This window comes from Phalacrocorax carbo, chromosome 2 (genome assembly GCF_963921805.1).
Source record: "Phalacrocorax carbo chromosome 2, bPhaCar2.1, whole genome shotgun sequence".
In the NCBI taxonomy this organism is placed as follows: domain Eukaryota; kingdom Metazoa; phylum Chordata; class Aves; order Suliformes; family Phalacrocoracidae; genus Phalacrocorax; species Phalacrocorax carbo.
Window position 1 is genome coordinate 146,555,820 of NC_087514.1, and position 499,287 is coordinate 147,055,106.

General features: G+C 38.7%; 2 protein-coding genes across 3 annotated transcripts in view; both read left to right on the forward strand.

The window, feature by feature from the left end:
• MALRD1 (MAM and LDL receptor class A domain containing 1) overlaps positions 1–5,075 on the forward strand; it is a 314,254-nt gene extending 309,179 nt beyond the window's left edge. The window contains exons 40-42 of the mRNA XM_064441822.1: positions 2,286–2,361; positions 4,022–4,078; positions 4,668–5,075. Coding sequence (XP_064297892.1) covers positions 2,286–2,361; positions 4,022–4,078; positions 4,668–4,796 — 262 coding nt within the window. The 3' untranslated portion in view covers positions 4,797–5,075. The remainder of the gene's footprint in view (positions 1–2,285; positions 2,362–4,021; positions 4,079–4,667) is intronic.
• A 29,942-nt stretch (positions 5,076–35,017) lies between these two features.
• On the forward strand, positions 35,018–313,563 carry PLXDC2 (plexin domain containing 2). Of its 2 annotated transcripts, XM_064444756.1 has the most exons (15): positions 35,506–35,539; positions 56,754–56,804; positions 161,050–161,261; positions 182,820–182,966; positions 187,731–187,800; positions 233,872–233,994; positions 236,893–237,011; positions 245,662–245,761; positions 255,911–256,006; positions 256,900–256,981; positions 277,140–277,200; positions 280,015–280,168; positions 281,554–281,592; positions 300,459–300,619; positions 312,749–313,563. In XM_064444756.1, the coding sequence occupies exons 3-15, from the start codon at positions 161,181–161,183 to the stop codon at positions 312,863–312,865; spliced, it is 1,350 nt and encodes a 449-aa protein (XP_064300826.1). In that variant the 5' UTR covers positions 35,506–35,539; positions 56,754–56,804; positions 161,050–161,180; the 3' UTR covers positions 312,866–313,563. The 2 variants fall into 2 exon arrangements, with proteins under 2 accessions (XP_064300825.1, XP_064300826.1); XM_064444755.1 differs by lacking the exon at positions 56,754–56,804 and having other exon boundaries at positions 35,018–35,539.
• The last annotated feature ends 185,724 nt before the right edge of the window (positions 313,564–499,287 follow it).

Consider the following 499,287-nt stretch of genomic DNA (forward strand, 5'->3'; position numbering starts at 1 on the left):
GAGAAAACCTCACACACATAGACAGGATCAATTTCAGCACTAAACACAGCAACCACAGACATGCTGTTGAAGAACTCAGCCAGCGCTCTCTTTGGTGCCCACAGTTTGGCTCAGTATCCTGCTGGTTAGTTATTCTCCTTGCAGAGGAAGCTGGAGATCTGTGTTCAGAGTCCTTCCTGCCCTCAGGACAGACCTAAGTAGTCAGTGTGTTCTTGCCCAAGTAAGCAATATATATGTCTTGCACAAATTGTTTAAGTTCAATGGGGGAGTGCTGGATGAAAGAGAATCAGACCCATCCATATCCTTCTAATTTCCTATTGGCACTTTAAAGGTGATTCCCGCTGTGTATTGTCTGGCTTGCGTTGCCCTTTGGAAGTCTCTCCACTGACTGTAAGCAGAATCGATGCACTAAATTCTGTATCATGCTGTTAGGCCATACAGTTGGTTTGTGATGTCTAAATGAGACACCAAAATTAAGGCATGCAAATCTGGCCCTTTGGGCACTAGTTTAGAAGCAGAGCCAAGTTACTTAAAAACTTCTTATCTGAGTTTGCTTCTGGCCTCAGGTTTTGTGAGCCATGGGGTGATTTTAGAGTAAAAAATCAATTCTATGTATATTTTGTGGAGTTTTTTTCAGGAAGATTAGTATGCAAATATACACTTAGGAGGAATATAAATAACCTAACATAGCTTCACTAAACTAACTAAAAGCATCAGAATATAATGATTTCTTATATTTAAGATTAAGATAAAATGAACAAATCAACGGGTTCAAATATTCAGCTCTCCACAGAGCTGTGTCAGGTAATCAAATGGAATTATGAGACTGGCATTAGAAGGCAGTCTTGTTGTGAAAGATTTTAAGGAGATATGTCTGTTTTAGTTTAAAACCCAAACTTAGATTCTTGCACTGATTTAACTCATACAGTGATATATTTCTGTGCTTTCATCTTAAGCATCCATTCTGATTTTTGTTCTTTGCAAAAGAAATGTTGCAGCTCCCCTGTGGCTCTCACTGAGGAATACCACCTTCCCTTCCCAGCACCATCATCGGCTGTGTCTCCATGACTGCTCTTGTCCCCTCAGCCCTGCATGGCACAGTAACACAGAGCTGTCTGTCAGTTCCTAGGGAGACACTGCTTAAACCATCTGTAGTAGCACCTTTGGAATAGAAACACTTTTAAATACAAAAAAATACATCTCTCAATCATTGAGATTGAATATTAGCTTTAAGGAAATTTACATTTTAGAATACTGTACAAACACAGCTTTCTGTATTCACAACGGCGTGTATAGACTCTTATTCATAAAAGCATTAGTGATAAAAAAACCCAACTAAATGCATGTCTTCAAAAGCAAAGATTAAGAAAAGGAAGTGTGCTTGTGCTTCATTCTTGAGTAATTTTAACTAATGCAGCTGTTGCTTTTTATATGAGTTTGGAACAGTTTTGGTGATTTCAAGCATTGTGGAGTATTAGCAACCAGTCATCTATATAGAAAAAAATTAGGTGTAGCAAAAAGTTCCATCTCCAAATTTCCTTTGCTTTTGAAGAATTAATGGGATTAATTGCACAGGTCATAAGTGTTTCCAAAAAAAAGGAATATCTGTCAGGAAAGTATATCTTTAGATTTCTAGCTGAGGTAATGGACATGAGACCCATAATTAGTACAATTTGTCCTATTCATCTATTATAAATTACTTAAGGCGTTGTGTTCATTCATGAAACCTTTGCATTCCAATAACTTCAGCAATTCCTTAAATATTTCTGATTTTGTAGCAGAAGACATGGGGAGCTTCTATATCTTTAAAACTAATTCTGATGATTTTGACTTTGACCTAAAATGCAAGTGCTTTCTTAATTAATTGGAAAAAAGAGTTCTTATAATATATAAATAACTAAAGTGTCTTGAGCTTTGAGCCTAACAAAACACAGGAAGAACATGATCTCGTGACATGCAAACACATTAAAGCAATGCAACTTTTTAGCTAATATCATGTTTTGTTTAACGTAAAGCACTGTACCTGCATTTTATGAATACCTAATAGCTATACGCATGTCCAAAAGCATATATATTTTTAGCAGCAACAAATGAAAAATTATTATTTTAACCTACACACGCCTTACACAGAACACGTAATTTCATTCATTTCAGTAGAGCTTAGTTGGAAATATATTTAGCCATCTATATTTTTTGACTCAAGTCTTTTCAACCGGAAACTGTTTGGTTCTTTGACAACCTGTGTGATATTGTGGGTGTTTTTGTTGTTTGCTTGACTTTTCAAGGAAACTGGAGGAAACCGCTAAGGTTTCATTTGCCAACCCATTGTACAAAGACCTTACTTCATCTGGGAAAGTAAAGGTAAGTAGCAATAGGTGCTCCTATGCATTCAGAAAAATGTGAGGCTGTAGTCCTCAAATAAGCTTTCCATTAAAATGAACAGTGTTATCCCTCACTGAATGCTTTTTAATAAAAGAAGTAAGGATTAAAAATTGCTATATCGCTCAGATCAGTTCCAATGCATTTTCAAAAGACAGACAGATTTGAAGTCAATTCAGTTTTAAGAACATCTTGGTGTTTATAACTAATACTGACTGTGGGCTGCTAAATCTGAGAAAAATTTCATTTTGGATGAAACATTTAACCAGACATACAGAAGAAAAACCTCACTGAGACTTGTCTACTTTTTGCTTCTGGAAAAAAAATACAAAGCAAACATCCAACAACAAAAACCAACAACATCACAAATGCAAAATGCATGATTCAGCACCCAAGTTGCCTTTGCACACTCACTTAACTTTAATAAAATAGTTTATAACTCTTCCCAGTACCTTGAATGTACATTACTATTCCCATCCCTGTAAAATTCACCTTGACACTGAACAAACACTTGGTCACACATTTCTCTAATACCATTTGTCCATCATAATTTAGAGACTGCTAGAATAACAAAGAAGTTTGTGAATAAAATATGTATCTAAAAGTTAACATATTGCAACAAAAGATTTAAAGGCAAGATTTAATTATCAAATGACAGTGCTAGCTAAAATTTATGTTTTACCTATAACAGGAGAAATATGAATGACTTAAAATGCAGCTATCTCTGCTATTTGATTTATCATTGAAAATAATATAGAAAAAGCACCTTGGAGGTAAAAGGAGAAAAAAAAAATGTTTAAAACATCCTTCCTGCCCTCATTTTGATATTACCCTTATTAGCATTGAGAGAACTAGTCTTGGTTTGAAATAGAAAATAAAACTTCCTTGTCGTTTCCACAGTCAGTACTATAAGATTCCACTGCAGCTTTGAACAGGATTAACTATGACATGTCATTTACTTTCTATAAAAGGTTCCTTACACCTGATTTTAGAGATATTAGACCAAATTAATTCACTTACAGGTTGGGGTTTGCAAGAGCTCCAAGTTGGAAACATTCCCATCACAATCATGTCCAATTTATCAGGACATTTTTATTTTAGTTAAAATAGATTCCTGACAGGCTTCATTTAATAGCAAGTTGAAAAACAGAAGCACAGTGTCAGGAGAGACATTTTCACAGAAGACAGCCCCAGGCACTGTGATTGAAGTCCGGTGCTGTACTAAGTTTTCCTCTATTTTGTTTAAGACTGGGAAAACATGTGTTTTCACTAATTCTTCCTTTAAAAGGGAAAACAAGAGTTATGAGTTTTTTCTAAGTCTGATGAGCCTTAAATCTGAATGGTGTATCACCAATCAAAAGATATGATAAAACACAAGCAACAGCTCTTACCTCCAGCTGAATTCCCACAAGTTATGCACTCGCAGCATCTGTGTTTCACAAAGAAAGAACAATTCTCCCCAGACCTTTCTGAACACCGAAACCATGCAGGCCTAGCATTGCCACACACTTGCCTATAATATTGCCTCAGAGTTTTTGATCCATAGAGTGCGTTACTTGGACAGCCACATGGAAAGATATTTTCAGAATATTATTTGCAGCTCACTAAAAATATTCTGAAGAGGTTTTTTTTCTTTTTATAGTCTGCTGGGTACGCCACCTCACCTGCTGTTCAAATCAGTGTTTCTCCATGGCATGAGGTATGTAATAACATATTTCTCTTCTAATGCAGGAAACATGTTTGGCTATTAAATAAAATTAATTTACAGAAGAAAGGGAAAAAAGTCACTTAAAGTCAATCCAGTAAGGCAGATGCTGAAGAAAATGCTTAGAACTACAGAATTCCTACCTGAAGTGTTCGTATGCTCTCTTTTTGCATACATTCCTCATTCAAGAAAATTAGAACCAGTCATTTAAATTATAATACCACGTACCAAAATTAGCAACCCACTGCAATTACAGTACTGTACACAGGTTCTCCCAAAATAATACTATATGTGTGTTAGAGAAATTGCTCTGGAGACAAGTAAAACAAAGGTGGGAACAGATGCAGAAGAAGGTTAAATGACTTGATCAGATGTATGTGGTGGATAATGGTTTTGGTGGAGCTATGCTATAATTGCTATCAGCTGAAAATCTGGTCTAAAAAGTTTAGAGATTTTATAGTTTTCTGTGAAGTTAACATCACATGTTACTTCTGTAATGAATCTGCAGCCATTCATATGTTCATTCTAACAAATTAATTTAATAACTTGTTTTTTAAATTTCATTCTGTGTTTTTTCTTTTAGTATCCATTTAATGAAAATGTGAATGCTACTTCTTTTCCAAATCCTCTCTATGGTGAAGCATCAGAAGACATGGAGAAATTATGCAGTTCCTTGAAAATAGACATAAAACAGGATCAATATTTCTTGTAACTCTTTGCCTGAAAATTTGTTCTAAAATCTGAAAGTATGTCATGATACTGTAGCATTTGCAATATGAATGAGTAACTCTTCATAGAATAACTCTATTAAAATAATTATGTTCAGAAAGTAACTTTAGGTTAAAAATGGTATCCATACATCAGTAAAATATATATATACACATAGCCTTCTGTCATTTCTGTTGGTACAGAATGAGATTGGTGACTATAACTATGAATTCATTTTACATTTGTACAGTTCAAATTCCAGTATGTTAATAAAATCTTTAATCAAATCCAGATTCTTGAGGTTTGGGAATCATAATTTTATGTCTATTATTTGAGAAATGATGACTTAAATATTTCTGGAATTTTGCATTAGAAAGGGAATTTAAATAGCTATTTTAGTGTTCCAAGGGGCAGAAGCAAAAGAAAAGTCTTTGTATAATTAGAAACATATTGAGCTAAATCAAAAATGGTCATGAATCATGGATTTGCATATCAGCTCAGCATGTGATTCATCAGTGTGACATACCCGTATGTACAATTAATTTTTAAAAATGTCTGTTATTAACCTTGACAGCCATATCTGACCCAATTCACTTCTGGTCAGCTCTACAGTGCTTACCACAGCGCTACTGATATATTTAGCTTAGTGGTTAACAGAGGGTGGAAACTAGCATGTTCAGGAAACTGTATTTCTGCTGAATAGGATGGCCTCCCACACAGCTGAAACTTATGTCGTCCCATGCCTACTTCAGAAAGACATTGGTGGGTAATTCTGGATTGCCTCCTGATTTTGAGTGTCATCCTCTGTGATTCCAGGCATATAATAGTGTTCACACTTTAAATAACCTGACAATATATCATCTTCCATAATGCCCACTTGAATTATATGGTGGACATTTTTAGCTTGAAGGCTTAAGTGTTCCTGCTGTGCTTGTGTTTTCCTCCCTTGCTGTATTTCTACAGCCTACTTAATTTTAAACCCATTGGCAAGTTTCAAAGATACTAAACTCCTTCATATTTCATAAAAACGGATGTCTGGATAGTAGACAGTATCTCTGTTAATACCTTCATTCAAAGAAAGCTGAAATGCTTGACATTAGACTTTCAAGACTCCAGACAGAAAAACACTCTGAAGCCTAGCTTCACCCCATCATGCACGGGACTGCTTGGTTTCCATTTTGGTTTGGTTTTCTTCCACTTTTTCTTAATAGCATAACAGTTGTCCACAGCTCTCTACCTGGGGCCACAGAACTACTTTTTGACTTAGGTTTTCTTATCTGACTGGAATGTTGTTTCATGGGTAGCAGAAGTAACAAGGCATGATTCCCATAGATGTTTGTCCAGCATTCTCTCCATACCTTTCAGGCAACATGCTCATAAGTGCCTCTCTGCTGCATTGTAAAACCTCCTATTTCCCTTTCCCTTCTATTCTCTAATCCCCTGTAGTACCCTCAGTTCTTCCCGAAGCTCCATAGTCCACCCAAAAACTTTGTTTCTTGAGCTTGTTTCCCTCATGTGCTCTAACTACAAGCCGAAAAGGAAGCATCGATCGCTGTCTGTCCCGAGCTACACATGTGCTGATCAGCTGCTGCACGTTTGGCTGGTTGGCCAGTTGGCAGCACACAAACTCACACTGCAACTTCTCCTCCTCTGTGCTCTGAATTTGCATGGCTGTCTCCTGCCCTGCTGCTACTTTAACGAAGCCAGTCAGAGCTTCCCATCTTTCGTACACACACCTGCCTTAATGCCAAGTCTAGTTGGAAGTTACCAAATGTTATTCATGGGGGTTTTAAATAGGGAACTGAGACAAGAAGACCGCACATGCTTTTTTCTTTCTGAAACAAGATTAGTAAGACAGAAACATAGAATTTGCCTACTATACTTGTACTCGTTAAGTTGAGACACAGAGAATACACTTGATCCATCAAAGTGCCAACTGCCTCCAGCTTCTGAACTCTGGTATTTTGATAAATCTGTGTGTGATTGATCTCCGCATTATAAACAGGCGTTGAACATTCCTACAACGTCGAGCCCATGTAGTCAAATTCTCATTTATTCTGCAATAGACTGGCACTGCTTTCGGAATTTCATTAAATACTAAAATGCTGGTTATGCTATAGTCATTAAATCTCTAAGAACTGTGTCACACTGTATATTTGTAAAAAACTGCAATAACAACAAGGATAAAATTAGTAATGGTAGAATTTTATCACATTCTTGCTTATGAAGCAAAACATATTTATTTTACTCTTAATGGTACTCATATTTTAACATCCTAAGTAGAAGCATATGATTATAAATAATTGTTGCAAAAGAACTCAAAGAATATCACATTTCTCATCAGTAGTTGTTTTCTGAGATAACTGGGACTCTTCTGGATTATCTCTGAAACAAGGTAGGCCTTTCATGAAATGATTTTCCATTTTTATAACTGACAGAATATTTTTAAAGAAAGTGTTATATTTCAGATTTTTTCATCTTCCTAAATGCCAATCATTTTTTATTCATCTTATTTCACCAAGAACTAAAGATTTACTTATATTCATTGTATGGTTATTTTCTCTTGCCTAACAGCTGCCTAATAACAGCCTCAGACTGAAAGGTTTAAAATAAAAATTATACTTTTTATTTCATTTCTTAAAAACTTTTTGGTATTTTGAACGAGAGAAGTAGAATTTGTATTTTCGGTCATTCTTGCCACAATTTCTATTTCAAAATCTAAAGAATATGCCAGGAAAAAATGTTGTTAAAACTTTCTACATAGGTCTTTACTTCTCCCAATTAATAATAGCCCTTGACTAAATACCCTCTGTAAGCTGATGCTGTTATTGTCATAAATTCTAAGCAGTAAAAATAAAGTATTTCCAAGCGGCCTGTTTTCTGGGAATAATTTAGAAGATGGATACTCTATACAGATGATGAATACTGTACTTAGTCTAGTTTAAACATGTTTGTACATTAACGATCCAAGGTAACAGCAGAAATAAATTACAAGCCAAAACTTTTAACAAAACCTAATACCACCTGCAGCGTGGTCAATAAGTTCTTTTCATAGTTGTTCAGCTCCCAGAATCTCACAATCATAAAGAACGCAAGCAAGCAAGTCCCTTGCTTTTGGCAAATCTGTTTTTCAAAATAAAACATAGTTACAATACACATCACCAACCATGTTTCACACAAAGATAGCCAGATACTTATCTTAGAAAGGGTCGTTGCATTTGTAGCTTGTTCCAATACTTGTTTCAACATCTGCCACTGGCCACTACTCTGAGATTTTGGAAGAGATTGGGAAGGGGAGAAGGAAGTTATCTACTGTTTATAAATCTTCATGTATAACATATGGCTGTGCACCCTTCTCGTTGCCAATACTGCAGGGCTCAGGCCTTCCTCAGAGCTTCTCTTTGGGGTCATTGGTTGTGCCTTTGAACCTGTACCAGTGCTTTGTACTGCTGCCCCTTTTCTCCATATATTCCCACATCTGCTGGCCTTTACAATTGAGATCTCCATGGATGTAGTCCATGTTCTTGCTGATGGTGACTTTCTCTCATCCTTGCCCTGTTTCACCACCGCCAGCCTGATCAGCATGAAGACGATAAAATTGATCAACCACATGATCCAATTTTGAAGTTATTCTGGCTTTGAGCTGGAGAATGGGTTAGATATAATACAGAAGTCCTTTTCAACATAAATGTTCTTGTAATTCTGTGATTCCATGGTGTTGGTAGCACCCAGTTCCTCCTTGACAAAATTGTCCTCCTTATAGTTTCTTATTTGCTCAGCTGTGGCTGAGGACTCAGGCTTTTTTCATGACCTGCTTCCATACCTGACACAGCTGGGGGTATGCTCTTGGATTAGTTAGAGCTTTGTTCTGATCTGCTGTATCTTAATTGGACTTGCTGCCATATATGAACACCAGAGCCACCTAAAAAATGCCCACTCTCAGTAGCTATCCAGTTGGCAAGGTTTCAGTTAATCTTGTCCTCAGGTAGATGCCTATCCTAGAGTGCAGTAAATGGAATTTTAGCAGCTTCTAATTCTTTCTGTTGATTGTAAAGGCAGTCTAGACATGATGTCTGCAATAGAGACGTCCAGATTTAATAATATTAATCCCATTCATACTGTCTTATTTCATTGACTCCAAATTTCATTAATGTATGTATGGGATATGGAGATTCTCACTGGATAATCCTCCTTACAAGTATACATACAAATGTTCCCTTATGTACAGATGTTTTCCAGACCTCTTTCTGTACAAATCAGACAAAAGAGCTTAATGTGTACATATAACATGCAGTAATGCATCTGTCAAAACCTGACATCTTCTGCCTTTCATTTTCAGTTTGTGTGGGGGAAGAGAAAGAGAAGTAGGTGGGGAGAATTCATATATAAGTTAACAAAAACGGAAGTTCATAAACAGCTAAGCAGAAAAACATGTCGAGGGCTGTATTGCTCCATGTAGATTACAGCATGTGAGAAGTCAGGCACCTGACACGCAACAGGATTCTTCTCTGCTAAGTGCTTAAAAACAGTCATTTATTTTCCAAGGTACCAATCAGTTACTAAAACTTGTGAATGGGAAATTGTTTTTCACTGTGTGGGGATGAAGTAGTAAAAATGCAGCAAAGGAAGGAAAGACAGTATTAAGAACATGTGTAGTAACATCATTCCAAACTGTTCCTACATTGTTATCAGATCATTGCCTGTAGCTCTTATATTGTAGCCCCTTTTTATTTGAAAGCAGGTATGCAGCTGACCAGAAGGGTGGCCATAATGTGCATGTTCCTTCAACAGCCAACCACAGATCTTCAAAAATGCCAAGGAAGTTAATTTTCATATTTGTATTTTAATTCACCATCTGCAGCTATAATCATTATTAGGGATGCTCAGAAAAATAGGTGTGATTTTCTACAGGATATTTCACAGAATCACAGAATCCCAGGTTGGAAGGGACCTCAGGCATCATCTAGGCCAACCTTTCCAGGAAGAGCACAGTCTAGACAAGATGGTCCAGCACCCTGTCCAGATGACTCTTGAAGGTGTCCAACATGGCCGAGTCAACTACTATTTAATATATGACATATCATATTTAATATATGATAACTAAGATATGGTAAACTGTAGAGCATATTAGTCTTGGTGGGTTTGCATTTTACTTTTATGAGGATACTCAAGGGGAATCTTAAAGGTGGAGGGAAGGGAATAGATCAAAATATAACCTCAATCACACTAGGAATACACAGCATGTTTACTGTTCTATTATAAAACCACATTTTTTTTGCCCTCATCTTAATATGGCCAAAGAGCAACATAGTGTTCAGCCTAGAAGAGGATCCAAGAACATAAAGCTTGATTTGAATGTTCAGGTGGTGAGAATGGGGTGTAGAAGCTAAACAAGAGAAGCTTGTGATGTGACAATGAATTTCTTGCAGTACTCTGACCCTCCATGGATCACAAGCTAAAATACGTCTCTCAACATTGGTTCCTACTACTAAAAAGAAATTTCCATTCTGATAGTGCAATGAATTTTATATGCATGTCTCTCCTTTTGAACATTTCTTCATAAACGGAGTTCATTTGTCCTTTTATTTATGAACAATGTCAAATTTTTATGCTTTGGAGAAGAGCTGGTCAAGTTCAGGGAAACATTTTGGCAACAGGATGAAGCCAGAAAAAGTAATCAACTACAGGGAAGTGGGGGTATTCTACTTTTCCAATGAAAATGTGAGTCTTGGAGGCAAGTCAGCAAGGCACACTCAACTGGGTTAAATGGGTTTAACAGGGAGAAATGAACACAAATTATTCATGGGAATTCTTTAATCTTCTGTGTAATTATGTGATCATTCCCAGAACAAAGACTTTGATTGATCATAACAGGAGGAAAAACTCAGTTCACACTCAGCACAATGATTAGCATACAGCTATGGAGAAGAAAAAAAAAAGTGATAATCTAGTGCTTTAATATTTTCTGCATATTTTGAAAGTTTGGGATGCTAAGTCTAAATAACGTAAAGGTAATTATAAGGTGTTTTTTTTTTCCTCAAAAGAAAGCTGTTTTCATTTTGTTCATTTTAGTCTGAGTCCTACTTCTTCAAGTCACTCATTTCTCTTTTTTATTCAACATCTTAATGCACATTATAAAACTATCATTCTGTGATAAGTATTTTATGATAGATACGGTATGTGAATTTGTAAGGCTTTAGTCAACATTACTACTATTTGACATCTATGGCTTCGAATACTATTTACTGAGTACTAACATATTGTTAATTTAGAAACATGCTATGTCAAAAGCATTAACATTAGTAATCTATTTGGTATTCACATGGACATTTTAGCCAGAAGTGGACATTAATGAGCACTACATTACAATTGGTCTCCAATGAAACTGTATTAGGGCTACCCTCGTAGTTAAAGTATTCAACATGACTCACTTAAAGTGTTGTCAGGGAATTAATGATTTGCTTCTTTTTGTAAAAAGGGGCTGTACTCATTGTAACAACACGATTAATCATGTAATAGATTAACTCAAGGAGGTAAGTGGGACTCTCAGGGTTACGCTGTGCCCTGAGCTTATATGCAAAATTGCTACTGACACAAATCAAATCAAAAGGATAAAAGAATATACTCCTAGGACTATACACCTAGATATCTACTCCTACACCAATCTAGAATATCCGGAAGATAAAAAGGATTAGATTACTCTGCAGTTTCTTTTTAGCTGTCTTAGTCTGCATGTGGCTTCTCTGGACACCCTTGAGAAAATTCAGTGGCCAAAGGATGCTCAATTTGAAAAGTTCTGATAACTCTTAATAGCTTCCTCTGTGTATGTTAATCAATCAAGGCAACTTTTAAAGGAGTGTTGTTGCCGCGTTTTAGCAACACCTCAACTGCTCCTCCAAACCACTCTAAAAATCTGCCTATTTTACTAACTTTGTGAACCTTCTTTTGAAGATCTGTTTCTCACATATGACAGTTTTAAAAGTCAACATTGATACATTTGGATTTTCTCTCATTTTATTTTCCTGTTTGTATGGCTTTGTATTTCACTTTAATTTTTCTACCAAAACGTGGATACCTGGGAAACCCTATTCAGTTCAACTCCAACAAAACTGTCTTGGAATATGTATGGGGTGGAATGCTGAGAGGCAGGGGAGAGAAGTAATCTCAATAAATATTCAACATACTAAGGTGTCTATGGATCAAGTTTTTTTATTTTCACATTTGTATCCTGTTTGTGGACCATTTACTCCTTACAGATAAAACTCAAAGAATAAACTAACATGCTCCTTCTTTAAGTTCACTGCAAATTATCCTAAGAAAATTCTTAAGGCATTTAACTGGAAGAGGAAAAAAACCCCAACAATTCAGACCAAAAATTGTGTTTTGCAATAGTGGTGGGAGTTCTCAAAAAAATCTCCAGTAGAAAGTTTCTGCATAAAATGTTGCCCGTAAGCAGGGACATGTGGGCTCATTCTTTATATTTAGCTTGTCATCCACCTCTAAACAGCAATTAAACTCACTCACCACCTCATTCATTCATTCAAAGCTCTCTGGAAATGAAATTAAAATGTAAGTGGTACCCAGTGGATACCCTACAGAGATCTTGGACTGATGTACAATTTTTATCGCAAACTGAAAAGATGATTTGCAAATACAATTATTTACAAAAAGTCTTACAAGAGAAAATATAAAATCTCTCACTGGAGGGGTCACATGGATAGCTTTGATTTCTTTTACCATGATGCTGGTTAATCAAGTTGCACATATATGTTATTTTAAATAAAGTTAAGGTTGCATTATATTCTTTAACCTGACACAAATTGACCATATATCTATACACATATACAGATGCTAGTTGCCATGAAGAAACGCAAGCAACATTCATACATCTCTGGACCTCGGCACCTTCATAGAACTGTCTATGCTTTTGGCTGGACTTTTCTTTTCCTGTGCCAATGTGCTGTTTATTTCAACTTTCAATCTTTCTATCTTTTTCAGCCTTTCAATCTTCATTTCTGCCTTTTTATCCTCTTCTTTACTATCCTCTTTCACTGATCATTCAACCCTTCACTTATTCTCTCTCCCACATGGAAGGGAAATGGATTTCTGAATAAATATGCCATTTGTTTCAATCATGCTGGTTAAGTTATACTTATCCTCTGTACTGTCTCTAACTTATATATCAAATTGCAAATTCCTCAAGGCTTTCTTGGTCCTGAGGCACTACTACGTTGATTATCTTGAATAATGTCACCTGATTTTCAAGAGTTTCAATTGCCTATAAATCTTACTGAAGCCAATGGGAACTGCAGAAATTCCTCAAGAAATTCCAGACACACTAGGAGACCCTTGTTTAACAGACAAAATTTGTACTTAAAGTCCTAACTTCAGGCGCCTTGGTTTCAATGTTTTAAATAATCACTTATATTTTGCTTTATCCTTGTCCCATTGTCATTTCTCATAGAAGAGACTTCCATCATTAGACCAAATCATTTTCAGATGGTTCCAAACCATGCTGTAGGATCTGTACCCAAAACATACCATCACAGACATTTGAAGCATTATTGTTTTTCTCCATTACCCTATGCTATCTTGTGACACCATGAGTGCCATGAGTGCTGTATGCTGCCTGATGTTTGAGAGGGTACAGCCCCGGGAACTAACAAAGGCACGTGGCAGAGGGGGAGATTTCATTTCAGACAAATAATGCTCTTCCATCTGACACACCACAAAGCAAAGTAACAGTATAACAATGAGAAAGACAAATTTGTTGTGGAGGTTTTGTTGTTTCAATTTGAATTTGCAATATAAGCAATACAAAAATTTTCCCTTTCAGATGACATGGTTCTGGAGCTCATCTATCACTTTGATTTCTACGGGTCTCCTTAGCATTTTGCTATGTCCCAAAGACTAGGAACAGTTGCCTATAAAACAGCCATGCCTAGTTAACAGGATTAGGTATAATTTTTATCTTTTCTAGTCAAAGAAAATCTTAGGCTTCAATGTCATCTCAATGATATTCAACAACTTTGAGTCTCATTGGAAGACCATTGGTACCACCAGCAGTATGGCATCTGGTAAAATGTAGGGAAAAAGGAAAGAACCTGGAGAACGGTGCAAAACAAACAGTTCTGGAAGTGGTGGCAAAGTGAGGGGCTAAGAAGCACTGCTAATATTGACATTTTTACAGAGTCATTCCACAAATCTGGATGTATGCTTGGTGTTCAGGTACCATAATTATTGACTATAGGCCTTTTGTTTGTCCAATGGTAAGAACATAATGAAGTATTTGCAATTCTGAGTACTTTTTACAAGTATGTTAATAATCTATTAATAAGGTATGTGAAAGTGGTATCTTCTTTAGAACCACAAAGATGTAGGGGGTTATTTTTTGTTTGATTGATTGTTTTTTAATTGGGTACACTCAAACCTTCCATAAGTTTTAATTTAGTAAGAAAAGATGTACCCTGCTCAAAACGGTATACGTAGCAGATTCTTCTTTCCTGAATAAAAAGGTCTTAGTTCACATGGATGAAAATATCAAGGATCTCTGCAGTGTGTATTTTACTCATTCTGAATATCAGAAATGCCCCAATTCACTCTCCTTTGGGGGTAGATGTATCTAGATATTTATATATATGTATATCTCAGGTGGGGTTGCATTGGAGAGCCTCAAGTGACTTTGTGGAGAAATGTAGCCAGGAAAATACAAGACTGGTTGGTTGCTTGGTTGTTGTTGGGAGAGACATGGTTTGCAGAGACAGGAATGAGGATGGATTGTTTTGGTTTTGGCTTTAATCTTCTAAAATGGCCTAATCTATGTGAAAGCGTGCCCAAAGGGACATCAGTGTTCCAGAGATATACAATACTATACTACATAAAAGTTTGTTTAATGAGTGTTTTAACTAGTAAATTCAAACTCCTCAAGAAACATTTGAGAAAAGAGAAGAAATAGTCCACTTAAGAGAAATTCTTTTTCATTTAACCTTTTTTCTCTATTTGGCTTCAAGTTTCATGACACTTTCTCACCTTAACAATACGTGAATAACTGAGTGCATGTTGGAATGTCAATTTTATATTATGAATTTATTAATTACAGAACTGCAGTGCACCACAAAAGTACATCACGTCACTTCTCCATTTATATTATGTTAAAATAATTAATATGTTATATAGGACCGAGACAGACTTACAGGAGGAGCCTCAATATCAGAAGAAGATATTTTGTCCTTCTCTGACACCCACATGACACATTTAATACACTGCCAGCACTGTAAATCACACAGACAGCCTTTTCTATTTAACAAAGAAGTATTGCTATTCTAGTAAAGCTGTACTTTTTTTGGTGATAGCACTTGCTACTTTATGCAGCAGTCAACAGAACTCTGTATCAGAATAGATCATTGTGTAAGCAGAAAGCAAACGTGCAAGTTTTCAATTGCAAAACCACTTCAGCTGCAGTACAGACACAACAATACTTGCTTTCAATAGCTAAGGGAAAAAACAGATTAATAGACATACCAGTCAAATTGCTGTAACTTCCAATCCAATAGAACAATGGCAAACTGCCCAAAGGAAATGCCCAAAATATTTGATTTGAGCTATGCTGAAGGACAGTGTATTGCATGATGGGAACTTTTAACCTTAGCAATCATTATTAAATTTTAAAAGGAGGAAAAAACCCCTACGACTGCTAAAGACACCTTGTCCAGCAGCAAAATTTAGGCAGTGATGCTTTATAGGATATGTTCCATCTGTATATGTTTAACAGCTCCCTGTGAAATATTTCCCTTAGCAATTTCCTTGGAATCTAAATCATAAAGGAGCTGATTTTGATTTTCATACATGCATAATATATAACTATATTCTGTTCTTGTTTATATATATACATTTTATGTATTATACATAAACACTTTACAAAATATGTATTTTCCATTATACTTGGGGGGTGTGTGTTAAATGTAATTTTAAGGGGTAACCTAATGAAAAGAAATATTCAGTTTGGCTAATACTTATTTAAAGTTATTTTCTGTTAATCTTTTCCTTATGACATAACATTGTCTGTATAATTTTTCAATAGAAAGTAACGCTGCAGAGCGTTGCTGTTAAACACTAATGGCAGCCCTTAAAAAACAATAGAAATAGATCCTGAAGTCATGTGCAATGTGTAACTACACATCCGATCACCCAGTTTGTAGTGTACTTCTGCACAACACATCTGTGATTGATCAAAAAAGAATAGATATACTAGTTTGAAACTAACAGAAAGACGCCAATGAATTGCCTTATCAAGCCTTCCCTCAATCACATTCCAAAAACATACATAGCTCATGCTTAATTTGAAACATGTCAGTAATCCCAGAGCAGTCCCATCAAAATCAAGGTTATGCAAATGGTTTAAGACAAGCATGGCCATAGCTTTTTGTGTAATTAAGGTCATCATAAGCTGTTGAAAACTCTGTTTAGAAAACACATCATATCCTACGTGATGATTACACAATATGGATGATCATGGATACTCTTAGGTGGGACTAATTTTGTAACAAAAGGCATTATGTCATAAGAGTGCCAAAATATTAATATACATTCTCAGAAGCAAAAAGTTCTGAACTGTTCTTATATGAAATTAGCTTCTTCTAAGTACTAACAGATAAACATCAGCTAGTCTAACTCAGTCCCCTGAATGTTGGAGTGCCTATCAGCTTCTCTTTAATATCTATAAAATGGTGGGAAGCACAAGTTCTAGCTATAAAGCGAAAGACGTAACTACGGAAAACGACAAAAGTCAGACTAGTTCTGTTCAAGGGGTAAACTGAGTGAAGTTTTTAAGCACACATTTAACTTTTAAACATCTGCTGAAAGTACTTGCTTAAGTTTACTGGAATACATCCTTAAATTTCATTATTCAAGTGCACTGGTGAGGCTGCAGCTTTAATACTATGTTCAGTTTTGGTCCCCTCAGTACAAGACAGACATTGAGTTGCTGGAGCATGTCCAAAGAAGGGTAACAAAGCTGGTGTAGGGTCTGGGGAACAGGTCTTATGAGGAGCAGCTGAGGGAACCGGGGTTGTTTAGTCTGGAGGAGAGGAGGCTGATGAGAGACCTTATCTCTCTCTGCAGCTACCTGAGAGGAGGTTGTAGTGAGGTGGGTGTTGGTCTCTTTTCCCAAGTAACAAGTGATAGGACAAGCTGCATCAGGGGAGGTTTAGATTGGATATTAGGAAAAAATGTCTTTATTGAAAGAGTGGGCAGGCATTGGAACCGGCTGCCCAAAGAGGTGGTGGAGTCACCATCCCTGGGAGTGTTCAAAAAATGTGTAGATGTGGAATTTCAGAGCATGTTTAGGAGACATGGTGGTGTTGGGTTGACAATTGGACTTGATGATCCTAGAGGTCTTTTCCAACTATAATCATTCTATGATTCTATAATTCTATGAAATATCCTGCCTGAGATCTGTGACAACTTTAGTTTCCCAATTAATTCATAAAGTCACCCTACACCGCTCTGGTGACCAGCACACACTGAACATCCTCTTGTATGAGGATCAAACATGGAGCAATACACAATGTTCACAAATATGAGCAGGACAATTACCTGGTGGTTAGTGCACTTATCTCAGAAGAGTGAGAGATGGATTCCTAGACTATGCTTTTTACATGGTGGGAAGGGGAGGGGAAAACAAAATAGCTGTCAAACTCATATCTACACTTTTTCAGAAAAGTACATAGGCAAGGGCAAGCTATAGGTGCTCTCCACAAATTCTCTCGCAAACACACATTTTTAGAGTGAATGCAAGATTCATTACCAGGGAACCAGGTACTTGCATAGGAGCCCTGATTTCTGGTTCTTATGCTTCATATATTTTCATTACCAATTCCTTGAAAGAAAATGCATGTCTTCTCAGGAGCTGGGGCCAGACATCGAGACCAAGTCCTCATCACAGATTTGAAGGGAATGAGCTTGTTATCCAAAATAAGCTCTAGGAAGCGAAGGGTCTTTCATGCTATGAACCCCAGTTTTACCATTTGGGTTTGCAGGTAAGTATGTGGACAAGTGTCGGAGAGCTCTGAGAAGGGACATGCCCTATTCTCCTCAGGATTTCTCAGCAGCTGGCTTGATTGCATCTCCTGAGTGTGCTGCCTGGCGGGAAGCATCTTCCACTGCACCTAGCTTACTTTGTTTACTTTATAGGGAATTGGGTAGATGACTTTCCCCACACCTCCCCCAGAGTGGTGCCTCACTCACTGGGACACTGCTCATGAGTCTGCAGCACAGCGATTTGCACAAGCCCACAGGCTTCTGATTGACAAGCATTTTCACTCATGGAAAAGACTTTTCAAGTGGTCATGTGTCCTGATGGAGCTGACCATGCACTAGGGGCTGTATGTGCTACATGGTGAAGTAGTGACCACGGTGCTTTGATCTGGCTCCTTCAAGCCCAGTGCCTGTTGAAGACCACAAACCAGTAAAAGACCATTTCCCCTTCGTTCTCACAGTTTATAAAATTGCTGTCCTCAGCTAATATCATCAATTAATACAACAAATATTTAGCTTAGTAGTAATAAATGAAAAATTAATTTCTTTTTCCCAAAAAGTTTTGACGCTTAAAGGTGCAGGTGTCATTCTTGGTAGAACAAGTAACAAGTAGCCTGTGCTACCATCTGGATGGATGCTGCCATCTAAAAATGCAAATCCAGACAGCACAATGTATACTTGTCTATACCTTTCCTGTCAGCAAAGACTGGATGTGCAGAGTGCCCTACTATGCAGGGTTAATTCAACCTATTGTATAAAACGCACCAAATTCTGGAGCACTTATTTGTGTCTGCAGAGATTAAAGCTCTGTCTATCCTGAGAGCAGGCAAGACTATATTTGGCATCTGGATATATATTTTTAAAATGCAATTTGAGATACTGTGCTAGCAATATTCCTAATAGAAGATATTATTACAGTATCTAAAAGATACCTTTATTCACCTTCAGTCCTGAGCATCCAGGCATTTTATTACTTTTTTTTATTTTTGTGCTGTACGTTATTTAATAAAAGGGAGGGAAGGGATTGGAACCCAATTACCTATTACTATATAAGGAACAAATTTAGGCATAGGTTTCCTATTATATACTTCTCCCCAAACTGTACATTTTTGATCCTTATTAAGACAAAAAATATGTCTCAATGTACCCAGAATAAAGATTACTTGTTTCATTGACAGGTATTTTTTTCTTGTCCTGTTTCTAAACTTAGAATACTTGGAATACATACACATAAGGACTTAGACAAATAAACACAAATTTGCACATGCCTTATATGTTTTAAAATGCAATTACTTTCCTGACAGCTTTTCTAATACATGATCAATTCAGAGCCAACATCTGGGGAAATTGCTTTGTTTTCATAACCACAGCAATCAATCAAAAAGTAGAATGAGATCTTTTACCATTGATATTTCTGAGCAATGGTAAAAAAATATCATAGTTGAGATTTTCTTCAACAAATATCTTTACAACACCATTCTCCCTGAAAGTCACACTTTTCTTTGTGAGCTGCAAATGTAGGAAGATGGTTACACCTAATTTCAAGAAATGACTACTGAGACCAGTACCAATGTAGGTCAACCGTGTGTTAGAATAGAATCATAGAATCATTAAGGTTGGAAAAGACCTCCAGGATCATCAAGTCCAACCACCAACCCAACACTACCATGTCTCCTAAACCATGCCCTGAAGTGCCACATCTACATGTGTTTCAAATACCTCCAGGGACAGTAACTCCACCACCTCTCTGGGCAGCCTGTTCCAGTGCTTGACCACTCTTTCAGTGAAGAAATTTTTTCTAATATCCCATCTAAACCTCCCCTGATGTCTCTTTAAGATCTCTGTGCTACCTTAATAATTGTTTTTCAGCCACAGGTAGGGTTTTATGCAGTTTATAATTGAAATGGTAGAACTTTTCAGCCTGCTCTTATCTGACAATTACAAACCTTCTTCTCCCAGTCACACCAGCTAGAACTACCAAAGACCATGATAAAGAATATACACTTCACACTGCACCAGTCACCCGGGAAGGGTTAATAACACCTCAATCCACCCTCCTCCCCCTTCTTCCCCCTTACTCCTCCACTAAGCAGCTAATGAGGGACAGCTGCTATAAAAGACTGCAAATCATTTTGGGCAAAGGTGAGTGATGAAGATACTCCAGGTGCCTCTGGAGTGCCTGGAGCAACCTGGTGTGGAGAGGGGCCTTGCCCACAGCAGAAGGCACCAGCAGGCTAATGCAAGTTACAGCCTGCAAGAGAGGCTGTACTTGAGTCTGGATTTCCCTGCAAAAGGGGAAATGGTGACTCTGAAATTAAAGGACTGATAATGCAGGACTAATCTATCCTCAGTTTTATGTAAATCAGAGGTGGGTGATACATGCTGTATGTAGAGGTAGTGAAGAGTTGCTGAGCAGACGCTATGGGCCATGCCTCAGGCATAGATGTTGGCTTCTGACACCCTATCCTGAGATTTTTAAAAAGTGATTACATTGAAAAGGGGCTTTTAACTTTTTTTTTTAAAGAAGAAAATGTTCAATTTGCTTTTGCTTCTAGTTCACCTCAGAACTTTTTCTTCAACTCTCTTTTCCAAAAGAAAGCCTGTTCTCTACTATCATGTTGCACCCATCCCCAGGGCTAGGCCGAATTCTGCTGTCTGTTGTAGCAACGAAGCCATTAGGGAACAACAACCCTAGGGAGGCATCACCTGATTAAGAAGAGCAGAATCTTGCCTTCTGTGTCTGGTGAGATTTGTTTTTACTTGAATAGCTTTTATGGCAGGGCTTACACTTTTTTGCTGATGTGTGTAGTAAAACACCTTTACTGTGGTTGGTTTAATTTTCAAAGCTTTAAAAAATCAATTTGTTTCTTTGTACTCAGTATATTGGAGTTGAAAACCGTAATGTACTATTACTTCAGGGTCACTGCTTAACTTCTGTTGACCTTCTTGCCCATTAATATTTCCTGTGGTTTACTATTGCAATCTATTTCCTGGATTTTTATGCATAAACTTACATTTCTTGTTCTTAAGTAACCACTATCAGAGTCTGACTGATTTTAGGGCAAAACCAGTTTACCATATGCAGGAACACAAAATCCATGAGACACTTCTCATGAATACTCACACTCTCTTCTTTGTATTGCAAAAATTTTGAGAGGGCTGTGAGAGATGTGGATGTTTCAGATGGATCAATGTACAACAAAGAATGAAAACAGCGCATAGAGTGAATAGGACACATCATAAAATATTATTTTGTTCTTTGGGGCAATTCTGAGTTAAATATCTGCTATTGTTCATCACAGCTTCCTCAGCCAGGAGGAGGAAGACAAGGATGGTGCCAAAATCCTTGTTAAACATTTGGCAAACACTTCGTTTGTGAAATTACTGGAAATATTAAATCCTTGTTTTAGTACAGGGAGGTCTTTTAGAGCTACTTAAAGTATTACAAGTGGATTGGAGAGTAGCATTAAAGGCAAACAAAGATTGCTGTTGTAACTGTCCAGGAAATGGTTGGCCAGTGGAGTTGCTTCCTTACAAGCAGCCATCAGCAGAGCTCAGGACAGCACATTACCCTGCTTATCTCTGTTGTTAAAGGACAGTATCTAGGTTTTTTGACAGGTTTACATATTATTATAGTTACCACAAGACAAATAAGTAATAAGATTTCTGTCTGAATATGTGTATGTCTATATTCACCTAATTAACCTCTTATGCCATGTTAAAAACATCTCTGTCCTCATCAACAAGAAGGTGTTTTGTGTAAAGACTTCGAATACCTCACTCCTACTGCAAACATCTTTTTTTATTAATACAATATATATATAATGGATGAGATGCCAGAGTTTTCTTTGCTGTTGTTATCCAGTTTGGATGCTCTGTAACAGTATTTCCTGTGATCCAGTATCTCTGTGTTTTACAGGTTATAGCAGTATAATGATGCTACATTAGTCACACCACTGATTCTCACTCTACTTATCAAAGCAGCCTTTAGATAATTTCCAGATGAGACATGACAGTGGATAATCCATTATCCTCTTTGCTGGTTCTTTTGTCTTCTGAACAAAGGATTTAATTCAAATTATTAAGCTGATTCCAAGACATAACAGTTAGGACTAGCATTTTGAAAATGTTTTTTCCATGCTTGAATAGAATGAATGAGCCTCTTCTACTTGCTCTAGGGAGAGAGGGCAATGTGTGGAGAGTGAGATGAATAATGACCTGATTTAGTAGAGGAAAACTGCTGTAGGGAGAGATAATATTATGGGAACAAATAAAAAACCCCAAAGCAGAGAAGCTGAATAGTACTTGAGGAAGGTGAGGGAAATGTTTTAATAATCCTGCTCTTTGTGTTAACATCATAGGAGGGAAAAAAATAAAAAAATCAAGACATTCTCAGCTCATGACCTGCAGCTTGACAGACACCAGGTCACCCAGGTTCTGAAGTGTGGGAATAGCACCATCTATAGCATGGCTGCCCTTACCAACGCAGTGTCAGACCTCACGTTCCCCTGCATGACCCTCAGAACAGCTTTGTAAGATAAGGACAGGGTATTTTCTTAATTTAGGAGCAGGGGATCTGCTTTCATGGTGGTTTGCAAAAAGCCAATCATAAAGTAGGAACTGAGCCCGTTTTTTTCTGAATGACAAGCTCATTCTGTAACTTCTGGCTGTGTTTCCTCTCCTACTAAGAAGCCTCATCTGCTTGAGAACCTGGATAAATCAGGCTAACAAGACCACATGTAGCTATATCTTTTTCCATTAACCTTAAGGAACATACTTACCCTTACCTTCCCACGTATGAGCTATGCTGTCTTTCAATTACAATTGCATCACATTTTGCAGGCACTAGAAAAACTGTGAAAGTTTATATTGGGAAAATATGTTTTCTAGAGTAGCAGGTAGAAAGTAAGATGAAGGAAATTTATAGAGTGAAGTGGAAAGTAAGACAATATATATATGCTAAAACTTTTTAAAATCTAACGGTGAAGCTTCAAATATAGCTTCCATTTATGAAAAAATATAACAATTTTCTCTTATTTTGTTGTAATTTGAAACATTCAAGCAGATTTAATGTCTTGGAAATGAAGTTTAGCACATGGGAAAAGAAAGAAAGGCAGCACATTAAAAAAGCTTCCTCTTTTGAAAATCAGTATCTGTCCACAAACCACAACTCTCAAAAAGCAGGAAAGGGACTTAAAAACATCACTTCCATGCGTCTTTTCTACAGACTGCTTTTAATCTTACCTTTTATATCAAGTGACTGCTGAAATAGTGTTGTGTTTAAATGGGTCTGTCCAGACAGACAGTGAACTCCACACAAGAATGTCAATAACTGGAGAAGCAAACCAGACAGGAATAATTATTTGGCAAATTTGGACTATAGTTACCGACATGGAGAAAATTTACTAAAGAAAACATGAAAAAATAAAAAAGACAGACGTTTATAATCATGCAGCATTGTATTTCCACATAACTAAGAGAAGAACCTGTCTTTAAGCTCTTGCCAAGAGCTGATAGTATTTCACAGTGGCTACCCAACCACATTTTAAAAACCCAGACAAACAAACAAAAACAGCTACCCAAAACTGTGATAACGTAATGACCCTTTGGAATATCACATACTCGTATGCTAAATAAAACTTGCCCCAAGTTCAAATCAGAAAGGATAAACTCACAGCTCTTGCTGCCAGAGAAGCCTGGTCTTGCATTTTCCAGCAGGCAGAGGTGTATGCATGTACACAGCGCCCTCACAGACCCCCACCCTGCCTTTCCCCTCACAAATCAGTTTTGTAAAACTCTCCGAGCTGTAGTCATGCTGACTGATAACTACATTTCATCTGATATCCAACAAAAGTAAAGGTAGTGCAACATGTTAAACTTAGCTCATTTATTTTCATGAAAACAAAAATGACATTTTTAAAGGTGGGATAGCGTTATGGCAACAGCCATTTTCTAATTGTTACCTGCACAATTATTTCACCTGCTGAATGAGTGCAGGCAAGTCTGTAACTCATTGAGTGGGGGTGTTCTGGGGAAGGGCTAAGTCCAGACGTGTACTTCCACAATATTCCAGATCCTCAAATGGTCTGAATTAACATCATTCTTTTGGATTCCAAGTATTTCAGTTCACACCACCTGAAGACCTTGCTCTGATATCTTAACCATATAAAACTTTTTGCCTGGTATTGTGCTGGACTGGACCTCCTTTCTAAGAGGAGTTCTTCAGCCATAGAAGAAAGTGAAAATATTCTACAGTTGTTGGAGTGAACTAGCACAGACAAAAATTCAGGATGCCCAAGTCAGTTGTATATGCCTTTTTTTTTCCCCTCCCTAGACTGCAACTGGCTATTATTTTATACACACTGGCTCAGTAGCCTAACTTGGCTAAACTACCTTAGCAGTGTTGAAAACAGAGTGCTGTGTGACTGATGCTAGCCAAGAACCTCTCCATTTGGTCCTGCACATTTAATTCTTATTCAGACTAATGTAACTGACCATACAAGGATTGTAGATAAATGGGGAATGTAAGGCTTCTTCCTCTTTGTGTTTCAATGACTGAAAGAAATGGTATTAGCTATATGAACTGGTATGAGTAACAGTTAGTGTTGGACAAAATACTGAATTTAGAAAAATGTGCTGTTCCCTTTCCTAAGCAAAAATATTGCAGATGTATCCAAAACTAAAGAAAATATAATTAAAAAAATAGTTAGTGTGCTTTAAAAAATAAATTGGGTTGAACTACTCTACTGTGAAACCCCTAAAAACCAATTCACTTGAATGATAGATCGTAAAACTTTGAAGTATATTTGCCATAGACTTTGACGTTGACCTGCATCTTTGAGGTACATTCCATAACATGGAAATTTATAGCTGCTAAAATATCTAATAAGATTAATTTAAGATAAAATCCTCAGACTGTGTGCAACAGTATTAGCTGTATAGACTTCTTATTTTATTACTGAAAGGAACATAATTGTTTCTTTTCCACCATTTCTTTCCATGATATTCAACAGTTGCTTGTTGCCAAAACAACAGCGTGGGTTGAGGAGAAACTGTGAGTTATGACTTCCTGAGTTAAACAGACTTAACATTTTCCTGTGTCATCTGTCCCTAAAAAATCGCTAAGTGCTTCCAAACTTAATAAAATTTAGCCTCTTTTACCTTTTGTTTGCCAGGATTCAAACACTGTGAGTTTAAGATGCTATTTTCATTTTTAAAACTTTGTTTTACAATCTGCATGTGCATGGTCTGTCTTCTGTACACAATATTTATTGTGCACTAGAAATAAAAGGACCTAATTCTTCTTGATATTAACAGAGCAACTTTGACGGTTGCAGCTAGGCAGCTCAGATCAGACTTCACTGTGAAGCATAAAAATGAGAGGTCATAATCTCAGAAAATTCTCATATTTACTGAGTGTGTATATATCACTTGTATGCTTTTACTACTTACTTATTTTGGAAATCCAGTTTGAATTGGTGACACGACCATACCAGCAACCTCTTTGGAGACTTATTTCTTCAGCATTATGTGAATGAAATAGGTGCAACAAACAGAAATTGTAACAAAGCATTAAAATACATCCAGAAGTTTTGTCCTTTGACCCTGAAAAACAAGAACTCCTATTGATTCAATGATACTTCCTTTAGTGGCATCATACAAACACTGCTGTGAAATTGTTTTTAATGATCACATGAAATAAAGATTGTTCAAAATTAATGTTAGGAGAAAGAGAAGTTGACAAAGAAGTCCACAAAACATTTCTGAATCAAGCTGAAGACCACACTTTGACAACAGTAACCTCAATTTTTTTTGCATGAGCTGCCAGTTTGACCTGGACAACTGCCTACATAACAAGAATAAAGAAGCATACCACAATATGAGTTTTCCTGAAATTGTCAACTGCTCGCCTTTGCCAGAAGTAGGAATAGTTTTTGTTTACTCAGAGCTTTTTTTTTTTAAATCTGGCTCTTGGAGGTAATATCCATGCACAATTTGGCATGGAACTAGATATGCTTTTGAGATTCCTAAACTTTTCCAAGTTCTCAGGCACCCAAAGGGTTTGTCAGCAATACCAGTTTGTTTGGGTTCCCAGAGGGAGAAGAACTTCTGATTTATCAGATGTGTGTGAGCTCATTTTAAACACCACAGCCGATTAACAAGAAAGTCAGAAGTTTTATTCTACCAAAAGGAAAAGGTTTAGGTTCTTAATTGCAAAACTGGAAAAAAGTGAATGTAGTCCCAAATCACGTTACCTGTAAACTTCTTCCACACCTCCTCCAGTGACTTGGTTGATATCAGGCAGATGATAACTTAGTTTTCTCTTCCTCTGTTCAATACATTGCATAAAGTAACTGTATCAACGCTGGACATTTCCTGGGCTTATCTCTAGGATTTAACGTGTTTTTCAATTAGCATTAGTTAAAAGAGCCTTTCTGCAAGTGTTAATGTTTTCAAGACCCTTAAATGAGAAATATTAGCTGAACATGCATATTATAAAACTACTTAATCTTTAGACCTGTGCTAAAGTCTACATAAGGACCATATGTAACCTAGCACATCTGTCAGATTTATTACTGTTAATAAAAGTGGGTTTTTTTCCCGAACCACCTTATCGTCCTCCATCTTTCAATAGTATTAGAAGCTTGCAGTACCACGAAACAAAGGGTCATCCTGAGGTAAACTTGTTAAGCATGGTGAGTTGTTGCAGTTGAGTTTAAAAGAGGATGTAATCATCCTTTTCCACTGTCTAGACATTTGAAAGGGTTGTCAGGACTACAGCTACAGCTTACCAAGCATCTGCTTTTGCTCCACAGGGAGAGCTAAATCTCTGAGATCAAAGATACACGCTAAACACTTAGCTGGGGTGGATTTCTGACATGAAAAATCATCAAGTAAGTGCTACCCTTCACTGGACTCTTGCTTACCATTTCTCTCATTAGGCATACAGCCAGGCCCCATGGTGTACGTGGAAGCCACAGAGAAACACATCTGGATGTTTATGTAAGGGCTAAGGTGTTCAAGGGTAGATTGGACCAATCTGCAGGGGCAAATCACAGGGAAATCTTACTGCAGAGAGGAGTGGAAGCTGTCAGAGAGCAGGAGTTACTGCTTGGGACAAGCCCATTGCCTGGCAGATAGGTATACCTACCCCTGAAGAAATACTTCTTGTGTTTCTGAGAGATAGGAACCACTACAGAAACCTTTTCAATCTGCAATATGCAAGTAGGGACCACTTCAAAACAAGATAAAAGGAGACATTCATCTGCTTAACCTCCAGCTGAAGAGTTCTCCCTTTTTAAAGACTTCCCTAGCAAAGGAAGTATTGCCACAGCAAATGGAAGGAAGAAAGCTTGCTAGGTTATACTCTTCTTTGAAGGTATAGCCCCTCCTTAAGCCTGCTCCCAGCAGAAGTCACAGTGGTATTTTGCAAATCTGCTGTGCATTCCTACAGACTGAATGTTTATCATGCATCTTAAGATGCTCCATCACAACACAGGGGAGATATACTAAGTTGAAATCTGAAACAACGCAGTTTCTACGTAACTGTATTTCTCATTTCTTTGTAGCTAGATCAGCTCTGTACTGAAGGTGATTTAGTTCAGTTCAGTGGAACCAGTGCTAAAAAAAAATGTCTCTGGCAAACTCCATTCTCTGACTGCATAGGCTGTGGCCTCTGTGACTGATTTAACTAGCCAGGCCCCAGCTTACCCACATTGGCATGGTCCTGGAATACCCATGCTGTAGATGCAGGCTGCTGGGTTTCTTCTGAAACAGGTTTCAGGGTACTCATGTGCTGCTCCTCCCTGAGGTTCTGATGAGATAATCATTTGGGAAGCACATGCAGAAGCTGTACAAGCAGAGTAACTGGAGATCAGAGAGAACCCAGGAACAGGACTGCCTTGCAGCTGAAAATTCATCCTTGTCTTTTGGAATTGAGAAAGTCTCTTCCAAAGCATTCAGTGTTAATTTAGACCTTTAAAATCTCCTATTTGTTAGAATTGGCCAGAGGAAGAGGATATGGACATAAGCATAAACTTATAGTCTTCAGCTAGATTGTTCCAGCTAGTGAGGTTTGCTGATTAGTTTGTGGGTTGATAAAGACTTTTCAAAACTGCTCCTTGAAAGCACGCAAACTCCTCTCAACAGCTTTGCAGAAGAGATATGAGTGGATATATAAAAGTGATACAGGGACAAAACACAGAGCCTTAATACAGCAAAATGCTGTACTCTTTTTCAGAAAGGAGCACATACTGTCTAATGGGACTGTTGTGCTTGTCCAACCTATGTAAATACCACACTGAGATATATATATTTATAGGTCCAGAACAAAAGCAGGTCTTACATGTTTAATAAAGGGGGGCAGGGGGAAAGGCTGCAAAAAGAGGAAAGGTCAACAAAACCAAAGTTTGTACTGTGGATATAGGGATGAGAATAGGGACTTCAACCCTGGATCTTGGATTTCAGCTATGTAGATCAACTCCAGAAAGGTTCAGGAGGATGGAGACTTGAGCTGAAGGGGAAAAGGGTTGAACACATATGAGGAGGGAACAACCTGAGTTGAAGGAAAAAATGTCTCTTCCCTGTCGCACAACCCAATGCAGCATAGTCACTAGTTTCTAGCGCACCAGATATGACTGCTGCGCCTAGAGACATCTGTCCATACGGTAGGGCAGAAGCCAAAGTTCTGTACTACATAGTCCCCATACTGTAACAGAGCCAGTGGTTCAAGAGTATTATTTCTTCCAGGTGTTAAATTGAAGAAATAACACCATTTGGTATGTACATACTTACCTTAGTTAATGCAGATGAGGTGGACCCTAAACATGTTGCACAGTCTTGATGCCCGTAACAGACCAAGCTATGGCAATCCAAGCAACAGAGCTCTTCCTGCCCATAAATGGCTCTAGCAGTCTGTGGTGTGGTTTCATCTGCAAGCAAGCTGGGAAAAGGCAAATGGACAATGAGCACTGAATGCGCAGGAAATTGTTGTGCTGCTGTGGCCACTGCGCAAAAATGTCCTAGTTGTTTTCAAGACTTCAATTCGCAAATTTTTACTATTGGTTGCAGCTGCCCTCTCCCCTACCCTACCCCCCCAACCCATCATTAACACCAAGCATTGACCCTCTACAGAAGGTCTGTGCCACAGCTGCTCCTGTGTCAGTTGTCTCACCTAAGCACTTGTTAAGATCATTCTAGCATTAAAGTTTGCCCAGGCTTGCTGACCTAAAACTTAATCCCAACCCAATTACTTTTTGTTACACTAGTCCTAACCCTTGTCCGGCTTCCCCTGCTGTGCCCAGCAGCAGATTTTGTTCTTTAGTCTCAACTGATTAAAAAAGTTAACCCTACTCACAACTGTATGGGCCATAGTGATTACTCAGGCCCTCCTACCAGCTCCAGATCATGAGTAAGAAAGGCCTTAGTGTAGAATTGCTTGGTATACTTCCGTAGATGCTAATAAAGGTTGTTCTCTTGGAAAATGTGGCCACTGAAAAGCTATGTTTGAAACTCATTTGGTTTTAATTTTAGCTGAAAATTTTTATTATACTTAAAAACTTCCCTCAGCTTTCTTTATATTGACTATTTCAGTCACTACTGGTACCAAGATACCCACCAAGAAATGTGTCCATTCTGAACATTGTCCTATGCTGAGCCCCACTGCCCTGGATGAAGGAGACCTAATGGATTGCTCTGGCCCCCGTTCCTCTCCTTAGCCCATCCCACCTTCCCTGCGGCCACCCATGATAAAAGGCCTGGGTGCTGTGCACATATGGTTCATCACACAAAAGTTTGCATCCATATATATTTAGGTTTCCGTCACAACAACAGAGAAATAGTATTGGCAAAAATGATTTTTTTTTTCTCTCACTTTTATTTCCATGCTTGCTTTCTCTTCTGTGTCATCCTCTTTCTTCTGTGTCAGCCTCTTTCAGTTCTCCTATAGCTTTAACTTAGCCTGCTGACCAGTGCTATACTGAAATATGAACTTCTCTGTTAAACTTGGCCCTGTCACAAGCATTTAGGGAACCTTCTGGTTCTTCTTCCATTCCTGGGTCCCATAGCTATCACTGCACTGGACATATGTAGAATAAGGGTCACAACCACAGCCTTTGCTGGAGTTGCAAGGATGGGATGTGGGACTTGGAACTCCCAGGCCTTGTTTTGTGCTTTGCTGCCTTGTGGTTTTCAAAGTTGAGTAATGTCCTCAGAGCTCCTGATCGCAAGCAGGCAAAGGCATTGTTTGGTGCAGCATTACTGGTGCCTGTGTCAATGTTGTTGCAAAGGCAGATTCATTGAAAGAACGTGTTTGAAGCATCTCTAGTTCAAATAATTGACTTTAGATGGAACTTTTTGGTTTCTCATTTTGAAAGGATGCTCCATTTCAAAAACTATTCCATTCTTTTAAAATCATTACAGAGCTCAAATAGGAATCAAAACTGGTTTGGATTAAACCTTTTGTTTGACCTCAAGCTTTATTATTTTTTCATGATGCCTTGCTTGCTGAAATGTTCCTCTTTAATTTTTTCCCCCTCAAATTGCCAGTGAACCACTTTATCACTACATAAGATAATGAGACTGAGTTCCAGTTTCCACATCACAAAGTGTCTACCACACCATGAATCTGAACTATCTCTTTACCCCCACAGAACCTCTCCTTAGCCATAGACTGAGGCACAGGCACAAGGCAGTACATGTGGGAGGTTTGTCATACTGCTGTCCTAGAGATAAGCAGAAAGCTTCACTGAACAAAGTCGCACTAGCATTAACCACACAGCTCTTAGAGCCAGAGTACAGGCATATTCTAATTAATCACAATTACACAAACTCATGCATTTGCATATAGCACTGCACAGAGTAGCAGGGAATTTGGCAGATGCCTATTGGATGTGACTCAGCCAGCAAGGGAACCTTGTTGCCTGCCCCAGGAAGTCAAGCTGAGTGATGAGACTAGAGGCTCTCCCAGCCGGGGGAACAGGGGAAGAAACAAAGGCTCATTTAATAGTGCAGTGCCACTTCTCTGGAAAGTCACTGTATTTTCCTATTTAACAAGGAAGCTACCTCTCTGCTTCATACTTCACATCTGAGTTTTGCATGGCCTTTTAGTGATTCCACTAAATGCTGCGCTTCTTTGAACTGGCAGAGTCAAAGGCAGCTGCCAGCTGGGCAGCATTCTAAATTCACAGCTCTAACACCTTGCTTTGACAATACTAAACCTAATACCTCAGCCAAATTCCTGATAGCAATACTATTCACCTTCTTGAGCCCTATTCAGCTACCAGCAGAGCTCCAAAGGGAGGGAGGTGAATCTCAGTGGCAAACTCACTCTAGGGCATTAAAGTCTATATGCGGCTTCAATCTATGATACTCAACAAACTGCAGACTACCTGACCCATAAGGATCACATATTCAATTTTGTACCTGTGGGGACTAATCCTAGTAAATCAAGTATTATTTATGGCTCTAAAATTATCTAGATCTTTTTATCACTGCAGGTGGGAAAGTGGGTAATTTTTAGACATTGCTCAGTTACAAAAGATATTGCTAGTTGTAGTCTATTTATTAACATGCAGGCACAATCTTCTGCAGAACAACAGCAAATGCAAGTTCACTAAACAGGAAAACTCACTTTGGTTTGTTCCTGTAAGAGAATACAGAGGTATTCTCTCCACTCTTACAGATGCTGCAATTACCTATCAGTTTATTTCTCCCAAATGAAGCAAAGATCCTCCCCTGACTTCTCAAATTCAGAAGCAGGTATCCTTCCAGGCTAGCACTGAATGCTTACAGGAGTGCAGCTGAGGTATGCCTCACCTGTACCTATCAGAGCAGAATAGATAGCAGCATTTTAAAAAAGACAGAGAAAAGAAATGTTAAAAACTCTGCTTTTCATAATCAGATGCAATAAGCCCAGAAGATGTGTGGGTTGAAAAGACTATGTTGACATGAAAAGAAAAAAGACCAAAAAAAAAAAAAAAAAAAAAAAAAGACAGATTCTTAAATGAATGTGTGAATGAGAGTTAGCACCTGCAAGCAGTATTACAGTGGAATAGAATGAACAGGGAGAATCTTCCCACCCTTCCTTCCTGAATGATTGATGTTATAATCAGGGATACTGGAGCTACACAAGAAAAGAAAAACATAATGCCATATTCTTGACTGGTGAAAATGAAAGCGTTCACATTGATTTCTGTGGAACCACTGCTGTTTATGCTGCTGCAAGATATATCCCTAAGAGAGGTGAGATAATGTGCAAGGATGGCGAAGATAAAAGCACATAAGAGGAATAAAAACTTATCACAGGCACTGTGTTCCAAGTAAACACAGCTCATAACCTCAGGAAGCCTTCAAGAAGTTGTTCTTTCAGTTTTACTTTTGCTTTATAAATATCAATGAACGCATATACTCCTCTGTTATGAATCCGTCTCCAGCAATGACACGTTGTCATTAATCATTATAGGATTCATTATTAGCTTTCATCTGGGGTTTTTTTTTTAGTGCAGTAAAATGTTTTGCCTGTTCTTTTCCACACAATTATACGAAGATATAGCTATGTCCTGATTATCTTTTTTAATACAAGAGGGACAATGCATACAGCCTCCCTTGGTGAGCACAGTTTGATTTTCACCATGGAGCACAAGAAGTACTGAATGCAGTGACTGTATGCTAACCTCCCAGCGTGCATGCTGCAAAACTGACACACAGCTGCATAGAACATTTGCAAATTAGGACTAGGGGACCTGGTATGTTGCTGGAACTTTTATCTGCAACTGACTTTCATCTTCAGCTGACTACTGCTAATCCTTTCCTGTCTTCAGCATACAAAATTTTTGGTAGTACATCTGTGAAGAATATAAATCTGAAACTATAAAATGAAACTTCTGGAAGACTGAGAAGCAGGTAGCGAATGAGAGAAAATTTGAGTTGCCCTCATTTATGCTTTTCTATACTATACATAGGTGGTTTCAAGGATTTATTATTTCTTATTTTTGCAATAAGTAAACTTTTTTCTCAAATCATTCAAGTTTTTAATATTTTAAGATTTACTCTAACTTCAATATATTCTAATTTATGATAAAAAGTACAAAAGCACATGAAAAGAGATTTTGAAATTTCTTCAGACCTTACTGTTCTTATTGTCATCTAACAATACTGCTGACAAACAGCTGAGAGAGAGGTAGTCCTCCTTTAAGACTACCTCCCTATGCCTTCCATTTAAGGCCAAAAGCTCAACAGCCCTCTCAGCAACTCCAGCAAAACTTGGGGAAAATTGGGCAATTGACCAAGTGTCAAGGAAAAAAACAGTATGCAAACGGCAGGAAGAAACCTTCCTCCCCCATTTTGTTTAAGAAACAGCAACAGCTTTAATAATAACTTGACCAAATTTGCACAGAAGTCTGTGGCATAATCCGGGTCACCTGGTATATAGGATGACCATACTCCCCAAATTCCCACAGATTTCAGCAAGGCCAGGATTTCAGTCTGCTGTTACTTAGCATAAGATCTTCAGTGTCATCTTCTCTTAGGAAAGAATTTCTGCAGCTATTTTTTAACAGTACTTGGAGTAGTTGAAAAGGATCTTTATTTTTCCAAGGGAATATGCAAAAAGGTTGAACTAAAGCACCCACTGTAAACTCAGACAGACAAATCTTACTGGTATTATCCTCCAGTTTCCTATTTGAATATATGTCAAAAAGATTTTGCTAATTTCTACATATACTTCAAATATACTTCTTAAACCTACAAGTGTCGTGCTTTGATTTACAAATAAGCACATCAAAGATTAAAGAGCAAGACAATTACAATGGAGTTGATGAATTCTTAATCTCAGAAACAGTGGTAAATTAAGGGAAAAACACAGTCTTGTTACTGGCTGTTCCTTTGTGATTATGTATTAGTTATCTGCTATATTTGACATTCTGTAGCCCTATTTATTTGATTAATTTAATTTTCGTCCTAATTAATTTAATTATTTTGTAGCAAGGGTTGAGAGGCTGGTGCGTTCATGGCTCTCTACATGGAGCTCAACTGATTACCAGCGCCACAGTTTGCTGAGCTGGTAAAAAGCCGCCGCCCGGTCCCGGTGCCCCTTTCGCTTGTCTGGGCTTGACTGATGTGCCCTCGGCTCGTTTCTGTCTCCGCGCCGTTGTCCGCAGATTAATGTAGGGGATGGGATTATTCACGGTGCGTAAAATTAAGCATGTAGATCAATTTTTGCAGGAGAGAGCCCCCAGACCTTGTACTCTTGAAATGATGGGTGTACATAGGCAACTCTTCGACCTGCGAAGAGAAAAATGAAAAAAATAAAAAATAAAATAAAGGCGGGGGGTGGGGGGGGTGGGGAGTGAGTGGAGGCCGGTTTCCCCGGAAGCACTGGGCAAATTTGGGGCAGGGAGCAGGGATGGGGGATTCGGGGGCTGCCACAGTTTGTCGCTCCGCGAAACAGACATCTCTTTACAAAGCAACTTTTGAATAACCGGGCGACGCCGGGCTGGGCTCTCCCCGTCCCCCGGAGCTCGCTATCCGTGCCGCCGCCATCCCACAGCCACCCACACCGTGCCGCTCCGCGGCCGCGCAGGGGGCGAGCTCCGGCCCCAGCCTCCCACCCTGCACTGTAGGTTCCCGGCGCCGCGGGGCAGCGAGCGGCCCCGCGCTGCAGCCCGGTGCCGGGGGAGGCGGCGCCCCCCGGGACCTCCGTGCGGCGGCCCGCGGAGCGGAGCGCGGCAGCTGAGCGCCCCACCGCTGTCGGCGGTGCAGCCCCGGCGCCTGCGTCCCACCGCTCTCCTGCGGAGGCGGGCGGGGGACGGAGCTGGGTGGGCGGCCGGGACCCGGCCCCAGGCGAGCCCCCTGCCCTTGCGCGGCGGCCGGCGGCGGCGGCGCGGGCGCGCACGGCGGCGGGGGCCGCGCAAGGGCCGGGGGAGCGCCCGCCTCCCGCGGCTACCCTCGGCCCCGCGCTACCACCGCCGCCCGCGGAAACCGCCCTGAAAGAGAAGGAGAACTTGTTCGTCCCCGCCTGCCTCCCCGCCGCTCCCACGTCCTCTCCCGCAGCGCATCCGCTCGCCCTCCCGGTCCTGCGCCCCCCCCCGGGGCTCCGGGCTGACCCGCCGGCTCCGGCTGGAAGATTTCCCCTCTCGTTTCCCGTGGAGGGGTTTTGTTGGTAGCGGCGTACCGGCGGGAGGCTCCGTCCCTAAAGCACCCTGCCTCACCCTGCGGGGGAAGGGAGCTGGGTGGGGGCAAGCCAGGAAGGGAGGATCTCAGTGGCTCTCCTAAAATCTATCAGCAGGCGGCGAAAAGGGAAGAGTTTGGCACTTGAAGGCGAGGCTGGGCTTGTTTTCCCCAGCGGTGATGCCGCTGGACTGAGAGCGGCGCGGCCGTGCAAGTTGGGGGGACAGAGCCCCCTCCCCGCCACCCCCCAGACCCGGTCCAGCGCCTTCAGCCCTGGTGGCTCGTCCCTGCCGCCCCGCTAAATGAGTGCCGGTCCGAGGACAGGGCGACTCAGCGCCTGCTAGAGCTGCTCTTCGCCGCCCCCCCGGACTTCCTACCCCCGACGAGGAGCGGCGCACACCCCGCACCCGGAGAGTTGTCTCGGCAGGCTCCGTGCTATGGCGAGGCTGCGGAGAAGCAAACTAGCCGCTGGATTTCTATTACTTTTCCAGTGCCTGAGCGAGCGCTGCCAGCTCGCCGGCGGGGAGACGCCGAGGCAGAGCCGCGGTAAGCGAGGCCGGTACCTGCCGGCGGGCGGGGCCGGCCCGGGCAGCGCCGCGGAGCCCGGGGCAGCGCGGCCGGGCCGGGGAGGGCCAGGGTCAGGGGGCCGCGCCGCCCCGCCGCAGCACCGGCACGGCGGGGGTCCGCGGCCGCGCCCCCGGAGAGGGCGAACGCCGTTTGGGGGCCGGCTCCCCCTGGTCCCGAGGGAGGCCGGGGCGGCCGCCGTCCCGGCTTTCTGCACCTTCCTCCCCCGGCTTCTCCGGAAAGAGGTCTCCATTACTTCATTTATTTATTTTAATGAGAATTCGAGACTTTCCTCCTTTAATACATCTGCCCCACCATCACCGGGAGCCGGTGCTGATCACCTCCGCAGCCCCTTCGCGGGGTCCCCGGAGCCTCTTTCCCAGCCATGTATGAGACGCCCCCGAAGGCGAAGGGTTCCCACTCAAGCGCCGGGAAGAGAGGGACGGAGACGCCGGCTCCCCCGGGCAGCGGGGCGCGGCGGGCCGGGGCGCCCCGCAGCCTCCCCCCGCCCGCGGCGGGGCTCCGCCGCTCTCCCGGCAGCGAGCCGTGGAAGGGAAGGCAAAGTTTCCCTGCAGATCCTGCCTGGGAGAGCTAGCGGGCACTCTCCTTCCCCGCGGAAGTCGGTAGCTTGCAGCCTTCCCTGGAAACCAGGCGTTGAGATAAGGAGCAAAATAATGGAGGAAGCCCCACGGGGCTGTGGGACCTGGTCCTTAGGAGCGAGAGGGTCTCTCTATTGACTAAGTTTGCTTGTGATAGTATTGGGGTCCTCTTGTCAGCCCTTCTCGGAGGCACCTGTTAATGCGTGACACACAGCACCTGTAGCGCTTTGTCTCGGGCCACTGTTTCCCACAGCGTGGGGTTCTCTTTAGATCACTAAAGCCTTCTGTATCCCGCATTCCTGTGCTGTGGAGGGGAAAGCTGCTAAAGGAAAGTTTAGTGTGTTTGCAGATAGATACTGAAGGAACAAGTGAGGAAAGTCGTGGGTTTTGTGTGTCAGGGGACCTTGCTGCAGCAGCAGCTTCTAGCTTACAGATATTTTTAAAACCTGAGCCTTTATATTTGAAATACCAGCCAGATTATCATCAGATGAAACATGACCGCTGGCCTCCCTGGTGCAACAGAATTGCTCCTTCTTCCTTTTCTAAAAGGTCTGATGGAAATGTAAAGAGTTTTGTGGTCACAGTGTAACTGACCCGAACAAGAGAGACTGGGGAGTTATTTGAAAAGTCCAGTGAGATTACGTGCCAGACAGAGCAGGGATTTTCCCAGGCAGGGGCCTGCCCCTGGGTTTGGGAATTGCTAAATGACAAGGTAGCTCAGCAGGTTGCTGGGGCTCACATGTCACTTGAGGCCAAAGGGAAAAACCGGGAGGAGACTTTTCGTGTACTGCTGCAAAATTCATGCTGCTGCTCCTAGGGCTTTAGGCAACAAATGTTGGTATTTGTTAACGTTAGTTATAAGGAAAAATAAGGTGTGGTGGTGAGATTAGAAAACAAAAATGACTACATAGTGTGGCAGGGGACTGAGCTCACAAAGTTCATTAATCTTCCAGCCGTTGTATCTGGAAAAGAAAGTGTCAGTGCTGACTAAATGAAATATATTGTATCAGTGGGCAAATAATTACTGCACATCACCGATTTAGGCTGTTAAGTTGTAATAGTCCTGTCTGCACCAGGAGGTGCTATAGAAGATACACCCACAGCTTGATTATCCGTAAATCATATATTAATCTCTTGTGTCTTCCTGAATGTGATATGAGGTATCAAGGAGTTTATAGTCAGGCAAATATTATTTTGATATCTAATACATTCTGAAGAAAATACACTAAGCGGTTGTGTTCTTCAACTAGTAGGATGGACAATCTGGTGTCAGTTTTGACAGCTAGATGTTTATAACCTTGGCATCTTTTCCTTCCCTCTTGGTTAAAAAGACTGTATTATGACAGCAATAATTAAATGTCAGTAACATAATTAGAGTTGTATTTAACATGTATTCGTCATTCCTCTTTTTTTTTTGTTTTTAATACTGCTCTTCTTTGGAAAAAAAAAATGCAGTGAGGGACTGTGTCTAATCAGTAAAAAGAGGATAATTATTATGTAAAGCCAGGGAAATTCAACTTCAGTCTCTGCTCTGTTTACAACTGCTGTTTCAAAGTTTTACTCTATTTATTATCTACTGCATTCCTCAGATAGCTCGGATAAAACCTTTGAAGAATTACAGTAAAAAATAAATCTTTGAAGTAGCTGCTGTTTTGACGTATTCTTTGAATACTCAGTAGCAAAACACCTTCTTGAAACTAATGAAATAAACAGTAGCAAGAAATGCAAACATTTAGTATGCCCTGGCAGAGCTGGAGCCGGGGGAGGGTTTCTGAGGATGTTATCAAAGGGATATGCCATGATTCCAACAGAGACAGAAAAGTATGCACAGACATTTTTTGCCAGCTCATCAGAATTACCTTGCTGGCTAAAATCAGGTCAGATCAATTCAAGTCAAATAAATTTCTAGGCATGCTGGAATTTGTCTGGCTACCTCTGGATGTTTTCAGTATCCAGATTTTTGTGAGCAAGGTGTGAGGCTGCGCTGGTGGGAGCGGGGCTGTCCCCGCTAGAGGGCACAGCGTCAGCCGGCCAGATGCGTCTCTTCTCCAGGAGCGCTCCATCCATCCTTCCCTCTGCCTGGTCAGAGCTTCATTTTTGCTAACAAAAAATGCTATATATCAAGGATGAAGGTTCTTAAACATAAGGTTTGTGTGCATGTGTGCTTCACAGTAACCAAACAGAATACGACGTGCATTTAGTGAACTGGAGCAAATGGTCTTTTGAAAGCTCACGCAATGATTAAGGTTTCCCAGTTGTGAGGGCTCGCTGCTTGTTGAAGTGTTGCCACAAGAAGCCTTGAAAATGTTACATTCTTTTGCAAACACCATCAGTCAGAATTAGGAGGCTGTTATTGTAATTTTTCTTCTGTCAAAACATATTCCAGAATCCTGGCATAATTTATATTCATCGGACTGCAGCTGTCTCCAGGCATCAGCATTCAGAGAGGGGTAGAATTATTTTTATGGGATAAACTACTATTAAGCAGAGTTTATCTAGCATTTATCTACTGCGGAAAGAGTCACATTTGCTGTTATCTACTGCTGAGAGAGTCACATTTTCTGTATTGCCCGAGCTTTACTCTGTTTAAAAAAACAAAACAACTGAAACCAAACTTTAATCATTACACATTTGAACCTTAAGCCTTTACCTTAGAGGTATCAAAAGAAATGCAATATTAGATAACATGTGTGTCAGGTATTTTTTTCTCTTTGCATTCAAAATTACTTTTTTTTCCTGTACGTGATATTTAAATGAGGACGATTGGGTTAGAGGATTCCAGTGACATTTAAGAGTAAATCCTATTTATGTATCATGGGTATTTTACTAAGAATAAGAATTCGTTCCTGGTTCTTACTTTTATTTTTTGTGCTTTTTGTCATTGTCATTTCCTCCGAAAGAGTGGTTTGAAATATTACTAGTAAACAGTGGGTAAATTAAGACTATGATAAGGTTGACTGAGGTATTAAATTCAGTTTCGCAGAAACTCATTTCCACAAATTTAGACTAAGATCGATACTCATAGTTCACTGAAGGTTTAAAAACCTCTTGGGGAAAACACTGGTTTTGTTTGGCTGTAAATATTCTTCTTCAGAGTTTACATCCTCACACAGGCACTTAAAACCCAGCAAATACTTGAGTCGGATGCTAGGTTTTTTCTGACACTTAACTTGGAGCTGATGATAAATTATAGGGAAACCAGCTCTCTACACTGTAAACAAATGTAGAAAATGAGGAAAAGGTCTGTATAGTTTGAAATGTTCTTTTGTTCTGAGCAACAATCTATTAGCAATACATACAGGCCATTCAAAGCAAAATGCTGGGACAACATCTGCTGTCTTGCTGAATACCAGATTCCTCCAAAAAAGTTTGCTGTTGAAAAGGGCTGTTTCCTTTAGGGGAAGACACTCCTGAGACCATGAAGGAGGTAGATGAGGGAATTCATAATGTCAGGTGATAAGACACCCACTGAGGAAAATAGTCACAGGCCTATGGTGAGTTAGCATTTTCATTAAGGACTTTTCAGCGCATTTTTGGTGGAGCAGTGCTGCAGGTCCCTGCACCTGGACAGACCTCAGGAGATGGAGGTTGGGACCTGAAGCTCATGTTTCCTGCAGGACTACTGTGCAGTGATGCCTGGAAAGTTGCTTTGCTTTGAATTAGGCTAAAGACCGCTATCACACAAAAAACATGCTCAGTTGACTCTTACTGATTTTCTCCACAAAGTAAATAAAAGTTTCTTATTAAAAGAAATAAAAATTAAAGCATCATTTGTCTCTGTTTGTAATAAAAGTTGCTGTGGTTTTGTTGGGCTGTCAAAGTACTGAGCAATTCCGCTGCTGGTAACCTTGAAAGCACTGGCAAAAAGAAAGCTCTATAGCAGCCCCAGTTTCCAAATGTACCGAGGCCACAGTCTTGTAGACTGAGAACATAGCTGGGGTAACTGGTGTGAGTGTATTTTGAATTCCTGGTGTGACTCATGCTTCCTAAGGAAAATGAATACCAACGCAATTTGAGAAGGCAGTAGTTAAGGTAAGCATGTGCTGGGGGCTCTCTACAGGGTGAACAAAAGGTAATTTGATGGGAGCATTTCTCATCTAGTCCAAGAAAATGTTGCAAGATTGCCAGAAGTGTGAAATTATATCCAACGCTTAGGTTTGATGAGGGCTGAGCTGGGAGTGTTAATGCGGTCCAATTGGCAGATGTCATATTTACTAAACTGGAGAATTGCATAATCACAGCAGGAACTGGAAGAAGCCAGGAGATTATTTTCCATGGAGAAGTATGTAGAGGAGCCATGCTAAGTGCACGTGGGTTTTGTTTTTGTTTGTGGCTTCTGACAAATGAGCGTAAAACATTGCCCTGAGGTAATGCTTGTGAGTGCTGGGTGCTGTGTCTCATCATGGAACACTTCCTCCGCTTCCTCCTCTCTTCTTTTTCCTCATCCAACTAATAAACATAGCTTCAATTAGCACTCATTGCTGTCAACATTGAGCAAGCAGTTGTGCTAAATGTCCTTGTAATTCTGGGTTTGAAAGAGCTTGTGCAACATTTTCGTCTCCCGCAACCAAAAGGCAGTGTGTAGGAGTGTGTTTTCAAGTTGGATTTGGCCCAACCATTTTGTCTTCTGAAATGGGCACATGGAGCAGGTTCTTAGGCCAGATCCAGGGTCAGGCTTGGTGTTTGAGTGAAACAGAGTTTCAAAAGTAGCAAACATCTTGATGGAATGATACATCAAGAGAAATGTAAGTATTAATATGAAGACAGATACAAGACAAGACATCACAAGAGTGGTGCATCTGCTCTACTCAGCAATGGTAAGATCCCAACAGGAATATTCCCTTCAGTTTCAAGTACTGCACTTTAAGAAATACGTGGATTAATTGAGGAGTGCCATATGAAGGAATAAAGGAAAGAACACTGCTAGAGAGAATAAAACCAAGAGGTGACATGGTAACAATCTTCAAGTGGAAAAGGCTTCCACAGAGAAGAAGGGAATAACTTGTTCTCAACAAGAAGTAACAACTTCAGTTGCAGCAAGGCAGACTTCTAAACGTTAAGGCTAGGGGAGTCGATTATCTCTGAGTAGTCTTCATCACCAAAACAGGTTAGATAAACATATGTCCAAAATGTCATTCTGTCCAGAAAGGCAGCTGTTCCTGCCTTGGAGCAAAGGGCTGGACAATGTGACCTTTCAAGGTCTCCACCCAGCTCTCTTGAATCATTCTGTGTGGGTAGCTTTAAATACAGATTACTTCACATTGAACTCAGCAGCTAGATAAAATACAAGCATGAATTCAAGTCCTCTCTTAGCTCGAGTTCTCTGTCTCTCATTTGTCAATGATATATGTGGTTTTAATGTGATTTTAACGTATACTTTCTGTGGCTGCAGACAAGGTAAAGACATTTAAAATGCTGCTTTAGTTAGAGTTCTTATGAAATAAGGCTTTTAAAATCAGATTTTTTTCTTACTTGGTTAGAACTTCTATCTTTTAATACGAACACTACCTAGGTTCCATTATAAGCAGATAATTATTTTTTTCTTTAAAGATATTCTCATAGTGACTTTTTTGGACTTCAGGCAGTCATTACTTAACCCATGTCATTTTATTGAGTGAAAAATCCTTGACTTCAATAGGGAGAGTTCCACAAATGGACTATATAAACCTTTCCATTTAACCTATCCCTGGTAACATTTCAAGTATATGTTGTTTCACAGTTGGTGATAGGAGCTCTGGTCCTTTTCTTTATAGATGTAATTGAACTTTGTCAAAGGGCTGCTTATGTTACAGGGGTGCAATGCCATTTATGGTTTTCACTGTAGCTCTCTTAACTGCTGTAATTAGGAGGGCAGATTCTGTTGGAAGTTTCATCTACATTTAGTAGCAGAATAGGATGCAGTGGTTATCCAGTAATAAGCACTTTGAGTCGTATTCGATTTTTTCTTTTATTCAAGCATTATCTCCCCCCCACCCCCACTTTGGTTGTAATGTCAATAGCGCAAATATTAAATGGGCAATACTGCATCTGGGCTGAATAATTATAGCTTTCTTATTCACAAGAGTTGTTACTAGGCTGATTGTAAAAGGCAAGTATCATCCATTGTAACTTCAGTGTTTTCTGAAGGGTGAAGTGTTAAAGAGAGGGGAGTTCATCACTGTGCAAGTTCTTCCTTTGACGAGTCAGCAGTTGAACTAAAAGTCCATTGGAAAATGCTGTCTTGGACTCCATAGAGAATTGGGAGCCAGCATGAGTCTTTATTAATATAGTTGCTCCATGATATTCTCCAGCTGCATGTTTCTGCTTTCTTGTGTGGGTATATGTGACTCTCCTTTTGAATTTGCAAGCCAGACAGTATGCATTTGCAATTCAACCTCAGTCACCCTGAGATATAAATCCAGGGGCCTGTTAGGAATCCTTTCATGACAGGACTGGTTTCAGAGTTCCTAGGCTCTCCTCTCCCATTCTTCATCTCTGTGTTGCCATTCCTGCCTGATGTGGAGATTGCTTCCTGCTCACTTGCAGTGTTTCAGTAGTTCCTGTGGCCGTGCTCTAGGTCTGATGGATCAGACCTGCTCTTGTCAGTCAAGTGAGATTTGAAAAAGAGAGAGAGAGAGAGACAGAAAATACTACAGTTTGGAAGAGGTAGGGGAGGTGAAAATAAAATTATGAGGAAAATGAAGGTAGTAGTTTTAAAGCTCTGAGCATTATAAATACTCTTAGATCAACATAAAAATTCTTGAAAAATAGAACACCGGGCTTCTCTCTAATACTACCAGGTGTTATATAGGCCTAATCAAAAAATGTTCAAAGAAACAACTCGTTGAAATTGGAAAATTATTTCAAAGTTGACATGCTCTTGTCAGATACTTCAACTGGGAAGCGTCAAAGCAAGTAATTTTGAGTTTCTTATTTTAATGATAAAATGTATAATTTCGAATTTTTAATTTTGACTTTTAGAATAAAATTATTATATTAGGATGTATAAGCATATTTGAGAAGCACTTTGTTTTGGAATTTTGTGTGCGTATATGTATATATTTCATTTCATATCCTACAGCAAACATTGACTATTTACTTTTAATCAGAACAAGATTGAAATTTTGACTTAGGGTGGGAAATTAATTTTCTAGTCATCTCTAATTAAGACTTACCCTTGTGGAGAATTTGGCTAAGTATTGTAAGCCCTATAGGAACAGACCATTTTATCTTGTAAAACGTTACTTTTATTTGATGACAAGAAAGGGGGGAATGGCTCACAAAAACAGTCATCTTGATCATTCAGTTAGGGTGTTGGTTTTTTTTTTGCTTTATAGCATATTTCTCACTCAGGTTGCTTCTTGGTTAATATGATATTCATGAGGCAACTAAATTAAAAGAGAGCACATTTTCCAGATTGCAGCTGCTGTAAAGATAATAGATTTATGGTTTCTTTGCAGTGAAGGCATTTATGGACTAGAAGCTTAGCATTTGGTGTGCTGCAGATACATGACCTCAGTATCAACACAATTTATTACTGGTTCCTATTTAAACATATATATACTGATCTAACTTGTAGTCTCAAAACAAAAAAAATGGATAGGGCGAATCACCATTATAGATTATCATCAGTTCTGGTTTCCATTTACTTTTTCTTACATCTGTTATTCATTTTCTTTAAAAACAGTTTTTATGAATAAAGTATATGTAATGCAACACTTTTTAGTTTCTTATACAAATTATGCAAGACAATAATTGAAATGTGTAGTTCTACACTGTGGAAGTACACAGCTTTTCATGTTTGCATTCAACCACAGAAAACCAAATGGGTCTTTCCCCTATTAAACATCAAGCTAAGAAAAAACATAATTGCTTCCAGTTTTGTTAATATTAATGTATTTACCCTTCCTGAACCTTCTCATTTCACTTCTCATACTGCAAGCTGTTGGAGGCATTTCCATCTTTCCAATGCACAAATAAAATAATCACAACAATAATAGTAGTAGTAGTAAGTTGTCCTAACAATTTCTTTCCCAGGATAGCATAGCTAGAAGGGACCACCAAGTCATCAAGTCTTTCTGTGGGATAAGAAGCCGTTGTGTCATGGATGCCTGTTCTGCATGCCCCCATGTACCACAGGCCATCAGTAATGCTCTTCCCCATAACAATGGTAATGTTCAGGCACGTGGTAAAATAGCAGCAGCCGCAAGTATAATGTGCCACAGAAGATAATAAGGGCATTGACAACAGTTTAATTTTCTACAATAGCAAAGAATTTTTGATTTTAATATGCTTTGTTTGAAAGCTTGTCTTTCTCTGTTTTTGCTGAGCCTGTTTTTCTGTTTGTTTTTTGACCAATAATCTTGGCTTTTTCAGCCCCTGCTTTGTTTCATGCATGATTACATGGACATTGCAGAGTTGATAATACTGGTTCTGTTTAATTCAGAGCCATTTTCTAGAATAGCATAAACTACCTGTAAAATGTCTCTTTCTATAGTAAACTTGGTCAGATTGAATAGAGAAAAGGAACTACCATTATCAGCCTCTCAAGCTAGCCATGTATACACCCTGAAAAGAGGTCCAGTGTTTAAAAGGAGGCAGGTTTATACTCTGCCTCAGCTGAGATGCCTGAGGATTAGCAGTTCTGCCATACCAAGGTCAAACTTTGTACTTACTTGTGTTTTATGGGTTTTGGGTTTTTGGGGTTTTTTTTGTTTGTTTGTTTGTTTTGGTTTTTTTTTGGGGGGGGGGAGGCTTAAGGGTTGTGGTTTTTTTGTTGTTTTTTGGTTTGGTTTGACGGTGTGGTGTTGTGGGGGTTGTTTTGTTGTTGTTGTCATCGTCGTTGTTTTGTTTTATTACACACACACCCACCCCGGATATGATTTCATGGTATATCAGCTCCTCGAACTAATTTTAATCCTTTAACACTGTTTATTAATGCAAGCTTGAATCCAGCTTGTGTTCCTAACTTTGTTTAGGTACTCTCTGAGGTTCAAACCCAGACTGATTCCCATCACTTGTCAGCATTAATTTGTGCGCTTTACTTCACCATTGCTTTTGCAGGCCACAGTTGTCTTACAGCTGTCTCAGTTATTCCCATAATCATCATAGCTATGCACTTTATATTCACTAGTATTCTTATTCTTGGAAGACCTTGTAGAAGTAAGGTAATATCCTAATTTTACAAATAGGAAGGTGGTTTTGAAAACGTGACTACCTTGCCAAAGTTAAAAATGCATCTCTAGTGTCTTGAGATTGTATGAGTTGCTTTTTTCTGCAGCAGCCCAGTTATATTTCCAGTTTCCCCTTGCTTCACCGAATTCAGTTCTGTAATTTCCTTCTTCTTTCTCTTCCTTGAATTCCCTAATCTAAGCTTTTAAATCCCAGTCAGATCTTTGATCAAATAACCTGTGTCTATCTGGAAAAATCAAAACAGATTAGAGTTGACCAAGGGCTCAGATCAGTGCAGAGACACCAAGGCTTAGTTTGGGACTGCTGTAGGTTTTGCCATTTCTGGTGGTGTTGTCACTCAGGCTTGCAACAGGAGAAGGATGTGTCTCTCAGATGTTTATACAACAGATCCCAAACTTGTACATTTTATAGTCTAATGTAATAAGTTTCTTTCCTAAAGTGTGTCTGAAGGATAAATACCGGGTCAGATTTCTGCTGGTTGGCACTTTGACAATTTGGAAGGACTATGTCCAATCTTTTTGGTTTTGCTATTGAGTTCTTGGAGAGAAGAGGACAATGATGTTTCACAAATGGTAAAATTATTTTCCTGTAATTAAACTTTGGGAATAATAATCCATATTCAGTAATTACTACTCAGAAGAAAGATTTCCAAAGCAATCAGTTTGCAACACTGCTGACTCATATTTTTTGACTGTTTAAAAAGTTTATCCTCAGAACATAAGCATTTTAACAGGTGAATGCTATTATTTTACTGTACAAATATGATGGCATCTTTTACTGGGAATGTATCTTCATGAACCTTTAGGCAGAAAGATTATTGACAAATGCTGTATAACACATGTATTTATACAGAGTCCACATACAATGCTGTGCCTCTGATGCTATAAATCATGCTGAAGTTTCCTGTACAGTAAGTATCTGGCTTAAAACAGAACCAATAGATCTTCTAATACAATCAGTGCTTTTCAGCATCTGCTGTTTTATCACCAATGGTGTTTTTTTTTGTTCTGCAGAAATAGTGATAGGTTTGAAAAAAACAAATTAGATTTTAAAAAGCTGTTATTCTTGGCTTGCAAAGTACATGCGTTTCCCCCTTCCCCTTCCCCGCCCCCCCTTAATTTGAAAAGGAATTTAAATTCTTTTTTTCCAAATCAATAAAACCATCAGTGGGGGAAAAGAAAGCCCAATGCAAAACAACACAACAAACCAACAACAACAACAAAAACCAAAACCAGACTTTATGCTTTGGAATATTTGGGCTTGCATCCCTAGGCTTCAGTTATGGAAAACTTTCCTTATTATAGAAAACTTTCCTTATTTAGTACTGCACTTGCATTGCTACTGTTGAGTAAACGTTTATGCAATTGGTGTCCTACAGATGGGTGGACTGTAAAAGATGTAGATGTATAAGATTTGTAGATGTTTAAGATTTCTCTGTGATCTTGGAGCTTGGAATTTAGTTGGACCAAAACTCCCAGGCCATTTGCAACAGAGGCAGTAAGTTTTGCAGCATTGTTGCAGATCTTGAAAAAGTTTCTGGAGAGAAGGATCTTTCAGCCTGCAGAAGAGACTGACTGCCACCTCCCTGTATTGTTGTAGTGGGTAACAGCAGAGGACTACAGAGACTAATCTATCCTCTGAAGCATGCATGTTGCATTCCCCTTTAAGAGCTGGGCGTTGGGATTTTTAAATTTTTTTTTATTTTTATGATGTGCCAGACACATTTAGGAGATGCATGAACTAAATATTCGTTTAGGTTTTATTATTTGTCTCCAAGGGACTGAGATGTGGCCTGAGCTTGAGGAGCAATAAGCACATACAGCTCACATCAAATTTAAGTGTAAACACTTATTACATGCTACTTCTTGAATACAAATTTATGGTTTATTGTTCTACTCTTTACACAAACAAAATTGCTGTTAGCATCAAGGAATGACCCAGAGATGTTAATGAATCACATTTTTTCCCCAGGCAGGCATAGATAATAATCTGAAGGTGAGGTCTTCAAGGTAGGAAGTTATGTCCAACTTCTTCTGCAGAAGTTTACTGTAGTTAGCATAGGCTGTAAAATAAAAACAATTCTTTTAGCTTTAGCCTTGACCCTCCATGCCTATATTTGAATTTCATTATTTCATCCCTATTCTGCTGTTTTATGACACAGCTTAGTGGGGGTGCATACCAAGCCAGCATTCCTACTGAAATTTTAAAACCCTGCGGCCAGGGATATTGTCCAGTATTTAGTTATGTCTTGCACCAACACAATTATGTTTTATTGATCATCATAAGTCCACTGCAGTTTTAACTTAATCTCTCTAATTATCTGAGAGTCTTTGAGACTGATGCTGTACAATTGTAGAGCCAGCCAGCTGGCCCTCTTTTTCCAACAATCTCATTCAGACATCTAGGGAAACATTTTTTTCAACTTTTAAGTAGAATTCAAACCCACTTTGAGGTTTTCCGTAAAGTAGGAGAAGGCAGAGAGAGGAAAGATGTATATTCATTATAAAAAGAAAAACAGTTGCTACCCTTGCAAATACCCTGGCACAGCACTTAAAAATGCGACTGAAGTGTGTGCTTGAAGAGAAGTGCATATGTAAAGTCTTCACCAAACTAACTTGTGCTAGAACACACTGGTAGGTGTTGCTAAAATATTTATAGGACCTTTGTATCTATAATTTAATTTAGGAAAAAAGAGGTTAAATTCTGCCCTCACATACTTCAACACAGCCACAGTTTACTCCTATAAGAGCAGTCTGGGTCAATTTGAAATGAGTGTTTAGCCCACAAAGCCTTCCCTCTAATTCTGTACTGTGCTCAACAACCCTTAGTGTATGTGAAATATTGCAGTGTGGGATCTTTGGTCACAGTGCAGCTAGATACCACTTTCCCATGGGCAGTAAGCATGGCTTGTACACTCCTAGGAAAATAATTAATGGGAGTGATTTTTACCTTGGTACCGAAAACATACTGTGTTTCCCAGGGTTATACTCTTTGAAGGTATTTGGGATTTAGAGGTTGGAAGGATCTGTTTGCCTGTTGCTGATGTTTATATTTTCATTATCTGCTTATAATTTGTAATAATGTAATTTGCTTAATTGGAAGGGTAAAGGAAGTGTATTGGCTTTCAGAGTGCTTGAGGCTCTTGAAATGAGAAAAAGAGGAGCAAATATCACAGTGTCCATGCATTGACTATGAGAGCTGTCAGAATGTCTGCTGGGCAGGAATGAAAGGCCTGATTCAGTTCACTCTATATGTTTCAGCAGCCGTATTACTTCTGTGGGGCTATTCAGCCTGGAACTCCAGAGGAAATAGATCAAAACATCCATGTTGATTAAAAAAAAAAGGTTACTCTGAGGACAAATATTCTGCTCCTTTAATTTCAATCTGTAGGGAGCCGGAAAGCAGAGATAGGAAAGGGTATATTCAGAAGCTCTGTAGGGAAGCAGTGTCCTTTTAGGGGAAAATGCTGCATTTTCTATTCTAATTCAGTTTCTTTTTCAGTCTTTAAAAAGAAGCTAAAAAATGCAGGAGGTTTTTTTCTCATTCTGTACTGAATATCATAGAAATTAGTAACCATCTGTTGCACAGTTTAAGGTATGTCAGAAACTTCTTAAATATATAGGACAGGTAAACTGGAAAAGGAAGGTTCCCAACGTCTATCTCCCTGCCAGGTGACTGGTCTTATCAATGGCTGCCTTGTAAAAAATATCTGAGGAATGACAAGACTTCTGTCTGGATCTGTGCTGGGCTATGCTTCTAGGCATTCAGGAGCACTGCTTCCTTTTTCGTTCCTGAACACCTGTTTCAGCAAGGCATGGCAGGATAGGGAGAGGACAAGCCAGGAAGGTAGAGTGGGGCCCTTCTGGTCCATAGCACTTCTTCAAAGATCCAGTTGTTTATACACTCCTATAAGCATGCTTTTCTGAGGGAGAAAGTGGAAAAAAAGGAATAATGATGATAAAGATAAGTATAGGCTGAGTTCACTTGGACCTATGGTAATTTTCTGTGTATTTACAGCTGTACTGTGCCAATAGTGGTTTAACTTGCAGCTTGACAGAGTATCCTCTGACCATCATTGTGGCACTGCAGATCACAGCAGGAAGCTCTAAGATATAACCCAAAATAATGGCTTCATTATAAATGGGATGCTGAACATAAACGTGTTCTGCTGTCCTGCACATCCCTCTGCAATTGTGGGCTGTATTTCCTTAACTTGTTAACTGACATGGTAGATCATTTGTCTTCATTTGCCAAGGCAAATTGCTCCAGTCTTCATCTTTCCCAGGAATCCTAAAACATGTTTCTAGTTCAGAGATGGCCCCCCTCAACTTGCTCGTTTTATCAGTAACAAGGCATCTCTGCTCTTACTCACTTTGGGATTTTGATACCCACCTGCCAAGGTATTAGTAGAAAGTTCATTGAACTATAGCTATTCCTGCTGTTCATATTTGTCTAGCCAAATGGCATCTGAAGAATAATAGTCATAATTCTACAAACACATTGAGAAATCCCATGTGCATTTCTTGATTTAGAGTCATGTCATGTGCTTTTTCTCTCTCCCATCTCTCTTGATATATACACTGTAATATATTTTACTTAGCATTTGTGGATTTAGAATTGATGGGTTTGAATTTTGAAATAACTATTTATAAGCTTTTCTATAGGTTTCATCATCATCGTGTATTAAAGTACTTTGTAAAGACTGATGGATTTAGCCACAACACTGCCATGTCTAATAACTGCTATTATTTATTTTCATTTTACCAATGGAGCACTGGAGTATTGAATGATTTGCCAAGATCACACACAGCATATTTGGTATAGGCACAAGAAAAAAAATTTCACAGTTCTAATTTGTGTTTTCATGTTTAACCTTCAGAGCAGACACTGTGTATACTTCATAGTGATGGAACTACAGACTTAAAATTGAATATACAAGAGCTACTCACTAAAACACAAGCTGATAGCCTCTTTACAATTTCTGTCAGAACTCCACCATCCTGCCAACAGCTCTTTTACCTTCCATTAAAATATTTGGCAATCCAAGACTGTTTTTTCCTCTCCCTGTTGCTACAAGATATAATTCAGGCTTACTGCTGAGCAGAGCTGCCATCTCTTAGAGTAATTAGGGAATCTGCTTTGCTTCCATGGGAATACTAATATAGATGTTACAAAAAAGAACACCCCCTAAACCTCCTCCCCCCCCCCAAACCCCTGCCTCTGTGTGAAGTTATTTAGTTATGGATTGTATTTCTTTGACATTGTAGGTGTTTTTAAAACCTTTCTACAGTTCTGTTCTCATCTTTCTCATCTTTTTAACTTTTAATTTTTCCTTCAATGCTGTGAGCAAGTAGTAGTGGAAGTTATGTGAGGCAGAGATTTGCACTGTCCTGGAGCAAAGACTTGTCAGAGAAGTGGAGGCCTGGAATGGTCTAGGTTTATGTTCAGCAGCTCTTGTGTCTATGGGAAGGAGAAAATTAAGGCCCTAGAAATCTCCTTAGAAGAGGACAAATCTGGAAAAATGTCATAGCCCAAGAAGATTACCAAGACATTTTTCTAAATGCTCCCTTTAGATGCATTTTACTAAGAACAAGTTTTTCTGCCTGCATGTGCAAGGACAAAAGAAAAAGTCTGTCACTTCCTAACATTTCTTCTGACATACATATAAAATGTACCTGGTCTTTCCCTGAATTACACTACATACTCACAGGTAGCAAAAACTGACTTTGTATTGTGACTGAGCTCAGCTTTGAGAACTACCAGCAGCTGAGGTACTCCCAAATTTAAGCTCTGGTGTTAGAAGAACTATATATTCTATAGGATGTGGAACCCAGCAAAACAGTTTTTTGCATTCTTTTCTTGATCTGAAAATTGTGTAGAGTGAAGCTTAGATATAAATACATAAATCATTCATCAGCTCAGTTTAAGTTGAAAAAGATATGCCAAGATGCTGAAGAGTTGTTCCCAAAAAGATGATGACCAAGAAAAGGCAGCCAAATGTGAACTGTTAATTTTTTTGTGCAATATACGCAACTGAGCATTTAATCTAATTTATAGGCCTCTTGCAATATAAATTTAATGACCTGTATGATTTATTTTAAGGCCTGCTATAAATTAAATGCATCAGCTGGATGTTTTTCTTTTCTCTAAAGAACAATTATCTGGTTTGGAAATTTAATCAAGTCATCAAGTAAAATTATCATCTCAATTCTGAAAGATATACAATTGTCTGAATATTTAGAGCGAATTTATAGGAAAAAATATTACAAGTTTTCTAATCCTTTGCTTAATAACTTCCATGAAACATGTGCTCTATTTAGCTTGGGATATCTGGCTTTACAATGACTACAGTACATTTGGAGCCCTCGCAGCAAAACTGAAAACATGAGAATTTAGTTAATAAGATGAAATTAACTTACAGTTACACCATGCAGTTCTGTGACTGTTACTGTACAATTCCCTAAGTACTTCATCTTGGGCATTTAGCCCTGACGTCAGTGGGAGCTAAATGCCAAAAATCTCCTTAAGCACTTCTAGATGTACAATATACATGGTTATATTTTGCATTTAATTTGGGCAAGTTTATTTTCTATTCACTTTTAATAATACCAAGTAATGTGGAGGTTTTACAGCTTAGTAAGCCTTTCACTTGGGACCAAGTTGAATTCCAGCCATTTAGTCCTTGAAATCCAAACAGATAAAAAAGACAATAGGCACTCCTGGGACGTGATGACTTCTGATCAGTAGTTTCATGTTCTTGGAGGGCATTTAAATATGTTTTTTGAAGGACTCAGCTCTGCAGTTCTCATTGGCCTGGGGGAGGCTTCTGGTCTGGGCAGCACTGAGCAGTGTGTACAAGGGGCAGCCAGGTCTTATCGTCCTGGTCGTTTCCTGCTGCTAAATATTATTTAAGGAAATTTAGAATGTCAAAACTGTGTTGGAAGGATGCAAAATAAATTAGAAATGTTTAGAACGAGCTGTGGGACATTGTAGGTTTATATGTTGATAATATTTATGAACCCATTTTGACTGGTGCCCAGTTGCAAGTCATTTTGCCATCAGTGTGTAACCTCTCATAAATGTACAGATAGAAATGGGGTGTGTAGGTACATGTATATGTGCTTGTGTGAATATATAGACATATTTAAAGACAGGGCTCCATGCCAGTTATACAGTAATATTTTTTTTGTCTTTATTCTTTATTTGCCTATTTATAATCAGTTTTCACAGTCTCTGTAATAGGGATGTTACTTTGAACACTCGGTGTATTCACTTTGCAGAGATACCATTCTGTTTACTGTTCTAAGAGGGCATTCCACTCCAAGTTTTGCTTTCGTTTATTGATACAGTGTGATGCATTCAGGAAAGCACAACCCTGTTTATCCTAGCTTAATTACTGTTTTCAATATTTTATCATCTTTTTCATACTCAGTAAAAATCAAAGTGATAAATCAATAGACACTGGAAGTTTTCAACAGAAAATGCAAACAGCATCTATTACTTCTCTTTTCTTGACGTTTACTTTTACTTTTCAACTTTTCACTTCTACTAGTACCTCATACTGTTTCTAATAGTATCTCATAATGCATTCAAATGAAGTGACTACACAAGGATATCAGGGTTTCTCTGATCACTTTGTGTTTTTTGCTATTCCTCATACAAGCAACTTCACGTACTGATGACCATTCTTCACTGCTATACTTACAGATGTTCGTCTAAATTTGCTTTCCGTACTCTGGCAAAAATCCTAGTGGCTCCAATAACAATTTGCCTGTTAAGGTTTATAGCTGCCTGTGATGGAGCAACCTGGGTCCAGCTGCTCATTGTGGCTGTCTGGCGCCCAAGAGGAAGAAGGTGTGTGAGGCTTGTGGAGCTCTTCAGCCAAGGAGGAAAAAGGGTCCAGAGTGCAGTCCGGTCAACTGACATGTGACACAGCTCTTGGGAGGCAGGTGGCTTCATAGAATCATAGAATACTTTGGATTGGAAGGGACCTTTCAAGGTCATCTAGTCCACCCCCCCTGCAATAAGCAGGGACATCTTCAACTAGATCAGGTTGCTCAAAGCCTCGTCCAGCTTGACCTTGAACATCTCCAGGGATGGGGCACCTACTACCTCTCTGGACAACCTGTTTCAGTGTTTCACCACTCTCACAGTAAAAAATTTCTTCCTCACATGTAGTCTAAATCTACCCGCTTTTGGTTTAAAACCAATACTTCTTGTCCTATCACAAGAGGACCTGCTAAAAGGTTTGTCCCCATCTTTCTTATAAGTCCCCTTTAAGTACTGAAAGGCCACAATGATGTCCTGGAGTCTTCTCTTCTCCAGGCTGAGCAATCCCAACTCTCTCAGCCTGTCTTCATAGGAGAGGTGATCCATCCCTCTGGTCATTTTTGTGGCCCTCCTCTGGAACTGCTCCAACAAGTCCATGTCTTACCTGTGCTGAGGACCCCAGAGCTGGACGCAGCACTCCAGGTGGGGTCTCACCAGAGCAGAGTAGAGGGGCAGAATCACCTCCCTCGACCTGCTGGCCGTGCTGCTTTTGATGCAACCCAGGATACGGTTGGCTTTCTGGGCTGCAAGCGCACATTGTCAGCTCATGTCCAGCTTTTCATCCACCAGTACCCCCCAAGTCCTTCTCAGCAGGGCTGCTCTCAGTGCTTTCATTCCCCAGCCTGTATTGATACCAGGGGTTGCCCCAACCCAGGTGCAGGACCTTGCACTTGGCCTTGTTGAACCTCATGAGGGTCACATAGGCTCACTTCTCAAGCTTCTCCATGGCCCTCTGGATGGCATCCTGTCTCTCAGACGTGTCAGCCACATCATTCAGCTTGGTGTCATCTGCAAACTTGCTGAGGGTGCACTAGATCCCAGTATGTCATTGATGAAGACATTAAACACTACTAGTCCAAATATGGATGGTTGAGGGACACCAATTGTCACTGGTCTCCATCTCTACATTGAGTCATTGACCACTACTCTCTGGACGCAACTGTCCAAACAATTCCTTATCCATCAAACAGTTCACCCATCAGATCCATATCTCCCCAATTTAGAGAGAAGGATGTTGTGGGGGACTATATCAAAGGCCTTACAGAAGTCCAGATAGATGACATCCATAGCCCTTCCCTTGTCCACTGATGTAGTCACTCCATCATAGAAGACCACTATGTTGGTCAGTCAGGACTTGCCCTTGGTGAAGCTATGCTGGCTGCCTCAAATGACTTCCCTGACCTCTGTGTGTCTTAGTGTACCTCCTGGGAAGATCTGTTCCATGATCTTACCAGGCACAGAGGTGAGGCTGACAGGTTGGTAGTTCCCAGAGTCCTCCTTTCTACCCTTTTTTAAAATGGGCACAATGTTTCCCTTCTTCCAGTCCCCAGGGACTTCAGTGACTGCCATGACTTTTCAGATGTCATGGAGAGTAGCTTGGCAACTACATCAGCCCGCTCCCTCAGGACTCTGGGATCCATCTCATCAGGTCTCATAGACTTAGATATAAGACGACTTCTCCCTGAGTCTTCTGTCCGTAGCATAATAACGCAGGGCCTTCAAAGTTGTTAGCATCAGGGCCAAAACTCATGTTGAAACAAAAGCCAAATTATGTGGTATCAATACTGTAGTATATATTTACTGCTTCAAAACTCTCCATAGGCTGATGGATCAAGTTTCAAGGGAGAAAATCCCCAACCTACTTATACATCTAATTGGTTTCTCTGTAGCAGGTGGATACGTTTTGTGTTTGGCATGAGTTATATGCTTAGCATATAAAAGCAAATAGCAAGAATAAACTTAAATTAAAACAAGATGATTTGAGTTTACTGCTTTTAAAATACTGTTCTCCTGTTTGGGGAAGCAGGAATTGAAGAGCCTGGGAACGCCTAATGACTTTTCATAAATAGACCGCATTGGCAGATATGCCTATGTAATTTCCTGCTCTTGAGAGTTTTATGGCCTCTCCAGCCCTGAGTCTCTGTCTTTTACTGTAGCCGTCCATCTGCTGAAGAGAATGAATCTTGCAACAAATAGTTGTAAGTAGCGAAGCAGCTTTGTTGCTCTCCCTCAGCGAACTATTACCAGCTCCCTCAGGATTCTTCATTAGGACACCTGAAGTGATGCATTTTTGAACAGGATTTAATTATAGGTCCAGTGAAACATGAATAAAGAAGGAACTCAGCAGGCCCACAGATGTTAAAGCTATTTATACAAAGCCCTCTGTTGAAAGAGGAGCCTTTTTAAACATAGATACTCAAAAAGATCTCTCATAAGTTTACCCAACAGTTTTAGCAAAGAAATTCCCTACCCTCCTCACCCCATAATGATAATACAAATAAAAAATATTCTCAGCTGAATATCAGTGTCCAGGCTTAATCTGTATTAAATATTTAAAATGGGGGGTGGGGGGTGGGGGTGGGGAACAGAACTGTTTGTTTTGCAGGTGATTTTGTAAGAAACATGTTTTTTCTTCTTTTTTTTTTTTAGGACTTGATTAAATCAGGAAAATACATTAATTAAAAAAAAGAAGAAACTTTCACCTTTTCACCCTTTGATTTTCAGTGTTTCTCTAGGAAAAAAGAATCTGTTTTTTTATTTGGTAATACATGGCATTTTGTCATGTATCTCATTTTTCAGAATAATAAAAATAGTGACTCAGGCAATTATACTCTTAGGCTTTAGAACACATTTTGAAACAATAATTTCAGCATTTCAATTATATACTGACATAATGATTTATCACTGAAATTTTTTAAGAACTAGGTGATAGAATTTTCGAGAAAGGGAAGATTATTATTTTACACTTCAGTGAAAAGAGTTTGTGGTAGGTCTTATTTTACTTTTCTTCCCAAGGGCATTTGGTATGGTATCACATGGAAGTGGTTAGTTCAGCTAGGGAAAATCATTACTAACAGAACAATTGTAATGGACATGGCAAGACTCTGTGAAGGAGAATGTGGAAGTAGCTTCCCTCCAAGCAAATAGAAATCCTTGTGAATTTGCTTTGGGTCTGGTCTTTTTTAGCATTTCCATAATAAATTTGTCATAAAAAGTGGGAGTATGCTAGTAAATTTTGCTGTCATACTCATGATTCCTTTTAATTTGTGTCAGAGGAGGACTAGAAAATAATGTAAAAATAATTAGAAGATAGTGAAGTATGAAAAAGGCATGAAATAATACAAAACTAAAATTCACACATTTTGTGACTGATAGCCAAAATTTCTGCTTCTAAACTGAAAAAAACTTATCATCTACCTCTTTACTGCAGAAAGACTGGACCTTAAAAATGTGGAACAGATGTGGGAAAAGTGAATCTGTTGCTAAAAGATAGGAGAGCCAGCTTTTTCAGCAGTACACTGGTATAAATGAGCATAAAATATTGCACGAAGTTCTGATCATTCATTTGTAATAAAAATTCATTCAAATTGCAACAGGTGCAGATGAAGCCTATCTGGGATGAAAAGGGACAATTTATCCACTGTGAGGTAGGATAAATTTCTTTAGTCCTACAAAACAAAGTCTAGGAGAAGATGTAATAGATGTCTATAAATATATTTAGGGAGAAAAAACAGAGAAGAGGAGATATTAGAGGTAAAGAACAGTTATACATTGGCCATGAATAAATTTAGTCTGTAAATATAAAAACCAGCAACTAATAACGCAATGATGTTCTGAATGTGCTTCCCTTTCAAAGTCAAAGAGGTCTCTTAAGAGTGTGTACCTAAATGAACTCCACAGTTTCTGCTGCCTGGAGAGTATCCCTTGTCCAGGAGCCTTGCCTTGCAGCGCTGCTATTTCTGCTCCAACTGTCCCAACAAGAACGGTTTCATAGCATCACAGTTGTGTGTCTAACCTGCTGGCTTCTGCACAGCTTTTGTGGCATGGCTGTTTAACTACAGATTTCACTCGAGGTTTTTCTATAATGATACTGTAGTAGGCACTTACATGGCCCTGCTGTACTCCTTTACAGTCTGTCCAAAACTTGCAGCGTGGTCATTGGTTTTTAAAACCACTGTGGGCCCTGTGTAGTGGAGGATTGAAAAGGAAGCATCATACCGCTGTGTTTCAGCCCTCCAAGCATCCCCCTGAAGGGATACAGGCATGTCACGCACATCAGACAACCCGTTCCCTAATCCTGTAATTAAGTTATGCTCAAGTACTGTGTTTAGATTGTGTTGGCTCCGGAAGGTGAAGTAATTTCAGTTATGTGACTAATGCATGTGTCATTACAAAGTTGCTGTGATGATTAGTAAAATTTTATCATTATATATTAAGCTTTTAACAAGCAAAAGCAGTTGAAAACTAAGCCAGAAATTTCATGTAATTAAGAAAAATCTAGAGATAGTAAAAAACAAAAAGAGAGAAGGAGGGGAGGGGTGTGTGTCCCAGCACCCACTGGCAGGAGAAGACAAAGCAACCTTTGAAAGGACAAATGAACAGGGCTCTGGCATTTGAAGTTGGGAAACATAGTGAGAGAATCCCAGCTCCTTAGTCTGTACCATTCCTCCCTTTTTTGAGACATCATTTACACAAAAGAAACCAGAAAGGCTCAATATAATGTTGAGTAGTAAAGAGAATCTTGAAAAAGTGGTGGAACTGGTGGCCAGAAGAGCTATGTTAGAGAGACCAAGCAAATGTAGCTCCACAGGCTTGCTGTTGTGGTAAGCTTGAGAAGCTAGCTGGTCGGTCTAACAAACTAACTGTACTGTTGGATGTGCTGATACTATGTTCTCTTGCTTTTGTCTTCTTGGAGCTTGTTTCAGTCTTGCAGATCTGTTTACAGGGGACAAAGAGCACTAAAGCACTCTTCCATTGCCTAGTGTCTCACCGTCTTTCTTCAGAGTATCAAAGGGATAGCAGGGCTGTACAGGCTAGTTTAAAAATTGGAAGAGAGAGTTAGGAATATCTGTGTGTAAGAATCATCTACCCATCATCAAACTAACCTAAAAAACTCTGTGGTGAGCGACTAAGTCACAGAGTGTCAGTTCTTAGGGTTCTCCAGGAGTCTGCAACTTTGATATTCATGGAATCAATGATTCGTTTAAGTTGGAAAAGACCTTTAAGATCACCCAGTCCAACCGTTAACCTAACACTGCCAACTCCACCACTAAACCATGTCCCTAGGCACCACATCTACAGGTCTTTTAAATACCCCAGGGATGGTGACTCAACCACTTCCTTGGGCAGCCTGTTCCAGTGCCTGACAACCCTAATACCCAATCTAAACCTCCCCTGGCACAACTTGTATTGTTAATGCCTCAGTTTACACATATTTTAAAAGAAATCTGACTTAAAGACTTCAGGTAATGAAGACTAACATACAGTTTAATCCTACAGTTATAGGATAGCCAGCAAACCAAGTTTCAGGAGATCCAGTTCCAACCTCAGTTCTTTCAAGTACCGTCTGTGTGAAAGGACCTAACTGAAAATCAGTTTCTGTGCCTGGTCTCCAGCAGTTTTGAGAACAGTGTTTCCTTCTTTCTTTCTGCCTTTTGTCTTTGAGGGTGGTGACAATTTTTAATACATCTCAATGAGTTCTATAGCAAGGAAGCCTCCACCCTCATTCAAAACACAGGCGGAGTGAAATCACAACTGTGTTGTTTGGACTCCAGGATTCAAGCAAGCTGGTATATATATTGCCTGTGCCTCTCCACACACAAAGGCTTATGTCCAAAGACTTTAGTAAGAAGGGGAGGGATGACTAAGGGAGTTTTACACCCTGCCCCATCAAAACCAATTGCACACATTTCAGCATCATGTGAAGAGAAGCTCTAGGAGGTTAAGCCACCTCTACCCTCAGAGCTTCCAGAAAAGCCATGTGTTGCAGCAATTGTTTGAAAAAGACTTGTGATTTAGGAATTTATGGTTTTTAGTAACTCATTTAATATGAATGACATTTTTTTTTTTACTGCATATCAAAAATGTATCAGGTAACGGGAACACCTGAGAACTCAAACTTCCATTCCATGTTAGTTTGATATTGAATTCTTTATTTTGCTTCTGACTCTGTCTTTTTCTTTGGTTTGCTGAAGCACTGATTTGGTGTACAGTATCATATCACAAGTCAATATTGGCATCCAAGCACTGATTATAGGGCAGCAGATGTCAGAAAAGCATTATAGTAATAAGGACATGAATGTAGCAGCCAAATTTTGCTCTGGCTGGAAACCTCCTACTTATAAGGAGCAAGAGCTGCAGTATTTTGCCTGACACTAGTTTAATATATTATTCAAATTGATTTTTGTCAGTCTAACTGGATAAAATAGGAATGTGAAATTTTAGATTTTCTTTAGTGACGTTGGAATATGCATTCCTACTCCAGTGTATAGACTGAACAAGCAACAGGTTCACACTAGTGCAATGTTCAGGCTTTTTCAATACTGTTGATGACAGGCTTGTACCCCTGCCTTCATGAATCAGGCTTTACCAGGCACCTGTGTATTGCGATGATGTCTTCAGCTTTACTGACTCCAAAATTACATGTTGTGAGTGTCAAGAAATCATAGGATTTGTTAAGAAATAATCTATTGGCATTTTTTGCTCGTTTCTTGTATAATTTCTGAGTTGTCCAGACTAATTATTTTTTTTCCCCTCTAGAAGCCAAAGAGTAAAAGCTGCAATCTTTATTCAGTGGCAGGACTTTAGTAATTGGTCTTTTAGAAAATGAAGTATCTGTGAGCTAATGGTACTTATCTGTGAGAGCTCAGTAGTATATTAAGTCTATTTAATCTCTTGCCATTATTTGGCCACCTTTGCCCACTGGGTCTTATATACTCTGAGTAGTTTGTACTGCTTCTCTATCTGAAGGTCTCTCCACATACTTTTTAGCCCATAAATTAGACTGTGCCATACCCTGGGCTGATAATCCTTTCTCTAAGCTTTCTTTGCTGATGCTGCACCTTGCTGCACAGAGAGATGGTTTTGCACCTGTGTGATGTATGGTTTGCTTTCTGTCTAGCTTGGCACTGAAGAATGGCTAAATTCTCTCATTTACCCTCCATGGCAGCAGGACTTGGCCAATGGATTTTTCACATGGTTGGCATTTAACCTTAATGAGTGCACAGGTTTTATGTAGCACTAAATGGTAAATGGTGCAAACAGATCTCTGTCCCTGCTGTCCTCTGACCCTAACTTCAAAGCAGCAGTGACAAAATTCATTTGGTGGTGAGGGAACTTTGAAGGCAAACAATAAGGTTAGCAAGCCATTATCTGCTAAATCTGGAATAGGAACACAGAGTGGGGTTTAATTCTCATATGAGGAACGTGAGGCTCTTTTATTATTGCTATTTTAGCACTGAATGTCCTTGAGAGCTGGCTGGGTGGCTGAGAAGACCACAGATTTAATTTCAGTATTGATCCTGGAAAAAACCCAGTTGTTCTGTTTTCTTCTCTCTCCGATCATAAGATTTATGAACTGAATTTTTCATTCAATAATACTTTTTTTTTCTCCCTACAACTTCCATAAAAATATTTCTTGCTGTTAGCGAGGCAGTTGTAACGTGTGAATTGTCAGGCTGTCATCTGCTTTGTGAGTCTGGCTTCAATTTAAATCTCCATCAGTTTAAAGCCAGGGATTGTGGCTATTCACATGGCACTGCTATGACATCTGGGGTGTTTATACACGTCATGTCCCTTTTATCCAGTGTTTCCTTTAGAAAACCTGCTTGCGTGTGATCTTGAAAACTGTGGTTAAGTTCTGAAACTGCAGATATTGCAAAGCTCTTAAAACATTGCTAAGGTATGTGAAGATTCTGGACAGCGCTTTCAAAGGGGAATTAGTATTTCTTAAAAAATGAGCTTTTTTCAGATATGTTTTATATAGTAAAGTTGAATATGCATGCATACATGTGCAAATACTCAAGCATAGTTTTCCCAAAAGATTGTTTATACATTTTTTTGTCTGCTTTCTTTATTTACATCTCATTCACTGTAACCTTTATGTAGCTGCATTGTATCTTCTCTGATGGATTTTATTTTGGGTAACCTGGGGATGAGTGTTCAAGAAAATCACCACTGTGATTCTAAGGCTTCAATTATCTCCTGGGGCTCTGTTTTCAGAAGCATACTTTCACAGTTTCTGACTTCATGAGAAGCTTCTGATTGAGTAATAGCCATGAATTCAATTAGGAACCATGTGTTTTTTCTGGGCTAAATATGGAGAAGGTGACTATTTTCCCATAAGGAACCTGTTTAATTTTCTTGCAGTCTATCTCCACATTACACATGTACTGCCTCTGTTGTCATTCATTAATTTTCCTTTTGAGATGCTTGTTCAGTCATTATTTTCTGCCAAGTCCTGAAGAATGTATTTATATAGGGTTTTTTTTTTCAACTCCTCATTCTTTCTGTGAATTAATTACAAATTGAATCATTTGCTATCTGCTTGTCTATGTTCCAAGCAAATGACAGTTGGATGTGTATTTGATTGCATCAGGTATTATTTTATGTATTTCAATTTCTGGAGTAATCACAGTTTGACAAGTGTTGTCCATTCGTCTGTATCTCAAAGACTACACATTCAGAGAAGGGGAATTACAGAGAAAGCATGCACCACAGTTGAATGTGCTACGTGGCTATCAATTTCAGGTCCAGTATGGCTTCTTTCCTTAAGCATCCGGCTATAACAGAGTTTTAGTTAACCTGTTGAAATAAGTCTCTACAAATAAAGTAGATTTTTCCCTGGTACAGATTAGGGAAAGGAGTCTGTATGACTCAGTGTAATGTATTGGTTGTTTTGTAACTGTGATTAAACTATGGCTACATTTATAGGACTGTTGTAGAATTGGAACCATTTTCTTCTTTGTTTTGAAGAGTCCTTAGTGCTGATGGATGACAGCAAGATGAGAGAAGCAGAAATTTGTACAGTTACAAAAGAGACTGAGCTACAGTACAGTGAAACATGATGGCCCTCTCTAGCACGTCATGTTGACACATGGGATTTGCCCATCTGCATGCTTGTTTTGTCACTGGCCTCTTCGCTAAGGCTCCCAACAGAGTAATTGGGAGTATAGAGGATGGTTTGGCTTATGTCTTCAGAGATATTTAAGCATGTTACGACAATGAGATTTTGGTATCTAAACACCTTTCAGAATCTAGGTCTTTCTAATTTTTTTGCAATACATGTTCATGCAGAGAAGTTAATCAAGAGAGACTTAGTGCTGGTCACTGTGGTCCCAGTCCAGCATAACCTTCAAACTTGTACTCAATTGTCAAGCTCTTGGGTAATCCCATTGAAATACCTGTGTGAGCCCTTGGCTGGCACAGAATAGATTTGGCATCCTTTAGCCTGGCACTGTAGAGAACTACTTGTCTAGCCAGAAATTGCTCATCACAAGTCCAAAGAAAGGACTGTGATTGCCAGCTCTTCTTGTGTCCTTTTCATCACTGAATAGTTACTGGACAGTAATGATATTTTATATCTGATGACCCAGAAGTTAAAGGTTCTGTCACTGTTACGAAACTGCCTCTCTAGTGAGGAAGCATTGAATGGTCACTAGTGTGTGCTCATTATCTTTTGGGGTCAGTGGCTGGTAAGTCCTTTCAGATTCATTCAAGTGTTGACAGTTCAGGCGCTTTTACATAGAGCAGCGTTGCGCCTCTCCTAAAAATCAACAAATGGGAAGCTATTGATTTCACAGCCCGTTCGCTTTACTGAGCCTGATGGTGGATGAACAGAAGGAATGCACTAGGTAAACTTAATCCAAGGTCTCAGTAAGCATTTCACATAGCCTAGTGAACAGCAGATATCATGCTCTGCCCCGTCTGGACATGGTGTGTTGTCTGTTTATGCATTGTAGGTGCCAAAGCTTTGGCATCCTGTCACTCTTGTACAGATTACTTGTAAAGCTGAGCTATAGTTTATGTTTTAATTATCTTGTGCCATGCTGCTGGGATTTCTCTCTTCTCAACCTTGAATCACAGAATAGCAGTGGAAACTGAACTCTATTTTTTGGTATGTTTGCTGCTGCCTGGAAAAGGGTCTTGATTGTTGTTGCACATAAATAAGTAAAGGAGGGAATGTTTTGAGTCTCCACATTAGCATGGATGTAAAATGAAGATGCCAGTATCCTGCAGCCAGTATTTTTGGCCTGAGTGCACTCATATTCTCTGAAATATGATAATTATTTAATGTTTTGAATTCACCCTTTATGGAAAAAAGCAACATGTTTGTTTTCTGATGATAATAGACCTTTTGCGTGGCACCCAGAGGAAGCACTGCTTCAGTTCTCAGATCTGATGTTTCATAGATGTTTTCCATTTGTTGGGGAAAATAAGGGATGGATAAGAGAAGGTGTTAGCTGAAACTGTCAGTATATGTCTGCAAATTACAGCCCAAATACTATGATTACAAAGGCCAAGCCAGGTTTCACAGTGTGTGACAACAGGAGGTGCTCTGTGATTTGGTTTTTATAAAGCTTAACAAAGCAATGGCCCCTGTGCTTACGTGGAAAAGTAACCGGTTAGAAAAATTACATGTAATTACAAATAACTCCAGCTGGATTGTGTTTGCTTGTTGTTGTTTTTCCTTTTAAATGGGCTTAATTAATGGTTTTATTATTTTCTTTTAAGGTTTGGTCGTACACCATAAGAGTAACTGGGCTTTTTCCCAGTGACTTGAATGTGACCTGCTCTACACTTAGCTTTAAATTAAGAGCTAACATAAGGCAGTGAAACCAGCACTGGAGACTGAAGCTGTTGTGCTGCCTCCAAGAGAGGTGTTAAGCAATTCCTAAGAGATTTTGTTAAGGGATGATTTATACGCTCACAAATCAGCCACCTGACTTTTCCGTCTTTCAGAGTTCAGGTGGATGTTGAAATAGATCCAGATAAGCCAGATAACATTTTACAAACTCACCTATGTTCAGCCTCCTCCAGCCGAGGACAGAACTTGCCCTCTGTGTTTCAGGAGAAGTCTCCCAGGGGTAATGTGGAAGCATGTTCTCATATTTACCTTATAAGTAGAGTAACTCCATTCAGAGTGACTGTATCCTCTGAGCATATAAACTACTGAATCACTTTAGTCTGAGACTCTACAGCTGAAGCACCTTACAAGAGCTGAGACATAAAATAAAATGATTAAGGAGAAGTTATAGCCTTTTGCCTCTGTAATTTCCCAAGTAAAATTCAAGGCTCCTGGCAGTAGCCAGAGGCAGCAGAAAAATCTGTTGCTATTGCTGCAAAAGGCAAATTTTACTACCATTTGTCATTCAGTTTAAAGTAAGGAAAACAGAACGAGCAAAACTGTGATTTAAGATGACTTAAGAAATTATTTTGCCGTTTATTTTTATCATCATAGGTCCATGTAGTCCCATCTATATGAGAGCTTTTTTAGGGAAAAGACCCAGTAAACTCTTCAGCAATCTTTGTGGCTATGGCTACTCATTTCAGCCATTATAATTCTTTGGGCACTACTGAATTAGCGGTATCCAAGACTGGAAACATTTACCAGGTCTCTAAAGCCCTAGCTGAAGTAGTTATGGAAAACAAATTACCACCTTGAGGTGCAAGCAGATCGAATATCTGATTTCCTCCTTCTATGTTATTCCCAGTCATCCTGACGATCAGAATGCTATAACATGACATTTCATTTTATGCCATTCTAGGGCTTTCTGTAAAGGTGCCTATCGATGTGTTGCATTTTCAGTGTTTTTGAGGTTGCGTGTTATCTGTTTTTAGAAAAACTCATTTTAGTCTTTGTTTAACCCAGGTAGCCACATGGCTTGCCTTGTTTTATTAGTTTTGGGTATAACATTCCCTATGCTTTTTTTCTCCTGCTGTTCTCTGTGACTGTCCTTCACTTGAATGCTGAATTCCTTTAAGGTCATCCTATGTGAAATCAAAAGATGGGGTGTTCAGAAATGAGCTAGAAAATAATTTGGGGTTAAAAGACCTGCCCAGATGGATGATATATCTTTGTCCTGGACTCTTTAGTTCTGAAAGGCATCAACTGAGGAAAGATGAAAAAACTAACAAAGATGGAGTATGCAAACCAAACGACTCTGGCTTTGTCTTCTCATAATATTGGAAAGGCATATCCAGTAAAATTGAAAGGAACAAATTAAAAAGCTGAAGAAAACAAAAGGATGTGATTTTTTGGTCTTGTTTTGTTTTTTTGTGTGACTCATGTCACATGACCTGAAGAACTCACTGCCAAAAGTTATGCAGTCTGAGAGCTCTGCTGAATGTCAAATAGAATAAGTCACTTACAAGGACAATGTGAACATCCCCAAACACAGGCAATAAAAATGTGCTTCAGGGGTATGTACCATTCTTAGGGATGTGTTATATAAAATTCTTAAATGCTGTTATTTCACAGGAACTTAATATTCCTCAAAGGGTTTGAATATCCCTTCTTTTTGGATATTCTGCAGGAAAGCACTGTTAAACAACTTCAAAGTTTTAAAAAGTTTGATCTGTTTTCCATTTGCTACCAGTTTGAAAAGGGCTTTCTGTTATAATAAAACCAATGGAAGTTGTGGTGTCTACCTAAGGAAATGCAAACCCAGGGGACTGGGTAAAGAGATTTTTTTGTAATAATCGTTTATTAGACAACTGACAGGCATGTTTGTGCTGTGGCATGATGTACTGCCACATGGGTCTCTATTCTGGATCCTTTTTTTCCCCTACATCTGTACAGAATTCCTGTACAGATTCTGTTCACATATTTTAATTTACCACTCAGATATTGAATGGAGAGAGAAAAGAAATTCAAATCAAACTTTGCATTAGTGGAGGTGGGGGTCAAAAAGCTATGAATATGGAGGTGTTTCTGTAATTAGTATGATTTTAAATTAGTCATACATTTTAAAAGTTTGGGTAACAAAAATATATTAATGTGGGATATTCTGATTAGGTATTAAGATTTTTCTTTTTACCATGAGCATGATCAAATACTGGAACAGGATGCACAGAGAAGTTGTGCTGTCTTTGTCCTAGGAGGTTCTCAAGACTCATTTGGGCATGGTCTTGAGCAGCCTGATCTAAACAGACCTTGCACTACACGATCCTGGAAGTCCCTTCTGACCGCAATTATTCTGTGATTCCATTTACCATTTTGAAGAAACTCACTGCTAACCCTGTTTTCTGTGAAAAGGAGTTGTCTCCCTCTCTGCTTTCCCACAATGTAGTGAGATTACAAAGGTTTCTAGTAGAAGCTGTTGCATAGCATACATTTATAAACAGTTACTGTCTCCATAAAACCTGGGAAACTATTTTGTTACTGAATTTTTAAGCATGTTATCCAAGGATTTATCTGAAGAAACGCAAGGAAAAAAAATTGTAAGACTTACTGAAATAAAAATTAATTGAAGACCATCTTTCCCATAAATTCCATGCAGTCAGTAGAAAGGAGTTACAAGTAACATTGTACCCCTATTGATTTTGTCACTGACCAACTATGATTCAGTGCATTGATTGAACTCCCCATTTCTGAAATGCTTCAGAATTTTATTTGCAAAATGTGTTTTACCAGACTGTCAGTTTATGGTGAAAGATGGAAGGAAAAAAAGACTTTTTTTTTTTTCTTTGTGGGAAAAAAGGGGCAACAGAAATAACAGCTGCTGTTACAGCTGGTGAATGTGGTAGGTAGCCATAAGAGTTTCAAAAATGAGTAAGCAATTCAGGACAGCATGGGACAGGTGCAAACCAGGTTAGAATGAAATCAAGTCAGAGGAGACACTTCAGCTTCATAAATTAGGTGATTATTCCTGTGATGCATCCTGTTCAAGGATACAGTACCTCCAGATCTAGTTATATTTTCATGGATTAATGGCTGGGTCATGATAGTGCACTTTGACTCTCTTTGGAAGCAAAGCCAAGGATATTTTATTGAAATTGAATCACCTTTACACCTCTCTTTGGTCTGTCATTGGCCGTATGTATGCCCAAGTCATCCGTCTGCAATGTAGTTGATCAAATACAATGAAACAATTACAGGGTGCATGCCCAGGTACAATTTACTTTCTACAGACCACTGTGTTAAATTCCTCTGCAGATCACCCCATTTCTTGGCCCTGCTCCAGCTAGCTTGGCTTAGCACTATTCAGTATTCTGGTTTTAACTTGAGTCTCACTTGCAGCATCCTTCAGAAATGAGTAGCAGATGCCCAGTTTGATGGTGCAGGTCCTCTGATCATTGAGCACATATGTTCTTTTGTCATTCTGTCTCAGTAATTGAAAGTACTGTCAGATGAGAGAACAAAGCAAACCCCTGCTAAGATCCTAAGGAAAAATTGTTTCTGCCTAATCAGCTGGATGAATTTTCAGTTTACAAACAGTTCCTCTGTACATTTATCATCTTCTGTCCAGAGAAAACCTGTCTGTACTGATAGCTCTCAGCTTTTCTTCCGGAGTGCCTAAGTCCATTCACCCTTTTTTCCTTTGCTATTATCTTGTATTTCATGTAGAGAATGTTTCAGTTAGTAATCCTAACTTCTTGGTAATGAAGAATTTCCTTCTCAGCTCCTTGCGTTTTCAGTGGTGTTCATGGTATTTGTATGCGTGGAAATAGTTATTGTCTGGCTGTTTGTCCTGTACTATTGAACAGAAAAAGAGTGTTGGTAGAATAAGAAAATTTTCTGGAGCCCTGTTTGCAAAAAATGATGGTTGGCATCTTTGGCAATTGACAGCCTTGTATTTCCATATTGAACCCACTGAAATTGAAACAGTTTCTGTACTAATGCATGTTTAGTCTTTTTTTACTTCAGTAGAAAGAGATATTTCATTTAAGGTTGCTTGGACTGGATCTTTCAAACATACTAGGATTAAGCCCTTTACCCATTTGGGTGTGGGAGAGCAAGAAGAAAAGTGAGAAGAGAGCTGAAATGTGGTGCAAGTAATGAAAAGGTTGCTTGCATCCTCTTTCATCATAGAGCATGGAAAATTTCTTACAGCATCTGTTAGAGAATACTTCACAGCTGATTTTCAATGGCATGTCACACCATATTGTTAGAGGAATCTCATGGATTGTATCACTCTTAGGCAGCACAGGGGTCAAAGGAATGATCTGTACAGAGGACAATGAAAGAACAGTTTTCTAAAGTTATTTAACATGTTAGAAACTGAGACAGTAGTTTCTATTCCTGATTCAATGGCAGATAATGCACGTTCCATGAAACATGGAATAATGAATACTAATTTACAAAGTTTTGACTTGGGGGATTTGACTCTTCTATCAAAGAGAGTTGAAGAAGTTACTAGTTAATGAGAAGTGGTGGGACTTGAAGTGGTGTTTGAAAGAACTGTGGAACAAAGAGACACAAACTCCAATTATAGAGTTGATAGCAGTTTAGGGAGAAGAACTGTGGGAACACGAAAGGTCTGATGTTTGAGGATATGAGAGGAATATATTTCTGGTAAAATTAATTGGTTCTGATAGATTAGATAAATGAGATCTTTTAGAGCTTTCTTGAATCTGAAGAGAGCTGTTATCTACAAGGAAAAATGTGTTGTGGAGATGAATATTAGAAATCCTAATTTTACAGTTAGCTTCCTGTTTTAAGAAAATAATTGAACAAAAAGAAGCAAACTGTGTGCAGTAACTTATAACTTTGTCGTTCTGAATTATGTATCCTTTTGTGATATGTAAATATAATGGATAGGCTTAAGAGCATCCCCGTTCCTTTTTGAAGTACATACTCATCAATTCCAGGTTGGATGTAGGATACTTGTTTTCAACTTCAAAAATAGTTATACAGGAACGGCAGGGATCATATCAGTTTGGTTCTGTTCTTATTTTACTTCTACTGATTCAATTGTCTTCAGCCTTTTAAGAGATTTATAACTAGACACTTGAGAAATGTTAGTAAAATATGCAGTGAAACAAGAATAATAATTGCCATGAGAGCAACAGTGAAAAAAAGGCTTGTTGCCAGTTCCAGAGACGTCAACTAATCAGAATAATTTAAGTCTTGGACACATTTCAGAAAGGCCATTTATGTAACGACTCCAAGTGAACGGTCTAGTTTAGGAGTTCTTCTCTCTGTTGCTAATTTATCAGCTTTCATTCTGAGAAAACCGAAGATACTGCTAATAGTTTTAAAGAACTCTTGTCGTAAAGACCAGAGATGAAATGTAGAACTTTTATTAGCCAGAGCTGTGATTTTCTAACTGATGGAGGGATAGTTTTTGTTTCTCACCTATGTGTCATATTTCAATGACTGTCATAATAGCTGTGTCCCACATTCCCGTTTTTCAGAAACTCCTTTCTGCAAGGATCAGTGGATGGCCTCAAATGACAGAGATAGTGTTGATGGAAAAGACCCCTTTCCATCATCCTAAAACATTCCCTAATTGCATCCCTTATTTGGCAGAATCACAGAATGGTAGGGGTTGGAAGGGAACTCTGGAGATCATCTTGTCCAAGACCCCTGCTCGAGCAGGCACACCTAAGCAAGGGGCACAGGAACACATCCAGGTGGGTTTTGAATGTCTCCAGGGAAGGAGACTCCACAACCTCCCTGGACAGCCTGTTCCACTGCTCTGCCACCCTCACAGGAAAGAAGTTTTTTCTCATATTGAGGTGGAACTTCCCATGTTCCAACTTGTGCCCATTGCCCCCTGTTCTGTCATTGGGCACTAATGAAAAGAGCCTAGTCCCATCATCTTGACACCCACCCTTTAGTATTTATAGGTATTGATGAAATCCCCCCTCAGTCTTCTCTTCTCCAGGCTGAACAAACCCAGGTCTCTCAGCCTTTCCTCATAAGGGAGATGCTCCTGTCCCCTGATCATCTTGATAGCTCTCTGCTGGACTTTCTCAAGCAGTTCCCTGTCCTTCTTAAACTGGGGGCCCCAAAAGTGGACACAGTACTCCAAATGTGGTCCCACTAGGGCAGAGTACACGGGGAGGACAACCTGCCTCCATCTGCTGGCCACACTCTTTTTAATTCATCCCAGGATACCATTGGCCTTCTTGGCCACAAGGGCACAGTGCTGGCTCAGGGTCAGCTTGCTGTCCACCAGCACTCCCAGGTCCTTCTCAACAGAGCCGCTTTCCAGTAGTTCAACCCCCAGCCTGTACTGGTGCCTGGGGTTGTTCCTCCCCAAGTGCAGGACCTTGCACTTGCTCTTGTTGAATTTCCTGAGGTTCCCCTCAGCCCAGACCTCCAGCCTGTCCAGGTCTTGCTGGATGGCAGCACAGCCTTCTGGTGCATCAGCCACTCCTCTCAGCTTGGTATCATCAGCAAACATGCTGTAGTTACACTCTATCCCATCATCCAGGTCATTGATGAATATGTTGAACAGGACTGGACTCAGCAGAGACTCCTGGGGAACACCGCTAGTGACAGGCCTCCATCCAGTCTCTGCTCCATTGATCATGACCCTCTGAGTTCTGTTGTTGAGCCAGTTCTCTGTCCACCTCACTGTCCACTCATCCAACCCACACTTCCTTATCTTTCCTGTGAGATGTTATGGGAGACAGTGTCTAATGCCTTACTGAAGTCAAGATAGACAACATCCACTGCTCTCCCTTCATCAACCCAGCCAGTCACACCATCATAGAAGGCTATACTGTTGGTCAAGCATGATCTTCCCTTGGTGAATCCATGTTGACTACTTCTGATAACTGTGTCCTCTACATGCCTGGAGAAGACCTCGAGGATGAACCTTCCATGTGAAATGTCTTTAGGCTCCCTCCACACTTCGATTAAAAGTACTCACACCAGAATAAAATATGTTGATGAAATTAGTGATATTGACCAGAGCTCATCCTCCAGGCTTTTGCTACAAGAAAGATCAGTTGAAACAATGAGTTTTGTCTGCATGAAGGTTAAGACGGAAATTCAGTGGGCTTCAGTGGGACATGACTTCACTACAGGGACATAAAAAATAGAGAGTTGGGTACTATGTGTATCGTAATACTAGGCAGTGCAGCCTGATAGACTAAGGACTTTATCCAAGAAATATGCATAGCTTTACCCAAAAAGTATGTCATGAATAGTTTTATACTATACCAACTATAATAAACCAAACAAATAATAGGCTTTTTCGGAATCTGTTGTGTAGCTCAATGAACAGCTGAAGTGAGATCAAGCAGACTGTCTCCAAAGAGTAACAGCTACAATGCCATGCTTATACGATATAAGAATCATTTTGGTCTTTTAAAAGTATATATTACCTTAAGTTGCACAATAGCAAAGGTAATAGGGGCAAACACTATGTACATTGACTATCTCAATCTTTCAGCAATGAGCGACTTACTACAGGTTGTATAACATGGTTATAAAGAACAGGAAAATTACTTGGGTGGCAGTATACCTGGGGTAAAAAAGAGTTCAGCATATAATGGAAGAAATAGGTATATTTTGTTCTGTAGCTATGGATTCTATAACACTGAAAAGAAACTAACGAAATGAGCAATTCTGTGCTTTCATCTGAGAACCTGGAAGATATTGCACATGCTAGACGCGTTTACTAATAGGTTGTCAGCTTTGAAAAATCAACTGAGAAATACTAAATTTGCAGATTAAGCAAAGGTGAGAGGATTAAAAGTATGTTGGAGGGTTGGATTCAAGATGATAGTGACAAATGAGAGCAGCATTCTGAAAGAAATAGAAGCCAATTCTATGTGAAAATGTGCAAGAGTCTTGCTTCTCAGAACGCTGTCTGCACCATTACAGGAATGCGAAAAGATAGGCGAGACACAGGATCCATGTTAGAAGTTTTAAAGGCTAAAATGGATCCTAAGAAGAAGAATGACAACATAAGGCTGTCTATTCTCTTCTGAGCTCACACAGTCTCAGCAGAAATGCTGCGTCCAGGCTTGCACGTTGCAGTTCAGGAAGAATGCAAGCCAGCTGATTAGACCAAATGAGAGGACAAAGAAGATGTAGCAAATGTGGCCTACATGTCTGGAAAGTGCAGAGAAGTGTTAAGGGGGCTGGGCTAGTAAAACAGGCAGCAGACTCAAGTGGAACACAGAAATATTTTTAAGGTGCTTAAAAAGTAGTTGCAAAGATAAAGGCAATAGTTTGCTCTCCCCATCCATTTTGGATAGGATAAGCAGATCTGGGCTTAGATTGCAGCAAAGTAAATGAGAGTAGGGGGTTAGGAAATCACTTGTGACTGCATGAGCTGTTAAGCTCTACGGTAAATTGCCTAATGACATGGAAAATCTCTACCGGTAGACATACTTGAGCATGTATTAGATAAATGTCTGGCAGGAATATCTGAGGTATAATTGAGCCTGCTTCCATGCAGAGGGTTGCAATAGATTTCTTCTTGCTCAATTTTCTATGCTTTCTGTGAAATACATAAAAAGATACTTACTTTGGCTTTCTCCAGAGAGTCATTTGGTTCCCAGGTCATCTTAGTTTGAGGCATTTTGGCTGATTCCAGTGGTCAATAACTACTGCTGACCAAATCTTGATGATGTTGCTTAGATGGACCCTGTGACTGAGGCAGAGGAATCAATTTATTCACCCTGTAAATCATCTCAACAGACCTAGAGCAAAGATTAGTTGGAAAAGTTGCATTTGAGTTGATATCCCGACAGCTAGGAGTAAAGTACGGGCTTTCAGTGGTAGCATCTTTTGAGACAAAACAGAGCAACAATTTTTATCCGTTTTAGAAGAAAACCTTTGGGAAGTTTTATTACTGGCTTACTATGGACGGACTTTATAAGATTAACATACTAAAATGTTGACAAGTTGTCATTCTACCAATACTGAATGGCAGAAATACAATTACCACAATTGGAGGAAAGCGTAACAGTATTTCTTTCCAGAAGAAATCAGCACAGCAATGGTTTAGGAAAACCTGTGGAGATTCATTGCTATTACCCTTTGGATGTCACTGTGTTTGCCTTTCATTCCATTTTAAAATGTCAGCTATTACTGTCGTCTGTGTCCATATATGCTTACAGAAGGGCCTTAGGGTAAAGTTTGGGTTCCCCTGAGTCAATGAACTTTGCCAGTATCTTGCATGAGGTCAAGACTTTGTCTCCAGCCTTTTATTTTTCTCCTCATGTAATAGTGAGAACTGTCTTTGTTTGTATTCTTGCCTTCAGAATGGTAGTCAGAAGTCCGGGGACTTTAAGAAAAATTCCTGTAAGTCTCAGGTTTTATAAAGTAAAAGGAAATAAATCAGAAGTGGAGCAGTGTTATATGAATGGACTTCTGAGAACTGGCTAGCCTAGCGGCAAATGCCTTGTGCTTATTTGTGATATGATCTGATGCTGGAACTGAAATGTTCAAAGCTGCCAGACATGTTCATGCCTTTTCCTCAGAATAGCAAACAATGGATATGTTTGTCAGTGTCCTTCAGATGCTCTGAATTCCAGGTTGTGTAATCACCCTGAGTTTCAAGTTTGAGAATTAAAGCACATATTGCAATTGCTCCTCTGGGATAATTGTTGTCTTGCTGAACAAGAATTTAGTTGCTTTTGTTGCTCAGCCAATCCTGAAGTATTAAGCACTTTAAATAACAAATAAAATAATTGAATTCATATTTTATGTAGTGAATGTGGTGCCTTGTATAATCCAAAATGTTTTTGGTTGGATTCACATTCTGTGCTGTGTTATTGAGCACCACCTCTGTGGTGCTGAATCCAGGCAGCTGCCCTGGCTCCCAACCTTTACCTGGCAAATGTTCTCCTTCAGAAAGCCAGTGTTTGCAGGCCCTAAGGAACACGATGGAGCAGCTGGAGATCACTGCATGTGTATCTTCTAGATCCAGCAGTATTTGATTATTTGAGAATTCAAGAAAGTCCTATGCATTAGTAGATGTAAAACTTGTTTATTTTTGAGGGTCTGACTGATTCAGCATTTTGTATGTCTTACCCAAAGCCGAGAGAGATGAAGCAAACATCTTTCTTTACATATGCAGTTAGCTTATTTACTTAATTACTATTCCTTCCACAAACAAATAGTTATAGTGCAGGTTTTCCTGTTTGCATTTTGATGGTTCCAGAGAGTCTTACATTAAAGCTTTTCTAAGTCTTTTCTAAATGTATTGTTTCATTTTTCATCTTTAATCCTTCTTTGAACTCTTTTTGGTTTCGATAGTTTATTGAGGCCTTCTCGAGGCAAAAGAAACCAAACGAAATACAAAAACCCAACCATTTTCCTTCCCTCAGAGACTGGTAGCTAATTACGTCACTATGTTCATCTTTTGAAAATTAATCAGAATCTGAGTGCTTTTCAAGCAAAACTAAAATCTAGGCAGGTATTTTCTCTACCTCTATTAAATCCAGCAGGAGTAAGGAATATAGCAAAATCTCTTCACTGTGGTTGTCTGGAAACTTAATGCACCACATCTGTAGCCTCCAAGGGTTGTCTTGCCTGGTACTTAGTGGGACACATAATGAAGATATTAGGATATGAATTGCCTTTGTGAACTCCAAGTTCACAAAGTATACTCTTTTTTGAAGGAGAGCATGAGAATGCCTGAATAGGATGGGGTTTCTGAAAGCCTGAGTTAATGAACCCACCTCCAGCATGTCTAACTGTGCTTCATCCTCATGCTGCAACACCTTCTCCTTTTCGTTACTCTGTTCTTTAAAATAGTTTGTTTGGGCTGGACAGGGAGCGTGTGTTGAGGTGTATTGCACTAACAGAAGTCTTTTGCTTACTTACTAACCACTATTATCGGTTTGGTACACTAAAAACCCTGCATGTAGATGCTTAGACCTTTCCAGCAGATGGGTGATTTCAACCTAAAGCATCCAATTCTTTTACCCTTTTTTCTGTTATTCTGATGGCATGATTTTTTTTCAGAAACTTTGAAATGTTTTATGTCTTTTGGGAAAAGTCTTGACAATAAGGTGTATCTGAACTATCGTGACCTGTGGAAGAAGCCTATTTACATCTCCTGTGGTGTAAGGCAGTTTCATGAAAAAGCTGTATATTTCTGTGCCCTAACTTGCCACGTCAAATTACTCCATTCTTTTCAGGCAGGAAAGCCAACAATCTGGGAACATCCTTTTGGATTTCAGTTTTGCCAGAGATATGATTATGAGGAGGTATGATGCTTCTGGATGGAGAAACATCAGTTTTATTCCAGAACTGTGTTTCAATCTTTTATTTAGGTAGCAGATCATACAGTCCGTTCAGAAACACCTTTGAAAGGAATATTTGTACTACTAATAGAAACCAAGCTATCGACACATGCACATTTTGCCTGCTTTGTGCATGAAAAGGGAAGTCTGTGTGAAAAGCTGATGTCTGTAAGTCATGACACTGTGTATCTTGCTCTTCCTAGAATATTTAATATTTACTCAGAAATTAAATGCTATAAATTGGAGAAGATATACTTTTTTATGCATACAGAAAATAATGTCTTTCACAAATTTGAGTTAGTGAAACATCTTGAAAACTGGCCAAAAGAAAGGCTGCAGCTTGTGCTTGGAATTTGGAGACCATTGCTGCTTCACAGCAGGAATTGCTGCCTGTCCTCCCTTTCCTCTGTTGTGGGTAGAAGCAGAAATCTTGTGTTCTAAAATAATTGAATGGTCTTTAACTCATTAAAAACCAAAGATCTCCAGCTAATTTTACTTTCTAAAATATTTACCAACTCAATTGGAGGTTTCGTTGCAGTTTTCTCTCTATTCCCATAGTTTTTGAGTTTTGGAGTTCGGGGTGGGGGGTGGGTATTTTACTCTTTTATTACCATTTCTGTGCAGTTGATGGATGGTGGTCATTCTTTGCTACTTCCCATGAATTATTACTTCTGTCCGCAACAGCGTATATAACACCGGAAAAAGGAAAAATTAATTTTCTTTCCTGTAATTTGCCTTCCCTTGGTATTGATTTACTACTTAGTACTTTTCTTACACTATAATTGTAATCTGCCTTACATTTGGTCTGGGTTTTTTTTGGTTTGTCTGAGCAAAGACAAGAATGAGGATCACATAAGGTTAAACTTTCTCATATTGGCACCCTGCTGTGTCCTTTACGTGCTTGGTTCAAATCTGCTATTTATGGATAAGTTTTGTGTGTCTTCTGCAGTGGAATTCTGCTTCTAGGAAAACTCCAATGGTCAATCAGTGTATTAAAACTAAAATAGCAGGTTTTAAAAATTAGATAGGAGAATTGCATAAGCCTCCACTCATCTAGGTCATTATTGTAACACTTGAATTTGCAAGTGGCAAACCCATCATAAGAGAAAACAAAAGACTAAAAAAGAGAGAACCAATTTAGCTTTTTCAAAATGAGTATGTTATGAAGAAAATTATGCATCTCAACATTAGACATATGAAGGATTTTGCTCGTATTAATCCCAAGTTTATTATATGCCAAACTTGATACTATTTAAATTTCATTGTTTGAAACCAGTCTTTATGGGGAGGAAAAAAAAAAGTTAATGGCAATGAGATCATAGAGAATAAAATGAAAGAATGTAGTCAAAACATCTTATGTTTTTATTGAAAATCTTCCTGCCATTTCTTTTGGATTTCATTTTATCAATGCTTTTTTTCACATTCAGGCTTTGGATATTAAAGTTTAGAACCAGGTTGAATAACTGATGCCTGTACCAACTGTTAAGGCTTCCTACTTAACCTCTATTTCTACTTGCTTTTTGTTTATTTGAACATGCAAAAAGTTTCTAATCTGCTACCTGTTTCAGGCATAGAGAGAACATTTGTGGGGGGGGATTCTTCCTTTTGTAAAGGCTAACAGAAAAAGCTGTGGCTAAAACTGCTTTAGCTGAAAAGTATCTCCATATCCATGTTACATTTAGTTTTTTAATAGACTCTGAGGAAAAAATGGAAAAAAAAATACAGAAGTTGCATTGTTAAAGGAGTTGTTGGTTTGCTTCCCCCCAACCTTCATCTTCCACTCATTGGCCCAGGGGCTACCTTAAATTATTTATTCTGAAGACTCTTGCTTCATCCACTGTTAGATGCTTGTGCTAGAGTTGTATTGACATAAACATCTGCATAAATCCCAGTTCAAAAGAATACTTAGTTGAGGGAATTGTTACAGAAACAGGTGCCAGTTGACATCCTGTTTCTGTGAGGCTGGAGAGGCTGGCATACACCTAGCATTTTTCCCTTTCTGCCTGTTGTGTATAGACAGCTGAGTTGGCCAGAAACTGCATTTCTTGTAGTAAAGAGTGAAAGATTGGGCCAGATTTTCTAGCCCTGGCTAGACAGCCTGAGTGTTACTGACTTCTCCTTAATTATTTTGCACAATTTTGTTCACTCATTGTGATCATTCTTCATCCAAAAAAATCGGGAATCTGTACAAATTTTAAAGAAGCATAGAAGCACCATAACATCCCTGTGCATATGAGCAAACAATGGGGGAAAATAAAGGTAATACAATAATTGTCCAGTGTTAGTGTAGGTTCTGACTTGTCAAAGTCTATTACCAAGCATAGTCAGAAGTATACAAATCACTGATTTTTTTGTTTTCACTTTCAATTATAAAGGTAAAATTACAGTTTTTTAAAGCAATAACATTTTATTTTCATAATAGCTTTGTTACTCCTTACTCTCAGTTTGCAAAAGTATGTAAGGGGATACCAGAGGGGCCACAGGTTTTGGAGGGAGAGAAAGAGGGGAGATCTCTATATTTTTTTCCTCTTAACTAAAAAAGATTAAGAAACACTATGCTTGGGTTTTGTGCATGCATTGCAATGCCAGGAGAACATTCTTTTTTCGCTGATGTAATGGTGGGAGTTGTTGGGGAAGGACATCAGGCAATTCTGCTCTATACACTAGTTAAATCCAGGAATTTGATGGTGCAAGAAGCACAGCACCTGTTTTATTAGATTTCATATTTTATAATGTATTATTGCTGTATTCCTCAGGCAATGGCTTTTTGTTGTGGTTTAGCCCCAGCCAGCAACTAAGCACCATACAGCGGCTTGCTCACTCCCCCACTGGCGGGATGGGGGAGAGAATTGGAAGGGTAAAAGTGAGCAAACTTGTGGGTTGAGATAAGAACAGTTTAATAATTAAAATAACACAAAAATAATAACAACAACAGTAATAACATAATGAAAAAGAAAATAATGAGAAAAAAGAGAGAGAGAGGTGAAACCCTGGTGGCGAGGGGGAGGGGGAATAAGCAACCAAAACAAACAACAAGCGATGCAACTGCTCACTACCCACTGACCTGACATCACCAGTCCTGGAGCCGTGATCGCTCTACCTCCTGGCCAGCTCCCCCAGTTAATATATTGGTCATGACATCATATGATATGGAATATCCCATTGGCCAGTTTGGGTCAGCTGGCTTGGCTATGACCCCCTCCCCTCCTGGCTTCTTGTGCATGTGGCAGAGCATGGGAAACTGGAAAAGTCCCTAACTAGTACAGGCACTACTTAGCAACACTTAGCTGCCTCTTAACAACAACTAAAACATCAGTGTGCCATCAGCACTATAAAAGCTACAGTGAAGAAAATTAACTCTGTCCCAGCCAAAACCAGGATGCGTTTTTACCCAATACATGGAGTGAAGGACAAGGATTTTATATAGACCTAGATGGTAATTGCCTAATAAAAGTTTCATTTGCAACTAAGGCAGTCATTAATGCTTGACAGGTGAAACAGAGTAAGAATGAGCGAGAGAGTGACCATCAATACTTTTTAAAGGATAACAAGCCAATATGTTTGTGTTCAGTTTTCAAAGCTGATGATGATGAGAGGAGATACACAGCTGTTAGATAGCAATGTATTTATGTGTTATGTATGTGATTGTCATGAATGACATTGTAAGAAAATTCTTCAGATGCACTTTTGATATAATTATAAAGCATGTATCATTCTGTCAATATTATTTTTACTTGTTAATTCCTTCAAGGTATGGTAGAAGATATGGCTCTTAAATGCATAGTAAAGCATCTAAATGCATGCTACATTTTGGGTTTGGCTTTTACAAATCACATTGCATGTCTGAATTTGACAATGTAAAGACAATGTGAGAGAGAGCTGTACTCATTACCTAGAGAAGAAATAATGTGGCATTAATTACTTCAATCAAGCAGTCTTTCTCCAAAGGTAAACTCAACAGAGACTTGCAGTGCTTGAAGTTTCTTAGGCTGATAATAGACATGAGCCGATGCTTTGATATTCACCTTCCATCTACCCATTGCTGCACACTGAATGTAGCAGCCCTGATGTGCATTGCTAGGCACTTACACTTTCCTGGAAGTGTCAGTTTATTACTTTTTCTTTCATTTGTTTATTTATTAATGTATTAATTTATTTTACAATTTATTTGGAATGGAGTGGAATGGAAGAGAATAGTTCCAGTTGGAAGGGACCTACAACAATCATCTATTCCAATTGCTTGAACAATTCAGGGCTGATGAAAAGTTAAAACATGTATTAAGGGCATTTCCAAATGCCTCTTAAACACTGAGAGGCTTGGGGCATGGACTTCCTCTCTAGGAAGACTGTTCTAGTGTTTGACCACCCTCTCGGTAAAGAGATGTTCCTACTACCTAGTTTCATTTGAAAGTCGTCTAAAACAAGGAACATTCTAGTGTTGACTAGTTTTCAGCAAAGTATTCTCTTTGTCTCAACTATGAGAAGGTATTTAACAACCGAAGCAGAATTAAATTGTGCTGTCATTTTCCTTAGAAAATGAGCTAATGAAGTAACAATATGTTACAAGTATATTCTGTCCACGCCTGTACTGCTGGACAGCTATTTTTCTAATACAGATGAGGAAGAGCTAGCTATAGGGTCTAAGGAGTATAGAATCAGAATCATAGAATGGTTTGGGTTGGAAGGGACCTTTAAGTCCAACCCCCCTGCAATGAGTAGTGACATCTTCAACTACAGCAGGTTGCTTAGAGCACCATCCAACCTGACCTTGAATGTTTCTAGGGATGGGGTATATACAGCCTTTCTGGGCAACCTGTTACAGTGTTTCATCAACCTCATTAAAAAAAATTTCTTCTTTACATCTAGTCTGAATCTACCCTCCTTTATTTTAAAACCATTACACGTTCTTCTGTCACTACAGGCCCTACTGAAAAGTCTCCCATCTTTCTTATAAGCTCCCTTTAAGTATGCCATTGGCCAATAAGATTATAATAATGACCTTTGTGAATAGAGTAAAACAGAATGATGCATGCACTTAGGTCTGAAATGCAATTAGCAGAAAACAAAACAAAATTAGTCTCTAAAAGTTTTGTGTTCTGCTCCACCACTTTCAGGAGAATTCTCTAAAGGTTTTATGTTCTTTATGGACTTCTAAAACTCTTGTTCTTGGTCATTTTTGATCCTTATGAAAGAACTTTTGGCTAATAAGAAACTTGGGGTTCAGATGCTCAGGAAGTAGCAATAATCATTGTTTAATGGAATGACTTTGTACCCTTTACCTGTCAGACACCAGGTATCTGACAGCAACACATTAAAGCAGTTCTGACTCCGCATCCCTCAGCAATATCTGAGCAATATCTGGATCATGTCTTTAAGCTCTGAGTCTGCACATTGCTCATTACAAATGCTAGAAATGTGCAATTAATACTGGTGGATTCAAAAGTTGGTGAAAATATTGCCAAACCTACCTGCTCACCTACTGACTTGCTAATAAGCACTTATCTTCAAATCTAAGCCAGCTAATTTAAGTAAGTCTTGTCTAACAAGGCTAACCTAAGATAATATCCTAGGAACTGCTGCCTGTGTAAGGTGAAACATTGAATAACTTCAAGGATTATCTTCCTTCCTTCACAACCTGATCTATTAAAAATGGAAGCAAGACATATTGTTTATGATAGATGCTTTAAAAGTGCACCAATGGAAAGTCTACCTGTTTAAACCATAGAATCATCATAGTATGGGTTGGAAGGGACCTTTAAAGGTCATCTAGTCCAGCTCCCCCTGCAATGAGCAGGGACATCTTCAACTAGATCAGGTTGCTCATCATGACTTGATCATCTTGATTTCCTTGGGGAAAATGCTAGTGTAATATTACTGAACACCAATATTCTAAGACGTGTTATTCTACCTGTACTGGACTAGAATTGTGACATGTATTCCCATTAACAGGCAAACTTAAGATGTTGTGTTGGACTTTGGACTTTGAGGTAAAGCTTTTGGAGGAAGCTTGTCAGTACACTTACCTCTCCTTCACAGACACTCACACGTGTATGCACACCCCCACACAAAAACATTGGCCTAGCTTTGCAAGGAAGACCTCAGTTCCCACTGTACACTATTCATATCTTTAGCTCTCCATATCCAGAAAATGCTCTGCAGTGATCATGGTAGATAATGATACTTTGTGTTGCTTTGAACAATGGCACTGTTATCTGTCTCCTGTGGCATTTTCAGGCTCTGCCACAGAAACAGGTAAAGGATTCTCCCAAGGCAGTGCACTACAGCCCATTGACAAACCAGAGGGGTAAGGTGTTACAGGAATGTCTAGTTTAATGTATTAAGCACTTGATCTGTAGTAAGTTAGTCATCAGATATTTGTTCATCTGTTTTCTTGCAATAATGGATTTGTGTATTATCGAACTGTGCTGCTAGAGGTGCTGTCTAATCACAAAGGAATGCAAGGGGTTTTCCATTTATTTGTATATATGCAAATATGTACCTACAAAGTTCTTGCAAGCAGGTTTTCGCAGGAAAGTTGTAATTCAGATATTGGTGCTATATAAACAAACTATAAAGATATACATATAAAATATAATAAATTATATGTTTTAAACAGGTCAGAAAAATGTAAGGATGGTAAACACTTCATTTTTCAGAAATGTCAGCTAGGAGCTCTCAGGTACTTGTGCTGGAAGGAGCGCTGGAGCAGCAGGCATTAGCGAGGGCTAACGGAAGGGCTACTGCCGTGTTGTAAACTTCTTCGCACACCAACATAAATGATCATTGTAACTGATCATCAAAAAACTCCTAGTGCAGAGAAAAAAATTGATTGATCTCATTTAGAAGAGTGAGACTTCTTCCTGAAAATAAGGAAACCTATGAGAAAGTTCATTCTAATTAAAGTCTGTGAAGCATTAGCTAATGAAAATACCTTTCACTGTATACACATTCAGTAAATCTTTCCTTACTAAAAAACTTCTTCAGCTAGAAAGTTTTTAGAAGTTGCATTTCACATAAGAAATGTCAGTTGCTCCAGGATAGCTTGGAATGCCCTTTGAGGATTTTCCAGCTCAGGCTGGTGGTGCCTTAAGCTTATGGTCAGGCTTATTTTTCAAGAGGATTGATGGCTGGGGACTGTTGGGAAACTGCTTTCTTCTTTTTTCTAAGTATAGGGTACAGAATCACCTGCTGTTTAGAATAATTTCCCATAAAGTACCTTTGGAAATCTAGATGAATAATGGGCAGGGAAGAAAAGCAAGGATTTTACATTGTGTGTATATCAAGGCTTTTTCCATCTTAATAAAATTGTAAGTATATTGGGTCTTTTCCGTAGCATGTCAACTTGAGGCCTGACTTCTAGGTCTATTTGTACATCTCAGTCATAGCCTTTGTACTCTTCAAGGTCTTTATTTGAGCATATGTTTCACTTACAGTAATAAATACCATTAATAAAAACCATTGTGACTACAAAGAAAAGATTTTCTGAAACTTTAGATATTGCTGCTGTTAGCATAATATTGTGTTCTGAGAAATCAGACATGGAGCAGTAGTAAAATGGCAGTCTATTGCTTTTCAATCTTAATTTTTAAGTCCTGGGCAATTGCTTGTACCTGGGAAACCTGAACACATTGTTACAAATATAATTAGGACTTAGGTTCTTCATATTTTTTAAGCAACATAACACCTTCTGGGAGGTCCAGGTATTATTGAAATCTTGGACCAATTTCCCCCAAGTGCTTTGCAGGGGAACTTTCTACCCCCTTTTGTGCGATTCTCTTTGCGCAGGTGCCAGTGGCAGCGGGTGCCCTAAGGCTTCCCGGCTGCCCGGCTCCCGCTGGCATCTTTCCGCAAACTCTCAGTGGAGTGGGGCTTGCCTGTCTACAATTTAGGTGTCTGCATTTTAGAAAATGGAATGTAAGCACACCTTTGAAAATGACATTTGAAAATGGTGTTGGCTATGTTTCCATTTTTAGCTATTGTAGTAGAGCGAGCAAAAAGCAAAAACAAACCTAGACTTCTTAGGGACCTTGCTTATTGGGAGCATTGTTGGGTAGTGTAATAGAAATGAGACTTGGTTGGTATGTTTAATCATTTGCCTTTAACTCAGAAAGCAGTTGTTTATTATTAATTGGCTCGTAATGCACGTACATCCCTGTGCTAATTTGGTGTGTAGGAATGTATTTAGACAAGATGGTAAGGGTGTTTTGATAACATGAGATACTTGTGAGGTTTGGCTGGTCTCACACCAATGATTTTGATTGACATTTATGTAGTTACTGTGGTATGATTAATGTGGAAGCAATGTAAAGTTATACTTCTTTTTGCCAATAGACTCCCAGATATACTGTAGGGCACGCAAAGAGTTTTAATGTATATGGAAATAAGTATAAAGAGGTAGTTTAGGAATGTCCTCCAACATGCTATCTTAAAAGCCAGAAGTTGGCTTAGTTTTCCAAGTCAAAGAAACTCTGGATATGAAAAGGATAAATAATAACTGCTAGCAAAGTTTTTTCTATTATAATGAGGAGCAAATTTTATCTTTCTTTATTTTGCTGGGAAAAGGACATTATTTGGTAAACATTTTAGTGACACTGGTCAGAGATAAACTTGGCAAAAGTCATCTGCACTTTGTTTAAAGTCAAATTTGGCCATCAGCAGTTGATAAATAATTGAATCGTAAAAGGTGATGTTTATTCCAGCTGATTAATTGCAGGCTTTGGTAGATCTCTGTAACAGCATTATAGAAAAAACCCAATATACATTGAGAAAGGCATGAATGCATAGTTCATATGTTTCCAAGGCAACAAATAATTGTTATTTCTACTTTTGGACTTAAAGCTAGTTAAGAAAGCAGGTACTATAAACACAAGGTGTATTAGTCAGCATTTCTGCAGTTTGGCTATTCAGTAGGCCAACAAATCTACAAAGGGGAAGATAAGGCAAAAGTTAATTTCTTTAGAGTTTTTTGTATATGCATTTGCCACTTCCATATGCAATATGGGATATGATACAAAAGGCAGAATTTATTGCTGTCATTGATTTCTTGATCAACTGTTGCCAGCATCTGACAGCATGTCACAGAGTAAAATTTAGGGTAGGTATTTTGCTTGTAGGTCTCTTCCTGGCAGTGAGACAGAGGACTTACCACATGATTAAAAGTACAAATAATACCTAGATGCTGTGGAAAGGGATAAAAGTGTCAACTGTTTCCTTTTCACTAAACTCGTCTCTCCAATACTTACTCTGTTGGGATGTTTGAAAGAAAAGATTAATGATTTTCCATTGCAGAGGATTTGAGAAGGGAGAGGTACTATGTTGTGCTTGTCCCTTGAAGGGTAATTCTGACTAGAATCTGATTCCTAGTTTTTTTCAGTTTAGGTGAGATCATGGCCAGTTTGGAGAGATATGGAGAAGAGGGGCAAGTTCCTGGAAAGGTGTTTCTGTGAGCAAGAGGCTGAACAAGTTGTGCGTCTGGGAGAGTCCCAAAAGATGTGCTGTCTGAACAGCCTGCCCTGTTCCTTGGAGAGCTGTGCTAGTTCCCTCAGCCGTTTTGGGTTACACACTACGGCAATATGCAGAGGTACCTTGGGTGTCACGGCAGTGCTCATTAAACCAGTTAATAAGCCTTGTTAACCTGTCCCTGCAGTTGCAACCCATGGTTGCAACCTGAGCTGGTAGTTCAGAGATGGCCCTGGTTAGGTCAGCAGTGATATCACACTGATGTAATGATACTGCTTGCAGTTGCACATGTACCCAGGCAGGGAGCTTCTCAGTCACAGGCTCTCTGAGGGCTTGCAGCAGTTTTAAGAGAAAGGACTTGGAGTAGAGTTAAAAAGAAGTAAAGGAAACTGCAGGGAGCAAGCATGAACCTTCTAGACAGCAAAATGGTTACAGGCCTTTCCTTTTCTCTGCATACACTTGCTCACAAACACATGTATACCTTGTGGGACTTGAAGTTAACTTCCATAATTTCAAAGTTATTATCTCTAAAATTTTTTAAACAAAGATACATACTTTCCTAATTTTGTATTTTTGGCAGAAAAAAAAATAATCTGAGACTGTAGTACGAGGCATTCAAAAATCAACCCTTGTTATAGGAAGTAGGCCTTTATATCCAAGTCTCCCAATGTTTGTAACTGAACATTGTTATGCTGTGTCTTGAAGGTAAAACATTTTGGGAGACATTGAAGTCTATACTGATAAAACCTGTTGTCATCCTGGACTACGTATTTCTTCCTTTGCATCTTCAGTGTTCTAAGTAGGCTGAACTGAAAAAATACAGATCTTGAAACAATATGAAATTATGCATCCATAGTATACTGTATGGGAATAGTAGAAGTCTGTGAGCATGGAAAACCCAGAAATAACTGTAGATGCACCAGGGAAGCATACTGTGCTGCAGGTGGGATGAAGGTGGTAGGAGCTCTCAAGAAAGGGCATTTTTTTGAAACCTTTGGCAACATTCTGGAAAATGTACAAGAAACAGTGTTGGAGATTAGTTTTTTAGCAGCTATAATTGACAATTCAAAGTGTTTGGAGTGGAGACTTCTTAGCCAAACTAAATAATGGAAAAGAAATTAGATGAGCACAGTAAAAACTATCAATAAATTCAGTAACAGAAGAGAGAGGCATGCACAATTAGTGCATGTCCACCATGTGCACTTGGCTCTGCACAGGCAGCTGAAGCTGACAGAAGAGATTTTGGGGAGCAGTCTGGTGTCAGGCATCCTGTTAATTCCCTTAGATTAATTCTTTCACCTTCTGCACCTTCATTGACCACATCATCTGCTCCATCTGGCACAGTCTGCACTGCTGATTGTAGAGACTACGTTTGAGCATGCTTTTGTTTTGCTTTTTCCTTTGTACTTCATGGTTTATCTGGTGGCTTATTGCCAAGTGCTAAACCTAGAGGCAGAAAAATATGGATATTAACATGGCATAGACTGTGAAAATGAAAAACCATGTCTGCTCTGTGAAATCCACATTAACATATTCAAAATAATATAATAAATGATTGCTTTTTTCATTTACCTTTCTGTGTACACTTTGTTCCCATTGATGTTAATATAAATTATGCCTGTGGACCTGGGGAAGGCTATGCCAGAACTTTACTGGCTAAATTATGCAACTGATGATAATCTTTTTGAAAACTTCTCCTCTTAAAGTTAACACTTATCACCCGTCTTGAGCTATAGACCAAGACATACATGTCCATGAATGGAATTTTAAAGGCAAAGAAGTTTTACAAAAGTATCATTTCTCTGTCCCAGTGTTAGATACATTTCAGATTTCTACTAGTCCTACAATAGGCAAGGGAACCTTTATGTGGCTGCAAGTCACACAGCACATAATTCAGAAAGGCAAGAAGAGTATGTATGTATGTATCTCAAAGGAAGATGCAGTTATAAGGCAAGGCTAATATAGCATCACTGCGTGCTGGGGACTAGGCTGGTTTGGGCATGCAGCTGTGCTTTGTGTAACCCAGCAAGCCTGGTTTCAGCAGCTCCCTTTTGATATTCTCAGTTGCTTTTGTGCCAGATTGTTTCTAATGTCAACCATATACCAGGAAGGTACCAGCTTCTTGATCAGCACAAGAGAAATACTTGGTTTGGAAGCCACAAGTTACCCATGTTTGCTGTGTGCTCTGTTAAAGCACTTGTTGAAATAACAGTGAGTGATTGGATTGAAGCATTGCAATATGAATTCTCATTTCCAGTATTGCAAAATGCAAAAGGACAGTAGCATTATAATCCCATGGCATACCTTATTTTTGTGTCTTATTTCTTGTTATTGTGTTGTATAAAATGAGACAAAGTGTTTTTAAAGGTTACTATCAGATTTTGAAATCAAAGTAATTTCAATGTGAGAAGGAGGTAAAAATAATGCATTTTTTTAATTGCATAATTAGCCAGAGTGTTCGGTTGAGTGTTGTGTCAGGGAGTGTTGTCCACCAACAGCTTTGCTAAATCATGGGTGTTTCTTGCACAACACAGCATAGAATAATATTAACCAAGGAAACACCTGACCTAAAACTAAGGCCCTACTCTCTTGCTTCAAGAATGTGTGTGGTTCTTCTTGAAGACAGCGAATAGGCCAGGCCGCTTTAGATTGTTTTTAGCTTCTCATTTGTAGAACAGTCTTACCCTGACTTCAGTCCTTCTGAGTATCTTAGTAGACCCATTGTTTTCAGTAGGCTTTCTTATCTGAATAGCAATGATTTCTGTGAATAAGCATTTGTAATGTTGAGCTCTTAATCAGTGTTGCAGTTGCCAAGTGCTACTAATGCACAGCGTATTAAGCAAGAAGTTACACTGCCGTTTGCCCTCAGCATCACTGTGAAACTCCTCCACTGCAAGCAGGTGAGACAGCGTCCTGGCTTCCATGACTTGATTTACTGTTTTTACTTTTTTAAAGTTTTCTAAAGTGATGCTTAATCTTAGGAAACATTAGTTGAAGCCTTCCCTAAATTTAAAGGATTGCTTCAAGAAGTTAATCAATGAGGAAAAGCAAAACTGGCTCTTGCCTTTCTCCAGCATCATGTGGAAGTCATGTTACTGCATCCTGTCTGTTTCCTGTCGATACTCTGATCGCTTTGGCTGGATGGAAGTTTTGAATGAGTGGAATCTGTGGACAATAACAAGTCCAGATGCAAACTGAAAGTTTCTGGTTTGTGCTCCTGTCCGGCCTGCTGGATGCTCAGCTTCTTCTTTCAATACTGCTCTCCCTGGAATTGTGTCACTCACAGGTCATCAGTAAATAAATGGGATGATCGATAGTCTTAGTTGTGGCTTTTATAATTATATGACGACTCATTTAGGAGTAGGGATGGTTCTGATCTCTGAGAGAGATATATTTGGGCTATCAGAATACTACCTGTTCAGTGATATGTTAAAGCCAGGAGGAGAACATTTAATTAAAGAATCTGGTAACTCTAGACTTTTCAGATTATAATTAAGAGCATACAGTTTGTGATTGGTCACAGTGTGAAATTTTGTGGCTCCAGTTGTGATAAGTGTAGGGAAATCTGTTCCATTAATAAATGAAGATTGCTTTTTCGTCTACACTAGAAGAAAGGAGTCTCTTGTTTCCTCCATTCTAACTCCAGGGTTGTTTGTGTCCTTATACTATCTGTAGTCTGACATGGCTCTGATTTACTCATGAAAGAAGTTGCTCAAATTTAGTCATCTCACTTTGATTTTTACCTCCCCTTTATTTGTAGTAGCATCGTTATTTTACATTTTTTAATTTGAAGAGTCAAATTCTTGAAGGTACTGAGAAAAGATGAGTAAAAATACTGCTTTTTGGATGTCTTCAAGTCCTTGCACAAGATGCTACTGTGCATTGCAGCAAATGTCAAAACTTTGATGGCTTGTCATACTGCACTATGGGGCAGGGAGAAGGAGACCAGTTTGTGTTCAAAAATTCAGTAAAGACAGATACCTTGCTTTTGTCTTCCATATCAAAAGCTTTTTCTCCTTTACTTTTTTAAATAATCCTACTAATCTACCTGATGCACTAGACAATTAAAAAACAATAAGGTAGGTATAGATTTTTAACACTGAATTTACAGGCTTGTATGTTTTTCTAATGACTGCTGACTGCTTGTGCAGCTAATCTTATTTTACTGAAAATGGGTTTGCTTTTGTTAATTACCTATTGAGAACCACTTGGATGGAGTTTGCAGAGCTTCAGACCCACAAACCTCAAGTTAAAAACTGTGAATTCAGTTAATTAGCTGAGCCAGAACTAATATAAATTATTTACATGGAGCTTGGTCCTTAGTACTTTTTCATGGGAAATAGAACACAAGAAGTTATAATATTCATAACATAAAAGTAAATCTTATCAGATTTTCTCTGGAATAATTTAAGATCACTTAAGGCTGTGTTTTCATATCCAGTCTACCTCTGCTTGTGTAGTTTGTAGTTATCTTAGGAGACTAATCAGCCTTCTGACGTTCTCGCAGAGACATTCTTTATCAGTTTGCAAGATGAGATGATAGAAATCTCAACTATTAAATTGGTTTTGGGCTAAAGAGAATGTGGTTTATTGACCTGCTAAGACATTAAAATCTGGCGGATTGGCTGGAATTTTGCTCTTAACACACTGGTAATCTCTTGTATTTTTTAAAAAGGAGAAGTTTATATTTTCAGTCTGAGCTGCCTTTGTCTCACAGTAAGGGAGTAAGCTGCTTTTGCTCCCCACACACAGTGTGGCATGGGGAGTTTAGCCATGCTTTTCATCTGGGATTGTCAAGAGGGTACTGCTGGATGCAAAATAACTTAAAATCTTAATGTTCTTATTACAGAACAATGTAATTTTAAACTCAAAAACCTGTATGTAATTTTTACCAGCTATATGCTTCTACGCTCATGTGACAATCCACACTTACCAAGCAATATATGTGACTCATCTAAATGTTTGCCCCGTCCTTTCTTTAAAATAGAAAGAGTTTTAATAAGTGCCATTAGCAAGTAATTGCTAAAAAATTGCTAAATAAAGAAACCTAGGTAAGGATGAACACTTCTATAATAGACCAAATGGTAAAATTCCCATGCTTTTTGCATATATAAGTGCAATTTGATTTATAGAGGGTATCGTTCCTTGGTTACTGAGGAGTACATGCCTTTTTCTCTTTCCGCCTAAGATAAGCAAGGAGGATATGGCAAAACATTTAAAGTTTGGAGCACCTTGCTTCTCTATTTTATGCTGTTCATAGGCTTCTCAGAATGACAGTACAGTTCAGGGACTGTGATAGGGCAGCACAAATGGATCTTATAACTTTTGAAATGTATAATATGTGGTAAAATATATGCATAATACCTTATCATTTAATACAGACAAAGTAGTAGTTTCAGGAGATAAAATGGTGAACATCATTGCATCTTCCATGCTAGTGAAAGAAAACCTGAGCAGTTTGTTATACCAGGGCTTGCTCTGGGTGTGGACAAAGCCAGGGCAGCTGAGTGCCAGGGACATCCAAACAGCATGGGTGTGCTTCCTGCTTTGCCTGTCCCACAGGTGAGGAGGATCTGAAGGTCTGCTGCACTACATGATGGGCAGGGCAAACATAAAGCCCAGCTACCTGTAGTTGTTGCCTTTTCTCCCAGGCATCCAAGCTGAGCCCTTTGGCTCCAGAAGCAGGCTCTTATTAATGGTGTGGCAAAGCTGAATTCTGCTTTTGTTGCCAGGAAGCTTTGGCTGTCCCTGACCCTATTGTGGGAACACTATCATGAGGGGATGGCACCAAACCTGCAGTTAGTATGTAGCTCAGGTTGCTGTAACACCTCTTAAAAAATTTATAACTCAATCTTTTTTTCCTTTCCCTTCTTTCTAGGAAATACATACTGGGCTTTAAGGAAAGGAAGAATAGTTGGTTTTGAACATACCCTAGGAGACAGAATGCCTCTGGAGATGTATTTAGTCATATGTGCAGCTGAACACTGTTTCCTTCCATTGCTTTACCTTCTTACCTTCTACACAGTCTCAACACTGACTTCTTCCCCACACACTGTAAAACTGAGATCCTGACACTGGTCCTGACCCATTGTAGAGAGTGCTTATGACCCCGGTGGAAGGGAGATATTTCTCCTTTAGCCAAAGTCATGGTAGTGTCATTCTGTGGCTCTCACACATTCTTGTCCTTTGTTCTTTACCCAAAAGGTCAGTACTTGACTCTATCGTATGGGAGCTTACTGTACACACTATTAATAGAGATCCATATGAGACAGGCTTACATATAATCTGTTAATTTTACATGCAAGACAGTCTCTCCAGTCAAAACAGGATTTGGGGATATTTTTTTAATGCACAGAGAGCAGTAATGGCTTATTATTAAAGCAATTATTTACTTTTCTGGTTTACCTATACATGTTCAGTATATCAGTTTGTGTTTTTGAGAAATTCTCACGTCTAGATTTCTGCCTGATTTTAAAATCTTACAGTGATAGGTTCTGTATTACAGAAATTCCCTTCCCCATTCCCCTCTTCCATGTGGATTTAGCCAAGTTACATGTAGTTAAAATTTCCTGCCTGAGGGGAGTGTTGTGCTCAGCTGAGTTTGGCAGCAGCTAGAAACCCTCTGCTTGGTGCCCGTCCTGAGCAAGCTCACACGTGTTTTGTTCCAGTGTAAAACACTGCCCAGATTCTGCATGGGAATGCAGGAAAATTTAGAGCTTCTGAAAACCGGGGCACAAATGCCAGTGATTGTGTAGTCAGAAAGTGAAGTCCTCCATTCAGGAAAGTTTCTGTTAACAGGATACCATCCAGCGCTGGTATGGGGTATATATGCCTGAGGGAAGGACAAAGTACTCTCCTGAGCACCTATTACCTTTTTTAGCACAGGGTTAAGTGGGCCATGGGAGCTGTCATGGTGGCACACCGAAAGGGTGGTGCTTTTCTTTTCTCCACTGCTTTCCCCAGGTCTGGCTGCCTGGCCACAGTGTCTCTTGTGTATTGGCTTGTGTCAGCCGATTTGACTTTTTCAATCACAAAAAAAATCCAACAAACATCCGTTGCAGCTTGGAGAGGTGATTTGGCTGAGCAAGCGGTCCAGCTAAAGTTTGAGTCAGCACAAGGGTGACGGGACAGGACCATGAGGCCAGAAGGAGGAGATAGAGAAGGGTCACTCTGGTGACAGTGACCTGACAGCTCTGCTTAGTGGTTTTGTCAGGTCAGGCTCTGGGCCACGGAAGTATCTGCTCCCTCAGTCTCAACCTGTCATCTAGCTCTAGAAGCAGTGGAGGAGAGGTCCTACATTGAATAATGTACTGGCTGTATGCACTCACAAGTTGTGTTGTGAATGACTTGGAAGCTTTGTGAAGAACATAGTGTAACTGTGTATGCAGAAATGCTACCGTAAAGCATACACAGGGATTCAGTAAGTTTGCATTGGCTTTTCCTACCTTTCAAGAACTGTTATTTGTGAAGATTTATTTGCACAGAGCATATTTTGGAAGAAAAAGGAGAATAAGGAAAAGATGAGGAGAAGCTGAGGGGCCTGGGATTGTTCAGCCCTAAGAAAAGGGGGACCTCACTGCTGTCTGCAGCTAAAAATCGGAGGTGGTAGGACAGGTAGGAATGGACACAAGTTGCAACAAAAGAAATCTAACTAGATTTTAGAGGGGGAGGGGGAAATCACAGTACCGGTCATGGTTTGAGTAAGGGGTTGGACCACATGACCCCCAGAGGTAATTAATCTCTGAATAATGATTCTAGGGGGTTTTTGATATGTTATGTCATGTACTGATGACCTGTTATGTCTCTCTGATAAATCACACTGGCGCCTTTTTGTTTGCTTTTGAGCCATAATTCTTTTTAGTGTCTTATCCCTTTGGCTGTTTTTGGTGATTGGTATTTGTCTTTTAAAACGAAGAAACTTGGTTTGGCCTGCATCACCAGTCCTGTAATTGTGTCTTCTCACACTATAAATTGATCATAATGATTAGTCACAGCTAAATTCTTCTCTGCTGCAAGTCCACCAACTCCAATGTTACATAATATTGATTTGCAAGGATTATTAGATTGCACACATCTGGCTCACTGAGTTATGGCTGTTGGTGGAGTTTGTCTGACACGTCGTAGCCACTATACACATTCCTCCTGTTCTGAAAAACAGAGGACGTGAGTCTGCAAGTCCACCAAGCCAAGCCCTTTTATAACCTTTAATTTATTTTCATGTATTTATTTTGGAAAGATGTCAGCAAAATCAAGTTTGTACTGTTGCTGACAGACTTATATATGCCAAAATCAGAATATAAAGTATTTCATACTGCCATTTTCTCTTTCTTTTAAATATTCACAGCCTGATGATTATGTAGTTGCAGTATGGCTTACTTCACAAAATTACTTGGAAAAAATATGATAAAAGTCTTGGATGAAGTAAGTCAAATTGATTTTGAGAATTCAAACGGGTAAATGGCTATTCTAAATTCAGACCTGAAAACTCAGCTGTTTTAAATCTTTGACTTAAATGTGATCTTAATTTAAAGAGGAAGAACAGAAAACATGGAAAGAGGAAAACAAATTTTTGGCAGGAACATGACTAGGCAGTTACTGGGGTAGGAAAAAAAAAGACAGTTCACTGTCTCCAAAATATGGCATGATCTCACAAATGTCTCTAATTTCTTTGCTGTCGTTCATTTGAAAATGACTCTGCACAGAGGTTAGGAATGCTGTGGAAGACTCCCCGTAGACTAATGAAGAGCTATTTGAAGAACTAAGTGTGCGTGTGTGTGTGTGTCTGTGTTAGAAAAAGGCTAGAAAGGTCTTTTTGAAATTCATGTGTTTTTCATGACAGTTCCTTTGTTGGGAGCCAAGTTCTGCCTTGGACCCTGCACAGATGTTTTTCTGCTATGCAGAGGAGGGAGGGTTTTGATACCTCACAAACACTGTTTGCTTTTGCTGAACACGAGCTCCCTGTGTTGTCTGAGGGTGGAGGAAAGTCTTATGCTGCCCGGGATCAAGAGTCAGCGCTAACAACAGGGAGAAGGCCTTGTAAAATAAAATTTGTGGCACTGATTCAGGCCAGTGTTCAGTCTCACTGGATTGATCCCTTTGATGTTCAGTACCAGCTGCTTCAGACTAAGATGTGAAAACTATTTTAATGCACCTTACATACCTGCATTTTTTCTAATCTTAAAAGTTGATGAGGTGGTTGGTTTGTTTTTCCCTTAAAACATATCTCACAAGTTACTTATAAGTCTTTTATGCTTACTTTTAATATTTGATTTTAGTGGCTCTTGTATTTGCAGCACAAATACGTATTATCTGTTTAAAAAAAAAAAAAAAAGAAGAGGGAAAAAATAAATCCTATAGATGTCTTACATGTCATTGTTCTCCTGGAAAGAAAAATGGAAGCATACCTAGCTGGCTAGTACCTGTTATACAATAATATTTCTTACAGTTTTTACCTTCCTGTTTGTATGGAAAGAAATATGCTTTGGGATACAACATAACATCATAAAAATAAGTTAATGCACATGTGAAAATGTGAAACCTGGTGCTTAAATATCCCACTATGGTAGGTTAAGTATAGCTATGCTTTTTCCTAAACTCTGTAGGATTTGTAAGGTTTGTTTTTAAACTCTCCTTAGCAAAACACTTTCTGTATAATTATAGTTATTTTTCCTAATCTTTTCCTAACGCTTTCAGCAACTGTCATCTCTGCTTTATGAGAATCAGAATGAGGTCATCCAGTGGTCAGAATGAATATTTACAAAAACATTGACATGCTGGCATGGAACAAGTTCATTCTTAAGGCTTCATCTGAAATCACCAAAACATATGTTTAAAAGATGGATATGGCATATCATCATGTCCTAGACCATTTCAAACACTGCTATAATCTATGAAGTCTTATGTTATAGTATTTCTATACCGATGTCTACTTTCTTTTACTAGAATTTATTCTTTTATTCACTTTGCTGCTGCATACAGGGCAGACTTTGTCACTGAGTCTTTGTGAGGTCTGGATTTTTTTTTACATACTGAAATTAGTGGAAAGACTGTACAAATGGGATATAGTCATAACTGTTACAATGTAGATCACCTTATCTTGTCTGTGTTTATGTCCTTCATCTGAGTTTCCTGGTTTTATATTTAGCATTCTGATCTGAGAGGTGCAAAGAATCTGCCTCTTCCAATAAGGTTTTACAATTACCTATAATCCTAATTAAAATAATTTTTCATGTTGACACTCTTTTTAGGTTATACGAAAACTATCCTGTAGACCAAGTGATTATTTCTATTAATGTTAAGGAAGGCCTGCCTATCTTTGCTCTCCATTTCTTGCCTTTTAACCATCATCACACTGTCTGGAAGGCAGCTGCTATGAGCAGCAAAAGGGTTAACAGGAATTGAAAGGGCTTACACAAAAGTGTAAGAACAAAATAATTAAAGAATTGTTTTGTGGCAGGAAAGAAAAAGAGGTAGCTTTTTATAACCACAGTTAGACAGCTCTGGCAGGGCATATGTCATTTTGAAACAGAGTTAAAGCTGAAGCTGCTAAAGGCATAAGACAAACAAGGCATTTGGGGTCTAACATTATTTCAGCCCAGCCTATGCTTTTTCATGTTTAATTGCTTAATTACAGTTTACTGTACATTTTAATGGCACGGGCTCTGAATCACTCAAGCTAAAGCAATGCATGATGCTGTGGTGTTCACCGCATTTTTCCAGTCTAAGCGGAATTCATTAATGTGCCTAGTCAAGCTAATTAAATGATCTTTTGTGCCATTTGCTCTTGTTCCTTCCTGGTTTTCTCAACTGACTAGCATCTTTGGGGGGGTTAACAGCTTTGCAAGTGAAAAAGGGAAGGAATAACAAGTGAGTAATGGGTTTCTTTTTTGTGGTATTGAAAATGGCAAAAATATTGGTTGATGATACTGATTAGTCCAGAACTTAGCAGAAAACAGCAGTTTTCTATTTTTCAGATACAGAACCCTGATCTGTTGACTATTGATTTATCTTGGTCACTGAAGCATACTGTAGTCTTAACACAATATTGAACTTCCAGATAGTCCTTCAGGGCAGAGTTAAAACCTTGTTGATGTCCAACAAATTATTTGACCATTAATTAAACTGTAAATCAGTAAGGCAGTTCCTACCACCTTTTCCTTTGTTTCCTTTTCCTTTTTTTTTTCCCTTTTCCTTTTTTCTCCTCTCTCCTTTCCTCCCTCTCCTTTTCCCCTCTTTCTTTTTCATGAAACAGAATGCAAAAGCTACATAGCTTGTTTTGAAATTTGCATGCTTTGGTTTGTAGTGAATCCATGATTTAAACGTAGATTATTTACTACTACAAACAAACAGCTACATGAGTGGTAGGGAAGCATTTTTGTAGTATGTTAATAAACTCATCGGTTTTTGCTGTATTTTGTAAATCAGAATGGCTGCACAGAATATTACAAATGAGAGTTACAATCAGATTTCTCTTTTTCTGGGTTCTTGTGATTTTTTAAGTGCTTTGCTTGAGATTATCTTCAGTAGAGTTCAAGTTAAAGTTTCGATGTAGTCAGAGTGAAGAGATCAACACCCACCTCGCTACAACCTCCTTTCAGGTAGCTGTAGAGAGTGATGAGGTCCCCCCTCAGCCTCCTCTTCTCCAGACTAAACAACTCCAGTTCCCTCAGATGCTCCTCATAAGACCTGCACTCCAGACCCTTCACCAGCTTAGTTGCCCTTCTCTGGACACACTCCAGCACCTCAATGTTCTCCTTGTACTGAGGGGCCTAAAACTGAACCCAGCATTTGAGGTGTGGCTTCACCAGTGCTGAGTACAGGGGCTCAATCACTTCCCTACTTCCACACTATTCCTGATACAAGCCAGGATGCTGTTGGCCACCTTGGCCACCTGGGCACACTGCTGGCTCATGCTCAGCCGGCTGTCAACCAGCACCCCCAGGTCCTTCTCTGCTAGGCAGCTCTCCAGCCACACCTCCCCAAGCCTGTAGCATTGCATGGGGTTGTTGTGATCCAAGTGCAGGACTTGGCACTTGGCCTTGTTAAACCTCATACAGTTGGCCTTGGCCCATTGATCCAGCCTGTCCAGGTCCCTCTGCAGAGCCTTCCCACCTTTGAGCAGATCAAGCTGTATCAGGGGAGTTTTAGATTGGATATTAGGAAGAATTTCTTTACTGAGAAAGTCATCAGGCATTGGAACAGGCTGCCCAGAGAGGTTGTGGAGTCACCATCCCTGGAGGTACTTAAAAGACGTGTAGACGTGCCACTTCAGGGCATGGTTTAGGAGACATGGTAGTGTTGGGTTGGTGGTTGGATTTGATGATCCTAGAGGTCTTTTCCAACCTTAATGATTCTATGATTCTATTTGATATACATTAATTAAAAGTGTCACCATCTGTTTTGAATGATGCACTTCAGAAAGAAACAACACTCGTTAGCTGTGGAATGAGTTGCTGCTTCTTTCTTCCTCATTAGTCCATCAGGAGTGCCCTCATCAAGGGTTGAAGGGAGCATAAAGGACAACCACCTCATTGAAACCAGGCACAGAAGGTGAAGTGTTTCAAGCAAATCCATAGTAAAACCATATTTGACTTCTATGGGACCAGTCTGAAACCTGCAGCAAATGTCAAATTCCTTTCCTGAGTTTTTTACAGAGGTCATGGATGGTTTATTGCAATTGAGCTGGCTCCAGAGCCGATCATGTTCCTTGCTCTTCATTGGGAGCTGCCTAATGCTTGTATGCAGCATCAGATTGTGCTGTCTGTATTGGCTACTTAGCCTTCCAGAGCAGTAGCCTGGGGCCTGGGACTCTGCTCAAGTCCCAAAGAAAAGTAGAGGATTGGAGCCTAAAGAACAGAGCAGTAAGTGGGGCAGGGTTGGAGGCTGAACCTGGGTCCAGTCATGGGAGGAGCCTGCCACTGCAGTGCTTCAGGTAATGGGTAAGTGTTAGAATGGTTCCTTTTTACATCCGTGTTTGGACTTGGAGTACAGCTTTTCTGTACTCCGTAAGTTCTTATCCCATTCCTGTCAGGCCATATGAAATAGAATATGATTTTGTACATGTTTATCCCCTCATCAACTTCCAAGGGGAAAGCGCCCATGTCCCTGCAGTGAGCTACCTTGTTTTCATAGGTACTTTTTGCCATGAAGATTTTGTTGTGATAGTATCTTGCCTCTCTAAACAGATTGTAGAAAATGTGGAAAAAGAACAGAGCCACAAAACTGTGCTCTGTGCATGCAGCAGGTAGCAATGAGGGTTTTGATGGTCATTCATGCTGGCTTGGACCAGGCTCTGAGAAGGTTTCTTGCTTAGAATCTACATTTACCCTTACAGTAGATATGCTTTATCTTTGCTGTGTCAGTGTCTGACCTGCAGACTTGTAATACTGAGCCTGGTGCTTGCAAGTTTATTTTATTCTCTTAGGAGCAGGGCATGGGTTATTAAACGGAGGTACAGAAAATAGAGGTTCAAGTTGGTGCCACAGGTGCAAATGAGAATCTTTGCCTGTATTACCAAACTGAAATTGATGGTAGAAATGAGTTGCTCTTAGAAAGACCGATTTGTGAAAGGATATTTTCTGCCTTACCTAGGCATCTCTTTATTTTTGCAGCTTGATCACTGCAAGAATGATTTCTCAGTCATGACACTATTTTTCTCCTAGGCCAAATTGTCAAGTGCCAAAATGAACAATTTTTTCACTTTGAAAAATATACAAACCTCTGAAACTGGAGAGTTAAATGGAAGTGAGAACAATACCACTTTATAGGGATTACTCACAGATGGCAGTTTCAAAATCTATTTCATATAAAAAATACACCCTTCTCCTTTCTTAAGAGTGAAATTATGGTGGGAGCAGTGAAGGAGGGATAAGACAAAACTTAGTGAACTCCATTCAATGGTCTTTTTGGCTGAACGGAAGACCAAGCGGCAGAAGAATGGTGTTTTGAGGGTATTCTTCATAGAGGTATTCTGCCCTTCTGATCCTGTGAGCGGGCAGGGTATTGAAACATGCAGTAGTACTGCCATACCTATTGTTTTGAAAAGTAAGATTTTTGTGCATTTCAGCATCACGTCTTTTGAGATAAACCAGCGAGGCAGGTGGAACAGAGAAATATTTGATCGCATACAGACAGATAATGCACCATCCACCCATATACAACCAGTGTAGCTAGGCTGAGGTTTCCTAGCCTATGTAGTCTTGCTCTAGCTACAGCAGTGTGAATAGCCTGCTTCCGTAAAGCACCCTAAAGTAAAGCATTAGTGAGTAGTTACGTTTTTTTCTCTTAGATGATTTCTGCTCTGATGTAATCACTAAGGCTTGGTTCAACAAACACAAACAAGGAGTAGTTTTCCTCGTTCAGCCTTTTCTGAACAAACGAAGCAACTAAATAACCAGATATGTTTGGGCTTTCTTATGCCATTTTCACAAACAGGCGACAAGTTGTTTCTCAAATGTAAATACAAATACTGTGCTTTCTGGCCTATGGGTGCCTCTGAAGGCTCTGTTAGCTCACAAAATTTGAAACATGCTTCTGAAGCCCAGAGGGAGCCACAGGTGCTGCCTGTGTACGTCCCTGCTCATACTTGTAGCAGAAAACATGCGATGAGAGAGTCCGATCCTGTGCCCATGCTTCACGCACGCTGCCTGCCCGCTGCCAAGGGAGTTGGGCACTGCTGGTCCCTGCTGCCGCCTCACGTCCTCTGTGTTGTTGGCTGTGCTGGAGGACCCCAGGCTCACGCTTTCCCTTGCCCCTGAAGTGCTTGGAGGTCTGGTCTAGAGATGTGCTTGCCCACTCCTCTCCGTTTTCTATGAGCAGAAATTCCTCTTATATAAAGTGAGGTTAGGACTTGCCATTCGTATTAAAATGACACTTTTTATGAGTGTGCATTTAAGCACTCACATTAGCAAAAAGTGAAACATGATAAGCGTTCTTAATTTCCATTTTTAGGTATAGCGATCATGTATCTTGTAGCTCGGTGGAACAGAATAGGATTTCCAGCATACAGTGCAAATCAAATTTAAAAACATAACTCCCGTTAAGTGCAACCAGTGTGGCTGGTTTTCTCCATGCTGAAAATACATCTATTGCATTCGTCTTAGATCTGCTTAGTTGCTGCTTACTGCTGATTTTCTCTCATTGATCAAAGTCCAGTTCTGCCTACTGCAGTGTAATGCTGGCTGTTACCAGACTTCAGCAAGAGCAGGATTCCTTCAAAATTAACGTTCAGTTCCAGGAAATCCAAGCCTGTGCTCAGCTGTATTGAGGCAATTTTACTGACAGCTGTAAAATGCTCTGTTTTTAAATCCTGGCATTAAATTCTCTGCTGTTAAAATCATTCAGTAAATGAATATGAAGTCTCTTCATATGTTCTCTGCATAGCTTTGAATTTACACATGCTCAGTTTTTGTCAATCTTGAAATATATCTCTTAGCAGCTAAGAGGAACTAATGATATTGCAAGTTTCTGTTTCTTAATGCCAGTGTGGCTAAAGTGCCCCTTGGCTTCCTCTGTGTCTCATGAGTCAGGATTGTTCCGTGTAGACATTTTGAAGATGCTAGTCCATTTTATCTTCTGTCCTAAGGGACTGGTCCTGACCTTTTTCAGTATGGAAAGCGATAATCCTGTTTTTTGGTGTGAGTGACAAATGCAATCATATCTTACTAGTAATGCTTATATAGGTTTTTGGGGGGTTGGCTCACAGGACCGATTTAGCACAGTGTCTGTGGAAGCTTTTTCTGCAGCAAGGATAGATTTTTGCAGGAGCTCAGGTGATCATGTAGCTTAAAATTACAGATGAATTCCTACTCATCCTAATCCTTACGCTGTTCAATCTACAGGAGGATTATGTGTTCTTTCAAGGGGGGGACACATTAAAAGAAAGTATCTGGTGTTGTTTAGACCTACTGCAGCTAGTTTGTAAACATAAACCGAAATAAGCCTTGCAGCTCTGCTGCCAAAGCGCAGCTAACTATTTAAGGCATAACGGGAGTAGTGAACTGGAACCACTTTTTTTAGGGAAAGCTTTTTTTTGGCCAAAGAAGACATGTATGACAGCAAGTAATATTGCAGCCTGCGTCATTTACTTCTCCTGTATGACTTTGCTTTGCTTTTAACTATGTCTTTATTGACTTATTTGGATAGCAATGATATCATGTGCCAGAATGGTATTGTGTACATAGAAATCACTCTCAAATACAATTCACAGGCCACAGAGTTATCCCAAAGATCTGAGTGCATTACTGAACACATTAACACAATCAAATTGCAAAATGCATTAGCAAATCTATAGTCTCTTTTAAATTTAAAGCCTCTAGGACTGTGGAAATCTGTAATGGTGAAATCAATTGTGACAGCACTGCTGTCCACATGTTAGCAAAGTCTCAGTAATAGCGTAACCCAAAAGAAGCAGTACTTACACTAATGTACCATAACTATTAAAAAGAGAAAGGGAAAACTAAGAACAATTGAGAGGCCAGAGAGAGAGAATACATTAGCCAGAGCAGAATAAATGTTCAACTAATGTCAGTCTGCCAGGATGGGAAAAGCTCTAAACCTAAATCCACATAATTCTCTCAGATCTCTTCTCTACAAATTCACATTAGTCATGAATACCAAATACACTGATTAAAAAAGTACATCTGTAAGCTAAGTAGGCTAGAACAGAAAAAAAAACCACTGTTAAGACCATCCACTGGTATTTGTGATGACATAGTTTCCAGACCAAGCAAACAAAACAAAACAGAAATAAAAGAAAAAGTGAAATCTGCAGAAATCGTGTCTCGTGTACAACCTCTTAATTGCTAGCAGGCATTTTTTCCCGTGGTTCTTTAGAGAACAGATGGTGTCCCTGTTATTTGCAAATTGGTTGCAGTACTGTAGAAATGAATGTAATGCTGCAAGTTATTACATTTTAAATTGTACTCTTCTGTTGCACCAGGATTGTGCACTGTAACATCCATAGCCAGCCCTTTTCTTATTATTTTTAACATTTTATTCATTTTTTTTCTGTCTGAAGTAGGAAATGCTTGTTCAAAGGATCAATGCCCTGCCATGACTGGTGATATATAATGAAGGTGATCTTCAGCTTAATCTTCGGTCTTCTGAAGTTTCTTACAGAGATAGTTAAGGGCAGAAATTTCACACCATGCTTATGCTGAAAACAAATGGGAATATTTGTAGTATTTTTTTTTTTAAATTACATGACAGACCACATTATATTATTTCAAATGAGGGATTATGTTATAATACATACTGGTACATATGGGCAAATGTAATGGTATTTCCTGGCAATTCAGAAAGGTATTTTTGCCTGTTTGCATATAGACCTTAATTTCTCCACACACACCCCCACCCACCCCCCCGACTTTTTTCCTCCTCAATCTCCTCAACTTCAGGACTGGATACATAGAAGAAAAACACGATATTAAGATGTATTTCAATCTGAAATACATAAACTTTAAAAAAACCCCAAACACTCAATGCCACTAAAAACAGTGTTACACAAAAGTAACCTTTCTAGTAAAGGAGGGGTTTTCAAAAGCCATCACTCTAGGTCAGTTCAAGAGCTTTGGTGTGGTGACCAGTGGAATGTGATTTCCAGTGTGGTGAGGGGACTGGGAGGCCAAACACTGTCTCCAGACGCATGAACCGTCTAAAAGGGAGTAGAAATAATATTCATCATTAGTGAGGCCACCACCCTATCCCTTCAGAAATAATGCTGATAAACTTGAAAAGATTGGCAAAGATGATGTTTCTCCCAGTGAGAAGCTTGATCTCTTTAGATTATCAATGAGAGAGAAAAAGGGTGACATTTCATGTTCTGCAGAACTCCTGGAGAAAACATTTATTCTAATAGAGAGCCACCTAATTTAGCAGAAAGGCATAAAGCGTTCTAATGACTGAAGGCTTCAATTTAATGTATTAAGACTAGAAATGAGACATGATTTTAAAATGGTTATAATAATTAACCCTGAGAACAGCTTGCACAGGTATTCAGCAGATTCTCCTTCACACAAAATCTTTAAATAGAGTATTTTGAAGTATTTCTTTCTGAAAGCTATGTTGTAGCTAACAGGAGGTTACGGACTTGATCCAAAGATAGAGATGTGTGTCTGCACACTGAGCTAAACCTGGGTCTCTGCCCAGTCTCTCCCAGCATCCAGAACATCCACCCCTGAATCTGGGCACCTTTTGTAGCTTGAAATCTAATGGAGAATTTAGGGTCAGGGAAAATCAAGACCTAGACAAAGTTCTTTTTGACACAAGGACAGGGTGATGGCAAACCACGCTGCAACTTGGCGACAGGCACAAACTACCCACCGAGAAGTGGTTGAGAGCAGCTTTTTAAATTGAGTGAGGACTTCTGCTCTATTTAAGTGTAACTCTGAGATGGTTATCTTCAGCCAGCAAAAATGGAGAGTGCATACCTGTGTGCCGAGTAATATCTGAGAGGTGATTTATGGAAGCAGTGGTTCTCACCTGTTCATTGAAGACTTCCGGAACAAGTGACCTCATGCCCAGCCTGCCCATGGGGAGCACTAAGAGTGCAAGATCTCCCCATTAAACCAGAGGGCATGATGCATGGTCCCGTTTCATGTGATGCATCAACAGGGCTGTACAGTTGCCTGTACTAGGGCCGGACAGGAGCTGCCATCGCAGCCACATGGCTCTTGTAACCTGCTGAGCGGGGCAGGAGCTCCCTGGTCACACAACACATGAGCAGGTATTTGTTTGTGCAACCCCTTCCTTTCATTTTTATTCTTTTGCCCATCCACGTCACAGCTTCATCTTGCCCCAAAAAGACGGTTTCTAGCACTTTTTAGTCTTTCCTCTGTTGGCAAATACTGTGAAGGATTATGTCTACTAATTGTCAGATAATATCAGTGAATGAATGAATAAAGCACAGTGCTGTTTTCATTTTAATTGCATTCTGTTCAATGCAGCATCAAATGCCGTTTTCATCCTCTGTCATTCATAAAGGATATTTTGTTGTGTGTGTGCATGGCACTTGATTATAAGCATTGCTGCAGAAACCCTCTTGAAATGCAGAGGGAGGGCTGGCTGTGGAGGGAAGAAAGCTTGGAAATGTGTGCACATGGCTTGGGAGCACACTGTGGATGCAACTCCTAAGGTGAATAGCTGCCTTAATAAGGAGCTTTTTTTCCCCTTAAGCACAGTGTTTCCTTATACCTTTCTAGGACTTAGTGCAGGAATTATTCACCCTTCTGGAATCACCAGATGTGATGTCAAAAGCTACATTGGTCTAAAATTTTTTGAAGTAATGGCAGGTCATTTTGAGTTACATAATTTTTTCCTGTGGCAGTAAAAGCTCTGGTGGAATAACTGCATGGAGATATTACCAAGCACTGAAAATACCAAGAAGTGCTGAGTACAAAAGAAATGTGAAGTTAACCCAATATAGTTTGATATTATGCTTCACTTAAGTTGGTAGGAAGTGTGGTGGTCCGGGATAGTTGCCATCATAAAACAAAGTACTGTAACTATTATTTGAATGTGTAAATCACAACCAGCATACTCACTGGCTGTCGCAGCAACATGCACCTGAATTAGCATTAAAATTATCATCTTCATACCTGGGCTGGGAGGACCTCTGCAAAGCAATTTTCTGCTGTCCATCTTCTTCCCGTGCAATGAATGCCATTCTCTGCGGCTGCTAATTCCACACCAGCCATGAATACAGAAACGTTTTTGTTGAAAAGTTAGTGTCAAGGTGAAATTTTTCATTCTGGGGACAGGGTTGAAACAGTGGGAGAGGAGAGTCTCAAAGAATTCAGTAACTGAATTAATAAAAGTATAATAAGAGGAAAGAAGGCTGCATCATGGTTCTGATTGACTTTTACCACGTCCCTTTAAGTCACAGAGAAATGTAATGTTCTGTTTTGTTCTGCAAATATTGTCAGGATCATTCATTTACCCCTTTTAACTTATTATAAGGCATTCATGCAGTAGATTTTTAATTAAAAAATAAAAGGCAGGGTTCAGCCATCTTTATTTAGACCACTCAGTTTGCATTTCAATCTTTTTTACAGATGCCTTATTGAGCCCTTACTTGCACGTCATTTACAGCTGCTGCATCTACCTTTTGGCATTATTTGAAATGAGAGAGTGGAGCTGTCTCATTCAAATTTGACAGACTTTTCCATCTAAAAATTCCCATACTACGTCTTCTGCAATCCTGTTATACAGGATCAGAAAAAAAATACTTGCAACGACAGAGGCAGAATTCATGAAAAAATTAAACCAGGTGCTGATTGTGGGAGATAGAGCTCACAACAAGCCACATTAACTTGTGTGGTTCTCACTGATTTAATTCCTGAAGGAGGAAGAAACTCACAATTAAACTGCATGGAAATTGGAGGGTCTTCAAGACTGTCTGTGTCATATGTGGTCTCAGAGGTATGTAGCAACACTTACCTCCCTGCTGAGTTTTCACTTCCAAGCATTTTAGCTGTAGGTATGTGTCTAGTTTATTGCTTATTTTATTTTTCCTTGCCTTTTTGCTTTCCCCAACCTGATTCCCCAGGATGTTATTTTTGGTAGCAGGATGCAGGGTTTCGATGAATGACTCCCCAGGGGTTCTTCTGCTCAGTATTCTGCAGGGGTTCTCCTCTAAACCCTTTAAAACCCACTGGCAGTGAGCAGCCACCACTGACGTGTGACCTCATGACAGCTTTTCTCTGGTGCTGCACAACACCCTCTGGAATATTGTTACTAATCCTTATTTGTTAAAATCTGGCATTGTGTCAGACACAAATACCAAACCAGTTCTGGTTTCGGAGAGCCATAGTCCAGAGAGACATAGAACAATAAAATGCATGGGGAGACCCAACGGCAAAAGAAGTTTGTATATAGGTGTGATGTATATATTTAATATATAAACATGCTGTCAAGAGTCCCCTGACCACGTGATCAAACTTCCAAACAGATTTATAGCAAGTGACTTGCACTAGGTTTAGCAGCAGTGCATTCGTACCTGAATAAAATCGTTAATAATCAAGAGGAAAGATGCTGGATGAGAAGGAGCTTAACAGGAATAAGACCACACTTTGATGAGCTGGCAAGTGCTCTCTTAATAAGTCCAAATCAACTGACTACAACAGTGCCGTTTTCATCTTGTTTAAATGGGGGTGACCTTCCTGTGACTGCTGGGACTACTTCATTTACCTGACACTAAAAGCTGATGTCTTAGTTTTTTACAAATCTTTCACTTGAATTTTAATAGCCTGCATTACCTTATTTCCTTTCAGAAATGACTGTGAACTCTATCTATCAGTTCTGTAATATATATTTATCGCTTTCTATACAAACTATTTGCAGGTACCTATGTAATGAGGACTATTAATCCTTTATAAAGATAGGAATATTTGCCACATTTTTTTTTAAATAATTTATCATCTCCCCTTGTCTGCTTGCTCCACATCTGCTCTGTTTATATTCTTACTACTCCCGTTATCAGGGAGTTTCTCACTGCCTTGCAGAAACATGCTAAGCAGCTTGACTAATGTTTGTCTTACATGGTTCATTCTTCTTCTCCTTTCCCCTGGTTTATACAACATTCTTGTACTTTTAAGGGGGTGTGTGTGTGTGTAAAATTATGTGCACACCATATATATGCTATAAAATTCTGTCTTATCAAAATCAATGGAGTGCCTATTGCACTTCGAAAAAACCAAAATGTTGAGGTTTTTAGCTCCCACAGAAGCTTGTTCTGGTCTGAAAATTGTCTTCTTCACAGCTGAGTTTTATTCAGTTGTGATAAACTCATTTTCTTTCTGTAGCTATAGCAGTCTTGTTATGGAAGGAGATCGTTAGATTTCTTGGCTGTAAGAAATAGCACATTGAAGTTGAGATGGCATTTTAAAGTTTGTCACTGTAAAAGCAAAGATCACTATCATGTTTTGCTTAGACTTTCTTGCCAGTTGATTGCTCAGATTGCTCTGTTGTAGACCAGCTGGGAAGAAACAAAGTTGGATCATTGTTTGGGAGGAAAACAAAGCACCAATATATGTGATTTTTTCATTTATCCCTGATCATAGCATACGCCTAAACATGGTCCATTCCTTTGTCCATTGTTTTCAACGTGTCATATGTGCTTAGGAGATTATTTGCATGAGTATCACTTCCATTTTCCTAAAATTGAGATATTTGTTTCATGTCTGTATGATTTGTAGTTTTCTATTCATTCTTCATGGGACATAAGCAAAATCTTTAGGGAAGCTGCAAAGTTCCAGTTCTACAGTATCAAAATTCCTGTCATTTTTCTCATTCCCCTGGTACATTATAGTGAGTTGGGGTTTTTTTCCTGCACTATCAGAAGCACTGATTTTAACCATCATTGAGTCTTTTTTTCACATAGTGGTTCATTATGAATGTATTCAAGCACCTGGAGGGAAAAAAGACATAAAAAGAAAAAAAAAGGAAAATAATAAAAAGGAAAAGTCAGTTTACATTTAACAAGAAGAAGAGAATTTACATTAAATCATTCCTACACTGGAATTTTTCAGTAATTTTTACATTTGTTTGAGATTTTACCTTTTGATCTGTAGGGCAGGGATCACAGTAAATCTGTTATGCTTGATGCCAGTAATTCATGCAGAATGAATGGACTGTGATGGATTGCTTTGTTTCAACAATTGAAGTAAACAGATTAATTTTTTTACCTTGAGCCTTAACAAGAGATGATAAATGAGAATTTCTGTGGAACAAGAAGTAAGGTGTACTATCATAGGGCATAGTGTAATGCTGAGCCATCTCTGGGAATATGATGAAAAGCTGGCAAACAGCTCCATGGAAATACACAGTTTTCCAAATCGAGAAAGTGAGGCACTCAATGGAGCATGACTTTGCATGAATTGGTCTCCAAAATTATAGTAGCTGGACTAAATGAAACCTCTCTTTCCTTCTGGCTTGTTCCCTTTTGCTCTATTTGTAAGGCTACAATAGAGTAGCTCTTCCAAATTTTATACTTAATTTAGATGGAACTGAAAAGGTGTTGGCATTGTTCTGCTTATAGGCTTTCTCTCTTCTGTAGGGAAATGATTATCTAAAATGCAGTTTCAGGCACTGAATTTCTGCTAGTTCCAAGCTCGGAGACCATGACATTTTAATTTTAGGCTCTGGTAACCAATATCTTGAAGTTCTTAAGTCCATTGAATGTTTTGATAGATTTGGGGTCTAGCCTAGCTTTGAGAAATTGTTTCCAACTATAGTCTCACCACAGCAAAACATGAAGACCAGCATTGTCAGGCGTTCTCCTTGCTAAAGGCATCTGACCATCTTTTTTCTTATCGGAACTGAGTCTTGTATTCCTGAACTGGAAGCCAATTAATAGAGGTTACAAGAATTTGCAAACATTCAATACTCCCACTACAAGTGCTATGAAATTAAATAAACACTTGTTAATGAGAGCTAAAAGTACAACACAGAGAAATATGCCAAATTGCTTGGAGTGGTATAAAAGGCTTAGTGCATCCCTACAATATCCCAGTATAGATGGAATTTACTCAGTTAAATCAATAGCCTACAGTCTATGTTTACAAACTGTCAGTCTCCATTTAATGAATCGAATTGTCTTTGTCTTATTCACCAGCAGTCAGACACACCGTGCACAATGAAATTACATCTTTAGAGTTGTCTTTGTCTTTTTTCCTTCCTTCTACCTTGACCACCTTTTCTTATTTCCCTGTAAATTTGATGAAAGACATTCTTCCTCCTTCTTGAAGCTTGCGCTCAGTAGGAACAGTGAGGCTCTCAGTCCCTCTTGGAAGGCGCTGCATACTGAAAACCAGAACTTGCACTTCTCCCCTTGGTATTGTTTGATTGCTGTGCTTTTTCCTGAAAGTAAAAAACACTGCTGATGGATAGACTGCATTCATTTGCACATATGACACTTATAACAGCATTTTAAGTAGAGGATGTATTCAGCATGATGCTTCCTTAATGTATCTGAAATTGACAGCTTTACTGCAGCATTCAGAAACATGTATTCATTAAAAAATTCAATAACTTTATGATATAGCTTTAACTGGATGACACATCTGCCTCCTGAAAGTCAAACCTGGGACAATTCCAGATGTTCATAGTCACCTGTCCTGCTTCTTTTTTCTATATCATTGAATCCAAGGCTGCGGAATTTTTCTGTTGGCACAGTAGTGTGTAAGTGACGTTAAAACCAAGTTTCAGTCTGTGGAGTTCATGAAAATGAGGTCTCTCTCAACTGTTTTGCTGAATAGGAAGAGGTGGAGGGGGGAGGTGGGCAAGAAGAAGAAGGGTTGCCATTTAGAGTCATCTGTATTGCATAACAGGATGCACACCTGGCTGCTCGGTGCTGTGATGGATCCCAGCAAGGTAGCTTTTTAGACACGTTCAACAAAAGTGCCACTGGATCTTGTGCTAAGTGAGTTTACAGAACCTTAATTTATGTCCCATAGATATATGTCCCATTTTTACTACAGAATCAAAACAGAACCTGTTTTCAGGTTTTAAAAGTGGTTTTAAAAATACTAAGGGGGAAAAAAAGGGGTGGGGTTAATCTTCCTAAGCAGAGCCAATATGTTATTTCACTAATTTCCACTTTGGTAGTCATGTAAGCTGCACTCCTGCTGACTAAATGCCTTGTAGTCCTGTGAAAACAAAAAGGCACCCTCATATGTCTGATTTAAAGATGTGTGCAACTCCAAGAGGGATGATGATCCACTTAGTAAAATACTAAACAAGGGCCTGGCATAACTGTGAGAATTGCTCTGTTGCTTTTTCCCTGTATGATGTTTACCAGATTACTGTGGTCAAGATCAGTAAGTTCGTATAACTTGGGTGCATATATTTTTTGCTAGGTATGAGTTTGACTTAGTTTTTGGAAATAGTTTCATGAACTGTAGCTGCCTATGGAGCTGGGTTAGCCTGAGCCTAATTGGTTATTTTTCTAGGAGCCCCTTGTAACCAGTGGGGAGAGGTTAGTACCACCAGGTTTGATTCAGCCCAGTCTAAGGTAGGTGTGTGAAATGCTGGGGCAAGTGAACTTCTGAATGTGCTGGTGTGTTGTCTTTCAATGTTGTAGGAGCTGAGGCATCTGATTCAGACTAAATATAACTAGTAACTTTGAGTTGCTGAAGATGAGTGAAATGAATGTCCAGCTCTTTTTGTTCTCTATGGCCAGGGTACTGGATAGATACTGTGAAGATAAAAACACTAGAAACTGTGAAGTGCTTGTATCAATGACTGAGACTTACTACTATTTTTGGCTCTCCCACCACTGTTGTAAAGTCTGAGCACCTGTATGTCTTAGCTTTAGACATGCACAAATACTCACAGTGTTAAGAAGGTGGAGAACAGATGATTTCTTGGGTCTGGTTCAGCTTTAACCAAACTCAATGCATGTAATTCAGTACACCTGATTTTCCAAAACTTACTTGGAAAACCATTCTAATTAGTTTGTTTGTTTTATCTTAGGTAATTCTAAGTAGCATATCCCATAGGGAAATGCTAGATTAGTGCTTCAGTCTGTATGTCACTTTTAGAGACCAGGGAACATATTGGGAAGCTGAATCACAGAAAATCCAGTAATTTTGTTTTTTCTTCATAGTTTCAGCAATTTTTAAAACATGCTCTGTGATTAGTTTCTTTGGCTGTGAGAAGAGTATTGCAGCATACAAAATTTTTCCTTAATGATTGCCTGTAGCTGTATGATGACATATATTTATCTGTAGTTTCAGGAACTCTCTTAAACTGTATTCAGATTTTTGTGCTGTTCTAGAGGCTGGCAGAATAGGTCAGCTGTACAAGAGTGAAGTTTTCAGTACATATAGTATTTAATATCTGATGCTTGATTTAAAAAGGTGTTGGTAATTCCAGCTTTAGGATGTACAAGATTCCCAGCACAATTACATTACTTTACATCTAGATTGCAACATTTTCCTTCACTCGTGTTTAAGCCGTGCGTTTATTTTTCTTTTTGCCTTTATTTCTCTCCTCACTGAGAGGGTTGAATCTAGTAAAATGCTGCCACTTTTAAGCCAACTGAAGCTAGCTGTGATAGTTGATGCTCAGAGTTTGACTGATGGTACACAGCACTGAGCAGAATCGGCTCCCCTGCATGTGCTAAATCTCCTCATGGACTGTTTAATCTGCAAACAGAGCTGTTATCTTTCAGGAGGAATTTCCTCTAGGTTCCATTTCTAAAAGCAACTGTGAGAACAGATAAGGAATCATACCAGAGAGAAATAAGAAATGGAAAAAGAAAGAAATAAGAACAAAAATTGGGATGTGTTATAGAAAAGCAGATAAATGTTTGAAAGGGAACAGTTATAAAACATTAAAATTGACATTCTTATTCTCCTAACTCTTACAATCACAGGAGATGCTATGCATTTCTGTTATTTTAATATATAAATTAATATATATAGGGGCTTCAAATGAGCTGACAATCTTGCTACTTCAGCCAGTGTGCGAACATGTGAGATGTAGTATTTACCTTAAAGAGCTTGCAAGCTAGACAATGAATCCATCAGAGAAGGTGGCTATTTAAAAACTGGATTCATTTTAGTGTATTTAATTGTGTTTTATTTTAAAGTGGAATGGCAATAGATGCTTCCAAGAGGGTTTGGGGTTTTTTTTCTACTTATCAGGACCCCTGGTGTTACACTTTTGTTTTTTCAAGTGGGAGATATCAGAAACAAGAGGTTTAAAACCAGATAACCTGCTATGGGGAGGTCCCCATAGGTCTTTCACATCATTGGTTGGTGCTTTCATTTTCATCTTCTGTTCAGTCCTGATCAAGAGTAAAGAACCTGCAACCTTGGAGCTAAATGTAGCTCTAAGCCTGCAAATTGCTTGCAGCTCCATTCCACTAGCCTGTGGTACTAAGGTGTGACTTAGCATGAGGCTCATCAAAACAGTTTTAATTCTTTTTTTCACTTTGTTAGCTGTTTTACACTTAAAAAAATCTTTTCCCCACAAGGAAAAGGTTCTCCATGTGGGACTCCTGGGGATGATGAGATGGCTGGTCTGTTATTTCACACTTTCCTGGCTTCTCACCTGTTGCTGGGATTCCTCCCTCAAAAGGCTGTGATTCACGAATGAGGTGAATTGATACACAAATTTCTTGTGATGACACAAAATTTTGTTGTGATTCTTCCCAAGCAACTCTTTTAAAGGCAACGTGGAGGAAATGTGGTTTAACCTCTAATTGGTTTTGCCTCTTGATTTTAAGGAAAAATATTACTTCTATCAGTATAAATAATATTTTCTGAATTAGGGAACCAAAATACTGCCATATTCACATGTTTTATGCAGCAGATTTTTTGGTCAGTTTGGCACTTTAAAATTACCCAAGAGTCCTGTTGTTAATTTCAGTGCAACAAGATTGAAGAGTTAAAGAGCAGATATTCCCACTGGCAAATTGCTACCTAGAGAAGCATTTTTGGACACTGAAATTACGCTGTATTGATTTACTGATTTACATTTTTTTAGCTCTGGACATTCTTTACTTCCAAAGCAAGATACATGATTTAGAAAGCACTCTACTGTACTTAATCCTCTGTAGGAAGAAATAATGCAAGCCACTAAAAAAAAATTAATAAGGTATAGTCCTTCTTCAGCATCAGATCTGCTCTGTGTTGTAAGAGGTGAATAATGGGGAAGATCAAGGCAGCATTTAAAAAATTTATTAAGACAGCAAAGACATTTCACAAAATTAATCTAGGGAAGAAAAGCAAAGTACAGAAGGGTTTGGTAGAGGAAATTAGTGAAAGTACAAAAATAGTTTTCTGTACTTTTTAAAGACAGCTTAAATGTTGTTATATGTGAATGTTAGGTTTATAGAGAAATTTCTCTATTTTCTGTGTTGTGTTCCCTTCACAACACAGAATAAAATACAAAATTTCCAAAATTTTATCTGATTAAAGCATCTTTCCTCAGGGAGAGGCCTTACGCTTTGGCTTTTCTAGAACGGTTGGTTGTGAAATCAAAGCTGTCACTTTCATTTTCCCCAAGTTCAGTGATGGAGGCAGAGGGGTATCTAGTGATGGACATTGTTTTCTGAATGCTAGTCATCCCCATGAAAGTTCTGTTCACTAGCATAAATCGGTTCAAACACACATTATCTTGCATGTAAATGCTTGTTAAAAGGAATGTGAACTCCTTTTCAAGCTGTTGTGATTGCTCAGCCTGATGAGGAGCCTGTTGCAAAAGGGGCAATACCAGAGTTACAGGATTGAACAGTCTACTCAGAACAACTTTTCTGGCACTCCCCAGTCTTAGGGAAAAAAATAATTTGTTGTCCTCTTGCCACCCTTGGATGCCCGCAGTCTCATCGTGAGGTGGAGATGTCATATGAACATTGTTTACTTTCCTGATGAAAGCTTAATGCTTCAGATGATGAAGTCTGAAGGCAAGCTTTGTGTTGTTATCAGAAAAATAATTTGTTGATTGGTTCTCTGTCTTTTTATTCCTTTATTTTTAAAATAAGTGTGAGTTTTACATAATCTGTGGTTTTGAGTGCAGTATTGGAAAACACGAGGTAGCTGTATTTTTAAGTAAGTCTTTTATGTGGTGTGTTTGTTGTCTGCAATATGCTGTAGTTTTTGCTACCACTTACTTTTGCATTGTAAGCAATAATCTATTCTTCATAAAACTGCAACACTGTTAAATATTTTGATAGATGATGTTTTGCATTGTGGCAGAAGAGTCTAAGCGCCTGATCTGCTGGCCATTGTTCTTAGCACGTTGTCAACACAGAGTCCCTCATGATGAGCACATTCTGTTCAAAATCTGTCTTCTGATTTAATAATAAAAGAATTTCCTTAATACGTACTCTGTTCCCTGAGGAGGTGAACTATGTGATGATTAATAACCTCAAACATCTATAAATATTTCCTCTGAGTATTTTGCATTGCTTTGCAAATAGTAAGGTCCACAACATTTTTCTAACATACTTCGTCAAGTATCTTCTTATCTTTTGTATCTGAATCCTGCCTGCAATGTTCTTTACTTGTGGCTAAAATGAATCACCTAACATTACACACATCACTTAAACCCCCTGCATTAGGATTTGGATACATGCATGTAGAAGACGATGATGACTGCCCTATGCATGGGCATGCACAACTTTAAATTAATCTTACTAGCTCCCATGCCAGCAGAAGTGAAAGTGTAGCAGATGCTTTCTGATCCAAGAACGCATCAATCCCAAGCACACCTCTGTGGCTACCTTGTCTTTGGCAAGCAGAATAGCTAGATTAAAGCTATCACGTTCCACAACTGAGGATAAAAATCTTCATGATCAGATTTTATTTGCTGGGTAGACATTTTACCCAGGTCAGCTCATGTGCACCATTATCCCATACATAGGAAAAGCCATCCAGGTGCTAATGTTTTCCTATATATCTATTGTTGTTGTTCTTATTACACAATTTTTTAACAAAAAAATCTTTAATTTAATACACCTGGCTCACAAACATTTTTGGACACCAAATAGATTTTCATCCTTAATACAATTTATCTAATAATGTGAAAGTATTCAGATTGGTGCCAGAACCAGAATTTCTAGCCTTTTTGAGGATTGACCTAGAAATGAAGAAGATAATGTAGAATCTTGAACAAAGTACTTTTAAACTAATGTGTAAGTGAAACCAGATGCCCCCCAGGCATCAAAATTGTGAGTCTAGATTTTAAATTCACGTTTAATAAAATTTGGACCTTAAAAATGTGACTGGTTTTAGAACCTTCTTAATAAAGGCAATTATATTTTTCACACTTTTAAAAATACCCTGGGCCATGTTATTACTTTATAAATCTCAAAGTAACATTCCTGAAAGCAGATATATATATTTTTTTAAATTTGGATTGCAGTACCCAAACTAAAAAAAGCAGAGATTGGAAGAAAAAGAATAAAGGTGGCTCATTTTATGTAAACATCACTTTTGTATTACAAAAAACCTGTATCCATGCTGAGATGTGTGTGGCAGACAATCCATTCAGATGTTAACCTTGGCAGCACATAGGAGTAACAGCTCAGAAACTTTCCCTTGTGTTATGTAATATTTTTAATGCTTTTTTTTTCCAGTATCAAGCATAGTAGTCTTATTGCTGCACCTGCATTTCAAACTAAAGAACAGAGTGGCTCCAAGACAGGGAAATGGATACCCTAGTTTTTGATGCTTGGGTCCTGCGTATGCCACGAAGATCAGACCTTTAGATGCCCATAGTGCTGAGCCGGGATAACTGCAAATAGTAATCTAGGAAAAGGCCTGGGAATGTTCATTATCTTAGGCAATCTTAGGTAATTAAATTTAGTTACCCAACATGTTTCTTTCACTTTGATGCCCAGAAATCTGCAATATTAATGGCTTAGAAACAATTTCTCTTTACTTTTTTAAAATATAAGCATTTTAATAATATATATATTTGTATTGGTTTTTTACTGTCAGTGGAAAATACAATTCCACTGTAAACAAAATAGGCAAAATAGAATGAGATTACTTATTTGCCCTGCTGTTGCTAAAAGCAACATGCAGTTGATAGGTGCCAGGGAATATTGTGAAGGTCTCAGAGCTGTTGCCAAGGGAACTCCAGGTTGCACGTTTTAAATGTTGGGTTTTTTTCCTGAAAAGAGAACCAAAGTCTCTTAGGCACTTTGGCTGGATCCTTTGCTCAGAGTCATGGTGAAGTCTTAAGCTGGAGAACTCAAGACCAAGCACAGTCTCTTGCCAGCCGTAGAGTTAAGATGTTTGATTCAGGACTGGGTTTACTGCATATGCCAGGCAATAGCATTTCCAGTTCCCATCACCAAAGCTGGTCTTAGTTTTCTGTCTCTAGATAGGGATTATTTATTATTGATAATTAGACCTGATTAGAAAACCTGAAAGATGCATTGTTTCCCTCCATGTGGTTTGGTTTTGGTTTACTCTTTCTATGCCCAAGTATATTCATGTTTCTAATTCTCGTATAGATCCATTTCTCCTGCTTTGTTTTTTTCTAAATTGCATTTAGGACATTCTTACCAACTTTCAACATTTCAAACATTCATTCATCTTTTGGATGAAAATATTTTTAAATTTGTGTTGCTTCTGTTGGTGGAGACTGTTTCTTGAAACAGTCGTGGTAAAATGCAAAGTGGTTCCTGTGTTTATTTGACCACAGCTTAAGTTTATACTAATGAGGGAGGCTCTGTCTAAAGTTAATAGGGAGAGAATGAGCCCTCCCTAACTTCAGATCCTTGCATTAGGATGGGATGACTCACCAGCTGGTGACAGACAGGCAGACCTGGTACTTGGTGAACCCAGGCTGCAGCTTCGAGGCATGCTCTCCTAATGGAGGTGTCACCTTCAGTACCTGAAACCACATCCAAATCTTTGCATGTACCTGACACTAATTGTTCACATCCTCTAATTTGGTCAGATTGTCAAAGATGACAGTCCCTGTGAAGGGCAAACAGTTTGCTATTTGCTCCCTCCAAAGAATAATTTCTTTAGGGGAAGGAAAAAAAGAAAAGGGGGGTGTGTGTGTGGAATAGGCATGGCTCTGTACAGCAGCAGAGAGGGCTTTAGATTTGCATGGGAAAGAAGTTCCTGGTAATCTTAGGGAGCCAAGAGTCACTTGTTTGCTAGAGAAAATGACTCCCCAGTCTGCTGCAGCAGTTCCTGCCTGGAAGTGAAAGGGGAAACATTATTTTTAAGAGGAATCTATGTCGTTGATGGTTCAGCAAAGGTAGGAATGTAGATAAGAGACTCTAGCCATAGAGTTGCCCCGTTCCTTTTGCTGTATCACTGCCCCACAACTTCTCTTCACTGATTTAAAAAGGGAGAGCTGTATTTTCTCAGAGCAGTCTGCAGCATGCAGGAAGGCACTTCAGAGCTTGCAGAGATTGCTTGAAGAGCATTAGGGAACAAAGAGGTTCCTCCTCATCCAGTAATTTTCTAGGAACTGCTGTGTTAGGACTGCCTCTTATATGAGGTGTTTTGCACGTGACACCATCCAGTTTTCATTCTGTATGAAGGGTTTTATTTCATCTTCCTTTGGAAAGATTCCTGAAATTGCCACGTGCAGATAATTAGAAGTGACACAGTGGCCATAACATCCATTTGTACTGATTTCCATTTATGAAGTTACCCATTGACTGTTCAACTCTTACACTTAAATGGTTTCACAGTTGAAGTCACCATGAGTGCAATCAATTTCGTGGTGTTCTGTTAATTCAAGTGTTGCTTTTTGTACACTGCTGCATGGGCATTAAATGGAGAATTCTCCTTGAAACCAAATAATGTACTTAAAATACCCTGAGTAACTGCAGTAACTACTCTCAAGTGCAGTTGTATAGCAGATGTAGTAATATGTCTCTTTGTTATCTCAGCGTTAAAAAGATTACGGCATTTGAAAAGGTAACGGCTCTAACTGAAGATCTTCCATGGCTGGACTTCACAGTGTTCACGTATGTACAGAAACCTGACAGTACTACTAGAATAAAACTTAAGATTCAGAAGCTACTGCAATGGAGGGACTTTTGAGCATCATTTTGGAAATTAGGTTTTACATAATTTAAGAATATGGGGCCAAGGTTTCTCCCATAGTAAATATAGGCACTAATCACAAGGGTTTCACAAATGTGAGCTTCCTCTTTGCTCAAACATATTCTGCTCTAGAATTTTAATTTATTGACTGTCTCTCCAACAGTAACCTTCAACTACCTAGTGAATTCATGTTGTCTGGGAGCAACTGAACGTTCTTTTGAGCTTATTAGTAATTCTTACATTCTAGATGTGAGACTATATACATAAGCCATTTTACACAGCTTTGTGTATAAAATATGGTTTCTCATATTCCATAATGGAGAGATCAAGGTACCTCCAGAAGCAACGTACCCCATTCTAAAACAGCTGGGATAAACATTGTGGAGTTTCCCTTGCTATGCACACTGATTTTAGCAGAAGTCTAGATGACTAACTCATGCTTAGAATTTTAACTCTGATATGTTTCTGGTTGAGTCAAATGACTCCTATTCATGCTGTAGTGAATCATTCACAAGCTTTTTCTGTTGGACTTCTTGAAAATATTGGTGCATTAGTTTGTGGTAGACATTGTTTCCCATAATTTTGGGGGAGCAATTAGTTAAGGAAATCTAAATTATAGTGTAGTTTTCCTCAAGCACATTAAAAGCAGTAAGTCTGCAAGAATGCCTGCAGATCAAGTAGAATTAGAACAGAGGAAGAGATGAAGATCAGACCATAACAGAAAAGGTAAATTACATCTTTGTGTTGATATTCACTGTAAAAAAGGAGCTGTAGAGATTTTCATTATGAAAATCTTGTGATTGAAGAAGAATGAAATCTTGTGGATTTCTTTGTGCAGGACATGGTGGAGAATCTGTTGAAAATTAAAAGGCTGTAGAAGATGTTATGGAACAAACTGACAAAAACCAGCAAGTCTCAAGGGTGAGAGAGTGTTCAGCAAAGAGTTCTTACAGAACTCATGGGTAAGTACAATCAGTGTCCTTAACCTTTTGCTTAAAACCGTCTTGGACTCTGAGGACTGGAGGGAAGCAAATGTAGTGCTGTTTTTTATAACAGGCTCCTGGGTACAGGGAGCTACAGGCTTGATACCTCTGTTCATGCAGAGACCAGACATGTAGAGGAAATTCAGTACAAACGAATGTAAAGTGATGCTTATGCAAGAAAAAACAATGCTAACTTCACAAGTAGAAAGGTAGACCTTGAGCTGCTGACCATGACTGCTGAAGAGCAAGATCTAAGGGTTATGGTAGATAGTTCTATGAAAGTTTCAGATAAATGTGCAGCAGTGGTCCAAAACCAAGTAGAAAAGTAGGACTCATTAGGAAAACTAAATATGACACCATCACTGTGTGATTGTAACATTACACAAGGTACTTGTACATTGAAAACTGTGTTTTGTCCTGGTCTCCCTGTCCCAGGAAGGGTGTAAAAGTTCAGAGAAAGGCATCAAGGATAATCCAAGGTTGTTATGCTCGTTATTATGTTTTCATTTTCTAGTGATATCACAGTGACTGCAACAGGATAATAGATCAAAACGGTCTACCTCAAAGCCAAGAAAGTGGTTATTTTCTAACTGGTGTTGTGACACATTAATTTTATGATAGGAATCCTTCTTCATGTGTTGTCTAGACAGAGCTGACAATAAATATCTTCTGCAGTAGCTTCTCAACTGAAGTATTTGCAATTTCAGGTACTGTGCATCAATTTTCCTTTATTTTAAACATGTTATCACAGACCTGCCCTGCTCAAGTGGGATGTTTCTTTTCATCTTTTTCATAAAGAAAGATACATTCCTCTTTTTTATTTTTATCAATGAGTAGAGGGTCTCTAAGAACCTTGCATATTTCATCCATAAAGCTTAATTTTATTAATTGGGCTTTAAAAAAGGGGTTTCCTCTGAGATTGTGAGCTTTTAAGTATCTATCTTTGCACAACTCAGTTACAGAGAGGTCTCAGGTGAGTAGTGGTGGTGGTGGTGGTGTGTGCTTTTAATAAGTCTGCTTTTCCTTTGAGCAGTAAATTTGCTGTGAAAAGAACAAGCATCCAAACAGCACTTTATTGTCTATAGCAGCACATTGTTAGCAGAACACCTCAGGGGCAGGGGAGATGTGATTTTCTACTTAATAGAAGCACCAGCAGGCAGAATTCTCAATCTCTTTTTGGTTTTTTTTCTCTGATAGTGTTTTCATCAGGCATAGGAAATGTAAAAAGCAATTACTAACAAACACTGCTTTAATTGTTCATTTTAAAGTTCTGAAATAGAGGTGAAAGGCACGCTTTCGGTTTTTATCTTTCTTAGGATATTCTACAAGAAATCTATTAATTTGTTGTGTTTTTGTTTGTCTTTAATATTTTGTCCCTGAGAAACATGTAAAAAATCGAAGAAATATGTGTTCACTAGATGAAACATTGTATAATGACAGTTGCAAAATGCTTATTTTAACTCTGGGTTATATTCTTATAATGACAAACCATAAAATTATAATGATCTGATATGGTCCTATGCATGAGTACTTTCTGAACATTTGTTTTGCCTAGAGCCAATTCCCAGCACAGAAAAAAAAAAAAAAAAAAAGCAAACAAGAAAAACAACAAAAACATATTTAAGCATACTGTGTTTGAGGTAGACACTTTTTAGAAAGGCCTTTGAGTGAACCACTGGAAACCACTGGCCAATCCCCTGAAACATAAGTTTGCTGAAGTGCAAAATCGGCTTCTGACAGAAATACCCTAATCTTCATGGGAAGTATTTTATTTCAGTTTATTGAGTGAGTTCTAGTCAGTGATTTGTTCCCTAAAACTTAAGAAACAATTTTAAATTCAAAAAGCCTGAAAGTTGGTCTTATTCTTATTTTTCAGTCTGTGGTTAAAACACAATATGAGAGAGGGTACTGCTTACTAGTTCTAAAATTTTAAAGACTGTGTTAACCAAAATTTGAATTGCAAAATATATATAATATATCCTTTGCATTTATAATTATTTGATCTATTTAATAGTGTATGTTTTGGTGGATTTATAATTTTGTTTATGTCTCTAGTGCACTTAAGTGTTTAGATTAAATAATACGAGTGAGAATCATTCGACCTAGCATTAGCTGTTGAATTCCAAGCCAAAAGTTTGCCTTCCCTTTTTAGTCAGTGGTAGAAGATAGCCATTGCAGATGGCAAATCATCTCATCATTAGAAAGAGGAATCACTCACTGAAGTTGCCCCTTATCTGTATTGACTATAAACAGAGCCTCAGTTACTGGCTGAGTCTGGGTGCTTAACTTTTAGATGGATGAAGTTAAGTGAGATTACTCCCTGACTGAAGTGGTTTAATTTTTTTTTATTTACTTAAACTGAGGTAAGTAAACAGTAAACAGCAGCTCTGTTGAGAAGGACCTGGGAGTGCTGGTGGACAACAAGCTGACCCTGAGCTAGCACCATGCCCTTGTGGCCAAGAAGGCCAACAATATCCTGGGATGCATTAAAAGGATTGTGGCCAGCAGATGGAGGCAGGTTGTCCTCCCCCTCTACTTCACCTTAGTGAGACCACATTGGAGTACTGTGTCCAGTTTTGGGGCCCCCAGTTTAAGAAGGATGTGGAACTGCTTGAGCAAGTCCAACAGAGAGCTATCAAGATGATCAGGGGACAGGAGCATCTCCCTTATGAGGAAAGGCTGAGAGACCTGGGTTTGTTCAGCCTGGAGAAGAGAAGACTGAGGGGGGATTTCATCAATACCTATAAATACTAAAGGGTGGGTGTCAAGATGATGGGACTAGGCTCTTTTCATTAGTGCCCAATGACAGGACATGGGGCAATGGGCACAAGTTGGAACATGGGAAGTTCCACCTCAATATGAGAAAAAACTTCTTTCCTGTGAGGGTGGCAGAGCAGTGGAACAGGCTGTCCAGGGAGGTTGTGGAGTCTCCTTCCCTGGAGATATTCAAAACCCACCTGGATGTGTTCCTGTGCCCCCTGCTTAGGTGTGCCTGCTCAAGCAGGGGTCTTGGACAAGATAATCTCCAGAGTTCCCTTCCAACCCCTGCCATTCTGTGATTCTGTGAGATTCAATTTTCTATCCATATGCATAGACCCAAATAAAAGAATAAGATTTAACCATTATCCAGTTAGTAAGAAACATTCTATTCACTATTTCCATACTTAATAAAAAGTAAAAATGAATAATTTTAATAGATTTGTACTAACTGACACAGTTATGTTGGTCACTGTTTATGGGTATATTGTGTCTAGGGCTCCTTGGTTGCAAAAAGAGATGAAAAATTATACCAGCCAAACAGACTCAACTTTTCTTTAAAGAAAAAGCCCTACAAATGAAAACAAGATTAAACTCAAAGATTTAAGTCAAGCTCTTCGCTTACTGGTATAACTCCTGATTAAATTTGTTTATTCCAATCATTTTGATTTAAATCTGTACACTGACATACAGTGAACCGTCCCATTAATTTTAATGAGTCTATTTCATGTGCAAAGCAAAACACCTGCGCAAGTCTTTGCAGGGAATAGTCCTTGGAGCATAAAGTTTCTGTTTCAATTATTAGCAAGTCCTGGTTTTAGTGTTAATTTATAGTTTCATATTTTCTTTAAAGAGATTATACATATGTTAAACAGTTCATCTACAAGTTATACCTCAGAAGTGGGATTGTTGAAGACTCTCTTCTCTAAGTGACTGACGCAAGTCCCAAGTAGATTTTGCTCAGTGCCTTCAACAGCTGGGCTGTGAACTAGACAGAACTTAAGGAAAGATGAGAGTAAAGAATTAAAATATTTTTCTTTTTGTAAAATCACTTATTCAACTTCTAAACCTGTTAACAGGGAGGTATATTTTTTTTAACATCTATCATTTCAGTACCCAAAGTGCCAGTACCAAATGGCTGTGGAAATTCAAGTTCAAGCTAGAACTGGAAGCCAAGTTAATTGACAGGTTATTTGTATTGTATTTCTGATTCAAATGAATTCAGTAACGATGTAGTGCATTTTGCTAGGTTTCTCACTGGATTTCAAAGGTCAAAGGACTACACTGATGAAGCTGAAAAAACTGTATGTTTTGTCAATATGCTTGCTAGTACTCCTAGCAAACCTTCACAACTTGTAAGTCAAAATTCATCTTCTGAAAATGCCAGCTCTTTTAAGAAACCTTCAACAAATGCATTCATTTATGGCATTGTCCTGAAATATTTAAGGTTAACTTCTTCATGCTGCAGTGAATAATCTAACATACTGGTTTATTATTCCTCTGAAAATAGGCACATTTGCCATAGTAGGAATGAATAGATCACTTTTGCAGAAGTCCAGACATCCTGTAGGCAAATGTAAATGTAATATTATTTCCAAAGTCTTATGTTTAAAAAGTAGGTCAGGAAAAGAGAAGAATAGAGAAGAAAACACACCAGTGTTTTAGTGTACATGTAAAAAGTAAATGAAATGCATCAGGTAAGGTTCAGCTAGACAGACTTCTATTATTGGGCTGAGAAAGACTGCAGGATGTGTGTATTCAGTATGTCAGCATGACTTTATCAGGAAAAAGTGCCTTTAGCTCTTCAACTGACACAAAAGGGATGTTTTCAGTATGGACAAACAGGATTGTACAAACTTGCTGACGTCTTGGTGTGGCACCTGGCATTGTACATGTTACAAAAAGTAGCTTGAGCTGTCAGGACTTTGAAGCAGAATATATTTTAAAATGCAAGAAATGTAGTGGAGATTTCATTCTATTCCATTTTATTTCATTTTATTTATTTTATGCTATTTCTGAAACTGTCATTTTTTTATGATACACCATGGGCAACTAGTCTGAAAACAACACTAACAGAGGTTGATAATGTTTCATTCTCAGCCCACCCATGTGAATGAATAGGTCTTTCTCAGCTCTTCATTCAAAAGGCAGCAGCACCTGATGTGAGGAGCCATATTTTTGGCACCCAACTCTGCTTTGTGTGTGTCACAGGAAGCAGTTATTCCCCTGCCTCGCTGTCCCTCAGCAAGTTCAGGTCATGCAACAGTGCCCTGCCCTGTGTATTTTTAGTTACTGACAGCACTTCAAGTGACTGAAAGAAAGAGGCAAGGGAAAGAGTCCTTTTATTTATTTTCTTGTAAATGCCCCAAATGTTCAATAAAGATAGTGTGATGTTTAGAGAACATGTGCTGTTGAAGTGTGGGAATATCTTTAATTACTAGTACTGTGGGATGAACTACAAAGCTTCCTCCAGCAGCACTCCTGCACATGAGAAGCAACATCACGGCTCCTATGTGTTAGTGAAGGCCCTGATTTCACGAGACTTTTCTGTTCACAAGTATGCCTACTTCGCAACCTTCTAAGCCTTGCTAAAACTGTAAAAATTTCCTGCTAGTTAATCTCCAGCAGTTATAATCTGAATATGTGTATGTATTTGTGTGTGCACACTTGAAATGCAAATCTGTTCTGTGGTTGTTTAGAATCCAGAGGTTATTTTATGTGACTTGCATTTAAACACGATCATGCTTGAGCCTCACTGAAGTTGGCAGCATTACAGGTGTTATTTTATGTGACCTGCATTTAATCACAGATGATCCATGAGTCTTGCTAAATATGGTAGCATTACAGAGATCCTATTTTCACATTCTTTAATGTAGTAACAAGAAACCTTTGTGCCAGTGGGATGTACACTTATGTTTCCTGATTTCCTACATCTTGCTAACTAGTTTATCCTGGAAATTTCAAGGAAAGGATGCTTCCATTCCCTGTCAAACTCCTCCTATTAAAAAATCAGAATGAAAAAATTTTACTTCCAGAGCTGATCTAGATGCAAAGATTCTCTGTCCCTGTCTCTCAATCTCTCCCTCTTTCTCCCTATCCCACCCTCTCCTCCACCTCCCTGTTCTCTCCTTCCCCCCTTATATATGGCTGAAATCTGAAAAATTCTGTTTTATAAAATATTTTTTCATCTGACATGTCTAAAAAGAAACACAGGTTTTTCTGAACACTTCAGAAAATACAGAAGTATTTTAACTGTTTACTTTTCTTTTATATTTTAGTATTTTACAGATATTCATTTTAACCAAGTATTTATTTTAGTTCATGATGGCAGAAAAAACCCAGCACTTTCCCTTAATTAAAAGCCTTGTTACCTACCCTTACTTAAATAACCTGAGGATTGCAATAGGAATGTTATGATACTTACGTATTTCACTGTACTGCTGAAGCTGTGGTTGATGGCATTCAGGTGTATGGAGTAGGACCTTTCACACCTTGGGGTGCTTAGTAGCTAATTTAACAGTGGTGAATAGCAGTCAGCAACAAATTTTGGTAAAGTTGGCCTCTCTTTCTCAGTTCAGGAAAAGCTTGCTGACTTATTGCTTACCCCTCAACCAAATGTTTTTAGAATTATTACACGATGTGGATCAACAACATATATTGCAAAATCAGAATGTATTGCTTTTCCGTATTTGATCAGAGAACTTATATAGCATTTAATCAGATCTGTGCCGTGGTTTCTACTCCTTGTAAAATGAGATTGGGACACTTAATATTTCTGCTCTGAGTATGCACTGTATAAATATTTTATCAACCACATATTCCAAAGCTTTTAACATCATCAGTCTGTGTTTTTCAGCACAAAGAAAACATGCTTGAATTTTTGAGAATATTCCACATTCATGCACTGTCACACATTTTTAAGTCTTATCAGGAGAAAAAACCAACTGGTTTTAAGGACATAATGAGGAGCACATCTTTAATCTTTGGACATGGAGTGGTCTTTGCTGGCAGTAAATGGTTTCATTATTTTTTTCACGTTTCTTTCACTGTGGGGGGTAAAGGGGAAATGGTCAAAGCATGGCTCCAAAACCTGCTCCAATAATTAATCTTATTTATTTTTTGCAATAGTGTTCTACATATTCTTTATTTGACTTTACATAATTTACAGCTAATAAAAGCTTGTTAAATGGTGTTTGACAAGCTAAATTAAAGTTTCACCTAAGGTGCATGCTGAGTACTTCATATATTCTCAGGTAAAGAGTATTGTTTAGAGTAGGAGTGTTCATCACCTCTCCACAGCCAGAGGTACTCCTCTGTGTGTGTGTGTGTCTGCGTGTACACATGAGCATGTTTGCAGTTTATCTAGTATCTCAGAAATAGGAGTCATAATGACCCTTCCTAAAATGGGAACAAGTGTTTGAAATTATGATATATCTTTTCTTTTAATTACTTGCCTCTGCTAAGGTATAAACTGCTTCAGAGTGGATAAAAGTTTGGAAATTAAGTTGCTTAATCGTATGCAATCTTTTTTCACATTAATCTATTGCTTTATTTTGTCTTAGTTGCCTCAGTAATTGCCACAGCTTACACCTGTATTGTTCTTTAGCATTGGCTTTTTATTCCAGCCGGACACAGAAGGAGTTGCTTCTCCTTGTGACAAAGTAAGGGACCAGTGCTTCTTCTTTTTGAGCTTCTTTTTCTACAAGGAACACTCAGTTTTAAGTCCCAAAAAAGTTTCCAGTGTGGCTTGTTGAAGTCATCAGGAGGACCCCATGCAAAGAAGCATACAAACATTAGAAACAAATAGTGAAAAGAGGAAATAGGCGGGAAGGATGGAAAGAGAAGAAACAGAAAGTAAAGAATAGGCTGCAAAAGGGGGAGGAAGATGGATGAAAAGAAAACAGGGCAGGAGTTTTGCCCAGGAGGGCAGGGTCACCTATTTATCAATCGGTCATGGTCAGAGGCTTCACTGGAGAATGAGACTGGATGGGCTGTTTACATGTGAGGATGACTGAATTCAAACCACAGCTAAACCAAGTCCTCCTCTGAAAGAGGAAAGGGTGACTACTTTTATGTACATCTATGTTTCCATGAATCAGTCATAGGTATTTATGTCCTGTATCTACATTTTGATGTCAGCCACGAAGAATTATTATTTTTAGTATTGCTTTTTATTAAAATTGAATCAATTTACCAGGAAGAAAAATTCAGAAATCATATATATACACACATATATGTACATATATATATACACATGTATGTAGCAAGTCAGCAATGGAATAATCAGCATAGACATGTGGACTTTCAGTGAATGAAGTGACAGGAGGACAGTGAGTTCAACCCTGTCAAGAGTTTGAAGCAAGTGTTTCTATGCTAATTTTATATCAAAATTGGGAACTTTACTTTTAACACATTCTTCTCTTCTTACATTTGATACGCTGCCATCTGTCTCAGGAGGCAGCGTTCACCTCTGCTTTAAGCAATGCCTGTTGAATAAAAAAAAATATTTTTTTGTTGCTGTTGTTGTATCACTGCTATTTAGTATTACTTTACCTGCTTGATATTATTCAGCAGGAGCAGTCGGAATTGCAGGCAAAGCTGTTAGGAAGAAAACGGGAAAGTCACAGAACAGTTTTAAAGATGAGATGTCACCAAGAGAAATGGAAGCCCCGTGAGAGTAGAGGGAATCCTAATAATGGGGGAATGTCAACCTCGATCCAGGTAGGCTAACAAGATCATAAGGCTTAGGACTGAAAGAGGGAGAAAGCTTAAAAGTGCCTCTTATCCCAGGAGAAAAGAGAGCCAGCCAAAACTTCTGGAAATGTTTTTCTGACAAATTGCTGAAAAACCGTTGCAGTGGGGTTATTATTCTTTGACTCTGGCTTTATTTCAGCTACCTTTGCAATGAAAAGACAATATTTAAGTCAGAATTTACAGCCTGAATCATTAAATGCATTCCTCATTTCAGTGGGAGTTAGGGATGCTAAACACTGACTCTTCTAAATATTTCTGAGGTTCTAGATCAAGCTGCATAGGCCACTTACTGTTTTAATCCTCACTGAGCAAATAACTAATATTTTTTTTTGGTTAAACACTTTCAGTATCTTTAAATATCTTTGTGTTCCAGAGGGAATGTTTTTTTCAAGTACAGCATCTGCAAGGCCTGTCTTATTTTCAGGAATAGTGAACAGGATTTTATACTGATACAGGCCAAGAAGAACCTGGTCATAAGGGATCCTACCTCAAAGCAAGGTGGAAGAGTCCAGGCCTACCAACTGAGATAAGTGGGAGGGAGAGAGTGGCGGGATCTAAATTAAAGTTGTAACAGCGAACAAAGTGTGTTGTGACTTACATGTGAATAAACTGCAGAAGGACCGAGCTGATCACCTCCAGAAAGAGATGGACAGTATCTCGGGAAAGAGGTCATGCCTTGAGAGAGACAGGACAAACTAAGGCGGCACTTACTAGAAGAACCCATCACTTGAGCTCTGTTAATATCAGCTGTTCTACATGTAATGTGTTGAACAAGCCTGTTCATAAATATTAAAGATCTTCTTCGTCCCAAATGGTTTTTAGCTTAGTTTAATAGCTTAAGCACAGTGTTGAGGAATCATCAAAGAATGAGAGCACTGCAGTTTGTTTGGGAAATATTAGATAAGGCAAACCTGTCGTCACAGCTAGCTTCCTGTATCGCCCCTGCTAATCTAATAATGCTTCTGAACACTGGAAGCACAATTTGTGTTTTCTTTGCTTTGGCTTAGTTCCGACCATCTGAGAAATGTAGTGCTTTGCTCTTTTAAGTGTATTAAACTATTCTTGTGGAGTGAATTATGTTGATAGCTTGTTTTCTTGGAGGAGAAGGCAGCAATAAAAATGATTTGTGACCTCTTTTTGTGAAAAGATGGACCTCAGACATCCAAGAAATCAGAATTTGTCCAACATGAGGCCCTTTCACTTGCTCAAGTAGACTGGTATTAACCCTTACCACTGGTTTTGGGGGTTTTTTTTGTTAGTTTTGTTTTGTTTTGTCATACATTGTCGCTTTTTTACAGCCATTCTGAAGGTGTTGTTTAAAAAAAAAAAACAAAAAACACCTGAAAAATATGGTAAGAACATCAGAATCACTTCATATTCTTATAAACTGATCTTTGGGACTTGTGCAAAGGAAAAAAAAAAGCTGTTAATGTATGTAGAATTAATTCTGATGAATTATTCAACATGTAGGAATATAGTGTATAATCTCTTTGAATAATCCTCCCATCTCAAAGCCTTCAGTTCTTTTGGGACTGAACAATGCTGGCTGATAGTACTGAGAGTTGTAATACATTCTGATATGTCCTGTCTCATTCTAGTACAGGTAAATTAAAAGCAAATTTATTTCTAATTAGCCAGATGGATTTCTCAAAGGATTAAGTCTGAACACTAGACAGTGTTCAAGCTTTTAATTTTATGTGATCTGAAGTTGAGGGCATATATCATTGATTATTTGAATATCTGAAAAATTAAGAAAGCCTTAAGCAAATGTAGTGGACATTTTGAAAAATTATGTAGCTTGTGTTCACAGACATTATAAGACAGATGTTCACCACAGTATGTTAGCTTTTAAACAAAGATGTGGTTTTCCCTGTTCTGAGAAAAATAAAGTCATTAAGTGCCAGATTATCAGAGCTTTCAGAGCCTGGCATACAGGTTCCTTGGAAAAAATGTATTTTATGTTTTACTCTGCTTGTTTGATTTTTTGGTTTCTTGACTTGACTTGACTTGATTTGACTTGAAAACATGGCAATGCCATCTCACTGGGATACAAACCCCGGTTTGGTTTGTGAGTAAACTGGACATCTTAGAGCAGAAACCCAGTGCCATATGTTAGTTTTGGGCTTCAGTTAATCTGCCACGGTTCATGAAGGAAATTTCAGAAGGGTCACAGAAATAAATATGCTCCAGTGGTGATGTGATCATAAAGTATGGTATTTGAGACAATTCTGATAAATGGAAACTAATTACATTGTGTGGAGAACTGGTAAGACTTTTTTTTGTGCAGTGCTGCACAGAACTTTGGTCTTCCATCTTCTGGAGGGATTAACTGAAACTGGAATAGGCATTGAAGGAAAAGCAAAATTGAATAGAGAGCTGTCGAAAGAGAGAAAACAGGCCTTGATTTATTTACCCTTCTAAAATGAAGGCTGAGCTGGTTGATCTTCATGCATGCTTAGCAGGGTAAATAACATAGAGAAGACCTATTTAAACTAAAGAATAGTGTTGACACAAGAATAAATACGTATGTACTACTTATGAATACATTTAAGTCAGAGTCTAAGAGAATTATATATGATGATTTTGGATAGCTTTCTGCTAGGTTAGTAAGGCCAAGCTACCAATCGATGGTCAAAAAGATTAATTTATGAAGGAGCTTGTGAATCATGGAGGTATTAAGCTGCCTACATTAGTTAACAAGATAAAGAGAGAGTTATACCTTTGGGCCATCTTTATTTTTATTATGCACTCAACTGGGTATGTTAAGCTTGAGATGTTTTCCATAAGAGTTTGCTGTTTAAAGGTTTACTTTACTTGAGGACTGAGCTCTCTTTTATTCATGCTGTGAGTCTTCTGTACACTTTAAAGCCACCCTTCTGTTCTTATTCCATGCCTCATCTTATGATATCCAAGTGCCTTTCAGAAACATGTTGACTAATATGATTATAACGTGTCATGCAAATTATGCTGTCTGTCTTTCTCATAGTCTTCAGGAAAAAGAGCTGTGACACACGCACACACTGGCACACAAAAATACATGGGAAGGCATGCCGAAAAAAATGGACTTTGTCATAGCTTGTGTGGACGAGGTGCTGAGATTAAGCAGACTTTCATCCTGTATTCATGTATTGAGGTCATTGTCCTGGTCAAGTTATAGGAGAGAGAGTGTGGAGCATCCTGACTGCGTTCCTCAAACCAACACCTGAGGAAAGGTTTTAGACACTCCAGAAATCATTAAGGCTCATGTTTTCAAAGGCAGAAGTGTCAGAGGATGCAAGCAGGCATACTGGGACTTTCAGAAGCATTTTTGTAAGCCTTTCATTTCAGTCAGCTGGAATTGAGTACTGAAAATTGAGCCAGTGATCTGCCTCATTTAATATGTACCTAACCTGGCAAATTTCTCACTGAGATCCTTAAAGTCAAAAAATAAAATCACTTTTACATGATATTTTATAAGGAATCAGCATCATGAAAGGATTAATGCTTGTAAACTTCTGAGTGGTTGGGTTTTTCAAATTATATGTTTACATATAGCTTAGCTCAATATTGCCTGTTGGTGTAACTGTAGTCTAAAGGAAGGTGTTTGCAGCAACCCATCTTGTGGAGAAAATACAATGTTTGCTTTCATAACAGCTGTAATCTCTTGAGAGTGCTTAGTTTCATGTTTCTGCAGATTGCAGTGCTGTGTAAAGCAGAAATACTAAATGCATGTATCGCTAAATCCGAAAGATTATTTGCCAAGACACAGAACAGCCTCCTTAGCAGCATTAGTGGTAGGGCATGTGGCTTCCAGAGGGCGGTACAGAAAAACATGGCACATTAGTAGTCAGATGTATGCTTAAATTTTACATGGACTCAACCTTTTTTTTAAAGGATAGTGACAGCACTTAAAAACAAACTTCAGAAGAGCAAGCTGATTGAGCACGCTGCTTCAGGCTATCGCAACTGAAACTGTCATTAGTGGTTTCTGTTTGTTTTGGGCCTGTATTCCACAGCCATGTGAAGTATAGGACAGCATCCTTAAAATTAATTTTCGAAAAGGCAGGTTGAAACAAACTGATGTAGTGGTAGGAAAAGTCCAGGTACAAGTCAGCTGCAATAATCGCCACTATGACAAAGATTTAATAATGTACAAGGCTTCGTGGAGGTTGCTAACTCCTCTGTAATGTTCAAAGTTAACTAGTACAGCTGGCAGTGTCTTCATCCCAAGCTCAAAGACATCTGCACGTCTAACTAAAATGGCATCTGCATATCTTCTGGGAGTATGCAGGGTTAGACTTAGAGAGGCAGTAAGTGCTGGTACTTTAAAACAGTAATTTGGACAGCACTAGGGAGATATAATACTCATTGAGTGAAATTAACTGAGGGGCAGAGTGGAAAAAAATGCTCTCATCCTAAAATGTGAATCATTCTGTCCAAATTTGACTAGTGACAGCATAAGCTGAAGTGATAGTGTTCCATTAACTGCCCATTAATTGGTTTTATATTCAGTGTATGGTGGATATAACTGCAATTGTTTCGATTGGGCTTGGCAAAACTTATACTGTAACGGATATTAATTGTCACTCTTTTCTAGCTCACTCTGTTAAGCTGCCAAAAATCAAATGGATGTAAATTGAATTATCTTCTACTTCCAAATCTGTGGTCTCTAAGTCAAGATATTTTGGTAGGTAAACTTGCTTTTCTGCTGCTCCTCTCTTAAATAAAGGATACTTGAATTTCTAATGCTGTCCAACTAGAAATGCCCCCTCCACGGGAATTTGGAGAAAATAATTCAAGTGGTCAAAAAAGACAGAAGTGTCAAGAGATGAAAATCCACTAGATGTGATGTGAGGTTCCCTCTCAGTCTGTAGTTCCTGGTTCCTGCTTTTAAAAAGTAGAGCAAAATAAAATCAGAAATGTTATCACATTTCCTTTAATGTGAAATTCTGTGAATCTGCTGGATAAAGTGGTGTGTGTGCAAGGCTTAGCAATTGTGTGCACATGTAAGTCAGCTCAGCAAAAAGTGATAATTGAAACTTTGATTGTTTTGCAGACTGTTTAAGCAGCATTGCAAGCATGACTCAAAACATGAAATAAGTGAAAGTATTCTTTTTTCTTTAAAGCAAAACAAAACAGAAAAACCTCCTATTCAGCTCAGTAGAACATATTTGAAGCAAGAGGAATGACACTGTTTTCCTCAAGTGATACAAAGCAGTCACAAATTAGTCCCCAGAATGTCTGTCCATCCTCATCTTTCCAAACACGTTTAGTAGGTGATATCTTGGGACAGTCAGGTAGTTAATATATTTGCTTCATTAGGTTAGAACAGCACATGGAAGACAAAATCAGGTCTTATTAAATTAATTGAAAATTTTCATTAACTTCAATGAAACCAGTGTATGGCATTCCAGAGTAAATTGTCAATGGAGCAGCAGTTGCAGATCCAAATTTGTGTCTGTAGATTGCACACAGACTTGAATGTGGGTTTTCATTTAAAGAATCCCTGTAAAATCCAAGGGGAGAGATATATCTACTGCAGCATTGAAACTCTGGGAGGACACTGGCACTGGTTAGCCCACTATGTTAGTCAGGTAATGTCCTAGTTACCTGAAGAAGCAGCAGAGCTCCTTACGCTCTGATCTTGAAAAGCAACATTGTGTAGCTAAAGTACTTCATACTAAAATAGATAATCTGTGTATTTAATCATTTTATAAGCTGTGTTCTCTTACTCCCTTTATGCCCGTTACACTCTGGTTAATCACCCCAAGAAAATGCCCCACCATTACAACAAAGGCCTCTTCAAACAATTCAGCTTTCTTCCACCTCAGTCAGCAGCTATTTTGAGGCTTGAAATGAGCTCTTGTGCTCAGTTGTATGCCTGCTAATGTCAATTACAAAATTACTGCTGACCTCACAGAAAGTAAATCAAAGTCCTTTAGATTTCCCAAATGCTGGATTCCTGTTGTAGCAGTCACAGATTATACTTTATCTCTGGTTTTTTATGTTATATAATTGACAACAGGTAAGTGCTAAGGCAGATGTCACTGTGTGGTGCAGTTACACATGTGCTTCCAAGTTCTTTTCCTTCGTGTGCAATGTAGTACACAGTCCTGGGAAGTCTACACTGCAGCATTTTTCTTCTGTTTCATTAGACTTGGCAGAAATAATGGTACTTAGAGAGAAAGTTATATGACCAGTACTAGAGCCTGCTTTTCACATTGCCCTTTCATCAGAGCCTGTTTTAGAAGAAGAATTTCTCCTGGAGAATGGTCTACTTCTGTTAAGATGAAAGAAGAAATCATACTGCATCCCTTAGTTTTCAGTCAGATGCACTTAGAATACATTTACAGAATAGAAGCTGTTCACAGCTGAGTTAGTCTGGCAAGTTAGTGCCTGGGTTAGACTAGTCTAGGTATGAAATTCCTTTATAAAAAGCTGTATTAGAGCTGTTTTGTTCAAATGGACATTGCATTCTCTCCTGTGAAACAGTGAGGTGTATAAGGAAATATATCCCATGGTTTTCAGAGCCGCATTCAACTGCATGCCTTCGATTTAATCACTTCTTAATATAAAGTGGAAGAGGTATTCTACTCTTTCCATACCCTAGCAGGTATAAGCTTAACCCACCAGTGCAGTCAAGCCATTTTGTTCAGTCTGTAACACTTTAGATTTCTGTCTGCAGCCTGTCTTCCCACCAGTAAAGTGAATACCAGTGTTGACCGCTATTTTGGGAAACACTGCCTATTATCTTCTGCCTTTTACTGATACTATGAGTTGCTCTCTGAAAAGTAACAATCATATGTGCACAAGTTACAGGATGATGGCAGAATCATCAACTTCATGTCTCGAAGCCAAAAAGCCTGTTAGACACCAGCAATTATATTGCCATTTCTGGGACTCTCACATGCTGTGATGATAAAGGGTAAATGCAGTAAAATAAAACACTTAAATAACCAGAAAGTGCACCTTTGGTTACTCAGGCATGGTCCAGAAGATCTGAAAATGGGTTGCATACCTATATCTTTAGTGTGAAGAAACCAGTATTGAGAATGTGGTTGTGACCACGGATATGGAGCACAGCCCTAGCGTGCTGTATGAGTTTGCATTTGAAAGAGGGAGTTTTATATGTTTTTATTTTGAGACTTTATTAAACCCTTTGGTTTGAAATTTCTTTATTCTCTCTCAAACACTTCTCATCTGAGAGAGTGAACAAGAAAATACTTTACTGAAAGTCAAATTGACAGGCAGCTCGGAGAACGTAAAGCCTGTAGTGCAATGCCCTTGTATGTGACCTTGCACTGGTGCTGTAGTTACACACAGACTGCAGCAGAACGGGGCTCAGGGGATTGCCCTGGCTGCCTCTCCCTGAACCGTGATTGTCCCAGGGCTGCGAGGACTGCTAGCAGCCAGGGGAGCCGTCCCAGCAGGCTGGGTCTTGACCAGGACAAGCATCTGCAGTGCTGTGTCCCACTGCCTCGTGGCCATTACATGCAAACAGCTGTCCGCAGACTTTGCAATGCCAATGGCAGTTCTGTTCTTTTATTACCCTGTCTGGGTCAGGACAGTCTGTTGTTATCTTTCCTGTATTAAGCATGGTTTGTGTTGCAGCCTCTGGTGCTTTTTACTTGCAAAGTCCTTCAATGCCTTGAGCCACCTTTATTTTTATGCAAAGTGAAGAGAATACTAGCATCCTGCAAATACATTATTTTTTCTGTATGAGAAAAGAGGAAAGGAAGCAAGAAAGAAATATCTTCTCTCTGACTTGCTTGAAAGAAAACTGAGTTTTACCCCTGTAGTCATGAATTCCATAAGTTTCACCAGTTCTGATCCTCTTTCCGCTCAAATTTTTAGTCAGTAAAAATGTACTATGTGATTTATACTAAAGAAAAAACAATACAATAAAGATGCGATATTGGGTACTTTGATATATAGCCTAAAGAAGTCGAGGCCCTCTATTATTTGTGGTTGTGTTGGCAATAGAAAATAGGAACTTGCTGGGAGATCCTGGAGTAGGGACTGCAGTAGAAGGTCATCTGTCTATGCCATAATGTTCTTCATCTTGTGGTGTGTGATTACCAGGTTAAAGCAGAAAGGGCTCTTAGCTGCAAGAAGAAAATGGAAAACCTGCTTTTTCCTTGAAATTTGGTTGTATGTTCAGAGTTCCTGCTTCATCAGATGACCTCTTGCATCGTGACACAGCAATGAGATAAAATTAAGGCCAGGATAAACACAATGTTAAAATAAAATGCTGCAGCATACCAGCATTACAGATGTTTCTGCAACCCACACCCCTTTTCTCTCTCAGCAGCTGGACACAGGATCTTTACAGTCAAGAGTATTCTGGACGTAAGGCTACCTTAATGGTCTTAGTGCCTAATATCTGTATTGCATCTGGTAATGCTCTGGGGCTGATACCAGAGGGAAGGGAAAAATGTGTTGTCTCTTGCGTGTGTCGAATAGTCCTGGATAGTACTAATCCCTTCTCTGCCTGCATGCAGGAGTCCCAAAATAAAGCCCCGGTTGCAGTTGTACCTCTGCCCCTGTTTGGATCACAGCCGCGTGCAGGAAGGGGAGCAGGAGAAAGGCAGGGCTGAGGGCAGCAGATCTTCTCATCTCAACTGAAGTGGTACAGTAAAAATGTCATCTCGCAGCCTGCAAAATTTCTGGATTTCAGTGTTGCAAACATACTTAGGATTTAGTTTTTTTAGGATTTAGTGGTTTTAGTAAATGTGTAAAATTTCCATGGCTACAGTAGATTATTATTTCTGCCTAATCCAGAAGATGCTGTGAGCCAAGTTGCTATTTAATGAGCCAGATAGGCTCTCACAGTTAGAAATAGACTGCATTTGTTTTCAAAGGGCTCCATTACTTTTGAAATAGGATAATTAGTTTCTTTTAATTTCTTGAATGACTGGTATTATTATATTCCATGCACTTCTTTTTAATGTAAAAAGCTAAAAAATATTAGTTCAAAGTTTATTTATTTTAAAATGCCTTCAGGAGCAATATGGTCTGTTCCAAGAGAAGAAAATTGGTATGGTCAAGTTAGACTCTTTAGCAGGTAGGAGATGGCCGGAAAAAATTTCTTCCTAACATACAGAAATGCAAGTAAGACAACCGGCTGAAAATAAGATATGAAAAATAGGGCTGTAAGATTGAATATTTTGATGATATTTTCTAGGTGAACTTCGAAAAATATTGCTTATCTATAGAAATGCATTGAAATTAATCATAAAATCAATGGGATGAGAGGAAACTTTATTGATTTTTCAAATACTGAGACACATTTGTATCATTTCCATTTTACATGATTACCCTCCTGAGCAGAATTTTACAGATAAATCTGGGCATTGTTAATGTAAAGACCTCCAGATATTTGAAACTAGTATTGTTTTACATCAGTATGCCCATGGTGAATACACTGTGTTCACTGAGGTGGTGTAAGTTTTTCCCCTTTCCATCCCAGCTGATAATACTCCGCTGATTTTCTTTGAAGTACCTTTCCTGGCAAGAAATTGTCAGTGAATCACTCTCTCCATTGGTCCCTAATTTCTTTGATATTTCTTCATGAAACAGCAATTAATGCTGGCAGTGCAACTCAGCAGAGGTCTTCCCACGTTCTTAATATATCCTTTGGGCATGTATGAAAGAGGCAGCAATCTACTTGCAAGGCTGCATTCTTGTTTTGAGAGCATAGCGTGATTTCTTTTAGAGTGAGAAATTTACTTAATTTTCCCTTGTAGAGATGTTTTGAAGAGATAGGGAAATGTCTGTAATCTGTAGCCTCACATCTGAGTCACATCAGGGATTTACTTGATTCGGAATCTAGTGCATAAAGACACTATTATTTCAGCAATCAGAGGAACTAAGGTGCTTTAGAAAATACTGGTGCTATTAAACCATTACTGATAAGTAGTTTGTTGAAAACAATTCACTGTATTGGATCTCACAATGTATTTTCACTCTTCAGTCAGTTGCATTTAGAAATGAAGATTTACAGTGTTTTGCAGAGCATTTTGTATAGCTCTTGACAGCACTGCCAGTTTACCTGTAGGACTGAGCTTCACAGACTGACACATCTTAAAAAATACTATCTCCAGGTAAAATTGGGCAGCAAAATGCAGCACTTATATCCTGAAAAAATAATAAAGCCTGGGTGATAAAATGTGGAAAATATTTTATGACCACTGGATTTTTTTGGTGTTTATTTATTTTTACACTTACAGTTTCTACAAATATTTTACTGGGAAGGAAGAGCTTATCCACTTATTCCCTGGAGTGTTAAGGAAGTTGCCACACGTTTTGTCTTCGGGTTGAATTTCATTTTGCAGAGAGCATTGTCCATTTGGGGAGGGAGTGTCCAATCAGTTGAGAATCTGCCCTTTGGCAAGTCTGGCCCTTTATCTTGACACCATTTGCATTCTTCTTGTAGCTGTGTAGACTACAGCACATGTGAGCACATGTAGAGCTGATAAATTTCCAGAGGCTTGCTATGTGTTTTCATTGTTCAGACTTGTGGATATGACATGGGAGCATGAAGGTTATGCACTTGATGATTTGCTTATCTGTTTTTCATATGCTGAAGCACAAGCCTATTTTGAAAGCTAGAAAATTACAACGTGTAGATAAAACGCTTCCCTCACATCATCTAAAATAATTTTGCTCTTTTTTTCCCCCACTAATGTAAGAATTAATCAATGTTTATGGCAGATGCTCTTCGTCTCAATGCATGTCCAGGAAGCCTCATCTTCATTACAATACATTTGTACATATGCCACTGCTGGTTAAAATTGTTGCTGTGTGGAAGAAAATCGAAATACCTTAAGCTTGGACACTTTCAGCATCCTTCACCCTTATTCTTCAGGGCATAAAATGCCTCCTAACAGCTTCACACTTCCACCAGGCCAAGAGGCACTAATCCATATCAGGGGTCTGTTTTCCACCCCAAAATTAAACAAGGAAAACCCATAGTAACTTGTCTCTGTCTGCAGAGTAAATGACTGAGAACAGATAGAAAATGGGTTTAGAGTAATTTTAGGATTACATACAGCTGTCTATTAGAACAACAATTTCCTTGAAAATTGTGAATGGTAACAAAGTGCTTGGTGGAGTTAATGGAGTTTTGCTGTCTTTGCTTTTAAAGTATCAAAATCTCTGTATTAATTTGTCACTCTTTTTGGTATATTACTCCTAATGGCCTGACTGTATTTTGAATACATTTGAGTTTTAAGTCTGCAATGGTAGTTGTCATGTTAAGTCTCCTACCTCTGGAAATCTAGGGAGTAAATCGTATGTTCATACTCAGCATGCACTGGGTTTTCCCTCTGCTGTGCCAGATCTTTGTTTCTACTTTGGTATTTTGCACCATTAAAGAGGCTAATGTAAAAATATAATTATACTTTTTGACACTTGTAGAATTCACAAAATCACTGAAGTCACACTGAAGATTAATAACATAATTACTGGTAAAACTTGCTTAGCTTGCTGAAGAGGTTTTGCATCCTGGAGAATACCATTTGAAACATTTTCTAAAACACAGCTGAGCAACTAGATATTAACCTGAAAGATTTTTCCCATGCATTCTTGAGCTAATTTAACAGGCAGGCAATTCACATTAATCTAGATTAATTGCTTTACCAAAGTAGGGAGAAAATAGGCAAAATGTTACTTGGTGAAAATTCATCTAACAGACATGAATGATGATTAGATTCCATATTCTCAGTATATTTTAAAAAGGCAACCAAATCTCTACCTTTCACAAGGAAGAAAATGTACATAAACAGCAGTTAAATATAATGAAAAAGACATTTACAAAAAGTTGGGTTTATGTTGCCCTATTATATAACTCTGATATGTTTGTAACTTCCTTATATTGAACCAAAATCTAAAAGACTTAAGTTCTTTCTTTGTTGTTCTGTCCAGTCACAAGCTTTCTATTTAGAGATGATCTGTACATGACCATATCCTTATATCCAGATCTCCTTAAGAAGCTGAAGTTAGCTGCTTGGTTTACGTGTATTATTTTAAATTATTTATTCACTGAAATCTAAAGGAAAATTATGAGGTTATTAAATTGTATCATTTTTGCAGGGATGGTTTGTATATGAAAGGAATTAGCCCTCCAGCCCTGTTTGTACCTTAGCTTTTTTTGAAGCAGAGTATGAACAAAGCTGTTTTGTGAAAGCCCTCTGTCACAGTCATTGGTCTTGTCCCGCAGACCTCCGCTGTGCAAATAGCATAAATCTCACTATGAATTAGGGAAATACAACTGAAATTAGTGACTATATTCAAGAATTAAATCTTTAATGTTAAACCAAACTGTAGTGTTTTCAGTGTGGTCACCTTTCTGTTCCACATTCTGATAGAGAGCGTTTAAGCTCACAGATAATTTATGCTTTTAAACTATATGTCTGTCTCTGTCCAGCTGTGTTTTAAATCTTAACTGTTTTTTAAAACTCTTGTTTTTTCCATTTGACACTAATTGGCCAATGAAAATAAGCAAGTCATCCATGCATCTGTTATAGCCTTTTTCATTATCTGTGTTTTTCTAACCCAGAACTGCAACGTGGAGATGCAAAACTGTATAAATCTGAACAGCTTGAACTCAAAAAACCCCAACATTTTTGAAATCTACATTAATAGTATGGCTTTCTGAACTCTCTTTGAGAAAACTTATCCAACCAGTAGACAAAAGGGGGTACTCTAGATAAAATGACATTAAGGACATAGAATACATAAGGAGTAAATCTTTGGAGAGGGTCAGCAATGTGAAACTTGGCAAGCAGTTTTATAACTATGAACTGATTTAAAATCCAGATACAGAGCTGGCGATGAGATATTTACCTGAGCTCTTCCCCCACTGCATGCCATTTACCAGAGGGTGCTAGCTGATGCTCTGATGAAAAACTTCTTGCTTCATCCTGGCATCTGACATTACCCAATTCACTTTCTAAAATTGGTGGCTCAGTCCAGCTCGTAACAGTTCTAATCTTGACCCATGTTTATCTGTATCAACATTTGTATTCACATTTCTTACTTCAGGGACAGAGGAAGAATCTCCAGTTTATCAGAAACAGACTACAGAAACTTAAGATGGAAATTATTTTCATCCAAGCAGAAGAGTATGTCTTTGATTTAAAAATAAATAAATAAATAGGCAGAAAGAAGAAAGAAATTTTCTTCTTTCAAAGAAGAAAATAAACCAGTACAATTCTAGATGATGCTCTACATGCAAGTTCTTCCTTAGTTGCTCCAAGTTTTGACTAGTTAATGGAGCCAGCAATCTAGTTTCCTTCACCCCAAGCTGGTACTTGCAAAACTGTAGGTCAAAAGTGGGTTTTAACCGTGTTGAAGTAATTATGAAGAGCTCTTTGCTGTGTTGTGAGTGGGTTGCTTAGTTTGCTTGCTTCTCCTGCAGCAGCTTCAGTGCTTGATGTGGAAACCCTGACTTGTGAAAGGGAGCTCTGTGCACAGCAGGTAGGGCTTTTTCTTTTTTTCAAATTTTGAACAAAAAAGGACATTGCAAATTTTCTTATAGAAAAGGAAATAGAAAGGAAGAGACCTGTCTGCAAAACTTCAGATATGCTAGCAAAAATGGGCATCTATATCTGCATTTTCACTGTGATTTTTAGCGTTTTTCTCTCCTAAAGTGGGTGATTCTTTTGCTGTAACATGTTGGCTAAAATTAAAAAATAAAAACAAAATAGTTGGCATGTAGAACAATACAAAATGTCTTTGTGGATGCAATAGTTAGACTGCTCTGGTGAGAATGTTCCTGCCACATTTGAGCACTTTTACGTATTTTTGCAGTTTTGAAGGTGGCTGAGGAGATAGTGCAGTGAATGCAAGAGTCTCCTTGACTGTGATTCTGGGCTCTGTACTGATTTCTAACCCTCCAGTGTAGCCAGTACGCCAGGTGGGGCCCATGGACCGGTCTGAAGTGGGCAGGTGGGGGGCAGTTGGAGCAAGGCACCCCCATGGCAGGGGCAGACATGGGCACTGACAGCCTCTCCTTGTCCCAGTTTGTTGCTCCAAACGCATGGCTCAGGGTTCTGCAAATGGGCCATGCAAGCCTCTGTGGCTTCCCTCTGAAAGGGTGAGAGCTTACAGAGAAGTCGCACAGGAATTCAGATAAGCAGGAGCCCTGGTAAAAGTGAGACTTGATTTGTCTTATTGAGGCCTGGCCCAGAGCCACCGAAGTCAGCAGAAGTCCAAGTGTTGGGTCTGTTCTTGAGCCTGTGTGGGTGTCGTCTTCTTGGCTGAAAGCTTAGCTGCTATCATATCAGCATATTTTATGTAGCCAAATCACAGAAAGAAAAGTAAATGCAAAGATTTCTTTTTCTGGCAGGGCTTTTTTTTTGTTTCTAATTAAAATGTTTAGTCTTCAGAAACTTCCTTATTGGTGTTCTACAATTATACTGCTGAGTAAGAAACAGGGGGTCTTTGCAAAGAATGAAGTGAATTAGTTTTAGCTAACTGCATCTGAAAAGCAGAACAAGTGATCTTTTGGCCGTGCTCTGAGAGAACTCAGCTAGCGTTTTGGACAGCAAGCTTTCTGAATATCAGACCCAGGAAAAAATGGCAGAGGTTATTAGAAATGGGATAGATGGGAGCAGGCTTTACTGGAAGCATTGGCTAAGCTTACATTGTAATTGCTGTGCTGAAGCAGTAAACAGCTGCTGATCCTGTGATCTTTCTGGTGAAAAACAAGCATTTGTTGTAGTTATTTTTCAGATGTATGTTGTTGTTTGCATGGTATTTCAAGTGTCCTACTTGGTATTTATATTATTAGCTCAGTGTTCCACATTACAATAAATGTGTTTACTTATTACAGAAGTACTGACCCTTAAAACATCTGCTTCTCAGCTGAACATCCACTGCTCAGTGGGTGTGGGTAGCTTCTGTTAGCCATTCTTTCATAATATTTTGCAGTCTTTGGCAAGCAGTTTGAGTCAGATTCTGACCTCAGATGCACTTCTGCACAATGGGAATAGCTGCGCTCCCGTCAACAGCATACTTCTAGTTTTATGTCAGCGTTAACTGAGGTCAGAGGACATGGCAGCAAGTGGGCCACAATCCTGCCTAATTTTTCCCTGGTGGAGTTCTTTAAGCAAAAGGCATAAAAAAATCTAGTGGCTTCAGACTGATACCAAAGTTGCCCTCACTCTTCTAGAGACAGAGCGATAGCAAATGATATGGCAGAAGGTTAATCAAATTGATATGAGGAATAAAGGGTTCTATGTCTATCAGCATGAGAGCTGTAAGCACAGCCTGACAGACTTGGAAGAGTAGTGGCTGGCTGGAGCATGCCTTTTGGTCTTGTGCTCGCTCTTACCTCTACCAAATACTGGACCTGAGGAGAATGGCTGAGAAGCTCTCTTTGGAGAGGAAGAAAGAGCTTCAATTGCCTCATGAACTGGGGGATGGGATGTGGACACCCGTCATTTCCTGCAGGAGGGAGAAAACTGTATTGAAATATCTGTGGTTGGTGTTGAAATGGGGAAACAATCATTTTAAGGGTTTTGGTGTCTTAGCAAAAAGTCATCATTTTCCTCCTTCCTCTTATTCCCAGCCTTAGGTCAATATTTCTCACCCAGTCTCCCTTTTTCCCATCCCAATTAAATTTTCCATGGTCTGCTATCCATGTTCCTTTGTACCTGCAGCCACCCCTTCCACCCTGGATACCCACCTCCAAAGCTGTGGAAAGAGCGCCCACCTCAGACCTCCCCCCCTCCCAGAGCCCTGCTGCCCCCTCTGCCGCCAGGCCACCTGAGGAGAGGGAAGATGCTCAGCAGGTCAGAAAGCACTGCGTTTGCAAGCAAGATGCCTTCACTCTTGTACTAATTATAGTTAAATCTGATTAAAATGTTGCAAAGAATCAGTCATCCTCTATAGCTTATATCAGAGCACAGCCTTCAGTACGTGCTTAACTCTATGCAGCAACAGGAAGGATGGGACAGTCTTTTTCTTCTGCATTTGCAGGGCATCTACTGTCCTGGGTCTTCAGTGAGGGAACTTAGCCATTATGATCATACAAGCAAAATAATAACAACAACCAACTGTAGGTTGTGTGGGTTGGTATCAGCTGGGACTTTCATAGTGGAAAGAGTCCAAAAGTGAAAATGTGGTATGAATTTAATATACACAGCATCCCCTAGAGGTTTGTGCTGCAACTTACAGACTGGATAATTGAACAGTCCTTTTCCATAACTGGCTCCTCTTACGGGGACCATCTAGTGATCACTGTAATAAGAATACATGTTGGAATTAGTCTGTAAGGTGAGTCATGGCTTAAACAATATTGGTGATACATTTTGGAAAACAGACTCACTCTGCAATAGAAAAATGTTTTGTAAAACTATTTAGCAATATATCCTTTGCAGATTGGTGGAAAATTTGTACTATTCTGGATTTCTGTTCATTGCTTTATCACCAACAAACTCTGTTTATTTCCCAAGTGTATTTATTAACCTTTTTTAATGTATTAAACTGTTATATTTGCTACCACATGGATTTAATGTTGCTAGCACTGTTTCTGTGAATCAAATAGGCTCTCCTAAAGAACTTAAGGCCACACAAAATGTTTATGCTAGGTAATGGATATCCAAATCAAAATGCAGTGAAAGTTGCTCTGCACAATATATGGAAACATCTTGATATGGTTAATTTGACATGTAAATAAACCATATTCACACCCTGAATGAAACCACTTACTAAAGAAAAGTAATCAGTGTTTCATCTGCAGCTTTTTTTTTTTTGCTGTGGAGGACTGTTTTTATATTTCCAGGCTGTAGTATTTAGTAAAGGAGGAAAATTCCTGATAAAGCTATTCTGATGTTGTTGATGTCCTGTGGAAACTGGTGAGTGAGCATGGAGAATAGAGCAACAGATGGTATAGCCCTGCACGAGGTCAGTAAGCTGCGGAAATACAAAACTGCCAGTCCTGAAATTGAAAACAGGTGGCAAAAATTTCACTTGGAGACTTGGCATCTGTAAATAATCAGTAACTGTAAGAGCCTTGGTCAGACACAAATTAACTTCAGTGCTGATTGCATTTACAATAAGTAAAGGAGAAAGCAGCTGCATTTGGTTAGAATCACAACACAGGGTAGAATACATAGAAAATGTTTAGAAGCATTTAATTTTTATTAGTTTTTTTGGTTGGTTTGAGTATAAACAGTTCATTAGCTTCTTTCTTTTTTTTTTCTTTCCCTAGTATTTTGGTTGAGAAAAAAAAAGTTTTGCAACAGTTTTAGCAGTGCTTCTGGGATCAAGACTTTTTCTCAGAGCTTTCAAACTGTTTCTCACCATTCCTACATCACTTTCTGCTTCTAAAACTGTAAATAAATTAATAAATACTGGACATCTGGATATGATTTGGGGGTTTATAAATTCATATAAGGAAATAAAAAAGCTATTTTAACTAGAACTGAACTCTGCTAATGGGGAATGTTGTGTTTTGAACCTTTCTGGCAAGGCCTCCTTCTCCCCACAAACAGTAGTGACATAAGTGAAAATGCTGATGCCTGACAGTGACCCAATGATGACTTTCTTAGCAATGACAGGGAATTTCAGAGCAGGCAGTGTTTTAGTGGGTGCTAGTTCAAGAAAAAGTAGGCTACCTGTATGCCAAAATGAAGTTTAGAACACTTTCAAAACATCTAAACAGAAGTTATTATTGTATAGGCAGCCAGCCTACATGAAATGTTTTCCATACACAAGAGCAAAAACCTTTGGTGTTGATCACCTAGTGTACCCCAGCATCAAAAAGGTTTGATCCATGGGGGAAAACTAATCCAGTAACATTAGAGCCAGAGCAACCTTCAGAACTGCAGTATTCAGGAGGATTTAAAAGTAGGGGAGATGATCGCCTCTACCTGATGTTGTATGATGCAACTGGTAAGGTAGCAGTACCTGTTTCCAGAAATGTGTGAGTCTGTTACAGCTGAATTCAACTCCATTTTCCATGGTGGGATGTTTCAGAGAGGCTACTGCCTCCAGTCGCACCCCATGCCATACTGGAATCTGCTTGACGTCAAAGGGACTCTGAGCATCCACAACTCCACTGAAACCTTCAGGAGGTTGCATACCTGCATTTACCTATCCTGGAAGAAGTTATTAGAATTCTATGTCTTCAACTATGTGTGGATAGTGCCAATATAAAGAAGTAACTGAACTTACTAATAAGTAGAACCAGAAGATCAAGAGTTGGTGGATGTCTGTGGGTACATGTTTCTGGATGGCATGATGTTCAGAAAGTGCTATTAGGTCACCCTGCAAAAATTGTGCCTCCTTAAGATGCTTCTGTCAGGCACATGCAAAATGTGAAATGCTCAGTCATATCGAGCAATGTTGGCCAAAATGTTTGGTAGTACAAAATGTTCACAAATTCATGTTTCAACAGGGATGTCGCCTCATGGGCCTACTTCCCAGCCTGTTTGCCATTGTATAGTTCATTATCCTCTTTCTGGCAACAGAATAATATTCCTGTGGCAATTGCAGCAATTGCAGCAATTGGTTACATGGAACAATAAATATCAGATAAATATTTAATATGAGTTTAACTTTAGAAATTTTGTTTAATAGCTGAATACAGAGAAAGCAGCATGCTGTGACTTATCAGCTCTCTGCAGACCACCAGCAAGAACTCCTAATCACTGTAATGCACAATGTATGGCTTCCAGATCACCTTTTAAGTCTTAAAGATGTCAATTTCTTGGATATATGGTGCATCTTGCAGTAGAACACTAGAATTCTGTCTTTTTCCACATTTTCTAAGAGAGGCAAGATGAACCCACTCCATCACTAGCAGTTTCATGGTGTTGCTGTGTGTTAGATATCATCAATAAATTACCTTCTTTTTCCTGGAATCTAGACATCTCACTGGACTCAATATGCACAGCCATTTTATTCCAGTCCCTATGTGCTTGCAAACCACTTTGTTGTTTTGCTGTTGCCTCTACTAAGTGATTTTCTTAGTGATTGATGTCACATTTATTCATGGAACAGTAAGTAACAAATTATAATATACATATAAACTATTCTGCAAATTAAAACGTTGTCCACAGGTTTGAAGAGTGTGAAATAAGCCCAGTGCTGTTGCTATGCATTCATAATGTAACATATTTCTGATATTAAGCTCATATATGAAAGGTCCTGATTTTAAAATTTTAAAATCAGAAATAAGATGCCTTTTGTGATACTGAGAAAACATATGATAGCAAGATAGGGTTCAGGCTTGTCATGTTGCTTATCAGAGCAATGATTTTGTGACTCTGTGCAGAGCTCCGTGCAGCCTTACTCTTCCCTCTGCTGTTTTATCTTCCTCTGGCAGGTCACTGAAGAAGATAACATCTAATTTCAAACAATAAGGTTGCGAAGAGGTACCAGGCAAGTGGGGCCAAAGCGTGTGGCTGAGCCTATGAGACAGTCTCTGCATGCAACATCCCCTTTTCCTCTCTGCTCTGCTCCTCCTCCTCCCTGGCAGCTAGGCTAAACAAAAGGGATGCAACATGGGGTCTGATACTGTGCCTCTTCCTTGGAGAGCACAGCCTGATCTAGAGAGACCAGGGAGCTGAGGAAAAGGGAGGAGATGATCAGGATATGGGAAGGATATCTTAGGTTGGATGGGGAGACACTTGCTCTGGAGTCCAAGGACACTGGAAGAAATAGTCAGCTTGGGTTACTATACCCTGCAGGGGGAATGGAGGGGGCGTCCGGGGCAGGGCATGCAGTGAGGAGTAGGGGCACGTGCATAGGTCGGGGGAGAGGGGAGAAAAACCCATAAGAAAAGGCAAAAGGAGATTCAGTTTGGAAATATTTGAGTACCAGTGCATTACAGATCTAAAAGAAATTAGTTTGAGCTGGTGCTTGTGAAATCATTCATATTTAAAACTTAAGCAGAGAGACAATCTATTGATGTGCCCATGTTTCCTGTGGAGAAGCTGTATTAGTGACACAAAAACTTTCTCCCACAGCTTTCAGACTCCTTACTTCAGCAAAACTGATGGGAGTAATAAAGTAAGTTGTTGCTTTTTCCTCGTCTTACTGCATTTATGTGAGAGGAGGAGGACGAATGTGCTGTCTTTTATTACTTTTCTCCTCCAGGAGTAGGTAAAAAGTGTTATATGTTTCATCCTTTTTTATAAACAGGTGATACTGGACAGATGCTTAGAAACAGCTTAGCTAAATCACGTGAAGGGAAGCATACACTGTGTGGATGCAGCTTTTGGCATAACCAGGCAGAAGTGGAGATTAATTTGGGGCACATGAAATTGTGAGTTTTTGGTTTACCGTTAATGGAAAAGAGGGAAAATGGCCACTAGGAGTTATGCAATAGATTTCAGTTAAATAACAGGCCTTTGAAAGGCCCTGGTTCATGGACGTGTCAGTGGTTTGGGGGGGCTCATTTAGAGCCAAGCAATGTGCCCAAATGTACCAAACTATGAGAAACTTCCACGACTGACACGAAACCAGAAAGCTCAGATGTGATACATGCGCAACAGAAGCAAATTTAGACTTTGAAGCAAGTGGGCATTTGCTGTCAACACTGATTAGTGTTTAACGAACTTTTCCTCCCAAATTTGTTTAAGGTTACAAATGCAGTAAAGGACTTGAGCACCTCCAGACTCTGTTTTCATGACAAATTTGTGGCTTTCTAATTCCCAAGTGGAATTAAAACCTTGTATTATTTACTTACTGTTAATACTTAAATTGCAATCCCAAACACCCATTTGTGGATCTGAGAGCTACCTGAAAAAGAGAAACAAACACAAGCATTGTATGCCTGAAATCCTCCTTCTTTCCAGCTGCTTGGTTAAGGGCTGCAGGAAGAGACCTAATTGCCTCAGGATCCAGCATGTGCAATGCACTTCTGAGAGTGGCAGCTGCAGTTGGTCTTTGCAAGAAACGAGAAAAGCTCTGTTTGTCTTCTAAGCCCAAGTACTGGTGTCTTGTATTTGCACAGTATCCTAGTGGTTATGCACTCTCCAGGGAAGTTGGACAGAGACTTGAAGGCTGCCTTTACCTTGGAGGAGGTTTTCCATCTCCTAGCAAGGTATCCTGCTTTTGAACTTGTTCCAGAAAATATTGAAGACTAATTGGAACAAAAGAGAGGGGGCAGGATGGACAGTTTCTAAAATTCATGGGGACCATAGCCCTGATTTAAGAAGAAAAGAGTTTACTCTGCATTTTGAAAGACAGTTCTGTCACAGTGAGCATGTACTTTCCGAAACTGGAAAGCAGGAGCAAGTGAGCTGCTTAGGCAGGTAAGAAAGGTGGCCAAGCCAGCTCTTAGTAAGGTGGGGACATGTAGTCTGCCAGAGTCTTTAACAGACTGAGCCTGACTGCCTCCTTTACTGCTAGATAGCCCAGTCCTTATATTTATCTGAAGAGAAATTACTATAGCCCAAGCCTGTTAACTGTAGTGGGTTTGGAAATGATGGGTCTGTGGGACATATAGCACAAGGAGAGCCAGACTCTGCAAGCTTAGCAGCCACTTGTCCAGGACACCTAGACATCCAGGAATCGGTATTTTATCCCTCTATAACTCAGATATGGAATGATATATCTGTAGTGACCGAGCTGTTTCTTTGCATGAGTAAATGGGGCGTACATGTTGAGGAAGGCATTCAGCAAGAAGACAGATTAATTTAAGATTAACTCCTCACTGGAGTGGAACTGACAGCCCTGTGGAAGATGAGCAGTTCTGGGGACTGTTAAAGTCCCATTTAAGTTCTCTAAGTTTAGAATTGCATGAGATGTAAGTTGTTTGACAGTGTGAATATATGTGGTACAGAGGCAGAGTTTGTGCCCTGCTACTTCTCTGCATTGTGCTGATTAGGAAAAAAAGCAAAATTACTATGAATATTTTCTTGAGAAATTTAAATATGATTTCTAGTGTCATATTGCATCCAGGAATCAGGTAAATCTTTGCATTGTCCTCTTACAACACTGAATGAAGTCTAGCTGTTGTTGAATCTGTTCCCTGTTGCAAGATGTAAGAAGTTGGTTTCCAAACCTTACTGTGGCTGCTGTGGCTTTGGATGGGCTGTCAGCCAGTCTGTGGGTTAAAACCTTGGCAGCAAGATGCATTAACATAGAAATATAAGACTGCTGTACAAGATGTCTTTTCGTGCAACTGGCTAGTGCTTTGCTGTCATTGAGTCTCAAGGACAGGGTATGGGAAGTCATAGCTGACCGCTGGCACTGTGCTTTGGGTGGAAAGGAAAAAAAATAGCATGTTGAGACAGCGTTAATATGTGCTTGTTTGGAATAAAATCTGTAGTGGGTAGAATGAGAAGAAACGGGTGATTTTTCAAGTATATTTTATGGATATATCAGTCTCTGTCTAACAAAATAGGTCACATTTCGACTGACTTACTTTCCCAAATAGTTCTGTACATGGAGTAATCCTGTCTTTGATTAATAAGCCAGGAGGATGTAAACATTCAAATGTCATTTCATCCAAAACCCTTAAAACCCACTACATTAACTCTTATTTCCAGGCATTTTCCCCTCTTTCTTGTTTGAATTTGCCTTCTAACCAGTGATAATAAAGAACCTGAGCAACAGCTTGAGCAAGTCACTGAATAGAAGCGTAATGCTCTGCACCATTGTGATTACACAAGATGAAAACAAACCTTCCTGTGAAGAAGGTCTCTTTCGCATAGAGCCATTCCTTCCGCTCTCTTAATGCACTAGGCAGTGTTTGCACACATCTGAGTCACTGAGTCTACCAAGTCTGAACCCCTGTAAGTGCAGCTTCATTTACAAAATAAGCCCCTCCAAAGCAGTTAAGCGCACTTGTATATTTTTAAGAAATACACGTACTGAACTGTCTTGTTCTGTGTGTTGCTTCTATTCTTTTTTACCCTCTGAAAAGTAAAATAACATATTCTTAGTGTGATGATCAGTATGTAATGATCTTCACACATTACATAATGTCCTATCTTCCATTCAGAAAAACACAGCAGAGTGAGTTGTAAATCTGTCCTTTTGTAAGTGTAGAGTGATATCATTTGAGCTGGCTCATCCCTGCACAGCTTCCAAAGCACCACGAGCTTTGCAGTATGGCAGTATCCATCTCTGCCTCCCCATTAAGAAAATGCACAGATGAAATGTACGTACACAGCATGCTAGCAAAGCCACCCCAGCAGGACTGTTGCAAAGCTGTTAATGTTTTTTTTCTTGGGAAAGTTGTGGTAAAATTGGAAGGTGTATAATAGAGAAAAAAACCGTATTTATTCAGTCTTTTCCCAGAACATGTCTATCAAAATAACTAAGTTCCATGTAAGTTCTATATATTGAAAGTGGGTGCCAGCAATGCAGTTCCCTCATTTTACTGAGGCACAACGTCAGTGCATGTAAACAGTGTCAAATGCAATATATATATAAACCTACACTTTATTTGTAAATTCTAAAACCCTTTTAAAGGAGTTGAGTCCTTACAGTCCTGTTGGTTAGCTAAAAGCTGTGAAAACATGCACTTCCTGCGCTTTACTCCCCATATCTGCACAGTCCACAGTACTAGTTTGTCTGTCTTTTGGGGGAAGAGAAAAGCAATATTCAGTACTCCATATATCAGACAATCCAATTAAACATTTGCTAGATAATTTCATTGCTTTGACAAGTTTCAAGATCGATGCAGTATTTTCTCCTCTGTTTCCCCAGTATCTCCAGCAGTTTTCAGATGGATTATTTCTTTTCTGCCAAAGAATGTCTTTCTGTCATTCATGTCTCTACTGGCTTAATTCTTATTTTTATGTCTCTGCTTCTTGATAGGTTTAATACAGCTGTTCTTTGACTCTAAATACATATCTACAACAATTCATTCTTAATGTACGATTTATTTATTTTTTTGTTCCTGCTGCAAGTCTAGCAGTGCAGATTTTGTGCCAGAGCTTAAGAACACTCTCCACTCTAATTTCCTCCCATTAGTGTGCTAGAAACATGATGTTTTTCTCCAGCAGATCTCCTGATGAAGCTGAAATGGGAATTTTTCTTGAAAAGAAGCTGAAGGCATTTAGACCCATTTTAATTTCAGTGACAAATTTAATCTTCATTTGATAAGACAGAAAATAGCTTACCCCTGCACAGTAACAGAGAGTCTGGAAGAAATAAACAATGGCGTTTCAGTAATAAAATAGTACATAGCTATTATCTAGGCTTGTCATCAGTAACACAATATTTTTAAGAGACAAAGCCAGTACCATTATCTGCATCTTACAGATAGCAAAAGTGAAGCATCCATTGAGCTATTATGCAAAAATACCATACAAAATTAAGTAACCCAGGTTTTCACAGTACATTTTTTTGTTCCTTTTATAGAATCCATCTCTACACCATATATATTTACTATACTTGTTTTTCTTTTATGCTTCCTGAAAAGTTGAAAGTTTCTGACATCTCTAGTGGTTGGTCTTACAGAGGGCCATGTCTACAGTACTGAGTGACTTCCTCAGGCCAGATTGGAACCCTTATTGTTTAAAATCACTGTTACGTTTTCAAAACTCTTGAAAATACTTACTTAATGCATATGGATGAAAATGGAAGGCAATAGATCTTCTTTTTTGAAGTTTTGTTCTATTCTTTCAGAACAAAAGATGCAGAAATGAGGGAGCTGAGTAAATGTATAGAGAAATTTAAGTTGAACAGCAATTGTGGCTTCAAGCTCTTCTTTAAAAAAATTATCATTGTCACTTTTTGACCATCCCATCTCTACAGAAAAAGCTTCAAGACTAAAACACAGTAAACGTATCTCATTGTGTCTGTAAAGCCAAGAAAATCAGGTCAAAATAATTTAGAGATTTTTAAAGTACTAACATTTGATGTATTTCTCAATCATTGCTGACCTAAACATGTAACCCCACCACTTAAGGCCAGTGAGACCATCTTTATTTTTCCTGACACTTGGAGCACCTCCGTGTTTGAACGTGCCAATTTATTACTTTTTGCAGGACATTTTATGAAAACCTTGTCTTGACACCACAGTATAGTGAGTTCTGTCACTAAGCCTTCACTTTTTTTATATTAATTCATTAATTCCACAAATAATCAATCTATTTACTTGGAGCTAGCATAATTTTTCTAAATCCTGAATCACTGTTGGTCTAGGAAACCTTCCTGTGCAGCAAATGAAAGAATCTATAAAATTTCCTTATTTAATTCATAATAAAAATGAAGGGGTTTAAATTTTCAGTTCTGTCTGAAACCACTTTGTGCATTTTAGCATTGAGCTGAAGGAAAGCCCAAGTTATGTTTCCACAAACTGTTGTAAATTTTAACGTTCCCATCTTCAAAAACTTTCCTTTCACAGCACAGTGGAAGAAAAGTCATGAAGCTTTTTTTCATCAGCTTTTATAATGTCAGATACTATTGCATTTGGCGCTACACATTGCTGGGCAACGACACTTGCTTGTTCATTTTCCAGTTTTCCAAATCCTGAGCTCTGTGAAACATCTAATATTGCAAACCACTTCCTTTCTGCTCCTGTGAGGGGGGCAAAGGGAACCGAGGACACAGCAGGAAAAACGTGTCATGTTTAAGTCACGCCAGGGCTACGTTGCATGATCTGCCTTGTTTGAAGGTGTTCAGGTTGGCTTGAGTTCTGAGCGGTGACACTGTTTATGTAGGCAGTATTTTGGCCCACTGCCACTGACTCAGTAAGAAATTAGGAGTGAGTAAGGGGCTTAGGAGTTTGTCCTATCTGCAGACAAACCTGTAAACAAGGTGATTACAGTCTGTTGGGCACTTCTGACAAGGGAGGAGAGCAAAACCTTGGTCTGTGTGTCCACCAGTGTTTGTTGTACCCGATGAGGTGTTACACCACCTTTCTCCTCTTATTCCCACTGCACGGGGTTGCTCAGATCTTGATCTGTGCCTGCGAGGTGATGTGTGCACATGTATGTATGGGTAGCTCCCCTGTGTTGACGTGTGAGCTTTGTTTTCCTGTCTATATCTCTTTGCTTGAGCCACCAAATTCAATGTGGTTGCCTTTGGTGTAACTGCTGACATTGATTGCTGTGTCTGACTCCAAGTCAGCCTGACAGGGCTACCCAGGAAGCCAATTACCCTCTGATGCCACTCCAGCACCAGTGAGTGACGGGCCTGTGGAGAGCTAACTGATGTTGTCTTGGCCAGAGCGGTGCCCCTGAAAGTGCTGCTCTTTGCCTCTGCAGACTACAAAAGTCTAGTGCTGTCTGTGCTAAACCATTTTTCACGCAATGAGCTTACATCTCTCTTAGCTCCTGGCTTTACCTTATAAGCCTTATACCTTTACCTTATAAGCCTTATACCAAAGTTGCACTTGCCATTGACTGCTGAGAAAGGCATAATTAGCCAAGCTAACACAATTTGGCACATCCCAGATATTTGCTCTCTTCTCCCTCGGTAAGTCATGCAAAAGGAGTTCCAACCATATGCTGCAGTTCAAATTATTAATGACTATTTAATTTTTCTATGCTTTTCTCTGCTTCCCAGAAACAGAAAATAGGCTTAATGATGTGACTGCAAGATTGTCCATCTAATGTTTTAACTAGATTTTTGCCGTCTATATCTGTGTTCATTGGTGCATATCTTCTAGCTGAAAGGATTGCTTGATCATTTTGGTTAAGCCTGAATCTAGAGGAGAAGCTGACCCATCATGTGGCTGGCATCCTTGGGTTGTTCTAGTGCACAGGTTTGCTGGATCCTTCATGAAAAAGGTGCTTTCAATGTGTTTAAATAAGGTACAGTTGGTATTAGTACTCTCTGGAAATAAATAGAATATTATAGAGATCTCCATTTCTCTTAGCAGGACAATTTTTTGTTGATTTCTTTATTTTTTGCTGCTTTTTACACAAATAATGTTATGGCTTAGCAAGGGTTTGTGATAGTGTTTGGACAGAAGAGGCATAAATTACACATGTATGAACATTTTGACACTATTGGTTAATCAATGGTTAATCAGAAAACCTCAGATGATTTAAAACATGTTAACTTCCTGCTTTTTTATGCTGTAGTTTGATAATCCACAAAAAAAATACAATCATGAATATTTTGAGTTGCATGCCAGGAACATAAGAACACGATAGATATTATTCCTTTTGCTTTATGTGGAAATTTAGTATGTGGTAAATACTCACCTAGGTACACTTGGGTATCTGCATTGCTAATCATTATTGGACATGCTACTGGGAATGTGGATATGAAACCTATTCGTACGGTGTGCAGACATTAAGTGATGTTAATCATGCTGAATATGGGTAGTTGAAAGTAAAAGGCCGGAAGGAAGAACCCCAGCACTGTTCAATGTATCAGGAAGCACCTCTTTTCTGCTCATCAGGTCAGATCAGGAGGGTCAGGCTTCCCTTCTGAAATGCAAAATTGTGTGCTGGAAAGAAGGAGAGGAAAATGAGAACCAAGAAGTATCCCTTTTAGTAGGCTTAAATTTACAACCCTACCAGGAAATTTTAGGGATCTCCAGATGAAAAAAATGGTTGAAGGCCAGTGTTAATAAATGTTTGTATGTATAGCAAAGACCAATGCTATGGGAAGAGAAGCTATACTGAAGTAACAGCAACTGAGACAAGCAACACTTCAGAGAAAGAAAACTCTTTACTTTTCTGTTTTTCAGTTGGAGAAACTATTTCAGTTGTGCATTGTATACTGAGTTTAGATAAGTACTAGTAGCATGGTTTTGAACTTTTTCCTGTGTTCCGCGAGGTCCACCTCTGACCTGATCCACCTGAAATCTCTGGAAAATATCACATCAGTAACAGTACATCTGTGGAGTTTTAAATTAAATCAGAACAACACAATTCTGGCTTTTCTGTTTTTTTTTTTGTTAATAGGGATGCTGAGTAGTACTTGAATTTGCCATGGCTGGGTATCTAAGCCTATTAGAGCTGCTTCTTCTGTAAGGAAAGGCTAAACCAGAATCAATTCCATCTTCATTTTCTGTGGTTTCCTTTCAAAGAGGTTTTGTCCCCCTGTCTCAGAAAGTGGAGAGTTGCAATAAAGGATTATGCTCTGCATTGTTAGCGTAAACATAAGTGTGTTTTTACTCTTCCAAAAGTAATACAAAAGGTCTGCACCTGTGGGATGCAGAAGTGCATGAGACATGTAAGAGCCTAGTAGGTGTGAAATGTTCTATGCCTTCCACTTCTGCTACCATTCAAGTTCCCTAGACTCTTGTGACTGTTTAAACCTCAGTTGTGAAAGAAACTTAAATCCATCTAGATTGTGTGTATAAAAAGAATTTAAGCATATCAAATGATAACACATCTTTTTTTTCCTTTTTAAATCTTCTTACTATAATGGCTTCAAAATCTTGACACTGGTTAGGTTTTGGATGATGACCGATATCACTCTTTACTTACCAAAACTCTTTCTCCCTTCTGTTATTACCCAGCATCTTCAAGACTGCAAACCTTCTTTGAATTGCCTATTTTTGTCGTTGTTCTCTGTGTATCCAGTTAGTGATAAACTTAGGTCCTGGTCCCTGAGTGGAACTGACAGGAAGAACAGCAAAACAAATCCATAATACATTATAAAGCTATAATCAGATTGCTTGTAAGTTCAACGTGCACCTTAAATTATTGTGTTTATGTAGCTGGAGAGTATGATTGAAACTGGAATTAGGCAATATTTCCTCAGTGTTGTTATATGCTAATCAAAGTTACAGTATTGTTACCAGTGGACTCGGACTTTACCGATAATGGACTTTACCAAAACCATTTTAATTTACCAGTATGATTACATAAATAATTGCAAAATGAAAGTAAATCAGAGAATTTTTTTAAAAAAACCCCACAAACCTGCAGCAGTTAAAGTTGTGATGAAGATAAAGTTCTAGAAGTGTGGTAATATGCTCTTTGGGACCACTTGTAGTGGTGAAGAATAATTATTGAATAGAAAGAGGTTATGAAGGGAAAAGTCTGAATTCATGTTGTTGATAAAATGCATGTGTAAGGAAATGACCAGATATGTTATTTCCCTGCCATATTATCTGTTATTATTGATACTCTGTATTAGACAGGAGTCTTAGTAGCTATTTGTTGTATATTAGCAAGAAAAACATGCATCCAGATGGTGGTGTTATTTTAGACATTATTTGTTGTTCTGAGCATACAATTCAACAGCAGTAGCTTCAATACTGTGATCATAGTCTGCCATCATTCAGTATTTTATTATCATTAACCTCTGACTCCCTTTGCAGGCCACACAAATTCTCATTCCCTCTTTGGTGAAAGTAGGATCATCCTAAGCATCATTCTCACACATAATATTCAAATTCTTTTAGCAGTGGCAACCAAGGTTTAAAAAGAAAATGTCAGGGTGTTGTCTTTTGTTGTTTTTAAAACCATGATCCAAATTAACACAGTTGTTTGTGTGCTAATTGTCACTGTAGATAGTTTTTACAAATCATGTTATTTACAAGTTTGTTAAGAGATTTATCCTATCATTATCATGGACATATTGATAGTCAAGCATGTCTGTTATTTCTTTCCTAAATTAAGGTCAGAAAGATGGAATTGGTCCTAGTCCCATGAATCACATACAGGAGAAAAGTCTCTGTAGTGTTGAGCTGTTCATATGCAGAGATAATTTAAACTGGAAATTATTCTTACAAGAAGCATGACTGATTTTGCTGAATTGGGTGTTCAGTATATGAACACTGTATTTGGAGAATCCTTTAAAGGAACGTTTATGTTTTGAAGAGTCTATCACTTCATGGGTCCAGTATTCATATCTTCCACTGACATTTGTTGGTTTCTCATCTTTACTAATAAAATGGTCATAGTAGAAATAAAGATTCATGAGACTGGCTATAGAAAGTAAGTTAAAGGAGTGTGACTGTGCTTTCAGTTCCTTGATGAATAAATGTGATTTTGCTGGCATTTGGGCTGCAGCAGATTTAGAAAGATATCTCACAAGCAATCTCTTGAATTGAGGTTTCAATATGTAAGTGTTTCTGGGCTTTCAAAAAAAAGTCTTGTTGATTATGGTGCATTTATGAAATTAGACAAATCGCAGAGTTGGCCTAAATATGTGCAATCATGAAATGTAATTAACACATGTTCTTCAGAAATGCAATTCTGAAATTCTGATATGCTGAAACATTCCACAAACCTCTGTCTGACCTCGTGGAAAGGAAAAAAAAAAAAAAAAAAGGACAGTCGAATGAGTGGTAGATGATTTACCTGTTTGGCTTTTTTGTTTCAAAATAGGACTTCTTTCCTCTTTAATTACATTGCTGTCCATAAAATTGTGAATGTTTCTTTTTCTTGTAAAGTGAGAGCTAGATCTTCATTCTAAATAAAGCTTTATACAGACCAGACTTCCCTACTAAATCAGAGATATCTTACTTCTCAAGCTCTGCTCTTTCATTTTGGGTTTATTTACTTAGATTTTTTCCCTTTTTGTTTGAGGGTAGACTTGGCAAAGCAGAAAGCGTGTGCCCTCACCATAGTCAGGCAGCATCTTCCCTTTCTGCAAATCTTTCTTGTATAGTTCAATCTGTAGGACCTGCTTGCATAATTCACAACATTGAAGTAGACAAACTTCTCTACATACTCAGTTGTTGTCACTTTCAGCATTGATTTATGTTAATGATATGTGTTAAGCATTTCTGTGTATTTTTTTAGTACAGGACACACACCTTCCTGCCAAAAACCTCAGACTAGCAGAGCCACCTTAAAAGTCAGGTCCTGATGTACACAAAGACACAGGTTTTGGTCATATGTCTTCTATCAGGTTAGCTTAATACAGTTTAAAGCTTGTTTGATGCTAAAATGCAGCATAAGGTAGTCAAAAAGCTATTATCTGGGTACATGGTAGTTTAGGCAATAGATGCCAAAATCTTTTAAGTTGTTTTCCTGTAAGCATGTAAGCCTCTACAGAAGGAAATTTGAAGTACTTGTCTTAGATGTTACCAAAAGTGAGTCTGTAATTTTCACCCATTCCTTTTCCCCAGTTTCCTCTCTAAATATTCTGCATAGGTCCTTCCAGTTTGTGTGAATGATGCCCCTGTTCCCTGAAAGCCTTTGGTGGTAGTTCTGATCGATCGCATCGACTACAAAGGGCTGAACTGGCCAACTGCAACAAGAGTTCCTGAACTTGCCAACAGCCAGTTGTTAACTCCAAATCATCTCAGAGCAGTGAAAGCTTTCTTTAGATTTATTTCCCTCACCCCCACCCCACTGCCTTTCTAGCTTTATTCGACACAGAATCGAAATCTTAAATTTTAGCTTAATCCAAGGGGGAAAGAACTGCAGACATAACGATTTTAATCACTAATTTTATGAAAACTTCAAAGACAAGAGCTGAAAGATCAGACCAAAACACCAGCTTAATTACATATTCATTGGAAAGTTCTGTAGTCTATTTTCGCTGCTTCCAAAATAATGTAGTACAATATCACTCTACAGACCTTCACACTGAGGTATTTGTATGCCAATGATAGAACTACATATAACACTTTTGTGGTTTTCACATAAAAATATCAGTTGAAAACTGTGGTTCCAATTTTAACTGATTTGAAGGCATGTAGTTCTGAGTCTCTGTTCATACAGGTTGAACAAGTTACTACTCATCTATGTTTGCCAATATTATGATTTTATCATAATATCATAATCAGATATTACTTTATTTGGCTGCTTTCCAATTGATTTGAATGGCATGTTCTCATTCAGTGTTAATTAGGTGTGAGCTCCAAGATCTAAAAGATAAGAGTATAATACTTTGGTGCATTTCCTCTGAAATGCCTTTTACGTGATTTATTATCTACACAGAGATTTCAACCAAAAACATGAAATAGTTCTAACTTGAAAAGTATTGGAATTTTAGGACTCTGAATACTTTTTCTAGGTCTCTGGATGCTTTTTCCTCATAAGCTTCCTGCATTTAATGAATTAAATTAATTTACCAAATTTTGGAGATGTCATGATGCAATTACACTGTAAAAGAAAATGAAGGCGAAAAACGCGTAGAACTTCCAAGCCAGTGGAAATACCTGAGCGTGCTTATCTCCTTCTTCTCTCTAACACTATATTATTATTATTTTTAAAAGCAGTTTATGATACAACACCTTAAAGCTTAGAAGCCATGTTCTTTTCTATTCAAGACGTATGGAGAGCAAAGTATAATTGCCTTCCTTTACAGATGAGGCTTAGCCTGAGGTGAATAGGATTTAAGACCCTCCCCTAACTTTTGCACTTTCTATTTGCTAATTTTGGTGATTGTCTCAACAAGCTGACTGTAGACCACAAAAAGAGTAGGCTGGAGTGGGAGTGTAAATGAGGGTAAATATGCTTTTTACCTCTCTGAATGTGGATTTTGAGCCATCAAGGGCAGCTTGAGAAGAAGGGAGCAGGGTCCTGCAGACATATAGCTGTTGCACTGTGACCCCTGTTTGTGGATGTCTAATGCTCCCCACATCTTGACGCGGGTGCCAAGGTATCTGCAGACCTGGCTCAGGCGGGAGGGCAAATGTTGCCTCCATGGCTCCAGCCTCAGGCCTTGCGTATCACAGACGGAAAGTGCATGTAAGCTTTCTTATCCCCATAACACCATAGTGAGTGCCTCCCAGCTGATGCAGAGAGGGCAGTTTTTAATAGATTTTTGATATAAACCACAGAGGAATAAGTCAGTTCATCTGTTGAGCTGCCCTTCTGCATCTTGCAGCTGATTGTGTGATAAAGCAGGGAGCATGGTGGCAATTTGTTGAAGACAAGTGTTCTAAGGCTTTTAAGAAATGCAAGGAAACAGGTTTCAAAAAGCCACCAATTAAAAGGAGTCTGATTACTTGTGGTCTGAGGACAGTTATGGGCTGAGATTGCTTACTTTGCATCTCTATTAAATTCTGATTTCTCTGAGTGACAAAGCGTCTTCGGCTCACATTAATATCTGTGTGGTTGAGAGTGATCAAATAGCTTAGGAAATAAGGTTAATAGATTTTGGGGAATTTGATCAAAAAATTGAATCACACAGAGCCTAAATTGTATTAGAGACTGTTTCTGTACTGTAACTCTTTCTGGTCTGTCAAGAACAATGTCTGACAGACTGTCCTATATCCATGATTCCTATGCTTATTCCTGTTATGATGCAGTAAAATCTTTCTTCTTTTTAAAACTTTTGATAGGTAATTTTCTATTTTTCCATCTTTTCTTTACCTAGTCAACATGTGTAGTGCTTAGTAAGGACCTTGGAAGTGATTACTTCCTTTGCTCAGAAGCTTCTGCCAAACAGAAGCAATGGAAATATTTCTACAAATAATTTCTTTTCCACTCTACGCTTTCTCTCAGTATTTTTCTTTTACTTTGCCACCTCTCTTGAGAGTTCATCTGGAACCTTGTGGTTCTGTTTTTTTAATAAGATCCTCTTCTTCCTGGCATATGGGAGGCACGGAGCACCCCTCTACTTCTCCTTTTAGACAGTATGAAAAGCATACCTGATTTTTAGTGCAAAGTGTGCAAAATTACTCAACCCCCTCTCGATGGTGTTAACTGAAATAAAGTAACAAAAAATACTTTGATTGGCTTCTGGCTTGAGCAAACTGGAAACTACTGAAGAATTTATGGTTTTGTCTTGGTGATAGCTTTACTAGCATGAAAAAGTTGTGAATGAGCATGAATAAAGTCCAAAAGGAATATGTAAACCACACCACCTGATTGCTCATCCTTTGCAGGGAACGTAGTGGGTATCAGCAGACTTCACGTGTCATTTGCATTTATCACTTATAAAATGGGGCAGCTTTATCTTTACACTGGAACAGATGTTCATTGGAATTTCATGCCCCTCATAATGTTTATTTAGCTGCCTTTCACCTTCCAAGCTCTTTATATATAAAGTCAGTAGCAAAAGCTAAGTCTGTACCAGTGTTCCTCTGCCTCTTCTGCTTTCTTTTTGTTAGATGATTAACTGATTTTTTTTTCTTAGATTTATTTTATTTTGAAAAGTGACACCTATGGGTAGGCAAGTATCAAAATTACAAACATTACAGGGAAAATTTTTCCCAGATATAAAATAAGCAGGAAAATAAAACATTTGGGATGTTAAGAGCAGTCTACAAAATGCAGTCCAAATTCTTGAATTTTGTAGAAGTATAATAAGCTTTCTCTTCTTTTAAACTGTTATGCTGTTGTAGAAGCTTTGCCAGAGACATAATTGGCTATGCTATAGCAGGGTTCAAAACATTTATTAAAAGATTACTATTCTGAGGTTTTCAGTTATTATTAGTAAACCAAAGTTCTACTGACTTCTTATTTTGGGTTTTTTTTCTGTTTGTCAAACAGGTGTGTTTTATGAAGTTGTTCAGAGCTTCCCTCAAGTGGAGGAAAATGTGCGAGTGGATTCTCATGTAAACAGCCACAGGTGGAGAAGGCACTCAGAGTCTCTCAAATCAGTCGACACTAACAGAGCTAGCATGGGGCAAGATTCTTCTGAGCCGGGAGGTTTCACAGATCTGCTGCTTGAAGAGGGACATGACAACACCACCCAGATTGAGGTAGAAAATCATTCCCTCTCTTTTTTTTTTTTAATTCAATTTGTTATTTTTTGGGGAGTAAGTAGAAAATGAAGACATTTACTTCTGTGTACTCAAACATTGTTGAGGAAAGAGAATCTTGTGGTCGTCATATTTCTGACTCTGTCACCACATGGAAGCCAGCTTTTTTGCCTGTCCTGTCTGAGTTTTGAAGATAGTTTCTTGAGGATGTCTGTGTCTCTGCTGGAAAACAGTTGTGGGAAGTCCCATGTTACAGCAGTTCTTTATGGAGAACTGGAAAATGAAGTAATATTAAAAATAATAATAATTACTTCTTAAAAGTCAGGGTAAATACCTCCATTTGTGAGTTTTTGCCTGGTCTTTATGGAGAGTGATATTCAGACATGAAGGAGAAAAGGCCATAGAAATATAAGAATTTGGAAGAAATTCCAGGTTGGTCATTAAAAGAATGTGCTCGTGCTATTTGACTGTCCATCTTCTAAAGAAGAATAACGTGGATCAAATCCATCTAAATGAAATCTTGGTATATTGTCTCTCTGCTTTATGGCTTAATTTAATCTCTGATTATTTTTTTTAAAAAAAAAAAACTTAAACTGCCATATTGCCTTCATATGGACATAACGTAAATCCAAACAAGCACCAGTTCTGTCTTTAAAGCTCCTCTTAGTTTTGAGTAGCGTAGGGAGAGCAGACGTTGACCATAATGTTATGTTGTGACTGGTTGGTGCAAAATTTCTCCACCCATGGTGATTTGTGGGAGTTCTACTATTTTTATTTTAGGGGTTTCACATAAACACATTGGCTGTGAATTGACATTGTCTTTATACACAGCAAGTGTTAATATTATAACCATTGTATTTTTACTGGTTGGGGTTTTTTTTAAGTATTAGGTTTGGGATTTTCTTACTAATAAAACTTACATCCTATTTTTCAGTAAAATACAGCTTAGAATAAGCTACGCTTAACACTTTCAGTCTTTATAGTCTGCTTCCAAAGCAACGTTTTCAGTTCTGAGGAGCTTGCTCTCAGACAAACAAAATAGCTTTTAGATTTTGTGTTGTTACATTACAAAATAACAAAAGCAAAGTAATATAAAACCCGCTTGTAGAGACAATGGTGTCTCTACAACATGAGTCAAAAAATAATAATGCTTTCTGAGAGGTGTGTTTTGTGTTTGTTTTTTAATCTTCCCAGTTTGCACAGTACTCATTATGTTTCCTCTTGCATAAACATGGAAGCCACTAGTTGATAAATTATATTTTTGAAATGCATATTGATTTTATGATTTTTTTTTTTTTTTGCCCCCTGCAATCCTCATCCAGCCAGACTCACTCAATTCACTCAGGCATGACACAGATCCTTCTAATTATTTTAGTAGGTGAAGTGAATATGTCTCAAATACAGGAAAGTTAATGCAGCTGAACTTTCCATGGCTTACCAGTAGATCTCCAACCAGTGTCTCCATTTAGTTGAGTTCCAAGCTCTTATGAAGTAAAATGTGTCAGAGCTCCTGCTCTAACGTTCATATATGGAAACATTCAGGAAAAAATGAATGCTTGGCAATGGACATATGTAGAATGGTATTTTTCCAGGGCCATCCTTCCTGACAGATTAATGGCATTATAGTGTCTTAACCTGAAGATGTCTGTTACCCTTACTGAGCTTATTGAATTCAGGTGTTGTGTTCTGTAACAGCCCTCTCTTCTTCTGAAAGCACAATGAGATAACTGAGTTGTGGTTTTACACATTATCGGATTCCGTTGTAAATCCCTACTACAACACACAGGCGTTTTTAAAAAAAAAAACCTTGATGCCCAGCTTTGTAGAGGAGGTAAAGAGTACAACAGATATTCACAGTGGAAGAACCCATATGTTGCAAAGTCTTCTGCAGCTTGGGAGCTTATTGGTAGTGTTGGAGAGCGTATTGATTTTTTGAAACCCTTCTTCTGTTTGTGTTGCTGCTCTTACTGAAGAAAATCCAGAAAATGAGTACTACCTGCCACTCATATTTAATGACACTACAGAATTACAACATGCCCCCATCACAGATACTGTTTCTCTCTAAAGTATTTGCTTGGGCTTGCCATGCAAATGTGGAAGACTGCTTTTACTGGAAGGCTAACAGCGATGAACATATCTTTGATTTTCACTTGATGTTGTTTTCTGCTGTTCTTTATGAGTTTACTTTCTATCCAGCTTAAAAAAAATCAAACTGAAAGAAATGCCTGCCCCTCCCCCCACCAAAAAAAAAACAACCAAGGACAAAAGGGAAGGCAGTATACAAAAATTTCTGCACACGGTTTAAAAAATAACCCTAAATGTTATCAAATCTATGCAGTCATAGTGTGGAAAATAATAACATCACCCTGTGTGGAGCATAGATTAGTTCCACTGGCTTTTCTTGATATTTTAAGGTAATGAGACTTTTCATTCATCTTTTTCTATTGGAGTTATTGGGAGTTGTTATGTAACTTCACAGCAGCGCCTCCCTGGGTTGTCCATTCCTCCTAATCCATAGGCTGGTTTAAGATCAACTTGAGTGGAACATGAAGTTCAGGCCTTCATGAACAGCTATAGAAAGTGCATTGTAAATGAGTTTATTGTAGCTTTGCAGTAGCCAGGGTGGTCCCACTCCTACATATAGGAAAGATGATAATGGCCGGATTCTCCTTAGAGATGCTGTTTCTCTGGTCTGAAAGCTGGAGAGTACAGCCACTTGGGACTGCAAGATATTTGCTGTTTCTCTTCACAGCTCTGTTTTGCCTCCTCCATTTGTTTAACACAGTCATTCAGGACAGACTCATGCAAAAATAACGGACACATTGAGGTGCTTTTTTGAATAAAGGAGTTCTCTTGAACTGTTGAACTGCATTGAGGAGACTAGCAGAAGGAGTGGCTACAGCCATTTGTTGTGCAGGACCTTCAGAAATGAGCAGGGCCTTGGGAAGGAGAAGGCAAGACCTCCAAGTCCCATTGTGATGCTGGAGAATAGGAATTTTGTGGTCCACAGGTGCAGTGTTGTGGAAGCACAAACACACAAAACTGAAGATGCGAAGCAAAAGGCAAAGGACAGGAGAAATGGGTTTCTGCAGCAAGCCAGAATTTCTATGCATGTAGCATTTATGGTCTTTCTAGAGAGCTGATAGTGAGATGGAGATTATAGAGTAAAATCAGTGTATAACAAATGCTTAATAAACACTTTATACGACAACCTTGAAAATATTCCTCTTTTCTCCTAGTTTAGTAGGGATATTATAACATGCCAGTTAGGGACTAGAATGTTGTAAATACTAAAACGTTCCCAAGGATGGAGGTTGGTCCCATTTGCTTCGTTTGCAATTGATACTTTAGAGCCCAAATGCAGAGGAGGGAGAACTTTTATGTCTCTGGGGCCATTCTCCGTAAGTGGTTTATTAAGGTTTCATTCCCACCACATAACATAGAGAGAGTGAGCAAGCTCTGAAAAGGGACAGGTGTAAAGGGTGAGATCCCATCTTGCGCAGATGGGCACAAATGTTACAGTCGTAGAGAAATGCCCAAAGCAGATAGCCTTGGGACAGGTGGAGAAATAGGTTGTCAGCAGTTCAAATTAACTGCAAGGTCAACCCCAAAGAGGCAGTAGTGATACAGTGCAACTGACTTGACTTCTTGGCTTCATGGCAAATGAAAGCACCACAGAGCCTCCCTTTGAAGATATATGCCTTATCCATGGATGCTTCTATCGGAGAAACTTCAAGTGACAACTTTTTTTCTTTTTAAGACATTATTAGTGTAGTCTTAACTTTTTATGGTTTTCTCTGTAGTTTGGCTTTCCATTTGGTAATTAAGGATTTAACCTTTTGCCTTCATAAGGGGGGTTTCATGTTCTAAAAAATAGTTAGTTCATAGTGCTTAAGGAGAACTCAAATGAATTTGAAATTTTTCTTCCCAAGGGTCACAAAGCCAAACATTAAAGTCTTCTACCTGGAATAACTTTGGGGTTGTCAGAAGCTGAAGTGTTTCCCACCAAGCTAGAGGAGCATTTTTGGAGTCTGGCAGCATCAGAATTGCATCCCATATGCACTAAATAACCAGTGCTCAGGACTGGGCAGTACAAAGGCAGCCTCCACGGTCCTGTGGGCACCAGCCTGAGAGTGAAAATGTATATAGTGCTATAGTTACAGGGACCTCAGAGACAGGGATTTTTGTGGAGCATATTTGAGAAAGCAGGTGGGACATTTAAAAATGAAGTGCCATTTATATCAACAATTCTTCTTTCTAGAGTGTTTGTTAAATTGCTGAGATTTCACAATCTTATCATTTCAAGTCAAGCTTTCCTTTTTTTTTTCCCCGTCTGCCCCCAATCTTTCCTGGGAGTCTTCATCTTGGTCTTGGGGGTCAGGGTTGGCTTTTGGTTTTTTGTTAATCTACCACATTTGTTTCCTGTGCTCAGGACATTCAGAAGTGCCTTTTATTTAGACTAAATGGAGCCTAGGAAATGCTATGTGTACAGTGAAATTTGTTGCTGCAAACACTGAAAGTCCTTGAAAAAGCAATGAGTGTGAAAATACATCTTAATGAATGTGTCTAGTTTGGCATGTCTTCTTTCAAGCAAGGAGAAAAAAAGGATAAATATACTACCTTTCTTCACATACTCTCATAAAAGAAATGTATGCTCTGTAATAACTCACTGTTATTAAGTAAATGACTTTACATGTATTAATATTGTTAAAATAAACTTAGATTCATGGTCATGCTATGACCAACCTTTCTGTTGATCCCCGAAGCACAGTAGCCATAAAAGTTACGAAGGTGGCTATCGGAGGTTCTTGTTGCCTATTGCTCTTTTGCATTTGCTGGAAACGGAATTGATCACTGAAACGCAACTAGTATGGATGTTGGGTCCCCAGTATCTACCACTAAGGTATCCACAAATACATTCCTTTTTTGCCACAATGCTTGCCTGTGTCAGTAGGCATGGGGACTGAGCACTGGAAAAGGCTTAATAAGGCCTTTAATAATTGGGCATTACACAAATGTTGTATAATGATTTTTCCACAGTTTGAAATGTGCAAAATACGCAGTGATATTCTGTGTTTATGGCTATGTAGAGCTCTGTACAGAAGCGATTCTCCTTTTGTACTTAGAATTTTTGTCTCTTTATCCCAGATCATCTGTAAAGCAGCTCCAGCTGCAGGCTTTATAGAAGATTTCTAGGCAACTTACTTGGTCCTTTTCTTCACTGGTCTCTGTCCCTGATCCTTGTGACTGCTTAACCCCTAAGGAACAGTACCACACTGAGAAGTAAAATACAGATAAATTTAAATAGAGCAGTCTCTGACCTATAGCTTGCATTGACATTAGCAGAAGATGACAAACTTTGCAAAATAACTTTGAGACATGTGAATTACTTTTTAATTTGTTGCCACTGTATAGAGATACTACATCAAAACAAGTGTCTTTCACAAACTTCCAATATCAAAAAGAAACCAGCAATAATATAATAGATTAAATCATAGTCAGGCTTGAGCTGAGTGCAGCCATGCTAACAGTAAGGTTTCATTGCTTTACACCATGAAAAGAGTGAGAAAAACATAATCTTTAATAAAAAGTCTCAGAACAGAATGAATGATTTCAACTATATGACAGGAAAAGATTCAGTTCAAGTAAGGAGCAGCATGCTGAGCATGTTAAGTCAAATCAAACTTGACTGTATCTTACTTTCTCCACTCCTCCCAACATAGTACTTGCGAGCATAGAAAATTGTGGCTGCTTCAGTGCAAAACAAATTTATGTTTTAGGGAGTGAAGTGATTCACTTATTCCTGAGGATCTTACTGATATCTCCTGCTCTGTGTTGCTTTTAGCCAAAATGGAGTTGTTACTAACTGAAGACACCCTTCTTTCTTTTTCTCTCCTGTATTTAGTTTCTCTAGCTGTTGTTTGAAATGTAAATTTTAGCAATTCCTGTAGTTTAGACCTGGAAAGTGCCTTGCCCCTATCAGAACACCACCAGTAGATTTCCTACTGGCAGCAATCTTTTGCTGAATTTTGCATTTTCTCCCAGAGTTTCTGCCCAGAAGAAGGCTTCTTCCTTATCTGTGCCCGTCACTCATGGAAGTGAAGATGTTCAATTCTGACTGGCAAAAACAACAGAAGAGATTGAGTTTTGCAGCTCTTGGGATTTGAGGGCAATTACTCTTAGCTGCTGACAGCCGTGTCAGCATGCCCACTGCTGTGTTCTTACTGCAAGTCAGAGAAAGGAAAAAAAAATAATGGTTAAGATTAAATTTCACTCAGCTGGACGAATGATAAGGCAGTCCTGCGATTACTGCTTTAATGCACTGTATTAGAAGTGGAAAAACTTGTCCATGCATAATTGAAGCCTCAGAACTAAACAATCTCATCGTCACATAATGAGCTGTCAGTTTGGCCAAGCCTGCCAGTTTTGTTCTTTTTTTTTCTTTCCCCTCCTCATCCCAATACTTTAGTGCCAGTTGCATCAGTTGCATCTGAAGGATTTAGAAATAAAAAGCAGTGTTACTAACACTATTCTGAAACAACAGTCCCTCCAAGTTACTGAAAAGAATGTTCTGGATTTAAGGTAGAAAATCCTTATTATCATCTAAGTTTAATGAGTGTTTCTGTTCTCTTTCCTCATCCGAAGCTGTGAGAGACATGCTTTACTTCTAAAGTCTGTTTTATGACTTACCATCTCTTAGAGCCTTTATCTGTGTAGAGTTGCTGTCTTGTTTAGCTTTTGAATTTATTGTTCAAATAATTTGCTTAAATAGTGTTTGTATTGGTGATCCTCAGCAATGCAAGAGTGAATTCCATGGACAAAATTTTGATATTCAGTGTAATAAAATCAGGGATGTTATTGATCTCTGTATCATGACGGAATTCTTTTTTTAACGCAGTCACATTTTAATGTGGATTATTAAGTATCGAAGTAAACCTTTGTACTGTATATGGTTTAATCAGAATTTAGGTTTTTAATTTTTACTTTAATTAAAGCATTTGACATATAACTGAGGAGGAGTGAAGCTTTGCAGAATGCAGATTTGTCACTGGAGTTGGCTGATTCTTTACAGAGCAAGAGATCAGTACTTCTGTTCTGAAATCTGTATTTGCTAAAAGCCATGTGCAAAAACCCTAAAAAAAAATGAAGAGAAAATCAGTTTTATCTTTGATACCTGCTGGGGACAGATCATAGAGTATATAATTGAGCTCAGATAATATTGAGATCTTGCCTAAATTAAGGGAAACAGCAAATTTTGTTTTAAGATCATTTTAAGTTCTGAGAAAAGAAATCCACTTTAACTGATTTAATTACATGGCCGCAGCATACCTGGTCTACTTGCAAAATATTTATCGTAATAAGTTGTATTCATTCTTATTTTTAATTTTAGGGAAGTATAGTGGTTTCTTGTTCACAGTTAGTAATTTACTACATCATGTGATTTTTGGTGTATCTAAAGGATTTATTCAAAAGAGGGAGGGAAAATCTGGGCTCCTTCTGTAGGCTTGCAAATATTTTTCTCAATCTTTGATTAACCTTAGGTCACTGAGCATAGATGAAGCTTACTGACACTTCCAGGGCTGAAACTACTGTGACTAAAAAAATGTGGTTTTACAGTTGAAGCTGTTGTTATATCAGATCCTCTGCCATTTCAGAATCTGTGATGTTGCCTTATACCATTTCATGTTTAGCTCTATTTAAAACAAAGTTGTCTTGCTGATTTTAAGCCACTGCAACTTAAGCCCAGAGGTCTCTGTTTGGGTGTGTGCTGTTCATGGCTCTGTTATTTGTGTAATGTTCTAGAGGATTAAACAAGTGTCCCATATGATTCCTTTCTACTACACATCATTAAATCGTGAAAGCTCTGGAGCTCATTGACAGTGAATATTGCAGGTGCCAAAATTTGCAAAATTAGACAAATTCATGGCATAGAAATTTGTCATGGATTATTAAACACAAAGGAAGTTCCTGAAGAGCAAATCACTGGAACCTAGGAAAAATGGGGAATTACCACTGTTTGCCCTGGGCCTTTACTTTTCCTAGGTATAGTTCCCAGTCCTGGGGACCAGAGTAGAAAGATGTTTGGCCTAAGAGACTACAGCTGTTCCTGTACTCTTATTGGTATCCAGTCACTAAATTAAGTTAAATGTCAACTTATTGCTTTCATAGTTACAAGCTTGAAAATTACAAGAGATTTAGGATGTACTGGAGAAACAGTCTTGGGATATGCTGGAGTTGCACTGAAACTATTATAGATATATCTTCTGCTTTTCTATATAGCAGAATATTTAGATTTTGTTGTAAGAGAGCTAAAATTTGCTGTTAAACGATACAGTAATTGACAGCTAAGATTCTTGCAGCATTTCTCAACAACTTCTGTTACGTGCTTTTCTGAAAAGGTTGTTATTCCTGTCTTGAAATGTTTTTATTTGCATTTTTGAAGAGTTTATTTAGAAAATTAACTTTTTACTTTGGAGAAAATGGAGAATGTAATTTACTTTCAGAAAAATCAAGTCTTCTTTTTTCAAACTGAGTCAAGGGAAAAAATGTTCCTTACTTCTTCAAGTGAGGTTAGGGAAAGTATTTGAACTTTCTCAAAACACAAACTGCTTCAGATGGCATCCTAAGTCAAATTAAAATTTCTGTAAATTATTGCTGAATCCAGTATTTAAATGGTTATTTTTAATAGCTATAAAGAAGAGCCAGAAAGTGAATTGATCTGGAAGCAGCACCACTCACACATGAAACATCCTAGTCCTCTACTCTTACTAAATTACACCAAACAGTATGCCACCTGCAACTAGAACTAGAATCTGGGACAATCATTAATTTGCTCACTGTTTTCTGCTTGTCCAGCTGAGTTTCCCACCAGTGATGTCCCACTCTCTAGCTGGCCAGTAGACTGATTTATCACTGTCTTGTTTTCTTCCAGGTTTTCAGCTGCAAGATGGTAAACTAGACAAAAGACTCATATATCTTTTTGTACTGAATTTATTAATTGCTTGCTTAAATCAAAGTGATCTTGACACTTGCACTGGGACTTGCTACAGTCTTCAGCTGGACTGAATTCGTTACCAGCTCTTCAAGAGGTGTTGTAGCAATAAGCCTGTCAACATTTCCATTATTCTCAATCTAAACTCAATGGGTGGTGTCCTACTAATAACTCAGATATAGCTGAAAAAGGAAAAGGTGAAGACTGGAGTCAAGATATATTCTCTATGTCTTTTAAACTTGGCAGGTTGGGGAAGTGGGGCAAAAATTAAAACAAGTTCTTGGACTCCTACGTAAGGGAATTCCTGGTTCTCCATGGTAATCCTGAGTTCATTTCCACATGCTTAGCTATCTTGGCACACAAGACATCTAGTTTAACATGCCAATAATAGTGAATTTTTATAGTAAGCAGGAGATTCAGATTTTAATGGAATTTGCCTTTGAATTTTCTTGAATTTTCATATCCCTCGTCATCTTCAAGTTCCTAAAGGACTTTACAATTATTCCAGAATCACTGAACTCATGACTGAAATGAGCGATAAGCTGTATCAACAACAGACCTTGCATTTTCTGAATTAATTGTTTCAGTTATACATGACTCAGCCCTTGCTTGCAGAAGTTGACTGAAAATAGATTCAGCTGGTGAAAGTTGAATGTTAGCATGGTCGTGAAGACTGGGAAGGTCTCTTCCCAGCCACTTTCTTTCTGACCCTCTTCACCATGTTCACCCTGAAGTGCCCTCATGAGGCAGACTTGTATCGATCCAGTCATGCAAAAAACAGGATGATGCTCGTTTCAACCCATGCAAAACAAACAGCACTAGCTAATTTAGCAGCACACAGCAAATTGTGTATAGTTGATTTGGAGCAGGGAGTGAGGGTGAATACATTACTGAATTGTTAGTGCAGGGGAATTCGGTAGGTAAGTAAAAAGTTGTTACACTAAGCCACATAATTCTAGTTTGGATAACACCAATCCTTAGGGATAGATTTTCAAAGCTGTGGGAGTCCTGCTGACATTGATGGATTACTCTGTGCCACTCTGAAAATCTTTCATGTTTTTGTAATATGGGAGAGTCAGTTATCTGTTATCCCAAAACAGTAACGAGTTGGCATGTAAGCAGATGGGTACATCATTTCGGATTTGGTCAGACACTTCTTTTGACTGTGTGTAAATTTAATAATTATAACTTCAGAGCTTTCAGCACCTATCAGGAAGTCAGTGGCCTGTCTTCATTGTGATTGTGTGAGTTACACAGACTTTTCAAAGAGATTAATAAATGGGACCAAAGCTCAAAATTCATATCAAGAGGGGGATCAGAGATAAGACGTTCCATTTGTTCCATTTGTCCTTCCAAAAACTCTAGCTAAATGCTATCAATTGCTGAAGAAAATGCTGATGAAACACTTTTGTAGTATTTCATACACAGAACAGAAATTAATAAGTAATGAAAATAACAGATTTTTTTTGTTTTCTTTCTTCTGTAACGCTGCTATGCATTCATGTGCAGCAAGTCTAGATTTTCACAGACCACCAGTAAGAGAACAGTATATTTCTAGAATGCAAAATTGGCAATGGAGATTTTTGAGAGTCTGCAACAAACTGCAGTGTGAATAATGGTGAGAAAAACAAAAAAGAACAGCAAACTTTCACATATTTACCAGACGCTTTAGATTTAACAGAAGTAAAGAGTTGTAACAGGGTTATTGGAGGTTTGCTTCATGCATTTTTATCAAGCTGGATGACTTTTCAGGAGTTCCTATTAAAATTTTTAAATAAATTAAAGCATCACTCTCTTAGATTATTCTTTCTGTAGCTTTAGCAACAAAAGAAGTAGAAAGGTGGAGAAACTGGCTGGTTTCATACCAGTGGGGCGATAAAATGCCATGATCTCTGAGGTATTCCCATTTTGTTCCAGTACTAACAGCAAAACAAGCAGCTTTCTCAGGTTCTTCCTGCCTCAGGCAAAGTGTGGATGCCTCTTTCCTGGTGTATGAGAAGAGTGCCTTCCAGTGCTAGAACACACATAATCTGGCTCCAAAGTGCTACTGCTGAGTTTAGCCATATCCAGGAGTGGGCCAAAAATGTGGCTTCCATATGTCAGTAGCCTGGTGGGTGCTCATTTGGGAGCAATAAACCGGCTGGCTGGCACAGTGGTTTATAGCAAGTCTGGTGAGGATGTTTGTGACATCTTGATTCCATAGTTATAAGCAAGTACCCCAAATATCCCTATCTGTTTAGAACACAAACCCCCAATTCTTTGAGTTGTACAATTGATGACTATATGGTTGAAGGAAATAGCAGCTTATTTCTGAGAATTTTCATTCTCTTGAAAAAGTAATTCATGTGCTATACAGCTGGACTATAGTTATATTAATGTAAGTGAGGAAAAGGTTTAGGCTTGGGGTTTTTTCAGTAAAAATGGAAATAGAACATTTAATGCTATCATTTAGTCATTAATAGTGTATAAATGTTGTTTTCCTTATTAGTATTATCTTCACGGTACGTGTCAGGCATATTATTCCCTCATATTGGAAATCACAGTAATTTCTTAAATACAGTGCAGAAGTTTTTCTTATGTAAACATTCAATTAAGGGTGGTACACATCTGCATACTGCTCTAATAACGTATATATTCATATAAAATACTAGGCCACTGTGATATCTATGAAAGGCTGGAGTGTGTAGAGGTGGTTTTCTTTTATAGTTGTAGTCAATACTGAAATTGAAGCTGAAACTCAGCTTCCCAGTCTGGATACCTAAATAGATGAAGTATGTGAAAGCTTTTGTATGTGAGGTAGACTACCCTATCATAGACAGTGGAAATCTAAGGTGACATTCCGTTGCCTAGCTATAGGTGTCTGGTATCACATTTGGCTTTGTGGTTATACTGAATGGTCTGTTGCTCCTCCTGTAGGATAGGGGTCTGCTGTAGGTTCTGGATCATATCTGCAAGTCTCAAATGGCCCTTGGTTCCTCCTGTACTTGCGCAACTGCATCTCATCCATGGTCAGTACAGGCAGTGCAGTCAAGGTGAATATTCAGTTTGCTCTAAAGTGGACCGGAAAGCTTCCTGAGCTGACAAACCTTCATTGACAGCATTTACTAGGCCTGTGGTTCTGATAATGAGAGCTTAGAAACCTAGCCCTTGTGCAGATAAATGCAGTGGTGTCTAGCCTGCAAACCAAATACTACTTGCTCAGCTACCTATTTGTTTATCTAAATCTGAAGTGAAAGGGCCAAGATTTTTTTTATTTCACAGATATGCCAACAACAAATTAGGTCGAGCAAAATAACAATGGCCCGCTTCTGGTCAGGGTCAAAATGTTGAGATTCTTCCTCATTCCCTCCAACCCCACAAAAAAAAAAAAAAAAAAAAAAAGAAAAGATCGATTTAGAAAGCGAGTAAAATCTGATGTCTTCACCTTTCTTTTTCAGTGGTTAAGAGGGGATATAAGGGTGTGCCATCACTTTCTTTATCTTGAAATTGTGAAAAGACACCCTTCAAATAAAAAGTAATTCTGTAGCGCCTTGTGTATCTTCTAGTGTCTTGCTTTTAGCTGAAAGCCAAGAACAGAAATACAAGTTTTATAAACTTTTCCACTTTGAATCACTTTACTCTCTTTAAGAGCAACGTGGAGTTGGAAATTATACACAAGAAAAAAATAACATCTGTCAAAAAGAAAACCGTATGTTAGTATAACTTTGACCCAATATTTTCATATATTTCAACGGGATGCTGGGTTAACTTGAAGGCAGTAGTGCTTTTCAGAGACAGTGGAGGAAGGATATTATTCAGCATTTTGATCTTGTCTGAGTAATTGCAAAGCGCTCAGAATATCCCCCCTGAAAAAAGCAAGAGTGCAGATCCTGCAGAAAGCTTGTTTGGAACATGATGTCATACAAACGTAGTGACTTGGAAGCGCCTGTCTAGCCAGCATGTACCTCATCATGCATCTCGATTAAATATGATGTCTTACTGTTGTGCACTTGCATTAGAGACCTCTCAAGAGATTTTTTTTTTTTTTTTTTTTTTGAGCATGGCTGCAAGATCAGGTAAAGAAGCATTTCTGTGACAAGTCCTTAAGAAACGTGGCTGGTGAGAATAGTTTGTTAAAATTGTACATAGTGCTCTTTTCAATATTCTTGTACAGAATATTCTGACTGAACTGCTGTTACGTATGTATATAGAAGAACACACATGAACAGAGCAAAATGCATTATTCTTCCAAAGCAAAGAGGAAGCTTTCCAAAGAGCAGCAGAAATCAGGGCTACAGCTTACCCACTTCAATCATCGCTATTGTAGCCCTCTAAGACATGAATGGTAACTTTGGAATTTTGCGTATTGATTGCATATTTCAGCCCATCCTATGCTTTAGTAACTAAAGATTCAAGTGCACTGTATGTGACAGCTAAACTAGAAAGCGCTCTGGTTAAATAGGCTACCCATTTTGGCTGCAATATGTTTAAACCAAGTGTTCTCTGGGAAGCCATGCTTATGCAGTTTGTCCTTCCACACCCAGGTGCTGTGATGAGCATGGTGCTGTCTGGCTATATGCTGAACAGCACGGCTTTGGTAAAGACTGGTCCTGAATGAGGTGAACATAAGATACCTTTTAAAAGCCTCAAATAAGGCTTAACCCCTACAGGTAAAAAGCTACTGTGTTAATAAACTCGTGTTCCTGCCTGTATCAATTTAATATTGGTCATACATGTTCTCACAACTGTTTGCCCTACAATTTCAGCTGTGAGCCCCGATGGATGCCTATCACACAGTATTACTGCTCAGGAATTATGGGGCACACCAGTGAGTGTGGAGGCGGCTTCCTGCGCTGTCCTACATAAAGTCCTGATCAACTAGAAACTATACCTGCTAATACTAGTTTAGTCCTCCAGGTCCATAACACTTTTCATACCAATTTAGATTTGCCATCTTCTCTCCTCATGTGAGGCCTCTGGGCTGCTGGGTCTTGGTTGGTTTTCTTCTTGTCTCATCCACTAGAGAAGGGGCAAAGAATGGGAAATGAGGATGAATTACCCATCCCAGCTTCTGAATATGCATGAGAAGAAGAAATAAGCTATGGAGATTCTAAAGTTTCTCTAATACCTGGATTAAGAAAAAAAACCCAGAATAACAGTAAACTGAGTTTATTATGTATCTTGGGTGTGGGGTCAAAAAAAATTGTACATGTGGCTGTAAGTATGAAAAAGTAAATACACTGAGAAATACATTGTTTGTTATATTCCACAAAGGAAGTGAGTCTTTAAAGGGGTAAAATACTAAATCTTTAAAAGTTAACTTGACACAGATGTGATTACTCATGGCATTATCTGGAGCAATGAGCCCCGAAATAATGGGGCTGTAACAGACATGGAGTCATAACCACTGATGCCCTGTGGTCTGAGCCTGGCAGTTAGTTTTTTATGTTTAGAAACAGTCTTTTTTAGAGTTTCAGTTTTATGAACATGTTAGTCATTTATACATATCTAAAAATGAGAAAATAAACTCTATAACATGTTTCATACTTACACCAAACTCAAATTGCTGCTAGGTGTTTTCATGGTCATTTTATTGCAGCGGTTCCTATCACTTTCTTGTAGTGGAAAGGGTGCTACAGAGTAGTTAATAAAGGATTATTTTGGGAATGTAATTTCTCAAATGCCTACTCCAAAAAATCAAGAACTGAATAATAAATATTTCTCTATTATAATTGGGGTTTGAGGCACTTGGTGATTTGGTTTTTTTCCTCTGTTAAGTAAGGCACTGCAGAGACTTTTGCTCTTTTGAAGCTTGTCTCTTATGACAAGACAGTCCAAGGGGCTTTATAAGATGGCTGTAATGACCCCTAAATAGGCTGACAGTTTTATAGCAGTCCCCAAGAGGGAAGTTTCCTTTCAAAAGTGGCTGAATATCATGAAAAAGGCAGTGGCTCTACGTTGGCTTTTCACAAAGCTGGAAAGAATAGAGGGCTTTTTTGGATTAATAACAGGTTTATGACATCCTTCTCTGCCAGACTGTCTGTCAGTGTGTGTGACTCTCCATTACAGGTGCTGTCAGGTGCTCAGAAAAGTGCAGTTTAAAAACCTTGGAGTGTAAGATTTTGTAGAGCTGTATAAAGCCTTGCATGTACAGGGGTGATAGCTGTGAGCTAAATGCTTTTATTTCATCTGATGACATCATTCAGTGTTTACAATAACAGCCTCCAGATGTAAATCTGTGAGACTCTAGGCACAGTGACTGCCATTCTGGGCATAGTGAAAACCTGAGTTTGAGGGCTCCTGCACACACGCATCAGACTTTTGGGACTCTGCAGAGCACTCATGTAGCCTCTTCTTGGAGAATATAGTGTGAGAGGAAGTGCAGACAAAGAATTTCCTCTTTTGTTGGATTGGGTTCCCCTCATTCATTCAATGTGATATTAGCTGTTCAAAATGGAAATTGTTAAGGCTTGTATAATCAACAGTGATGTTTGCAGGCTGTCCTCAGGTTTCTGGTGATTGTTGATGTGGAATATGTATGCTATGTGCATATACATATATATTTCCTCAGTTCTTTCCACATCAGATGTTTAAAAAACCCAACAACAAATAAAACCCAAAACAAACAAACAAAAAAACCCCAACACCCAAAAGAACAGATTGTAGCTTTGTCATTGTGAAAGCAGTGAGGCAGTTTTGTAAATTGTATGTTTCCTCAGTAGGGATTCTTACAGAACAAATACTTTTGTTAAATTGAACAGCAGAGAGTTTATGCTTGATACAAAGCACTTATGAAATGAAATCGGTACTCTGAGCATCAAAGAACCACTTGTAACAATCGAGCTTCCTAAGTAGCAGCCGCTATATATATCCTCTGCAAGACTTTCATGTGGTAGTTCTCATGTAGCTTATCTACTGAAATTAGAGCTTTCGTGTTTTGAAAGACCAGTTCAAATTAAGCATTCCTCAGGGTTCTGTGGTTATCAGATCCTAGAAAACCATAAAATTGCATCACAACATTGCTATGTTATGATTATAATTGCAGTACTCTATTAAAATGCAGTTACACAGCAGCAGCATGTGAAGTGTCTCTTTCCCTGTTTGCTCTGTCCTTAATCTTCCTATTAGGACCCCATCTCAGGATAGATGGTCTTTTCTCATACTCTGTCATCTCCTCTGCCAACGGCTGTTAGACTGGGGATATTCTCTATGTATCCTTGCCACCTGCCCCTGCCTCATTCATCACCTGCCTAAAGAAAAGGTAAATAAATGAGGAAATTCAATGGCAAAACCATACACACATGCTTTCTCTCTGTTACCAAGGCAGTGTGACTGTGCATCTCTCCCACCCCTTCTCAGTGTCCAAACATGTGCTGGCTGGAAGAGGCTTTCTGTCAGCTGCAATGCAGAGACTAGCTTGAGTCTCTCTCCTGTGCTGTTTTTAGCTGGTAGTTACTAGTAATGTTAAGAAATCTAAGAACAATTTTCTAAAAAAAGACTGAAACAATTCAGAAGTCAATTTTAGCTGTATTTTACTGACATGGTAGGCAGTAAGAAAGACACAAGCATTGAGACTGGGTAAGTGCAAATTGTTTCAGGGAAGCTGGTTTTGGTGTATGTGTGCAGGGCCATCTTGTTGCTGGCATATTTTAATAGAAAGGGTGTTCTTTTTTCTTCTGCAAAATGAATTCCCAGCACTGTTTTTCTTCATTAGGGAAAAAATTTTATTTGCTGGCTCGATTCCTTCATCTAAATTTCCCAAGAAGTATTTTATTATTATATTTGCTTTCTCCCTGAAAAGTAGTATGTTTTTAAATAGATAATTGCCTATTCAATCCTTCTAGTGTTTCGATTTTAGTCTACAAATGCAGCTTTTAGAAAGCATAATTCTTTGATTAATTTCATAGGCTATTCATCTAAAACTGCTCATATCATATTCAGAGTTAAAAATTACTTTCTGAACTTAGTATTTGGTGATGAATTTCCTCAGCACTAATTTTTGGGGCAAATACCAGCAGCACTATCAGTTAATAAGATGGCTAATCTGTGATTTTAGCAATATTTAGGCAATTTGTTAATGTGTTTTTACTAAAAATTGGGTACCAGACCTTCCTTTTATAGTGACAAAGTTAGGTATTTGTAAAGGTTAACACATATCCCTCCTGGCTTCAGAGTTTGTTCATTGTGGTGTTGCATCAATGGAAGTCTGAAAATGCAATTTCAATAAACAGAATATTTAAAGGGACAACAGTTATCAAATTACATGTAGTCGAATTGTCTTCTATTGCAGCTGGCAATAATTCATGATACTTAATCACAGATATCTGAAGGTAAGGAGCCTTGGATGATGGATTGATTTAGTTAGTTAGTTAGTTTTAATCAGTCAGGTCACAAAGAGTCTCCCAGGAGACTTAAGATACCAAAATGTAACTGCTGGCTGGCTGGCTGATCTATAATTATTTGTTTCGTGAATGTCTTTCTCTCTTCTTTCAACTACAGAGAAACTAAGAGTTTCTCTACAGCACACTGTTGTGCAACAGGAGAGCTCATTCCTGAATGCCAGCTGCTTTTCCTCTGGTTGAAGTTACTGGTTTGTTTCAGCTATAGTCTTACAGATTATATATATATATATGGCAAAACTTTTTATTCAGTAACACCTGTGGTTTGGATCCAGTATTTAAAAGCAAAATATTCCTGCAGTTGGATTCAACAGAAGCTCTTAATCTTAACCTAAATCTTGTTTGATAATATTCTCTGTCTCCTAGAGATTTACAGTATCTTTCAATGTCTGTTAAAGAAAAAATGTGACAGGAAGAGAATTAAACCTGTAAAGTCTCATGCTTACATATGTGATCGCATCATTGTTGAATCTTGATGTCATGTTTTGTTGAGAGGGAACTTTATTGTTTCATGTCTGTTTTGGTACAATTTTCCTGTACATCTTTGGCCAGAATCCCAGTTAGTAATTTGAAAGCATTTCAGAGGTATATTGTAGTTGTTACTTTTAAGTAGCACACATAGTTACATCACACTACCTTGACTGTGACAGCTCACCTCACGCATTCGAAGCCTTAGTCTGTTAACAGACAGCACTTACTGAGGAAACAGGTATGAGATGTTTGGACTGTATTTGGGACTATCTGTATACGTAATGTACGGATTGGATGTTAAATTTGACAAATACTGAACACCAAGAATTTAAAGAAGGCCTAATCTTCAGCTGTGCTGAGCTTTCATGAATAGAGTGTGTGTTCAGCACTCCTGAGACAATTCAGTTGTAGTTGGAGAAGTATGGGAGTATATTCAAGGTGTCATCAGACAATATCCTTCATGAAACCTATAAGAAATTAATTTTCCTTACAATCTATAATAAGATGGCAACTCGGCATTAAGGATTGCCTCAGGTGAAAAATAACTTATTTCCCCAAAATGGAAGAGTTATGAGAAAGGTTCTAATAAATATTGCCTTTATACTCACAAAGTTTGCCAACAGTAATCCTCATAGCTGGCGCAAAAAATCTCTGGAAAAATCCTTTGCTTAAAAGCTGTACTTCTCAATAGGAGAGAGGTACTTCCTATTTCATATATATGTAGTATTTGGACAGGATTGTACATCTATAGAATCAATGGGAAATAACTCTCATATCCCCAGAAGCAATGGGAAATAACTCTAATATCCCCAAAATACCTGGAAAACAAAGAAAATAGAAAAATTCTCTTGAAGTAGTAATGGGTATATTCTCTCCTTTCTCTGCATTTTCTTTCATTTGCTAACATGCTTTCTACATCATTAAAAGATACTGTAAAGTTTGTTTCTCTTCATACTTGTATTTATACGTAGTTCTACCTATCTGCAGAACTCTACAACTGTGTCATATAACTATTAAAATTATTTTCTTAATTCAGCAGTTTACATGCAAATTCAGTGTAATTTCTGAATCATTTTTCCATCTTCTTATGCATACAGTACCTGTAGGGGATGGAATGTATTAGGAAGCAGGTACAATCAACCAAAACCCATGAAGAGGTCTGTCAGAATGAAAAATCATACATATCTGTTGCTACCAATAAAATATTTCTGTACATCTGGGAAATTTATGGAAGACACCAACCATTTCACTTCCATGGTAATGCATGTTAAAACCAATGAAGGCAGAGACTTGGACTACAAGCATGGATCCTGGAGCACGAGCTTCCAACCTGCTCAGGCCAACGTTAGCAGTTAGCTATGTGTTCCTTTTTGTAGTCATATTGTAAATTTACAGATAGGATTAAAAACAATTGGGATGTGAGAGAGAAATGTTTAATGGTACATGCATAAAATAAATCTGCATGAAGGTTATGAAGCTTTTTCAAGAGCAAGAGGAATTCTGTATTCTGTCATCCAAGTAGAAATGAATTTGTTTCCTTCCAGAAGTATCTAAGGTTATTTAACTTGAATTACAACAGTAAATGAGATTTTTTTAACGCAAAATTTGGTAGTTGTTTATACATGGGTAATTTCTCTCACACTGGCAAAACTGTTGAGCTGAAGACTATTATTTAGCTGTTTGATTTACAAGATATATGATGAGTCTGCTTTAAGCATGGCTCGAGATACCATTTAAAACATTCTTACAGAGAAACCAACTAGGCTTAGTGTTAGAACATTCTAGTTGAGGAGGTAGTGGCTTAGCTACTAATAATTAACTGGAATAGCTTTAATAGTTATGAAAAACTGGAAATGCAAAAACTCTGTACAGTTTTAACTATAGTTTAAGCATTGCATGCTAATCTAAAGCAAGTTATTTTGGTAATTATTTCCTCTTTGTCTCAGAGCTCTTTTCTTGAGACTTTGTGATGCCTTAAATGTAATTTTTAATTTCTATGGAAATTCTGTCAGAATGATAAATTAGACTGGGAAAATATATCTTTGTTGTCAAAACCATTTGATTTGCTGTACCTCCTTTGTATAAATGACAGTAATAACTGTTTCTGTTGACCATTAAAGAAGAAAATAATTTGGTACGGTTAGCTTTTGTCATCTTCCTGACAGTATAGTTTTAATTATGTTTACTGGTGTGACTAACCTAGAGCAGCTGAAGTTGTTAGAAGTTGCTTCAATAGTGTCACTGAGAAGATACAGAAGATGTCAAGGAGAAAATAACCTGATTATATCTGCAACAGCTTAAATAAGATGCACCAGTAATGGTGTTAATGTAGGATGAAACCTAGCTGAAACAGGATTTAAGTCCAATGTATTTAACCTAGAACATGAATAGTTTCATCTAGAAGTATATCTTCAGCTCAGGACCACATCAGTAGGAATGGGTTGTGTATGTCACGGGGAGGAGGGTGTGACAGGTCTGATGGCAGCATGGCGTGATGTGAGGGTGGTCCCATGCTGCTTGCTGTGTGTAGGAAGTGCTGCAGGAGATGAACTTCTCTGTCACCGGGGGGTAATTCTAAATTCTAATCCCAAACTGTTGTAACCATGAAATAACGAGTTAAGGAAGACTGGGAATCTGGGATGTGTTTTCTCTCTCACCTCAGATCATGCACTTTTTTTCTTTCTTTCACTGTCTTAGATATCTTTTGGGAAAGTACTGACCTTGACAGAAATTTTGGAATTTCCTACAGTTAGGTTTTTAAACCTTTACTAAACTTTGCATAATAAGATTTCAAAATCTTACTTTTTTATGTACTAAATGTATATGATTTTAAGTGTTAACTGATGGCAGTGAGGTTCAGTGGCATACAGAGTATTTTGAGTATTGGAGCCTCAGCTTTGTCATTGAAATAAGCAGACATTGCCAAGACTTTGGCAATTGCCTTCTCAACCATGCACTTGATTGTGGAATTGGATATCTGCAAGTTGCAGGATTTGGTGGACCACTAACACAATATCCCATGGCACATGTAGGGCTAACGTATTTTACCTCTGAATTTGCTGTGACGTGAGCATGACAGCAACTACTGTCATTTTAAAGACCATGAGAACTAGGAAGCTTTCTTCTACAAATATATATGTATTTGTCTCTCTCTGAGTAGCAAATGTACAGTAAAACAATCTGTTGGAGATGTAAAATGAAATAGCATAGTAAGCCGATTGCTATTGGGATTTTTTGAATGTTCTTATAAAGGGTATTCTACTAAGTTATGTTTAGAAATGTTAAAAAATACTTTTTTTTTTTTTAAGATGTTAGCTGTGAGTACTGCTTATCGCTTTGTTGGAGCACGGCCATTGTTACAGGAGCTGACTGGCCATCTTGTCTTGAAAGGCATCAAACATTTTGCCATAGATTTCACTGATGTGGTTACAGGAACAGTATGATTGGGATTTGGGGATAGTGAACATTATAATCATAATATAAGATGATTGCATGAAGTAACTGCCTTGCTGACTGTTTCTGGTTAAGAGCAGAGCTGTCTTCTGCAACACATCTGCAATTTGTACTTTTTTCTTCATTGTTGACTTGCAATGTAGTCTTTTCTGCTGCTTCCATGAGCAACAGAACTCAGTATTTCAAGGGTGAGTTTTATATAATGGTAGGTTCATCTTCCATTCTAATCTGTATTTGCTGTGATTTTTATTTCCCCCGTTTCAGGAGGATACAGATCATAATTATTATACTTCAAGGACGTATGGCCCATATGATTCTACCAGCCGGGATTTGTGGGTCAATATAGACCAAATGGAGAAAGACAAAGTAAAGATTCATGGGATCCTTTCCAATACCCATCGGCAAGCAGCAGTAAGTTATTATACCTTTTTCTTTGACTGACATGGATATTTTTCACTGGGACCAACACAGTAGTATTACTAAGTATTGTGATTAGTGTTGAAAGAGCATTATTTCTGAATTCTAGTTAAGCTCTGAAACTCTGCACAGTGTTACTATGATATTCCAAGTTGCCTTTTTGTACCTGCTACAACAGTCCTTCAGAGATGCCTTTACAGATATATTTAAAATTCACCTCTGTTTCTAGGGATCACAAACTATCAAACAATAAAATAGTTGTGTTGCTGAAGTTGGAAGGAACTTTACCGTTGACTTCAATAGCAACAGAACTGGGTTCAAGATTAAGTTCCTGAGGTTTAAGTCTCCCATGGATTATACCTGTGTTTGCACTTCCATTTTGTACAAGGTGTCACACTTCTTTTGGGAGAACTGATAAAACTCATGAGAATGTGATCCCATCTATCACTTCTGTTACTACATGACAATTTCAGGGGCTCAACACATAAATATCAGAGTGTAAATACCAGTCTTGTTTAACTTATTGTAATCATGCTGCCTGGTAAAATGGGTATGAAAATAATGGGCTTACATGCTTAGCAGTGAAATTCGATGTTACATGATTTATAGATTGTATTCTCAGATCTGATCTGTGGCTGGAAATGGCATACATAGAAAAGCCAGTATTAACACAAATTAAATACAGAAAATTACAACTCAGAATTGTGGTTCATGAGATTCTTGTTTCATCCATTTGCCAACTCAGCTCAAACAAAAAGTCCTTGGGTTTTGCCAGTTTAAAAACAAAATCGAGTTAATGCCTTATTTAAAAGTTGTAGGGTTATTAAAGATACAGTTGTGTTTAACAGATTTAAAGCTGAGAGAAAAGCCAAGCTGAATTCATCTTTTCTCCCCGTTTATCTGTTATCTCCCTGGCACCAGCCAGGTGACTGGCTCAGAGGAATGTAAGAGGCAGCGAGAAGAAATACTGTGGTATTTAGCTCAGAACACAATGGGGTGATAAATCCACTACAGGTGACTAACAGAGAGTCCAATATATAAAAAACTTTCCTCATAGCCAAAATGACTGTAGGGAGTCAGGGATAATGCAAATGCAGAGGGTTCAGGCAGCTGTGTATATTTGAGGTAGATCTGATAAAACAGTGTATCAGCTATTTTCTTAAGAAAAATTGTTTCTAATGAGAAAAAAACCTCAAGGGCACCTAAAAGTGAGAACCTGTATTGTCTCCCTTGCCTTCTTCATCTGGGATCCTGGTGCTCTGTGTTGAGGGAGAGAATGGAAACATGCAAAAAAATGTAATAAAGAAATTAAAATACCTATATAAGGTAAAACGTCTTTCCCTAATGAAAGTAATTTATGAGGCTTGGGACCTAAACATTAGTGAAATTCCTTTGAGAAATTTTAACCTTTTGTTTAATAATTAGTGAAGATGACACCCTTCCAGAGCTTTGTTCTAAGCACTTCTGTTTCCAGTTGGATCCCTGAGATTATACACCTAAAAATGTCAATTCCAAAGGGGACATTTTGTTGAAGTTTTGAACCAGAGGTTAAACTTGAAACAATGCTTTTGGTCTGGGTTTGGGATCAGTGTGGAGGACCATTCAGCATGGCAGAGGGGAGACTGACAGAATAAGGGCTTCAACAGTTTCGCCCCAAAGGCTTTTCTGCTGAATGTCAGATGCCCAGTTTGCCTTTCTGCCAGTTGTGGCAGAAGGCTGTGGTCCCAGTTTAGCACACTGATATCCACCTCCTTTCATACTTACTCAAATATCTTGGACTGTGAACTCAAGTGGCTGCAGCCCTGTCTAAATGCTGTTTTAAAGACTACTTTTTCAAAGATTTATGTCCCCGCTGAAGGATGAAAAAGTATCAGTGAGTCATCCTGTAAGGCTTTATATCTTATTTATGGGCGTATAATTGATTTCTTGTATGTGTCCAAGCAAGCAACACCCATGTGTACTACACAACGGGGTTATTCAAATAAGAGATGTGTTCTCTATAATGTATAACAACTGTAGAGTCATATATTCTGAGTAGATCATACATAACTACCCAGCAATCTCTTCCCTTCTCTTCCACAGAGATAAATTTCACCATTACTCTTTTTAAAAGGGCAATTTGAACATTTTTCTGTGACTTGGTGACTTATGTGGTGATCATTTCTAAAGATTATTCTCCAATTTGACAGTAGAACAAGGAGTTAAATTACCATATGCTAAGTATTAACGAATTTTTCTAATAGGGATTCTTTGAATGCTAACAATTTTACACTGAATTCCTTCATTTGGAGGTATTTAATCCTAGGAGTTCCCGAAAGCTGCCAGCTGGTTTTGCTTCTATCGGAAAAAGTAATAGAGGCAGGATCCATTAGATGGTTTGGCTCTATAAACAGCATAGTCATTGTTTGGGGAAATCAATGCACAAATATTAATGGAACAATTAAAACATCTAGCGCTACTGAATTTATGTCACTAATAGTGATTTTTTTTTTCAGTACATTGCCACCATCATCTTAATGTGTAATAAAATTTTAGGTGTGGCTTTGATGCTCAGTGTGTTTAGATTAGCTATCTAACAGTTGATTACTCAAACTCTGAACTAGATACAGGATCACCTCATACTTGTGAAACTCAATTCTCTTTCCTGTCAGTCCATTCTACCGTTTATGTATGGAGAAAATACTTTATTCCAGTGGGTTGAAAATCCTGATATTCTTTCTGAAAAATGGCATGTGCTTCCTAGCAGCAAAAGTAAAAACACATTTATGTCTAGGGGCTGTTACAATATTACTTTAAAACATTCCTTAAATTTTGTTGGTTCTTTATTACAGTATTACGTTAAACAATTGCCTATATTAAACTTTTTTACATTTTCAGAATTTAAGGCATCACTTTTTGATTGAAGTTAATAGGAGATCTGTATCTGGCTTGAGTTGTGAAAGGATCAAACATCTTTATTGCAAACATCTTTATGCTAATTATAGGCATTTAGAAGACTTAATGGGGCACAGTTGTCTTTCGAGCACTTTAATGCTTATTGTGTTATTCAGAAAGTTAATGCTAATAGGTAAAAAGAACAATGCTGTATAAAGGAAAGAGGGAAGGTTTGGTCAGAAAATTGAAGTTTAAGTGTTTTGTAGAGCAAGAACATAATTTAAATGAGCATACATAAATATAGCACACACCTCAGCAGTGAAAACTTTAGAACATGGAAAAAATCACTTAAGTTAATTTATGAGCTATCTTTTGCATATGCCATTTTGATTAGAAATGTTCAGTTATATATCCATATTTATATATATATACAGAAAAGGTCATTAGAACCTACTCAGTCCAATTAACACAATGCAAATGGATTTTGCATTCTAATTAAAAACAAACCAAAAAAGTGCTAATAAATCCTGTCAAAATTCTGTCTTCCACTTAAGTGGAAAGAAAATCTAATTTAAAGTTACTGTAAATCTTCAGCTGTTAATTTCATGCTAAATAATTCTTTAAACACTTCTGTTGGATGTAAATAATTTTTTCCTGAGAGAACAAATACTCAGATATAATCTGAAAATAATAAACCTAGGATAGAAATAATGGTAGGAAAAATAAAGACAAAATGTGCTCCCCCCCCTTTTTTTTTTCTTTTTTAAAATGTACGAACTGTTGCCCTTTCTTAAGTGGAGACATCAGAAGTTAGGGTTGAGGGACAGTCACCCACAAACCATCTTCACAGCAATTTTTATTGTAGTATTCCTCCTAAATAACAATAATAATGGGCTGCATATGCAGTTCCTATTTGGACTTTGGGCCATTGTGGAAGTGATGGGGGTTTTATGAGGTATTACATTTAAACAGTGAAAAGACCTTACTGGGATTTCAGCACTCCTTTCTGTCACGACTACTGATCTGTTCAGACTGTAACCAGGTAGCGCATTGAGTGATGGTTATGGGTGGCCACAATAATCAATGAGCTTTGGGAAAGGAGTGGAATAGATGGGAGAGAGCCATAGGCAGAGAGGGGAAAATAGTTTGGATTTGAAGGTGCTCTATGGAGAGCTTTCATGAGGAGAAGAGTCTGTTCTTGAAATTACAGTTCTCTGCTATGAATTCAGCTGATAGAGGATAGTAACCTTGTAGGCTGACTGGGGGAAAAGATTTTTCTTCCTTTTTTATTTTGCAGTAAGTACCTTAAGTAGAGTTTGTTAGTTCTGTTGAATATCTCTTTATAAATCATTTCAGCTTGTAGTTAACAGTGTAGACAGGTGTGGGAAATGGTGTCACATGGGTTTGATGGAAGAATTGCCTTCCAGTGACCAGCTCAGGGAGAGCACTTGAATCTGAAGGAGCATTTGGCAGAGGAGCAAACCACCCACAGCCAGGGGAGTGGGCATCATGTAAAATTTAGATATTGCTAAGGCCTTAAATATTGATGGTGCCTTTTAAGAAAGAGGTGAAATAAACTCTTTTTTTATGGAAAAACTCTACAAATATTTATAATTCTCTCATAAGAATGAAATTAATAATGTCTGATTTTTTTTTTTAATTTTCTAAAGTCTTCAATTATGAAGATCTACTGCTATCAGGTGTTTAAGTGCTGCACAGAATTGTTTCCAGTTAGCCATTGAAAATTCCAAATTAAGAATAGCAAGGCCCCAGTGAAAAATAAAAAGCAATGAAACAGATGTTTGAAGTGGAGGACTGTTCATTTTGTTTTCTCTTACATTTCTTCACAATATCGATTTTATTTTCTGGTGTTGTTGCTTTCAGAGAGTGAATCTGTCCTTCGATTTTCCATTTTATGGCCATTTTCTACGTGAAATTACTGTGGCAACTGGGGGTAAGTGGCTTTCTAACCATTTACTTTGAGTAATATGAGAAGAGTTTCTTGCAGCTATTTAAAATACCTTTTTTCCCCCCTTATATAACAAGAGATAAACTGCAGCATTTATTTATGAAATTTTGCTTTTCACGAAAAGAAAATTACAAAATATCAGTATGATGAAAACCCTCCAGCTGCTCAAGTTGACCTGTTACAAAACCCTCTCAATGTAAGACTTTACAGCATTAATAATTTTCTATTTAGGTTATTTCCTCCAGAAATCTTTTGTGTGTCTGTCTGGAGCAGTTGCACTTGTGGAGGTATTGCTGGAGCCAAAACAAGGAGGGAAATTTAGGTTTTGTCTGCATGAGGGCAAAGGATTTATTTTCCAAAGAAGTGCTGCTTGAAGTACGTAACTTGCCACCTGTAAGACAAACCCTTGTAGTGCATTGCCTTGGTCTAGTATGGTGTCTGCAACAGTACTATGGTGTTCCTCTCCTCGTTCTGTGGGGTAAGATGGAAGGCATGGCACAGCTTGAGCTCCTGGTCGTGTAGCTCTGGGCACCACTGATGGCTCGTGATTATGGTTCTCCCTCCTACCGCTGCTGGCTGTTGCTTGTACCCGCATTGTGCACTAGGAACAGCCACTGACCCCTCTGCTCCCTTCCTGCTTCACCTCCTTGAAAGACAAAGAGGACAGTAGAGGAAAATGAAATGTTGTGGAAGGCAACAAATGAGAAAGAGGAAGAGGAGGAGTAATGGCCAAAAAATGAGACAGGGAGGCAGAGGGTGGCATCACAGAGAGTATACCCACAGCATTCTCTGGTCCTTGAACGCGTCCAGCAAATTCATGGACTCTGGCTGGTGGTGTTCTGCCTAGAGGTGTGACAGGACAAGCAAACAGAAAGAGAGGTCACCATCACCAGGACCAATCCTACCATGACCCTGGTCAAGCTTTCTCCTTTTCTATCTTCTCTAGAATCTAGGAGATCTATAAGAAGTTCATCACCTCTTCTATGGGTGGCCAGCTCACCAGGATCAGGGGATGCCCATGTCGTACTGGAGCTCTGAATGAGGAGTGTATGACTAAAAGATTAGGGAATAATTGCAGCCAGTGTTTCAACAAAAATAGGAGCTGGAACAGAGGTTTCTGTTGTGCTCTGTGTCAGTATCTTTAATTCTGCTACCACAGCAGAAGAATACAAGAGATGGACAGAGGTGAATAAAGGCTGATATTAAGCAGTTGATTTGCAGTCAGAATGGTAAAAAAAAGGATGCAGAATTGTGGGGTGACTTCAGTACCAATGTTTTCTCTTCTTGATCAGCAATGACATTTTGATGCTGATCTGGATCAGGTGAGCCATGAACTACTGACTGGGATTTTGAGACTTGTCTGATTTCCATTCTGCTTTGCTTTTAGCCTCATTTTGGTGCTTAGTCATCAATGCCTAGTTCTGTTCCTCTTATTAGAGGAGTTGCCTTTGATGGGGTGCCAAAATCAAGTGCATGATCTGTGTAGCATGAAAGAATGGGGTGGGATGGATCCTGCGCAGCTGAAACAGCAGCAGCGGGGTCAGTGTTCGTTCTGTACTGCTGAACTTGGTTCCTCAAGACTTCACAAAGTTTACTCTCCAAGTAATTATTCTTGTGTGGTCACTCTGAAGCCCTGAATTTTTACCACTGCTGTCATTAATATGCTGCTGTCATCGGTCCCCTCCATCTGCCCCCAAAGACATAGAAGTAAAGAAGCTCCCAAGGAGAACTGTGTAGTAGTAATTTGTGAAGGAAAAAGTTTTTCTTTTGGACTGGAGAATTTGGGGGATTAGGATGTTTGGGGTTTTCTTTTTTTTAAAAAAGCATGTAAGCATATAAGAATCACTGCATTTCTGCAGCACACTTCTGTTGCTATTGGCAATGAACAATTCAATGGAACACTGAATGATAATTCTGCTTTTTTTTTGTTCCACTTTTAATAAGTAATATTGCTGTGAATAGGTCAATGGATTATTGTCAAGCTAAATAGGACTTTAACATCAGTCCTTTTACTATAGGCCACTGACATTAACACAGAGATACTTCTGTCTTTCATGTTATGTTCCCGTGATTTTCAACCTCAAAATTAAACAATTTAAAAGTCTAAATTAAGCAATTTAACTTTTAATTACTTAATCGTTGCTTCTAATAAGCAATTTTAATTTTAATTAAAAACTTCTAATTAAGCAATTTAAAAATTGAGCAATTTAAAGTCAATAATAACTTTAAAAATATTATCTTGATAAAGCCTAGTAAGTGTAAGTCATCCTGTCAGTTCAGGACAGGATGAAACCTTTTCTACAACGTTAAGATTCCTGAAACTATTTAGTGGGAGAAGATCTATTTCTCTCCTAACTCTCTGATAAATGTTTTTCTTTGATTATATTTGCAAATTTTGTTACCATAAGTCAGTGGTGGTGCAGTGTGGCTTATAGCCTAGCAACAAAGGGTAAAGACAGGTTCCAAGTGCTTTTTATATTGTATAGTCTACTATTTCTTAGTAACCAAGATTTTACAATGGCTTTACTCTTATCAGGGATATGAAACACCTCCAGAAGTTATTCTTAGATCAAAAGAATGACAGAGTTAATGTGTACTGGGGTCCCACATGACAGATGTCCACTTTCTGGTCAGCAGAGTATTATTGATTATCCTAATGACAACACTTCAAACTGTGGTTTTTTTTTACCTCCAAATCGTAAATTAAATAACCTTGTTAAAAAGAAAGTTGAGGACAGTGGCACATTAAATCCCTGTCACAATAAAAATATCTACCGAAATGGTGTCTGCCATTCTTCATGGAGGTTGTATTGTGCAATAGTAGGGTTTCCAAGTTATTTAATATTACTTTGAAATTGCTGAGGTGTAAAGCTCAACTTTTTCTTCAGTTTAAATAATATTTATTTCCTTTTCCAAATGTTTTTGCTGAGCTGATTTTGTTTGACTAAGGAAACGAAGAACAGGGAGTGAAAATAACTAATTTGAGGGCGTTATTCACTGTTGTCCTTAGCTTGTATTTGACAGGACTATTTGGTTCATAACTAGGAGGTAAGACAGCTTACAGTATTATTATAATAATTAATAATTTGTGGTTCTTTGGGATATGGGCATCTACCTCCCCACATTTCTTTAGAGAGCATTTCTAAAGCAACCTCTGCAGAGCTCACAAAGCTTTATTAATAGTCGATAACACAAAAAGAAGCTGAGTTTTGTTTTTTGTGAAGCTTTTTAAAGTTTGTGTTCTACAGGCCACAAGTGCATTTATTTCTGTAATAAACCACTTGTGAGTTAGTGAGTCATGTTTTGAATGTCAGGGAGCTAAGCTCATGAGGTCTGTTTTGTTGCTTGTCACTGATATCCCCAACAGAGCTCAGTGGCTGTGGAGGTGGGGAAACCCTCTGTGCTGCAGGCGGTAACACAGCCCTTCTCGCAGGAGTCCTTGAAGCTCTGTGGCTCCACATCCCATTCAACATGGAGCAGTGCTTCATACTTGGGTGTATTAATTTTCCATGCTCATGGTAGTAAGTCCCTCTTGTTTATTCTCTGTAGGTTTTTTTTTTCATTTATCAGTCTGTGTTTTCTAGTGCAGCCTTGTATCAGATACTGTAAATTATTTAGGGATTTTTTCTCTTGTATGGCATCTCTCACTGATGTTACATTTCTCTATGGTATAGCTATGTCTGTAGCAGCATTGCAGAGGAGGGTGGTAGCTAACCCAGATTATTACGGATTTTCATTAAACCTTATATTTTTGCCTGAGATTAATAAAAATTTTAATTTCTCTTTTGGAATTTCTCCTGATAGCTTGAATGATCAGAGGTTACGAGGCGTCTTAAGTAGTTTCAGTTTCTGTTCTTTCCATGGAATAACTGAATATTATTGTATACAACCTGTAAATCAAGAACTTGTAAAAGAACCAAACTACTTAGGAACATAAAATATATTTGACTTTCACATTTAACTATAGTTATTTGGAAGCAGCAAGGAAAACAGCAAATTAAAAATAGTTCTGTATTATCATATACTGGGAAAACAATATTTTGGTGATGGAATTTTGCTTTAGAATTACACTATCAAGCAAATAGTTAAGCAGTTGTTCATAAAAGAATAGCTTAGGTCTGTCAGATTTTATTGGACAGTGCAGAAAACTTAGCATGGATACACTTCTGGTATTTTTTAAGGAATAATTAAAGTATCTGTCTACTAATATCTCTCTTTTTTTTTTAACATGTATTTTGTTTGAAGACTTTTTGAGGTAAATTTTTCTCTATTTCAATAACAATCATATTTTTATAGGCAGTGTAATATATAAATATTGCAAGGTGAATTCAGAGGCAGATCTCAAACTGACATAAGTTTACAGTGTTTTGAGGTAATGGTTTTTGCTGTTGCCTTTTGAACTAGGATGAGTTCAACAACAATCTTCCTGGTACTTGTTTGATTATACTCTATCATCCTCATGAAGATTGTAATTAGCCTATGCAGTCTTCCTGAATTTACCCTTTGGCAATCAAGATTGAGTTTTCTTTTTTTATCTAGAGTTATAGAAAAGAATGTATTGTTTTATCAGTCATATCTATATTAAACACTCTTCAATTTTAGTTATTACTATCCATGTTGTACCTACCTTTCCCATATTGTGTGCCTGAAATGATAGCTGCTGTAGTTAGCATTGAGTACGCTGGTAGAGTTTTCAGAGATAACAATGCCATCCAAATGTGGCTAAGAGCTTCCACTATAGATAAATCTGGCCGTATCCAGTCATTGTATGGGGCTGACAACAGAAAATTTTGAGGATTTGTGCAAAATGTGGCTTTACAAGACATCCCAGCTGAACAGCATTGAAGTCAGAGGCCAAAAACTTCTTGCTTGACTCATGCTGGACTCACACCCAAATTGTAGGTTTCTGGGTGGAAGCCTGAGATTAAGGTTTTTACAGAGATTAATGCTATCCTGGCTCTTGCTCTAGTATATCTTATATACACACGGTGGTGGCAACAGAATGAGAAACTCCATCCCTGTAGGCACGGGTAACTTATGGTGGCATAGAGGCCTGGAAAGATTTCAGCAGCCTTTGTGTAGGAAACTTCAATAGGAAACTAAGTTGTGGAAACCAGTAGTGTATCACGCTAGCGTGAGTCCTGATATAAGGAACAAACCGGAGCTGAGCCCTTTGTCCTTCCAGCCACTATCACTTTGCTGCAGCCCCAGTCTGTCTGACCCCATTCAGGTCATGAACTCCAAAACAGTCATGCTGAATATCTGTTCCCTGGGGCTAAGATGAGATTTCTTCTATCCTCTGTCCTCCCCTAGTTTTGTCTGTAGCAGGAAGCATGCAATGGCGGAAATTACAGTGAATACATAGAAAAGGTGTTTAGAATACGACCGAAGTATTTGTACAGGTGAAAATAAAGCAAAAGTCTTCCTCAAATACACATGTAAAACTTGGGGTTAATTGGGGCTAATTCCTACTAAAGGCACCTGTAAGTATATGGTGGCAGTAACTTTCCTTCATTTGACAGTTTGTTTACTTCCCCTTAGCCCTTTTTTCCTGGCAAAGAAACATCTGGAAGTTCCAAAACTGAGTAGATGATCCTGCCGGTCAATATAACCTTTGATTTAGCTAGTCTTTCAAGAATTGTCATTAAAAAGAAAGCCATGTGTGCATCACTGAAAAATTTTAGAGTTTTCTGATAGCTAACTATCAGCTTGGGTTCTGCTGTGGGTTTTTTGAGGTTTTCAAAGCCTGTTTCTATTAAATTTTCTCCACCTCTAGTGAACATTTAGATTGATCCAGAAAATTCTGTCACGACTAGAATTTTCTGATATTGAGGTTGTTTGCTTTGAACCATCCGTTATGTTTTATTCCCAAAGCCAGTGACTGTGTTGCAAAACAGAAGTTGATGCAAGTATTAACATGCTGATTATGACTGTATACTTGATGTTTCACTAGCAAATTCATTTCAGTTAATTATGATATCATTACTGAAATGAAACTTTCAGATTTGAAAGAAACTGTTACTACTTGAACACCAGTCCCCAAAAGGTAAAGGTAATTACTTTCAGAAAACTAAAAATGGAAATTAGGTCTATGAGCTAAATCATTAAATCTCTGGTTAATTTTTCACTCGGTCGTAGCTCAGGCAAGTAACTACCAATTTCCAAGTCCAAAGGGAGAAAATAAGGTCTGAATCTAGGAGAAAAGAGATGAAGGGCAGTAGAAGTTTGAAACTTAGTTTGCTTTGGGACATGAACATGTAGACCCCAACTAGATGGACTGTACCAGGACAAGAGAATGCTGATTTTTAGGGAACAGGATGAGTTGAGAAGAAGGGGTTCACTGTTGGAGTTGCAGTGGTGTATTAAGGAGCTAGGAGGCCCATGAAGTAAATGAGCTGAAAGAAGTTTATACACTGAAAAGGTGGAGTGTAGCTGGATATGGTTTCAGTTGACCAGGAGCACTGGATTGTAGCAAGGAGATGGTATTATCCCAGAAAAGCTAGAGAGAAGAAAAAGTCCAGGAGAAATGGATGGAGAAATCAAGCTGGAGGTCACTACTATTAGGATAAGTAACAGCTGTTCAATAGATCAGCATTTTCAGTAGTAGCTCCCAGTGGGAAAGCTGTTGTACTGGTGTTGAGGAGCACAGATGAATGTCACAAGAGAAAAAAAGGTGTGAATGAAAACTTCAGTGTTACACCTATTCGGTTCTCTCTATATGCTATCATTCCAGTTATTATGTTGGAAATTAGTGCATTTCTGCAGGTATGTGAAAGTGGAAACAAGAATATTGTAGAAATGACAGAATCTTACAAAGCAAATAATTGTGGCAGACTTCCATATGGAAAAAAAAATAAAATCAGCATGCTTAATAGAGGTGAGTTACACTAGGAAAACCACAGAATTGTAGGGGGATAGATTATAAATCAAACACGGTAAGAGCAACCACCTGGTGACTTCTGGTAGGCAAAGGTCACTATCTACTACAGCAACCTCTGAACATGTCAGTAAGTGCCTGGACATCCCATGAAAGACACATCTTTATAAGCATAACTTAGAAAATGTATGCTATCAAGAAGTAAGAAGTAAAAAGTAACAGAGAAACAAGAGATTAGTACTTGGTGAAGGAAAGCAAAAGTGGACTGAATGACATGGTTATTGCTTTGTGAAAGCTTAGCTAATTCACCATAGGTTGATCACTGGTAGTGCTGGAAATGTGCAATGGAAGTGCACAGATTCTGAAATAACTCTGCTATGAGCTACAGGCATGTGTATAGCCTGCAGGCAAATTTACAAGTAAAACTAACAGATTACATACAATTCATAGAGCTGTGCCAACATCTATATCCATGTTTGTCAGCCTAAACTTACATGTAGTCAGTGGAGATGTAATCAATATAGTCAGCAGAGTACATGAATACTGAAGGCAGATGTTTAAAGTAGGTTGGATGTGTTGCATCCTGTGTCTAATTCTCCCTCTATGTCTATATGTGCATATATATATTGCTACAGAGTCTGGTGTGATCAGGTCATATATAGATGTTTACATTTTTAGACTTACAAAGCTGAGTTGACTATTGAGATGTTTTACCAGCTAACATGAAGATGGCTCCAGAAATGTCCACCTATCACATGCAATAACAAATGCACAAATACAAGTCAGGAAAAAGTGGAACTCAAAGGACTTAGAGTTGTTACAGAGGAAAAAACATTAATCAGGATTGTTCTGCATAGGTAGACATCTTGTATAAGAATTACAACAAGGAAAGCTTACAACTGCTAAACCAGTCAAAAGACAGCTAAATAGCATCTTGTAGGCAATGAAATCATAGCACTGAAAAAAAAAAAAAAATTTGGATGTTTGAAACAACCTGGAATGTCAAAGACGGCATGTATTGGCCAAATATAACCAAGGATATTAGAGGGCTGATGGGAGTGTATAGGGAGAACAGCAGTAGGAGCTAATAGAAATGTGCAATAGGTTTTGAAGCAAAGTAGGGATGAGCCTTTAAAAAGCAAGCCATGTATTACTTCACTGCTGTATCTTACCACTCAGAGACCTGGAAACATGACAGCCTGTCAGACACTTCTGCAGCAAGCAGTGGACCCAAAGCACTGACACGTTTCAGCAGAGTAGTAAGCTATTCCAGCCTGAGACACTTGAGGTAATGACTCCCAGTTGTCCTGTAGTGAGTTTCTGGCATTTATCTGAGCATGGAGGTTCAGTCACATATAGCCCTGCTGAAGTTGGAGCAAGCAGTAGAATTTGTAAAGGCTGTATTGAAATCTGGTGAGATAATATTTGATAAATCTTGTTTCGGTAGAGGAACATTCCTGAGCAGTGGACAGAGGAGTTATCTGAAATAATTCTTATAGTGGAGGTGCTGCCTAAGCATTTCTACCACTGTAATAATAGGAGTACTAGGCAAAGAAATGAAAAGGCACCCCAGTAATAAATACCACTGTGACAGAATTAAAGTTGGTAATTTTCTAAAATTGAAATCAAGAACTCTTTGTACGATTGTGTTACTTCCTAAGGTCAGACCATATGCTTAAAAATATTTGTACTCATTGAAAAAAGAGGTCTTTGTGTATATAAGATACACATAGCTTTTAGTCAAAACTGCAACTATTTTACCCACTATTGACCCAAGATAAAATCACAGACACTGAAGGCACTGAAATAAATTTTCCATTGAAACCTGTGCCGGTGAGCATTTGTGAAGTGCCTGAACATGGTTTCTAAACACTTGACTAGTCAGGACATCTGATTCAAAGCCATCTTTCATTCTCACAAGAATGAATCACACTTATTCCAGTATCAAACTCTTTATAAGTGTGCATATAGCTTGTGGGAAAGTAATAGAGCAAAAAATCTTGGGTTAGCTAGCTAGCTGTTTAGCTGCTTAAAAGTTTAAGTTCTATACAGAGATAACATATTTTGAATTCCGTTTTGGATATTGAGTGTGTAAACAGGGTTATGGTATTCATTTTTAATCGTGCTGTTTTCAATACATCAGGAGGAATATTATGAAAAATAAGTACCAAAGTGCAGAGAATTCTACTGTAATTTTGCATGACATTTTGTAGGACTTTCAGAGAAAGAGGATCAATGACCGAGAATAGAGTACGCTGTGGGGAAAGCAATAAAGCCTGATGTTGCGCTGTCTGAGCTCCATCATTTTATGTTGGCACACCGAGCAATACTTCTGAGCAGGAGAGTAATCTGTCCACCTAGCTTGGTGGTGCTATGGAAATAGAAGTATCCACAGGGTTGGGATCTGAGATTAAGGGTGAGGATGGTTGTGAATATGCAGCCTGGAAAAAGCTTCTGCTACTTGAACGTTATCTGGAGATTTCCAGTCCTCAGAGGACAATTATGCTCACATGCCTTTTCCCTGCATCTCATAAATTTACTTTTCTTAAAATTTCAAAACCAGTGGATGGGTGAAGTTTGCCTGGCTCTCTGGAGTATCAGTGTACTGAATGGAGCATCACCTTCTCGGAGCCTGCCAGAAATCTCAGTGAGGCTTTTCTGGTCATTTCTGCTACTCTGGCTCCTTCAACACAGGAGCTGGGAGATGTGTTCATCACTTAATGAAGAGCTCTTTGATAACAGAAATTACCCTATGGGCTATATCTGTTGAATGGCAAAAGGTGATACAAAGCAGGGTGAAACACAATGTTTCTAGCCAAAATCGAGCTACCCTGTGTCTGCTGCAGGGGATTGCATTTGTCATCACCAGTGTACAGCTTGCCCTCACTTTATTGCTGTCTACAACTACCTGAAAGGAGGTTGTAGCAAGGTGGGGGTCGGTCTCTTCTCCCTAGTAACAGGCAATAGGAGGAGAGGAAATGGCCTCAAGCTGCACCAGGGGAAGTTTAGGTTGGTCATTAGAAAAAACATCTTCACCGAAAGGGTTATCAGGCATTGGAACAGGCTGCCCAGGGAGGTGGTTAGGTCTCCATCCCTGGAGGTATTTAAAAGAAGGGTAGATGTGGTGCTTGAGGATATGGTTTAGCGGTGGACTTGGCAGTGATAGGTTAGCAGTTGGACTCGATAATCTTAAGGGTCTTTCCCAACCTTAATGATTCTATGACTATAGAGGTCTGGCTGTTGACTGGCAAATACCAGCTCACACAATCACCTTCTCTTTAAACCCCCTGTTTCTGATGTCTTATGTTGCCACACAGCTGTTAATATTCTTTTCTACCTGTAAAGCTTCCTTTACCTGTCACTTCTGTGTCAAGTGTCCCGTCCAGAACTACCTCACCTGTTTCTGTAGTGCTTCTATCAGCCTTCCCTGAAACTCTGCTTTCTGTCAGTGAACTCTTACAACTCTTTCTGCTTCTGCCCTTATCCTTTATTTTTACAAATTGGATCAGAAACACTTCGGCCAAAAAGAATTATAAGCTTTGGGGGGTTGGGAAATTCCATATGCCTTCACATCACTCTGACCTTCATATAAAGGGCATTTGCCAACTTTGACTGTGAGGCTTATGGGCAGTAGTTGCACTGAAGTAGTAACAGGACTTAAAATGACCACATTTGTGTTTGTCAATAAGGTTCTGTTTCATAGAATAACAGATAAATAGCCAAAGCATTTGACCACATATAATGCCAAACAAGCACTGAAATAATTTTGCAGATCAGACACTTAATAATAAATTAAATGGCTTAATGTTAAGGCAAAGAGCCTTCTGGATAGTCAGCAACTGCTTCACTGATCACTGGGAAGTTATTAGGTGAAAGCTATGTCTAAGATGGATCCATCACTTTTCATTGTAGAATTTTATAGTAGGCATATACCTTATGTTCTGCCTTTATAGTAACATTGCAAAGTTTCAATTATATTGTGCTCTTACACCATAGTAAAGATTTTTAACGCATGAGAGGTCTTTATTTTCTACACTTCCTACAAAATATAATGTTTATTTGTTTTGCTGCATGCTTATAACTTAAAAATAAAATTCATTTCTGCCTTTTTACCAATTGACTTTGCAATAGACAGTATGTATATCCAGTTTCATAAAATTTTATGTGGTTTTGTCTTTCCTACCTTAAAACTCAATTTTAGCTCCTATTCTCAATGTAAAATATTGAATAACTGACCTCTGCAAACCCCAGTTGAAAAGTCATTTACTGCAAAAAAACCCAAAAAGTCATTCCCAAACCAAAACTGGAAGATGAGAACAATGGATAATATATTTAGTTACTAATTAAAAGAGGAAATTCCTGATAAGGAGTCAGAAATGGGCCTTTTGTTGCTGTAAGGGAGTACTTCATAAAAATGATGTATTAGTGTGGAAATCCTGGGCTGATGAAAGGTGCTCAGTCCATAAAGCTTCTAAGATTTGTAAAATAGTACTTGTATATATCTATTTCATAAGGTCAAACTAAACATTCTGGCAGTTGGTTACAAACATTTTCAAAAAAAAAAGGAAATATTTCAAAGCATGGAGCATTTAGAGACCAATCAGGCTGGGAAATGTGTTTAAAATTCAGCTCAGGGTCAGTATTAATTATTAAACATCAGCAGGGCTCTAAGTTGCAGTATTTATAATAATAAGTGGGTACTTATTAGTCTGAATTCTGTCCAACTATAATTAAAAGTTGTCCTTTTCCAAAAAGTTAATGTCTAACTTCGGCAAAAGCTCTGTCCCCTGTCCTCCTAAGTAAGTCTTTGCTGTTTTTGCTTTTTTTTCTGTTTGTTTGGGTTTTTTTAATCTGTCGAACTCCTAATCAAATCAATTTAAATTGAAAGGGCTATTAAAAACTTCTTGGTCAGTTGGTCACATGTGCATCTTAGTGAAGGTTCTGTCCTTTCATCTTTAAGAGGAACTCATTTTAAGCCTCAAATCAGGCTGCTGTAAACACAATATTAAGATTCTGGATGTGGAATCCTGTACATTATGCGATACTGTTGCTGTCTGGTACCATAGCACCATGTAATGTTGCTGATTACTTCTAACAGCCAGGGATACTGAGGGCTTTATCACCCTCACATGTCATCATCCCTATCTGTAAATGTCACAAATTTATGTTCTTATTCCTAAAATACTTATGAAATTCATGTTGTTCCTCATGTTTTCGCTGAAATCAACAGACTCCTGCACTGGCTGATCATTTGGCTTCCTTAAGAAATGACTGTTAAAATGACTGATCACAGAAATGATATCCAGGTCCTACTGCTATCAAAATAGGCTGTAGAGATCCTCATGTTGCCACAGGCTGCTTCTCTAATTGCCAATATTTCATATCAGGGCAACTCTCCAATTCAAGGTAGCTGCTTTGTTAAAACCATGTTCTACCACGGCAGGTAGCACCAATACTCACCCCTGCTCCTCTCTGAAATAGCCATGTATATTTACAAGTTGTAGCAGAGCAACAGTCAAAGGGTAAATTGTCAAAGTCTGTGGGTTTGGGGTTTTTTTCCCCACTTATGTGGGTAATATTAGGTACAAGTAATATGGGCAATGTTTTTGCATGTCTATAGATGAAGTGCCTTTAATTCTGGCAGGAAGAGATAACAGAAATATTGTATTTGGAAGAACTCATAAACTGCTATGTCAGTTCAACTAAATGGTGTTTTTAAAGCTAAGATTAGGTGACAGTCATATCCAGTTAACAATTTTTTGTTCTGGCAATGAAGGGGTCTTTCCCCTCTTTTATGCCATGCAGTTTAATACCTTAAACAGTATTTCAACAGCTCATATGATGATGGTATAGTAAGGTGTTTAAGTTAGTGCAATGTTAGTACAGCAGTTAAGCATTTTTGCTATATTACCTTTGTAACAATGTAGTACCTCTACATTGCATTAGCTTTAGTATGTGTAACATGATGCAGCAATACATGGTATAGATGTGCTTATAAAGGCCTGACTTAATAAATAAATAAATAACCTGAAGAGCCATCATCCAAAGAACTAATTAATAAGGAAAACAAACTGAAAGAGAAAGAAATTTAAAGTCTTGAAACAATGTCCTAGTTTGCAACTCATATTATCTTCCCCTTTTACTTCACTTCAGGCTTACTAATTTGTTGGGGAGTTTGTCCAAAGCAATTTGAACAATTGACAGTAGGTTTGGTTTCCAGCTGCATTAGTGAGTGTGGAGTTTTTGGTTGTTGTGCAGTAAGCAGCTTGTTATCTGAAAGAAAAGTTTGGAAGCTTACGCTGGCTTAATTAAAATCAATGAAGGATTTAAAAGTGAACACTGAAATTATTGCTGGAGAAATATAATTAACAAAGTAAATTGCATCCTAAAATGGTTCCAGATCAGCCCACAGGGACCCAGTGCCAGTCCTTACTGATGAGAAAGTAGGAAATATCCTTTTGGAGCTGAAAGAAGGCAGCAACAAAGAAAGACTGGAAGAATCCTGCTGATGCCACAGCCTCATGTTAAAAACAGGCTATTAGTCACTTAGTCACTTTACATGTTACCAGTAGCTTTATTAAAAAATAAATATCATTCCTCTTCTTGCTATTAAGAGTATCACCTTTGCTGTATCCACAGCTACTGATCACCCATAATTTCCATTTCCTATCTTTGTGTCTGAAGAAAGGCAGCTAGAGACTATACAAAGCATATGAATCAAGCCATGAAAGCCTTTTTACGTTTATTACTTCAGATAAAATATTCTAATTTCCCTATTTGGGATCTGTCAATGTCAGAGTAAATGTCTGCACCTGGAATTTCGTTAGTGTCTCTAACAGACAGTATAGGGAATACAGATTTTCTTAATATCTCAACTGTGCTGCCATGTGGATGTGATGACTGTCCCCCTCTGACGTTTGGAGGGTTTCAAGAAAAGCAAATGCTGCTACGTGGTTTGCATGCTCAACAGTTGGAACAGAGTTCATGCAACTGTTGTCTGAGTCACATTATGAAAAATCACTTGTCCGTTGCCAGCTTCTTCATTATAACATCATTCCTTCCTTGGCAACAACCTTGTCTCAAGCCAGTCCTTGCTAAATTCATTACCCTTGCAAATTGTTCAGATTGATATCAGCCTGTTTTTTGAAACCAAGGCCATTGAAATAAACAGGTTCCCATGGATCTTTGTCAGTTTTGAATTGGGACCTAAATTTCTTCACTCACTTCCCACTCCTTCTTACAATTTTGGCCTTGGCTTCATTCACATCCTTTCCCCTTCGTTCTGTCAGTGTTGTCATTTGGCTTTGACATCCCCAACCTTCAAGCTTTTTCATGCATATGTTTTTTCCTCAGGAGATGGTTCCAGGTGTGAGCGGAGAAAAAGAAGCATTTAGGACTAGCTAGTTTGCTTTTCAAGTAAATCTTAGGAAAGAATTCATTAGAGGTTTTTTTTTTCCCCTACCTATGTCTTGAACTGATAATTTTGTGGCAAAGCATTGATTTAATTATGTGTCATGAAAAAATGGAACAAATAGGAAAAGTTTTTGTTGTTGTCATGGAAAGTTTACCTCAAAACTAGACATTTGTTTTCATGTGTTTTACTTCCGTTTATTTTGAGCAGCTTCTTCACATTCCAGTGCATTGCAGTGACTATTCTAGACAGAGCTTTTGTTGTAGAACTACTACCACTACCCCATAGCATAGTCATAATTTCACAGGCTATGTGTATCATTTTGATAGTGGCATTCAAATAGGCTCCTAGATCAGTCTGGAAAAGCAGCTTGTTGTTGTGTCTTTCTAGTGTGTCTCCAGGAAATAAGGTAGCCAGAATCACTAGCATATGCAGTTCTTACTTTGCCTCACTGACGAGTCCTGATCTTAGCCCTTTAAAAGTAGGGGATGAATAGACAAGGGGTTAGGGCCATCACTGCAAATGCTGCTTCTACTTCAAGTGTTAGTGGGTTCAAAGCTGCCTTGTGTTGCCAGAGACAATGTTGGGATAACTTAGCAGGCAGGGTCTGCCCTGCAATTCCTGTTAGAAGTGTTTTAACTTCACCCATTACTGTACTACAAAAATCTGTTCAAGCTGAAGTATAGCCTATAAGTCTGCTTTTAACCAACCTGAAAAAAGAATGCCAGACCTTGTAAAACTGCATCATGACCCTTGATGCCTGCGGCCACTTACCTTGAAAAATCCTCTTTGTAGCTATTTGCTCAAGTAGAAATGGTGACTTTTGATTTCGAGCTGCTGCACGTGGCAGTCTGGTACGTGCCTGCGCATCTGAGAACAGAAAGAGTCTAAAGACTGCTGAAGAGAACTTGAATGGTGGCTGTTTTAAGTATCAAAGAACTTAACTGGCTTGCTAAAAATGAGTGTGGTATTACCCTATTGCTTCTTCAAAGAAATAAATGCTTATTAATTTAAAACTTTATTAACTGGAGTGAGATAGCTGCATAATTGTTATATCCTGAACTGAATGGCAGTACATGTGTGATTTCATATATCTCACTGGATAGTTGCAGTGAAACCCAATAAAACAAGGTGTTATTTGCCATTGGCTTAATAGAGCAATAAAAGTCAATTTCTATAAGCCCATTCTTTTTTACTGCAGTTTACATTCTGTTTTCGTTCCTTGCCTTATGTCAGGGAGGCATGAAATACACAGGAATAAAATATCTGTGGAGTATTGACTAAGATTCTTATATTCCATCTCTCAATCCTACACACTAAAATAAAGATTCTCCCTTTTTTGAGCAGATATCTGTGAAGTGTTATTAGAAAGCATTATACATGTTAATGCATTTTACTTTCAGAGTCCTATTCCCTAATTTCTACCTCTCTCACAAAATGTATTGCAACCAGTATTTTAAGGGCAAAATTGTGTTTCTTAACCAATGGCTTGCATTTATTCCCTGAGCGGTATTCTGTAAACCACGAGACCCGGAGACTTTTGGACCTCCTTAATGATCAGCGCAATTATTATGTGAACTGTACACCTCCTTCCCTGTCCAAATGATACACTCCTACCTGTGACTACCACCTCATTTTCTCCACCTTAGCAGCTCTGAGCTGTACGTGGTTTCAAGTGTCAGAGTGGGGTTAGGACAGCAATGGCATTGCTCACCTCAGTTATAAAAACCTACGTCCACATTTTGAGGAAAAAAAGTCTTCAGGCCTTCTTTTAAGCAAGCTTTCTTATTAGCCATCCTACTAAATTATTGGCTTCTTTTAAATAGCGATGTGAAAGAGAAGCCATTTTTTACTGTGGAGGACACATGCTTGCGCTGCCTGTAAATGGCCAGCGAGCAGCTTGATTAGATACACAAAAAATTTTCTTTAAGGAGAGTTTCTGAGGTTTCCAATATTTTTTTCATGTTGCTGTAGCTTTTATGACTATTTTATTTGTTAATTCCAACCTCTAGTATGAACATGGGATTCTGATAACACAGAGATGAGAAAGTTGTGCATTCAGCTGTGAAAACGTCCAAGGAATAATATTTGGCATTACTTCATATGTATTCACTCAACAAATAGGGAAAAAGTTTGGTGGAGCAGCTTGCATCCTTTGGTAATTCTCAGAACTCAGAGAGTTTTAAAATCTAGCCCTAGATCTCCAACTGCAAAATGCATTTATTCCAATTTTTATAAATGCATTTTTCATCTATTTCCATTGGGGGGGAGGGAATAGGACAGGTGTTTATGAGACATACAGCTGGTTTTACACTGCCTGAAGAGTAACTCAAGTATTTCAAGCACTCTGGACATTTGGAAGGAGTAGTTGGGGTTTTTTTCATTATTTGACACTGCTACATGGGGTTTATTCTGTCATCGCTCATTTATTGAGAAAACACGATTTTGCTAGAAATGCAAATGGAGCACAAGTAATATGTATCGATAAATGTACATCTTAAGAGAGAGATACTGGTGCATTACAGCAGTATAATTATAAATTATTCCAATAGGTCTCATTACATTTTACGCAGACCAGAAAAGAATGGCAAAATGTGGATTTTCTGTAGTAAACTATGTCTTTGGCTTACTGTGAAATAAAAAAGTAGAAAAATACCTGTGGAGTACTCTCTATCCATACAAAAATATATTTTAAAATCCATGTGATGGGCAGTTTCTAGTCTGGAGACAGTGTTTCATGTGTATGTTTTATTGACAGAAACCTAACCAATTTATGTCACATATTCCTGTTAAGGCTAGGGAGATGGGAAGGATCAGAATTTTCATGACTCTCATGTGACATGTTTTCCTTTCACAGGTGTTGAAAGTACTTTTGGGCAAAAAAGCAGTACTGGCTAAGCAGTCAGAAAGATTCTCAAACATTTCTGCGGTTGAAATGTAGCTGTTGTGAAGTATAGCAGTGTTGGCATTTTGTTTTCTTTTAAATTTAGCCATTTTGGGAGTCAGCATAGATATTAAAGGTCAGCTCCACTTACAAAAACACTTTAAACTTATCAAATATTTGAAAACCAATAAAGGCATGGTTTTTATTCAGTGCTTCCCATTTAGATGTCTTTTTTTTTTTTTTTCTAATACATTTACAGTTTGGGTTTTTTTTACCTTTTAGTCATGTTATCAGGATGTGACAGTCAGGTACGTTTTTCCTGGTCTTGTTTCTGGATGATGTGAAATTAAGTGTAAGCACAATTCTCGACTTTCAGCTCCTTTTGGATCACTCTGATTCTGCCATGTTTGCCATCGTGCAGCTTATAGAAAACAGTTCCCTGGGAAAGGTCTTTTCAGCCTTGCTGCTTTAGATGAGTGATCACTGAAAATGAGGACACATGGTACTTTTGTCCTATCCCATAGTGGCCTGGGAGGTTTGGTCTTGTTGACGTGGTCTGCATTAAATTGCCTGTCTAATAGAGACACTTTCTGGTCTTGCAAATCCAATAATCACAGATGGCTATAAGCCATATTAAAATTGTTGTTCTTTGAGACAGATGAAAAAATGCTCCTTTTAGAAAAACTAGTGCAGTTCTTACAATGCAAAGGAAGGACTGAGGACGCCAGTCCTCCAGCTCTGAAAGGCAGAGCTACTGTGCTCTGCTACCGGAGTCTTGGCATTAACAAGGCATGACTCAAGTTTAAGAAACATCTGAAATGACTTCTCTGTTGATGATTCCCTCTGTATGACAGGTAGTTGGATGATCAGAGGGTTCTATATGTGGCTTTTTGTTGGGAGCATACTGACTTCTGTTTCACTGTTCTTCAGCACTGCTTTAGCATTGCCCTCAGCAGTCAGTTGCCTTCCCTGAACATGTCAGAAGCTTGCCTACTGCAAAAGCAAACACGAGCACAGGGTTGGTAGGCAGCTTACTGGTGCATTTTTCATTAATGCATAACTGTCTGATGTGCTCATTGCTTGTATTGCAACTGAACAGCACTTCTGAAGGAGAAGGATGGTTGTGTTGCAACAATTTAGCTATGCATTTTGATAATATGGCAAATAACTGTCACCTCAGTACATTAATGTAAAATTGAGACAGTGTGAAAAAATATTCTGTTTAGCAAGCAGTCAACTTGTCCTTTCAGCCAGCAGGCACTGAAAGTATATTTATTGGACAGCAATGTGAAACAGGTGGTCTCCAAAGATAACAACGTACCAGGAGAAGCTTCAGTTGAAAGAAAATGTAAGGAGTAGCAGAAAGGGAAGCTCATTTTGAATAGGTTTACGGAGATCTTGTCATCTCATTGTTATTTTCTGCTGCAGACTAGCACTCCTATTAATATTTTGACTTCAAATAATCTAACATCATTCCTTTAGGATGTTTGGCAAGTTTGGGTTTTTTCATTTTTTGTGACCGCCTTTCTTTAAGCTAATGTCCCTATCTTCCACACAGCTGAAACCGTGCACTTAATAATATTGTTTTTGAGTCATAGATCAAAAGGTCAGCCAAAAGACAAATATTTTGCCCTCACGTGTTTCTGTGCATGTAAGTATCACGCATTCTTTGGTCTCATATTTTGGAGTAATGAAATGAATCCTGGTGTGACAGAAAGTCACACAACTTAGTGGAACCCCATCCCCACGGGTGAGCCAGCACAAAAGCCCCAACCAGCTCAGCTAGCATCCTTTGTGTGTTGATACCAAGAGAGTGGAGATCCCTTCACAGTCCCTAAAGGTGATGAAATAGGTGGGTTCAGCGTGTCCTGAAAAGTCTGCTTGGCCTTAATATTAAATGGCCATCCTTTTGCAGTGAAAGAGGCAATAGCTGATTCAGGTGGATAGCCTGTGTCCAGACATAGTTTGTGGGAATTTCTGTACTCAGCATAGTATTGAAATGTGTCCTTATGGGGCCACGGTAAGATTATACATTCACTAATAATTTCATTGATTTAGGTAATTCTTTGCCAGAGAGAAAGAAAAAGGAAAAAATGCAACACAACTGTATCTGGGATACAGGATTATGAAAAATGTGAATTACTTTTTTGAATTGCTATAATGTCATAGTAGTCAGCTGTATAAATCCATCTCTAAGAGCATTACAATTGTTGAGGCATGACTAGACAGAATAAAGGGTCCTGTTACTAGATTGTTGCATGTCACAAAACTATGGTGAAAATTTTGTGTTGAAAGATTATACTTTTTTCTATTCCATTTCCAGCAATAATACTGAATTTTAGTTGCACATGTAATTCTATTTGTGTTCTTTGATGACCTGGAAATTTTCTTCTGCATGATCATGGATGTTTAGTGTTTTTAGCTGTCCGGAAGTAGGAGCAAAGGGCATTGATCAAGTCATCAGCTTTTGAAACACTATATTTTTTTCTCTGTTGAATTTAATGACATGGCTATCTCACGCTTGTACTGGTTTTCTCTTCATTAATTTCTTCACGATATACAACATTTGAATTCAATTTTGCACAGATGAATCAATGAATACATTCTTGATTTTATCTCATTCATCTCTGGTTATATCAAGTCTTTTTGTCCTGTTCACAGTCTTAGAGCTTCAACCTGATTTCTCTCCTCTTCTCCAGTCTCCAGTCACTTCATTGTCGTCTTGATGTTATTTTAGCTTCTTCTGCATATTGTTTTTACTTAACAGCGCTCCCATTCTGGAGCCTATTTCTGCCTATATTTCAGCATATTCTTAGGCTTTAAAACAGTGGTCGAAACAGAACCTTTTAGCTGAAACCTCAACATTATCTCTTCAAAATTCTTAGGAGTTTTGTTATTGACTTCAGCAAGACTGGGAGTCAATCTGTGATGCAGTTTAGCTTCATCCTCCTATTGTGTCTCATCAACGGCTGAGAGCTGTTGGATGGCAGAGCAATTCTGTTTATGGCATGCTTATGCTAAGCCTTCACAAAAAAAAAAAAAAAAGGCTGAACCTCTGATTGTGGGCTCTGCATGGGACAGCCATATAAATAATCATTAAAATGTCGAATGTTTCAGATTGGGAAGGATTTTCAGAGATCACTGTGTCCAACTTTGTGCTCCAGCCAGGAGGCTAATAAATTAATCTTGCCTGAAATATTTATTCCTTCAATGTATTTAAAATATACAGACTGGGGGGTAGATATTTAATTTTAAATCAATATTAGAGTTGCAATAAAATTTGGAATTAAGTACTTAAACTTTACTTAAAGCATTTCCAGTAATATGAGGTAGAACCACAGAATACAGTTAAAACAGGAACCAAGGAAAACTCACTAGTAAGCTGATATGTAAAAAAGAATTTTGCAGTGCGAAATGAGCAAACTGAGGACTGCCTGTAGGCATCCCTGCTTCATAAATATTTATCTGACCTTCTGGTTCAGATGTAGTCAGAGGGTAAAAGCCCTTGCAGACTCAGTGAAGCAAGGCAGATCATGGTCATGGGAGACAAGGACCCAGTACATTTCTGTTAGTGTTTTTTTCCGCTTAATTTCCGTAAGATTGCAGGAACTTCTTTAACCATTAATGTAATCTTCATGTTATTAGACTAATTCACTAGTTTCATCTTAATGAGATGTTACGTGATCCTTGGATAAAGTTACATTGCTGAGGATAGCTGCATGAAACTGTTTTCATAAACACAGGAATTTTCAGGTGATTTGCTTTGATTTTTCTAAAAGGAAACAAAATTAACTACTGCCATTTATTCATTTTTTTCTGAGCATATGTTGAATGGTCCTTACCATAGAAAGAATTAAAGCCTGACTGCTTCCCTGATTGACTTCATGAAAGCAAACATAACTGCATGAAGCACTTTTCTTCTCACCTGCTCAAGGAAATGAATGAATTAAAAGCACTGGCCTAAAAACCCATTTTGTGTCACAACACCTATAAGCAGGTTCTAGCCCAATGGTTTCACAGAAATAAACCCGAGGAAGAAACAAATAAAAGGTTGCCTCTGCAATGAGTGAGCAGAGAAACTTTAAGGAGAAATTGAGTAGAAGAATCTCATTATAAGAGTTGATTGATATCCATGGAAACCCTCTCAACCTTGCAAGAAGGTTGACAAAATAAATAGCCATAAGAAAAATTACTGAATAGGACTTAGTGCATTGTTATCAGTTAACTGGATGATTAAAATGAAGGAGCATTTTGATTTGGCCCCTCGTCTAACCCATCAACAAAATGAACACAGTGTATGTATGAATGTGTAATGCGATGTGAATTTTTTTGTGGGAAAAGTTTCCATGGTAACACAGCAGAAAATCGATAAAAGAGTTGTAGTGTGATCTAAACAGTGCCTCACCTCCAGGTAAAGTTTGAAGCAGTATGAAAACAGTATAGTTATCAGCAAACTGCAGACAGTTTGTGTAATTCAGCCGGCCACTTAATTTTATTCATGGATGACTCTCTAACTTCATCCTGTAAGATCGCCCTCTTCTATAACTCTAGTTTCTCCAACAGTACAATTTAAGAATGAAATTATTGTGGCCCATGGGGCAGGTGATAACAACTTCAATAGTCAGGCAGTAAATACAAAGGACCACGACTGGATTAGTTTAGCAGGTCTGTTAGTGTTTTAATGACTTTGATTGCCATTAAATATTCTGTTTCCTAGTATATCAGGTTGATCTCATTACACTGCTGAAGTTGGAAAGATAATTCATGAAATGTTCATTTGCAGAATTACGCTTTTTCACACAGAATTTCTTATTAGTCTGAAAATTAATGGATATGTCACAAAATACATGCATAATAGCCTTGCATGCATTTGCCTTCAGTCAGTCATAGAGAAGGTAATTTTTAAACATAAAAGAATCACAGAATCGCAGAGGGACTGAGGTTGGAAGGGACTTCTAGTGGTCTTTGGATCCAACCTCCTGCTCCAGCAGGGCCACCTAGAGCTGGTTGGTCAGGACAGTGTCCAGACAGCTTTTGCGTATCTCCAGGGATGGAGCCTCCACAACCTCTCTGGGCAACCTGTGCCAGTGCAGTCACCCTCACAGTAAAAAAGTGCTTTCTGGTGTTCAGACAGAACCTCCTGTGTTTCAGTTTGTGCCCACTGCCTCTTGCCCTGTCACTGGGCAGCACTGAGAAGAGCCTGGCTCTATTTTCTTTGTACCCTCCCTTCAGGTATTTATATACCTTGATGAAATCCACCCTGAGCCTTGTGTTCTCTAGGCTAAACCATCCCTTAATCATCTTCACTGGGCTGTCCTTGCTGCAGAGTTTTTTACTGGACTCTCACTAGTAGCTCCATATCTCTTGTGCTGGGGAGCCAAGAACTGGGCACAGCACTCTGGATGTGTCCAACTGCTACTGGCTCATGTTCAGCTTGGTGTCCACCAGAGCCCCCAGGTCTTTCTCTTCAAAGCTCCTTTCCAGCCTATCACCGCCCAGGATATACTCTGGGGTGTATATATAAAAAAAACCACCAAAACCCAAACACGAAATCTGAGCACCAACCACTATTCAATTTACTCAGTATCTCATAAATGCTGGAGTTATGTGTCTGTATGTTGGTGTTATCAACCCTTAAAATGATAGCTTTCCAAAACATACTAATTTAATGTCATGGTCTTCTACTTTTGTTCAGAAAAATATAGAATGGACAAAATCAATTAATCCACTTGAGTTATACCAGCTCTGACTTTGGACCAGCAATGAAAATTGATATTTAAGATCAAATTTCAATGTAAATGGCGTGCTGTAATTCTAGCTGCAGACTTTTGTTGTTTTAGAACTTGAAGGAAAGACACCTGACCGCATCCAGCTGTGATGGGAGGGATCTCACAAAGCTTTGCTTCAGCTGTTGGTGCTTTCTTGCTATCAGCAAAGGTAGTACATTCATCTGAATTGCATCAGGTACTTTTCTGAAAACAGACAGAGAGCAAAAAACAACTGGTAGTAGAATATAGTAGTATACCTAGCTGTATACATCGAAGGGTCTCATTCCACTGATATTGAGTACATAGCACATTATCTTATGACACCAGTATTAGAAAGACTAAAAATTAAAATCTGTGGAATGAAAAAAACCCAAAAGTTCAGAAGTGGCCTTTTTTTCTTCAAGAAAAAAAAATTTTGCTTTGTGCTTGTAAAAGTTTTTTGTTGGTGAGGTTTTTTTTAATTTTTTCAAATGTTGTTGACTGAGGATACCTTTATCAAAAAAGTTTAGCTTTGTAATATTTATGGCTCAACACAGTCTGGTTTTATTCAGTTTGATTGCGTTTGGAAAGGTATTCCTCAACTGAGGTCCTGCTACTGAGGAAGAGGTATCACTTTCATTATTATATATAGTAGAGGCTTTGTTATGCAGTACTAATGTAAACAAAAGGAGAAATAAAAAGTACAGAGCTAGAAGGCACATAACTGATCAGCAAAGATTGTTTCTAAACAAATTAAAGGTCCAGGAATAGGTTACTTAAAATAGGAGTCTCTTTAGCCATGTAATGAGAGAAAAACTTGATACAGCAAGAAGCAGTGTGTAGACCCAAGAGAGCTTTCTATGAGACTCTTTATAACAGGGTAAGCGTAAGGTAGCGCCTGAATGTGAAAGTACAGATTCTTAATGTCCCATCAACTCCCTTTTCTGGAAAGTCAAATGGTAACGCAGCAGGAAGGTTTCTTATGCAGCTTGATAACAAATATCTTACCAACGAGGACACAATTTTTCTTCCCATTTATCTGCTGTTTCAGAAGTCACGGTCGCTGCCTGAAGTAAATCTTCATAGCAGAGCTCTGTAGCACTACAGAAAATTTTCACTTTGCTCCTGATATAGGAATTCCCTCCCATTAAGAGGCTGTTGATGAGAAACCAAGAGCAGGTCATACCTGATGAGCTGAATGAATGTATTACCAGCAGACCTTCACTCCGAGAAATGGGGTAAGAGTGAGTTACACCTGCTGAAGGTGAATGATTTATCTCAACCCTGTAAGGTTCTCATATCTCTGGTAGCAAAGACTGTAAATGTGCCAATAAATAAAATGAGCAGTCCTTTGTTGAAGTACAGTGTTAAAATACGTGAGATGGAAGATGTAATCAGCTGGAGACTTAGCAGGACAGGAAAATGCACAGCAATTGGACATGTGTTTGCGGCAGCAGCTAAAAGCAGTTTATGTGAGCTAGTATCCCTCTGCTGTTCTAGCTACCTTCAGTAGCATATTCAATAGAAAAATAGCCATTAGATATTGTAGAAAACAAATTTTAAAACCCTCTGTGTACTGAGACACATTATATAATGTATACAATACTATTACATTTATATATATAACATAACATTACTGTCAATAATTTTATGAAGTATGCAAGCTGCATAACATTATAGTTATAATTAGTTATATAGTTATAATTAGTTACAGTCAAAAGAGTTGCTCTGTTAGGTACAGAATCCCTCGCCATTCTCTTTTGCAAAAAATCCCTCAGTTATAAAGGTGTAATTAAAATTAAGCATTGAACTTCAGAAAAGGTATTAAAATTCTTGTAGCAAGTCAGTTGCAGAAAAGGGTGCAATTGTAACCCAGAGGTTTCATGGGGAAAGACCCAAAGTATTGAAAATATGCAGCAGAGGAGAAAACTTGATTTCAGAGTTTAGTATTTAAGAGAGCAATGCAAGTGCCTCAGGGAAGACCTGCTTAGATTAAGAAGGATGGCAAAGCAAAAGACTCTGAATTGTGATTTGTTGAGAACTGACAGTAAACGGAAAATTTATCTCCGAGCACAAACAGATCAGTAGCAGTGAAAAGACAAGATGAAATATTCAATATATATGTGACTGAGTAGTGATCAGTACCCTGCAAAGGGCTAAATCAGCATCATTGGTGTCTTAAATTCCTTTCTTCATCCACACTAAAAGGAAGAAAAAGTAGCAAGTACTTTGGTAAATCCTACCAACTTTTATTAAGGTATCTAAAGATCAGCTGAGTTCTTTCTTCTCTGGCACCTTGTTCAGGAAAAGTTTGGCTGACTATGCGTAAGATTAAAGGGTGTAGATCCAGTGAAGATTTGCACCCAGGAACTGTATGAATTAGATAAGTCAGATATTACTTTTGCCCTGTGAGCTTTCTGTGCAGTCAATTTTGCTAAAAATGGTTACTATGAATAAGAAATATTGTGCATACACATGTAGATTTTCCCAAGAAGTTGTAGTCTGTGATCACACCATGAACAAGTTGGTTTTACAAATCAAATTTAGACAGAATTATGGAAAAAGATTCATTTTTCCTTTGCAGTCTCATGGAAATGAAGCACTGATATCATAATGGGCTAGTTGAGGTCAAAAGATGTCATCTCCCAGTGGTAAGTTCCAGTGAGATTCCAGGGTCTTTTTGTTAGAGGCCTGGCAAAACTATGCCTGGGATATCCAGGAAGTAAATTTGTTCTGATTAAAATTCATGACATGAATCCCTATGTTTTCACACATTATTTCATTATTAACTTTCTTGTGCACATGTGATGGGAGAATTTGTGCATTGAGTTTCAGGTTGGTAACTCAAGAGGAGCTCAGCCATACTGTCTTAGGAACCAGACATATCAGAGTGTGAGTTGCGTGCACCCTGTCAAGATAGATGCTTCTCTAAAGGATGTATCTACCAGGTCTAAAGTTTTTTTGCTGAGTTGGACTGATGTGCATTATGTGGTAGTTACATTTTGTTCTCTGCACTTAAAAAATAAAAAAAAGCATCATGCAGCCATTTCATTCGGGCTTCATCCCAGAAGAGCTCCTACTAGCTGATACTGGTACTTGTTCTACAATGTATGAGTTTTCCTACCTTATTAATTTGCAGGTCAAGAATTCATTTATCGTGTAAGAGGATGAAACATGCAAAACCAAGCAAGTGGCACATTCCCAAATAAAAGGTTAAGAGTGACTGAAAACAAATTGTCACTGCAGAAATGTTTTTGACTGCAGATTTCTACTCCCTTTGAAAGTGAGTTGTACTAAAGGGAAAATGTGCAAATAAGTCACATTTTAGTAGAAAAGGTGCTCCACTGTATACTGTCCATGTGGACTTCTGGTATCCTGATCTTCACAAAAAACTCACATGTTTAAAAATTGTTAATGGGGAGAAACAGAAGTAGAAACCAAACCAATGGTAGCAGAAGCAAACGTATGAACCTGTAACACCCACATACAGACTGACTAGTGCAAGTCTGTATAAAAAATAACCAACTTTAGCAAGTGAGATGAAATAAGGAAAACCATTTGTCATCTTTAATTCTAGAAAGAGAGGAAGCACGATTCCTCTGCCCAAATAAACTACCACCTTTATTGGCTTTTCTGTGTTGATTCTTTTAAATATACTCTCTGCTTGCTCATTTCAATAAATACTGAGAGAGAAAGAAAGAACATATCATTGGCATTGTACGGTTGTTATCTAGCTAGAAATAGTATAAACATGACTGAAAAAGTTTTTACAAGATGTCTTTTCTACCTAAAATGTAGATATATGATCTGAGCTTTATAGATCTTCAATTAAATATAGTGGACAAAAGATTCTTATTGGTATTGTGATTTTTAAAGAAACAATAACGTTTGTGCAATAAAAACTCTCCTCTCTCTGAAGGTGGAAGTAAAGATAGAACAGGAGATGTAGCAGAAGAGATGGAGCACTCTCTGAATTTAGACACATATTTCCTTGCTTAGGTAATAGAATGAAAAAGGCAATTCAGAGCACCTAGTTTAGCCTTCTTAGATGCCTCTTAACCTCTGCAATAAGATTCCCTCCTCAGAGCAGGCCCCTTTCCCCTCTGCAATCTGGAAAGGTGCTGTGAGAGCAGTCAGTACTGAGTGTGCAAGGATTTCCTCTCGTGTGCTTATGTGAATGTACAATTTCCACCTGCCAGAGGTGTAAATACATTTTTTGAAGGAGCCTCAGGCAGTAAAGACCGTAGGCATGGCTGAGTTCTTCTTTCCTACGAGGCTGAAATGGGAAACGCTGTCCATGGCATTCAACCACTTGTGCTGCAGGAGATATTTGACTCTCAAGAGGACTGCATGTGAATGTCTTGTTAGGGCTGAAGAGCCACCCTGAATCAGCGCTCCTAGACATCCACACAGAACTTTAAGGTAGTAACTGTGGAAGCATAAATCTAGTTTCCAATACTATATTCTGTGTGTGGCTGAATGGTAGCTGTAGGCTTTTCGTGAATACCATGGTAATACTGGCAGGAGCTGTAGAGGTAGGCATTATCCCTTTTTAGAAAAAATGTATAGGTAGAAAACCAGACTTGCTCTCAAAACCATTAGCCCTTCTGTATACTGTGAGCACCCTAAATATTGACTGAACTCAATAGGTATTGATAGTCCTTCAAGCCTTTGGAGTCTCAAGCCCTTAAATACTTTTATAATTTGCTAAATATGAAAAGCCATCTCTGCAACCAGTAGAATATTCAGCCCTTTAGGGCTTTTCATTTGATTGTTACCAGCCTTTGCTGAATAACTGAAGCATTACATTTAGTCATCAAATGCATGGATAGCTTACAGGCTTCCTTGTAAATAATGTGTATTTTATGAAACATGATTTTCTTGAGTCTATTAAAAACCGCATTAAAATTTAGTTTTGATACTTAACATAAATTGAATAGTTGAGTTCCCTCTTTTTTGTGATTCCATCTTGTGGATTCATCAGTCTTATTTCAATAGGTATTTTTAATGGAGCTTAGTCTTTCTACTGTTTTTATAGTTTATGTAAGTGACTAGAATTAAAGAGGCATGCCTGCATTTCTTCTATTGAGAAATGGCTTTGCGTTAATTTAAATCAAATTTATAAGCCTTTGGTTTCAACATAGTAGGGTTTAATGAGTTTTCAAAAGCTGAAATAAAATGTGGGGCTATGAGTTCTTACAAACCAATGTACCTTCTGCTATAGACAAACAGATCTATTGAAAGACAAGATTTATGATCCTTTCTAGGTTTTCTGGTTGAGTGTTTTTAAGTATCTTGCTATAATAATAATATTCCTAGTTGGTTTTTTTTTACTGGCTTATTTTGTGGCTGATCTAGTACTAAACATTCAGGTCCAGAATTTTCTTACCAAGTGATTGCTTCCTCATGCCTCATCACTGAATCTGTGTATTTCCAAATGAGAAGATGATCTGTCTCTAGGGAATGCCTCTTCTACTGATGGAAACATCTTTCAGTCACCATTGAGAAAGGGTTTTTAGCTATTCCAGACCTGAAGGCATGTGATTTCAGTTCAGGAAGTTGAGTTCCATTTGGTCATCTCCATCCCAGAACTAAAGAAAAAAGGTAAAGTCTACTAGCAGGTTTATACTTACGTTACACTTGCAGAATAGCAGGTTTGCACTTACTTTACACTTGCAGAAGTACAAATTTTTGTTAGATGTAATTTAGGCCAAAAATTTTAGAAGTTTGTGAGGGAGTAGATTAGCCCACTTAGAGTCTTAAATGGAAGTTGAAAGCTCAAGAGATTTTTAAAGTAACATTAATCATGCCACCTTGTCTAAGGCTGGAATTTCATAAAGACTTTGAATTGGCATAAGCCTGCAGAGCCAACAAAAGAAACAGTTTTACTTACTGCTGACCCTGCCTACTACCTTTAAGGCACTGTCCTTGTGATAGCAGAAGTGCTTGTGCTGCAGTACAGTGAAGTGGAGTAATGAAGCTGTTCTTTCAGTATTTTTGCTGGCTTAGTTTTCAGTCCCTTGGTAGGAGGGATATGTGGGGACAGTACGTTGGATGAAGATGTAGGTTTACATCACCTTGGTGTGTTCATTAAACAAGCTAAAGAACTGAGAAATTGAATTTCAATGGGGAAGCGTAAGCCTAGTCTTGGAGGCAAAAAGACTGTGGTGTGCAGATCATTAGTGTCAGATTGGTGACAACCCCTTTCAAGGTTATCAATGCATAGTGGGCTTTTATTTTGGTGTAAGCCAAGGGCCTGGTGCCAGCCATCCATACTGTACACAAAAGGAAGGCAGCCCTGTTCTGTGATGGAGATTTCAAGGCAGTTTCCCCAAGAAGGTAGGAAGGAGAAAACTCTGACTTCTGATACCAACCATCATTTCAGCAAAGAATTTCAGAGAAAGCAACCAGCCATGGTACTCTGGTGAATGCTATTTGGATTTGAGTGCTGCCAGAGCAGTCCTGTTTCAGCCTTTCCCTTGGTTGCTGCTAGTTATGACTTGCACTATATATACATGTGGTAAAATTAGTAATAGAGGGTACAAGCTGGCTCCTCCTTGCTTCATTTTACCAAATGTATTTCTGGTCAGAACAAATTATTGTTTTTATGTATTTGTACGTCCACAGTGAATTTTTAAAAATTGTAACCATCAAGTATTGGCCTGATAAGCCAGAGAAAGTATCCAGGGAAGATATAAAATAACTATGTCCAGACAAGGGGGTTGCCAGGATAGGAACTCTTCTGGGGAAAGAGCTGGGTCATGTTAGGCTCTGCAATTCTTATAAAAGCCCTTGTGGCATGGGAGATGCAGAGGCACAAACTCTTTGGTCCATGATGGGCGCAAGGGAGCCGATGCTCTTTGTGAGGAGAATCTCCTGGTCCAGTGGTGGCTCACTGAGTCCTGTGAGTTTTGCAGAACAGGCAGGTGTGGAAGAGGCCCTGAGTACTTGGTTAACATCACCCTTCTGTCTACTGACTCTTTTCCCATGATAGTCATAATTCTCTGAATCTTCTTTAAGTTACTCTCAAGCCTTTGCTCTAAAGTTTTGCCTGATATGCCGGGGCTTCTTCCCTATTTTTTCCCCAGGATGTAAGAAAGCTATCTGGAGGTCTGGAATCAGAAAATTTGCAGAATTTTGCTTCAGTGTATCTCCTAGTAATATCCAGACTTCTCACAGCTCTGGCTTTTCTGTCAAGAAGCAGAAGACTTTTGTGCCTCTGTCTCTCTTAGGTTGCTTGATAGAGGTATTCATGACTTCAACTCACTTGTCTGTATAGAGTGTCTGGCTCTCCCCTGCAGCCATGTCAACTTTTCCAAATCTTATTATTGTGTTCAGTACATGCATTGTTTATCAACCCTATGATAAGCGTCAGACAGCCTTCTCTCAGAAACTACTGCAAAATGTCCATGCTCTGAAGCGATTAAAATTCCACAGAAGAAGCAACTGAATAGAGCCTGCAACAGCTATGCACAGAGGCAGAGAGCAGATGAAGTGAAATCTGTATGGGTGTTTTAAGCTATCCCAGCAAGCAGTGTTTACAAGGTTGTAAATGAACGCCTACTTTACAAACCACTTAAGCATTAGACTTCTGCTCAAAGTTGTAGCCAAAGACCAAAATTGTGGTTGTAGCTTTCCCTGAAGAAGTTAGTTACACATGCCCAAACCACCCCACTTTTCTTCCTGTTCCATTCCCATCACATTCAAGCACAAAATAAGAACATTTCTAGATGCTTCTATCTACATTTGTGTTTGATTCTCATGTATTACTTTCCCCTGTTAATGAAATCATTGCAGTCCCCTCAGACCAAAAACATCCAAGAGACAATTGCTGAATGCCCTGCAATTACCTTGGTGGGGAGCAGTCTGTGGCTTTTAAAATCAGGTAGTCCAGATGTTGCTGGAGAGCATGGTGTCATGTAATGGTGAGGACTGACCATTGCAACTGAGTTCCCAAACCAAAGAGGATAGACACCCAGTTGTGTGCGCAGACTTTCAAAGAATAAATAGTACTGATGTTCAGCTTTGGAAATTTTCTTTGTTGTCTGAGTGTCCCAAACTGTACTTAGGATGGGCATTTGAAATCTTTTTCTGTTGCTTTGTTCTTAATTTCTTGATGAAGGTCATCAAATCCTGTGGTGGAAAAATACATTATTTCTTTTTCTCTATTAAGAAATAATGGTATATGCACCTTGCCAAATAAGACAATGTACTCTGAACAAATAATTATGTTCTTCAAAGAAGAAATATTTTAGAATGTTTTAGAATACTCAGCTTTTTCTGTCACTTGGTTCGCCATTTCGTTTGATCACTGAAATTGACATATTGGTATTCAATTCAATTGGCTTAAATTTCTGTATACAATTTGACAAAAGTAATTTTTTTTAATATTCGCTATTTTATGCAATAAGTCAATTCTCCTATCATGAGGATAGCTATGGCTGTAAAGGGATACATGTAACAGATTCCAATATTGCTGTTCACAGGACAAATAAATAACAATCTTACAAATAAACCTTTTCAACTTCCTCCTGAGAGCACAATGGTGACACCCAGCAGTAAGGGTTGTGTGGGAAAAATTGTTTTCAGAAACTGATATTGCGAAGTCAAGCAGCAGTTTGCTCAAGAAACATGAACAACTGCTAGTCTGTTGTAGTTCCAGGGGATTCCACGTCCAAGCTGTTGCTTTTTTCCACTCATCACTGAGTGTGCTGCAATGTGTGCAGCACCACCCTGTTGTTTATAGCTACTTGGAGGTGATATTCATGCCTGCCTCCTTGCCTGGCCTACAGTCAGCCCTCTTGCTCAGTCTCCAACTGACAGGAGTGCTGACTTATTTCCTGATTGTCTTGTTATGACTTGGTGTGGCATGCAGGAAAGACAGTTCATTTCACCATAGCCATGAATGTGTTGCCATATTGATGGCAACTTGTGAAAGTAGCAGCTTTTGGAGTATAAAATTTGGACAAGAGTAAAAGTAATGATGAGTTCCCTAACGAAGCCATGGCAGCCCTGACAGCAACCAGAAGGATGCCAAGCCACATGCCTATAAACTTTCAAGTAAAATAAATAGAACCTGCATTTTTTTTGTGCAAGCTGAATGAATTAAAAAAATTCATAGGTTCTCCATTTTTCCTCTGCTGCCATTTATGACCTCCAACAATGAAAACAACTGTGAGTGCAGGTGGTAGCTGAGAGCAGTTTTGTTCCTGCATCTGTCTGGGCATGCTTCCTGAATTTAATCTTTCAGGAACTTGATTTCTTAAAAAAATAACAGAATGTGAACAAGACTATATTTTGCCTTCTGAGATTTCATGGGAGGCAAGATTTTCTTCTTGCATCTTGATGGTTTACTCCATACTCTCCATTCTGTTATTCATTGAAAAGGAAGTGGGTAAAATGCTCATGGAAAAAACTGTCACCACTCTTCTATAGCTGTCATCTGATGATAAGAGCAGCCTATTGTTTCTTATGCAGCATACAGACATTTTCCACCACAGCATGATGAAACAGCCTTATCCTAGTTACAGCTAATGTCTGTCTAAGGCTTCATAAATTAAGAGTAGTCTTCTAGCTTTTCTGCCATAATTTTTTGTTTTGGATGGGTGAGTTATGGGGATACAGTTATGCCTCACCAGCTCCTGATATTGAAAGGAATTAGAATGTTTTCTTTAGGCAGAATCTAAATGTTTTTTCCTTGGCAAATACCATCCAGCCACATGTGATGATTACTTTTAGTAAGTCTCAACATAATTATGTTGTAACCTGCACTTTGGTTTATGAGGCAGGGATCACTGTTTGTGTACCCTGTAATTACGTGGTATTTACCACAGATATCCTACTGCTGCTTGTAACTTACTATATGATTGAATGACCAACATGTATCGTCAGAGTGAAATGTGTGTTGCATAGTACATCTTCCACAAAGTAGGACAATATTGTAACTTCAGATCTCAGCCCTTTTTAAATTATTTTTAGGTCTAGTTTATTCTAAAGGCATTTTCTGTTTACTTCTTTTGAGTCTTCCTCCAATTGTCATATTTAAGCTCTTCAGGTGATGGAAAACTTATACAAAACATTTGCAATGTGAGTCATTCAGAGTTTTCTTCAGATCATGTAGCATGGCATACCGAATTCATGAAGGGTGACCCAGTCATTTGGAAATGTCTGAAAGACATGAACATCATGTGTTTTATAAGTATTATACTTAGGCATAGAAATGCAAACCCAGTTTCATGCTTGTGTTAGTACACACTCTGTTATGCTTCAAGGCATTGGGGTAGAATTTACTCATTAAAGGCATCTGCCTAGCAGGGCTAGTGCTATTGCAGAACAAAGCGTCCAGAGATCCACCGACAGCGTACTCATCACAGCATGTGCAACCCACTGGTGACTCTACACTTAAACCTGTTAAAGATGTACTAACAAATAGAGCCATAAGACTTAGCAGAACTGTATTTACTAAAGGGTTTTGCAGTGATTGCAGGCAGATCAGCTTCCTGCTGTTGACTTTTTATGCCTGTGACAAGTGAACTCTGAACAGCACAGCTACATGCCACCAGCTGCACAGCCATGGCCCATTTCTACACTCTGACTGTATGGAACAGATGGGTTATTACAGGTCTGAAGTCTTCAGAGGGAAAGATTAATTCCCTTCTGCTCCTAAACTTCTGCATGTACAACTGCAACACAGGCTCACCCCTGCCGAGGTTCTTTTTCTTTAAGGGGCAACCCACATTTCAAAAACATAATTTGAACTGGAACAAAAGATCTTTTTCTTTTTTTCTTTTTACGACCACAAGAGGAATTATTTCACGCTTCCCTTTAGAGCCCTTATTCACACACACAAACACTATTTTTAAAGTTACAACCATACTGCTGTTACTTTTACTGCAATCTTTGTATTCAAAGTAGAGACTTTCCAGGGCTGGTTCAAACTGGTATTGAATATTTTTTTCCCATTCATTCTTTTTCATCATATTATTAAAACCTTGGACTTGGTGGAACCGTGATACAGCACAGGTCCTGTCCTAACAGGGAGACACAGAAAAGCTTTTTCTCTGATTAAAAGAATTAACCTGAAGCAAGAGCATAACTACTCAGTTTGACACTACAGATTTTCCTGACACCTTTATGAGACCTTTATTAAGGTCTCTTACAGAGAAAATTTCATCTTTCTGGATCTGAGTGAATATCTTTCTGTATTAACTGACACTGAGGAAGACATTTTGCCCTTCCCATCCTCATTGTGTATTACTAAGTTGTGTATGAATATCCATATTTCTTATGAAGGTGTTTTGTATTGAAATTCTGTTAAAACTTAAACACAATAAAGGAACACTTTATCCAGGCAATATTTGCCTTCATTGAAGGGAAATTGGTCTGTTTTCCCACCTGTTTGCTGAAGTTTTGTTTGTGTGCTTTGAAGTACAGATAAATACAACACTTTCATGTAATGTAATTTGCTTTAATGTAAACTGATGCAGCAAGAGAGGAAACACAAGGGAATTACTCATGATACCAGAGCTAATGCAACTTCATTCCCAAACGCTAAACACTGAGATTAATATATTCCAGGTTTTCCTCACTTAGATTTTTGCCTGTTCTCTGTTTTGTTATGCTTGTGTTGCTCTAAGCCAGATGTTTTCATAGATTCACTCCACAACTGAAGAGGGTGGCCCAAAGCTATAGTGAGGTAAAAAGTGGAGAAAGGAGGCAACAAAAGGATGAGCCCAAAATTGGTGGCTTCAGCTTCAGGGTACAGTATGTCTGTTACAATTCTGGTTGCGCTTGGTTTCCCTGCTTGCTGTCCATTCCTCTTCAGCTCACCAGCCCTTCCTCATGCCCCCTGCCCATGTAAGTTTTGTCTAGTGAAAATGTTTGTTTTGGTTTGGGTTGGGTTTTATTTATTTTTGACTACAGTAGAAACCAGATATTTTAAAAAGTTTCTTTGTTACGCATAAATTTTAAGCAGACTGTTTAAAATTTAAAAAATAATCTTCATCTTCTGAAACGTTTTCTTTTTGTTGCAAACTTCTGTAGAATGAATGACAACCTGGTTTGATGGCATTCGCCATTTTTCTAAACTCTATTATTCTTCTCCTTATTGAATTTTTTGAAACTTTGGAGAATAATATGTTTAATCATAACTGGAAGTCTTTCATTTTCCATGGAATTCACATGATTTATATGATTCACTTTTCATTTGATTTATCCAGGTAAGAACTAGCTTTAAAAGTTGGAAGAGGAGAATAAACAGGGCAAGTAGAAAAGCTTAGGATATAGATTTTGTGGCAATATAGGAGGAGAGACACACAGCAGTAAAAGAAAAAAATCTGTAGCAATATTACAACAGTTTGATTCAAAGGTGAACCATTTTTTATTTTTTGTTTTCAAACTTTAAAAGACCATTTTCCTCAGTTCCATCCAAACTTTTTTACTGATGACAAGAGCTGTTCAGGCATGAGGATATTTTACCCAACCAGTGGAAGGGTGACTTGTATCAGAAATAGACTGCAAAATTAGATTTCTCCCCAACAGCTCTGTTCAAGCCTCATCCTAGGATTTAGCAGTGCCAAGGTTACTGCAATAACACAGCTGCTAAGATATTCGGCCCAAGTGAGATAATCCTCCCGACAACCTCTTTTCTCTGGTTCCGGCCTGTCTAGGAACCGCACTGCTCTTTGTTCGGCCAGAGCTGAGAGGCACTTGGGAGCTATTGCATGGTGTTGTCTCACTGAGTAGATACTCTATTTCATGCCTTTGTCCAAGAATTTTCTCTGGGGAAGTATGTGCTTGATCGGGCAGGAACTGATACAAGTCATTAGACTCTAAATAATCTTCAGGTTTGTTTCTCCTGAACTTAAAAGCATTCACAATTTAGAGCCATTAAAGGTTACTAATAAGTTGTTTGCAGTCCATCACAGTGCCCTTACTTAAAAGTGTTTCTTTTGCTCCTGTACTCTTCCTAGTGCTATCTAACAACCTCCTGACAAGGAACATCTTGTGGCATGTCAGAAGAAAAACCTCTACTGGAAGAGTTTTATGATATATAATCCCCTAAATCCCTTTGCTGAACTGAATAGGATATTCATCAGAATGGGTTGCATTCCACCAGATCATATAATTTTCACAACAGCCCTGAGTAGCAGGGAAGCTACAGCAATCTGGAAAACTTCTTGGCATTTAGTCAATTGCATACATTACACGTTCTCAATTTTTCCAGATAATGCTTTAAGTATTAACGAATCAGCAGGAAAAATAATGGTGAGAAACTAATCTTCTGGACTTTAAATATCCACATAAGATAACACAGAAGTACAGCCAAGAGTACGAGGGATTCTGGCTAGCTTTTCCTTTTTCTCTCATGCACAGACACACAAGAAGTGCTTGTAAGGTTATGCAATTAAGAAACAGTGTTATACTTTAGCCTTCTGGGGTTTAGCTTTCAGTTAGCCCACTTTTCAGGCCGAAAGAAGAAATGGGTTGACGCATTCAATCTAGTCAAGCAAAAGCAAAGCCAAAAAACATGTATAATCTGTCTCCAATTCATTTTCCCCAGATGGCTGAAAGTAAATTGTAAAATAGCATAAGAGATGGGTTCATTTTTACACTGATCTTGAAAGCCCATTAAGGTATTTAACTTTCATGGGTTGTCTGAGGGATCTGGAGTTGCTATTATCTTCTTGTTTAATTACACTGTAATCTTCATGCAATAACAGTGATGATAACATTCTTCCACAGACATAACAATAAATTAGCCATCTGGGGATAAAATACGTTACTTAAAGCCTACTTCAGTGAAGTATCGAAGAAATATTAATATGGCTATATAGGACACTTTGAAAGTAAATGACATTATCATTTTCTAGAATTTGTCATTCCAATATATTTTAGGGGCTACAGAGCATAACATAGTCCTGAATTCACTTCATCTTGAAATAGTTAATGGCGAAATATCAGGAAAAGCAGAGGGAAAACATTTTAGCAAAGTTGGAAAATATACAGTGCAGTTTTGTGGGATATGCTTTATACACCTATGTAATATTTGTCAGCTTCACCAAATAAATACATGAGCAACACTATTTCTGGTAGTTTTTATTTCCCCCATGACACATCTTGCCTTTTTCCCATTGAATGTGAAAGCACCTGTGTCCTTTTGTAGTTTAATTCCAGAAACAAGAAGGCATTCATCAGGTTTTTACTTTTACAGATGAACAGAAAAAAAGAATGTAAGATGAAAATAAGTGGTATGTCAGAAATAGTGAGGTGGAGAACAAGAAACATCCTGAAAATAAAATGCAAGTCAAAATTTTGAAGCTGTTCTCAGCAACTCTGATTAAAATAATTATAAAAAAATAACATCCTACTGGGCTTTCAACTGAAGAGAAAACTTGCAGTTCTGACCTTTCCCAATTGAAGTGTCAGATATTATCATAAAATGATGAAAAATACTTTGAAAATGTGCTTTGAAATAGAAAAAAACATGTGACAGCTTTACAGACGGAGAAAATTTTACCGGCCAATAAAGCTCAAATACATTTTTACTGGTTAGGGAGCTGGTCTGCTTATTCTCAATTCATTTCTATGATGTCGGTTATAACTGTACTAAAGTAAACTAAATAAAAGAGTGGAATTAAACTGATGTTATAACTCTTTCCAGAACATGTTTGTACAGTGTCAGTCCAAAGAAATGTCTTCTAACCTAGTGAGAAGGTGCATCAGAAGTAGTAATGTTTTATTACCCTGGAGAAGAGTAGCTGCAAAGAAAGGGCTGAATCTTTCCCTACCACTTAGAACAATTATATTTATTGAAAAGACAGAGATGGGCAGGAATAGGTGTCAAAGTGTGTGGAGGAATCTTTCATAGGAGGACTCTAGTTTCTATCGTCTCACATGTGGCACAAAGCATACTTTATTCTCTTGTTTGAACGGAGCAGAGGTTTTTGCAAATGAGTTGTTCTGTGCAATAGAAAAGTTTTCTTGAATGACTAATGAATAAAGGATGTCAGGATTTTATTAGGTGCTAATTTTTAATACAGCTCTATTTACAAAAAATCTTTTAAAGTTAATAACTGCATGAGAACAAGCTGCTTAAAAGGTGATGTTTTCCAGTGGTAGAACAATTTGGAATTCTCTGACACTTTGAAAAGACAAACGTGTATCTTCTTGAGTCATGCTTGTGTTTGCTATCTTATATTAATCTCAGCTGATGGTTATATGTGCCTAAGTGTCAACACTCCTAAAATTTTCTTGCCTTCCTACTGGGGAAAGCTTGGTTGGTTGTGCTGAAGGCAGATAAGACAATAGCTTTCCCAAATGATAGTTGTGTTCCCCAGCATCTTACTACAGAAAAAGCGCATTGAGAGATATCTGTTCACATAGTGAAAGATTTTAATGGTTTAATTTTTGGTTTGTGGGTTTCTTTTTGTAGGTACATATTAGCTTGTGGCTGGCAAATAAAAGAGATCTTAGAGGGGATGTCTGTGGGCTGGACCCACTGGGCCAGGCTCACTAATAGTTGGTCTGGACCAACGTACTGGAGTGATTTGAGCAAGGGAGCTTATGAGACAGAGCGCACGCAGCATGGGGTGGCCCTGAGGGCAGAGGATGCAATTCCCCTCCTGCCTTTGGCACAGATGTTGCTGCACTCTGGTAATCTTTACAGAGGGTGCAGATACGTTTCACTCCCTTTTATTTCACTACCTAAATCTGGGCTTCCTAGCTACAAATAGCAACAAAGTGTACTCTGATTTCCCTATTTAATTTATTTGCAGCTTTCTATTTACAAATGGGAATATCCAGAAATTGATGAAATGGTCTTTAAGGGTAATCTCATGGAGATATGCTGAGATGAGGCTGGGTAGAATTAAATACAAAAATAATTGTCTGAAATTGTGCTAAACCTGAGAGTTATTTTAATTTTTGAAATTACTATTAGAACCTCTGTCTTACAGGATGCTTATATAAAACTTCTCATGTTTATTTTCCTACTGTCCTGTTAAATAGTAATTTAACAAGAGAAATGAACACACCTTTTTGCATTATCATAGTCAGTGAATTGGGGAACTCAGAGGAAGGATTTTTGATACGCTTTCCAATTTTTTTTCTTTGGCAAGACAGTATCTCTGGCAGCTGGAGACATCAAGATAGTGTATGAATCAATTTTAGAATGTGAGATTTTCTTACCCCCCTTACCCAGCTTATCTTTGTCTTGGTCAGTGATGCCAAACTGTGCTTGACAGAAACCAGGTATTAAACACTTCTTTGGCCCCACAGCTGGTTATGGTGGGTTTTTAAAACAAGCCCAAGGTAAGTCTCTTATAATTTTTCTCCTACTGTCTTCTTCATCAGGGGTGGAGAAGTAGATCCTCAGATGAGGTAGAGAACATATCCCATTTTAAATCAGTCTTTCAACAATATATAATTGCTAGGTTGGGGGTAAAGTGAAAGTTGTGGTAAATCTTAATCTGTACAGTACTGTACTTGTACTGACTCCGGTTTCCATCAAAACTGGGCAGTGCACTGGGTCTAAGGTGGTAAAGATGGAGTAGAAGTACTGCTACCTGTTAAGGTAGCTTTGGGGTCATATGAGATACCACCAAATGCCCCAGAACAGATCCTCTCAGAGGGCTTAGATTATGCTGACACCAAAAGAGAAGCAGCCAGAGAGCCAAGAAGCTCCTGTCAGTTCCACTGAAGTTTTCTCTCTTGGTTGCACAAATCGTTTTCAGAGTATTTTGGAGGAAAATGAGCAGCAGCAGACATGTACTCTCACCCTGCTTAAATAAGAAAATGAACAGGGAGAAATGACATAAATGATTCCTCTCTGCAACAAGGCATTTTGAGGTGCCTGTAAGAGTATGTTGTTACATCTCTACAAAGCTTGTTGCGTATGTGAATATACAAGCTGAAATCATGGCTTTCCCTTGGGTGATCTGGTTTGGAGCCTACCCTCTCAGGGAAACCTCTTTCCTCTGGTTCCATTTTTCAGAAGCTGCTCTGCTATTTCCCCTCTAGTTTATATGCTGCAAGGGTGCTTGAGTAAACCCGCAATGAACTGTGCACTTGAATGGCAGCTCTGCCTTTGCCCAGTGACAGTCTCTCTCATGCAAAACCTTTCATTGTTCAGCTGCTGCTGAATGCTGGCAGGCATTCCTTTTCCAGCTAAGTAACCACAGCTTGTTGTATTACTGAGGGTTTTAACATATGCTTTTACTTAACATTAGCTGCCTGATAAGAAAAATAACTTTTTTTTTTCCAAAGCAGTCTTATTTCTTTCTACATTTAATATTTTGTATGAGATGGTTAGATTTATTCTTTGTTTTAGGCTCCAGATTCTTGTACCATTCCTTTTGTTTGTTTTGGGTTGGGTTTGTTTTTGGTTTTGTTCTTATGCACGCTTTTTCATTTGGTCTGAAACTCCAAGTATCATCTTTTCACTTCTCTGATCTGGAATTAAGTAAGCTCTCTCAAGAAAAATGTATGCCGTGTGTCTTTTGAGTCAACATCTCCAGGCACATTGTATGGCAGAAAAATCCTTCGCTAGGGGCTCCCTGAGACACTTTGGATAATGTCAACCGATGTGGAAGGGGAGGGTTAGTTACCTTTAAAACAAATCAGCCTTTGTAGATCATAAAAGCAACATTGATGTCTGTACCTGAAACATGAATGCTGCTGTACAAAAGGTATATGAGCCAACTTGCACCATGATGGCAAAATCACATAAGAAGTAGAGTTGGTTTATGGAACTCTGGTGGAACTTACCTGCATTCAGTCAAGCTCTCAAATTCTTCAGAACTATGAAAAGAAGGGGAAGATAATTAGAGGGTTTTTTGAGGCCTGAGTCTAACTGCTTATTGGCAGCTATACAAAGTGTTTTTGAGTACTCCTGTTCTTGTCAAACGCATTGTTTGGTATTTCAGGTTGAAAGAAGTATTGTTGCAGGAGCTTATTTCCAATAAAGAACATTTTGGAGGATAAGCAAAATTTTATATGCTTTTTATGAAAACAATGTTATGGCTATTGGAAGGAATAATTCCACATCAACTTATTTCACTGCTGCTTTTAGCACCATTAATTTTTTTTATTTTTCAGCAGACACAATGATTCTTTTTTTCTAGATCATTTTTGGTTTGCCAGATCATTTTTCCCTTTTTAGAAGACAGAAGATATTATACAATGGAAGCGACCTGATCCTGGTTGCTCTGGGACCCACTGCAGGACACAGCTGAGCCCATCAGCCAAGCTGGCGGCACCTCTGGGAAAACATATTTAAGAAAGGGCAAAAAATTTTGCACAGCAGTGTCAAGAGTGAGGGAAAATGCATGATAAACAACCCTGTGAACCCCAAGGTCAGAAAAGGAAGGGGAGGAGGTCTTCCAGGCACTGAAGCATCTGTGGAGGAGACCAGGCTGGAGCAACCTATGGAAGAGACCAAACTGAAGCAGATATCCACACTGCAGCCTGTGGAGGACCCCACACTGGAAGTGTGGAAATGTCCTGAAGGAACCGTGGCCCATGGAGGACACATGCTGAATCAAGTTAATCCTGAAGGACTGCAGCCCGTGGGAAGGACCTACACTGGAGCAGGGAAAAAGTACGAGGAGGAAGGAGCAACAGAGATATGAAGTGTTATGAACTGACTGCAGCTCACATTCCCCATCCTCCTGCACTCCTCAATAGGGAGGAGGAGGTAGAGGGGTCAGGAATGAAGGAGTGATATTAAGCCTGGGGAAAAAGGGAGGGGTGGGGAGAAGGTGTTTTAATTTGTCTTTGTTTCTCACTATCCAAACCTGTTTTATCTGACAATAAATTAAATTAATTTTCCCTAAGTCAATTCTGTTTTGCCCATGACAGTAACTGGCAAGTGTTCTGCCTGTCTATATCTGGATCCACAAGTTTTTTCATCTTATTTTGTCCCCTGTCCTGTTGAGGAAGGGGAGTGAGAGAGCAGCTGCATGGCATGTGGCAGCTGGCAAAGGTCAACCTACCACACAGGTAAAAGCTGAGCTGTCATAATAGCTTTGAAGAAGTCCTCAGCATCTAAAATATATATCCTCAAAATAGAGCCTACTCATCACAAGCACATAGAAGTATAATTTATTTAAACCTTGTATTTAATTTTATGCTTTTGACATCCAACCAGTTGTTTCAGATATTTAAAACATAAATCACACATGAAATTATAATCTGAAGTGGGTTTTGTTCTAATTCAGCTAAATGCTAAACTGCAAATCCAGCTTATCATAATGTCATATATATAAAATCAGGCTCAGGTTTATGTAACATGTTCATGCAGGGTCTTAGAAGGGAGAAGATAGCTATCAACTGAGATGTTTCATTTTCATGTTGCCTGCATATCCCGTATCCTATCATAGCTTTATAGACGCAGTACCAACTTCAAAGGACTCATTGTCTGTGCTGCTTTGAACCTGTATTCTGTTATTCTGCACACTTGGCAAATATTGTCAAAAAACTTTCTAAGTGGTGCTGAGTTTGTGCACAGATGAGTAGAAAAAAGAAACCACAGAAAGCTTATGTGCAGATTGTTGTAAACTTCTATGTTAAATCTTTTATGTAAATCTACTATGTTAAAATATAACAGATACGGAGCATATTTTGGAAGGGATAAATTCAGATGTAAAATGCATTTTTAAATGAAGTCAGGGTCCTGCATCAAGTGGAAGCATGATTTCATATTTAAGTGGTTATATATAGATATATATAGTTTTTCCCTCTGTTTGTGTAAGCATGCATTTGTACACTCTGAGGACTAGAGTATACCCTCCTTGATGTAAAAGTGCCTTTAGTATTAGTTCATCATTAATTTAGTTAGATTTATATACACATAGAAAACTTACAAAATGCTGAGGTCTCTTTCCTATTTGCCTTCATTCTAGTATTTAGGAGCATATTATGCTTCTAGGTATAGTACTTGTGGAGAGTTTTGGAAAAGAGCTCTACCAACCCCTCCCACAAAGGAGACACTAAGTGGTTCAGGAAATTGCAGGTCTGGAAAATTCTTCCTTGACTAAATGAATCAACCATGGGCATTTACCACTGTCAGAAAATTAGGTCACAGATAGCATAAGCCAATTTTCTGTGGAAGTCCATTCAGGAATAAGGTAATTTTACATTTGCTGCTTTCTTTAAGTTGTAGTGACAATGATAAAATGTCCATGCTCAAAAGTGGCTTCAGCCTTTGAATCTCTGGGATGATTTGAAATGACTTTGTATTTCTTTTCAAGTTGTTCCAATACATGACTGGTGTTCTCATTAGAATGATCTTCATGCAAGGCCTGCCTGCTTCCCAGCTATCACCCACCTCCTGCTTTCCATTTTTGTCTAAAGTAAAGCTGCATCCGGCAAACACTTGGAAATACGCTCTGTGGTTACTAATTACCTGGGCTGATCTACTTAGTTATGTGTTCCAGCACAATTAAGCCCTTTCTTTTCCTATTGTATCTGCCTCATTATTAATTATAATGGTGACATTTATACTGTAAATGGGATGAAAGCACGAAAGGGAAACTGTGTGTAAAGATAGGACCATTGTGCAAGGGATGAATAAGTACTAAAGTGTTAAGGATAATTGTAATACATTAATATGGATTCAAAGGTTTTGTTTATACTGTCTTCAGAATATTTTTGATGAATGGTTTCAAGGTTATAGACCCACCAAAGATTGTGTTAAAATATGTGTGCATGTGACCATAGGGATAAATGGCACAAATATTCTATTAAATGATACCTATTTAAAATGTCTAAATAAGCACGAGGGAATACTCCTTAAGGGAATGGCATTTATGAAGCAGACAGCAATAAATAGAAAATAATGAAAGTGCATTTTAGGGACTATACTTTGGCAGGACCGTTGGCTGTCCTAAGATGATGAGTAATAGAGCGAAATTACAGCCACAGTTGTATATTCCAAAAGTTCAGGTTTATACATGACTTGTAAATACGTGTGGGCAGATTTATTTTTTAAATTGGTGTTTCTCCCTATCAATTAGCAAAAGAGAAAAGTTGTATTTAGATATTTAACTGAAAGAATCTCCCTCCCTCAAAAGAGTACAGTTGTAGTTTAGTCCTAAGAATTAATTTAGTAGTTAGGTGTCCAGATATTAAAATATTGTATATTGAATATTGTATATTGAATAAACAGGTGTGTTTTAAATGAAGCAAAAGCAGCTAGGTTCCTAGCTGACCCCTTTGTCAATGCTAAACGTTTCCAGCTGAATCTTTTGTTGTATTTTCTCCACACCTGGCTTTTTCTTAGGTCTCCTATCACCTCTACTTGAGTTGACTTCATGGTACTTGATCTTAACTGCTAGCAGCCATGCAGGAAAATCAGTCCAAGGAACCACCTTTTTTGTTTGTTCATTTATAGCAACTTATAACTTCTAGAACTAGTCCTGTGAACAGTTAGCAAGCATTTACCAACATGTTTCAGAAGAGGACAGGAGTAGATGGATGCCTAAAGCACTCCAGAAACTTACTTTCTTCATGCTTTCAGAGATTTCCTATATGATATGAAACAAACCTTTTAACAAACCTTTCTCATCTCACAGGAGTTAGGATAGAGATACTATTGTTAAGAAAGTGGGGTTGCACACTAATAGTTTTTTAATATCATATATTACCTAGAGTGGGGCAGAAAATTGCATTTCTACCTTGTGGGTAATTCCAGTTGTGTGGGTTTGTGTTTAGTTCTGGAATTTCACAATCATTTTTTAGGGATAGATTTATATGCTCCTTCCTTATGTGTTGTATTGCGATGACACTAAATGTGAGAAGAAAGGACCTCTTGGACATGACAGTAAAAGGGGTTGTGGAGGAAGAGAGAGTCTCAATATGACTGAAGAAGGAAAAGAAAACACAAAACAGCATAAATACTTTTACAGTGGGTACTACCATTTGCCAGTAAAGAACTGAATGTCTCTGAGACATCTTCCAAATAGATTTCTTTCTGTTAGAAAATTATCAGCCAGCTCTAATATTTTCTTTGTTATTGGGGTGTTTGCTGTTAGAATATACTTTATTAAATCAATGGAAGGAGAAAAAGTGAATACTTCAGCATAAGACACCATCTGGTAAACGCTTTAAGAGGAGAAGTAATGTGAAAACCTGAGTTTTGAAGATCTATGTGTAGCTCCAATCTACTTAAGATTTGTCAGTTTTGACTAGCAAGGCAAAAGCTAAAACAGAACTTAAGGAAAGACTCACTCGAGGGCAGTGGGAGTTAAGTCAGGCTGTAGGTTGGGGCATCTAAAGAAGTTAGTCCTGTTAGTCAGTTGAAGTGGAGTTGGCAAAGTTAAACATATAGGTTTATTTGTAAACCATTTCTTGTTTAAAATGGCAGGGGTTTCCCGCCATTAAAATGGACCAAGTTTTGCTTTGAAGAAAACTGCAGCATCACTATACCGATTGTAGATGACTGTTCTTCCTTGAAGGGACTCCAGTTCCAAACAAGTAAGAGGTTTTGAGTGAGCACTTCGGGTGGAAGCAGCCCACTATGGATCTGAGTACAGTGGATTCAGGGTTGAATAAGATAAACTAGTGAGACCTGACACTGCAGAGAATGTAGCAGAAATGCCGCTTGGCTCATAGGCATGAAAAATCCTATCTGTTCCACTGCTCATCTGACAGTTTTTGTTTTTTAAAGGTTGTCCTTCTTGTCCGAAATAGTTTCTTACTCTGCATCTCCAGAAATATGAAAAAAGGGTTAGGCTAACTTTTGAAGAGGTAACAGCTCACAAAAGCAAAACAAGTTGCAGATTTTTGGAAGGGATAGAAAGCACTATGTACTATGCATTGTGGTAAATGGGTCATTCTGAAAATGCTGTATATCTGCATTTTGTCCATTACTGGAGTTATTCATCCTTGAGCTTGCTCTGTTTTTCTTTTTGTATGAAAACTTGCTTCTTGAAATAATTGTGCCACTGTTCATCTTGATCTTGTTCCTCTGGAAGCCATCACAGACATATTCTTACTTAATTCACTATAAAGTTGGTGGTGGGATTAATTTCTCTCAGATGACCCTTTAACACTCTGGCAATTCCTAGTTCAACCTGCCATTCTATTAAATCTTTTCAGAAGTTACTGAAATGGTCTCAATATTCTTTTTTTATTGTAGGTTTCATATATACTGGAGAAGTTGTGCATCGAATGCTAACAGCTACACAATATATTGCACCCTTAATGGCAAATTTTGACCCCAGTGTGTCGAGAAATTCAACAGTCAGATACTTTGATAATGGTATGTAGTAGTCCTTCATAAATGAATGTGTCTTTGTCCCTTGGCTCTTCATATTTTCCTAAATAACTATTTTTGAAGGAAAAACTGAACATTTTTAAATTATTTTTTTTTTTAACTCACAGGCTGTATAAAACATGTGGCTAGACATCTATAAAGAGTTCTGAATTTAGAGCACAGTTAGAGTCATGAATGCTTTTTCCTAATTGGGCAGATATCTTCTGGATGTTAAAGTACATAAACTCAATCTAGCAATATACTTTATCAGTTTTAAAAGGAAAAATCTGTCTTGTATAAAAGTGCCAGTTCCTGTTACTTCAAAATATATAGAGTAAATACCATCTACCCGCTAGCTAAAATGAAAATAGCATTTGTGGAATACAATAGCAAGAATACTCAGAAGCAGGGCAGGTGTAAGGTTAATAAACCTGTCAATGACTAAGTATGCATGGAGTCCCAGGACTGGAATCCAATACTCTCATCTACACCACAAGTTCTCAACAGTCTCTTGTACAAAATATTGAAAGGGTAAAAGGCCAACTGCAGTGTAATACTTGAAGTTTTGTGAGACGTTTCAAAGGCCTTGAATGTGTGGATATTTGTCTCATGAAGTCAGTTATAATCAATGTTTTTAAAACATAACCTATGTGGTTAAAAGGCATCTGGTGCCTTACCTCAGGCCTTTAGTGATCAAATACAATGGCAGTGACTGTCGATTCTGAAATTAAAACTCAGAGAGTTTAGTATCATGACTTAATATAATAAGATCTACGATTGTTTTAAATTGTCCTGCATAAGCCTGTGCCTGTTGTATGATTATTCATAGTGAATTTAAGCATAAGTTATGAACATGTAAAAAAAATATGTCACGTTTCCAACCAGGTGTGTTAATTTCTATTCATTAGATCAGAGATCAAAATGTATCCTATAACCTTTGCACGTAGTCACAGCCTTTCCTTTCAATCTAGGCATTACTTGCAGCTTTTATTTGCTAAAAGTCCAGTAAAATAGACTTATATGAGAAAATCCTACTCCTTGCATGGAGAATTTTCAAAAAGAAAAAATTATTATTTTCATTTCATAAATTATTTGACATTATGGCCGGAGATCTGTCATCTTTACTGAAAGAATCTGAGGATTCTGGGGAAGACATTGCTCATTCTCATTGTATTCCTGACTTCCAGTCTTCACACCAAGTTTATCAGGCTGTATCACATTGCTGTCATAACAAGGTTGAATACTTCTGTGAGATTTTGGATCCCTCATGTGTAAGGCATGACAATCTTTTGGACCCCATGTGCTTTAGGACAAAGAATTTGCTGTCTTACTCCAAATAAAAGGGAACTGAGCAAATTGTACCTTCAGCTCTTTATTTCCTATTCATCCTTGTTTTATCCCCCTGGGTAAGCATGCTGCTTTAGAGTGCCATCTCTAGTGAGCAAGCAGAGTATGGTGACCCATCCAAGTCTCACTCGTGGAGCTAACTGCAAGGAGCTTTGGTACACATGAAATCTACATAAAGGCCCTGGGAATGGGAAGACTGTTTTGGAGGCAGCTGACTTCCACGTTAGCTTGGGGTTCTGAGATGCACACAGAACTGAGGTACTCAAAGGATGACTATAAGAAGTTCTGGTTATCTTTGCTCTGGTAATTTTTAAAGTCCCTTTAAATTCATTTAAAATGAAATTTAATAGATTCAAATAAATATTCAGAAAGCAGTTAATGAATGTGGTCACAGAAGGAAAAATGCACTGTGTGCACAATTAATGAGCCTGTAGCAGCCTCATGAAAGATACATGGGACAATAATGTGGTGGACTTAGTGCAGTCTGCACCAAAAATTTGCATGCTCAGAGTTTCATGCAAGATGGGTGTAATGAAAGTTACAGCACAGAACATCTGTGACAAAAGATGTTTCAAGATGCATTGAGGTGGATGCATACTGACCCACCTTGAACTCTTCAGGAAGAAATGAAATTAAAGTGCTGTGAATCAAAACACACAACTCCCATTAGTGCCAAAGAGAGAAGTATGTTGAGAGAGACATATAAAGACAAAAAAGTCATTTTCAGTAAACACAGTTTTGGTGGTAAGAGTCTTTCAGCCAAGCTGCTTCAATGTATCTACAACCCTCAACATCTGTAAAACATGCTCACAGGGTATGCAAGTAGCTTGGGGTATGTTTTTAGCGCAGTAAGTGGATATTCAGAGAGAGAACTCAAGTGAATACTAACAAGCTTCTTGCAACTAAATCTCTGCACACCAGACTCAATATTTACCCCATCTATGAATTCTTAGTGCTTTTAATTTAAACTACATTTATTTATTGCCTACACCTAATATTTTTCAACTTGCAGAGCTTCAGCAAGGGCTTACACCAGGCAGAAAAAAAGTTAATGCTATTTATATTAATGCACAGTTAATGGAAGAATCTGAATTCCTCAAATAATAACTTTTACTAAACAGGTAATGCTATTAACACTTCACATTTCAAAGTCATCAGGGTATATGTATATAGTATTAAAAAAGCCATTGCAAAGCAGTGGTTTTGGTAGCACACATGACCTCTGAGTGCTGGATCCTACCTGTAGTGATTGTTGTAGAGACTCCGTGTGCAATTCCAAACAAGTTACTTGACCACTTTTGCTTTAGCAGACTTTTATGCGAGTAGTTGAGGTAGTTATTTGTGGCACTGTGGTGTGTACCTTTAGAGGATTTCAGATGAACTTATTTGTAAGATCTTTGGCATTTCAAGATACTGAACTGAAAGTTGCTAAAAAGAGACAAATCACTGTTCTTGTTTCAAGTAACTGCAGTTAAGCACTGTTTCTACAGTCAGTTAATATTTTTCTCACATTTTTTTCTTCCCTTTGCCTCTCTGCTCCCACTCTGGGGTTCACAGGCACAGCACTAGTTGTCCAGTGGGACCATGTACATCTGCAGGATAATTACAACCTGGGCAGTTTCACTTTTCAGGCCACTCTTCTCAATGATGGGCGTATCATTTTCGGCTACAAAGAAGTAAGTTGGGTCTAAAAATTGTCATTTAAGTAGACAGATTACTTCATATCTGCCAGGAATTTCCCTATATGGGGGTGTGGGATGTGTGCAACTATGTGTGTGTATGTGTGATATTTGAAAGTCAGTTATATAAGGTCATTTCATTATATTGCTTATAAGACCATTATGCTGTCATTTTGCTAAAAATGACATTTTATTGTAAAAGTGATGTTCACGTGATGGACTTGAAAACCATCAACATGGCTCAGATGTGCTACTCCTGGATTTCAACTGGCCTTTTTTTAGTGGTTTTGTGTTCAGTGTTTAGTAAATTCTTGATTGTTTAGTAAATTCCTCTTGGGTTTTGAAAGATAGTGTCTAATTTACTCAATTAGTCACCTAATTTGGGCCTGTGAAAATACTCTAGAATCAGTGGTTAGTGTTAAAAAGTCACTTTCTTCCTGCAGCTATAATTTCTTTGCAGCTGACGTATTTCAAAGTTCATATATTTCAAATAAGAAATAACTGATTTGTATCTCTAGCTCTGGGAGTTTTTTTATCTATTTGGTGATAACACTGGTTTTATTGAGGCCATTTGGTTTGCCTTCATCGCACCAATGTGGTGTTGTCTTGGTTGGGCTCTTTTGCATTCTTCAAGTGTTCCAGAATTTCAGTCCTTACTTTAGATGATGTGTTTTTTCCTTGCTATTGTTGCTAGAGTCCTGGAGGCCATAGCCTAGAGGCTATACCTCCAGTTGAATTTCATGCAAATGGGAGTCAGAAGGTAGACAATCTCAAATCTCTAGGGAAAATAATACTTTCTTTTTTGGGTTATTTTAATCTCAGTTTAGTATGCAAAGAGTGACTTTATCTTCAAGATATACATCTTTCTGTTATCCTTATATTTAAAAAATGTATTCAGTGATATGACTGATTGTCCAGACTTAGAGAAATCTGGGTTCTCTTCTGTCTTTGCTACAGACCAGTTGTGAGCCTTCAGGCTCATTTTTCATGCCTGTGTTGAAGCCATGTACCTGAACAAAGCAGAAATAATAGTACTCCTCTACCCTTCATTAGAAAGCTAGTGAGGATCTGGGTTATTCTACTAGCAGCAGTCATATCTTCACCTTAGATGTCTTTGTGCCTTGCAAATAGGATTGATGCAGGATGCTCTTACTGGATTAGTTTTAGAGACAGAAGAAACTCCTGGTATGCTCATGTACCTGGCTTTCCTTATCTTATAAAAGATATGCTGATGCAAGGTCTGCTTTGGCTCTATTTCTGAACGTTTTGTACAGGTTAGTAGTCTTAATCTATGAAAATGCAGTTTATTTGCATTTTGACTCCAGCTTCATGAAAGCTTTGCTCTGCTTAGCACAAGGGAGCCTGTGTTTGATCAAAGGAGTGTGCACCACAGTTTATCTCCTGCCATTGAAACCTTTTTAAAGAAAAAACAATCTTTTAGAAGACTGCAGAGAAGTTCTTGCCTTCAAGACCCAGAGAAGTGTGGACAGACACCACTTAAGTTTGTAATTTTAAGATAAATCTGGCAAGAACTATATAAGCATTCTGACATTAAAGTGGTGACATTTTCAGGAGACTATGGTTCTTGGTTATGAGATGCTCTGCCCTGTCTGTTACTGTCCAGCCCTGTGCAAAATGCATTTGTTATGGGTGATAGAAGCTGTTGCTCTAAATAGATAGTATCTTGCATTCATTTTGCATAAATGTGAACAATGATGCAGAATGCCAGGCAGTGGAATACTTTATTCACTTAGGAAGACAGGAGGAAATGGGCCACATTAATCACATGTGGTTCCCTAGAATTGCGTGCAACTTTGTCATTTAATCTGTGGGTAAACAAGTTCTGTGCTATGATGGCTTAGGATGCTTGCTCTCACTGCACCCCTGGAAGCTTCCTCCAGAACCACAGTGCTTTTGTAGGGAGGAATTATTAACATTCTTTTCATTAATCCTGAGACAAAAAAGAGTTGGAATTTACAAATGGGATAATTTGCAATTTTTCCACTGCTGAATCTTCGAAATCCCCTGTCACGAGTTATTCTTGTCCTGAATGGAATTACCAAACATCACTTTAGAACTATTGCACGTAGTTAAGGAAAGAGACTTTTTAAAGTGGTAATAGTAACACACTAGTGGTCTGTAAATCTTTCGACAAAAGATTTTTGTAAAGTCTTAGAATGTTACAACTAGTGTATTCCATTGATAATTGCTTGGGGAATGGATTTGGAGGCTGAGATTTCCAGAAGACTACGGTCTTTATTTGCAGCCTGTCTTACTCCATTAGAACTACCCCAGCTTTTCACCTAAATGACAAAAATCGAATAAAATTTCCAATCACTGATCAGACACAAGTTGTCTGAAAAGAAAAAATGAGACACTTGTAAATTTAAACTTGACTCCATTGCGTAAAATTCTGGCTAGGTACTGATTCACTTTCCAGTACTGAATCTATTGCCATCTGAGGAAGTCCTTCCTTCTGGAACCATTTCTCTTGCTGGTGAGTCATGTTGTCAGGGGCCCCATTAACTCCAGCAAGATTATTTGTGTGAGTGCTCACTAGCATGAGTAAAAGTTGCACAAGATTTCTACCATCTTTTTGGTGCCATTTCAATTAAACATCACAGTTCATCAAAAATGACAGTGATGTATGGCAAACCTGTGAGGTCTTCTTTGCATTGTCATTGAAAGCCTCCGAGCTGTAACACCACGTAAGAAATGCAGCAGACAAGTTCAAGTAACTTTATAAAGCATCCCACGGGGGCTTTGTATTAGTTACACTAGGAGTTTATCTTGAAGAATCCACTTTTAAAATAACTTTATACATTTGTGGGAGCTAAAATAAAGACTTTTATGTCCTAAGCAATTCAGGTAAATTTTACCTTTTATTTCCTATTTATTCAAACCATTTGAGATTTTTCATATCCTTTTTCATATCCTTCCTTCTCCCACATCATTTTTGCTACCTGGTAAACCTGGTGTTGACCACCAATGCAGGATCTTGGCTGGGATTTGCTGAGTATCAAAGGAGCTGTTCTGCCCAGTCTTCTGTGTTCTGTTGTTTGCCCAATAGGAATAGTCTGAAATGCACAATTATTATCCAAAATCCCAAATAGATGCTAAGCAAATAAAAATTTAGAAAAGGATCTGAACCACCAGGATAGTGAAATCTGGAGACATCAGAATAGTTAATCAGAAGAGTTAAAGGGTAGGAGAAGAAGCTGTACAGCCAAGTTTTCAAAGTGTAAAAACAATTTTAAATACAGCAAGGTCCTATAGCAAGTAAAATATTTATTTCTTTACCAGTTTAGTTTGCTTACAGTGCATACACCTTCCATTTTAAATATCATGGCAAATGGTCAATATGTCAGGAAACATCAGCTGGCAGGAAAATTTTACTGGTACACCTCTACCATGTATGAAATACATTACAATGCAAACTAGCCAACAGAACGTAGTAATAAAGAAAACTTTCTGCAAAGGCACACTTTTATATGTATTAGTAGTGAATACTCATTTCTTATGTTCTAAATTTCACAGAACTTCAATTCTCAAGAGCTTTATTTCTTTTTGAACAAAATAGATATTCTATATAGTCTTTTCCCATTAGTGCTTATAGCTAATGTTCCTTAGTGTAACATTTGGTTTCTTTTTCTGTCCATGATTAATACAGAACAAATTAGGCAAAGGTACCAAAGGTTTTGTTAATGATTTAGGATATTTTTCTTAATTTCATTGGCTTGAAGATTTCCTTTGTTCATTTAAATAGTAACGACTCTCTATTTATGTAGTTATCCAGCAACCATTATTAAAGTTGAAATGCTCGTTCAAATGGACAATATGTGAAGTTGGAAAATAATTCTAAAAGAGGCCTATAGTAGATTTTCTTTCTACTGTGAAAGAAGGCAGAATTGAATGGAATTGATTAAGTAGTAGCAGCTAGATAAAATTGATGCTTCTGCTATGCATAGTGGAAAATATTCCATTTTCATTAACAAGACTCCAAACCTTGTGATTGTTTCCCAAAAACTAAAAAAAAATAAATGCACAATATTAATGGACATTCTGCCTACTTTATACATTCCTGGCATTTCTTGCCTCTGTTATTATTACAAAAAATATTAACATGGAAAAAGGATCTTTGATTTTGTGAGGTGATCAGTTTATGCAACTTAAAATTCCTGATTAAGTTTCATGCAGTTTGGGCCGTAGAGTAACTAATAACTATTTTGGAAACTGGCAATTAAAATCCTATATAAGTACTGTTGTGTTCCTAATTGTTATTCTGCAGCATACTCTGGCTCTTATCTTTGACTCAGTTTTGAAGTGGGGCAGTAATTACACCCTGCTTACCGTCTCCTTCAGAATAAGGTCAGAGGCCATTATTTTATTCTCTTTTGAAGGGCAAGACTCTGACATGTTCTCAGAGTAAGTTGAAAAGAATAAAGCTTGAGAACTCTTTGATGAAAAATACTGTCTACATTACTCTTCCCAATGATTAATAGAAATCAGCATGAATTCTAAATATCTTTCTCCCTGTTGTTGAAGTACATAATCCAAAATATAGATGTCAATGGCCCAGTGCTGACGTGCATTTGGGAAGCTTATTCATACACTGGTGACTTGTGCAACACAAGAGTTCATATTGTCTATGGTAGAGCTAACATACATTTTGGAATTATTCTAGTTAAAATCCATCCTCTGAATGTATTTCCATAAGACCTCTGCCAACCATGAGCAACCACTTGCACTTTCCTAGCTTACTGTTCAACTGTTTAACATGTCAGCCTGTCATGACATATCTTGCCATTCATTTGAGGAATTCATAACACTGGCTCTCTGCTTGTTACCTATGTTTCATTGTAATTTTCAATAAATTATTTTATAATTTTCTACAAGCCTTCTGTTAAAAGGGCACATTTCCTAACAGGCCATCATATGATAAAAGCCCATTTGATCTTGACATCTCATTCAAAAGAGTTTACCTATCAATTGACACCCAGTACACTCATCATCCAGTAACTGAAATATTCAGGTCTGTAAAATGACTATCGCACACTTTAAAAATAAACATATGTATTTGTAAATGCAGATTTAATAACATTGTAGTTTTTCAAGAGAAGAAAAGTTTTCCTGGATCATGGAATACCTTTGATTTTGACTGCATTTCTGTCTGTATGCCTAATTGTTTGACACAGGTTGTACCTCAGTTTGAGCAGCTGGCTATACTAACTTAATTTATTATTTCCTCACTTTACACAAACAGTTCCCTGTTTCTAAAATATATATCCAAAATTTTGGCTGCTTCTTAAAGCTGCCAGTCTGTTAGACCGGACCCTACTACAACTTTCTTACTAGTTTTAGAAAATGACTCTGCAAGTTCTTCACTCTCACTTGAATTCCCAGCACAAGAGAGTGGACACCTGCATGGATTTTGGCAAAATCTAGTGAGATACTACTTCTCTAAAATTTTTTAATTTCTGCTGAAGTTTTTGTTTGTAGTTTCTATTCAACATGGCTACTGCGTCCTATTTCAGTACCAGATATCACTGAGTTATTAATAATTTTTATTAAACAGTAAAACTGAAAGTTATTTTCATGCTCTGAACCAAGTTGTAATGAAAATAAATTTATTTTAAGAAAACAAACAAACAAAACAAAACAAACAAAAAACCCAAAACCAAAAAGAAACTTCTAACAAACAACTTGTGATATTTGTACTGCAAGAACCCATCCCCTCTGCCGGGGGGGAGAAAAAAAAAAGAGATATTAGTTTGTTGTTAGCATAATTTAAAAATTTTGATAGAAAGATGCAAATTGTTCAGTTATTGACAAATTCAGAAAAAACACATGATACAGCACTAGACTTAATATTAGAGAGGCTTATTCAAGGAGACCTTCACGCAACTTCTCCTGGTTTGCACTCACACATAAAAATGAGTATAATCCTTTTCATGTATCAGCCATAATTTGTGCCTTGAGCTGCCAATTTTGCCAGCATATTTTGTTGGTCACACGTTCATAGTTCCAATTCCAGCTACATTTTGTGTCCATAAAACTCTGATTTCTTTCTTCATCTGCTGTGTTTCCTCTCTAGCTTGGAAGAGAAATAGTCATTGTGTCCTCATTGGTGCTTTTTCTAACTTGATTTTCAATAGCTTCTCTAGAGTATCCTCCTCAAAATCTGCTAAGACAGTTTCCTTGATAGTTAATATAAGATTTTCTCCACAATATTCTGAGACTGTGAATTATTCCCTGATTTTGTTTATACTTTCACACAGGAGAAAGTTTATAGACTTATTTCTGACCTCATTGAGTCTTTTGTTTTGAAGACTGAAAATATGGCTTTCAGCCTTCTTATGTCATATTCTCCAATAACTGCATCAGCGCTAAGCTGATATAAGCTGAATTTAAACTGATGTATTACTAGCGGTATTTCCAAGCTACTTCTGTTTTTCGTGTTTGTTCAACATAATTCCTTTTGTTACACCAAAGCAAATCATGTATGCAAGAACCCCTAAGTAAACCAGCCAAACCAGTCACTAAATCAAGTGAAAGAAATGGAAATTTATGACACACTTTAATTCACCAGAGCTCACTTTTTCTGTTAATATTCTCAAATTTAACTTCTCCTTGACAGATACCAGTGTAATTAGGAAAAAACACAGCTAAATGATATTGTGGGAACAAGGAGAAGAATGACTACTGACATTCAACTCAAGTCATGCCATTCATTGACATGGAGACAATACTGAATCCTCATTCACTGGATGTGTAACCAGCTTTTTACTTTGGCATTTTTCTGCTATGTGACAAGCACTGGCCAGCAGTGTAATTTTGGTAGTTTTACACAGGTAAAGCCAGAGCAGACTCTTAGATCAGCTCAGCTAGCACCTTGTATCTCAGTTTCTTACACTTGATCAAGTTTCATCTGTCTTCAGCCCAGTATTTTGTGGTTAACTGAAGGCCAACTTTGAAAAATAAGATATCCAACTGTGATCTGAAAGCAGCAATGGGTAGAGAATCATAATTTCCCTTGGTAGTTTATCCCAGTAGTTAATAACATTCAATCATAGAAACGTGTCTTATTCTACTTTGAAGGTACCTGTCTGCAGCTTCCATCTTCTGGTTACATCTTTCTGTGCTAGATGAAAAAACTCTTTAGCCCCTGAGTAATTTCTCCCTATGGCAGTACTTGTTTATGGTAATCCAGCCAGCTTTCTCTTTTCCCTTTGAGAAGCCAAACAGATAGAGGTATTTAACTCTTCTGTTAATGGCATTTGAGAACTGAAAACGTTTTCAACATATTTTTATTACTCTTTTCATCTTCCTTCTCTTAAATTTTCAGCATCTTTTAAAGAAATAGATCCTCCCAAACTGGCATAACATTTCAGTAATGATCTAATGTGCAGATACAAGTGAAATGACCAGCCCGCTCCTAGGTTTTTTCCACTGTTTGTGTAACCAAATATCACATCAATTAAGCTTTCTTGCTGACATGTCCCTTATGACAGCTGGATTTGTTCATCCACTACCACACTGAGATTCCTTCCAGAACTGCTCCTTTCTGGAACATGGTCCTCAAACCTCTACCGTGCAGTCATTGTTCTCTGAGTTGTTCTCTGAGTAACTTTGCAATATTTCCAAGGTCTAACTTTGCTAATTGATCCCAGCATTTCATTATTTTTACTCTACTAGTGTCATCTGCAGAACTGCTAGGCAGTAAATTTATGTTTCCTTCCCAGTCTTTGATAAAACTTTTGAATACTAGGTCTGATGTCTGGAGAAGGAAGGTATACTGTAAAGACACACAGTCTGAGCTGCTTCTTTAGTGATGACTGCTGTTTGTAATCAGATACTAATACTGTATAAATGCTAAATGTCACTAAGTCAAACACTTTACAAAATTCTAAAGCTATTACATCTATACAAATATCAGCCAAGGCTTCAATCTTGCTCAAAGAATTAAATCAAACTTGACACCTATTTTCATACAACCATGTTGCCCAGCATCAACACCTCAGTTATGGAAAGCTGGACTGGTCTATGGCTAAGTCTTTTTATTTCTTCCTCTAGGTATTGGCAAGTGAGCATCTGGCTTCCTCCACATTTTCCATGACATTGATAATTTCTCTGCTATTCTAACACATATGAAACATAAATATCATCAGACCAGAGTTATCTTCAGATAGCACTTCAGTTTTTGGTGCAAGTTAAATGAGCCATAAGCTTTTAAAATGGTCATCCCAAGCTGAACTTTTACAGTTTGTGTCTTCAGTAGTAGAGAAGAGGTATTGCCTCCTTCTCCTTCTCTGATGCTAGCACATCATCCCACTTCATCTTCAACTGGGAGAAATAAATTACTGAAAATTACTGTCCTCTTCTGTGTCATCACTAACAATTGTTCCACCTCTAAGTATTGGTGTGAATATTGTTATATAAGAAGCAAAGCAAACTGGGGTAAAATAAAAATCAAAAACAATTTAAGTCTTCAATAAATCCTTAGTCATATTATGCTGTAATGTATAAAATATTTATTTAGGGCTATTTATTTACACTGGTTAAATATTCATTATGGCAGTGCTGTTATTTTTAGTCTGAGTTATTTTACTTCAATACTTCATGCATGTCTTCCTGTTTTGTCTTCCAGATTCCTGTTGCTGTGACTCAGATAAGTTCGACCAACCACCCAGTGAAAGTGGGACTCTCAGATGCATTTGTGGTTGTGCACAGGATCCAACAAATTCCCAGTATGTAGTATTGTAGTGGAGATAATGGTTTGGAGGCTAAGAAAAAAGTGTAAGCTGATTTCATCAAGGATGATTAGCTGCACAACAAATCACTTAGCTAATTTCAGCTTGTTAATTCAAGTGTAATTTTATTTGCTTGATAATTCCCAATGTGGCTTTCTGTGTCATTGTTTCTTTTGAGTTGATAAATTAAGTAAATAAAACTAAATGGCCATCCAAATAATGTAAAAATAAACTGTCAACCATCACAATTTGATATTCTATAAGATACTTTATCTGGAATGTGTCTCCATATCCATAGTAGGGAAGAAGCAACCTGTTCAGAAAGACCATGTGTATCCAAAAAGAGAAAAATATCCTGGCTGGAATTTCTTGATACTTTATGTTCTGAACTTCAAATTCAAATATACATTTTAGTGAGAGGAAAGAAGAGGAGATATAGTTATTAAATAACATTTTGGGCTCACATAGTCATGGCAACAGTAATGCAGGTGACATTTAATTTTCTCTCGCATTAATTATACTTTGTGTAGCTTGAATGAAACCAAATACTAGGACATCAAGTGTGATTTCTCTGTCGCTTTGTTTTATCATACTGTGTACAGAACCCTTTGAGGTTATTTAGCCATTAGAGAATACACTCACTTTCTGAGCATGCTGGTTTTATTTACAATTTTGAAGCAAATTTACTAAGTTCAATTTTTGGTGATCCTCTAATAGCAGGGTGTAGATGGAAGGGAGCTGCACTTGAAGCAGCCTCCTAGGACTGAGTCCAGGCATGCTCTCCTAAAGATAACCCTTACAGAGGTGTGGCGCAGATAAAGTTCATAGACTGACCTGACCCAGCCCATCTTTAAGGCAGTCTGCAGATGGGGCTGACACTGAAGTTGCAGGTACCATTGCCTCTCAGCTCATCCTATCCCCTCATCACATTTAAAGAGTCTTTGATATGAGGGAGAGTAAGTCCTACACTTTATATGTCCTGCCATGAGGAAGATGGAAAATTTCAGTACCATTTATTGCTTGTTGTGAACTTAGAGTATCGTGAAGGAGTTTGACATGCCCAGATTTCCTTAAGAGATCAGGTCTTGGAAGAAATTAGTTCCTGAAGTATGATAGATAGTTGTGATGTGCCTATGATGACGTGGATTGCTTTGGAGTGCTTAGGAACAGATGATTCTAGGCAACCAATTTCAGCAATTTGAGTGATGTTGGTAAGTGAATGATCTGAATATTTCTGTGAGTCTTCAGCTTGTAAGAGCTCCTAAAATGGATTCAGGTGGAAATTAGATTGACTGACTTGTGCAAATGGTTTATGAGAATAGTCTCACAGAAATTCAATGTAAGAGATGCAAGCAGTATGCAGGTCTTTTGGCGTCAGACCTCCATCATTAAACAACACTGAAGGAGTTATATAAGTATATGTGAGTCTTTATTCTAGTTTGAATGTTTCTTTCTTAGAAATATTTCAGACATGCACCTTGTTTTACTACCACTACATAATGTTGGTTTCAATGAATACAGTTACTTATGAATCTCCTAGTAAGTAAACCTTCTGTAAACCTTTTTGTCACATGACACTTTCTGCTAGTGAAGTGACTGTAATTAGCAGAAAAATCTGTCTAGTGTTTCATCTTAAACTTACTGTGTTCATTAAGTTACATTAAGGAACGGCAGATAAGAAGAATAGAATGTGGATAAAGAGTCTAAAATGTGCCACTGCATCAACTGTTTTGATAGCATTATCTCTATATTACTGTGTGTAATGCACTGCTTTTCTCCTTAATGACTGGTTCTGTGGATGGTGGTAATTCATTATTATTTTCGCTCGTTTGCAGCTTACACTAGAGCTAGTATTAATCAAGGGAACCATTAGTTTGCAGTAGATTTTCCCGAAGCCAAATTGTGCTTTCAATGAAACAAGTTTGTATTAGCATGTACAGGCAACATAATAGCATCCTGACAGAACTGGTAAATAATGTCCCATTGAGAGCCAGTGTCAGATGCTCTTAAAATATGCATGTTCTTGCATTCTGGTTTTTCAGAGGTATTAAATCAACCATGGGTCTAGTCAATTACTGAAAAAGCGATATGATTGAATTGTTGCTTTACTTTGTTTGTTAGCTCCTGAAGACAACTGAAGAATATAAATTGCTGTTTGTTTGTCCAAAAAGTAGGAAAAGGTAGTATAGCTATCGGTTCTTGCTTAACACTTTAGCAAAAACTTTTCTGTAAAGAGAACCCAGTTTCCCTTTATGATCATGGCTTGCCATAAAAAAAGCCCAAACAAACCTAAATCAAACAAAAAGAAAAAGCAAACCCAACTCTACTGCTTCATGTTTGAGTTTTGTCAGTTATTTTTGTATACATCTTGCATTTGAAAAGGAAAGAAACATTAAGTGCAACAAAAGCCTATTTGAACAAAAGTATCCTCTCAATTTTCGGAGATGCTGAATGTCTGTGGTGCACTTTGGTACTCAGTGTTCTAAAATTTCACTATGATAGTCCTGGTTTTACTGAATTTTTTTTGGAAGATTTAGAACTAACCAGTTATCACTTTTTTCCAGATATACTGTCCAAAACATTAGTAATAACCTTTTTAATGCTTCTGAAAGGTGAGTTCTAAAGCCAGGCAAACCTATTTCATTCTGAGGAGAGAAAACCATGCTTTTTGATCAGCCATTAAATTTCAAAAGTGCATTTTAATGAGTGCTGAAAAGGATTCTCTTGAAGAGCCAAGAGCAAAAAGAAAGGATTTTCTGAACTTTTTGAAATGGAGGACCTTGAGCATTTCATACCTATTTTTGTTAGTATACTCCTACATATAAAGAGTTTGCAGTAATACCCCTTTTATCTGTCCCTAAAAGAATACAGGTACCTACATTTTTTCACCTTATCTTTTAAGAGTTAGAGCATGGAGATGGGAGATTTTTGGCAGGTGACTTTCTGCCTGGTTACTATGTTTGATTTTTTTTTTTCTTGTTCTGCTACTAATACTTGTATATAGACAATGTTTGTTATTTTCAAGCCTATGTGGTACTATTTTATTGATGCAGATTGGCACTATTTTATTTTTTTATATATGTATAGATACATATGCCTATACATACTCTAGATGTACTTTGGAATGAATGGTAATGTGTGAAGGGAAGCAAATTGTTGCTTGACGCCAAGGTTAACAAGAAAGGCCTTAAATTCTGATATTTTTACGGCAGCAAAATGCTGAATTATGTCCATCGATTAATTTCAGAGGAAAAGGTTCTCCTTCTTCCAGGTAATTCAAGTGAAGTGAGCCAGGTTCTGCACCTCTGCTTCTGATTTGCTTGATAAGTTAGAGGGACCACACAGATTTCTTCTTCATCAGACAGGCTGAACACTTGTATATTAACTATTTCTCCTTTTGTAACAAAGAAAATAAGAATGTTTAATGAATGTCTTCCAGTTAGACAACACGTGAGTGGTAAAGACAAAGCTGGGGGATAGCTTTACATATTCCTCCAGCAAGTCTTCTCTCCTCCTTTTTCTTCAGCATCTTCACTGCATCAGGAACCTCGTACCTGTCCCATTGCAACCACCTTCTCTTCCCTGTTCCCTTTTATTTCTTGTTTTTTCTCAGCCATCTTTGGCATTCTTTTCTTGGTCCTTCTTTCTGTCACCTGTGGTGTCCTTTGCTCTCCCTTCTACAGAGTCTCCAAGATGTGTCTCTAATTTCATTACCATCTTTCTTCCCCTATGTTTTCCCTTTCCTTCAGGGTTACTACACTTCTTTGTTTCAGTGTTCTCTTTCCTTTTGTCTTTCAAATAGCTTTTTATTGTGCATGAAGAAGAAATTAAAAAGCATTTCCTGAAAAGCACGATTTTATTTTGACAATGAAAAAACACACCAGTGATCTTGCCCAGACTGTGCTTTGTTTTCCACGAAATCATGAAATACACTGGTAAAACGAGAGAATGCCAGATTCAGGGGGTCTACACAATGAGTTACTAGTCTTGCATTTACAGATAATGGCTAGGTTTTTCTGCACGATGAGACATACTTCCCCATGATCTTGGCCTTTACTGTATTAGGTACAGCTCTGTTAGGAAATCCACACCTCAACAACCCAACATTTAGTGACACTGAAATTACTCAACAACACTGTACACAAATGAAATTGTAGCTGAGCTATGTGGTAGTAGTATTCCAGTTTCAGTGCAATTAGTGCCACTCAGTATGTAGCGTAACTCGAGCATGTAATTAAGTGACAACTCTGCATGTCGTAACTGTTTGCTGAAGATTTCTCTCCAGGTTGTTTCTAGCAGTGAGGCCCCTGAAAGAACCTTAACATTACCTTCCTGAAGGGTAAAAGAAAACTAGCAGTTTATGTTGTGATATTTATTGTGTAAAGGTGCAGCACCATCTGGGAAATCACAGTGTCTAATTTGCTGCTGCCTTGCTGGTAATGTTGTCAGTTACCTCTGAGCAAAGTGGGGCCCAAAGTTATCACTTTAAATTCACAGTATTTATTCTTCCTTTCCACTAGTGTAACTAATTCCACAGAGTGCCAGCTCCTCCAGCCCCATGTGTTTTTCTGCTGGCCCAAAAGGGATTAGCCGGGCAGCTGGGTTCCTTGGCACTACATATCCGATTCGGGAGCAGTGGGGGAAAGAGATGGGCATGCTGCCAATCTTTGGTGTCTTAACAACACTTCAAAGGTGATCAAAGTTTAAAATGTTCTGTTTAGCCAAAGCCTTAACTGGCCATTGACCAGTCACAGAATTAGGCAGTTTGGTGCATGGTGGCCTAAGGGGATAAAGCATTTGTCTCACACCTAGAGCCTTTAATACTAGCAGCTCAGCTGGTATCAGGAACTGGGGTAGATCTGAAAGGACATGGAGATTTTCAAAGTAAATTATGCATTGTGATGGTTTTGGCTGGGATAGAGATAATTTTCTTCACTGTATCTGGTAGAGTGCTGATGGCACACTGATGTTTTAATTGTTGTTAAGTAGCGGCTATGGGTCGCTAAGCAGCGCCTATACTAATTAGGAACCTTTCCAGCTTCCCATGCTCTGCCAGATGCATGAGAAGCTGGAAGAGGAGGGGGCCACAGCCAGGTCTGGTCAATGGGATATCCATACCATATGACGTCATGACCAGTATATTAACTGGGGGAGTTGGCCCAGGAGTGGAGCGATTGTGGCTCTGGGACTGGTGGTGTTGGGTCGGTGGGTGGTGAGCAGTTGCATCACTTGTGTGGTTGTTTGTTTTGGTTGTTTACTCCCCCCCCCCCGGTTTTGCCTCTCTCTCTCTCTCTCTCATTATTTTTTTTTTTCATTATATTATTATTGTTGTTGTTATTGGTTTATTTTAATTATTAAAATGTTCTGATCTCAACCCACAAGTTTTCTCATTTTCACCCTTCCAATTCTCTCCCCCGTCCCACCAGTGGGTCAATGAGCAGGTGGCTGTGCAGTACTTAGTTGTCAGCTGGGGCTAAACCCTACAACACATGTGGTAGGCAGAGACTGTTAGTGCAGGACAGTTTTTTCTAAATTGTTTAGAAAGCAGGTATTTTCAGAGCCTACTTCACTGGTTTGTTTATTCACAGATTATAGGTCTTTGAGGTGTAGCTTCCAGGTCTTAAAGGATTTTTTAGTAACTTTTAGGAGAATGATAAAAATAATACAATTAAGGAATCTGAGTTTTGATCTAGATTCAGACGTGTGCGTAATAGTCCATGACCAAGAGCAATGGTAGTGGTTTGATTACAGGCATGTTTATTCCCAGTGTCAGTGCCTCGAGAATTAATTAGTTAATATTGATAAGTTAAGCAACAAACCAAACTTTTGTTATAAACAAAGAACAAAAATTGCTTTGACATTCTGATTGTCTTACCTAATGTGGTGATGGCAATGAGACATACCAGGCTGGCAAAATATATATTTGCGTGAAGATTTTATTCAGCCAGTAATGCTAAACAAAGTCCCCATCAAGCAAAACCAGTGCTGTATAGTACAGCAGCTGTGCCCCACCCTTCTGTATCCCTTACATTTTAAACACATTGTTTGCAGTGTAAGATGGATATGTTTCATAAATTTTTTGCTTCAAATTGACTTCTGCATAATCAAATGCAATATCTTACCATTTGTGTTTTCTCTATCAGCTAGACTTAAAAACGAAAGCTGCATGAATACATATGGCCTTGTTTAGCAGTTTTTGCTGTGTATATGACCCATCTCAATTCCCTAGAAATCTTTCGCTGACAGATTTTTATTTGTGTGAACATATAAGTTAAAAAATCAGACTGACTTCTCCAATATTTTCACATTTCACTGGGTTGCAGGTTTTGGATGAGGAATGCTGTATGAGGAAAATTGATATGTGACGGAAAAGTACCAGAGAGATTGTGCATCTGTTGGACAACTATTCAGTATAGTTTGTTACTAGCTACTGACCCTTCAGGTATGTTAGGAGGTCATTGGTGCTCTTCTGGCACCACTCCATCTCCAGAGCGCTCTCCCTACTTAGTACATTTTGGTAACTCTGGAAATCCAGTTTCACAGAATATTTATACGCCATTATTTAGTTTAAAACTACTGTGATAAAACTACATAGAAATGTTTTGTGGCATCAGAATCTTGCACATCTGTAATTTACCAGTCCATTGCTTAATCCCTTGAAAGAGTTCTTTCAATTGGCCTTTTGACCCACCACATTATCTCTCTAGGTCACTGAGGAATGTACTTACCTCAAGTACTGGTGTTTTCTTCAGCTTTTTCTGCTGGCACTGTACCTTTGGCCTTGTATTCAAAGATAGCACATGTACATGCCACAGAAACAAACCAAAGAACAATGTGGACCATGCTGTAAATTAAACCATATGTAAAAAAATAAATACAGTTATTGAAAAACAAATGTACTTTATATCATTTGGTTAAAAAAGGTGTTTGAGGTACTCAGATCTACAGAAAAGTAAAATAGTTTCATGACTAGGAGAAGAATATATACATATTTGTACATATGTACATATACATATGTACATATATACATATACATATTTTCATTCAGAACCAGAAATGGTACTTCAAAAGCATATATGCATGCAAAAAGTCCTTTTCTTTTTCTCCCTTACCTGTAATGCCTCTTTTTAGTAAAATACCTGCACATGATGCTTAAACTTTTTGTCTGTTACTAGATCAAATTATTTCACTAGTTCTTGTCAAGTTAAGGTGTGTACTGAAGTACATGGGCTCATAAGCTCTTTGTGATTCTGCACGTGTACTTGTTTGTAAAAGAGCTAAATACACAGCATAAGCCAAAGAAGAACAAGTTCCACCCGAGTGAAAGGCAGTGTGTGTCTTGGGTTGGAGCAGGAGTGCGTGTGGTGAGGTTGAGGGGGAAAGTGCCAGGGGAGAGTATTCATTTTTCTGTTTACCCCGTTCAGTTTAGCTTTTCTAGCCTGTTTTGTTAAGGGGATACAGTCTCAGAATTCTAAATAGGGAGGAAAAAGTGCGTTTTGAGGAGCTAAGCATGGTGTGTTTCAAGTCAGACTTCCAAAAAAATCTACACCTGCATTTTTTTACAACCTGGCCATGCAGATAAATTTGAATGCTCATGTTTCCAGCCACCTGCCTGCAAGTATATAGAAAGCTGTTAGAAGGTGACTATGCAAATACCTCTCTGTTCTTAGGTTTCTTACAGCAGATAGATCCCTCATATGCAAACTCACCACCTGTGGTTGGCACAGTTTTATTGCTGAAGAAGAAAAGATCAAACCTGAGTCTACCAGGAAGTGGGATTTAATGGGACCAATGGTCATGCTGAACTATGACTGATTAGAAATTATTTTTTTAATAACAAAGTTAATTCTCTTAAAATCAGTGGGTTTTAGAAATTTCATAGGCTGGGTGAGACGAAAGTGCCTGTGACCAGAGTCACTGGTTCTTACTGGATTTTTGGAAAGCCAGAGGCTCCTTATTTCTTGTAATCCCTGTGAGGAGTCTGTCAGGAAAGGTTCAGAGTAAACAGGATTATAGCATGCCAGTCTGTACCACTACCGATGAGATGAAATAGACTTCAATTAAAGTGCCAACATTCACCATTTTAACATATGTATAAATTTCCTTTTTTTTTTTTTTTTTTTTGGGGGGGGCAGAAGGATAAAGACTTACGGGCAAAAAATTACAGCCTTCAGCATTGACAGGAGTTCATTTCAAACACATTACCTGGTCACTCTGATTTGGCAGGTGCTTACCATCCTGGGAGCATAAACCTCTCACTGCTGGCAAGAGATTTTCCCCACCCCAGCACACGATTAGCTTTGTTTTGAAAACTCTTTCCACCCAGCACGTTTGAAGTACATAGCTAAGCCATTTATAGGGGTAAACATTTGGCACATCCCCACATTTTGTCTTTTAACTGGTCAGAATGGCTTTGCAGGTAAAACATAAAACTAGCTCAATTATAGGTCCATTTCTTATCAAAAGAGAAATCTGCTATCAGGAGGGGTGAAGCCATAGCAAAGTCAGCTTCAAATAAATGACAAGAGGAACTGCTTGGCAAAGGTGCTGATTTGGAGCTAAATAGAAATATTATTTTCTGACACTGCCTACCCGTGCCTGGGAGCTTATGCAGTGAGAGAGGGCAGAGAAGCTGCTTTGCCCACAGCGACCCTGGCCGATGAAGGAGAGAGTTATCCTACCCAGCTTCTGCCTCCCCATCCCTCCTCAGATATTCCCGTTTATTCCGACACCAATAGCTTGATGGTTATTTTCTGTGTGGTGTAAGGGGATTCCCACACTTGTGCTTTTAGACGTTGACCGTCCCTCTTTTCTTAGAAAGCCTTGTCCACTGGAGCCAAGAGGCACCTTAGCCACAGGACACCTTAGTGCATTTTCTCTCTTCCCTTAAAAATTAGTATTATTGCTTGATTGATTTTAGTTGAAGTTCCATTTTCTGTCTGAAAAAATGCCTACAACACCCCCTCTAACAAGAGATTGCAAAAAACACTTCAGATTTGGTGCTATGTGATTGCTTAACACAGCCTTTACACCAAACAACAAGGTATGCCCTGATACATACAGGGCTGGCAACACAGAAGACTGCCTAAGACTGAGTTTGCAGATGTCTGCAATTCCTTTTCTTCCGCTGAATGTAGACTCACACTAGCCGTTGACCAGAGTAACCTGTGAATCCTTTGTATGTAACCCCGTAATCCTCTCTGGCATGATTCCACAGGGTCAGTGATTGTATTTAGCATTGATTTCAATTAGTTTAGCAGACCTTCAAAAAGGACATAAATTTGAATCCAGCGCATCAGAAATTGTCATTGTGTCAGATTGGTGGTATAGGCTGTACTTTTAATTTGCAAATGTACAAGCTAGCCAGTCTGCATTGCAGCTGTGCATTTAAAATCTGGAATATTTGGAATAAACGACAGGATATTGATCTGGAAACTAACAGTCATGATTTTTTCACACTTATCTTGTACTTGGGTCTTACAGTCGTGTGTGTATTCAAAGCCCGTAAGAACAGTGCATTGACTATATTGAATTTCTGCTTTGAGAAACTTTGGTGCAGTCAGCTTCTGTAAAGATTATGCATAACCAACTGTTTAGAAAGACTTGTTGTGTCTTCTTTAATATAATGTTATAATATGAAAAAAAATATTCTAGTACATTTAGATGTAAGGTATCTTGTAGCTAACAAATTTGATTAAGCAATGAAATCAGGTTTTTTTGCACATCTTGACAAGAACTGACAAAGTGAGCATATAAAGCATTTCTCTCAAGTCTGTAAGCTAAGAAATGTCTTAGGACAGCAAGCATCTGAAATATACCCTAAAATGTCTTACAGTATACTCTCTAGAATTTCTGCCTAAATGAATGACTAAGATGCTTGAGAGCACACTCAGCATTTTCATAATCTCTTACCAGGAATAGGTACCTATTCTGTCAGCTGTGATGGTTTCTCAAGTGAAAAATTCTGTCTATACCTTTTACATGTTCCTTCATGGTGTCTAAACTTAAAAATATATTCTTGAAGCAAATTGGTGTCATGTGTGCACCTAAGGAACAGTGAGCAATCATTATACCCATTACTTTTCACAATCTACAGTCTGCAAAATCAAAAAGTGTGAAAATATCTTTATTTTTCTTTCCTGGTAGATGTCCGTAGAAGAACAATTTATGAGTATCACAGGGTGGAGCTACAGATGTCAAAGATAACCAATCTCTCAGCTGTTGAAATGATACCTCTTCCAAGTAAGTAAAATATAACATGGGTAGGAGCCAGATCTGGGAAGGATCCCCCTTTCCCCTCCTACCAACACAATTTAAAATATTCTGTTTTATCTGTGGACTTGGAATCATGGACAGATTCATTTATCCTCTCTCAGATTTATTCCCAGATAGATGATGCATTACCCAGTGCATTGTCATGTATCTCAGGTTAGTTTATAGGTATATAGCTCCCAGTAAGTTTTGAATGAAATCTGTGCCAAATTATTTTTTCAGAATGATTAAATTTGTTATCTCAAGGAAAAAAAGAACAGTTTTCAAGCTTGCAAAGCAAACACAGATTCTTCTGTGTACTGTGCATCACATTGCAAAGGAATCTCCCCAAATACATTTTGCAGTTTATCTGCCTCTTTTGTCCACCGTAGAACTACATTGTTTAGAAATCTCTGGGTTTAAACTTCCAGCGGTACTACTGTGAAAAGAACAGAAACAGCTATTTTTCTTTTTTCTAATTCAGTTATAGTTCTTGCACACTTTCCTGTAAGTCATCTTAGCTGCTTACGTCTGAATGTTAGCAACACCAAGCAACACTGGAGCGAGGGAAGAAAGAGATTTAAGGAAAAAATATTAAGCGGAAAGATAAAAATTTAGCAATGAAGCTGACTGAATGGTTGTGGAAGTGGAAATACATTTACAAATGAAACACAGATGGAATCGTACAGCTAAAATGTACCTCTGTGCATACATCTGTGCAATGCATTGTAGTAGGCTGGTTTTAGTGTCTTATTTTGGACATCTATGAACCTCTTGAGTCCTTAAGCATATATTATCAGAAGATGTACCCTTCTTTTGTGCTTTTTATAAGAATTATTTGTGAGACTAATGTAATCATTTGTGGTTGTTTTTCTACATCTCAGCTTGTCTCCAGTTTACCAGCTGTGGTCCCTGTGTCACTGCCCAGATTGGTTTCAACTGCAGCTGGTGCAGTAAACTCCAAAGGTGAGGAAAAGGATTTTTCTTTTTCACATGGGTATGCAGCTGTGTTTAGTGCCTATCCAAAAACATTGCCCATAGGTTATTAAGCACACAGGGTATTTAGGTCTTAAATATATGCATTCACATAAACATACGCCTCAGTTGTGATCACTAGCAATACATCATTGTCCCATTTCATTTCAGCAAAGAAATTAAGCAAGAATGGTCAAAAGAGTTGTTTGGGGACCCAAGCCCTCATTCCTGTTTCCTTAACCCTACTTTAAAATCATTTTGAAGGAGAACAAGAAGTTGAAATCATAATAAAATTCATATTTTCTCCCTATATTCCTGGCTTCATCAAAAATAATTTGGCCACATGGAGATGTGGGGTGGTAATGTAACTATAAAGGCATACTTGTTCTCTTAACAGTAGTGAGACAGACACATCCAAAGACTCAGAGACTTTTGTCTTTCAACCTCTCATTTTACTTAGTGGGTAAGTTGGATCTCCTCAGCCTCTCACTGCCATGTTGATGAGGACAGTTGAGTCGGTAGCAGGAGCAATTTAGACTCTGTGGAGCAGCTGGAGTGCAGACAACAAAATGGAAACTCTGCAGCTGTACTTTTTCCAAAAAATTCTTCAGTCACTGACCTTCATTAAACCTTCAAAGCAAGAATTTGTTTAATACCAGTTCTCTGACACAAAATACAGTATCATAATGGATATTTATTATTGTTGTGTTTTCAGCCCTAGTGATTAGGTTCAGAAATGTCATGTATAAAATGGATGCATAATGAAAGGAGAAAACATTATTAGCAGTCTAAAACAGTGTAATAATTTGATACCATGCTGAAGAACTGATAAATAGCTGATGAATGTGGTACAGAATTAGGAACCTCAGGTCACTTTTATTATGTTTTCTTAAGTGTCTGCTCCCTTAGTAAATCATTTGAGAAGTCACTCTGTTGTCAGTTTGTCTTGTAAAAAACTCTTGAGTGGAATTAAAATTAAATCATTTCACAGAAAGCATACCAAACATATTCAAGAGTAAGGATACTTGTAGAAAACTGTACCAAGGAAGCATGAAAAGAACTTGCTTGCTTTAGCCATTTTCTTGCTTTCAAGAACTGCTTGATTCTACTTTCATTAATAAATGTTGTAGCACTGAGAATCTCTTGGCTTTGATTTGAACAAGGTCTGTTGCTTTGTTGCCAGAGTTCTAGTTTCTCTTTGGATAAACTCAATTCTAGCAGGTAAGATTTTAAGAGATGGTAAAGTTCAGACCTCTTATTAAGAACAGGCAGATTCTGAGATCCCTTGTTTTGCTCTGTAGTTTCTGAAGAACTGAGTTTCCTGAGTTCTGGAATTGCTGGAAAATCTGTTTCACTCACCGAGGCACAAATTCACCATGGAGAACTAAAAGAGTTTCATTCTTCACCTTTAGCAAGAAGCAACGCCAGGCATGCAGTTGCACTGTGTTCCCTTCCACGTATTTAGGTGAATTTGTGGCTGCCCCTTCACAACTGACAAGGTGTAATTTACTGCTGGAAAATATACAGTCTCAACACACCTATTTCTATTCAACTAACATTTGCATGAAAAGAATCTTGCTTTTCATTTTGCCTGTGAAGTTAACAGTGCAATCAAAGATGAACCTACTGTGAGGCAGTCCTGCACTGTTTCCCAGAAACAGCTGGCTCCACGCTGCAGTACAGTTGTGCCTTTGACAAGCTGCAGCAGACAGACTGCACAGTTTTATTCCTGTTAATTAGCCCATTACTGACAGTAGCAAGACTCATTTCATGCAGGCTGTGTTTGTACACTGTTTGACTAGCAGCAAAAGCAGGAACTGGAGTTGATTCCTTAAAAAAATTATGTATCCAGCAAAGGAAACTAAGATTATGCCTCTGCACAGGAATTTCAGTAGTTTAAAAACAGTCATACCATCCAATTTGCATCTATAAAGGTGAGTGATACTGAGCCAAATTTTAAGCAAATGGAGAATTGTGTATAGAATCACAAAATAGTTCAGAATGGAAGGATCTGCTAGAGGTCATCTACTCTAACCTACCACTCAAAGCAGGGTCAGCTATGAGACCAGACCAGCTTGCTCATGACTCTGTTCATCTTGGTCTTGAAAACCTCTCAGGCTATGGTCCAGTCCCCTGAACATCTTAATTTTACACTAGATTTAACACCTTCTTTTTAAAATTGTTATTTACTCTGGAAACATGGCTTTGGTGATGATGTCTGCATCAGCCCCATCGCCTTTCTTGGCCACTGTCATTCCAGCTTCTGAAATGAGCAGCTTATTTCAACTTGTTGCTGTATGCTTCTACGGGAGAACTTATCTTGGGCCGCATATCTCCGGGACACAGGGCTCTACCCACCCTGGGGACAGTGATGCACAGACATCAATATGATGGATACAAAATGTCCGTTTATTTAGCTGCGTCACACGCTTATATAGCTCTTGCGCTTCCTGTTCCTGCCACTCCTATGGGGAGGAGTCTATCTTTCCGTCACATCCCGTGATCTTCTGGTCGCCAATCCCTGTCTATTCCCCTACACAACTAATTCAGTTCTACAGAGTAGCAAATCTGAAACAATAAGTGGATACATATTTTGTGAAAAGAGGCAACTTGCTGTCCAAAGAGTGAAGACTAAGCATTTGTATGGTTAGGACGCATTAGACTGCAGGATCTTTATGATCAGTACTCATTCCTGTCTCAGCTTTGACAATTTTCTGCTCCCTACCAGTTCTGGATACTCTCACCTGCCTTCTAGTCCGGTGCTTTTCTTCTTTTACCTTGCTATTCCTCAGCATGTTTATTCATTTTACGGAGATACAAAAAAAGATTTATTCCATTCTCAGTGGAGATGTCTGATCACCAGAGAGTACTCAGAATAATTTACTTCAGTACCACATTGGGCTTTTGCTCCCCTCAAAAATAAACTCGCTGTGTTAAAATGTTCTTTTTGCATGTGATAAGCACTTGCTCAACAAGAAAATCTGAATGTATTGGTTAATAGTCATAAAGGATGGAAAGTTTTGAGTTCTTTCATGATGGTGCTCCAGCTTTTTCTATGTGTCACTGCTCTTCTGTCACCAGCCTTGTAAATCAACCTAGACTTTTATCTCCTCTTGTGATATACATCACTCTGCTGCAGCCGAATAAAATCTGCTTGATAAAACAGGGGTAAAGCATTACATGAAGTATTAACTTAGACATTTCAGAACTGCCTGGAGTACAAAGAAAATTAATATTTACAGTCCACTTTCTAATGAGCGCTCGTAGGGGTTTTTGAAGTAAGCAGAAGCAGATGCTTAGGAATAATGTGTGACTAGTGCTTCTGGGTTGCGAAGCTGACTGGACACGCTGGTCTGGGAGGTGAGAAACCAAAAGCTGTCTCTCCTGGCTGTAGGCAAAGCCCAGGGTAGGGGAAGACAGTTAGCTTTTGGTGCAAAAGCCTGAAGAAGGCTTTGAACTTCATAGTGACAGGTTTCCAGTGTGGCAATAATCTACCAACTGATCTAGTGCTCAGATTTCTGCAGAGGGAGAATGCCTGTTTGCTAGTGAGGAGACTGTTAGGGAGCAATGAGGGCCAGATATGGCTGTAAGAGACAGTGATGTTCCTCCTGTGGAGGCAGAGTAGCACTTTGGTACTCCAAAGTGAGATCTCCCAGAGCAGACAGATTCCCACGTGGGTAACAAGCAAACATATATCCAGTAGAAAAAAAACCCTATGCCAATTCTGCAACCCTTTTCTCTCAACAAGTTATGACCCCATTTAGCCAGAGCAACGTTACTACCAAGAACAGCACCTTGTATTCCTTGCATAAAAATTAAACCATATATTGAATCGTTCACACAACCAAGTACAGTTGTTGGAAAAGCAGAAAGTTTATATAAAACCTGTAACTGCACAAGGAAAACTGACCAGCAGTTATTGCAGAATAACTGTACTCCCCCATGTGGGCAATCTGTGTTGGAATGAAAATAACTGTATTCTACAACAGTGGGTTGTTTCCTACCTGTGACTTCAGCCCAGCTGCTGTGCAAACTCTGGAATCTTTGGAGAAGCACGTTGTTCTTGTAGGTGATTCAGAGCAAAATCCTCTGCTCCTGTCACTCTCTACAAGCTTAAATCACAGTTTCCCTTTTCATAAGAGATCATCAAACTATCCACTCTGAAATCCAATATGATGTATGTCATACAGTTTCATTATGACTAAAGCAAAGGCACATCATTTTCTTCTGACTTCAGCAGGTGGAGGATCCCCCCTAGGTGCTAATTTTTTTTTTGAACTATTTATGTTCCATAAGTAAAAGACACTAACTAATAAATATGTAAGCTAAGATGGTATCATAGCTTTCTCCTACACAAACACCTATGACTACAAAATGCCAGAAACACTTAGCATCCGTCTCATAATAATCACCTCTGTCTGAAACTTGGATTATTTGCTCTTCATTAGCTCTGACTTCCCAGCATGTAAAAGCTGGGAGAATTCATTAATGTTAGATCTGTTTATATAATCTTTTAATGCTTCTGAAAGTGTTTATATACTCTAGGCGCTTGGTGTAGCCTGCACATTAGAGATGTCATTTTCTAGGAAAGCTTTTGGAAGCTTCAAGGTAACTTCATTGTTATATTATAGGTTCAATTTGTAGAAGTTGCTTGCATTACTGAAATAGTGAGTTCCCTTGGAAATATAAGTTAATTGCCCAAGAAATAAATTGTTTTTATTAACTTTAAAAGAGTGGTCACTGAAATAGAATGGAAATACGATGCTTAAATGATCAAGGAATTTTTAAAAGCCACCTTTATACAAAGTTTTGAAAATATTTATGTTCAGATTCTGTAGATATTTATGTTTTTGTTTGGATGAACTTCAGGAAAATCTCAGATTTCAGCAGTGAAGTGATACTGATAATTCAGTGAGTTCAGAAATAAGCAAAGAGCACACTCTTGCAATCTGTGCATGCTAGAGACTCAGGTTTTGAATGTGCCTCATGCTTCACTTCATTAACACAGGATAAAAGCATTTCCCAGTCCTTGCAACATCCCTCAGGTTTAGCATGGTACTATCATCCCAACATTGGAGATAGGGAACTGGAGTACTAAAGAACTAAGGAGAAGAACTGTGTACAGTTTAGATGATAGTTTTAGTCAGCTGTCACTGTTGGTACCTATATTCAAATTTTAAATGCTCAAAACTGGATACCTTATGCCAAGGGCACCTAACGGCTAGATCCACAAGGATGTTTTTCTGGCTCGCTCACTTATGTTTTCAAGGGAAGTTATGCAGAATAGGAGAGCAGTACTAAGAGTACCTTTCCACCAAACTCTGGGCTTAAATATCTAAGAACAAAAAGGTCTCTAGGGCTCAAACGCTTTGTCTCAGGAAGTGCCTACAGCTGCCTGAGTCTAAGCAGGGCTCAGCAGTGACACCTCTCTTTACACAACAGTCTCACAATGATCAGAGAATACCCTGAGACACAGGAGGTAAGTGAATGTGGGTCCTCTGAACCCAAGTCACCCCTGAAAGGTGGCCCATTAGATGTCCAGGTGCTTAAGCCTGAGCACTGAAAACCCCTTGCGTTGCTCCAGCTCAGAGCAGCTCCACTGCCCTCAGGCAGTGGCTGCCTGGACACTCGGAGTCAGTTCCTGCCACTGCTGTCCAGGCAGCCCTGATGGGAGCTTTCCCACGTCCAGAAGGGAAGGGAGATTCAAGCTTTAGGAGTCCCAGTTCACAGAAAGCTCTTGCTCATGTTACATGCTTAAATGCACTTTCATCCTTAAGAGTGTCTGTTTTCCAGACTATGCATTGACTAATCTGGTTTGAAATCATAACAGTTTATATTGACCCATGGAGTGCAAACCCCCGGTTTGAAAAGTGCCCTGGAACAGCCTGCACAAATTCCCATGTTGGATTTTCTGTGTGTAGTGATGAGCCAGGAGACTCCATGCACTCTAGGCAGAGTTATTCTGCCCATGTGTATGCACACAGCTCCCCAAGTTTCTTGTACTCTTAAAACAGTCCTGAGCTAAAAAGATGAAAGAATCCCATTTGTGATATATTTCATTTCAATGCTTAATCCCATATGCCAGCAACAAAATCAGTTGTGTAAACCAACCGGTTATGGCTGGTTTTTATGGAATGTGTTCTGAGCAAAATGAAAAACCAGAAATGTGTCTGGGAACAGTAAAAATAATCTGATTTAAGTCTTTATACTTCTAATCTTTTATTATGTTAATCACTGTTCCCATCTAAGCTGGTAATAAAGAATCACAGAATCGCAGAATGGTAGGGATTGGAATGGATCTCTGGTGATCATCTTGTCCAACCCCCCTGCTTGAGCAGGCACACCCAGAGCAGGGGGCACAGGAACGCGTCCAGGCAGGTTTTGAATGTCTCCTGGGAAGGAGACTCCACAACCTCCCTGGGCAGCCTGTGCCACTGCTCTGGCACCCTCACAGGAAAGAAGTTTTTTCTCATGTTTAGGTGGTGGAACTTCCTGTGTTCCAACTTGTGTCCATTGCCCCTTGTCCTGCCACTGGGCACCACTGAAAAGAGTCTAGTCCCATCATCCTGACACCCACCCTTTAGATATTTATAAGTATTAATGAGACCTCTTCTCCAGGCTGAAGAAACCCAAGTCTCTCAGCCTTTCCTCATAAGGGAGATGCTCCAGTACCCTCATCATCCTGGTAGCTCTCTGCTAGACTTGCTCAAGCAGTTCCACATCCTTCTTAAACTGGGGGGCCCAAAACTGGACACAGTCCTCCAAATGTGGTCTCACTAGGGCAGAGTAGAGGGGGAGGATAACCCCTCTCCATCTGCTGGCCACACTCCTTTTAATGGAGCCCAGGATATTGTTGGCCTTCTTGGCCACGAGGGCACATTGCTGGCTCAGGCTCAGCTTGCTGTCCACCAGCACTCCCAGGTCCTTCTCAACAGAGCCGCTTTCCAGCAGGTCAACCCCCAGCCTGTACTGGTGCCTGGGGTTGTTCCTCCCCAGGTGCAGGACCTTGCACTTGCAAAGAAACAAGTTTTTTTGCATTCCATGCTGATCAGCAGGAAAGGGAAAAATCTTTAGGCACTTGCAGTTCTTAAGAAAACATTTTACAGTTGAAATATGAAATGACAGTTTTCCATGGTGCCTTTATGGTAATTGAGGTAAAAATGGTCACCTATTATTTATCTTCTGAACTTCTAAGCAAGCTTGAAATGTCTTGTTTGTTTATTCTTCTTTTAGAAGGAAATTAGAAACATTTTTAGTTAACTTTCAAATCCGAGTTTATGTCTGGAAGTTTTTTAATATCAGGAAGAGGAAAAGGGTTATGGTTTTTGTTTGTTTGTTGTTCTGTTTGTCCCATGTGACCTATTTTTATAAAAACCATGTTAAATCCAATATTGTATCATAAGTAAGTCTTATGTGATCTAAAATATTTATTGGCTGAGCAAAGCACCACCCATACAGAATTACATTTAAAAAAAGAACAAAAATAAATATCATACAATCTGATTACATAAACCCCCTGGTATATGAAAGAAAATTAAATCCAAATAAGAAACACAGGGTATTTCTCCACACATAGCTTACTGTTTGGTACCTACATTTCCCTTGTCTCTTACTTGGCAGCTGACATCATAACAAAAGTTGCAGATTCCATTACAGAGCACAGAAAGGCAATGGATGAGACCAGGGCCAAAAATACTCATCAGCTGAGAGTGCAGATACATTAGCTTAATTGAGCAGCGAACATGTAGTGAAAATCTCCTGTTGCAACATGCTTTGATCTAAGACGGTCAGTGTATTTTACCAAAACTATGAATTTCTTTAAAAAAAAATATTGACTTCTACAAGTTTTTAACTCAGATGTTATAAATACACTCCTCGAAAGCTCTGGAAGTTCTTATGCAAAGTAATTACAGTGAAGGTAAAGAACTGAAGTTACTATTGTTTTGATGGGTGAGGTAACTAGCTTGGGCATTGGATTGCAGCATGGCAAAACGCTTAGTACAGTGCAAGGAAGGGAGTTTTACCTTGTGAGCCTGAAAATATTTTTACTCCTGTTTCTGCTTTCATAAACATTGAGTTGTAGAGCTCAATTTTTATTCAAATGCTCAATTTTACATACTTCCTGGTTTTAACGATTTTAATTTTCCTTATTTGTTTGCTTTAGGGGTATTACATATTTCAATTCCAAATTAAAAGATGGGAGGAAGACTTCCTGATTTATACTCAGGCTGTTTATATCCCAACACTATTTAACTGACAGTAGTGTGTTGTTATTACAAAATTGGCCACAGTATCTTAGCCACTGAATTCCAGAATTAAAAAATGAGGCATTTGTATGGATTAAGTAAACCACCAGAGGGAGTGTATATAATCCAATCAGTGTAATAGATTCATATACAAATGACAAGGAAAATCTCATTTTAAATGCTTTAGAAGGGCTAGAGGTTTAAAATATAGTGTATTCTGTAAAATATATTCAATTCTATCAAAGTGCATAACTTTATGAATTTGCTGATCATACTGCTGCTTCAGGCAAAGTGATAGAAATGTGCCCAGATTCTGCCTGTCTCTAGAATCTGTATTCCACCATAGCAGTTCTTTATACTTGGAGTAGTTTTACATGAAAACGTGGCAGAGTCCTAACACCTGGATCTTAACAAGCAGGTTGCTGAATTAGGTCAAATTTACCCTGTGACATATGGAAAGTAATGTCAGTACTATTTTTCTAACTTGCATACTGTTTCTCTGCAATTATGGGGCAATCATATTGAAAAGCTGAGGAGGAGAAATTCTGGCCCTTTGTCACAGTGCTCTGATTAAAATACAACATATTTTTCTTCTGTTTTAAAAGTTGTGTTGAGGCAGCAATTGGATTTTTAATCAAGTGCAATAAATGTATGAAGAATGACTGTGTAAATTTGTCAGCCCTGATACATTACTGATAAGAATGATATGATAACTAGATCTATACTTTATTGAGCAGAAAATTGCTCCACACCCCACTTCTTCAACTGTTTTCCAAGCTGCTCGCCCTTAATTTGACAAGATAATTTGAACGCATGAACTTCAAGAAACGGTTAGGAAATTAGCATTCAATAATTGAGAATTTTGTATGCATGGCAAGCCTGATGGGAGTAAAGCAAGAAAAGAAAGTGGCACAGAAGTGCTTAATGAACAAAGCATTTTCTCAAACCAGAGTGAGCCCAGAGATGGTATTGTTTGATGAACGAAGCCTCACAAGATCATAGTAATACATCTTCTCAAGCAGGATGGCAGTTCTGTTTAGAAGGCAGCATAAGCTTCAGTGAGCCTGAAGGTACCTTTAAACATACATAATGGTAAAGATGTACATTTCAGTACATTTAAATTGATGTTATGGAACGTAGATGATTCTGAGCTCTTAGCATGCTTTTATTGAAAGTTAGCCTGCAGCCAGGTGAACTAACTTTTCACTGAGATTCATACATGGATAAAAAGCAGATAAATAGCCTTTCTACATTTTTTGATAAGTTTTTGGAATTTGCTAGTAGCTGCATTCCATGGAATTATTGTGGAATTTCTGTAATTCCCCTTGAGCACATATTTTCTGGTACAATTCCTATGATTAATACAAATAAACGTAAAAAGTTCAGTCTCTGAACAGAACTCTAGTGAAGGCGCAGTAGCTCTCAGAGGCCTAGGACACGTCACAGCAAGACCGGCCAATTCACTAGATCAGGTGTGGGACCCACTGGAGTACAATTATCCCCTTGCCTGGTTCAAAGCTGATATCTTAAAATGGACACATACTGCCTGAATGCTGCGTGGAGTGCTTTTTCAGGGCAGAGCTTTTTCCTGCACAACTTTGTCTTATGAGCATCGTTCCTCAAGTTTCCTTCCCCCACACATTCTTCTGCAGTGCCCTCCTTTCTGCTCACTCATGTTCTCAGCAGCCCCCAGCTACAGAATAAAACTATCAGTGTCCTACCAATAAGAGATTCAGTATCTACCCACCTGAATTTGAATCCTGGTTTCATACAGAAACTAGCCAGTTTTCTTACAGCTGCAACATTAGTCACACACTTTTACATATGTATGCTTTGTTTTGTTTTCCTGAATAACTCAGAACAACATGAGGACAACAGCTATGCTCATAACTGATACAGATTTTTAAGAAATGCAAGGCTGGGTTACAACGCTTTAAATTATTTCTAGAAATTAGGCAGAAGATTGCTACAATTCTCATTACTCTGAAATCCTAATCTTTCTGGTGAAATATTTCCTGTGAAGCCCTGGACCTTAAGACTGGGAAGCATTTTAAAGTTTCGTAATCTAGATATAAACACAGTGATTTATTTAAGCCACATCACTTGCACTACTCATATTGTATATTTGTGTTTCTTACCATATCATTTGCCTTTCAAAATCTGAGTTTGGTTTCACTAGCTACTGGTTCCCTTGCCAAAGACGTTGCTGTGTCTTCTGGAGCTTAGAAACTCTGTTCGTTATCCACTCTGCAGGTTTCTGTGGTATCAAATTTTGCAACGCAGCTTGGCCAAGACATAGATATCACAGTCAATACAAAAAGAATCACTGCCTGGACTGTTTTAAGACCTTAATGCAAAGCCTGTCTCATGTATATCACATTCAAATATATCACATTCCTAAGGTGTTTTATTATAAATGCAGGAAGTAGTTATCAAAGATACAGAGGACAGTTAAGTACGTAAATCCTGTTGAGAGGAGGGAAAGTAGCCATCCATCTGTTATTTATACCTGTGAGATTATTTACTTTTGCTGATTAATTTGGAAGGAAGATCACAAAATCTGTGTTCCATTTCCATATTTAGTTTCACAGATGTGGCTAAGATACCGTAGTAATAAAACAGTAGATAAATAGGTAGGTAGCACAGCTCTTTTCTGTAGAAGCTTCTTTTGACATTTTTTACATACTGGTAACTTTTTATTCTTCATTTATTGTATTGGAACAATAAAACAAAACCATTTATAGCTAGGGCTGCAACTTCTGTGCCAGCCATTAATCTTTCAAATCCCAACAGAGTTGAGTTCAGACTTAATTCTGCATTGTTTGTTTACCCTGAGTGCTATAGCCATAGTGGTGGGTATTACCCTGCTCTATTAAACAGGCATTCACTCTGGGATTAAACAGTCATTTGCTGGCAGAACTGCACCACATTCAGGTACACAACAGCCCCAGACTCTTTTTTGTTTGGTTTCATTTTTATCTGTTCGTTTCTTACATTGATAGCTACTACCAGAAAGTTTGGATTCAAACATGTTCCTATGTCACTGGTGAAAGGTGATGCTTATCTGTGAAAGGGCTCCACAGACAGATGCCTCAGAATGGAATTTATATGTATCCTAGACATTTTAAGAAACTTGCCTCAGACTTCTAGTTATCGTTCTATGCCACGTGATGGGCTTTCTCAGGACTGAGTTTCTATACCAGGCACTATAGACTGGCTGATGCCCAAATAAATGTCTCAAATTGTGGCCTAATGTAACTATTAGACTTTAACTGGATAATCAGAAGAGTGCAAGGAACACGTCTCAAAGAAAACAAGTTTTCCTGATAACAAATTCAAAGATTTATACTTAACAACATGCTCATGCATTATACTGGATAAATAAAATATAATGCAAAAGAGTTAGGATGTTAATTTGCACGGTACAGTAATGTGAAATATAGGTGGGTGATGATTAGGTGAATACAGAACAGAAATAAGAATGAATATAAAAAATAAGATAGCTACTTAAACACAAGAGTAAAGATTACTTCAAAAACACTGAGAAGGAAGTTACCGGGTAAGACATAAATTTTACCTACTCTACCTGAATTCAGAGGCAGAGCTTCAAGAAGGTTTTGGCATCTGCAGATAGGAACCTCCTCCGTATGAGCACAGGTTCAGACAAAGGAATGCAGTTAGGGTTCCAAACTCTTCTTTGGTTTTCTCAACATAATGTATCTTAACCTAAAATAATGAGATATCAACATATCATCTTGTCTACAGTATAATTTTTACCCTGCTTAGATTGTTGTCTTGGCACTCAGGCTGTTTCTTCCACTTCTTGCATGTGTAAAATCCCAACTCATCGTCTTTTCACACATCTGAAATTCGCTAACTTACACTAATTTGTCTGGAAGAGTTACCTTTATTTGCTAAACTACTGATATTTTCATTCACTCCTCTCTCTGTTGACTATCATATATAGGTTTTTTAATATTATTTTATGCTAACTACTATTCCTGTGCTACTAGAAGAGTTAGAAGTAAGTTGACTGGTTTCTTCCCCTACTGAAAATAGTGAATTTTTAAATAGTTCATGGTCACTACTCTGAAAGCAAAGTATAGCAGGATATAAGGAGTTTCAACTTTGGAGGGAAAAACCTTTCAAAGTTCTAATATGGAAGCCAAGGGGAAAACAAAAAAAAAAAAAAAGAAAACTTAAGTAGGTGCTTAGTTTCTAAAGGAGCAGATACCCCCTACAACAGCAGTTGCCCCACTATATGGGCCAAAAGTATAAGCAAGGTAGTCCTAATGGAATTAAGTAGTTTTTATAGTCCTAACTAAATCATAAAACTTAGGACAGTACTAAAACAGGTTAGTTTGGTTATCTGTAGTTCCTCATTTTTAATGGTTTTATTACTGTACCTAGAGCACTGCTACAGCTATTTTGCAGTTTATCTTTCCTTCTCTTCTAATAGACTGAAATAAATCAGCTTTTACTTCTTACAACAGCTGGATGACTGAGAACAAAGCATTTCAGAAGACCTCCAAGTTCAGGACAGAAATTCAGGACATATCTGTGGAGACAGGCAGCCCAGGTTACCACACCTGACTCCAGGATGCTTTATATGATTAATATCCCTGTACTTTTGTGGAAGCATTAGTCTTCTTCCATCCATATAAGCATCCAGCCCACTGCATTATATGGAGAAATCTGTCTTCCACCAATTTTGTGACTCTTATTCTTCATTTCCTCTGCTCTCGTTAAAAGGGAAATAAATAAATAAGGAATTAAATAAATCAAGTATGTTTTCATTTAATCAATCAAGGTTTTTTAATGGAAAGTTTTTTGCACTGTATCAAATTTTCTTTACTTTTTCAGTTTTACTGAAATATAGTGCAGAATGTCAGTCCCAGACAGATATGTTTAATCGTCAGTTCAGCGGTCGTACAAAATAGTCGCTTGTACAGCTGTAGTTCATCTTCTCATACCTAATATTTTTTGAAGTAGAATTACTTGCAAATTAAACAGAGCTTGGGAAGCTTCCTGGGAATTGGAAAATGATTGTCTGAAGCATTAAATAGTTATGATGTTCCCTGACATGATTTCAGTCCATGCCCAGAAGCACTGTCCAGAACAGTTCCCAGGCATGGTGCAGGAGTTGGACTGTCCCTGGGATTATTCCCAGTTGGCAGTCTAGGTACAGCCTCCTTCTTTTCAAGGTTGAGAGAGTTTGCTTGTTCAGGCATAGGCCATTCTGTGCCAGCACTCTTCAGTGCCAAGGAACGTTTCTGGGCATGTTTATTTTACTAGTATGGAAACAGCCAGAATGATCACAGTAGTCTTAACTGCTTTCCAGAAGTGCTAAACTCTTATGGTGTACTCCTCAATATAACTTGAGCATCACTTAAATAATTTGTCTTGTAGTCTCCTAGATATTGCTCTTTAAGGAATGGCCATAAATGAAAAGCCTCTTTTTGTTAGCATAATGTTTTAGATTTTACTTATCACTATACATATACTCCTCTGTAATGACGCTATAAATTTTTTAGACAAATCTGAAACCTGCAAGTCTCTTCATAAAATTTGGATAATCTGAGATTACGATCTGCTAAGGCAAACTGTTCAATTTCTCAGTGTAGTCTACTGATTCTCTATAACGTGTATATTTTATCAATCATTCCAGTCACCTAAACAATGGGGACTCTGTAACATTTCCCTGTAGAAATATTCCCAATTTCAGGGAAATTTATGAAGTTTTCTCAGTATTATTCCTAAATATCAAGGCTTTTTTATTCACCATTATGTCTTTAGTTCCCCTTCTATTCAGGTCTGTTAACTCTTCCACTATCTGCATTATCATACAACATCAATGAAACCACTGGCTTCCCACCAGATATCACAGCAAATATTAATATGTACAATTAGTGAAGAAAATTATGACCCCCAACTGTTCTGTAATTCTTTGGTAATCTGCTTTGCAGGCTGTTCTTGCTGAATGTTGACTTCAGAATTTTATGTGCTTTTAAAGAAAAAATTAGGTGCAAGTAGAATACTAATTTGGGAAACAAGTAACTTTCTGAACTTTAAGTTCCTTTGAAAATAACCAGTTACAGGATGATTCATGCCCTTCCTTTCTTTTTCTTTCTAGCTGAAGAATTCACTGATCCTTTGCAGCAGGTGTTTTTCTTAACCCTAATTCATCCATACTTTCCACAAATGCAGTAGTATGAATATGCAGTTTCAAACCTGTGTATGTTCTTTGTGCAGAATGCTCTCCTGTTTTACTGGCGTACCTTTACAGGCGTATAAACATTGGCTTATATAGAGTCAGTTCAGCACATTATGCCTCCTTCTCCTGTCATAGCTCCTGTTTCCTTTGACTTTTTACTCTTTTTAGATTTGTGAATAAGATATAACAGAAGCAGTAACCTAGCCTAACCAAAACATCTCCGCACTTGTCTTTCTAGCAGTTCAGATGCCGATGCCCACTGGTACTGAGACAGCCATGTTATGTATTGCATGGCTGCTGGGAGTTCATGTGTGATAACAGAAATGTGAACAGCCCTATTTCATACTGTTTCTAGACACCAGGCCACTTTCATCATGTCCCAAGAACTCTACTATTTGTTAATGTTATCTGTGGCTTTTTATAAAGGACCAAAGCCCAGTAAAAGTATATGAATAAAAAAGGGAGCTTGGCCAATGTGTGAATGAGATCTGTGCCTTGGTGCATGTCACTTGAGACGTGATGTTTCTCAATATCATTCCCAGTTCTACAGTTCATATGTTTGGGAGTATTATGGGAAGCGTTGGAGGAGGGAATTAATGTATGCTCAACTGGTTTTCAGAAAACCTGGGCTTACCTCTAGGTTCTGTTACAGAATTCTGTGTTATCTTAGCTGATTCATTTCATGTCTCCTATGCTCTAGTTCCTCATCTCTAAAGTGGAAAAGGAAATATTTTCTCCAAAGGTGACCATATTTTTATATTAAAAACAAGAGACAAAGCAATGGGTATCTGAGGCTAACTGTACTTCTGAGGTTGTCAGTGTAAAGCATTATATAGCAGTTTTCAAAATGCAGCTGGCCACGCACTTTTATTTATTTAACAAGAAGGATATGTAACATGTAATATTGGAAAAAAAAAAGTGTAAGATCATGGGAGCATCCACCTTAAAACTGAAGAGATCATTTTGAATACTCAAAGACAGAAAATAGTTCAGAAAATCATGTAAAAGTGAGAAAGGGGGGGTTAATTGTGCTAGTCAGGATCATCAACAAGAGTGTGAAGTACAACCAGTAGCGCTTCAGAGCTCTTTGCCTCGAACCCTGAGTAATTTCTTGTGTGCAAAACAGGTGGTGATACCAACAGATCAGAATTCTCTGCTAACTTCTGTTGCTGTTAGCTCTTTATCCCCACTTTGTGCAGCATAAATGCACAAAGGCAGTGGAGAATGAAATTTAGTATCAGAGGCTAATTTCAGTGTGAATCCTTCCCAGAGAACATTTGATTGTTATTATTTTCTGATGATTCTGTTTGAAATTCTGATACCATAATGTCATGATGTATGAGGGCCCTCCTCATACACTTTCTTTTTTCTTCTAGTTATTCAAAGCAGAGCCTTTAGCAAAAGCTTCTTTTTTATTCTTTATCTGCTTTTCAACATGCTTTCTTTGTTTTTGTATCTGACATTAAAATCATAGAAAATATCCTCCTATTCATTTCTTAATCAGAAGTCTGGCAAGATTCACTTTAACTAGGATTTTTTCCTTTCTTTCTAGTTGAATTGGAAATAAAATTTACTTCTTCTAGTCCACATTTATTCTTAGGCTCTTCCAACAGCAAGAGTTCCCTGTGGGAGTCTTTATTTCCTACTGCCTATTCACATGTTGTGTCAGAGTTACAAATACCAAGTCTTACTCATGTTCAATCTCTTTTACTGCAAAATAACAGTTTTTTTCTATTGTCTTTTGACTTCTGTGCCTACATGACATTGCAGGAGTACTTTACAGAACATGTACCTTTATTTTTCCAAACTTTCTGTCCCATAAAACTGTGGAATCATCATTAAGTTGAAGATTGCCTGTTGAAATTAGTGCCACTCTCTGATCCTCCTTATCATCACCTGAATATTGGAAATTTTGAGAGGCAGCAGTGTTAAGGCAATGATTGAATTCAGTGCTGCAGACACAGATATGCTGCATCAAGTATTAACTATGCTTTAGTTATTATATTTGAATTTTTCATAAACATTAAAATAGTACATGCTGTTTATAGTGTTGTAAGTTTAAAATCCTTGTATTAAGCAAATCATCTTAGCTATTCTTACCTTAGCACAGCAAGGTGGGAGCAAGTCCTTTTCTAACAATTCCACTTGTCATTCTGTGCTGAAGTACAGTCTAATTAAGCAATATGCTTAAGTAAAAGATAATATAGACAACACATCTATGCTTGAATTCACATACATGATTAGTGTATTGAGCTAGGTGCTAAGGACAAATTCCATTCAAATACCATGCAAATTCATACCACAGTGTCACTCACAGTGACACCTCACATGAACTTCATAAGCTCTCTGAGCTGTGGTAAAGTTCTGCATTTGTGACAAAGGAAAGTGGAAAATAAGAAAGGGAGGAAAACACAGTCTTTTCCCAGGCGAACTGTGTGACAAGAAAGTGGTATTCAAAGGATGGAGCAATAAAAATGGAGTCTGTTCTGTTGTAAATGGAGGCAAAGCCAGACCAAGCACAAAGATGGTGCTTTTTTCCCTCCCAAAATCACTGTGATTAGGGTTTTTTTTTCAGTTGGACAGACTTCTGGACAGACAGTTCAAGGCTTCCAGTATTTTTTTATATACATATTTATATATATATTTATTTTTATATTTTACTTCCTATCTCCCTCAGCTTAGAAAGAAATTCCACTTTAAAATGTTCTGATTATTTTTTTAATAATTTAAAAAACCTAGCCAGTGTCTTAATCTTTTCCTAATAAAAATATCGTAATTTTTCTAATTGTCACATTTTCCTAATGTGATGGGCCTTCCTTAGTGGTTAAAGGCAGAAAAGAGTTATGTCTGTTCAATTTTCTACTTAATTTTCCAGGTTAACCTTTTATTTAGAGGAGTTAATAAACATTTTAACTGGGCAGAGTAATTACTTGGTATTTAAGAAATAATTTCAGATTTCTGGAATGCCCTTCAGTTCCCAATAATTCGTTCGTCATATGCTGTTACAGATATCCTGGCAAAAAAAACCTAGGGAATAGTTGGTTTAAAGGACACGTGTTGTGCATTTTAATGCTCTTTATTGTTTTATACCAGCAAAACCTGCTGAAAAGGTTTTCCCATCCAGACTTTGTCCCTTTCCTTCCTGATAATTTTCCATTATGTTTTTAGCTTTTACAGCTTAAACCTAAATGAATTTTCTGTATACAGGGTATCTGGTTTAATAATAATAATAATAATAATAATCCTCATAGAACTCTCTTAAAAGAGAAAAAGAAAAGCATTTCAGCTCATGCACTGGATGGACACTTCTTGTCATTTAAATATCCTCTGCCAAATAGAGGTAAATGGCATCTGATAGATCTGATTACATCTCCATCTCCTTTCTGCCCACATACAGTTTACTGAAAGGATTCTGGTGTCTGTCTTGTCACCCAGATTCAGCTGCATTAGTTATGCTAAATCATCATTGCTATACATGCAGAGACTTTAATTCTCCCTTTGCTCCCTGAACCAGTACCCCTGGGACCCACACAAATCCTGGAATTCCTTATATTTCATGAATGTCCCTATTCTCATTTCCTAGAATATCTTTGTTATTGCTTTGCTAGGAGCTGATTTCGGTCATCACTTGAAAATTATATTATTATAAAATGGCCATGTTGACAGATGGCATAAATGGCATAGCTAATCAAATCTGCTCCAATGTTTTATTGGCAACAGGGAATTATCACCATGCTAATAGATGAAGGTCTTAAAAATGCAGTCAGTAGTGTGGGTGGTGCACTGAAATGACAGTTCCCAGAATTCTAACTCAACGATGGAACAATGATAGTATCTTCTGCGGCTGACATCTCATTGACACATGCCTCCATTGACACAATCCTCCATCCACAGTTCTCCTTCAAGATGGGCACAGAAGTTGCTAATGAAACTCTCTCTTCAAACTTTAGAGAAAAGTAGGAGAGACTGAGACTTAAAAAAAATATGTTCTATTCATACCCAGAATGTCACATAGTCATTTCTTTCTGCTTAGCAAGGTCTTCCTTCTTCTCTCAAACATTCGTGGAGACAGACACCCCAAAGATGGGGAGGCAGCACTGAGGTCCCAGCATAGCACTGATTCACTCACCCTTCAGCAAGAAGTAAAAACTCTTTACAGTAGCCTTTATTCCCATGCATTGGGAAGGAGGTCTCTGTATTTCTCTGGAATATTTTTCTGGTTTGGGCATCTTTTTACTTCACTGCAATAGGTTTTTGGAAAAGTCAGTTGCTATAGAGTGAGTGATAACTGACATCCGTTAGGATACCTTTTTTAGTAACATTACAAATGATAGAATGTGGATCAGTGCAAGTACAACTAACGAGAATCAAGAGTTTTTCAAAATATTTCGTCAAAGACATTGTAGATTCTGCTCAAAATAATTATATAGAGAAGTTTGTTATATTAAGTGTGTTGTTAACATTGTTTACATCCTCTTGCAATATCCCTTCCTACTGTAAAAATGATTCCACTCTTCCATTCTTCAAAATGCACCTGTTTACCTTGGTTGAAGTAGGGTAGTACTTGGCATGTCTTGTCATCTTTCAGTTCACTGAGAACAAAAAATTACCCCATAAATACAGCTAACCATAACTGTGGATTTATTTGCTTGCCTGCTCTTAGTAAAATACAATAAGAAAGTTATTTGCTATACAGTCAGGTAAGTTATGACTATGGATGCCAAATGACATCATCCTGTCTCATAACAAAATAGTACAGGAGATGACTGCAGAGAACAAAAAACAACCCCCCCAAAAAAATAAAAAACCTAACTGGGGAGAATCTCTTTCAAAGTCAGACATCACGGTTTAGTTATTTGCTTGCCATTCTAATAATGCTTTCTTTTTATAATGACACCTGTGGTCTAGGAAAGCCTAAGTTACGGTATAAACACTGAGAGCACTCTTGTGAGATGGGGATTGCCAGGGCAATCTTTGTATTAAAGTGTAACAAGTTGCTTTAAAATTTCTTTGCTATATATTGCAAATGAGAAAGGATATTGCAAGCAGGTTATTAACCTCAACTAATTTCATAAATATGTATGCAACTTAAGTTTTCTGCAGCTAGTTAGGAGGTAGAAGCAGCTGTATAGTATTCTCTAATTGTCACGAAGGCTGTTCAGAGGAGCTGTTATCTAAATCTGTGAACATTGATCGCATCATTATATGTGTATCTTGATGTCTCAGATCACCTTGCCTGATAAAAGCAGTGACTGGTTCACTACATCCTTTGTGAGATTAAATTTTCCTGGCTAAGAAGTCTGGACAGAAATAATTAAACCGATTTACATCCATATGGCTGATGTCAAACTTGAAAATGCTATGACTCGGTACAGTCTTCAGAATAATTACCCAGTGGAAGGGAGATATTCCTATTTAAAAACTATAAATTAAAAAAGAAAAGAAAACACCTAAAATAACTCATTCATTGAAATGCCTTTCATTGAAGTGGATTAAATGATTGACTCATATTGCAAGCAACAGCCTCTTGAATAAAAGTAATACCACATAAATCATATGGATTTTAAAATAAATCACATCGTTTACTTATTCTCTCTGTCATTCTCTTCTCTTCCTCTCCCTTCCTTTCTTTTTCTTCTTTTCCTCCTTTTTCCACCTGGACAACTACTATCTATTTCATCATTTAAAGATGCTCCAGTGGATTTGACCGTCACCGGCAAGATTGGGTAGACAGTGGCTGCCCTGAAGAGGTATGTGAGTAGTTTACATCCTCAGCCCATTAGAGGCCATTTATATACTTAAGATGCTTTTGATTAAATTCTTCATATTATGAAGCATAGTTTCAAGGCCAAAGACCTGCTATATTTATCTTTATCATTCAGTGGAAATGCTGTAAGGCATAATAAAGAAAAATAGGCTGAACAATTTCACTCCCCATTTCAGGGAATAGAATGGACACAAAATAGGAAATTTATCTCTGAGAAAATACTTTAAATGAAAAATAAAAATACCAGAAATCCCACACCAAAACAATGTCCCTGCACCATTTTTCTGTTAGATCTCTGACTCTTGCCAGAAGAAGGGAAGAAACTGTGACTTTCCTCATCTCAGAAACCCTCTGCCAGAACAGTCTCAAGTGAAAAATAGGCATTACACATCTTGCATTTTGGTTATTAAATCTGACCAAATGATTTAGTTCAGAAGAAATTACATAGATGAATTCAAAGATTTAAAAAAAAAGGCAAAAAAAACACCAAAAACAAAAAAAAAACAAACAAACAACAAAAAAACCAACTGCAAGGCATTTGGATGTCCTTTCCTGGAGGGGCAGTGAGGGAACGAGAAAGATATCTGACTGTGGTAGTGGTGGACTGTTCAAACAGTGACTATGGGCCTCCTCTAAAAGAGGTGCTCAGGGTACTCCTGGACCAGGGCAGTTCATGTTCAAGACACATATAAATATCTTACTGCTGTTTTTTTCCCAATATCCTCCCTTTAGAAGGCTTTTTGGTTTAAGGGTTCTTTTTTGTTGTTTTTTTCATATGGAGAGTGTGGTAATAGGAACAAATTTATTTATGACACTTTCAATCTCCTGATGGCCATAAAAAAGCAGTTACTTTTCCATTTTGGCTGAAAAGGCTAAATTCTGTCATGCGTTTCACCACCATAGCCCTACAGAAGTGTAATGTCAGGTGAAACTGAGGGCAAAATGTAGCCCCAAGTGTCTTGTTGGAAAGCACATTCTGTTTTATTCTCAGTAGAAGCAGAGAGAAGTAACGATATAAATCCAGTCTGATGGAAGAAATTTTTTTTCTTATAACTGTAATTGCAAAATAACTGCATCCTGCATACTGCCTGTTACATGGGCTTGAAGCTTCAGCTTTGCAGTTTGTAAACTGATGATTGAAGAATCGAATTTCTGTGAGACTTTTTTTCTGTGGAGGACAACTTTTTCAAGAACATAAAATAACAGTTGGGAGTATAGGTTGTTATCATGCACAACCTTTGTATTGCTTAATCCAGATTATAATTAGCTAGGACTCCCTTGTGCCTGTAGATGAAGTTATCCAAACACTGCTTTCTGCATGACAGTAGCATCCTGTTCCATGTCTCCCTTCTTGTTTCACCTCAACTAGAGCTCCAAGGCTTAGTACATATCTGAGAAGAAATTATTGATACACTAAGTGTGTCTGAGAAACTAATAGTTTGATCTGCACATTTCCAGGCTACTTGAATGCTGCTCACAGTCCAGCTTTCAGGCTCTCTGGAGTAGAAGCAACAGCTTACTTAGCATCTTCGAGAGCAGTGCCTGAGCTGACTGCTGGAGTTCAATGAAGGATCAATAATTAGCATGCAGAGGTTAATTTTAGATCCATTCATACAAGAGGATAAATAATGAGGATTCTCATAGTAATATTTCCTTCTTTGTAATATAGATTTTGAGCTAAATTTTTATTAAATTGCATCTGTGAAATTAACAGTGGTTTTCAAGCTAAACCATGAAGAACTTTAAAGAATAGTTATACTGCAGGTACTGATAACTTTTTTTAATGCAATATATTGTTTGCTGTAAAACAAAGGACAATAAAATATTCATACATACTAAAAGGAAGACAACACCCATTGGGTTTTGACAGCCATATCAACAAAATGAACAGGCTTTGCGGGACTCCACTTCTCATTAAAATGAATGGGGACAGGAGGAGTTAGAGGCAGTTCCAATATTTGCTGCTAGTTAATTGGATGTATTTTCCTGCAAAACTGTGTGATCCATAGAAGAAGATATTCATTACGCTGGCAGAATTTTAAAAGTGTCCAGAAATTAAAAAAAAATAATAGACTCAAGATTTGTATCAAAATATTTGTCAATGAAAATAAAAGTTAAATTATTATATGCTGGTAAATATTATTTATGGTGTGCTAATATACTATAATATAATCATTTTTTATTATTATAGTGTATATTATATAATAGTTATATTTTTGTAATAACTGTTATATACACATATAATGTGTGAAATTTTAATATTATATAAAATTAATAGGCACATAGCAAATGTGTTGTTCTATAGTGTGGTATATAAATATTCTACAGGCTGAATACATGCACACATTTTACACATATATGCATATTCTTCTATATGCACTGCACGTAAAGCCTAATTAAATGCTCCTTAACTACATATTATGTGTTATGGCACCCAGACCAATGGCAGTGCGTATTCACAATAGAAGAGTGAACATTTGAATTATAATATTAGAAGTCAAAATCTGATTGGGGAAAATAACAAGTTTGACATTCAGGGATGACTTTGAAACCTTGTCATTAACAATTGAGCATTGTAAATTTTGCAGCTAAATGAAAAATATATGCTGCTGAATGCTGTGTAGAGCACTTCAAAGTATAAAAAAAGAGAAAGAAAAAACTCTTGAAATTCCTTGATTCAGTGTTACCATTTTCATTCTTTTTATCCTGACAGCTTGTCCATGCTTAAATTCATCATTCAGTGACAGTCTCCACTGAGAATTAATTTTCTCTTCTTTGTTTTTGTTGTTTCCAACAGTCAAAAGATAAGATTTGTGAGAAGAATATAGACAAAACTGAAACATCTCCATACTCTACCACCACCCTTTTGCCAACCACCACAAAGTTCAGAGTTTTAACAACCACCAGAGGATCCACCACTTCACACCTGCCAACTAGCCTGCCCACGGAAGGTGAAGTGTATATACTGATTTATTCTATAGTGCAAACAAGTCATTTACAAGTCAAAAAGAAATTTATTTCCCTTAAGTATGTGTTTGTGTTGACCTTTTCTCTTTGGGGCAATGGAAGGAGTGAGGAAGTCAAGGCAGTATCTACTACTGCTTTTAAATTACATCTTGCTCTCGCAACAGTAAGGTGCAAAGGGGATGAGTGCTGGAGGAGGGGGCAGTGCTGAGGGTGCACAGACAAGCCAGGCAGACTTCTGAACAACTTGTGGTTAGAATTAGTTGTTTGTGTTCCTTCAACGATCAGGCCATAGTCCAAAACTTGTTGAAATAGTAGATGGAGAGGGCCCTGCTAAAGCTAGTGAAGAAACTCCCATCACAGATCTAATTAATTTTGAATCCCTTTGGGTATTCTGTTTAACCAGGTGAAAATGAGAGATAACCCAAATTAAAAACCTCTTTGAAATTTGCCTGTTTACATTTTTTCAGTCAGTTGACACTGTCTTTTTCATGTAGTGCTCATTGTTGTGAAATAGTTTCTATAGGCTTCTGAACTGAATTAACTGGGTAAGTGATGGTGTGTCAGTTCTCACACATGTTCTGCTGGCTGCTTAAATCTTGCCTTTCTGTGGTTGAAATATCCTGCTTTTCTGCTTCTGGGGAAAATTCAGCTGGGTAAAAAAACTAATGCAGATTAATCATACAGCATCTTAGCTTCTATAAAACCCGGGGGGAGAGGGAGTTTTCTGTCAGAATTGTATGTTAACACAAGAAAAGGGACAAGGTACAGGCAAATTTATAAGTGGCCTGTGACAGGAAAATATAAACTGAAGTCATTTCAAGGTGGGAATCTACTGATAAGAAAGGCTGGTTTTGTTTGCAGCAAAAGAATTTTAGAAACTCTCAGTGCAGGGTTTGGACTGCATTAGCAGCATTATTCCCTGGCATTTTGTTCATTAAAGCTCACAAGAAGAGGAATATGGAAATAAATAGGATTTAAAACTGGTAGACCTTTTCATGATTCTTAGAAGAGAAACTAATTGTTTTATTATATTGTCATATGTTGGTTCATATAGTCCTTAATATGATAGAATGCTCAAGCTATGTATGAACATGTAACATAAATTAATTATTTGTAGGTGTTATGAGATAGACTCTTATTTACCAGTGTTTTGAATCCTCCTTTACACTGTAACACTCTCGTAAGTGTTTTAATCGTAAGGAATTAAAGCATTGCTCAATATAAGTAAGAACACCAATATCTAATTTCATTGAGTACCAAATCATTTTCTAATCATGACATTTCTTCGACATTAGAAAGTCATTCCTAAAATGACTCATGACCTAAAAAAATGCATTTTTGTACAATTAACTTTGAATTTCCTTTGTAGATGACACCAAGATAGCACTGCACCTAAAAGACAATGGAGGTAAGAGATTATTTTTTTGTCTGTAAATAATGTCAGTAGTTTGTCAAATTATACTCTGCTGAACCTCATTAATCAAAATCAGATAGTAGAAATAGCTTTTACCAGACTCTCAAAGGACTTCTGCCTTCCACATCTATGTCAAAGAGCAGCAGGGCAAATAAACGTAGTAACTGCTTATTAAATTAAAAATTTACAACTCTATAACTCTCTAATAAAACAGCATGTTTTATTAACTTCCGAATATGGACATATTAAGTATATTTTTAACTGTCTTAATACAGTTATATACTGTATTATACTAATACAGTATTTAACTGTATTAAGAGTGGATAGGATGCTAGTTCTAAATAATAATATTGTGTTATAAACTCATTCATAGTACTGAATTATTACATGATATTTTGTTAATAAGCATATCCATTTTATATCTGTGTCCCTGTACTAGCAGAGATCCTGCACTTCTGCATGCACCTTCCCTGTTCAAGTTAATAAGATCACCTTGTCTTACTGATAAAGGCCTCTGTTAAATGAGGTTCTGCCGGGGACTGCTTTTGTCATCTTCTTTGTGGGTTCAAGGACTGAGACCTGAGGTTTGTTCCTTCTCCCTTTGAAGCTGATGAGAATTTTGCTATTAGTTAGAATAGGACCGGGTCATTAGATGTGGGCTGCGTCTGATTTGACTGCCAATGTCTCCTTGCTGAGGAGAAAGATTTAGGTTGATTTCTGCAGGCTTCAGAATTGTCTATCAAAGTGGAGGATGATTTGCTGAATAAAATTAAGTAAATTTTATTTGCACTGATATAAAGGGGAATATTATTGGCTTTGATTGCCTTTCCTCCAGACAGGGAGCACTGAACTTCTCCCAGGGGCAAGGGAACTGGCAGCAAGCATGGCAGCAGGCACAGGCAGGGTGCAGGGTGAGTCCAGAAGCTCAGGGGCAGAAGCTGGGGTCATCTGCAGAGCAATGACCACCAGCCAAGTCTGCAGTGATGAGGCAGGCCTGGGGTCAAGGGAGGAAGCCAGGTTGGCAAGGCAAGGCTGGGAGTGGTGGGGGAGCAGGCAAGGCACACAGCAGCCAGCAGCAGCAGCTCAGGCAAGAACCAAAGGAAGCAGCTCCCATCAGCAGTCCCAGAGAAGGTGAAGTGAAGAACCAGGTCCATGCAAAGAGTCTGGTCAGCAGCAAAAAGAGGTGGGGCCAGATATGAGGCAACAACATATCTCCAAGGTCCATGCAAGAAGACAAGGTCAGTGACAGGACTGGAGGCAAACTACCTTCAGCATAGACCCAAGGTTGGTCCAGGACACAAGATCAAAGATGGGACTGACTGCTGGCTCACCTACAGCATAGTTTAGGATTGGGTTTGAGCTTACATGCAGTCCCCAACCCCATGGGCAGAGATTCCAGGTGCAGTGGGACAGGACAGCTGAAGCATAGTATTCTCTCAGGGCCCTCGCAGAGAATTGTTCAAGTTTGAAAAAACACAGTGTGCAGATGCCACCCAGAATTTTGGTCTGTTTTCCTGTCATTTGTTTTTCAGTAATATTTAGCCATTATTTTCTTCATCCCTCAAATTAGAGATCTGCTCACTGGATGGCAGTTGCCATCCCCTTCCTCACCAGTCACTCCTCTGTCATTTTGCTGTCACTGATCAGAGCATATCTGGTCACATGCAGTACCGGGCATTGAATTGCCCATTTGTTGGTAGTGTTGTTGTTTGTCATGGCTTTGACATGTAAGTGGTGCCTTAGAATAAGGTCATATATAAACTCAGGGTGGTACTTTTAGGCATTTTGTCTACAGGAATGTCCCTGAACCTTTTTTTTTCTCTTATTCATCTTGAAATCAAATTGCTTTTTATTTTGTTGTGAAAAATGCTTCAGTGCTCTTAAAGATCACTAAAGGTGAATCAGTCAGCACCTCACCCTCCTGTTTCGTGTCTGCTCTGTACATGAGGTGTGTTCCCAGCTGAGCTGTCCCCATGCTCTGCCCAGTGAGCCATCATTCCATGGCAGGTGGCTGGCCTGGGACCAGGCAGCCCTCTGGCTTGAGCATCCCATGAACACCTCAGAATGAGACGCTGTTATATAAAAATAGTTCAAAAGGTGGGCTTTAGAAAACACATTCCAGGTTTCTTTTGGTTTGGAAATTGCAACAGGATTATTTTTTTCACTTGTCTACTCTTTGCCCAAGATCTGAAAAGAAAAACCCTGTGAAAGCAAATAAAATGATGAATACTAGAGCAAGTGCGGGATGGCTGTGTCCTAATTGGTAGAGTGAGGTGGTAGGGTTTCTGGTATCACTTACCTTAAATATAGAAAGTCCATTTCTGTGAAGAAAGCTGCTGCACTTTAAAAGGACAAAGCAGCACCTGATGTGATTATTAATTTTCCTTGAGCTGTTTCTTTTATTCTTGAAATTTAAAAAAAAAGAAACTAACTTCAAACAAAATGGAAGCAAAGCAACACACCAGGATTTCTCACTCACACAGTAAACGTAGCTTTTAATCTGAGAAATTCTTTTTGATGAATCTTCCATTATGCATTGAATTTTCCAGTGACCCCTAGATTAGGCTCAGATAAAACCTCTGCAGCCGCAGGCACGTTCTTTGATTCTCTGTGATTTGTCAGCCTTTCATAAAGAGTAGATTATTTCAGGTCACGAATACAGGGTCTTTACTTTCTCACACTAGATCCTTTAAAACTAATGAAAGGGAACCTTTTATAATGGAAAACCAAAGCTATACTGGATCAATGATGGCCTATAGCTTGATGTGTCCTTGGATGACAGCAGTCAATATCTGGTTAGGTGCAACAAAAAGATTCTATAGAAATTCTGCATCTCACCTCTGCCTGCAACTTTTGAAACCAAATGTTATAAAGCAGCAACTAAATTTAAATTTAATTTTGAGTTTGGGTCAAACTGCTTTGACCTTTGAATTATATGAGAAAATCACTTGCAAGTCAGTGCTGCAATTCATCCACAATCTTGTTTGGCATATTTTAACATACATTTCAAATTTGCTTGTTTCTGTTTCTTCTGTCTTCCTTCACAGATATTTGGTAGATGCCTAATACATACATGCCTGAACCATTTTAAAATACAGCTGACATGCCATTGCATGTTTGTTAAATCTTAATTCTCTTTAAAATAACAAGCATTTTGCAAGTTTTAAGATATGTACAGCACTACAAATGTATATTTTTGTTATTAATTGCAGATTCTGTTGGTTTTTTTCATATTTCTTACAATGCACCTGACTAAACAGTTTAAAAGCCTATTTTTTTGTAAAAATTGTGAGCATTTGGCCGTGGGTATACAGTAATGCAGTATTTGCCTGTTGAAAACTCCTTGGTGGATGTTTTAGATGATTGGCCAGCACATCTAGACATTTTATTGGACCTTTTTAGTCACCTTATTGTGATGATTTGATTGCGATGAGGCTCTCTTAATCCTTCATCTTTATAACTCAATAAGAAAGTGCACGTGTGTTTGAGAGTGTCAGAGAAAATGCTAAACTTCTCATTCATCAAGACATACAGAAATTACTATTACAAAAAAAGTAAAGCTAAGCAAAAACATGTACCTGAGGGAGCAAGCTAGTTTATTTATTTGTGAACAAGTCCATCCCAGCATATGTAGTGCTAGGAAATGTCTGTGCCCTGCTGCTTACACTCTGTGGTGGATTCTTGTGAAGATAGTCTGGATATGAACATTAGTGATGTACAGAATTAATGTTAGCGCTATACAGAGCTTAATTTGAGCTTGAAAGATTAGGAAACTCTGTAAGAAATAACCAAAATATAGACCCAAGTTTTGGAAACAAAAAAAGAGTACTTTTATATACCTTACATACAGTGATAAATTTACCCAAGGCTATTTTTTTCTAATAGTCCCCTATACCTAGAAACTAGCTCCCATTAGTCATGTGTCTTCTTAATTTCCCTTAAAAATTGCAGTTTGAGCTGTTCCTACCATAAGAATTCTTGACAAATTATGGAGAAGACTCAGTCCTGTTTTCCTTGTATATCCTGAACATCAGCTGCAACATGTTGAACACTAGTTCATGCCTGCTAATAATCATGTCACTTATTTCTTTCTAATATGTTAAGTTCCAGATATGTTATGATCCAGTAGATGAGACCTATTTCAACGAAGAGACAAGCAAACCTATTAGGGAAAACAAAGATTTTTCACATAACAAAAGTTATTATGACCACACAGTCCAAAGTAGCTAACTCAGATTAACAAATCACTACAGATTAGCTAAATCCTCTCCAATTTTAAAGTAAAAAAAAAAAAAAGACACCACCACCAAATAAAAATTAAAAAATGCTAAACCTAATCTTTAAATAGTTTTAAAATGTTTTAAAATGGACCTTGTATGGGATAAGATCAACAGTATATGGTTTTCTTTTATCACCAGATCTTGGTCTAGCCACAGGAAATGACCTTCCAGAGCCTTCATCTTATCTGGAGTTAGCCAGAAAGCCACAAGCTCTTCTTTTGGGTCTTTCTCATAGCCAGTGGCAAGCAATGGGCAAGAGGAAGTAATTCGTGTCATCCTAAAAGAAGTACCCAAAGTACACCAAAGTGGGATAAGTTACTATAGAGGTGCCTAGCTCCATCAGCTACAGAGAAAAATCTAAATGACATGCTAAGAGTGGGCATCTTACCTGTAGGTACCCGAGGTTTCCTTATGTTAACTCTCTTCAGGGTGTCCTAGCTAACATTTTCTGTTTTCATTCCTGTCCAGAAACCTGGCAGGCCAAGATTCACACCTCTTCTTCTACTCTTCTCTCATGAGAAAGGGAGGATGTAAGGCTTTTACCGTTATTGCAAAAATCCTGTTGAGAATAGTTTATGGATTATGTAATTGTATGTTTACGTCTGTATTTTCCACTTAGTCAAAACTGCTGATGTTCCCCTAAAATTGCAGGGTTCATACAATTTTAGGCAAGCAAAGATTTCCTTGGAGACAACTTGTCATAAGGTTTACTTTATCTATGCTGTACTATATGCTATGCTTGTATAAAAAAATTCATATGAAGGAGCAGTTTTGGAATGGTTTCAGTAGTGATGGAAATAGAAGACGACATAGAGAAAAGTATCAGAATACAGAGGTAAGCAAAATAGGTGGTGATGGATAGAAATGTGTTAATAGGATAAGAATATGAAGAAAGGTAGATTCAAGAAGAAGAATTAGCCACCCTGATTATCAAATAAACCAGAAAGAGCCTTGTAAACAGTTTATTGTAATCTTTTTTTTACCCTTTTTCTTATATTTAGGTAGGAAGGGAATTCCAAAGGGAACAAATAAAATATAACTCAAAGAAGTCAGCAAGTCTTTCCATATATTGTATTTTACACTGTAGATTACAAGCTAAGAGATGCTGATACATCTCCACATTTTATTCTGTTTCTCCCTGAACGTTTCCAAGCTGTTTCTCCTCTACCATTTCTCAGCAGACTATTCTCAGCACTAGTTAGAGACAGGTCTTAAGATATATTAGAGATCTCTCCTGTTCTCTTCAGTATGATCAAACCATGATCAAAGCTGAACTTTACACGCCAAGCAATTTGCTAAATGCTGCTCACTGCTTTCTGCAAGTTCAGCTGTAATACTCAGCATAGGAAAGCATTATACTTAGAAAAAAGTATGGGATCTACCATAGTATGTTGCTGTAAGAAACATGAAATGATGTCCCAGTGTAATTCAAGTTCTTCTTTCTCAGGAAATCTTGTAACTTAAGGAAAGCATATACAGACTTGCTGGTGTTCAGTATACTATATCAGTGTGTGCTGGCAGATATCTAATGGAAATGGAGCCTTCCAAAGCCAAGAGCATAAGCTTGGAAAAGCAACAGCCTCTGATATAAATATACCCATCTACCTTGTGCATCAGACACAGGAAGAAATGTATTCTATATATTATATGCAATGACCAGTGGGCTTCATGCATGTTTTTTAAAGTAAATACAAATGAAAAGTGTTGAAGTCATCCATTCTAGGTAAAAAATAGAATCACAGATTAAGAATATTTATTCTTAGGACATTTAAGTTGGTCACATTAACAAATTGTGTTATTTTATGTTTGTTTCATGGTACTTTGGATTGTACTAAGATGTTACTTAGGACAAGACATTTGTGTATTTTCTAGAATTTCTTGCATCTCCACTGCATCCCAGTTTTGCTGTGATCATCTTATTACAGCTGTCACCACAGAATATGTAAAAAACACCAATCCAGTCTGCAGAAAATTAAATAACGGCAGAGGTTTTCCAAAGTAGTGGCACTGGAATGTATCCCCTAGAGAGCAAATGTCATTTTCTGTGTCTAGCATAAAAGGGAATTTTCACATCATGTTAGGCATTATATAACACATTAGGTTAAAGGAGCATGATGTTAAAACAGTTTAGCTAAACCAGAACAACTATGTGTAGACACTTTGACTTATATTGAACTCTGACTTAAACCAGTTTAGTTTGTCTTTGGTTTTCTAAGCCAGGTATAAAGTTATATACAGTATCTGTTCTTACAGTTGTCATGACTTTGCCATAAAGGCAAAGGGTTAATGTGAAAACCACATGTAGATCTAAATGGAGGTCTTATGGAGGGCTAAATGTAATAGACTGGAAAAATTTTTAAGACCAGGCTGCATTACTTAATGTTTTATCTTATCAGCTGCTCCTGTTGCTGTCACAGTGCTGTGGCAGTGTGACAGCTAGGGCACACAAAGCTCCTTTGATCTTCTGTCTATTGTACGTGGAGTTAACCCATTGTTAACTCATCTTTGAGATCAGTGTGCACGTGTCATTGTGACAGATGGGAAAAAAGGAGGTCAGGTGAAAGAAGACTAATATAGTTGTGCACTTATCATTGAGTTGAAGTTCCTGAAGTTGTTCTGTCTCCACAAGGTGGGCGTGGCATGGTAGTTGGAAGCATTAGACACAGCTTTAGAGAGGAACAGCCTGCTTGACCTGTTTTGCCTATGCCAGTAATCAGTGAGTAACCTCCCTGATCTTATCTTGTCCCAAACACCTTTCATTACATTTTCTCTCCCCTGTCCAGCTGAGGAGGGGGACTGATAGAGCAGCTTTGGTGGGCACCTGGCATCCAGCCAGGGTCAACCCACCACACAACTGTTGTAGCGTTAGGTGATATTTTAGAGAAGAAGAATGAAAGTCCTTAGCTAACACATTCAGAGTGCTGTCATCCTATAAACAGAGGGATTTGATTTTAGTGCACTGTTGTCCATTTGCTGCACTAAGCAGTTGATCAGTCTTGGAGAGGCTTATTGAGTTGCCCTGGGTCCTACTGAAAATTGATAGCAAAGCCAGATACTGAATTCAGAATTTTTTAGTTACAGTTCATAATTTTCTCACTCAAAGACCGCTTTTCATTCCTTACATGCAATTGGAAACCAATTTTTAAAGCATTAGCTGAGCCATAACTTTACAAATCATCATGAAACCAAGTAAAGTGTAGCAATGGCTTAACCTCCAAATGTTAACAATTGCTAAGGGAATGAACGCAAAAAGCAAGAAAATCATACTCTGTTACCAGGAAGAAGCTAAGCCCAGAGCAGACTGTTCCTAAAAAGGAAGAGAGAATATTTTTATGGAGATTCCTCTGAGCCTCTGGAGAATCCTTCCAACTGTACATTCCCTTATTCCCTCCCACAGTTACTGTATGTAGGTCATTAATCATCTATTCAGGAATTTGCATTATGTACAGGAAAAAAACTTAGCTTTAGAGGACCATATACCTGCCCCATAAAACAAGCAGTCTCCTGGTAGACTCACATTCCAGATGTAAATGGAGGCCCAAAAGAGGGGAAAAATGCAGTGGCTGTGCTGAGTTCACTGTATGCTCTAATCCTGTGTGTTCAGCTGTCTGAAACACTATGTCCTCTCTCTTTGCAGGAGCATATTAACTCAAAGCCACAGTCATGCAAATAGGGTGATACAGCTTCCAGGCCAGATATTACATACATAAATAGGGTGGAGGGCTGGTGGAGTGAACTTGGACCTATAGGTGCAGGTTAGCCCCAGACCATGCACATGAAAAGTTTTCTGCTCTTTGGCTGCCCAAAGAGGAGAGCAAACACATGGAGACGAGGTGTTGCCAAATAGCTTGTAGAGATTTCTCAAGAGGAAACTTGTCTCATTCGTATGCAAAGAGCAATGAAGCTGGTGAAGGGTCTAGAGAACAAGTCTAGACAAGCAACACAGTGAGCCATGCACAATCCAAAAGGTTCCTACAGAGCATTGAGGACAACTTTTTGATGCAAGTGGTGGAGGAGCCAACAAGACAAGATGTGCTGCTCGACCTTATCCTAATGAGCAAGGAAGGGCTGGTTGAGGATGTGAGAGTCGGGGGCAGCCTTGGCTGCAGTGACCATGAGATGGTCAAGTTTAGGATACTGCATGGTAGAAGCAGAGCAACAAGTTGATTTACAACCTTGGACTTCAAGAGGGCCAACTTTGGCCTCTTCAAAGACCTGCTAGGAGGAATCCCATGGGCTAGGGCTCTGGAAGGCAGGGGGGTCCAAGAGAGCTGGACAGTATTCAAGGACCACTTCCTCCGAGCTCAAGATCTGTGCATCCCCAGGAGGAAGAAGGCAGGCAGAGGAGCCAGGAGACACACATGGATGAGCAAAAAAGCTTCTAGAGAAACTCAAATGGAAGAGGGAGGTTCACAGTACATGGAAAAGGGACTGGCCATGTGGGAGGAATATCAGAGTGTTGTCAGGGTGTGCAGAGATGAGACGAGGAAGGCCAAGGCCCACTTGGGTTAAATCTGGCAAGGCATGTCAAAGATAACGAGAAGGGCTTCTTTAAATACATCAGCAGTAAAAGGAAGACTGGGGATACAGTGGGCCCACTGCTGAACAAGGAAGGGTCCCTGGCAACGCAGGATGCAGAGAAGGCAGAGTTACTGAATGCCTTCTTTGCCTCGGTCTTTCCTGCTAAGGCTGGCCCTCAGGCATCTCAGCACCCAGAAGAGAGAGAAAAAAATCTGGAGAAAGGAAGACTTACCATCCGTTGAGAAGGATTGGGTCAGAGACTACTTATGCAAACTGTATCCTTGCAAATCCATGGGCCTCGATGGGGTGCACCTGCAAGTCCTGAGGGAGCTCGTGGATGTTCTTGCTGAGCCACTCTCCATCATCTTTGAGAGGTCGTGGAGGACAGGAGAGGTACCTGAGGACTGGAGGACAGCAAGTGTCGCTCCAATCTTCAAAAAGGGCAAGAAGGAAAACTGGGAAACTAGGCCAGTCAGGCTCACCTCCACCCCTGGAAAGGTGATGGAGCAGTTCATCCTAGAGGTCATCTCCAGGCATGTAGAGGACAAGAAAGTTATCAGAAATAGTCAACATGGATTCACCAAGGGGAGATCATGCTTGACCAACCTGTAGGGTCCACTCCTGTTCAACATATTCATCAATGACCTGAATGATGGGATAGAGTGTAACCTCAGCAAGTTTGCAGATAAGACCAAGCTGGGAGGGGTGGCTGATACACCAGAAGGATGTGCTGCCATCCAATGAGACCTGGACAGGCTGGAGGTCTGGGCTGAGGGGAACCTCATGAAATTCAACAAAACCAAGTGCAAGGTCCTGCACCTGGGGAGGAACAACCCCAGGCACCAGTACAGGCTGGGGGTGACCTGCTGGAAAGCGGCTCTGTTGAGAAGGACCTGGGAGAGCTGGTGGACGGCAAGCTGACCCTGAGCCAACAATGTGCCCTTGTGCCCAAGAAGGCCAACAATATCCTGGGCTCCATTAAAAGGAGTGTGGCCAGCAGATGGAGAGGTTATCCTCCCCCTCTACTCTGCCCTAGTGAGACCACATTTGGAGGACTGTGTCCAGTTTTGGGCCCCCCAGTTTAAGAAGGATGTAGAACTGCTCGAGCAAGTCCAGCAGAGAGCTATCAAGATGATGAGGGTACTGGATCATCTCCCTTATGAGGAAAGGCTGAGAGACCTGGGTTTGTTTAGCCTGGAGAAGACTGAGGGGGAATTTCATTAATACCTATAAATATCTAAAGGGTGGGTGTCAAGACAATGGGACTAGACTCTTTTTAGTGGTGCTCATTGACAGGACCTAAACATGAGAAAAAACTTCTTTCCTGTGAGGGTGCCAGAGCAGTGGAACAGGCTGCCCAGGGAGGTTGTGGAGTCTCCTTCCCTGGAGACATTCAAAACCCACCTGGATATGTTCCTGTGCCCCCTGCTCTAGATGTGCCTGCTCAAGCAGGGGGGTTGGACAAGATGATCTCCAGAGGTCCCTTCAACCCCTACCATTCTGTGATTCTGTGATTCTATGAGGTCGTATGAGGATCACCTGAGGGACCTGGGATTGTTTAGACTGGAGAAAAGAAGGCTGAGGGGACCTGAAAGGAGGTTATTTTGAAGTGAATGTTGGCAAAGTTATGGAGAAGACTATTCTGGGAGGCATTGAAAAACACCTGAAAGACAATGCGGTCATTGGTTCCAGCCAGCACGGGTTCATGAGTGGAAAGTCCTGCTTAACAAACTTAATTTCCTTCTAAGACGAGGTTACCCACCTAGTTGACTAAGGGAAGCCAGTCGATGTAGTCTTTGGATTTCAGTAAAACCTTCAATATTGTCACTCACAGTATCCTCCTGGATGAAATGTCCAGCGTACAGCTGGATAAACACATAATTAGTGGGTGAGCAATTTGCTGATGGGTCGGGCCCAAAGGGTTGTAGTAAATGGGGTTACACCAGGCTGGCAGCCAGTTACTAGCGTGTTCCACAGGGATCCATCCTGCGGCCAGTACTCTTTAATGTCTTCATAAATTACTTGGATGCAGGACTGGAAAGAATACAAACACAAAATTGGGAGGAGCTCTTGACACCCTCAAGGGCAGAAAGGCCCTGCAGAGGGATCTGGACAGATTGGAGAGCTGGGCGATCACCAACCGTATGAAGTTTAACAAGGGCAAGTGCTGGATTTTGCACCTGGGGCATGGCAACCCTGGATGTTCATACAGACTGGGGAATGAGAGGCTAGAGAACAGCTACATGGAGAGGGATCTGGGGGTTCTGGTCAAGGACAAGTTGAACATAAGCGAACAGCATGCTCTGGCAGCCAAGAGGGCCAACCGTGCCCTGGGGTGCATCAAGCCCTGCATTGCAGCCGGCCGAGGGAGGGGATTGTCCCACTCTGCTCTGCCCTGGTGCGGCCTCACCTTGAGTACTGCATGCAGTTGTGGGCACCACAGTGCATTAAGGATATAAAGCTACTACAGTGTCCAGAGGAGGGGCACAAAGTTGGTGAAGGGTTTAGAGGAGAAACCGTATGAGGAGCAGCTAAAGTCACTTGGTTTATTCAGCCTGGAGAAGAGGAGGCTGAGGGGAGACCTCACAGCAGCCTGCAGCTTCCTCACAAGTGGAGACAGAGGAGGGGCAGGCGCTGGTCTCTTGTCTCTGGTGACCAATGACAGGACCCAAGGGAATGTCAGGAAGATGTGCCAGGGGAGGTTTAGGTTGGATATTATGAAAAGTTTCTTACCCAGAGGGTGGTGGAGCACTGGAACAGGCTCCCCAGGGAGGTAGTCATGGTGCCAAGCCTAACAATATTCAAGAAGCATTTCGACAATGCCGTCAGACACATGGTGTGAATTTTGGGGCTGTCCTGTGCAGGGACAGGAATTGGACTCAGTGATTGTTGCTGGTCCCTTCCAACTCAGGACATTCTATGATTCTGTTATCTATGATCTCTTTCCCAAGTAGCAAGTGATAGGACAAAAGGGAATTCCCTCAAGTTGCACCAAGGGAGGTCTAGAGCGGATACTGGGAAAAATTTCTTCACCAAAAGGGTGGTCAAGCATTGGAACAGGCTGCCCAGGGAAGTGGTTGAGTCACCATCCCTGGAGGTGTTTAAAAGGCACACAGATGTGGTGCTTAGGGACATGGTTTAGTGGTGGACTTGGCAGTGTTAGGTTAATGGTTGGCCTTGATGATCTTAAAGGTCTCTTCCAACCTAAATGACTCTATGATTCTATAAAACAGCTATCAGACACCCTAGAGCTCCTGGATGAGAGGAACCAGACCAATAAGAGTCCCAAGGATGACTGGAAGAAGAACAGTTGTGGGTGTAAGGATGGTCGAATGAGATTAACATAGCTACAGTACCATATCAGGCAGATAACAGGGACAGCAGTGAGGAGAGATGGGTTTGACTTGCCATATTCAGCTGATATTCCCAAAATCAGAATGTTCCTGCACTGTTACTGGCAGACAGTTTTATTACCCTGAAATAGACCTTGGAGAAGGATGAAAATTGCTTGATTACTTTCTTAGATAATTTTTGAAAAGCTGGCTTTATATTATCATAGATGGCTTTTACATCAAATAGCATGCAGTACATGCCTGTGTTTATATATCAGATATATATAACTAGCAAAAATACTTCCCAGCACCCAATCAACAAGTACAAATAGGCAGCTAAAAAATCACCTTTCAGTATATCTCATTTTCCCCACAGCTCAGGACCTCAGACAGAAATATTTTATACAGAACCAATTACAAAACTTACAGTCTCTGATGGAGAATAGCACCTGTGGACAATATAAAAAAAAGTTGTATTGTGCTGTCATAGCAAGTTTTAAGTGACCTAAATGCTACCTTCTTTAAGGATCATCAAGTTTCTGTGATTCTATAATAATTTTACAGTTGAAATACTGATGCAAAGAAGCTCCCCTTTGGGATACTATAAGGGTGGTTTTTACATAGTTCCAGTTAGAAAAATTACTGTGAAAATATTAATTTTGCATTAGAGGTCTACTCTTTATCTGTACCTAATTCTGCCTAATTTTAGATTCTGTAGGCAGGTATCGGCAATTTGTTTGTAAGCTCTTTGGAAAGATGAATTATCATGTTAAATGTTTGTATTAGAATATAATGATATATGCTTATAATAACAGTAATGTATAACCGTATCTTACTTTCCTAAGCTAGTATTTGAAGGATAGTGGGTTTTTTGTAAGAACAATAAGATACTAGTTTTGCATTAGTATTAATAGTATGGCACAATCTACTTTAATCTGTAAATGTAGTTTTATAAAGCTGGACATGCTACAGCTTCAAAATCATGGCCAATACTGAAATAGTCATTACCTAAAGGGTACATTAAGGAATGCAAAGGAAGTTCTGCAGTTAACAACTAAACTATTAAAAAATGACATGTCTGCATGGAGACTCTGAAAATATCGTCACACATTCTGTTTCTGTAATGTTTAATCTACATAGTGCATACTCCTAAGTAATAAAAGTAAATGAGTACATAAGTCTCTACTGTAGAGACTTACGAGTACATAAAAGTCTCTACTTTTTCCAGTCTGCTTCATCCGTAGGAGCAATTTTCATGCACTTGTATCCAGACCCGTTTTGCTGTAAAAATAAGAACATGCCAGGAATGCTGCCAACTTAATAAACCTGCATTTCTGTACCAGTAGTGCTGTATAGAGGCTCTCATACCCCTGTGATAGAATCATAGAGTCATTTAGGTTGGAAGAGACCTTTAAGATCATCAAGGCCAACCATTAACCTAACACTGCCAAGTCCACCACTAAACCATGTCCCTAAGCACCACATCTGTGTGCCTTTTAAACACCTCCAGGGATGGTGACTCAACCACTTCCCTGGGCAGCCTGTTCCAATGCTTGACCACCCTTTTGGTGAAGAAATTTTTCCCAGTATCCGCTCTAGACCTCCCTTGGTTCAACTTGAGGGAATTCCCTTTTATCCTATCACTTGCTACTTGGGAAAAGAGACCGACCCCCGCCTCACTACAACCTTCTTTCAGGTAGTTGTAGACAGCGATAAGGTCTCCCCTCAGCTTTCTTTTCTCCAGACTAAACAACCCCAGTTCCCTCAGCCGCTCCTCACATGACATGCTCTAGACTCTTCACCAGCTTTGTTGCCTTTCTTTGAACACACTCCAGCACCTCAATGTCTTTCTTGTAGTGAGGATCCCAAAACTGATGACAGTATTGGAGGTGTGGCCTCACCAGTGCCAAGTACAGGTTCATATTCATCTGACCAACCAGCTAAAAAAATTATGGGTTTTGATGAACATTAAGAATTCATCCAATTGCTGCCGTGTGACCTAAGAGCAACCACTCAGTTTATCATAAAGCATTCCTATATGAGAAGAAATTGCAGGCTTCATTCTCTATCTCTTTGTGAGAAATTCAAGGGTTTGCCATGAAAATTCATTCATTTGGTAAAAAGAGGGGAGAAGAGAAGAAAGCTTGGTACTGAGTTATCTTCTTTAGTGTGATTGCTGATATTTAGGTCATCTATATCCCTGGCTTTGCTAGTATAGCTGTGTCAGTCAGAGGGTCAAATAAGGTATTGCATTTTATCCCATAAAGATGCACATGCATATAAGAATTGAGTTTGAAATGGAGCTTTTTACCATCTGATCTAAATGCAAGAGTAGAAAGAAATGACACGGCTCTTGGAGGGAAGAAGCAAAGTTTTATTTTGTAATTCCACACAATTAAATTCTACTTTTTATCTGTCATTTGCCCTTAGTTCCATGTCACCTTATATAAGGGAAAGCTTCTAGCCAGGAGGTAACAGAACCTATTTTTCATCCATTTTACCATAACACTTTTTTGTATCTCTACTCTCACTGACAATTAATCTCTGGTAAGTAAACTCTTTTCCATCTCATGTCATGAGAGGTGTGCATGTATGTACCACAATTTTGTTTTCTCATGTATAAAACTATCACAATAGAAACTTTGTGTAAACCTTAAATTTAGATAATAGAAAATACTGTATTTTATTATTTTGCAGACCTCCATGATATGCAATAGTGAGATAAATTATTTTGAGAAAGTATCCACAACATGTTTTCAAACACTCTAAATAACAGTCCCAGTTTGTCAGCATCACAGTCCCTATGAACAAGGACAAGATTTTCATTCATGATAAATCCTTGAGTTTTTTGTTTTCCCTGCACCAAAAGAAGCTAACCCAACTCTAACTAGATACATGGTATAGTAATATGAAATCAAAGATTATATAGTCTTTATGTGTTTATCATGCAAACAATGAGAACATTTTTATACAGCATTCCAGCAGGAGAACATTATTTCATGTTTGTATTGTGTGCCTTTATATTTGGGGAAAAAAGGTTACTTGCTGATTCTGCGCTGTCATTCAGCACTTAATGAGAAGCAGACTAACCTTGCAGAGATTAACACACTCCTTCTGCTTAAAAGGTTTATACATGTAAGAATTTGGGGAGGAGTTATAAATAGAGCATATTATATGTAATAATTACTTTTCTGAGCACAAGAAAAGGAAAGTTTGGGGAAAGTTCCACTGAGAAAGTTCCGTTTGAAAAAGGATCGGTCATAAGATAAATATCCTCCCATGGGTTTAGCCTTGCCTGGAACAGCAGATACACTGTGATAACCTTCATAATATTTCTTCACCTGAAAAAGTTTCGATGTCTGTTTTTTCTACTTCCCTTGGTGGCTTTTTAAAAGAACTGTCAGTTGATTTTGCAGCAAAGAGTATTTTCAAAGTTGACAACACTGTTTATTGTCTCTGTGCAAAGAGAGCAAAATCAATTTCTCAGGAGTATTTGAGCCCAGGGGTCAATGAACTGAATTTCGATTATGGAAATTACAAGTTACTCACACTTGTTGTCATTTAAGAAAAGCATTTCTCGTATTTCATTATTTTTTGTATTTGGCATTCTGATCACTGCCCTGATGTCCATGCTGTGCTCCACCCTAGCCTAGTAGAAATCTGGGCAGGCAGTTGTCACCTGTGTTATTTGGAAGAGATAGCATTCTCGTTTGCAAAGCTCGATGCTAAACACTGAGAAAATATCAAATTAAAGGAGATTAATTTCATGCCCTTTATAAAGTGTTTAGGACATTTGCTGAAGTCCAGCATTTTTCAGTATGTAGGATATGATGTTCTATCTTCAGCCATAACATAGTAACAATACAAATTACTCATTTAGTGCAAATTGGCCTGAAAATGGGTACAAGTGATAAAGTAGTTTATGATGCACCGATGTGGCATTGAAGGGAAGAGTCAAAGAACTGTCAAAAAGGCAATTATGAGACAGACAAACTATGAATCCCCTGCTCCTTCTGGGGAGCAGTTACTTCTCAGTAGGGTGACTCACACAACTAACTGCTCATCACTGGGAATTAATAGCTGAACCCAGAGCATGTACAATAAAGCAGGCCTTTCCTGATGGCCTTTCAGTTGCTTAATTTGCATTTGCTTGGCGATATGTGCAAGTACTAAATATTGTTACAGTACATGAACAGAAATTAAAATGAGCTTGTATACATTCATCTATTCTCTGCTGAAAGTGAATAGCTATTTAATAAATTATTAATTGTTATGTCAAGTAAAAGACTCTGCTGCCTGAAAGTTAAAGGAACCATTTTTAGGGTCACCTTTCTTTTCTGTCTCCACCATGAAGCTTGCATCCTTTGCTACATAGTGCTGTAACTACCAGAAAGTGTTTCAAGTGCCCTTTGGGTAGGAATACATTTGAAAATAGATCTTCCGCATCTTAGGCAATATCTTTTTATTTCACTGCAATGTAATGAATGGCCTGGAAATTTTCACTGTAGGTACTGTGTTAAAAAAAAAAAAAAAAAGGCTGATACTGCTTTTTTTTAAAAAAAGTTCCTATACATCTGTGTGAACTAAGCTTTAAGAAAGCTAAGTAAATCCTTTTGTAGGATTTAGGCAGGGAGAGGCCTGGTTCTTGGATCCCATTCATGCCTAAGCTCAAACTTTATGTCTACAGTCAGCAAAATTAAAACTGAAGTTCCTGCATGAACAGGTATTCATGAACTTTTCAGTAAAAAGAAGGATAACTTCAGGATTAGGCAGTAACTGAGTGGGGGTCCGTGCTTGCAATTTTTTATTAGATTAATTAATGCCTCCCACATCCTAGTTTAGCCTGTAAAATTTTTGGGTTCTTTTTCTTTTTCCTCTGATTCTGTTGCTCAGCTCCTTACCCCACAAGCTATCTTACTGACTTCATGAGAAAGAACAGAGCAGTGCTGGCGGCACTTCAGCTGTCCTGACTCAATATTGAGGAAATATGGACAAAAGCAGGGGAAATTTACATGAATCACTTCACTCTCCCATAGATTTACTTCCATGTTATAGTTAGAAATAGCTCTTGGATAAGATAATACATCTTCATTATTTTTGACCCTATTCTCACAACAATGCCATGCAATCCACTGGGCCATGCAGCCTTCCTTGGTCTGGGGAGAAACAGTGCTGCCACACATGGATGAGCTGTTACACTGAGGTTAACCGGTCCTATTTTCTTTCATCGCCCCTCATATAGGTCATTTGACACTATATAAGAGATCAATAGAACCTTCTTCTATTATTTTCTAGTTCTCTTTTTTTAATATTAGCATGGAGTGCTGTAGTCACAATCTGATGAATAATAAAAGACCACGTACAGTTATTGGTGGTCTTATTGTTGTTGTTGCTATTAAAAGCAATAACAGTAACTTGTTTGAAGTGGTACCCGTAACTCGATAGCTGTTTTCCAAGAACAAATAAAAGGGTCAGCCCCTGACCTCACAGACCATGACACTTTAAGACAACCAAAAAGACTAGTTCAGGGGGATGGCACAACAGAAAGGATGACTGCAGAAATCAACCATTTTCATTACAGTCAGCTTGGCAGACAAGCATGGTCAGAGGAAATTTAAAAGTGGAATTGAAAGAAAATTTCTTATAAGTGAAACCAGAGCCAGATTTTGTACAGAGTAAGGCATGGAGGTGATCTGAAAGACTGCCAGCAAGGCAGAAAGCAGTGGGAATATTAGGAGAATAATAGAAGTTTGTGAAGCCAAATGATCAGTGCTCTGCTGCTGTTTCTTAAACCTAGGGCTTCTGAATCGCTCTTTTGCCTGCAGTGATGGGTAGAACAGCACTTCTTTTATGCAAGAGGATGCTGAAGAATCCTTGCTTAACACCATGTTTGTACTTGCTGTGATACTCTGGGTTGTCCAAAGTAGAAATCATACCGGAGCGCAAACAATTCTACAGATGTTGGCAAATTTATTGAGAGACTTTTTCCCCAAAGGTTACAGTCTTGTTAAAAGATTTCCAGCCACTTATTTGGAAACACTGCTGACAAGCTGCTTGTGTGACAGACAGCCCTCTTTTCTTGTGATGGGAGCATAACATAAGCAGCCTTTTGGTATCAAGTTTAGTAAATGGATGGTCTTCTGTAATACTTTGGTATGATGAGTGTTCAATTCAGACCAAGATTAGAATATTGTAGGGTCATTTAACATCCATCTGTTACACTTTTGGCTGTCTGATTCACTTGCATAGGGTGATTCAAAACCCCACTCCAAGCTAATGAATCAGGCTTTCAGAATGTGTTTATTAACTAGACCTCACAAGGGTTTGTGGCATGTCTCAACTCAAAGCTTTAAAAAAAACCCCAGAATTCAAAATGTACTCAATTAGTACTTTTTGTCTGTAGGGCAACCGTGATAGTTTTATGAGAAAATCAAAGCAAAATTCATTATGAAGGTAATTAAGAACTTCAGAATGTCCAGACTGCATTCAAAAGGAAGGATATTAATTTTGTTTATTGAGTTAGAATTAGTAAAACATTTGGAAATGCCTGCTCATTAAGATTATGAGAGCATTCAGTTGTGGGAAAGAGACATCTAACATCTTTTTCCAACTTGGGCTCTGGAAAACAAGGAGCATGTAACACAGAAAAAGCAAATGCTCAATTGCTAGCTGTGAAATGGAATGGAGAAGACTTAAATTACTGGGCTAATAACTGCCGTTTGTGCAGCTTCCACAGATGACAGTGCGGCGGAGAAGAAAGGTGGAACACTTCATGCTGGCTTAATTGTCGGCATTCTAGTACTGGTCCTCATTGTCGCTGCAGCCATCCTCGTGACCGTCTATATGTATCATCATCCAACGTCAGCTGCTAGTCTCTTCTTTATAGAGGTAAGACAAAAGCAACATGTTGTGGCACTAGTCTTGTCACTCAGCTAGTAGAATTGGTGTCTCCAGAACAGAACTTTCTTAACCTAATCTGGAAAGTATTCTTGTGTTTGTAGTATAAGCTTTGAAGAAACGGACCTACCTCACCTAGAAGGTGATGCTGTTTTGTTCTTAGCATGTTTGTCGCTCAGCTGCTTCTTTAACTACTATTGCTATTACTTTTTTTTGGTTTTACACAGAACATATATCTAAAAGATATACCTCAGATACCACTCTACCTCTCTTTCCTATCTTTCATTGTCCTCACCATAGCATTTTTCCATTAGATGTCATATACACTGGCATTTTATTTCAGCACATATATTTTTTTCAATTATTTTCCTGTGGAAAAAGAAAAGGTTTGCATTCATTAATCCTCCAGAAAAGCTGACTTAAAGTAAGTTTTTAGCTGGGAGCATATGTTAGTTGTTCCATACATTCATTTGTAGAAATCTTTTAACGCTTTGCCTCAAGCTGTGGGAAAGATACTCTTCACCTAATTTTAATATCTAAATCTAATGTAATTTCCCTTTGCTCTTTTTTATTAGTAGAGAGAAACAAAGTCTTTTAGACCACGATTCATCTGACCTATTTGAGACATCTCCTTTAGGATTAGATAAATTAACATTTTTCTCCCTCAAATATAGATAACTACTTCAGGTGCAGACATCTACATTGCAGAGGCTGACATTTAGTCAGCTCAACTCCACTGTACATGACAATATGAGAAAGGAACATTTTCCACAGGTGTTTGATTCTACAAAAAACTGTGAATACCTACACTCACTTGGGTTTTTTTCAACACAGTGATGTTCCTCTACCTTATGATAAGTATAGTTGCTAAACATGAAAGAAAACACTGATTGTTCATAACTCCCACCTGCAGTACTCCCTTACTTTTAAGAGCCTGGACCCTTTCTAATGGGCAATAGTGAAGGCACAGAACCACTGGAAGTGTCACTAGGGACGTACCCAGGGATTGCTTAAGTAAAAGCCTGGACCAGGAAGATACAGACATTCATTCTTAGTGACAGCAGTGTGAATTGAAGTGAGACATGAACATGAACAGAATGATTCATCTTTAAAATTATATCATAATAAATATACTGTTTAGATGCAATAGCAGTGACAGAAATCAAAATGAATTTTTCATCAGTATTCCAGACTCAAGTGATGTAACTCAAGTGTTAACCATCAGGGAACAGCATCCATGTAATAAAATCAATAGTTTTCTTTCATGTCTATGCGACATTTCAAGCCAGTTCTCTACTGATGTAGACAAACAAAACTCCACTGAAGTCCTTGTTCAAAAGAGAAAGATTTGTCCCTTTCTTTTTTTTGCACACAGGTTGAATTGCTATTCTTTCACTCTAGTATAAACAAGTTTCTTATCTGTTATGATATGACTGAAAATGCTAAGTAAATGGCAACACCATTTTTTAAGGAGAGACTAATACCAAATTAAAACCGAGTTTTGTTTCTTTTTGTTCTCAGTGTAGTAATGGCACGTTAATTTATCTCATTTATTGATATACTCATCATGCAAAGAGTGGTGTCTTAATCAGTTGTTTTAAATTCATTCCATTTAATATGATCTTTAGGTGGCATTAATCAATCTATGCAGTCAAAACTAAAATGTCTTTTAGCAAGTGATGTTGGGTTTTAGAAAAAATGGAAAAGCATAACCTTTTTCCTTAAAATAAAGGAGAAATAATTGAATAAGGGAAGGAGGAAATAAATTAGTCAAAATCTAATTAATGCAAATTTTGGTATAAACTACGTTCTGTTTTTGTTACTAGAAACATTGTGATACTTGTGTAGAATCAGCCATTTAGCAAGAATTATAAGAACTTCTAGCCATGAAAGGGTGGCCTTTCCCTGTGAGTGGTAAAACCGCTAATCCACTGGTAAAACCACAAGGGGTGGAGAAACGGATTACTCTGTATTTCAGAGCATTTCCGCAAATTCCAAATTGTTGGTGTCATAAACATTTAAGAACAGAATAAGGTAACCCAATCTGGAAATGAAATTGCTTTTAAGAAGTTTAGTAATTTAATTTCCAAATTAAAAAAAAAAATAGTGTGACCAGCTCAAGAAGTAAAGAGTAGAATATATTTTTCTTATATTCATCTGATCTATAGGATGTGCATGTTTCCAATACAGAGGAGAATATATCTTCTCAGACTTGCATTTTGAAACTAAAGTACAAAAAAATAATGAGCTATAACTGTTATAAATAGGTCACTGTTACAAAAAAGCATTCCTTATTGTATTTGTGCAATTGAAAAATATTTGAGTAAGCTGTTACAGATAACATCACAGCAGAGAAGCTGCATTATTTATGGGAAATGAATGAAATGTGGATCTGATGTTACCATCCTGGGGAAAGAGCTCAAGAGGATTGCCGTCGGCTTGGTCACTAAATGAGAACAAACACATAAATATTTCATTAAAAATATTGTTTTGTGTAAGTCTCTCGATTAATAAAGCAAGGTGCACAGTTAAAACAAGATGTGACAGATGGACAGGCAGGTCCCTCATGCAGCTGTCTAAAAAATTACTAGTACACTGTAGACCGCCATCAGGTCTTCTAGCCAAATCAAGATCTGCATCAGTTTATCTGTCATCAGGAATTAATATAAACCTAAGGCTGGGCAAAATAAAGAACTGGGACCTGTCCCATTTGTGTTTATTTTTAAAGAAGCTGCTTTATAGAGGTATCATATTGACATTAAACATAGCATGCGTTCAAAACTGTAACACAACTAATAGAGAAACTTATTTTTACATCTAAGATTCTAGGATGTTGTCATGATTTTGTAGGTAAAGCATCATTTTGAGTCAGATTTTGTTGGTTTTTTTCGGTTAAGGGCTATGTAAGGAATTTTGAGTTGGTTCAGTTTATAGTCATGACTGATTACTGAATAAAGAAAAGTATAATAGACTGATCCCATATCTGAGACTTTAAGCCTCTTTCTCCCTTGTGTTCTCTGCAGATATCACTCAATATCCACTTACCACCTCACTCAGGTTTTCACATAGCTCATCTCAAATCCTGTTTGTCATGCCCCTCATGTTGGTCATGTAGTCCCTTTTCTCAGTGAGCTCCCCTGGATAAAGATAAATACACCCACACTTTGATTGCACTGTTTAACTTTGCACTGATAAATGCAATCCTTTGTGACACCTCTGACCACCATTAAATGATATCCTGAATGCACTAGTTAGTTGAAATAAGTGATACCCAAAAGCCAAGCAAAATGCCATTTTTTTCAAAAAGCAACTATTGTTTTAGAACAGAGTGACATTATTCTATGATTTTTTTTTATCCCTAAAGTCTGGAAAAAAAACGTTTCCTCTACTGGTTTTGTTTATAACTCTTGAGTACAATGCATATATGCAGCCCCACCTGGAACAAAAATAGCTGTTTTGAACAAACAGCTTGAGAAGTCTTGACTGTCAACACTATTCAGTTTGGCCATACCAGTGTATCGTTTTAAAAGAATACCATCCAGATATTTCAATACTTTCTGAAAAAAAGTTCCCCTTTTTGTTAAGCATGTAGAAGATTCAAATCACAGTACAATGTTTTCCTCTTTCTTCCAGCCCCTACGTTATTCAAAATGTGTTTCATTGTTTAAGTTGCACACTCCCCTGGTGACCTAAAGACAGAATGAATTATCAACCTTTAAAATTAAGGGAGTCCCAGTCAAAGTTCCAATGAATGCAGGCTTTTTCTAAAAGCTGAGAGTAAATGTTGGCTAAAGATTAGCTTGCAGAGTGATGGAAGAGGTGTTGTATGCTTTGGTCTTGTGGTATATTCTCTCCCTTGAATTTGATTTTGTTGCATTTCCCCTTTCGAATCAAATTACATACCTACTCTTACCTTGAGGAATCTTGTGTCTCTTGAGTATACTTTGAACTTATTTGCACTGATATTTGAAGAATAGCAAACTTGAAGAGCAAAGTGCTTCAAGTCTTTTTCAACAAAGCAGAATCTTATGTCAGAAATCTAGCTACAACTCATATAGCTGCACACTAGCTATACCACAATTTAAACATAATTAGTTTATTCACTAACCTATGTAGTATACTTGCATTCAGGATTTGAGGTTTGGTGGCCAAGAAGCCAAATATGATGTCCTAATTGTAGTGGATTGCATGCCTGTGATATATAGCAAAAGTGCTGTAGATATCTAAAGCTGAATGTAAATAGGAGTAAAGAAATTCCCATGAGTCAGATTTCCTCAAATTTCATTGAATTGCAGGCCAAATAGCAGTTTTAGTAGTATTTGTGATTTTACTTCTTTGCTTCTTTTTCTTCATGTTCTTTTTTTTCTTGTATTTTTAACCTTTATTGATTTGCATTTTTGTGTGAACTTTGGCACTGAGAGCAATTAATGTCCAGGTAACATTTAGCAAATTGAAAAGAAAGGCATAAGGGAGACTGTCTTTTACTCAGATGTCTTCTGCCTGTTTGCACCCAGTTAGCTGTGGACAGAAGGGCTGCACATGACACAAGAAGCTTTCATGTGCATGCTTTTACTGTGTTTTTCTTACCTTTCTTATTTATATATTGGTCCAAAGTCCTTTTGATGTTTGAAACTGAGAAGACATCAGAGGAATTGCTGGCCAATATGAAGGCAGGGAGTCAGACCTTGTGATGTCTTTTCCCAGCTGGGCACAGAGATACTGTTGGCAAACGTGCTTATGTAAGGCTAGGCAGCAGCGGAATAAAATTTTCCTGTGGCAGTTCTCTGAGGGGAGGGGATTTCAAGGAGTCTAAACTAACATTGCCAGTTGGGACCATCTTAACCTCAGGCAAAGAGCCTTTCTCTTGTATTCAGCTTACAGGTACAAAACCAAATCCAAGTTATTAACACATGTAGACTTCGAAGCTGTAGGGATAGGAGTGAATTCAGAGCCTGTATCTCATAATAGTGGCTGTGTATGTCTTAATAGTAGTTAGTATGTCACACACTGAAGAGAAGCATGAGTGTTTGTGGCTACAAGTTATCATTCTTTTGAGTTAAGATCTCATTTTAAAGGTCATAGCCTTTGCCTTCATGTTCCCACTCTCCCTGGAGGTTTTCCAGAGCTTTATTGTGCTGATTCAGCTGCTTAGAAACATGCCTGTACACATCTGCACATACACACACACACATCTGCACATACCTATGACTTTTTTAGTTGTTTGTTTTACTTCGTTTTGGATGTTTAAGCTGGATATTTCACAAATCTGTTTTTCCAAATGGACACACAGAGAGTTGAACTGGTGCTGTGGAGCCAGGAGGTAACCTTGGGGAGAAAGAAAGGGATGAAGGAATGAGCAGCTGCAGATCTTCAGCAAATCAAATAATAGTTTGTGATCCTCAACTCTTCCTGATCTAACTTGAATTATGACTTTACTAGTAAATTAAATAAGCCTGGGACTGTTTTTTAGCATAGAGACCAACTAACATGGAAGGGTCTGCATTCCTGTCATTTAACTCTGTTAGCCTCACAGTAAGGTGATGGCATGCAGACTATTAGCATGGGCTGAGGATGGTTCCCAAATCCTGAACCCTAGCTGGGGTGGTCTGAGAAAGCACTAATTCTGGGGTATTTTTCTAACAATTGAGCTGTATATTGGATTGTGTTGAAGTATCTGGAAACATTCACTGGCAAGTGGATCCAGCAGTAGATTACCTTCAGATTTTGACCTTCTGCTCATCCCCATCACAGAAGGAGAAAGTAGTCAAAAAAGCAGGAGACAGTTCTTGCTGTTTGAGAGCTCAGGGAATTAATGGGCATTTCTGGCTCACTGTTACACATCTCTGCTCATAGCAGCACTTCACAAATAAGAACCAGCATTTAACAGCCAGCCCAGTTCCCCATGCACCATTTCTGGGTTTCTGCATTAATGTCACAGATGCAGTGTATGCCTTCAGAAAAATGAGGAGGCAGAGTAAAAAAGAAGGCATTTTTTAAAAAAGAGTCAGAACCTCAGCTGGTTTAGACAGGGAATGAAGCTCACACAGCTCTGCTGATTTCTTCTGGGATATGGTCCATTGTTTTTATTATATATATACATTTTACAGGGGATTATGCTTTTAGTTTGAAAAAGGCTTGACATGGTCATCAATTTGTTTTTGTACAGAAGTTTGAGCTGAATTGTGTTTCATGAAGATGATGATTAAAAAGAAGAGAACAAGTATCATTTTTCTCTTCTTTCAAAGTCCTGCAGTGTCCTGGCATTTGGGGTATTGTCATTGATTTCACTGTCATTGTCTTGTACTGATAGCAAAGTTATTTTTTCCAAAGCTTATCCAGCTCAGCAGGAACCAGCAGCTCAGCAAGGGAAACCTAAATCGGCCACAAGGGAGATGCACTAAAATAAATAATCAACACCACAATAAAAGTCAAAGGTGGGGAGGAAGGAGGCATTCTGTTTCTTGTCTGTCAGCAGCCAGCTACTTAGATGAACCTAAGACTGCTGAAACATTGTTATAATGAGAAGTAGTTTAAATCACAAAAAGATACTTTAAACAAGCACTTCTATCAAGGAGAAAAATTAAGTCAGTAAATGATGCTACAGAATTTTAAGTCTGAAGCAATCTTTATTTCAGAACAGGTTCTTCAAAATATTCAATTAACATGGTGTCAGGCAATTGATCTTTCTTATTCCTGGAAATATGGATCAGAATTACAGTTTCAGATATTTGAAGCCTCATCCATTTCTGACTATGATTTGCCAAATAAATCAGGTGTTTCTAGAAGAGATTAAAGACTGATACATAGATTATAATTGCCTAAACAATATTTCAGGTAACTTTAAGCATGCCAATGCATATTATGGGCAAGGTAATTGGTAACAGAAAAATATTTCCTCATCATGTGAGAGTAGAAGGTGGCCTGGGTAGCCAGACAGATAGAGTGGGCAAGGGTACTTAGACTAATGGGTCTTGATGTTATCATGTTAACATTAGTAACAGACATTACTATTTTCCCCCCTTTTCTTAATCCATTTGTGTAGGTCTTTACAATTTGGCTGGGGTTTTGACAATTTAATCCAGAATTTGGATGGCTGTGTATTTACATATTTCCAGTTAAGACAGTTAAACAGGTGTCTTTATACCCTTGAATTATATAAATAATTTGACATCAATGCATATGTGAGGTGTAACCTTCAGTAGAAACAACGAAATGGTCCTCTGAAAGTTTGAAAGGTTTGAAATACTGGAAGATAATCAATAGATAAAGAAGACAAACTTGTATCAGAGCACTCAACCTAAAAAGTACTCAATAACTTCAGCTTTTGTGTAGTTTAGTGGGAAATCAAGTTTGGTAGGGAGCTCTGAAGAGTCTTTCAAGACTTTGAAATTTTGACCTTCTCATGCTAATTCAACTATTTATACTCATGTAAACTATTTGGAAAGAGAATGTGTGTGTCTTGGTGAAATCTGCTGTTCAAGTTTACTGCTGAGTAGGAATAAAAAGTTGATCCATGCACAAGCATTCTGGGATTTTATGCTCGTTGAAATATATGAAGGAACTTTTGATAATCTTACAAAATTTTCACAACAAAGTGTGTGTATGGCAGATTGGGGAGAGGGTGGAGGGTCAGATTTTTCATGATTTTTTCACTTCACTGCTCTTCCAACATTGCAGATCTGTACAGAATCATGCTCATTTAACTTTTCTGTACTGAACGAAGGAGAGGATGAGGATGAGGATGGGAATAGTAGAGGATAGGATGTAAGAAAATCAAATATGTAATACATGTTGCCAAGTCCTTCTGTCCATTACTGACAGAGACTTGTCCTTATGCAGATGTATGAAAGGAAATGTAAAAGCTTACAATCACCACAGCTAGCGAAACATACATTATTACAATTCCTTTAAATGAATTACCATCTCAAGTGAAAAGTGTTAACTGGCATAAATTTTAGAGATAGCGTATAATGTCAGCACCAGAATCTCTCAGGAGCAGAACATCAGTCATCAAATACAAGTATTTCAATACAACTTTATACAACTGTCTGTCCTGTAATTGATCTTGTATATTGCTTATCCCTTATAATTCATTTTCCTATTGCATGTACAAAGTAGATTTCATTTCTTGTTTATGTACACTCAGTTCATTCTTTCAAATATTTTTAAAATCCATTAAAATATCTTGAATTGATTTTATACCAGCTTCTTCACTGGAAGTCTGAACTGATCATTCCCTTTGCTTTCAAGATAATATCAATTTGGGGCACTAACTGGTTTCTAGTCTGTAAGTCAGTGTAGAAATGCACATCTTACTGAATTTTACCTCTTTACTAAATTGGAGCAGACTGTTCCATTCTTATTTTATTGTTGCCTCATTGGTGATCTGGTGGCTCATAAAAGGTAGGAGTCTTGTTGACAGTAGAAAATGAATGGCTTCACTTTAAATGATCTCTGGACAGTTAATAGAGGCCCATAACATAAAAACTGATGGGTCCTTTTCCCTTTCCTCTCTTTCAATCTGATCAAATTTAGTAGAAATTTCTGTGTAAACTTCCATCAATACAGTCAAACACATACAGAAACCACTGACCTAACTGAGACTCTCCTGTAGTTTTCAGCTTGAGCCACTTCTTTCTTTTTTGTTTAAAAAAGTTACTGTTCAGCAGGAAATAAGATGGTCTAAAGCCAGCAATCTCAGAAAAACAATCGTAGACTGTAGCACTGGAAAACATGTTCAGATCACACCAACTGAGTTTTGTTTAGACAGTATTCAATTAAGTACACTCAGATATGTTTCAAACCTTTTTTTTAAAATCATGTCTTAGTGCGATCACACCATTTTGATGGGTAAAAGAGACCCTATAAGGCTCAACATTCCCTCACATTGAAAGATGTCAAAAGAAGAAACTGATCAACCATGAGAATACATTTCGAGACCTTTCCGTGCAACAACAGTGAGAAGATACTCTGGTCTCCACCCTTTAGGATTAGAGGTGGAATAGAGGATAAGAGGTGGAATCCCCTCTTTTTTTTCTCAGAATTAAGACAAATAGTGTCCATTCTGACCCTACTGCAAGATTTATTTAAAGACACATATTCTAGCCTTAGCATTGCTGTAGGGAGTCAAATATACTGCACAGCCACCATCAGTGCTCTAGACAGGCATAATGTAAGAAATGTAAAAGGTAGATCTCACTTCCCATGGATTATCTGACCACTAGTTTCTTTAGTTTTATCTTATTGACCTTCAAAAGGAATTAACTTTTTTTTTTTAGTTCATATCATAAATTATTCTTCTGCCTCCTGACATGTATCTTTGGTATCCTGGTCATGTAAGGTCACAAGTGCTTTTCCCTCATCCTTATTTGCTCAAAATAATGAACCCAAAGAAGCTTCATTCCTATGAGAAAAATCCTATTCCTGCTTTCCTGCTTTGTAATACACTGAAAGGAAGCAGGAGTTACAACCCTCCAGCCACAGCTCAAAGGATTTCCTTTAAGGGTTCTAGCTGCAGAGGAAGAAGCATATTTTTTCCTGTTAAATTGGATGACAGAACTAAGGAATTAGTTAAAATACCCAGCTTGCTTTCTCCCTGATTTGTTTTGTTTGTGGTTTTTTGTGGATTGGAGGAGGGATGTGTGTTAGGTTTTTGATATCTTCTCATTACTCTGCTTCACAGAGAATTAAGGGGAAGAAAGCATCAGGCATTTCCTGAGCTGCTTCAGTAATTCAAGGAGCTTTGTATCTCCTGATATCAATTAAGTTACTTTTGGTTTTATCAATTAAAATGGTAATGTCTCTACAGCTTTCTGGGGGTCAATACACAATGCAATGAACTCATAGCTTGTCAATGCTGTCTTTTAAGGCTGGCAACCACTTACATTACCCACACGCACACAAAGAAGTTGAAATTAGTCTGTCACTAGGAACGGAAAATCTCACCTCAGGCATGAAGAGAAAACACAGAAAGCTGCAATTGTAGTATTTGCAGATGACCTTCAAATCTGTTGGTTTATTTCTGGAACAACAGCTGATGTTGATGTTGTATCACGTTGTATCATTAGAACTGATACACATCTGTTCCGTATTTCAGCATCTGGAAAGGCCAGTTAAAAAGAGTAGCCAAACGGTAGATTTAGTTTCTAAAGGCAACATAACAAGGAAGTACTAACTAATCATGGGTACATCTTAAAATTAAATTAGGAAGCAACTTAATAGATTAAAACTCAGCTCGTCCTTATATGCTGCCATTTGAGACTGTTTCTAATTATTTTTTTCTTTCTAATTTTCCAATCATTTTTCATTTTCTTTTTCCATTAGAGACCTCTTGGTCAAATTCTATTCGCATTTATACCAGTAGAAATCTGGAATAAGTCTTTTACATTTAATTGAATTATTCTTTATTTACTTTGGTGAGTCCAAGAACAGAATATGACCCTCTTTCTTTAGCAGTAACCAGACTGTCCTTCTTAATTCTGAAACCTTGCTGAATCAAGCTTAGGTAGGAAAAAAAGTCTCCAAAGTTGGAATAGACTAAGTTTTCTTATTAGGAAAAGACATCCATTAAAGAGGACAGTGTTCTGACTTCCTGCTTGGTAGGAAGGTGTTATATTTGAAAGACCTGAGATTTTAAATTACCTGCCAAACAGAATTTAACTCTGGATGCCTCAGAAGTAACCTGATTCTGCAGTGGGAGAAAAATAAATCAGTTGCTTTTATATTGCATCTTCCTAACAGTGGTCACCGAGGAAGACTTTGTGCTGTACCCGCAGACAGCTGTGTGACTTGTAGGTAAAAAGATTCAGTGGTTCCCCTAGATTTCTTTAGTGATTTCTGCTCAACAGCACCATGAGTCCCAGTATAATGTCGTGTTTGTGCCTGTTCTGTGGTCCCCAACACCTCCCCTCAGAAGCATGAAATATCATTAGTGATCAGAAGGCAATCAAAATGGAGTATTATGGGGACATAAAATCAAATGCAATGTTTATTTTTGGAAGAAAGATCCTAAAGTAAAATTGTTTAGATTTTGAACTGTCAGTGAAAATACAGGCTGTGACTTATCTTCACTGTTTCTCCTCTCATTTTCGTGCAATGTTTCTATATAGGTTGTTATACCTTCTAGCCCTCCTTCCAAGCAGGTTGTAACTGTTGTCAGTAAAGAAAAAGAAATATGTGTCAGCGTATTTGGCAGATAAAATTTTCAATAGGGAATAATCATTTTAGGAGAGCTTTTTCTGCTAACTGACTTTAAGAAACAGTTTTCCTACTTTTCTGAAAACTTATCCTTTTGACAGAACCTCAGCTTTGTCACACAAAGTCTGAGCCTTCTCAGACGTTAATTAGTTTGAAAAATACCTGGGTTTTAAAGTACTTTTCCTTCCCAGAAGCATCACAATCATAAAGGAATTGTTCTTTCTGACCCAGAAAAGATCTATTTCTTTTCTCTGTTTATTAGCTGTTCTTAAAGCAGACACCAAAGTTCCTAATGACAATTGGTTAGGTCCTCTTAAGACCCTTGTACCCAAAGGTCATAGGAGTTCAAACAAAAAGGTTGCTTCAGCTTTGAACCATGAAAGTAAACATGAAACATGAAAGTCAAGTAGAAATTATAGCACTTGAAATAGAATGTAATTATTTTGGAAGTCCTACAAAATCATGCCAGAATTTTGTTCCAATAATTTTTAAAATTACAGTTTCTGTGTACTCTGCTACACGTTCTTCCATGCAGTGCAGTATGTCAGCAAATTCCTATGCAGAACTAAGAATGAAAAGCAGTGGACAGATCCTTTTGGGAGTGGTGAATCAGCAGGTCTTTATAAGACAAAATTCACAGATCCACTGATCAACAGTTTTAGATAGGAGCTATTTCATTGTATTCATTTCTAGGACTAGTAGCAATTATTTAGGTCTTTGAGAACAGCCATCACCCACAAATTTAGAAGGAGGAAGTCCTCTGACTTTTGCTGCTGAACTGTGCTTCTCCATTCCTGTAACAACACAGAGTGGGGTTTAGTATGAGAGAGACAAAAATTAAAGCACATTATTTTTTATTATTATTAATTTATTGTTGTAAGATTCATATTTTGAAAGTTTGTTTTCTTGTTGTTGCCATTACAGCGACGTCCAAGCAGATGGCCAGCAATGAAATTCAGAAGAGGATCCGGACATCCTGCCTATGCTGAAGTGGAACCAGTTGGAGAAAAAGAAGGGTTCATTGTATCAGAGCAGTGCTAAAATTTCTAGGACAGAACACCAGTACTGGCCTACAGGTGTAAGACATTTACTTTGCCTCTCTTTAAAGAAAAGGAGCCCTAAGCTGCTGTAGCCTGATAGGAAGAAGATTTTGGATAAGCTTTGTCCAAGAAGAAAAACTAAGATACCAGATTACCACTGCACAGTAGTTTTTGTTAGTGGACTGAGACACAATGGTCCGTGCAGAACACTTGTCAGTGGACACATATGGTATCAGAACTATGGCACAAGTGCCATGTTATTGGCTTTAGGTATGGGGATGCACAGTAATCAAAAATATAATAAAGCTTTGGTGCACAAGGGTATTGCCCTTTGGTTCAAGTGTTCTTCTCTGGTATCTCAAAGACTGAGCACTGATCAGTGTTCACAGGTGATTAAGAAAAGTATCTCAATGCAGATAAGGAAGAAAAAGAGGAATTTTCCAACACTTCTACAAGTGGATGTGAAATACACTCACTTTTCAATTCTAAATTAACGTACCCACCTAACTGAGCAAGTCACAATGTATATGCTTTCCAGGAATAGAACAATGTTTCTTGTACATTGCTGATTACTGTCTTTCTAAACAACTCATGATATACGAATTGATAAGAAATGAAGACAACAGAGAATTTTCACAACAGTAAATTTATTTTATTTCATGGGAGTTCACAATAAATTGGGCTGATTTTCTGTTTCAATGTTCACTGAAAATTAATTGTCAGGTTTATTTTCAAGGAATAGCTTTCATTTCTGAGCAGTAGGCCGAAGTAACAGCAACAGATCCTTTTAGCTGCCAGAGATCTTATGGACCATTTCTTAGGCAATGTGATATGAAAAATAAGTTTTTAAACAAAAGGCTTTCTATCCTTTGCCATTTCATTGTGAGTCCTTACTGAGAAGCACCACAGACTTCAATGCACCCCTTCCAGAGATTCAGATACAAGTGTTATTGAACCCTGCTGATTCATACAGTGATTTTCTTTAATGCACATAGTAGTTGCATAAATATATATATAAATATATTTTTTTTTATAGCTAACACAAGGCAGGCTCTTGTGACTGTTAAGACTGCATTTTTGTCATCCAGACAAAGGAAATGGATTGCATTACTGCATATTTCCACTGAGTTGTAAAATAATCCTTAATATTAGAATATTTTTATGTTGTGTAGGGAAGGTGGTTCACGTAGTTGCAGTGCCATAACCTTTCTGCCTATTGGAACCACTCTTTCTTTAGTATCGACCCTTTCCCTCCCTGTATAGGGAAAGACAAGACTATAAATTCATACCATCAAAACCAGTTACTCCTTTCATGGAAGGGGTTAATATACACTGAGACCTAGATCTTCCATGAGGAGTGGGAACCTAAATACTTTGATGATCTGGGCCTGAGCTATTAAAATATTAAATTCAGGTATTGTATGTGCATTTCATCATAGCCATTGACTATCAAATTTTTTACATACTGACAAGGCACTTGAATCATTTTAAAGTGAGGTATACAACATTTGCAGTTTTGGATCTCAAGTAGTTAAAAAAAAGTTGTAGATACCACCTTAATAGTACAGTTTAGTACATTTAGTACAGTACATTTTACATTTCTTGTTGATGTTTGTATAGCCTAAATTTGATTACTTAATGCTGTTTTAAAACAAAAACAAACATGATTTTTACTTGTTATTTTGTTCAGTAAATAATACAATACTGTATTTTCTGTATTTTTTTTATTTTGTGTAACACACTTTTATTTTCATCTGTTTTAAATCATCTAGTGTGAGATTGAAACTGTCAAAACCTAACTGGTATTAATCTGAAGGTACTAACAAACATATTGTCTAGAAGCCTGGTGAAAGGTCTGTGGCAAGTATTCATTTCAGTTTGTGCGGGTCTGCTGAGCCCTGTTTCTAACAGGCTGGGATTAAATTGCAGGCTGTTAATTCCAATAGCAATAACCAAATGTATGCACATATATATATCTGGCGACACTCATTTCTATTAAATAAAAAGGTATCAGTGCACATCATTTAGACACGTATTTGGTGTGCAATACTTATCATTAGTTTTTCTAGGAATCTTGGAAGTCATCAGCTAGGGTCCACTGGCCAAATGAAGCAACTGGAGAGCTTCCATTTGAAGCATGCTGGAACCCTGTTTGAAATATTTTTTATTTCAGAGCACATCTTGGCAAATTATACTAAGAAATTTACAAAAATCTACACAGTACTGCAATAAGTTCAAAGGATATTTCGTATAAGTAAAGAAAATTTATGTTATGGGTTTACAGGTCTGCACTTCAGCTGTTTCACTCATGTTTTTCATGGCTTTACCCACGTACGTAATACATGTCATGCAATGGAGCTGACAGAACATTTGTAACATTATTAGACAAACACAACGATTTTAAAATCTGGTATTTTGATTACTTTTGTTTTAAGGCCCTGTTGTGCAGCTGAAGGATGTTTATTAGTATTTCCAAACTAACTTAAATTTCATACTCCTTCATAAGATAATAGCAATTATTTTTTTCACTCTTTGTCCATTTCTCATCATTTGGTGGCAGATTTCACTTGTCTATGGGGAGCATCATAGTGTACTTTTTTTTTATTATTTGCCATGATGTTATATGATATGGATTATAACGTGATGAGTTGCTGGGTTTATTTAATAAGACTAAATGGCATATGCTTATGTCTGATAAGAACTGATATCTGAAGAGAAAACTTCCTGCATACTAATGGATGTATAGTGTCTCATTGGTGTCTGCTTTGATATATTCTGTGGTATGTTCTATTTATCCCAGTAGGCAAAAGTTAATTAAGTAATCTGTTGCTGTTTTGTATTTCCATCTGGTTTTCTAATTTTTTAATAATTAAAATTGCCACATTAAAAATTATACAAATATTAATCTATAGGTGTGATGAAATATTGAAATTAACTGAGAATCCTATTCTTATAATTTTATAAAGCACCACGTTAATTGATCCAGACTGAAGAAGTGTCATGTAACCCATTCTCAGAGATCCAGCTGAAATGTTATTCAACAATTCATAAAGAAATTTCTATATAAGTCTCTGAAAGAGTGGCTTTGCTAGCATTCCCACTGGTCCTTCATTTGAAAGTACTTAAGAATATTTTATTTGCTTAAATGCTTACTTACAGAGTAATTTATTCTAACAGCTTTTTTAACTCAAACTTTCCAGTTAATTTGTGTATCTAATGCATGTAATGATTGCAAGATCTCCCAAAATTATAATTTCTTATTATTTTCCATTTTAGTGTTAAACATTCCATAATACCTAACACTGTCAGTGCTATGCTTTAGCTCATCTTGTTTCACAGAAAAAAAGGAAAATTTGAACTACAAGGATTCAAAGCACATTACTAAATAGCTCTGTAAATCTCGGTAAGATGAAACAATAAACCAGATACGTGTATTGCACTGAGATTGTTTAAAAAAGACCCTTACAATTACAAAATTGTATTCAGACATTACAAAATTCTGGAACTGCAGAAGAAGTGGAATTGTAATTTCACTCCCATGTGCATGCATACCTGATTTAATTGCCTGCTGTGTTTCTCTGCACCCTGTGACACGCAGAACGTAGAGAATGCAAGCTGTTCATAAGCAGCAGCTATTCCATATTTTTCTTCTCCTTGCTCAGAATTTGTTGCACTTTGTTACATACTGTCCAAAGTCAGAGGACTTTTTTTAATGGACTCTTCTTCCTTACCCATCATTGTTGTACTTGAGGGATTCATACCCCTTGATTTATTTGTGTTCTGAACATTCCTGTGAAGGGAGACAATTTTCCAGAAAAGACCAGTGTGAAACTGTTCTTCCTTTTCTTATAATTGCCTTCCTTGTTCTCAGCAGCTTCTGTTGCAAGTGACATAGATGTCTTCTAAGTAACAACCTCCTTCATTGTGCCATTAAAATTTGGCTTCAAATCAAGGTAATTTTCTACAAATGTGTATGACGGAATTCTGGGGAGAAACATTATTCATCCTGTACTTTGAAAAATTGTAGAAGCCAAATTAAATTTTCACAAGCTGAACAGAATATTTGACTTTGCAAACATCACCATTTTTCTTTGGTCAACAGAGTTCAAACCATAAAACTCACTAGGCAAGTACCTGAGCCAGCTGAGTAGTGGAATCACTAGTTTGCCATCCAAATGGGGACAGCAATGGAAAAGGAAGTGGTGAACCAGTTTGCCAGTGAGCAGGGAAGAGATTTTCTTTACAGAAGAGTAATAAAGTTTCCAAGGAAAACATAAGAATATTTCTATATTCTATTAAAGCACCTCTTGGATAAACAAAAGAAGCTGTAAATGACAATGTTCATCTTTTTTATTCGTAGGGAGTCTCTAAACAAGACTGTGCAAGCAGTTGTCATGAGCTAGCAGTATTTCACAGAGTAGGTGAGTGACGAGAGCACGCAGAGTACCCCGTGTTGGTCCGTGTTCCAGCTAGATGTGCCAGTCAGTATTCCCAGATGATTTAGTGGCCAGGCAAGAAACCCTACGTGCAGCCACCAGAGCATCGGTACCGTGTGCCAGTGGCACTGAGTGAGAACATACAAGTCCTTCCTTCATGTCCAGCTCCATCATTTAAAAATCAGAAATGTCACCAGAACCACTAGCTTCTGTCTAAATCTGCAGGAGTCCATATTTGACCTCATGGACGGTTTATGCCACTCCTTAGGGAGAAAAGCTTGAACCACAGGCAGCATTTTGAGGTGGAACAGTGTGCCAGTAGTGCTTTCCCAGAAGTCAAATATGACAAAGTAGGATATATCTTGTATAAAACTGAAAGGGACAAATGAGATTCATTTTATCCAGAGCAGCCAATATATTTATGGCTGGAGCAGATAACATATTCAAGTCTGTGGGCTGATTCAACTTGATTTAGACAGTATCATAATTGTAAAGCTGGCCTTTAACTATCAGTTTATGTCAAATCTTAGGAGAGTTTCTTGACTTTTTAATTTTTATGGAGATGAAAAGAGTTGAGGATGCCAAGTGGAATAAAGTATCTTTCTGATAGGAAGAGAGTCTCATCTCCTGACACAGTTCTGTCCTGACTAGAGTAGGTGCTCCCCCGTGCACAGCTCATTTCAACAGGTCTCGCGCTGACTCCATGCTCTTTCTCAGGACATTGCACACTTTTCAATACAGTTGTCTGTGTGTTGCAAGATTTTTCAATACCTATCTCCTGCCTTACTTTTTTATTCTTGCCTGGTTCTTCTTCACCTCTGATCTAACTCTGCTTTCTCACTACTTTGCTTTCTTGCACTCCACTAGGCCCTGAATTACACGCTGAAATGACCACTTTCAGTGTCACTCAGGATACGCTTCAATCTGAAAAAAGCTCCACTTGATTTTTCTTCTGTGCGTGGGTTCTGGTTAATAGAGCTATCTGAAGGTAGATTTTCCTCTTACTGACTGAATTCTGTCCACAGAAGTCAACAAGCTAAATTCTGAATCTCTTGGGAACTTTTTGTTTTGACATTTTGGTCAAACAGACTACTGGCCTCTTCAGTGAAAAACTTGCCCCAAATAATTTTTGTAAAGCAGCAAAAGGACTTAAAAGCAGGCCTCAAGACATTACTTTTAATTACATGCATTTAACTAAGCAGATATTTTTGCCCAATTAATTAATATGGATGCCTGGTTCTCTTGTCTCTCTGGGAAGATAGTGTTTAGGGATATTAATTAAAGTCTTCCCATGCAGTTTGCTTTTTTCCTTTGGAGTAGCTCTTACTCAAAAAACAAAAAGGCCATTTTATTAATTGCCAATGTTAATTTGAAAGAGACTTAGTTTATTGACTGCTTGGGTGGCACAATGTTTCCTCAGACACCTAGAAGCTGTTAGTAATAAATATCATTTGTGCCTATCTAGCTTTGGTTGGACTGCTGGTTTTATTACAAGGTTGGGGATTTTTTCAATTTCAATAAGAGTAATTAGATTTTTGTTTTAGGAGATAGCAAATGTTACTGTGATCTGATCGTCACGTTTGGCTACACATCAACAGCATTGTCCTTTTATCTAAGCTTTCCAGCTTAAAGACTTCCAAGTCTGCCTTGCCTGTGAGGACGTCAGGATCACACCATACACCACACATCCCTGTTTTAGCAACAAAATGCAGCTTTCCAAAGGAAGGAAACTGTGTGTCTTTCATAGACATGGGCGTATTTTCACAATGGCTTGTTTCCAGAAGGAATCCTGTTCCTAGGGAGATGAGTCTGGCAGTCTAGGTTACAAACAGAGTGTCACTGAAAATAAATAACTCTGTAAAACATAAACCATACGCAGCTGCAGTGTCACTGGATGAAATTACCTCCAGTGCTCATAAGCTTCCGGGCTGGAGCGTCAGCCCAGCCACAGCCCCTCTGCAGCACGGGCTGTGGGCTGGGGAGAAGGCAGGGCAGAAGATGCTTGGAGGGCTGCCGGTGCCGTTCCTGCCCGGAGAGCAAAGAGACAGGAGGCACCTTCACTAAGACTTCCACTGTCCAGAAAATGAGGATGACGACATGCAACCCTCTGCCTTGTCAGCACTGAGCATGAATAGAGGGTCTCCTCAGCAGCCCTGTGAGGAAAGCATGGCAGGGTGAGATGGGAAGCATGAACACAGCCTTGTTTCTGTGCAGGATGGCACCCTGCAGCTGTGCACATGCATGCTTGCACTGCCTCACACTCACTCACTTCTTCCAGCTGCTGTCAATGATATATTTTGGGTTTCAAGCGTTTTCTCAGTGCAGAGTAGTGAACAACGCAGATAATACAAAACAAGAGCACTCTTTTACCATAAAAGATGACACAAAGTCGTTTCACTCTGTTTCACTCTATCTCCCACAACACTAATATGCATCCTGCTGTGAGGACCTGACATTCCCAGTACTTTGTCCTCCTCACCTGGGGTGCAGGTGAGCATGTCAGTGAAAGGTAGCAAATGCTTGGGGCTTACCTTGGCCTGCAGGCTGCTGCCTAGAGGGAACCAGGCATGAAAAGGCGCCTGGTGGGAGCTGAGAATCAATCTTTTAGAAAAGACCTAACATCTACAATTTTAGCTAAGGATGTAGAGTTTCCTTCCTGAATTGTCTTTGGTATGTAAAGTTGTTTGACACATATGACTGGTGTTGGCTGAGTTAGCCTGCATAGTGGTGACTTCGAGGGCCAGAGCAATGAGGAGCACACAGTGTATCTTTAACACTCACCAAGAGCAATGAACACAGCAGAGAGCTCAGCAGCCATCTCCATCTGTACTGAGAGCTAAGCCTAGCAATAAGATCATTTGACCATGAGGTGATAGAAGCAGCTCTTAGCCTTGGAGGAATGTGTTGTCATCCAGGAGAGCATCCCAACTAATAGCATATACATTCAGCTTCCCCAACGCCTTTCTGCAGAAGTGGCTCCCCTCCCTGGTGCAGAAAAGATGTAAGACTCTTTGGCCCCAAAAGAGCAAGTGAGCGTGGGACAGGATTAGTCAGTGCCCAACTGTAAAAGGTCTGTGCTGAGGGAAGAGGTGTCTGCTGGATTCTGCTCTAGAGGTGGCATTTGAACTTGTGGAAGTACAAAGTCATTTCAGGTTGTGGCTCTGACTCAAATATACACTTAAATCAGGAATGTTGGACTCCCAAAATCAGTAAGACATGGATTTTCAGATATATGCTGCTATTTTACTAGCAACAGTCTAGGCATAAAACACCCTTGCCTTGTATGTCATGTCATTTTTCATCAGCCTCTTCCTCAGGAATCCAGTCCTCCAATATATAGATTTAGATGTACAACATTTGCTTGGGAATTTAGTTCCCAGAGCTGATGTGGAAATGCTCTGCATCACTGTATGCTATTCCTTGACTTGCTAGGTGCCTTAGGAGTGAGGACATGTAAAGCATTATTGCAGAATGCTGACATATTAGTGATGAACATCACTAGGAATAAAGAACACACAGATACACACGCACAAAGAAAAGTCAAACTCCTTTCTGCTGCACAACAGGAAATCCTGAGCAAGACCCTAATGAAATCAGATGAACCCTTCACTGCAGAAGTGATGAAGTGCTGTGTGGAGGCTAGTCTAGCCGCCATCTATTCTAATGGTTTAGCACCATCACCTTGTACTTTGGGAACTAAATGATGTATGGAGCTTTTATTTGTCTGGTCTGTGGCTTCTCTCTAACCACTGCCTATTGCAAATTGGAAATATGCCAGCTTTTCAACTTACAGAATAATGTATACAAAAAACTGAAGTCTAGCAGCATGGTTGTTTTAATAAAAGTTCTATCAGCTGTTCCTATATTGAAGAAGCAGCAATATCTTGGCTTTGAGAGAAACTCTGAGCCCTCTGGTTTTGCTCCTTCCTAAAGTGTGTGTTAACAGTTGTACAGCATGCAGTGAGCTCAGCTGAAGTACTACAGATGGATGTCAGTTGCACACGTGGCAATGGGAAAAGAGCGAGCAAAATCACACTCAGATAAACAATACTCCTCACCAAAGCTACTAACACTCAAATGTTTTCATGAAAACTGCCCTGGAATGATTCTGAAGGTTAAATAGCAGCAGTACATTTTATCTGAATAAAGAAGAAGATGGGTTTTGCTGATTACATGCAGGATGCTAGCCCATTCTGCTGTGTATTATCGGTATAAGCATTTCAGATGTTTTGAAATTAATTTTCTATATTTAATTAATTTAATCTTTGACATCAGCACTAAAACCACTGCAAATATTTCAAATATTGAAAGGAGTATAAGCAAATATTTAGCAGTGGCAAGTAAATACTAACAAAAACTTACAGGTAAAGATCAAAACTACAGATGTCTTTTTACACATTTTAGTCAAAAAAACCTCCAAAGTGTGTAGAAAAAAAAAGGCAGTGATATTTATATACGCTGACAAGCATCTTTCTTAATTAAGTCTTCCACTAACCTCAGTGACTGAATGAAGAGCATCCTGGAAAAGCTAGGTCTGAAAATGATTATTTCTATGGCAAAGCTTTAGTTCCCTCCTACTGACCTTACACTGGAATATGGAAACCATTAAGTCATCGGTTACTGAAGTGCCGTGCCCAAAAATAGGGTGCTTCAGCTGACTGACACCTTCTAGGGAGGCAAAGGGATGCATACCTGGAGAGAAAGAGAAGAGCTTAATGGTATGCCCAGCCACCATAGTGAAACTTGTGAATACCTAAATAAGCTTGGACACTGTGATACTTCCTGCTTTCTTCCTTTAGACCAGATACACCATCTATTTTAATCTGCAGGATGGCTTCCCCTCTGCCTCTACACAGCAGCCATTCCATTATAGCCCACCACTTCCAAAAAAAACCTCCAACTAAAACATATCAAAAAAAAAAAGCTCAGCTAATTCATTACAGCACTTGAAAGATTTATTATAAAGTCTTTAACACAGTGATTAGCCAAAGGGCTGGGGGAGGGTATGCTGGTAGATTTGAAATGAGTATTATTGGATGACATTAGCATGGCATTCTTGAAAATAAAGAGTAGATTAAGCATCTGTGTCAGAGAAGCATTACAGCCTAAATGGATCTAATGCCATGAAATACTGCTCATAAATATAAGTGCTGCTGTAGCTGTTGCCTTTTTTCCCCCTCCCCCCTCTTTTAAGGGGTTATGTAATGCAATACACAGCTTTACTCAGGATGGTAATTTCTGTCATGCTCATATATGACTTTGGCAGAGAAACAGTCCCTTACAGGAAAACATTGCTGGCAACCAATAAAAATCCCTGCTTCGAAACGCCTGTGATTGTATTGAAAGGGAAAACAGAAATCCAGCTCACACGGGGAATTTTCTGGTCTGATGCCTGCCTGCACACACATCAATGAGGGAGCAGGTTGCTGTCGAAATCAGCACATTCTCGCAACAGCAGCCAGTTGGTGAAGTGGTCACTGGGAGCCTGGCCGGAGAAACAGCTGACAGCTGGTCATCAGCACAGGCAAAAGCAAGAGGCTGAGCTTCAGGAGGAGGGGATGCATGCCACCAGCTTAGCTGCCTCAAGGGCATGGCACCCTGTGGCCATCAGCCACCTCTGCTCTTGTCACAACATAGTCAGAAACCCAGAAGGTGTAAAACGTGCTCTTCCCACACACCATCATTTCTAGTGGTGGTAGTGGTTTTACTGGTAGAAATGAAGTACTCCTCACTTCACCATTGGCTTCAAAAACCCAATGATAAATGGCCCTGCAAACTCGAGTTCCTGTTGCTAGCAGTCAGGATCGACCTTAGGAAGACCTGGATTCCTCAAGTGTGTTCCCAGGATCAACCTTACTGGCGTAGCAGTGTAAAAAAAGAACGATGGGAAGCAGAGCAACTGTGCAGAAAGAAAACACAACAAAATGTGGCATTTCTGGTAGAAAGAGGTGGAGATTAATTTCCTGACTACTTACAGTTTCTTTTCTCTGACTCTTGTTTTCAGTCCTAATTATCAGAGAAATGTTCAATTTAATAAAAATTCCTGAAGTGAAAGTGCACCTACCCTTAGCCTTCTTAGTAGGGTCAAGTGGAAAATGACATAAGTAAAGAAAAAAATGACAAGTTGTTTCTGCACCTGAAGTACTTCAAAACCTCCAGAAAACATTTCAAAATACACACATAAAAGAAACTACAGTAATTTATTTTTAAAGTCCTTATTCTTAAACCTGAATTGCAATGGGGACCCTGTAACTCTCTTAAGGAGAGGTCAAACTCTATGTTGTTATACAGATATTACACAAGCAACCTCCTGAAATCAAGTCAGCGCAGCCTCAGCCCAGTAATATCACAGATACCCTGCATTACATACCCAGCTAGCTCATGTCTATCTAAATTGAAGTATGGCCAAGGGAAACTCCTATCTGTGCACCTGTTACCACAGAGCAGCTGTAGCCAAGTCCTTTATAGGTGTAAGATTTCTACTGCAAAGCCTGAGCTTTCCAGTTCTAAATTTTATCTTCTCTCCTCCGCTTTTATGGGGACATCACTACAAACTGCAAAGTACAACCTTATTTCTGGAGTGCCAACAAGAGCATCCAGGCTTCAGAAGTTTTATTTTCCTTGCAGGAGGTGAGCAAATCAAAGTGGGAGTAAGGGCAGGTAAATGCATACAAGAGAAATGTGAGTAGAAACACCAGAATAAAGTAGTGTCTGATTCAATATCAGACTCAAAAATCCAAGTGTAATTGGAACAGCAAAGGAAATCTGAGCATTCTCCATTTCCAGCCTTGCAGATGTGCCAGGAAGTAATGAGATCTCTGTACAGGACAACAGTCCTGGGAGGAATCCTGAAGTACTGGCTGCAAACAGAGCCAGGTTTTCAAGACCCATTGGCAATGCATTTTATTGTTAAAAGCTCAAGCAACTCTGTTTCCAAACATTGTAATCCAAGGGTTAGTCTTTTATCTCAACACAAAACAGAGACCTAGTCTTTCCTTGTAAGCTTTTACTAGTATTGAGCATCAAAAGTCACTTCATTTCCACTGTTCTCAAATGAAATTCAAAACTCAGTGTTGCCAATTTTTGTCCAAAATGTTAATTGGGTCCAAGATAGGCTCGTTAATACTTGAATGGGGATCCGCCTTGCAGTCCTGGGTATTGCAGACTGTTTCCAAAGAGTGGGCAATGATGAGACTACAAAAACTAAATGGAGAGATAGGCTTATTGGGCTGCAGGTCTGCTGCACTAGTGACAAATGTGAATTAAAAAAAGTAATCCACTTCCTCAATTCAGTGGGACTGGAAGTGAGATAATGCATCTGGCATATAGATCAATAAGAAACAGGGCAAGTAAAATGCTGGATTCATTTATGGACTTACAGATAGCTAAGTAAATTTCTGAATTAGTTAGTTTACCATTAAAGCAAACCTCTCACTTTAGTTAAATGGAACACAAGGGAAGTAATTTATCTGGGAGGAATTCAGTTTAAACTCGAGAATTCTGTAAAAACTTTGTTAAAAAAAAAAAAAAAGAACTTGTAAGTCTACTAATTTAGAATACATAAATAAAAATTTTACCTGCTTTGTTACATATTATAATCAAATCCTTTCATCTTTTAACAGAGGGGTCAGCCATCACACCAAGTCTTTTTTTTTCTCTTCATACAAATGAAGAGATGTTACATTTATATTCTTCTGCCATTTAATTTCTCCTTTTTCCCTTTTTATTTCCTTTTTTTTCCCCAAGGCTACCAAAAGTGTTATGAATTAGTCTGGTTTTTTTCTTAATATTCTATCAAACAAATATATGATACATAAAACTCCATTTCTTTGTCACTTACTGGTTGGTTATGTGCGCAAAGCACCAAAATACCATCTAATAGGACTTTGTGGACTCCCAGTCTGGCTTTATTTGGGTTTCTAATGGATATCTTTGAGGCATTTCTTAAAATATTTCCCAAAAAAAGTGCAGCAGCATACAAGGCCAAATTCATATTCATAATAGGCTCACGCTATGCATGAATATGACCATCAGGCTTGTTGCCAACTCAAATGAGATGTGGTGAGCCACACTTTGAACCAGTACCTTGACAAAGAAAAGAATCAATAAAATTTATTTTAGAAATCATCATCCTGAACTAATGTAGAGCTGTGATACAAAGTGTATGGTAAAAGTGTCATTGTGGGTATCCATAACTTTTGTCCCTAGTAATTCCAAGCGTAATTATTTTGTTTTATAAGATATGAACCTAATTGTATGTTTGACTAAGTATTAGCCTGGAAAAATAATTCCTGGGCCTTGAAGGTCAATATAACTGGTTTCCTTCCTATACATCAGCTCCACTAATACAGTTCGCATAAGGCTAAATGCTGATGCCTGAGGTCTGGGCAGGCAATTGTTTTCCTTTTCTGCCTTGAGTAATACCTGTGCATTTTGATTGTCCTCAGTGGATTTGCTCACATCTAACACTCATCCAGGAACTGGGCTGGGGGAAACAATCTGCTAATGAGGTGTGAGCAGGGGTACATTCTAGCTTGTTCACTTTTACTTGGCAAATTGTGCTGCCTGGAGCAAATGGATTATTCCAAACCCGTCCTACTTAACCATATATATTAATACATAGATGAGCTAAACAGGAAACCAAATCTATTGAATAAGAAGGGGTCATTTTTACACAAGACCTTATCATGATCCAGCCTGACTTAAAACAACAAAAGTGACCAGAAAAGAATATGCACTGTTAATAAGGTTTTCAGACAAACAGAAGTAACTGGAATGTCCTGATTCATAAAATTCACCACTTGCACCTATAAAGTCTAAGAAATGCATCGAACTATAACTTCTCCTTTTTTATCTATTGACATTTTTTATAAGCAGGCATTTCAGGCTGAGCATTTCATAGTGATGATATATTGCAATTCTCAGGTGGCTAAAGTTGTGGGGCTTTTAGTGTTATGTCTTTTAAAACTGCCAGGTTTGCTGTAACTAGCCTGTAATAAAAGGCCTATTACTTAGTTGAATGATATGAGGCCCAGAAGATACAATGAATACCCCAGATTCCCACATACTGCCCAATTGGTGCTAAGCCCTTTGCAGCATTGGTTTCACTGATAGGTAACAAATAAAATGCATGTGTATCAATGTAGAATTTAGTCTTGGTATAAAGCAAAAGTTGTCACCTTTTCTTGTCCTTCTGATACAAAGAACTGTGAGAGGGACATAAATGCAATGTAAATGTATTGCATGTTATTTGCCCCATGTATACCTTTCAGCTCTACTGCAATGCATTTTTCTAGCCATGGTCATTAGTGGACACAAACACTCTCAGGCCTTCTTGCTATTACCAGTAGCTGTGATTAAGCTTGGGGTGTAGGAAGCCTTTTTGTGATTGCTATAGATTGTTCACCTCAGGAAATTTGGCTTTTCTTTCAAGGTATTTTATGGTTACTGTGATTAAGCTATTGCAGACATGCTGATGATGTTTAGTTATTCTTCCTACCATAGGTCTTCACTCATTGCAGCTCCCCCCAAGCAAAATCAAAACATCAGAGTGTCCAGAAAAGATAAAATTTGTAATTGCTATGATAGAAATGCCCTTCTCTCCTATTGTTTTCTGGAACAATTTTCAAAAGTTCTTGCTAGATCTTGAGAGAAAAAACAACCCCAATCTCAAAGCTTTCAGCTTTGACTCAAGTTCACACCCAATGAAACCAAAGAATTAGTTTGCAAATACTTATGTCATTGATTTATGCTAACTCTGTTCTCACCACCTCATCAAGCCTGAAACCACAGAGGACCAAAGCTAGCTGGTGTGCCTCCTACATATTTGTGGTCAATGTACAACAAAGCATTTACCCCTCAAGTGAGCCCAGTCATGGTAAGCTGCACAAAATCTGTAACAGCTACCAATAAACCATATTTTCTTTTAGATACTCAATTATAACATTAAATTTTCTTTTTGATAATTGAAGAACACAGTGCATTTTGAAGGCATGTCACACCTCAGGAGTATGGTGATAGAGACTGTCAACAGAAATCCCTCTGAACTGGTCTATCCATCCTGTGGAAAAGCATACCATAAAGAAACTACACTCCCAATGCCATACAGCTCTGTCACATCCTGTTGCTGGTGAGAAAGTTTCCCCACAGTGGAGCAAATGTGCCTCAGCAACACCATGTACTGTCCTCAACATCACCATAAATGTACAGGTTTCCAACTGCAGCTGGAAAGCAGAAGTCTTGTATAAGGACCTCCAGGCAACACTATAGCCTATACTGAATGTCAGAGGGACTGCCACAGGATGCATACTCACATTATATTCAGACTTGGGGGCAGACCAAACTCAGGGCAGAAACCAAACTACCACAGCACTCTTCACCCCAGGCACAGGCAAGTTCTATGCTTCATGTGCAAAAAGCCCAGCACAGAGCATCTTGCTCAGGCAAATGTCCTTTTCCTTTTGTGTTTATAGAAGAACAACTAGAATAATGAAACAAAATTATTTCAGACAAAAAGTTCTATATAAAGACTATATCAAAGTTACTACTTTGTTAATTTTCCACTATCACTGGTTCACACTCTAAGAAACTAAATTGGCATAAAAATTCCACGTCAGATGCTCTCCTGTGCTCTCCTTTTTTGCTACTTCATGGCATAGCTCAGCCAGCAAAAAGGAGTTTTACAGTAATCTTGGTCAACAGCATATCTTGACTGTGCAAATGCAATTAATGACAACGTACAGAAGAAATCTTGCCCCTTGCATTTTTATTTTTAAACTTTTTTATTCTTTTGTTTGAACCTACTGTCTATTTTCCAACTTTTTTAGTTGTAAGTGTTAACACCATAAGTAATGGGTACAATACAGGGAAGCAGGGGGAAGTGGGATGGAAACAGTTTATTGATTTACTAATAACACCTAATTACACAGCAAATGTGTAGTTATCCTGAACTACACATTCAGGATACAATATCAGCAACGAAACAGATAAACAGTGACACCAGACACATTCAAAAGGTTAATGAACAAACACCAAATTTCTAACACCCTTCTACAGCTAATCCCCAAGGAGTGAGTCCCTCCCTTCTGCACCCAGTACTGTCCATGCTTCTTTTCAAGATGACACCTTTTTTTCTGGACAATTTCTTCTTAATGCCAAGGTTACTGCTCAGTCAGGGCACAGGAACCTTAAATAAACTTTGTCATTGTTAGTTTCCTGTGCATGTTATCAGTTTTTTGGCAAACCTCCCTTCAGGACAGTCAGGTTTTATGTTCTAGTCACATACATACTGGCTCACCTCTTGTCATCTGGAACGTGTTAGCAAGAGCAGGCAGTGTGGATTTTCTGACACTGGGAGTGGGGTTGGGAGGTTGGGGGTTTGTTGTTGTGGCATTGGTTTGGTTTTTTTACTCTATCTGCTGTGTGTACTTGCATAGTTCTTGTTACTCTGAGCACCAAAATACCTTTAAAGTATTAGAACTGAGACCCTAAAACTATGTCAGTTTAGCTTGACTGCAAACATTTTTGGGAGACAAGGATGCTAGGTACTGAGATTACAAGAAGTTGTCCCAAATGATATCAAGAGTCAGTGATAAAACCAGACCTCTGGAGATCATCTTGTCCAACCCCCCTGCTTGAGCAGGCACACCCAGAGCAGGGGGCACAGGAACGCGTCCAGGTGGGTTTTGAATGTCTCTAGGGAAGGAGACTCCACAACCTCCCTGGGCAGCCTGTGCCACTGCTCTGGCACCCTCACAGGAAATAAGTTTTTTCTCATATTGAGGTGGAACTTCCTGTGTTCCAACTTGTGCCCGTTGCCCCTTGGCCTGTCATTGGGCACCACTGAAAAGAGCCTGTTCCCGGTTACCAACCACATGGGAGTATTATTAATTGCAATTATGTGTGACTATTGACTTAGTGCAGGAAAAATAGAAGTCACTGGCATATGAAATGTCCTGATGTAAGAAAGTTTAGCACTGTTGCTAGATGACCAATTATAAATCCAACCAGAAGAAGTTAAAACTCATAGACCCATAAGAGTCTCCATTATGGTTTTTTTGGAATACTGTTTCCTAGAATTGTGTTTAAAGTCTTGGTGCCATATTTTGAATGAACCAATTGCAGGATGAAATCAAATCTTGAGCTAGTCACTTAAATGAAATCAAAATTTCTTCTAACTCTAAAAACATTTGATATGTTATTTAGGTATATTATATATAAAGCTACAGCTGCCAAAGCAAGGTAGTCTTGATTGTTACACTAGTGGAACGAAGGATAGTACTAATTCAAGGCAGGTTTTTCCAGGTAACTATGTAACAGAACAATGGCTGCCCTGTTATCTTGCATAGTTTTTAGTATGTCTGCTTTATTTTTCTGTTTGCCTTTATGCTGTTTTCACAGTTCTATATAAACATCAGGACAAAATAAAATAGTGTATCACTCTTAACCTTCAATTTCAGAGGATGATGGAGATTTCATGTCATGGACAGTATAAAATGATGATTCATTGAAATTCAATCATATGTATGTTGTAACCCTGATTTTTTATAGCTTTCTTCAGGCTTCTGCTAGAAGATTTATAGCATGTGCTATACGATTTTCCAGTCCTTCAATGTTCTAATGTTAAAAAGTTTCTGACCTTTAAAGAGCCAAATTTGAGGGGTTTATTGACACTTTGTCATTCTAGCTCATCATTGTTCCCATACTCATCACTATTCTTCTTCTGCAAAAACCTACATGAGTGTGAAAATGGTAGCCAAGGTTATTTTATTTCAAATGTCCTTCACACACATATTTATAACTCCTCCGGAACGTGAGGGGATTTTCTTTGCACTATGGTGTTGTTCCTTTTTCTCCCTCAGGTACTCCAAACTTTCATACACCCCGATGTACGCTGAGTTTCCAGACAAGTCCAGGAAGTGCAGTCAGTCACTTCTTCCATGGAAAGCAAAATCAGAGAGTGTGGGTAATGATCTGAATTGTGCACACACTTATCTCATGGAGCCTTGTTTATAGCCTGTCCAGATTATACACTGCTATTATGTTCCAATTAATGTGATTGCTGATAGCCCAAGCAAAGCTTGGTATAAATGTCTGTTACAGCCAAATGCTTGCTGATTTAGGGTCACATTAAGAACTGTGTACATCTCAGAAGAAGAAAACAGCACAAAATAAATCAGTGTAATGTTCAAGCCAGCCATCCGTCACCTTTAGTAGCCCCTGGGCAGCAATCTAGAGTAGACAGACAGAAGAAGGCAACATCATATCACGTTCTCCTTATCAAAATGGTCTATAACAAGGGCAACTTCCTACAGCTGAGTCATGGTGGAAAACCTCACTAAGCAATGCATTACATATTACCTGCGTCCCTGATTAAGGCCACTGCCGTAGACACAAATAAATCAAATCTTTTCAATTTTAGTCACACTTGGGGGCAAACTAGAAACTTATATTGCCTTAACTACAGTTTTTATACTCTCCTGAGAGCCAAAAAGGGCTTGAATGCAGCTTGAAGAAAATAATTGCAAGAAATACTATGACCTCAATTGATTTGTACATGGGTGAACTAAGTGGTACTGAGTATTCAGTTTTGATACAGTTGTAGCAACAAACTTTTTTTAACAGGCAATAGAAACCTTTCTAAAGGCAACCTATTGTCTAGAACCAGTCAGAGCTCACATTTTCTTTAGAATTAGTGACTTTGAACCTGCATTAAAAAACAAGGTGAAACTTCATTATCTCCTGTTACACAAAAAACTGCTTCCCTAATATTGTCCAGCATTCTCCCATGAAAGATTTTTCACTATTCATAAACTGCCTTTCAGTTTTGCCAAATAAAAAAAATATTTGAGGAGCCTTTTCTTCCTCTGTCCTCTCACAGTGAAATTGCATTGATGGCATTTAAAATACGTGGGAAGCCTTTAGATTTAAATCAAAATATTTTATTCAACTACTCAATCTTTATTCCTCTTAAATACTTAATTCATTTGAATATTGATTTTGGTCAGAGGAACATACTACACAGAGTACTGTTTTTAACTTGCTAAAAAGTATTGGCAATGGGCTTTCTTACTGGAATAAAGAACATTTCTTTAATGGATGCATTATGAAGACTGGTAGAGAAAAACCAATACCTAATTATAGCTGGTTATTTATGCTTGCTACCTACTTTGAAAGGAAATCTGAAATATCTATTACTCAAAAAAAAAATATTTACATATTGTTAAGTGAAGCTCACCACCATCTGCATACATCTTCTGAGTCTCATATTACATGGACCAGTTTTTTCAGTACTAGAGGCAATGGGTATATGGCTCTGGATTTTAACGATGATGGATTTTAATGGTCCAGGCCTTCTGGATGTGAGACTAAAAAAAAAAAAACCAACAAAACAAAACCATCAAGATTAGAGACTTATAAGTTAAATCTCAACCATTGCACAAAGCCACTCAGAGAAAAATCTTAGAGCCACATTGTTCTGCAATGTTCATGTCGAGGGGGAGATGTTGACTTTAAATTACACTGGCAATAAGCAGTGTCAGCACTTAATCTATGAAAGCCAGGAGATGACAGAGGACCCATCAGCTCAGCTTTCCAAAAGACCAAATCAAATAGGCAGAGAAAGGTAACCAAGTAGACTTCTAGGGCACTTTACTTAGGCATTTGAAAAATCACCTTCTTGCCTAAAACTGAGTTGAAAAGCAGAGCAACTAGAACATCCTCTCTTACAGGCTGTGCAGAAAGAGGGGAAATATATTTCCTCGATCTCTTGTAACATTACGAGCCAATATACTTTTCTTTGTTCCTGATTCTGTATTTCACAGCAGCCAAAATATTCTTGTAACTGAAACCCACTACTCCAGATGGTTTGCTCAAAGCCTAAGGTGGGAGCTTGCAAAGGCTCCAGGTGCCCAAGACAGAAAACCTGAAACTGAGACCTTCAAAAACTTCTAGATTTCTAATGCAGTGTGTTACATTTTGCCTGTGAGATGTTATAGATAGATGTTTCACTTCCTAAAGACCAAAGTGCATTTTATCATTTGAAGAGGTCATCTAAGCTGTATTATCTCACCAGGCATAACTTGTTTAGCCTGTGCTTAGCCTGGCTGTCTGGGTGAAATTGTGGCATTCATTAAACGTAGCTGCCAATTTTGTACTTTCAGTAAACTCAGAATAGAACATATCAAAGTAGGCAAGATATCCATTTTCTCTGAAATACCATTATTTTTTCATGCTTGTGAGTTTAAGATTTTCAAGAATACTGAATGGCGTTGTCCTGTACAGTTGCCATTTGTATCTTGGGATTTCAATTGCTATTCATAAAATAGCATCAGGCACTATTCTATTCATGGAATAGAATCAGGCACTTGATTATAGTGTAAGAAGTTCCTTCCAAGGAAGAACTTCCTTCCAAGAATGACTCTGACATATAAGAAACTATAGAAATGTAGTTGGTAAAGGAAGGTTCTATATGTGCTAGTGATGAGCTCATACAGTTGAAGCTAAGATTTTACTGCTGATTTAAAGAATGACAATTTGCCTCTGTTGGCCACAAATGAAATTTTTCACTTCTTTCTTGCCTTCCCCATGAACATAAAACCTTTTGTTAATAAAACTTATCTCCAATTTTGTTCATGACTAGGAAACAAATATATAAGAAAATTAAACCCAAAGTCATATAGAAGGTTTGTGGGAAAGTTAAAGTTTGACCAGCTCTGCAGAGTCCCATCTCCTCTAGAATTTAACTCAGACATGTTCTCTCATATAATTATGAAGTCAGTTTGAGGAATGTCCTTTCATAATTACATTTGTCTCCATTGGTGGAGTTATTCAAAACCAAACTGGACACAGTCCAGGGGAACCTGCTTTAGCTGACCATAAGCAGGGCACTTGGACTAGATAATCTCAAGAGACCCTTTCTAACCTAAAAGATTCTGTGATTCTATAAAGCCATATTATCCTTAAATCTTCTCAAAGGCAGCACAGCAGGCTGCTGGGGACCAAGCACCTTGGCCTAACCAGGTATCAGGGTTGCTGCCTCACAAGAAGTTATGATGACTGGAGCAGTAGCTACTGCTGAAAGTAGACTTTACCCAGCTGCAGAAGCTATGGCATCTGAAGAAGCATCCAGCCCTGCCTTTCCCTTTTCTACCTTCTCCTTCCTGAAGCAGCCATGGCTCAAACCTGCCCCAGTCCATCCCAACCCCTTTCCCACTGCTTTTCTCAACCCCATTTGTGCAACAACAAACTGTGATGCACGGACAGCTGGGGTCTGCTAGCACAAAGGGGTTGGAGGGAGGCTGGTGAAGGAGTGGAGGCATTAAGTTGCAGGCTGAAGGTGGACTGTGGGTGGGGACCCCAACCTGGGGCAAGAGGGGAGAAGCAGGAGGAGTAGATATGCAGAGTCTCTCACATGTCCAAAGAGCAGGGTGGCTGTGGAAAGGAGAGAGATACACTTCCTCACCCTAACAACCACAAAACACTGGTTGACCTTGAACTTTTACCCTCAATCCCACTTTTCCCATCTCTTTCTCATCCTACCAGAATTCCCATTGACCTTTCACAACTCACTGTCCCTAACACCCTATATGCCACTTCTACCACCAAAATAAATTTTCCACTGTAAGGATAGGAACACAAGAAAATCGCTGCTTCTTGAGACAGGAAATATTCTTTAGCCTGTGAAACTGGAAGACTTCAAGCTGGGTCCAAACTAATTCATCTCTGGTGTAAGCCAGAGGAAGCCTGTGGACTGAACAGGGAATGAATTTGGTCTGGTGCATTTACCTTGGAAAATATAGAACATAAAACAGAACATGTAATTTTTAAAAAAAATTTGAATCATATCATTATATCTAAGGTTAACTCATAAATTGTCAAGCATTCATTTATTCTGTCAAAGAGCTATTTTATTTTTAATTTACTTCCATCTACCTCATAGGGTGCCAATAAATTCTGGAGACTGAGTCAGTACTGCACATAGTGAGAATCAGCTCAGATATTTATCTGTTAAAAAAATACAATCTACAGTGAGGTCTCAAATTTCAGTGGCTAGTCCAAGAATAAAACCCAAACTTCCCTACTGTTTTGGCAGCCTTCAATTCTTTCAGTATTTTATGAAAATTGAAGTTTGGTCCTTCCTATTGGTTTTTTGTGTTTTGTTTTGTTTAGTTTCAGCAAGTTTCGCTGTTTCATCACAGTTGCAATGCCACTCTCCCTGTGAACATGTGGGCCATGTGCCTATATGCGTACTTTTCTTTTTGTCCTCCAACTCATCTATTTCATGTTAATTCTCCTTTTTATTCAATAAAAATGCACCAGTTTTCACTTGTTCCATCCCCAGCTTTTCCATTAAGGAAAAGAGACCTGATTATATGGTTTTTCAAGAGCTGTCTGGCAGGTATGGAACTTGTTCAGAAAGTGTGACACAGCGCAGTGGAAGCTTATTTTTAGTTCCTCTCCTTTCTGTACAATTTTCCATTCACATAGAGGAAATGCATGTAAACTTTTTGTTCTCTCAAGTATTCTTTCCTTGTGACATTTTGGTTCCTAAGCAGAGAGTTTGCGTATTTCAAACACTAATATTTACCACTTGCGGTCAGAGAGACATCCAACTGCAAGCCTTGTACGGCAAAACTGAGATGTTGTCTGTGAAGTTTAAAGATGACCAAGAAATTTCCCAAGTAAAAACTTCAACTGTGCTATGAATTAAAGTGTAGACTAGGCAATTAGGCACAGCCTATGTACTCTTCAGCTTCAATTCTTTCTTCATAACTTATGCTGTTTCAGAAGCTGCTGTTGTGAAGGAGTTTGCAATCTTTTATAGGTTCATAGACTTATGGCCAAGAAGCTGTTAAGATAGTCTGGTCTGATCTGCTGACTAGCAAGTGAGAACATCTTACCAAGTGATTACTGTATCTTAAACAAGGTTTCAGGTTGAGTTAGACCTTTCCTTTCAGAAAGAATTTAATACTAATCTGAAGACTTGAGGTAACAGTGAAACTATGCAACTCATTGGTAAACCTCTTCAAACATTAATAAGCCTCAGTACTATGTGTTCTCATTTTATTTTTTCATGGCTGGCCATACTTAAATGGCAAAAGAGTGATTCCTGCACAGCTTACATGCTAAATAAAAACCAGTTTTGTGTTGCAAACAGATGTTATTTGTCAGGAAAACAGTAAAAAGTGAAAAAAGAAACCATCTGAAAATATCAACAAAAAAAGAAAATAAAAGAGGGAAATTTCTCATCAAAGTTTTTGCAAGTGACTACTAAGAAATCAGGCCAAAAAAGAAAACATAGTCTTAGGACATAGAATAGACAATAGTGATAGATTTGATTGCCCTAAACTAGGCTAAACATACCAGACTGAACAGCAGTTTAATGCATGGCAAAATCTCACATTAAAAAGGCCATACTATCAATGTCCATTCTGACAGGAAGATTGTTAATTAGTACAGGAAGGAAAAAAGAAAAATTTTCACTAATGGAAAGCCATCCTGGAAATAAGTATAGCTTTGATATGGCAAGGCTGGCATTACTCCATATGAAAATGTCATTGACAACAGGCTATCCAGAAGAAGCTCTTTCTAATTTTTATTAGAAAAATCAGACTGTAGCTGACTATTTCTCCTGCTGCTCATATCTAGTAACTCTTTTAAAGTGTAGAGAACTGCTGGCACTCAAACTAACTTTTATCGTTACAAATATATATTGTCAGTGCCTTGCTTTGTGTACTTTTTGCAGCTGCTTTCCTCAGGCTATTTCACTTGACAAATAGACCCATCGAAATCAAACATACATGCATGCAAATGCATATTACTAGGAAAGTTTCATTCTTATTTACAGCCCTTGCACAGGTGCTAGGCTTGCTGGGTAAGGCAACCTTGGGCCATTTTATTGTCTTTTTACATTTTTTATTTTCTGTTTCTTTCATTAGTTAGGCATATGACACAGGTAGTCCTTTCTAATTAATCTTCTCCAATCTGTCTGATAATATTTGGTTTAGTTAATCTGGATTCTGATTGCATTAAAATTACTGTGTTATAACACAACTCATACTAACCTACACATAACAGCTTAAACTTCTATTTATTCAAGAATAATTGACTATTTGCCTACTAAGATATAATGAAGCTATCATCATTAGACTCCATGTTGTTTAAGCATCTATACTGCAGTCAATTGTAAGTTGGTAAACATAAGGAAATTTTTTTAAATGTTCAACAGGTTGCCATTGCCCTACAACCCTCTGAAATTCTTATGTAGTTTTGGAGGTGTGTTTTGGGGTCAGTGGGGAATCACCCATACCTGCTGGCAAGGCAGAGCTCCCCATCTCCAAATGATGCCATGTGAGTGATTTTGCAGCAGCCTTATGGGTACCTTATTATGGCACTAATTATTTCAGTTCACTCAACCTGCTGGATGTGCTGACTGCAACATCCTGACAGAAACAGTCCCAGGTACCTTAAGGTTGCTAAGAAGTCATTCAACAGCAATAACCTTTCTGTGTATTATGGAGCAAAACAGCTCTGGACCTCATCCTCTGTGAGAGAGCAAAGCTACATCTGATTACAAAGGTGTCTCCACTTTTGTCCACTTGACCATGCCATCTCACATGGCCAGAGGGGTGATGGGGAAGGACCGTGGGCCTTACTGTTTCCCTCCCAGGACGGGGAGAACCCAGCACTACACTGCAGTTGAAATGCCTGCTATCAAGTAGGTATCCTTGGACCACAGAGCCCCACATGATATATTGCTCAGGTAATATGGCCTCAGAGGTCCACAGTCTGGGACCTATTAGTGCCTCCTGCTCAAAAGGTTGCGGCAAAGAAGGTGACTTTCTAGAGGCACAGCCTTTACCTCAGCGTACATATGTTGGTTTCTCATTTGCTTTTGTTTTCCCTCTCATTCATTATCATTTCACATCACCTGTTGCATTAGTTCCCAACTGCTTCTCTTCTTTACGTTATATAAGCTTGTAAGGCAAATTCTCAGATCATAAGTAATCTTCATCTATGTTGTATTGTTTCTGTCGTGTATTAGCCTTTAAATAATTCATGCCTTTCTGTATTTAGCAACATCCTTTCTCCATCACATACAGCATTGCTTTCAACTGTTTCGTCTGATTGAGGGTAATATAATGCAGGACATTTAAAATAATTTACATTGATTTTTTTTCTTCAGCAATATATTCTCCTTCAACAGGCAGCAGCAGCATTCCTTTTGCTATGAAAGCAGAACTTGCCATCAACACTCTTGGGAGCAACTGAAGGAAATGCATTTTTTGTCCTTGTTCTTTTTTACTCCTTGCCCTTAACAGTTATATTAAAACACTGCAGATAGACATCAGTTCAGTGCCTACATGTTTCTGAATAAGCAGAGTAAGAGAGGAGAAAAAGACATATTTATCAGCTTCTTTTGCACAAGGCAAAGAGGGACTTGCCTTTGTTTTAAAAAGAACAGGAATTGTCTGGAAGGTTTCCCTTTACTTTTGTCACCACTGATAACATAATTAACATGGTGGTTTCCACCCTGGAGACTCACACATAGCTGATAAAAATAGTCAGTGACAAGAAGAAGTACATTTAGTAGCCACTAAAGATCTGGGAGATATCCATGCAATTCCCTGATTGCTTAATACTTAAACTTCCCATTTGGAAAGTCAAGGGGAGGAGCGTGTCTGAAACACCCCATTTTGGCAGTACCCCTAATACAGCTCTGGGCAGACACCTAATGGGAAAAAGAAACTTAGCAATTTAAACCCTCTTGTCTTCCCTCATGTACTTAAATCACCTTTGAGTATCTTCCTTCAGCACATAAATTTGCCAAATACTATTTGTGCTTGCTTTGTCCAGTAACAAATTTGCCAGTGTATTCCAACTGGTATCAAAATGAAAAATTCTTTTGTCCAAAAACAAGCCATTAAAAAGCAGTACATTTGTGATATCTTTAGGCAAAATTCTCTTTAAGAGCTGGAAGTCTTAAAGGTGACGAGATCCATTTTCCATTCCTTAATGCTTATTTATCCTGTTTAAAGAACATTCAAGAATTTATTTTTCTATGTAATTGTTCTTATGCTTAATGGTTTTAAACTAAAAAAAGGCTAGATTTAGACTAGATATAAAGAAGACAAAGAAGGTGGTAAAACACTGGACCAGGTTGCCCAGAGAGGTGGTACATGTCCCATCCCTGGAAACATTCAAGGCCAGGTAGGACGGGGCTCTGAGCAACCTGATGCAGTTGAAGATGTCCCTGTTCATTGCAGGGCAGTTGGACTAGATGACCTCTAAAGGTCTCTTCCAACCCAGACTATTCTATGATTCTATGGCTTTTTTTTTTATGCATTGTCTCCCTTTCAGATTAGAAGTGCTAGGTCCTCACTTTGTTCTCTGGGCTTCAGAAAACCTTGACATCTTTGAATTAAATCGAAAGAGAGGCTTCACAGCTGCACTGTTTACTGGCTAGCTGGCTCACGCTGGGACACAGTCATATTAGCATTACTTCATTAGTTGGTAGTATAAATTATTATTTCTTTCAGACAGAATTTGGATAAGATGCCAGACCTGCCACAAGGTTAAAAGAGATTCCATTTCTTTTAAAGTTATAGAGGGAGTATTGGATCCCCATTTAAGCCTTGCTGGTGAATGGTCCAGGTGACTGCATGAAGCTTAGCTGGAATGAGCCCAGAAGCTGTATTTAAGAGTCACCATAGTAAACTCTGATAAAGTTTTGCAATGTTCAGAAAAGAGGTTATTTTTTTGTTTGTGCCCTGTGTACAGTATTCAAACCTAACTAAGGATTAACCATTATTTTCTTGCTGTTAGTGGGATTCAGAAAGTCACTCCTCTGCTGATTCCAAAACATGTACCCCTTGGTGGAAATCACCATGCTGGCAAAAATATTAGTGCAACTCTCTTGAAAATATTAATTCATAGACAGATCAAAAAATCATGGACTTGTTAAATAGTCACAGTGTGTTCCTAAGAACATAAGAATATTCAAATATGCACCTTAGCATAAAGTAAATCTAGTAGCCCTAACAGGCACTGCCTTTTTCTTACCATTATTATTTGTCTTCTGTTGGCAGTGTAGGGATTGCGACTGTATAGATAAAGAAGGAGTAGCTTATGAAGAGAAATTTCTCTAAACTGGGCACTTTTTAATAGCACTGAACATCACTAAAATTGTGGGATGCGTGTTTTCTTCAACACATTCAAATTCCCTGTGTTCATTAGGAATTTAAGTGAATTAATAGATAAGTTAACACTTTGACAGCAAGGGAAATGAAATGTTCCTCCCGAGATTTTTTACAAGCAGTACAACACACAGGTCTCAGTAGCGAGCTCACAAGTGTGAGAGGTGCGGGAGGTCATCTGCTTCAGCAAGATAAGATACTATTCCTCCTGGTGCAGTAGATGTAATCACATAAAAGGTCTTATTAAAAGTTTAATCCTTTTGCTTGATTTTTCAAACTATTAAAAGCTGAAGCTTAGTATTATACAATATTGCAAAAGCATTAAGGTGCTTTAAATTAATTTCCTTAGCCTGTTAGTGGAGAAGGATTAGGGCATGTACCCACTAAGTTACCACTTCAGATGATCATAAAATACATGAAAAAACTCATTTGTGAGTTGATGGCCACACCCATGTCTAAAAGCAAAGGCTAGATGCAAAGGGCAGGATTTACCTCACACTATTTTTTGCTGTCTGAAAGTGCAGGAGTATCTATTTCTGTTAGCTATCTAGGGCCAAAGTACAGCTAGTGAACAGAAACTGGCACTTCCAGAGGAAGATTTTCCTCATCTGTCTTACAATAAGCTGAAACAAACTCTGAAGGAATCTATCACTCACCACTTACTCTAGAGGGAGCTGAAGTTGTTAGCCTAATTAGAAACCCATCTTTTCCCAGTTAGGTGGGATGAATACTACCCAGCTAATCCAGATAATTTAGATGTCCTTAGGACACACGATGTGGAGGAAAAAAACCTTAAGATTGCCCTTAAAGACACATAACTGGTACCCTGATGATTTTACATTCTTATTAAAAAAGAAAAGCAAAAATGTGTCTGGTAGCTACTATCTTCTGCACAGTAAAGCACATGCTTTCTGACTGAAGTTGTGATTAAGTTTTGGTCTGTACATGGAGTACAAAATATTTTCCTTGGAAAACTTGATGCGTACAGTTGATATTTTCTTTTCTGAGGGAATTACAGAAGTACAGCTTTGGATATTACACTTTATATTTCAGTCTTATGAACAAATGTTTGCAGTTTTAGAATCCATCTTGAAGTTATTGCTTCCAATCCCTATAAATTGTGAACATTATTTTCAATGCCTTTTGTGAATATGGAAATCTTTAAAGCAAATGTGCACCTCCAGTTTGTCTGTGGGGAAATATTGGAACAGTATTTAGACTGTACGGTTTTAAATATTGCTACTTTTCATGAATACTAGGAAAACTGAGAATGTTATCAAAGATAACTCTTGCCTTATCTGACATATGATAAATACTTATTGAAAGAAAAATGAAAAGCATTAAAAGCATACTGCTGTATTAGGATTTCATGGTTACAAATACTTCCTGTGGGTTGTAACTTCAATACATACTCTATTTGAAATAATTGGTAATTTTGAGGGCCAGAATTTTCATTATCAGCATCTCATTTGCAAGAGTGAGAAGTCTCTTTCTCTTAGGATAATGTTTGGCTCCCAGGTTTCCCTGAGGAATGATGAGGACGAGGATACAGAAGGGACAAAGCACAGAGGTAAGGAGAAAAGGGATGTCTAGAAGTGCCAGTCCCTGGAAGCTCTCAGAAGTTCTTGGGTGTTGGGTGGCTCGACACTGCCATTCAGTCCAGGGCAAGTGTGAGAGGTGCAGTAGAGGGCTGAAATACTGTCAGGTAGATTTCATTATTATATTTGCTAGCCCATTTGATCCTTGTGGGAGTGTCATGCTCTGAATCCTCAGGATTCTTTTTTGTCAAGGCAGCTGCCTGCTGCCTCCCTGCAGGGCAGTCTGGCAGTCCATACTGCTCTTTCTCTGCTCAGCAGGAGGCTGCTCCTTGCACTCAACAGTCTTAATGGAATATGCAAAGACAATCCTCTTCCAAGCAAAACAGACCCAAAACACTGAAGGACTTTAGAAGACAATGGCACTGGACATATGCTGAAGTATCACAATAGATTCACCATAAATAGAAAAATAAAAATAATTATTGTTAAAATCAAACTATTTCAAAGAAGCAACCCCCTGGTTTTTTATGATAAGCAAGAGAAGCAGTGTGTAACTGCTCCCAACACGTCACAGTGTGTTTGCTTGTAATGGTGAGATATATATTTCTGGGTTTGTTGAGACACCTGATGCAGTTTTATGATTTGATTGCGGGGGGTACATGTTGTGTATGGCATGGTGAATCACAGTCTTCTGCTCAAACGTTACAGGTTGCAGAGGCTGCAGCACACTTACCCTATCAAGTTTTATGTAATTTAAACTGTTTTATTTTCACTATTGAAATATTACATGTAATGGCCAAAATAATTCCATGCTCATGTCTCAGACAGTTAAGTCTGAGAGCAGCTGAGGATGGAATCAGCAACATCCATCCCTTCAGTTGTACCTAAAAGAGTCTTGCTTCTACCAAGGAGAGCCAAGGCCTCTGGATATTCACTATGGAGTCTATCCTAAAAAGAAATCAGCTGCTTACGTAAATGAGGTTTTAAGTAATGTGTAGGTGCATAAATTGAAAGTGGAAATTCCTACCTTCCCAACCTTAAAAACATCCAATTACCTTAAGCTGACATATAATGCTGGAGCTGTTGAAAATTCATTGGGTGCTTACTTGTGACCCAAGGATGCTCACTGCACCTTGAAGTAATCTTGAGTGACCGCATCAATCTCACCATCCAATCTATAAACTCTTATGCCCTCTTCAGACATAAAAATCAGAGAAGTAGTTAGTTTACCTGAGGAACAAAAGACACAACCTTTGGAGATGTGCTAACACTAATCCAACTCCCTACTTGGAGCACAGTGTTTCTGTATTTTCTTATCTCAATCCCCAAGTTCCCCAAGACAGATACCTAGGTTGCTATTCCAAGGCCAAGATGCCAAAAGTAAAAGATTTTCACCATATCCTTCATGTCAAATTGATGTTTTTCTGGTTCCTAGGAGATCTGCTTCCCTTAGCAATAACTGATATAGCTCATAGGGAAAGATAATTGACAAACACTGCCAGCAATATATATTACATCCCTTGGTGGATCTCCTTCAGGAGCTTATATGCCTAAATTAATGCAGTACTGAAACAATTCATCTGAATTGTACTGAAACAGGATACGGAAACATACCTGTGCCTTCGGATGGAACAGCAGTGACCTTGCTGTCCTGACTACGTGTAGCATTAGAATTATGGTGAATAACTAAAAACTCTGACTAATTTCACATATATATATATATTACTATTAATTTAGGAATTATTTCTGTAAATTTTCAAAAGCTTTCACATGGAATAAACCCTTGGGCTGTTCATTCTCAATTACAACATATATTTTCCTTTCCTCCACTGTGCTTATATGACTAGCATTTTATTAACCTAAATGTATTTTCTCTTGTTTTTCCAAGAAGAAAAACATCTATTTAGAAATAAAAGTACTGTGCAGCCAAATGGTTCTGACAGGTTCAACACAAGCTTTGAATTGTTTTCTCTAAATTAAATTCTTCAGAATTTTAGCTCCCTTAGGGTCTTTTACTATCAGGATGATTACACCTCTGATAATCTTGAAACTTTCAAGCAAAGGCAGTGATAGGTGCAAGTGCAATACTAAGAGTTTACTGAGAGTACACTTTTAGTTTTCTTTATTTAGCACTACATTAAGGTAGTGAATTTGAAAATGTACTAACCCCACATTAATCAAACCAATGTAATTCCAAGCAGCTTTTTAATATTTTCAGTTAAAAAAAAAAAACCTCCAAGAGAGAACAAACTACACTGCCCATATGATTATCTGCAAATATCATCTAAGGAATATTTGTAAATAGTGCAGATTTTAAAAGAAATAATTATAGTAATTTAGCAAACAGGCTTAATACCCTGATATCCTACTTTTCTCTATCCACCATTCCAAATACAGGTAATGTTAAATAAATTTAAATATTAAAAAAAAAGAAGGAGAGAAGGAACTAGCAAACCTGAGCTATAACAAAGCCATAAGAAAATACTGGCAGTGTGTTTGCAGGCAATTAGAGCTCCCTGGACGGTGCTGTAAGGCAGAAGGACTGCAAGCCAAGCAGACTCAACCACCTGTGAAATGCAGTAATCTCTCTGGAAGCTCAGTCTTGAATTTCTTGCTATTACAATAGAAATTAATTTCTCCTGTTTTCTCTGTTTCTCTCAGCAGAGGTACTGTCCAGTGTGTGTAGAAGAGAATCAGCCAAGAATCCAAAGCAATGGTAGAGGGATGGAGGTCACCCCTCCTGTGCCTCTCTTCCCCCTTTGGTACATTTACCCATCCTTTCCTACCAAAAAAAAAAAGTATTCCTCCCTCAGCATTTATCAATACTAAGGTTTGTTTGTTTATTTGGCTGTTATTTGAATTAGTTAAAACCATTTAGAAAGCACTTTAACTGTTATCAGTTAATGTATCTACTTTGCTTTCAAGATGGTGAATTGATTCTTCTCTGTTTCATTAGCTCCATACATTTATCCTGTCTTTCTCCTGTCCCTGAACCTTTTACACACCTACTATATGCCAAATTTCTACATTCTGATTGGGCTAATAGGCTGCCCAAGAAAGACAATGGGATCCAAGAAAGCATCAACACAGCAATTAAGTTGTTGTTTTATAGTCTTCTGTATAGATTGTGTTTCAGCACATAGCCAAAAAAACATACTGCACAGAAGGGAACATATATAGAACAATAACAGTAGCAGCAGTTGTTTTTATTGTAGACCACTGTAAATAAAGGAAACCTTAGACTGACTGACTGGCTTCTGTAATTTCAGTATTTGCCAAACGTAATGCTATAAAAATAATCTAAAACATCAGTCCATTTGAAAGAGTTGTTTACAGACAACTACATTTATCATTCTTACACTGTATTTCTCAAATAAAATTATTAATACCTACTGCAAAAATCTATTTTCCCATAGCTACTTATCCAGGAGATCTGTTCTTTCATAGTTCATATCATCTGCTTTAAACAAATGTGTGACTGGGGGATTGTAACTGAGGATAAGAACAATTAAGTAATGATCACTGGCTTCTTTCTATGTACAGGTGTCACCAGGCAAAGCTGTCACAACAGGCTTCAACCCACTGTTCACTGGTAACTTGATTTACAGGGTCTCACTGATGGAGCAGGTCAGAATTGCTCATGAACAGGTCCATGACTGCTGATGGGTGCACTAAACAGGGTGCACCAAAATCAGGTCTGTTGCTGTCTTGGGCAACTGAACCTCATAGACACTCTTGGATAGTAGTGGTGATTTTCTGGTCCTAGCCAAGTCCTGGGTGATCAGCTTTCTAGGAACCATGGGGTGCATGAAATAGCAACTCTACCCCCCACCAAGGTAAACTATAAACTGTCACTTTCCATCAACAAAACAACATTTTCTCCAAGAGAGGAAGAGGGTACAGAGAGATGCTAGTCAAGGCTGAATAAACAATGTTCTTAGGACATCCACCATCCATGATGCACTTTTGACTCTAATCACTCATTTCATTGCAGTACTGGAGAGAAGCACAAGTACATTTCGCATCTTTCATCTCTTGCACTGTTACTATTTCCTGATCATACATTAGAGTCCGTTATATTCAAGGCAGAGTTAGCTTGACATAAGCTAAATGGGTGAAAATGACAAAGATATTCACGAGCACGAGAAACACTCCAAATTACATAGTTAGTATGGACTAGCATCACGGATCAGAAGGTATTTAAGTAAAATGTGTTATAAATCTAAATAAGATGTAATTTAGCTCATAAGTGTCTATAAAAGTTCCTACAGAAGAAAGCAAAAATCAATTAATTATTTTGCAAGAATAACAATACAAATGATAATAAATATAAGCTGAAAAACAGGTGTTATCTTCCAGGAAATTAAAAAGGTGAAACTTCTTTCTCATCAGTATGCAGTCCTGGGTCAGTAAGATAGTACGAGATTTCTCTCTGAGCTGTGCTAATTCACTGCAAACAGTTTAGCCTCGGCTAATATGCACACGCTTCAAACAGATAGGTCAGTAGCAAGGCCAGATACACCAGCTGGCTTTAAAAAGAAGTTAACCAAAGTTTGTACTATCAAGCTATAGGGCAGACTCCCAGTAGGACACTTGTTGGACCATAACACCATAAAGAAGAAAATTCCTACATTTGTTCTGTTAAATTAAAGGTGGAGGCAGAGAAGGATTCTAGTTCTTTTTCTCTAGTTCTCCTCTAAGTGAGCTTAGTTGAATAAACTTTGAGAGGGAGGAGACAAGAAATATATTGCAACTTTTCAGCTGGAGAAGTCAGTATTATCCTTTTTACCTAGGTGATTCTGCTGATTCACACTAGGATCTCATCCTCTGAGTTTGAGTGAAGGTAACTAAAACCCTTGAGATTCTCCATTAGACTGATGTGTCTGTCAGAGTCCTTCTTCACCACCCATTACCTTCTGTTTTTCCTTGTTTCACTGCAAAGCTAAATCTAAATCTAAATCTGAAATCTCAGCCACAGCTTTAAGCAGGAACTAAGGCACTGCTCTGCCTTCAGCTTTCAGATAGAGCTCTGGGGATAGCGCTCAGGAGCCACACTGGGGCTGGCCAAAGGAGCCCTGCTGACCTGCTCCACTGGAGGTGTCACTGCAAAGTCTATGTGTCTTTGATATCTAGCTCATCATTCTGGGATACAAAGTTTAGGAAGAGAATGAAAAGAAAGCAAGAGATTAATGAAGGAAATTATGTGATAAACCCATAATTTTAAACTGCTCTTGTTTCTTGCTCTTGGCTGCCTGCTTCAGCAGAGTCTGTTGTCCCTGGGGACAGCTGTACTAACTTGCGATGATGATTTTGGCTTACAAAACGGCATAAACTGAGGGTGGCTATGGACACTGAGACACCTGGTCCTGAGCATCTACAGATCCCACTGAAAGGCTGGGTGAGAGTGAATTTTATTACTTCCAAAATCTCACATCCAGAAAAAGTCACTTATAAAATGTACACAAGGGAAGAGGAAGAGCTTTTCCAGACTTCGTCACTTCTGTTTACTGAGGAGAGTTGTGACATATTCTTCAGCCAAGACAGTAGAGAATATTGCTAGGACCACAGTGGTTTGTTTAAAATAAGTGGTTTCAAGCCCGCAGTCCTGCTGGGACAATTCTATGTCCTGAATTAACTATGCAGACTGTTACCTGCCCAAATTGAAGACTATTTCTGTCACCAAGGATAAATGCATAATTCTATCATGTTGCATATTATTATTTGAGAAGGTGACACAAACATGCTGTGGGTGCTTTCATTTAGACACAGAAGCTTTTGCACAAATAGCTTGGAACTTATCAATTGGACAGAAAAATTGCATATTTTAAACTCTAAAATACTGTGTTTTTCCAATTACATTGTTCTGTGCTCTGAAATAAACATAAAAGCTACTACATGCAATTCTAAGTTTGAGATCATATTTCATATTTTCAATTTGTTTTGTTCATGATCAACGGGGTATTGATGTATAAGGCTTCATTTTCACAAAAAGGAAATTTGATTCATTAAAAATAAATCTGAAAGCAAGCAAAGCTTTCCCATTTCCCTCCTGCAATTTGTGATAGTCACATGTTAAATATCATAGTAACCAATTTTTTTTGCTTATAATGAGCTCCTAGTTTCAGACTTTTGTTGCTTTTTGAAACTTGCATGTCTCTTTCAGTTCAGACATCACCTCTATTAGAATGCAGCTGGATAACAAGAAAAAGGATTGAGTAAATACACTCTCTCCAGCAGACTGGATGCCATTACAGTGAAAAACTAATCCAGTATCTCTAAAGGAGTCATGGGTTTACAGATGGAAATAAACACAGATCACAGTTTCCTTGAGAGAAGAAGGATATTATAAATAGCTTATTAACTTTGGGATGATATCTATTATATGGCTACAACATACCTATGGACTTCAGTCTGGATACTGTTTATTGGTGGTATACTGCTGAGTTTGGATCTGAGAGCTTTGCACTTTGATATTGTGTAGCCAACATGTGACGTTTAAAATAATTTAATTAATTTAATCTGCATTGTATCCCATTTATTATTGCATTTATTATTATTATTATTGCATGCCATTTATTATTGTTGTCATGTTTCTGTTGACATAAAACACACAACAAGGTTTTTCACATGAAAGTTATATACAATTCCTTCTCTTAGAGTGAGTAGTGATATTATAAATGAAGACTCAGAAACTGCCACGCTACTTTGAAAGTATACTGAGGATATGCTTCTGGGACAGTACTGGATGTGGCGAAGAAGAAAATAACATTAGAATGAAAGAGTGGAAATAACTTGCTTTTTGCTCCACAAACAAAGTTCTTCAAAACATTCCCTTCTTTTTTGGCAAAAAAACAAATGTCAAAATGTAATAACATGCACCATCTGCTGAAGCCAGTAATTACTAAAGGCTTCTTTAAGGAAAAAAATGCAAAATATTGTCAGACACTGTATTTTTTTCCTCTGTTTTGTGGGATTGAAAATAGTATTACTAGAAACACATCAAGCATCACCTAAAGCCCATGATGTAAGTAAATGATGATAAGCTCTTCGCTGCAATATTGATCCTTACCCCACAAGTGGCCTCACTCTTTCATAGACTTGTTTGTAAACCGAGCAAAAGTGATGTTTTCAGAGCTTGTGCTGATCAGATTGCTCAACAGCACCTATTTGGACAGAGTCACTCTCAATCTGAAAATTTAAGTGATTAACTGCCTACCTATGAGGTGTTTGGTTTTATTGCAGTCAACAGCTGAAACATCAGAACCAAAAGAATTTATGTGAGCAGATTTATGGAATAATCAAAGAAGAAAGAGGGGGGAAGGTCAATGCCATTTACTTGCATTTCTTTCATTCATTACTTTTTCAGTCATCTTGAAAGAAATATCAAATGTATGGAGTTTCTCTCCAACCCACTGAATACAGGAAGGATTATCAGAGTAAAATATACAGCCACAAGTGCAAATCTTTAATTTCAGACATACCTCTGCCTATATCATAGCTAGATTACACTGATCAATGTTAAATGTGTCTTGTGTGCTTAAAGTGAAACAACCTGCAGAAGTAACATGCACTTTATCATTAGAGGCATAGAACCATAGGATTACAGAATCACAGAATCATAGAATAGTTTGGGTTGGAAGGGACCTTTAAAAGTCATTTAGTCCAACAGCCCTGCAATGAGCAGGGACACCTTCAAGTGGATCAGGTTGCTCAGAGCCCTGTCCAACCTGACGTTGAGCCTTCCAGAGACAGAGCATCTACCACCTCTCTGGGCAACCTGTGACAGTGTTTCACCACTCTCACTGTAAAAAATTTCTTCTTTATATCTAGTCTGAATATGCTCTCTTTTAGTTTAAAACCAATACTCGTCATCCTATCACAAGAGGACCTGCTAAAAAGTTTGTCCCCATCTTTTTTATAAGCCCCCTTTAAGTACTGAAAGGCCACAATAAGGTCTCCCCGCAGCCTTCTCTTCTCCAGGCTGAACAACCCCAACTCTCTCAGCCTTTCTTCATAGGAGAGGTGCTCCATCCCTCTGATCGTTTTTGTGGCCTCCTCTGGACCCGCTCCAACAAGTCCATGTCTTTCCTGTGCTGAGGACCCCAGAGCTGGACGCAGCACTCCAGGTGGGGTCTCACCAGAGCAGAGTAGAGGGGCAGAATCACCTCCCTCGACCTGCTGGCCACGCTGCTTTTGATGCAACCCAGGATACAGTTGGCTTTCTGGGCTGCAAGCGCACATTGTCAGCTCATGTCCAGCTTTTCATCCACCAGTACCCCCCAAGTCCTTCTCAGCAGGGCTGCTCTCAGTGCTTTCATTCCCCAGCCTGTATTGATACCAGGGGTTGCCCCAACCCAGGTGCAGGACCTTGCACTTGGCCTTGTTGAACCTCATGTGGGTCACATAGGCTCACTTCTCAAGCTTCTCCATGGTCCTCTGGATGGCATCCTGTCTCTCAGACATGTCAACCACACCACTCAGCTTGGTGTCATCTGCAAACTTGCTGAGGGTGCACTTGATCCCACTGCCTATGTCACTGGTGAAGATATTAAACACTACCAGTCCCAATAGAAGACCCCTGAGGGACACCACTTGTCACCAGTCTCCATCTGGACTTTGAGCCATTGACCACTATTCTCTGGATGCGACCATCCAACCAATTCCTCGTGCGCCAAACAGTCCACCCATCAAACCCATGTCTCCCCAATTTAGAGAGAAGGTTGTTGTGGGGGACAATGTCAAAGGCCTTACAGAAATCCAGCTAGACAATATCAGTAGCTCTTCCCTTGTCCACTGATATAGTCACTCCATCATAGAAGACCACTAGGTTGGTCAGGCAGGACTTGCCCTTGGTGAAACCATGATGGGTGTCTTGAATGATCTCCATATCCTCTATGAGCCTTAGTGTCTGTTAGAGACACTAGAGACTCTAGACTAGAGACACTGTTAGAGACACAGTCTCTGTTAGAGATCTGTTCCATGATCTTCCCAGGCACAGAAGTGAGGCTGACAGGTCAGTAGCTCCCAGGGTCCTCCTTTCTCCCCTTTTTAAAAATGGGTGCAAGGTTTCCCTTTTTCCAGTCACCAGGGACTTCATCTGACTGCCATGACTTTTCAGATATCACGGAGAGGTGCTTGGCAACTCTATCAGCCAATTCCCTCAGGACTCTGGGATGCATCTCATCAGGACCCATAGGCTTATGTACGTCCCTGTTCCTCAGGTGGTTATGAACCTGATCTTCTCCTACAGTGGGAGGGACTTTGCCTCCCAGTCCCCATCTTGCAGTTCATCCACTTGATAGGTATCGGAAAAGAGATTACCAGTAAAGACTGAGCCAAAGAAGTGGCTGAGTACTTCAACCTTCTCCTCACCCATTGTTAACAGTTTGCCAGTCTTACTCACCAAGGAGGGGTACACTTTGACCTTCCTTTTCTGGCTGATATACCTGTAGAAGCCCTTCTCTTAGTTTTTTGCATCCCTTACCAAGTTCAGCTCCAAGCTGCGCCTTGGCCTTCCTGACCCCACCCTACATAACCGGGCAGCATCCCTATACTCTTCCCAGGATACCTGTCCCTGCCTCCACTGCCTTTGCATTCCATTCTTACCCTTTAGTTTGACCAGGAAGTCTCAACTCATCCATACCGGTCTCTTGCCTTCTTTTCCCAATTTATTACACCTGGGTATTAAGAGCTCTTTTGCTCTATGGGCAGTGGCCTTAAAGATCTGCCAGCTCTGTTCTGCTCCCTTGTCCCTAGGGGCAGTTTCCTGGGGGTCCTATTGACTAACTCCTTGAAAACCTGGAAGTTTATTTTCGCATGTTCTTCACTAAAAGAAAGAATTGGGCAAAAAGTAGAGAAAGTGGCATAGCAGAAAAGTATTGCCCAAGAAAACATTACAACTGTAAATTATATATGTATAAGCTGGACCAAATGCATTCCAATCTGCAATCTACTTAGTCATATTTGAATTTGGTTTCATAAGCATTAATATTCAGTTCACTTCTTTTATGCATTTTGAAGTATTCTTTTCTACTGGTGAGTCCTTAGAGCTTATGAACTCATTCAGTGCGCCAAATCCATCTGGAGTCTGTGAAATAATTCTTATTGCCTCTTTTTATATAAGCTTCTGTTTGGACACTTAATCTTTACTTTGATGGTGCACGTGGCTAAACTCTTACTTTTTTCTGTATATATTTGCTTCCTTTTATCAGAGTATGTTAACCGCCTTCCTTCTTTAATGGAAACTCTCTCAGTTGTCTTCATTTTTCGGTCTAGACATCATAAGATTGGCATACTCAATTTCTGAATTATATCTATAATAATAATAACGGAAATATTGTTTATAATACCTGCTCATTAAAATGTATAAGGACACATGAACCTCACAAAGTTATTAGCTTGTTTGGACAATTTGAATAAACATCAAAAAATATGGACAGTTTTCTGAACTGCCCCAGTTTTTAGCACGTAGAGGTAAGAAATCCTGTACGACTGGCCTCTCCCATCAGACCTCTCCCACTTGCACTGGCTGCAGTGAACCAAAATGAGAAAGTATCTCAATATTTCCTCATATCTAAGTGTTATATGAAGAAACATAGTTGAAAAACATTCAAAATATTTTGAATCACAATATTGAATGAAATCAATGCAAGCCTAAAAATGAGCAGTGACTTAACACACATATACACAGGAAGTTCATGTGTTTCACAGAATACTTTTACCTGATCCCAGATTTCAGTGGTGCCTAATCACAGATAATTTAAAAAAATATGTCTTCCCCTTCAAGTTCTTATTAAAACATGTTCATGTAGCTCATGCCTTTGACACCCTGCTTCAAATCAAAGACAAGTGAACAATTCTACCACATATTGCTTGCTCTATTTCATCTCTTTACAAGTTGCCCAGCAGCTTGGAAAGCTAAACTATTATTTTGATCATCTATTATCATCATAGTAAATTGTTTTAAGGCCAAGATATTTAAAAATCTTTAAACTTTTTTTAGTTAGGATTTAAACTGGTAAGAATTTTTCTTTAAAGTACAGATTTTTGTTATGTTCTGTGTTTAGATATAATTTTCCCAAAAACAGTGAACCCCTGGTCATAGGTCAGTTATTAAAGGAAATTTGGTTTCATTTAGATAGACCATCCAGAGAAGGAGGGATTCATGTGTCTTAACTTTAGACATCTAGAAAGTCAGCACCTAATTTAAGTTAAATTTACTCTAGCTAGTTGCACAACACACACACTTCCAAAGGGTGATTCATCTTAATCCAAAATAGCCAGCTTCTTAATTTTTGCTTTTTTCCCTTTTGTTCAAAATCAGCATACGATGCATTACTTAATGCCATGCCAAAGGTGGTTTTCTTAATTGGGATTTTTGCCACTCTGTATTCTGGTGGAAACTAGAAGTGTATTAAAAATGTACAAAATGAACATGTTTTTATTGATTGAATGAAGCCTTACAGATACAGAACATAAAAGAAAAAATGACACACAAAAATGTTTTATTAAATAGAGGCAGTATTGCCTATACTGAACAGGAGAACAAACTTCTGGTCATTACGAAGCAGTTATTCAGAAATATTCAGATGCTAAATAAGTGCTAACCTGGTTTCTCAAAGAGAGTTAGATGTCCACCATCTAGTAGAACTGCAAAGTATGTGGCGTTTAACCTGTTCAATGCCCAGGGGAAAAAAAAAAAAAAAAAAACAGCTGGCACCTCACTCTGGTCTGTGAAGTCTCCTGTGTGCATTAAACTCATACTGTTAGTGCCTGTCTTGCCAGCCCCAGGCATGGCAGTTGTACCTTGCATGGGTGCAACAGCACAGCAGCCTTTCGCCCACATTGGGAAGCAGACCAAGATGTGTCTAGTTAGCACAAAGCACAGCCTCTGATCAATAGACTAGTCTTAATATATTTGGAAAAGTTCGGGTTCATTCAGGTGCATTTTACAGATTGAAATTGCATATCTACACAGCTTTCAGCCACTGAAAAATCTTCAAGTAACATTATCGGCCTTTCAACCACTAGTTTGTATGTGGTGACATAAAAACAAAATAACTATTGGCATGAGAAACTGGATGCCTATAAAAAGAAAAGGCAGGACAGATATCTGGATTTTTTAAGCATCATCATAGTTTTTTAGCTCAGTTTTATAAACAATGATGCAAAATCTTAGAGCTTAAATCTCTAAAATCAGCACAGCTGGTCTTCCCAGATCAAATCATACTGTAAAAAACTACAGTTAGAGAACTATTAGTTCTCTAACTAATATTATTAATGAGAAATATTGGTAGAGGGCCCAAGCACAAAGATCTGTTCCTGGTTCTAAGGTCTGACAGCCCCTGGCAGCTAGCACTGGATCACCATCACCTTAAGTGCAGACACAATCAAGGATATGTCCTAGGCTCCAAAAGCAAAACTTGGGGGAGAATTTGTAACCACTTCTTCATGCACAGAGACAATATATAGACAAAATACCAAAGAAACAACCACACAGTGTATTCCTTGGCCTGTTAAAGAGTGTGTTTTGGCATATGGCTTGTGGGGAATATTATTTCAATAGCATGGTCAGGAAGTCTGTGTGGAATGAGTTGTAGGGGAGGAAGACAAAGAAGGAGATCAGACTTGAAGGTTACAACTGGAAGGCAATCTGAGGCCACAGAGTTAACTGTCATACTGAAAAGAGAGACACGACATGAAGATACTAAGGCAGTCGATTAGCTAAAATCCTGTTATGTGCCACTTTGTTCAAGTTTACCTTAACAAAGTCAACTGTGCCAAGAAAAATTTAGATTTTGGTTTTGGTCTTTCAAAACCTCAACTTTGCAAAACCAAAGCCCATGGTAGTTTGGACTTGCTTCCCCCTTCATCCTATTACCAAAGCACACCAGGCATGGAAACTTATTTGGCTAAGCATTTGGGTTTTGTCTGTGTTCATAGTCATCAAAAAAAGAGCAACTGGAGGTCTAAGAACAGTCATTCTGTAAAATGCCGGTTACAAAACTACAAACTTCTCCCTTACACGTTACATTTTACCTTATGTGCCACAAATTGAATGGGAGAGGGTACACTGCTCAGGGAAAAGTGTTTAACCCACTGCTGATATTTTTAAGACCCTTTCCTCCACTGTTTCACAGTATGTGTACCTCTTAGCACCTGCCTAATGGTTACACAAGGTGCTGTCCAATGAAAAATCAAGCTTTGTGATGAGAACATTAATCAAAATGCAGCACAGTTCTAAGACCCCAGATATATTGTCTGAATTCTAGCACAGGAATATTATTCTTGTTCTTGGAAACACTGGTATAAACGCAACTCTGACACAATTGCAGTATAGCAATTTGATCTTTCCTCCCTTCCTCTTCATAGCCTTCCTGATGCAGGTTACAGTTCACACATTCCAGAAATCATTAATTACTAGTGCCAAAAATAGTTTATTTAACAAATAAATGAGTTACATTTTCCAGCTCGAGTAAGCAATAACATTTCAGTCAAATGTCCTAGATAGCTAATTTAATTCCAACTTTCTCACAAATATAATGACAATTTAAAACAAATATGGTTTTATATCACTGACCTATCTTCAGGTTAGATGCAGGTAATTTTTTTTTTTGTAACACACAGAGGATTTAGGTAACTGAACAAAGTGTAATATAAAGGATTTGCAGCATCCTGCACTGAATTTTCTTCTATTTTTCAGAACATCTATAGTAATTGCACTTTACTATAGAAAACGGGTGATGGCACCCACCTCCTCCTGTAAAGAAAAAGAACAAACACTGCTCGTTTCATGGGAAGAACCGTTATTTGGGGCTGTTACCAGGAGGGGATCCAAGACTGTGATTCTAAGTCCCTATCTAAAATGACAACCATGAAAATGCCTAGGAAAAAAATCCTTAATATTTCCGGTAGACTTGCACTAGATGGATCACTCCATTGGTCATTTTCAGTCCCATCCCGATGCCTCTAATTTTTCTCTAAATTGTAGGAGGCACCTTCCCATCTAACCCACTGTTCTGGATTCCTCCCTAGGAACTGAGTTGAAGAAATGCTTTCTGATGTGGTACCAGGTAGATTTAAGAGAAGAGATTGGAGTAAGACATGGAGAGGAGCATATTTTTTGGTTGCTGCTGACTCCCACTGTTTCTGATCTAGTGTGAATATGAAGACCAAGGAGACAAAGGATGTATTAGCATACGCATTTTAGCAGATAGAGCAATAATACATGTTTAAATGGCAAGTAACCAAACTGAAGAGAGGGACTGTGAGAAAGACATGTTGCTATGTATAAAATACACAAAAATGCTAGTTCCACATATTCCAATGTTCCACCTGAAGGTGTCAAGATTTTAACTAAGCCATCTGGAGAGACTAAGAGGATATACAATGGCACAAAATTGTCTAAGCTACTTACAGGCCAAATTCCCAAGCAAAGAGTAAATCAACAGAGTTAAAGGGGAGATGGCAACATACCCATAGAGACAGACAGAAAAGACAAATGAAATTGCTTTGCCAGCCTGATAGACACATAAGTGTGTAGGACATAGCAAGAAAGACTAATGCAGTGCTTTTTAGTCATTTCTATGGTCACCTTCCTGGGACTTTAGGGACAGAAAAGGGACAAGATATATTAATTTATATTATGCCAAAGAAGAAGATTTTAAGTATTTCTTTTTCCTTTGACTTAAGTAGTGGATGTGATAGTATCACAGAAGAAAGTAGGGAAACCTTTTCTTAAAGAGAAAAGATTTTCTGAATTGTGTTGTGAGGGTTAGCACATGGTATTGTTAAAACTCAGAATATGAATAAAGCCAGTACTCAAACAAAATTTAAGGAATAAAACTCTGATTAATCTAATCATGGATCTCATTTGACAAGTTCTTCAGCCAGTATTGGATCAGGGCATTGTTGACCAAGGAATAATCCTGCTCTCCTTTTATAAACCCCGTAACATTAGATGTGCAAAGTATGACAGAAATGACAGATACCTGTGCAGAAAATGAGCCTTTACTGTGGCTTCCTGTTCAGCTGTAGCCGATTTTGAAAAAACTAAGCACTTTTTTCTTATTTTTTCAAAACTAAGTTCAAGTTTCTAAAGAAAGGCATTTGAAAAGAAATTTTTAGAGGTGTCACCTAAAAATTTCACCTCTAAAAATTCAAGTCTGAAGATAATATTTAGTTGCTGTTCCCCAGATTTGTCTGGAAACTTAGAGAGATACAGAAACAGACACCTGTGTACAAAACACCCTTTTTTTTCTTTATTCATTTATTGCTTTATTTCTTTATTGTGAATTTAGAGACTATTACGTCTTGTTTCTTGTCAAATGAGTTCATGTTTTATATATTTCCCTTCCTCCCCATATTAATTTCACCAATGGTAACAACAAAGAAGCCATCTTTTTTTTAAGATGTTAAGAGAATTTCTAATCAAAGAATACTTCTGTTCAAGCTTCTTTTTTGGCATATTTCAGCATCAGCTGTATTTGAAATTTAACAGAGAACTTGTTTATGGAAGAAGTACCAGGAGGGAGAGGTTTTGGCTTGGAGTTTCAGAGTTCTTGGTACATAGACACTTGGCTAGAGCTGTGGAAAAGTAGAGGCACTACAAAGACATTCCTGGACTCCTTTCAAAAACAGTTGCTATTAGTCATCTGAGACAAGCAGCTGAGGAGACATAGGGTTGGTTTTTGGTCAGACAGTTTGGGATTGTTCAATAATTAACAAGTAGTCAGCAAATTCTGGGCCAGTTATTACATTACTAAGAGATTTTGTGTTGAATTATGTGCTCCTCGTCATATCCGTTGGTGCCAAGCATCAAGTGCTCCTAAGTAGTTGCCAAAATCCCAATTCCTTTCCTTGTTGTCAGTAGTCTTATTTTGTGACATGGGAAGCCAAAGCATGGCATTGTCCAGTGCTGATTTCTCTATAAAGACTTGGCTATGGAGGGCAGGAGCCTTGCTGAGAAAATGCAAAGGCCCAGCAGATGGTAACTTTATCTAGGGCTTCTTGCCAGACTACTTTCTTCAGTAAGCAAAAGCAGTCAGGCATGCTAGCAGGTCATGTAGGCTTTTTGTGTACTGACACTGTAGGATGGCAACCATCCTTTCCTTTGGCAGTTGTGAAGCTGGCAGAGGAGCAAATCTTTCCAGCACTTAGTCTGAAATTGCTCTCATATACCTTTACTTAACGAAATCCTTTAATTTTGTGCATGTGTGTTCTTTTAAACAGCACCAATAGAAAAGATCACCTTTGATGTGTATTTACTGTGTCCACAAACAATGATGGAAGGCACTTCCCATATAAACTTGAATAAATCATTACTTGGTAGCCAATTTTGGGAGTCCTTGTCATTCCCAATTAAAAACCGATACTTGGCTTTCTTATCACAGAGCTTTAATCTCAAAATCAAATTTAAAGAATGGAATTTATTTTGAAGAAAGGCATATTTAAAGTTAGTAATATTATATTTATTGCAGCTTAAATGTGGGATAACCTTCCAGATTGCAACTAAGTTCACTTATGATGATTCCACCAAAAAAAGTTGTTTGTAAATGAAAAGAGGAAATTGGACAGATGATTGAAACAAATATAGGAAGAACACAACAACTACTGAAGAAAAAGTATGCTTGATTTCTTGACTGAAGGGAAAAAAAAGATTATTTTGAGAAGTGGATGCTTAAAATGAAATGTGAATAACATGGTGTGGTTAATCAAAATAAAGTGCAGATCACAGATGAGGATGTTCAGAGAGAATTACCTAACAGGAAAGCAACTGGGAATAAAGAGAATCTAAAATCATTGGTTAAGAGTTTTGCAAACATAAACCTTCTGCTCAAAAAATGTATGCAAACAATCAGGAAAAGATGCATTTAACTGAATGGTGTCAAGAAAGATTTTGTTAATGAAAAATATTGTTACAAAGTAAAATGTTCCAGCCAGAATTTAGTCAATATTCTGTTTTCCCAAGATTTGGGTGTAACTGAATTGCATTAACTAAATCAATAGGAAAAAAAAAAAAAAGTCAAGTGTGTTGAAAGTAATGGTAGGATTCCTCAAGAACACGAAGGATGCCACTGTTTCAGGTTGTAAAGAGCCATCAGATAGCACTCAAAGATGATATGAAGAGGAAAGCTTTGCCAAACAAATGAGGAAAAGCCTGTTTAGTTGGGTAAATCACACGGCAGTATTCAACAATATCACACTGACTGAAATTTGCAATAATACATTTGAATATTTTAAGGGTATCTGTTATTAGAATTTAAAATTGGCTGCATTAAGAAAAGAATGGATTGATACAACAAGAAGCAAAGAGTTTAGGAAAGGCCTAGTTTGCTCTTGTTTATCTCTTTTTTTAAAAGTTGCAAATATTGAAATGTATAGGAAATGTTACTGGAAAATGAAAAGAAAAGAACAATTTCCATGTGTTTTATAGGGATTGAAAATATGCAGGTTTTTCTTGCTACCAGTTCCTCAGTGAAAACTTTCTGACATTTGAGAGTTAATAGATTTAGCAGCGTCTTGTGATAGTGAAAGGAACTGCACAAATGCCACAGCAAAGAGGCAACAGTGCAGATGTTGACAGCTTTATACAGGAGTTCAAGAGAAGAGAATTATGATAAGGAAACAAAGAAAATAAAGAGTATTTTTAAGGGAAATTGAGTAATGTTTAGGCTTACTTAGGATCTGCAGCGTACCACCCAATTAGATCATATGCCTGGGATTAGCGACTTGATGAAAAGTAGATTTAAGGGAATCTGACAGGAGCAGCAGGAGGAAGTTAGCACTGTATGAACTCTGACCTGAAGTGACTTTATGTTGGCATGAAGTATACAGAAGAAAAGATGAGATCAGTGAAGGATGTCGGGGAATACAGTGAATAATGACAGGAAACTATGAGAGATGTACTTACTGGATCAAAACCAAAACTGTCTGTGGAATATACTACTTCTGACAATAAGTCATTAGACAACAGGAAGAGATACCCAAGCAGAAAGATAAAAAAAACCCCGCATGGAGTCTCTTTTACAAAACCTTATTGAATATAATGGAAAATTACAAGTGACCTGAAAAAGGAAGAAGGACAGAACAGCCTGAAGTTTTAACTATGACTGCTCAAAATAGGTCATTTGCATAAGATATGTTAATGCCAAGACAGAAGACAGATGATAGGAAAAATGTGAATTCATACAATAGAATGTGTGACCTGGCCTCATTAACTGTAAATCACACTTCAGTTCATGCATCTAACTGTCTGGATATGAGTGTAAATTACTACATTAGAAAGATGGCAGTAATGTGCAGCAAGTAAGAAAGGAATGTTATCTTCATAAGACACAAAGATGTAGAAAATAAGAAATGAAAAAGCATTACTACATTTTTCAAATGTTACTGTGAATGGAATCGGAATATATGTGGGAAGACCAGACATGGCAATAGCAAAGAAAGGCAGAGATCCTTATCATGTTGAAAATACAGAAAATATTGAACAGCAACAATCAGCAGTGATAAGAATTGGAGAAAACATGGGCAATGGAAAGCAGAAATGGAACACCCATCATTTCTAGTGCACTGGGATTTTATCATAAGGATAACACATCAGTACTGCGTACATTGGAAGTCAGCTCTATTGTAGAAAATCTTTTTGCAGTTGAGGACAAAAAAAGGTGCCAAATTTATCCTCAACTCATAGTGTTTGTTAAACACATCCAGGTGGCAAAACTTAGTATTAAGGCTACAATCCATATTACGCCTGCTAGGTAAATGACTATGTTGTCCTGATGGCAGGTTTTTGTTGTTGAATAGAAGAGCACATACACACACAAATATACTAGTTAATTTATTTTAATACAAAAAAGTAATGGGGGGTGTTATTTTATAAAAGAAACCTTTAAAATTTAAAATACGTTTGGCAACACGGATATAAATTATATGAAGTATTGCAGTTTTGCAAGCATTAACTCTCACCAACTGTGACATTCCTTTCCTCCAGGGAGGGGGAAAGGAGTGATATGTGCAAGCATTTAAATCTCAGCCTATGTTTTTCTTATGAGCATAAAAAGGCTTAGAGATTCTTCTGTCAAAAACTGGGGTACTTTATAGTGTATGTGATGCTCTATGGAACAATAACTTATGACTGAGTGCAGATCCAATATTTCAGGGGCAAGAACTCAAGCACTGGGCTCAGGTTTTAAGTGTGCCAGAAACTTTTATTTGATGAGGCCTAAGGAGCTGCAGGCTTTTTGCGGAATTTGGAAGTAGGTTAATCTATCATGAGTCCACCAGAAGGCAACTCTGAAACACACCTGTGAGATAATAAGGATACTGTTAACATATTAAACACATTGATCTGACGTATATTCATATTAGCAATTTTATTTATTCAAAGATCCCAAATCATCAGTCTTTGTACATACATACACCAGGGATCTGGTTGTATGTTTTATCGTTTAGAGCTGGGACCCTTCCAGCTAGATGAGTCAGAATAACAATGCAATAGTCCAGGGGGTCATAGATTACTTCAACAAGCCAAGGAAATTTAATCTGTGACCCAATTTCCTTTATTGTACTGTAATATGTTATCACACATTACATCAGAGCTCATGCAGGGCACTCCAAACTCTGATTTGCTCTTTCTTTTAGCAGTTATAGCCAGACATAAGTTAAGACCACAAGACATTGCTCTTTTAAAGTTTTATTTATGGAAAGATTTTCTTTCAAAGTGGAAGAAAGCTGAAAAGTAGGGAAGGAAACAAACCTCAGAAAGAGTAAAATATGCCAAGTGAAGTAAAATAAAAGAAAGCCAGAAAGAGCACAGACTGAGTGGGCTGCAGGCAGGTGCCGGCGCTACTGGGTTGAGTCCCAGTGAGACTAAGCTGGACATGGCATAAAAACCGTCTGGGTAAACCTGACCTGAGAAGTCCTTGGATGTGACAGATAACGGTGTGGGATGCTATCAAAAGGTACAGAGAACGCTGTAGGAGCGGTCTGAATTTCACAGGTGGTTAAGGAGAAGTTATGTGTGAAATGACCAAACTTCACAGAAAACTAGAGAGAAGCACTGGGGATCTCTGGGATAGTCAAGTCTTGCAAGGTCAACAGTGCCTGGGTGACCAAATAATAAGGTTAAGATTACCTAAGCAATGGTAACAGAAATACCAAATATGAGTATGAATGTCCCAAAACTGGCACAAACAGGGAAAAAGTAGTTAGGGGTTAGTAGTTTATCTGAGAGATTGGGACAGAGAAATGTAGGTGCAAGAGCAGAGAAAGTAAGGAACAAAAAAAGGGGTAATAAGGTGTAAAAATTACACCAAAGCTGTCCAGGGGTATCTGTCAAACAACCCCATACTTGATCACCACAGCCAGAGCAGGAAAATAAATCAAACCCACTATTCTGAACAACCAACAGGAGTCAAACATGTCTCTGAAGTTAGGAAGACAGGTTGGGGAGGTAGGTTTCTTCCCTAGGCAAACAGTAGAGTACCAGTATGGATGACCCAAACACCGTGTGTGTGCCCATCCCAGGCCTGGCAGCATCAGCAACTGCGCTGCACTTTCTAGAAGTGAGCTTCCGAGATAGTTCATCATATGTCTCACTGTTTGCAGTCATGCTGCAAATGTTTAAGTGGATGATAAAAACTGCTGAAGTTTGTCATCCTGTGCTGGTAAGTAAAGCAAGGCAAGTGCATGCCAGTCCTGGTGAAGGTGTTTGCATTCCAGAATGAACTTAATGGAGCAGATCATCTTGAATGCCATTACGCAGCACATGCAGGACACCCAGGGGACTGGGCTCAGCCAGTATGGGTTTATGAAAGGGAGGTCCTGCCTCACTAACCTGGTCTCCTTCTATGATAAGGTGACCTGCTTAGTGGATGAGGGGAAGGCTGTGGACGTTATCTACCTGGACTTTAGTAAGGCCTTTGACACTGTCTCTCACAGCATTATCCTGCAGAAGCTGGCTGCTCATGGCTTGGACAAGTGCACTCTGTGCTGGGTTTAAAACTGGTGGATGGCCGAGCCCAGAGAGTGGTGGTGAATGGAGTCAAATCCAGTTGGTGGCCAGTCACAAGTGGTGTTCCCCAGGGCTCAGTGTTGGGGCCGGTCCTGTTCAATATCTTCACTGATGATCTGGATGAGGGGTTGAGTGCACCCTCAGTAAGTCTGCAGATGACACCAAGCTGGGTGGAAGTGTCGATCTGCTGCAGGGCAGGAAGGCCCTACAGAGGGACCTGGACAGGCTGGATCGTTGGGCCAGAGCCAACGGTATGAGATTCAACAAGGCCAAGTGTCGGGTCCTGCACTTGGGTCACAACAACCCCATGCAACGCTACAGGCTTGGGGAAGAGTGGCTGGAGAGCTGCCTGGAGGAAAAAGACCTGGGGGTGTTGGTTGACAGCTGCTGAACATGAGCTGGCAGTGTGCTCAGGCAGCCAAGAAGGTCAATGGCATCCCGGCATGTATCGGGAATAGTGTGGCAGGAGCAGGGAGGTGATGGTGCCTCTGTACTCGGCACTGGTGAGGCTGCACCTCGAGTACTCTGTTCAGTTTTGGGCCCCTCACTACAAGAAGGACATTGAGGTGCTGGAGTGTGTTCAAAGAAAGGCAACAAAGTTGGTGAAGGGTCTAGAGAACAAGTCTTACGAGGAGCGGCTGAGGGAGCTAGGGTTGTTTAGTCTGGAGGCTGAGGAGGCTGAGGGGAGACCTTATCTCTCTCTGCAGCTACCTGAGAGGAGGTTGTAGTGAGGTGGGGGCTGGACTCTTTTCCCTAGTAACAAGTGATAGGCCGAGCTGTGCCAGGGGAAGTTTAGGTTGGACATTAGAAAAAACTTCTTCACTGAAAAGGTTGTCAAGCATTGGAACAGGCTGCCCAGGGAAGTGGTTGAGTCTCCGTCCCTGGAGGTATTTAAAAGAAGGGTTGACATGGTGCTTGAGGAAATGGTTTGGTGGTGGACTGGGCAGTGATAGGTTAGCAGTTGGACTCGATGATCTTAAGAGTCTTTTCAACCTTAATGATTCTATGATTCGATGATATTCACACCACTGCTTCCTCTGGGGCACAGTTCTCAGAAGAAGAAAGGAGGGGTGCATCAACACAGTAGGACCTTTTGCTTTTTTCTTATGCTCATCTTTTCTAGTGTCTTCTGAATTTTAGATGCACCAAATGGTAATGTGTTTTTAAAAGTTAAAGACTTTGATTATTGTTGCAATTTAAAACAGATGAACCTCAACACATCTAGTTCTGCTCTTTGTCAGTCTAAAAGTGCTTGCTTTTAAGCATTTGCTTACATCTTTGCCATTCTCCTACTAAGGTCCCAGGAGACAGAGCTTTACTACTTTTCAGAAAGTTTTAGAGCTCATCAAGGTCAGGAAGATTTTCCTCTCCAAATGGAGTTTTTGTTTTCTTGCTACTTTGACTGCATTTCTCCCTGTTGTTACTAAAGCAAATTTCTAGCAGTCATGCAAAAATTACAAACCCAAACTAGGACAATGCTATACTGAAAGTGATCATTTCAACAGAGCTAATAGACTGGTGTTGGACTAGATGACCTCAAAAGGCCTCCTCCAGCCTAAGCCATTCTATGATTCTATGAATCTCTCCTACGCAACAGTCTCTTATCCCAAAAGTTTTACTCTTTTCTTCGCTTTCATTATCACAAAAAGTCTGTCACTTCTCTGTGTTCATGCCCATTAAATATTAGAAGACTTCTGTCATAGTTCCAGTAGCCATTAATCACGTGTCCAAGCTACCATATGTACGTGTGGCCCTTCAGCTTCTCCAGGAAGTCAGCCTCGTTGGCTCTTTGCTCTCTCATCCTTATACTTTCTTTTCTTGGACCTCCCACCAATAATTTACATAGAAACATGGTGTTCAGAAATGAATGCAGTGTTGCGACACAGCTGTTGTGAAAGGGAATGTTACCACCCTGTTCTTTCATACAATGCCTTTTCTTATGATAAATAGATCCTCAGATCCTGTTATTTATCCTGTGCAGACAGCAGTGAATGACCTTTAAGCAAGCAAACTTCTAAAGAGAATACACTTCAGCACATGTGGGCAGAATATTTTTCAATTATTTTATAGCAAAGATACTAGAATATGCAGGACTGAACAAAGCAGCTTCCTCTATGCATTCAGTTTTAAGTGACAAAACCATCGTTATTTCAACTGGCAAATAGTGCCACAATTGCAGACACAACTTGAGATCATTTTACTTAGTCACATAGCCTTTTCCTTTCTCACTACCTACTGTTTATGCATTTTATTCATATTTCCAAGCAGGTTCAGAGACTGTGTAGAGCACCAACACAAGATTTAGAAAAAAGTGAAGCTCTGTTCTTGTGCGTCTTGGTCAAAAATATGTCCCTAACAGCTCTTAGTTCTCCCTAGCAATATGTAAAGAAGCAAAAAGCTGATGCTTGCTTAGTAATGCAATGGATCTGCTCTAATCTCAGAGGAAAATGAGTGTCTACATGTCACATTTGTTTTGCAAAATTTTAACCATGCTTTTGCGGAATAAATATGTGTTTGAAGATCCAAATGGTAATCTGACATGGAACCACAGCTTCTCCATAGTCTCTGTTGCATAGAGGTAGGTATTTGAAGTGGTATAGTGTGACTGATTATCGCGGTTTCAGCTGGAATAGAGTTAATTTTCTTCACTGGAGTGGTATAGTTCTGTGGTTTGGATTTAGTATGAGAATAATATCGCTAACACACTGATGTTTTAGTTGTTGCTAACTAGAGCTTGTAATACTCAAGGACTTTTCCAGCCTCCCATGCTCTGCTGGGTGCACAAGAAACTAGGAGGGGAGGGAGCACAGCCAAGATAGTTGATCCAAACTGGCTAAAGGGATAGTCCATACCATATGATGTCATGCTCAGTATATAAACTGGTGGGAGTTGGCCAGGGGACAGCAATCACTGCTCAGGGATTGGCTGAGTGTTGGTCAGTGGATAATGAGTGGTTCCATCACTTGTTTTTCCCTGGATTTTTCTTTCCTCTCTCTCATTGTTTCCTTTTCATTACAAATTTAATTATTATTTTTATTAATAATAAATATTATTTATTATTATTTATTATTCTATTTTAATTATTTAACTGTTCTTATCTCAGTCCATGAGTTTTCTTCTTCTTTTTGGTCTCCAGATTCTCTCCCCCATCCCACTGGGGGGAGGGTAAGCAAGCAGCTGGGTGGTGCTTGGCTGCCAGCTGGGACTAAACCATTACATTCACAGATACTCACTAATGCCTACTTCAGACTCATAGTGCCCCAGTCAATATTTCCTATTGATTCTGCGCAGAACTGGTAATAAAACACAATGCAGGCCGAAGCTAACAAGTGTCTCAGGCAGTAAAGAGAAATCAACACCCAGTCTGGATAGGAATTTCTTTTATGCTTCAAGCTCCTCTATCTGAGCATATTTGTACCCCAGATATCACCAGAAGTTGCTGACCATGGCTATTGCAGACCTCAGGATTCTTTGTAGCTGGAAACCCTTTAGGATCCTCAACCTTCAGAGGTGAAAAACTGTAAAATGGTGTGGAGAACAGACTTGCCTCCTCTCCTAGATTTGGCAGGATGCTTAGAGATTTCATCACCCTTAATTTAAATGCTATCAATAATAAAATATTTCACAAGATTTCTCTGGAATGCTATCACATCCCAGAAAGAATGAAAACACAGAGAGACTGAGAGCAGAATCAAAAAGTGAACTTTAATCAGTTACTTTCTTTTCCTTTAACTTCAGTTTCTAAAGATAATATTTGTTCCTCTCCAAGTTTAGAAAATCTATGCATTTAGAAGTTTTTGATAGGACTGTTTCCTGATATATCATCATCTCTGATGACGCCAGGTTCATTCTAAGGTAACAAACAGTATTTTCTGCTTAGAACCATAATAGAGATTTCCATTTAGAATATGAACCTCCATCAAATATAGCCTCCAAAAGTAGGAATTATAGTTTAACCCAGTAACTTCTGTCATCCCTGGGTAGACATATGCACCTTCAGGGCAGTGATTCACTCCATCTGCTGATAGGTGTCCGAGGCAGGCAAGACTGAGACTTTCTCTCTCTCGATTATTGGGAGATTCTAAATGCCTCAATTTTTAGATTACTATCACTGAGTGAGATGAATCACACTTGTATTCATGGATGTCAAATATTTAAGAGCTTTACCAGCCTCTTCACAACACTAAGGGCAATGGTGGACATGGCCTCATGTGTGTGTGTGTGTGTGTGTGTGTGAATGTATTTGTGTGTGTATATATACACACACACATATGATGGGAAAGCACTAGAAAACCTATTTTACGCTGAAAGAAGTGAGCCAGAGAGAGTTTACTCTACTTCTCAAAGAAACTTAAGAAATTATTGTATAGCCAAACTAGCTCTAAGCTCTTCTCAAGTATCTTACCCACTAAATTATCCAGCTGTAGTTTGCTTCCCATGGCTGACTGCTATTCAGCTTGATATTTTAGGTGTGGAACTATTCATACTAGGGCTTTGAAACCAGTGGGCATTTCCTGGGACTATAAGAGATTTACCTGAATTCTATGACTTTGCCTACCCAGAAATCAGCTGCATGGTAGTCAAAAAACCCTGAGAAATTATTAAGGGGGCTGACAAGGGTGCTGCCAAAGTTTTACTTCATTGCTAGCAGCTGTGCAGTATTAAAGCTAGTCTAGGCAGCACTTAACCAAACTATATTTATGCAGCAAAGATTCCCAGCCTAAGAGAATGGGTATTTAGAGAGCACACAGGAAAAAGGTTTTGGCACTCCTTAATTGTAATGGAGAAGAATTCATAGGATAGGTTTGTACTGACCCTACAAGATCAAAGAATTACTGTGATGTAGATATGCTGTTTTCTCATGCAGTGCTTCTTAGGTTGCATAAAGTAGAAATTTTTAAACACCATAATTGCTATGACTTTTGTATATCCCCAGCTATAGAGTTAATGCAAAGAGGAAGGAAGCAGTGCAGAAGGAGGGAAAATAAGTGTGTTAACAGGGTTTTCTTCTGAAGTATTGGTACTTTGTAGAAGTCACACTTTGTAGAAAGATTTCTATTTAATTATGCATTTCACAATATACACTTTCAAAAGAGCTGACAGAGGTAGCATAACAATGGGAAGAAGAAAGAATGTAAAACAAATGGTAGGCAAGAAATCAAATTCTGGAGTGGGAATAAAGTATTTCTCACCAAGTCACTTCTGATATTCAAAAGTTTAGACAGAATTGATGAGGATACGTGCAAGGATACCAACAACACAGAGATAAAATAATGGTTGATGTAATTTGATTCAGACTACACGTGCCCTTTATCTGCAAAAGAACAGATGCTCCAGCTAGTTCCAAATTATGAAACTGTAGCTTCAAAACACATTTCTCTCACCAGTAAGCAGATTTAAAATTTAAATTAGTGTCTCTATGTTTTATGCAAGTCAACTACTTTTTTCACAGGAAGAACAGACTCTGATGCTTTCTGTCACAGCACAGGTCTCAGAAAACACATTTTACTTAAAATGAGTTGTGAATGACCACTTAAAAGTAAAAAGGTTCTTCACCATCATGCAGATAGCGGTAACACTTATCAAAAAGCATAGAAACTCACAGTGTTAAAAGAACACACAGAGTTCTCTCTTTGACTCATTTACCACAGATGAATACATTTAATATAACTGGTTTCCTGACACGTCATAGACCTTAATGTTGGTGATCCTGACCTAAACCATACGGTCAGTCACTCACTGTAACATGTTCTAAATTTATTACCTAGTTCAGAAACAAATTGCAATGAAAATACTGATTTTTCCAAATTAAAAAAAAATCTGATGTCCAGAAGAGGGCAAAACCAAACATTACCTCATTTATTCTTCAAATTCTAAAACTTTTCTTCAGACAGGATGATATTGTTCACTCTGAGAAACCTCGGCTTCAGGCTGACACAGAACTTGTCAATGGAAAGCCATAGGAATGCTGCCACGTCTCTTTCTTATTTCATGCATTAGGGTAGCAGGGGAGAGACAGAAAGAGAGAGAAACAGAATATACTGTAGAATTTTGTGTCTTAATTGCTCACTTTTAGTGTGAAATATAGCATTATGTATGCATTTATGCAATAAGCATTTCACCTGGGGGAAGGGGGGTGACAATTCCTGAGGGAATCAGTAAAGAATCATGAAAGATTCCTATAGTACAGTGTTACTTTAAAAGACATAGCCCTAATAAGAAGAAGATCTAACTAGATATGATGCTGTACAGTTAACATTCTCAAACCTTTTCTATGTATAAAATTACACTTACTGATTTATAGGCATGGTTCCATTTCATATCCACCCTGTACTTGTCCCACTGTGTCTACAGGAACATTGTAATGGCAGCAGCTTTACTTGAGGTAACATGAATAAGAGGAAATTGAAAAGTAGATCAATACTAATGCAATCACAGGGGAAAAAAAATCTTAATCTCATGTCTTAACATTGCAGAAGTTGAAGTGGAGTTGAAGGAGAGCTTATTGATACTGACAAGAGAACTAAAGGAATACACACACAAACACCACCATTACCAGTGAAGTGGAGATGAGCAGAGGAAATCTTTCAAACTGTCAGGCAGAAAGATGAGAAGAATATAGTGACAAATGAACTAAGCATGACTGATTTCTGGAAAGAACAGCGGGTATGGAAGGCATCATATAATGCTTTGGCAAAGTAGATTGGGAAAAGAACACATGCATGGAGTGATGTGATTGATCAAAGTGAAGTGCAGATCATGGAAGAGGAAGTTCAAAGATTGAGAAAATTATCTAATTGGGACGCACCAGGAAAATGGACCGAATCACCAATCATCAGCTAACAAGCTTTACAAACTAGTATCCTCAATTCAAAATACATATATGAGAAGCTAGGAGAAGATGTATTTAGCTAGGTGGTGGCAGGAAGGATTCAATTAATTAAAAAGATAGAAAATGTGTTACACTAGAACAGGCTTACATGTGGTTTGATTCTCGTAGCAAATGTACACAACACAGGGATGTCCTAATATATTGCCTTTGGAATGGGCCTGCTTTAGCCTATGTTGTAAAAAGGCTTTCTTGGCATCTAAAAGCATGTCAGCCTATCCTAGCCATTGCAGAAACTTGATAATTTCTAGCAAAGGAGTTCTTGTATCAGAGAAACAGAGCCTGAGGAAGAAGCCAGGCCTGCCAGCAGGGCAGAATAGCCTTTTCCAGGAAAAATAGACATACATGTTTCAAGACCTCACCAGAGGGGATTCCTCCAAATATTTTGAAGCAGTCTTTAGATGAAATTTCTCTCAGACCAGAAAAATAGAAATAGTGTAATGAATCAATTTGAACAGGAGAAAGCTGGGGGAAAGGACATTTTTTGTACCTTATAAGACCAATCAAAGCTGAGCTCATAACCCATCTGTATCACAGTCACCCATTATTGTTCTATTATTTCATTCCTCTATTCCCCTTTCTGGCTCAGTGTTCTCTTTTTCTGTGTATTTCAACTCTTTTTTCCTTTTCTGCTGCAAATAACTGTCACCATGTGATTCAGTAAGAATGTTTCTCTGGTTCTGATTTAATAAACACCTATAAATTCAGATATACAAGTCAGATATTTTTCTGATATGACAATATGGTTTTTTATGAAGCTCTGAGAGTACTGCCAGCAGAATTCAAATTCTGCAGGATCAAAACATTTTCTTCAAATGTAGAGATCCAATACAAGTTTTCTAAATCTCGTGTACTCTTTTAGTTCCATAAAAAGTCTTTCAGTTTTTCTCTTAAATGTGCCTGCTCAGTTTGCTCCCAGCATATGATCAAAAATATCTGGGATGTTCCTGTTATTTACAGTCAGGATACACAACATAGATAGGCCCGAAAGTTTGTGGCTTTTGCTTTGAACTTGGAATTTTTGGCCAAATATTACTTTGTATCACTATGTTAGAATCAAATTGAATAGACTTCTGATATAATCCAAAAAGGGCAATATGTCAGATGATTAAATGTAATGCTGAAAATGCAGGGAAAAAAAATGGTGTGATTATTCATGTTGTCTTGAGCAAATCATTAATCTTTCATTTGCAGCTGAGCAAACTGGAGATGGTGGTGTGGGCTCTGTAGAAGGCAAGCGTTATGAGGATGTAAATGTTATGTATCTTTTCTTTATCATTGCTACCAGTTCACACAAGGAATTTGGCAACCAGTGAGGGGCTGCATTGCTGTTCAATTCCAATATAAAAAGTTCTGGCTGACCGACTGTCTGAGAAATTGTTCTTTTTCCATATAATCTAGTGAGAGGAGAGGAAATAAACAGAGGTAAGTCTTCAACCAACTCTAGGTAATAAGAATTCATTCAGGCAATCAGGTGGTCTTTAATTAGATGAATGTAGGCAACACCTGGACTGATAATAGTCTAAGCATGTGCTCCTCACTACTTACAAATCTGCAGAACAGATGTGAATAAACATAAGCCTTCAAAATATTGCTTTTTTTTTTCTGACTAGCAAAGGATTAGCAAAAAGCAAAGGATAATGAAATAGCTTGCAGTGCTTTTCTGTTAATACAGATTAGCAGTAGGCATAACTCAAATACCTCTCCACTTCTCCTCTGCTCCGAAGCCAAGTATTGCTGAGGTAGAGCAGCTTTGGTGCTTACACCTGGATTTTGACAACTTCATTCCTATCTGATACCTCAGCCTTGAGAAAAGGAGGCTTAGAGGGGATCTCGTCACCATGTACCAGTACTTAAGGGGTAGCTACAAAGAAGATGGAGACTCCCTTCTTACATGGAGTCACATGGAGAGGACAAGGGGGAATGGACACAAATTGCTCTTGGGGAGATTCCGATGGGACACCAGAGGGAAATTTTTCACAGTGAGGACAGTCAACCATTGGAATAATCTCCCCAGGGAAGTGGTTGACTCGGCCACGTTGGACACTTTCAAGAGTTGCCTGGACAGGGTGCTGGGCCATCTTGTCTAGACTGTGCGCTTCCTAGAAAGGTTGCACTAGATGATCCCTGAGGTCCCTTCCAACCTGGGATTCTGTGATTCTGTGATTCTGTGATGCACACAGCAATATGGAGGCACAGCCTCTCATAGACATTCGCACTCCAAAGGAAGCATGTGCTTGAGCTTAGAAGATGTATTAAATCAGAATAGTCCAATGTCTCCTCTTCACTCAAAACCACTCAGTATTAGAGCAGACCTTATAGAACTCTTAGCAAAGAGCTAGTTCTAGGCATCTGCAGCTTTATACTGCCAGTCCCCCATGAATTAGGCAACAGGGACACTCATCCACGTTTGAAGGGAGTTTAGACATCGATGTTCTGTATTCATCCCAAAAACACTATAAACTTTTCATACAAATGTCTGCACAGACTTGTTTTACATCAAGGTAACGTCTGATACTTTTGGCGTCCAATGGCTACTCCTTTTCTGTCCCACTGGTGTTTTACCAGCTGTGCTTCTGGTGCATTCAAATGAGACACTCCAAATTACTCCTCTGAGCATATGTGTTTCCATGACAAAGTCCTCCAAAACCCATGTGTACAGACCCTTAGAAGGAAACCTCTGTCAATGGAGGTACAGCCTAAGACATAATTCTTAAAACTCCAGATCCTGTCAGCTCAGACTTGTGCCTGGAGAAACACTGGACAGAATTCTGGCCCTCCTGCCCTGCTCACAGGACAAAATGGCAAAAACTGCCATAATTTTGGCATCTCAGGACTGAAGGATGAGGGAGGGTCTTGGACTTGTTTTCTTTCCTGTTTACGTAGAACAACACCACCTTCTTCTCCATCTCATTTTAGTTAGCCTTAGTCTTCCCACCATATGCAACTGCCAACTAGCTGCATAATAATCAGGTTTCCATTAACTGAAGAGCAACAACCAGACCTATTAGTATAGGAAAGCAAGGAGAAATGCTTACCCAGAACTAGGTCTTCAGGTAGAGTTTGGAGCATCAGCTACAGCATCCACCTAGCTGAAGTCAGGAAGACTTTTTTAATGCTTACAGGATGCAACATAGCCAAAAATCAAACCAGAGCCTTCCTGCCAGCCCTGAGCAGAGAAACAAGGAGGTACAAGAACATCCACACAAACAAATCTCAGAATGTGTCTAAAACAATGTAATTCCTATGCTGCTTCAGTTTATTGCCTACTGTGGCCTATTCAGATGTAAGATTTGCTAATCAGAACATTTGTCACCATTTATTTAACTATGACAACATTTATTGGAATGTGCATATTTGGAAAACAGGTTTCTTTTCCTCAAAATCTCTGGATTTCTTCTTTTATCTTAAATTTTATGCTGTTCTTAGTGCTCTGAAAGTTGCCCTTTGATTTTCAGGTCTTCTGGGAATATTGAAAATAACGAGTTTCTTCTACAACTAAGTGTCCTGTAGATTTCAAAGCTACTACAAATTTACACCAGCACAACTGAAAGCCAGATTTGGCTTTCCATTTGTCATTACTTACTGAGTTTATGGATGACCTGGCTAATGTAATCCATGATTTATGACACAAGATATTGCTGTACATAGCCAAATATTCAGAATGCTTTGCAGTTATCACTGGGCTGCACAAATGACAGGAACATTTCATCCAAGCCTAGATGCAAAAATGAATCTGAATTCTCTGCCAAAGGAAAGAAGATAAATGCATTATTTTCACCCCTTCTTAATAATGTGTACGTTTCCATTGTCTTCAAGCCTGCAAGTTAGCTGTTGCTATGTGAATGAGTTCCTCTGTGAAATACATTTTTGCATTATTTACCACCCCACACCCCCCAAATTATGTACATTCTAAAAGAACAGTGTTTGTGAATCAGACCAAAGATCTTTCTCACACTGTTCTGTTCAGCTATATTCCTACATGGCCAGGGTAACTTCTCAACAAAATTCTCCTTACCCTGGATGCTCTGGCAGTTTGTAGCAGATGGAAATCATGGAAAAAAACGTAGAGGTTCCCAGGAACTTTCAGCTGTAACACTGTCATGCCTTTAGGTACAGTATCCTCGAACAGAATCCATCAACTGAGCTCCATGGAAATGGTCTTCTGAGAGGTGCTTAAAAGACCATCTGTGGTGTCTCATTCTGAGCTTTTGGTTCTGGGAAAAAAATATATTTATATTATTAATTACTAATAATGAGAAAAATACATTATTATTATTAAGGCTCCCCACTAGTGATTTGATGTCTTCATTCTGGTGAGAGTTCACCCAAATTTGTCTTACTCCACTAGCAGATATTTAAGGAGAATATATACAAAAGAGGCCAGTCATTCTTTGGTCTGTGCCCAGCTTTATGTTGCATCTCCCTCTTGAAAAGCAAGAAAACGTAAATACCAAGTCTTTACGAACTTGATTCCATTCTCTGTTGCCAGTTTGTGCTTTCAGGTGTCAATGAAAAGTTATTGGGACAAAATGATACAGATATTTTATCAGATGTATGAAAATCTCTTCATTCCCATTATAGTAGGTCCTTCTCTGTGGGCTTATGTATTAGTTAGTGGTTATTTCTGTTAAACTGACTGTTTATTATGCAGAGCAGGTCTGTCTCTGTGGGTTTTGCTTTGAAGATGTAGTACTGGGCAGCTAGAAACAACCAAGTTCTCTTGAGCTCCTGATGGCTTATTTGTTACTGCAAGAAGCTTTGTGAGATCTTTGCTCCTAAAAAGGATTAGGTTAAAAGAAATATTGTTTGAAGCATGAAGTCACTTCTTTTTTCATTACAAAGTAGGAAGCAAGCAAAACAACACTCTATAAATAAAACCATTTAAAATTCTAGCAGTTTTTCAAATCTAAAAAAAATAATCTTTCATATGAATGTTATAAAGGAGAATAAATTAAATTTTCATTCAGCTGACTACTATGCATAAACTGCAAATGTTGTAAGTCTATTTATCAGGACAGCCAGAATATGACTAGTAATAAACTGAGAGACTAAATTCTTATTATTACAGTCTAATAAACAAGAATTCTCTCTTACCTTGCTTTCTGCTATTTTCTATGAAGCAGAAAGAAAATACATTCTCTTATAGTTATCATTCTTCACTCCCCCAATCTCTTCTTAAAAACCTTATCAGTATTTCAGAGAAATTGTTGAAAAATTGAGTGCTTGGAAAACTAAGAGGAGATTTATGTCAGGAAGAGGTAAGTTGCCCCCAAGTCTGCACAGCTAATATCTGCGGGGGATTTTTAAGGAGAAAAGCCACAGATAACGTGACCATATCATTAAAATGTCAAAATGTCACATCCCTTACATAGTGTCTTCCTTTTAAAAAAGTTTACCATGTGGTTAACTTCTGGGAAGCTGGGGGTGTGGGGAGTGGTGTTTGTTGCTTTTTCGTTTTGGGGTTTTTTTTCTAATCACCTTCCATTTCCCTGCCCCATGAAAAATCTCAAGAGGGATGCGTGGTCTGAAGCTGAGGTACTACAGATGACTTGCATAGCTTTTGCATATGACCTTTTCTATGCTACTCACTCTGTATGACTCTGTAGGTGCATTTTGTTCTGTGCAGCTGTAGCTGATGCTGTGTGCATGACATGACCTTGCACAATCAACATGATCTAAAGTTTTCTGAGCACTCACTGCAGCTTGTCCATGGAAATCAGCACAGATTAGTCTATTTGAGCCACTCACTTTAACAAACTCTATTTACTGCCTGAGAGATCTCTCTTGCCTGCCAGCAAACTGCTCCAGGGATGTACTTCTCACTTGTTTGCAATATGCCGAATCCACTCTTCAGAGCTTTATGAAGTAAAATATCCACTCGTATCCTATCCCACATTCCTTGTTCTCTATAAAGTACAAGTCCTTAAAAGCAATTGCAAGGATCTTACAGGTCATTTTGCTTTTAGAACTGAATTAACCTCTCCTTATCTTCTGGAAAAATATGGAATACACACCTCTCCAGGAGTCGTTGCTTTGTGTTTTCATTTGCTATAACTTTTACAATGACCATCTCAGTGGACAAGCAACAGCCACCTGGACTTCTAGAGACAGAAGTTTTAGACACTTTATGTACATTTTACCCATGTACATTGGTTTTTTCCCCTTCCCTGACCAAAGAGCAGCAATTTTTCAGTGACGTCCCCACTTCAGCTCTACTCTTAGGCAAGCCAGAATTCAGGCAAGTCAACATATACCATTAGATTCAGTCCAATCTTGAAATTAAGAATATTATTTCACTGTGAGAAGCAGCAAGGAAGAAGTCTGACAGTACAGCTCAAGTATATATACTGCTTTCTTTTTCAAGAAGAAAGACTTTTGTACAAAAGGTCATCAAGTCAAAATGTCAGATTTCAGAGTAAGGGGAAGGTTCTAGCTTATTCTATATTCTATGCTACATCTGCTGTTTGTGCCTGCTTAGCATAGGCTTGATAACCAGAAGTTTACTGCACCTAGAATTCACTTAGGCTTGGAAGCACAGCAAACTGCTCCAGAGATATAATTTAAATGCATTACTTTCCTCTATACAAGAAGATTTTTTTAATTTCTTTTATTAATTACTGTAGCATTATGTCCTTTGACAAACTGATGTTTTTTCCATATGCTGTCGTTCTTTTAAATCAATTTTGTTACCTCCTGTGACAGCAGCCAATGTGTCTTGCAGTAAATGCTAAATTTGTTATGCCAGAAAGCATGACAAATATGACACAATAAGTACTTACTACTGGATAACAAAATTATTTTATTTAAAACATTACTTTACAATGTAACACACCACCTTTGCAAAATGAGTTTTTCATAAAATTTGCCAATGTTTTCTACCACAAGGAACTTTCTTAAACTTTAAGAGTTCTGTGTTCAAAAGAAGCAGGATAATCATTGGAAGAGAGACCATAGCTTAACCTTTTCTCTTCCTACATACTGGTAGAGCAGCACAAGGCTCGCTCCTTCTTGTCCTGGCCCTTCCTTTCTGCCTCTCTCCTGTGCACTCCCAGAGAACCCCTGGCATGGCACTGGCTCTCATAAAGGGGTGACAGGGACCGCAGCGCCAGGGAGAGCAGGGGCACTGGGACTTCACCTCTGGGTGCCAGCTATCAGATTAATTTTGCTTTAAAGGAAAACTGAAACCTCTGTCACTCTTCTGAGAGATTGAATTTGATCTAGAGCTCAGTGCTTCTGAACCCTCAGATACCTGTAGACGTTAGAGGAAAGCTTAGCACATCTCTTCCCAGAAGAGCAAAGGAGAGTAGAACATGACTCTAACCTAGAACTTCCAATTGTGGCTATAGATGTGGATCCCTGGTGAATACTCAGGCTTTATGGGGAGTCACTTAATCAGCTGCAACTATTTCAAAGCAAAGTACCTACTCGTGCAAGCACTTAGTAAATCATACCAAAATTTTTGTGTAATTAGTAACAAGGGGAAGGAGATAAGCTAGAAGCATAGATGATTATTTAGGTATTAAAGATACTGAAGACAGCAGGGCCTGACAAAGTGTTCCCTTGAGTACTCACAGCAGTAGCCAAAAGCAGTCTCAGAACTATTAGCACTGATTTCTGAAGATGCTTAGAAGGCAGTGAGATCCCAAAGAACTGGAAAAGGACAAAAAGAAAATTCTTCTCAAAGAGAGAAAAGGTTTATCTAAGGAATTAGTGACTATTCAACCTAACTTCAGTACCCCAAAGGATAGTGGAATAAATTATCAAATAATCTATCAGTTTGTTAACACCCAGAGGGTAATAAGAACTATTTAACATGTATTTGTCAAAACCAAATTGTGCTTATGCAATACAATTTCCTTCTTTGACAAAATAATTGGCTAAATGGATGAGTGGGAAGCATGGAATGTGGCATATCTTGTCTTTATTATGGCTTTTGACACAGACCAATGTGACATCCTCATAATCAAGCTAGAGAAATATGTTCTAGATAAATCTGCGGTACAGAAAGTTGAATAAAGAATAGTTCAAGTCTGTTTTCTACCAAAAGGAGATTAAATGGATTCTCACAGAGATAGGTCCTACATCTTAAATTCTTCAGTATTTTCATTAAGTTGAAAAATTATACAGAGAATATATTGGAAAAAATTAACAGATGACACCAAATAGAAACCTCTCTGGGTAAGAGACTTAAAATTTAAAATTATCTTAACAACTTTGAGAAATCATCTGAAAGAAAGACATTGATATATGATGTGTTAATTATGAGGAACATCACATGAGAAGGGAAAAGATTAAATACATAAATGCAAAATATGGAGTAAAAAGTTTAAAACTACCTTAGGAAAGGATTAGAACTATATTGTAAATCACAATGTTGCTTAAGAAAAGACAGATCTCTTTCTAGCTTATACTAAAAGTGCTTTTATATCTTAATTGTTTTACTATATCTGGGACTATATGTCTACAGTGTATATTGAGCAAGGCCTCTATTTTAAAACACTACACATAAACAAAAATCTCAACAACACAGAAAATTGATAGGAAAGTAAAAAATTTAAAATATTCCAGCCATTCTGGAACAACTGAGGTAGTTGAGGTGGTTCATCAACAGACAAGAATGCAGACATAGGCTGTGGATTCCTTTATCACAGGTAAAAAGTTGATATGAAACTGACAGTGACACATTATTTGCCAAGGGACTGGAAAAGAAGAAATTACTATAAACTGAAAAACATTGAGATGTTTGAGTATATTTGGAGGGGTTTGTAGAATCATTGAATGCTCATGATCAGAAATTTCAGATCAAGTATGATTATCCTCAACTCAGACACATGATTTACCACTGTGTAACCAAACCTCACTTAAAAATACATGTATGGTAAATCAAAAAGGAGCTATTGGCTGCCGACTAAATTGTCTGGAGATCACAACACCACTGAACGTTCACAAACTGACAGAGCATCTCTAGCTCTGTGGTCACCCACCCCCCAATTCCTCACACCCGGGTGTTGAGCACTGGGCAATGGTACAGAGACTCTCAGCTGTGGGAACTGAGTGATTCTTCAGCCAGAACCCATGCATTAGGGGAAATGAAAACACCAGCCCTGGAAAGGGGCGAGAAGCAGAAATTCCTGGGAAATACAGTGTGACCAAGAGTGGCACAAACAGCTTCAGACAAAGCAAAGTCTGCCTGGGGTCACAGCTAGGGCTGCAGGCTGCTCACTTCACCTATGCAGAAGAAGAGAGATCTCACCTGTAAGAGAGATCTCACCTGTTACAGCAGCAAACATAATTCAGATTGCTGATTCCCTTTGCACAGTTTTCTAGAGATACTGCATTTTAGTCCCTCTCCCTTCCATCCCCATCCCTCTACCCTGCTGGGAGCAAGAGTTGATCTCCATGATTTTTACCCTTACTCTGCAGCGCTGCCATACCTCCCTCCCTCAGCCTGTAGAAACCCTAGTGCCTTCCCCACCTCATTTCCCTATCCACACCTCCATCATTCCTCCTCCTACCCTCCCAAGCACTGTAGTTCTAGCTCCAGCGCAAACAGTAAGAGGGAAGAAGATCAAGATGTGACTTAAAAGACTGTTGAAAAAGGAGGCCAAAAAAAGAGTTTTCTAGTAGAAGAAAGAGAAAGAAAGGTGAACAAACATCAGAACCATGTTGATAAAAAAGCAGAGAGGAAAAACAGGTAATGAGATCATTTGCAAGATCAAGGCAGAAAAAGGTGAAGGAGTCAGATCATGACAGCATACTTTCCTTCAGAGCCTACCACTGGATTTAGCATTTCCAGGGCTCATCCCTCCTCTTTCTAGTAAAATTCAGCATAATCCACTAGCAAAATGTTTCTTTTCCTTCTTTCTAAACATAAAGTTACATGATGGCTAACATTATTATTCCCATCAGTTCCCCTAGCTGAAAACACAAGGGTTTGTTCTGTGTCATTCCAACAGGCAGAATTTCTGGTTTCCTATTTAATTTTAAAGTAGTAGGTGGTGCAATTTTCAAAAGTTATTGGAAGATTCTAAAAATATCTTTTGCAAATTTGGAAATTCAAGCACTCTAGTTAAAAAGCAGCAAAATTAAAGAAATCTATTGACAGACACCTTGCTACAGTTTCTTCAACTGCTTGTTAACCAATCATTAACCTGCCTCTTAAACACTTTGCATTTTTTCATGTAAGCTGTATTCCCTTATACAACTGCTGTCTGAAAACAGACGAATAACAGAGCTCTTATTTAGCCTTTTATTCATAACTACAGTTATAATCTTCCCAATTTATATGTTGTCTGGATACAATATCTCCATACTGTAAAAGGATGCAGCATAATATCTGATATTTAGAAACTGTAACAGTAAATAAACAGTAATACACATTGAACAGGGTATTCTGACAGCATTGATTGTTGGGGAAATTTTTTTCCATTCAGTTTATATTTCTTTTTCCATCATATATCTCATGATCCTGAAAGGAGCAAGGCCAACAGAATCTGTATGTATTCTCTGACTTTCCATTTGTCTTCTGGTAACAGCATAAACAAAACATCTGTTCTCTACGGTATATTATGCTGCCATTGCCTATAGATGCCTTACACTCTCTCCCCACCAATGAAAATGCACACGCATATACTTTAAAGATTACTTTATCTAGATGACAGCTTGTGTAACTTCTGGTCTTAAATATCTCTCCGTGGCAATGCGAAGGCACCGTTCACTGTCATGCTTAAAATACAGCCCACAGAATCTGTCCCTGTGTGAGTATGTGCCTGGGATTAAGGGCACGAGAGGTCAGAGGAAAATAGGCTCTGATGGTCAAGAAACTAGAGGAGCTTATCTAACAAACATGTTTTCATACAGTTAGATACTTCGTTCATATTTTCTCCAGTTTTTGCGGTGCTCCACCCCTTCTTATCAAGGGATTTAAGAGGGCTAAGGGACATTCAGATGATCTTCATGTTATCTCCATCTAAGAATTTCGTGCTTCTGTAAATGCCAAGGTCTGTCTCTGTATATTTTTCTGCTGCAAAATCAGACAGTGTCTTGTCTAAATGGCAAAGAAGAAAGTTGCAAAAACTATCATTTCCTACCCAAGAATGATTATGCTGAAACAGGCAGAGGTTAGAGGAAGAAATGGTGTCTTTTATTAGCCAAACTGATAAAGTGGAAAAAACAGCTATGTTTTGGGGATATCAAGCTCTGAACTAAGTTACTACTGAATGATACCATCACCCTAAAGCCTTGTGCATATACTACATTAAAGCATTGCTCAATTTGAGACTGCTTTTGCTGGAAAACATTGAATAATTCTTTGGGATAATCTCCCAAGACCAAAGATATATCAAGACAATTTAACAGCTCTCATCTGTAATTTGAAGTATTCTTTAATTTAAAATCTAGAGTTTATTTATGGATATACTTCAGGTTCCCTAGCTTCAGTGGAACCAAAACACTTCCTCTGTTGACTTCCTGAATGCATTAATGCTCTTCTAAATTGAAGCCTCTGGATGTCTCTGTAGTCCTGTATAGCTCAAAAGTTTTTATGAGATATACATACTGAAACTTTGAAACAGCTTCAACATTCCAATGTGTTATAAGAAACTTCATTTTTAAATGATATCCAGCAAGATTAAATTTGTAGTACTTTAAGACTAGCACTGCCAACACAGAATTCAAAGAAAAAAAACAATCTGCTTTATATCCTTTCTGTCATAAAGATTGGCTGAAAAACCAGGGCGGGGGTGGAGGAGAAAAAAGAAAAACTCTTGTTTTGTTTTACTTATACCATATAGACGTAGTCTCTATAAAGAGTATGAGACAGTTGGGTGGACATTCACAGTCAGCTCTCTATCAGCTCAGAAGCACTGGATGGCATCTGGTCCAGACAGAGGCAAAACTTTTCTGTCTTGAAGGCATTTCAGGGCATATGGAGACTAATATCTTGTGTTTTTTCAGACCAGTGGGAAGATACAGTCACTAGCATTTACTGAGTGATGTTGCAGGGGAGGAATCATGGTTCTGTAGTAAAATATTAAAGACTTTTTTGGGTCCTGACACAGCATGTAGCATGAAGACACATATGCAAAGGTGCTAGCAGTGAGCAGCTGTGCAGGGCACCTCTGAGCCCAGCTTGGCACGGTGTCACTCATCCTCCCTAGAGAAAGGGATCCCTGCAGCCATTCTGGGCTTTGCTCTGGAGGAAGCTCGCTGGTTGACTGACTCTGGAATAGACCCCAGGAGTGACACCACGTTTATACAGATGATCAAGAAATCTGCTTCCAGGTTCGCTTCAAAGCATTATTCTAGCTGGCAATGCCTGGTGCCACTCCAAGGAGACCAGATGATGATTCCTGAGCTCTTTCTAAGTAGAAGAAAACTAGCTTATACATGAAGCAAACAGAAGCAAAACTCAAGGCTCTGGACATACCTGCAACTTTGAATATGCTTTACTTCTATATTCATTTGAATAATCAAATGTCTATGCAAAGGCATTCTTCACATAAAGTTTCAATGAAAATAGTATTTGAAGAAAGTGCTGTTGTAATGTTTTGTAATGCTAATGTAATGTTCAAGCAGATCATGACTGCCTAGACGTACCCAATATATATTCTTCTGGTATATCTCACATTTTACAGCTGTCTTAAGTGCTGAATGACACCACTCATGGATCAGGACTATTGAAAAGTATTTAAATTAAATTCATTCACATGCAATTTCTGACAATAAATAGACAGCTTAAGATATGCATCTGTACAATTCAAACTACAAGGTAATAAATGAGGAGCAATTATTATTAAGGAGAAGCTTTGGTTATATTATTAAAGGAAAGATACTGATATGTGCTAAGTTATGTCACAGTATGTGTTCTTATTATCTCACACGAGGACACCTCCTGCTAAACAGCAATGGATTGGCTTCTCACAAAGGAAAGAGGATATTAATGGCGCTGAATTATTTGGAAATAATTTTATTATATCAGCATTATACACACATATGAATTATGAAATCACACAAACAGCAAGCAAGCAAATTCCTGCTCCCAGAAACCTTAACTCAGGACCATCTTCCAGTTCCCAGACACTGGTGCCCCCTTAAGAAATAGTGCAGTAGAGACTGCAAACATCACAAAGTTTGCCAGTGTGCTAAAAAACAGAACAGAGAAAACTTCACCTACAACCACATTAGCTGGTACTGCTTGTCACAGCAATATCTAAAAATGAAGACATTTCCAAAGCTTTGCTAAATTCTGTATTGGATTACTGAAACAGAGCCCTTCTCCATTGAGGAAACAGGCCTTTTTGGAACAATTTTTATTCCAAAATAAATGCACTAAGGCTGTAGTGCACTTCTACTAATAAAACTACCCAGTTCCCTCTTTATAGACATATTCCTGCTTCTCTCCAGCTGTTGGTCAAGGAAGTTTGCATTTATTTAAAGGAAGTTTAGTAGCCTTCTTTTTAAAATACATCTCTGATCAGAATTCACCCTCAGGTATAGATAGCAATGAAGTACATGGAGTGTTACAAACCCTTCCAGTATCCTTTCTTGCAGGAAAGAATTCAAAAATCTCTTTGTAGACGTTCATCTTTCTCCTGTACAGTAAAGATCTGAACAAGCAATGAAATAAACCTGACATAGGCTTCCTGTGCTTAAATCTTGTAGATCAAGTATGAAATCAAATGCTGAGCACTATCTCATTAGTTCCTTTCCTTGCATAACAATTGCAGGAGACAACTTTTACTGGTAAATTTGAAACTATGTCCTTGGGAAAAGACACAACTTTTATTTTCAGATGGTTGTTATGTAAGGCTGAAAAAGTTATTTAGTAGAAAGTAAATGTCATTCACTTACAACATTGCAGCAATTTAAATGTATTTTAGCTCCAGTAAGCATTCATTTATCAAGCAAAATATCATACACAGAAAAGAGAAAGATGCAGGCCCAAAGAAAGAATAAAGTCCAATGCAAACTTCATGATGCAAAAAACCCACTGAGTCATGAGTGGAAGAACATAAGAAAATTATGCCTGCTCAATTTTTTCCATGTCCTGAAGTCTCCTGCTCTTAATTTGGAACGGAGAAGCATTGAAAGCAAGAGAGTACACTTGCAGAGCCAAGATCTGAGGAGCAGCCCAACTCCATATATTTTGCTGACATCCTGTAATTTCACTAATACTTAAATCAGAAGTTTGGTCCCTCATAAGGAAAAAAGTGCCTGCGGAAACTCACTGTCAAAATGCTGTCTGTACTATTCAAGTTGTCAAGACAGTCAAGCTGTCTGTTGCTAAATCAGAGTTCCCAGAATAAAATGTCAAAGACAGAGAAAATTTCAAACTTTTCATTTGAAAATAGAGGCCTCTTGTGCTCTCATTTCTCTCTGCAAAGAATCAAAAAACTGTGCATCTATTCATTGCAATTATTAAAGATAACCTGGAAAAGTCAGGAAGCACAGACTTTTAAGATAAGTCTTACTTGGTATGTGCAGCAATGGAAATCCTATTAGTAGCACACCATCATCTCAGCCATCACACACCAATGCTTAGAGCAACGCGGTGTACTGAAAGTGGTGAAACACACTTTAGAAATAGCTTTTCAAGCATGGCCAGATACAACAGAGTCACATCAAGTATATTTTATTATCATCAGAAGGCATGCATAACATACTCCTTTCAGTCTCAGGTGACTTGAGCAGCAATGTGAATTACATGTTGAAGCATATTTTTATTTCTAAATAGATTTATGGGATGATAATCATAACTTGATTTTAGTCAAAATCCATTGCATAACTGATTTACAGTGCTAGATAGATTTTAGACCCATTTAAAGATCTGGCCTATTATTTAAAGATCTGGCCTATTACTTTCTTATGTACTCTTTGTTAATGAAAAATGTTGCTGTTTTAGTGAAATGCTAATCCTATTGCTGCAAGACTCAAGAGAATGCCCCTTTCCAGCAACTTGCTAGGTAAATTTTGCATGTGGAATATTATCTGTGTTTTTGACACAACAGTATTTCCCTGCTTCATTTGAGTATATTTTTATGCTCAGTTCAGCTTGAAGAGTTAACGCATCATCATCTAGCATCCATATGCAAATATAGATCAGAAACAATTTCAAAAACATTCATATGAAAATGTAAAATCTTATTATACAGATGGATTAAGAAAGAGGTGTACACAGAGTTACTGACCCTATAGCCTTAGGACACGCCCCTGTGATTTCCTCCAAGCTGTGGAGCATTCCCTGTGCTCACAGCAAAGCTCATAGGCAGCCTGGAAACCTGCAGACCTGTCTACTTCTGCCCTCCCTTTTCTTCAACTGTCAAACTTCCCTGACAGTACACCTGTTTGCACGAGATGTTATTGACTGCAAAGAAGATTCTGAGAAGAAATAAGTGATTTTTAACACTTGGCTGAGAAGGGAAAAAATTAATTTGAAAAATCTAGTGAAATATGTGTACCTGATCAAACTAATTTGTATTACAGTCTTACTCTTTCAAGCTTCGTCCTTCCTCATACATTACTGTTGTCACCTTAATCTCTTCTTGCACTGAGTATAAAATTAGACAAAGGCATTGCCTTTTTTTTTTTTAATATTGTTACATTTTATCATAATACTTGGTTTATCAAAACCAGAGGATTTCTTGACCAGCTGTAAGGAACAACGTCAGTATATGTGGGCACACAGGTATGCATGTACCTACCTGTGATTTATCTCACTTTGAGTTCCACAAATCAGAAATAACATAATATAAAATGGACAATAAAATAAAGGTATTCAGCAACGGTCCCTGTTGGCATCACTGACGTTCTTGTTTGTAGTTTATCAGAAATCTGAGAACAGTAGCAAGGTTTTATTATTGTGGCAATTATAAGGGACACAGTGTAAGTGTTTGCCAGCACTGTGTTCAGTCACCAACATCTCACCTGCCATTGGAGTTAGAAGACTGCTATCCGCAGGGTTCGTTTCTCCAAGCACAGGCAAGGCTCCTCCAGTCCATGGGCAGATGTCTGAATGAACACAGCATGCCAGTAACCTGGAGACTGGCCATTCTTTCCATTACTATCAGGATAAAAAGTTTATGCAGTATTTGAAAGTTCTTGTTCCTTGTCCGTTCCCAGCATTCTTATTCCATGGTCTTTCAGTGAAACTGTGCCTTGGTCCTCATTTTTATATGATTCTCTGAACCAAAATAAACTAACAACTTTTCTCCTTTAGATTTTTATCCCTCAACGAGAAGCATAAAGTTTTCCTTTAACTGACATTTTGAACATGGCATGCTCACTTTCAGGCCATCTGTTCTTCCTGCTTCTAGAGTACATCTGTGACTGTAGAGTTACATATTGCCTAAGCGCAGGAAAACCAGTGAGCTTCACTGTTTACTCATGAAGGATAAGTCTAAGCAGCATAACACTGTGTCAGGGAGAGATACCAAAGCAAACTTGTAATAGATTAACGTGAGTATTGAAAACAGAATTGCCAGCATATTCCCTTCTGTATTATTTATAGCCAACACTGTTGTACTGGTTTCAGGACTCAAGCCAGCATCTGACAGTTACTATCTGCACATGCCCAGCCTGCCTGAATCAATGGAGTCTAAAACTAATGCCATAGAGACAGAGACTTGAATGCAATCTAATTGTATGCAAAGATGAAGTTTCTCCACATCCCTCATTTTCACTAATTAATACTCCAGTCATGGAGCCCTCAGCACTTTCTACCCGCTTTGCTTCCCTGGTAGCTGTAGAATAGGCACACTGTCCAGCATCCTGGTGAGTGGCTCAGCAGATCCCTGTTAATGGTCTCCAGGTCTCTGCAGAGGCAGTTTAGATGAACTGTACTATTCCAAGTGTAATCAGCACAACCATAATTTTCTTCATCACTTTATCCCAACATCTGCATTATCTCATCCTTTGAGAAAATGCTGTCCATCCCACTGGCAGTGATTTCCAGCCTGGACTATTAGATTGCAGGTTTTTTGAGACAAGCTGTAGGAATTTCAAGTACTTTCTACATAAAGGGATTTTGATTTTTTTTCCCCAAAAGAGGCAGTTGTCCCCTGTAGCATTTTCCTTATCTTAGCATTTGCAACACGTAAAGGCACTGTGCTTAATGGTGGTGGGCTGCTTTATTAGCATAAAAACCCTGTAGAATTCATTCTCTGTAAATTTGCTGGCAAGGCCATACCAGTGACCTCAAAACTACATCACTAATAACCAGCTCAAATAAGAATTTCCCCTGAACAGCAGAAAAGCTACTTAGTCCCTCAGTAGATCTAGTCACATGTAAAAAGCAACCCAGGATCCTAAGATGTACTTCAGCACCTTTCGGAAATGCCTGTACACCAATGCAGGGACCATGGGGAATAAACAGGAGGAGCTAGAGGTCTGTGTGAGGTCACAGGGCCATGATCTTGCAATCACAGAGACATGGTGGGATAGCTGACATGACTGGAATGTGGTCATGGATGGCTACAGGCTTTTCAGGAAAGACAGACCAGCAAGGCGAGGTGGGGGAGTTGCTCTTTATGTGAGGGAGCAACTGGAATGTATCCAGCTCTGCCTTGGAGTGGAAGGAGAACAGGTTGAGATCTTGTGGGTAAAACTTAAGGGACAGCCAAGTATGGGTGATACTATTGTGGGCATTTGCTACAGGCCACCTGATCAAGAAGAGGAAGTTGATGAAGCTTCTACAGACAGCTGGAAGTAGCCCCGCAATCGCAGGCCCTGGTACTCATGGGGGACTTCAACCACACTGATATTTGCTGGAAAAGCAACACGGCGAGCCATGCACGATCCAGAAGGTTCTTGCAGAGCATTGAGGACAACTTTTTGATGCAAGTGGTGGAGGAGCCAACAAGACAAGGCGTGCTGCTCGACCTTATCCTAACAAACAAGGAAGGGCTGGTTGAGGATGTGAGAGTCGGGGGCAGCCTTGGCTGCAGTGACCATGAGATGGTTAAGTTTAGAATACTGCATGGTAGAAGCAGAGCAACAAGTTGATTTACAACCTTGGACTTCAAGAGGGCCAACTTTGGCCTCTTCAAAGACCTGCTAGGAGGAATCCCATGGGCTAGGGCTCTGGAAGGCAGGGGGGTCCAAGAGAGCTGGACAGTATTCAAGGACCACTTCCTCCGAGCTCAAGATCTGTGCATCCCCAGGAGGAAGAAGGCAGGCAGAGGAGCCAGGAGACACACATGGATGAGCAAAAAAGCTTCTAGAGAAACTCAAATGGAAGAGGGAGGTTCACAGTACATGGAAAAGGGACTGGCCATGTGGGAGGAATATCAGAGTGTTGTCAGGGTGTGCAGAGATGAGACGAGGAAGGCCAAGGCCCACTTGGGTTAAATCTGGCAAGGCATGTCAAAGATAACAAGAAGGGCTTCTTTAAATACATCAGCAGTAAAAGGAAGACTGGGGATACAGTGGGCCCACTGCTGAACAAGGAAGGGTCCCTGGCAATGCAGGATGCAGAGAAGGCAGAGTTACTGAATGCCTTCTTTGCCTCGGTCTTTACTGCTGAGGCTGGCCCTCAGGCATCTCAGCGCCCAGAAGAGAGAGAAAAAAATCTGGAGAAAGGAAGACTTACCATCCGTTGAGAAGGATTGGGTCAGAGACTACTTATGCAAACTGGATCCTTGCAAATCCATGGGCCTCGATGGGGTGCAATCGCAAGTGCTGAGGGAGCTCGTGGATGTTCTTGCTGAGCCACTCTCCATCATCTTTGAAAGGTCGCGGAGGACAGGAGAGGTGCCCTAGGACAGGAGGACAGCAAATGTTGCTCCAATCTTCAAAAGGAAGGAGGACCTGGGGAACTCTAGGCCAGTCAGGCTCACCTCCACCCCTGGAAAGGTGATGGAGCAGTTCATCCTAGAGGTCATCTCCAGGCATGTAGAGGACAAGAAAGTTATCAGAAATAGTCAACACGGATTCACCAAGGGAAGATCATGCTTGACCAACCTGATAGCCTTCTACGATGGTGTGACTGGCTGGGCTGACAAAGGGAGAGCAGTGGATGTTGTCTATCTCAACCTCAGTAAGGTATTTGACGCTGTCTCCCATAGCCTTCCCCTGGCAAGCTAAGGAAGTGTGGGTTGGATGAGTGGACATTGAGGTGGATTGATAACTCGCTCAACAACAGAACTCAGAGGGTTGTGATCAATGGAACAGTGTCTGGATGGAAGCCTGTCACTAGCGGTATTCCCCAGGGGTCTGTGCTAGGTCCAGTCTTGTTCAACACATTCATCAATGACCTGGGTAATGGGATAGAACGTAACCTCAGCAAGTTTGCTGGGAGTCAGCTGGGAGGGGTGGTTGATGCACTAGAAGGCTGTGCTGCCATCCAGTGAGACCTGGACAGGCTGGAGAGCTGGGCTGAGGGGAACCTCATGAAATTCAACAAAACCAAGTGCAAGGTCCTGCACCTGGGGAGGAACAACCCCAGGCACCAGTAGAGGCTGGGGGTTGAACTACTGGAAAGCGGCTCTGTTGAGAAGGACCTGGGAGTGCTGGTGGACAGCAAGCTGAGCCTGAGCCAGCACCGTGCCCTTGTGGCCAAGAAGGCCAACAATATCCTGGGCTCCATTAAAAGGAGTGTGGCCAGCAGATGGAGAGGTTATCCTTCCCCTCTACTCTGCCCTAGTGAGACCACATTTGAAGGACTGTGTCCAGTTTTGGGCCCCCCCCAGTTTAAGAAGGACAGGGAACTCCTTGAGCAAATCCAGCAGAGAGCTACCAAGATGATCAGGGGACTGGATCATCTCCCTTATGAGGAAAGGCTGAGAGACTTGGGTTTGTTTAGCCTGGAGAAGAGAAGACTGAGGGGGAATTTCATCAATACCTATAAATATCTAAAGGGTGGGTGTCAAGACGATGGGACTAGACTCTTTTCAGTGGTGCCCATTGACAGGACAAGGGGCAACGGACACTAGTTGGAACACAGGAAGTTCCACCTAAACATGAGAGAAAACTTCTTTCCTGTGAGGATGCCAGAGCAGTGGAACAGGCTGCCCAGAGAGGTTGTGGAGTCTCCTTCTCTGGAGACATTCAAAACCTGCCTGGACGCGTTCCTGTGCCCCCTGCTCTAGGCATGCCGGCTCAAGCAGGGGGGTTAGACAAGATGATCTCCAGAGGTCCCTTCCAACCCCTACCATTCTGTGATTTTGTGATTCTGTGATTGCTCTAGTTTGATGTTGACAATATACTGTGCAGATAAATATTGTAATCCTCATTAAGTTCACCCAGCAAACAGCATCCACTCTGCCTTTCTTGTTGATGGCATATTATAAACACAAACTCTCTCATCAGCCTGTTTTCACTGGTATCCTTTGGGGTGGATTTTTACTTTTCATAAGGAGACTCTTCTTAAGGCCAGAATATGCTATGAATACCCAGCAAAAACAGACAAAAGGCCACAAGGGCGTCTAAGACAGCCAGACCTGTTGTATTTGGGTGAGTTCTTGTTCACCTTGTGACTTCACCCCCATTTATCTAACACATACATTTCTTGTGGGACAAAACTTTTCCTGTGATCTTGAAACTGAAAGACTTGTTTCTGTAATTGCACTATTTCATTTCAGGATGACAAAAAAGTACTCCATCTTTCTAATATACATAGATGAAACCTCAGGTATCGATTTAGTCAGAATTAAGTAAGTGTAAAATCTCTGCAGCTCACCAATACACATCTTTCAAATCTCACACGTTAAGACCCAGTTGTTAGGTTCCTTCCTTATTCTTCTTCCCTCCACCCAGGACCTGGGTCTCTCATGTGCACCCCCAGAGCCCATCCAAAGCAGAGGTCCTGTGTCCTTCCTAGCCCCATTTCTAGAACATCTAGCATGCCTTGAGGGCTTCTCAAAGCAATAACTGTTATAAACTAGGATGTATCAAATCTGGTCCTCTCTTCTATTAGTTTCTTCTTGTGGACATAGATTCTCACTACCATGTAACTAAAACTATTCTGAACTTTATATTTTAAATCTATAAAGTCATACTTATAGATTTTATGTTATTCTATGTGATGCAGTTATTGTTACTTTGTTATGAAAAAAATCAAGCTTTTAGACCATGAAGGCCTCAGTGAAACAATATTTAGTCCCAACAAAAGCTCAAGCTTAAAATCAGCTGTAACCATACCAGAACAGAGTTAAGCAGCATTTGTGACAGTCTGAGGTGATATTCTCAGTTCACAACTTTGTTTTAATTAATAAGTTTTCATTGTGCCTGTGGAATTCTCTTTCTGGAAGAGGGAGAGCAAGAGATGACTGTGGCTTATTTCAAATGCATTAGTTAAAGCTCACAACAAGCTGTTGAAGTGAAAAAGCAAAATAAAAGAGGAAAGTAGAATATTTATAGTACAGCAATATTGGTCACAGCATTATAGTTCCTGCTGCATCAGCATTTTTGCTGTAAAATGACTGTCAAAGGTTTATAATTCAGTTGCTACATTTCTTTCTGCCCTGAGACAACATCCTAGGAGAATGACTTTTTGATTTATCTGAATATTTAAACAAAACCACATATTTCATACAGTTTTGTCAGTCAGCTCACTGTGAAAGCCATTGTAAAATAAACATAATATTAAAAATCAATGTACTTAAAAGTCTACTCAACAGTTTGATGACACATGCTTTAGTCATTTATACAAAGATATACGGACACCATTATTTTATGACACTTTGAAGAGTAAGAGTTGCAGAAAAACAGAATTTTTCTGAGATTTCAGTCTGGCATTTCTCAGAACAATGTTACCAAAGCTGGGAAAAATACTATAGACTGGAAAAGTTAACAGACATGTTAGCAAAATTAGCAACTGGTGTGTGGGAGCTGTTCCAACAGGTGGTTCACCTGGGCCATGAGCAGTACCACACTCACGGCAGCACACCATCACTGCCAGGCTGTATCGTCAGTGGCTGCATTACACCCGCTTGTTATATGGCTAGAGACAGTCAGTAGTTCTCATTATAATCACTAACAAGTTGTTTGTAAGTTAGTGTGATGTGTTTCTGGCACGCTGCCCTCCTCAGGCAGTTTTACATTTTCTGGACAGTGGTTTTCTGAAATTCCTTTTATGACAGCTGCACTGGCTTCCAAAAACAAGGTCTAATTGGAAAACTACATTTGCTCTTATTAGTCTTTGCTATCTCAGTTAGGAAGTAAACTAGAATTTAGTTAAGATGTGTGCTTTGTGTCAGAGAATAGCCAACTTTTTTCACTATTAGAGGCCCATCACTTTCAGACTGGTTGTTTAAAGAAGCATATCCACAGTGTGCTGGATGGTACTATTAGGCTGCCTTTCTAAGGTTATTTTGAACTTTAACCATATTGTCATAATTTATCAAATTAATATAAAAATATACTTCAAAAGTATTTCACTTTATAGAGGGAATAAAGTTAGGAGGACCTAATGGAGTTGTGTATTTTAAATCTTCTTTCTACGGTTACTAAATAAGACCTTTTCTATTCTTACTCTTCATTTGGGTACTAATATCCCAGGTTAGAGTCAAAGCTCTTTATAAAAGTGTAATGTGGGTTATATCCATATTGACATGCACTCTAGGCAAATATTTCTCTGACCATACCCTGAGGCAGCTAAACACAAAGCTTCTCCAGTGAAGAAGCTGAGCAGAGCATCAGGGCAGCAGCACTCCGCAGCCAAGCAGCCAAACCTCCACCCCAGCAGCACCCTTCACTCTGGCCCAGAGCCGACAGACGCACTGCATGCAGACCCCGCAGAGCCATGCCTTTCGCACAGCAGCCTTCCTCCCACTCCTGATCCAGAGTATTTGCAGACATACCGTACGGTACACGCACCGCAGTAAAGCCAGCGTGGTGCAGGAATGTACATGCTGACGTTATTTTTGTCATACTTTAAGTTATCGTTCTTTGGCTCCTGACTGAATCTGGCTGACTTCTCACAGAAGCTCACCAGGAGAATTTGCTCAGCTCGCTCTACTTGCCCTGCTGCAGGGACAATAGCTTCCAGGCAGCCGCACGAACCTTTCAAAATAACACAATTTCTGCTTTGGCCATCTGTCGATGGAAGCAGATTAAAGTGTTTTTAGAGAAAATAATTCTTTGCTTTATTATTATTATTACTTTTATCCATTCCATATTCTCTCTCCTGAGCCAGAGACAACATGATAGGTCAGATTTCTCATACATCTCCTATGGTTTCAAAACCAAAAAAAAAAAACCCTCTCTCTGAGGCATCAAAAAAAAGCTTTAATCCTTAAGCTAACAGTGTAATTATAAATCCATACCCTACAGAAATGTTCCCTACTAGCTACCACTGTCAATAGTAAATAATTCACATGGAGAGACTCTAATAGCAAACACTCCACTTAAAAGCTCTTCATAGCAGACAGCAGGATAGCAGTGTAATTCAAATGCAGAGCTGAGGAATGTTTGACACTCAGGCGATTTCCCCACTGACAAAGTGCAAATAAAATTCCATGGGTCTTCCTGCTAGAGGAAATGTGCTCAGTGGAATAGAGCTGTAAGCCACAGACAAGATGTTTAAGTGCAAATATATTACTGGCTGCTAAAATGAGCTCTTTCTACCACTGCGCTATGTGATGCTTGCTGGGACAAAGATGGGGAAAGTTTTATGAATGAGTCTACTCCTCCCCTCACTTTAGGGACTACATAATGTACATGAGTATCTTACATGGCCTTGCTGGGGAGAAGTGCTGCAACAGACCAAGGTGGGAGCCCTGTGCTGAGCCAGCAGACAGAGACATGGCAGGCACCAGGCCTGCATATCCGAACTGTGCGTCATCTTGCAGGGTACTGCATTACATGGACAGCAGAAGGACTAAGAAGCAATGAAAATGGAGTGGAAAGACCTGCTTTTAAGGAGTAGCAGCAAAAATAAATGCATTCAAAATTAAAGCTCCTTGCAAAGATCTTGCATTTAGTACTGGCCCATTGTCTTGTCCTTTTGTATTGACACCACCACCCAGGTAAGTGGACTGTCAGCCCTTGTGGTCCAGCTGTCCTCCCAGTGCACCACGTTAGGTATGGAAAGCCAGGAGAGGTATAGCACAAAATTTTAACTACCCCATGGCAGAGGAACAAGTCACTGTTATTCTTAAACCTTGAAATCAGCAGGAACTACTTAGTATTCAGTGCTAGAAAAAGTCAGGACCTTAACCTGTCTGTCTCTGATTAAATCTTTGTTTCTAAACCCTCCTTTATTATAGGCTTTGGCATTTTCACTGTTTTCTGTTTGAAAGAACCCGTATCATAGAAGACACATCTGAGAAAAAAGTCGAACCTAAATTAAGCACATTGAACAAGCTTAAGGCAATTAGAAACAAAAAATGCTCTTTTAAAATCACAAAATGTTACCTACAGAGTTGCTGATTACATTGCCTTAGTCTCACCAGACATATATTTCACACTGCTATTTCATGAATGATCTCCAGATGAAGTTGTACAATCAGCAGAAAACCATTAAAAAGACAAAGTATTGCTACACTAAATAGCTTACTTGCTCTTCCTGCTTGTCTCCAAACCATAGCTTATCTTTCTTTTTTCCACTCCTGAAGACTGATCCAAAATGATCAAATTGCATGTCAGTAAAATATATTAAAATGAGACAAGAGGATATTTTTAATTTTCTGTTTTGTTATTCCTAAAAAAAGTAATTTCGTCAATAGGGATATTGAGTAGTATCTATTGTTTGCTTGATACTTGGAGCTATGAAATATAGATTATTTCCTGTTATTTAGCCCTTTCTGACCAAACCTAATGTTACTAAATTCACTATTATGCTGGGATATTTTTAAGGAACAATTTAAAATGCTTAACTGCTTTAATGTGTCTTATGAGTAATATAATATGTTTAATTTGATAGGTAGAATATTTAAAATTTCACTGATTTCAAGCTGAACAAAAAAAGAGGTGCAGGAGTGCAGCAGTCATCTATGTATGCAATATTAATGAAAATATATATATTAAAAATGAGCTGGGCAAATGATACTGTGACTTGCTCTATATTTTCTAGAAGAATTTAGCATACACTCCAAAAATGGATACCAAGTAGTATGATGGACAATACATAGAAGCATACATTTTTCACTACCTCCTCAAGTTGATTTTAATGAAGAAATCAATAATTGAAACATATGGCTTGTTGCAGCACATCTGTGTTTGCATGCTGTGTTTCAGTCCTCAGATACAATTTGCCTTTAAATACAAGTTTCCATGCTCTTCTTCTGAGGGGTGCCTGCCTCATTCTGTGCACAGGAGGAGGAGCATCCTAGGAATAATGCCGTGAACTCAACTATTGTCCCTAGTAGTGTTTTCCAAAGTTTCTTTCTTTTTTTTTTTTAAACCAGAACACCACAACCATTTTGAAACAAAATCAAGTCTGACACACCCTTTCTGGGAAAAGGAGGGAAAAAAAAAAAACAACCAAAACCAAAAAAAGGCAGCTAACTAACATTGGGCATTGTTTCCATTTTGTTTATTTTCTTGCTTCTGTGGGTGGATGTGTACATATCATAAAAGAAGAGTTGCAGCCATTTAATGACTACCTTTCTGGACCAGACCACAAGTTGAGAAATATTGGTCTTTTTGTCTCACAGGTGGAAAATGTTTCTAGTGGAGATTTAAAATTTAAATACTCAGATTTTGCACATTTAAGCAGTTTCACTTGGCGAAAGAGAAACAATCATGAACCACTTTCCCAGCTTCTACCTCAAAGGACACAGATAATGCTTCTCATTTAAACACTTTTAATGTAAGCAAACAGTACTTTCTATCTATGTTTTTCTTCCTAAAATGGTTGGATTACTTTTGGTTAATCTTTCAGACTACAATGAAAACCTGACTACATGATATATCCCTGGGTGTAGACTTACAGAAGCACAACTGAAACCGAAAACAGAACCTTATAATGGCAAGTGACATTGTGAAGCTTAACTAAAGGCAGAACAAGTAACTCTGGAGAGCATCACACAATCTGCAGAAGGCACGATGGCTAGAGCTGAACAAGAGGAACAAGAATAAATATTTTCCTTTTAAAGCTATCAATGCCTGTAACACTTTATTAACAACAGAAAGGCCAGTTCTCTCGCCCCATAGCTTTAAGCCTTAGTTACGTCTGGTTTAAATTAGTGAGCAATATGTTCTGCCAGCCCATTACACATAATAAAACCAAAGTCTCATAGCCTGATTAAGACACATGTCTGCAAGTCATAGCCAGCTGGTTTCATAAGTGTGGGGCAGTGCAGCCTTTTCTCTGTCTGCCCAAAGGCTTGGGCTCCTCTTCCCTTTGTATATGTCCCATTCTGTCGGTCTCTGTTCTGCAGGAAAGCTTCCAAGTCCTGAACATGAGTGGTTAACTGTACAGCTGACCTGCCTCAGCTTGCATATCTGTCTCCTCAGTACCAGGAAAAAATCCATTCTTTCTGAGTACATGGCAACTCTAATCAGAAAATATATATTGCAAGAAAAGCTCATCTTTGATTTGCAGCTGTTAAGTTGTTTCAGGTAGGCTCCTAAAGCTCTTCATGGACAGAAGGCAAAGAGCTATTGTAGCTGAACACAATGAACACTGGAAATGCATTAAAATGTGCTGACATGATGAACTTTACTTACTGCTTTTTCTTACTTTTTTCTAATGAATATTTTCTGGTGCAGAGGACTCCCATGCAGATTTCCCCAGCTGTGAGGCAGCGGTGGCTATTTGGGTAGAGCAAATGATGGAACTGAAACACTCTTTTTGGATCCATAACTTTGAAGCTTGTGACTACTCTTCTCAGTATCATTCCTTTCTGTGATACACTCAGTTCTAGTTCCTGCAGACCAGTTTTAAAGAACTCATATAATATTAATAATCATTAGGGAAACAACGCACACAGGCAGAGGCAGTGAGTGATGCTGCGGTAGAAGGGAAAGCATCCCGGGTATTGACCTTGATTGTGCTTTTTCCCCACCTGGCTTCTTCATGGATCAAAAGTTCTAGTGAAATTCCAATTACGGCTCTTTTCTTTGGTCCCCTTCAAATGGTACGAACTGTTTCTCTGAGAAGCATGAAAGATAAAAATAAATTTAATACAGCATATATTTTCATGCCATTCCTGGAAGTAGGCATACAGTTTTATTTTCAGTCCTGATGCTTCTTATGAGTGAGCAAAAATTATTTCCTTAAAATGAAAAATACACATTCATGGGGGTGGGGAAAATGATGTTTAGAAAAACAAGTTGGTGGTAGTACAGCTGTTTCACAACAAACAAAACAGACCAACCCAAATGCCTTTCATCCATCTTTAGCCTGTATAAGAATGCAATAAGCACTTTGAGCAAAGGTAAAGTGCTCTGAGGTGGAAAGGGATTGTTGAGTTATTCTTTTTTGTAAGTTGAAAGGCACTACATTTTCAAACACACCAATGTGGAGATGGGAGTTTTTCTACTTGAGAAAGAACTTAATCAAGAAGACTTGTGTTTTGGAGATGAAATAAAAAGATGCCTTCTGATTTGCCAAGCTAAAATAAGATGGGAAAGGGATTGCCTACCTAGCAATACTAGCAGTTCAACATTTATTCTCCACACCAAGATCTGGCAAATAGTACTGGAATCAAGAAATATGGATATAAAAAATATTAAGAAATATAAAAATCTATCATCTGTTCAGCTGTCTTCGGTCATGCCTTTTTCCACACCTGAAATCTCCACAGTCTGAAGACTTCAGAGATTTGTTTAAAACCTCCAGACTTTCCACAGCCCAAACATCTCCATTGTTCGCGTAAAGGCTTCAAACAAACCCAAGCTTCATCAGCCTTTGGGTTCAGTGAGAAAATGGTGATTTACAGCTCTGGGGGTTCATATTTCTGTCTGGGATTTCTAAGACTGAAATATGTGTGCAAGAACTGTACAGTGGCTAGACAGTGAGTTCATCATTGTGCAATGTCTGACTTACCGTGCACGTGCTAAAGCAAAGGTCATCATCACCCTGTGCAGTGCATGTGGAGCAGAGCTGATGGGAGGCAGGCACATAAACCCACTGTTCATCCACAAAAAAGACAGGTGTGTGGATGGCTATGGGTGTATTTTGCTCCTTCCGACCTTAATCCCTGAGGCTTGAGTTCAACGTGTGACATAAGTTACCTGGCCTATTTGCACAGATGGGTTTTGAAAAGGGTAATTGTCATCACATGTAGTGTTGGCTCATTTTCTTGCTCAGCCACAATTGTTGCCCTTTCAAAATTATGTCTGGATATATTTTCCCTTGTGAAAATATCTTTACTGTTTGAACTTTAGGCAGGCAACTAGCAGCCTTAGGTATTCCCTAACCTAGGTGAAAAGCATGTTGACTGAGTTTAGACACTCCAACCCTGCACCGTCCATCACCCACCTGAAAGTAGAACAGACCTCCTTTGCTGGATGAAAGGCAACGTGGGAATACAAATCAGAAAAGTCATCAAAACATCTTCCGACAGCAGTCTCTCAGCACCTTGCAAACTAGGATGATGCATCTCGGTGTATAATAAACTTTCATTGCCAGTACTTGACTCATATCAGACAAGGACACCATATTCTGGACCTATTATTAATAGAAGAAAATAATTCAGCTTATCCATCAGGCCCAGTTTATAAATGCAATTTATACATTGTCAAAACTCTTTTAGTTTTTAACTTACAGAAATTTACACCAATATACAATTAATTTCATAATGTACTGAATTCGGTAGTAAATCTGGCTTAAGGAGCTCTTAAGGGACTTTTGCCTTCCCACTCCCCTAACTCATTTTTTCTCCTTGGTTGACATTTATCACACCCTCACAGATGGACAGAGGGGTTTGCAGAAGTCACACAGTAAAGGAGCTCACTAAATGATATTGGTTAAAAATAATACACACAAAAAAAACATCTCTTACAAGTTCCTCCCATTTCTACTTTTCCAGCCTTGAAAAGGCTCATAAAATACAGCCCTTCACCAAAGAACAGTTTTCTTACCAGATATATCTTCAATGTGTACAGTGTGACTTCTCCCTTTTCCAGGGCTGTGTCAGGTCCCAGATCCTTTTATTTTTGTCTAGGGCCTTTACTCAAAAGGTCTGCACACCTCTTCATCACTTTCTTAGGTAATTCCAGTGTGGGCATCCCAGTCTGGAGCACTGTCTGTATCCACACTGCAGGTGCTTAGGATGCTGCTCAGCCAACCACATACATCTGTGTATCACATGAACAGGACACCCATGGGCATTACAGGCTTTTACCTTCCCATAATTGGTCATTTCTGTAATTTACACCACTTCTTATCTGCACCAAACTCAACCCATAATCTCACAGGATTAGTGAGAGCAGTACTCCTATGCAGTCCTACCTTAACAAGGATGGCACCAGCTGGAACAACCACAACAACAATTCCTGATTCATCAGAAAATAAAAGGTGGGGGTGGAGGGGAAGTACACATACATACATACAGGGCAGCTCTTCTCAGTGGGTCCAGCACATACTGCAGGACTGCTATCAGAATACATAAAGGGCAGTCATTTTTACAGCATTGAAGATGTAGAGACAGTGATCATCTGTATCACAACAACAACAACAACAAAAAAACCCACACTTTGGAATATATTTGACAGACTTTTCTGGTATAAGCAGGCTCAGTGAAGATATCCCTCTCCTGCATTGCAGACTCATAATTAACCATGATATGAAATATATGATTATTATAGCCATGCTTTCTACACTTTCACTTCTAAATCTACCATTGATAAATGCAGCAGATTTTTCTGTATGGCAAGGAAGAGTAATGAATTGGCTTTCAAACATAAAGCTTTCTTTTTTATTTTTCCTACAGATGAAGTAGGATCCTTTTGTGAACATGTAGATTCAATGGTACCATAACTCATATGAACTATGGCAGATAATCTAGCACTATTGAACCATCATCAGGCTAAGTCTGATTTTAATTATGGACTCCAGACAGTTTGGACCTGATTGGGATCACAAACCAACATAATCTGTCAAGAAATTCCTTTTTTTCCTGATGAATTTTCAGTTGAGACCCATTGCAAGTTTCCATAAAAGCTGTTTAAATTCCACATAAGCAGACTTGCAGGAAATCATCCAGCTTATTTATTTATTTTAGTGAAACTACAGTTTAACACAGAAAATAAACCCTTGCTGTCAGAGGGGCACCAAGATTAAATACATCTGAGCTTAGATCTCCAATTGTCAAAAATATGTCTTTTTAAAAAAATACTTGAAAAGGGTGGCCTGACTTTGAGTTGTTCCTTATCTAGCTGATTATATGCTGTTTCTATGAGCTTCGATATCAGTGCAGAATACAAATGCAGTAAGCATCTTTTTAAGGGAAGTACATAGACATTTTTCCATCACTGATAGTTGTAATTTCTTGCACCTATCATTTCCAAAAAATGCAAGAACTAGCAAATAAGAAAAATAAAATGTAATTTCTTTCTGCATCTTTCATATCAGGTTTACATTCTCTCATTACGTATAAATATAGCAAATGCCATCAGACAATGTAAATTGTGGGGAAAAACAGCAAAGCTGTTCCCAGGTCTGAGAAGAGATAGCCACTTTTCCAAGTAGATCAGTTGGAATCAATTTACCTGTTAATTGCTTCATTTTCTCTTCCAGATCCTCAGATTGATTTTCTATTCTAGACACTAGGAGCTGGCTCAAGTCTGCTGGTAGCAAATGCTGTCAATCTCCATTTCCTTGTTTATCACAGTCCATGAGTCTCAGTAAAATATAGCGTGGTACCTAATGAAGGGCTTTTTGTGCAAGAGTTTCCTCCAAATATATCTTAAGTCACAGAAGAAGATCAGTACATCAAGCTCTCATTGTTATCAGCATATTCACAGAAGTCATCTCTGGGCTACATTTCCAAAAAGAAAAAGTTAAGTTTGAAAAAGAACTAGAACTTACTGGACAGAAAACTGTCAGTTTAGGGGACCATATACAACTGTTGTGTTATGTGTGATTTCTTCAATTCTTTATGCTTCTAGCTTTTTCCCTACCCACCCTTTACATATTAGATACCGCCTTTTTCAATAAGTTAACAAGCAAGGAGGTTATGTTTCTATTGTGCATAGCTCCACAGGAATCTCATGGGCCTCTAATTGGTACTTTAATAGAGAGGAGAACACATGCAGAATGTGCCAAAGATCTTGACTCCATTAAATCAGAAGTAAAAAATCCAATTGCCCACCCCCAAGAACAAAATACAGAGAAAATTTTCAGTCTTACTATGGGTTGAAATACAATCTCTTCTTCTGTCCAGCCATATTAAAGTTGTAGGTGACTTCGTCTTTCATTCTCCTGGAGACACAACTTCATGTTCTTTGCTTTCTACTAAAATTCCCACTCTTCATACATATTTGGTGGTGATGCTCTATAAAGAAAATGGGATTCATTAATGAGACTTGGATTAAACCCAGGCCACATGATATACAGTAGAAGGTTTGTCACTGACTTTCAGAAAACTAGGACTTTATCCTGGGTATCTCTAGGCTGAAGTACAACTTTTACCATGTGAGGAGACTTGCAGACATCAGGGGAATTTCCTACAGGGTAAACCTGTTTGAAGAACTGGGATCCAGAGAACATCAGCCAAACACATGTGCTTAAGGCTGCATTTCTCACTCTACCCAACAAATACAAAGTTTTCACAGAAAATATATTTTTCCTTTGATGATTTTAGGCCTGCTGTTTACCAAGTGTAGAGTAAATCCACAGTTTGCAAAGGAGTTTTGTATCTAGCTGCTTTGAGACTCATATTCATAATCAACAGCATAATCCACAGGGGAAACTGATTTGATACAAATGTATATTAATTTTTCTAAAATTATTTTATTTCCATAAAACTCCATTCCTTAATTTTCATGACCAAAAATACATATACAACATCTTGGTCTAGTCAAGAATTAGGTTGAATGGAATCTGGGCAACATATTTTAAAAATTATCTTTTTAAATGCATAAAATATTATCTTTTCTACTGTGATTTTTAATGCTTTGTAAGTCTTTTTTTAAAAAGATTTCATGCTTTTATTTGAACATTAACAGCCAACATTTTATTTCATCTTCTAAGCTGTATTTAACTGGCTTGAGAAATAACAGAATTAATTAAAAGTTTTTCTTAATTACTCCTCAGTCAAAGCACTTTTATTCCAGTGCTAGACTGTAGCTAAGTTTCTTATTCACCCTTATGGAGACTTGAAACTCATCTAAGTACTACCATCTTCTCTACCATGTGTAAGAAAGTGGTTTTTTAACTTCTCTTTAAATAAAATAAAAAAACTTTGTAGACATGTTTTTGGAGTCTTTTCCTATTATTATTATTTCTCCCATTAATGAAACACATATCTTCTTTTGTATTTTCTCAAAACTCTGGGCTACTTCTTTATCATTTCTGGTTCTATATGGAGAGTCATTTAAAGCTCCTTGCAGCCCATTGAGAAATGCTTAAGCTTTTGAATTATTTTGAAGGTTTATAGTTAGGTGCAGAATGGACAGTAATGTCTGGCTGATCTTTTACTGATTTTCTGTAATGAAGCTGGGACCCTTCTGTATGGCTAGCATGGTCTCAGAGCCATAGTGTAGAGTACATAGATTTACTCTGCCAATATGATAATCAGAACTAGCTTTCTCTGTTGATTTGGAATAGCTGAAAAAGCTACATGTGATAACATAAAAAATATTTCAAGCTTGTCACCAATGATTTAATTGTGCTGTTCTATTCCTTCACTTCACATTTTCAGCTTCAAGCGTTGCTCCAGCTTACAAGGGGTAACTCCTCTTCATGTGCAGTACACCCAAACCCCGGTCTCTTCCTTCTTCCAGAAGCAGCAGCATTGCCTGACTTCCCCTCAGTGTCCAGGATGAGCAGGGACCAGCAGCTCTTCCCACAAGAAAAGGGGAGGTCCTTCTGTGCCTAGCAGCGCTCTGAAGTTGGTGGGAACTGTTCCAACCCAGGGCCACATTACTGTTATCCAGTGTGATCTTGCCCCTATGCCTGGCAGGCTTTGCTAGCCCTCTGGATCAAGACAGGAACACGTACGTTGCTCACAAATCAAAAAAAGTATAAATTTACAAGTGCACATCCACATAGACATAGTCATACAACAGAAATCAGACACAACCCTATCCTAATAAGTATGTAGGTCTATTTCCAGGCTTAGCTAAACTCATACCAGTGATATCACAGCTAAATATCTTCCCTTACTAGTTAGTTTGTGCAATTCTGCCACAAAGTAAAAGACAGCAACAAGGACTGATGTTCATCTGTCAAACAATGTTCATCTGTCAAACAATATTTCTCTGTGCCTTGAACTCTAAACTCGTGTGTCCTTCCGAAAAGTCAGAATAAAATCCAACTAAACATTTTAGTTCCCATTTATCCCAGTCAAGATCTTCTATTCAGTGGGGAAGACAATCCAGCCCCCAAAGGTGAAAATTGCCTTCAGAGATGTTATCTATTTCTTGTAATTGATTATAGCAAGAGTTTAAAATTATTGCAGTCCTAACTTCACTATGTCAAAAATGTGCCAAACTTAAATAAAATGCAGTCCACTGTAAATTCTAAGAAAGCCCACCTTCTTAGAAAGAGCTCATTTTTTTCTGAAGTCTAGGGGGAATAGAAGCAGAATAGTAGGGAGGAAGATACATCCTCACCCAGCAAACACTGGTCAATGTGAAGTGCTCCAGTTTCATGTGTTGGGCAACCACTGGTGCCAATTCACAATTCTCTTTTCCCAACTACGAGGGCATCAGACCCCAGTGCAATGTGTTGTGGCTGAGCTACACCGTAAAAAGTGCTCCTGCTGAGTGCTTTGCAGTTGATAGGGACCATGGGACACTAAATCGGCTAGAGTGTTGTATAACTGGGCTTGCTAAGCCATAAGACAGTCAATAATTTTCAAATGTGTGTCATCAGTACAGAAGCATTTCTTTACTATTGATTTATCATCATTTGTACCAACTTATCCTCTGCTATTGACTATAAGCTCAGTGGGGCATGAGTGGTTCTTTTTTTTTTTATTTCAGACGGTACTTATCAAAATTGGTACAGCTTGGAAATAATTTGTATTGTAGTTTTCATAAATTGATAGCAGACAATTTTTAATCCCTTGTATTTAATAATAAGTAATTTCAACATAGTCAGGAAATATTCCTCATTCTACCTATTTTAAAATGTCACAGAAGCTCACAACTCCTAATTAGACCTATTTCAAGAAAATTATATTTTTTAATAACTAGCAAATATCTCTAAATGTAAATGACACTTTTCCACTACACTTTATATCAGGCTTTAGTTCTGGCTAATTGTAAGGCTCTGAGTTTTTTTTAGACTAGGGCTAAAATTTTTGTTAACTTGAAAAGTATTCCTGAGCTTAGCAGCTGCAGACAAAGGTTGGTTTTCAGAGAGCTATGAAAATTTCTTTCCCTATCCTCAGCTCTTGAAGAAGCCAGATGAATTCTAAAATCTGGTTCTGAGATAATATGCACATAAATGTCAGAAAAAGAGGTTATTATAGTCACTCACAGACAGACAGGATAGGTTGTTAACAATCACACAAATGTTGATATTAATGATTCAATTCCTTCTGCATTATTATGCCCAGAAACAAAAAGTTCTTTTCTTCCACTAGAGACATCTATCTTTGCACTAAAAACTAACTAGTAAAGTTCTCAAAAAGGAGTTTGTTTGTTTGGTTGTTTGGTTGTTTGTAAAAAACAAAAACAAAAACAAAACAAAACCCGACCCAAACTGCTGAAGTGATCACTAATTACACTCAATGGTGTTTAAAAAGTCTATTTTTTAGCCCCTCCTAATGAAAATATTTGCCCTTATGAATGTGTCTTCATCACTACAAAGAAATTATCTTTATGTTACATGGACCATGGAAGAAAATACAAATAACTGTCTTGAGAAGTAGCCCCAGGAAAGATTGTATAGCCACTGTATTCACTAAGAAAAAGTCTGTGGAATAAAGTAGGCACCCAATTTCATTACTTATACAACCTAAACAAATGCCACTAAATTGCTTAAAAAGATTATGAAAAGAATAACAGTACATGACCTAGCTTATTATCACTCGGCTTGTTGGTGAACTGACCTTGAAGGGTTGTACTCTGATGTGTTCAGAATAGAAACATCCACAAATAGTGCATCTTTAATACCACCAAGGGGAATTGTTAGCAGTACTAAAAATCATATGCTTTGCTGTCAAATGCTCCTATCTTACAACTTTTGGTCAGAGGGGAAAAGCTGGATCTCCAAGGGCTCCAGTGTTGCCATTAATATCTATAATGATGGTTTCCCTTTTCTTTCTTCACGTGCCAGATGGTGAAATAGGGCAAGCTAGGGGTATTTTTAAAATCGTCTCTCTTCTTCCTAGGTTGGTCTAGCAGAGAAAGCAAAACCTAGATTTAAAGAGATCATGTTCAGAATTGAAATAAGTCCTGCCCAAGGGGGTTGCAGGCCTATTAGAAGAGGGTCATGTGTTGCAGTCCTGTTCCTGGTACACGGCAATGCCACAGAGCCTGGGAGCATCAGGTCTCCAGCATGACACAGGCAGATTGGCTGAACTGCATCACCAGAAGTGCTTTCAGTTTCACATAAGAGAATTCAGGTATTCTCTCTGACAACCCCACCATATGCAAATCCAGGCAATTGCTGGTTTTAACACGTCTGGTTTTAACTACATTGGCTTTTTTGGTCATTCCAAGAAAAGTGGTCTAGAATTACCATATTACATAGTCTGCATGTCACAACATTAAAGTCATATCACTGTTTTATTTCTGTAATAATTTCACTGTAACCAGGGAAAACTTACTCCTTGAAAAACACTTTCAGATAATTGCCTATATTCTTTTACATTTGTTTCCCTTCTTACAACAGGACTTGGATAATTATCTTTGTGGCTAAATCCATCCAGACAAGAGAAAAAGAATAATTTATAACTAAAATGAATATATCACTTTTAAGAAATATTAAGCTATTTTCAGCAGGCCACTGATAAATACGCCAAGTACAAAAATTATTGGTTGAACAAGCCTAAAATTTCAATAGAATTGAATTTTTGTTCACTTTCTGCTTTCCTTTGTCAGCACACTTTAAAAACACCTCATACTTCTGCTTTGAAAAGCAGCCACCTTAAATCAAATAAAAGTCTCATTAAATTTCCCACACCCTCCTTTAGAAAAATGCACAGTGATATGGCATTTCCCATTGTCTGTTTTTAGTGTTGTTTAGCAGGGCTATTGAAATGATGCTAAGACAGCAGTATAGGTTGATGCAGAACATATTAATAACAAAATAATTGGAATGTCAAAGCTCATGAATTAGCACTTTTCAAATTCAACTGCAATCAGCAGATTATGGGGTTTGCACCTTATACAAACTATAAACACTGCAATTCATTATATGCACATCCAATTTTTTTTTCTGCAGGCTTCTTTGCCACTGAGTGCTAAATTAAGAAATTAATCCTTCAGAGGTTAATGGAAAAGTCTTTATTGCTATTCACAAAATCAAACACTTGGAACAAGAAACAGCCTGGGCAGCTCCCCCAGCCCAGTATATCACCACCCCATCTGTGCCTAACATTCCTTCCCTAGAAACATGGAGGGTGTTTTTCAGGCTGAGCTGAAAATATAGGCAGTTCTCAGCTTGTGCTTCTTTCTCCTGAAAACTCTAAAATCAATACATCAGGCAAAATATTAGTTCTGTAGGAGGAGAATGTGGACATGATTAAGTCTTAAATCCTTCCTCCCTGAGCCAGTCCCTCAGGACTGATCCTTTCTTCCTTTAAACACACAGCTTTCTGCTGAAGCCTCTTCCACTCCCACATGAAATAACACCTTCTACCTTTTCTTACATGCACACACAGATACCAGACAGCTTTGTGATACTACAATAGACAATGCCCCATGAGCTAACATTTGTTTAATTTGTAGACTTGTGAAAAATAAGCTGGGGAGGGGTGGGCTGTAGAACTCTTTTGTTGGTCTACACAACTGTAAATACACAAAATAAATAATAACCCACATCTAGTCATTGTACTCTTTTTGACCTAGCGTTCTGTCTGAGCCATTGGTTTCTTTACCTAGTGTCACAAAAAACAGTTCAAAAGTTCAGTTCAGGTAAACATTCTTCTGGGTGGATGCAGAGACTACTTTTCATTTTATTATTTACGGAGTTATTATTTTTCTCACATAGACAACTTGATGGAATTGTTCATTGATGAGTTCCCCAGAGAAAGAAAAAAAAAAAATACTTTCAAGAGTCTCTAACTCTTAGATAGTATCCACAGTGTGCAAAAACTCTTCTTCAGTGACTCTAGGGAAAGCTACACTTTATCTGGCATGTATCCAGTGCACAGCTCTTTAATAAGACTGATAGACAATTCTTTTCTTTAACCCTGTGATCCTCTGTATCATTGATTCTTCTAGTCTATAGAAATGCCTATGCCAAAAGGGCATATCCTCTGGGGTTACATTATGTGACATGATTAACTTGTTTTCTTAACTGTGTCACAGATGACAACTTTTTCTGTTTAAAAATACCTCTTTAGCTATATGCAAACACTATATGTACTGTTGCACAGGAAAATACAGAAAGGGTATTATAGTGTGGTTGTACTCCACAGAAACTCAAATTTGTAACTGCACTGAACATCAAAAGTCAAAGACAAAAATTATTCTGCTTTTGTCTCAGACTGTGATTTTCTTTCTTCCCCTTTTGACTTTTAACCAGTCACTGAGTGTTCATCAGAAAATAATTCCCTCTTCCCCCCTCCCAGCACCGCCTGGGGTCTTCTCTTGTTACGATATTCCCTTGGAGCATCTTGCTCTACTGATGCTAACCAGCTTTTTTTCTCAGAGTCTCTAACTGAATGTAAGCAAGCTAAATTCTGAACAATTTTTCTCCATTAGTACGTAGCTTTGAAGGTTGATGCCTTATATTTCAAAAGTGTCAAAAGGTTTTCATGTCTTTAAATTTGTCTGTTTTTTCTAATTATATCAGCTGGTCTAGTAAAAGGTTTTACATCTCCCCATGAACCTTGCTTAACCCAGATTGCAAAGTATCACATTCATTTTTTCAGGTTTTTAATGGATATTCTACTAAGACCTTTATGTTTGCAAATATCAAACACCTTGCTGAATGTTACAAAACTGATCTCTTACAGCTGCCAGCTAATTTATTTAAATACCAGAAGTAATGCATTTTATATTAAACTAGTGAGGGAGCAAAAGAGAAAGCACTCGTAGGCTTTATTTTTCTAGCAGCATCCTAGCCCTGCCTGTGGTCCACTCAATTTAGGAAATACATAATCCCTCTGTAAATTCCACAAGTGAGTGCTGCCTGGTTATTGTCACTGCATTATGTCCAGCAAGAGGAAGCAAAGCTTGCATAGGGATAACAGAGTATTCACATAGCTTTGCATAAATATTAGATAATGGCTTCCCTTTGAGAGATTTGTAATGCACCAATATCAAAAGAATTATGCATCAAAAATAACTAGCACGCATATCAGATTAGCCTTTTCACACTTCAGAATTATGCAGCTTGGAAGAACACAAACCTAGTGACACTGTAACTCCCATTTGATACTGTCTGGACCTCATGTGAAACAAGCTTTTTCCAAAATAAAACATCCCAAATCATTCATTAGAAATGAAATTATTGTACTTTTTTATGATTGTATTAACAACTTTTGACTTATAAATAAAACCATTTAAATAAGCAGTCTAAGAGTAAATCTGTGTAAGCATTTAATGAATATGTGGAGTTTTCAGTCAAAAGATATGAGCTCGTCCTACTCTGGGAATCTTTCTCGCACACAAACAGCAGGATCAGGCCAAAGAACTTTGCCAAGTTTCATTTTTGTACTTGTCTTCTTATACAGATCTTATACACTAATGTCACAGACATGTCATTTACCTAGCAGTTAGTATTTGACTCCACGGGAGGCAAGAAAAAGCTAAGAAACTTCTTTCCATTTCCTTCATTGCAAGATTCTTGCTCTCAGGAAGGTCTTGCCCAGCCTTGTGTAAAATGGCTCAGCAACTGGACTGACTTCATTCCCCTGGAAAAAACACAATTCTCAGCCTAGGAGTGCTCAATGTTGCTGAAATTCCCCTGATGAACAAGATACACTTTACTTGGCTCACTATCTATCCCATCTACAGATATTAAACTACTGATCCTGCAAGACACTGAGTGCCTTCAGTTTCCACTGAAATGAGATATAATCTTGCAGCAGGACAATTTATACTACAGTTATTTGCCTCCTTCCACCCTAGGAGTAAGTTTCCTAATAAATTAATGCATGTTAAGACACCTTTAACTTTTAAATACAAACCTTGGGAGAGTTTACAGCAGACTCCAGAGGACTTCCAACTGGAAGATCACCTCTGCTAAAACGCATTTAGGACAAAGCCAGAGATCTTCACAGGGGTGCAGTGCTTGAACTGGAAAGAAAATATTCCACATGCTCATATTTTCCTGATCAACCTACAGTTTGAGTGTGATGCAGTGATCCCAATACACCACCTTGTTCACTGGACTATATTGACCTCTGTCTCTACCCCACTTACCTCAGCTTGGTGACCACTGCAGAAAACAGCAACAAGCCAGTTCCTCAGATGCTGGTTTTCTGAGTCCTAACTCTCTTGCCAACCCTAAAGCTGGTCTTAATCATTATAAAAACATTATTATCTGAAATTAAACAGAAGATTTCTGTTCATGGATTTCTGTAAGCATCTCATTTTAGTTACGTAGAACTTTCTGATCCCATCAGTAGAATGAAATCTTAATCTTCTGTCAGCAACAGCCCTTTCCCTGATGTCATCAGATTTTAAGAATTTAGGAATTAATAATGTTCTACAGTCCTTCTCCAAACACCTCCTCTGCCTCTCAAATTATACTCAGCTATCCTGACCAATTGTGAGTCTTCCTAGATTAAATAAGCATTAAAGAACTTGTCAGTAAGCCAAGTTGTAGTTACTCTTCCCCACCCAGTAAGATTAAGTAAACGCTAAGCTTAAGCATTACACCATCACTGTGACCCATGCCTAACTTAATATATGACTTCCACCTCTGCAGAAAATGCTTCTTGAATCTGGATAGAAATCTTTACTACTTCAGACCACAAGGTCTACAGGGCTTCATAACGAGCTCTCAGGCAGGCTGATTAACTGATTTGGATGGGAAAATTTAACATGGTGGTATGAACACTAATCAGAGAAAAGACATGGCTAGGACTAGAGTAATTCTATGGACAAAATTGGCTGTGGAATTCAGTTTATTGCTAAATTCTGCAAGATGTGGTGATTGAATAGGACTGACAGCATTTGCAGTGGTAAATGTCTTATGTTTATTGGAGGGTAAGAAGGGAAATAGTCAAGGGTAGCTTTGGGGTTTGAGGTTGAGTGAGGGCGAAAAATTAGATCTCCAGGCATTAAAGAACAGTTATTTCAGGACTTCAGCATTTAGGACATGGTCCTCCAAACCATTATATGCCAGTCAAGTACACTTGCACAGGATCTGCTCAACTACAAGAGAATTCACTGCACAAGTTGGATAGAAATATTCTTGCTAAACAGAAAAGGTGTGGTTAACAATGCTATAAATTAGCCTGACCTACACAATCTGTCTACCTACTATTCTGTCATATACCATGGATCAGGTTAAAACAGAGACAAGAGAACAAAGAAACTTGCCCATGGCGTAGCATTCAGCTGAGGATTTGGGCTTCTCTTCAATACCTTTTGTGCTCTATAGTAAACAAAACTGTGTCAAAGCAAACCTACAGCCACCATCCTATCATCATCCTCACCATTTAATTTTACCAGAGTCCCTGTTATACTTTGAGTTTCTGCCAATTAGCACTCTCTCAAAAAACCTTGCAGACACAAACTCCACATTAATATAAAAATAGGTGAGTTAAGGATAAAATAATTTAGCTCTATGGATATAAGCTGTGCCACATCAGTTAGCCTTTGGGACCAAATGGTCTCTGTCATTTGGATGATTGTCTAAACTTTGTTTCATTCACACAAAATCTTTGGTATGCCCCTTGCTGAAATTTCCCTGGCTCTTATAAACAAATTACTGCTCAGGTCACAAAATAGTATGGATACAAGAAGTTTGGAAAGTCATCTCTCACCTCTGCACTGGATGCCTTGAGTTGACAACACTCAAGTTTCTTCCTGACACATGGCATCTTTGAGAAAGTCTCCTGCAAGAGATAGGATTGTTTCTTTTCTGTCCAGTTACAAATTGTTACAGCTGAGGTCTTTGCCAATTGGCACTACAGGTCTAGATCAGCAACTTCAAAAACTGAGCAGTTAACTTTGCTTAGTAAAGACTGGAAGTTAACAGTAGTGAATTAAGAGTCACTGTCCATAAGGTAATTAGAAAAAAGGGCTCATTCCAAAAAAGTTTTGTTGCAAAGCCTGATCTCTTTTATGCAGATATCTTAGTGTGGTGGACAGGGGACAAGAATGTCTATTATCTGGTTACCAAGCATTCTGTTATTGAACTTCTTCCTAAGAGTTTTTCCCTGCTTCTTCCAAAATATCTGCTGCACCGCTTAAGGGATGTGCTGAAAGCACAAGGTGTTCAGTTAATACACAGCAAGAAAAAAATGCAAATGTAGGAAAACAGAAATCCATCACTATAATTTACAGCATTATAAGGCTAGAAAACCAGAGAATATTAAATATTAGAACAATTTATACCACATATAAATTTACAATTAAAAAAGACACACCTTAGGCAAATGCCACAACACTCACAAAATAGGGACTTTTTCTGCAGCTTTGCTGCTGTGCTGTACCCAACTATTTTGTATGTGAATTAATAATCTGCATCAATATTATCAAGTGACCAAAGGCAACTATACAGAGCACTGATTCTGCATGTGCTCACACCTGTGCTTGATTTTATGTGCATAAGCTCTCTCGTTAATGTCAATGGGACAACACATTCATGCGAAGTTAATTCCAAGGATAATTATTTGCAGCATTAGCAATTTCTTTGTAATATGAAGACGCAGAGATCAAAACTGCAGTGTTCCTTGTAGCAAACTTGATTTGAAAGACTTTTTTCCAGTTTCTCCTTATTTTTCCTTACATTTCATCCTGTCAGTATACATCCAGAAACTTCTATAAGAATTACCATGTTACAATAAATCTAAGACTATATATACAGTTAAGTGGGCTAGCTTGTGTGTCCATATGGATATGTATAGGAATAAATAAATAAATACTTTGCAAAGAGGGCATAACACAAATTCTATACATGTCCAAGCTTTGGCCTAACCTAAGCCTTCTTTTTTAGCACATTCTGTATAATACACATTTTATTGATAAACTAGCTATAGCATTATCTAGAATTTGTACCAGTACTTCACATAGCCCAATCCCAAAGCTTACAGGTTTTCCTGTAATGAAAAAAAAGCATGAAGAATAGGGACTTTCGGTCTCAAAGTTTTATTTTCTGAACTGGCATGTCTGATGTCTGCATAGACTAGGTGCTCCTCCATGTTTGTCTTTTAGGAGGCTTGATCTATAGATGTTCTCAAGACATACACAGAAGATATATCATTGGGGCTGGTTTCCTAGAGCTTGTAGTAGTTGTGTTTTGTGCAGCTAATTAGTCATTATGGCTCTCACGGAGGAACTGGATGGTTTCTTGTTTTGCCTATGAAGATCCAAATGTAATTCGTGCTTGACAAACCTGGTGGCCTTCTATGACGAAGTGACTTGCCTGGTTGACATGGGGCAGGTGGTGGACATTGTTTACCTGGACTTCTCCAAGGCCTTTGATACAGTCCCCCACAGTCTCCTCCTGGAGAAACTGATGTGTTATGGCCTAGACAAGTGGTCTGTGCAGTGGGTGGGGAACTGGCTGACAGGCCGCGCCCAAAGGGTGGTGGTAAATAGCTCCTTTCCAAGTGGCAACCCGTAAATAGTGGAGTCCCCCAGGGATCGATATTGGGCCCAATGTTATTCAACATCTTTATAAGTGATCTGGATAACAGCGTCAAGTGTAGCCTGATGAAGTTTGCTGATGACACCAAGCTGAGTGGGGAAGCAGACACTCCAGAAGGGAGAGCTGCTCTGCAGGGAGATCTGGATAGGCTGGAGGAGTGAGCCAGCAAGAACCTTATGAAGTTCAACAAGGACAAGTGTAAGGTCATGCACCTGGGAAAACATAATCCGGGAGTGCAGTACAGACTGGGATCCACCTGGCTGGAGAGCAGCTCTGTGGAAAGGGACCTGGGGGTCCTGGTGGACAGGAAGCTCAACATGAGCGAACAGTGGCTGCTGCAGTCAAGAAAGCCAACAGGATGCTGGGTTGCATCAAAAAGGGTATCGCCAGCAGAGATAAAGAAGTCATTATCCCGCTCTACTCAGCACTTGTCAGGCCACACCTGGAGTACTGTGTACAGTTCTAGTCCCCACTCTACAAAAAGGATGTGGACAGTCTGGAAGGGGTCCAGAGAAGGGCCACCAAGATGATCAAAGGACTGGGAAGCCTGCCATATGAGGGTAGGCTGGGAGGACTGGGTTTGTTCAGCCTTGAGAAAAGGAGGCTCAGAGGGGATCTCATCACCATGTACCAGTACTTAAGGGGTAGCTACAAAGAAGATGGAGACTTCCTTTTTGCACAGAGTCACATGGAGAGGACAAGAGGGAATGGACACAAATTGCTCTTGGGGAGATTCCGATGGGACACCAGAGGGAAATTTTTCACAGTGAAGAGAGTCAACCATTGGAATAATCTCCCCAGGGAAGTGGTTGACTCGGCCACGTTGGACACTTTCAAGAGTCGTCTGGACAGGGTGCTGGGCCATCTTGTTTAGACTGTGCTCTTCCTAGAAAGGTTGGACTAGATGATCCCTGAGGTCCCTTCCAACCTGGGATTCTGTGATTCTGTGATTCTGTAATTCTCTTCTGCAAGTATCGTAACACTTCACTGCACTTACGCCCAGGACTTTTCCTTACCATGAGTGATTAATGTCAGATAACAGCCTAAAAACCTGGACACTATTCTCTGAGATGAGTGTAATAAGCATTAGTCTACAGGCCTACAGTTGTATTCTCCTCACTTCCACTCTCCTAAGGCATCTTGAATTGTCTTCATCTGCCAAAAAAGCCTAGGATAGAGTGCTGTTGGTTTGAATCTTCATAGCCTGAAGCATTTCCATAGTGACTGCTGTAAGAGGCTAGGCTAGAAAAAATATGCAACTAAGGAAATAACTAACTTTCCTTCCTGTAATGGAAGAGAACTTACTCCTTTGGAAGAAAGATTACAGATACCTGTCTTCAAGCCGAGGTCTGGCTTTTGGATTTGAAGGCACCAGAGGCATCCACATTGTGGAAGAGTATGACATTGCAGAAACACACCTGTGCTTAGTGTTTCCATTTGGCTGGCTTGAAAGGCTTCTGCGCAGGTTTCAGCAGATTCCCAGCCAAATGGGGTGATGGGTTTGCATGTTCTTCTGATGTATGTATGTTCTTCTAACTATTGTAGAAGGGAGCCTGGGAAAGGTATGGAATTTTCACTTCAAGAGCTGTTGCCTAATGAGTGAATTAAGCAACCTGAGCCTTGTCACACCCCGGTCTCTGCAGCTCCAGATCAAGTGGTTTACTGGATCTGGTCCCTATTTCTTTCAGAAAATCATCACTGTGCTCTCATATTTAAATATCCATTTTCTTTAGCATGGAAATAGGCAGACTGCCACGTGCTTGATAAAGTCTGTTAATTCATATCATTTTAAACAAAAATAATTAAAGTAAATTGATGAAAGAGCAATTTGATAATTATTTTCATACTGCCATCACTGCCTTTTCATGAGAAATGAAGGCTTTAGTTTTTTAATATCAGCCTCCAAGTACATAAAAATTATTTTCATACTTAGCTTTCATCTTTGCTTCATGACAAATTACAAATGTAATCTATTTAGATCTTCCATAGTAGCAGATTTATGCAGTAGAATCACTGAGGCAATAGATTCAGATTTCCCCCCTTTTTGAACACAGATTATTTCATATAAATGTAATTAAAACATGAATGCAAAATCTATGAAATTCACTAAAATATGTATGAAACAGAATAGAGATCAATGTTTGCATCTCAGTAAGGATTGTTGTTAAGGTGTAACAAAGCAGCAGTCTTGTAAAATGGAAGGAAGCAATCTTGCAATAAAAATGAAAAGAGAAATTGTGTCACATGGTCTATTCTATTAAGATAGAACGTAATTTTATATACAGTATCAAAATTAAATTAAACTGGCTATTCTTTCCTATTATTCATTAACATTTAAAATTTTCAAAGCCTTCACTTTTTCAGTTTCAGCATTGCTACTGGAGACGACTAACATGTCTGTTTATTTCAGCCTTTAATTTTCTCCTTATAGATTTTCAATGCAGCTCTATTTTTCTGCAAATGAAAGCAAATTACTCCATACATTCCTCATCCTTTCTTCGTGCCATAGCATTGATCATACTGAAGGCAATACATTTTCTTAATACTAATTTTGTAAACCCATTGAGCGACAATGACACCAATTCATTCATGTTTGTGGATCCAAAGAGGCCAAATATGCAGTTAACTTCCTGGGCAATGTTAACTAGGTTCTTCATGCCAGAAGAGCACCAACAATGTCTTAAATAATTTCTAATATTTAAGGTTTAATTCTTTCCCCTAAAACATAAATAAGAACATTATTGCATCATCTTGAATTTGACCTTCATGATGCAATTTCACATTCTAGAGATGGCAGGGGAAGAAAAAATTAATAAAAAAATATTTTTCTTTAGAATTTGCTCTTCATTAAAAACAGAGCACTTTGAAAGAGAAAAAAGAAGTCAGTTTAGACCAATTTTTTTATAAGGTTGTTTGAAACTTGTATGTTTTCCTTCCAGCCTAGCAACTTAGCTCCCTGACAAGCTACTGAGACAAAGCCCTTGAACTGTGGAAATTATGGTTCTGACATCCTGCCCCTTCTTTATCTTAGAAACATAAAATCTTTAAGGTTGGAAATGACCTCTAGGATAATCAAGTCCAACTGTCAACCCAGCACCACCATGCCTCCTAAACCATGTTCCCAAAGTGCCACATCTACATGTTTTTTGAATGCCTCCAGGGATGGTGACACCACCTCCTCTCTGGGCAGCCTGTTCCAGTGCCTGACCACTCTTTCAGTAAAGAAATTTTTCCTAATATCCAATCCAAACCTCCTCTGAAGCAACTTGAGGAGATTTCCTCTCATTCTATCACTAGTAACTCAGGAGAAGAGACCAACACCCACCTGGCTACAACCGCCTTTCAGGTAGTTGTAGAGAGCGATAAGATCTCCCTTCAGCCTCCTCCACACTGAATCTCAGTTCCCTCAGCTGCTCCTCAGAAGACCTGCTCTCCAGACCCTTCACCAGCTTTGTTGCCCTGAATGTCCTTCTTGTACTGAGGGGCCCAAAACTGAACACAATATTTGAGGTATAGCCTCACCAGTGCCGAGTACAGGGAGACAATCACTTCCCTACTCCTGCTGGCTACACTAGTTCTGATAGAAGCCAGGATGCTGTTGGCCTTCTTGGCCACCTGGGTACACTGCCAGCTTATATTTAGCTGGCTGTCCACCAACACCCCCACATCCTTTTCTGCCAGGCAGCTCTCCAGCCACTTTTCCCCAAGACAGTAGCATTGCACAGACTCATTGTGACCCAAGTACAGGACCCGGCACTTGGCCTTGTCGAACCTTATACAGCTGACCTCAGCCCATCGATCCAGCCTGTCCAGATCCCTCTGTAGAGCCTTCCTACCCTCAAGCAGATCAACACTCCCACCCAATTTGATGTCATCTGCAAACTTACTGAGGGTGCACTCAACCCCCTCATCCAAATCATTGGTAAAGATAATACACAAGACTGGCCCCAAAACTGAGCCCTGGGGAGCACCACCTTGTGACTGGCAACCAACTGGATTTAGCTATGTTCACCACAACCCTCTGGGCTTGGCCATCCAGACAGTTTTTTACTTAGCAAAGACTACACCTGTCTAAGCCATGAGCAGACAGTTTCTCCAGGAGAATGCCGTGGGAGACAGTTTCAAAGGCTTTACTAAAGTCCAGGTAGACAACATCCATAACCTTTCCTGCATCCACTAGGTGGGTCACCCTGTCATAGAATGAGATCAGGTTGGTCAGGCAGGACCTGCCTTTCATGAGCCATGCTGGCTGGGCCTGATACCCTGATTGTCCTGCACATGCTGGTGAACTCACTCAAGATGAGCCACTCCATAATCTTCCCCAGTACCGAGGTCAGGCTGACAGGCCTATAGTTCCCCAGATCCTCCTTCCAGCCCTTCTTGTAGATGGGTACACACTGGCAAGCCTCCAGTCCTCTGGGACCTCCCCTGTTAACCAGGACTGCTGATAAATTATGAATCTTGTCAACCCCAGAGGCAAAACCTCTCTACGCAGCAGGATCATCAAGTTAACTTGGTGACAAGAGTTTCATTGTTTTCAGTCATTGAAAGAAAAAAGTGTCTACCTTTCAATGGCAGGATTCCTTCAGTAGGTGGTTCATCCAGTATTTTCCTAGAGGTTGAATTTGTTGCAGTAATTTTTATAGGCCAGAGCAGCTTTTCACTGCTGTGTTTTATTTTCATTTCTTAAAAGTAAAGAAGTGACAGATCAATGATCAGAAGAAAAAAGTTTAGGAAAGAAAAATCTTTTTCCTGTCCTGAAGGAATTCATTTTTCTGCAGACTACACTACGATATTATCAGGTTACTGGCTGAAGCACAGAAATCCACTATTTATATCAATAAAAGCAAAATCATAATCAACCCACACTGCATTAGGTTGGGGCAAGGAGGGGGGGGTTAGTATCGATTTGTTTTGGATGAGCTATATCAGAAATACATTCCTCTTCTTACTTCCCATATGCAGGTACAGAGGTACCGACAAAGAATGAATTTAGAATCTTGTTCGGTTTTGGATATGGAGCTAAAGCACTTCACAGACAGAGTGGCAGAACAATATACTTCCTTAGCCCTGTTGGTTGACACAGAGGTGTTTTGGCTTAGGCAAGCATCTGACATGGAATATATCAACTTAATTGTGTAATGTTCTGGCAAAATTTCTGAGTATTTGTTAACTCTCTCATAAAAGGGAATTGGACAATGTTAGTTAGGACAGTACTTTCATCCCTGCCATAAACATAGCAGAGTGCAGGGAAACATTTTTCCCCATGTCCAAATCTGAGAAAGGAACCTGGAAGGAATTTTAATTAATAGTAGAACTTTTGTTTCTTACTGCCATTTCAGCTTCAGACTGTTTCCTGTCCTCATCTTTTTTCAAACAGAAGTTGGGTAGTTTTTATGCAGTGGGTGTTGTACAACTTTGTTGCTGCTCCCATTTCTGTTCATGAGGGTTCCCATTAACTTCAATGTGCAGGGATGAAACCCTTCTATAAGACTACATCCTTTCTTATTCAGATCAACAAATAGATGGTATCACGGCTACGGCTAAGACTGAAGAGCCAGTGTTCAGAAAAAGTCAGATGGATCCTTTTCTGAATCACTTAATCAATGAAATAATTGCACACTTTCTAACTGTAGAGTCACTGTGGGGGTAGGGTAAGGTAAAAAAACACCAGCAGTGTCAAGAATGTGGAGTGATTGCATTGCACTGGCATCTAAAAATAATGTCATTTCCATTTATGAATTGTAGCAGTTTGCTGCAGACATCACAATACAGTTATGCCTTTCAAAAGCTTTCAAGTTGTATCATTCAGAATACATATTAGAGATGAATCAATGGGAAAAAAATATCACAGAAAGACGTCTGAGTAGATCTTTGGACAGGAAATGTCTTTTTTTAATTCAAGTAAGGTTAAAAGTTAGAAACATATATACCATTTGTATGAATGATATATTAATTAGGGATATGGAATTCCATTAATCTATGCAGAGGTAACTATTATCAGTGCTAATGGAACAAGTAAAAAAATGCATGAAAAGGGAGTTGTAGTGTTATGCTGTCAGATGTAGTGATCAATAGAAATAGAAATGTGTTTACAGTGCTAAAATATATACTTGCTGTTGTAGCAATGCTGGCAATAGGTCTAGAGAAAACAGAATATTAGGATGGCGCTTTTTTCCTGGGCAAGGAAAGCATTTATAGAAATTAAAAAACTACATGGTGAAAGAGCATAACATATCACCTATCTTCATCAGTCCCCCAGAAGACCTCAGACATATAGGGAGAAGAATCACCACCGACCACATGTGAACATGCTGAATTCAAGGACCTTTCTGAAGATGTAACCTCAAAGGTAGAATGTATTTTTCTGCACCAAGGGGATATGTTTTATTTCTAATCTCTCCTAGAAGTCCTGCATGCATCTGAACTGAAAGCTCAACACAAACACTGATCAAATATTCCAACTATGCAGAGAAAAGCAGATGGAGGGTTTTTACTAGACTAGAGATCCAGTAAACCATATACTTAGTTTAATAAAAATTCCCCAAACGCACATTTCTGTCCTGCTCCATTACTTAATCAGATTTTTGTCACAACAGATTAAACAATTAACATAACCTGCAGACACTGCAATCTCCAAAGGAAAAAAATATCTCTCCAAGCAATGATTAACCAAGCAGAGGCTGCACCCTCCTCCTGTGCCTTAGCCCTCCATGTAACACTCCCAGCAGCTGTTTGATGTGAACCATTTAGACTGATATCTGTTTGTCAGAATATGGTTCTTGATGGTTCCCTAGTGCCTTTGCCTAAATAGACAGCTTCTACTGATAAATGATAACATTATGTTATACACACACTTAACACTGCCAGCGAGACACAATTGAGCCCATCACAAAAGTGCTAAGGAGTGATAAGAGTTTTTTGAGGCTGATTTGCAAGAAAAATAGATTGCGCGTGACCAGTATCATAGAAAAGGCACAAACCTTCATAAAACATTCAAGGAAATTTTAATGGAAACATACCAGAAATGTGAACTTGAAAAAGCCAATCATTGTGTACTCTCAGGTGACACAATACTCGCTGAATGTTATTGATAATGAAGCTTTTTTAAGCCAACACTTTTCCTATTCTTGTGGGGGTATGCGTACCTTTGTGATATGTTTTCCCAAACAAGCCAGAAATGTCAGCAAATTTTTTTATATATAAAACAGAAAACTGAGGAAATCAGTTCACCTGTATATACCTAAACAGAAAAAAACATATGAGAAGCTGAGGAAGATAACTTCATAGCAAATGCATAGTGCATCCCCCATGAGGTAATAAATTGTTAGAATAAGTGTCAAGACCCACTTTTTAGCTATCTGGTGGGCAATATTTCAGCCACAAAATGTCATTCTGAGAAAACCATGTTCAAGATTAAAAGGTGACATATACTTCCTTAAGTTCTTTCTGGTTTTATGCTTTGGGTCTCATGTTTTGAAAACTGGGAGTAAATCAGTTTGTTCTTCTCTCTGTCTTACCAATACATGGAAGGCAGGTTTATCCATCATATCTATGTTGAAACCTCCAAACTCCTTCCACAGTATTTTTGCATCTGTTTCTTTTCTTCTGGAAATTCATTACTTTTATAGTAAGAAAGATCTATGAGGTCAGAAAAAAAACTTTCAGAAAAATCTTTGGTTCCCACAATAAAACTTCTTAGAACTCTAAAACATTTTATTTGAATTATAGATGAACTTAGTGACATATCTGCATAAACCAAACATTTTACAACTAAAATATTTGCATTTCCTCCAAAGAAACATGTTAATTTTTCTTTCCCTATAATCATCAAGGCTCTAGCAACTGTTTTAAAGTCTTTCCAAAATGGGGAAGTAACAAAAACAAACAAACAAACAAAAAACCAAAACCCCACCACCCTCTAATTCCTAAAATATGCTCCATAAGAAATTCTGTATTTGCACTTATTTATTGCTTAATTTCTTTTTCTTAGACTAGAATCAGAATCATGTTGACATTATATTTTTATTTAGAATCGATGTTACATTGAAGTTACCAACTACTGGGGAATTCCAAGCAAAGGAGAAACTCAGGAGGACTGCATAATTTTTGAACTAAAATCTACTTCACATTTTGTTTACATTGAGGACCTAACAAATTAGACAGTGCCATCAGTGTCATCTAGAATCTGAAAGCTGTATCCTGGGAGCTAAGTCTTCTTTAAAGTATTATTAGGAAAGTTTTATACTGTGACCACTTTCTTCTTTCACCTGTATAAAAAAAGCAAAGCAAACAAAGGTGGCACCATACAATTTAGGAAACTCTCAAATTCTTTTCATGTTCTTGGCCTGAACTTCCACCTGCAACAGAGATGAACTTTCCCAAGGAGAGAGAGGAAATAAAGCTGAATTTTGTTCAGGAATATGGTACAGATAATAGTGAATTACAATAATGAAAAAGCTCACTGCAAAGATGGCATATTTCTTTTTATTTACTAGAATTTAAAAAAAAATACTTTCACGTATCTGAGAATCTGAGCTCTCTTTGGAAAAATCAAGTGTCTAAACATTCACATACTGACTTTTCCTGCAAACTGCCTGAAAGCTCTGCAGGCAGCAACATGCTTCCTATAGATAACTTTTCTGAGGTGTCTAATTATTCCTGCAACAAATCCTGGTGTCATACTAGGATCCTGTTACAGCAACAACACATTTAAATATTATATCACTAATATCACAGAGTGATCTGTAATCTAATTTTTGAGTGGCTATGACTCCTGAAACTGGGGACCATTCAGAAATCTTTAAAACAAAAGAAAGTAGTTTAAATGTACAATAACAAATTCAGGCAAAAGGGCAGAAAACTAGGGCTTAGGCAAAGCTATCAGATGGAGGTGTCTTCAAATCAGGCTCTGGAGAAGGTAATTGGCTCTATGGGAAGGAAGGGAGAAAAGATCTTATGCTGTGTATATCTACAGGAGAAGGTCAGGAACTCCAAACAAAAGCAAGATACCAGTTTAAGAAATCAAAGGGTTAAGAAAATTCTGCAAAAGATAGTTCAAGCTGAATACTAGAAGATAACTAGTCTCAACACTGTTTCAAAGAGGTCGAGGGAATGAGACATATGTAAATTTCAGGCAACAGCATTCATTTTATATATAATACTGCAATTTTTGCAAACTAAAGGTAAGCATAGAGCATTAAAAAAAAAGTTTGGCAAAGGAACATAGATTAGATACAGTGTAGCTGGTGCAAAATTCAAAGAGAAGAGACCGTATTCCAAGTACAGCAAATTTAAAATCAGTGATTGAAAGAAAAAACATTTCTATGGAAGTAGAGGAGACATTCTACATTTTAAAATATATATTTCATGATACCAAAAAAAGGTCCATATTGGACAGTGAACAGACTCCAGCAAGGGCTATGCTTACACATAACATGCAACTTTCATACCCTAAGGGAAGTCTCTAAGACATCGCCACTTTTTGTTGTATAGAATTCGTCTCTAGGATTAAGTGCTGCAAGAGTCCAGATACAGCAGCTCTGGTGGAATCTACAAAAAGCTGCAAACTTCATTGACTCCCATAAGTTTTAGAAAGTTTGACACAACGTCCAGGGCAGTCAAACCCCCAAAGACCAAAAGAAGCGGAAAAGTATCAATTTACAGCCTAGAGAGAAAACAGCCTTCCTCACAAGGATGCTCATTCTCCTGCCTCAATTCATAAGCACTGAACACATTTAATACAAGACACTGCCCTAGATCACAGTTTTGTTGTGAGCGAGTAAGAACTTTAAGCATTGCCCACCCTGAAGAATACTTAAACAGGCTGTGGATAATTCAGCTTTCAGGGTCCCACTTCGGTTTCTGTCCCATGACTTCCATGAGCCCCAGACCTTCCAGAGCTTTGCAGTATGAATACTTTTTCAGGATTGGAGCCCTGACTTGACAATTTCTGCCTCTGGCATATCCATGAAAAGTACCTTATCATCATTTGGACCATTAAATCAGTTTATTATTTTACAGGAGCCATTTACTCCTAATATTAATACCTCATCACTGATATTATTATCTGCTTCAGAAGCACAGTAGGGCTTGTTTTTCAGATGTGATTGCTCAATGTGGCTTGAAGGAAAATCTCTCCACATTTTTAATTTGATTGAACTGTTCTTTATCTTTGAGAAGATGGCTGAAAATGAAATATGCTATGTTTGCCAGTAGCTGCTTGTGCTATTATATTGTACTTACATTATCTACTTGGTTACTTTTTTCTTTCAGATTGAAGTTTTAATTTTTGTAGACTGTGATCTGAGCATTAGTAGCTTAATAAATCAACACAAAAGGAAGTCATGATAGAAGGTTAAGGACTGCTCAGAGAATACAGGAAACACAAGAATAGCTTTCCTTACAGATGGCCTTTAAAGTGAATAAGCAGTTGAGACTGTCCCTGCTCAGAGGTGCCATAGCATAAAAATATAATGAGTGAAAACAAGCAGGAAGGGTCATACAGTGCCCCCAGATGCACTCAGAGGGCTCCCATTGACTCTAATCAGAGCCAGATGCCAAAATCTTATGGCAGAATTTAACCCTGAGCAACCTTTTCTAACAGCAGACCAAACTCTGATTTCAGATACACACAGAGAGTTCCCAAAAGAGAGAGGCTGCGAGTGCTTTACGTTTCTCATTTGCTTTCCAGCCATGCTTTTCTTCACCAGGGACCTCTAGTTGGCTGAAGTCTGAACTTTGCTCATAGGCTGTGTTCACAGGCTGTTTACTACTGCTAGGCCCTCTATCATAAATGCCACACACAACAACAACAAAAAAAATCAGAGGTACATAAAAATGCTTTCAATTATATAAAAAAATTCTACCATACTTCTGAAATACCTGTCATGCCTTTCATAGCTATGTCAAAAGCAAGAAAGTCCATGGTAAAAAAACCACCTACACCAGATGCCACACAGCAGATGAAAGAGATTGAGGAAGGTGAAACTAACATAAACAGAGTTTATTCTTTAAATACATATTCTTCTTGCAATTAATTATGACTGGTTTGGACTGGGAGATTTGGACTTCTGAATTGAGCACCCTACAAATTTCATTCTGCTCACATGTTTTTAGCCACAGTATGCAAGCCTAAAAAAATTCTTTCCACTTAAGACACTTATTTGCATACATATTTCCAGGTGATTAAACCTGACGGTCTGTCCTGTGCCAAAACAATCCAGAAAAAAAAAATAGACCGCTAAGTAAATAAAAGTATTGGCTATGCAGTGTGCATCATAGAGTATCCAGCCAGCTCATCTTGGTACATACAACTTAAATTTCTAAAATCAGATTTTAATAGTTATTGGTATTCCTCAAGAACTTGTACTTTCATAGCAATATCTGTGCAGACCCTTTCAAACACAGACCATGCATGTCTGGCTGGGGGACATGGGAAGTGTCTTGGTACAAAATGTCAGGCCACAGCAGAATTACAGACATACCACTAAAGATACTGAGAAAGGCAACCTCTGGTCACACCTGGCAAATACCAGGAATAGTCCCAGTGGCTGTGGGACAGGAAAGCAAGGTATGTAGTGGCAGCTGTAAGAGTCAAGCCAGATCCATGACAGGTAAAGTTTTAATAGGTTTAGGCTTCCCATTAAGAGAATAATTTCAGATAACCAGCAGAAGGAGCAGGTGCTAGCTAATTAAGTCTTCTCCAGGTGCATTGCCCAGCTTATTGATGAGCTCCTCAAAAGAGTTAATAAATTCATTCATTTTCTCTAAAAATGTTACACTCACACCAACTTGTGCATGCATTTTACAGAATTTGATGTGCAGCTTTTCCATCTCAGCTGCTACTGACAGTACATGCGTCTATTTGTGCCTCACCTAATAGTGAAACTATGTTTACGAGCTGGAATTCACTAAGTATGCAGGTGGCGTGCAATCCACAGTCCCAGCGAACAGATGTGGAAGCTAAGTACTCAGGATCATGTCCTGATTCATTATCTGAAGATAGACTGATATTGCACAGCTTTATGAATACGGTGACATTTAAAGTAGTTATCTTCTAAGTAACTATATTTTCTTTATTTAACTATAAATAAAATTAATTCTTTTATTGTAAACCTTTCTATGCCTGAATCCGAAATTATCCACTTCAAAACACCATGAATTATTTCATTTCCAACTTTCCCATCTGTTCATAGAAATAAATTCAATGAGCCCCAAAATCTTATAAGCTTAGCTAATGAAAATATTTTTGTATTGTTTAACAAAGAAACAAATCCAGATATGCCAAGAAATCCAGTAGAAAGTTTTTGCCCTTGAAATGTATGAGAAAAGTTCCTGATATGCTATGCTTTCTGTATTTTTTGCTCTTTAATGTTGTGTCTCTAAGCAGGAAGTAATGAGTCAAAAATAAAAATTTATCATAGTCGCAGAAGATATATTTTATCAAACAAGGTAATTTATCAGTAAGTCCTGCTGAATTATGTACAGTCTTACATAATGTTTAACAAGTTGTATGTATTTTAAAAAATTTTATCTTTCTCAAATCTAATATTATATGATTGCCTCTTATTTTTACTCTTACTCAGAACTGGACTTACTGTGAATCTTCCTTTTACAGAATTTTTTTAAAAGAAACTAATACCATTTCTTTCTAATCTTCTAGCTAACATTTCATAAAACTTCAGAATTATAAAAATTCATCTTATCTCTGCACTTATACATTCAGGTAATATTTTTCCTATTAATCAGTCTGTCTTGGTAGACTTCTCTAGTGCTGATATGGTAGTGATTCCTCTCTCCCCCCCCGACCCGCCCCCCCAAAGATATTAATCAAATCAGCAATTCTGCAAAGTTTTCTTTTATCCCTTTCATCAAATTTTTTTAAAAAAAACAAATGGTTTCTGTCATTGTGATTTATAACCATAGTATCACACAGTAAAATTATATTTGCTGTGTAACCTCCTAACAGCTTAGCTACACCATGTCAACAGTCTGGGCAGTTTGAGTACTGAGTCAAGACATCCTGAATTCAAGGCCCAGTAGTTTGTCGAGCTCTGGGTCTGGGTTTTAGACAATGTGTATTCCTTTTTTTGTTGGTTTTTTTTTTTAATATACTTGGGTTTGGGGATGAGAAGCCAAAACCCAAAGCCAGGAACTGGGGTTTCTATAGATTCCCAAGGAAAAGCAGGTACGACATGAGGGATGCCCAAAACTCTGTGCACTAGCTAGCAGGACGTATCTGAGCTCTGACTCCTCTTTGGAGCTCAGAAATGCAACTCAGGGCTGGCTCAGGAGACTGCATTGCTACTACGGGACACACCACTTATGCATTTCATCTCACCTAAGCATTGAGACTAGACAGTCTTGGGGGAACAAGCAAACTGTATAAAAAGCATAAAAAGCTTGGTACAGGGAGCAGCGCTCAGACCACAGGTTTCCTCTCAGTTGCCTCCTGGCCACCATGTATTTGCTACATGATGACAGGCTTACATGGCAGAAGGCAGGGTGCCATGCTCCTCTCCTCTATCCCACCTCATGCCTCAGCATCTAGGCTTTCTTCATGGAGACCTACTTGAGGCAATTATACAAAAAATCAGGGCACTAATGCTGCCAGCTGCAATTTTTAATTGAGCGGTCAGAGTTGCTATTGTTTGCAGTGTCTGGGAGATTGCCTAAACAATGAAGACAATGTTTTGGTCATTCCACCTTGAGCCAAGCATCATCTCAGCATACACTTTTCACTGGCAGGGCATCAAGCAAACAGCAGGAAAGTCCAAAAGGCACATCCAAGATTACCAGCTGTAGCCTCTTACATAAATGCCAGTCTCCTAATCTTAGTCAATCCCTTCCTGTTTGCCTGAGGAGCCACGGCTGTCTGTGGGCTATGCTGCAAAGTAAAATGAAGATGTAATACCCAAATGAAAGTGCGGCACGTACTGAGGGAAGTCTCAGCACTGCCTTCGTGCCACACGCTGGGACTCACATGTACCAGTGCAATCTTCTCACTCTGCTCGCCCCCAGCACTCTACACCTTGCACTCCAGCAGCTTTGGTGCATGGGGTACATGAAATTCAAGACCTACTGACAATTGCAAGTGCCAAAAACTTCATTTTCCTGACAGCAAAAGGATTTTGAAAAAAAAAACCAAATCTCTTTTGGGGGGAAAAAATACCAAAACAAAACAAGCAAACAGCTAGGTACTTTTTCACTGAAAGAAAAATAATTTTTTTAATTTATTCCTGCTTCTATCTCATCTCTCCTGATGTGGTGTGCTTTTTTGTTTCTTGCTGAAAAACTGAGCTTTACTTATCCTTAGCACTTCTGCAGTTCTGCTACTTTGAACTCAGTTTAACTACTTAAACTTAATTTAAAGACTTCAAATTTCACTACACAGAATATGGTCAGATTTTCAATTCCTACAGTTTTTAACCAGATATCATTCAAAGTAGCATTAGATGCACTTTCAACTCTAGTTTTAAAAATAATAACAAAAGTAGGTGTTTTATCTTTTTGGACGCTTCTGGCTAAATACACTTAAATAAATCAATATCCACAATGGGAAGCACAATTTTAAGGTAACCTACAATACACATAGATGAGAACAGCTCAATAGATCTGGAAGACAAAGTATATTAGTCATAACAGACCAACTGGCAAGAAGTCAAGAGCCACTTGCTATACTTTATTTTTAGGGATAATGACAAAAGGAGACCATTTGGTTTAAGGATTGTTGTTTAAACAAAATTTATACCATTAGGTTATAATATCCATAGAATGATTGAATACTCCTGGAACTTCAGAGGATGGAACACAAACTTACATAGTTTTCATTAAACACCTCATAAATCTTTCAAATACTAGTAAAAACTTGAAAACACCCAATTTTCAAAATATTAAGAAAATATATAGTCTTAGAAAACCAAAATTTTCAAATTATAAAAATAATTTTTAAAGTTTCAAATGTGATCTTCATGTGATCCTTTTTTGTTATAATAATATCAGGTTTCTACCTGATGACATAAAAGTAAATTGTCAGATCTTCTCTTCCTTGATAAGCTCAGTCTCCCAGTCACTGACTTTGCTAGATCATTACCACCTGCTCCCTCCTCTTAAGAAGACTTTTCAACCCACATCATCTAACTCATATCAACACAAGTGTTTTATTCCTGGTGCTTGCTGTTGGCTGACGCTAGCCTTCAGCTGCTTTTCAAAGGAGAAGAGACACTTGAAATAAGGTTGAATTTAAGCCATCTGAATCTGGTCATTTTGAAAGAATTTCTATTTTCATTGTTCAGTGACTGCTAAAATAGTTCTAAAGACATAATGTAAATAAACACATTTAAAAGTTGAATGGAAAATGGCATTTTTCCATGCAGAAATATTCACCAAAGTTTTTTAGTACAAATAAATTATAATATCATTGCAAAAAAGTTCAAGCATTTTGACCTTTTTTTCGGTGTGTTCTCATCTATTTTTCAAAAAAAAATCTGACTTCCAATAGTAAGAAGGGAGAAAGAATTCAGATTAAATTTCCCATATTTATTTTCCCATTTTCTAGATATTTTTCAGACAGGAAAAATAAGTGTAACTTTCTTTTAACTGGGAGACAAATTGGACACAAAATTGGGAGGAGCTGTTGACACTCAGGAGGACAGAGAGGCCCTGCAGAGAGATCTGGACAGACTGGAGAGCTGGGCAATCACCAGCCGTATGAAGTTTAACAAGGGCAAGTGCCAGACTGTGCACCTTGGGCCTGGCAACCCTGGATGTACACACAGGCTGGGGAACGAGAGGCTGGAGAGCAGCTCTGCAGAGAGGGACCTGGGGGTTCTGGTCGATGGCAAGTTGAACATGAGCCAACAGTGTGCCCTGGCAGCCAAGAGGGCCAACCGCGCCCTGGGGTGCATCAAGCACTGCATTGCAGCCGGCCGAGGGAGGGGATTGTCCCGCTCTGCTCTGCCCTGGTGCGGCCTCACCTCGAGTGCTGGGTGCAGTTGTGGGCACCACAGTGCATTAAGGATATAAAGCTACTACAGAGTGTCCAGAGGAGGGGCACAAAGTTGGTGAAGGGTTTAGAGGAGAAACCATACGAGGAGCAGCTAAAGTCACTTGGCTTATTCAGCCTGGAGAAGAGGAGGCTGAGGGGAGACCTCACAGCAGCCTGCAGCTTCCTCACAAGTGGAGACAGAGGAGGGGCAGGCGCTGGTCTCTTGTCTCTGGTGACCAATGACAGGACCTGAGGGAATGGCAGGAAGATGCACCAGGGGAGGGTTAGGTTGGATATTATGAAAAGTTTCTTACCCAGAGGGTGGTGGAGCACCGGAACAGGCTCCCCAGGGAGGCAGTCATGGCATCAAGCCTGATGATATTCAAGAAGCATTTGGACAACACCCTCAGACACATGGTGCGAATTTTGGGGCTGTCCTGTGCAGGGACAGGAATTGGACTTGATGATTGTTGCTGGTCCCTTCCAACCCAGGACATTCTGTGATTCTATGATTCTAATTAAAGAGAAAGTAATTTTGTGAAAGATATAATTTTAAGAAATGGAAGTTACTTTCTCTCTTCCTCACTTTCTTAGGACATGAGAAGGTCTAAACAGATAATGCTCTCCCACTCTCAAGCCAAGCATTTCCATAAATACAGGAATGTATCAGTATTTTTCTGAATTCACTCACTTTTCAAATACTTAGAAATGGTGATTTTTTTAAAGAACACTGAATCATGCTCCTTTTTTCCACTGAGAAAACCTTATTCAGAGTACAAACAAGTTCCAATCAGGACAGAGATTTCTAGGAAGAATGTTATAGAACTGTTGCCCAGTTTTTATTCACAGAATGAAGTCTTAAGGGGACAATATTATTCTGTTTGACACCATATATTCTGTAATTCAGATCTATATTACTTGTGGTTTTTTAGACTCTGGAGTCACATGGGCATTATGAGTGATGCATTTCTGTTGAAAGGTCAGGGAGAACAGACTTTAAATTAAAAAAACAGAAACCTCTAATCACACCTTACACTTGTTTAATTTTACCTACCTGCAGGAATAGAATCGGTACCTTATTAAAGCGGACATACACAAAAAATAAAGCATAATGCCTGAAAATATCTTTATTGTTGGTGTACCAAGAATTTCTTACAAACACCTTGGTAGAAATCTTTTTTAATAATTATTCAAGTGGAAGTAATCTCAATCCTTAACTCTTTTGGAGTATGATATGTAATCTGGGTAGCCTGAGCAATTTGCCACCCTGTATTGCTAACAACATTGCCAGCTGAGCAATTGTTTGGAAGTGGGACTATACTTTCAGCAGTTCTCAATCCCCATGGTTTTGCAAGGGTAAAGGTATAGTTTCTGGTATGTACCAGAAAGTCAGTAATTCCATGGCTATCTGGAATAAAAGGCGTTGATTACTTTGGAGACACAAGTTCAAATACAGAGATGGCTGATTAGATAGAAATTACCTATTTTTTTTTTAGAAATATTTTGGCAGCAGCAGGCAGTAAAACAGCAAATAAAAAAAAGAAAGGGAAAGTTTTCAGCACGAGATGACAAAATAGTCTGGATGGCCCATTGATCTGTACAACAAAAAATTCATGGACTTGACTGATAAACTGTATTGCGGGGTTAGAAAAAGTACAGTTAAAATCATGTTTGCAAATTGCACAACTGTATTTTCTGTCATTAACTGGAATCAGAAGGAAAATTACTGGAATACAGGAAATTAGCTGAAATGAAAAAAACACCACTGACCTCAGGCTCTGTCCAGAATCAAATGTTATGATCTTAGAAACATCTGGAAAGAAATCAACACTGGTTTCAGTGTTCTTGAGGGTTGTTTTATCTCTTCCTGAATAATCCTGAACACTCTAAAGAAGTTAAGTAAGGCAATGTTTCAGCCTTATGTCTTTTCTGTTTGTCATTCTTTGCTGTGTTAGTAAAAATCAGACGCATTAGTGTGCGAGGGAGAGAATAAAAAGAAAAATGCATATAGTTCAGATACAGCTGCAGAAGAAAGCACAGTTCCAGGCTCAGTTGGTGGGGATTTGCTATGATGTTCTAATCTGTACTAAGTAGCTAATTATGACAAAGTATAACCCAGGGTTTGTGCCCTGTGGTTTGAGAGATTTGAGTCGCCTCACCCTAAAAAGGCAGGATTCAATTTTCTGTGTCTATGTTTCTCCACCTTGTAAATTGGCTGGTTTGCTCCAGACATTAGTTGACATATAAATCAATAAGCAGGTGGTGTAGACAATCAGACGTGTGCATACAGGCGCAAGCCGGAACTCTAACTTAACATGACAGTGCAGACTACAATAAAGTCAGGTCCAGAGTGGAGTTTCTGAACACCAAGCTCAGTCCTATGACTAACCATGTGGATTCCTACAATGAATCTATCCATAAAGTGGCACTATGAAACGTTTTGTCAGTGAAGCATTAAACCTGCTGCCACAATGTGTTAATCTAGAAATTCTGTATTATCTGCTTGTTTTCTGTTTGTTTTGCAAATGAAGTGCTATTACCCTTGGCTCATACTTACACATCTAAATAGCCAGAGGAAGTTTAAACAATGTTCTACTTCAATCTCTTACTTTGTGACATTGGCTTGAACTTCCAGCTATAGAAAATGAAACATGAATGGAATGACAGGCAAAATTTGTTAGTGAAGAAATTTTCTTATTGTTAGAGCAGGAATTGGATTAACCTTTATAAAGCCATAAAAAAAAAAAGAAATACACAGAAATTTTAAAGATACATATGCTCCTTAGGTGAGGCAACATCTGGTGTTAACAGTAAAAGATCACCTCCAGGAGAGCAATGGGTCACTACTGTGGGGCAATGGTACAATGGCAGGTGATGAAGGCCTCGGATGAGGCTAAGAGTAGACCTTAATCACAGTCAAGACTGTGGAGATCTTCACTTGTCCACTCTAAATTATCAGCTTCAGGCTACCGTCAGCATCAGGTATCCCGCAGCAGATTTCTAAAGCAAATACCTTACATACAGTTCTAATCAGTACTTGCAGACTTTGAGGGGAAATGTCAGATGCAAGACTTCCAGTGTAAACATTACTTTTTGGAGTACCTCGCTGCTAAATACTTGTTTCCGTAATTCAAGATCATTTTAAAATATTTCATTTTCAGTACTAGTGATCAACATTTTTGATAACTCAGACCCTGGTTTAATACACTATAGACTAAAATGGAAACATTTTTAAAGTCTGTTAATACCAAAATAATACACCTAAATGTAGAAAAAAAATATGTTTGCCTGCTTGCTCGCTATCAGCCTTATCACCCCCACGTCAGACCTCTGCCACACCAGATTGTGCCTCTTGTGTGAAGGACTAAAACAGAGATTGGTCACATGAAAATTTTGGTAAAATATAATCATCGAAGAGCCTTTCAAGACAGGTTGCTCTCTACAGTGCCAGTTAGAGAAATGCTGTCCCAAAGAATAACAGATCTGGGATCTGTCAGAGAGAGAAATATTTCCAGGCAGGACTCCAGTTCCACACACCAGTGGTTTCTAAGATACTACAAAGACAAAAATCCTCTCAGGCTATAGTTACCCATGTTAAGGATGAACTATTTACAGAAATAATACTTCATCTATGATTTTTACTTACTTTCTTATACAATTTGATGGTGTCATATGAGAGAGAAAGCATTTCTGTCTACTCCCCAGTTCCCTCTTTTGTTGGTCTGAAAATTTGCTTCTTAGAGCTGTAGCCATAAAGCATGCCAATGTGGGTTTTGCAGAATCCATCTGTGAGAAATGTCTCTGCAAAGGCATCAGATCCTCCTGTTCTTGTGCCAGGGAGGATCTGTCCTGTCCAGACGACTGTGCATTCAACGGGCAAGCAGATATCCACCAAAGTGACAGCAACCTACAAAACCTACTCCACCAAGGTAGCAAGTAATGATATTTTTCATCACAAGGTTATTTCCTACTTTCAGATATCTCATAAATATTCATATTAACTTTTCCAGACTTTAATTTGATCACACTGCTCATTTCCTTCAGCTGGATGCATCAAATGATTTGGTGTTCATATCTCTCTCTTACAAAGGATCTCATACACAACAATCTGGTGTGCAAAGCTATAATTTTCTTTTATTTCTAACTCTCAACGTTTTAAAAACCTTTCTCCCTTGGTTCAGCAATTCTTTCAGGGTCACTCAACAAAACATTTTTAACCTAATGTAAAACATTATCACATTTTAGAATAAATTAATATAGTGCTTTAAAATGATTCCTAGACACTTCTGCTTGTTGTGTGACAGATTTCAATGCATGTTTAGCATAATTATTAAATGTAATTTATCTTTTTCCTGGCTTAATATTCAAGCAAGCTTCACAAAAACAGAATTAAAAAAATAAACCCTGTTCAGTAATAGCACAGATCAGTCTTGGAGACTGATAAAAGATGTTACAGAAAATGTAAGGTGTTATTAATAACGATGACAAAAGATCCCTGGCACTCTACCTCACTCGTTTGCCTGCCTCAAACTGCTGGTTAGTTTTTGGAAGATAAAATTCCTACTGCTTCAAGGTAAAAAACAAAAGGATAGGATGACATTTAAGGCTTCCAGTTTAAGATACTGCTTTTTTTATCTATCTGTATTAATAAATATAAAATGCTGTCTACTCAGCACTTTTTGAAACTGGAGATGACATACTGATGCCTTTAGTTTCCTTTGTGAGTGGCTCTTAACAAAAAGTGAAAACTCAGCTATTTCACAAAGCAAATAGGTTTTATAGGTTCAGAAAGTTCTCAGGAGTAAAGCAATAACTAGTTAATTTATAAGATTGCTAATGGGACTGGCTACAGAGGGAATGTCATATAGCATAAGTCATAATAACATTAACTCTAGATTAAGTGAAGTAGCCAGGTAAGAAAGGATGTCAGGCCCTTGGAGGCAGCAGGACGTTTCTCTGGTGTTCATTGTAACAGCGTTTCCTCACAGAATGGCTCCTTTTGCAACAGTGATGTCCTATAAGGATAGAGGTGATATGCATGAAAATGAAAACCATTGCAGTTGTGTGTTTCATGTATACTAGATTTACCCATTATGTATCTGTGAAGTACATTTACTTTGTATAATCACACTAGAATAGCACTGAAGAAGCTGTATGCAATTAAACTTTTTAAGTGTTTGTATAACTGGACTTGTAAAGCATTATATTTCACTATGACCAGAGATGCCTGGTCCAGAAGTATCTTTACTGTCCCAATATCAAAATGTTAATATTTGCCTTCATGTCTCTGTGGCAATATATGTATCTCATTTTTCCCTTTCTAAAAACATCCTCAGTACTGGCAAATCTGTTCCCTTTCTGGAAGTTACTATGTTGGAGCAAATGATCATCCCATTTCTTCATTATCTGTCGTTTTAATCCTGCTACAGAAAACATGGACTGCAACACTCCCCGAAAAATATCCTTCCCTGAACTTAGTCCTTAGTCAAGGTATGTGTACTCAGGTTTTAAAAATACATCTAGTCTACTGTTTTCTTAGTTGTTTTGCTAAAGCATAATCCAATAAATCAAACCTAATTCATATCTGACACTTGAGAAATAACTTTGCTGGAATTTTCTGTATGGCAGACTATTGATTTTTTTTCCCTAGGGCCCTTTGAAAGTGTCTGCAAAATCATTCTGCTTACCTATCTGATACTGTTAGCTGCTAAGCAATAGGCGGAGTGTGCTTTCCTAAATTTCTCCTTAGTAGTATTTGAAAGTCTTCAGGAACAGACTGAGGACCTTTATCTGAAAGAATCTCTTCAGGTAACCCATAAACAGCAAAAGGCTATGTCTCAGCTCACCTTAGCAGCTGAAGTACTAATCTTGTGGATTGTGTTTGGCCACCCCAAACCCAATGAGGCAGTTGCCTATACTTTTCAGGATACAATTCAGTCACAGGTGAGAAGGAACAGGCTCTAACTTGTTTGGTGTCTCCTAAATAATTTGTTCAAGTACAGTCGAGATATCTCTGTAAATACAGCCAGTTCACTATGGTCAGTATTCTGTTGAAAAATATTTATCAGGTTTTTTTGTTTGTTTCCAAAGTGCCAAGTACTGCCTCTAACTCAACCAGCATCTTAACATGCATATCTCTCTCATATTAGGATTTGTGTAACCATAGTAAAGAATCTCCTTCGCCACCTAGTACGATGATGAGAAGAAAGTAAAATGTGCTGTTTTAAGAGATAGTCTTTACATATAAGGTACAATCTGTTCACCTGTCTTGTCTGTCTCAGATGGAGAAAGGTTCCCTTAAAGTGAAAGAAGTAGTCTAATCCCCATGTTTAAGGTAGGTTTTTTTTTCTCAGTTACTATATTCAACAGACCTTCTTGTTATCATTTTTGGACTGAAGCTTATGAAAGAGCATATAAACACAAAGTTCCTAAATAATGGAAACATTTATCTTTCACAATTTATTAATTATTACCTCTTCTTTACTTATAGTCTTTCTTCGCACATACTGAAAGTTAAACTAAACTTCTTTTAAATGTGAAGGGTGGGACTTTTTTCAGATCAAATAGTGCAGCTTGTTCCTTGGTTGACCAGATCTCTCCTCTCAGGTTGTCTTGTGTCATTAAGCAAAACATTTTCTTACTTTTTCCACAGAAACCAATTCAACAGGGAAAGGAGCACTTGGGTTTTATTAAAGTTAGCTAGAAAGTCTGATTTTTCTCTCAGTTCTCTCTTTAAATAAAACCACCTTCATTTATAAGATTTTTGCTAAATCTTCATAGTGAAATTCACCCAGTGTCTGTAGAAGTCTCTTCATAACATAAATGTCACTTTTCCCACTAGAATTCAAGCAAAGGTTTTCCCTTCCTACTGTCTTTGAAAACATACCAATAAAAATACCACTGCACATCCTGAACTTGTGTTTCATATTCTTATGATTCTCATTAAGCTGAAAATCTTCCATGATTTTATGTGTCCTTTCCACTATTGCTATTTTTATTCTTTTTTAATAACAAGTAGTCTTTCACCACTTCTTCACTTTCCTAAGCCATTTGTTTTTGCATGTCCTTGTCACCAAGTTTCTTAACGTTTTCTAACATACAAAAAACAGGCTCACACTTTTTCAAGTTACTTATGCTTTAGTTGCTGCAAAAAAACCCCTACAACTATCTGGGCCTAACTTTACTCACAGATCACATTATAATGGGGAAGGTATAGGGACTGGTCAAGATGACAGTACACTTCAGAATTACCCTTTCACTCCCCTGGTTGCCCTCCATCTCCTGGTTTGCCTGGGAAAACAGCTGACTACCTCTCCTCTGCCAGGGTAGCGCATGGTTTGGAGCTCTATACCCTCATCCAGGAATTGGCAGTCCCTGCGGTTGCAGGAAATTACACTTCCAGATGTCCCAGTGGCTTGGTGGAGGTGAACTGTCCATTGTTTTGGTTTGCTGTTGGTGTGAAGCAGCTGAAATTTATTCCAACTAGAGCCAGTTTTAGGTTTTTAGGCAGTTGGGACATAGTTTTTGCCAAAGACCACACAGCAATCCAAAATGTTAGACTTGCTCACCAAAACAGAATGATTTTACACTGCGTGATCAATGAAACAGGATTCACCATGTTAGATGTACTCCTTTAAGTAACATAAGCTGGATAGACAGATAAGTGCAGACCATCTGGCATTGCATCCTTGTGCATGCACTGCCTAATGCACTGTGGGAGGCCTGCTCTACCTGGAACACCAGGATCTGAGTTCAGTAGGATCGAGTCTTAAAATAGCACTGGTTCTTCCCAGTGCATATAATCCCGCGTCTCTGGATTATTTCTTCACTCCCTCATGGGAAGCTGTTTCTACCCACATCATATAGCCTTTTCCAGCTGTGAGCATAGGTGACTTGATACTCTTTTCTGTTATCTAAGAGTCCACAGCAGAATAACCTGTTAATCTATGTATTTTTATATATATATATATATATATATAATTGCTCTTTAGCAGTGGGAATATCATGGGAGTATATAAAAAATATGGGTTGTGTCTGAACCATTGCGTATTGGCATCTTTGTACTTGGCCACATGTCCTGCCATTCCCTCTACCTTTTAGAATGAGACTTGAGTATACACCATCCCCACATGTTCCCTGGTGTCATTTGGACCACATGATGCCTCTGTGGCACAAAGTCCAAATGCTCTCCTGTCTAAGAAATGCCAGTCTGTATATCCCAGGTCTCCCAGTGCCACCTGGTCAAACTGTGCCTACCGTGTATCTGTTGTCTTGTCTCCTTGGTAATGCAGGAAGAGGAGAGAAGGAGAACAGAACAAAATCAAATGCCTTACTCTGCGTAGCTGGCCCAGCTCAGCATAATTGTGTGTACAGGTGGTCAAAGGTCTGAGCTGGGATGAGGCGGTGCCTCCAAACCATCCACAATGAAAAACAGAATTAGAGCCATAATCCTGTTAATGTTTGTTCTAAATAAAGGAATAAAAGAAGGCACATAATTAAACAAATATGAGCTTGGATTAAAAGCAAATCTGATTTTTCTTCCCTTTCTCATCATGCTTATCCATTTTATTTTGCTGAAAAATATGTGCTCCGAAGCCAGAAATGAAGTATGATGTAAACAGAGATTAATATAAATGTAAGAGGTGATTTGCCTTTTTTCCTGTCCTTTTCATAGGAAAGGTAGTAAGAGTAAAAGCATCATGCTGAAATGTACTTCTGTCTTTTGCCAGGAATCCCAAAGATTTTGATGACTGGTTCACTTATACTTCGCAGGTAGGCCAATACTTTTCTTCCCGAGTTTAAAAAAAATCACATTAAAGTTCCCTCCTGATCATCTGAGATTTTTTTTTTTTAAATCAGAAATGGTGTTCCACAGAAGACTGAGCCTTTAAAGAAAACAGCTCTCCACACCCACAATTTGATCAGAGTAAACAAAGCTAAGAGGAATACTGACAGCAACATGCAGACATGCTCAGCTGAGCATAACTGCCTAATTAAGGTCTTATCACCAGATATGTTACTCCAGATAGATAATGAAGCTAGAAGTGAATACATTCTGTATTTTGTATCACCCACGACACTAAATACACGCTTGTTTCTGAGATTTGGTGTCTAAGAAGGGAAACTATGCATATCATAAACACCTCAATACCTGTTACTAGTTACTACCAACCAAACTTTTCCTTCACTCACACTTACAGCCAGGGTAAAGGGACATGTAGCATGACTCCAAGCTCAGTACTAGCATGGATTAGTAATAAAGAGAGTTTATAATGTGCCCTCTGCTTATACCTTTCCTGCTGTTTAACAGTCACAAGAAAGATCCTTGCCCAATAGTAGTGCAAGTTTTGGCTGTCTAAGACCTAATACATAAAATGTATTTCTGTGAATGTCATGGACATTAGACCAAAGCATCCTCTTTAATAACAGAGACACAGTTCACAGAATCCCAGGTTGGAAGGGACCTCAGGGATCATCTAGTCCAACCTTTCTAGGAAGAGCACAGTCTAAACAAGATGGCCCAGCATCCTGTCCAGACGACTCTTGAAAGTGTCCAACGTGGCTGAGTCAACCACTTCCCTGGGGAGATTATTCCAATGGTTGACTCTCTTCACTGTGAAAAATTTCCCTCGGGTGTCCCATCGGAATCTCCCCAAGAGCAATTTGTGTCCATTCCCCCTTGTCCTCTCCATGTGACTCTGTGCAAAAAGGAAGTCTCCATCTTCTTTGTAGCTACCCCTTAAGTACTGGTACATGATGATGAGATCCCCTCTGAGCCTCCTTTTCTCAAGGCTGAACAAACCCAGTCCTCCCAGCCTACCCTCATATGGCAGGCTTCCCAGTCCTTTGATCATCTTGGTGGCCCTTCTCTGGACCCCTTCCAGACTGTCCACATCCTTTTTGTAGAGTGGGGACTAGAACTGTACACAGTACTCCAGGTGTGGCCTGACAAGTGCTGAGTAGAGCGGGATAATGACTTCTTTATCTCTGCTGGCGATACCCTTTTTGATGCAACCCAGCATCCTGTTGGCCTTCTTGACTGCAGCAGCCACTGTTCGCTCATGTTGAGCTGCCTGTCCACCAGGACCCCCGTGTCCCTTTCCACAGAGCTGCTCTCCAGCCAGGTGGATCCCAGTCTGTACTGCACTCCCGGATTATGTTTTCCCAGGTGCATGACCTTACACTTGTCCTTGTTGAACTTCATAAGGTTCTTGCTGGCTCACTCCTCCAGCCTATCCAGATCTCCCTGCAGAGCAGCTCTCCCTTCTGGAGTGTCTGCTTCCCCACTCAGCTTGGTGTCATCAGCAAACTTCATCAGGCTACACTTGACGCTGTTATCCAGATCACTTATAAAGACGTTGAAAAACATTGGGCCCAATATCGATCCCTGGGGGACTCCACTATTTACGGGTTGCCACTTGGAAAGGAGCTATTTACCACCACCCTTTGGGCGCGGCCTGTCAGTTGTTTGACACCACAAAACCCCCCCTCCCCAACAGTGACTCTTCTCCAACCGTTGTAAAGACCTTTATTTGATATAGCATATAGGGAGAAATTACTCAACAGAGGTGACAGGACACTGCCTGGAGCTCGTCACACACATGTCCCTGCATGTACTTGTAGCTATGTTACAGTAGCTGCCAGTACATGGTATTATTGTAAGTAAACACAATTTTCAGATGTGTTACTGAAGTCTGAACTTTACAGAAACTTACAGCTTTCCTGTTTCTTCACAATAATGTTTCAAGTGGTTTTTATAATAGACAGTAAATCATTGTTCTTGCCACTTCTCTAAGCCAGATTTGAGCCCATGCAAAAATCCTCGCTGAAGTCTGCTCACTAATCTGAGCACACTTGCAGGCAATCTCCAGTGTCTGTGATATTCTGAGGTGCCTACCAGTGCTAAATCAGGGGGCTGGTTACCTCTTCTATTTCTGGCTCCTTTATAAAATCCCAGGCAGAAATCCACCAGCGTGGGGCACAGTATACCTCTCATGACCACAGCAAATCATTTAGTACTTTGACACAACAAGAAATCAGCACTAGACGCACCTAGGAATTCCTGGCCAGAATGAGACCAGAGAGGTTTAATAATTATCTACAACATGCAAAAAAAACCTGCTAGGAAAGGTAGTGTCATTTGTTACCTACTCATAGGCTTCATAATAACATAGTTAAGCTTTTGTCAGCACTTTCACTACACAAGGTGTTTCTCTTGAGATAATATTTAATCTAAAAGCGGGGAAAGTGTCTGGCCTGACAGGAAGTGACTTAATTTTTGAAGAACAAAACCTATGAAAGTATTGAAGTGAGAGTGCATGAAAGTATTTCCTTGGTTTTGCTTGCCTACATGTTGACTTGCTCTTTTTTTTAAGCTTTCCCTTCTGAATACGTATGTTGAAGATTTTTCATCAATACCTGCTTTCTGTGACACTGCTAAAATGCTTGAGCTAAAGGTGCCAAATATGACACCAACATGTCTAAACTCAGCAAAAACATGCATAAATTTTTTCAGAGACACGAACCACAGTCCTGGTCACTTTCATTTGCAAAACATGCAGTGAAGGTCACCACATAGCTCAATACACTTCATAGAAACATAGAATCATAAAATGGTTGGATTAGAAGGGACCTTTAAAAGTCATCTAGTCCAACCACCCTGCAATAAGCAGGGACATCTTCAACTAGATCAGGTTGCTCAGAGCCCCATCCTACCTGATGTTGAACCCTCCAGGGACAGGGCATCTACCACCTCTCTGGGCAACCTGTGACAGTGTTTCACCACTCTCACTGTAAAAAATTTCTTCTTTATATCTAGTCTGAATATACCCTCTTTTAGTTTAAAACCAATACTCGTCATCCTATCACAAGAGGACCTGCTAAAAAGTTTGTCCCCATCTTTTTTATAAGCCCCCTTTAAGTACTGAAAGGCCACAATAAGGTCTCCCCGCAGCCTTCTCTTCTCCAGGCTGAACAACCCCAACTCTCTCAGCCTTTCTTCATAGGAGAGGTGCTCCATCCCTCTGATCGTTTTTGTGGCCTCCTCTGGACCCGCTCCAACAAGTCCATGTCTTTCCTGTGCTGAGGACCCCAGAGCTGGACGCAGCACTCCAGGTGGGGTCTCACCAGAGCAGAGTAGAGGGGCAGAATCACCTCCCTCGACCTGCTGGCCACGCTGCTTTTGATGCAACCCAGGATACAGTTGACTTTCTGGGCTGCAAGCACACATTGTCAGCTCATGTCCGGCTTTTCATCCACCAGTACCCCCCAAGTCCTTCTCAGCAGGGCTGCTCTCAGTGCTTTCATTCCCCAGCCTGTATTGATACCAGGGGTTGCCCCAACCCAGGTGCAGGACCTTGCACTTGGCCTTGTTGAACCTCATGTGGGTCACATAGGCTCACTTCTCAAGCTTCTCCCTCTGGATGGCATCCTGTCTCTCAGACATGTCAGCCACACCACTCAGCTTGGTGTCATCTGCAAACTTGCTGAGGGTGCACTTGATCCCACTGCCTATGTCACTGGTGAAGATATTAAACACTACCAGTCCCAATAGAAGACCCCTGAGGGACACCACTTGTCACCAGTCTCCATCTGGACTTTGAGCCATTGACCACTACTCTCTGGATGCGACCATCCAACCAATTCCTCGTGCGCCAAACAGTCCACCCATCAAACCCATGTCTCCCCAATTTAGAGAGAAGGTTGTTGTGGGGGACAATGTCAAAGGCCTTACAGAAATCCAGCTAGACAATATCAGTAGCTCTTCCCTTGTCCACTGATATAGTCACTCCATCATAGAAGACCACTAGGTTGGTCAGGCAGGACTTGCCCTTGGTGAAACCATGATGGGTGTCTTGAATGATCTCCATATCCTCTATGAGCCTTAGTGTCTGTTAGAGACACTAGAGACTCTAGACTAGAGACACTGTTAGAGACACAGTCTCTGTTAGAGATCTGTTCCATGATCTTCCCAGGCACAGAAGTGAGGCTGACAGGTCAGTAGCTCCCAGGGTCCTCCTTTCTCCCCTTTTTAAAAATGGGTGCAATGCTTCCCTTTTTCCAGTCACCAGGGACTTCAACAGCAGGGTTATAGCCAGCAGAAACGTTCAGTGCTGTGTGGGTACTAGTATTGTAACATTTTATCATGGCTGGAATTAGACCACTTCCTTTTTATTTTATTTCCTGTAAACTAAATATAACCGGTCACACAATCATTTTCCCTGTTTCTGATTTTAAAAATTAAATATTACAGGGCAGCCTAACTACTAAGATTTGCCTGAATCCCTTGAATTTTAAAAACAGACATTGCTACATTTACAGCTTAGACCACTAATGATATATAAAGATTTTGTGTAATGGAAATTAACCAGGTAACGAAATAACCAGGTAATGACTATTCACAATTATACTACGCATCCTAAAGAGGAGAGCTGTGGCACTCATCTAGAGATTTAATTTAATGGCTTTATTGAAACTAGTAAGGGAAGGATTGGGGTTTAAAAATGTAATGGCCTAACGAACCATGAGAGCTTAATGAATGGAGGGAAACATAATTTAGCATGGACATGAAGTGTGTCCCTTTTTTAATAAATTAGGTTTTCATGTTGATGTGATGCATCAGTTTTGTAAAATCAGATAATCTTTTTATTAACTAGAAAAAAAATCATTTTGATAGATGATATTTCATGAGACAAACTTTTAACTGAACGAATGTGTGTGTGTGCACACATGTGTGTGCGTGCATACACAGGGTTAGGTATAGATGATGCTGGGTGTAATTTAATGTACAATGTAATGTTTCACAGATGGAGGTAAGCCAATGAAATATTGCATAGCAAATGTATTGTTGGTCAGGAATATTATAGGTATTTAATGAACCATATTGATGAATCTATAATTAAGCTGATTTGAATTGAAAATTAGATTAAAAACAACCTTCAGAGCTTTTCTACAAGATGACACCACAGGGCCTGCCATTCATTTCATTTCCAACACTCCAAGAGTGCCCAAAAAGATTGATTTTATTTTGCACCTGAATATTATATTAACAATAAAGATTATCTCTTTTCATGTCTTCCTCCACATTGAAAATGCAGCATAATGTAATAAATTTTTGTGGGACAAACCTAACAAAACCAGCCATTGCAAAAAATTTAGGATTTAACAAATAAGTTCCAAAATGAAACTCTACTAGATTTTTTGCTGGAGGAAAGGGAGGTTGTTGATCACATGTTTAAGGTTACAGGCTTTATTAAATTATATAAAGAATTTTACCAGTTAGCATGGGATCGTAATTAAAAGGAATGTCGACAGAAGATCAAGAGAGGTTATCGTCCCCCTCTGCCCTAGTGAGACCACATTTGGAGGACTGTGTCCAGTTTTGGGCACCCCCAGTTTAAGAAGGACAGGGAACTCCTTGAGCAAGTCCAGCGGAGAGCTACCAAGATGATCAGGGGACTGGATCATCTCCCTTATGAGGAAAGGCTGAGAGACTTGGGCTTGTTTAGCCTGGAGAAGAGAAGACTGAGGGGGAATTTCATCAATACCTATAAATATCTAAAGGGTGGGTGTCAAGACGATGGGACTAGACTCTTTTCAGTGGTGCCCATTGACAGGACAAGGGGCAATGGACACTAGTTGGAACACAGGAAGTTCTACCACCTAAACATGAGAAAAAAAACTTCTTCCCTGTGAGGGTGCCAGAGCAGTGGCACAGGCTGCCCAGGGAGGCTGTGGAGTCTCTTTCCCTGGAGACATTCAAAACCTGCCTGGACGCGTTCCTGTGCCCCCTGCTCTAGGTGTGCCTGCTCAAGCAGGGGGAAAAGAAGGGCAGATGTGGTGCTTGAGGATATGATTTAGTGGTGGGCTTGGCAGTGAAGGTTAGTATTTGGACTCGATAACCTTAAGGGTCTTTTCCAACCTTAACAATTCTATGGTTCTATGATGATCTCCAGAGGTCCCTTCCAACCCCTGCCATTCTGTGATTCTGTGACATATGTGAATGGTTCAAAGCTGCACCATGGCAGGTTTAGACTGCATTTAGGAAGTATTTCTTTACTGAAAGGGTGGTCAAACACTGGAACAGGCTTCCCATGTCGGTCTTCAATGCCCCAAGCCTGTCAGTGTTTTAGAGGCATTTGGCCAATGCCCAGAATAAAACGTTTTAATTTGGTCAGCCCCGAATTTGTCAGGCAGTTGACTGGATGATTGTTGTAGACTCCTTTCAGCTGAAATAGTCTATTCTATTTGGTTCAGATTTCTTAAGCAGTTCCACCTAGGCTTGTTTGTGCTGTTCTGAGAAGACTCTGCTAGTGCTAGGCTTTGAGAGCAGGCAGCTTAGCAAGAGTCATTCTGAACTTGATCCTGTTGCCCAAATATAGGCACTGAAAGTCATAAAAAGGCATGGTACGTCCTCATAACAAACAGAGATTTCAGATTCCTAGGGCATCTCAAGGATATGCTAGAGACACCTATGTTTCAACAATTGAATTGAGACCGCCAGTTTTCAAGACAATGACAAAACATGAGGGCTTTGCATACATGCAGGTAAGTTAAACCATGCTATACAGCAAAGATTTCAAGATTTTCAGTGACTCATTAAATATAGCTCAACAGGTTTAAATTCCAGAAAGTAGACTTAGGATGGATAATGTTTGGATATCCTGGGACTACTTATAAATTTTTCTGAGATATCTTACCTAGAGAATGTCATGTTGCAGGGACGCCTCCTTATTGCATTGTTTGTCTTTTCCTAAATATGCTTTTAATAAAAATCTTGGAGAATAGGAAGTCTCTGCCTGGAATGTGCCTGCTACATGGTCCCAGGAATGACTCAAATCTATATAACCACCACATCACCTGTGTGAAATGCACCCATTCTGGGAACGTGATGTAAGGCAACAGGTGTCTCACCTCCAGATTCGTGTCACAGAGCCTTGACCTCAAAGTGTGTCTAAATAAAAAACTTTGCAATAAAAAACCAAAGCAAATCAGGACAAAGAATGCATTACGCTACAAAGACTATGTACAATTATCTCAGGAAATACAGTTAGGAATAACAAATGGTGGATCCTAATAACAGAATATTACGCATCCTATTTTCTATGCAGTGCCCAGCTGTCATTGCTTTATGCTGCAGCAAATTCAACAAAAATTCTATTACTATCAGTCTACAATTACTACAAACCAACTAATTAAATCCACATTTCAAGTTGACTGTGGAATGAGATCCCAACATCTTTAAATAAAGAAGCTAAAAATGGAATAGCATAGCTAAACTTCATGCATGTGTTATTTTTCCTTTTTCAAATGTTTAATACATATTTCATAGGATAATTCTGTAGCAGATAGTACTACTTACTATTCAATAAATTATTATTAGTGCAATGTTTACTATATACCTTAGTATTTTTTATTTCAATGACTGCTTTAGAAAGAGCAAAAAATAAGGTAATGCAATACTTTCTCAGATACAAATTATCAAGATCAAACCTGAAAGTTGATAGCTAAAGCTCTTGTCTCTTGTCTAAAAGCATCTCATCCCATTCCTAATCTTATAGACAATCTCACAAAGAAAGAGACACTTAAAATACTCAAAAAGAGTGCTAAAAGAGAGGGACAGTGGCATAAAACAGACCAGGGGCTGTCAAGAGTGAAGAAAGGTGATGAACAGAGTCTTTCTCTGAACTAAAAAAAAAAGGGAGACTTAGAAGGAGGCAGAGATCAGATAGATTAGTGGCTTATGATATGATTTCTCAGTTGGTTCTAAATAAGCAATATTTTGCTTTTAAAAGCCTATGTGTCACTGACAGCGCTTGAAGTGCAAAAGCATAGAGGAGAATATTATGCTTTTTTTTCTTTTTGTTAGTCTGTTTGCTCACTTGTTTGCTTTAAGATAAACACGTATCAGCTTTCAAGGGACAAAGACTCCATTAGAAATGTTTGCTGGAAGGCAGTGTGAGTTTTTCTGTGAAAATTCTGAGTTTACAGCAAAAGAAGACAAAATCTTGCCTCCATACATTGACTGATCATCCAACCTTCAACCGTCTCAGAACAAATTGGGCCAATGCACTCACAGCTGCACCCTCTCATAGCTGATGGGAAGCTCAGTTTCCACCAGACCCTTCGAGGGCTCAGTGGGACACTAATTTCAGAAGTTCATTCTTTATCCAAACTAAAACACTAATCTAGGCTCAATTCCTGATTTTGGGTATTGCCATAAATCTCTAGTGATTTCCAAAGCCTGTTGAGCTCAGGTGTAGGACAGCTTCAGAGTCCAGCTCCTGCTGAGCTGGAATATCTCCCTTCTGTTTTACCCTACACTGACACCTGGGTTTGGTTGCTGCTGCCGCTGCTACAAGGGACAAAAGCGCACACAAGGAACTAAGGCTTGCTGAGGTGACCATGGGGGAGGAACTCCATCTCAGACTGGTCTGTGGGAGGGAGAAGTACCCACAACAACAATAACAAAGCATAGGGTTTGGGGTTTTTTTATAATTAAAGTGTCCAAATATATGGAACTTTAAACATTGAAAGTATTAGTAGAAAATCAGTACCTCTGCGGCAGTAGCTCATAATATTTCTGCAGGTTGGCATAGCTGTTCAGTAGACAAGATGTGGTCTGTAACTCAAGTCCCCCTGGTCCAGAGACATGTCAAACTCCTGCTGACACAGAGAGAGAGAGAAAGAAGGAAAAAAAGTGAACTTGGGAATGAAAGAGAAAACAAAGCTCATGGCTTAGTTTCACAGTCCATGCACAGTCAGAGTTAGGGAAGTGGAAAAAATATTCCTCCAAAATCTCTCTTCTGCTTCTAGAGATGCAGCTTTACCAAAGGCACCTCATAACCCCAGACACAGCCAGACTGGGCAATACGATCATCATTGATACAAAACTGAAGCTTTAACAAATATCCTCTCAGTATTTAAAGCTTTATGAGAAGTAAAACAGGATGTTGATGTAAGACTTTCAAAGAAGAGTTCAAGAGATACATTTTCTTCAAGTAGTTTATTCATTCTATTCCTATCAACTACCAAACTATTCATACAAATGTACTTGCTTTATAAAAGGTCAACATAGTTGTCTCATTTATATGATTCTTGCATAAACAAAACACATTTGGCTGCTTGAAACCTTGGAGAGCTAGTGTAGGGTCTGCCAAAGCAGCGTTTTTCTCCCACCTCACCTCTTTTGCTCCCACAAACATACTAAAAAAGCTGGAACTACATCAAGCCTTTCTTCTTCCTCAGAAACAAACTCAATGCAACTCATAACAACTAAACTCAGGAAGGACAAAGCACAGCCAAAGCAGAATCAGCGAGCTAAGAGATGTTCCCCAAGTGAACATCTAAAACATACTAACTGTAAAGGGGAAGAAAATTATTCTTAAAAGATGCCAGTATGTAAATTAAGCCTGCCTGGGTAAGATGAACTTGTGCATTAATTTTAGGCAGGTTTTCAACATCCAGTTTGTGCACAGGTTTAGAAACAGATACCCACTCTTTGAACACCTTCTTCCAGCACAGGGTAAATATACACCATCTGTGCATTGAAGGGAGACAGGCCTCAGTGATGAGAAAATACTTATAGTATAGTAATTGTGAAAACTCTGAAATCGGCCTATTTCCAAATATTTTCACTATGATCAATACTTACATCTGTTTGCCATGTTACCATATTTTGTTATGTATTGCCACTACCAATCTGTCATCTCCTCTTAGAATATGATAATTTTGTTTCAGTGATATAATAATCTGGGGACTTGTACAGAAGCAATGGTACAGTAGGAATAGGAAGTGAAAATGAACCCTGTGAGGAGTGCATAGAGCTCCTGCCTCAGGGAGGCACAGGGCCCTGAAATGCTCAGAAAGTCAGAGGAGGAGTGCCCAAAAAGTGAAAAACTTATGGGACATCAGAGACTGCATGAAAGGAAAGTTGGTATACAGAACGTCTCTCAGGAAGAGAGGATAAGAAAACCTTACACAAGAGGAAAACCAAGGTATACACATAGCCCTTGGTGAGGACAGGACTGCAGGCAGGTTCTGAAACAGGATGCAAGGACAGTGTCATCTGAGAAATGAAAGCATACGTACTGCATGAGTGCAATAAAGTGTGCATCCCTTTACTATTCTAAGAAATCATTAGTTATATCCTTGTTGAGGGTTGAGAACCACATACAAAGTGTTTCTGATACAGTAGTTTTTCCCTTCAGACACTTTACCTTCACTTGTGGAGAAGTAAGTAAAGAAATCTTCTTGTAAAGACGACTTTTTCTTCTTTATCCTGAGCGTCAGGGCGCAGCAAGTGGGGCCTGCCCCACAGGCACAGGGAGGCAGACACCAGCTGGGCAGGGGCCTCACTGGTGTCCCGTAGTGCGAGAGCAGGGTGGGCAGAGCTGGACCTGTGTGCATGATCGGGGTCAGACACAGCCCAGTGTCCGCCAGGCACGTCCCCAGCACTGAGGCCGGTCTGAGGTCAAGCCAGGAAGTCAGTCAGCAGCTCAGGGTCTAGAAATGGAAAAATAAATTAGGTAATAAAACACAGGGTGCCAGCAATCAATTTTTACATACAAGAGCCACCTGTCATTAAATGGGACTGCAGCGCTCCATGAAAGAGTTAAGAATATTTTAAAACATGTTTAAATTAATGTGCTTAGTGTGAAGGATTCTGAAATACTCACCAAAACAAACAATTAGGAATATTGATTGATTCAAGTTACTGAAAATTAGATAAATATCTTCAAGCCTTTAGGTAATTATTTGAATTTAATCCTCATCAGTTATTATTATCTATTGCACTTGGCAGCTTGTTTGAAATTATCAGGGTCAGCTTTGAACACTAAGAGGTGGCATTCATCTGCCTAATGCAGATATCCATATGAGCTAATCACCAAGGCTTTGTCTACCGTCAATCAAAATCTGTCTAGTCAGTGTAGCAGAGACATGATTCATATTATCCTGAGTACATACATAGAATAAGTAAGAGGAATTGCACCTAAAAAGTGCCTATTTCCCTTCATCAGCTATGAATGGATCCTTAGGAGAGCAGTTCACATCTAGATGAGTACACTGCAGAACTCTGAGGTTAGAAGAGATGATATGACTCTACATGCTCACATTGCTAAACAACATGGCTTATTCCCTGAAAAATGGGACTGGCTGGCCAAAGACATAGCACCTGATCCCAAGCTTACACAAATCATTGAAGAAGTACGCCTTGATAATTTGGATCATGTGTTCCAAGTGTATAAAACCTGAAACTGTCATTCACTGTCTAGGGATATCCTTCCAGGATGTGCATACAACGTATCTGTGGGGTGATTTTTAAGCTATGAAACAAGATCTCTCAGAGCATTAAATTCAGGGTTTTTTTCCTTTCTTGTATGCAAATGATAATATGAGATGTTTTCCCTCAATTCACTCTATTTAGCTGAGAGGAAAAAAAATTTACACTCACATGTGTGATTCTAAGTCACCAACAAAGATACTGTGAAGATAATTTTGCCATATATGATTATCATTATTATTCAGAAAAAAAGAAGAACCAGAAGCAGGACAGTACTGAGCAATAGGGCAAACAGGCAGATAAAAGCCAGTCGTCAGGCATATTCACTTTTGAAGTTTCATTTTCGTACAGTCACTATCCAGGTAAATAGTTTTCCTTGCTTACTTCATATTTCTAAAGCACTTAAACATGCAAATAGGGCAGTGGTAAGCAGGACCATTGTTACCAAGGCAGATGACTTGTCCACTGCTTGTCCACTGAAGTGCTAGTTAAAGTGTCAGCACACAGCAAATAATAATTAGTGTCAGAAGCATTACTTCTTGCAGAGGATATAACTGCTGCTGGTCATTGTATTGTTTGTATTTCATATTCATAAAGAGAAAAAAAGATTTCTTTATAACAGGTTTTCTTTCAACACTTGCCATATAATGTGATGTGGTTGTGGTACTTTTCTTAGACTTTGGTGTATTGTATATAATAAAAAAAAAAACAATGCCACAGTCGTATCTAGACATTTTTTATCAAGTTAAAGTCTTAGGGTTTGGGAAAAAAAATACGAATCGAAACTACTTGTAGAGCCCTGAACCAGACAGTCTGTGCTGTTTGAGTATTAATTTCTAGGCATAGTTTGGCAAGACCATCTTGCACTGGCATGAAGACACAAACCCCTTGTGAATGCCAGCTTTGAAAATCTCCCACCTGCTACAGAGTTTAAAAAAAATGAAATATTTCCTTAGCCCTAGTTCTGCTGTATGCTGCAGGGTAAAGAAGATTCCAAGTATTTCTCAGAACCTTCTAAAGAAGACATATATAAGTATATAAATAAAAAACCAAGTCACTTCTCCTCTTGTTCATTCAAACTGCCTCAATTCGGAGCTGAGGAACTTCTGCTCTATTTTGGAGTCCATAATATGCTCTCTTTTTTCAATCAGGACTTGATGAACAAGTCCTTTTCCCGTCATCAAAGCTCACTTTGTACAGATTTATATTGTCCCATCACTGTGTACTCTCTGCTTCTCTCCCCTTATCTTCTTGAAAGTTTTTACTTCCTGAGCACCTTTAGCAGATTCTTTGCATTGGATCCTCCCTGTTTCCCAGATGCCTAATGGTCGGTTGCTATTGGCTTCACCCTTAATATATTCTAAATATTTCCATTTTCCTTTCCAGACAGTGTTAAAGGATTGTTGAATTTTCTAATAAATATGAACATTTGTTGTAGATTCTTTCCAATTATTACTTAGTTCTTTACTGAGATGTCCACTTTCAAACCATTTAGGCTTGTGTTTATCCCTTTGATATTTCCAACCTTCACGTCCATATGTTAAAGAGGAAATAGTATCTTGACTGAAGACTTGAGGCAGATTTGTTTTAGGACTGTATATTTTTCTATAAGCCAGTTGTATTGAAATCAATAGATACACCAGCGCCGCATCAGCTTGTGATAGTATTTCCTGCTGAATTACCCCATTGTCACATATATCACTGTCAGAGCATGTGAAAGGACTCGCCCTTTGTCGGTCTTTTCCTTCTGACAGAATGCTTGGGTTGAGTGTTTCTGAGACAAACCTGAAAAAATCTGAAAGTTTTAGATGGAAGTGTAAATTGGCTGAAGGGAATAATGAGAATTTCAGCCCGGCTGGCCTCTGTAAGCACCCACCACTGGAGGAAATAGTTTGTATTTAGTATAGGGAAACATCTGTCTCTGCACTACCAGCCTTGAAACTGAAATTATAATGGAAAGTGCTGATGCTTGCAGCTCATGGAAGAGCAATTAAAGGCTGAGTTCTAAGTTACATCAGGCAATTTTTCTTTTAAGAGTCTTATTTTTTTGCGCCAGCCCTGCTATAATCAATTTACTGAAAACACTGGAGCTTTATATGCCATCACATTGGTTTTCCACAAAAAATACTGCTGGAAAGTACTTACAGTCAGTGCAGTTATGGTACTCCACTCCACACTAAGTTTTCTGCTATTTTCTGGTTGTGTACAGTATTTTGTAACACAGACTATAACATGTCCTCTGATGAAAATTTAGTTTGTCCTTCTACTCTGCTTGTCCTTAAACACAGATACAATGGTCCTCATTGGTTCTATTAATACACAATAAAATACAAAAGTTAACAAAGCACCTAGACTGTGACCAACAGCATACACACATTTTCTTAAAAGTTTGCAAGAGAGCCATAAAAGACACTCCTCATTTAAGGAGAATAGTTTTAATGAGGAAATCATTTCATTTTGGTAAAATATGTTTTATGTAAATTGTGTAGTAATGGATATGTGATAATTTCAGTACATTCCCACTCACCATCAGCATTATTTTGTGTTCTTTGTGTAACCCAGAACCCCAAGCTTGAGGCTTAGGGGCTGCAATGGAGGTACAAGAGGGGTGCAAGATCATTCTAATGTTGAAACTTAGTTTCTAGGACAAAATAAATGTAAGGAGTCAATCTTCCTTACACTATTCTGATATGTCAGAGGGAACCCTAATCCAAAATAAAGTCTTCCCTTCTAGCAGTAAAATGAGGTTGTGAGTGTGCAAACGGAAAGGTACAATAAAGCCTCTGTGGTGATCTGAACCCCACCCTGGGCCCTATGAAAACAGCTTTTGGCAGAGTGTACATCTGGTTCCAGCTGTTATATGAAACCTAAATTGCAGTAAGCTAATAACCATACACTCAGCATATACCTCAGAAAGCAAAAAAATAAATCCTTCCCTTCTCTGACCAAAAGGATTTTCAATCTCAGTTCTAACTGCAGCTGTAGGCACTCTAAGCCAGCCTACACTTCCTAGCAACCTTTAAAGCAAAAATAAACACATCAATAACAGTTTTCTTGAAGGGCTAAAATGAACTAGCAAGGGTAAGCGTAATTAGTTGAAAGACGTTCTACTGACATATATTGTCCTTTTGTATCCTGCTGCAGCAAAATATTTCGCTACTCTCCTCTATTTCTTCACTTTTGCAAAGTCTGCTACAACTTAATAGCTATTCAGATGTACTCAGTACTTGAGATTACATGAAATTAACCAGTGGCTATTAACAGTGGCTATTACAGTTGCTGTTGCTACAGCCCAGCGAGTCGGGCACCCTAGTCTTCTTGCTCTGGGGTAGTTGCTAATAGATGATGATTTATTGATGGCAACCACTGTAGAAAAGACCCGTTATCCCTGCATATTTTCCAAATCTCATGCAGAGCAATTGTTGCTTCATCAGTGGAAACCAGCTACCACTGAGTATACTACATCCGTTTCAGAAAGGTTATCATACCAGTGCTGTTTTGTAAGGATAAGTAAACTCCCCTCACCAACTCGAGCTGTGCAGCAATAGGAGGATACTTATCCACCCAGTACACATAGGGTTACTGTGCTGCCAGAAGCAGCATAGCTGTGAGTACACCTTGCAGGCTAGCTAGATTTGCTGAGAAACCCATGCAAAGCCAACTTCTGAAGTACCTACACAACTTGTAGTGCCCCAGGTAACAAGTTCAGAGCTAACTTGAGTATCTTAGCACTGTCCTGCATATATGCACAGTGAGAAAGAGGATAATTACAAATCAGCAGTGTTAAATGCCTACTCGTTGTTTCAATCTTTTAATTCCAAAGAAATATGATAAAATAACTACTTGACTTCTCAGGTATTCTGGAACGGGATTTATCAGCATTCTCTGCCATCAGTGCAAAAGTATAATTATTGCTCTGATTTTTTTGTTCTGGTTTAGCATTAAATAGATCAGCAGGTGTACATACACTTTTAGAATCTTCGCAACTTGTAAAATTAGCTCTGCTTTTTATTATTATTATTATTATTGCTGTGCTTCTAAACTATTCTGCATATTTCTATATGTTTTTAATCTGGTTTGCCATAATCATCCTTTAATGTATGAGTGGTGACACAGGAATAGTTATTTAATAAATGATGAAAAGGCATGCAAATGTTACAGTTGTGCTAAATATAGCTAAATGTCGCATCTTCTGAGGACAATTGCTTTTGTTGGTAGGCTGGGAGACACGCAAGGCAGAAACCATCACCCCAGGCGCTCAGTCGCACACTTGAAAACAAAACAGTGCTGACTGCTCAGACAGATTCATAACTTCAGAAGTATGCAAAGAGAACCTCACATTTGTTCCAGACAAACTAATCAGGAACAGAAATAATTATATAAATTGATCAGTGTTTGTGAAGTTATTTTCCCTAATATGACATCCAGAAGAATAATCACAGTTAAGGAATCTTGCTAAATCTTTATGCAAATTGTGCAAAATTAGTTTAGTCCAGATTTCCATGGAAATCAAAGCAACTTACAAATCTAAATTTGGCTTCCACTGAATCACCCACTTCTCAGGTGCCAAAAAAATCTCCAGACTATGAGAGTGACTTTAGCCGCTCCGTGATCTGTGCACGCTTGTGTCCCTGGCTTCAGAGATCATTAAGTTTAGCAGCTCAAGTTACCTTTGGTTCCGCTGGTATTTGATTGACACAGGGAATACACATTTATTTTACTGGATCTTTTCATCCCCTGGTGCTTCTATATTCTTCCTTCTGCTTCCATACACTGCCTCTCTAACCTACTCTTGCTCTTCTTTGTGATGTGAACAGAGAAGTCTCTGTTAAGTGGGTGTGGACCATACACATCTGTTTATGATTTAGTGAAGGATGATTGTAGTTCAGGATGTGATATGGCCGCTAATCAAGTAATGAGTAATATACCTTGGAGAACATAAAACAACGTGAATTATTGAAGCAGTAAAGATGTTTGCAGATGAGACTCTCAGGGCATTAGCTCAAGCAGTGCAGCTTATTTCAAAACTATAGAGGCATTCTTTGCTTTGCAATTCTAGTAAGAGGCAATAGAAGCAGTTCTTCATAATAGGTGGCTTTGGGCAAGGGCATCTTGCTTCTCTTTAAGCAGGAGTCATAAGCAGGTGTTGTCTGTGGGACTTGGTGGAGGTTTTCTATCTGGGTAGTACCATTAAATAACATCAGACTTTATCAATCATGTATCAAATACCACCATAGTGATTTAGCTTTGCTTTATCACAGTGGACCACAAGACTGAGGTACTTTGCTCAGCACCTTTACTTTCAGATATTAGTTGAACTGCTGGATGTTCACGCTGTCTGATTTATGCATGAAACTGTAGAAGAGATCCTGAGCAAAATAACGAACAAGAATTCTTCCTCACCACATTCCGGGGGGATTTTGCAAGGTGTACAGCCCTTCAAAGTTTCAGGAGGATCAGAGTTTACTTATTTTAAGAGAGAGGAGTCTGGGAGGGCAAATTGTAAACTGTGAAGATTAACAAGGAGATTTTCAAAAATGTAAAGGGAAGTCAGATGCCTAACTCACATTAAAAGTCAATAGGAGTTGAGCATTTAATCCTATTAATGTCTTGGGAAAGCTGCTTCTTAAAAGAAACTTTTACACTCTCATTGAATTTTGAAGGACTATTCTGAAAATTCCTGAGTGGACTTGAGTTTCAAGTTCCCTGCATAACTGAACAACAGCCGAATTATTTCTTTTTTCCCCAGATATACAGCAGCTGGGATAAAATGCCAGATATATACGAGGTGTTTTCACCCACCAGCTGTCCTCCCCTCATGTACTAAACACCCCACTATGTGATAGCTGACCTCTCTTTTGCAAAGACAGTTGATCACCAGTGTTATTGCTCTCCCTTCCCCTTACCAGCTGTTTTCCCTCCTTGAGCACTGCCTTTTGATGAGAAAAAGGTTTCTTTCAGCTCTCAGTCTTCTTTCACTAGTTTGCCTTCAGCACAGTGCTTGCAAACCACCTTTCCCTATCACTCAGGTGTGCTCTTATTCTCTTTATCTGTGTTCACCCACAGCCCTCTGTAACAAAGGTATCATACACTCCCCAAAAGGCTGCTGTTCACTTTGAGGAGCCAGCTAGACAAGCTCTTCTCATTATTCACAAAGCTTTTCCAGCAGTTGCTCTGTATTTATTCACTACAGTTTAATCTATGTGAGCCCACATACCTCTCATTGTAACTGTAATTGTTATTTAGAGCTCTGACCATGGAAGATATTTATTTATCTGGCTGCTGCCTCATGTCATTTTGTTTAAAGAATATACGTACCACTTCCTCTGACATTCTTTGTTTGGAAGCCAAAGCTGGAAATACATAGCAAGGAGATTAATCATCTAAATTTGTCATTTCAAGGAGAAGGAAAGAAGGCATACATTCATGACCCACATATTTATGCTACAACAACTGATTTTCTCTAGTGCAATAAAGATGAAGGCTCAGGGATGCTGAGATATAAGCTTTGGTTGAATCCTGCACTTTGGCATAGCAAGGCACAGAGGACCAAGTATGTTGCTCAGCTGAAGCATGCTGCTGCAGTTGCAGGAAAGCCCAGGGGTGGTCTCTAGGCAGCGGAGCATTCCCATTAAGGCCAATCAGTCTATCAAATTTCATACACCCGCCATCAGAGAAATTTATCAGCTGAAAGCAACAGGGAGAAAATTATACATCTGGAAGCTGGAGACATCCCCATAGACTCAGCAAACTGAACAATTCAAGACTAAGGTGTGTGGCTGCAAAAGCAATGTCCCAGAACCTAGAACCATATTTTCTACTCTACTTACTCTCTGTTGCGTATTTCTTTGAAGATACATCGACGACTGTTGCACTGCTTGCAGTGTGATGAATGACATTTGACTAGCCCTCACTCTGCAAGCAGGCACAGCGCTTTTTCATTTGTTGGTAACTGTCAATTAAGGATTGTGGGCATCAACAGTCATTCTAACATTTTAGGAAAAGAGGAGGGTGAGGAATAGAAAAGAGCCCGAGAAAGGGACACTACAGCCATACAGATATACTTTACATAAATACCCCCAGCCATATGGCTTCAGTAGGGCCTACTGAAAATTCATAAGTATTTTTCACACTGTCCTTAAAATATCATCAGAAGAACAAACTCCATTTTAAAATTCTCTTATTTTAATATGAAAAATTGGAAACACATTTTCTTTAAAAAAAAAAAGAAAAATTAAACTGTTCCAATTTTGTTTTAATTTTCTCTTCCTTACTTTCCTCATTTCTTAGTAAGAAAATGAAGAAAAGAGGAGATACGTGTTTTCCAAATTATCTTCCTTTTTCTTACTTTTCTATCTTTCCTGAGTAAAAAAACATACACTGATAACAGAAATACTGTTTTCTCCACAACTCACCACCTAATGCTTTTCCCTCTCTCTCCTTTTCTTTCAGTGGAAAAACCCTAAGTATAAAACTAGAGCTTAGGAATTTCTGTATCATTTTAGAAAAGTTCTTGTTTAGAAGTTGCTTAAGAAAAATGGTCATGTGTGAATTACATTTTAAAAGTTGCATTCTATATTCTATATTTGCCTACTGTAAATACTGTGTCTTACTAAGGCCTACCTGGATGAAAATCAACAGCTTGATTAAAAACACTACTGCAAGATAAAATTTTTGAAAAAATAAAAAATAAAAAAAAGGCAAACCAGGGATAAAAACAACAATTCCTAACCAGGTGAAGTACTCTTTTGATAAAATTCTGCACATATTGATGTTTACATTTTTTATCAATCATCTAGAAGAGGAAAGAAATGTAAATTAAGGAAATGTGAAGGTTGAGACATTGTATTTTATATAAATGTAAAGTATAAATATCATACATATTTAATATAAGCATACAGAATAGAAATGTATAGTATAAAATTTGCATATAGTAGCTTGGAAAGTGCAGCAACAACTGGTTGTGGTAAATGAAAAATGCAGAACAGATCTGGAAATTCTAAAAATATGTTAGAAAAAATCCCACAAGTAGACACATTAAAATAAACACATGCTTTTGTATGGTTGTTAAGAGGAACTTAATCTTATACACTAAATAGTCGATATAAGTGAGAAATATGGGAAGTGTCACTCCTGTAACAGAAGTTTGAGTGACAGAGCATTACATGTAAGACATGCTTGCAAGGAGGTGTAACTACAGAAAATGCTTCAGCAGTTTGAGAGCACCTAAATGAAGGCACCATATTGCAATACAGTGCCAGGGATGCATGGGATAGGGCACGGGAGCAAATCTGTAGCTAGTGTAAATCACGATGGCTCCATTGCCTTTTTTGCTGCTGGCAGCTGGCACAGCTGCAGGACAGGGTCTGGTGCTATTGTGCTGCAGTACTCCACTCAGCTGGGGGTGCTTTGTCACCTGCAGGGTGCTGCAGGGGAAGCTCCGAGAGAAGAAACAGGCACGTTCAGGGCACACTGAGACTGAATTATGAGGAAATTAAAAGAGCTATGTGTAGCTTGGCTCAGCATACTATTAAGGGCAAGGGGAGGGGGTCTTGATAAGAGTTGTGAGGCATCCTTTAGTACAATACATGAAGATACGGCTATCAGCAATGGCATGAATTTAAGAAGGGCAAACTCAGACTGAAAGTTGGACAAATATCCTACCTAATATTAAGTTCTATAAGAATAAAATAGTTTCAAAACTAAATTCAGAGAAACTTGGAGACTTTTCAAGTCAGGCTGGACAAAGTACTTAGAAAATGCAGAGAAAGAAGCTGCTTTACCAGGAACACAGACTGGATTTTTTTTTTAAAAGACCTTTTGTTACTTTTCAGTCCAACTTCTATGGAAATGAAATTATGGTGTTAAGAATAACAGATATCAGTCTCAAAATACTGAACAGCTAAAAAGAAATACTTACTAGTGAACTCAGTTTATCTAAACAGTGCGAAGGAATTTTAAAAGAACTGAATGTGGAAGTATACGTAGAATTTAAGCCACAGGTCAAAACCAGTTGTGAGTGGGGAAAGTGCAGCCTGGCTGCACTCTCCCTGCAATGCAATCTATTGTTCTGGCGAGCACAACTTTATGGGCCTGCCTAATGTTTGTCATGTTTGTGAAGTTCAGAAGAAGGGCAGTATCCAAGGACAAAAAAAAATATGAGAAGAGACCATAAATCTGAATTTATAGTCTATAAAAATGCAGTCCAAAGAGATTTAATTTTGGTATATAAAACCTTAAACAGTACAGTTAATGCCAAATGCACTTACTATTTTTTTTGCTGGGAGACAGATAAGAAGACAAGGGGCATAATTGCAAAGTAAAGAAAAACAAATTTGAAACAGATGTCATGTGTCCCATTTTTCTTTGCACGGAGCCACAAGTGTATGCAGAATAGCTTATGAGTCAGAGGCTGAAGCTTAAACACTGGAGGATCATTCAAGAAACAATTACGGCAAATGGCATCCTGAGGGGATTAGAGTATTAAAAGAAAATGAACCTTAATAGACTGAATAGACTCCACTTAGTCCCTGAAATTTATTATGTTCATAAACCCCAAAACAAATACAGTAGCAGAAAGAAAAAAACTAAAGGTATCCGACTTCATAATAGTTTCTTCTTCCTCTGTATCTGAGTATAATTCTGGTCTTCACTTTTGCTCTTGAATGGCAACACAAATATTAAATGCACATAAATACATTAGAGACATTTCAAGCCATTCAGAATTGCTTCAGGCAAAATTAACAAGAGCATTGCCTCTGAAATTTGGTGCAGCTGTTACTAATAAAAGAGCTAGTACTGCAGGCTGAAACAGCTGGGGATGATAAGTGAAAATAGAATTAAGGCTCAGTAATGCAGGTTTGCACTCTGGAGGGAACACTGGACAAAACCTGTGTGTGGCCTCAGGTCTGATGGGCTTGTGCTATACAGGACCCCAGTGGCACGGCGTGCAGCGCTCCAGCCTTGGCCTCTCTGAGGATGGCCACACAAGTTCTGGCAGACAGGAGGTTCATGTATTCAGCTGAAAGACCATCCACATGTTCAGACATGCATGAAGATGAAAGCCTGCAAGTCAAACTGCAGAGAAGTGCAGTCCTCTCCTCACTGCTGCCCACCCTTCCCACCGGGGAGGCCCCTTTGCCTTTCCTCTTCCTATTAGAAGTTTCCCTCCTTCCCCAGATGTTCTGGGTCTCAACCGCTTGCATGTGCATGGCTGCTTCCCTGCATGCTTAAATGCACAAGCGTTGACATACGTAATGTCACACAGCTTTAAAGTCTCCCTGTTTAGGTAGTCACCTTGTACTACAAGGTGTTCCATCACTCTTCACTAAAGAATTCAAGACTGGTGTGCAACAGAAATAAGGCACCCCACCATAGTGAAAAGCAATATTCTACATGCTACAGACCTTTCCTGGACCCTAGAAGAGAATGGAAAACATGGACCCCACCTCCAGCTGCCTCAGAGGCAGAAAGAAGGGGAGAAAGGAGCACGCATTGCCCTGGGGCTGTCGAACCTGATATCCTGCACCACCTGCTTCAGAAGAAAATGCAAGCATATAATGACATACCCTTGACAGGAAGTTTCTTTCTCACCCCAGGCTAGTAGTGATTGCCTGTTCCTTGCTATTCTCAGAAAATTTTACAATAGTCTGCTGTGCAAATGCAGCTCATGACTAATGGGGTATGCCTTGTCCCAGAACTCAGCTTAGACTGTTTCTATTATTTCTCAGGAGCGCTCGTATCATGGAACTTGGCACAGAGGTCTCCAAACCTGCATCAGAAAAAAGGCTTTGGGAAGTACATATAATAGTGCATAGGGCTGCATAAATATATCAGCCTGGATCTGAAAAAAAGTAGAGTCATGCTTTCCAGGCCCTATACTGCTGGGACAGCACAGGCCCAGCCAGGCTGTAAGCTGAAGTGGCTGAGACAATATCAAGGACTGAAGACCGAAACCACAGGAAATAAAACCTAAATGTAAATACTGATAAATTTATTTTATATCTAGCCTGAGGTTGACTTACAGCCTACCAGGACAAGCTGGCCTACTGTCTACTTTGGGCAGCTGCAGTCTGGTCCCAACTATTTTCCTCCCCCTGGACAACTGACGGACAACTAAGATTGATTGTGTCATGCAATATGTCGACTGCATTGTATATGCTCCCAGGGCTTGGCCCTGTGATAGAGAAGACAAGGCAAAGAAAAAAAAAAAAAGAGGGGAAAAGAAAAGGCTTCTTTTGGATCTTAAATGAACTTTGTAAGACTGCATCAGCAAACCATATGGAATGTCATGTGGTGTTCCTCCAGACGAGTGCTGGACTTTAGAGGGTCTCAAAGATTTCTCTTTCCTGACAAATGCAATTAAAAATAAGCAAGCCAAATATGTTAGCAAATTTACACTCTTAAGCATTTGGTAACAGGACTGTGATTCACTCTAGCAAGCTTAGCTGCTACCAGTGAGAGGTGAGAAGTGGGTAAGGTTGCCACATCGGTTACCTTCCTGCTCTCACCCTTCTCTCTCCAATAGCTGTTTTGCTCTGGGGCTTCAATATGATTTGCCAAGTCCCAGGGACATCACAGCTGCAGCTGGGATTACCATATGTCTACTCTTCCCTAGATATATCCCCAAGGACTCGCCTATATGGATTTTTTTTTTTTAATAATTGCTGGTTACTTCTGGTTTGGAGGGAAAAGGGGAGTTTAAGTCCTTCCTTCTTCATTTTCCCCAAAAACCACAAAATCAGCTACAGGCATGGCAGCAGGAGGCGCCAGCCACCAAAATGGATACAGTTAGCAGAATGGGCAGTGATGGAGTGCCAGAGGTGAGAAGGCTGTGACTGGGGATCAAGGAAAGAAGGACAAAAGGGCTTCAGTAAGAAGATGTTTGCAGGGAATGGCTCACTGAGGAAAAGAGGGTAGTTTGGAGTGAAAAGAGTAGTGAGATTTTGAGAGGAGCTTGGGTAAGAGTCATGGTGGTGAAACTCTAGTGGAAGTTAGACTTGATCTTTGAGACAACAAGGATGACAACTTGGGGCTCTGTCTACATAGGAAGTGCTGAAGGTTTTGTAATCAAAGAGTGGGAAATAACATAGAGCATTTTCCTCCTTAGGTGCTTCTTCCCAGGAACTTGTTTTGTAGTAGGGAAATACACTTTCAACAACCCCTCTGGTACTACGTAGGACTTCTCGTCCCCAGGACTCCCTTGGTCCCCATCTCAATCTCTTCCTGCTTTTGCTACTTAAAATACACTACTCACAGCAAGTTCTTGTGTTAATAATACAGCTGAACATACTATTCATTTCATGAATATAAGCATCATGACTTTGCACAGAACATGGCAGTTGTTAGACAAGGACTGCGTAATTACTGTGAGACATTTATTGCAGATAGACTCAATTCATAAAGAAGTCAATTGGCAAGAGATACTTGAGCCAAGAAAAGCAAAGCTTCCTTCTATAGCAACCATGGGAGGTGCCAAGAGTGAAGTATCTAGAACTAAACTGTTCAGTGCCAGATTCCCTGGGTAGTACCCGGCTCTGTGCAGTCGGCAGGCTGGACTCCAGCCCACAGCTCTGCAGACAGGTCTGCTCCTAAGGTCTAGCAGGGAAAGTCTTATACACACAGGGCAGGGGACAGAGAGGATTTCATCATGTTGACTGCTTTTGTTTGGTTCTGTCCCTTCTTTCCACACCCATGCCCACACGCTCAGCACATGAAGCACCTTCCCTGCCCACAACTCTGGATGCATGCTGAGCACCCAGGGGCCTTCCTCCCTAAATTTGTTCCTTTAGGACTTATTCATTGGTTCACAGAGGGTTGTGTTGACTTCTACCACTAAGGATCTAGTTTCTCTTCCTTTTTCACACCACAATTTATTTGCAGCTTTCCTCCCTGACTCCATGTATAATAGAGTCCTGATGCTTTTAGTTTTATATTTAACTCTCTTTCCTCTTGGGACATCACTTCTAAAGCTTTTCCATGCCAGCACAAAGGTTCTGAGGGGAAGACAAAGTCAGGACCACCCCCTCCCTGCCTTTCTTACCCCTTTTCTTTATCCTTAGCCATGCACACAATTACCCATGCCCTACTCCCAAGTTCTGTTGTCCAAAAAGCGGATTCGTCGCCTGGTGTGCAATGAGTCAATAATCACACACTCAGGAGAGACATTGCTAATTTATTTCAGGGTTGCGCAAGCCTGGGTGCTCGGTGGTTTTCCACAAATCAAGCACCCCAAAGCCGCCTCCTTAATTATATTTATACAGTAAGTCCATACATATTCTATCTAATACATATTCATTCTAATCTACGTAGGTTGTGTAAAGGCATTAAGTCATTCCTTTTGGCTCCACTTCAGATTCTTCCACGCATGACGTGCTCTCTTCGGGGGTCTTGGTGGTCTTTACAGATTAAGTACCCTAACCCTTTTTACCCATATATGATCACATGTTACACACGGACAATTTAAGGCTATTTTCTCTTGCCAACTTTCCATAGTTTTCTTCTAAAAGGAACACTTGTTCTTGATTAAATGGATAATTGCTGATGGCCAAGATATCCCGTCCCTAAGCTTAGGTTAAATATTAGAGTCTAGATTCATGCTAATTAAACATATACAATACCTATTCTTTCCAAAGAGGGTTATTCTCTTACAATCAGTTTGATAGAAGCATCTCTCTTTAAGCCTGCATTTCTTTGCATCGCAGCCATCACCTCAAAATGACTGAAGAGAGCCTAACACTTAATGCTAGCTGAAGCACAGCAATTCCACATTTCCAGGGTGACAGCTCTGTTTTCTGCTTAGAAGAAAGCATTCGTCAACACTTTATTTCATAACTACACACACAGGTCACATAGCTTATAATAAACTAAAGATATTGCATAGCTTTTCTACATGCAACAGAATTCTGTTGAGAATCAAAATGTCAGAAATAATTTACACTCTTCTCCTTTTGTACCCCTGGGTAGACATAAATATCAGACACCCTGCACAGCCTTCTTCCTATTAAATACTGTTTATTAACATCTGTTAAAATGAATATTTTTAGTATCCTCTCACCTTTAATAATTTTAATATATGCTGTGGCGTTGTTAGTGCAGTATGACAAGCAGGAGAGACCCTTCCCCTCTTGCTTTAATCTCTAGCAAATTACATTACAATGGCATCCTTTGGGACTACAGAGTTTTGGATACATCAGCATTTCCTTTTACCAGTAACCATTTCCACCCCTAAAATTACACGCTGCAATAGCTTGACACTCTGCACATGACATCTTAGGTCATGCACTTGATTCTCAAATATTTTGAATGTATCGGTTCTTAAATTACAGAGCAGGCAGGGAAAGAAAGGAAGAAAAGAGAGGAAAGAGAGGGAGGAAAGAGAGGGAGGAAAGAGAGGGAGGAAAGGGAGGGAGGAAAGGGAGGGAGGGAGGGAGGGAGGGAGGGAGGGAGGAAGGAAGGAAGGAAGGAAGGAAGGAAGGAAGGAAGGAAGGAAGGAAGGAAGGAAGGAAGGAAGGAAGGAAGGAAGGAAGGAAGGAAGGAAGGAAGGAAGGAAGGAAGGAAGGAAGGAAGGAAGGAAGGAAGGAAGGAAGGAAGGAAGGAAGGAAGGAAGGAAGGAAGGAAGGAAGGAAGGAAGGAAGGAAGGAAGGAAGGAAGGAAGGAAGGAAGAAAATGCCTATTGCAGTGTCACATTTGAGCCCTGCAGAATTCTACATAAGTAGGTCTGATGGAAGAATTAAGGCCTGTGTTTCAAATGATATCGCTAAAATCAACAGACTAATAGAAATTTCAATCACTAGGAATTCCAGGAGGAGTCAACCTTAAGCTAACGTTTGCAGTTTCTCAACATAAATCTACAACAAGGCATATGTTCATCATGATTGAAAAATGTATTCATATTCACTACTGCTCCCCAGAACCTTTCTAGGTTACGCAGTACCTGCTGCAACTCTTGAGAGCTCAGTGAGGATCTGTCCTGCAAGACCAACTACACACACCAAAGCTGTACTGAGTCTGTGGGTAGAAAAATACACTGCAAACAGCAGCCTTGCAACAGTGAGCCTTTTTTAGCTGTGTCATGGTTTTGGCTGGGATAGAGTTAATTTTCTTCAGTGTAGTTGGTACAGTGTTCTGTTTCGGATTTAGTATGAGAATCATGTTGATACATGCTGATGTTTTAGTTGTTGCTAAGTAGTGCTTACACTACTCTATGGACTTTTCCAGCCTCCCATGCTCTGCCAGGAGCACAAGAAGCTGGGAGGGGAGGCGGCACAGCCAAGACAGCTGATCCAAAATGGCCAAAGGCATATTCCATACCATATGATGTCATGACCAGTGTATTAACTGGGGGGAGCTGACTGAGGGAAGAAGCAATTGCAGCTCGGGGACTGGCGGCGTCTGTCAGCGGGTGGTAAGCAGTTGCATCACTTGTTTTATTTTCCCTGGGTTTCACCTTTCTCTCTCCCTCTTGTTGTTTTCCTATTGTTATTGTTATTGTTATTATTATTATATTTTAATTAGTAAACTGTTCTTATCTCAACCCACAAGTTTTCTTACTTTTGCTATTCCAGTTGTCTCCCCCATCCCACTGGGGTGGGGGGAGTGAGGGAGCAGCTGGATAGTGCTTAGCTGCTGACTGGGGCTAAACCATGAAAATTAATGTGGTCTACGGATAACATTCAAACGTGCACATGTTTTATTACATATTACTATGTATTTCTACGTACTCCTCTCACAAGGGGCTCCAGGCCTGTGTTTGCCTGGCACTTGCAGAGCAGCAGTGATCTGAGGTTGCAGAGCAATACAGATACAATTCTGTATTACTTGAAGAATAGTTTACGACTGAGTGATTAAAGGCCATATTGCGATGCATATGCTCCCCTGGGTGAAGCAAGCACTGTTGACAGTGTTCATGTCTCCAAACAGAAGGAGATTGAGGAGATGCAATAGGGTTTGTTTTTCAGTCTGGGAACATGCCCAGAAGCTATCATGTTTACTCTTTTGCTTTCAGAAGCTTCTAGAGACATTGTATTACCTGAAATACCAAACCTGCAACCACTTCAGATGGTTTCTTCACTACTGCTAGGAGAGGCAAAACAGAAATACAGGATATAAACCCATGGTATAGTTGCCAGCCAGAAGGGACCCTCAGTTCCCATCAGACTCTATAGAAACTGAGGATGCTCTATACATCAGAGACTCAGGAGTTCTGGGAAAAAAAACTCTAATTCTTGGGCAGAGAATAGGGCCCAATAAAGTTGACTAATACAAAGGGGAAAAAAAGATCACAAAACCCTGAATGACATAGTTGCTTTATAATCCCAAACAGCTCCTTTCTGGAAGCTACCCAAATACCAGGAGTGAGGGGATCACAGCTACTTACAGGGATACTTTGACAAATACAGTAGCAAGCAAAGCTTCTACTAGTGACTCCAGTATCACTTACAGTATATTTAATTCTTTTTACTAATTCTGACTGTTTTCACATCTCATTCCCACATTTTGTTGAATTGACTCTGTTTGGAGAGCAGCTTGTTTTGAGGAAAACCATCTAACACAAGCAAGGCCAGAGGCAGAATGAATGTGCTCTGGATCAGTGACTAAGATTCAAGATCATCCCCCACCAGAACATAAAAAGTGAAACCTGGGAAACAAAAGGCAACTGTATTTTCTACACCAGTGTATAAATCTACAGTAACCCAATTAATTTTGCTATAATTATTTTTTCATGGAGGCTGAGCAGATACTCCAGAGACAAGAAAGAGCATGAAAATCCATCTCAGAGAGAGGTTAGAGAAGACTTTTGCTTCCAACAGTTTATTAGCCAAGATCCAAAGGCAGGCAGGAAGGACATGGACAGGAATAAAAGGGACATTCACAGTGCCAGTAATTAATTTTAATGAAAACTGCATGGAAAACAAAAAATTTTGTGTCAGAACTTGTTAGATGTGCCCATAAAGTTTAGCCTTTAATACCTGCCTTCTCTTGGGACCCAAAAGCAGCTCTCACTGACTGAGGCTGGAGGCAGGAGAGGAGGTGGGAGGTACCACCAGTCTGAGCCAGCACTGTGGTTCAGTGGCTGTCATCAAAGCCCACAACGAAGGTGGAATTATTCCTCTTGAAGACTTTTAAACATTATGTAGAGCCCCTCTGCCTCCACGCTAACCCCACCAATTGCCTCCTCCCCATCCCCGATTAGCAGGGAACACACTCATTATCCTGATTTCCAATGAAAAGGGAGCCTGAAGGCTCTGTGTTGGCACCTGTGTCAGACACCATCCTCCCCATCCTTCTCTCACAACTTTTGAAATGGTGGGCAATTCCAGCTGCATTTGACAGATGATAGTAAGTCCCATTTGTTTGGGACAAGGGGATTGCATCTCCCAAGTAATTTGCCATCAGCTTCCTGAAGCAGAACAAGGGTAGCTTCAAATGCCAGCATTTCTCAGTGCCTCTGATCTCCTCCAGCTGACACAAGAGGTACCGACAGGGAGCATCCAGGTCCAATAACTCTGAGGATGTGGTTGCCTTCGCACCAACATGTACTCTAGACTTGTGATTAGTAAGGAACTGAGGCAGATGCTCCTGTTCCTTCTCAATGGGAAAAAAATCCAGCAACAATCAGAACAAAGGGACACACGCTCGGCTAATTATAACAGGAAAATGAAGATCTTTCATGCCTTTCTAAAGGGATCCATAATTCACTGCCATCACACCTGTCACAAAAGTTCTTTCTGATTTAAGACTATGCTTTCATTTCCATTATCATGGCACATGTAGAAAGGTTTATAACTTACTAAACTGAATTCAGCTTAAAAAATTTAGGTCCAGATAGAGTAATTTTTCTACAGTGTTTTATTAAAATACATAAATTAGAGATTCAGGCACAAATCATTACTGTCCATGTCCAGAAATGTCTATCATCTGGCAGGCAATGAAGTAAATAATTAGAAAAGCAATTAAAAAATAACAAAAAAGCCATATGAACTCCTGCAAATAAGATTTGCAGGATACACTTCCAGTCTCATAAAATCAGGCCATTAGAGCATGCCTACTTAGGGAAATTGATTGGCATAATGACAGTGTAATTTAACAGAATAACGTATTCTCCTTCCTCCCCTTAACTATCCCAGTTTACCTACTCCATGTGAATATTATTTCAGATTAAACTGATTTTATTAAACAATAGCTTTGTTAAAAATAAAAGACTATTAATCTATCAGTCGGTTTCCTCAAGTGGAAAATCTTTTAGGAACCTTTATCAGAACACCAGCTTAAATAAAATGAAACAAATGGCTTCCTCAGCCCTAAGTAGAGAGGTTTTGTCCCACATAACAACACATTTCCAAGTGCTGGGTGTGCAAGCAGCTGAGATGGGTAGAGTTGGGCTTTGAGTTCCACAGCATACAACCACTGAAGACACAGCAAATGTATAAAGTCTAGGTTTCTTTTTAATACAAGTCAATTTCTAAAAATTCACCTTTTGTAACAATCCTTGAAAGTCTAACATGACAGAAGAGAATCACTAGGGATACAAGGAACCAATAGCTGGTGTCAGCTGTAGCAAGATAAGTGTAAGAGAAGTCAAATTTTTGCATACTCTAAGGGGACTGCATGTCATCTATCTTCTGCGTCAAGTATTAATAAGATACCTCTGTCTTTCTGTAGCCTGGTAGGGAGGTCCATGATAAGCAGAAGCTGTTCACAGAGGAATGGTAACCAAAAAGTTAGCAAACCTATACAGAAATGCTAGGGGTGGACCTCACTGTGAAGAGGCCTGGATATAAGCTGCCTTGGTTTAGGCATCTACCTGTAGTGCCTCTGTTAGATGTCTAACGCATCTGGACATCATGGGAACTACCATGATGATTCAGCTCATCCAAGAGCTGAATTACCCTTTGAAAACAGGGTGTCACATTTCAGATTTTTGCAGGTGATTCCATCCAGCCTTTGGGTGAAAGTAGGTCCTCACGCCTACATTAAAACTTGGTTTTCCTTTATACTGCCATAATTATATCAGCAACCCCAACAACTCCCACCCAGAAATGCATCTATGCTCACATGAAAGTGGACACACTGACACCCTCCTAATGATGACAGCATCTTCCTAGGGAATTTTACCTGCTTAATGATGCAAATGAAAAATCCTCCACCTCTGCAGGTAACTTGTATTTCCTTAGTAGAAATTATATCTAAGTCACTTCTGGAAACAGGGCACATACTTCCATCTTATTTCATGCATTAAAAATGTTTATGACTTAACTTTAAAAGCATTTTTCCAAACTCACTTATACAGAACATTGTTTTAGTGTTGCTCTCTACAGCATTCTGAAAAATGAAGGCTGTCTGCTGCTCTATTGCCTTTTTCCCTCCCAAGTGCAGCAGTTCCTTGCCACGTATTTTTCTCTTCCAAACCTGGTCATTACACAGGACAGGAGTTTACTAATAACTAAATGCTCATGTTATGCTCAGTATTTCCATGCAGCAGAGCTCCAGATTACCCTGTATGCAGTACATCCTTCATTTGTTTTGCTGCTTTCTGAAGCCCACTGTGACAGCAAATCTGAAATAGTTATCCTCTTACAGAGACACCGTCTAGAATTTTGGGGGGAAGGATTAACTCCGTGAATATCTGCATGGTATGATTATATGTGCATACACGTATGTATCTTTGTAATTCATGGATTTCTATATAATTTTCTATTTTTATATGTTCAAAAATCAGGTAATTGGCAGAGTAGAATGGTCAGGTCTCAATAAGAACCTGCAGCACAGCACAGGTCTAAGCCCTGCCCTGAATGTCTGCTGAGGGCTGCCTCCAAGCAACCAAACTCTAAGTGTGCACTGGCTTGCTGTTTTAAGGAATCAAAGGTGGCTGGATATCATGCCATATTATTCTTTTACATGATTCAGAAATAAGCATAGCTTAACCACATCAACTTGATAGGTCTTGGTCTGATGTTACTGCTAAGAAATTTTATGAAAACTTTGAAAAACTGTAGAAGAGAGAAATTCAGTGAATTATTTTGCGTAATTCCTTAAGGTGTCTATTAGGTTTCTAGAAAATACTATGGACTCATTCATCTTTGATGCTATACAAATTTGCCATAGGACATGTCTCCAGAGAATTCTTTTCTTCTCTTTAAATACACAAGCTAACCTAGCTTTTCTGTGTTTTCCCTTCCCTCTTACCCTAGTGTCCTTTCCTGAGCTCTATTGTCCTTAGAAACCTACCACACTACAGCTCCTGCCTTGGTGCAAGGCATGCCCGATTCGAACCCGGAATGAGCCATTTGGCATTTGATGCCAGGCATAAACCCTTTCCTCTGCACTCAGCGGGAAACCTTTCACTCTTCCTTCAACACCCAGTCACAGGATCTAAAATTAACCCACCAGGGAACCCGACAGACATGTGCACGACGTAATCAGATTTGATAGTCTACTCCATAAAACAGTATTCTTATTTTCTCATGTGTATTTTATAGAAGGCAACCTCAAATTTTATAGGTTCCCTCAATTTATGTCTCTCTCATGGCAGGAATGGAAATTCAGCAGTATTATCCTTCACTCCAGTGTGTGCTCCTGTTTAATATGCCTCTACTCATTTCCTAATACTTTTTCAGCCATCAAAGGATCTGAAGTAGTCAGTGAGGTAGAGAACATAACAATTTTTCTGCATGGAGGACATCCCATCTGCTCATTAATTCTATGGCAAAGTGACCCAACAAATTTCTCCACCAGTTCCCACTGCAGCTTGAGTCTTATACCTTATTATGCAGCTTTGAGATTTGTATTAAAAGCAAAGGGCTTAATCTGAGTGATTATAAATTTACTTCCCAGCCCAAGAGATGCATTGGTATTGGTTTCTGTTTGTTTGTAAAGCAATACTGTGCTAGCTGCCAAGTCATTAAAATGTTACAGGCTTCAATCATAATTTTTAAGAATATTTCTTTGTTTACATTTTGTTGTCCCAAAGGCGATTAGCTCTTTTGCTAGAAGGTTACTTTGTTATTCTGCTGCAAGGTTCTGGAATGAACTGCAGATGTGATTAGAAATTCCTCTGTAGCCACCAGCAGCACTTGCAAGCATTGCTTTTATGCAAGCATATGACAGCATTCAAGGTTTGGCACTGGTGCTGATACTCCCTCTGCACCCTCTTGTCATGTACTCCCATTTGCAAAGTTTCATCAGACTTCATTCACTGACCATAAAAAAATAAAATGCTAAGCCATTCACTGCCACCTCAGCTCAATAACTGAAGATTTCTGGGGAGTAAATCCAAAAGGTCTGCAGCTTTGTATAATGTTTTTAAACCACATTAACTTAAAGAATATGACAAGGTAGCACAGAGAAAATTAAAAATTAATACATAATTGTTTCTGTGTGTTGCATTTTTAAATCAGAGCTGAGAGGTTAAAAGGCTAGTCTAAATCCACTGGTATGCCTAGAATCACTGACAGGCTTTTGTACAATCACCACTTTATATTCTGTCCATACTCCACATGAATAGATGTGTTTAGAACCCTAAACTAAGCTGAAATTCAGTTTGTATAGGCACACAAAAATATATTTGCTCATCTAAAGTATTATTCACCCTAAAAATGAAGTCAGAGCTCTGTTATACTCTGAAGCAAGTAAATTTGGGCTGGAAATCTCAGGAGAGATGATGTTCTTGTATTTTATGCTTCCAGTTGTTTGGAAATAGCCCAAGAACAGATATATAGGAAGGCAAATATAATGAGGAGAAGTCAGCCAAGCTCTCTCAGAGGCTCAAAAAGAACTGAACTTGCTTTCTAGATGAAGGTTTTTATTTCACGTTCAGTATTGGTATTTTTTGAGATAGTTTGTCCCGAAACTCAGTATGCATAAGTACTTCATCAACACACACTTAAAGCACTATCACGTGGATATATTTATGATACCTTGAACTAATACCCTTACTGGTTTTTCTCCTCAAATCTGTATAGAGCTGATGAAAAGTCTGAATGTATTTCAGATGCCATGTTAGACACTGAAGCGTATATGAATTTTGTACTGAAAGTTACCTCTTTAATAATCCTAAAGTGTGAATCAGAAATTGAGCAAGCAAGAATCAAAAATAATTCTTCAGCTATAACATTCTAAATAACTTTGAGTTTCCTTTCATCTTGTCATGGATACATAAATGCTTAGTACATACGTGCCTCTAACTCCTCCTACACATTGCAGATTCCTAGCCTAGACCACAGTTGCAAGTCCAGAGCATTTTCATAGCAAAGTTCCTGAAAACAGTTGATTCAACTTGAAAAAAAAAAAGTTGTATAAATAGAAGTAAACCAATAATAACCATTGTTATTTTAAGATAAAATTTTGTGATTAATATTGCACCAAGGCACATTACATCATTATTGTAAGTATAATCAACAAAGCCTTTATTTTGTAATTTAACAGGACTGGTTATGATCTGTAGTCATATATTCTCAACAGAACCTGGATTCTATTATAATGCAGCAAAACATTTCACCTAAAGTGCCTCCCTGTACCTTTCACTTCTTTCATAACTTACGACTCCAGGTTTGGAAGATTTCCTGTAACGCTTATTCCCCTGGCTCGTGACTGAACGGAACTAGGTTAGCCTGGGGAGGCTCTCTTTTACAGGCAATGACAATGTATTCACATGAAACCTTCCAGGCAGAAAAATGTCATGCCTTACAATGACCTCAATTATTATTACACTGTAGCCATATCAGTAGAAAGTAATCTTTTCATCTTTTCCTTAGAGAACTGTTTTATTTTGAAGGGGATAAACAAAATGTTTACTCTGAAAGAAATACATCCAATATTTTAGACTGAACCACTTAATTAAATTATACTGAAGGGCAGAAAGGAACCATATCTTGAAGCAATTTCATCTAAAAGGACTTATATTAAACTAACAAAAGCCCAGATCTTGAGGTCTTTCTTTAGTTTTCAATCAAACAAATGTTTAAAATTGCAGTGGAGATGAGCCTTTTTAAACAGAGGTACACAAAATCACAATCTGAATTATCTGAGCTGAAGATGAAATAAAACAGACAAGATCCTCGGCTGCTGGATAAATCCATTGTTTTTAGGTAATATTTTTTTGTTTATACCAAGCAATCTCCTCTCTCTGTGTTTTGTTTGTCCTCTTTCTACTAATCCCCTGCAGATCCAGGAAAACCATGAAGTGAATTTTAGTCTACAGGAATTTTGCCTCAGAGAAAAGCAAGGAAGATTTCAGTGTCCACCCCATGGAGAAGGTAGGCACAGCTCTTGGATGGAGTTAGAGGCTGCAATGATCAGCAACACGTTGCCTAACATTGACTTACATGATAGAATTCACAGTCCTATACACAATCAATGAGTAGAGGGAGAAAAGAACTTTAGAATTAAATCCTCAAAACAAAGTATTAAGTAATCCAAGTTAGCTAACAGAGAAACACTGAACTAAGGCACAGGCCCTCAATCCCAACATCCCTGAAGCAACATTTCCCTAAGATGAACTTCAGTGTGACAGCTGACCCAACTTCAGATTTAATTGCCAACTGCTCCCATGAATGAGAGTCTTACCCTTCCTCCCTTCCTCTTCTCCCCTCCTTTCTTCCAGTTTTGACAATTACCTGGTCCCCCAGTGATCAGCTGAATTCAGTAAAACACTCATTTTATTGCTGTTAGTTTTCTGCTAAATTCAGTAAAACAAATAAATGCTCTGACAAACTCCAGAACTAGTGCAACGTACAGGTCTGGAGTGTGCACACAGCGCAGGAGAGGGGAAAAGAAGCAGCACGACCCCTTTTACAGCACCAAATTGTTCGATCAACCCTGGTTGGCTCATCTTTTCCTGAACTTCAAGAAGAATCCTTCCTTTGATGAAATTCAGAGCCCTGAATTCTCAAGTCCACAGAGTGGGGTGAAAATGGGTACTTGACTAGTTCTGTTACATATTTCGACCGGTGACTTTCACTGTGTATTTTATTCAGACCCTGAACTTCAGACAGCTCTAGGATTAGGCAGCTCCTCGGTAAGGTCCCAAGGACTGAAATTTTGGACTTTTGATGCAGGAAGTATCAGTACTAAAGTCTCCTAACAGCCATGATTTATATCAAGTAAATTACTGGCTGAGAATAGAACAGAGCTATCGCCAGAGGAAGGACAAGACGACCCCATACGATCATGAGTTTCTTAAGACATATTTAATTCAGTCTGTTGCACTGCAATGGGAAAGAAAACACTGTCCAAAGGCATCACTGTTAGTCTTGGGATGAACACTTAGCATTTAAAAAATCTCTAAATAACTTTACCTGATTCAAATAACTCCTACTGGCCACCTGCCCTGTTGGGAGTACTTCAACACTGGTGGCTTCTCTTCTAGGGAAATAAATCTGGTATTGGTCCTTGTGTATGTATCTTTAGACACTATGTGTGGTGGTGAGATGGTACAGGAATCTCAGCACCTGTGTACAGGATATGTAAGTAAGTGAATGTGAAAGAGCCTGAATAATATGCTGAAATACCCATTGAGAAAATGTTCTGAGGATCCCTATTTTGGATCAAGGGCCTGCCACCTAATAATACTGCAGGTTAGCCCCAAATGAGGCTGTTGCTTATTGCCCAGCATTCTTAACCTGAGACATTTTTTATTACTGCATTCTCATAAACTTCCTCATTACAAAATTGGAACACAATTTTGAAAAAAAAAAATATTATAAAGCTGCACAGAAACACCCACCTGGATTCTAGGCATGAGCAGCTGCATAAGCCATCTGCACATACCATATGTTTAGTGCTTGGTTTAGGGTGAATTTACAGGGACTGGAGGTAGAATGAGTATCTACAGTACTGTTAAGAAACCGCTTTCCTTCATGGTTTCTTACATTTAATTCTCCCTTTTATTTTCCTGTGAAGTAATTTTTTTCTCTCTTGTCTATTGATATTAACCAGTGCATATGAACAGAAACATTATCCAGTCCCAGCCTGGTGTAGATCAAACACTGACTCCTGTTTCAGACAATTGATAAGTTTGGTTATTTTGAGACCCTCCATTTAGTCCAATGTTTTAGTCTCCTACCTCTAAACAGAAAAATTCTATAAAAAATGTAGAACTTGTTAATGAAATCAAGTGCAGCATACTTTGGCTTCAAGCCACGCTTAACTTTACATGCTGCGAGTAGTCCTAAGCCAGTTTTCATAGTGCTGCAGCTCTACTATCTGGTCCCAGAATGTAAGCTCGGGTTCACCCAAGAGTTTGTGAACCACATGTCAAAGTTGGCTCATACTTCCCATGAATGCAGATCAAAAGCTTCAAGGACCTGAAAGCATGTTTAAAAAAAACAACTCTGTGGGTCCAATGGAATTTTAGTTTGCATGTGGAGATTAACTTAAATCCCAAGCGCTTTCAGAAATGTCGGAGTATGAACCTATGTGAACAGAAGCCAATAAATTTCCTCTTAACTTTGGATTCTCTCTCTCACACCAAATATCAGCATGCTTTTTTTCTTCTGCCAGAAAGGATTGTAGCTTGTTAGCAACATCCTGAGCACAAGGGATTTTCAAGGGCTGTAGCTGAAACTGCTGCATTTCTTGCTCTGTTTGCAAACTAACAGCATATTGTGAACACCTCCAGAAACACAGTAGTAATAATTATGTTATTGGTACTAATAATCCAGCTACAAAACATCTAAAACCTAGTACCTACAGTATCTGCAGCACCTATTAATAGTTTTGCAAACTCATAGAACATCCATAAAATGAACAAAATTTTAAATCATTTTAATTCTAGCTTAGTTGCCTAGTATAAACCCAAAACAATTAAATTGAATACAATGAGGATAGACTAGACAGAGTAAATAGTGTTTAGTAACCATGTCTTTTCAAGATGTTGTTAACAAGCTACAGCTGTGGCTTTGGAGGAGAAATGGCTTGAAGGTTTTAAAAAGAAAGCTATATGGTACACAATAAAGAGACCAAAAGCATGTGTATAGGGGTGCCTAGAGATCCAGTATTTTGAAAAGTTTTAGAATGTAAATGTCAGAAATCTTTCCTGCCAAGAGTTTTATCAGAAGTAGGTATCAGCCGCAAAGGTGTGTGTTCAGAGGTAAGTGTGTGTTAATTCTAGCCATGTGTGTAATTTTCTGTGTGTGCGAGAGTGAATCCAGTCCATAATACCTGTGCTTGAAATCTCTTAAGTAATTCTTGTAAGATTTCTTGCTCTTTGTGGCATGATCTTTGGAAATCTCACAATAAAAATTTTCAAAGATTTTCACCATTCTGAAGAGCAGAAATAGTGCAGTACCAGCTGGTTTTGCTTGACTGTAATACCATTAAAAATGAAACTTGGAAAATTATTCTATTTTCCACATCCTTTTAAACTAAACCCAGACGTGTTAATAGGTGAGTTTATATCTGAAGATATAATAGTCCTATAATAGATCAGAGCTTTCTGACCAAAAGTATCATTTTTGTTGTAATCAAACTGACAGAATCTACGCTGACCGAATCTACTTAAATGCTTTTATTCATTCACAAAGAAAACTTAACTACGTAAAGGTGTGACTTCAAAAAATGCAAAATTCAGAAAAGTAGCCTCCTGGGGGAAAAATTAAATTGGGTACCTTATGTCCACATTGTTCTATCATTCCATCTGAGTTGATCAGATGGTGGTTTAAATCAAAAGGATCCAGACATGTTCCCTCATGCTTCATGTTTTTCTAGGGGTAGTGTGTTAGATTTGGATTATAAAAACTTCCGTCTCAACAGGAGAACTCAGTCTGTACGCCAAAAAGTGATACTTTTCAACAGTCTTTTAAAGCCACATCCCTCTCTCAAAAGAAAATGTTAATTTTTGTTAGCCTATACAGCTCAGTAATACCAAATGGACGTCGTTATCATTTGTTACCCAATCATTACCTTGTCAGTTCCTTACACTTCATTGAATTTTGCCATGAGCACAAAGAACACAAACTTCCATCCCTTATCTCTGTTTTTCTGATCCCAAAACACCACAAGCATCCTTTCTCTGGATGCCTGCACAAGTATTTAATGTCAAGACGAACGCATTTCTCATTATCACATTAGAATCAACAAGTTGACGAGCAGCTGCAGGTGATGACTGCTACTGAGCTGAACTGTTTCACAGCTCGACTCTTGGCACCGCTTTTGCTGCATGGGCTTTCAGCAACTGGTAATGGCTGATTGCCATGTTTAGAAGGCTCAGTTTGTTCTTTTACATGTATTTGGGAATGCAGCCAAGATTTTGAAGGGTGAAATCCTAAAAAGAGTTAGGCAACCATTTCCATATACTAGGGCCTGGCAAATGCTTAGTCACCTTACTTTTTAAGATCCTGATGTTTTAAATCCTGGCTAGCTTCATGACTTACAGCATTACCATACAGTTTTCCAGCCACAGCATAAGACACTGCAGGCTGTGTCATGTGTAAAATAGAGACCATGCATGCCATCCCGGATGTGCACACTACTGCTCTGTCTTTGTGAGGAGTGGGTTTGAGAAGTACTTAAGAACAGCGAGACAGACACATGAACAGCATAAGTGTCTGTGCCCAAACTGTCATCCTAAAAACTACATTCAGCTGACAAAATAGACTCCAGACATCTGCCTGGACTCATGACTTTGTGCAGACCAGCAACCCTGAAGAGCTCAGCAGCAAACTTAATTTGGCTAAACCTGGTTTGATTCAGATAGCAGTCATCTCCCTATTTAAGTCCCTTTGATAAGTGATCTAGCAGATATTTTCAGAGCATATCTCATCCACATAAAAAGAAATCAATATCACAAAACTGCAATAGTGTCCTCTACTTCCCTTTAAAATGCCACAAAAGATACGCCACTTGTTGCTTTCATATAAGCTCTTACTTGCTCCTGTGCTCATCTTGGCAGTGGGAGGCAAGAGTTCAATTAGCTTCTCTGCCTAAGGAGATAAGAACCTACATTTCATACTGTCCAGGCAATTACCACTTCCCAGGAAAGCACACAAACTGTCAGTTCTAAACATTTATGAATGGAAATGCATATCCTATTGGCCACGTACACTGAGCTGAAAATGAAAACATACAGGATCAGAGAAAAAGGAAGCAATGGCAAGTAAGGGCTTGACTTTGTAACTCAGAGTTTATGTCATTTAGTCAGGACTGGCATATCTGTATTTCTGGTCACAGCTTCTACCACTATAGTTTAGCAATGAACTGTTTAATGTAAAATGTAGAAACCACTCAGGAGAGACAAGAGTCCAGGATTATTTCAGCAGCGAGGCCGAGGACTGAATCACGTTCCTTCTCACGCACACCATCCTTCTCTAATCCAGTAGTGGTGTCTCTGTAGATGTGTCCATGACCATTGCCTTGCCCTGAGGTCAGGTGGCATGGAACAACGCACATCCTTGCCTCCAAACTTTCCTAATTTCCAAAACAAGACAGCCACATGCAAACTGCCAGCTGGGAAAGGTCCCTGGCCTACACTATCTCCAAAACCAGGTAGAAGAACTGTTTGGAAAAACAGGAGGTCAAAGCCACACAGTTGCCCATTTCCAACACCTGGCAGCATTCCCCACAGCTGTTTAATTCACTCATACAGAATATGCAGCTTGATTCCTTTTTGGCAGCAGCATAGTTTCCACAAGAAAGGGTGCCCCTATTCCTCTTTAGCTTATAGCCTGGCTATCACAGACCTGTCCACAGGGAGGAGATTTGTGGGTCAGAGGCCCGTGGACGTAGGAGGGGACAGACCTGGATTCCAGTCTCCATAGTGCCCTAGTCCCAAGGCCATTAGACAAAATCAACATGCCTCATCCAGACTAATTTTAACAGGATGGTATGGCCTGTGTTGTGCAGGGCACTGGACCATATGACCCCAGAGGTCCCTTCCAACCTGGATTACTTTGTGATGCGATAATAGATACAGCTACAGTTTCTCAAGAGTTACTAACCTATAAGTGAGTGTTATGTATGCTTAGAGATTATCTGGTGGATTGGAGTCTTTTATCAGCCTCTCCAATCAAAGATAGTGCATCCCCCCACCAAAATCCTCCTTCACAAGAGCACTTAGTGAATGACCTGATTGGCAGCATGAGGCAGCTGGGCACAGTCTGCACCATGGGGCAAATAAAAATGACATCTACTGCAAGACAATATTCCCCTCCCATAGGCTCTGATGGTCACTGCTCAGATTTTTCTGAAGGTACTTTATATAAAACTGAATTCTATTTAATGTCCTGTATTGAATCCTGGTTTTGTATCTAAATGTTGGATCAAAATTACTCAAACTCTTTAGAAAATCAGGTTTTGTTAAGCCTTGTGAAGAGAAGGCTAAAAGAGGAAACTAGATGCAGTTATGTACGACCTGAAAGAGTGTTACAGAGAAGAGACCCAGACTTCCACGAAAGTGCACAGCCAAAAGAGAAGAGGCAATGATTACAAGCTGCAACAAGGAAAATTCTGATTATACAGAGGAAAATATTCTTTACCATGAGAGTGGCTAAGCCACTGCAATGGGATGCACAGAGAGGGTGTGGAACTGCCACCCTGGGAGATTTTCAAACCTCTACTGGACGAGGCCCTGAGCATCCTGATATAAAGTTAGCCTGCTTTGAAACAAAATTGAAATTCATGCCCTCAAGAGGATTCTTCCAAACCAAATAATTCTGTTATTCTATTGTATTTTCTATACAGGCACTGAAAAGAAACAGTCATAGAACTTGGTTACACTCGGACAATACAAATGTCTTGTAGAAATCCACCTGTCATCATCCATATTCTGCATTTTAATAGCTGAACTTTTTTACATTAATCCAAATTCTTCTATCAATTAAATCTTATCACTGAATTAAAATAAAGAGGAATGTAAATTGGATTCTCCTTATGAGAGGATTTAACATTCATTATTTATATCCCATATTAAAACCAGTACCTCTCTTTTGAAAATAGGATTCATTAGTGACAGAGAATATAAAGAGAGACTCATGTCTAAGAAAAGCATGAACAATCATATTTTATTCTTCTCAGCTCAAGCTATCATTTAATAAACAGTTGCTTAATAGACTTTTTTTCTGGTAGAATCTGCAATTTAATCAAGTAAATTACTATTCCTGGAAAATGTGTTCATTCAAGTTGAAGTTATACTCATCAGAGCCACACCTCAGTTAATGAAACAACTTGGAATAACTTAACATTAAATTGGACACTAGTTTCATGCTGAAGAATAAGAACAAGAAATATGTAGACTGGTTAATGTTGTGAACCTGTGGCTCAGTCACTTGTGAACTTGTTTCTCATGTCAGCGCAGCCTTCTTAACTCAGTCAATAAATTTTTATGTCATGTAATTTTTCACTTAACAATTTTCTTCCAGTTTGCTCACATTTGTTACTCATTTTACATATTTGCTACAATATTTATTTTGTCCCTTTGTTTTCTAGACAGATTGTTTACCATTTTGAATTATTTCTATCTTTCTGCTTTTTATTCCATATGCACTTCATTTGTCTTACTTGTCCAGCAAACCCCTTTTTTTTCTGCTGAGGAAACATTTATCTACTACAACTAGGAAAGTACAAAAAAGTAAACAGCTCTTCTCATTAGCTGGATGTAACTTTTGTCATTTTTTTGAGAAAGCAAAACTTTAAGGATTACTTTTGCAAGAATAATGTTTCTTCTTGTCAAAAGACAGCTCAATGCTTTTACATAGTAGACAAGTTACAATGTAGGAATTGTTTCTATGGGATTCAGTGTTTTCAGAAATGAAAGGTATTAGTGGTGCATCTAGGTAACTTTTTTCTGAACAGTTCATTTTTAAATGAGGCAGAGGATTTAAAAGAATGCATTGTTTATGAGGAAGGGAACACATAAGGAATTTCACTTTCCGACCCATCTAAAATGAAGCCAAATTTTTATGTATTTGCATTTACAAAAGCTTTGACATTAATCGTTAATATCACAGATATTTTCTACTGCACTGATTCAGAGTTTGTGTATTGCCATTAACTTGTGTGGACTTCATCACACATGTTTTGACAGTAGACCACAATTAAATGCTCATTGGCTCATTAAACCATCGCAGCCAACAGTGTCTGCTGAGCTTAATGAAGCTATTGTGAACATAGAATCATAGAATCATTAAGGTTGGAAACGACCTCTAGGGTCATCGAGTCCAACTGTCTAAACCATCTTGAGCGATGTCACAGTGAAGCAAATATCCTACATAAAAATGTCCATCCTACATAAAAATATCCTACATAAAAATCTGATTACCACTTTTTGGAAGTCAGTTATCACGTTGCAGCCTACAGGCTAAGGCTTTGGTTTTAATGCACACTTCTTTGGAAACTGCTGCCATGAACTGTCTTGCAGACCCTGTGAGAAATTAGTGTTATTGATTCTAAGGTTAATAGCCCGCTGGTATAAATAACGATGGTTTTAAATTTTGCTTCCCAAATGTTTGAATGCCAAATTTATATATATAGCTGCATTTCTGAAGAAATCTCCTTGAGGAAATATCTTTGCCATGACGGCATTTTTAGAAAGGCAGTGCACCACTCTGGACAATCAACCCTAGTATTTTAGCCACATATTCAGCCATACCTAAAACATGACAATTATTGCCACTACCTAGCTGGATTAAAGATAAAAATCATAGTTCATGCCATATAACATAGAAATATGCAAAAGGATGGGAATTCAGAATTTACGGAAAACATGTGAGGCAGAAAGTGGGACTCCTGTCCCCAAACGTTAATGTGTTCAAGGCAAATGTCTGGCATTCGCTTCAGAACCTGCAGGTCAGACACCTTTTCATGTCAATGAGGAACTACATCTAGATTGAAATTCATCGCTCCGAAAGACGTAAGACCCTCAGAAATCTAAAACAAATCTGTCGAATCACATGCCAGAAATGCTCATTACTCTCCATTGACCACTAGCACAAATAAACAGCTCTACTATAGACATCTAAACTTAGGCAAGAGCAATCCCACTCTGAACATTCACTTACTGCAATTCAAGTTTAACACTTCAGTCTCCCTGGTGGTGTTTTAAATTAACCTCACACCCACGCTCCTCCTTTTTTTTTTTTTTCCAAAATTCTGGCAGAGGGAAAGTGACTAAATTAATCAGTGATAGGAACATTCCTGATATCATGTCCACACATTATTTTATAGCTTTAGAAGCAGAAAACGAAGTAAGATAAAGGCTTCTGCCTTCAGTAAAGGAAGGTGAACTATAAATTGAAAACTGCCAACTTTTTCAAATTCTAGGAGAACAAAATGAAGATACAAACTACCTCCATTTACAAATTTCCTCCAAGCAGCCGGAAAACAAAGCTTGTTGTGATTTTGATAATATACATCCACATCTTCTCAATCTGCAGTCTGACAGATTTTCTTTTTAGTCAGATTTTTTACAAGGTAAGAAGAATAGCTGCTGCATTTTTCACTTCTTTATGTTTCAATCACTGCAACTACTCTAACCAGCCAAGAGACTCCTGTTATACTATACACTGTAAAAGCTGTACATGTGGTAGAAATACATTATTCAAAATAATGTTACACAGATACATTACTTCAGGTATGAGTATGCCTAGGGCTCTGTTTGAAAGAAATACTACTTCTGACTACACTGTCGCCTACATTTACCACAATTTCACACGGAATTGTCTTAAAAGTACGTGCAAATATGTATTTATCTGTCTGAATATGAAGTGGTTTATGACCTTAGAGATACCCTATAGAGATATGAACCAAAAGGCTACCCCAAAGCACACAGCAGTTGATACGAATCACTCCAGAGTCTTCTCCAGTACACTCACTAAGTGACACTTGTAAAGTGAATTGTCACTCCAGTACACTTTGGCATCTAAGAATAATATGAGCAAAATTCTAGAATACTTTAAAATGACAGTAACACAAATATGAGATTATTATTATTTTCATTAATTATGAGGTGCACCAAATTAATTTTGCAACTGACTCGCAGTGGCTGCAAATTTTCCATTGAAATAATTGTGGCTCTCCAGGATGATGCCTGACTCACTATAAAAAAACAGCATGAAGATCAGAGAGAGAGACTTTTTTCCTTAGCAAGCACAAATCACAAATCTTTGGGATAAAATAAAAAAATAAACAAACAACAATGTGAAAAATTGTTCTTTGGTGGCTTGGATAATAAATCTCTGAAACATACTCTAGATAATCTGTTTTCCACAGCAGCAGCTGTACCTGCTTTGGAACAGAATATGAATTTCAGATGAAGGTTGGGGGTTTTTAGGGTTCCTTGTATATGTCACCAACATGCTGTTCAATAACACAAGATTATTTGATAAAAATCAGCAGTTACCCACTGCAAGTGCCATTGCATTCATATCTTTTAAGCACGTGGAAAACGACAGTTCAGCTTTTTTATATTTAGAGCCACGATTGCCTGTACATATTTCTTGGAATAGAGAGGGCAGTAGAAAGCAACAGATGATGAGAAATCAGAAACACAGAGCTTGGTATTTTCATTTTATAACGGGAAGCTGGATCGCATCACTGGCCATTATTACCTTTCCACTTTAAAACTCATGAGCCTTTTAACTCATGGTTGTGAAAACCTGTTACCACACTGAGTCAATGATCCCTGCTCAGAGGCACCCTTTTTACTACTGATGGTCCATCCTCCCACCCCTCACTGCCTCTAATCATTAAAAGAAAAGAAATTTCCTAAATGTGCAAAGATGATGTCAAGAAAACACAGAGTCAAGAACTAGGCAGGCCATTCATTCTCAGGTAAGGCTAGAACTGAACAGGACACACAGCCCTACAAATTTTACTATATGTCAGGTAATTATGTCTCCACAGGAAAACCTAAGACACAGAGAGAACTATCTTGCCTTATCCATCCTTGGCACATATGTAGGATGTGGAAATCTGCCCCCTCTTATTGCAGTCTCTCAGGATTAGTGGTCTCTACAGAGAATCTCAGTACACAGAGACTCCTGTGCAACACTTATGGACAAGGAAAACAAGCACAGTCCTTTTCTTTTTGAAGAATCTTTGAAGAATCGGACTGGAGCCAGCTTTATTCAGCTGGAGCCTTCATCTGAAGTATTCATTTTACATTTCGGATTTTTAGAAAAAATATATAGTCATCTGAATCATTTGCATTCCAACCTACTTCAAAAACACTGCATGCAGAAGACAAAGCTCTTCTGAAATTATGATATCCAAGCCAGTGTTACAAGATGACAGAATATTTCAAAACCTGATATAATTAACCAAAAAGGTTAAAAAGACTGTTGGGCAACAATGCGTTCCCTCCCTCATGTTCTGCCTTGTCCCACCTCTCTGGGCTGGGATGCCAGGAGAAAACTTTGCTTACAGCAACAATGCGCACATGCCAACTCACAAGGGAAAGCATGCGTGGCTTAAAGCAGATTTGTACTCCTGTGATCCCAGACCATCTGTGTACCAGCTGTCCCCTGGTGTAAACTGGAGCATTTTGAAAGTTTGCTGCAGGGCTTTTCACACATTTCTTTGCTTTGTCAGCAAACTTGTTTTAACATGCAAGATTTGTCCCCCACCTCACTGTTTCTTTCTTACACATGTATATACCCACACAAACATCTTACCTAACAGACAGGAAAGACCATTACAGGGCAATTACAAAAGAGACATCAGAATTATTAACCTGCTGTGTTGTATTGCTGCCAATCACACGCTGACTAATTATCTCACACTCCATATCTATGTCTAGGTATCCAGATGACTGTGTGCTATTCAACACTTTTCCTGTTTCCATTGTCAAAATGCTGTTAAGAGTATCTTTGTATGTTGTTTATTGTGTTGGGGTTTTTTTGCTTGCCATATTTTCTTTCCTGTCTTGTTTGAGTGGATTTGGGTTAAAAAGGACTGCCAATGCTGAGAGGTTGAGAGCATCACTCTCACCATGTTAGAGATGAACATTATCCAGCCACCTCTAGAGAAGGGTGGGGCACTTGATTCAATCTATTCTGCTCTAAAATTAGGTTTCAGAGCTATTTTTTTTTTCCCTCAATAAAGAAAAGTGTGATCCAGGTACTTATAAACCTTGTCCTTATTTCTTGGTCTGCTATGACAGTTAAAAAATCAAACTGGAAAAGGCACTTTAAAATAACCAAGGTTTGCTGCACCAATGGCTCTGAAGAGTGTACCAGGACACTAAACCATCACTAGGAGTCCGGCAATCACTATGGGAACTGGAGTACGTAGTAGCCTGAGCCATATTGTGTACCAGCAGGAAGAGCATTATACAGTAATCCCAATTGGAGCTGACAAATGGCTTGCTGTGACAAATGTGCTCATTCAGTATTTGCTGTAGATAGCTCTTCACTCGAAAAAAAAAAAAAAAGGGCTGTTTCTTGAGAAGCTGGAGGTGAGAAAAGGCAATTTTAAACGCTGACATTTCCCGGTTACCCCATCTTAGTGAGGAGGCCAGCAAGATGTATTGCGCTTTGATGAATGGGAGCTTCGGAGGAAAAGAAACAAGGTCCCAGGTAGTTTTCCAGTGCCTTCCCTCTCCATTTTAGTTCAGTTTAGTTGAAGCAGTCCCTGCTCAGCCAAAAGATGATTTCTTAAGGCCAGAGTGATGTTTTAGCTGCCTCATTAATGAATACACAAATAGCTGAAGGTTGACAGCATTTGTAGATGTTAAATTCATTGTATTTCATCCAGTCTCTAAACAAACCAATGCATATTCTGGGATAGCAGATCCCTGCAAGAGATTTTCAAAGGAGATGTTACAAGCCACCAGCCTGGGGCACAGCCTCCAACTGTCAGTATCCTCCACACAGAGGAAGCTTATTGAAGCCACTATTTAACATTGTCTCCTCAGCTCACAAAGCAGCAATTTAACAAAGGCATGAGAGAAGTTCAGCATCATGAATTTAAAGGTTTTGTCTACAACCCTGCTGGTAAGGAGATGTTCACTGCAAAAGAATTCACAAGCACAGACCACATAGTTTTGTGTTAGGAAGCAAATATTTCCAGAAAAAAATCTCCAGGGAAGGCATACAAGGCAACCTGTCCTTGTCACAAGTCAGACAGCTGTCACAAGTCAGACTAGAGAAGCCATGAAAAGAAGGCAGAGGCACTAGAGACAGAGGGTTTCCCCTTTCATTGAAAAATGCTCTATCTTAAGAGAAACTTGGTCCAAAGGGATCCCTAGCAAAGAGCTCTGTGAAGCAGAGAAACACTGGGCAGTACATAAGGAACATTAGGAGAAAAAGTGACCTTAAGTTTCACTGCAAGTCAGTTCAGCTCTAGCACCAGAAAAGCTTTTCTCAGCCTTTTGATAACTTACTTCACTTCAAAGGGAAACAAATGAGAAACAGCCATTCAGAAAGGGCTCTTGGCCGTGTACTCGTAAAAGAATAAAATTTAGCAACTTTTCCTTGCCAGCAGTCCAACCCTAACATTACCAAACATCACTCACACAGTTCACACTGGGGTCATTCACAACCCTCTTGCTGCTACCAGCACCAACAGCAGACTACTAAGCATGTAGAGACAGACTCACTGGTGGATGCCAGCTGCTTTGTACCACTCCAGTGATGCAAAGCAGCTGTAAACCAGGTTTAACAGGCCAGTTAAACTAGCTTTATTATTTCTTTGTGTTGCTGACACAGTGCAAAGCTGCCAGAGCAGCCCAAGGAACCTGATCCTCTGCGTTCTTTCTGCAACAAAGTGGAAGTGTTAATCCCAACTTCGAATCCTGTCAAAATATTTTAAAAAGGCCGCTGGGAGGATCTTATACATTGATCGCTTTAAACTGAGTTCACTGACTCTTCCCTAGATATATGATTTCTGACAGTCTCCTTCAGAACACTAGATGTGTCCTCTGTGTGAGTGGCCATTCAACATTTTGCAATAACATACATTCATATATATCTACAATGTAAAAATTAAAATCTGCCCTCATCAACAACAATAATTTTTAGTTTTATGATGACATAATAAATACAAAACCTTCCAAGTCTGCCTACATCATGACACATGGTCTATTCAAGCAAGACTGTGATACAATTATCAATGGGTACATTGATAATTTTGTGTACACGTAACACACATATACTGACACACTAACCCTGGGGCAAGAAGATATTGTGACAATGCAGTTTAATTGTTTTTATTACAGACCAAGAGGCAAGAGTTCAGACCTCCTTTCAGACTCAGGATGAAGCAAACTCCTGCGCTGTGAAGCTATAAATAATATGAAGTTAATAGACCTAAGGCATCAAAGGCAGCTGGATGTGGTGATAGCCATACTGGTTTCTGTGTGCTGTCAGACACAGAAAACTGGCCTTTCTGTAGCTCAGTGGGACATCTTGGCTCAATCAGACTGTCAACTTTCTGAACTCCAGACAAAGGTTTGAAGAGAGTCCTCTATCCAAAGAATCCTGTTAAAATGGATGAGCTGCATATTTAAATACTGGTGTGGAGATCATTAGCATTTATCTACACAATCCCCCAAACCTCTGCTACATAAAACCTTGCCAGATGCCACTAGAGAGCAAAAACTCCTCCTTTCATTGCAAATTTCTATTTGCATAATTATGATCATTCTCCTTTAGCCCTTTCAAGTTTTACCCATTCATTTTCAGTTTGACATAAAAACTACTAGATAAAGCTATAAGGCATTTTTGGTGGAAGAATTAATAGTCTACAATACACCTGTTAAATATGCTATTATCAAAGGAAAAAGAAGACTTTGTCCTTCTGAATTCAAAATTATATAATTATAAAATGTCATTCTGAACAATAATAGCAAAACTGTTCTATAAAGCCCCAATCTGGCAATCCATTAAAAATACATATCTTTATAAATTGCTTATATCACCCGCATACAGAACATTAGAACTTCCCATTTCAAGATTAAACCCAGACACTCATAAATCCCTAGAAACCTGACATTAAAATTTAAATAATGACAGGCATAGGTTTTGTATACTGCCTTTCCCATCTGTGACTGGAATAATAACATTTGCACTAGCCAGTTAGAACAACATTTTCTGTATGCAGAGACTGAAATGCCTTAAAATAAATTTCAAAATAACCTGGAAAACAGCTAAGGAAATAAGTTTATGTTACAAAAAAAAAAAAAAATTCTTTCTCCTTTTCTGTTCTCCCCCTCAACTTGGTCTTGCAAGAACAGGAAATAAGATCCACATTCATGAAGGTACTTCGGAATCTAATTTCTGTCTGGCTGTCCAACTTGCACTGAAACAAATTGGAAATCAATGGAAATTAGGTATCTAGTCTCATTTCTGGGTGTGGACTGATGTTTGAGAAAGAACATAACATTCTTATCCTGTGCAAGTTTCACTGGGGAGACAGAACAAGACTTCTTTTCTCTTGCCTGGTGGCAGAAGAGCTACACTGGCAGATTTTGCTGTCTCTGAAATATATAGATATAGATATAGTTAGAGATACATAGTAGTTACAATAAAGTTCAGGAAGGAATACCCACCTACCAGTGATTAGTGTGCCCTTGTGGGGTGAAAGGTGCAGCTTCACCTCCAGGTCAACAACAGTGGAATAGGAGGTCTAGATAGGAGGGTATATAAGGGAAGAGAACGATTCTGTTCAGCAGGTTGTTCCTTTCTGCCACTGCACTGGGGCTGGCGATGTGCAGTGCTCCACAAGCAGCTAACAGTGAATTCAGGCAGGAAAAGCTGGCGAGGAACTGTTAGGTGGCACATGAAGGGCGAACCCAGATAGTGCTCAGCACACCAAACAGCACAGCTGTCCAACACAGTGAGGAAAAAGAACAAAGACTCTGGTAATCTCACCTGTCATAGGCCATTCGGATTACCATAATCAGAGTTGATTTTATTTTCTTCTCCAATAAAATTCTGTCTGTTAGAGACAGTTATTCAATACCTTGCTCATTGTGCTTCAAAAGGAATCAGGATAGGACTTGAGTTAGTATGCTTTAATAGTTTTATATAACTCTCTGGCCTTTGCTGCTGCCAAAAGAAGGGCTGTACTGTGGCATGGGGAGCAGGGGAAATGCTCAGCCAAGATGCTCTGGGTAGCACCCAGAAGCACATGAAGTAAAACAATAATTTAGGGGAAGCATTCTGTACTCAGTCATAGCATTGGGAAACCAGCGTAAGAGGATGCACACAATCCCAGGAAGCACTAACCAAGTTTAGGACCGGTAGGGCTCGACTTAGATGCTCAACATAAGCATTTAGTGCCATGCGACATACCTTACAATATATGAGATATCTGTGGCAGATATGACAATGCCTGTGGCATACCTGTGTCCTTTCAATCTGACTGCTGGAGGCATCAGCTTCCTAGACAGTCTTGATGAGAAACTTATTAAAAATCACTCTTCTTATCCTAAAAAGCCATTCAGAACAAGCCACAATTTGCATCTATTTCAGCATTGTAAAGGAACTCCATAGTGAGCAGCTCAGGTGTAGCGGCCCACACTGTAGATGTTTAAAGTTAGCTTATATGAATTTCAATTCTGATATCTAACGCAGTGTGAGCAACAAATGATGTGTTTTCAAAAAACAGGGTAGCCACTGCTTTCTCTGTTCCATGTGGATTACCTGGTGACTGATTTCTCTCTGTAGTTTTTCTCTCAATAAGGATATAGCAGGGCCTGTCTTTTCAGCCTGGCTGTATATTTTCTTAAACCACATAGGAAATCATGATACTTCAGAGTACTTCCCCATTTTGTTACATTGGATTGATACTAGTCAACAGACCTATCCAGAAGAGGATTTGGAAAGCTGTGCAAAGACATGCAGTATGTTACTACAACCCTTCTTCCCCTAGGAAGCCACCCTACAGATATTTTAATTAAAAAGTCTGGAAAAAAAGAAAACCATTAGAAAAACAGTAAAATAGCAGTTATCATTCTATGGCAGCCGCCAAACAATTCCTCCTCTTTAATAAGCTGTCTTTTGTTTCATTTAAGGGAAATCAAGAATTGAACCGTGAACTGAAGCATAGCCCATTCTTGTCTGCACTCCAGCAGAAGGGTTGACAACACCAATAATTCATGTAAAATGTGGCGTACAACACTGACATCTGCTAGAAGCTCATCATTCTTTGATGTTGTTTTCTTTTATAAAGCTTCTCTCTTTTCTTTAGCCTAACCACCCACCCCCCCAAGTCAAATGAAAATCTGACAGCACAGAGTCCCCTAAAGCATGTTAGCCTGAAACTGAAGACAAGCTGGAAGATTCAAAGACTAGAGAACCTGAATTTTTCTCCTCAGCTGGCAGCTGCTCTTAGTAACTTTAGGCTCATCTTTGTGAAACATTACCAAGACAAAAGCACTAGTGGCAATCTTTCACTGACCAGTACACGAATATAATTCTCTTCAGTAACTGAGAAGTTATATCTGGTTCCCATACAGCAGACCCAGAGGAAATTTTTGCCAGGCAGAAGTTTAATTATCAAGCAGGATATTAAAATCCTGATATCAATGTTGTCTACATTTCAATAACAAGTACAGTTCTGAGAATCATTGCTTCTTGGAATATATCTTTAATCACTTCTAATGTAATAATATCTTTTCAGCAAGGCCTGTTAATATTGGTTAAGTCAACAGCCATATTAATCAGTGGTACAGATGGATAACTGAAAACAGCAGCTGAATTGACTAGAGGTTGTTGCCAACTTCATGCAGGAGAACTACCTCAATTCTGAACTTGATGCTTAAAAATTCCTCCGGTTCTACAATGGGCAAAAAGGAATCAAAATTTCCTACAGAGGTACTGAATATCCTGCACCTGGGGAATCTCATGGCAAGTCTCCTTGCACTCCGGCTTGGGTGCAGAAGGGATTCTGCAGTTTAATTCAGACATAATGCAAAGTGGTGTCCCAAGAAACCAATAATAAAGTGATAGATCAGCTGCCCCAAACTGCTCCAGGCTGCTCTGCGCTCAGTCACACTCAACAAGATTCATATGATTCATGACACATGTTTCCAGTGTAAATACACCAGAGCTAGCCTTCCCAGCCTGCTTCAGTCAATGGCGAACGAGTTGATGCTCAATAGACTCCAGGGTGCAATTCTTCTAATCCTAAGGTAGGTATTTACAACAGGTCAGAAGAATCTCACCCCACAACACACTGTCTTGCATTGACTATGAGGAGAGCCTTATGGTGTCCATTCACCTGAAGCAGATGTCTGCATGGCTGATTCCTAAGACAGAGTTTATTTCTTGAGGACTATAGGTAAGACAGAGGATCTAAGCCTTTTGCCCCACTGCACTGGCAGCTGGAGGCCAGGCAGGAAACTCCAGGGCATGTGAACTCTGTGTAAACACCCAAATCAAGTCCTAAACTGCAGCAGAATGTACCTTATTCCCTTCTCTCCTTCTGTGTAAGCAGAGAGACCAGTGCCTCAAGTCCAACCAAGCTAAGCCAGTTTTGCAGCAATTAATGGAATAGAATCATAGAAATATTTAGGTTGGAAAAGACCTTTAAGATCATCAAGTCAAACTGTAAACCTAACACTGCCAACTCCACCACTAAACCATGTCCCTAAGCACCACAGCTGCATGTCTTTTAAATACCTCCAGGGATGGACACTCAACCACTTCCCTGGGCAGCCTGTTCCAATGCCTGACCAGTTTAGGTGACGAAATTGTTCCAAATATCCACTCTAAACCTCCCTTGGTGCAACTCGAGGCCGTTCCCTCTTGTCCTATCACTTGCTACTTGGGAAGAGAGACCGACACCCACATCACTACAACCTCCTTTCAGGTAGTTGTAGAGAGGGATAAAGTCTTCCCTCAACCTCCTCTTCTCCAGACTAAACAACCCCACTTCCCTCAGCCACTCCTCAGACAACTTGTGCTCTAGACCCTTTACCAGCTTTGTTGCCCTTCTTTGGACACACTCCAGCACCTCAACGTCTTTCTTGCAGTGAAGGGTCCAAAACTGAACACAGTCTTCGAGATGCAGCCTCACCAGTGCCAAGTACAGGGGGACAATCACTTCCCTAGTCCTGCTGGCCACACTAGTTTGGATACAAGCCAGGATGCTGTTGGCCACCTTGGCCACCTGGGCGCACTGCTGACTCGTGTTCAGGCGGCTGTCGACCCATGACCTTTTCCACCAGGCAGCTTTCCAGCCACTCTTCCCCAAGCCTGTAGCGTTGCATACTGGTTGTCGCAGGACCTGGCACTTGGCCTTGTCGAACCCATACAGCTGGCCTCAGCCCATCGATCCAGCCTCTCCGGGTCCCTCTCTAGAGTCTTCCTTCCCTCAAGCAGATCAACACTCCCACCCAATTTGATGTCATCTGCAAACTTACTGAGGGTGCACTCAACCCCCTCATCCAAATCATTGATAAAGACATAAAACAGAACTGGGCCCAATACTGAGCCCTGGGGAACACCGCTTGTGACCACTCACCACCTGGATTTAAATCCATTCACCACAACTCTTTGGGCCCAGCCATCCAGACAGTTTTTTACCCACTGAAGAGTACACCTAACCAGGCCGTGAGCAGACAAGTTTCTCCAGAAGAACGCTGTGGGTGGGAAACAGTTTCAAAGGCTTTACTAATGTCCAGGTAGATAACATGCACAGCCTTTCCCTCATCCACTAAGCAGTTCACCTTGTCATAGAAGGAGATCAGGTTGGTCAAGCCTTTCAGAAACCCATGCTGACTGGGCCTGATCCCCTGGCTGTCCTGTACGTGATGTGTGATGGCACTCGATGATCTGCTCCGTAATCTTCCATGGCACAAGGTCAGGCTTACAGGCCTGTAGTTCCCCAGATCTTCCTTCCAGCCCTTCTTCTTAGCTAGGACTGCTGATAAATGATGGAAAGTGGTTTGGTGAGCGGTTCCCCCAGCTCCCATAGGCTTGTGTATGTAATAGTAACAAGAGAACAGTAACAATATTTCTTCCCTAAATCTCAGGGAATGCCCCATACAAATTTTGCATGCAGGACGTAGATGTTTACCTTCCCCGTTCCCACCATCACAAGTACTTACAGATTCACAGTGCAAGATAACAGGACTCCTGCTTCCAATGTTTTTATAGCTGTTGCTGTTTGTAGTTTTTGTAATGTACAGGTGCCATGGCATCTACATGTGCTCTGTATGCAGCAAACCACTTAAAGTGACATTTTCAAAGTTATCTGACTCAAATATTTTCAATGGGGGAAGTAAGGGTATGTTTCCGCTACAGATCATAACACTGTACAGCAGGAGTGGGCAAGCCAAAACATGAAAACCAGCAGAACTAGGAGAGGCATTTATGCATCAACTTTGATTTCCTGGCAAGTAAAATGCTCCAACTTCAACAGATGCTCAGAGCCGCTGCCTGGGACACAAACAAACTGCTTTTCCATCAGAAGCCCCTTTGAAAAGCATTACCTCCCTCTTCCAGTTGGCATATTTAACTTTCAATTTAAGAAAGTGAAACATATTCTGACCCAAAAGGACAAGACCTCTCCTGTCCAAGGCAGATTCCTCAGTTAGCAGTAAATGAGTTAATTCAGGTACTAGAAACATTTTAGACAACACGTAAGAAATCTGTGGGACTAACTTGCAAAAATGTATTGATTTAATATAATTATATTAAGATACCTTATAACAAATGGATACCTTTACTCACATGACTTTTGACTTTCCCTTCATTTATGGGATGTTCTATTAGTCAGATATGCCTTATTCCACAAGATAAAAATGTATAAAAATACAGCACCCTAGAGGTGCAGATTGGCTGGATCATCAAAAAGGTTTCAGGACATTTACCAGGTTACTGCCTGTGTCACTGATTGTTCATCAAGTGCTCTGCTTTGTTATCAGCTCCATCTTCTCACTAAAAGGCAGAGGATGAAGAAGCCACAATTCCCATTGAAGTTTTCAGAAGTATGCTTTGATCTTGTCAAGAAAAATACATATTCGACATCAACTCAAAGATACATCACGTAAGGCAGGAGACAAAAAGTCACCATGCAGATTCAGGTATTTTAAAGGCCCTTGCTGAATTTTTTACTAATATGTCTACTTTGGTTCATGATCTAGATACTATTCCTTCTATATCTGTTTTGTTTTACATTGAGCTGGCAAAGTAATATATTCTAGAGAGTGGCTTTTTTAAAATATTTAAATAAAGCACTCACAGTTCCACTGAATATATTCTGCTCTTAAAAAAAAAATTGACAGTGCATCTCCCTATCAACAGGGACCTTTGCATTCCTCTTAGTTTATTAGCCATCTATGCAGAACAAGTATCACCGATGAAGCAGCATGTTCGTAAATTCCTCACAGCTTTAATCCCAATTCTGCAACTCTCTTACAGCATGGCCCTGGGTCATTTGCCTTTTGACTCATTTTATCTGCTGTAAAAAAACAGTACTACAGTCTACCCATCTACCTCATAAGGATGTTGTATTGACTAATTGACAGATAAAAAGTACTAAGTATGTATAAAAATGTTAAGTGTTATTATTAGAGTGACCAGTTTTACATAATGGAACCAAAGGCCACTGTATTTGGTGAAAATACTTGTCAGGTGAATGTAATTAGTACTATCATTAAAAATTGTAATGTTTATGCCGAAGTTTAGTTTGATTTTCTGCAGCACAGCCTAGTAATTATGGCACCTTCCTCACACTCTGTTTCCAATGGTTTTGTCACAACAAAATGTCATCCTACTTTGACCATAGGCTAAACGTAGTTGCAAAAGAATGAGAATGACAATTGTAATAGTAATATTACTAACACATTTTATAATTTACACTCAGCCATTTCCACTATATTCTCGTACTGTGAGAGAAGAAATGTTTGCTTCTCTGCTGCCCGATGGATCAGAGTGACAACATAAAACAGATCTTTGCTTATTAGTGCACACTGATCAAGCAGAAGTTCAGAGTCAGAGAATTGTAACAGTTAGGTGACAACCTCAGTGTGATTTTACTTTCCAGGCGCTGACACAGTAATTTTTTCTGTTTTCATTATAATGATGTTGGTCTTTTTGTATTGTGAAACCTGATACCTGACCATCACACGGTACTGCCCAAATTATCCAATTGCATGAAAATGAATTCATTATTATTATTTTATCATGTTTAAGCTGGTGTGGCAATTATCACACTTTCAAAAGCCACCTCCATTCACTCTCAGAAGAGGACACAATGAGGCAGAAGCTATGGAAACAACTGTCCAGAAAAGGCCTCCTTTTCTGGAGGACGATTCCTGGAATATTGATGTTTTAGCCATAAGTCAAAAGTGCTGGCTAACAGAATAATGAAAACAGTAAAAGAACTTGGAGTTTATTCCTTTTTAATGCTGTCTACATTAGATTGTGCCTGGTTCTGAAGCTCTTGGAACTTAAGTAAATTCTGTTTCCCTGAAGTGAGCTGCAGCATCAAATCTTAGGTTGTTGTATCTCCTATCATTTTTAGTTTACCCTACAGACTCTATCACCTAGTACTATATCTAAAAGTGCATTGTTATTATAATAGTTCCAATATCATACTAAAGCATGCTGCCCTTCTAGAGCTATTGAAAATTATTTTGACTTCACAAAATTTAAATTCAGGCCAGTATTTCCCCCGTGCTACCTAAAACATCTCTCAAAATCTGCATTCTGCTGCAAAATGGTTTAGAGGTTTTGTGATTCATATACTATGCCTCATGTCAGGCTTCCAAACTGCACAAGATTCAAAGCTGTGCTTTTAGAGCAGTCTGTAAACTTTACGCTGCCCCTAACAGCTGTTCAAATATCCAGCTGCTGCCTGAGCTCCAAGGCCAGTAAAGTTATGTTGAACGAACTTCACCCGATACAACACAAAATGCTGCTACTGATAGCAGGACAAGAGATGCTAACTTTGGCCAGTCTACCCTTTTATATATAAGGTATCAGAGTGATGAACTGGAGGAATTACAACGACATGTTTTGAGTTTGCAAAGGCACAGGCTGTTCATTATTTTTTTCTCCATTTGAAAAATCCTGGCTGACAGAATTAAGCTCATTCAGTCTCTTCTTTCCTGCCTGCTTCTCACCAAACCTTTAAAAGAAAAGAATGACTCAGTAGTGTGCATCCATTTAAGTCATGTTTACAAATAAATTCTCACTATCTGCTCAGTTTTAATGATGTCATATGGTCATTCTGGGGATACACAGTAAGTTTGAAACTTTACATTTCAGGCATAAAATACATATGGAGCATGGAGCCCTGGTGCTTTTATTAAACTGCAATATCTCTCAGAGAAAGAACCTCACTCAGCCTCTCTCAAGGGACTTTGTATGTTAATTTTAAAATTCTTTAAGTATATTTAAATTTATGCATTTCCAAGCTCTTGTGACCATAGCTTAACAGGAAAAAATAAATCAAACATAAATGATTCATGAGTACATAGCACTTATTTGCTGGGGTGGTGGAGGGGAGAGGAAGAACTCAATGCTTTTTAAGTGTTGCCCTTGTGTGTCTCAGGACATAAGGTGTGTGATAGACAAAGGCTGAATTACAACACTACACCGGGTGTGTCAGGTTTAAAAGTAAGACAGGGAGCCTTCATCATCACCAAAGACATTTTAGGCATGTGCCCATTTGCTGAGCGGATGGGGGAGGGGAGCACCTAACAGGGTTGCTGTGATGGGAAAGTTGGGACTTCTCCCGCACCAAATGCCCAAGCACGTACAATGGGCGAAGGACCAACAAATTCAAACAGCTAATTCACCAGCTAAACAACTGCTCAGTGGGTTGCTCTGACATACTAGGACTGTATGAAATTAGGAAATGTTGTTACTTCATGCAGACTTGAATAAAAAGAAGCTTCCTGACACAGAAAAGACGTAAGCAAACATTGTAATAGGACTAATAGTGGATTTACAGGAGTGAAAAGACCTATTGAATATAGACACACAAAAGCATAATTTGATGTGTAAAGTGTCTGTCTCTTGATGAATAGGTTAGAAATTCGATAGTAAAAAAAAATGCAAATGGCCATAAGATTTTTAAAGGGGTAAAGACTGAAAATTGTCTTTTTTCATTCTAACAGAGTTACCATCATAGTTTTCCCATAAAGTCAAAGCTCCTTTATTGCTAATTGGGCTTGCCTGCAGAAAGCTTAGGCTTTCAAACAATGTTTCCTTTCCTTTTATAATGTCCTGTTTTATAAAGTAGTCGCTCTCATTCATGATCTTTTCTTTGGTGAAGAAATTATATTTAGATTCCTGTGGAGGAAAATAAAATACTGAAGGTAATGACTCTATTACTGCTAATGAGTTTATACCCACAGATTAGGAAAAAGGAAGGGAAAGAATTGTCATCAGAGAAAGAGGAAACTCGCTACCTGTGTGTCAACGCCTATAACCAAAGCTGGCTTATAATTTGCACTATTTGGGGTCTGCACAGGAAATAAGGACACATGCAACCCAACATTTATAATTTTCTTGTGTTCTCATCTCTGCTGGCCCAAGCAGAAGAGGCTTACATGCTTGTTTTTAGAGATAGACCTTGAAAGCAATGAACACAAACATGAAATGATACAATACATATTTTTAAAGATATCTCTAATAATATCCCATTAATATTATAGGGATTTTAAAAAATAAGATGCAGGTATTTTTGGTACAGAACATTTTTCTGCTGCAAGGCCACACATACAGAATAGATAAATACATAATGACAGATCTTAATAAAACATGCATCTGGTTCCTGTAATGGCCTGACAAGTTTGCTCAAGATGTAGCTGAAGACTGTCAAGTGAAAGGGCACTGATTTTCCAGGTAACTCAGGAAGTTTCTCCCTTTTAAGAAAGCAAAGCAAAGTGGACTTTTTTTATCCCACAAAATCTTCAGTCTTCCTCTCTTAAGCACGCAGAACAACATCTTTGCCCAGCAAATCAAGGGCAGAAATTGATGTTCCTCAGTGAACTCTATGGTATCTGAATTTCACTCTCAAGTGTTTGGCATTGGTATAGGTCAAGTAAAATCAAACTCCAGACTACCTTACTTTTTGGGTTTATTAGACCTTTGTTTCTATTTTTACTCTTGGACGTAATCAAGGGAAAGAGCCAAGCACAACTTCCCACCCACAGTCTCTACTTTGACTAGCACACTGTCATTTCAAATCGCAATGCTTTCCCAAACCCCCTTGAATCCCATCAAGTTTTGCTGATGCCAGAACCTGAATTGTTGTTTATCTTCTAAGGAGTACTTTGCATTATAGTTTCTCTCGTATTTGTTGGAAGTACACAATGTGCATGTCTGCTGGAGTCCCTGCGGTTCAGGTGAACATGTATAAGTTAGCCTTGATGTAGCTAATTCAGTATTGACAGCTATGGTAGCACAGAGTTCAGCACAGCAAAACACTGACACTCTCACCTAGCTCCTTGATCAGGTTTTACTTCACACACCATGGCTTCACATCTGGCAGGATCCAGGCTAGGTATCTTAACATACCTCAAACACATTTACCCAAGCTGCATAGCAAAACATCCCATATTTAGCTTAAGAATCTTAACAAACTTCCTTCAAACAGAAGGCTGCTTGGCTCATAGAGTATAAGCAAGCTCAAAACATTGTCAGAAGAATTTAAATTCTAATAGTTATGTTTCTACTTTCACACAAGATTTGACTTTAAAATTCTTACTGATATTGGACTATGCGAATCAGCAGCCATGCTTCCTCCCAGACCGCATCTACGTTGGACAAATGTACCATGATAGCGACATGACAATATCCAGTGAAGCACCACACCAAGCTTCCTGTAGGTCCACATCTGATGAAATTAAAGTGGTGTTAGCAAGGCAGGACATCTAGCTTTTACTATTCCTGTTTCTATTACAGTTCTTTACCAAGACTGAAACTTCATTGCTTTTTATTGTAAATATCCTAAGAGATGGGAAAAAACCTTTTACAAAAAAAAAAACAAAACCACACAAATCTAACTAGATTAAAAAAAAAAAAAAAAGAAGGTGTCATTTCTTTGGGAAACAGCAGTGAAAACAATACTGCAATGTCACTGAAGAAAGATTCTCTACCCAGAAATTTATCTTCCACTAATAAGCTCTGACAGGTTTTTTACTCTTTTCTGGCTGACCTCTACTACTGAGTAGCGCTTGCATTCATCAGCCATGCCAGGACCTGGGATGGGGAATTGATCAAAGTTAAAGCTAACTTCTTTTGTTTGTGCATTAGCTGTAATCATGCTCAGTTGCTGGATTTTGTTCACCGTATAGCTATACACACTTTTTTGCTGGCATAATAGCGAGGATGGTACAGGGCAGAACAAATGGCTGGTCAGGTAGGGCTGGTTCCTTTTCTCACTGGCATAGATCACATCAGGTAAAACAACCCACAGAGCTGCGGTTATTTCTGCTTTTCAATTTGTCTTACACAACCAAAATTAAATTCTGAACAGCAAAGTCCCAGTTAGTTTTTCATTTATCTGTTATAATGGTGAGAGGTAGGTGTACATATATACACACTCATATATACCTGAATACACTTCCAAAAAAAGTGAAGTGAGAGCTTCTAAGTAGCAACTAAAGCAGCATCTTTACCACCAGCCTTGTTTAAAAGTGAGAATATCAAGAGCCATCCTCCACTAGTTTATATAAAAGTAAGCAACTTGCCGAACTTGTATACAAACTCTTGGTAGGAACAAGAAACTAAGAAAAGTAAAAGGGTCAAAACTCCACCCCATAATGTTCTTCCAACAGACAACCATGTAATAACCACTTGATAATTTTAAATAAGGGATAATAGACATTAGTCATTTATTTTGCATGCATGACACATACTGCCAAGAAAAGCTACTCAGCCACCAATAAGCTAATTGTGATTCTTCTCCTAATTCCCAGTACTTCTTCCAAAGAAGAGTTGACATTAGACACTCCTAAGGCATAATAAGACACTCCTGATTGTAGGTATCCAAACATATTTTGGCATTGCCTTTTACTTTTTGGCATTACTTTAGGTTTCATTTTGGACAACATAGATCACCTTCTTTTTTATATGTAGAACAGAAATTAAGGATTCATGAACGTCAATATACACAATGTATTCTCTTTTTATGCCATTGTAGATACTGGATTTAACATCTGATGTATAGTGCTACTAGTAAGATCTCAGTCAGAATGTAGAGATGTACAGGTATGATTCCACAACAAATTCACTCCATGAGCAAAATGAAGCACTGAATATTTAGAAACAAGAATTGGAAGAGATATCTATGGGCCATAATATTCTTTTCAGTTCTGGGCCTGAAAATTAGTTACCACCTCTGATATTTGTTCGGCAGTGACAATGTTTTCTGCCAGAGAAGCAAGAGGTGAATCGCAAGCTTTGCAGTGCAACTTCAAAACACCCGTCACATCCTCATTGAATTCTGCCGCACAAAGTCAACAAGGGTTCCAGAATGAATTCCTCTAAATTATTTGACGGGTGATGTTTGAAGATCTGGCAAAAAAAAAAGAAAAAAAACATCACAAGCACTTCTCAACTGTGTAAGACAGATACATGTCCTATTGTCCTGTTTTCTCTCCTTCCGCCTGTCACTTCTCTCAAAGTGTAAAGCTAGGGCTGACTGAGAAGATCACCTGTCTGCTTGCTCAGGAAGAGCTTTTCAAAGTACAGATATGACAACAAGAGAAATAGACACTAAAATCTTCACGAAACAAATGTCCAAGTTTTCACTGGAAAACCCAGTATTGTTTTATCCAGACTTATTTTCTAGTCATTGCACATATAAGCTTCTCATAGCACGATTTCTAAAACATAGCATCATCAGAGACAACTATTTAAGCAAAATTCATAAAAAATTCTCTATGAATTACTTGTTGTTTACAAAATGTACCAACAAGTCATCTTGGGAAGCAGCAGCAATTCTAGTTTAATAAGAACTCAACAGCCCAACTCTGTACCAGAAAAAGGAGGTCAGTGCAGCAGCCTGGATCCTACACAGTATATCAAAACTGTACACCAACAAAATCAGTGTCCTCTCCACTGAAACCAATAAATTATTGTGAAAATAGAAAATAATTAGAATTATGAAAACAGAAAAAATGATGCAAACATATATTTTGTCAGGATACGAGGAATAGTATTTCTTTTGTTCTGAAAATGTACTTTAAAAG

What these genes read in the sequence shown, in the direction of transcription:
- PLXDC2 (XM_064444755.1), top strand. Translation starts at nt 35,431, where the DNA reads ATGGCGAGGCTGCGGAGAAGCAAACTAGCCGCTGGATTTCTATTACTT. An exon ending in ACAGTGGCTGCCCTGAAGAG is followed by an intron (nt 277,201 to 280,014) that starts GTATGTGAGTAG and finishes TGTTTCCAACAG; the next exon opens with TCAAAAGATAAGATTTGTGA. An exon ending in CTAGTCTCTTCTTTATAGAG is followed by an intron (nt 300,620 to 312,748) that starts GTAAGACAAAAG and finishes TTGCCATTACAG; the next exon opens with CGACGTCCAAGCAGATGGCC.